This window comes from Haliotis rufescens, unplaced genomic scaffold (genome assembly GCF_023055435.1).
Source record: "Haliotis rufescens isolate VD_foot unplaced genomic scaffold, xgHalRufe1.0.p SCAF_5, whole genome shotgun sequence".
Taxonomy (NCBI): Eukaryota; Metazoa; Mollusca; class Gastropoda; order Lepetellida; family Haliotidae; genus Haliotis; species Haliotis rufescens.
The window spans coordinates 21,844,154-22,327,502 of record NW_025964223.1 but is presented as its reverse complement, the minus strand read 5'-3'; the positions used below and the strand labels follow the sequence as shown (position 1 = coordinate 22,327,502).

At 41.4% G+C, this 483,349-nt stretch overlaps 8 protein-coding genes and 1 long non-coding RNA gene across 24 annotated transcripts; 7 read left to right on the top strand and 2 right to left on the bottom strand.

Annotated features, from left to right (window-relative positions):
* The first annotated feature begins 51,388 nt into the window (after positions 1–51,388).
* LOC125373235 (protein app1-like) lies at positions 51,389–54,666 on the top strand. The gene is made up of 3 exons (XM_048384233.1): positions 51,389–51,488; positions 52,453–52,592; positions 54,157–54,666. Exons 1-3 carry the CDS (start codon positions 51,389–51,391, stop codon positions 54,664–54,666), a joined length of 750 nt encoding a protein of 249 aa, XP_048240190.1.
* Positions 54,667–146,239: 91,573 nt separating this feature from the next.
* Positions 146,240–254,079, bottom strand: LOC124111911 (zinc finger C3H1 domain-containing protein-like). Of its 2 annotated transcripts, XM_046471820.2 has the most exons (35): positions 253,574–254,079; positions 252,124–252,464; positions 250,107–250,374; positions 249,236–249,426; positions 247,682–247,796; positions 246,569–246,645; positions 239,546–239,911; positions 238,107–238,247; positions 237,213–237,356; positions 234,042–234,148; positions 232,444–232,618; positions 231,610–231,786; positions 230,620–231,111; positions 229,834–229,935; positions 229,277–229,386; positions 226,662–226,793; positions 224,594–224,712; positions 224,024–224,125; positions 223,135–223,245; positions 222,852–223,026; positions 214,999–215,185; positions 199,122–199,310; positions 190,509–190,670; positions 180,863–181,026; positions 175,832–175,843; positions 168,060–168,180; positions 165,062–165,139; positions 162,242–162,345; positions 160,762–160,869; positions 153,177–153,281; positions 149,693–149,962; positions 148,530–148,631; positions 148,031–148,070; positions 147,339–147,401; positions 146,240–146,662 (listed from the first exon to the last, which is right to left on the bottom strand). In XM_046471820.2, exons 1-35 carry the CDS (start codon positions 253,992–253,994, stop codon positions 146,543–146,545), a joined length of 5,691 nt encoding a protein of 1,896 aa, XP_046327776.2. In that variant the 5' UTR covers positions 253,995–254,079; the 3' UTR covers positions 146,240–146,542. The 2 variants fall into 2 exon arrangements, with proteins under 2 accessions (XP_046327776.2, XP_046327784.2); XM_046471828.2 differs by lacking the exon at positions 175,832–175,843.
* A 3,833-nt stretch (positions 254,080–257,912) lies between these two features.
* Positions 257,913–277,436, top strand: LOC124111923 (CWF19-like protein 2). Its single transcript, XM_046471841.2, has 18 exons — positions 257,913–258,054; positions 259,342–259,452; positions 260,755–260,868; positions 262,586–262,681; positions 263,988–264,110; positions 264,661–264,873; positions 267,025–267,811; positions 268,874–269,034; positions 270,179–270,388; positions 271,019–271,093; positions 272,350–272,415; positions 273,814–273,928; positions 274,419–274,507; positions 274,872–274,988; positions 275,206–275,361; positions 275,570–275,650; positions 276,489–276,590; positions 277,212–277,436. The coding sequence occupies exons 1-18, from the start codon at positions 257,917–257,919 to the stop codon at positions 277,359–277,361; spliced, it is 2,904 nt and encodes a 967-aa protein (XP_046327797.2). The 5' UTR covers positions 257,913–257,916; the 3' UTR covers positions 277,362–277,436.
* A 2,252-nt stretch (positions 277,437–279,688) lies between these two features.
* LOC124111932 (cytochrome b-245 heavy chain-like) lies at positions 279,689–304,516 on the top strand. Its single transcript, XM_048384074.1, has 16 exons — positions 279,689–279,842; positions 285,247–285,342; positions 286,899–287,009; positions 288,652–288,736; positions 289,766–289,908; positions 291,401–291,501; positions 291,970–292,050; positions 295,937–296,057; positions 296,489–296,581; positions 297,001–297,135; positions 297,924–298,042; positions 299,599–299,635; positions 299,986–300,068; positions 300,912–301,104; positions 302,812–302,939; positions 303,342–304,516. The coding sequence occupies exons 1-16, from the start codon at positions 279,798–279,800 to the stop codon at positions 303,463–303,465; spliced, it is 1,695 nt and encodes a 564-aa protein (XP_048240031.1). The 5' UTR covers positions 279,689–279,797; the 3' UTR covers positions 303,466–304,516.
* An 8,194-nt stretch (positions 304,517–312,710) lies between these two features.
* Positions 312,711–383,039, top strand: LOC124111943. 9 transcript variants are annotated; one of them, XM_048384006.1, is made up of 17 exons: positions 312,725–312,878; positions 313,512–313,660; positions 314,502–314,586; positions 317,658–317,813; positions 318,326–318,535; positions 319,290–319,429; positions 321,537–321,753; positions 322,811–322,944; positions 323,931–324,077; positions 324,956–325,113; positions 366,216–366,285; positions 373,275–373,675; positions 374,416–374,546; positions 377,906–378,037; positions 378,442–378,598; positions 381,153–381,310; positions 382,032–383,039. In XM_048384006.1, the coding sequence occupies exons 2-16, from the start codon at positions 313,523–313,525 to the stop codon at positions 381,283–381,285; spliced, it is 2,409 nt and encodes an 802-aa protein (XP_048239963.1). In that variant the 5' UTR covers positions 312,725–312,878; positions 313,512–313,522; the 3' UTR covers positions 381,286–381,310; positions 382,032–383,039. The 9 variants fall into 9 exon arrangements, 4 of the variants coding, with proteins under 4 accessions (XP_048239963.1, XP_048239962.1, XP_048239961.1 ...); XR_007218316.1 differs by having other exon boundaries at positions 312,726–312,878; positions 381,153–381,928; XM_048384005.1 differs by having other exon boundaries at positions 312,725–312,892; positions 381,153–383,039.
* Positions 383,040–419,547: 36,508 nt separating this feature from the next.
* On the top strand, positions 419,548–420,962 carry LOC124113044. Of its 2 annotated transcripts, none has more exons than XR_006857712.2 (3): positions 419,548–419,710; positions 420,230–420,337; positions 420,832–420,962. It is a non-coding gene; the product is annotated as an uncharacterized LOC124113044 (long non-coding RNA). The 2 variants fall into 2 exon arrangements; XR_006857715.1 differs by lacking the exon at positions 419,548–419,710 and adding an exon at positions 419,984–420,040.
* Positions 420,963–433,858: 12,896 nt separating this feature from the next.
* On the top strand, positions 433,859–444,097 carry LOC124111970 (chloride intracellular channel protein 2-like). Its single transcript, XM_046471903.2, has 4 exons — positions 433,859–434,086; positions 435,279–435,623; positions 440,656–440,823; positions 441,424–444,097. Exons 1-4 carry the CDS (start codon positions 433,997–433,999, stop codon positions 441,757–441,759), a joined length of 939 nt encoding a protein of 312 aa, XP_046327859.1. The 5' UTR covers positions 433,859–433,996; the 3' UTR covers positions 441,760–444,097.
* Positions 444,098–447,668: 3,571 nt separating this feature from the next.
* LOC124111989 (profilin-4-like) lies at positions 447,669–469,679 on the bottom strand. Of its 4 annotated transcripts, XM_046471958.2 has the most exons (6): positions 469,624–469,669; positions 468,602–468,624; positions 452,039–452,167; positions 450,834–450,968; positions 449,209–449,314; positions 447,669–447,919 (listed from the first exon to the last, which is right to left on the bottom strand). In XM_046471958.2, exons 2-6 carry the CDS (start codon positions 468,614–468,616, stop codon positions 447,891–447,893), a joined length of 414 nt encoding a protein of 137 aa, XP_046327914.1. In that variant the 5' UTR covers positions 468,617–468,624; positions 469,624–469,669; the 3' UTR covers positions 447,669–447,890. The 4 variants fall into 4 exon arrangements, with proteins under 4 accessions (XP_046327914.1, XP_046327923.1, XP_046327895.1 ...); XM_046471967.2 differs by lacking the exon at positions 468,602–468,624 and having other exon boundaries at positions 469,624–469,679; XM_046471939.2 differs by lacking the exons at positions 468,602–468,624; positions 469,624–469,669 and adding an exon at positions 459,257–460,219.
* On the top strand, positions 456,366–482,754 carry LOC124111978 (protein FAM228B-like). Of its 3 annotated transcripts, none has more exons than XM_048383707.1 (8): positions 456,366–456,452; positions 470,190–470,316; positions 470,558–470,713; positions 472,151–472,228; positions 473,909–474,106; positions 475,024–475,104; positions 477,110–477,342; positions 480,978–482,754. In XM_048383707.1, the coding sequence occupies exons 2-8, from the start codon at positions 470,206–470,208 to the stop codon at positions 481,198–481,200; spliced, it is 1,080 nt and encodes a 359-aa protein (XP_048239664.1). In that variant the 5' UTR covers positions 456,366–456,452; positions 470,190–470,205; the 3' UTR covers positions 481,201–482,754. The 3 variants fall into 3 exon arrangements, with proteins under 3 accessions (XP_048239664.1, XP_046327872.2, XP_046327881.2); XM_046471916.2 differs by lacking the exon at positions 456,366–456,452 and adding an exon at positions 461,664–461,853; XM_046471925.2 differs by lacking the exons at positions 456,366–456,452; positions 475,024–475,104 and having other exon boundaries at positions 470,087–470,316.
* The last annotated feature ends 595 nt before the right edge of the window (positions 482,755–483,349 follow it).

Below are 483,349 nucleotides of genomic sequence, written 5' to 3'. Positions count from 1 at the left end.
AACCTATGGTAATGTTTACTAACATGTCACAATCTTGTCGTCATGCTTGCATGACTATCATGTCGTGAAGTTAACGTTGTTTTTCCTTTTTTCGCTTGGATGAGTGAGTGCGGAGAGTTGAACGGGTAATATCACAGTGTGCCAGCTTATTGTTGGATGACAATGAACAGCAACGCAAGTCTTAGACGTTTATCGCTCTGGTGAACCCAACGAGCAAGGCGTATCTCACATTCGAACCTATCAGCGGATCCTTGTACCACAAGGGACGCAACTCTGCATAGTGTGTTGACAACTTGGTCACTCGTGCTCTCTTGTTGGATGAACGAGTGAGAAAGTATGTATTTTTCAATGTTCCTGTAATATCACAGCGGGATACACCAAAAATGGGTTTCATGCATTCTATACCAATGTTGGGAATCGAACCCGGTCTTCCGGCGTGACGAATAAACGCTAAAGCATTATACTACCCAACCGCCCGTTTCAATGAGAGCGTGACTTTGAGACCAGTGGCCATATGGTCAGTAGATATAGCTGTCGATCATTTACAGAATGCCTGGTTCGAATCCAAAAGTGGGTAATTTTTGTGGAACATTTTATTCATAATCATGATAGTCCAACAGTATTATTAAAGGAGGCAAGCACCACTAACCCAATCTCACTCTCTAATGGAACAAGAACACCCGAGACAAACAATCTCGAATTAGAAAGAGTGTCATTCAGTTTGATTCTTGTAACGATTGTACATACGACAACATCATCATACAATGTAGGAGGGAAATATACACTACCGGGCAAAGAAAGTATACGCTTGAAAATTGGATTTGACCAAACAATTACGAACATTACCTAAACGTACCGTAGGCTGAAAACGGTCTCCGAAACATTGCAAACATAAGTTCCAAAACACAACTATGAAACCCGTATCAAATGCCATTTCTTGTTTGTTTCAGTTTAGCCACCATCCAACATGGGTGTATAATCCTTTTGCCCGGCAGTTTAGCTTTCGATCATTTGCGGGAAGTCTGATTCGACTCCAAACATGGGTAAATTTTGTGAATTCTTTTCTTGTGTCACAATCTTGATAGTCCATCAGTGTTTTTACAAGCATGAACCAATTACCCAATATCGATCTAGAATTGAACAAAATCCCCCAAGGCAACAAAGTTCGCATAAGAAAGAATTCCATTCAATACGATTTTTAAAAACAACGTACAACGTACGTCAACAGCGTCATAGCTGGAAAATGTAAACCCAATGCCCTCCGCTTTCACCAAATCTTTTCAAATGACACTATCAATATTCGGTTTGTAGGTGCCACTGTCCGACTCTAGCGTGCATACATTCCCCTTAAAGACCACAATATTTGAAATTGGTTTCCTTTAATAACATATTTAGCAAAGCCAATGTCCGTCATAGTCATATTTACCCCCCGAGTTAACCTCTCTGTGGACACAGGGCCTCAGCCTTATATGGTGCATGAATACCCGCAGGTTCGTCTAATGCAGGGGTCAAACAAACCTGTTTAAAGTCAATGAAGCCAATATTCTACGCCCAATTTTACCATAATTGCTCGCAATCAACATTACCATTAAATTAACGTTAAAGTTATGTCTTTTCCTCGCTGAAGCGTTTCAGAAGATTTAAACTTTAAATCAAATTACTCTTCTCTAAATGTAAACAGGCTTTAGATTCGTCTATTCTTATCGAATTATTTCTGGTTGAATTGGCTGCGTCTGAGGTGTCAGGTTACTTTGGTATATATGTGTTAGTTGGTTACACAAAAACAGCTTTATGTTATTGATAAGAAAACACCCTATTTGTAATTACAGAGCATGCGCGTTCAATGGGCGTGTGGTGCTTGAGTGGGGCATACAGTTCAGTAATGGCAGACACCACCGGGTGACCCTAGCCACCCCACACCTCTCTCTCCCTCCTTCCACACGTGTCTCCTTCTACCCTAACTCCACCCCTTTCCCTTCACCCACACACACTGTCCCCATCAACTCGGAGACCACCCCTACCCCCCACCCCCCACCCCTCTCTCTCCCTCCTTCCACACGTGTCTCCTACCCTTACTCCACCCCTTTCCTTTCACCAAAAATGTCCACATCTGCTCGGAGACCACCCCTACCCCCCACCCCTCTCTCTCCCTCCTTCCACACGTGTCTCCTTCTACCCCAACTCCACCCCTTTCCCTTCACCCACACTGTCCCCTCAACTCGGAGACCACTCCTACCCCCTACCCCCCTCACTCCCTCTATCTACACTGTATCCTTCTACCCCAATTCCACTCCACTCCACATATATCGCGGCGTGCCAGCTTAATGTGGGAGGAAAGCCCGAAGTGATGCAGGTCTCAGACGTTTACCACTTCGGTGAAACCCACGAGCACGGGTATGGTGCTGACAAACCTAGAAACATAATCGAGGCGAATCGGGATTCGAACCCACAATCATAGGTTTCTGGCGTGCCCAAGGGAAGCATCTCTGCACAGCGAATCGCGGCGCCTTAGACGACTGGCCCACCCGTGCACCCTGAAGTTGTTGAAATGATAAAGATTTGTTAACGTAGTCTTGAGACCATTCATATTTGGTGAGCGACTCGTACATTTGTATTTGTTGAGGCATGATTTAGTAAGAATGAAAATCAAGTTTAGTATGTCATTTCGTTTTTCCTTAAATCCAAATATGACATTTTGCTTATTTATTTCTAATTTTGTGCCAGTATGATTTTGTGTCAATTTCACCAAGCTGAGCCACAACTGTTTTAGATGATGTGTACACTGTATTGATGGAATGTTGATGACAGTAGCGTTAAACAAAACAAAACAACCCAAAAAAACAATTTGTAACAAACTGTAATTGTTCATGGCGCACGGACGGTACAATTCACTCTTCAAATGTCATTTCCGTAGCTTGTTTCATTAACAGTTATGTTAACGGAAAACACTTATTTCATCGCGTATGTATAATGCTATGTGTTTATATGACCAAAATAAAAACTAAATCAAATATGCATACAAGTAATAACACATTTGCAGTGCCATTGACATCGTGCAATTCTACATTCCTACGTAAAACCGTTTATATGCTTAATTTTGCATACCTTTGTAAAATACGCATATGTATAAAAACACAAGTATGCAAGTATGTCCGTATACAAGGTGGCTTAATTATCAACTGAATGTATTAGATGCTACAGTAAACTGATATCATCACGTATTGTGTGAGCCTCGCTCACAGCTGTGATATTGTGAAAACAGCGAAATATGTTACAGTGATCACAGGGTTGTGGCGTGCGGCGAGTGCATTCGGTGCACTTATAACGGTAATTGTAATAATGAGCAATGCTCTCTAATCTCTATAATTTGCAATTTCAGTGTTAAAGATAAAAAAAAGCTTTAAAATTCTTTAAATTAACTGCAAACATTTTCACATTTTAATGCATCTGCTCTTGTAGAACCCGCGATAGTCATCACATATTACTTCATGTAAGACCCAAATAAATTCAAAAAATGTTTCTCTTCACCGTGTGGCTCATGCTATATTTACAGGACGATGAAAAAATGAACATACATTACAGTTACAGATGTGGACAGTAAGTGATAAATGAACGGTTGGTATTAACTCTTCAAAAAAAAGAAACGCACAGGTAAATGTTTAGTAAATTTATTGAACCTAATAAAGTCGATATATTTATTTTAATATCATAGATACACATATGAAATTTTGGAGCTCGATAGCCACATGTTGTCGTTGTACAAAGGCATTGAAAATTGTTCATTGTCATGTCTAATAAGTCAACAATGTTGCCATGAACTCTGAATTCCGCGCCATTCTGCTTGTAACGCGTTGGCCAGGGCAAGACGTTGATGTTGGCATTATGAAGGCAGTCTACCGTGACACGAGCTGTGTGTGGTGGAGCGTTGTCCTGTTGTAACAGCTCCCAATGATTGGAAGAAGGTGAAGTTGAACAATTTGATTCATGTAGCAATTTACTGTCAAATGTCCCTGAATCGCAACCAAGTCAGATCTCGTGGTGTACACGAGGAACACACACACACACACACACACACACACACACACACACACACACACACACACACACCATTACACTACCGCCTCCGAAATTGTCGAATTCACGAATACAATGTGGGTCAAAACGCTCATATTGACGACGATAACCACGTTGTCTTCCATCTTGCTGGTGAAGAAGAAATCGTGATTCATCGCTAAACCGCACTCGTCTCCAGTTTCTCAAATTCCAAGGCTGTAAAGTATGGCACCAACGCAAGTGTCGCTGTCGATGGACAATAACTGGCCTTCTGGGTCGGATTTCAGCCTCGCGAAGATGGTTACTGATAGTCTGGTCCGATATCCCCCTCAAACCAGGGATGCGTCCTGCAGTCTCCGTCGCTGTGGCATTGCGATGACGTAGGTGGAACAGTCGAATGTAGCGATCCTGTGCAGGGGTGGTAACTCTTTGTCGGCTGGTTCTCGGACGATCTGCAGTGGAATTGAACTGTGTGTATCGGTCACAAAGGCGGCAAATCGTGCTGTGGTGGACGTTGAAGTGGCGTACAACAGCAGACTGCGATTCCCCTCTTTGGATACGTCCTATGGCGATCTTCCGATCTCGGCATTTTCAAACTTGAAAAATGTTGACAATTGAATGACAAATTATTGGCTTTTGCTTGCCTTTTCATAGCCACTACCACGAGTTACGAATGCCATAACTTTCACGTGCATTTTGCTTTATTTTTTTCCTCTATGGCATTTTTTAACAAGTGTGAAAACAATTCCGTTTAACACATTGCAAATCGACAATCCCTGTGTTTTGACGCACCGTTTGTCGAATATCAAGCCACCAACATTTTCCAATAACATATATCCAATTTAGATACCGGATTTTTTGTATAGTCAGGTTGAATGAACGACATACTACCTGTGCGTTTCTTTTTTTGAAGAGTGTATTTGACAAAAAGTCCCGCTCAGCTCTGGCAGTCTATACCCATCCCCCTTTCAGCTCTGACGTTAAAAGACCCGAGGGTTCCTTAAAACTCGATGGTTCCTTTATTGAATTATTTTATTTAAACTTATACATAACTTTATTTCGGGGACAATTTATTTGTCTACCTCCACCGCACACACACACGCTGTATAATGATAGTCTCAAAGTTAATTTTAATGTTTACTATAAGAAGTAGTTCCCTGTTATCAAACTAACGGTGTAGGGACACATATATAAATATTTAGATAAGGTCTTAAAATATATGCTGAACTAACACCAATTTTGCCGTTCATTTATGGGTTTATTCCCCCGTAGGGTTCCGTGTTAGCCTTGGTCCCAAGTAACCTTGCTTATCTTTAGAGACAACTAAATTGGTCGAATGGTCCGGCGCGGTGACTTGGTTGATTGTGTGTCATCGTACCCTCACGGCGTGGACCGATGCTCATGACATCAATCTCTGGCTTGTCTGATCCAAACTCGATTAATTTCATGACGCCGATATAGGTGGAATACTCTGTATCACAAATATATTGTAATCCCTTGAAAATTCTACAGTCTTGTAAAACCTGACCTGCTGTCTCTGTGACTCTCACAGGCTTCGATTGTAAGCAGGACAGAACTAAACAATGAAAAAGTAGACTAACATGTAACGAGAAAATTAACATAAATCAGAAAAAAACGTTATTTCTGATTTATGTTAATTTTCTCGTTACATATATACATAATATAAAGTAAAATTCAAATGGAGCCCAGAACCATGCTTAATTTCAGCCTAGACCTGTGGCAATCTAGACTTGCCAAAGCCTTCTAGACTTGAGCTGGTTTCCTTTTTTTAATTTATTCTCTAGGGTCTGGGGAGCCTGTCATTAAGACCCTGAAACTAATGTGACCAATACATCCCACGTGACTATAATAGTTGGCAAGTCTGGAAACGTCACGGGGTTTCTTTGTATTACACTTTATTAAGATGATTTAGCAACTGCTTTTCAGTCAAATATTTTCAAATCAGAGACTAGATGTTAGTTTAGGGTCTTGGAGACAATGTAATGAGAGCTAAGGCATAAGGTACACGATAAGTTGATTTTTACATCCTCTCTGGGAGTAGACACTGCAGTAAACGGGCATCTTTGGGGCAGACGCCTGGCATTGATCCCCTCTTAAACTGGAAGTTGATGCCGCTAATAACATTGCGTGTCAGACGCGAATAGACTTCACGTCTTGGTAAATAGAATGTTGTCGTTTGGATAGTTTGCGCCTTTGAGAAAAAGAGCCACTCAGACCAAACCATTCTGTTAATATCCACGAAAAGAGAGAAAATGTTGTATAATATTTCACTTTAACATAAATATTTTTTCTATTTGGTTTTGTTGAGGTCTTTACTTCCCACTGACTATCCCATTAGAAGTTAATGTGTCGGGGTAGCAGGTTTTTTCACACGCCAATCACAAAGGGAAACTTTCCGCGCATGCTCACTACCTTCCCTGTGTACATCCGGTGGTAAAGCGGCGGGCTGAGTTAACCGCCACGACGGAAACGGTTAAAATAATAGACATACATCATATACATTCTTTCAGATGCACACCGTTAAACAAAAACGTTAGAAATTTAAAGACGCAGTTAAAAAAGGTGTCAAGAGAAGGTCTCCCGGGGCTACCCATATCCGTATATAGGTTTATATAGTGTAACACTGTCTGTATCTAATTAGTTATTTAAGGATGAAAATGTTCAGGGGGCATGGATGGCCAAGTCGTCGAAGGCGCCGCAATTCGCTGTGCAGAGTTGCGTCCCTTAGGCACCCCAGAAACCTATGATTGTGGGTTCGAATCCCGATTCGCTCCGATTATGTTTCTAGGTTTGTCAGCACCATACCCGTGGTCGTGGGTTTCACCGAAGTGGTAAACGTCTGAGACCTGCATAAAACTTTGATACTGTTAAAAGCGGCGTTAAACCCAACTCACTCACTCATAATAAAGAAGTTGTCATCCATAGATTCTCTTCCTTGGACGTTTTATATTTAAAGGTACTGGAAGTGACACCCAAACTAGTGTCATGTCGGGAAATTTGTCCGTTAATAGACAGTCCGGCTGCACAAATTTCTCGATTATGACCTTAAACCTCTGTGAGTGAGTATGGTTTTATATGGTTTTATGTCGCTTTTAGCAATATTCAAGCAATATCACGGCGGGGGACACCAGAAATGAGCTTCACACAGTGTACGAGTGTGGGGAATCGAACCCGGGTCTTCAGCGTGACGAGCGAACGCTTTGACCACTGGGCTACCCCACCGACCCAAAAGCATCTGAAGCCGTCATGTCATCCTTGGTTCTAATCCTTTAACCCCTGTCTAAAGGAAGGCTGGCATGGATAACATTTTACTATTAAAAAATCCTTATATTTTAAACTTTGATAAGTTTATTAATACGTCTGACACGAACATTATGCATGACAAACACATTTCCTGTAATCATTGTCGTAAAACCTCATAAACAATTCAAAGAAATTAATGATTCCGTTTCATAATGCTGAGTCGTACCACATACCTCGGGAAAGAAATATGATTTATGTAAGTCATAAAACCATTCGCGGGATGAAAGAAAATTCCTTAATTTCACAACAGGCTGTAGACGGACAGGTCGGCAGACATCACTGTGACGAGTACCCTCTGCCCGTGTTCCACACCTGTGCTCGAGTCACAGGTCGGTCCAAGATGGCCGTTTGAAATGACAGGTGAGTGACACACGAGCGTTCAAAACACGCAATTATGACCTCCGAAGATGAGACATCAAGGCATATTGATTTATATCTTGTTTGGTCCTTCCAGCGAAAACTAAACCAGATTTTATTACCTGATAGTCAGAAAAGCATTTGCGACACGTTTCTGTATCTTCAAAGTGATGAAATTTGAGGTTATCCGAATCGCTTCGCAAAACAAATACACCAAGATTATGAACTTTAATATATCTCAACTTTAATTTTTGTTTGTTATACTTTTAAATTACCGTGTATAAATTGCTTTTTATATGCACGTCTATCCTTGATTAGGGACATATGATGAAGTGTCTTTAATATAATAATAATAACAACAATAATAATAATAACAATAATGATTATATTAATATTAATAATGATGATGATGATGATGATGATGATAATATTTGACTAGTAAGGTATATTGTTTACTCCCCGTGTTGTGGGTTTTCGGACGTAAAACATTCGTAGTTTTCTCTCTAATCTCATAAACAACTGTGAAGCATCTTATTCCCTTATAAAAGACAACTTTCTCTTAAAAACAAGTTTATAGCACGAGTAATCGTGATAAACATGGCCGTCCGAAATCCTATGATCCGACGATACCTTTAAATTCGCCTGTGTGAATCGTACATCTATACTTGTCTGGTATTGGTAAGGTGACTTTATGTGACGAAATATTCTTAACTGATTTGATCAGTAAGGTAAATGTTGTACTTTTAATTAGCATGTGCGAACCATTTCTCATATGTACGTCTGTACTTGTCTTGTGATGATAAAGGTAATTTATATGAGTGAGTGAGTGAGTTGGGTTTAACGCCGCTTTTAACAGTATTCCAGTTATATCACGGCGTGTCAGCTTAATGTGGGAGGAAAGCCCGAAGTGATGCAGGTCTCAGACGTTTAAGTTACCACTTCGGTGAAACCCACGAGCACGGGTATGGTGCTGACAAACCTAGAAACATAATCGGGGCGAGCCGGGATTCGAACCCACAATCATAGGTTTCTGGGGTGCCCAAGGGACGCAACTCTGCACAGCGAATCGCGGCGCCTTAGACGACTGGGCCACCCGTGCCCCCTAATTTATATGATGAAACATCTTAATTCATTTGAACATGTAGGCGTATTGTTATATTTGTGTGAATGTATACTTGTCTCGTAATCATAAATAAGTTGTAACTAAAGGATGACAATTTCTTCATTAACGCTGTTGCGACGGTTTCAGTTGCAAATAAGTTGTCAACTCTACCAATAACGCGTTATAACCTTAGTTGCATATCCCTCAGTTGCATCCCTAAGGTAAGACAGGATCCGATGCTCGTTTTTCGAATATGCTCTTATCATTTTCACCTTTGTTAACAAGAACAACACCAGTGCCCCAAACTGCCAGGCAAAAGAACGTATACACTTGAAATTCGATCTGACAAAAAATTACAAACGTTGTCAAAACGTTACTAGGCTGAAACGGTCGCCGAAACACTGCAAACGTTAGGTCGAAAACGAAAAAAATGATACCCCTCTGAAACACATCACCATCGAATAACCATTTCTTGTTTATTTCATGTTTAGCCAACATAAAAAAATGGATGTAATCCAAAAAAATAATAACAAAAATTTTTTAAAAAAATAATAATAATTGGTGTAATCTTTGTTTTGGCCGGCAGTTCAACTACCATCAAGTTGTAAATACGCAGTTATATAACCGCATTACCGCTCCAATCCCAACTCGCTCCCACTCAAAGTTATAACCATTATCACAAACCCTTAATCACACTAGCTTTACTTTATCACATGAGTTGTATTGAGCAAGACATTCTCATGTTTTATTCATTGTATTTGCTTGATGTCAAGAGAGCTGTTGTTTTATGAGCATGTTTATGATGGCAAGATCCCTTGACCGACTAAACCGAAGACTTTGATTGGCAGCTCGATGACAGAGATGAAGAAAAAGCTATCACTGTCCTGGCCGTGTTCTGAAATAAAGTAAATCTGTTTCATCTCACGTGAACACTATTGACTGATATCGCCAGTCCGTGCAACGAAGTCAGTGGGACTGTCAAGCATCTCAAGACTTCCCGATAGCAATTTATCAGTATCCGTCAATTCCTTTGTCGTAATTGTCAATGCATACCGTTGTCATATCTCTCCCTTACTAGAGGTACTGTTACCTAAATATTATGATGATTAATTCCCATTTCCTCTAAACCCGGCTTTGGAGTATTTACACGGCATATGATCGTGACAGATTTGCCTTTACAGCCGAAATGGCGTCGACGCCACTGGGTTTCACTTGGTCCTTCCTCAACAAGTAGTTTTCTCAGTAGATCAATTTTGTAAGGTCTTTGAAAGACATTTAGAAGTGATACACATAAGGAAGAGAATTTATGGATGTCAAGTTCTTCATTATGAGGATCACAACGTTTCGGAGGATATGCTTACTCCTTCATCAGATGAAGCAAATACCATGGACCTGATGAAGGAGTAAGCATATACTCCGAAACGTTGTGTTCCTCATAATGAAGAAGCAGACATCCATATATTCTCTTCCTTATGTGGAGGTCTGTAAATAATCGAATCTAGACAAGACAATCCAGTGATTGACATCATGAGCATCGATCCAAGCAATTGGGATGCGATGGCATGCATCAACCAAGTCAGCGGGCCTGACCACCCGATCCCGTTAGTCGCCTTTTGCGACAAGCATGGGTTGCTGAAAACCAATGCTAACCCGAATCTTCACGGGTCTTTGATAACATATAAACTGCTAGGTAAAACAAAGTATACACCCATGTTTGATGGTGGCTAAAAATACGAAATGGTTATTCAGTGATGCATTTGATACAGGTACAGTAAACTACGTTTATAACGAACACGCTTATAACGAGCTGACGGATATAACGAACTTATTTTTAGTCCAGATCATTTGTTGTATATATGTTGTATGTATGCTTATAACGAACTACGGTTATTACAAACTAAAATTAGTGGTCCCCTCGAGTTCGTTATAACCGTAGTCTACTGTATCATAGTTGTGTTTTGGGACTTCAGTTTGCAGTGTTTCGGCGTCTGTGTTAAACCTAGTAACGTTTTGATAACGTTTGTATTTTTTGGGGGGTCAAATCCAGTTTGCAAGTGTTTAATTTCTTTTGCCGGCAGTTTTTTTCCGTAATATGAAAGGTCAAGAGAATTTGACAATATACTTTGGTTCGACAAAAATCCTAATCACGGCATCAAACAAACGACCTTTCTAGTAGCTTCTTGTGCAATTCAGTCAAGTACACTTGTACAATGTTGCTTTGCTGAAATGCACGCGTTGACCTTGCTCTCTGACATCAAATTTCCCGCTAATTATCCGAGCAGACGACAGGGCCAGGTAGGGTCGCCGGGTCTGATCGTCTGCTCGACTGCTCGCCAGTGAAACATCCTTGTTCTTAACACCGGTAGCGGAAGAGTCAACCTTCACGAGTGGAATACGGCCATGTTTATAGCTATCCGGGCTTTTCGGGGGATCGAGATAATCTTAACGTGCACACATTTCGATACAAACGCTTAACGTGCCTCGGCAGTTGGGTAGATCCAAGCAGGACAAGCTGCATCTGTTTCATGAATTGTGTCAGAACATGTGGGTCATAGGATCTCGTAACGACAATGTTGATCCTTGAAGGACGACCATATCCACTTTCTGGTACCCACTTACAGTTTAGGTGTAGACGTTTTAATGAATGTCCCGTATGACATTGAGAAATTAGATTTATGTAACTTACGAAATTTAGCGTAGCAGATACATGATTGTATTTAATCGGCTTGAATCGAATTTGCCAGTCTGACATTTTGCGCGGACCTAGTCCACATACTTCTTCATGTGGTCGATGAAGAAGTAAGCATATACTCCGAAACGTTGTGTTCTACAAATTAATTTGCTATCTATAAATACTCTCTCTTACGTGTATCACGTCTAATTGCCATTCAAAGACTTAATACTCCTCATGTTGACGTATAAAAAGTAAATAATTTAGTAGCAACAAAAATAACAATTAAAAAGCACAAATGTTTTCCTGAATTATTTCCATTTAAAAAAAATAATTTCTGTGTTAATTATTCCAAAACCATTGCTATTTTTTATGTTTCGTATAGTGAAATTGTTCGAAAAATCAAAAAGGTCCTCTCCATTAGTTGTGCCAGAAACCGGTTCTTGTGGGTTCGAATCCCGGGTCACCCTGATTATGTTTCTAAGTTCGTCATACTCACACCCGTGCTCGTGGGTTTCACCAAAGTGGTAAACGCCGAGGCTTGCATCGCTTTGAGCTTTCCTCCCACATCAAACTGACACATTGTGCAAAACTCAAATACTGTTCAGAGCGAACCCAACTCACTCACTCACTCATTTCCATGGGCATATGTATGTCTTTATGATTTTAAATATACGTCATAAGATACTGTGATTAAGTATGATTAAGTACGACTGATTGATCTACCCATCTAATACTTATATATTACTATATACGTAGTGCAGTGACAGAACGTACTCTATACTAATAGGGCGGTCGGGTAGCCTAGTGGTAAAAGCGTTCGCTCGTCACGCCAAAGACCCGGGTTCGATTCCCGACATGGGTACAATGTGTGAAGCCCATTTCTGGTGTCCCCCGCCGTGATATTGCTTGAATATTGCTATAAGCGGCGTAAAACCACACTAACTCACGATACTTATATACGTTTGAATATATACCACGGACCTAAATAATTATTTAGGTCCGTGTATAGACTCGTACAAAATCGCAATAACAGGAATATATTATATCTAATGTTCCACTCAGCTTCACATTACTCATGTGTCCCTCCACTGCATTGTCATACCACACACAATCTCTTCACGCATACATGCATCTGTAGTAGATCTGTAGGAGAGCTGTAGTTGATGCCATGTATGCCTATATGCACCCTCCACAAGTTTACACCGTTCAATAATGTCGCATGTTATTACTGTGTCTTCATCTGACGGGCACTTAATAAACACCAATCAACAATGGTGTGTACCGACGTGTGAATAAGTTAGCATTCTAGAGCCAGATATTACTTCTGAAGCGGCTAAGCAAATAAAGCTGGTAGACTAATTCCAAAGGTATAAATACCACTCTGTACACGAACATAGAACCTTCCCACTTTATTTGATATTGCAATTGGCCTCAAGTGCGTTTTTAAATAACAGTGATATCACTCGTCATCTCAAAGTGCTGACCGCCGACAATTCAAGGCTTTCAATCTACGGTCAATACCGCCACCAACAGCAGAAAACCCCATTATCCAAATCGTTTATTATTTTCTATGTTTACTTTCTAGCTGGGCGGTTACTTTGAGGCATGTGCCAACGACGTGAACATTTCATAAAAAAGCTTTGTGTTGAAACAAAGCCATGGTGGCCAATGGCGATGTTTCATCTGACCACGACGTCTTCAAAGATTTGGACATTCTGATCCCAAACTGGACTTGTTACAGGAACATGTACAAAAGATTTAATCCGATCGTAATTAACTGCTCCCACCTGTATCCCGTAGTGTAGCGTCTCTAGTGTTTGACATTTACGGATAAATTTCACTATGAAAATAAAAACTGACCCTTGCCATGTCCGTGGACTGTGCTCGGTCATTTTATTAGCAGGACAGACGGCAGTTTGTTCGTCACCCTGGCCAGCGTTCTTCAATGCCGTGCAAACAGAAGGTGAACCGGGACAACAGACCGAGGTTCAATAGAAGCCATCACACGCATAATTTCCTCTGTTGCTATTTTCAAGTGCCCTCTTCAGACCGTCGAGTAACAAAACTGGGCCCACTGTCTCCCCTTAATGAACGTGCACCCCCATAATTCGAAAATCGTGTCTTAGAACGCTTGACCACCCGACTCGACATTCGATATTCGGGAGCGATGAAGGGAAGCTTTGTTCCACAGTGGTGTACGACAATGAGGCATTCTTCCTCCAGTCGCGTTCGTCCACGCTAATTAAACTTTATATGATCACACGGCAAATAATTATGTAAAATTAGCAAGCTCTTTATAGGGAGGGTGTGTGTTTGGACTAACCGGTCGTGTAGTGACCGCGACTTCAGCGGTCACTTCGTCATGTAGAATGTTTCGTCAAGGATGCCTTTCTGGAACACTGCGACCTTGTGCCTGGACGCCATCACATCTCATACCCGACAAACGAAGCAATTGCCATGTTACGCAACCTTTAAGCTCATACACTAAAACTGCCGTAGTACACACTTGTTTAATACCTTGACCCCTGATAGATAATCCTTCTGGCCATGGCGCTGATAATTAAATATTTCCGAGATGTTCACGCTGTAGGCAGTTTTACAGAGACATTTTGAGGTCACCAAGTGTGCAGATAGCAACTATAAGGAATGATATTTACGTATGTGCGTTTATTCAAGTATTGGAGACCTAAATTTTCAAATATTAACGAACGGCAATAATCTAGGATTATAATTGATGGGATTTTTAAGTATTGTAGCAAATTATGTACCTGAAGGTAGATATGACATTATGTTTCAATGGGTTTTTTTCTCTCATAAATGAAATTGTAAGTCCCAATTTATATTCTTGGATTTATCTCGACTCATATATCATGTCAAGAAATTAAGAGATATCGCTGTAGGAAGAGCAGATTGGTAGAATCAAAATGGTATCGTGTGAGTGAATTGGTTCTTCGCCGTTTTATCACTATTCCAGCTATACCACGGTTGGGAACGAAAAGAATAAAAATTATGAAAGAACTGAAGGTTTACGTCCAAACGTCATGCACAACGAACTGAATGTTTGCGTCGAAACGTTATGCATGAAGAACTGAAAGTTTACGTCCAAACGTCATGCACAACGAACTGAAAGTTTACGTCCAAATGTTATGCACGAAGAACTGAAACGTCATGCATAAATAACTGAAACGTCATGCATAAAGAACTGAAATGTCATGCATAAAGAACTGAAATGTCACGCCGAAACGTCATGAATGAAGAATTGAATCGATGCGTTAAAAATCATACGGGGTCGGTCGGGTAGCCTGGTGGTTAAAGCGTTCGCTCGTCACGTCAAAGACCCGGGTTCGAGTCCCGACATGGGTACAATTTGTGAAGCCCATTTCTGATTGGTAGATCGCCGTGATATTGCTTGAATATTGCTAAAAGCGGCGAAAACATATACTCACTCACTAGAAATCATACAAATGAACTGAAACGTAACGTCATGCAGGAAGAACTTAAACGTTACGTGAAAATGCCATTGCAGCATGTTTCAGCAATAAATAACTACATTAATATTTGCCTGAATACATAGTATACTAGTATTAAATAGGACACAAAACAGTAACATATGTCTTAAAACACATAGTTAACATGTAAAATTCAATATATTTACATGTCAACCGTCCTGTGAGTGGTCACGCTGTTTACACAGACCCAATAATGACCATCGCTACTGACCATGCTGTATATTAGCACTTTATTACCTTCAACGGCCATCTAACACGTAACTGCCTATATACGCCCTGTTTCAACTCTGTGTTGGTTTTCTTATTAAACCACCTGTAGCGTCCCATGAAATTAACAGGTGTGTGACTCACGGTAGCCGTGTTGGTAGGCACGCTGGACTGGTCAATGCGTGTCACTGCCCGGAATTTGATTTTATTAACCCGTTTATTGGTGTTGTGTTTCTGTGAGAGGGTCTTTACATACACATTGCACGGCAGTGTCGTTTAACCTGTAACTAAGGTGTTTGGTAAAAACTGTTTTGGTAACGACTGAGGAAACCCATGGAAACTGTGTCAGACAGTCAGTCAAAGTTTGTTCAAAAAGACACGTACAGACCCTTCATCTTAAATCATAGCATTATAATTGCCAGAATATAGCTTGAGCACCTTCGATTACATTGAGAAATGACCTTTTTACAATCTGCCGGGCAAAAGAAAAAAGACATCTTTTTTTGATGGTGGAATTGAAACAAACAAGAAATGTTCATTCGGTGTCGGTATTGTATTTGGACCTTCAGTTGGGGTGTTTCAGGTTAGGTTAACCCTAACCCTAACCCTAACCCTAACCGTTCGGCCACTGTTTTCAGAATATCAACGGGGGCACGGGGGGCCCAGTCGTCTAAGGCGCCGCGATTCGCTGTGCAGAGTTGCTTCCCTTGGGCACGCCAGAAACCTATGATTGTGGGTTCGAATCCCGGTTCACCCCGACTATGTTTCTAGGTTTGTCAGCACCATACCCGTGCTCGTGGGTTTCACCGAAGTGGTAAACGTCTGAGACCTGCATCACTTCGGGCTTTCCTCCCACATTAAGCTGACACGCCGTGTATAACTGGAACACTGTTGAAAGCGGCGTTAAACCCAACTCACTCGCTCACTCACTCAGAATGTCAACGTTTGTCATTTTTTGGTCAAATCCAATTTTCAAGTGTATACTTTCTTTTGCACGGCAGTTTATGTATCATGTTATATGTATAACGGGTTTCTTTTATCTGTCTTAAAATATGCGCGTATGTTTTGCACGCATTTAATTTAACCAAATAACATCAGTTAATAATAAATTATTAATTTAGGAAAATATTTCAACCCGAAGATAGTGTCCTTTTTTACGGTTTTCAATAGAGCTTAAACATCTACTAATAGTTTCGTTACGACCACTCTCAATGCTGAACGTATGACCGTGAGTGAATGAGTGTGGTTTTACGCCGTTTTTAGCACTATAACAGTAATATTACGGCGGGGGACACCAGAAATGGGCTTCACACATTGTACCCATGTGGGGCATCGAACCCGGGTCTTCCTCGTGACGAGCGAACGCTTAACAAAATTGTTATAATCGAATCAATACGTCGTAGATATACCCCTTTTTATGACCTTCTATCATGACATATAAACAAGATGCAATTGTATACTTTGTTAAAGAACATCTTGGAAAATACAGACTAAGCCGTACTTGTATAAAACTAAATTATCTTTTGTTTGTTTGTTGTTTAACGTCGCGCAGAAATATTCCAGTAATGTGATCTGTTTGTTTGTTGTTTAACCCCGCACTCAGCAACATTACAGCTATATGACGCCGGTCTGTAAATAATCGAGTTTGGACCAAACAATCTTAGTGAGCATCCCGATGCCGTTAGTCGCCTCTTACAACAAGCACAGTCGCCTTACGCGTATATTAACCTGTGTTAATACTAAAACAATGCCGTTAGGTAGGGCCAATAATTCAACATAGTGATAGGGGCAGGCGTGACGTGCAAGACTAGCAGGCATTGCGAAAAGTCATACTTACATTATACGTACGTGTGTATAATTTATACATAAACTTTCATATACACGAACATCTTAACTCAAAAGGACCATCGAATACACTGACCTCGCTGGTCTAGACCCCGCCAATAGAGAACCCCAAGATTCCGGACAAATACTGCTCTGGAACGCCTCCATAGACAAGGGAACTTTGATCCATACGTGATTCGATAATCCGGAAATCTCCTTTTTGATTTCATAACGAATTCGAGCATCCGGATTAACGGGGATTCACCTCGACACAAGAGGAGTACAATATTAGTGGTGCTGATTCTGCATGGACCATTAAATTACATCATCTTAAACCACATAAGGATACACTGATACACTTATATCGTATAAAGCGATGTAATAAACTTGAAATAACGAGAACCATTGTTTTTTGAATATTCTAACATGTTTTCAAATGTCAATCTGTTTTCAAATCCATTCTAATCCTTTTTTAATTTTTTGTCTATGAAGGGTTTACAGATATGTACAGATTACACATGTATGCCTTGATTTAATCTCCCTACTTGACAGACCGTTTTATGTCACCTACTTAAGGTGTAAATGTGACTATTCAATTGACCTCTGACCAAAGTCGAGCCATGAAGACTATGACTGTAAAAAGGCGGATAACTGGATTACGGAATAAGAGTTCGCCTACCACTATCACAGATAACGTAATCATTTGCATTGCTTTCAGCACGTACATTCTCCCAAACTCGTGTAACGGTTGTTATTCTTTATCGCACTCGAGGTGATGGTTTACCGCAGTAAGAATCAAGCATATTGTCTGGATCCAACCTAAAAAGCCATCAGAGGGCTATCGTGTGGTGAAATGGGGTTTAACGTCGCGTCCAAGACTATTGCACTTATATAGCGACGTGCATGCACGTGTGTGGCTGCTTGTACTAGTCCGGACTGATGCCGATTTATAGCGCTAGCCCGCTGAGATACCATGTCACAGTTTAACATGAATACCCCACTCAGACACAGTATACTGACTCCGACCAGTTCTTGTTTTAGCCATTTAATGCCGAGCGCCAGACAGGGTAACAACAAGTATCGTCTTTTTACGTCTTTTGGTATGACGCGGCTGGGGATCGAACCCCGGACCTTCCACTCTCGGGCGGACGCTCTACCACTAGACCACGGAGGCGGTCAAGGGCTTTCGTAAGGCAACTTTACTTTTAAAGCATGGGTCGTCTTAGTGCTAGGTTGTTTTATGAATTGGTTCAGGACACACTTGCGCTAAGCTCGCTTAGCGCTAAGGCGACCGCATGCAACTCCCATGCTTTAACAATGACTTCTGACTGTCATCCAGGTCACAGACAGCCTCACAATCTCTATTTTAGCAGACAATGACCATGTTAAACTGCAGCATGGTATCTCAGTTGGCTAGCGCTATAAACCGGCATCAGTCCGGACTAGTACAAGCAGCCACATATACACGTGTATGCACGTCGCAATGTAAGTGCAATAATCTTGGACGCGACGTTAAACCTCACCTCACCTAGAAGTCGCCCAAAGAAGGAAGGTAAGCTATAGGGTGACAGGTGGACCTTCGCCTGCGGTCAGCGCTGAACGCGGCCCAGGTGTCGCACCTTCAGTGTCTCTGCCCGGGTTAAACTGAACTTCAAGCACGTCGACATGGTAATTTTAATGCATGTGTATATACAAAAAACAACGAAGTCTAGAAATGTGTTCACTTACAACAGTGTGTACATTGTCTAGTTGAACTGGTTCATGTCAAGTGCCCCACTACAGCACTCGCTGTGCATGGTGGCATGTGTATAGATGCATTAAAATCAATAAAAGCGATGGATCAAATACCTTTTAAAACGTTAATAACATACAGCAATTCAGGCTTTTAATGTTTTACCAATGGTTTACTTGCGTTTCATTGAAGGGTTAAAAATTAACTGATTATGAATTCTCATTCTTATCCGTGGATAGACCTGGATCACACTAAGTCACCAGCTTTTGTTTGTTTGTTTGTTTGTTTGTTGTTTAATGCTCATCCTCTATATCTCCAGGGCTCGCATTTCGAGTGTAGGTAAGCGTGTGTTTTTTTCAGAAATGCGACCTTTCGAGATATAGAGGATGTTTAATGCCGCGCTCAGCAATTTGGCAGGTACATGACAGTGGTCTGTAAATAATCGAATCTGGACCAGACAATACAGTGATTGACATCATGAGCATCGATCATTGAGATACGATGGCACGCAAACAACAAAGTCAGCAAGCCTGACCATTTGGTCACCTCCTACGTCTGCAGGGGCCTATATTCTTACCCACGGGAGTATATACCAAGTGTTATTTTGGATTTGGATTGAAAATATGCTTATTTTAACATATTGTTTTGGTGGGGTTTTTTTGCTTTAATTTTAATCTAAAAGAATATATAACATATCTTATCAACTATCTGTTTCTTGTTCACTTGTGACCTTGATGTTTCTGCGACTTGGCATATTGGTCGGGAAATCCGTAAAACGAAATCTAATAAGATTGGTCCAGCCTTATCATGAATTTCTCAATAAAACAGGTCCATGTACAATGTCAGGAGGTGGTGACGACTACGTATACATGGGCAGCTTGGCTGTAGCCTTTGTGACAACGTATGTGTCTGTGATGTTGTGTAACGCGCAATCAGCAATTGTCCAGTTATGTTAAGTTTGTATATAAAACAATATATTGGGTTTCTTGTAGCCACCCACCTTTCACCTCTTTCCCACCCCTAATAATATTTTTTATATTTTAAGCGCTTTCAGGAAACGATATTTTCAGCTCACATTTCATTTTGCGCCAGATTCGACTTTTTGTACACACCCTGTTATATACAGTGTGTCAGATACACAGAACAAAGTCGTTGTCACCATGGTGTTGGGTTATTTCTTCATGTTTCAAGCGGCAGGGAGTGGCTAAGAGGTCACGGGGTACGTTATATATTTGTAACCTAATGAAGAATTTTTAAAAACCCATCCTCCCTCCCTCCCGACCTAAACAGTTTGGAAAATACATATCATGAGAAACAAGAATGTTTTAACTGGCCATACAACACACTAAACTACCGGACAAAAAAATATACACTTTAAAATTGGACAAACGTATGAAAACGTTGCTAGGCAGAAAACAGTCGCCGATTCACTGCAACCTTAAGGTAAAAAATACAACCATGATACCAGTATCAAATACATCACCATCGAATAGCCATTTCTTGTTTGGTTTTTCATTTTTAGCCATCATCATGGCTGGGTGTATACTTTGTTTTGCAGTTTCTATATAATGTCTTTTTAAATAATCAGGTCAGGATCAAACAAGCCATGTTGCGGAGTCTTGTTTCTACCTTTGGATTTGTATTGTGACGGAGATACGAATAAGGCGTTATCGTTTTTTATTTGTTCTAATTTGCCGGCAATTACTAAACCATCTGTAAAATGATAATACGTATATGTTGTGTTTGACACATCAGTAATCCTTGTATTGTTTTTCACTTCAATACACGGTGGCACGGGTGGCCCAGTCGTCTTAGGCGCTGCGATTCGCTGTGCAGATGATTGTGGTTCGAATCCCGGTTCGCCCCGATTATGTTTCTAGGTTTGTCAGCACCATACCCGTGCTCGTGGGTTTCACCGAAGTGGTAACCGTCTGAGACTGGCATCACTTCGGGCTTTCCTCCCACATTAAGTTTGCACGCCGCGACATAACTGTAGTACTGTTAAAAGCGGCGTTAAACCCAATTGTTGGTTTGTTGTTTTACGCCGCACACATCAATATTCCAGCTATATGACGGCGGTCTGGACCAGACAATCCAGTGATTAACATCATGAACATCGATCCAAGCAATTGGGATCGATGACATGCATCAACCAAGTCAGCGAGACTGACCACCCGATCCCGTTTGTCGCCTTTTACGACAAGCATAGTCGCCTTTTACGGCAAGCATGGGTTGCTGAAGACCTATTCTACCCCGGATCTTTACGGGTCGAAACCCTACCACTTGAATACACAGCTATACCTTCTTCGTAACCTGTGCTATCACAGCTATCTCCTGATCATTGGGTTAATACACGATCGCCAGCATCTTGCTCTTTCACTAAATCTGATGTTAATAGTCATCACACAAGGTAGATCCCCCACGCACATGTATCAAACTGACATTTACGTTCCCCGTAACAAAACAGCGACAAATTTCTTACACCTGAACAGCCCCGCTAACACAGGTATAGCGTTACCGATGTAAACAAACCCGGGTGCACTGGTTGCCTGTCTTGGATGGACGAGAGAGCGAGCGACGCAACGAGATCATAAAACCCGTACAATGAAAAGCATTTCTCAACGAAAAATGTCAGTGTTATTTTTCGTCCTGACAACGTGCGAAAATGAATTGTGTTTTGTTTTAGTGCTGCGTATAAAACAAAACTACGTGGGAGCCTTTTGACCTTTCTGGGATTAAACTGAATTATGCAGTGTAATCTGGGTATTAAATGTAATGGAACCTGCTGCAATTCTCGTTGTGAGTGTTGTATTGTACAGGGTCCTGCTTCACAAAGCGGTCTCAGCACAACGACGGTCTTAAGTCAGTGTTCAAATACTGGAGAAGGGGCCCAAAGACTGGCACCACACTCGTAACGATCGAAAATAACTCTTGCAGATTGGTTCCGTTATATTTAGAACCAGAACATCCTGCATCATTAAGTTTACTCTAAACGCGTCATGGTTCCGGGTTAGAATTCGTCCCTGGAAACCTATGCTGGTCGTTAGGGAAGATTTAATGGGTTGGTTAATGTGTTGCCAGGCTGTGTGGACAGAGATGCATCGTATCGAAACGAAACATAAGGTTTTAATGAGATTGACTGTAACCCAAAGGAGTTGCTCGTTGTTCATAATATCAACCACTGGATTGGCTGGTCCACCATACTGGATTATTTGCAGCTACATGTATGTACACACACGCGCGCATGTACACACGATATGCACACTCGCACGCACGCACGCACGCACGCACGCACGCATGCACGCACATATCCAACTACGACTGTTATGATTCTTAAACACAGCATTTCGTTATATCCCAAGACTGAGTGACCCCTAGACTTGCACAAGTCTCTAAGGCAAGAATTATTCGTTTAAATCATTTGTAGATTTTAGAAATAAGAGACTGGCGTCCTTAGACCGTGCTTATCTAGACTTGCCTATTATGACGATATAATTACTATACACCCATGAACCTACCATTCAGTACAGCCTTGGAGCAAGGCTAGGGGATCCCCGGCATGCCCCTGAAGTTTGGTAGATGCTTCGTGACCTCATTAAGATCGGTTGGTCAAGCTGCCTGGTCACTACGTAGATAAGGGACATCAAGAGAGTCTTCTGATCTTTAATGACGACATCAATAGATGACCATCCTCGGTCGAGACTTTGGCCACGGTCCTCAGACCGGTATAGGCACTACTGTCGCAACAAGGGAACTGCATCAGACGCTTCTGCGCCAAGCCCGTGCAGTGGGAAGGGTCGAGTGTCCCCTTTAACAAGGTGTCTTAGTGGGACGACACAAATACAGTATCTCAACACAGATTTTCTTCAGTCGTAGCGCTAAGTTCGCTCTGTGGATAAAGTCAAGTTTTTTTAAGGCATCCAAGAGCTACGACAGAACAATATTATATCTTAATATAGACTTTCTTCAGTCGTAGCGCTAAGTTCTCTCTGTGGATAAAGTCAATTTTTTTTAAGGCATCCAAGAGCTACGACAGAATACTATATCTTAAGTTAGACTTTCTTCAGTCGTAGCGCTAAATTCTCTCTGTGGACAAGGTCAAGTTTAATAGGCATCCAAGAGTTACGACAGAATGCTATATCTTAGTATAGACTTTCTTCAGTCGTAGCGCTAAATTCTCTCTGTGGACAAGGTCAAGTTTAATAGGCATCCAAGAGCTACGACAGAATACTATATCTTAATAATTTTATAGACTTTCTTCAGTCGTAGCGCTAAATTCTCTCTGTTGACAAGGTCAAGTTTAATAGGCATCCAAGAGCTACGACAGAATACTATATCTTAATAATTTTATAGACTTTCTTCAGTCGTAGCGCTAAATTCTCTCTGTGGACAAGGTCAAGTTTAATAGGCATCCAAGAGCTACGACAGAATACTATATCTTAATAATTTTATAGACTTTCTTCAGTCGTAGCGCTAAATTCTCTCTGTGGACAAGGTCAAGTTTAATAGGCATCCAAGAGCTACGACAGAATACTATATCTTAATAATTTTATAGACTTTCTTCAGTCGTAGCGCTAAATTATCTCTGTTGACAAGGTCAAGTTTAATAGGCATCCAAGAGCTACGACAGAATACTATATCTTAAAAATTTTATAGACTTTCTTCAGTCGTAGCGCTAAATTCTCTCTGTTGACAAGGTCAAGTTTTAATAGGCATCCAAGAGCTACGACAGAATACTATATCTTAATAATTTTATAGACTTTCTTCAGTCGTAGCACTAAATTCTCTCTGTTGACAAGGTCAAGTTTTAATAGGCATCCAAGAGCTACGACAGAATACTATATCTTAATAATTTTATAGACTTTCTTCAGTCGTAGCGCTAAATTCTCTCTGTTGACAAGGTCAAGTTTTAATAGGCATCCAAGAGCTACGACAGAATACTATATCTTAATAATTTTATAGACTTTCTTCAGTCGTAGCGCTAAATTCTCTCTGTTGACAAGGTCAAGTTTTAATAGGCATCCAAGAGCTACGACAGAATACTATATCTTAATAATTTTATAGACTTTCTTCAGTCGTAGCGCTAAATTCTCTCTGTTGACAAGGTCAAGTTTTAATAGGCATCCAAGAGCTACGACAGAATACTATATCTTAATAATTTTATAGACTTTCTTCAGTCGTAGCGCTAAATTCTCTCTGTTGACAAGGTCAAGTTTGAATAGGCATCCAAGAGTTACGACAGAAATCTTGATGTGGACCTTCTTCAGTCGTAGCGCTAAATTCTCTCTGTTGACAAGGTCAAGTTTTAATAGGCATCCAAGAGCTACGACAGAATACTATATCTTAATAATTTTATAGACTTTCTTCAGTCGTAGCGCTAAATTCTCTCTGTTGACAAGGTCAAGTTTTAATAGGCATCCAAGAGCTACGACAGAATACTATATCTTAATAATTTTATAGACTTTCTTCAGTCGTAGCGCTAAATTCTCTCTGTTGACAAGGTCAAGTTTTAATAGGCATCCAAGAGCTACGACAGAATACTATATCTTAATAATTTTATAGACTTTCTTCAGTCGTAGCGCTAAATTCTCTCTGTTGACAAGGTCAAGTTTTAATAGGCATCCAAGAGCTACGACAGAATACTATATCTTAATAATTTTATAGACTTTCTTCAGTCGTAGCGCTAAATTCTCTCTGTTGACAAGGTCAAGTTTTAATAGGCATCCAAGAGCTACGACAGAATACTATATCTTAATAATTTTATAGACTTTCTTCAGTCGTAGCGCTAAATTCTCTCTGTTGACAAGGTCAAGTTTTAATAGGCATCCAAGAGCTACGACAGAATACTATATCTTAATAATTTTATAGACTTTCTTCAGTCGTAGCGCTAAATTCTCTCTGTTGACAAGGTCAAGTTTGAATAGGCATCCAAGAGTTACGACAGAAATCTTGATGTGGACCTTCTTCAGTCGTAGCGCTAAATTCTCTCTGTGGACATGGTCGACTGTCATACATACACACATACGACTATTCACAAGGTACATTAATGCAACGACAGACAAATAACTATACTTCAACATACACATTCTGCAGCCAGTGTTACAGTATGAGAGTACCGAGAGTCGTATGGCTGAGCTCGCTCTGTGAACCAGGGCCAGGTTGTATGTCACGACTATTTCACTACATTCGTCAACCACTCTGGTTTGACTGATCCTAGTCGGATCAAACGGTATAATGTGCCGGTTTGACAAGGCCGGGGAGATTTCCGATTACGGCACACAGCACCTTTCACTCACTCACTCACTCATTCACTGTGTAGTCAGATGAGATTAAAGAGAGCTAGGCTGTATGGTCTTCTCCAGGTTGGCACTCTTGAAATTTTGCCGTGGTTGCGAATATTAACAATGGGTAACACGTTAACTAGATACTGGTGACACTGTCATCAAGGGAGCCACTTTTCATTGTACAGAGTTGCGTCCCTTATGCATGCCACATCCCTGTGATCTTGAGTTCCAATCTCTCATTCGTCCTGATTATGATTCTAGATTTGTCAGTGCCTTACAATATCTCATAAACATAATGCGTTTTACTCAGACACGATGCCTCTCTGCGTGAAGATCTGATGACACCTCCATCCATTGGAGGTCGCGTGAACTTTCTAATCAGCCAATCAGCGTCGAGGCTTCTAAATCCTTTGTACGAGTGATCGAAGCATTCAAACCCGCATATCTGATTTCCGTATCTCGAAAACATACTAAAAGTACCAAATTATGGTGGCGTCATTATATTGTGGATATTTCATACATCCTGTCGTTTCTGAGCGCCATGGCAGCTACACCCAAAACGGGAATACAGTCAAAGCAATATTTGTGTATTATGTGGGGTTTTATTTGTGAAAATCGAAATGTCCGAATCGAGGTTAAAAATTAAGACGAATCGATCTAGAATCCTGACAGCAGTTTGGCTCAAGAACCTTCGCAGCCTTCATTTAGATTATTCAGTCAACTTTGGCTAAGGGTACACCTGACTTGACCTCCGATGCAAGTGTCCTCAGACCTTCACGCAGTGAGGTATTGCATCGGCGTAAAAGATCTTGGCATAAAAGACATTGCACCACGCCCGCGCTCGTCGAGTTAACCAAAGTGGCATAAAGCATCACTTCGGACTTTCCTGCTGACGTACCTGAAATAATGTTCAAAGCGGTGTTACACTCAACTCACTCAATGACCCTGCCTTTCGCGCAGAACCTACCGCGAAGGTCGAGGTCATTCTACAATTCTACAGCCTGGCTAGAAAAAAGGTCTCCTGTCGGAAAGGTCCGGATAAATTATCTCTTTTCTCCAGCATCTTTCAATTCTGTCTTATTTATTCTATATATTTTGATGTATTTTTCAAGCTTCGTTTATCAATTCACCTCCTGGGTACCAAACACCACACTTCTATGTAACCCCTATCAAATACACCACCAACGACTAACCATGTCTTGTTTGATTCATTTTAGCCATCATCAAACATAGGTGTATACTTTCTTTTACCCGGCAGTTTAGACCACCGAGGTCTTTGAGCTACTGATGAAGAAAGTGGAGCGGGTCACGTGACCCTGACGTCACGATCGCATTAGCCACGACAATCATAACAGGGTGGTCGAATAAATTAAGTCTCAGTTACAACACGTTATATGTTTATTTATAAGAATTCGTAAAGGATACATTGTTGGTCTCCCGGACAGGAGACAATGTGCGTCTACCAGCGGCGGTGACGCTCGTTAAAGGACGTCTAAACGTTCTACGCTGTTGCTGAGATCTATTATTCTTGCCAGTGTAGATATCAAGACCTTGGTGCCCCGGTAGGGTAATTGCCTCTGGGATTTCCTCGAATGCTGTTATTTGAAGAGAACTGTCATTATACAGAGATTTCACCGACCTCCGGTTGTGTTTGTGTGTGAACGTATCAGTCACGTACAATACGGCGTCAAACTCGCTCATTCACTCACTCACTGACTCATTTAGTGTCTAACACACTCACTCACCTACCTACCAACTTAATCACTCACACATCTAATTCCAATTCATGCACTCATATATCTACCAACTCACTCACTCTCACTCACCTGTCAACGAACTCATTCACTAACCTTCCCACCAAGCATTTAGAATCTCATTGGTGGTGGTGGTGGTTGTGGTGTGTGTGTGTGCGTGTGCTTGTACTAATCGGGGCTAACGCCGATTTTATGGTGCTAGTCCACTGGGACACCATGCCGCAGTTGAACATGAATACCCCACTCAGGCACAGTATACTGACCCCGAGCCGACCAGTCCTTGTTTTAGCCCGTTAATGTCGAGCGCCAGACAGGGTAACAACAAGTACCATATTTTAACGTCTTTTGGTATGACGCGGCCGGGGATGGAACACCGGACCTTCCGCTCTCCGGGCGGACGCTCTACCACTAGACCACGGAGGCGGTCTGCCCAAAATGAAGAAGTTGTCGAGATGATCAAACAGAGGCTGATGCCATGCACATCAGATTGTGATACTGACCTTGGTACAATGACCTTCCCTTCATGTTGTCATTCACTGGCTATTGTTTCAAAGGCGCCGTGAGAACTGGAATATTGCTGACTGGTCTTTGCCCGCGCTCCTGCGTCAATGGGCCGCTCTTTCAGCTCATGAACCAATGATTCATTTAGAAGTAGATGTAACTACCAAGACGTGAAGGAACCATATCTGCTTCTGTACGACCGATGGGTGGTGTGCAGGGTTATGTCCCTCACCTACTCATGAGTTCGAATCCAAGATTAGAACCAATTAGTGCCCCTCTGTCTGTCAGCACCAACATGTAGTGTCACGGCTCACCAACAGTGCCTTCCTCATCCTTATAGTTACGTCCCTTAGCTGCCAGGATCCGGTGACCGTTGGCTCGAATCTAACATTAACCCCATAAATAGAACTAAAACCGCACTGGTTGATTTCGCCATCTACCACCTGTAATTCAATGGTCTTTCCTTCCAGAATATGCCAACACGTTGTGATGTAACTGAAATACTGTTAACACATCCATTTACGACTACAACAACGACAAACCTGACCCACAATCGCACAGTACATTCACGAGGATATCCCGCCAGAATAAGTCCCCGGTACCCCGTGCTGTCTGTGATAACTGCCTTTGAGACCTGCCTGTGAGACCTGCCTGTGAGAACTGCCTGTGAGACCTGCCTGTGAGCACTGCCTGTGAGAACTGCCTGTGAGAACTGCCTGTGAGCACTGCCTGTGAGAACTGCCTGTGAGAACTGCCTGTGAGACCTGCCTGTGAGAACTGCCTTTGAGACCTGCCTGTGAGACCTGCCTGTGAGAACTGCCTGTGAGACCTGCCTGTGAGCACTGCCTGTGAGACCTGCCTGTGAGAACTGCCTGTGAGCACTGCCTGTGAGACCTGCCTGTGAGAACTGCCTGTGAGACCTGCCTGTGAGCACTGCCTGTGAGAACTGCCTGTGAGAACTGCCTGTGAGACCTGCCTGTGAGAACTGCCTTTGAGACCTGCCTGTGAGCACTGCCTGTGAGAACTGCCTTTGAGACCTGCCTGTGAGACCTGCCTGTGAGAACTGCCTGTGAGAACTGCCTGTGAGAACTGCCTGTGAGAACTGCCTGTGAGACCTGCCTGTGAGAACTGCCTGTTAGAACTGCCTGTGAGAACTGCCTGTGAGAACTGCCTGTGAGAACTGCCTGTGATGAGAACTGCCTGTGAGAACTGCCTGTAAGACCTGCCTGTGAGACCTGCCTGTGAGAACTGCCTGTGAGAACTGCCTGTGAGACCTGCCTGTGAGAACTGCCTGTGAGACCTGCCTGTGAGAACTGCCCGTGAGAGCTGCCTGTGAGACCTGCCTGTGAGACCTGCCTGTGAGAACTGACTCGTGAGAAGTCAGTGATGACAATATGTCAGAGGCAGACGGTACGCCTAGTTGTTAAAGCGTTCGCTCGTCACGACGAAAGATCGGGTTCTATTCCCAACATGGGTACAAAGTGTGAAGCCAATTTCTGGTGTGATATTGCTGAAAAAACTGAAAACGGCGTAAGACATCACATAAATTTACGATTGTGTTTAATTCAACACCGACGGCGGGATCTTCTCTCATGCTAGCATTTAATGGACTGCCTGGTCCAGACTCGATCATTTACAGTTCATTTCACGCCGCTTTGAGCAATAATATTGTTCCTGCAATAACCCGTGGACACCAGAAATGGGCTTCACACGTTGTACCCATGCGGGAAATCGAACCCACGTCTTCGGCTACCCAACCGTCCCCGATCATTAACAGGTTGTTGAAACCTGCAGTTATACTGCTGACTGCCGCAAAACAACATTAACTTCACCTCCATCTCCATACCGACAGGACAATCTTGCAGCCACCCGATACGTCGGTTCATGATAGATCGTGATTACATCGGATAACGCTACTCTGTACTTTGAGCCTGTCGTGAACCCTGTACGTCTGAACCATGCGGCACGGAATAGGAGAAACCCCTAAATGTTTCCTCCACCATAGAGACCAAAACACGGCGGTATGTAACGTACCCAAGTCAACAAATACCCCTGACTTGTCGGAGAAAGCTTGATGCAATATCAGCTACCCCAGCCTTAGGTAATTATATTCATAGACTAACGTTTACTTCTTGCTGAATCAGCACATTGTGTATATCTACCCACAATGCAGGGACCCACCAGCTAACCCCTTCTTTAGAACACTGCGAGTCAGGTTGCTGGAGTGTTTGTTGATAGAGAAGTGTACGGAAACACATTGCATATGGTCTTTGGCATTGAACGACCTCGCCGACAGCTGCGAGTTAAGGTCAGAGTACACTGACACTCTCTACAGGTTGTTTTTTGGATTAAAGCTTTAATCGCTATGATTATGTGTTTATATTCATAACAATGGCGCTAGTGTATGAGGGCATGTCGTGCATTTCAAATACATTTTTGAAATATTTTTTAATAGCAACGGTCAGTTTTGGATTTGGATGGTGTGTTATTCATTGTTGTTGGTCTTACAGGTGTGACGGACGACGAAAGCATTATGCTTGCAATCCAAGAGTTATTTTCATAAAATTAGATCGTAATTGAGGCTTGAATTTTGAATTTTGCAAAGCATTCTTGACATATATCGAAAGAATTCAGTTTTATTCAATTCAATATATGTCTTTGGCCTCCTAACCGGAAGTGTTCTTTCGTTCGGCAATTCGGAAAGTACAAATGCTGTTCTGGTAAAGAGGCCCAAGATACACATTTGTTACGCTTTTGTTCTCTTTCGTTAAATTCGTTGTGAAAGTGGCGACACTATCAACCGCTCTTTTATCACTAAATGCCCATAGAGTCTCTCTCTCTCTCTCTCTCTCTCTCTCTCTGCGTGCGTGCGTGCGTGCGTGCGTACGTGCGTGTGTACATGCGTGCGTTTGGATGCTATTGTCAATATTCCTTTAAATACACACACACACACATTTCGCAGGACTCTTTGCCTGTGTTGTGTGTGACGGGTGTTACTGGTGGGGTAGGACGCGCTCTCCTTTTCGCGAACACCTGATACCATCACTATTTTATAGTGATTCATAAACATGCACATGATAAAGTCGTACAATAGACTATGCTTATGGGAAGTATTTTGCCGCTTTGATTTACAACAAGCTACCTCCTCTACCCCGGGTTTACAAACAAGAAACTAGGTGTGTCGTTCATCAGCGTCGTCACCCGATCAATTTTAGCAGACTCTCATAACAAGTATTCTTTGCTGGTGGGCGCCAATTCTAATCTGGAATCACCACAGTGTTGAAGTATATTTAGTTGTGTATTTTTACTCATGTGCCATCTTCCCGAAGCGAGAGAGTTAACTGACTTTAAAAGTCCAGTTTCCACCCTTGCTGAACTGGGCTGGAATTCCTGGGCTCGATCGTAGCGCCACCAGTGGCTATTACGAGTTATGTCCTTTCTATGCCTCTCCTATTGACCAATCAGATTCAACCTCTCGTATCACTTGCATTTGCTTCAAACAAAACGGTGGCGCCCAGTCAAGACGATCTGATCGATAATCAAGATCTATATTGTGATAAAACGAGTCTTACATCGCGAAGTGCATCAAATCACGTGAGCACCTTGATTAAAAAGATGAAAAGATTTAGAAAATATCTGTTGACAACGAGTTAGCGGTGCATAATGCTTTGCAAATCCTGCAGTCGACCGAAATCTGCATGACACTTTACGAACCGGATTTCGATCTCGGTGCGCGATTTTGATTGGACTATGCATAGACTCGTTAGTCCAGCCAAAATGTAACTCCATAATACCAGCCTAGTTCGGCAAGGTTGGAAACTGGACTTTTAAAGTCAGTTAACTCACTTGCCTCGGGAAGATGCTTAAACCAGTCGATCATCAAAATTATTTTATCATAGTGGCCGGAATGCAACATGCTCAACATTGTTTCCAGCATCAAACCCTCCTTCGCTAAGACTATGTGTATTGCGCCCATCCCACTATTATACAGACGGAATCCGGCCCCGAGTAGTTAAGACGTTTTATGATGATGACAAACTAAACACTGAAATGAAATTATTGAACTGGTTTGATGAGGGGAATGCGTGTAAGTTTGACCGCATTAAGGTGCAGGGTTTTAAAAAAAGACATGGGAGCGTGGGATGTTTCATTCGATCGTCCTGGCCCCGGGTGCACAAAGCGAACATAATGTATTTGGCAAAATAACACCCACCATCCCACGTGTCACTCCGCTGTGCTTACACTTTGACAATCTTTGGAATCTGTCAAAACCAGACTCGCATGAATCCCGATCTGTGAATAAACCCGATCTCTGTCGATAAAACCTGTAAAGGCCTGGGTTAGGATAGACCTTCAGCAACTCATGTTTGTCGTAAGAGTCGACTAACGGGATCGGGTGGTCAGGTTCGCTGACTTGGTTGATGCATGTCATCGTATCCCAATTGCGTGGATCGATGCTCATGATGTCAATCACTGGATTGTCTAGTCAAGCCTCGATTATTTACAGACCACCGTCATATAGCTGGAATATTGCTGTGTGCGGCGTTACACAACAGACAAACAACAACAAAAACAACTCTATCAATGCGTGTCTTGGTCCAGGTAACCTATTTAATCCGTTTAATCCTGTTTAAAAAGGATTGAAAAGGACACGTCATCCAATTAATTTGTAAACACGTACGTACAGAGGACCGATTCTTGTATACTTTTAAATCAACATTGTCTTCGATCTTACGTTTTTATCACGTGAAAACAAAGGATGCAACTCCTGCAAAAATCTCTCAAATCAGAACCACCGTCTGAACCGGATTTAAGTTTCCGTCCCAAAGTCCGGTTTAGACAGATTCCACTGTACGTGATTTATTCATTATACAGTAATGCAATAATTAATATCAGTAATGAATAAGGAGAGTCCCCAGACTTGTGATTTAAAATGATCAGAGTAATGCAGTGCCGTAGATTTGAATCAAGTTGGGGACAAGTAATACTTGTAGAAATATTCCCCCCGTCAAAAAAAAGTTAACTACGGCCTTGTAATGTCAGACTTAACTATGTAAACATATACTGCTCAAAAGAAGTTAAGGACCACGCTTATTTCATATTATAGTTAATCTGCCATGGCTAAGGGCCGCCCAATTCTTTAATATTGTTATAGTTCATCATGGCATGACAGATTAACTATACTAATGTCAAAGTATCGGGTGATCCTTAACTTCTTTTGAGTGGTATATGTGCAACGCAAAATTAAAAGGTTAGACGTTCGCATTTAATAGTGGGTGGATATATTAACATCAGCCACCTCTCATTTTCAGCGTTATGACTGATCATTTAAACTTCAACATAAGTGCTGCGTCAGCAATAACACGTACACGCTCCAACAATACCGTTATTGAACTTGAAATGGGAGGAGAGAGCAGTATAAATTGAAATGGTGCATCGGGAACTGAAAAGCGGCCCCTGCCGAAAGAACGACCGTTGAAATCCAATAAAAATGTGAAGGTAATACTATTTCAAAGCTTTGCTGTAATATTGACCCTTAAACATCTGCCCAAATGTCTCCAGTGATCAGATCGTCCAAAAGTGTTTAACCGACACACATCGCTGCTAGACACGTGGCTCACCTGTGATCAGCGGTCACATCAAAGACGGGGCGGGGTAAGGTGTATGTTACCTGTCATGCTTTTGAGGAGTGAAATATAGATGTTGGATGCTGCCGTTAACCTCAACTGAAGGCATCGTAAAGGAAGGAGGTGCTTACATCTGGCCTCAGCGACAAATTATCTGACAAAGGCAAAGATTCCCGCACGCTTTGAACGTCAACCGTTGAAAGGGAAAAAAGCAACATTTTGTCCCTATCTATTTCAAAGTCTGGCGGCAATACCTGGTGACACTATTCCGACATTGCAGCCAATCTGTACGCGTTCCTGAACGGACAGTACGTCGTTGTTCGCGATGATATCACATTTCTGGACTATTTATTCATTACCACGTCATGACTTTCTGTCGTGCATCTGTCAATGAATAGATTGGTTTCAAAGATATCGTATCATGAGATTGAGTTTTATTTTAAATACCTTCCTAAATGTGATCAAGAATGCATATCTTGGTAACCATTGGCAACGTAGGTATGATTAAGAAGGTAATCGTTGTTAAAAGGTCACCAGGTCTATTATTTCGTTATTATAATTAAATTCTAATCCGTTTGAATTCCATTCTCATGTCACCACATATTGTCTCATTGTACTGAAGTACTGTTAGTCGTAGGTTTCACTGGCTGTGTCTACTCATCGTGTCATTGGTACGCACACAAGCTCTGAAAAGATGCGTATTTCATCTTCAGTGTAACAGATTAGTGCTTAATATTACAAATATATGTTAAAGATGATCTCATTATAATCATTATTTCAAATATAACTGATGGGTTTGTTTTCAAAATGAAGCGAATGTTCCAACGGTCGGATTGATAACGGTTGATTGTTATATGAGTATGGCCGGTCAGCTTTTAAGTAACCTGATTTGATTGTGTTAAACTATATATCTATGTGTATACATATGTACACATATCAGTAGAATAGGTCTTCAGCATCCCATGCTTGCCGTAAAAGGTGACTATGCTTGTCGTAAAAGGCGACTAACGGGATCGGGTGGTCAGGCTCGCTGACTTGGTTGATGCATGTCATTGATCCCAATTGCGTGGATCGATGCTCATGATATTAATCACTGGATTGTCTGGTCCAGACTCGATTATTTACAGACCGCCGTCATAGAGCTGGAATATTGCTGAGAGCGGCGTTAAACAACAAACCAACCAACCAACATATATCAATTCCCTATCTATATAGCTATCCTTCACTCTTATTTCTCGTAAAGAGTCATTGGTCGTAAGGGAGCATCCATTTGATTTGCCAAAGCAGATTAGCATAATATTTGCCATTCATTGTCTGACCGGTAGTCAACCGGGAGGACTCCTTTGGAATCTCAGAAAGTCGAAACCATCACCGTGCCAGCTGCTGGAGACTATACCTTCTTAGGGGGAGGCGGTAGATGTTTCAGCTGGATGATAGACTAGTGGTGAGCCCTTCTTAGGAGGAGGCGGTAGATGTTTCAGCTGGATGATAGACTAGTGGTGAGCCCTTCTTAGGAGGAGGCGGTAGATGTTTCAGCTGGATGATAGACTAGTGGTGAGCCCTTCTTAGGAGGAGGCGGTAGATGTTTCAACTGGATGATAATGATGAGCCCTTCTTAGGGGGAGGCGGTAGATGTTTCAGCTGGATGATAATGATGAGCCCTTCTTAGGAGGAGGCGGTAGATGTTTCAGCTGGATGATAGACTAGTGGTGAGCCCTTCTTAGGAGGAGGCGGTAGATGTTTCAGCTGGATGATAGACTAGTGGTGAGCCCTTCTTAGGAGGAGGCGGTAGATGTTTCAGCTGGATGATAGACTTAGTGGTGAGCCCTTCTTAGGAGGAGGCGATAGATGTTTCAACCGGATGATAGACTAAGTGGTGAGCCCTTCTTAGGGGGAGGCGGTAGATGTATCAACTGGATGATAGTAGTTCGTACTGAAAGTGACGACAACGTCACCCCTCTTTTATCACTAACTGTCCATAGAAAATATCTCTCTCTCTCTCTCTCTCTCTCTCTCTCTCTCTCTCTCTCTCTCTCTCTCCCTCCCTCTCCCTCTCTCCCCTTCATTCCACCTCCATTCTCCTTTCTCTCATCTGTAAGATATCCGACATACCAACAAGCATTGTACTGGTTTCTAAGGTCAATCGTGCACCAAGCCACCATGAAACACAAAGCTTCAAGATCACTGATCGCAAATTATCACTTATTTTATTGTACACATAAATAGACGAAAACCTTGGCATTCACTATGGCCATCATCTGCTCAATTTAACATCGCAGTCTACTAAATTCACCACTCGAAAGAAATCAGTATTAACATCTCAGCCAATCCTTCCTGAGAAACAACAGTGGACAAATCCCAGACCTAGCGAGCTAAGGCAGATCAGTGTCGCGTTGCTCAATGCAACATATTCACCATGCCCCCTGATCTAATTATCCAGGTAATTACTTCGCATTAGACTTGTTGCTGTGTGATCCGTGAAAGAGTGATTTGTAGTGGGTCAGGTATTGAACGGTGGAAACAGGGGGACAACAGGTGCGTTCTTAGCGAGAGCTCCGCCCCGAGGGTACATCCCCGAGGGTAGCGTTAAGTTTGGGGATAGGGGATGAAGATGGGGATGAGTGATGTTACAGGGAGACGGTCCACGGTCTAGAGCCCATTTTCAGTCTAGGTCTGTAATTAGTGCCATGATTGAAATTAAGACATTCAATTCCAGCAATATGACGGCAGTCTGTATATCGTCGAGTCTGGACCAGACAATCCAGTGATCCACAGTATCGATCCACGCAACTGGGATAGATAACATGCTATCAACTAAGATACCGTGCCTGTCCACCCGATTCCGTTAGTCACCCCGAACGACAAGCATGGGTTACTGGAGAAACATAACGAATTCAGCTGATCTAAGTTACAGAATAATTCCCGCCCACCCTCACATACCCGTTAATGTGCCCCCCCACACTCACACTTCCCTTCATTGATCTATCCACCCTTACATACCCTTCTATTTCCTCCACACCCTCACATACCCTTCTATTTCCTCCACACCCTCGCATATCCTTCTATGTCCTCCCCACAATCACATACCCTTCTATGTCCTCCCCACCCTCACATACCCTTCTATGTCCTCCCCACCATCACATGCCCTTCTATGTCCTCCCCACCATCACATGCCCTTCTATGTCCTCCCCACCCTCACATGCCCTTCTATGTCCTCCCCACCATCACATACCCTTCTATGTCCTCCCCACCATCACATGCCCTTCTATGTCCTCCCCACCATCACATCCCCTTCTATGTCCTCCCCACCATCACATGCCCTTTTATGGCCTCCCCACTTCACGTTCCCTTCTATGTCCTCCCCGACCCCACATACCCTTCTATACTCTTCCCACCCCCATATACCCTTCTATTCCCCTTCCCACCCTCACATACCCTTCTATGTCCTCCCCACCCCCACATACCCTTCTATGTCCTCCCCATCCCCACATACCCTTCTATGTCCTCCCCACCCTCACATACCCTTCTATGTCCTCCCCACCCCCACATACACTTCTATGTCCTCCCCACCCCCACATACCCTTCTATGTCCTCCCCACCCCCACATACCCTTCTATGTCCTCCCCACTCCACGTTCCCTTCTATGTCCTCCCCACCCCCACATACACTTCTATGTCCTCCCCACTCCACGTTCCCTTCTATGTCCTCCCCACCCCCACATACACTTCTATGTCCTCCCCACTCCACGTTCCCTTCTATGTCCTGCCCGACCCCACATACCCTTCTATGTCCTCCCCACCCCCACATACACGTCTATGTCCTCCCCACTCCACATACCCTTCTATGTCCTCCCCACTCCACGTTCCCTTCTATGTCCTCCCCACCCCCACATACACTTCTATGTCCTCCCCACTCCACGTTCCCTTCTATGTCCTCCCAACTCCACGTTCCCTTCTATGTCCTCCCCACCCTCACATACCCTTCTATGTCCTCCCCACCCTCACATGCCCTTCTATGTCCTCCCCACCCTCACATGCCCTTCTATGCCCTTTCCACCCTCATGTTCCCTGCCATCATCACCCGTTGCTGATACTGGCCTTGGCTGCAATAATATCCCCAGGCATCAATGTGAAGCAAGTCCCCTTACCCGAAAGCACCCAACTCTACAGGTAATGTCATCCTCTCATTTAGATAAGGTCTCTTCCTCTTATGTACAATTATTGTCAAACTCTGACCACCCGCTTTGTTAAATCAAAACCCAAATATTTGTCTACTTTACATGTATATGACTCATTTTTAAAACATCATTAACGTCTTTGGGTCCATCGGTTTTATTGGTAGAACATAAAAGCTAGGCTATTTAGTATTTTCACAGTAACGAGTCGTTTGTACAGGAAAATTGCAGCGACTGGAGGCTTGACTGTAGGTTTTGTCAATATCTGGAAGTATCTTTTTCTAATTTATCCAAGATGAAGCATTCAGGCAAATTAAAATAAATTTTAACTTTTTTAAAAGTAAATTTTCTTTAAGCTCCGGTCGTTCGTGTCCATAACACGAAAGAAAGAGTCACCAGATATATCTGCCAACAGCCACTCTGATCCCTTTCAACATGCTGAAGACCGTGTTGTTTCAGCTTCTTCTATCCTTGATCGGCCAAATAGTGTGTCCCACTGACAATTCCCTTAAGGCAGTGTCTTTCCTTCTGTATTATAGATAACACACATACAAGCCTACATTCGACAATAGGACACTATCAGATTTACGCCATAGCCTACGGTAACCTGGTGACTAAGGTCTTCAGGCAGATTACTAACAATGGCATGATCCACTCGGCACCGTCGTGGATCCATGTTACTTCTAATCCAGAACACCAACGGTCGGATCAGAGATGAAATACTACAGAAGTCAAGAGGGTATAAATATTTTGATTTTTACTTCACAGTATGTTATGTTCGCGAGCGCTCATTGCATTTGACCGTGGCTGCTGACCCGCGAAAAGACCACTAGGGTCAAAGATACGAGGACTGGCTTTTATGTTAAATCGGGTTAGTAGAGGACAGTTATGTATGTAGGGACACACGGGATTGACTTGGGGGAATTGCATCATGCTTGTGATCACTATTATAACAGAGCCATGTAGTGCTGATGTTTGTATGATGTATACATATAAATACAAATATACACGATGCAAGGAGGGAAACTATTGGGAAAGTGTACACGTGAAAATTGGACTTAACCAAAAATATTACAAACGTTATCAAAACGCTACAAGGATGAAACAGTCGCCGAAGTACTCAAACGTACATTACTTAACTATGCTATCCGTATCAAATATATATTTGATAACCATTTCACCAGGGAGTCAATATAAATGTTATATTAACTCCCTGGTGAAATACTACAATGCAAACGCCAGTAAATATTAATTTTCATATAAACTGCTGGGCAAAAGAAAGTATACGTTTGAAACTTGAAATGGAACAAAAAATTACAAACGTTATGAAAACGTTACTAGGCTGAAACACGGCAAACACAACTATGACACCCGTATCAAATACCGTGATCACCATCAAATAGCCATTTCTTGTTTGTATCAATTTAATTATATTTAAAAATGGGTGTATACTTTCTTTTGTCTGGTTGTTTAGTCACAGATATATTAAATGTGTGTCATATCCTGATATCGAATATAAGGTGAGATGAAATGGGGTTTAACGTCGCGTCCAAGATTATTGCACTTATTTAGCGACGTGCATGTACGTGTGTGTGTTTGTGTGGCTGCTTGAACTAGTGCTAGCTCACTGAGATACCATGCCGCAGTTAAACATGAATACCCCACTCAGACACAGTATACTGACTCCGAGCCGACCAGTCCTTGTTTTAGCCCCTTAATGCCGAGCGCCAGACAGGGTAACAACAAGTACCATCTTTTAACGTGTTTTGGTATGACGCGGCCGGGGATCGAACCCCGGACCTTCCGCTCCCCGGGCGGACGCTCTACCACTAGACCACGGAGGCGGTCATATCGAATATAAAGGCTATTAAAGTAACGAAAGGGAGTTGATATAAATGTTTTATGAACTCCCTGGTAAAAAAATACAATGCATACACCAGTAAAAAATAATGTTTATATAAACTTCGGGGTCAGAGAAAGTATACGTCTGAAAACTGGATTTGACCAAAACATGATAGACGTTATGAAAACGTAACTAAGCTGAAAACAGTCGCCGAAACACAGCAAACTGAAGTCCAAAACACAACTATGACGCCGTATCTAATACATCACCATCAAATAACCAGTTCTTATTTTTTTCATTTTTAGCCACCATTAAACACGGGTGTGTATACTGTCTTTGGTCACAAACATGTTTGTATTAAAAGTGTGTATTATTCTGATATCGAATGTGAATGCAAATTTATTAATTTAAATAACAGCAGGGAGTCAAAATAATTGCTATATGAAGTCTCTTGAAAAAAATAAAAAATAATTTTCATAAATACACCCTGTTAATTCGGAAGGTACACAAATACCCATTTATCTGTAGACATACAATCAGTTGACTGGAGGCGTGGTCCAAGATCCAGTGTTCGTAAGACGAATATATATTTCTATTTTATAAACTGGATATTCATGTGTACCGACGTTCACATTCAACTCCTGAAAGACTCCTGATGAATGATTGAAACTTGGGCCATTTATATTAAATCCTTGTTTATGTATACACCAGCGCATATAGACGCATATGCACAAAATAGGCGTAAGACCAGAGACATTGTATCTTCTAAGTCATACGCTATGCTTTGCATTTGACGTTTCAGATCGCCTAATCACTGGACATGGTTGTGTATGTGACAATCCACCATTACAAACCGTACAAGAATCTTCTCAACGAACGTTGAACGTCTTAACAGCTAAGCACAGATTTTCGACGGAGTCATGCAATCCCAAACGGTGTAGCTCGGTATCTGTCGCGTCGTAGTGTAAAGACGTGCAAGTTGGACTATCTTATACTGGACTGTCATAGTTTATTCATATATATTGTCATATATAGCATCTGATTTCTTGCTGTTTGGTTTTACAACGCACCGCTCGTGGCGGGGGCTAACTATGGCGTGGATCTCTCCGTTGATGTTCAAGAACATCTTTCATCTCAAGCAGCCATGTTTGAAGACATGACAAATTTTAGTGATCAATAAAAACGTGTAGCACAAAAGATGTCTTTGTATTCTTGTTTTGAAATAAAACCCGCTGTGAAAGCAGACGACATATAATCCAATTCATCCCCACGGCGTTTATGAAACGTAAGAGTTGTAACAATTACGTTGTTAATGTACAGATTGTTTAACTACACTATCAAACAGGGAAGTGGGGATGCTTGGCATTGTCGACTCAAGACCATAATGAAATATTTCAAATATTTTATTACATTCATGTCAGAGTGTAAGACTGTACATGATTCCAACTGATTCTAGAAACAAACTTGGTGCCGTTTGGTTCAGAGGATAGGGATGAGGGTAGAGGATAGGGATGCGTGTGTGTTTGGGGGATGGGGAAGAATAGCGGAGGTTGGGTGTTGTGGAGGGCGTGGGGGTTGGGAGGCGGGGGAGGTAGTTACAGAGTTGTAAAAAGAACCACCCGCAATCTATCTTAGAAGGTGGCCGTTTTTACTGGGAGCCGACAGTCGCATCAAGCCTAATATTATTCTGTTATGAATCATGTATTATGAGGTAGTCTTGTTTGAAACCTCGTCACGCGCTAGTACAACACAGACGAGAGTTGGACGATACAGGGGACGTCATTCATGTCTCAGTGACGCCAAGAGCAGCTGCCATGATGCTCCTCTCCACGGGTTCCGGTGTAAACATCGGGATGACGTCCAAGGGCTTCGGTAGACAGACCAATCGAGCTATGAATAATAACTTCATATCACACGCCATAGGTGCGGTGATTACAGTTCGTCAGACAGTGTGTCTTTTCATTCCCTGACCTTGGGTTACCCATTACATGTATTCCTTAATATACACTCACGCCACGCCCCAATTAAGGTAAACTGCGACTATGTATGCAAAGTAGTTGTCTAACTTCAAACGGTTGTGAATCTTTTCATGGCATTCACTCGGGTGGATTGTGCAGTGTTCGAGACGCTCCTGCAACTCCTAAAAAAAGTAATGGTCAATTATATGGGATGGGCGGGACCGCAAACTGAATGAGATTCAAATGAAAGAACTTTAATGCGAATGTGGTGTATCCTAACTTCGGATGGCATTTACCTCCCTTGATTTGCTGCAGAATTTCAATCGCCTAGCTTTTTAAAGAATAATTCATTTGAAAAACGATTTCCAATTCCTAATGAAATCGGAGTTCATAGAGTCCTGAATCTGCCCAGTTCGTTTCAGTTTAACCGATGGCGACGGATGACGTCTGGCAGGCACGCGCGCGTTAATCACGAAGTCCTTTTGAAGTGTCCGCCCAGTGATGGTCATCCAGAGATGGACAGGTCAACAAATCGCCGTGTTTCATCTCTCGGACACATGCGGGTGTGTAATTGGATTCACTTACATTAATGGCTTATCAGCAACACGATCCAACCATTCGGTTTGTCTAGTCGCCATGATACGGCATGCATGCGACAATGACCGCTTTACTATGCTGTGATGGTAACCCGGACGAAGCTGCTGGCGATGGCGACCCCCCAACAACATCCTCTCCATCCATTGGCATCAATGATCATATTTGTTTTGTTATAATTTTATACCCTACTCTCGAGTCCAATCGCCGTTGGCGTGGATAAGAATTGGCTGTGACAACCATGAATATAAAATTCAATGGAATAATCACGCTCGGGTTATATGCGCATGTCCTTTGACCCTGAGGTCATGACTCGCTGTAAATCCAGCGTTAATCCAAAAGCCATGTTGATCATGTTCTGCAGTGTAATCGAATCATAAAGAGATTAAACAGCCCCGTCTCTCCAGTGATGCTATGCCCCCGAAAACTTTGTCAATTTATGGTCATAATTTCTTCACTGTTCTATGGGTCTTGGTAATGGCGGCGGCGAAACACAAAGGCTCCATTAGTATCCGGGGATTAAAGGTCAACTGTCATCCCCTTTGGCTTCATTGTTAGATAGTCACGCAAATATTTTCTGTTTGGTTATGATGGTATGGAATTAAGATCGTCTCCAGAAACAATTTATGGATCTGGCTGAGATTAAGAAAGCCAAGCCCACCAGACGACGCGCGACATTGGGCAGAAACAGGAAAGTAAACAAACCCGATACAAATTCGCAAGCGCAAAAACAAGATGGAGGAAGGTTCATTTGAAAGCGTCATATAAATAGTGAGTGATTGAGTGACTTGTGTTTAACGCCGCTTTTAACAGTATTACAGTTATATCGCGGCGTGTCAGCTTAATGTGGGAGGAAAGCCAGAAGTGATGCAGGTCTCAGACGTTTATCACTTCGGTGAAACCCACGAGCACGGGTATAGTGCTGACAAACCTAGAAACATAATCGGGGCGAACCGGGATTCGAACCCACAATCATAGGTTTCTGGCGTGTCCACGGGACGCAACTCTGCACAGCGAATCGCGGCGCCTTAGACGACTGGGCCACCCGTGCCCCCACATATACAAAGCCAACTACAAACTCATGAAAACGAAGCAGAAATAAAACATGAAAGAAAAACGAATTAATAACAAAATACAAAAGTAAAAAAATCCAGTGAAATTACCACATACAGACCAGTCTGTATTCATCTAACTTGAAAACGATTTTGTAGTAGATTTTATATTGTATTATTTGTCCAACGGATTATATTGTATGTCATTTTCACACTCACATCCATTGCATGCCAGAAACTTGGGTTCGAATCCCGGTTCGCCCCGATTATGTTTCTAGGTTTATCAGCACCGTACCCGTGCTTGTGGGTTTCAGCAAAGTGTAAACGTCTGAGACCTGCATCACTTCAGACTTAGCATTCACATTAGGCTGACATGGCGTGATATAACCGGAATACTTGTCAAAGCGGTATAAAACTCGATCATTCACTCATGTTCAAACACTGATCGTAGCTCCGCTTGGCAGTTGAATCCAACAGGAAAATGTAGAAATAAACTGATTACAAAGGTCAGTCACTCCCCCAAAATATGATTATTGAAGTAGAATCAAACATGTTTAAAACTGCGACGAGTTCTGCGTGCAGACAATTTACCCAAATAAATCTTGCTCAAAAGTTGATTGACCAGGGTTACAACATTAAAGGGCCCAGGAAAGCTTTCAAAAAGATTTGTGATAGACATGTGGAGGACATTTCCAAATTTGTCGCAAAAGTGACAAAAATGATTTCAGATGCAATTCCCTATTTTGACTTCTATGTTCTCGTGTTTTTAGGTGAACAACTGACTTGCCCTTGCATGTGTTTGTGACGGATGCGGCCACATTTTCGCAAACACCTGATATCATCACTATTTGATTGTGATTTATATCAACTCTGCTTTGAGCAGATGTCTCTTATAATTCTGGAAAGGGTTTTCCCGTTGGATATATTGTTCATATGTCTAACCAATTCCCAATTACGAAATATATTTGATTCTCGGTTACATATAAGTGACGCTACTGTCTACATGTAATTGTTGAAGCGTAGTCACAAACATGTTTGTCAATATTGCTATTATTTAAAGATTTAAATCTTATTTGTTTTTAAATTAACCCCCATTTTTTTCTCTGAACCAGGTGCGTCCAAATCCTCTGTTAACTACATGGTAGCACATAATGTCAATCCTCAACAGGGCTAGATCATCCTAAATCCATGTATTTACCAACTTAGTCGTGTATTTACCAACTTAGTCGACTGAGCGCTCCGAAACAGCCCACACAGTGAAAAGCTGTTTAGTGCATACAATACTTCAAAGGCTCCAGGAGGTCGTTGTGCGCATGACCGCGCAGCAATTTACGGGTCACGTGATATTTTTGTGGTTGAGAAAACACGTAATAGGATTAGTTCTTATAAAAAAATGTCCTTAAATTCCAACAAATATTTTAAAGCTGTAATTTTCTATATGTGGAATCGAAAATTGAAGCATTCATTTTTTGGCACATTTCGAAAATTTACAATTTCATGTCGTTAGGCGCGTAAACAATCGTTGAATATTCATGGCCACCATTTGAATGGCGTTATCTACTTAAGGTGATTAAATATACACATTTATACGCTTCTATACATCGTCTATTTCATCATCACTTCACTGTGAAGAAGGTTCAACTTTTTTTCTACGTAAATATGTACTTATTATTTGAAAGATAACTGTATGTAAACACATACACTGTAGTTATTGCATTTGCGAAGGGCAAAAAAACGTTACATTCTAACCGCACGCATTTATGACACACGCTATACAGGCTTAATATAAACGTTATATCCAGGCCTTACAATGTCTGTGTATGACTCAAACTAAGCGTTCAAAGCGTTGTGTAGTTAAGTACAAATTTGACTATAAAACATCTTCCTCGTGTAGGTCGATTGTTGTTATCTGGTTCTGCTTGAGAGATACGCGCGTTTCTAATATTGTAAAGGGAATGGGTAAAACCTCTCACAAAACAAACGACTGACCATTTGCTCTAGGAAAGTTTAAAATAATTAGCTACAGCACATTAAGGTAATGCTAAGTACAATCTCTTTCTCTTTTAATTAAATTGCCAGGCGAAAGAAAGACACTTGAAAATTGGATTTGACCAAAACATTACAAACGTTACCGTCATAAAACTGTTACTAGGCTGAAAACAGTCGCCGAAACACTGCAATCTCAAGGTCCAAAACACAACAATGATACCCGTATCAAATTCATCACCATCCGATTACCATTTTTTTTTTTTTTTTCAGCCACCATCAAACATGGGTGTATGCTTTCTTTTGACCTGCTGTTTATTCACAACACTTCCATCATGGAGGTCGAGTCTTCTGTTTCTTCTACATCTCGTTTCCAGTATTGTGGAGAAAGGGTAAAAATCGTTCACATGAAACCCGCCATAACACAAATAATTGCTAATTGCAAAAGGAAATATAATTCCCTACAGTTTATCAAGTTAGGCGCCTCTGAGGACATTCTACTTCTTTTTAATTATGTTGATATTAATTTGATATATTTTTTTTCATTTTGTACCCAGCTTTTTCAACAAAATTAGCCCCGTGGCCGATATATTTAACAATATGTTGATGTGTTTTTTTTGGTTTTTAAAACAAAAGTGACCACTTATAGTATTGTGGGTCCGTTAAAAAACGATTTGGGAAACTAGGCCAAAGGGATAATTTCCTGCCCACTATGACGACTAGTGACTTGAAACAATTTGTTTACGCATACATTTATAAATGTAATGTTGTATGTTCCAAATCACGCACAGTAAAGTGGGTAAAACATACTGAATGCACTGAAATTATTCGCCCAGTCAATGGCTCAGAGTGCACTCGAATTTCAGTAACATGTCCCCCGGGAGAAAAAGAGTGTTATACTCGATTCCATTCCAGTGTGAAACATTTGGTCGACGGATCCTTATCCTAAATAATTAAAAAAACCATAGATGACTCCTTTGGCCTTCGTATGGCAGGTGTGTTGACCAACATACTGCTGAACATGAGTGTAAACCGCCGCTAGACAAGACATATGTTTGTATCCCTTGTGTTTACGTGCTAAGGGTCAGGTGGAGGATCATTAAATATTCTATATAATAACCATACTTCAAAAATATGCCTCGAGGCAAATACTGAAATCAATGAAAATCTGACTAATCACCATCTGCACTGTCCAGTACATAAAAGCTGTCATCACTCGACAGCAATTGACCCTAAAATGCCATCTCTTGACCACTTTGAAAAGTACCTCTCACCCCTCCCATCTTCTCCTTCAACCCCCCATCCCACAACTCCATCCAACCCACCCCTACCCCATCCCCCGCCCTCCACATACCGCTCCATTCCTTCTACTTCAACCAAAATGCACCGAAAAACATGACTACAATATTCGGTCACGATATGACGTAGAGTTGGTGTAGTGGTTGAAGCGCTTACTCGTCACTGCGAAGACACAGGTTTGATTCTCAGTCTGTTAACCCTCCGCTCATATACACCCAATATCTTCCCCGCCCCCGTCCCGTCTACATTCCCCGCAGCCGCTGCCTCTGTTCCGCGTCTTCCAACTTAAAGAACATTATGATAGCTTTTTTCGGCACGACTGTGTCAGTTTGGTAGTCAGGCGGTAAATGCGTTCTATCGTCACACCGAAAACCTGAGTTTGGATCCCCACATGCGACCAGTGGTTACATTGTTTTAATATTGTTATAATCGGACAAAAAACATTCTCACTCACTCACTCACTCACTCACTCACTCACTCACTCACTCAAGAATGGTGACATGGTTTCAGGAAACATCACTAAACCAGACAAGAAACCTCCGGATTAACGATATTCGAATATTTATAGAAATATTATTAGTCTCTGCAAGGCGAGCAGGTGTGGCCTAGTGGTTACAGCGTTCAACTGTCTTCTCCGCACTTAAATGGCGGACGAGGCTCGAGCTGATGCCGCGCCGGTTCGATCCCTACTTAGTGCTGTTTGTTAAGTAGTGTTTTGATGTTCTCTGAAAAACTGTAGATACACCTTTAAACAATACTCACTCACTCAACACCATCTTCTGTCACCCACAGTGTACAATATCCCCATAATGTATTACTAGATATATACCCTGGATACTCGAGGATGAGTCAGACTAACATGGTGGCCAGGCTGGCGCAAGAATCTCATATGGCGTAAGGCGGGATACTTCGGAAAGTTTTTTGTTGCCGCACGGCGGTCTATAAAAAATCGAGTCTTTGACCAGACAATTCAATGATTGTCATCGTAAGCATCGATCTATTCAATTGGATACGATGACATGAATCAACCAAGTCAACGAGCCTGACCAAACTATCCCGTTCGTCGCCTCTTGCGACAAGCATAGTCACCTCCTACGATACGAGTTGTTGAAGACCAATTCTAAACCGGATCTTCACGGGGGTACTTTGGAATGAATCTACTCATACGGCCGGGGTATCACCACACACAAAGACAGCCAGACACCGAAATGAGTTCTATGTTGCTCAGCATTCATATACTTATATAACTGTCCATATATGTCAAATGTATTTCTAGTGAGTGCGTTACGATATTTTTAGATAGATGTTCGTTAGTAAGTGAATACAAAAACAATGTTTCATCTGATACAGCTGCTATGTAACAATTGTTCAACAACAAAATTAAAAAGTTTAATGGAAACATAAAAAAGTAGTTTTTAATAAAATATATTTTTGAATACTTATGTAACGAACCACCTGCCAATAAACTGATATTGACTGTATCATGTAGAAGTCGTTGACAGTTGCTTCAAGTAGCGCCTCCTACAAGGAAGATAATTGGGCGGAGACTCCTTCAGAAGGGTTATCTCCCCTATTAATACCTTTCCTCTGAACAACGCAGGAAGGAATGCGCGAGAACCACAAAACCGTGAACTGCTTACGCAGAACACGTTGGCGCCCGTACCATGTAAGGGGGAAAGCAGAGAGAAGGGGGTGAACCTTAACTCTACCCCCCTTAGTTCACCTGCGGAGGTAAAGCGTTAAGGGTCAATGATGTAAATGATATTTGAGAAATCGTCTTCCTACATTGAAGTAAGCAAGTAAGACGTGGTAAACTTTGCTCTTCGGAATCCCAGGATGGAATTTGTGGTGTTCAGATGAAAGGGATCAAACGTTCCATATTAAAAATGTGCACATAATAACACTGCCTAATAGCATTGCTGCTCATTTTTGACAGTGGGTGTGTGGTATTCATTGCCTTAATTGCTGAGATTAGCTAGGTAAGCAATGTCCTCGGATTAAGCTAGATTACATTGGGGACAGGAGTCATTATTTAGCCAGCATGGGTTGGTTGCTATCTGAGTTCTTGTCAACATGTTCATGCAGAGGGAATATTAAAACCTTTTACATGCTTTTGCTGTGGGAATTTTAATTTCAGCTCCACAGTTGGTGCGAGATATGTCTGTTGACTGATGTAAGAACAAAGTGTTTGGCCCCCAACCAAATATTTCAACCCTAGTGTGTACGGTGTTCTGAGGGGGTGGTTAGACCTTCCTGGGGGAGGGGGTACCATTGTCGAGGACAAAACGACGAGGGCTTTTAGTACGATGACTTTCAATACGCGAGGTGGGATGTCTGATTTGAATAACAGAAGATGCTACCTGCCACCGATGTTGTGAGGACGAGGCCGTAATTGCTGCCATTGCTGTTCCCCTGGGGCGGCCGGGAATGGAACAGACGGAAACGTGTGGGAACTAATTCCGTAATTGCTTGGAACTGTATTATGAATGCATTGATTGCCCATTCAGTTAGACGGACATGTAATATGGCCATATTTTAATCCAATTTTTGTTTCCATGTTTAAAGTATGCCCCCTGTGGATTTCATGGGATTAGATTAATCAATCATACACGCGTTATTCTTTGGTTCGATACACCTACATTACGTTATTCATGAGTTCGATAAAATATTCCATAAATAGCACAACTTGGACGTGAAATCCGCCGCGCTCTTGATTCTTAGCAATCAATCAACTTGTATTGCGTCTTTCCCTCTCTACAATTACGAATTAATTACGAGGCGGTAGATTGGTTTTACATGAAGACGCTTTTATTTACAAGTAATGCATGATACTCATCTATAGGTGATTTAACTTTAAGGAGAGTCGTTACGGAGGCCACAGGTTCACGCAAAGGTACAACTGCTAGTCTCGATTTCATCTTTGATACAGTGCGCGTGACGGAAGTGGATACGCCAGGGTTGCTGCGGACGTTGTATAGGGGTCGAAGGTGACAGATCATCGCGTGCTAATGGAGAGTGGGGTGGGACGTTTGCCCACATTTTGTAATGTTATCTGGTCGTAGTGATATACCTTGGGTTGTTTTGAAAAGTACTGTAAATAAATACAGACGAAAAGTTTGCTTCGTCATGTCTACTATAGCGGTCTTTCGAAAACGACAAGAAAGGCGAGAGCGGTTTTGGAAAAAAACAAGATGGCGTTTTACATTAAACCGCTACCGGTTTTCAATCTCGGACCACTTCCGATGAAAGAAGGTAAAGAATTACAGTGATATTTCAAGTTAGTGGTAAAAGTAGAGGTGATATATCGGGCGGTGGGGTAGCCTACTGTTTAAAGCGTTCGCTCGTCACGCCGTACTCACTCACTCACTCACTCAGTCACTGATATATCGATTTTTTTCTAATATTTTATACTGCCAATTGTAGCGTGTTGTAAACGCACAGGCTATTCTAACTGGTCGGAGCGCCAGTAGTGACATATAGGTTGTTTGTTTGTTGTTTGCTATATTCCAGCGATATGATAATAAATCCAGCTGTAAATAGTCGTGTCTAGGCCAGACAATCCAGTGATTGATATTGTGAGCAACGATCCACGTCTTCCGGGATGGACATACATGGAACAATTTCATTAAAATCAGATTTAAATGCTCGCGACCGCTACACGTACATGTACATCTGAGGACATTCCATTGGAGGTCACGTCAGAACGACCTTTCGTGAACTTTGACCGACCAATGAAATGACTAACAAGAAGACGACATAACCAATCAAAAAACAGCCTTTTCTAGGTTTACGTCACTAGTTTCAAACTGGCGACTTCCATTTAATCCAGTCAATTTTGAAACTTGAACGAAATAATTTTCTTGATGGCCGAGATTGTATGGCAGTGGAAGTGGAAAGTCCCTTCCACTTCAAGTGTTCATCCCTTTGAAGCGAGAAATAGACGAAGATTTTGACGGAATCAGTCCGTAACTGTCGTTCGGAATACCCCGTGTAAAAGGTTGAATGACTAGAAAACACATTCCGACTGTCGCTTTCCGAATCTGGTAAGCAACGTTTTGATTGGTCGCGTGAAAGGTCATTCTACCGTGACCCGGATTGGGATGTCCTCAGATCATTGTTTAGCGGTAACGAGAACAATGATCTGGTTTTAATGAGATTGGCATATAGAAAAACTGGCATCACCTACCCCATGGGATTTATTGCCATATAACTGAGTTTGAGATAATATGATCGTGATATGATCATTTTATAGGGGCGACTTCGTATGATTAAAAAAAGCGACAAAACCTTTTAATATTCATAAGAGTCGATTGTACGATTCCGACTGTATCGTGAGCATGTGAGGTGAGGTGAGATGAAATGAGGTTTAACGTCGCGTCAAAGATTATTGCACTTATATAGCGACGTGCATCCACGTGTGTGTGGTTGCTTGTACTAGTCCGGACTGATGTCGATTTATAGTGCTAGCACGCTGAGATACCATGCCGCAGTTTAACACGAATGCCCCACTCAAACACAGTATACTGACTCCAAGCCGACCAGTCCTTGTTATAGCCCCTTAATGCCGAGCGCCAGACAGGGTAACAACAAGTACCATCTTTTAACGTCTTTTGGTATGACGCGGCCAGGGAACGAACCCCGGACCTTCCGCTCTCCGGGCGGACGCTCTACCACTAGACCACGGAGGCGGTCGTTGATGAAGGAAGGCCTGTTAACCCAACGTTTTGGTGATCCTTATGTCTTCTCCATATCAACTCAGACGTAAACCGTGTATTGAAATCTTTTGCGGATTTTCTTTTTCCAACTGATCACACCACACAACTGAGCAGTAAAACAACACTCACTCACTCACTCACTCACTCACTCACTCTCACCTGACGCAATATCGTGGCGTAACTCAAACAATTATTGATTCTTTGATGTTCCCTAGTGAAACTGCCCAACCGCAAAAGCACAACTACCTGTGACTGTTCGTGTTCCGGTTCCCGCGAGGGTGTTACACCTGAACTCGAGACCTGAACACTAACCCCGGCCGTGTAGCGCATCGATCACACCTCAATGTCTGTCAGTTCCCACGGCGCATCTCCTCCCCAGAGCTGGACAATCTAATCTGTAACACCAGGACCCGTCTGTGACCATTACGTGTAACACGCAGATACGACCCGTGAAGGTCCCGGTTAGAATAGGTCTTCAGCAACCCATGCTTGAGGTAAGAGGCGACCAACGGGATCAGGTAGTCAGGCTCAAACAACACACACATGCACCGCCACACCCTTCACTGAAAGCTGGTTCCAGTGGTCAAAGTTTCGTCCATCACTTCTTACCACAAACATCCCGATCATCGTTCCCGCCACAGGGTGCTGACCAGGACGAACATCTCGACTCAACAAGATATTGAAAGCGACAAAACCCTTTCCAGGAAATTTCTGCAAAAAACAGACTCGATTGTACGATTCCGACTGAATCACAATCCTGTGTTTATGAATCACTATCAAACAATGATGATATCAGGTGCTACTGGGCCTTTACACAAGATGACGACCTTTCTGCCTCCCGTGTGCGACCATAAAAAATGCCAGGTCGTCCTTGCAGGCTCAAATGAGATAGAATGGTTGCCTGGGTCGTTCCTAGGTGGTACACAGGAGGTTCAGACATCGCCATGGACGCCGTGAATTTTTTAACATGTTCCAAACTGTCGCACAAAGGTCGCCGAGGAGGTTGGTTGCTCAAAGGTGGCTCAAAGGAGGCACAAGCATTGCCGTTGTTGCGGAATGAAGGCACTGTGGTCGCACAATAGTCGCCAGGTAATAGATGCGTTCTGCTGTAAATTTTCTCGTCAATCTGGGCGATGCTTCTGCCTCCCATGTGCCTCCTTTGGGCGACCAACAGCGTGCATTGAATGATGACTGTGGCGACAGCCGTGCCTCCACTCGGCGACCACGGCAACCATTGAGGCACCATGGCAATGCTTCTGCCTTTTTTCTGCCTCCTTTGAGTTACCGGTAGTGCCTCCTCAACCTGCCTATAAAAAGAGCACCTGCAGTGTTTCATTGTGGTTGCAGACGCCGAACAACTCGAGCAGTTACTGCTGAACAACAGCTGGAGCAGTTACATAGAAACATAGATATAGACACTTGGCATAAGCTCCAATTCCGTCTTATATACTCGACACAGAGCAAGAGTCCATCGACGTCTCCCCGTAGGAATTCTAGCGTAGAACATGTTCCCAGAATCCATGCATGTCTTCCCGCGGGGAAAGGTCACCAGGGCCCATTATTCACAAAGCGATCGCATCGCTAAGACGACCATAACTCCCATACGTTAACTTAGACTTACGACAATCGTAGCGCTGGGGATGCTTTGTGGAACGTGGCACAGGACTACTGCTTGTTGTATGAGTCGACCTCTGATGTGTGTCCTGAGTGATGTGATATGTCACTGCATCCCTTGATCATGGTTCTATGTGTACGACATTCATGGATTTATGATTATAACGTTCATAAATACATAACTAGGTTCCACTTTTAGTTTGCGCAGTATTGTTCAGGTATTGTTTTATGCCCCTGAAGCTTCACTAGAGTTACCTGCCCTTGTCCAGTACGAAAATCAGAAAATAAAATGTACGGGTGCGTTGAAAATGACGCTGACGGAAACACGACGAACTACTTCCTTTCCGAAACAGCATCAGAGGATGGAACTGTTCTGAATGTTCAGATTAAAGGCCCGAGTGTGGCTTACGTAATCAATGTTCGTCAGTTGTTTTTTTCATCTTCCTCCGAATACTACACAGTTATGGAGATGGTCCATGTATCGGACTGACGTTCCATCCATCATAGTTAGTCGTGCTATCTGTCTCGCGTTGTCTGGGGAGGCCTCGTAGGGCTTGTACTTCTCGCGTCTGCCATCACCCAGCACCTACTCTGGTCAGTCTTCTCCCACTTGGACAGACGAGGAGAAGAAGCCCCATGTTCCAACTGATATGTGCATCATAGGGTTATCATAACTGATAATAAGCCGTTTGTGGATTCAACTGACTGACCCCGGTTCATCTATACTGACCGTGCGATGGAACACGCGCGTTTCCATTTTGATCCTTTCGGCATGTCCTGCTACCCACATTCGGGCACACTCGGCATATTCCGCCAATATATGAGAGGTGAGGTGAAATGGGGTTTAACGTGCATGCACGTGTGTAAGTATGTGGCTGCTTGTTCTAGTCCAGACTAATGCCGATTATATAGTGATCGCACGCTGAAATACCATGCCGCAGTTTAACATGAATACCCCACTCAGACACAGTATACTGACTTCGAGCCGACCAGTCCTTGTTTAAGAATCTTAATGCCGAGCGCCAGGCAGGGTAACAACAAATACCATCATTTAACGTCTATGATGCGGCCGGGGATCGAACCTCAGGCAATCCGCTCTCCAGGCGGACGCTCTACCACTAGACCACGGAGGCGGTCATCTATATAATACCTCGGGCAGCACTGGAGTAGTAATATATCCTGATTTGACTGTAATTGTAACGCTAGATCCCTCCATGTATAGATCGTATAGCACGAAGGCGGGTATTGAAGCGAGGTATGCTTAACAGAAATAACAAAAATCGTTTTAAATAACTGCTCAAGCGGAAACAATTTGAACACTTACGGATAAAAAGAAACATCCACGAATTTAAAACGCCTGAGCAAAAGAAAGTATACAATTCAAAACTGGATTTGAACCCTCCTTATGTCAGCTATTAGAATGAAATGACAAGCTTTGTTGCACGAGAGAACAGCTACTGAAAGCGGTAGCAAACTCGCTTAAACTTTGGACGTTGTATAGCCGGGTGGTGGTGGTCACTCATTCAGAGTTAGCACTACCCGGCTACAAATGCACATGTATAGCATACTGTCCAAGATAGCACATCCTGGTTACTTGCATGTGCCAAAAACGTCACAACCACATGTTTCATTGATCGGAGGAAATGGCTTCAAAGTGTACATGACAGAAAATGGAAACTGGCCATGACTGAAGTCCAATCACAGAATTCAGTTGCACAATCTAAAAATGTGATATCGGCAAACGGTTAGGGTTAAGATTAGAAAGACTAGGAGGAATCCCAAGCAGGTTTGATATGTACCCAACATTGCGATTCGAGGAACAGATTCATTTAAGCATCAGAACACAGGGGCAAGTTCAGGGCTTGCAACAGGAATCCGACTTTCGACGTCAACGATACGAAACAAGTTGAAAAGTGCGGGTCTGAAATGAAGACGTTCTTCCAGAGAAATGCATCTGACTGTGTGGCACACAGGCACCACAGACACCACAGGCACCACAAACACCACAGACACCAGAGGCACCACAAACACCACAGATACCAGAGGCACCACAAACACCAAAGATACCACAGACACCAGAGGCACAACAGGCACCACAGGCACCGGAAGCACCACAGGTACCACAGACACCACAGGCACCACAAACACCACAGACACTGGAGGCACCACAAACACCACAGATACCAGAGGCACCACAGGCACCAAAGATACAACAGACACCAGAGGCACCACAGACACCACAGGTACCAGAGGCACCACAGGTACCACAGACATCACAGGCACCACAAACACCACAGACACCAGAGGCACCACAAACACCACAGATACCAGAGGCACCACAGGCACCAAAGATACCACAGACACCAGAGGCACCACGGGCACCAAAGATACCACAAGTGGCACATCAGTTGGAGGTCGTCAACTCTGGAGATGAACCATGTTTCCTGAGGAACCGAGGTCCTGTGTATCTCTACAAATGGTAGACACCGTGTTTGGAGACAGCATGGAGAGAGGTACTATGCGGCAGCAGTCAAAGAGCACGAGAGGTTACTGGTGGTAGCATCATGGCCCGAGCTGGTATCACATACGACAACAGGATGGATATGGTTATTGTGTAAAGGAATATGGTTTACAAACATTACAAATTTTTCGTCCAGTTGTCATCCCATTTTCCAAGCGCGAAAGTCAGAACTCGTGTTGCAGTCGACTGTCTGACGCAGCAAGGTGTCAACATTGCCCTGGCCAACCTATTCCCAAAACATGTCACTGATTGAACACCTTTGGGATGTTATGAGCCAAAGTGTTCGCAACCGACAACGTTTCTAGAATTGGGGAGGCCTTATAAGAAGGCTGGCGAAGGATACCACGGAAGACAATCCCGCGTTTGATATCCAGTATGCCCAGAAGATGTCGTGCCTGGATCGATGCCCATGGGGCATGGGCGAGAATTTGAAAAAAAAAAGAGATTAAATTCCACAAGGTCATTTCTGTAGATATCATTTCTGAATACAAGTGTGTGTGTGTGTGGGGGGGGGGGGGGGGGGGGGGGGGTCCTTAAATATCAGTCCTTGTATATATTACAAACGTTCATCAAAACTTTACTGTTCGACTGAAAACAGTAGCCGAAACAATGAAACTTAAGGTCCAAAACACATGGGTGTATATTTTGTTTTGCTCGGAAGTATAGATTGAACCAGGACTGGCCCAGGACGAAAAAAGATCCACAACTGGCTCATGAGGCAAAAGAACCAGAATTGGCGTAGAGACCAGATGCAACCAGAACTGGCTAATCATATAAGACATCTCATATCCAGATTGGAGAGTTGACTGCCAGAAATCATGTATCGTAAAGACAAGCAAGTACGTGGAAGAATTGAATGTCAGAGTGGGTCAAGTACTTTGAAAATGCCGCTTTGTAAAGTCGGCTTATGATCTTGGTGAGTTTATGTTTATTGAAGTATTCCTGATCGGAGAAGGATAGTTTCAAATAAATGTTTTATCTTAGCGTCACGACCAAATTAATTAAGCATGTGAGTAAGTTCGTAACCGAGTAAAAACGCGTTGTTTTCCAGTCATATATTACGTTGGACCTCACATATTGTACCCATTAAAACTATATTCTTTTATAAATCGCACTTTAATAGCCTTGTATTCCGCGCCAAATACAGTTTACACTGTGAAGAAAAATGCGATTAAATACTTAAAATGTGCAACTTTCACCCCACGACAGCCGTTAAGCCCTGGACGAAACATTTCAAAGATGTCTGTTATTATTCAAATTGTCTCAACCAGAAATTTACACAAGCAGGTTGAAATAACTCCCTTGAAAAAAACATGTTACGTCTGCCTGTGTTGACGTCTGCGCCACGTTAATGTGTAGACAGTCGGCACAACGGCCTCGGTATACTTACATCATCTCGCGCTGTGACGTAATCACTCAGGTCGTCTGCTCTGGAACTGTTTGTCTTACTCTGCGTCGAAAATGATACCTTTCCATTTTATTCTGGATGAAGTCAACCGCCAAATAAACACCTTTTTGTGTGGAGGACAAGGATTTTAATGACACGAGTGCTTGAAACATTGGTAAACAATGAACTCTTCGGTTGCCAACTTCTTTCAAACTTTACAAACACAAAGCCTACTTTGGGTCTAGATTAACCATGAGATTATCTGAACTTGCATTGTGCACATGTCTGCACGCAGTCTATGTTTTCAAACTACGATGAAACGATTAATTTGCTTGTCGAAGACAGAATACAGTAATGTTATGGTAATAGTGTTTTGATCAATCGTATGTTCGAATCTGGTGTAGACAAACCACGGACAGAGTAACAGGGGTTCATTGAATTAGTGAGTGAGATTTGTGTGCTGTTTTGAAAATTAGATTTGGCCAAACAAATACAAACGTTATTAGCCTGAAAACAACCACCAGCCCAATCCCCTTGTCTTTTTGGACAATAAAATATGTTTAATAACAGCCACCGTTACACTTCAAAGTTAGGTCTAAAACATAGCTATGATACCCGTATAAAGTACATCAACATTGCATAACCGTTTCTTGTTTCTTTAACCACCATCAAACATGGGCATTTGCTTCTTTTTTTTCTTTTTTCTTATTATTTTCTTTATTGCTGGGATATTGCTAAAAGCGGCGTAAAACCATACTCACTCACTCACTCTTTTTTCCCCCCGGCAGTTAAGGTGTGCACACGAGTTAATACTCGAAGTTGACCATCTGTGTAAGAAGGGAAGTGTCTCCCCGGTCGGGCAGGTGCACTCCGAGTCAGATGATTTAGCAGTGGTAAAATGCACATTTAGAGGCACGGGTTAAACATGTCAGAACGATTCACGCAGATGTTGACGCAGTGTTAAATTAAACATCACCGTCCCGACTTTGGCTGCATCAACCACGAGAACAGTTATTAATGACAATGAATATGTTGCATCATGTAGGTTAAGCTATTGAAAGGAAATTTGATAATATTATCGCTCAAAAATAGTTAAATGTTTCCATAAATTATATTATGACTTTAATGAATAGTTCATGGCATTTTCTTGATAGTTGTAAAAAAAAGTTGTGGTTTTTAGCAAAGCTGTGAGCTTTCAACACTTCCTGGGGTAGCCCTATTTACAAAAGTGGGGTAGCCTTGTGGGTAAAGTGCTTGTCCATCACGCCGAACGCCAGGGTTAAAATGGTTCCAATGTGCGAACCCTATTTCCCGTCACCCTCGCCGCGGTATTGCTGGTATATTTCTAATAGCGGCGTAAAACTTTACTCTCTCGCTTACAAAATTGTTTTGGCAATATTTGGTAATTTTTGGTAATTTTAAACGTATTCACTCGTCACGCCCTGGAACGGGTTGATTTTTCAACCTGTCTACACAGTTTTAAGACAATTCTTAGTGACCCCCCGCCGTAACGTTAGTTGTATATTTCCAAAAGGGGCGTTAAATACCACACTCTTGGTATCAATTTTTAACCTATTATTTTTTTCAATAGATATACAAAAAACACATATATTAAAGGATTTTGTGTTTGTTTATGTGTTTTTTAACGCCGCACTCAGCAATATGACATCTATATGAAGCCGGTCACACCAGACAAGCCAGTGATTGATATTATGAGCACCAATCTACGCAATTGGGATACGAACACATAAATTAACTGAGTCACAATTAAAAATCATCGATACGAAACACTAAAATCTTGCAAGGATATATAATTGTACACACACTTTGGGGGAACAATTACCGAGTCGTTTCCCTCTGTCACTAAAGCGTTCAAGAACAGTATCAGAAACGTGAACTGGATTCAGTATTCGTAATTATTCTTTCTGTGAAAGAAACGCTTGCTCAGGAAGTCCTTAACACCTACTTGTCTGTTACAGACATGCAAAAATGCACGTGTGCACTTTACGCGGGAGTAATCATATCTAATTTAGTCTCGGAAACGTGTTCCTGGTGTGATAATGCACATATTTCTGGGAGACCGATCCCAATGCCAAGGTCACGTTACGTCACAATCAATCAGAACGTTGCACCTCAACGTGTTACGTGTCTCATCACACTCAGTGTTACTCAAAAGCACATACGTCTACGTGTACATAGAGACAAGACCATGGTGCCCTTGAAGAACTCGGTTGAGCAACTTGACCCTGAATTACTAGCAGATAAAGTCAACGGTTGCCTTCTTGAATTTGATTGGTCAGATTGTTTCTACGTGACATAACAACAATCCAGTTTTATATAACAGCTGAAAACTTGTGGTAGCTAGATTCATCATTATCTTTCCTTTCTTCTCACTTTTCGCTGCTTCGGAGAGCGGGATGAGCGGTGGTTCGATAACCGGCCGCGTCATACCAAAAGACGTTGACAATCACATGGTACTTGTTCTTCCCCTGCCTGGCGCTCGGCATTAAGGGACTGGTCGGCTTGGAGTCAGTGTTCTGTGTCTGAGTGGGGTATTCATTTGAAATCTTCATCATGGTATCTCAGTGGGCTAGAACTATAAAACCGGCATTAATCCGGACTATTACACACCTACGCACGCACGCACGCACGAACGCTTACACACACCTCGCTTTTTAGGTACATTTATCTTGAACAAGACTTTAGACCCTATTTCACCTGACCTTAATTCCTTAACAATTCGTTGTCACGGCACTAATGCTATCATCAGGTAACGCTTGACACTAGCTGCAAGACCAGACTAAACACGGGAATTACTGTACAGAGTTCCGTCCCTTAGGCGTGTCAGGATACGTTGAGAGTGAAATCGAATCCTAGATTTTCCTGATTATGATCCTTGATTTGTCGGTACTGCACCCGCTCTCATGGACTTCACAAAGTGGTAAATATATACGACCTACATCACTTTTCGTCCCACATTAAACCGACTACCTGTGGTATAACAAAAATTATGTAGCGGCGCAAACACCCAAATCACTTGACACTTGACAGTTTTACTTTGTCAGCTAGAAGTACTGATGTATTCAAACGCGTAGAGCCACAATACACACACTATCCCTCCTCCACACCAGTACTCAAATGATGAAGTGGTTCTCTTTTAAACTCATCCGCTATACACGTAATTCATGTACACGTAAACCCCGTTAATCCGAACGGTGCTTTTCCAGTGAAATATTCAGGATTAATGAATTTCCGGATAAGGAAACCATGAGTACAGAATATGATTGTTTCTGGAAAAAGATATTGGACATTTCCAACAGTAACCGTCAGAAAGACGATGCTTCCGGATAAACAGGGTCCGGACTACAGAGGTTCCACTGTACACAGGTTTCCATGCAGACAACGATGTAGACAGTATCTGCCGGATGTGACACCCGGTGTTAAAGCATGCAGCTCAATCGGCAGGAGTTCCCCCCTGGCCTGCTGTCGGATCACAGATAACCTTTAGCAGGTGCCCGGAATAAGACTAGCATTTGGAATCGTTGCTACACTGTCAGGATGAATGTACTTTAAAATTGGATTGGGTCGGAAGAGGAATGTGTTTATAGTTTGGTTCATACGTATGTAAACATGAGAGACAGTGATATATACAGACAGCAGAAGATGGGGGATGCATTGGCAACCAAAGAGACAGGTATACCATGTATTCTTTTGAGTGAGTGAGTGAGTTGGGTTTATCGCCGCTTTTAACAGTATTCCAGTTAAATCACGGCTTGTCAGCATAATGTGGGAGGAAAGCCCGAAGTGATGCAGGTCTCAGACGTTTACCACTTCGGTGAAACCCACGAGCACGGGTATGGTACTGACAAACCTAGAAACATAATCGGGGCGAACCGGGATTCGAACCCACAATCATACATTTCTGGCGTATCCAAGGGACGTAACTCTGAACAGCGAATCGCGGCGCCTTAGACGACTGGGCCACCTGTGCCCTCTGTATTCTTTAGATCACTGTAGACAGACAGACATACGGTTACATATCGTGTGACCATCACTTTCACTGGAGAAAGGTACTGCAAATTGTATTTAAAATGTTAACATAACTCCCAAACCAAGAAAACACAATAAGGCTGAATTTGGTTAAAGTTGTTGCGCACAGAAATACAGATTTTTTCCGAAATAAAAGGGGGTGGGGGTGGGGTGGGTGGGTGCGCACCCCCCTTTTTATTTCCACCAAAGACAATAAATAGATCTGTATTGCGCATCCCCCCTTTTCAAAAAAGCTGTATCCGCCCATGACACTACACTTAATCACATCCCTATTCTACTCAAAAGAAGTTACAGAATACCCGATTCCAACATATTACTCGTACTATAGTTAATGATACCATGACAGATCACGAATGCGTTGACTGGTACTTTTACATAAAGAACCGGGGCGGTCGGGTAGCCTAGTGGTTAAAGTGTTCGCTCGTCACGCCGAAGACCCGGGTTCGATTCCCGACATTGGTACAATGTGTGAAGCCCATTTCTGGTGTCCCCCGCCGTGATATTGCTGGTATATTGCTAAAAGCGGCGTAAAACAATATTCACTCACTCACATTAAGAACCGTCTTAAACCTGATGGGCGGTGGGGTAGCCTAGTGGTTAAAGTGTTTGCTTGTCGCGCTGAAGGCTCGGGTTCGATTCCCAACATGGGTACAATGTGTGAAGCCCATGTCTGGTGTGCCCCGGCAGTGATATTGCTGGAATACTGTTAAAAATGGCGTAAAACCTTACTCGCTCACTTAAACAAGGTAAACTTTTTCGGGTCAATCGATTGAGGAACATTTACTTGATTCGAAGTAAGTATGCACGCCTAGCAAGTGCTTCCTGACCAATCATTCATTACTGCAGATAAGAGTGACAGTACTGATATACTACATCGGTACCTACATGCATTGTCACATACACACTGTCTCTCTCTGTCTCGGACTATGCAGAACACAGCTAGCCTCTGACCCCCTTTACATAAATACTTAATGACTACATATCGTCTTTAGTGTGGTACATGAAGAGAAAGGCGTACATGGGTAAAACATAGAGGACGGTAGTTAACGCGCGTTTATTAATATCTCTGCAATATCACGACGGGGCCAACAAAGGGACTCCCACAGACAGACAGACAATAGTTTATTAACGTCTCACTTCTGTACATACATAAAACAGCTTTGTACAACTCGACATAGATAGAATGTACAGAACCATTCAATAGAATTATGAGAGACAAATTATCATAAAATTTATACATAAATTATATAAAAATGATATAGTAAAAAGTTATCCATATAAAAGATGTTTTCTACGATTAAGAATTAAAAAGCAGACTTTGGCAAGTATAAAACACACACTGGAGTCACTGAAAATTAAACAAAGTTTGTCGATATCAGGTATATCTAAAACATTATAAGATTTAGCAATACATTCATTAAAAAGAGTTGCCCTGATATCGTCATATAATACGCAGTGAAACAAAACATGGACCTCGTCTTCTACGCTGTCATTACAGTGAAAACATTTTCTATTGTTGACAGGTACACCTTCGTATCGACCGGTTTCCACTCGAATAGGAGCCACGCCACATCTAAACTTGGCTAGTGCCGATCTATAGTTTCTGGCCATCTTATGTGAAACATAGTATCCTGTCCCATATACTTGTTTGTAACATCGGTACATTCTCAATTTATTAAGCCCATGTTGGGAACTGAACCTAGGACCCCGGTGTAATGAGCGAACGCTTGCACCAGCTGGCTATCACGCCGTCCCTGAACTGGCAAACCATGTTTTAAAGAAAGGGTTATATTATCAATGGATTTCATTTTGTGATGAATATACATTTGGAGATGGTATATTTGCTGATTTTAACGTCCCCTTTCAGCAGCAGATTTGGATATACAGCACTTAATCATATCCTTAAATTAAATCATTTGGAGAGTCGAACCTAGGTCTTCGGCGTGACAAGATCCTTTCCATAATCGTAAGAAAGCTCTTGAGTCGACTCTACGATTTCCCTTATAAGCATGCGTTTATAAATCACTATCAAATAGTGATTATAAGGTGAGTGTATCCTGTCCCACCAGTGGCACCCGTCACAAACACATGCAAAGGCAAGTCAAATATTCACCTGAATCAACAACATGGAAACATAAGGTTCAAGTCAAAATGTGGAACTGCATCGGACACTGACGCGTCAAATTTGGAAATGTTCTCGAAATGTATTCATACGAAGTGAAAAGTTCGAATAATTTACGGGCTTCATATTCCATTTAACAACGTATTTCAACCAATCAGGTTGCAGCACAGGCATGCTCCCATTCGTGTTACTTCTGTCTTGTTTACAACTCCGTGGCCAAGTCAGCTGTAAAGCATGCCACGAATCGCTCCATATTTCCCCTGGTCAGGGCAATAACCAATCCACGGGACATCTTCCCAAGCAGGGATCATAAGGAAACGATATCCCAGCACGATAGCCACAGCTCTGTATCTATCAACTTGCATTGAAAGTAACATGCATCAACTTCACTGTGTCATGGCTCCGGATATGTGACGTTTTTATGCCCAAATACAAAGAAAAACCCTTGTGTCCATATTTAGATACTTTTACAGTGTCATATCCTTCTCTTAAAGTTTCAGGCTCTTTGTTTGGATATTTACTCTTTTCGTTTTAAAGCTTCATAGTAAATAACCTTCTGCTTACCTTACACTTTCATAAACTAAGATTTATTTAAGCCACCGAGCAGAATTATATTATTCAAACACACGCATGTGTTCAATGGCGTCTAGTGCGAATGATGCTGTTTCACCTGAGATTGACCCCATCCAGGTGGCCCCTCCCCTCCTTAACCCTCCCGCCCACCTGTCCCTACCTGGATCTACCTGACGCCCTCACCTGTAATTGTCAATGGAGTCTCATCATGTCTTGTCATAACGCCGCCCCTATCAGTTTCCAGGTCGTGGCTACTCACAAATTGACCACGTTTTTGCACACCTGTTAATTGGATGATATCCTACAGAGCGCTGCGGGCGGGTTGAAACGCCTGTCCGATGTTTAACGCATCAACTATTCTCTGGACGTCAATGAATGTCTATAAGATTGGATATTATTAACGATACACTGAATATAAATATGATTTACAAAAAGTTTTTTGGACGCTGCAGAATGGTTGGGTTAAGGCCTCTTATGATGCATGTAGTCTTTCCGTTTTCGATACACCTCCGCACATGAATTGATTTATGTCTTTCTTGCTGAGATAATATATTTATATATTTACACTTATTTATTTTTAAAAATGTAAGCATCATACAAGCTGCACTTTCCCAGCACTTTCAAATGCAAAATGGACGCATGGTTCCTGAACAAGCCAGTCAAGCAATGGTGGCTGCTTCTTTAAGAGTTTTGAAATGAGAAACGAAAATTACGGTGTTCTTGAATATGCAAAGAAAACACTCCCAATTCGTGGATAAATGGATTTCTAATATTCTGAAATTACTTTTTTAAAGCTATCTCAATTTTGTATAATGATCATAATTATTTTTGTCATTATTTCGCTCCTTGCACATTAGGAAGAATTTAATCATGATATTCTGGTTCTTCCGCCGATGTCGTTACCAATCACTGAAACGATGCGTTAAGAAACGCCAAAATAATTGTAAATGTAAAACTCAACGCCAGAGAAACATAATTGTCAACAAAGAAGAATTTGTTTCTTTGGATTATATTATCTCGCTGGACATTGAAAGCTAGAGAAACAGTTTTAGTTAATACTGTCACATCCGAATATAAGGCTTTTAAAGGACAACCAAAGTCAGACGTTTGCTATTCTCACAAACAATATCAATGTCATTTACTGCAACTCCTGGATATAAGTGTGGGCTTGTTATTACAACTGTTTCACTATATTCCTGGATTCGTTATAATCGATTATTCGAGATATCCCAGGCTTCTGTCATACCCGATTTTTCACAATATCACCGGGTTCGTTATTACAGATTATTCGCTATATCCATGGGTTCGATACAACCGATAATTCGCCATATCAATAGGTTCGATACAACCGATAACTCGTTATATCAGGGTTCGTTATAATCGATTATTTGCTATATCCATTGGTTAGTAATAATCGATAATTCTCTATATCCATAGGTTCGTTACAACCGAGCATTCGTTTTCGACCGAAATCCACAAAGCTATCTCTTTGATTTACTCCGTCATAACATACGTAAGTATTGACTTAAGACAGTTGTAACGCAACAAACGCTTTGTTAAACAGGGCCAAGGAGCTCTTGGTTATATTTTGTAGTTATAATGCCCATCTTATGATATAATGATTACCATGAGATACGTTTGAATTGGTTAGAGTATGTCAACATCACCCAGAGAACGCTGGTACATGCTTCTTTTAACAGGATGTAGCCAACAACAGTTGCTTACATCCTGGAACAGGGGGTTCAGGTCTACGTTAAGATGAATGGGCATGGTCAGTAAGGCATGAACAACAAACAATGGTCAACGAGACAAATGACCACGACTGACCACTCAAGTACGGACGAAAGTGGTGATTATTTGACATTGCAGACACCTTTGTTGGTATTTACATGTTTATCAAACATAAAAGTCCATGTCAGAAGCTGACAATGTCCAGCAGGTATACGTGAGGTCAGGTATCCCTGGGCTGCCACTTCTGACAAGTGTGTTCACCGTAACGTGGGCACATACCGTCGGGCCCCGCGCCAGCCGTGAGACAACGTGAGCAGGTCAAGGTCGGACTCATAGAAACGGCTTATGACTGAGTAACTGAGCCCTGAGACACGAACCCTGAGACAACGAGGACAGATCATGGTGGACTTGGGGTTGTAAACTTGTTTCAAACGGACCCTAGCCCTGAGACACGAGCCCTGAGACACGAGTCCTGAGACACGAGACCTGAAACATGATCCCTGAGACATGATCCCTGAGACATCGGCCCCGAAACATGAACCCTGAGACACAAGCCCTGAGACATGATCCCTGATACATGATCCCTGAGACACGAGCCCTGAGACATGATCCCTGAGACATGATCCCTGAGACACGAACCCTGAGACATGATCCCTGATACACAAGCCCCGAGACACGAGCCCTGAGACACGAGCCCTGAGACACGAGCCCTGAAACATGAGCCCTGAGACACGAGCCCTGAGACATGAACCCTGAGACACGAGCCCTGATACACGTGCCCTGAGGCACGAGCCCTGAGACATGAGCCCTGAGACACGAGCCCTGAGACACGAGACCTGAGACACGAGTCCTGAGACACGAGCCATGAGACATAAGACCTGAAACGCGAGCCCTGAGACATGAGCCCTGAGACACGAGCCCTGAGACATGTTCCCTGAGACACGAGCCCTGAGGCATGAGCCCTGAGACACGAGCCCTGAGACATGATCCCTGAGACACAAACCCTGAGACAACGAGGGCAGGTAATTGTGGACTTGGAGGCGGTAAACTTGCTTCAAAAGGGCACGAGCCCTGAGCCAATAGGACAACGTCAAGACCGAGTTCATACACGACCGAAACGCCCTATAACTGAGTTTCTGAGCCATGAGACAACGTCAACAAGTTAGGTTGGACGGGTAGGTGGCGAGACCTGTTTCAAGCGGACATTAGCCGTGAGACAACGTCAACAGGTCATGACCAGGCCATGTGGACAAGAACAATTTGATACATAAGGCCATGGCGACATTGCGAGCGACAAACATATCGCTGAGACAACGTGAAAACCAACTCCTTCAAATGGGCATAGGCCTTGAGACACCGTCAACACGAATGACTTGGTGTAGGTCTATGCCTTGAGACACCGTCAACACGAATGACTTGGTGTAGGTCTATGCCTTGAGACACCGTCAACACGAATGACTTGGTGTAGGCCTATGCCTCGAGACACCGTCAACACGAATGACTTGGTGTAGGTCTATGCCTTGAGACACCGTCAACACGAATGACTTGGTGTAGGTCTATGCCTTGAGACACCGTCAACACGAATGACTTGGTGTAGGTCTATGCCTCGAGACACCGTCAACAGGCATGACTTGGTGTAGGTCTATGCCTCGAGACACCGTCATCACCAACACCAACAACTGACTTCGTGACTCTGAGCCTGGGACAACAACGAACAGGAGAGTGTCACGGCTTGACATTGGCCGGTGGGTGAGTTTGCGACGTCGTGGACAACAATAACGATCTCAGGTGGATCAGAGCCGCGAATTTCTTTTGTCAATAGGTGACCAATGTCACGGAAGTCAAGAACGACTCCGATCAACCTTCTCAGGCACTTCTGTTCTAATCCTCAAGGGTTTGACCAGCAGCATATCGAGGAACATTAATCTGGGAATGTGTTTCTGCCTGTGACAACAACATGCGCGGCGACACGGTCCGTGCACCGGGCGACCTACCGCGGACATTCTTCAAGATGGGGGCAGGTTGTGACGACGGACGGGGAATATTATGAGAACCATCGAAAGGATGTTTAGACAGCCAACAGAGACAATGAAAGTGTATCTGGCTTCATGAAAGATGCCTGGTGATTTACGAGACCATTGTGGGTTACTCTTGTCCACTCGACGAGGACACTTCAGGCATTCGCTGAGCCGGACAATTGCCGTGTCCAAATATCCCGCTAATTGATAGACACACCATGTATAGAGGCAAAGGGAGATCTCCTAAATCTCCGGCGTTCACCCCTGGCTGGTCCGTGACCACTGACAACTAAATCTTCCGGTTTGTTTACAGTTTGAGATTTCAACAGTAAATTACATTGGCAACAATGTCCGGTGAGGTGCACCTGGATATGTCGATGCCGTGGAAGGACTTACAAACGGACGTCATGCGGGATATAGAACGTTTCTATATACATAAATAGAAACGTAAAGGTCACTGTATGTGTCACTGTAGACTAACATTTAGTCTCTGAAATCTTATATTACACAATATCCTTCTTGACTCTAAAAATAAAATAAAAATCCCTAAAATGCTGTGGAATAGAGCTAGCTTGAGCTGGCTAGACTTGCTTTTGTATGAATTTCTAGATTATTCGGTTTTTCATAAAATAAATATATTCCGCGGTCATGGTGCAGGACTAGTGTCATTGTTGCGGTTTCCTCCATATTAAACTGACGCACCGTCATATTACAATACCGGTGTACACAACAGACAAACCCCACTCACTCACTCACTCACTCACTCATTAGCACAGGCCTTCTGTGATATTCATTCTTTACCTATATTCATTAGCAGAAAACTTCTGATGATATATCCCCTTTAAATATAATTATTCATTACCAGAGGCCATCGAATGATCAATCTCCTATAAATATATTCATCAGCAGAGACCATCCATGATATATACAGAACCTCACCCGAGTGTCTTCTGATATCAAATACATGCATATCAACACGAGTTGGTAAACGTGGAAAACTCCGAGGCTTTCCACTTTTATCAACGAGTGTTGATATATTTGATATCAAAAGAAACGAGGGTGTGAATGTATTCATCGCCCAACACTATTCTTCCACCTTTTTCTGTTTGTAGATAGTAATAACCAGCAGTGTCTAAGTGTAAAAAGTACTGCTAACAGCTTCAGTAGCAGAACCATTAGTGTTGTCATTTGATTATGACGTCATGGGAACAATATATTCATTAGCAGAGACCGTCGGATGATATATCCCCTTGATATATATTCATTGATAGAGACATTCGGATGATATATCCCCTTGATATATATTCGTTAGCAGATGCCATTGAGATTAACCCCGTAAAACCGGACACCGTTTGTGTGGAGATCTTCAGGACGATTGCAGTAGGGAGTGTCTGTTAGCTGGACATCTACAAACTCTAACTTGATTAGTTAATATAATCATCCAGAAATTCGAATATTCAGACCAGTGTCTAATTCATTTCACCAGAGAACTAATTTGTATATTTTAGACACGTGTGGGTGTTTAATTTACTTGTTAATAGCTATTAAATCGTTTGTCTTTTTTATTCGTTGCCACAATTGTGACTTCATCTATATAAAGAATCGGTTTTTATTGGTCTGTCAACACGGCTAAAAATTTAAAATTAAAATTGAAAATGTCTTTTGGGGATGAAACAATTAACCATTTCTTTTGTCCTGTCTGCTGACAAGAGGTGTACTTGTCAAGGGTTCCAATAAAGATTAAATGTAACATAACCCAACCGAAAATATCAATCATAAACTTCTTCTTTTTCCGGCTCCTTCTCAAATGATTCATTCACGCCTGAATAACGAGGAAATATAACTTTAATGGTTAATCATAAAATATTTCAACTCATAAAATGTCTCAGTGTAGGTTTATTCCTGAGAACACTTGTTTATGAATTATTTACACTCTTTAAAATCGGACATTGTCCTTGTCAAGATGGCGGTGGCCCCTGGCACGAGCTGTGGGGGTAGTAGTTGAAGCGAGGAAGAAATGTGATCATGGCTTAAAAGATTTCAATCATGTGACTAGGGCTCACATTGGGGATAATCAGGCGTTCGTGAGAATTAGGGATTTTCTTGGGCGTATAATATTTTTATTTTCACCCACCAGAAAAATCTCTTTGGTAGACTTGGTATGATCCGAATGCAATAGCCAGTATTCGCTCCACTGCGCAGGACAGGAAATAACAGGGTGTCAAATGGACACCGTTTACCCTATTTCTTTTGCCGAAAACGGAATCGGAACATGTTATTAAAACATTATCTGATGAATTCGTGTATACGTTTCTCCAATTAATGTAGTGATATGATACGGTGGTATCACATGGTGATACACAAGACTTATGACAGAAGGCAGTTGAGCTTATGTTGATAGCTGTTAAATATTTGCGTAGATGTGAAACATTGATATCGGTGGAAAGACATGTCAGAGCCAACACACTGATGAAGATATATTTACAGACTCTCGGCAAACCTCGCGTGTTTCTCGTGAGCGATAGAATTAGTCGGAGCGTAAAATCCGTGAAAGGAATGGAAATCAGTTAAAGGGCGGACCATTAGATATTAGGAGGGGGGGGGGGGGGGGACATCCCTAGTCATCAATGTCCTGAAGACACAAAAATTCGGTGGGCCCTTCTGATCCTAAGGCCCTGCTGTAAAACACACAGCTTACAGGACCCGATCTCTAAATATTAAATTTCAGAACAATATACCCATCCTGATTATATGATCCGTGAATGCCTTTTGTGTAACGTCGCGTGTCGTTACTGACATCCCTGTAACACATCTGTAACATAATCTGACCTGGAATGTTAAATTAGCCTCATTTTTTTGCAACACTAAATATATTGTCAAAGTGACCTTGACCTGACGGTTTTACATTTGATCGCGCAAAGATCTGAAGAGATTCAAACGTCATTTTCTGACAGTTCTGTCATAATAAGGTTGGCATCGAAAGATGTTGTCAATGATAATATCATCCCTGAAGCCAATCACCTCGGAAGCACTTTGCCATTTCCAATTTGCCAAAATGTTTTCTTAAGCATTCTGCACTCTGCAGTTTTACATTGAAAAAAAAACATAATTAGGAACGACGATTTCAGGGAGTTTTATGTGTCACATACAACGCTCTGTTTTGAATTATACAATAATGGCGGCTAATACAAAACCATTAGCCTTGCTTCAAACATTCCACCTTGTTGGGATACGATGCTTCTGTGATGCCGAAGAGCTACTTTTTTTTAATCTGCCACAAATTCAGTAAATTAACTATGTATTTACTAGTCCAAGACCTGTTTAAGCTGAAAATCACAATGGTTTTTCTCTGATTTGAGTTGCTCTGATTTGACTCGATGCGGTGTACATTGGAGCAAGTCGGGGTATGTCCGGTTAAGTCAATCCGAATGGTCACGCATGCGTAGAAAGCAGGAAGCAGCTAGGTTGGTGGTAACGGATCTTGTAAGAAGTATAATTGACCGAGAAGGATCTGTAATGATTTCATGGATCTCTAGGCAATTATGTTATCTGCAGTACGCATCTCACCTCGCATCTGTCCCGACCTGTCCGAGAATCCAAGCCGTTCATCTGGCAGGTCTAATTGCGAATCTCGCCATCTTCTGTCAATTTTACCAGATTGAGCACGCGGGCAAAACACAACTGTGCGATTCGGCGCAGGAATCTTACTAATCTAACAAACTGCATTATCAGAGGGAATGAAATACCTTCTTGATTTGTCGAACGAAAATTTGATGATTTTTTTTCAGAAACGTCTTTGACTGGAGTTTTCACACACTAATCGTACCATTACTGAACGGTATGGTTAAAAATGTATTGATGATATATACTGACGGACAAAAGTAACGGAACACATTGCAGCGCCGCAGTAAAAATGTTCCTTGTATTTTATATTGATACATGATATCAACACGTAGAGGCACATGGTGGTTTGTTGGTATGAGGTTTCAAATTGCTAAAATGTCCTCAATCGTCTTTGGCAGATGAAGGATTCCATGTCCTACAATGATTCAGTATTAATGTGTTACGTTATTTCTATTGATAAGTCACATGCACTCAATATATTGCACTCGCTGTCGAAACCACTGAGTATTTTTGTGACTCATAATCGGTACGAATACGGGAATTTAATCAGCGATAAGCAGATCCTGGCACTTTAAAGGGACGCAACTGTACTGTGAACACGGCGCTGTAGGCCGCTGGATTACCCATCCTTAATCCTCCCCAACCCACAACATCTCACCGCACCCCACCCACCCCTCACTCCCCTATATAAGATGTATATTTGATTGTATATACATGATGATTGCTTTTGGGCACCAAGATACATGTAGACATTTAGACGCCCATTGTTGATATGAAACCATGTTATTTATGTTAATTCAATTGTATGCCGTGTAGTAAGGGGTCAGTAGTAGTAACAAAAAGATCGGTTAAGCTTATGTGAAACATTCTTTACGACTTGGGTTATATGACAATAAATCAGGAGATTGTGTCCAATACTTTAAAGATAGCACCTGATACGACAAATGTCTCTCCTCCACGACGTTATAAATCAGTCCCCACACCTTCCATTGCTGTTGAACTCACTCAACGAAACCCTTTGGCAAAATACTGCGTGAAGCCTAGATCATACTCTGTTACATCGGACGGTGGAAACATTAATGGTAAAATAATATAAAAACGTTAATTTTTTTAAAATTCTGGTCTTGGAGACACCTGGGCACAGGAAGGCATTGGCTGTACCAAAACATTTCGTATTATTATTATTAGTATTATTATTATTAGTAGTAGTAGCAGTAGTAGTAGTAGTAGTAGTGTTGTTTAAGGATATGTGCCGTCAAGAATGGTCTAGCGTACTTTCATTACGTTATCGTTATGATACATGTTCACAGTGTAAAGTAACTTTTGGAGGCAGAGCGGACTCTGACTCAACTCAAATTTGCAAAATCTGTTGCTCTTGTTCGAGAGGAGCGCACCAATTGAATAATTTTATTGACATTGGGCCGCAAAAATATCTTAATCACATCATCAGTGCTCTCGCTGTATTAACCTTAATCAAACCGATTTTTTGTGTTTACCCAGCAATAGAAAACATTAGAAGTTTAGACATACCCAGTAAATACAATATCACATTTCTTGTCAAATGTCAACTTTTAAAGTAGCGCACCACTGTATTCATTGTAACTCTCCGTAAACCAGCCACTGCAACCAATGATGCACGCTATATATAGCTGGAATATTTCTGAGTGTTGCTGCGTGCGACGCAAACAAACAAGCTACAGTCAATGTATCTAGGGGCGCGTCTAAGGCGCCGCTAATCACTGTGCAGAGTTGCGTCCCTTGGTTACAACAGAAACCTGTGATCGTTGGTTCGAATCCCGGTTCGCCCGGATTATGTTTCCAGGTTTGTCAGCACCATACCCGTGGTCTTGGGTTTCACCGAAGTGGTAAACGTCTTAGACCTGCATCACTTCGGGCTTTCTTCCCACATTAAGCTGACACGCCGTGATATTACTGGAATACTGTTGAAAGCGGCGTTTAAACCAACTCACTCACTCACTATTTATATGATCCTGATCTTACGCGCTATAAACATGATCTCATTACCCGTTCTTCTGCGATCCATTACATTAAGTACCGTTCAGACTTAACACCAGTGTGACCCTGGAGATCCTCTTTCCCTCTCAGATTTTTTATTTGGTTTCAAATAAAATCAATGGTCATAATAATCATAACATTTCTCACTGATCAAGCGTAATTATAGCACAGGCGAACCCGTAATGTGTCATACAGACCCTGAAACAAATATATCCAATACAGCCCATGCAAGTCTATAATAGTTAGCAAGTCTTGATTACTGCAGTATCTGAACAAGTCATGAAGAAAGTTGGCTCCTCTTTATTATATTTTATAACTATAATTTAATAACTGTTCTTTCTATAAAATATGTTCATTTCAGAGACCAAGTCTAGCGTACCCGATCCGGCGTTGTTTCAGAAAATCCGTTTAATTAGTGATTTACAGTAAGTGATATGTTCCCAAACGCCGTTTGGCCAGAACAGGTTGACGCCCGGGGATTGAGAAAAATCCCATATGATCCCAAGGGATTTCTGGACTGCTTGTATTCCCATTTTATGATCAGGTTATCCCATGCCAAATATACTCGGTAAATCAACTAGTCAGAAGTTAGTCCGTCTTGAGCCTGCCTGTGTGTTGGTATGCCTGCGAGTAGTACTTTTCATAACATAGGGATATATGGTAACTCGTTCACAAGCTATCTTACGTGCTGTAGATGATCGTTAGTTGTAGGAACACGGACATTGTGGTATCTCCAAACGGGATACACAACATATAGAGCCGTAACGTGTTCATTGCGTTTTGTAGACGTGTCCCCTTTTAAATTGGTAATACTATTATTTTTGTTTATTTGTATGTTTGATTTTCTCAGTTTATTTGTATATTTTATTTTTTATTGTATATTTTATTATTGTTCTTTTCTAGTATTATTTATTTATCACTGTTGTAGATTGTGATATCTCCAAGCGGGGATACACAACATACAGAGACATAATATAATTCCTTGCGATTGGCTTCAGAGTAGTGTCATTTTTTAAATTGGTTTTGTTTTTGTTTATTTGTATGTTTGTTTTTCTCAGTTTATTTGTATATTTTACTTTTCTATTATTATTATTATTATTATTATTATTATTATTATTGGCTTAATTTGGATGTTAAGTGTTTGTGTTAGTGTTGTTTTTGTTTGTTGGTCGTTTTGTTTTGCTTTGCTTTACGAATACTCTCCTCTGCTCTGCTCTGCTCTGCTTGGCTCTGCTTTGTTTGGGTGTCTTATTGATGGGGGTGCTAAGGAACATTTGGCTCTATTTGGCCATCTATAGCACCTACCTATGGCGTGGAGCAAAGTATATGGGCTGGCCCCCTGCTGAAACCAAACAGTAACAATTTAAAAAAGGAATTTCAAGTATCGGATTCACAGATACTCCATCCGAGATACTAACATCTACTGCGAAATAAATCAAACTCTTTCGATCTGCGAAAAAACAGTTCAATCTAAATTAAACCCACTTCAATCTCAGAAAGAAAATCTTCAATCTCTTCACATTTGTTAAAAACTCCGAAGCAAATGTGAATAAGTTGAGTCGAGCAATTTCAGGATTTTTCTTTAACTTTATCAGGATTCATTTCTGGACGTTCTCTGCGTTTAGATCCGTATCTTAATTTGGATTTCGATTCCCGACAGGCATTTGACAAAATGATGAATGTTCTCCGATTCCAAATAAAATGAAGGCTTGCAATTTGATTCTTAATATCATTGATTTTACATGAGATGCCCAGATGTGAGATCGCTCTCTTGAAACTAAGCCACTAATCTATGCTGCAGATTCCGTCTATTAGAACGGGCGTTCTTTTTAACATATGTGTAAGCGAGTGAGTTGAGTTTTACTCCGCTTTCAGCAAACTTCAAGCCCGCGTAAAGCCCACTAACCCACGTGTGGATACACGTGCTATGTGAAGATCATGCGCGGTTGTGATCAGTATAGATGGCGCATGGCTGTTAGCGGCGTAAAGCTAATATCAGTCATTATGGAGGTCATCAACAAAATCATGGTCGTAGGTTCGATACCGCTGGTGGACCAATCACAATGCAGGATTCTGTAATTGTAGATAGCTATTAACCTATCTGTAGAACGGGGTCGAAGCTATATTTGTCTCAAAAAGAGAGTGGATTCATACATGCATTTATCTCATTGGCTGTCGTCTATCTTCAACCCAGGAGGTTGTCAACAAGTTCACTCATTCACTCACGCACTTACCCACTCACTCACGCACTCACTCACTCACCAATGGGTATTCCTATTTGTATGTCTTTGAAAATAGAAAAGCGTTTAAACAACAACAAAAAAGAACATGCAGTAACGAACGACTGTATAGTTTTAGTGATGACACCAGGTGTTCCGTTTCTCGTGCGTCGTTAGGTTTTATTTCACAACGTATCTTTAAGTTTCTCTTTATCAATGGGCGCGGGGTAACTGTGTTTGAGTGTAATACTAAATGACTGCTAAAGAGGCAAGTATGGTGCAGCCTGCTACTGATGGGTCCGCGCCATTCATAATCACTAAGTATCTGACACGTGTCGCTTTCGTTCGTCTCGAAGGATTTAAACTCAAACCAGTTCTCACTCACTCACTCACTCACTCACTCACTCCTCACTCACTCACTCGGACAACGACTACTTACATCATGCCCAACTGGTCGCCTTCGTTACGCTGTTCTTACATTAACTACACGTAGGATAACAGCAACCACTCCGCCCTGCTTCTAGGCTGTGTTTTTTTGTCCACGCCTATTTGAAAAATGGCTTATTTAATTAATAATTTCTTGACTCTACCTTAGGCTGCATGTGTAACTTATCACCACAAACGAATATTCCGTAACACTTACAGAACGAATGATAGCCATGATAGCAGAACGTCCACTATCGAACATAAAAGCACCCAACGTTATCGCACTCTCAAACTTTATTGTAATTTATGTTGCGACTTTCCTTTGATGTCTAGGTCGCCAGGTAAATATACCTGCGTTGCACAACGTGTAATGATACGCACAATTTAGGCACATATTTATCACATCTAAACTTGACGTTAGGATCTATAACGCGGGTATTGACTCCCGTCTGCCGCTGATTACAGGTAATTACTTCATACACCCGAGAAGACGCCATGGGCACACCTGATGCGGCTCATTAATTACAGGTATCGCATGTAGGAATATTATGAACGAACGTTAATTACGGGTGAAGGTGTTGATAATGAACGATTCGACAGGTAAAATTGTCGACTTCTGCAATAACATGTAATTTCGCCAATTCAGGCGTCATGTATTGACAAATACCTAATAATAGTAATATGGTCTGATTCAAACGCCTTCAAACGTGGTTTAGTTATGCTATCGTTTATGTGCTAAAGAGTGCATGTTATACAACGCGGCCGTCGGATATTTAAGAATTGACATCAATATTTTTTTGCGTTCACGCGTCGCGGATTTTCGCAAAGCGTGCCCATCGTTTTTTATATTCATACCAATACAAATTGACTCAAACGGACTTAGGACTTAGACAAGGGCGGATGGTGGTGGTGGGTTTATGGGTGGCAGTGGTGGTGGTGTCGGGTTTGTTGGTGGCAGTGGTGTCGGTGTCGGGTTTGTGGGTGGCAGTAGTGGTGGTGTTGGGTTTGTGGGTGGCAGTAGTGGTGGTGTTGTCGGGTTTTGAGGTGGCAATGGTGGTGTTGGGTTTATGGGTGGCAATGGTGGTGATGTTTGGTTTGTGGGTGGCAGTGGTGGTGGTGTTGGGTTTGTTGGTGGCAATCGTGGCGGTGGTGTCGGGTTTGTGGGTGGTGGTGTCGGTTTGTTGGTGGCAGTGGTGGCGGTGTTGGGTTTGTGGGTGGCAATGGTGGTGATGTTTGGTTTGTGGGTGGCAGTGGTGGTGGTGTTGGGTTTGTTGGTGGCAATCGTGGCGGTGGTGTCGGGTTTGTGGGTGGTGGTGTCGGTTTGTTGGTGGCAGTGGTGGCGGTGTTGGGTTTGTGGGTGGCAATCGTGGCGGTGGTGGGTTTGTGAGTGGCAGAGGTTGTGGTGTCGGGTTTGTTGGTGGCAGTGGTGGTGGTGTCGGGTTAGTGGGTGTCAATGGTGTTTGGTTTTGGGGTGGCAATAGGGGTGGTATTGGGCTTGATGGTTGCAGTAGTGGTAGGTTTTGGTTTTTGGGTGGCGAAGGGGGGTGTTTGTTTGGAGTAATGACTAACAATTGAAGGGTTTAATTTTTTAACCTCAATTGAAATTCACTAAGAAATTTATAAACCATTTATGACGACATGTGCTTTGTGAAGCATCATGGAGATGTCACTCTAGATATGGTTTGGAACACGAATGTTCTATTTCCAACTGGAATAATTATTGAATGCCTTTATTGATGGTAAACAACTGACATGCACTGGTATAATAATACGAAGTTTAATGCCACATTTACATAAGTATCTTCTTCGTCTGCCTTATCAACGTGAATAAATATTTTCAGATAGCTTTATTGTCTTGGTTTCCTATCAACGCGGCGTTCAGAGACCTCAACATTATCTATATTTACAGAACGGACCATTCATCCTGTCCACCTGTCGAGCTGATGCATATCATGGTACATCTATATCTATGCAATCAATTTTCTTATCTGGCATGCCATGCATAGCTATCACTCTAAACATTGAATAAGAGATTAATTCTTCCTGAAAGGTAAGGGGATTAACTGATGTGTTGAATGATAATGGGCCGATCACCAGAAAATCTGAATTGAATTAAAGAGGATTCCCACTTATCCAAGATATCGCGAGATTCGTACATAGCTCCCGGCGTGCATTGCGGCATCCGGTTGTTCTGGAGAGGCTTGGAGAGACAGGCGGGTGGATTGAATGACTCAATGTGGCGACAGATAGTACGGTTGATTATCGTCAGACGCCATCCTGCTGACATTGCGTCATACGACACCGCTTCGTTTCTAACTTCAGAAAAATGTCTCAAATAGTGTGTAGTAGGTAGTATTACAAGCGATTCGCCAGGCTGTGCGTCGTCTGCCTGCTGCTTCTACCTTTGTTTTCCGCCATAAGGGTACGATAACCGCTATTGGGCTTTATTTGGGTTTAGGGGATGGATGAAAAATGTTTGGATGAAATAAAATTTGAAAAGGATGATATCACCCTGATGGGTCTACAAAATAGATCCACAAAAGACTTCCACTAACGACGTGGCATAAACACGGTCGATGCAGTGATCTGTGTGTTTAGGACACCTGATGGTGATGATTTGAACTTGAGTATCTCATGTTTTCAGAATGTAACATGAACGAGGAAGTGTCAATGACATTACATTCCCGAATGACTCATGAGTTTGAGATGTACATGGACGAAGTACAAAGGGTACATGGACTCCTTCGTTTCAAGAACACCTCACCAAAATGATACGGTAGCTTACTGTCCATAATTCGTTGGAAGAGGAACTGGAAGAGTTTGAGATGATTCAGTGTTCAGTGTTTCGGGCGCAAGTAAACCACGCACAGAGACAGAATGTGTTTTCGATCACTGCTTCAAGATCTACATTGTTTCTGCGAAAGAAGACGCTGAACTTTTTTCCACAAAAGATTATCAATTGTCGATGCCTGAACTAGCCATAGAAGAATGCGTTATGTTGTTACGATATGATTAATGGCCGTTTTAGTTTCAATCAGTTTCGAGTTTCAATCCCTCCGTTCCTCTCGCGTTGTTATTCTTTTCGTTAAAAAGGTCATGTAAACTATGAGTAGCATTTCAGTGTTTAAGTAGCGAAAAATGTGTTGAGGGGAAAAGTTCGTGAGCTCGAACCCCTTCAACACAATTTATAGTTTTAGACGAAATTTCGGTGGTCTCACAGCGACACTTTAGTCTTATATCGACGCTATGGTCTTATATCTGTATTGTGTTCTACCATCGCCTCTTGCTCTAATAACGGCACCATGGTCTAATATCGACGCTAAGGTCTTATATCTGTATTGTGTTCTACCATCGCCTCTTGCTCTAATAACGGCACCATGGTCTAAAATCGACGCTATGGTCTTATATCTTTATTGTGTTCTACCATCGCCTCTTGCTCTAATAACGGCACCATGGTCTAATATCGACGCTAAGGTCTTATATCTGTATTGTGTTCTACCATCGCCTCTTGCTCTAATAACGGCACCATGGTCTAATATCGACGCTAAGGTCTTATATCTTTATTGTGTTCTACCATCGCCTCTTGCTCAAATAACGGCACCATGGTCTAATATCGACGCTAAGGTCTTATATCTGTATTGTGTTCTACCATCGCCTCTTGCTCTAATAACGGCACCATGGTCTAATATCGACGCTAAGGTCTTATATCTGTATTGTGTTCTACCATCGCCTCTTGCTCTAATAACGGCACCATGGTCTAAAATCGACGCTATGGTCTTATATCTTTATTGTGTTCTACCATCGCCTCTTGCTCTAATAACGGCACCATGGTCTAATATCGACGCTAAGGTCTTATATCTGTATTGTGTTCTACCATCGCCTCTTGCTCTAATAACGGCACCATGGTCTAATATCGACGCTAAGGTCTTATATCTTTATTGTGTTCTACCATCGCCTCTTGCTCTAATAACGGCACCATGGTCTAATATCGACGCTAAGGTCTTATATCTGTTTTGTGTTCTACCATCGCCTCTTGCTCTAATAACGGCACCATGGTCTAATATCGACGCTAAGGTCTTATATCTGTATTGTGTTCTACCATCGCCTCTTGCTCTAATAACGGCACCATGGTCTAATATCGCCGCTAAGGCCTATATCTGTATTGTGTTCTACCATCGCCTCTTGCTCTAATAACGGCACCATGGTCTAATATCGACGCTAAGGTCTTATATCTGTATTGTGTTCTACCATCGCCTCTTGCTCTAATAACGGCACCATGGTCTAATATCGACGCTAAGGTCTTATATCTGTATTGTGTTCTACCATCGCCTCTTGCTCTAATAACGGCACCATGGTCTAAAATCGACGCTATGGTCTTATATCTTTATTGTGTTCTACCATCGCCTCTTGCTCTAATAACGGCACCATGGTCTAATATCGACGCTAAGGTCTTATATCTGTATTGTGTTCTACCATCGCCTCTTGCTCTAATAACGGCACCATGGTCTAATATCGACGCTAAGGTCTTATATCTTTATTGTGTTCTACCATCGCCTCTTGCTCTAATAACGGCACCATGGTCTAATATCGACGCTAAGGTCTTATATCTGTTTTGTGTTCTACCATCGCCTCTTGCTCTAATAACGGCACCATGGTCTAATATCGACGCTAAGGTCTTATATCTGTATTGTGTTCTACCATCGCCTCTTGCTCTAATAACGGCACCATGGTCTAATATCGCCGCTAAGGCCTATATCTGTATTGTGTTCTACCATCGCCTCTTGCTCTAATAACGGCACCATGGTCTAATATCGACGCTAAGGTCTTATATCTGTATTGTGTTCTACCATCGCCTCTTGCTCTAATAACGGCACCATGGTCTAATATCGACGCTAACGTCTTATATCTGTATTGTGTTCTACCATCGCCTCTTGCTCTAATAACGGCACCATGGTCTAATATCAACGCTAAGGTCTTATATCTGTATTGTGTTCTACCATCGCCTCTTGCTCTAATAACGGCACCATGGTCTAATATCGACGCTAAGGTCTTATATCTGTATTGTGTTCTACCATCGCCTCTTGCTCTAATAACGGCACCATGGTCTAATATCGACGCTAAGGTCTTATATCTGTATTGTGTTCTACCATCGCCTCTTGCTCTAATAACGGCACCATGGTCTAATATCGACGCTAAGGTCTTATATCTGTATTGTGTTCTACCATCGCCTCTTGCTCTAATAACGGCACCATGGTCTAATATCGACGCTAAGGTCTTATATCTGTATTGTGTTCTACCATCGCCTCTAGGGTCTAGTAACGGCACCACGGTCTAATATCGACGCTATGGTCTTATATCTTTATTGTGTTCTACCATCGCCTCTAGGGTCTAAAAACGGCACCATGGTCTAATATCGACGCTAAGGTCTTATAGCTGTATTGTGTTCTATCATCGTCTCTAAGGTCTAATATTGGTAAGTAGGTCTAAGATCGACGCTAGGGTCTAATATCTAATAGTACTGTGGTCTTGTATCAGCACTGTAGTCTCTTATATCGACACTATGGTCTAACATTGACACTACAGTCCAATATCAGTACTGTTGTCTAATATCAGCACTGTAGTCTCATATATCGACACTATGGTCTAACATTGACACTACATTCCAATATCAGTACTGTTGTCTAATATCAGCACTGTAGTCCCTTATATCGACACTGTGGTCTAACATTGACTCTACTTTCTAATATCAGTACTGTAGTCAAATATCAACACTGTAGTCCCTTATATCGACACTGTGGTCTAACATTGACACTACATTCTAAAATCAGTACTGTGGTCTCATAATGAAATTATGGTCTTATATTGGTACTGTGGTCTCATGTCGGAATTATGGTCTAATATCCACAGTGTGGTCTAATGTCGGCGCCATGATCTTATGTCGGCACTATTGTCGAATCTCGACACCTTTGTGGGGATCCGCTTGTTTGAAGTACAGATAGCCTAATACCATATAATTGTAGTTTCCCGTTGCCCCGGTTACCCGACGACCCTAACTGTTTTTCATTTGGTACGTTATATTTATGAGGCCTATCAGACTGTGAAATCATATCGAGTTATACGATCTCTCAAGAATCCGCTAGTCGGTACAGCACACATTTCCTCTCGAAGACAAGCATTTCATTGTTCCCAAAACATAGTATTTGCAGATTGAAACTCAATAAACCTTTCCTAAATAATTAATGAACTAAAATAAGAATGGACTTCTTGTAAGAGAATTTTAAGGCAGTTTCAGATTCGTATTGAGGACCAGGTTTAAATGATGTCTAGACATTAGACACATTATAGAAACAATACCATCTCGCTGAAACACCAGTCTCGCATAACCAGTAATCTTACAGTAAATTGTGGCGCCCAAGCGACTTTAAGTTTATTATTGTGTGAGTGAGTTAACAGTTATGAGTGGGTGAGCGAAGGGCTTGAGCAATCATTCATTTTCAGTGACCCATTCATATAATTTACACCAAATAATCAAGAGTGTATGTTCTCTTGCGTTGTCGTTATATTTACATCGATTTCAGCACCATTTCAGCATTATTTCGACGAAGACAACAAAAAGTGCTACCATTGGTGTCCCTATGTGGGGATTCAAACCCGAACCTTAAACAGATGTGTTTATGTACGGGACTAAGGCAAGGACTGTACAGCAAACAGGTTTGACTTGTTATTGCTTAACATTTGAAAATGGGAACAGTACTTGAAGTCTCTAGCCGTTCTCCTTAACTTTCCAAAGATTATTTCGGTATTTACGGATATAGATTTGCCATGACGAATCTACTATAATTCTAGGATAAATTGGTTTTGATAATATTGATAGACAAGAATTAATTGAATGTGTTTAGATTAAAAGGATTGCATGAACAATCTTAGGAAACCCAATGATACTGTATGGTGCCATCTACCCGGGGCAATAGAGTTAACTGACTTTAAAAGTCTAGTTTCCACCCTTCCCGAACTAGGCTGGAATTACTGGGCTCGATCGTAGCGCCACCAGTGACTATTACCAGTTATGTGCCTTTTAAGCCTCTCCTATGGACCAGTCAGATACCATCACTTGCGTTTGCTTCACTCAAGATGGTGGCGCCCAGTCAGGACGATCTGATCGATTGTCAAGATCTATATTGTGATAAAACGGGTCTTACATCGCGAAATGCATCAAATGTAAGCACCTTGATTAAAAACATGAAAAGATAAGGAAAATATCTGCCGACAACGAGTTAGCGGTGCACATGCTTTGCAAATCCTGCAATCGATCGAAATCTGCACGACAATTTACGAACCGGATTTCGATTTCGGTGCGCGATTTTGATTGGACTATGCATAGACTCTTTAATCCACCCAAACTCCATAATGCCAGCCTAGTTGGGCAAGGGTGGAAACTGGACTTTTATAGTCCGTTAACTCTCTTGTCTCGGGAAGATGGTATGGTGCTGACAAACCAAGAGTTATAATCGTGCGGATTTTGGATTTGAACCCAAAAGAGCATAGAAGCTAAGGGGCGCAACCGTGTCGTAGTTTCAGCGCCTTCGATCAAAGACCACTCTGCTCGCAATCATGTTGGAATATTTCCAAAAATAAATTTATACCTTTCACCTCATCATTTAATGCAAACCCCCCTGTGATATATCCTCTGACTTCTTCCGTTATTTTCAAAACGACTTCGTTATTTTGTAAAACAGAAGCGACAGCGTGAACCAAACGTAACAGTAAACAGTCCGCCGCCAGGTGTCTACAATCACACGTAACCACGTGTCGCACTTAACGGAATCCATCTTGGGGCGAACACCTTTTCCCTTTACTAAACTACCAAACCATTCCTTAAAACCCGGTATCTTAGCCCCGACTACGAGCTCTGTGATGAAATTTTATCACTGCAATCTGAAACAGTGATGAAGCCTTCTTTGTGGATTCCGCAGTTACCGTTACGACTGATGGCACCGAGATCCGCCGAGAACTAACATGCTGTGACAGCTGTAGCAAATACCTTAAGAATCAGTGGAAATTCTAGAATTTTGAAGTTTTTTTCCTCAAATAATCTCTGGAACATTCCCTGGATTAATTTCAAGAGTGTTTAAAACGGACACAGGTGTTGCAACTCCGACCAATTGCCACCGTCGATGTCGCGTTTGCTTATACTGTGAAACCCCGTTAATCCGGACTGATACTAATCAAATAGTCTGGATTTTCGGGTCAGAGAATCGTGGAGATTTAAATTGTATATGTTCCTGATTATCTTGAGATGCACATAAAGTATTCGTCAGGAAGGCGAATTTTGGATTAAAGAGGTTGTATAGAACTGTATATACACTGCCGGGCAAAATAAGTATACACCCATGTTTGATGGTGGCAAAACATGAAACAAACAAGAATTGGCTATCCGATGGTAATGTATTTGATTATGGTATCAGAGTTGTGTTTCGGACCTATGTAGTGTTTCGGTGACTGTTTTCAACATAGTAACGTTTGTAGGTTGTTTTTTCCAATGATGTTACTACGAGCAAGACGCTAACTCTAGTAGGATGGTAATGGTTAGTGGATTGATTGCTGTTTTACGCCGTCGTCGTGGATATTACAGCTATGGCCTGCTTACTGGGTGAGTGAGTATTGTTTTACGCCACTATTAGCAACATTCCAGCAATATCAAGGCGGGGGACACCAGAAATGGGCTTCACACATTGTACCCATGTCGGGATTCGAACCCGAGTCTTCGGCGTGACGGCCTGCTTACTGTAGCGCCTCGGCCACGCTCACCAGTGGTGGTAGCTGGAGCAACGTGCCGTGCCGTCGGGGATGATGAATCCCAAATTGTCTCCTCATCAAGTGTAACCATCCGAAATCCGGAACCTCAGGGGGAGACAAACGTGGGATACTGGGATCTATTCGGTTCCAGAATCCCCACGAAGAGACATGAATATGGGAATATATCCTGCCCCTGAATCCCAATTGGGTACAGGGGATTCATCATACACGAGAATCCTCACGAGGAGACAAACTTGGACACTGAAGGCCTATTCTGCTCCGGAATCTACAGGTGGAGATAAGCATGTGGGGAGATGGGGACATACTCAATTGGCAGACAGGGTTCAGGGGATTTATCATACACGAGAATCTTCACGAGGAGACAAGCTTGGACACTGGAGGCCTATTCTGCTCCGGAATCTACACGTTGAGCATAAGGTGCAATGGGGACATACTCAATTGGGAGACAGGGTTCAAGGGATCGATCATACACCAGAATCCTCATGGTGAGAGGCTCACGATTGGCGGATCCGTGCAGGTGAACGACGGAACCTTGAGAACATAATAGAGGTGGCTTGAACCACTGGGCCGGGCCCTTATAGCTCAGACACTTATTGTTTGTTTCACTTCACAGGTAGGAGAGCTTCACGTGAGTCTCTCTTACAGCCCCGTCACGTGAGGCAGGGGCTTGTCTTTACTTCCGACCCCTCACGACTCGCCTCTTACGATAAGCTTACCTTCCATTTTAGTCGCCTCTTACGATAAGCTTGCGTTCCATTTCAGTCGCCTCTTACGATAAGCTTACCTTCCATTTTAGTCACCTATAACGATAAGCTTTCCTTCCATTTTAGTCGCCTCTTACGATAAGCTTACCTTCAATTTTAGTCGCCTCTTACGATAAGTTTACCTTCCATTTTAGTCGCCTCTTACGATAAGCCTACCTTCCATTTTAGTCGCCTCTTACGATAAGCTTACCTTCAATTTTAGTCGCCTGTTACGATAAGCTTACCTTCCATTTTAGTCGCCTCTTACGATAAGCTTACCTTCCATTTTAGTCGCCTCTTACGACAAGCTTACCTTCCATTTTAGTCGCCTCTTACGACAAGCTTACCTTCTATTTTAGTCGCCTCTTACGATAAGCTTGCCTTCCATTTCAGTCGCCTCTTACGATAAGCTTACCTTCCATTTTAGTCACCTATAACGATAAGCTTTCCTTCCATTTTAGTCGCCTCTTACGATAAGCTTACCTTCCATTTTAGTCGCCTCTTACGACAAGCTCAACTTCCATTTTAGTCGCCTCTTACGATAAGCTTACCTTCCATTTTAGTCGCCTCTTACGACAAGCTTAACTTCCATTTTAGTCACCTATAACGATAAGCTTTCCTTCCATTTTAGTCGCACATTACGATAAGCTTACCTTCCATTTTAGTCGCCTATTACGATAAACATACTTTCCATTTTTGTCGCCTCTTACGATAAGCTTACCTTCCACTTTAGTCGCCTCTTACGTTAAATTTACCTTCCATTTTAGTCACCTATAATGATAAGCTTTCCTTCCATTTTAGTCGCCTATTACGATAAGCTTACCTTCTATTTTAGTCGCCTCTTACGATAAGCTTACCTTTCATTTTAGTAGCCTATTACCTAAAACATACTTTCCATTTTAGTCGCCTCTTACAATAAGCTTACCTTCTATTTTAGTCGCCTCTTACGATAAGCTTACCTTTAATTTTAGTCGCCTATTACGATAAACATACTTTCCATTTTAGTCGCATCTTACGATACGCTTACCTTCCATGTTAGTCTCCTCTTACTAACATATTTTTCCAGGAGACAAGTCTACAGCGAAATACTGCATATATAACACTATAGTATGCCCCCTAAAAACCCGTGTAACTGGCGGCGCCATATTAACAGTTAAAAAATCCACGTTAAGAATTTAATACCCAAAATTCACGTGAACTCGTCTGTTTTTAGGTAAGACCATTATGACGGACAGCCAAGTTTCATTAATATAGTGATATGGACCCTGTCTCTGAAACGTCGTAACAATCAATCTCTCAACTGTTCACCATAAAGGTTATGTTTAACCGTCATGCACCTCTTGTAATCCGCTCCCTGCCTGGCTTCGAGGTTATGACGGTTCGTGCTTCGCCTCTTGATTTTGATACGCCCCCTGCTGAGTGGTTGTGACGTGTTAGATAGAGCGAGAGAGATAATCGTCCGAATGCCCCACCGCGGAACGCAACAAATTAGTCATGTACGCGTATGCACACTTTTTTCCTACCTGTCACTGCCTCTTTTTAATGTTATTGTAATCTTGACGATCGAGGAGTAACTTTAACGCGGGTCAACTGGAGAGCAGGGCTGTTTACAGACCCCGTCACTGCGGATGGGGTGGGTGGTTGTTGAAGGGATATCATCACGACGTCTGAGGAATATGCGGTTTAAGAGATTGTACATGCGCATTCTTTAAATATAGTTTCATAAAATTAAAAAACTACTTTTGGAGGATGTCTAAAACAGTTACTGTTACTTAAGTTCAAGAACTTCGAATATGCTTTGGTAATGTTGAGAAGGCAGTGTGTTGTTGATTAAGGTGAGGTGAGGTGAAATTGGGTTTAACGTCGCGTCCAAGATTATTGCACTTATATAGCGACGTGCATGCACGTGTGTGTTGGCTGCTTGTACTAGTCCGGACTGATGCCGATTTATAGTGCTAGCACACTGAGACACCATGCCTCAGTTTAACATGAATACCCCACTCAGACACAGTATACTGACTCCGAGCCGACCAGTCCTTGTTTTACCCCCCTAATGTCGAGCGCCAGACAGGGTAACAACAAGTACCATGTTTTAACGTCTTATGGTATGACGCGGCCGGGGATCGAACCCCGGACCTTCCGCTCTCCGGGCGGACGCTCTACCACTAGACCACGGAGGCGTTCGTGTGTGTGTGTGTGTGTGTGTGTGAGAGAGTGCGTCCGTTCATAGTTTAAAATTAAAAACCTATATTCCAACCTCTTCCTTCATCACGTTCCTTTAAATACATATGCTTTCATCAAAAAAGGATTCCAGATCAATAGATACGGTAGAGAGCTGGTGAGGCCCTCCATCTTGATTTCCAAAACCAGTTCTTGTTTCGATCTGAAATCTTTATTATGAATAAATGATAGTAAACGCAGAACGGCGAGGGAGTAAGATAACCACAGAACGGTGCTGGGTACGATAACCGCAGAACATTGAGAGGTACGATAACCGCAGAACGGTGAGGGGGTACGACAACCGCAGAACGGTGCTGGGTACGATAACCGCAGAACGGCGAGGGAGTAAGATAACCGCAGAACGGGTGAGGGGTACGATAACCGCAGAACGGTGAGGGGGTACGATAACCGCAGAACGGGTGAGGGTTACGATAACCGCAGAACGGGCATGTGGGGTACGATAACCGCAGAAAGGGCATGTGGGGTACGATAACCGCAGGACGGGCATGTGAGGTACGATAACCGCAGCTAGTGTCATTGCAGATAAAACCTTAAATCTTTGAATAAGCGCTGGGCGTTCTCTAGTATTTGCTACGTTCATAGACCTGGCGTTATTGGAGGTAGGCGTTTATGGAAAAATTATATATCTGAATCGTCCCCGCAAAATCAATATGACTGAGATACGGTTTCCAATGTCTGTATTGACGTCCTAATTTACTCGCAAACGTTTGATCTCCACGCCTGGATGGTCGGTTGTTATTCCGCCATTCCAACATTGTTACTGACAGTAGCTACAGCGTCGGAACAAACCCAGCCGTCAATCACCACCTCCAAGCATGGCGTTAAAAGCCCTTGTCGGAGTATCAGTGGAGCTAAGGTGCGATGGTGGTTGCTGTAAGACAGATTAAAATCGAGATGACCTTACCAAAAGGTCATCGCCTCAGCTCGTCAAATTCACACCTGTGTTTTGTTTGATGTTTTTCGCCACACTAGCACACACATAAATCTCGTCATATCACCCGCGGTGAGCGCGAGACAACGCGGGAAGTCGTATCATTACATCTCCCGCCAATATCTTCACCTGGTCTGCGATGATTGCTCACATGGAATACATGCATGACGTGCCGATCTTTGTTAACCCTCTTAGTGCTGAGCTGAGGAAGAGTATTAGCAGGTAGAATAGGTCTTCAGCAACTCATGATTGCCGTAAAAGGCGACTATGCTTTGTTGTAAGGGGCAACTAACGGGATCCGTCCATCTGTTGATGATATGCACCGGTCTCTCTGTCTGACCACGTCGGTCAAGTTTTGAAAGTAAAATAAAGTTTTAAAGAAGGCTATTGATGTTCATTTACTATGACACAAGTTATTACGTGATAAAGCTCGGTTATTGCTGACTGCGGCGTTAAACAACATTCTCCCAGCCTCTCAATATTTTCTACCGCGTCGGTAGCTTTGGCCTCGAAAATAACGTTCAATGATTGACAAAGGAGAAAGGGTTAAGGAACTTAAATATACGACGTATTTATGTACTTGTATATAAATATTCCGTGAAAGAAGACGTCTAAGTCCAATGGTAACTTATGACCAGTTGACGACATGGGCCGCGGGTGACGTCAGTGTAAGTAAACAAACGCCGGCTATGACGGGTGGGGCTTGTACCCCGTCTGGGGCGCCCTTTATAGTCGGGTAAGGATATGACATATGGAAGTGATTTGTTGGAGGTTGAGTATCACCCTGTCAGATATCCAACAATATGTAGCCTTGTCTATGTTTGTGTGTATTTACCCATTGGTCAGAGCCGTAATCGATACGTCTAACAAATGCAACTGCCAGTCTTGTTGGTATATCCTGACACCATGGGCGTAGAGATAAATGGGCAGTTTGGAGTTCCAATACTCGTATCGATAGCAAAATAGATGTTCTTTAGTTGTCATGATAATCAAACTGTAATTCCGAAAGAAATATAAAATTGTGTTCACAAGTGACAAGTGATATATATATCTGTATATATAATATATAACATTCATATATACGGATTCCTTTTAAGACCATTCAAAAATAGATATCAATTTCAATGTTCAAGTTCGCTCGTCAAGCTGAAGACCCGGGTTCGATTCCCCACATGGGTACAATGTGTGAAGCCCATTTCTGATGTCCCCCGCCATGATATTGCTTGAATATTGCTAAAAGCGGCGTAAAACCATACTCACTCACTCACTCACTTCAATGTTCAAGAAACTGAGTACATCTCCATGTTGACTTTCCAAGATAATACTAATAGGATCGGGTGGTCAGGCTCGCTGACTTGTTTGATGCATGTCATCGTATCCCAATTGTGTAGATTGATGCTAATGATGTCCATCACTGGATTGTCTGGTACAGACTCGGTTATTTACAGACCGCCGTCATATAGCTGGAATATTGTTGAGCGTGGCGTTAACCAACAAACAATACGATGACAAATCAGCGAGCCTGACCACCCGATCCCGTTAGTCGACTCTTACGACAAGCATAGTCGCCTTTTGTGGCAAGTATGGGTTGCTTAGAATAGAAGACCTATTCTAACCCGGATCTTCACGGGTTGCACTCCTCGTAAAATAACACGGACTACTTAGCAGTTTGGATAGAGTTTAGCAGAGCTATGTGGGGCTAAGGGTGGCGTATGTCCCTTTGTTGACACGGGCTTTAGCTGTGTCCTCATGGTCGAGGTAGGCTGCAATATTTACTAAAAGCGAAATCAAACCTACCAACCCATTACCCCACTCACCACTTTGATCCCTCAGCCACTCATCCACTCGCCCATTCACCAATCGGCAACTCAAACACTCACCAATCGACCACTCGCCCATTCACCGATCGGCCACTCGCCCATTGCCAATTGGCAACTCACACATAAACCATTTCACCAATCGACCACTCATCCACTCGCCCATTCACCGATCGGCCACTCGTCCATTCACCAATCGACCACTCATCCACTGGCCCATTCACCGCTCGGCGACTCATCTACTCGCCAATTCATCAATCGGCCACTCGCCCATTTGCCAATCGGCCACTCACTTAGTCGCCCAGTCACCCTTTCTCCCGCTGATCATTCACTCTCCACAACTTGGGTCACACCAGGCAATATATTCCAGTTTTCTGCAAATCAGTCTTATTTATAACGGGCAAACTAGCGAGTGAGAGAGTTTCTCTGGTTTAACGCCGCTTGGTATTTCAGTGATTTCACTGCTCGTCAGCTTAATGTGGGAGGAAAGCCTGCAATGACGCAGGGGTATGATGCTGCCAAACCCAGAAACATCATCATCATCATCAGGGCGAAACGGGATTCGAACCCATGATCATAAGCTTATGGCTCTTCTAAAGGATGCAAGCTAAGAAAGCTTACTGGATTATAGACACAATCTTGTTGGTACAAATGTGAAGTCAGCAAAGCCAAGAAAACCATTTCCTGGGCATGCACCCCACCCTCACACCTGCCCCCACCTGGCTGTAATGAGCTCTAACTAACCAATCAAACATATTTGGTAACAGGTTAGAAAGATGTTAACACCATGGAGTACAGTCTGTGCAGGTGACGGGTGCTAGGCGGGGTGTCCCAGCACATTAGCTCAACTGTAATTACAACGAAGTTGCCGGTAATTGTTATCACCTGGGCAACAGATATATCTTTGATGTAGCCACGTGCAGCTCGTGCTCGAGAGACTGATAACAAGGATCTTCTTATGAAAATTGAATTATCTATAAGCTCGGGGGAAATGATTACACATAAATCTTGTAAAACTACGACAGAGCGACCATGTCACAGGATGCATGGGGGTCCCGGGTTAGAATTGGTCACCGGAAGCCTATGCTGGTCGTAAGAGGCGATCTAATGGATCGGGTGGTCTGGCTCGGTGACTTGGTTGATAGCGTATCATCGCACGCCGATGGCGTGGTTCGTTGTTCACAATAACAATCACTTGATTGAATGGTCCAGTCTCCATTATTATTATTCGGCTCTTACGACAAGTATTGGTTACTGGGGACGTATTCTGACCGACGAGGAGAAAATAAATTGGACAATGAAGCACGCCTCAAGCTGTTTTGGTACATAAATCGATATGGCATGGACACTGGCAACTGGCGTTAGTAAGACAAGGGAGCCCAATCAGCTGTTTTAGGCTCCAACACAATGTTATAATATAACTGGCCTATATTGCTGTCATCCATTTTTTTTAAACTCAAGTACACACAAGTCTTGGTCTTGGTGGAAAATATCATTTTCAGGTCAGTCACATCTAAAATGTGAAGTAAAATATCAATTAAAACATATTACATTATGTCATGCAACGAAGACCGTTTACACCAACAATTACGGTAATTATATGTTGAAATCTGCAAAAGTGGCAGTTTAGTGTATCCATCGTTTGTTAATTGACAGCAGATGATGACAAAATCCTGTGTGACGGACACAGGTTCACAGGAATTGTGTTAGGAGAGGTACGCAAGCAGTCTGATACGGCGTTAAACAATATGCACTCACGCTATAAACAACAGCTTCAATGGGACATGGCAGGTGCATTATGTTCCTCGTTGTACCCCGACCTCTGACACCAGTAGCATTATGATATATTATCTGACAGCACCCTACAAAGAACTCAGAGGCTAAGTGATGTTACATCACCTGACTTCCGGTCAAACATCACCATGTTAAGTCCTCAAACAGTTGAACTATCTCAATTCATCTTTGACTGTGACTGTAATCTGTTCTGTCAATTTCAACAGGCGTGGTTAAATATTTGGAGTGGAAGCATATGGCGATATGTCACGTGAACAGACATGCGCGATGTCATTAGATGACCTGACCAGATGTTTGATGGAGACGTCTTGATTGAGACAGATTTGGAACACCCTGCTTTCAATACGGCCGTAAACCTACGCCATAACCTTATTGTCGTGTGGTATTAGGTATTGTCAGAGCAAATGATCGCTGTTAGGAGATGGCCAAGGCTACAGTGGTCACCATTGTCCTGGTAGCATTGTGTGGACAGAGACCTGTAAACCGATGACCATGGTCAGCATTCGGACAGTTGCAGCATTGTACTGGACCCTGATAGAGTGGTCGGTCATTTGTCACGAGGTGCCAGGTGAAATCAACCACGCTCCGGACAGCGCTGGACCATATCACGGCATAGAAACTCGACAGCAGCGCGGACTTCAATTAAACCTTACATTATTAAAAGAAAACAGCAGGTAGAAAAAATGAAATCGCCTGACCAAGAGTGATTAATTCTAAATATCACTTAAAATCTATCATCACACCCCTTATAAATTCAGGTAATATATTGGTATCAAATTATTCACTTGAGTCGATAATCCCCCAGCGGTGTCATTGTGGTTTATTGAATATTTTCTTTTTCCACAATCCACTTTCTTGCTGGAGGCGTCGTGATGTGTTTGTGTGATGCTGTGAGGAGCTTGCAGGTAGCGTGGTCACATGACACCTAGGTGGCGCTGTGAGGGGCAGGTGACAGGCCAAACAACACAGATGGACATGTCCGTCACTTGAAAACACCCAACGCTGTGCTCAGCTCGGGGCGAGAGTTCTTTCTACCCACCGCGCCTACAAATGACGTTCATTGTTCACTCAAGAGGATTAAAATGCCGTGAGATTGGTTAAGGCTTCTGTATTACTGCCTAAACGCTCAACTCCTGTGAGTTCTCGCTCTTCATCTCAGGGTCGGGTGACCGTCATGCAAGATTATCCGAACCACAAAGCTCCGACTCTTTAGTCCGAGACAGACCAGTATTCCTGGGGTGGGACGTCCTAATAATGGTGGTGTTAACGCTACACGCGTCTGTGTGCCTACTGTTTGACTCCCATCAGAGCATAAGTCCGACTATTAATAATCCCGAATTTAACCCTGCCCCTGGGGTTATCCGGTTCACGAAAAGTCCATTTCTGTACTACATAAGTTCCCGAGCTCCAATATCGACACATTGACTCGGTTGTGTCATATGGTGAAGGTTACGGGATAACTCTGTTATAAAATGGCATTAGTGTGAGGAGTCGGGTATCAAGCGACGAGAACCCAGTGTAACATTCATTGAGTTTTCACATAACACAGTAATAACTATCTGTGAAGCAAGAGGCCGCCTCCGTGGTCTAGTGGTAGAGCGTCCGCCCAGACAGCGGAAGGTCCGGGGTTCGACCCCCGGCCGCGTCATACCCAAAGACGTTAAAACATGGTACTTGTTGGTACTTGTCTGGCGCTCGACATTAAGGGGCTTAAACAAGGACTGGTCGGCTCGGAGTCAGTATACATTGTCTGAGTGGGGTATTCATGTTAAACTGAGGCATGGTATCTCAGTGGGCTAGCACTATAAATCGGCATCAGTCCGGACTTGTGCAAGCAGCCACACGTGCATGCACGTCGCTATATAAATGCAATAATCTTGGACGCGACGTAAAACCCCATTTCACTTCATCTCACCCGTGAAGCAAGCAGCCTTCTTTGATCAAGTTCACGGTTTGTGTTTCTGGAGAGAAAGAGTGTCTCCTATACATCGTTTCAGCATCTGCCATTTGACCCACTACTTCTGATCAGTTATGCTTCTCAACGTTTGTAATGAGATATTTCATTTATTGAAAGGACAACCATTTCCCGACGTGTGTATTTGACCTTCAGCGCCAAGGCAATATCGAAACGTATTGGTATGACAACATATCCAAGCAATTAGTTTCATTCAGCCCAACCCAAATACTCACTATATCAGACATTGGGTAGTATACTAGTATCTACACGACTGATATATAGATAACGGAATGACGTCAACCGATTTATTTTATCTATTTAACGTAATTTGTAATAATGTGAATATTAGGCCTGTATTTGGAACCTTTGTTTATTAATTGTTTGTCATTTAGTCCACTACGGATATGGCGAACAAGGGAACAGAACAAAATAGTTTACTATTTGCATGAGTTATAAAGGTTATAAACAGCTGAAGGTCCCGTTTCTCACGCAAAGCGATTTTAGCACTAAGACTGTGTGTGGCACAACTGCAAACGTAAGCTCCAAAACAGCTATAATACTCATTTCTTGTTTGCTTCATTTTAGCCAGCATCTACTGTGGGTGTATATGTTATTTGCTCGACAGTTTATATCAAGCATAAAGACACTAACATCTTTAAGAACGCGTTACCAAGGTAGCATTACATGTTTACGTTTTTAAAAAAAATTACAATTGACAAAACTAACGGGATCGGGTGGTCAGGCTCGCTAACTTGGTTGATGCATGTCATAGATCCCAATTGCTCATGATGTCAATTACTGGATTGTCTGGTCCAGACTCGATTATTTACAGACCGCGGTCATATAGCTGGAATATTGCTGAATGCGGCGTTAAACAACAAACAAACAAACAAACTTCCAAAACCAAATCCGTTATTTGAAATGTAAACATATTTCCACATAATATCGACACGGAGATAGAACACCGTAATTCAGCGACACTTGACGCATTAGCAACTTCCTAAGACCTCTAAAACGATAAGTAAAATATTTCAAAATACATGCATGTGATCGGTCGGTCCCCGTAGGCGTGTTGGAACTCAACCCTATGCCATCTGTCCACTTAATTCCTCCAATGACTAATGGCTAGGTATTGATATCTATTTTGTCCGAGTGTGTGATTTATGGCCGTATAACCCACTACGTCAGCTGCCTGTACCCCCGGCCAGGTTACGCGAGGGACACGCCGGCCATAACTGTCACTGGGGTCCGTTATTTCAGCCCTCAAATAACTTACCTATACAGGAAACGATTTAAATTGTTTACCTCTGTTTACAACGTTCAGTTTACTACGCCTGGAATTTCTTAAGGCCACTTAAAAAAAAAGATTTTCATCCAAATCGTTGAAAATTGTGATACGGGTTCAGTATTTTTGCATTTTATTTTAACAAGGAATCTATTCAAGATATATATAGAGACTACTCAAAAGAAGTTAAAGAACCCGATTTTCATGGGTTATGGTCAACCTGTCATGGCTAGTGGGTATGCCACACACGATCTTGCAATTGTGGGTGTTCTTTCACTTATTTTGAGTAGTATACAAAACTGTCGACGGATGTTATTCATACGAAGCATGGATGTTTAATTGGAGTGGGTATATGTTGTATTTCAGAAGGAAGAGAGCTCGATTGTCTTCATCTATGGGCACTTCAAGACGATACAAGTATGCTCTTGGTAGTGAGGCGGGCGGGAATGAGAATGTGATCATTCATTAGTACTAAAACCAAGACATTGTATTTATTGACGTTCCCCGCTAATCACCGACATTGCCACCCAGTGGTATATTATTATGTGATTAAGCAAATGCGAAGTATCTATGGGTAGTTTAGAGGAGAATATCATACCAAACCTTCAGTCGTAAACAGGCTGTCGCTCCACGCTGCGGTTGTCCTAGCTTCCATGTGATAGTGGTGGTGGGGGAGATAGTGTCACAACGTTGCCTCGGGACAGGCCGGGTTCGATTCCCACATAGGTCATACATGTGAAATCTATTTCTGGTGTCCCCCGTCGTGATATTGCTGGAATGTTGCTAAAGGCAATGTAAAAGTTCACTCACTAAGTCGTGGTTTGTTCAGCCTGAACTTGTAGACGGAGCCTAGTTGACCTGACATCCAATCCTTCAGAATGGCAGAGTGTATACAATGGACTACGATTGTTGGACTAAAATTGAAGCATGTATTTTCGATATAATAGGTTTGTTGGATCTTGGTAATAGAGATTATTTATCTTGTATCTGAATTTAGACACTTTCTGAACCATATCTATGCTCATCGGTACATGGAATAACTACCTAGTGCGAGGAGTGAGTGAGTGAGTTGGGTTTAACGCCGCTTTTAACAGTATTCCAGTCATATCATGGCGTGTCAGCTTAATGTAGGAGGAAAGCCCGGAGTGATGCAGGTCTCAGACGTTTACCACTTTGGTGAAACCCACGAGCACGGGTATGGTGCTGACAAACCTAGAAACATTATTGGGGCGAACCGGGATTCGAACCCACAATCATAGGTTTCTGGCGTGCCCAGCGAATCGCGGCGCCTTAGACGACTGGGCCACCCGTGCCCCCTCCCTAGCGCGAGGAAGAGAATTTATGGGTGTCAACTTCTGGATTATGAGGAAAAAACAACGGTTCGGAGTATATATATACTTACTTCTTCACCAGGTGAATAAATGCTATGAGGCAGAGAACATAAATATGTACCTGTAAGATCAACATAAGTAATAACATAACAAAGGTGAAAACTTATGATAACCAGGGAAGCCAACAGATGATTGGCGTGATAGGTGATTAGCAATGGACAACTGGAAGTGTGGACTTAAATCATCGCAGATTGGTACCTAGCGTGATGCATGAAGTATGTTATGTATACATCCATGTTTGATGGTGACAAAAAATGAAACAAACAAGAAATTGTTATTCGATGGTGATGTGTTTGATACGGGTATCATCGTGTTGTGTTTTGGGCCTCAAGTCTGCAGTGTTTCGACGACTGTTTTCGGACTAGTAACGTGTTTTTTTTGGTCACTTCCAGTTTTCAAGTGTACACTTTTTTTGCCCGAGAGTTTATGTTCCTTAGGATGATGCCAATCGATCGTCGTAGATACACATATGGTTTGGATCTCTTTCAACATTTCCGTTTCTTAAATACGTTAAAAATAAAACTATGACAGAAAACTGTCCTCGATTTTTAAAAAAATTCTTATTTTATCAAAATAATATTTCGTCAGAAGATTTTATCGTACCTAAAATAATATACTATCAGGACCCTTTATCAGTCGTTGGGATAACAGCTTCGTTCCTAGATCGATATCTATGGGGGTGCATAGGTAGCCTAGCAAGTAAAGCGTTCACTCCTCACGCCGAAGTTCTGGGTTCGATTCCCTACATTGGTACATTGTGTCAAACTTTCTTAGAGTCCCCCGTCATGATATTGTTGGAATAGTGGTAAAAGCTGCTAAAAACCTCACTCACTCACTCACTCACTCACTCACTCACTCACTCACTCACTCACTCACTCACTCACTCACTCACTCACTCACTCACTCACTCAATCAATCAATCAATCAATCACACTTGGGGCGGTCGGGTAGCCTAGTGGTTAAAGCGTTCGTTCGTTCGTCACGCCGAAGACCCGGGTTCGATTCCCGACATGGGTACAATGTGTGAAGCCCATTTCTGGTGTCCCTGGCCGTGAAATTGCTGGAATATTGCTAAAAGCGGCGTAATACAATACCCACTCACTCACTCATTGATAAACAGAAACGGAAAGGAAGTTGTGAAATGAAACCTAGCGACGTAAAGTGATATTGAAGACCTGGTTGTCATCACTAAAACTGTACAGTGATGCTTGACTGTATAGGTTCTTGGATGTGTACGTCGTTTTTGTAAGTGAGTGAGTTTGGCACTCCTCCAGCTAACTGACGGCGGTCTGTGAATAATCGGACAATCCGGTGATGAACATAATGAGCGTTGCGGTGGGGGGGGGGGGGGGGGGGGGGGGGGGGGGTATATTCTTACCCAGACGGTAACGAAAGTGACGACATCCTTCTGTTAGGGTTAGTTTCTACACATGTGCTTTGAACAAACAACTGGTTTGATGAGTCATCACGTTGCAACATTATACCGAATGTAAAGTCGACATATTGATAGTCGATAATAGAATCGTCAACACGAAAGACGAAATATTTATTATTAAAAACAAAACTGAAATTGAAATCAACTCCGTATCTACTCCATCATTTGAAAGTAGTGAATAAGGGAAACTATGCATAAAGTAAACTAATTTCCCCATGGAAGACATTCTCACAGCTGATGTAGTAAACAAATTGATGTATTTACAGCGAGGCCTTCAGCAGGAAGACAGGTTCTCGAGATGACGATGGTGTGCATTCGAACAACAGCACCTTCTTGTAACGAATATCCAACAAACTTGCTTTCTTCTAAACAAACCCAAACATCAAAGGGAAGAAAGTGCATATTTCCGAACGAACCCTTTTTCTTGGAGTATAATTGCCAGCGCTAAGTAGTCCGGGAACCAGTTGAAGGGGGCGAGGAATATGCTTCCATCTTCTCGGAACAAACGAAGTGTTATAGAGAAACAGTTAATAAAATTAACACTACGAAACATGTTGTACATCAGACTGACGAGAAAGAAATGAAGCAGTTCGTTTATTCCTCCACTCCAGCTGCAGTTTACAACTAAAAACATAGGTAACAATTGAGACGAACATGTTCACACCTTTCTGTGATTAATCATCACCAAAGCTGTGAATGAAGAACCACTTGAGACGAAGAGGAGGTACTTTATAGCACGTGGCGGGACGGGCGCCTGCCAGAATGTGCAGATTGGAGGTCAACAGTCCGACGTGGACAATAAACCAAAAGAACTTGAAGTTAAAATGTTACGTGAGCAAACACGCACCTAGTTTTAGGGGCCGGCGCAGGTGTGACGAGACCAGTCGAGGTTGTTGTCGTCACTCGAGGATGTACACGTGGTTTGAGGACACTTGGTTTAAATCATTCTAACGTCATCTTCATGTTGGTAGTCGGTTGAGCGGACCAGGTATTGTGACCTTCTTAAAGACGACCTTCAGAAAGACACCTACGCAGATGTATGGCGTTTTGACGAAGAGGACATGCCAGGACATGTTCTGGTAGTGTTCTGTGTGGAATGTTCTGCGTGCGCGTCTTGTTGCCTTACGCGATTAGATTAGCGTTAGCTTTGTGGATATGTTGTTTAACGCCGCTCTCAACAATATTCCACATCTATTACAGAGGTATGTATATGGTCGAGGCTGGACCAGACAATCCAGTGATTGATATTATGAACAACGTTCCATGCCGTCGGGTACGGCGACACGCTATCAACCAAGTCACCGAGCCTGACCATCCTCTTACGACAAGCATAGGCTGCTGTGGACCCATTCTAACCCGGAATCCCAATGCCTCTTGTGACATGGTCGCTCTGTCGTAGTTTTACTATTAACCAAGTCACCGAGCCTGACCACCCGACCCTTTAAGTCGCCTTTTCTACGGCCATGCACCGTGGCTGCTAGGGACCATTTCTAACCCCGAACTCCCACGTGGCACGACAATCTATTAATATAGCGAAGAGTGGCACCGGTATGGCAGAATACGCTAACCTTTTCGCGAACACATATCATCAATATTTGATAGTGATTCATAAATATATGCCAATTATATATCCGGAATCGTACAATGGACAATGCCGTTCATGATTTTTTATGATAATGATTTTGTCTCTTTTATGTATATTAATATAACGGTTGGTATAGAATGATGGATCGGGGCGGTTTCCTTGATGAGATTGTGGGTGAATGAATGCTGTTTTATTTCGTAGTCAGCAACATTCCGGCTTTATCATGGCGGCCTGTGTATGTACGAGTCCAGGCCCGTATACCAGAGATATAGTGCATGAACAACGATCCACATTGAACAATGATGGCACAGTCAGCACACAACATATTGTGGCCATCTGATCTTCATTTGTGACAGCTCTTGCGGCAAGCATACGTTACAGGAACCGACGTTGCCGAGCAATCCCCATAGGATAACACACCATCACTTACAATAATTAATGGGTTGTATAGACGTCGAAGTTTGCCTTTTGAAATAAGCAATTGCCTTATATGCAACATAATATTTTGTGGACAGCAAGAAAAACAATAATCGAGGAGTACAAAATACAAGGCATTCTCTGTTGATGAAACTGGTCATGTCATCCATGTGGACATGGTGTCAGCTTTAAGGGATGGTCTGCCTTTCTTTGCCAAGAGGGGAAGAGAGAGCCTTGACGATGATCCAGGATCAGGAAGGTGAGGTAAAATGGGGTTTAACGACGCGTCCAAGATTATTGCACTTATATAGCGACGTACATGCACGTGTGTGAGTGTGTGTGTGTGTGTGTGTGTGTGTGTGTGGCTGCTTGTATTAGTCCGGACTGATGCCGATTTATAGTGCTAGCTCACTGATATACCATACCGCAGTTTAACATGAATACCCCACTCACTCACAGAATACTGACTCCGAGCCGACCAGTCCTAGTTTAAGCCCCTTTGTGCCGAGCGCCAGGCAGGTAACAACAAGTATCATCTTTTGGTATGACGCGGCCGGGGATCGAACCCCGGACCTTCCACTCTCCGGGCGGACGCTCTACCACAAGACCACGGAGGCGGCCCAAGATCAGGAAGACATTAACTGCCACCGCTAAGGGAAATGTTGATAAAATACATGATATGAATATGGATGATGGACGACTCACCACATGCCATATAGCCAATACATGAGAGCTTAGAGAACATTCTGATCAGAAGAAATACCGACACTTAACGTCGTTTGGAAGCAGACCCTGATAATAGAGGTGAGCGATTTGTAACCATGGACGAGTCGTGGGTTCACCATTATCAGCTTGAGACTAAACATACATCAAATCAGTGGGAACATCTAACATCTCTTCCTCTGGAATTACATAGGAATACTATTGGTGGACTACCTCCCGAAAGGTCAGAATATCAATGACCAATATGCTTAGGCAACTGCATGTGTATCTCAAGGCTAAACGTTGTTGGAAACTCAGTAAAGACGAGAACTCCACAAGGACAACACACCTGTGTACATACATGTCTATTGTCGCCCTGCTGCTATGCATGAATTTGAATTTGAACTCGTTGAACAAACCTTCGTAATCTACAAATTTGGCACCGTCAGATTTCCACCTCTTCCCGAACTTGATGAAACAACAGTTTGACTAGCATTACGCAAATTATGATGACGTCGAACAGGAGGAAGCCATCTACGCCAGTTGGATCCAGGCGCTCCAGCATAGTTGACAGAAGTGTCTGGATCTCGGAGGGGATTATGCTGAAACATAATTAGCAACTCCATCAAGGTAGTCCGCCCTATGACAGTAAAGTAACCAATAACTTATTACAAAACATCCTTTCCATGGGCATTGATGGGTCCTTCTTTTGTTTGTTTGTTTGTTTGTTTGTTGTTTAACACCGCTCTGAACAATATTCCAGCTATATGACGGCGGTCTGTAAATAATCGAGACTGGACCAGACAATCCAGTGATTGATGTCATGAGCATCGATCTACGCAATTGGGATCAATGACATGCATCAACCAAGTCACCAAGTCAGCAAGCCTGACCACCCGATCCCGTTCGTCGCATCTGCGACAAGCATAGTCGCCTTTTACGGCAAGCATGGGTTGCTGAAGACCTATTTTACCCCGGATCTTCACGGATATTATAGTACTTCTACCTGCATAGTACTCCCAGCATTTCAACCCCACTTCTTTAGCCCTTTGTTATTACGACGTTTACCCAGCAAGTAAACCCTATGTGGCTTCTCCTAAAATGAAACAGTTGCAGTATTGTTCGCATAAAACACACCGGCTCGTTTAGGATGAAATAAAGACAACGTTTCTTGTCGCCTACAATATATACCGAAGGAGAAGTGCTTTCTGGGTAAATTGTTTGCAACGGTCTTACCTCCGAAGATGACACTTTAGACTGACATGGACAATTATCGCTATAATTCTGCAAACGGATATTTTGTGATAAAGGATAAACAAGCTTCGTATATGCGCGACCCGTGAAGATTCCGGGGTAGAATAAGTCTTCAGCAACCCACGCTTGCCGTAAAAGGCGACTATGCTCGTCGTAAAAGGCGACTAACATGATCGGGTGGTCAGGCTCTCTGACTTGGTTAATGCATGTCATCGATCCCAAGTGCATGGATCGATGCTCATGATGTCAATCACTGGATTGTCTAGTCCAGACTCGATTATTTTACAGACCGCCGTCATATCGCTGGAATATTGCTGAGTGCGGCGTAAAACAACCAACAATCGTATAAGCGCATCAGCTATTCCGAGAAAACAGTACTTTCGAGATGAATTGTAATGCTTCAGCAAACTTAGAAGGAAACTATAACACCCGGCTTCTCATCCATGTAGAAAGTGAGCGTTTTATCAACGGATCAGCACTTTCCACATAGACTCGATGGATATCTTACCAAACCTGCAAGTATTTCAATAAGAAAATAAAAGACAAAGCAACGTACAGGTGTACACGCATCATGGACGTAGCAGGACCTTCTGTGTTAATTTCAGCCCTAGATCCAAGATAAATTGAAACAAAGGAGAACTTTCTGTATAAAGTTCAAACAAATGTCTTTGAAGAAACGGGTACAGTTTATATTAAAAAGGAAGGAGATAAACGTCTGCATTGACGTACACAGTGTTAGGACTAAGCTGTACTCTCTTCCGCTCGGAGTTACAATTAACACCTTGGACTAAATTCGTAAGGAAAGACAAGGCAGGAAACAAAGCGAAAAACACATTCTTAAGCGAGACAAACGAGCAGTTGGTCGCGGGATTAACTACAATGGGAATCTCTGGCTAGGTGGCAGGTTGAAAAGTTGAGGCAGGCTTACACCAATCCCTTTACTGTCCATTGTGGGATGTTTCTAGTTACCGCGAGACGTGGTAAGATCATTTTGTTCTTGTAACAAGTTGGTTTGTCCATCTCAATGACCTTAAACGTTCGCCAGGTAACAAATGAGGCTCACCGTCTCTCTTGAGGATCAAGACAATCGTGTTATCGCTTAATAAATACGTCTTCTGTGTAACATAAATACTTTATTTATTTCGTTCTTGTGGGGTTAGTGGATATTTGAAGATAATGTGGTTGGGTAAAATTAATCTTTGTAAAACGTCTTGTTTTGTCAGAACATGGATTTATTGGACGTGGGTTTCATTGTCCAGTACTAGTTCACTTCACGGTCTCCGTGAGAGATTGACGGCAACATACTTCATGCCATCATTAGATGAATGGTAAAGGTGTAAACTAAAATTATATATATACTACCCCAGTGGTTACAGAATATAGAAAATTAATACAAAAACATATGCTACAAATGTTACAGTTTGAACTTATTCCAACAAGTATACCTCGGAAATTTTTTCAAACGACGACTGGTTTTATCCTATGCCCGCGGGAGCTCGTTTGTCTGTGATGATTAAGATGATATTGTAGTACTGACTGTACGCTTTATAACTCTTTGAGCTTGAAAAGTTCACGAAAATATCAGAAGCTCATTTATAAAATTACCGCCCCGAGGCTTTTTTCGCTCTCATCTGACTGAAGTCAGTTCCAACTCGTCATGACGGAATCGTTTTGTGATGAAAGATACCTGGTTTTGTTTGTTTTAAAACCGGACAATGACAGCATTAAACTGACATTATAACCGGATGTCTATACCGGACATGCAAAGTAATTTTAAATGAGTAGCCCTATTCGGTTAAATTGAAACACATTATAAACAAGAATGACTTTCAGAATGCCATGTTCTCCCCCACGCTTATTAGTATTACAGTGTGCGTCCATATAGTGGTCAGTTTGTCAGCTGACCAGTTCAGCTAACCAATATCTCACCGACTACTTAATTTACATTCTGACTCAAGGTCACCGGCGGCTGGCCGTTTACAATAAGTTGTGTGGAAAATGTTAGCAACAGTTTCCACCCGAGGTGATGAAGCCATATGCTGCTACACTGCCGGGCAAAAGAAAGTATACACTTGAAGATTGGATTCGACTAAAATAATTACAAACGTTAACAAAGTGAGTGAGTGAGTATGGGTTTACGCCGCTTTTAGCAATATTCCAGCAATATCACGGCGGGGGACACCAGAAATGGGTTTCACACATTGTACCCATGTCGGGACAAACGTTATCAAAACCTCACTCGACCGAAAACAGTCGTCGGGACACTGAAAACTTGAGGTACAAACTATGATACTCGTATCAAATACAGCACAATCTAATAACCATTTCATTTCATTTTAGCTACATTTGGGGCTTATACTTTATTTTTCTCAGCAGTTTATATATTTGAAAATGGTTATGTCTCATATGTGGAAATATCTCATAAATGAAGAGGGGTGGTCAGGTAGCCTAGTGGTTAAAGCGTTCGCTCGTCACGCCGAAGACCCGGGTTCGAATCCCGACATGGGTACAATGTGTGAAGCCCATTTCTGGTGTCCCCCGCCGTGATATTGCTGGAATATTGCTAACAGCGGCGTAAAACCAAACTCACTCACACCCATAAATGAAGATAAAAAATGAATCAATATTAATTGGTTCTCTGTTTGCTCCGGGCCTTTTCGTGACCAATCGTGCCTTTCCGGTACAAGCCTTCTTATAGGTAACAAAAAAAGGCGATTGGCGACGAACATTTTTTGTTTTTATAAGCTTCAACTTTAATGTATTTTTTATTATGTCTCGTCTGTCATATATACCCCAGCTACAGATAACAATTATGTCGCAATGCGTTTTTGTTGGGTTTTAATGAAGATAACATTTCAAACACTCGGGTGGACGACCGGCTGGTCAGATGCCTGAAGACGGAGCCCAGTGCTGTAGACACACGTGCTTGTTGATGACGTCAGGGGTTAAATGCATTGTTCACAACAGCGAATCAACTCAAAATTCCATTCCAGTGAATCCAACCGAGATGGAATCATGTGGACAATGTTTCTGTCTGCAGGTATCGGTTTAGTGACAAACACGGTATACATCAGTCAGTTGGTTGTATCAACTTGCGGGGACAAGGTAAATACTTGGTAAAGTTTACCCGACCCCGTCAACACCCCACTGTGACAAGGTAAAATGGCAAGAGTTGCCCGGATGTTAGGACAAAACTGTTGAATGTTTCGCAAGTCCAGCCACGTTAAGGGGACAATTTATCGATTGGTCAGACCCTTGTTTTAAACTGATAACCTGTATATGCGAGAGATCTTGGGAGTCGGGACCATCCGGGTACCTTCATCTGGGTAAAGCGCTGATGCAGCTTTGACGTAGCTATAAGTTATACATTAATAATATGTTAAAACTGTCGATGATGGCTAGTTTAACAACTAGATAACACGGATTTGTTTCTAACACCAGTGAAAGGTGAGGTGAGGTGAGGTGAAATTGGGTTTAACGTCGCGTCCAAGGTTATTGCGCTTATATAGCGACGTGCATGCACCTGTATGTGTGTGTGTGGCTGCTTGTACTAGTCCGGACTGATGCCGATTTATAGTGCTAGCTCACTGAGATACCATGCCGCAGTTTAACATGAATACCCCACTCAGACACAGTATACTGACTCCGAGCCGACCAGTCCTTGTTTTAGCCCCTTAATGCCGAGCGCCAGACAGGGTAACAACAAGTACCATCTTTTAACGTCTTTTTGTATGACGCGGCCGGGGATCTCCGGGCGGACGCTCTACCACAAGACCACGGAGGCGGTCTCCAGTGAAAGAGAAGTAACAAGAGATGAATATTACATTACAAAGGGACATATAAACCGGGCTATAGATCGCTAGCAACCAAGTTTGACCACTATACCAGGGAGGATCGACACCATCCCCCATACCTCTTCAGGGGAATGGCGCAGCTATGAGGAAGGGAACATATTTGTGAGGCATGAACTGGGTGTAAATACATTGTACCGCACTTGTTCGCCTTTTATCGTCTCCACCAGAGATTGACGGCACCACGCTCGATGCCATCATTAGAGAAATGATAAATGTGTAAATTATATGACCCGAGCTGTTAAAGGATAAAGAAACACCACGGACGACATGTTTTACGAAGCAATAGCAAATATTACTGATCAAACTCGCTCAACTATGTATACCGCGGATAGTTTTCGGGGGCAGTTTTAATTCTTATGCCTGCGTCTTACTCACTCGCTCGCTCGCTTACTCACTCACTCACTCACCCAACCACCAGATGCACTGTTTTGGTTTATTCCTCCAAGACGAAACCGACACGTGTCTGATTATGAATGTAGCTAACCTGGCAGTATCAGACTGCACCAAACTTGTCTCTTTAGGAGTCACTTCGTATTACAATCATACACAGATAAAGAGAAACGGAAAGGAAGTTGTGAAATGAAACCTAACGACGTAAGATGACATTGAACACCTGGCGTCATCACTAAAACTGTACAGTGATGCTTGACTGTACAGGTTCTTGGATGTGTCCGTCTTTCTTGTAAGTTAGTGAGTTTGGCACTCTGCAATCCTCCAGCTAACTGACGTCGGTCTATATTAGGAATCGAACGCGGATTTTCGGCGAGAACTTTGTAATCACTAGGCTACCTCACTGCCTCTTAGGGCAACCTGGAGTGGAGAAATATGGATTACTATACCCATCATTCATGCATGTTTTATTTGGGTCATCCTCCAACATCGCGTCCTTTGTGGGGATTCCGGGTCCGTATAAATGGGGACAATGTTTGACATGGTTGATAGCGTACCATCCTACCCTGATGACGGGGGTCGTCACCATGTTGTCAATCACTGCTCTACCTGGCCCATCGTTTTAGGGAATTTGAATTTACATTTCTCTAAAATAAAAATATTACAAGAAAAATAAATTACCAGCCACATTGTCTTTAATACATTATATAAAGACCCACGAGAATCACTTTATCCTTATCTACAGACGATTACAAATCAGATCTCTTATTCCGATACCATGATTCTCTGCGTGAAGATCTGAAGACACCTATATAGAAGGTCACGTCCTCTGAACCCTGTGGAAGCAAACTTTGGCCGTCCAATCGAAATGAAAAATGAATTGGGTTTTGAGCCAATCAGACGTCACGTTACTAAAACGACCCGACTTCATTTCTTTTCAACCTCGATTCGAATTTTCGATTTGTACAAATGAAAACCTACACAGAAATCAACTATTCCTTCGATGGTACTCCCTTTTGAATACAGATGCCATGGCGCTCAGAAACGACAGAGTGTATAAAACACCCACATCAATATATAGGGGCCGCCTTATTTATTTACATTCGAAACTTGTCTTTTTAAATCGTTTTCGAGATAGGAAATCAGATATGCTGGTCTGAATGGTTCGCTCACTCGTCCCGAGAATGTTGTAGCCTCGACATTGACTGGCTGATCAGAAAGTTATGGTTGTACCTCAGACCTTTACACAGAGAGGTAGTGGAATAAAACACCTGACTTTAATTCGATTGATCTATAGAAATCTAGATTTCTAAAACTAAAAAAAGACTTTCATCGTGTTTGTGGCTATTTATTGTTTCCGGGTCTGTGTGACAGGGTATCCGCCGTGATACATTCTGACAGCTGGAATCTTGCTGAAGCCAGCATGAATAACATTCACTCACTCACCCCACATCCAGGAAACACAATTGGACCTATTCTAAATTTAACCTATCGTAACATTAACCGACTCTGTCCACCCAGTACATGACACACATCTCAGTTTTTCTCTGAGTACATGTGACATCCTTTAATGTAGGTTGTCAGTTTGACGGAACGGACTAGCATCTCCCTGACAATGTAAGTACGTTGGCACGCTGAGGTAGCTCACGGTCCAGCTCCGACTCCTTGTGTTTGTCCGACATTTGTACTGGACACGTTGTTTTGTCTCATCCAGCTGTTAATTTTCTTAACCTCCGCTCTCTGCAACCCTCAAGTACAAGTAGTTGAACAAGTAATAAAAATGTTTCATTGAAGTGAACCGTATTTCAGGCTCTAAAGCATTCGTCACCATTCGCCTCTTTCCGTAACCTTAAAGAAGATTCGTCCCCCTGTCGATGAATGTTATGTGCGAAAATACGACAAACCAATCAGAATGCGCATATGATTTCAAGTTCTTCGTCAAAGAATCCCTCAGAAATAATTTTTGATTTTACATATGTCCTGCATCTTAAAATATACCCAAGATACAGTTAAATCATACTGTATAATTCCGCACGTCCCGATGTGCTTTAAATTGCATCTGTAGTATATGGGGAGATATATGTGAGCCATTTCGCAACGAATTGACAACTGTTTTAGGTATGCTCGTTTGCGCTAAGACGGAACCCGGTCGCAAAAATGGCCATGATAGGGGCACGAGTCGATATTCGGCTTGTCCCGGAAAAACACGAGTTAGTCACGAATGGCTCTGAAGGACAAATATGATGAACACAGCAACTTTGCTGATTTTAATGCATGCTTTATGCTTGACGCCGAAATCAGATTTGAAAAAAGAAATAGCATAAAACAGATACAAAATGCTAGGTTAAATCATCACCAAAACGAAAAAAATCCTTCATTGGATGTTAAACAGGTTTCCCGGTTTTGTGGCGCTGCGCAATGTCAAAGTTCGGTGCTACTCGTCTTTGGGTTTTTTTTCAGTTCTGATTGAAAGGGGCACGAGTAGCCCAATATGGCTCAGATTCGCTGTTCAGGGTCGTGGGGTCACCAGGGCATGATGCGCTGGTTGTTAATTCGAATCCCAGATAGGTTCCAATTTGAACCAGCACCATGCCCGCATGACTGACGTTTTCTCCCATTTGATACTTACATGCCATGCTATAACTGATAAACTGTACAACGCAGTCTTCCTTAAACCAAACCAAAATCGCCAAACATATTGAACCTTGAAGAGGGTCCTGTACATAACGACACCACGTTGAAGGAGGTGACAGTTATTATGTTACTCTCTATAACCTTGTAAATACACTTCATGTCTATGGATAGCATCCTCTGACGTGGTAAGCCACGCGACGTCTATGTGAATGCATCCTCTGACGTGGTAAGCCACGCGACGTCTATGTGAATGCATCCTCTGACGTGGTAAGCCACGCGATGTCTATGGGACAGCATCCTCTGACGTGGTAAGCCACGCGACGTCTATGTGACTGCATCCTCTGACGTGGTAAGCCACGCGATGTCTATGGGACAGCATCCTCTGACGTGGTAAGTCACGCGATGACTATGGGACTGCATCCTCTGACTTGTTTAGCCCCACCACACCCAAGAAACCTGGAAACCTTACAAGGCCACACGACGTCGATGGAACACTGTTTTGTATTGATATATCTTAACTAGTATGCCTACTTGAGTCACTACAACTAACACAACACACACAGTACACTTACATCACAAAACCAACACAAATCTAGCAAGTATTGCCCTGTGTCCAGTACAACGTGTTTGAAGTTAACAATGTCCCCTAATCACAACACGATCCTCCCACAACGGAGTCAGGGAGCCTTGGCATTCCACGGAAGTTCCTGGTTTCTGGAGAGCAGAAGGATCCCTATGGACCATCAGAACAAACACGACTCAGTTGCAACCAACCTGACACTTGGAGTATGTCATAATTGATTCTTTAAAAGGTTCCGATGGGTGTTTCTGAAACTGGCGAGCATCGGACATTCAAGGCTATTAAAATACATAGGACGGTTCAGATGACGGTGTCTGTTTCGAGGACAAACACCTCACTGATGAATGAGCTGGAGGGGATTGATGATCAGGGCTTGACGAATGCTTGAACCGCGGGGTGAAATGTTCCAAGTTAAATAGGTATGGTGTGTAGATATGTAGAGGTTTGTAATCGCTACTGTGTTGACCTTAGCAGGAAGCAACGCACGTCCACGTGCCAGGCATGGCTCCAGTGTTGATTCAGAAACACGGTACTGTCACCCTGTATTCTTGGCTGGTATCAAGTACAGATGGATGAGTCTGGGTTCGAATCCAGAAAAAGTCATCATGTGATGCTTTGTTTACGACTTGTATATTATTTTTGCTTTCTTCTTTGCCTTGTAACAACTTTCAGTTGTTGTTTTTGATACTTTTGGTGTTTACATTCAAACTACATTTTTTATGTGTTTTTCAATTGCCTGGTTTATAGATTAGAATGATTAAGGCATCGTTTTCCAGCTTTGTTTGTTTGTGTGTCTGTAGCGAGGCAATACGTCATCAGTACACAGCTTGGAAAAAGCATAAAGGAAAGAGTTAACAATTCTGGTTTTGAATCCCTTGTATATTATTATATCTTCCAGAAACCACGAAGAATGGTTTGACATCGCTGTTAGCAATGTTCCAGCAATATCACGAGTGGGACACCAAAAAATGGGCTTCGCACATTCTATCCATGTGGGGAATCGAACCCGAGTCTTCGGCGTGACAACCGAACGCTTTTACCACTAGGCTACCCAATCGCTCCAGAGACCACGAATAGATTAATAATGTTCAGAATATCAAGACATTTGTGATTTATTCAAAGCATGCAATACAGTGGTATATTTGGGCATTGACTACACAGCGATATAAACTAATCATGAACAAGTTGGGTATTGTATTATATTTACTTTGTTTTTTTCTTTCACTGGTTAATTCGGATGATCTTATTCTATTTCCTCGATACTGTCAAACACATGGGTGAGTGAGGGAGTTGTGTTTAACGGCCCTTTGAACAAAATGTATCAGTTATATCAGGGCGTGTCAGGGTCGGGTGGTCAGGCTCGGTGACTTGGTTCATTATATGTCATCTTACCGTTATGTCTCCGTAGCAATTGTTGTAAATGTATTTGTAGTGATTATCAGTGGCAGCAAATGATTGAAGTGCTGGTAAAATGTCGTGTGCTGGCGGCGGCGGTGAGTGGAAGTTCGAGTTTCCGCCCTTGGCTGTTGTAAACAAACATGGCAGGTTTATTCGTTCGAGAAGTTTCGGGATGGGTCAGTATCTAAATGGTTGGCTGTACCTATATAAGAAAGACAACAGGTCGATTCGGATCCTCTGCTGCGTCATACCAACAGACGTTAAAAGATGGTACTTGTTGTTACCCTGTCTGGAGTTCGGCATTAAGGGGCTAAAACAAGGACTGGTCAGCTCGGAGTCAGTATACTGTGTCTGAGTGGGGTATTCATGTTAAACTGCCGCATGGTATCTCAGTGAGCTGGCACTATAAAATCGGCAATAGACCAGACTAGTACACGCAGCCACACACACATACAGGTACATGTACGTCGCTATATAAGTGCAATAATCTTGGACGCCACGTTAAACTCCCCACCCACCTTTTGTGATTGTTAACCTAACCTGTGTGTTTCAATATCCTTTATTGATTATTCATTGACCTTGTGTAGTAACATATTTCACAATGAAGTAATTTCCGTGGTAACCTTTGCGTTTCAATTTGGCCATTACCTCGTAACCGTACCCCAACATTGCGTGGATCGATGCTCACGATGTCAATCACTGGATTGTCTGGTCCAGAGTCGATTACTGACTGCCCGCATTAATACCCTGAATATTGAGTGCGGCGTTAAACAACATACTATCTTATCACCTCCTCACGAGCGTCACTCTGTGACCTGCCTGCTGGCGACCCGTGAAGATCCGGGGTAGAATAGGTCTTCAGCAACCAATGCTTGCCGTAAAAGGCGACTATGCTTGTCGTAAAAGGCGACTAACGGGATCGGGTGGTAAGGCTCGCTGACTTGGTTGATGCATGTCATCGATCCCAATTGCGTGGATCGATGCTCATGATGTCAATCACTGGAATGTCTGGTCCAGACTATTTACAGTATAGCTGGAATATTGCTGAGTGCGGCGTTAAACAACAAACCAACCAACCACCCAACCTGTCTGCTGGCTGATACACTCCTGATTTTACATCTGGTAGCTCGAGATGTTTTTGTTTTTTCAGCATCTACTTTATTCAGTTTCATCTCGACCGAATTACGCTAGAACGACCTTGTAACACGTGTTCTCTCTGCATCAGAGTCCCTCACGCCGTCTCCAACAGGTCGCCCTTGACGTTGCATTAAGTGTTCAAGAGGTTGCCGTCTAAGCAATTTCGGCTGACCCGTCCCTCTTTGGGACTCATCAGTGTGAGTAGGGTACACATATCAATTGTGAGTTTGGTATTCACATAATTTCTGTTTTTGTATTGATATGATTTCTATTTTCGTATATTGATATCGTTTCATTTTTATCCTTGGCTGCTCTGTTTATATACGTTCGAGTAGCTGTCCATCTCTCAGAAATAGAGTTAGTTTGGCCCTCGCTATTGCATCTCTTGACAACACAATTGACATCTTTATAATCCATCGTAAGAGATAAATTGTTGTTTATTCTTCTTTTCACGTATTCCCCCAATTAGCGCCCAATCAGACCAAACCTAACCCCCCAATGTCCTCCCCACACCTCTGCCCTTCCCGCCACCACGGGATACCTCCAACACACGACACCACCCACACCCTTCACACGGACCCTCCCTGCGCCTTCACCCCGATCAGCCCCCTCTTCACCCCAACCGACCCCTCTTCACCCCGCACCCCTCCTCTTCACCTTGTGAGATAAAGTACGCAATTTACAACACCTGTAATTACCGCCATTGAGCAGCTTAACTAATCTCAGACCTCCACTGAACCTTTGCGCCATTGAACAGCTTAACTATACAGAACCCCAATCTGAGGTAGTGGTTTCAAAGCCAGGACGAGGAAACTGTCAGTCAGTGTTTATTAGCCTGAATACCTGGTAATGTTCGCCCGGCAACTGGCCATGCATGTAAGTAAAGATGGCAGTTGTTTCAAACTGGTGTAATATATCTACAAGCGCGTACGAACGTTCGAACCAGTTATGAGGGCAAGACAGTAGGGACCGTTCATTTATTTTCAGTGGAGACTGAAAACATGGGAAAATGCAAAGTTGCTTCATTTTAGGGACCGGTCATTTATTGCGGGGGTCGGGTGGTGGAATCAGGGGAGGGTGACAACAATATGACAATCTCTAGGGAAGGGTCCTACAAATAATACACATATTTGGGGAGCGTCAGGTGAAAATGTAAATTGTATAATAAAATATTTTGTGTTTTTGCATTTAGTCTTTTTATGGAGCTTCATGGCTAAAATGCACAAGGACATGGGGAGGGTCATCCAAATATATGAGAAGCATTAGGGGAAGGTCCCTGTTTTCAGTACATGAGTGCATCAAATCAAAACCGCATTATCAGTGGTTCATATTGGGAAAGGGAGGTCACTCTAATTTGACACTCTGACATTCTGACACAATCAACCCACACCATCAACCCACACACCCCACCTTACCCCCCTGTAATACATGATCGGTCACTTAGTGGCAAAGAAGTATTAGCCAAATGAAGGAAAATGTGGTGTTGTGGCTGCCAAAACATCATATATCCGATCTGGCAGATTAGAAACATTGAATACGTTGAATGAATTGAATGTCTTGTTCCTAGGTCGATGACGTGTTGGCGACTTTTCTAAATAGCGATGTACAAGGGGCACCACAACACACATTCTCTGATGCTTGGTGTATTTACGTTAAGACAAGGAACACGACAACAGTACTTGAAATACACTTGTAATGTAAATACCACAGCATTGTGTGTATTCCTGGGCAGAAACAGAATTACGTTGACTTTGCGAGAATTTCTTCTATAACTGTTGCTACTTATAAAGTGCTGCATCAAATTGTGCACACATGCAGACTGATCACACAGGGGTAACCTCTGTAAACGGGAGACAGGTATGTTTAGAAGAACGCTGGGTGTTTAAAGGTAGTGTTCCTCATGGTGGCTTGGGTTGTGTTTGTTTGTTGTGGAGAGGTGTTGGCATTGTTTTGAAAGGTTGCATCTTGTTTGTCATGTGGTTGTCATTGGTAGTGCCTGATAGCATGAGTTGAACCAGAGACTGATGACGTGGGTTGAACCAGAGATTCTGATGACATGGGTTGAACCAGAGATTCTGATGACATGGGGTGAACCAGAGATTCTGATGACATGGGTTGAACCAGAGATTCTGATGACATGGGTTGAACCAGAGACTCTGATAGCATGGGTTGAACCAGAGACTTTAAAGACATGGGTTGAACCAGAGATTCTGATGACACGGGTTGAACCAGAGACTCTGATGACATGGGTTGAACCAGAGACTGATGACATGGGTTGAACCAGAGACTCTGATGACATGGGTTGAACCAGTGACTCTGATGACATGGGTTGAACCAGTGACTCTGATGACATGGGTTGAACCAGTGACTCTGATGACATGGGTTGAACCAGAGACTGATGACATGGGCTTGAACCAGAGACTCTGATGGCATGGGCTTGAACCAGAGACTCTAGTGACATGGGTTGAACCAGAGACTGATGACATGGGCTTGAACCAGAGACTCTAGTGACATGGGTTGAACCAACGACTTTGATGACATGGGTTGAACCAGAGACTTTGATGACATGGGTTGAACCAGAGACTCTGATGACATGGGTTGAACCAGAGACTTTGATGAGATGGGTTGAACCAGAGACTGATGACATGGGCTTGAACCAGAGACTCTGATGACATGGGCTTGAACCAGAGACTCTAGTGACATGGGTTGAACCAGAGACTTTGATGACATTGCTTGAACCAGAGACTCTGATGACATGGGTTGAACCAGTGGCTCTGATGACATGGGTTGAACCAGAGACTGATGACATGGGTTGAACCAGAGATTATGAGGCACGATTGCATTGAGTGAACCATTGATTTACTTAGGATGTTTTGAACAGTGACAGTGATGGCCTAATTTGAACCATTGATTCCTACCTGGGATTTCGTATCGAGATTAGATATGTTTCAGCAGAGACCATATAATAGATTACATAGTCTCTGGTTTCAGCTACAACTACAAAATAGTATTTTATTTAAACCTTTGAACCTTTGCAAATCCAATGGTGCGCGCCTAAACTGTTACTCCGTTTAACCGTTTAGATGTGACCACTTTGGCCACAAATCTCGGATAGCTTGATAGACTAAGTATCATAACTGAGAGTCGACAAATCTGCTGTATTCGAACCCTTGCTCACTGGATCTACCCTCTACACAATAAGATACGATCAGCCCCGAGGAACTGTAAAGACGGTCCGATGGAATGCTGGGTCTATCAGTTGGGATGTTAACGGAAAAATTGTTTGAAAGGGGCAAGGTTGGTTGGTTGGTTTGGTTTGTTGTTTAACGCCGCACTCAGCAATATTCAAGCTACATGTATATGACGGCGGTCTGTAAATAATCGAGTCTGAACCAGAAAAATCCAGTGATTGACATCGTGAACATCGATCCACGCAATTGGAGTGAGTGAGTGAGTGAGTGAGTGAGTTTGGTTTTACGCCGCTTTTTAGCAATATTCAGGCAATATCACGGCGGGGGACACCAGAAATGGGCCTCACACATTGTACCTCTGTCGGGAACCGAACCCGGGAATTGGAATACGATGACATGCATCAACCAAGTCAGCTAGCCTGACCACCCGATCCCGTTAGTCGCCTCTTACGACAAGCATAGTCGCCTTTTGCGGCAAGCATGGGTTGCGGAAGACCTATTCTACCCCGGATCTTCACGGGTCGAATTGGGCAAGGTGTGACAATGAGATGAACTACGGTATTGTGCTTCATTTTAACATTATTAATCCGGACCCACCCATGAGCTGTTTGTATCTCACAAGACAACCGTTCACAAACATATTGTAGCATAACATTACTTCTACCAAAGTGACTCTACCACTTTTCTAGGAACCACATACGTTGAGCATGTCAGCCACGTGCCGTTTTTCTGTTAACTGACCTATCAGAATCGTGCCTGACTTTTACTGCGCGTCACTCTGATTGCACTGCACCACAGCTACTTGTTGCTAACATTTTAGAGTCGTCCATTCTTTTCTTCGCGCTCAGACCAAATGCACAAACGGCTGAAGCCTCTTGGAAAGCTAAAACTAGTTGTTAGGAGGACGCAGATGCTTGCCGACACTAGTCTTCACCTCGCCAAAACACAGATGATTTTGAAACACATATGATAACAATAGACTCTTTAATGTTAATGTCGTGTGAGAATGCCGTGATGAAATACTGCTTACAAGGTGTCTGATAGGGGACATAACCCTGCATCTACTTCCGGATCCCGCCAGCACAACCCGTTAAAGTTGTTTTCTAGACATCAACGTCGCAAGTCGATGTGCGTGTATTTCAGTAGAAGTAAAGGCAAGAAATTGTCTGATGTGCACAGTCTCTAGTCGTTACTGTCACTGCAGCAACAACGACGACAATAAATAACACAGTTTATGTGTCGCAAAGCACGTCAGAGACTATGTCGGTCTTGTTCAACGACTGACCAAACCGGTCCTGCGCGCGCATGTCTCCTGAAAACATTTGCTGTTTTGACATTCTGGAAACGAGGTCGCGGGACCAGTTCTTCTGCATTGTGAGAATACACAGGGCTACTTAACAGACATAGTTCAAAGAAGGAAACTGTTTAATGTCAGTCTATAAATTAAGATTTGACGGTAAAGCGCTGAGGAATCCCACTTTGTATCTTGCGTAGTTTGTCAACACCTAGTAAAAACCTTTCATATATGCACCTGTGAAAAAGCTTAGCACCACCGCTTTTTTGTTTTCATATATCCTGAACCTTCATGTATCTTTTGGAATATCTACGTATTATATTGATCTTATTTTGATAAATGTCCGCTAGTTCCTCTGATAACTGAACACTGTGTTTCTTCAAATGGTCGAAAGTATTGATGGCAACTTAGAATGTAAGAGAGAAAGACGGAGCACGGTTGTAAAACAGCCTGGTTCTCTGGGTATGCTGCGCTGGCGCTAAGCTGTCGGTGTAGCGCCGGCGCATCATACCCAGGGAACCAGGTTGGGTAGTCATATAACTGTTGGAAACAGTTACAAAACATTTCATGTAATAATCGATTTCGGTTTTATTATGTCAATATGAATATGACGTGGTGTAAACAGAAACAAATTTGTTTCTTTATAAAATAAATACAGGATACGATATTAAATATGGCCCATATTTATATTGATGTTTGTTTGTTGTTTAACGCCGCACTCAGCAATATTCCAACTATATGACGGCGGTCTGTAAATAATCGAGTCTGGACCAGACAATCCATTTATTGATCCTGACACAAGAGTGGGCGAAATTTACGCCGGGTTAAGCAAAAATGGGCATCGAACCTTCGGTCTGGGAATGGACACCCTGTGTTAGGGGTACCAGCGACCGCTCTAACCACTAGACTACCCAATCTTTGCCTGAATGCTACAGTTTCAGAATATGTCACAACCTCACCATCACGGAGATTAACAGTTATAGCTGTTTTAGTCGATCAAAAGTTTTAGGGGTGTTTGGCATGATCCGGCTTTAAATCATGCCGACGAATGGATTGTCCGTATTTTAACGAAAGCGTTGTTTCTCGCACCACCATGATTCTAAGGGACCGAATCAAAAGTTAAAAAGTTAAAAAACATAAACAGATTTTACAACCCTCCCATCCACCTAGATTAATGCGTGGATCGATGCTCATGATGTCAATCATTGGATTGTCTGGTCCAGACTCGATTATTTACTGACCGCTGTCATAAAGCTGGCATATTGCTGAGTGCGGCGTTAAACAAACAAATAAAAACCTAGATTAACGCAGTAAATAATGGAGACAGTCTGTAAGCGTATCTTTACAATTCAAATCACCACCCGACTTTAGAATGAATAATGTTTTCTACCCACATTTTTAGTCTCAAAGTCACCCCAAAACACTTCACATTTAATTTGTGGATGTGTGTCGTCAGCAACTTGTTTAGCTACAGAGCCAAGGTGTATCAATCGTTTGAAAATACATGTCGCGATGGACACTTGATAGATATATATATATATATATATATATTAAGCGTGGATGAATTAATATTTTTTTAAATAATAATTGAATAAATTTAATTTAAACTTCGTGTTATTTAACTGTGCAAACTGAAGGAGCCAGGAAAACACATACGGGTATTTTTTACTTGTATCAACAAATAGATTCGAAAAAACAGTTGAATCACTGCAGTCGATATAATTAAAATGACAGCAGGGGTGGAAGGTGTGCAGTGTGTGTGGGAGGGTGCAGTGTCGAGTCGACATGTTGCATTGTTGAATTCGCGTAGAGCATAAACTCAACATGTTCCGCGTCACACATAGCCTTGCTCCAAGGCTGTCCTGAAAGATAAGTCTATGGATGTGTGGTAATTCTGTCCTTATAAAAGGCAAGTTTTGATAAGCTGACAGTACATGACGCTAGTCTTTTATGGGGGCAACTTGTTCGTATTATTTATATAATCTAGAAATCACGATTAAAACTAATAATTATTGCCTTACAGACTTGTGCAAGTCTACGTCACACACTGTCGTCCCCTTCGCAATAAACTGGACTCGTCCGTTGCACGCGCAACACCAACCTACGGTCCCATAACTCGGTGCATTATCACCACTCGCCCCTTTCCGTAACCTGCAAGAAGCTTGTCCCGGAATAACACGAGTTGGCCACGACTGAACTCGATGTTCACTCGGAGTTTGTTCAGCAGTGGATCATTGGTCTCCCCAACAACAAACCCACAAGAGTAAATGGATTACATTAAGCGGTTGACTTTTAGAAGCATCCCTCACGAGTTTGTATCAACTGTAATGAATTACTGCCTCCTGAGGAAAACGGCCCAGTGGCCAAGACATTTTGAAAATAGGATTCTTAGAAACGGTCCTCATATTAACGATGGACGTGACATTTCGCTGATTTGGAACAAGAGACTGTAACATGGCACCCACTGCTATAAATATCCCAGAGTTTCAAGAGGTTGCAGTTAATGAAGATGGAAAAGATCACAGGGAGCAGATGATTCATCTCAGATGGTAATCAGGCGTAGCTCTGCACGTCCTCCATCTTCCCCTCTATATCAGTGTGCAGCAAGCACGTTACTACAGCATCATGACTGTGGGGTATATGTATCTTATGTTAAGGGTAACGAACAAGCTGGCTGGTTGGTTGGTTTGTTGTTTTACTCCGCACTCAGCAATATTCCAGCTATATGGCGGCGGTCTGTAAATAATCGAGTCTGACCAGACAACCCAGCGATTGATATCATGAGCATCGATCCACGCAATTGGGATCGATGACATGCATCAACCAAGTCAGCGAGCCTGACCACCCGAACCTGTTTGTCGCCTCTTACGACAAGCATAGTCAACTTGTACGGCAAGCAGGGGTTGCTGAAGACCTATTCTACCCCGGATCTTCACTGGTCGTATATATAATTAAACTATCAAATCGTTACAGATAATCTACAGTTTAACCCACTGAGTGACATATCATAGCGAATTTTAAGAAATCAAAACCAGATTCTAGATAGTATAAAAAGTCTATCAGTCTCAGGAAAAATCATTTAGAGAAGATAAATGTATCGTGTAATTAAAGATTTCATAGACTACAGTAAACTACGGTTATAACGAACACGCTTATAACGAACTGACCGATAAAACGAACTGATTTTGTAGTCCCGTTCATGTGTTGTACATATGCTGTATTTATGCTTATAACGAACTACGGTAATAACTAACTAAAATAAGTGGTACTTTTGAGTTCGTAATAACCGTAGTTTACTGTATATGCTAGTCTGGAAGAGCGGACACTGGGTGTACTGAATCAGTGAATACAATAATACTTGGGCCCTGTTCCACAAAGCGATCTTAGCACTAAGTCTGTCGTAAGTGTGGGAGTCACGATCATCTCAGCACAGAGATCGCTGTGTGGAACAGACGGCTGGGAGCTTGTCAAGGTCAGTGTACAGTGTACATAACAAGGGCTTAATATATAATCACCATGTTTAATCGAGCACATTTTAACATCCAACACAGTGGATCAACCATTTTATTAGGCTAACATTAAATCTCTGTTGCTGTTTTTGTGTTTAACGCCGCACTCGGGGATATTCCAGCGGCGGCAGCCTGTTTGGACCAGACAACCCAGTGATTGATATTGTGAACAACGATCCACGCTTTCAGAGTACGATGACGCTCTACCAAGTAAGTCAGTTAGCCTGACCAACACCCGATCCATTTGGTCGCTAGCAAAGGTTCCCTGAGAACCATTCTAACCCGGAAACCCCACAGCAACGAGCCAGGAGCCGATAGACCAAGGAAGGTAATCGGGTCGAATATTGGTTTCTAATTCAGCGTCAACGGATCCCGGCATGATTATTATTCTAACTGGATACAATAACCTAGGGATATATAAACACATGTCAACTCATCCTCGATTATTCAGTGTATTATATGTCATTTCTGCTTGATTCATCGTAATAGTGAGTGAGTTGTATTTTACGCCGTTTTAGCAATATTCCAGCAATATCACGGCGGGGGACACCAGACATGATTAATCGCAATAGAAAAGCGAGATGTAATACTCTGGATAATCGAGGATTTGCTATAAAAAGGTATTACTTCTTTAAGCGACGAATTTACACGGATCACAATAGCTTCAGTGTCAATGGTGCATTCTGAGGTATGATTGTCTACGACAATGCAGCTGAACGATGCAGCTGAACATTTTCTTCGTGTATATCCATACACCAAGTTAACTGTTTCCATGTGATTCGACATTCAGTCTGAATCAATTCCGCTACCATTTAGCAGTTTCCATGTGATTCTACATTCTCTCTGCATCGAATTCGCCAGCATTTACCGAATTAGCAGTTTCCATGTGATTCCGCAATAAGACTGCGTCGATTCCGCTACCGTTTATCGAATAAACTGTTTCCATGTGATTCCACCGTCAATCTGCATCGATTCCGCCATCTTTTCGAAATTAGCAGTTTCCATTTGATTCGACTGTCGGTCTGCATCGATTCCCCCGGCAAGGGGACAGGTTTTTTTTGTCATGACAGTTGTGTTAACTTCCAAAGTTTGTTCATAATGCTCGATCGTGTAGATGTCGCCGTTGACATGGTGTCCACCTTGACGGAGGGGGCTTCAATTCACATTGGCAACGATGCGGATACGATGACATGCATCAACCAAGTCAACGAGCCTGACCTCCCACTCCCGTTAATCGCCTCTTACGACAAGTATAGTGGGATTTTACGGCAAACAATGGGTTGATGAAGCCCTTTTCTACCGCGGATCTTCCCGGGAAAGTGTGTTAGTGAGAGGACTGGAGTTCACTCACATTCAACAATACCACAGCTACACCACTGCTGCCCGCAACGCCAAAACGTCTGGCTGAGGCTGAGGCTGAGGCTGAGGCTGAGTATGTGAGAATGTACCGTCACCTATTCTTTCACTATCGGCGACACATCCTTGTCTTATTCACGTTCGACAGCACTACGGGGGGCACGGGGGGCCCAGTCGTCTAAGGCGCCGCGATACGCTGTGCAGAGTTGCGCCCCTTGGGCACGCCAGAAACCTATGATTGTGGGTTCGAATCCCGGTTCGCCTCGATTATGTTTCTAGGTTTGTCAGCACCATACCCGTGCTCGTGGGTTTCACTTAAGTGGTAAACGTCTGAGACCTGCATCACTTCGGGCTTTCCTCCCACATTAAGCTGACACGCCGTGATGTAACTGGAATACTGTTAAAAGCGGCGTTAAACCCAACTCACTCACTCATTCGACACCAATGCGGCAATACTCTCGATCAGCCAACCTTACATGGATACATATACCCTGAATGCAGGGACCCTTGTGTAGCCTCGTGGTAAAAGCGTCACGCCGATGGCCCGGTCTTGATTCCACTGAAGTGTACAGTGTGGTGAATTCATCTAAAATGACGTAAAACCTCACTCACTTAACTATTTTAGTTAAGATATAAAAAGCAGTTGAAGTCGATGTCACCATTTCGCGAACACCTCGTGTCATCAGTATTTGATAGTGATGCTAGGGCACATACATGTGATAAACTCGGAATCATACAATGGACGGAGCAGAGATTCTGATGAAGAAGGCGTTTCGCTTTTATTATTAGAGAGATCGCATTTAAAATAGGATTAGAATTGTTGCTGAAGACCAATAATAAAAAAACCCGGACCTTCAATGATGGATCTATCTATGTCTTGAATTACCAAGTTTGTTTCATTCGGACATATTTGCGTTAGATACACGCACATATACTTTTGTATTTAGAATAAGTAAAAAAAACAAATCCATATTCCATTATGGTGCCATAGATTCGAAAAAACTCCCGGAAGTGGACACCTACACAACTTTAAGACGATATAGACCCAAACTATGTCCAGGGCCCCGTTCCTCAAAGCGAGTATGGGACTTACGATTACCTTAGTGCTAAGATCGCTTTGTGGAACGGGGCCCAGGTGTGTGATGGGTACGACCTCTCTAATTCAAATGCATCTGGCGGTGACGGGGTAGACTTGCACAAGTTTTGTAGGCGATTATTATTACTTTAAATCATAATTTGTAGATGATATAAATAATAAGAACTAGTTGTCCCAAAAACGACTGGCGTCCTCACAGTCCGCTTATCTAGGCTTGGATAGAATACACCCATATATTTATCATTCAATACAGCCTTTGATCAAGGCTAGTGACGTGGAAACAACGCTATCTTTGTTGTAACAGAGACCATAAAACAGAGTTTAAAAATATGGTGAAAATGGTAGTAGATTTATAACATACACACCTATGTGATTGATCACGGGTCAAATAAATCATAGTCCTACATCAACCTACACTGTAAACGTACAATACACCTGTGTAGTTAGAAACTTCTCTCAACATTGGAGGTCCGATAACGAAGCTACAACGTTCGGTTCGCAAGGGTGTGGCGCCTCTGACCCAGCGGCGGTCTCTGCCACCCGTCACTGACGCCCTTGGGGTGGGGGATGGGGGGTGGGGAGAGATCATACCGGCTTTCTCGCACCGCACCCGAGATGGCCCAGGTTAGCTCACCTCATTCGTTACTTTAACCACGGGACTTGACCGTAGGTGATTTATCCCCACATTCAGTGACCCGACATGACGGAAACCATCTGGTCAGTCACACCCACCCCCGACCCTCGGGGTCAGCTCCGTGGACCCAGGGGCACGTCAACGTGGAAAACTCACGGGCAGGTGGCAGCATCGTTGATGAAGACGCTGAGAGGATAAACAACGTCAAATGAATGACGGCACCTGGCGACAAGCCTGGAACCCACGTGAGAGAATGTTGGGGAATGGACGGCTCGCTGTGGACCTTAATGGTGATCTTACGCCACTGTTGTGCGTCAGCTCTGATTAATGAGGCGCTCAGTATTCGTTTCACAGTTTAGAACACCGGTGAGATATTCACTGCCGACATCATTATGACGTCTCTGTGAAAGTGTTGCGGTTGACGCCTTTGTAGGAAGCTTTCTCCCCCCCTCCTCCATGAGGCTTTTTTGGCAATTTGTCAAATTTTAATCTGGTGATTTATATACAAAGGTGTATATCCAATACCGTTGTCAACGTCCTGCCCTTGAATGACGTGGGGCGGTCGGGTAGCCTAGTGGTTAAAGCGTTAGCTCGTAACGCCGAAGACCAGGGTTCGATTCCCGACATGGGTACAATGTGTGAAGCCCATTTCTGTTGTCCCCCGCCGTGATATTGCTGGAATATTGCTAAAAGCGGCGTAAAACCATACTCACTTCACTTCACTTGAATGACGTTATAATTATAGATGACAGCGGTCACAGAGAGTGCTTATTAATAAACCACTGTGGTATATAAACACTGAAACAACCTACAAAACACTATCCTACCTGTTTAACAACCATTTTTACATTCCTACCTGCTACTGTTTTAGCCGCTCGAGGTAGTCTGTCTAACAGACCTTGATACAAATATATATCAAATACAGCCCATGCAAGTCTATAATGTTTGGCAAGTCTAGTTACTGCAGTTTCAGGAAAATGAAGAGAGTCACTGGGCTCCCTTTTATTATACTTTTATTAAGATAACGGAACAACTGTTTTTTTCTGTACGATATGTTCATTTCAGAGACTAAATGTTATAGTCTATAGCGTACCTGTTTAACAACCAATCTTACATTCCTACCTGCTACTGTTTTAGCCTCTCGAGGGTTCAGGGTCGGAATAGATCCCCAGGTGTTGTAAGGTGTTACCTGATTGATTGATCGGGTGTCGAGCCCTGACGGTGCGGATCGATCATATACAGGCTGAAGTGATGTAGCTGGAATAGGGATGCGACGGCGTAAAACAACTCATTCACTTTGGTGTTGCTGGTTGATGTCCAGTCACCAGGATATGGACGCCATGTTTGTGCATCAGCAAATAAATTAGCTGAATTTGGTTTGCGTGATCGACTTCTTTATTATTATTTTGCGACGTATCGGTTTACATTCTGATATTTTCTACACTGAACGTCGCTGAGGTTGGAATTAAGGAGTTGATCATCCACACGGGCTTGTCACGACATGTAGTTACATATTCAACATGTTTGTTTGTTGTTTGTTGTTTAACAACAACGCACTCAGCAATATTCCAGCTATATGAGGGTCCAACATATACATGCCAAACTAATCGACATCGTTCATACTCAGCGATGTTCCGGCAGTGGGGTAGCCTAGTGGTTAAAGCGTTCGGTCGTCACGCCGAAGGCCCGAGTTCAAAAATCCACATGGGTAAAATGCCCATTTCAGGTGTCCCTCTGCCATAATATTGCAGGAATATTGCCCAAAGCGGTCTAAATCCCAACTCGATCACTCCAATCAGAAAATGACCATTCGATCTACATTTAATCAGCTTTTACGGTGTAAAACAGGATTTAAGGATTTAAAATCGCATTCGAGATTGTGTGTGTGTGTGTGTGTGTGTGTGTGTGTGTGTGTGTGTGTGTGTGTCCACTGAGATACTTTGCCACATTTGAACTTGGATAGTACACTCAGACATGATATATTGAATCCGAGTCGGCCAGTCTTTGTTTTATCCCGTTTCTGCCGAGCGCCAGGCAGGGTAACAACAAGTACCATCTTTTTGGGATGATGCGGTCAAGGGATCGAACCTCCGACCTTCCGCTCTCCGGGCAGACGCTCACTTTATCACAGTGGCGACGAGAATTGGATACCTGGTATGTTGCATCAAGATCAGATTTTTTTTCAGCTAAAACAACAAAAACATTTAATTTAAAACTATGTGCCTGAATTCTTTTAAAGAAAAACACTTCGCAACAATGTCATTTTTGTGGCAGAAATTGTTTTTGTCGTTCAACAGTGTGAAGTATAATCATTCTTTTCAAGATTTTTCGGGAACAATTTATTTTTTCGATAAGATGACAATTATAGTTTTCTGGACACTTAACAGTATATAATCAACGTAACTCGAATAACAAGAATACAATACTCTCCAGCTCCCTCATGTGGTCGGGATATTTCTAAATGCGGCGTTAAACAACAACAAAAAACTTCAGTGAAGCAGAGCTAAAACCAAAATTAGTTAAAACAATTCAAACAGTAGACCTAAATTCTACTTCACTGTACCGTAACGAGTGTCGGCAAACAACACATACCGCAACTGTACAAGGAAATGTGCAGGCCACCGCATGTTCTTCGTGCTCCACTTGACCCTTTGTCATGTTCAGGGCTAGTGACCTTTTGAGAATGGCCCCGAACAGGATAAATATCATTTTTTTCCGCGCATGTGGCGAGATATGTGTTGAGGCTATTTTGAGGATCACTTATGTTCCACTTTTCTGATGCAATGAAATTCTCTGATATTTCCCAGATTTTCGAAGTTTCCTGGAACCATGATTTGGGTAATCTACACGGATCCAAACATCTGTCTGTGGTTATCATGGAAACGGTGGTTATAATAACGTCCCAAATGTTTGTTTGTTGTTTAACGCCTCATTCGGCAATATTCCAGCTGTATGACGGCGGCCTGTAAATAATCTTACCCAGACAAACCAGTGATTGATATTATGATCTTCGATCCACGCCGTCACTGTATAATGACACACAATCAACAAAGCCTCACCATCTGATCCATTAAGTCTCCTCGTACTACAAGCTTAACACGTGAAGATCCGGGGTAGAATAGGTCTTCAGCAACCCATGCTTGTCGTAAAAGGCGACTATGCATGTCGCAAGAGGCGACTAACGCGATCGGGTGGTCAGGCTCGCTGACTTGGTTTATGCATGTCATCGATCCCAATTGCATGGATCGATGCTCATGATGTCATTCACTAGATTGTCTGGTCCAGCTGGAATATTTCTGAGTGATGCGTTAAACAACAAACAAACAAACAAAGTACAACTTGAGTTTCAAATTTCAAGAACTTGTGCATCCTACAGGACAAGACAAGCGCAACTGTTTTGAGACACCTGTTATCAACACTAGAACCCAAGCAGTCGGCATGCTTAGCGAAAGCTTTAACCACTGGGCTACGTCACAGCTGATTTAACCGACTAGAATAAGGATCGGATGGATATAAGTGTGGTTTAGCTCTCATCCTTGACCTTGACGATCATGCGCCATTGCACGTCTCCGTGATTATCCTTGCACATGCTATCGATCCATGATTTTGTCTGGTCCAAATTCGTTTCTGTGATAAATATTTCATAGTGCTCATTACGGCATAAAAACATCTTTCGCTGACTGCCTTCCGCATAATGAAGACTAGCATCACTTCGAGCTTTCCTCCCACTTCAATCTGACACGCCGTGATATAGCTAAAATATTATTCAAAGCGGCGTTAAACCAAACTCACTCACTCACTCACCCAACCACCAAAACACCTCACACACTCACTTTTTCACCCTGAACCCTCCCTCACTCACAAAGAACAGGACCCGTGAAGATCCGGAGTAGAATAGGTCTTCAGCAACCCATGCTTGCCATAAAAGGTGACTATGCTTGTCGTAAGAGGCGACTAACGGGATCGGGTGGTCAGGCTCGCTGACTTGGTTGATGCAGGTCATCGTATCCAATTACGTTGATTGATACTCATGATGTCAATCACTGGCTTGTCTGGTCCAGACTCTATTATTTACAGACCGCCGTCATATAGCTGTCATATTGCTGAGTGCGGCGTTCAACAACAAACAAACAAAACACAAGAACGGACGTATGTTCCTAGACTAACATCTAGTCTCTGAAATGAACATATCGTACAGAAAAAAACAGTTGTTCAGTTATCTAAATAAAAATAAAGTAAAAGGAGCCCAGTGACTCTCTTCATTTTCAGATACTGCAGTGATCTAGACTTGCCAAACATTATAGACTTGCATGGGCTGTATTTGATATATTTGTATCAGGGTCGGTAAGACAGACTAGTATGTTCCAGAAACGGTCGGAAGTCACTGTGGGCAATACTACGTTCGCGTATCACGCAGAAGGGTAGAACACTTGCTTCCGACCGCCGTAATGGACAGCAAGCGTGAATTATATTCTTAGTGCCTCGTCAAGATAAGCCTGACACGTTGCTAAAAGCAGTATATAAAAAAACCCATTCTTGCTCGCTGACTCGTACGTTCAATTGAAAGATGGTGACCTGATCCCCGGATCGACTGGCTGGGTTCTGCGAAGGTTCCCCATAACTTGATCCGACACAACTTCATGGTCGCCTGACGCAATCTGCAGCTTTATCTAACACGATTAAGCTAACGAGGAAGTCACACCAGATAATATGACCCATACGTCTCCGCTCAGAGGTATCATGTGAGCTGGTTATTGCTTTTATGTAAATAGTAAAGATATGGTTATGTCTTCGAGGGAAAAAGAGCCCTCCCACCATATAGTTGTGAGAAGAAGTGTTTAGGAAAGTATAGTTTCAGTTATTCTCATGACCCTGAGATTACTGTTATTCGATAGAAGAATTTGATACTTAAGACAGAAGGATATACTACTTGTAGTACAACACACATCATATATGCAAATAAGGAGATCTGAAATGGTGTTTAACGACGCGTTAAAGTTTATCTCACTTACATAGCGGTGGTGGTGGTGGAATGGGGTTTAACGTCGCGTCCAAGATTATTGCACTTATATAGCGACGTGCATGTACGTGTGTGTGTTTGTGTGGCTGCTTGTATTAGTCCGGACTGATGTCGATTTATAGTACTAGCTCACTGATATACCATGCCCCAGTTTAACATGAATACCCTACTCAGACACAGTATACTGACTCCGAGCCGACCAGTCCTTGTTTTATGCCCCTGCCTGCGTCAGGTAGGGTAACAACCAGTACCATCTTTTTACGTCTTTTGGTATCCGGTATCTCAGTGAGCTAGCACTTATAAATCGGCGTCAGTCCGGACTAGCACCCTCACACTCACCTACCCCTTCCTCAACCCACCCCCACACTCACCTCACACTCACCCGCACACTCACCCTCACCCTCACCCACACACTCACCTACCCCCTCCTCAACCCACCCCCACACTCACCCACCCACACACACACACACACACACACACACACACACACACACACACACACACACACACACACACGTGGATGCACGTCACTATATAAGTGCAATAATCTTGGACGCAAGGTTAAACCCCATTTCACCTCACCATGTCAAGGTACTTCTCACCCATTTTCGATGTTACGTTTAAAGTAGTTATTTTTAGAAATATCGTATATTAGCACATATTATCTTATCGACCAGGAATCTTAAGCACCAACGATATAATTCCCAAAAGAGTTAAGATTCTTTTATATTACTCTAGACTAACTATAGTAATATGAAAGAATCAGGTGCTCCTTAACTTATTTTGAATCATACATAAATAATCCTCACTATCATCTAGCAATTTCTTTTTTATCAAAAAGTGGAGAAAAATAATACAATAAACTACGGTTATAACGAACTCAAAGATACCACTTATTTTAGTTCGTTATAACCGTAGTTCGTTATAATTATATATACAGCACATATCCAGCAAATGGACTGGACCAAAACACATTTCGTTATATCCGTCAGTTCGTTATAAGCGTGTTCGTTATAAACGTAGTTTACTGTACCAGATTAAACAGACGAATTTAAAATAGCGGAGAGGTAAGAACGGCTATGAAATCTCTTATTTTAGGAGGTATGTCGATCTAAGCACAAATTCTCACCCCAGACACAAAACATGCCAATACTGTTGAGGTATAAATGAGTCACGGACAACTTGTAAGTCAAAACATGACCCATCAACAATGTCAATAGTGTTAATTCACCCCCATTACACTGGTGGTGATATCTGACACAGCTAACTGCTTCTTACCTTAAGAATATTTTCGAAATGAATACAGTTAGTTTGGTGTGTTGCCTACACCTGCTTTGCCAACTACACATATCTCCGTGTCGTGTTTACGAGCATCTAGACTAATATTTATTTCAAGTTGTTATATATTGCCTTTAACATATAATAAAAAGGAGCCCACGCAGAGAATCTCTTAAACTAAAAAAACATAGACTTGCCAAAGTATTGTAGTTTCCTTGGAGGTGTCGGATAATTGTTTTTCTGGGCCTGAATGAGGAACTTACGAGTGGCATGAGCAAGTATTTCAGAATTACATCAACGCTAGGCTTATTGAATATTCTCTTTTGTCTGATACTCTGTTTAAAATAGTCTGTCTCTAAATTCGGACACCCTGTCACTGTCGCGGATGTCTGTATATGTTACGTTAATCTTCACTCATGCTTTGTGAATGTATGTATCAAGGGAATAATATTGCAGCTAATATAGAAATGAGCGTATACAGTACACCAGTGCTGTTAAATAATTCCAATTATCCGTCGCTCGATACAAGCGGTGCCGATAACAAAAGTTGCATCGAGTTAAACGACATGTCAAGATAACTGAGATGTTTAACCGCATAAAACAGACTTTAAAATAAAAAACAAACAAACTGTCGATGTCATGTAATTAATTTACAGCGCTCAAAATGCAAATCCATAAATAGCCATCGATTGCACACCACAAGCTCTGATTGGGGCACGGGTGTTCCAGTCGTCTAAGGCGCCGCGATTCGCTGTGCAGAGTTGCGTCCCTTGGACACGCCAGAAACCAATGATTGTGGGTTCGAATCCCGGTTCAACCCGATTATGTTTCTAGGTTTGCCAGCACCATACCCGTGCTCGTGGGTTTCGCCGAAGTGGTAAACGTCTAAGACTTGCATCACTTCGGGCTTTCCTCCCACATTAAGCTGACACGCCGTGATATAACTGTAATACTGTTAAAAAGCGGCGTTAAACCCAACTCACTCACTCACTCAAGCTCTGATTAATCCCAAAACGATAGTGACATATATTCGTGATATTTTAGCATCCAATGTTTATCTCCCCTTAAGGTCCCGTTAAAGGTTTATAAACGTGTGAAGATAGGGAACTCCGTTGTGACGCGACCCCTGAAGATCCAGGGTAGAATAGGTCTTCAGCATCCCATGCTTGCCGTAAAAGGCGACTAAGCTTGTCGTAAGAGGCGACTAACGGGATCGGGTGGTCAGGCTCGCTGACTTGGTTGATGCATGTCATCGCATCCCAATTGCGTGGATCGATCCTCATGATGTCAATCACTGGATTGTCTGGTCCAGACTTGATTCTTTGCAGACCACGGAATATTGTTGAGAGCAGCGCTAAACAACAAACAAACACACCGTTGTGACGCATTTAGGTCACGTGCCACTTTAGACCTTCAAGTCTTTGGGAACAGCTCGATGGTTTCCAAATACTCCCCTTGCCTGGTTGTGAAGCAAGGGGATCCCCCCCTGATCTGAAGAGTCTTTGCGATGGGAAGGTGTTGACAGGTGTAGATGCTACGCTCACAATCGCTCCGTCGTTAATGTAATTGAAGCTCTGAGTTGTTGTTTCTCGCCGTGCCTGCAATTATTCTGTGATAAGCTGAGACAAAGATTACAAGGGTTATAGGACATTCCGTGCAAATCATTAGAATGTTCAACATTCAGATCTACATGAAAACATTTACAGTCAATATTGTAGCAATGTTTGTGTATGCTGAAAATACACGGTATGTAGATGAAGCGATAGTCATCAATCCTTTTTTAAGCGCATTGACAATGACGGCATTATTCAAAGGACGTTTTGCTGGTGAGAAGCGATAATGGCGGTTGTTGCTTGGAATTCACTACTGTCCAGATAGCCTGTTAACAACAGATTAATGTTTTATTAATTCAGGCTGAGTGTATTTTGGGGTAGAATTTCAGATTTGGGGTTTCTGCCCTTCATGCCGATGAAGACGCATTGGCAGTGATAGGATATCTCTCTGGCACCATGGGGGTATTAGCTGATGATTGGCGTTCCTTGGGTTTGGTTCAGGTTGAAAGAATGTTCGTCCATCGATATGGGAACCAACCGACTAAGACTGACATCAAATGTATCACGAGACTTAGATCTTTCTAAAGTTTCAGAGAGCGATCGTAGTGCTACGACTGTGGTAAGTCTGTATGTTAAACTATTGAGTAGTATAGGTACGACTGTCGGAAGTCTATCTGTTAAACTATTGAGTAGTAGCCCTGCGAATGTCATAAGTCTGTATGTTAAACTATTGAGTAGTATAGGTACGACTGTCGGAAGTCTATATATTAAACTACTGAGTAGTATAGCTACGTCTATGTGTTAAACGTTTGAGTTATCGTAAGGCTACGAATGTCGTATGTTTATGCTAAAATATTGATTCTTCGAAGCTCTACAACTGTCGTAAGTCTGTAAGTTAAACTATGGGATGATCGTACACTACAACTGTCGTAAGTCTACGTGTTGAACTCTTAAGTTATCGTAAGGATACGAATGTCGTAAGTTTGTATGTTTAACTATTGAGTACTACTATGATCTCTGCGATTGTCGTAAGTCTATGTGTTAAACGCTTGCGTTATCGTAGGACTACGAATGTCGTTAGTCTGTGTTAAACTATGCGATGATCGTAGTGCTACAACTGTCGTAGTTCTATATATTAAACTATTGAGTAGTATCCCTGCGACTGTCGTAAGTCTATGTGTTAAACGCTTGCGTTATCGTAGGACTACGAATGTCGTTAGTCTGTGTTAAACTATGGGATGATCGTAGTGCTACAACTGTCGTAGTTCTATATATTAAACTATTGAGTGGTATCTCTGCGACCGTCGTAAGTCTATATGTTAAACGCTTGAGTTATCATCGGACAACGACTGTCGTAAGTCTATGTTTAGCTAGACTGTTTAGGTCTGTTAAGATATTACCCAGTCTTGGCACGACGATCGTTTCAAGTAACGGGGTCAGTTGTTTTTTCCTCTTTAATCGTTGGCCTCTGGCGCGGGTTACCTGGGCCGTGTGAAACGCTTGATTTTTCATAATGTTTTCTTGGTTTTATGCAAGCTTTATCTGAAACCCAATTACATTTTCCAGACACGTAAGGACAAAAAGGAATAATACTCGAACGCAACACCCCGCCCGACAATCACAGAATCTCAAGGAAACAATCATGACCAGTGTATGGAGACATTAAACAAACTTGGAAACTGATTGACAGAACAAAATATATGAGCTTTGGAGAAGGGTAAACTCGATGACTTTCGATATGACAAGACTGAAACCTTTGCACGAAACTCTCTTAGATCTGTCGTAGGTGTATGACATGCTATGCATGTTACACCAGTCGCAGAACAATGATAACTTTGTGAAAGAAGGAGGCATGACATTTTTGTGCTAAAAAAGGTGCGGCGAAACATCCCCGTAATCGTTGACGCAAGTCCCAGATCATGGGGTCTGCGTTGACTGCACACCGAGGGCTCTCGGCCCCATACACTGCTCACTGCAGAGAGGAGTTAAGATACCCGCTGCAATAAAAATCCTTCGGCATGGACTGGTTATTCGCTGTCTTTGCGCTGTAGAGTATTTATTGGTTGCAAGCTGGCGTTCGCGTCCTCTTGTTTGGTCCGGGAGTCCGAAAAACCTAGTATGGAGATGGTTCTTCTATCTTCTTAGATCGTTATAGCAAAGGGGATCGTAGCTCTAAAGAGGGCCACAGATAGGCTACCATTTGGCATTATGTCCTGTATCAACTATGGTATCTGAAAAGGGACATTGTCGCCTTGTTGCCCTTACAAACCAAGCAAACTGATCAAATTTAAACAAAGCGAGACATTGCGAAAACGAGACACTTTGACTGTCATTGTCGCCTTGTATAGTCTCGCTTTTAATAATATTTTTTTCCCCAAAGAGTGATAATGCGACAATTCGTCAAAATTGCCTTGTCGAGCTTTGGTTTATGTTGTCATAAATGTTTGGTTTTAGAAGAGCGACAACGCGACGGTGTCCCCTCTAAGATTCCATAATCATCTACTTACATAGGAAGGCAGTGGCACGATAAAATAACGTATTGTATTCATGTTCGAAATAGATTCTCTCTGACTTCGTATTTCTTTGCGTCTCGGAGACGTATGTGTGCATATTACGTCCCTTTGCTGTTCAGGTTCAGCTGTTCACAGCGAGTTAGACTTGCACACGTTTCTAAGGCCATACCTAATAGTTTAAATCATAATTTCTAGATTATATAAAAAAATAAGAACAAGTTGTCCCAATAAGAGACCATCGTCCTTAGACTGTACTGTCCACTCATCTAGACTTGCCTATTGGGAGGATACACTACTACACAACCATGGACTTGTCTGTCAGTACAGCCTTGGAGCAAGGCTAGCACCGAGTATGCTCGTGATATTCATTAAAGTGCTTAACATCTATTCATTAAAGTGCTTAACATCTACGATCAGTATCACTTTGGGCATTGCTCCAAGATGTTTACAATATATATTTTTAAATCCGCGATATATTTTTCCCCGTCCCTTAAGTGTACCGAATGCAGCAAAACCTCTGAAACATTAAATCTAACTGATGTTTTTGTTGCAATTTATTTGTTTGTTTGTGTTAGGTAACTTCAAACATTATTTACATTTTCTAATAATACAATATTTGAACAGGTATGCCATCAACGTCATATTTGCTTTCCAATATCAAATAGATCCCATTGAAACAAGTCGCGAAAGTCTGACTTTGGAACTTTTAACGTTTTAACAAAAAACAACTCAAGTTCAAATTTTAGATAAAATCATATTGTCCGAAAACGAATGTGCAACCGAGTGCGTTCTGTTGTACAAATACGGTAAAAATACACAAAGTATATGAGACTGAATTTGGTGTTGTAGGATTAACCTAAAGACTGCGCTTTAAAGCTAAATAACCATTCAGATATATTATATCCGGGTTATCTCATGCTTCATGAGTCACAAGACATTCTCGGATACGTAGTTTTATACACAGATTTACTATTCAACATGTCTACTTATATCCTTTATATTAAGTCATCGCGTCTGTGAAGACGGTTGGAAATGTTCGCTTGCTGTTTCACTAATGTAAATAGACGTTGATCACTTTCTGCATGGGCTAAATCCAGAAGCCCTGTCGAAGAATGTAAACAGATTTGCTCCTTCTCTGTGCCTCCTGGCCTCGGATGACCTGAAACGTGCGCTTCTCGGCGCTACATTAAATCCCTTACCACAAACCATGGCCTCAGACTGGGCGCTAGTCTGTCTCACAGGCCCCGAAAAAAATTATTTCCCCTTTCGCCAAGCCCTAATGAAGCAAGTCTAGATTTTCCACAGGTTCTAAATCTCCCATCTTATTAAGGGTCTTTTCAATTTAAATGTAGTTGCTTGTTTCTATAAAAATGAGATTTTTTTCAGAGACTAAGAGTTTGTGTAATTGGGCGCCTGTCTACCGAAACATCATCACTGAAACGGCCACTCGGATCCACTCGGGTCCAGTCGGCTTATCGCGCTACCTTCCTTATACCTTATATATTTTAGTCTAATTCATCTTCCCGAGGCAAGTGAGTAAACTGACTATAAAAGTCCAGTTTCCACCCTTGCCGAACTAGGATGGTATTATGGAGTTACATTTTGGCTGGAATAACGAATCTATGCATAGTCCAATTAAAATCTCGCAACGAAATCGACATCCGGTTCGTAAACTGCCGTGCAGATTTCGTTCGATTGCAGGATTTGCAAAGCATGTGCACCGCCAACTCGTTGTCAACAGATGTTTTCCAAATATTTTCATGTTTTTAATCAAGGTGCTCGCGTGATTTGATGCACTTCGCGATGTTGGACCCGTTTTATCACAATATAGATCTTGATTATCGATCAGATCATCTTGACTGGGCGCCACCATTTTGTTTGAAGCAAATGCAAGTGATGGAATCAGATTGGTCCATAGGAGAGGCTTAGAAGGGACATAACTCACAATAACCACTGGTGACGCTACGATCGAGCCCAGGAATTCCAGCCTAGTTCGGCAATGGTGGAAACTGGACTTTTAAAGTCAGTTAACTCTCTTGCCTCGGGAAGATGGTCAATTTGGGCGCCTGTCTACCGGAAGATCATCACAGAAAACGGTCACTCGGATCCACACGGGTCCACTCGACGTATCGCGCAACCTACATCACGCCTCTGAGAGTAATGATATTGCATCAGAGATGTATCTGGGTGTGTCTATTTTTGCAGGAGGGGTCCGGGCTGGCACACTTGATTTGAAAGAATGTTTCATTTTAGTAATGACATATCATTACACATGCTCGGCAGCCTCAAGTCTATTACAGCTGGGATGTAAATGTTAGACAGAATGGAAATGTCAGCTACATGTAACACGCAATCCACAGTTTTAATAGTGTTACCGATTCAAGCAGCCATACGTGGTTGTGACCTCCGGGACTCCAGCTATGTAAATAATTTGTGTCCATTCTCAATTTTCTATGCGTATAGGACGCCATGTGCTGCGTCCGTTAAAAACCAATTGCATGAATTCATAGTAATCCTAGTCCTGCACCATGACTGGAATATATTTATTTTATGAGAACAAAAATATCAATCTAGAAACGTATACAAAAGCAAGTCTAGCCAGCTCTAGCTAGCTCTATTCCACAGTCATGTCACTCTTTGAAACTGTTTAGTCTATGAAATCAGCATTGGGAAAATTATGGGTTTTTTTTATTTTTAGAGTCAAGAAGAGTATTGTGTAATATAAGATTTCATAGACTAAATGTTAGTGTTAATAATCCATATAACGCCAGACACGGCAGTGTTCTACCATGAAGGTCGTTTTAGATGACAGTTTATTCTGAAACAAAGTATTCAACGTGATTAAAAAACAAAACAAGCGAAAGAATAACAGTGATATGTTACCAACTGCCCCCAGTTTGTGTTCGTCACGTGATCGCGTACGAAACTCGGTCCAATGTTGATGAGCATATATAGTTGTGCTTGTTGGCTAGGTGAGGATTCCAGGAATAGGTCCCCAGTGCCACTGTAATGCTGGTCGTAAGAGCAGACTGACATTGGGATCGGGGGTCACGCTCGGGGAGTGGCTGATTGCGTGTCATCGTACTCCGATTGCATGAATCGTTGTTCATGCTTTCCGTCACTGGTTTGTCTGATCCTGACTTAACTACTTACTGGTCGCTGAGATGTAGGTAGAATACTGTTGACTGCATGTTAACATACATTCACTCACTCACTCATTCACTTGTGAGAGACTCGTGAAGATCTGGGTTTGAATTGGGTCTTAAGAGGCGACTAACAGGATCGGGTGGTCAGGCACGCTGACTTGGTTGATGCATGTCATCGTATTCCAATGGCGTAGATCGATGCACATGATGTCAATCACTGGATTGTCTGGCCCAGACTCGACTCTGGCCCGTCATATAGCTCAAATATTTCTGAGTGCGGCGTTAAACAACAAACTAACCAACCAAACATTAGAGAGTGGAGTTTTTGGACCACTGTTGCGTCGATCTCCCATGGTGACGCAGAAGATCTGAAGATTGCATTGTTAATGATCCTCTGAGGTGATGGGGACTTGTATAGCGAAGGGCTGAGATAAGGTTCAACACAGGTTCATTAATGTTTCCACCTCGTCAAGTGTCGGACATGAGACTGTTTCTCACCCGCACTTGTTACATCTGCGGAACGTCAGATCCAGGCTTTGATCAGATCAACATGCACGTCTAGCTGCTCGTCAACTGCAAAACCTCTTAAACAACCACCCAGCTAGCCTACCTGTCGTCTGCGCAGCTTGGTGCAGTGCCTCCAAAAACAAGTTCCGGTAGCGCCCGGTGCGCGATCACTGACCCTCGAAGAACGATCACCACGTTTCCGCGGACCAATGAAAACTGAAGTAGCCATATCCTTGTCCTTGAATATTATATCGGTGATGGCAACGTCTTCATTCACGAACACGGCAACCAGAGAAGTTTGAATACCAATCACGGAACATCTTCCAAAGGTCATGGAGTTTCTCGGGCAGATAATTCATTGGAAGGGTGACCTCAGCCTGTACATGCAGGGTACTGTGACATATTATGTTATCCATGCAAGATTTCCGGGAAGACTTAATTAGCCTGACATGTGTGATTTATGTACCCGATTCGACTAATTCAGAACCTCAACACCGCACTGTTGGCGTGCTTGTTAAAAGCTAATGTTTAAACAAGGGTGTGGACAAGGGGTATCGCCTGCCACGCCTTATCGTGTCATTATTACTATCATGGCTCGTTTTCGTTTTAAAAAAATAATTCCTTAAACTGTAAATTGCGTAAATGAGTAATATATATAAAGTGATAGATATCCAACACCCGCCTCTTGACCTTTCCTCACATATCAGCCGAGACGCAGATATAACTGAAATACAATTTAAACTTGCATTAAACTCAACTCGCCGACTCCTGACAGAGATTTCTCTCCTAACTTCATGTTACATTAAGGTCTCTTTGCGGATCTGACTTTGTGAAAACATACTTTGTATGTATAATGTGGAATAATGTTTTATTTTTTTTTATTTCTATATTTATTTACGTAATGTTTATTTATTTATTTATTTATTTATTTATTTATTTATTTATTTATTTATTTTATTTTATTTTATTTTATTTTATTTTATTTTATTTATTATTTTTTTTATTATTTTTATTTTATTTTTTATATTTTTTATTCTTTTTTAAATTTATATATATTTTTTTTTTTTTTTTTGGGGGGGGGGTATTTTTTTATTTAACGCTTCAGTCAACATTATTCCAGCTAATTGAGGTATGTACATTTTCTAGTCTGGATCAGACAATCCAGTGATTCATATTATGAGCAAAAAAGACCACACCGGTGGGTAAAAATACATGCAATCAGCCGAACCTGAACAACCGATCGGTTAAGTCGCCTCTTGCGGCCAACAGTTGGGAACCTGTTCTTATCCTCACAGGTACCAGCAGTGGATGACCATGAGGTGGCTTCCACTGAAGATCGACAATGGCGACAACAGAAGGGGCCGGGACGAGGTAGTGGGAGGGGGAGAACGCTCACACCTGTACCCCCCGCCCTCTTGATCCCCCGAGAGCTGAAAGCCGTCTGCGTGTATTTAGTAACAGTTCGACATAACGAAGCAAAGCCGTTAACACGACAGTCCATCCCAAGCCATGGCAGCCATTCACAAGACACGCATTACCCCGTATAACACACGGGGTCTGGCTGAAAATGTGAAACAATATTCACGTACATACGAAAAGCTGACAATACAATAAAGGGGGGCAACGCATGTGATATTTATATATTTAGATGCAAGCAGTGCTTGTCCATTAAAAGTCTAGCAGGGACTTAACACGCTTCCAACAAAGCGAACTGATACACCCTCCAAGTGTATGGGCCGGAGACACGGAATGCTGCAGGTAGGGTGATACAATGTAAGCTGCATCTCTTTAATTGATCGCTAAATATGTTGTTCTGTCTCCAACACGGGGGATGCTTCCTGTATTGTTGCATGCACGGCCCCGGGGTCGGAGGTACTGGGGAGGGTGGGTGCTGTTTGCGGAGAGGGCGACGCCGCCATATAGGTAAGAGAACAGTAGGGATTTTACCATTTGTATGGCAGGATCACACTCGGTAAAGGAGTTTACCTAGTAAGAAGAAAAGACAAAGTACATGGACCTCCAAACAATAGATTTGGTAAACTTATATTTAACAGGCCACGCTAAGTGTATTCCTCTTGTGCGGAGCCGTGTCAATGAGACAAGAAGCGGTTCCGAATCATTAAAGAAACACAATAATTGTCTTTTTATTTTATTACCGTTTCAAAATTTAGTGTTGGATCGTTCGGAGCAAAACACTTACAGCCGTGACAAATAATCCGGAGGATTTGCGTTACAAAAATGTAAATATGGCGATGGACATATTTAAGAAATAGACGACTCGTGGTCGTTGTTTCGAGTGGTTTATTCTCCCTGCAGTGTTTTATTGTACGATAAACAACGACCATGAGTCGTTTATTTCTTATAGGCGATATCAACATTATGTACAGCCTATTTAAGGATGTTGATCTTTGCGACTTATAGCGTACCTATCCTATATCTGGTAATAACCAACAGAAAGTACATGTGTCTGTTATTAGACAGGTTATTTCAGCCCTGTGTAGTAAATACAGTCGTCATAGGTATTGCAAGACAACACGGCGGTAGTGTATTGGACACCGTTTACTGGTTCGTCCTTCTGTTTACCCACAGAGGAAATACGTGCGCCGCTGTCTTCAGTCGAATAATGTTAACGGGTGAAGGTGTTCCCACAAATAGGCGGTCCCATCCTTGATTCAAGTCGCCATTTCACAACCCATCAGTAAACTAAATTCCTAATAACGCAGAGAAAGTTTCTTAGTTTAAGGACACTAATTACAACTTCTCGACTGATACTGAAAAAGGGCAGCAGACCCTTGAGCGAAGGGTCTGCCACTTCTACCGACCCGTGAAGATCCGGGGTAGAATAGGTCTTCAGCAACCCGTAAAAGGGTTGATTAATGTCATCGTATCTCAATTGCGTGGATCGATGCTCATGATGTCAATCACTGGATTGTCTGGTCCAGACTCGATTATTTACAGACCGCCGTCATATAGCTGGAATATTGCTGAGTGCGGCGTTAAACAACAAACAAACAAACAAACACTTCAGTGGATTCAAAACCGGGTCTTCGGCGTGACGCTTTAACCACCAGGCTACACAAGGGTCCCTGCATGTAGGTTATACTCACTAACACACCTTGGAGACGCTGACGGTTTCAAATAAACCTCCCACGCTTTGAGGCCTTGATCACCGCCACCGCCGTAAATACGGGAGCAATATTAATGTCAAAAGTATATTTTGTTTACAACCGGTTCATGTCAGAGAAGTGTTGTTTTTTTCACCTCGTACCTCTGACAATTTAGTTTTTGTCAAAGGATGGTGTAATATCAGTGTCACCTGTTCTTCTTGGATACAAGCCCGGCGCGTCAGAAACAGTTTTTTTCATCAAGAGCTCCTCAAAAATACTGCATTTTTATAGTTCTAGGTAAAGATATCCCATTGCCATAATTTACTACAAGTGCATCTGCTGTCAAGTGTTTCTACTACATTTAATCTGTTTTCCTTCATTTAAGTACGACATAAACTAAAAAACCTTTGATCGTTATTCATGAAACACAAATATAATCACTCGTGTGACAAAAAAATAGGCTAATGTTAAGCTTACCCGTTATAAACGCATTCTGTGAAATGTTTAAGACGTTCATACTTATTCCAATCACGGATGATGGTGGAGGAGATATTGATGATTTTATCACTCCAGTCAACGTGAAATTAGGGTAGATAAGAACCTCATAACTGAACAAAGCCAATCCCGTCCATGAAGAGGTTTCAAAAGTGCTCATCCCGCGGTATAGTTATTTTCAAAGATGGTGTTATGTATAGAATGGGCGATGGGGATGATCTAAGTGTTTTATTATCCGCTTTGATATTCGAGACTTTGGTTAGTGGTTTTGCTCTGTTATTACCTGAATTAATTACTCGATATTCACGGTGCTAGGGAAGTTCTATTCGGTTTCAGTCGCCACGGTGTCTACCAACTGGCACCATGGGTTGGTTGCGGTTGCGTGCGTTGCTGATTAATGACATCAGAAGTGTCTCCGTTTCAGAGATGATCCGTTTTGGGCTGAACCATTTCCCAAAACAATTAAACATAACCGACAATGCTGTTGCTACTTTCAAAATATACCCTCAGGGAAGAGAGCACAATGATCAATCAAGGTGCCAGAATGGCCACACTTGTGTAATTGAGAGAATTCTTCACGAGTTAAGAGGTTGTATAATTGAAGGAATTCTTTGCATATCGTACTTAAATCTACACGTTGACCTCAACATGTGCAGTTTGAGGATTATTTATTCGGACTTGAAATTTATTGCAATAAGGGCAGCTCTTGTATGGGGAGGGAACAAGAGTGGATATGTGGTTATTGAGTGAAGTCGGTGACAGGAATTGTAACCTAAATCAGATGACTCGTACGTGGATTTTTTCATGTTATTAAGAAGATATATTGAGTGAGGAATTCTAGTTTAACGTCTTTTTAACCATATTCCAGTCATATCACGGCGTGTCAGATTCATGTGGGAGGAAAGTCCGTAGTGCTGCAGGTCTGAGACGCGTATCACTTTAGTGAGTGACTGACTGAGTTGGGTTTAACGCTGCTTTTAGTGAGTGAGTGAGTGAGTTGGTTTAACGCCGCTTTTAACAATATTCCAGTTATATCGCGGCGTGTCAGCTTAATGTGGGAGGAAAGCCCGAAGTGATGCAGGTCTCAGAAGTTTACCACTTCGGTGAAACCCACGAGCACGGGTATGGTGCTGACAAACATAGAAACATAATCGGGGCGAACCGGGATTCGAACCAACAATCATAGGTTTCTCGCGTGCGAATCGCGGCGTCTTAGACGACTGGGCCACCCATAACCCCTATCAGAGAGAGTGAGTATGGTTTTACGCCGGGTTTTTTTAGCAATATTTCAGCAATATCACGACGGGCGACACCAGACACCTTTGTGAAACCCACGGGGAATGGGTATGGTGCTAAAAGAAGATATACTAACCAGACTGCCAAAAATTCTTCCCTGTTAATGCCATAATAGAATAAGTATGACTCCACCTCACCCCTACAGGAGGTACAGTGAGGATACATTCACCACTGCAACCATATTTTTGAGAATACAAGCCGCTGAACTTGAACATTTTGTGTTGTTTAGTCCCGTCAGGAACTATTGCCAATGTATTTGAATTTAAAGACCTCTAATCTTTTTGTGTGATAATTTATAACTTTTCAAACCGTTTAATGAGTGCGTCCGGGTATAAATCATCACGCTCCACACGCAACTGTCCCCGCGTGTCTTCCTCTGTAATTGCTTTTCTCGGCTATCTTCCTCCGATCTTATTATCACCTTAGTTCAACCCAATCATAAAGTAAACTTAATAATATAATTTTGCATTCCAAAACATAGTTTCGCCGGCGCCTTGAAAATTGTTGTTTTTCTTAACTATCAAAGAAACATTTCTCAATAAAAAAAAATACTCAAGAAAACAGTATCGAATTCGTCATCCACACGGGATCAGGAGTCCGAAGTCAAGGCTATAGTCCTGGGATAGTGAAGATTTTACAGGCTGGTCCTATTTCTGTTGTCTTTACGCGTGCGTTCGTGCGTGCGTGCGTGTGTGCGTGCGTGAGTGAGTGAGTGAGTTGATTTTAACGCCGCTGTGAACAGTATTCCAGTTATAATATTGGAGGAAAGCCCGAAGTGACGCAGGTGAAACACATGAGCACGGGTATGGTGTTGTCAAACCGAGAAACATCGAATCCACTATCATTGGATGACAAAACTTGTGAGGAACAATATTAGCGGTAAGATCACTTTCATGATCCCTGCGCCCCAAAAGCAGTACTTCATCAGCCAGATTCAAGCATGGAATACACACCTGTGGTAAGGTTGAGCGAGCACCGCTTGCTGCACATTTACTTTCAAATAGTTTTTCGTATCCAATATAAATTTTCTTACCAAGTTAGGTTTATCCGAGTGTTGTTCATCGCGGAGTGGAACAATATTTAAGCCATATCAGGATAGGACAGCTTAACATGAGGGCAAAGCTCGAAGTGATAGTCATAGACGTTTGGCACCTTTTTCGTGGAAATGGTTGCAGAAATTCCTTGTCAACCATGAGTTATGGATCCTCTAAACATGCGGAGTCTGGAGATTGCAAACCTCTGACTGCAAGAGCAGCAATTCACATGGTGGTGTAAAAGAACACCTGCTCATTCATGTGCCCTATTGTATCTCCTCATTGTGAGTGAGTGAGTGAGTATGGTTTTACGCCACTTTTAGCAATATTCCAGCAATATCACGGCGTGGGGACACCAGAAATGGGCTTCACACATTGTACCCATGTCGGGAATCGAACCCGGGTCTTCGGCGTGATGAGCGAACGCTTTAACCACTAGGCTACCCGACCGCCCCATCTCCTCATTGTACCACGCTTACAGTCCTGGTTTTGTGTTTGTTTAAAGCCCCTATATGACGGCAGTCTGTGAATAATCGAGTCTGAACCAGACAATCCAGTGATTGACATCATGTGCATCGATCTACCCAATTGGGTTACAATAACATGCATCAAACAAGTCAGCAAGCCTGACAATCCGATCCCGTTAGTCACTAGTCGACTCACGCAAAGCATGGGTTGCTGAATACCTATTTCAACCCATCTTGGGTATGCACCCATAATGTTGGGAATCCATGGTCTATACAGGGAGAGTGAATGTTTTGACCATCACTGTGGTAAAGTATAGAACTTACCATGATGTCAGTGCTTTGTGGTGAAGGAACATGGACTGACAACCTGTCACCCACATCAACAGCAGCTTCACATGGTATCACTTGATCTTTGATTCAGTAGGAAACAATATCATCCAATTTACCTTCATAATGTGTTTCAATATTCATTTGACGGAGCGAACATTGACTTACACTGCTGTTGGCCATTTCAAGAATATCCTGGTGGCCATACATCAGTCTAAACCAGTGGTCGATAGCATGAACAACAATCTATGCCAATCTATGTTGTGGGACCTGGGCCCACTTGCACAAGGTGATCTAAGCACTAGGACTATTGTAAGCCTGTTAAAGTATGGGAGTTATGATCATCTTAGCGCTAAGATCGCTTTGTGCAAGTGGGCCCAGGTCCCACAACTCAGCATCATTCAGGTCAGGTATATTAACCACCCAAGCCCCATCACCAGGGTCTTCAACAGACATGTGACACTGTACTCTATTCTACACCATCGAATTTCAACTGGAATGTAAATATTCAAACAAAAATGACAACTGCCTTCAATCGAGGCCCTCTGTCAGAGCATGAAATCAAGAAAACATTCCCCAAGGAAACACATCTCTCAAAGAGCACAAATTCATTTTTTCTTTAATATTTTATTCAAATACAAGAGAAAGAAACATACAGATAGGTGGTCCATGTAAATTTTGATGTATAGATAGGAATATTGGTGCATAACTTACTTCACTTTATAGAAAGGATGACTTAGTGCAAAACATTGGACCAAACTGTGCAGTGATGGCTCAATCCATTGCTGCAACCATCCGGGTAATATGTAGGTAGCAATAAATAATTAACTTATTTGGGATCAAAATTACAAACAATGTACATATTACAAAACAGTCAAATCTTCTTACCATAAACAAAACATTCAGCGAACTATATTTTTTGGAAATTTGTTACAATTTCCATCATATTTAACAAAGAAGTAATTTCAATTTTCAAATTTTCATTTTCTGGCTGTGATCTTCCTGTAGTTGTATGTATCCCTCCCAGGAAAAATATGTTGGGTTTTGGTCATCATTAAACATTATATTTCATATACTACTTCCAAATATATGGCAATAAGTACTAAAAACTACACCTTGTATGCCACATGAATAATAAAGTTCCATGAAGTATCATTAGCAGTTGAGCAGGGATTGAGCCAGACACTACTCACACGTCATTGACACAAGCATACTTGCAGAACAATGCATTGAAGGCACACCATAAGATGAAACTTACTTACTGGTTTTTAAGACCTGCGCATGAACAAGTTTTAACCTGACAATACCAATCTTTATCAATTACTTTTGGAAAATTTGAAACTTCAAACATCTGAAAAGTCAATAATCTTATCTTTCCATTAATCATGAATTTGTTCATTAAAAAAAAAAATTTGATCTTGGGAAATTCCACACAGTCAAAGCCATTAACTTCAATTTTGAATGTCAAGTTGATTAGTAAATGTACCTTTAAGCAAGTCAAAGCAGTGAAACTTAACTATGAACACAATACCTACAAGACGTTTTTGACGATCTAAAAAGTAAATATTATTTCAATGCTGAAATTTTTAACATATTTAAATACATTATCTTACAACTCCAAAACCGTAAACGTCACAAAATTATCAAAAGAAAACCAGGCATTGTGTTCTTAGTGCAAAAAACACAAAACACTCGAGTCCGGTCTTGCGGAACCTATGGTGTTTGGCAACAGTTGCAGGAATCTTTCGTAAAAGCAGCAACCATCATCATCCCTCAACATTCACTGGGCTTTCCACACTGGCATTTGTAGAACTCACTAAACAAAAGTTCAGATACTGCATCCAAACTTTCAGCTCAATGACATACTGGAACATCCTCATCCTCATCCTCTTTGCTTCCTTGACAACAAGCTGTATGTTGTCATAACATTCATCTGCCAATTCTGGATTTCTCAATTTTTCAAAGCACCTTTGTATGATTGCCAGTTTCCATGTGCATCTCTGAAGACAGGATTCTCTCTTTTTCCTTCCAATTCAAGTTTTTGAGATCTATAAGATCCAACATCATCACTGGGGGTATAGAGTGAGGACCTGTTCTAACTGAAGCTCAATTTACAGAGGTTGTTAATGCATGAACAACGATAGGAAACAACATCAGGACACAACAACAGGATCAGTAACAACATTGGACAGAGATTGTAAAACATCTCATATATGTAGAAACAACACTTTCTCATGTGATCACAAAATACCAACTGTATCAAAACAAAGTCACTATCACAGGAATGCGACTGAATCATAGTCCCCAAATGAGCCATTTCAAGCAAGCAAGGCAACAACTTGTCTTTCAATCTGAGAAAGAATGATGATTATAAATGGCCACAACTAATTAATTACTTGTTCATCAGAATCTTCCCATCCATATAGTTTGTGGTTATGAAGAGGTTACTATTCAGAGAATAACTGAACTATGATGAATCAAGAAATATCTACCCCAATTGTGTGAATGCTGTAAGTCCAAGCGGTCAGTTAGGAACTTTACGATTCAGTCATCAGGGTCAGAAATTCCATAGTTCCAAGGTTTCAGTAGGTTATTCTATATTTTTCTCATTGTCATTTTAAAAAAAATAAACGAATGAGAAGAGAAAGCTAAAGTCAACCCATAGTTCCGATGATGTAATGTCATCAACGTCAGACATTGTTTACAATGGATGACTTCAGATCTTATTGTTCTCAACAAAGAAGCATAGTAACATCATATCACTTCAACTGACCAGAACATATTAGGGGAGGGGGATGGATGGCAGACTTTGTATTTTAAAAAGTACAATGGTGTTGCTTTGGTTCATGTCATTCTGGTTGACACATGTTTTGTATCTGCCACAAAAAACACGATTTTCCAAATTCTCACTTTCAAAAAGTAATTCAGAGAGGAACGAAATCAACTGGTTGTGGCCTATTCAAATGAAAGAGGTTTTGCAGGTCGGTCAGACAGACATCCAACCTGTCCTCCTCCCTCTGTAAGCAGGTATGTATCACATTGTAAGAAAGAGCTGCTTCCCATCAGTCAGCATCGTCTGGACGGTCAAGACCATCATCAACAAACCACACAAGCCAAGACCATGGAAGAACAAGCTTACACATATGGATCAAATCTGGTCAACTTTAGACACAAACTGATTGTTAAAGTTACTCTTATTCATTTCTGGCAACACTTCAGTTTCATGGAACCAATGAATACCAATTATCTTTTAATGATATAAGAACAATTGTTTCAACTGACTATAGTACTTCTCCCATGTCAAGGCATCAAAATACTCACTGCGATACTGTCTCCATAAGAGAGAAGTACAAATGACGAACTCATGAGTGCTATGGGTTTGACCTTGTTTGAAGGTCATGATACTGGCCCAAGGTCAATACACAGACCTCCAGGTTCAAGGGGTGAAAGGTCCCGTAGTTCCAACATGGCCAGCTATTTGTAGCTCTCACTGAGAAGGTGATATTGTTGCCACAAATCCAGCGATGTTCAGCCCAATGCTGGTGCAGTGAGCTAGAATCTGTTGAACCGTCGCCTGACTTCCTTCCGTCACCTCGAACAGCAGGAACTGTGAGAAAACAGGATCAACTCTCTATACAATGTATTCTTTAACTCAAAATAACAAAAAATAACGAACCATTAGACAATACAATATGGACAACAGAATACATTCAACCCCTGCTCCTCACAAATCATGATACTTTTGGTTTTACATTACATGATAGTATGATACCATTGTCAACAACATCCCATGGACATCATTACATCATTGTAACTAGTATATAACCAAATATAGGTCAAGCAAACCAGTGGTTGACAGCATGAGCTTTAGCATTAGAAGGCCCAGCCAAATAAATTCATTTATCTAAATGTGATCTTGGTCAATTTCTGCCATGCTTCAAGCGTTGTGTTTACATAATACGTCATAACTGTCAGAGACAGTGTGTTCAAGATAAACCTTTTCAACTGTGACTGTTAATGCTTCTTATAGCAGCTAAAACAATTTCAAGTCAATTGTAACAACTTTCACATCAAAATTAGCAGATTGTTTTCATAAGTAATTGTGCTTGCAATCAAAATGATACTTGACATTCTTCTATAGGGGATGGAAAAGCGTTAGTCACTGACTCCGACAGGATGACAGCTGTTTCTCTACTTACCAACAATTTGACAGACAAGATATGTTACATGACACAAGACAAGCTATATCTAAAACACCCAAGTAGTGGTAGGGAATACATTACATCTTTCCACATAGTCACTGCCATAGGCAGAGCTCGCACAGCCTTCACGTAGAGCTTCTCCATCTGAAACCAAACAAATGTCAAGTCTGGATACACAAAAAAAAATAAAGAGCACTCAAATCATAGACAGTGAGTGAAATTTGAGTGTGTTTAACTTCGAAGTCAGCAATATTCTGGCAAACATATCCTTGTAAATAATCAACAGAAAATATCAGCAATTTCATTGAGGCACAATGACCCACAAGTAGTCATGACCAGTGTTTGAAATAATTTTAAAACCCAACAAGACAGTCAGGCAGATAACCCACATAAGTGTTGCCTGCCCTTCTTCAAAGTTACCTGCCGGCATTCAGACATAAATAATGAAAAAAGAGAAAAAGAACTAAGAGACAAATCGCACCTTCATTCAGTTGAAATAATGCAAACAATTACTTGTGAATCTGCAAGGAGTTATGATAAAACTGAATCTCTTAGTAGTCTTAAAATTATCTGCCGGACAGTCCGGCGGGTGGAGAAAAATGTCAATCAGCCTGACAGAAAAGTTACTAGCCACGGGCAGGCGGGCAGGCAGTTATTTTGGACACTGGTCAAGACCAGTGAAAGGATGATGGGGATGTGACATATGTTTTGTGTCCTTGCTTGGTTGAATTGACAGTAAAAAGTTTGACATATTAGTGATATTTCAGGCTAACCTCTTTCACAGATCCCTGCCTCTGAGCAAGACCAAGTACCCTGGAACAGCGCAAAACATCACCATGACTGAACATTCGCAGACAGTGAGATCCTGTATGCATACAGATCACTATCAATGTGACAATAACTGCTGAGTGGATCCACTTGACAAACAACTAGTCTAAACCCTTCACCAAATCCAGGTACCACATACTAACATTATCTGTCTGGCTGAGTGGAACCTGTAGAACGGGACTGAAATGACTAGCATCAATATATCAGGTTTAACAATATCAGTAAAATTAAAAAATGAATATTTAGGTGAGATTTCAAAAGTGAAAAACAGAATTTCTATTCATGAGTGTTAAACTTAAGGGGTTGGTTTTTTGAGGAAAGGGAAACAGTATCTTAATCTCGGAACCAATACTTTATAATACACACACAGAGCTATGACAAGAATGTATGGGGCTACTGTATAATACGAAGCACACTGTGTGCGGAATCCCTGCTGCAACTCACATCTTCCACAGATGGACACTGGCCACTCCTTCCCACAGCAGTGTGTTGTAGAGACTGCGGGCACGCTGGTACTCCTTCCCAAGCACTGCCTCCTCCACACTCCTACAACAGTCAGTCACACTCAGTACTTCTCAATATGAAGACAATCCCAGTACACATCCAACTTAAGCCTAGAAGATCCATGTAACCTTTCTAGCAGAGTAACATATAGTCCCTGGTTAAGGTTAAATCAAAATAATCTCAAGGGCAGGAAACATATACCGTACTCACACAGGTTTGTACATACTATGTTCATCCATCATCTGTGAATAGATTCTACTGTATAATGTCGTCACTATTTTTAACTGACAAATTTTACATTGCACAAACAGCAATAGTTCTCAAGCAACATGTGCTACAGTCTTGTGCTACAGTCTTGCGACCATCTATTCTCATCAATGTAATGGTATGGTTCATTCATGGAAAACCATGTGATGATCTGGGATAGAATAGGTCTTCAGCAACCCATTCTTGCCGTAAAAAGCGACCATGCTTGTTGTAAGAGGAAACAAACAGGATCAGTTGGTCAGGCTTGCTGACTTGGTTGATGCATGTAATCATATCCCAATTGTGTAGATTGATGCTCTCGATGTCAACCATTGGATTGTCTGATCCAGATTCAATTATTTACAGACCGCCGTCTGAATGTTGCTGAGTGTGGCATTAAAAAACAAACATTCATGGAGAGCGAGTGAGTGAGTATGGTTTTAAGCCGTTTTTAGCAATATTCCAGCAATATCACGGCGGGGGACACCAGAAATAGGCTTCACACATTGTACCCATGTCAGGAATCGAACCCGGATCTTCGGCGTGACGAGCAAACGCTTTAACCACTAGGCTACCCGACCGCCCCACATTCATGGAGAAACTCAAGTACAATACAGCTGGTCATCCATGTTGTCATCTATCACAGCAAAATGCAAACTTTGTTCACCTGAACACTTGTCAACTAAGAATGTCGTACTGGCTCAAGTTATTCAACTATCACTTTCATATCAAAATAATTCCAAGGCGATATGAATTTCTCATCATTTTGCAATGAAAATGAAAAAACATATATACTTGCATAGAGATCACTCTTACAAATTAGATCAAAGACAATGATTTGTGGCCATCAGACTCACCTAATGACGAGGTCAACATTTGAAGGCATTATTTCGACAAACTTCTCCAGAGCAGCCAGTCTTTCCTCTCTGGACATCATGGTGAGGTACGTGTGGATCATCTTGTTGACCTGACGATAGTCCCTCCAGGTAGCACCATCATCTGAGAAGGGGACGGGGAACTTGGTGGGAACAGTTGACAAACTCCGTACCATCAAGTCAAATACCTCACGCAGGCGCACATCACTGCTCACTGCACCCTCTAGTTGCCGGTGATGGTATTCCAGGTAACTAAATCCACAAACAAACACCCTCATCAGGAATAAAGGTAACACATGGTAAAGCTGGAAAAAAAGGTTGCTTTCATGATTCTATTCTATGACACAAATCCTACTACACGAGTCCTGTCTTCAATGACCTACAATAACAAGCCTGGAAAAGGAGAAGTTCATTTTACAACAGTTTTGAAAAATATTCCACATCAAAAATATCTTGCCTCTGATGCTATTTTCAGATCTATATTTTCTGAGTGAGTGAGTTCCTATTGTTTAACACATGTTCGCGATATTCCAGCTTAACCCGTCAGAAGATAAATAATTGAGGCTGGGCCAGACAACCAGTGGTTGATAGCAGGAGCAATGATCCATGACATCATCAGATCAGCTAGGTCACATATCATTACCAACCGATAATTGTCTGAAATCAGCACAGTGATTAAGTCAGACACTCATTTATTAAGGAATCTTAAGTCTCAAGGGGAAGAGAACAGGAAATATATACACAGGGGTCTGTAAGAGAGACTACCTAACTAACACAATGAAATATGTCCCTTCCTAAACACTGCATCATTCTATAGGAAAAATATTCTGTGTGATATTGTCAGTATCAGGTTATGGTACATGCCCCAAGGTGCTCAACCTCGAGGTAAGCACAATGTCTGACAGAACAACCCACAACCACCACCATGTCTGTAAGACACAGACACAAGCCATCAGTGGTGACAAGGCTCTTGTGATTCCTTGCACGTTTCCTGCCACCCTCTCTTGCTCTCCTTCCGTTGTTGCGCTAATCCTTTTCTGTTTGCGCTAGATAAGATTTGGGGATTACTTAAATTGATCCAAGTGTTTATTTACTAGGTTTTTTATCAGTCTCCCATCTAAAGTTTCATTCACAAGAGGTTTTTATTATTCTTTGGCCTCACACCTCTGAGCTGACTAGAATCAAGAATCACTAATGCTGGGTACAATTGTCAGCTCCTCATGGGAGAATCATCTCTGACCTTAAATTGAAGGTGCGAGGATAAAGGCATTATTTGTATGATAAGTGTACACCCCTCACCACTAGCTTTAATTGACATATTAAGACGGATCGGGACAGAAGGCTCTACATAAATAAAGACTGGGGTATTGTGTGCCTGCATCTTGGTTAACCCTTTCTGGGTAGATACAAATCTAGGAGGATGAATTCGAATGAACAGTCCTCTCCATATCCCAAGGAACTGCAAAAATTTCAATTTAAGAAACCAATGCATACTGCTTTGAACATAAGTATATATCCTGTTCATTTTACTTACAAGTGGAATGCCTTTATTACACTTGTGAGAGAAGCTTGTATGAAATTTATCAATAACTGAAAATATATAGTAATTTTGATGACAATGAAAACTACAATGTTTTAACTATGTAAAAAGACAAACTGCTTTTCTACTACTGTATTATTGGGTAAAACATATAATTTTCATACCAGATGTTGATATTTGTTCTTCTTGAAACAGCTGCACATATGTGTAGAACATCACAAGTGTTAAGCAGCAAGTGAAATTAATTTTAAATGTTTAGAGCATAAAATGGGTACAATGAGACCGACATCATCCCAGATAAACACGAGTGGAGTTCAAACCCATACAGAAAGGATGAGGTGATGTACCTACATGCTTATTGGTTCACTGGTATATAGTTCAAGCAGTTGCGTTTTTTTGTTTTTTTTGTTTGTTGTTTAACGCCGCACTCAGCAATATTCCAGCTATATGACAGCGGTCTGTAAATAATCAAGTCTGGACCAGACAATCCAGTGATTAATATCACGAGCATCGATCCACGCAATTGGGATCGATGACATGCATCAACCAAGTCAGCGAGCCTGACAACCCGATCCCGTTAGTCGCAACCTACGACAAGCATAGTCGCCTTTAACGGTAAGCATGGGATGCTGAAGACCTATTCTACCTCGCATATTCACAGATGGTTACATTTGGAGACATGCGGATGAGCTACAAGCACATTGCACAGAAAGACCAATAGTGGCTCAGTGATGATGAGGGCTGGCAAAACCTACAACTATAGGCCAGACTTATACCCATCTTAAAGTGGACCCATTGTCTATATAGTTGTCATTAGCTTCTTTCCAACAGGATAACGCTCACCCAGACAGCAATGACCTCAACGCCATTAAACACCTGTGGGATGAACTTGAACTAGAACTCTTTGCAATTCTGCAAGAGGAGAGGCTCCTGGGCTCTGTTCCACGAAGTGATCTTAGAGCTAACATCACTTTGTGGGACGGGGCCCTTATCCCAAGGGCTTCCATCAGGACCATCATTCACAGCAACCAATATGATGACAGGCAGTTGTCAGAGTCAACAGTGATCACAATTTACATTAATATTCACTCCTTATGTCACACATTCCACAACTTTTGCCACATATAGATCTTGATAGCTCAGCTTATAATCACCCATCATAAATTAATTCTACTGAAAACGTCTCCAAACACAAAAATTGTCATATTCTTGATGTTACATGGCAATTAAACATATCAGTGTCCTCCATACACCAAACAGGGTAACAACAAGTACTTTATTTTCACATCTTTTAGTATGAGAAGGCCAGGGACACAGAGGCAGTTATCAAGTGACAAAGGCCCTGACAGCAGTAAAAGGGTTATTAAGCCTTGTGTTATATTTGGGATCAGGCGTAACAAGGCGAGTGTGAGAGGTAGTGACAACACTAGGGGAGTGAGTGGGTGGTGGAAGAAAGACAAGTTGGACACAGTGCCATGTGTCCTGAATAGCTGCAACCACCACAAGCACCTGCCATCTCCACCACACATGCTTGCCCTGGTCCAACTCTTATGGAAGTAACACACTCTGTTCAATTTGCACAATCTTGTGAAAAGAATCAAGATTGCTTGAGGATGTTTTTTCCCCAAACACCAAATTGTATTTGATATCATGTAAGTATTCCCAATCTCAATAGTAATGCTAAGTATGCATGGGTGAACATTAATGAAAATAATATTCTAATAAAAAATATTATCCATATGGTTAGACTATTATCATCACCAAAATGTTATCAATGGCAGTGAATATACATCCCATCAGCAATTTTAAAACTTATTGTGGCAAATTCATCAATACAGATATACATCTAATTAAGCGATACAAGCGATAACATTTCTCAAATGAACGAAAAAATTGGCACACAATATGGAAAAGAAATACACATACTTGATCCAGAGAGTTTTGAGGTCCTCTGCCTTGTAGCAAGATGACAACACTGTCTCAAACACCTCCACACACTCCCGGGTGTCTCCCTGCAGCTCCAGCAGCACGCTGCAACAGCAACAGCACGGCAAAGTCACAGCAACAGCACACAATGTCACAGCAACAGCACACAATGTCACAGCAACAGCACACAATGTCACAGCAACAGCATAGCAATGTCACTGCATCATCACAGCAACGAGATGCTCAGGATGCAATAAAACATTTTCATCAAATGCATATCTAATGTACACAAAATACTCACAACATCTTGAATATTGCAAGCTGATAATACTAGAATGGAGATACAATAGTCAATGCAATTTGAATGTCGTAAGTCAGCATATCGTTGAGTGAGTGAGTGAGTTTGGATTTATTCCACTTTGGACAGTATTCCAGTTGTAGCACAGAGTGCCAGCTTGATGTGGGTCGAACGCCTAAGTATTATTTGTTTGTTGTTAAAAGTTTAATGACGCACTCAGCAATAATACAGCGGTCTGCAAATAATCAAGTCTGGACAAGACAATCCAGTGACTGATATCATGAGCATCAATCTACACAATGGGGATACGATGATATGCATCAATCAAGTCCTGACCACCCAATCCCATTCGTCACCTCTTTCGACAAGCATGGGTTGCTGAAGCCTATTCCAACCCAGAACTTCATAGGTTGAAAGTCTTAAGTGATTCATGACTTAGACATTTCTGCACTTTGGTGAAACATACAAACATGGGTATGGTGCTGACAAACCTCGAACCACAATCAAGGTGATATTGAAAATATTTACTGTCACCTTGGCTGTTGTCAGCTGATATTGTAATATGAATGAGTGAATGCATGAGATGGGTTAAATCACAGCATGAGTGAGTGAGTGAGTGAGTGAGTGAGTGAGTGAGTGATGTTTAACGCCGCTTTTAACAGTATTCCAGTTATATCACGGCGTGTCAGCTTAATGTGGGAGGAAAGCCCGAAGTGATGCAGGTCTTAGACGTTTACCACTTTGGTGAAACCCACGAGCACGGGTATAGTGCTGACAAACCTAGAAACATAATCGGGGCGAACCGGGATTTAAACCCACAATCATAGGTTTCTGGCGTGCCCAAGGGACGCAACTCTGCACAGCGAATCGCGGCGCCTTAGACGACTGGGCCACCTGTGCCCCCTTTAACCCTGAAGAACCAACATAATGATGTCAAGAATAGTACACAGGGTGGTTGCAATTAAGCATCCCTTTTACCTCCCGGAACAAGCCAGATTTCTGACCAGTAGATACATGATACTGGTCAAGTCCATGCATAGCTGAACCAGGTCCAGCGACCCATCCAGAGTTGGTATGACCAGAACACACACCCAGTGAAAGCCCTATAGAAGCTATGTCTGTAAGCATAGACCAGTCCCACACGGCACACAATTCAAGAGGATTACTTTTGTTGGTTCCATCAACATTGGGAAATTGGTGTATTCTGTATGGTGTCAGTGTCAAATGTAGACCATTGTTGGAGGTCTGTCCAGCATTTCCTGGTTCAGCCTTTGTGTGGAGGGGATAAGCAGCTTTTTCATCCTATGTAAATATGTCCAGTGGAATTAGTATACACTGTCTGACATTTTACAGTCAATACTCGTGGTGAGGTGTTTGCAGGTATTGTTAGTGGGATGTTAGAGTGTGATGAGGACATAGAACGTCAATTGGCTGAAGATTAAGTGTTATTTAAAGAGGTCAGCAGATTGTTGGATCATTAAGAGTTATGTCATCATCAACTGTAGTCCTAACATTATATAATGAACCCTGTGGGGATTCTGGGTGAGTGAGTGATTGAGTTGGGTTTTAACGCCGCTTTTAACATTATTCCAGTTATATCACGGCGTGTCAGCTTAATGTGGGAGGAAAGCCCAAAATGATGCAGGTCTCACACGTTGACCACTTCGGTGAAACCCACGAGCACGGGTATGGTGCTGACAAACCTAGAAACATAATCAGGGCAAACCGGGATTCGAACCCACAATCATAGATTTCTGGCGTGACCCAGAGATGCAACTTTGCACAGCGAATCGTGGCGCCTTAGACGACTGGGCCACCCATGCCCCCATGAGGATTCTGGGATAGAATAGGCCCCCTGCGACCTCTGCTTGTTGTACAAGGCTAGTCTGTGGATCAGGTTGTCCAAATCAGTGAGGTGCATCGTCGTACCCCAATGGTGTGGGATTTTACTCATAACATCAATCACTGGTTGTCTGACCTTGTTTTGATAATTTACATGCTGGAATATTGCTGAGTGCAGCATCAAACAACAAACAGACAAAACAACATATTGAACATATGTCTGGCACACTTACTGATACCTGTCATTCATACATCAACCCTCAAGGAAATCTTCTTCCACATTTAAAGAAAATGTTAGGAATTGTCAATTCAGGGAAGGCGAAAGGCGACTAAAGGGATCGGGTGGTCAGGCTTGCTGACTTGGTTGATGCCTGTCATCGTATCCCAATTGCGTAGATCTATGCTCATGATGTTAATCAACGGATTGTCTGGTCCAGACTCGATTATTTACAGATCGTCATAAAGCTGGAATACTGCTGAGTGCGGCATTACATAACAAACAAATAATTCAGGTAATAGCCAGCATTGATTTAGAAAGGATTTTCAATCAGGTGCTACTTCTTTTTAACATCATACTGGAACTCCTTATTTTGTTAAATTTAGAGTTATTTCAGCATTGCATTCAATGCAATTAGTGTAAAACTAATTTCAAAAAATAAAATAAGCTCATGAATTATGATGAACCTATATTGGTATTTTCCTCTTCCAATTTGAGAATTATCACAAACATTTGCCATTGCCCTATCGGTCTCTGAAGCAGGTTCTCAGCCTGACAAGTGAGTGCTTTAACCACTCAGGTACCCTACCTGCCATCATCAAAATGATGTACAGTATCTAACTCTGATTCAAGTGTCGTTTCAGATTAATATCACCAAGTTTCTACACAAACGTTTATTCCCCATTATCAACACCCATCCTCACTGACAATCATATGACATAACATGATCGATTCCTGACGATATAATACCATACTCAGAGAATACAAACAAGATGCACGACACTTGGTTAATCCCCCTTCAAGATTAAAGTCCTCTGATGTAATAGGTGACAGACGTGAATGTCCTAACATCAAGTCCAGTTCCTGTCTGATACACCTGAACAAGTAGAAACATCAGGACATTTTCCCAGCCCAGTAGGTCTCCCTAGCCACACCTCTCTATCAGCCAACTCTTCTGGATAAGGAGATAGTAATTAGCAGAGTACAATACCCTACACTGTCTCAGGTCAAGTCATCAGGTCAACTGGAGGATGGCCCCCTGTGGAGTCAGACAATCTCAAGCACCTACAATAATCTCCTTGCTTGAGACATTGATTATACTAATCTTTGAACAAACGTACAAAACAACATGCACAATTTGTTTGATAATACAGGTCTTTGACTTCGTGGTTTTGAATTCTTTAAACTTGTCTGTCTTTTCTTAGGGGAAGTATTTCAATACAGGATGCTGATATCAAGATTTAATACAATGTAGAACTTCTGAATAATTATGGGCCAAAGCATTTTTCATAGGTGTCAAAAGTGATTGAGCAAGCAAGCGAGCGAGTTGGGCTTACCACCACCTTGAAAAACTTGTTACTATGTTAGTTATACCATGGCACATAAGTGAGTATGGTTTTACGCCGCTTTTAGCAATATTACAGCAATATTACAGCAATATCACGGCGGGGACACCAGAAATGGGCTTCACACATTGTACCTATGTCAGGAATTGGACCCGGGTCTTCGGCGTGACAAGGGAACGCTTTAACCACCAGGCTACCCGACCGCCCCCATGGCACATAAGCTTGATGTAGCAGGAAAGCCCCAAGTGATGTAGGTCTTAACACATTTCCCACTTTGGTGAAACCAATGAGCATGAGCTATTAAATATGGTGCTGACAAACCAAGAAACATAATCAGGGCGAATATGGGGTTTCAACCAAAAATCATAGGTATGCGGCACCTTAGATAACCGGACCCGATTCAAAAAAGCAAGCTTAGTGCTAAGACAATCATAACTACCATACTTTGACATAGACTTCAGACTATCGAATTGCTAAGATCACTTTGTACAATGTGGCCCTGGTGTCAATAGAGATAGACTTTTATGAGGATACCCCTAGTTGGGACATTTCCTAATGCAGCTCTGTTGTCTGTAATAATGACTATCTACACATGACCGCTTGTCACTTTCTACCCCCGCAGTTCAAAATATGAGTTACAAATTTCCAAACAAAGCACAAACATAAAACATACGCTCCCTATGGTATCATTCGAGTACAAAAATGACAATGACAATCTACTTAGCAAATTAACACGTTAATGAAGAAATCAATAAATAATATTTAACTAAAACACTATCTGCATTTCTTAAAAAGTTAAAGTAACAGAAACGAAATCAGAATGTGAAATTATTCCAAAAGTGTTTCAACAAAATAATGACCGACACATAACTGATCCTAGATCAGTTCTAAGAGTTACATCAATCCACAGAAATCTAACTGTTACAACAGGTGCCTGTTGACATGTAACAAGACGCCGTGTAATGTTACAGTTAACATACAGTTGCCATGTTAATTGCAATGCTGTGTCTAGGTTCATGGCCACACCTTCCAAGGACCAATCCAACTGTCATCCTATCTCTGCTGCTGCAACCTGTCTGGCTGCTGACATTTCTTTTATCTCCATGTCCCCACATTTGGCCACAATGGGGATTATAATAAGGTCTACATTCCTGGACTACAATTAGCACTGGGACAAAAAGACATATTCCTCCCATTATTTGAATACTGTCGTGAACCGACTGCCCTGACATTTAACAGTTATTTCCCAAAAGTTAATATTTTTAGACTTGGCAGAAATATTGAAAATGCCATTTCTCAAATAACTTACAGGGGTTGACATTGTAGTCAACTCGAGTCCACAAAAAGCACCTAAAGACTTACAACTAAATGAAACCAAAGCAAACCGTTTTTATTTACCCGTACCAAATTGTCAATTTTTTTATGATTTCACATGAAGGGCATGATGCAAGGCACAGCTGAATACACTTGCAGTTCATAAAACACTTCTCAAAGGTTCAGTCAACTCATGCTGTGTAGCAGCGGTGGGAATTAATATTTTTAGTCTACTGGTCCTTAAAGTGATAACATACCCTTAAAATTAGCTAATTTCTTCTTATCCTTATGACACCTTAACTAATAGGCCGTTTGGCAAGGACAAAAAACAACAGGACTAGTGCCAATTTCTATCATTGGTCTAGTGGCTTATGTAACAATTAGACATGGTAAGAAGGAACTAACTAGTCTTTCCAAATTATTACTACCAGTAGTCATTGAAGGGAAGCCCTGTATAGCCCCGGCATACTTCTTTAAAAAAAAAATCAAAAAAATCAACAGGAATTGTTATTCCAATCCTCAAACCTAAAAAATATCTTTTTGTTTTATATAGATTATCAAGAACACAAAAAAACCTAAGTTAACCGCTTATAAAAATACATAATCTCTTATGACCCCAGTTTAAGATAACACACATCATCACTTGGCAGATCATTTCTTTACTATAGATCCCCTGTCACTACTTGTGGACAACCCACTCCCTCTTCTAGATACAGACTTATCATTGTGCCAGTGTGATGTCAGAGCAGCCTCCCTGTAAAGGGTGGACAAGGCAACACTGCACTTCACAACCCGACAGATGCCTGACAGATGTCATAACAACCTCTCAAGCACCCACTACAAGCTCCCAAGGGAAAAACATAATTGATTTTGTTTTCCCCTTAAATCAGGAATGATTTGTGAAAATATTTACATATTTGACAATTCAATATCCCTTTTCTAATTGACATGCCAGTGATGTGCTCATAATTGTGATCCAATGTTTATTGACATGGGCTTGCTGTCTTGTTGGTAATTAAAATACATGTTGTAACGGAATGTCAAAACCTTCCATTAATCATCTGTGCATACATGCCAACATTGTGCAATTATGTTGGTTCCATTCCCTTAGTCGACAACCACAAGTCCATCTAGTCCTCAACGCATCAGTACCTTCAACATCAATACAACAAACAACCCATTCTGCTGTTACAACAAATGTCAACATCATTTCATGCAAGTAATTGTTTCTGTACGTAAGTTTTTAAATACAAAATTGAAAATGTTGAAGCTGTAGATTTATTACACAACCCCAGAACAAGAGATTCTTTCTGATAAAAAAAACCTTGTAATATTCAGTGCAACTTGGACAACTTAAAGGGAGCCAGACTCAGCAATTCTTAATTTCTCTTTTGGTTGTTGTTCAATGATACACTCAGGTTACAGGACGCCAGTCTGAGATAATCGAGTCTGGTCCAGACAATCCAGTGATTGACATCATGAATATTGATCTATGCAATTGGGATACGATGATATGCATCAACCAAGTCAGCCAGTCTGACCTCCTGATCCTGTTAGTCGCCCCTTAAGAAAGAGCGTGAGTGAGTGAGTGAGTTGGGTTTAACAACGCTTTGAACATTATTCCAGTCATATTACGACATGTCAGCTTAATGTGGGAGAAAAGCCCAAAGTGATGCAGGTCTCAGACATTTCCCACTTCGGGGAAACCCACGAGCACGGGTATGGTGCTGACAAACCTAGAAACATAATCGGGGCGAACAAGGATTTGAACCCACAATCATAGGTTTCTGGCATGCCCACGTAGCATGGGTTGCTGAAGATCAATAAAAAAAAGGTGGGCCTTCCTTAACTTCTTTTGAGTTGTATATATATTTCATTTTCCAGCAGTTCTCGATTATCCAAATCATATGGGGACATTGTTTCAGCCTCAAACAGGGCACTAAGTACAATGCACAAGTACTAGACAAAAGTGCCTTTGTACAAAACAACCTTAGTGCTACGACAGTCGTAAGTCTATGTTAAGGTATGGGAGCTACGATCACCTTAGCGCTAAGATCGCTCTGTACAATGGCACCCTGTACTGCAAATAGCAAACAGATGCAGTATAGTCCTCCTTTAGGGAATGCCATCATCATACAGTCAGTCTTCCAAGGTGAGTGAGTGAATGAGCATGAGGGGAACCTGATGTAAGACTATGTCTCTTATGATGAGTATGGGAATGTTGTAAAACGCCAGTCAGCAATATTTCCAACTACATCACGACCTGTAAAATTATCAAGTCTGGACCCGACAAACCAGTGACTGAAAGCATGAGCACTGATCCACACAAATGATGTTTTATGAGATACAATCAGCCTAATCAAGGAGCTGGACCTCGATTTTAGGCAACTCTTAATGGAGTGAGTGAGTGAGTGAGTGAGTGGATAGATGGGTAGGTGGATGGAGTTTGGGTGTGTTTAGGCGAGTGGGTGAATGGAGTTTGGGTGGGATAAGGTGAGTGGGTGGGATTGGGTGAGCAGGTGTTAACCTGCTACATGAAATCCAAAGTAATCTCTAGCTTACACGTACCTGTATGTCAGCCAGTAGTATAACTTGTTTGCTTCTACATGTCCATTAACTTCTTTCTTCAACACCGGTGGCTTACTCTTGAAAGGTGCTGGCAGGCCCAACAGGGTGCTGCAAATATCAGATTGGCCAGTACATCTTTCAGTGTTGAAGGTGGAACAATCTTAATATTCTTGCTAGTGTTCTATCTCCCTTGAGCACCTGTTTGGCCAATGGCTGCTGACAACAGTTTACTTCTTCAAACTTTAGTATTCATTTTCCAATAGTACAGATATTACAGAAACCTGTAGTAATTTATTTATGGTTAACTAATACCCTCTACTCTTGTCACTCCCTCTGAACAAAAAATCACAAGCTATAACATCTTTAACAGTTATCAAGATGAGGTTGCTGCTTTGTAGTATTTGAAAGTAGGCTCCTATTTCAAGGACCCCAACCTTTCATACCTAATTTTCAAACACTGCTAAACATGCTATAAACAATGACATTTCTGCATTAAAATCTATATGAATCAATAAAGCGTTTCAGATTTGTTGTTTTTGATGATATACCGCTTCTAAGCCACATCATATCTCATACTGATAATAATAAAAATATTTTCAAACATCCCCATAACCATAACCATAAAAACATAATCTTCCTAAACCATTAAAGCCTGTCATCATGGCAGATAATATTCCTGGTTACATCCCCTAACTTGCCCCCGATGAAGTTTAGCATCATGCCATGATCAGTTTTATAAGTTTCATGGGGCCACCTTTCCCCCACGTGTCTCCATGTGCCTGACTGATCCCCCCACAGCTGTGTGTAATCTACTGCACAGTATCACACCACCAGTGGCCACCCCTACTTCAGCCGCACCTGACAAATAGATTTACTGCACAATAATCTCAACATACTGCAGCTGACGTTATTCAGAGGTTGTGTACACCGCATAAATCTTGATGTGATTAGCAATGTCAGCAATCACATTATAATCTTTGAAAAAAACTAAAACTAAAAATTCAAAGAAATTTCAATATGATTCTTTCTTATTCTTACATCCCCCAAATCACCCCTGATTAGGTTCTAACTCTGTATTTGTAAAATTCAGTGATCTAAGGTTTGTCTTTTTAAAATCTATTCAGAAACATATTTTTTTTATAGTGTCATGGGTATACACAAGAATAGGAACTCAATGTTCTAAAATAGTGTCCATTTTTCACAACATTTAAGAAAAAACAAAACAAAATTTTCTTTAATAAAATTCCAGGTCATTGAATTATGTTTTCTTGAAAAATGACTCGCACAAAAACAAAATTTCAGTGTACTAAAAAATTACTTATTTTCTGAAAAAAGTCACACAAGAGGAATCAACATTCCCTTAAACACAATTCCAGATGATTGCGAATCTCCACATAGTTTTTGACTGATAAGTCCATTAATTCAAGCTGTTTGCGATTCCGTTATCAGGGCGACTGTCGAGGTTGAGAAGCAGGTATACCAGAAGAGCTTGTTGGGATCACAGGAGCCAGGATCATTCATGTCCACATCAAAGTGGCGGATGACAAATTGCTCGAGAGACTCTAGGGCCCGGTCGACACTCCCCTGAAGCAGATCAGAGCAAGAAGGAGTTTAACAACAAGTACCCATCTATCTCCCATATGGATTACCTGTATCACAGCCCTTACATCTTCATGGATTCAGATGCCCCAGATATGGGTTAGATTCAGATAATAAGCTCCTCCCCTCTCCATTATTTGCCCCTTATGTCTCAGGAAGATGGTGAAAAAAGGGCCTGACACAACATGGCTATTGTTCTGTCATCAGACTATTAGCATATCGACTGACAGTTGAACATGTGGCAATAGACACGTCTCCTTACATCAAAGCTGTTGTTGTGAACCTGGAACTGTTCAATGATATATGAGAGTGCAATGAAAAAAAATATGAATATCTCTTAAAGTGGACAAGAATCATAAAAGAATATTTTTGAAGTTATTTTTAACTTAACTGAATTAACTCATCACTTTTTGAAGGTATCAATTAAAAGATAACATTTTGGAAGATGTAGTAACGATGAAGACTGAGTTGATTTAAGGTCATATACTTCTTTATTCTTTCAATGCTATACCGGTACATGTGCTAGTACATTTATCAAGAAAGTGCTTGATACAGGTACTTGCACCTGTACCAATATGTCACATTGCTTGACAAAGTACTTGCACCTGTACCAATGTCACATTGCTTGACAAGGTACTAGCACCTGTACCAATATGTCACATTGCTTGACAAAGTCCAAGCACCTGTACCAATACGTCATATTGCTTGACAAGGTACTAGCACCTGTACCAATACATCACAGTGCTTGACAAGGTACTAGCACCTGTACCAATATGTCACATTGCTTGACAAGGTACTAGCACCTGTACCAATATGTCACATTGCTTGACAAAGTCCAAGCACCTGTACCAATACGTCATATTGCTTGACAAGGTACTAGCACCTGTACCAATACATCACAGTGCTTGACAAGGTACTAGCACCTGTACCAATACATCACAGTGCTTGACAAGGTACTAGCACCTGTACCAATACATCACAGTGCTTGACAAGGTACTAGCACCTGTACCAATACATCACAGTGCTTGACAAGGTACTAGCACCTGTACCAATACATCACAGTGCTTGACAAAATACTTGCACCTGTACCAATACATCACATTGCTTGACAAGGTACTAGCACCTGAACCAATATGTCCCATTGCTTGACAAGGTACTAGCACCTGAACCAATACGTCACATTGCTTGACAAGGTACTAGCACCTGTACCAATGTCACATTGCTTGACAAGGTACTAGCACCTGTACCGTCACATCGCCTACAGTACTTGTACCGATATGTCAATTTGAAAGAATAAGGAAGATGAAACCCAAAATTTCAATTCAGCCTTCAGTTAAATGTTTTGTAACTTTATACATTGTTAAAACACAATAGATTCCAGTTTTCAAGAAATTTAATTGCAACTCTCATGAAAGTCAGCAAATATGGTTCAATGTCACTGTTAACCATATTCCAGCCGTATCATAGTGGGTCGATGAATAAGGAACATTGACTATGAAGAAGATCAAACATGGGGCCTTTCATGTAGAACCAATGCTACAATCACAAGGCTACCCTACCAACTCTGTGTCATGTAACGTGTTAGTAAACAATTACATACTTTCATCGGCATCATACTGCCTTCATATACCTGGCCAATGAAGACTGAGTCGCATCTTATCCCGGTAATCATCAAGTAAACTAAATCATCAAGTAAACTGTCATAAAACCATAATGACATGTGACAAGTTGTCTCCTGTATGTAACACTCAAGGTCATAACAACGACAAGAACCCCGTCACAGAATTGCCCTCCTACAATTTCCCCTTCCATCATCTTAACACATCCTAAAGTCATTTAATCTTCACAGGTACAAGCAAGCGTGCCAATAGGTGTTCATAAACCTCCAACCACCCACAGTCGTCACCGACGGCGTCACACCGTCTCAGCATAATGTATTCCCAGTCATGACTACCTCCTCCCAGCTGACTGAACGTGTACCCTACCAGAGTATAATATCACCAATGTTACACACTTTTAAGGCTACAGGGATTAATGGTGAAATAACACCTCAATATACCCATCATTACTGCCAATGTTTTCTGAGGTGGATGAATGTCCGATTACAAAGTACAGACATCAAGAGATTAGGCCACATCAAAACAAATACCCTACACTTTGTATCGAATTCCAGATTACACAACACTTCATCCCTAACATTGACACTCCAAGGTGAAGACTCCAACACTATCAATTTGATAGTGCCATTAACCCCTTAACTGATTACCCCTTCTCATTGGCATAGATGTACACGAGACTACGACCAAGGAGGCACTATGTAATATGAGCTCAACAACATGACATGCACAGCCAAGTTAACCCCTTAAGGGACAGGTCATTTAAGATTGGGGGCTTCCAAAGACCAGATTTGTTTTCAGTCAAAGCTTCTAGACATTACTGCTTTCCTTTAAAGAAGCTGAACAATTTTATTTTTAAATCATTTTCACAACAATATCTTTTCAGGACAAATCTGTCATGTCAAGTGAACAATATGTTGCTGTTGTAAAATTCAAGACAAAATAATATTTTTTCTGTATTATCCGAGACTCCATCTCCCCCGCCAGAATATCAAAAGGTTGATCCCTAGTGATGAGTGGGAGAGGGTTAAGGTGACAGTGACATAGGAGCGATATAAAGCAGAGCATGTTGAGTGTCAACCAACCTGAGACAGCTCAAAGTTGGCCATGTAGAAGTGGAGCTTGGCACTGAAGGGGTGCGCCGATGTTGCTTCGTTGAATATCTGTAAACATCAAACATTTTATGCCGGAATAAATCAAGATGCCAACTTGACAAAAACGCTTTACATAGTTTTTTCCTGTGCTTATGTTATGTGACGTCCATTTTTATATGCTTTATTGCATGTATTTCTGTAATTGTCAGGAAAGAAAAATAGGATGTCTTGTTTGACAGATTTTTTAGACCAGTATAAACCAAGATGCATCTGAAACAACACCTCATGCTTGTCATAAAACACAACTGAAATGGAGAGAATGTGTGACCAGATTAACTAAGTGTCGCCACTGCTAATGCTTGAACTACTGGTTTGTCTGGTCCTGAATACTAACAGGCCAGAGTGACACAGTTGGTTTGTTGCTGACTGCAGCAAGAACCAACATTCACATAGTCATGTCTGTCCTTACTTCTCCAGTAATACCAAGTAATTTTTGTTTGTCTGTTTATTGTTTAATGCCACACTTAGCAATATTCCAGCTATATGACATCAGCCTGTAAATAATCGACAAGAAAATCCAGTGATTAAGTCACAGTCCCTTCTTACAAGTTGAATATTGACCAAAACTCTGCAGCACTTGTTGACTGAGGTGAGGTGAGGTGAGGTGAGGTGAGGTGAGGTGAGGTGAGGTGAGGTGAGTCACATACCAGCTCACATCGTTTCTGCAAATGTTATCAGGGATCTGGACCAAGCATACAGATAGTAACAGAGTCAGTACCCATTTAATTTCTTTTTCTCCATTCAATTACTATAATATTTTATGCCACATTGAACAGTATTTTAGTCACATCACACCATGTCAGTTCAAAAGCCATAAAAGCCATAAAAGCCATAAGCAAATGTATGGTCCTGACAAACCAAGGATCATATCAGGGTAAATCTGGCATTTGAACCCTCAGTCATAGGATCTTGGCACACCAACATATCACACTGCAGCAAATTGCACCAATTTGGGCGCATGGTGCACCAGTGCCCTCGTGCTAACCCTGAACAACCAACATAATGATGTCAAGAATAGTAGACCGGGTGGTTGCAAGCAAGCATCCCTTTTACCTTCCACCACAAGGTGACATCCTTATTAAGGGTCATATGTCAAAGTTATCAGATCTTCAGATGGATTTGATTTGAATATCAGAAAAGAATGGATCAGGTTTCAGAAATACAGGACCAGAGATTTTATACTGCACTTAATAGATGACCAAGATCTCCACATAATTTGGAAAACTGAATAATGTATGCTGGTAGATCTAACATTCAAATTCACACTCAAGCTGTGCATATGTCAACATCTCTCCTCTTACAATGTTTGTGAGTTAGACACGGAGGACGTTGACAGGGAGAGCGCAGCCCAGACTGTCATGTACAACATACAAGCAGCTGTCGACTCACGGCCTAAAACCGAAACATTTGTGCCAACATTCTCCGCACAAAAAAACACAACAGTAAACAAACAAATCTGACAAATATGAGAAGTATGATCCCGACCATGTTCACATGTGTGCAAAACACTTGTCACAAATCTAGCCCAGACGTTTCTCAGATGGACGTTTCTGGTGTCAACTTAAAGCCAATGTCAACGTTTGGTGACATATGATTTAGTCTACTTCCTGCCTGTGTTGACTGCAGAAACCAGCACCATCTGGTCATGTGACCAGACTTGCACATGTTTCTTATCACAAGTAGTCATCATCCCCTGCATGGTTTCCATGTCAACAAACATTGTCAGAGTGGGTCAATGGTGCCAAAAGCCCGAAGTGATGCAGGTCTCAGACGTTTACCACTTCAGTGAAAACCACGAGCACAGGTATGATGCTGACAAACCTAGAAACATAATCGGGGCGAACCGGGATTCAAACCCACAATCATAGGTTTCTGGCATGCCCAAGGGACGCAACTGTGCACAGCGAATCGCGGCGCCTTAGACGACTGGGCCACCTGTGCCCCCTACAAACATACAGTGAAAGTATGTTCAACAACATAAATTTCCTTCTTGTTTCATTTTTGACATTTTTCTTATTGCAGTAACAATAAACTTTCTACAAAACAAGAATTCTACAAATAGATATTTGAAAAATAACATTCAATATTTCAGGAAGTCTTGAGAACTTCAGAGGGAATACACATGTAAACCTTATCAGCAAATAATGATATTTTTGCAGGTCTTGCCACACATACTGTTTCCATTACTAATGAAACTTGAAAAAAACCAACCTTTCTTCAATATGCAATGCATGAGAAAGGTAACCTCTATGATCTCTCAGACATGGCTACTGATGTACTTGGGATTTAAAATAAAAAAATTCTTTTAAATCACACAGCAAGAAATCAATGAAGAGTTTATCTGTGTGGTATCAGAGAAGTACATGTTTTCATCTCAGCATGCTGTTTGAACCTCAAGTCCGTTTGTTCATAAAACTGAAGGAGTCTGCTGGGTTTGGTGCCACTTTGAACAATTCAGCAATCACGGCATGTAAGATGTGTCTGTGTTTGTTGTGTAACGCCACACTCAGCAATGTTATAGACATATGACAGCACCCTGTGACATGATTCAGGGTAGGATGACACAGTATTAAACATGTCACCAAGTCTGACCACCTGATCCATCAAGATCTACCTCCATAGGTTGCTGGGGATCAATTCTAACCCGGATCCCAATGTGATGTAGGATCTTGTGGGAGGAAGCCTAAAGTGACATGCCTCAGACATGTAACACAGTGCAACCCACTGATGATAAACCAATAATCATAACCAGGGCAAGTCTGCGACTTACACCCATAATCATAGATTCTAGCATACCTAATGGACACAGCACTGCACAGCCAATAGTGGACTGGTCAAGTCTTGCCCTTCTCCCATTCATTAAAGGTGGGAACAGTAGCATCTTGGTGTCTAGGAAAGACACTGGTGGACATTGTGTACCACAACTTACATGTCTAGTTCCTTCCAGCTCCTTGCACGCAGCGTACAGGTCGCCAGCCAACAGCCAGATGTCAACCAGGTCCGGGTTCAACTCCAGGATTTTACGACATGTAGAGCAGGCATCCTCCCATCTAGAATCACAATAAAACACCCTTGAACATGCTGCAAACCAGTCAAAACGTTCTTGTCATGAATTTCTGATTAATATCTGTTGAAGGAATCCACAGAGATAGCTGTTCTAGTGCAAAGAAAGGGTTGCAATGATCAAATTTAATTGGATATGGTAAAACAACAATTATAGATATATCAGAATCAGACATAAGTGAGTGAGTGAGTATGGTTTTACACCGCTTTTAGCAATTTTCCAGCAATATCACGGCGGGGGACACCAGAAATGGGCTTTACACACTGTACCCATATCGGGAATTGAACCCAGGTCTTCAACGTGACGAGCGAATGCTTTAACCACTAGGCTACCCTGCATGGATACATTATGGTGGGGAACCAAGACCTGGCTCTCAAATTGTACCCCATCTTGAAAGGAGTCATAAAAACATTCAATACAGTGTGAGATAGAGGCAGGGATTTGCCTGTCTACAGTTCATTGAAGGAATAAAAGGAACTATTTCCTCCACATCACATGCAATTACAAAATGTAAGAGTTTCAGTATTTCAACATATCACAGTTTATACGACAGAAAAGCCAGAAGTGATGCATGATACGCAGTGGAAGTCTTAAAAATAACTCAACAAAACTTTAAGTTAATGTCTGTTTAATAATTGAAACTCAAATTTACACTATATTTAAATTAACCCACGATTTCAGAAACAATTTCTAAATTCACAACTTACCACGATTTGTCCTTATTTAATGTTTTAGTCCTTATTTGACGATGTTTTAGTTCTTATTTGACTATATTTTAGTCCTTTTTTGACTATGTTAAACCCTTATTTGGTTTTCTTAAAGTCTCCATTTGACTTTACAAAAAATACAATTGTGCCCTAATCTGACACTGTCAGAGGCCACCGTCAAGATGGCTGCTCTCTACCAAAGCATGACTATAAAGTGACAAGCCCAGGGACAGAGTTCCCCGCTGCACACAATTGCACATGCCGCCCGTGCGCTGCATGCTGCTGTCGAGACCACCAACCCTCAACAAGTGGTGCGTTCGTGTGAATGTTTTTTAAGGTTTTGGCATCCTTCTGTTTAATGCAGGTTTTAGGTATTTACTACTTTGAATTGTTTGATAAGAATTACTTAGACGTTGACAGATGACAAAGTAGACAATTTATGGATAACAAATCTTTAATTACTGTAAAGGCCACATGTCAGTATAGATCCTTATACCGTCGTCAAGCAGTCTTGCTTTACAACAGTAAAACCATCTATACTGAAACGTTGCCTTTACAGTAATTAAATAAGTTGTTATCGATATGTGACTACTTTGAAAAAACAATGAACATAATCTCCAGGTCTCAAATCCACAATAAGCAAATCCTGTCATCACTACAGGGCCCAAACTCAGGGCCACAGTTCTTTTGAAAAATGAGCCCTTGCCCCAAGTGGTAATTGAGAATAATTGTACTTGCTAGTTTCATTGAAATATTTTCACAAATGCAGTGATACCCATTCTTTAATTCCTATTCTTTGCATGACATTGTTATATACTTGTTACAACTGTTGCTCAATAAACCGTGTTAGTGTTTATATTCAAGTTGGTTTCCGCTATCCAAAGTGTGCAGTGAGACAGTCTATTGTTGATAGTCATTTTGGAGAAGTAAATGCAAAGTGAGACAGTCTATTGTTGATAGTCATTTTGGAGACGTAAATGCAAAGTTAATTATGTGAGCAAAGACCACTCGCATTTTTCACATTTAATTCATGCCCGTGTTAATTTCAAGATTTACAGTATCAAGTCTTCTTGAAATAAAACTAGCCATGAATTTGTGGACAACTAGGTGTTTAACATGCAGCCTTGATCACTTGCTGAAAAGTTGGTGTCAAATAATGCTACAAAACGGAATCCTTCTACCCAGAAGGCCAAGCTGAGAATGTCCCAGTGCACAGACATGTGGCTTGCTGCAGCTGGAGCTAAACAACAGCCATGTTCATCCTTGTTAGATGTCTTCACAGACCACAGCATGGCCAAGACAGAGATGAAACACGGACATTTGGTCACTCATTGCAGAGGAATTGACATAAAAGGCACCTGTTAACATAAACCATATTCACTAATCTTTGTGTTCTTCTGGTCAAGAAAATTCTTGCTACATTCCAGATTTAGTGTAGTGTATTGAAGCGAAGATGCTGGGCAGATGAGCCTGGCAGATCATTCTGACAGGTAATTCACTTACCATGTTGGAATATCATTCTCCAGATGATGTTTCAGTTTTCAAATCAACATCAATATGGTGACCAGTTCATTGAAAATGGAAAACAATCTGACCTTGATACTTAACACAAATTTAGGATATGAGTGTCAGTGAGTGAGTGAGTTGGGTTTAACGCTGCTTTGAAAAGTTTTTCATATATATCACAGCTTGTCAGCTTGATGTTTGAGAAAGACCCGAAGTCTTCCACGTTTACCAATTTGGTGAAACCCATGAGTATGGGTATGATGCTGATACGTAGTCATGACGAATCTGGGATTCAGTTCCAATGATCAAAGGATTCTGGTATGCCTAAGGGATGTAACTCTGCAAAGTGAATTGTGACTCTACAAACGACTGGACCACCTATGTCTCCTTAACCTTTAGCCTGCTGAATTATTTTCACACTTCTTGGTAAATAGATATGGCAAGTTTTGTTAAAGGGTGTCCTTATGCTATTCGAAACACTGCTAGTGACAAACTCTGTCGAACTGGTTCGACAGTAGCGTTGAGAGCTTTAAGGATATCAGGTTAAATCCTTTATTACAGAAGAACTAATAACACAGGACTAGAGAACTGTACTAAATATATCAGATGTTTTAAAGGTCAAAATTTCAGAGTTAAAAATCAAAGTTTACACACTTGAAAAGTGCTCATTGTGAAGAAATTAGTAGTTTTCAGATTCAGATTAAAATGACCTTGTTATATTTCAAATCAAAACATTACACAACCAGGTGCAACACCCTCACTCCATGTGCAAACATTCCACATACCTTCAGAAACGGCTGTACTCTGGTACTGAGATTGCTTTAAGCATAACAAATAGTTCCTTGATTCAATTCCCTCTAATGTGAATTTCTTGTATTACAGTAGGATTGAATGCACTGGGTGTGGAGTGCAAGGCCATGCTCTGGCTGTAAAAGACCGAATTATCTCCCCTGGCAGCCGTGCAAATTTCAATTTCACAGAATGGATACCATGGAGAGTTACGACAGCCATAAAAAAATCCACCAAATGACGCCTTAACTCAAAAAGCAATTTATTGCTTTTAACACCAGGCACAAATTCCACAAAGTTTACCCAATACTTCAATTTGTGTTTTCATTGTATCAAAGCATTAACACAGACTTCCTCTGAATATAAAATATAACCCAGGTATTCAAGCATTCAGGTCTTTACTAGCACAATAACATCACATGGCACAAAGAAAAGAATTTGCTGGGAAATCATAAGCTCCAAATTGACGATTTTACATTCCAAGTCTTCAACAAGAGAACCGCCATGTTGTTCGCATCGCGTTCATGGTCGTTTCTTGTACTATTAACATAGCAGACTGTGTGCACCCAGACTGCCTCATGACCTCAAGAGTGTCCTTCCACGCCCCTCGGGTACAATGCAAGCAAGTATGTCCTAATAATGAGGTAATGACTGTTTTTTGTTGGAGCAACAATACCCCCCAGCTATCAAGATCTGACCAGGGAACTGGGTGCATGTATTGACATCAGCTCATGCAAACAAGGCTCCTAACAATTACATGCTTTCTGGACAAAAGATTGTTTTTATGCTGCAATAAACCCTACCCCCTGAAAATAAGCAGCATGATTTCATCCACCCAGTAAATTCAATTACATGGGTATTGGCAGGGAGGAATATGTTCTGTGTGACCTACAAAAGCTTTTCTTATCAATAATGCTGTCCCTGGTATATTCACATATCATCCAACGATGAGTATTATGATCGGTTATTACAGAATAATTTCTGTACAGATGTTAATCACCATTACCCATCACCACCTCCAAATCCACAGTTGACATGTTAATTTAATGCTGAAACAGGAAATTATTACAAACACATTCAGTCAGACACTTCAGCCAATGGTTTGTCTAGTCGCTCAGCTTATAACAGTTCATATATGAGAAGGAGGTCTTATGCAGCTTTTAGCAATATTCCGTAAATATCACGGCGGAGCACTCCAGAAACTATGCCCATTTTGGGAATTGAACCAGGGCCTCATGTTTACGACTGAACACTTCAACCACCAGGCTACCCCAGCACCTCAGACCATATATTAAGTTACAATCTACTCATAATGATTCCATGAGACAATTTCAGATTTGTAGGTTCCAAAAAAGTTTTGGCCACAGACTGCATGTTTCAAGTTATATGTTTATCTCTGCCTCCAATTGCTTCCCAGAAATACAAAAAAGAATAAAATCTAGTTTCACATCAACAAATTCCAGTTTCTACCAATTTGGCAGTTTTGATGTTTGAGAAAAGAATATTTGATCTTTTTTAAATTTTTCTATTTCTATTTAATTCTCTTGGAAGATAAGAGTGAGTGAGTGAGTGAGTGTAGTTTCATGTCACAAATGGCCATATTACAGCTTTATCACCAGGGCCGTTGGCAGATCAATTCATCTTCATTTACGGCATAGTTCAACTAGAATACTTCTTCAAGTTCACCAAGGTTATCAAATCACTGATGTCAGCTTGTTTGTGTAAAAGTAAAACTGACATACATTTTCTACAAACTGCAAATGTCTACAATTAGAAAATATTCCATTGGCAGGAGGGGGATGAAGGGGAAAAAATATTTTGACAGTGACTAAGAAGAACAGATACTGGAAGTGAATTTGTTGTCAAGTCCTATTGCATTGTGGTGGCTAGGTCCACATACACAAGATATATACAATTACCACATTGTGGCCAAGTGAATGTTGTTTAATGTCACATTCAGTAAAATTCCAGCTGTATCATAATTGTCTTTAAATAACTGGGCCTTGGCCAGGCACCCCAATGGTTGATAGTGAAAGATGTGATCAATGCTATATGATCATGATGACAAATCAACCATCTTGTAACCACCCAATCCTTCTTAGTCCATCCTTACTGAGGGTGAAACAATACATCAGTGCACCGTGCACTGTGAGTTTTCATGCAAGGATATGCTACACGATATGTTTTTTACTGTACCAATACAAGACGATACACTTGATAAAATAAATGACTTACTTCTCGTTAAATGACCCCAGCATGTTTGTCAAATATCTCAAAATGTGTTGTAATTAGCGTTACAAGTTCATTATTAAAAACAGCTCCCTCGAACATGTGTCTAAACAAGGCCATAGTTAACTTTTTTTGACAGGGGGGTCAAATATTTGTACAAGTATCACTTGTCTCCAACTTGTATTTTCATGATTCAAATAAAACTGTTTTCTATAAAAAAAAATCCAGGGGGGCAACTGCCCTCCCTGCCCCCAGGCTGGCTACGGCACTGCTAAAGCTAGATGTTCCTTCTGAATCTGCTGTGAAATATTTATAGTCAAGAAGTATGTAAATACGCATTGTGATACATGTCCTATCGTGACCTATGTATCGTGACCTTGCTGTATCAGCTCACCCCTAGTTCTTATGACAATCATGCCAAACATGGTCACTTCATAGACCACGGTTCCTTAACTTCACCTGATCTGCAAAGCCATGTTCACAGCATGACATGCTGCCATTCATGTAAGGAATCAAACCATGTCATGAGTGTGCACAAGCAAACACTTTCACCAATAGGCCACCCCATTTGGGCATAGCACAAGAAATGACAAGAAACAGTATGCAATCAAATAATGTTACCCATCCAATATTTTACCCATAAAAATACACTCTCTACACATAGGAACTTGGATTTTCTCAGATATAGATGTGATGAGGGAGTTATCTATGTTATTTTATACTAATATTACTGCTATATTAAATTATCTTGTTATACTCACACACAGTATAACAGCTATCTCCTTAATGACAAGTGCGAGGGTAAAAACAAGCACCATCTCTTAACATCGTTTGGCATGACAATTCTAGCTATCGAACAAGCAATCTTCCGATCTCTAGCCCGATGCTCTATCCACAACATCAGAAAAGGTGACATGAGCAATGATATATGCCAATATGGTAAGCAGAACATACAATTTAGCAGGTGACAAACTGCGATCACCGAAACCACATTAGTCAACTCTTACACCAGGCATGGAACACTGAGCACCTACTCTGCCCCAGAACAGTACACCAGTACAGGAGAATGCTAAAATAGATGTTTCATTTTTCATCTTTACATCTGAATGAGGTAATCTTACCACCTCCTGAATAACTCTGACAGAATAATGAGAAATGCCATTTTCATAATCAACCCGATCTAATGATTTTTGCATTGAAAACATAGATCATCTAAATGATGGCTGTGAGACTGTCAAGACGAAAGTCCATTTCGATTTGTGTATAGTTTTATGTTCCCTCAGAGTGCAAACAAAACAAACATTGTGCACATTTAACTTCAACAGAGAACACTGTGCCATCATAAACAATGTGCAGAAACTTGCAACACATACTGAAAAGTAAACAACATAAAAAATGAAAGCTAGAAATTTGTGGAAAGCATCTACAGAGCCTGCTCCCAGACATGTTGCCAAGGATTATATAACCTGAATGTTGGTTCACTAGTCCACCATCATGACAATAAACACAAGTGCAGATGTCCCAACAAAACAGTTAGAGTAAACATGGATACAGCCCTACTGCAAGTCCTTTAACAATCCCATCATCAACAAATCACAAATGTCCTACTTTCATGCTCACTCATACACTTCAAATGAAACTGCTCAATTCCTTGTTTCCTGCATATATGGATCATAATAAATACTTTTCCAAAAATGACTTCTAATTTTTTTTTCAAATTTCATTTTTTATTCATTTGGGTTAAATATTTAATACCATTAATTCCAAATGACATTCTTCATTACCCTGTATATCATATCCCCATCCTATTAATGATGATAAAAACCCTGGACCCATTTATCATAGCTTCGTTACAGAAATGACATCTCTCTTATCACTATCTTAGTACAGAATTTCTCTCTCATGAGCTTGAAATCAAAAACCACTCCAACTGTCTCTTTACAACATAGCGTTGGCATACAGTACTTCAAACTTTCTGCCTTTTACGAGCGATTCCACAAAACATAAAATAAGAAAAGAAATCCAATAAATTAATTTTATAGTGGAAAAGATGTTTCCCTGAGTATTAAGACGGTGAGGGGGATTTAATTATGCTGCCAGATATTCCCAGTTGTCTTTGAGACATAATGCTGCAATGGGAGACAAGTTCAAGTGGTATTGCCACGATTAAAATCAGGAACGAACAGTTCAATCTAATTTCACAGCTATTTTTAGTGTTGTGCCTTTGAAACTGAAGCTATGGCAGTGACAGCATCCAGGGTATACCAACCATACATATACAGGGATAAATAATACAAGATATTTAAAGATACACTTATTAGTAAGTCAGAAACACTTGCAACTTGATTTTCATTAAGATCTGATAAAGTGACTTGCAGTACCAACCATATTGAAACAAAATCTCACCTTGGCTTATCTCTGTCAATTAAGAAAATGAAACAGAATCAAACTTAATACAACTAATCATAAACTACCTCTATGGATATGCCAATAAAAGCATAACCACAATGCTCTGTAGCTCACCTAGTTCTCATATTTGTATACATGATATGTCAAAATAATATGAAATAGCCATCACTTAAAATGTATGCAAATATATTACACAAAATTGCTTCATAGTTAGCATCTATACAGTCTATCTTGCTTTTGATGAAGTCTGCATCATTTTGGCTTTTGTGGCCATTTATATAACAGAATCCTCAAACCAATATCTCATTACATCTTTTCTCGGACAATTCATGCCAATGTTTGTAGTTTCAGAGACGTTGAAAATAAACAGGTAAGAGACTTGTACAGTACCATGGCATAAGCTTACGTGAACTCTTACATTGGTAGGTGAATCATGTTTTATATTGTCAGGACGTCCGTCATCATACATCAGTGGATTGTAACATCCCAATGACAACAACCCTTTCAGTGTGAGTGAGTGAGTGAGTGAGTGAGTGAGTGAGTGAGTGAGTGAGTGAGTAAAGCCACGTTCAGCCATATTCCAGCTATATGACGGCGGTCTGTAAATAATAGAGTCCGGACCAGACAATCCAGTGATTGACATCATAAGCATCGATCCACACAATTAGGATTGATGACTTGCATCAACCAAGTCAGCAAGTCTGACCACCTGATCACGTAAGCCACCTCTTACGACAAGCAGTCGCCTTTTACGGCAAGCATGGGTTGCGGAAGACCTATTCTTTCCCGGTCGAGTGAGTGAGAATGATACACTCAAGTTATCGGACGCCAGTCTGAGATAATCGAGTCTGGTCCAGACAATCCACTGATTGACATCATGACTATTGATCTATGCAATTGAGATACGATGATATGCCTCAACCAAGTCAGCAAACCTGACCTCCTGATCCTGTAAGTTGCCTCTTAAGTGAGTGAGTGAGTGAGTGAGTGAGTGAGTGAGTGAGTGAGTGAGTGAGTGGCATCTAAATATCATCCTCCAGCGTATTGAACCAGGTGAACCTGTGGTTGATAGTGTCAGCACATCTGAACACCTGATCACAGCAACACGCAAGGTCACAGCTGAAGTCTTTCCTGAGCCCCAGTCCACCAAGCAATCTTGGCACATAGCTTAATAACCCCAACACAAAGACTTATCTGCTCACTTAGTCTAGTGGAACAAAGCCCTGGTGTTTAGCCATGTCAGTATTAATGATAAATTCTACCTGACATGGCCATCTAATCCCCATTTTAGACATTGAGGAATCCAAGGACTGATTTTGCACTTGATGTCTGTAGAGGGAGTGGTAACTGTGGTGGAGGAATTAGGGTAAGATGGTTGTCGGGGATAGGGCTGTAATGATACACTTTGTTGCGATACGATACACTTCTTGTCTATACAGTTGCTACACAACACATGATAGGATACACGAAAACTTGGCACTTTGCATGTTACAGAAACATTCCATCTTTGACAGAAACTAATAAAAGCCCAACTACACATATCTTTTAGATTTCGGTCAACTGATAATACACTGGCTTGACACATCTTGTACATACAAGCTAAAATAGTATTTCACAATTTTGAGTTCACACAAGGACTGGCTAAGAAGATCAATAATCAGAATTATTATCGATGGGAAGAAATATTAATGATCATCGATATGAAATTGTTGTCATTGATAATAAATTACAGAAACCATTGTAAGAAAATATAGTTTACATTTACCGAAACAGACTTGTCATGTCAATTGTAGAAGGCAGGAAGCAACTGCTTTTGTTATGTCTCAAATGTCCATAAAGAATCCATGCATAAATGTGTCACTGCTCACCAGTGGTGTGAAATATGTTTTTTCCAGGACTTTCTAGCATATTTGCTTAAGTTACTTCTCCAATATTTATCGATAATATATTTGATTTTATTTAGTTAGTGATTATTGATCTCTTTGATCTATATCGATAGCCAGCCCTAGTACATACCATTTTACACATCACTGTTGCCAGTATTGTTTAGTATGGATACAACACCCACTGATATGATTCTCATATCGTGGCACAGAGCATCGCGTTGCACAGTCGGCGAATCGCAACACCCCTTGACGGTCATGAAACTGTCCTTAAACAAGCTGACTATACATCTGTACAGTTAAGTTAAAGTAATGAAGAGCGTAGCTTTATTGTACTGAAATACAGGTGCTCTATCTTAAACGTTCAGAGTTAATTTCAGTATGTTTTACTTTGAACATATTGGATTATTCTTTTGAAAGTGAGTTCAGGAGCTCAATGGATATACTGGACTCAGTGTTCTGGCCCTTAAAGGCTTAGTGTCACTACACAGCCATCTCTATCAGTGCGAGTTGAGATCGTATGACACTGACCATCAAGAAACATCTACAGCCTACCTACCATGTCTACATGCCGACCATCAGGACCCATCTACATCCACCCTACCCAGGCTACAGTCGACCATCGGGACCCATCTACACTCACCCTACCCAGGCTACACCACCACCATCAAGACCAATCTACATCCACCCTACCCAGGCTACAGTCGACCATCGGGACCCATCTACACTCACCCTACCCAGGCTACACCACCACCATCAAGACCAATCTACATCCACCCTACCCAGGCTACACCATCACCATCAGGACCCATCTACACTCACCCTACCCAGGCTACACCATCACCATCAAGACCAATCTACATCCACCCTACCCAGGCTACAGTCGACCATCGGGACCCATCTACACTCACCCTACCCAGGCTACACCACCACCATCAAGACCAATCTACATCCACCCTACCCTGGCTACAGTCGACCATCGGGACCCATCTACACTCACCCTACCCAGGCTACACCACCACCATCAAGACCAATCTACATCCACCCTACCCAGGCTACAGTCGACCATCGGGACCCATCTACACTCACCCTACCCAGGCTACACCATCACCATCAGGACCCATCTACATCCACCCTACCCTGGCTACACCATCACTATGAGGACCCATCTACATCCACCCTACCCAGGCTACACCATCACCATCAGGACCCATCTACATCCACCCTACCCTGGCTACACCATCACTATGAGGACCCATCTACATCCACCCTACCCAGGCTACACCATCACCATCAGGACCCATCTACATCCACCCTACCCTGGCTACACCATCACTATGAGGACCCATCTACATCCACCCTACCCAGGCTACACCATCACCATCAGGACCCATCTACATCCACCCTACCCTGGCTACACCATCACTATGAGGACCCATCTACATCCACCCTACCCAGGCTACACCATCACAATCGGGACCCATCTACACTCACCCTACCCAGGCTACACCATCACCATCAAGACCCATCTACATCCACCCTACCCTGGTTACAGTCGACCATCGAGACCCATCTACACTCACCCTACCCAGGGTACACCACCACCACCATCAAGACCCATCTACATCCACCCTACCCTGGTTACAGTCGACCATCGGGACCCATCTACATCAACCCTACCCAGGCCACAGTCGACCATCGGGACCCATCTACACTCACCCTACCCTGGCTACACCATCACCATCAGGACCCATCTACATCCACCCTACCCAGGCTACAGTCGACCATCGGGACCCATCTACACTCACCCTACCCAGGCTACACCACCACCATCAGGACCCATCTACACTCACCCTACCCAGGCTACACCATCACCATCAGGACCCATCTACATCCACCCTACCCAGGCTACAGTCGACCATCGGGACCCATCTACACTCACCCTACCCAGGCTACACCATCACCACCATCAAGACCCATCTACATCCACCCTACCCTGGTTACAGTCGACCATCGGGACCCATCTACATCAACCCTACCCAGGCCACAGTCGACCATCGGGACCCATCTACACTCACCCTACCCTGGCTACACCATCACCATCAGGACCCATCTACATCCACCCTACCCAGGCTACAGTCGACCATCAGGACCCATCTACACTCACCCTACCCAGGCTACACCACCACCATCAAGACCAATCTACATCCACCCTACCCAGGCTACACCATCACCATCAGGACCCATCTACACTCACCCTACCCAGGCTACACCATCACCATCAAGACCCATCTACATCCACCCTACCCAGTCTACACCACCACCATCAGGACCCATCTACATCCACCCTACCCAGTCTACACCACCACCATCAGGACCCATCTACATCCACCCTACCCAGTCTACACCACCACCATCAGGACCCATCTACACTCACCCTACCCAGGCTACACCATCACCATCAGGACCCATCTACATCCACCCTACCCAGGCCACAGTCGACCATCGGGACCCATCTACACTCACCCTACCCAGGCTACACCACCACCATCAAGACCAATCTACATCCACCCTACCCAGGCTACAGTCGACCATCAGGACCCATCTACATCCACCCTACCCTGGCTACACCATCACCATCAGGACCCATCTACACTCACCCTACCCAGGCTACACCATCACCATCAGGACCCATCTACATCCACCCTACCCAGGCTACAGTCGACCATCGGGACCCATCTACACTCACCCTACCCAGGCTACACCATCACCATCAAGACCCATCTACATCCACTCTACCCAGGCTACACCATCACCATCAGGACCCATCTACATCCACCCCACCCAGTCTACACCATCACCATCAGGACCCATCTACATCCACCCTACCCTGGCTACACCATCACCATCAGGACCCATCTACATCCACCCTACCTAGTCTACACCATCACCATCAGGACCCATCTACATCCACCCTACGCAGTCTACACCATCACTATCAGGACCCATCTACATCCACCCCACCCAGGCTACAGTTGACCATCAGGACCCATCTACATCCACCCTACCCAGTCAACACCATCACCATCAGGACCCATCTACATCCACCCTACCCAGTCTCCAGTCGACCATCAGTAGCACCCACCTTGACTGAGACTTGAGTAGGTGCACCAGACTCTGAAGGAGGGGCACACAGTGTTGGTTCTGCACGCCCCCACATGCTTCTACACCGTCCCAGAAGTTGCCCACCAGAGACTGCAGTGGTGTTATCAGCTCATCCTTCATCTCCCACGAGATCCATAAGCTGGTCTGTGAAATAATAGAAACCAATGAGCAAATATGAACACAATTACAGGTACTGAAGCCTGAACCTTGTAAAATGGTTCAATGTTGTTAGCTTAGCTTATTAAAATTTATCAATGCTCAGATTCAAAGCTTCTGAAAAAGTATGTGGGATGTATTCAGGCTAGTCGACTCAAAAATTGACTGCAGCAATCCCAACACAACATCTTGAAATAAATGCTTTTTTGTGTTTTATGCTACAGCAAAGTGTATGAACTCAACTAATGCTAAATAGCTGTGGTTAATGATCTCCCTTAGTCCTTGTTTAATAAACAACTCCAAACATAACTAGAATCCAGTTTCAAAAACATTGAAATCTGTCAGTGAACACCTGCATTCAAACACATCAGGCTGGAAATTCAAACTAGTTCTATTCCCTCAACGCATACATGCAATTCTCTACATGCAGATCTCGTTATCCTGTCAAATGCAGGTGTAATACATTCTGTGAGAGTTTGTGTACGTTGTACAACATGTTTGTAGGCTGTGTGCATGTGACGGCCGATCATACTTCCGGTGGGAATGTTATGATGTCATACCCATGTCACATTTGGCCATACAGGATGTCCATGATTTCACATCTGCCTGAGATATAACAAGCACACTTAATTCCAAGTTTTGTAGATCTGCCCATCACTTAATAGCTATTTGAAGAAAAATAATTCTATTATTTCCGAATTGACAGTTACAAAGAGAATCTCATCCTCATGTCTTCCAAGATCAAATATATCAAGATGAGTTGATAAAAGTTACAAATACCCTCAGCCAGTCTTGGATATTATTACATTTATCAAAGAGTCTTTATACATTTGAGCTTGGAAGACACGAGGATGAGATTCTATTTATCATCCGAAATTATTCCGCCAAAGTTTACGTTTGTAAACAGTAATAACAAGCATCTTGAGCCCAGTGTTTGAAATAATTTTAAACCCCCCTCAAGACAGTCAGGCAGGTGACCCATAAATGCTGCTGCCCATCTTCACAGTTACCTGCTCACATTCAAACATTATTAATATTGAAAAATTACCAAGAGGAAGAGACAAATTGCATCGTAATTTAGTTGAATTAATGCAAAGTTCACAATTACTTGAGAACACATGAGGCGTTACAGTCAAACTGAATACAAAAGTAGTCTTAAAATTATCTGACAGACAGCCGGGCAGGTGGAGTAAAATTTCATGCGGCCCAACAGAAAAGTTACCAGCCATGGGCAGGCGGGCAGTTATTTCAGACACTGCTTGAATGTAAGTACAGCTAATCCTATTAAGTGGTAATGACAATAGTGATGTCATTTGATTGTGATGTCATGGTCTGCAAAGCATAGTGCAGCAACTTCAATGTAGTAATATATCCCAGCAGATATTGCCTGATCTCACCAAAGCAATATCTCCTGTGAAAGTCAGTTTCTTGACTGTTCAATCTGACACAGGTAAAGTATGTCCCCAAGTCATGGGTATAAATGGTTTGTTCACCGACACCAAGTCGTGGTTATAATTGGGTTGTTCACAGACCCCAAGTCATGCTTATAAATGGTTTGTTCACCGACCCCAAGTCATGGGTAAAAATGGGTTGTTCACCGACCCCAAGTCATGGTTATAAATGGTTTGTTCACCGACCCCAAGTCATGGTATAAATGGTTTGTTCACCGACCCTAAGTCAAGGGAATAAACAGTCCGTTCACCGACCCCAAGCCGTTGATATAAACAGTTAATTCAACCACAAGTAATAGCTTTTAACAGTGAGTTCGACACCTACAAGTTACAGGTATGTAAATGGTTAGCTAATGGACCACAAGTCCGTGGCACGAACAGTTTGTTCAACGACCACAGTGAGGTAAGGATGTGCTCTGGACATATGCTGGCAATGCTGCTGCCATGTCAGGGTTTGGCAACTGTTGTAATGTGCAACAGTGAGAGGTATGGTTGTGTTCCAACGCTATAAATTGGCAGCATAGCATAGAGGTGGGTCTACAGCCTGTTTGACAGCTGCTTAACACAGCTAGTCCAAATAGCAACTCACTTCCAGCAGCTTCCTCCCTTGCCCCTCACACAACTTCACAGCCAACGTGCCGAAGAACGCTGGCTCTCTTAAGTCTCATAAACACCAAACAAATATGGTACTTAATAGACCAAGTCAACAAAATTAAGTTAAAAAACCTGCTACTGTGCTTGTTCCAGAAATATTTATCACCTACAAGTCAAAACAACTTGAAAAGGTGTAATTTATAATCATTCTAAAACAACTCAAACTGTATGATGGCGTTTCTTGCAACGAGTCTTTGATCCACAATGTATCATATTCAACAACAGAGTCTGGCATGAACAAGCAGATGGAATTAGGAACTTGTTGGCATTGGATACACATTGTATGTAAGGGCAAAGCCAAGGATGGGCAGTAAGTTTCTGGATTAAATTAACTAAGGATGGCATAAACATGTATACTTTACACCCAGTCTAGATAACCCGTGAAGATTCCGGGGTAGAACAGGTCTTCAGCAACCCATGCTTGTCATAAAAGGTGACTAACGGGATCTAGTGGTCAGGCTCGCTGACTTGATTGAAGCATGTCATCGATCTCAATTGCGTGGATCGATGCTCATGATATTAATCACTGGATTGTCTGGTCCAGACTCGAGTATTTACAGACCGCCGTCATAAAGCTGGAATACTGCTGAGTAAAACAACAAACCAAACCAAACCCAGTCTAGATACAAGGGCCGGAGCTGACATTGATTTTCTAAGAATATTATTCTTTTACTGTATCCATAATTTCAGCATATGATTATTCCAACCAGTCAAAACCATAACAATTTTCACTAGACTAACATTAAATCTCTTTAATGAAAATATTTTAAAAGATCTTTTGGGTTAAAATATCTTTTAATTTATAATAGAAAGTATTTGCAAGAATCTCTTCATTTTCAGTTACCAGAAATCTAGGCTTGCAATTGTATTGAATACTTGCTTGGGAGTTTTTGGATATTTGTTTCAGGGTCTGCATAAGAAACTACATTTCACTAGATCAGCAATTTCTGCTTGTGGTTACAGCAACTTTCTTGTCCTAAGAGTGAGTTTGTGAGTTGGGTTAATAATGCTTTGAAAAGTATTCCAGTCATATCATGACATGACAACTTAACATGTGAGGAAAGCCGGAAATGGCCAAAGAAGAGTAGATAATTATGATTTTCTACATATCACAATTTTTTGGCATGTCAGTAATGCTTATAGAGCTGAGGTTACCAATGCTCCGAAATTAAGAGTTATTTGTTTGTTTTTTTATGAATGAGGATGTGAATGTTATATTGTGCTGCTGGCTACAAGTGGTATTTGGAATATATTCTCTTTCATGACATCTATACATTCCTTTGGAGCACAATGACATGCAGTCAGCCAGGTCATACACTTATAACCACCTGAGTCTCAGTGGGTTCTACCCTCCACATCCCTGTGCACCCTGGACACCCTTCGTACCCCTTCTGGAGCCATGTAGGCAACAGGATCTTGCATTACAATTTGTACCAATGTACGGAACTGAAACACACGCATTGTGAGAGACAAATGAACTGAGCCCCCATCACTCAAACCATCTCAGAATAACAGTGTTCAAAATAGAGCCAATCTGCCAGCATCTGTAACAGGAACTTCTTATAAGAACAGGCAACCTCACTGAAAATTTGACTTTTCACATCAATAATAGTAACAGTTTCTCGACAAGAAGGCCCGGGACCAATATTGCCAACTTCTAATCCTAGGGGGCTTTTAAAAACGTTTGAGTTTCAACAACAAATTTAAGTAGGAGTGTATGTTTTTAATAGGAGCCAAACTTTGTCAATTTTCTAAGTGCCCCAGGTGCATATTAAAGTGTATACGGTATTTGTTAGTACCGGTAGTCCCAGAGACGAGTCAAGACAGGTTGTTCCTCTGTAACCATGCACCAACTGTAACACTACTGACTAGAGAGCATTATAAGTCTATCAGTGAGGCACACCCATCAGCTAGGTCAGGGTGAAAAGAACATATTTTAGGTAATGTACTTGTTTTGGTTTCAACTTACTACAGACATTGATCAGATAGGCCACTTACTGAGTGACTAAGGGTAATAAAGTAAATCTAATAGGCACTTGTGAGTCTATTTCCCTTTCTAGTAAAAGCTGAAAGAAGACCGTTTGTCCAGAACTGTTCATACTGCTGACAAGACAGTTTTACATTAATTCAACTCAAACAACATTAAACAAAAGCCATTTTGAAACTTAAAAGTTACAATTTTATGAAAATGAAAATTATGTTACTTCACATTTCATTGATGTAGAAAGAAATTGTATTTGACTAAATTCATCAGCTGGTAGAATGATTTTCTAAAACTATTTTCATTTTCAACAGAAACAACACATGTAGTATTTGTTATGTATTGAGTATTTCAGTTTTTGATAGTTGGTCGCAAAAGAGTGTTTTGCTATCAGAATCATATCATTTTTTGTCTGCAAAAAACACATGTCAATCTCAGTGTTTAAGTTTTTATACATTTGTCTCTGTATTGAAGGGAACAGTATGTGTTTCCAGCTTGCTTGTTTACACAGACCTAGCAAGATAGTGCAAACAGTCTGTGACAGACAGATGCTCCCAACACCCAGCTGTCAAAATGATGCTGATTATTGCAATGATATACAACCCATCTAAGTGCCCCCTCACTGATTTATGTGACAAAACTGCAGGGAATGCTCCCTATTAACACTTGATCAGCACTCCGCTGCTAACACTCATGAAGCCTGGGTGCAGGGCAGTTAGCTCCGAGCAGAATGGACAGCAGCACCAATGAAGCAGACGTCACTTCTGATGAATGGCTAGAGGCTAGAGGACGACATGGACAAATTGGAGTATTTTCCAACACTTCTTGTACTGCACATTTTGTCGGTGTGAAAACTTCCTTTTAGCATTTTTTCATTATCATGTCTTTCACTGAACAATGAAATTTCTGATAAATGGACAGAGCAATAAAGGTTAATCTTCTTCGGTCTGGTGTAATGAGCCGGCTGAGAGTCAACAAACTTGCACCCATCTGATCTTTGCGACTGGGTCAAATATTCAAATGAAATACACTGTCAGCTCTAAATGGCAGAAAATATTTTCCAAAGTTAAATGACTAATGGCATTCATTTAAACCATAAAGATTGACAAGATAGGGGATGACAAATGGCTGGGAGGGTGTGAAAGAAATAGGTATTTTGACGTCTTTAAATGAGCCAAGAATAATGCACTTAGAAACAATTTAACAGCTTTGACAAATGACTGCAGTGGTGAAAGACAGTATTTATGGGTAGGGTACCGCCTTAGAGGGCTGCAGACACGACCACCAGGGTCAACGTGCAATCACTCACACTGACTGGTTGAATGGTGTATATTGTAGCAGCCAAGGTCACTGGGTCTCACCAGGATAACCAGTGGTTAATACTGAGTGAATGAGTTTTGTTTAAGGATGCAGTCAGCTATAGCAGAGCAACATGTAAATAATCAGATCAGTAAAAACCAGGCAACCCAGTGACTGAAAGCATGAGCACACAGACCCTGATACAAATATATCCAATACAGCCCATGCAAGTCTATAAAGTTTGGCAAGTCTAGATTACTGCAATATCTGAAAATGAAGAGTCTCCGAGCTCCTTTTTAGTATATTTTTTTATTAAGATAATAAGATAATTTAAGAACTTTTTTTCTTCTGAAAGATATGTTCATTTCAGAGACTAGATGTTTGTCTAAGGGGGACTGTTTGCAGTGAAATTCCTAAGGGGAAGTCAGGCGAGTTACTCCTTCATGTGTTGAAATCACCAACATTAAGGTCAAGGTACAATAGCAGAATGTCATGGGTGCCTATACTGTCCATCCAGCCCTCATTACCATGTGTAATAGCCACTTGGAATGTAAACTTGCACACACCTTAGGGGCCACTGGGTCAAACAGTGCAGGAACATATATTATCTGGACAACAGACTATAAAAATAGGTAGTACCCTACAGCTTGACTGACGCTTCTAGGGATGACATATGACCATTTATTCCTCAATTATGTAAGGAATATGAGATGGTGGGTCAAAGAGTGCATGTGTTGTGAATGCCATGACAATCAGAGTAAAAAAAAGTAAGGAATAAGAGCTACAAGTTTTTGTTGTTTTTGATTTCTTCTTTAGCAGATGGCAATATCCAAGCTGTATCACAGTGGCCTGTCAATAATCAAGTCTGGGCATGACAAACCAATGGTTGACATTATAAGCAATGCCACCAGAGTACGATGACATGCAATCAACCAACCCAGCCGGACCACCGAATCCAATTTAGTTACCTTGGTTATAAGGGATCAGAACAAGTGAAGAATTTTCACATGTCCATAACATCCTTTACCAAGTCCTATTACCATCAACAGCTGATGCAGCAATACTACAACACTTTGCAGCCAACACTCATTCTTGAAGAAACAAACACTCTAAACACGAAAGTGGCCAATTTGGTAAACAGACTGTTCATTTTGAAGAGAACAGGTTCATTGCAGATACACAATGGCTCCAACAAAGACCCTTATCTTGGATATATATCTGTACAAAGATATAGTGCTCTCTGTGAAAGTCATATGAACCCAACTTGTTCCAGAATCAATCCTGCCATTGCTGGCCAAGGTCCGATTGGACTGAGACGAGCCAAGTGATTCATTAACCTGACAGTGTTGCACCAGAGTAGCAGGAGTATCAGCCATACCATCAATTCTCTCAATCAGCCCAGTCATCACAATGCTGATAGAGAATGTAAGTACAGATTACCCCAACAGGCAACACAGACATACACCTCGATGAGATGTCTTCAGACTGGATGTGGTGAGAGCTTTGTAGATAGCCATGACCTGTATTTGATTATGTCTACAAACATCATGTCCTACATATCATTGAATCGGTACAGTTTGGACCAGTTTGCACTGATATACAATCACACGACATTTATTGGATTAAATATTATCTGACTATGTCAGCAGCGACAGGTGTGAAATGCTATGTCCATTGCCATGATTCATAATGCTTTTTCACAGGAACTGATATTTGATTGTAATTCTTAATATAAAACTTGTTGTCTGAACATTCCCAGTCCTGTGACATACACATATATTCAGTGAGGCAGTTCGTGTGTGAGTGAGTCTTGTTTAACGCTGCCTTCAACAGTATTTCAGCCATATCATACCACACAGATGTGGGAGGAAAGCCCTAAGTGATGCAGGTCTCAGACATTTACCACTTTGATGAAACCTAAGCAGGGTATGGTGCTACAAGACTAGAAAAACATTATCAGGGTAATCTGGAATTTGAACCCACAATCTTATGTTCCTGCCATGGCTAAGGGATGCAATTCTGCACAGGTAATAGTGGCACCTAAGACAACTGGGCCACCTGGGCCTATCTGATTGCTTGGATTTGTTGTCATACGAATCATTCTCAATACTGCCATTGAACGGACAGCTTCTCTTCACGTTAAAGTTAACATAAGTACACATTTCAATGCATTGATGCTCCTGAGTTTAGTAACAGTGTGAAATATCTATGTATCCCAATCAAGTGTTAAGAAGCATAGATTGAAAGAGTGAGTTAGTGAGTGAGTGAATATGGTTTTACGCTGCTTTTAGTAATATCATGGCGGGGGACACCAGAAATGGGCTTTACACATTATACCCATGTCAGGAATCGAACCTTGGTCTTTGGTATGGAAAGCGAACGCTTTAACCACTAGGCTACCAGACCACCCCTCATAGAAGGAAAGATGTTACAATTTGAGCTCATGACTATCAAGTAGACTGATGAGATAACACCTGATGACTGTCATTACCAAGCCATAGGTATTTGCAGCAACAATGCCTTACCAATTACTCCAATGATAATCTTCCTGATAAGTTTCTTTTTCAATAATAAAGATTGAAGTGTGATGAATATTGGTAAATATGATATATGATTGCCCATAATCACAGGGTTCTAGACTGGTTTATTTTCTAAGACGTTGACTGATTTGTCATCCAAAATGACAAAAAAGAAATCATATTTGGTAATGAAACAGAATCCCTTCAAATGCTCTTCCTATAACATTATACAACATCAATGAAGTGTTTGTCAAAACAGGTATGTATTCTCCTCGGTATTCCAATATTTCAGTTTGCATTATCTTTTCAGGGCTGGACATATACTTACCCTAATTCTGTGTAATCCTTCTATGATAAAGACTGGGTCAATAGGATACAGCAAATCAGCTTTCATTTGACTTGCAAATATAATGATTCATAAAACAAACAGACGTTCTTTTCAACAATTCCCCTTTTAATGTGTATTGTCGTTCCACGGAAATAAACCTCGAAAACACAATCAATATCCCTACACAATCAATATCCCTACTACCGTATTCGACGTAATAAGTACCCAGGGCGCTCTCAAAATTAGAAACAGGGGGTGCTTATTAGAATATTATTTTGATTGAAAAAACAGAGTTGAAAGATAAATTTCGACATATATAAATACGACAGATATATTTTTCCAGAATGTTATTGACCATAATTAAGGGTGCATATAACACACGCATGCATATTATACACGAATATATAAGTCTTGTGTACATTGATCAATCGGAAGGGGTGCTAATTGGGATTGTTCACTTATATATATTATAATATATATTATCAAATATCGCCGTGGGCGCTTATAAGAGCGGGGCGCATATTACGTCGAATACGGTATTTCTTTTCTTTTACAGAGAAAAATATCCATTTCCAACACTTGAAAACCATTTGTTTAATTTAGTTACATCAGTGGCCAAAGACATGAAATATTTGTGCAGAGCATGTGAGTTTTCTACAACTGTGGCAGGGTGACCATGACAAATGTATGTCTGATGAAACATGGCCATGTCTGTTGGCCAAATATGCACAACAACATCACCAGTTCCAAGTAAATGTGACTTGGAGAATGTTAAAAGAAAGCAGTTTTTATAAGAACAAGTCTGTATTAAATAAACTTCAAAGAGAAGTTCTGCCATTACTTGTGGCCTGTTTGTTTGCACATCTGGAACAGGGGCAACTACATAATCATAGTTTGGTTTACACGTCTACCAAAACTTAGGATGGAAGATATTTGTGGGGAAAAAGAAAGATTTAGACACCGGTCCAATCAAGTATGAGTTAGTGAATAGACTTTCACACTGCTTTTAGCAATGTTCCAACAATTTGAGATCTACTATGGTATTTGAATCTAAGGACCCCCCTAAATCTTGAACTATAAACATTAGGGTTATGATGATGACCCCTGGACGTACAGGCTTAATTTCAAACACTACTATCTATGGAAGAATTGAACAATCTCTTCATTTAAATATATAACATTCACCGCTATTTCATGCCAGCTCATCACATGGTGATCTGTAAATGGCCTTCTCTTACCTTGGACAGGACTTTGCCTGGGTTCTGGTTGGCCGGGTCAAAGAGCTGCTGGGGCAGCTGATGGAACTCCAGGAGGTGGATGTAGGAGATCCACAGGACGCACCGATCTTCTGGCTCCAGAAGCAGCAACAGACCATCTTCACCGGACTTCTTCAGGACAGTCTGCGAACACAATAGGAAGGGTAGAGTTGTAGGAATCCCTTACCTGCATTGCCATCTTGGGTTTAGATGTTTCTCACGTCATTTCAGTTATTTCAAAGAATAAGGGTCAGGGTAAGTGATTGCACCCTGCATGAGGTGCTGACAGACCAATGACTAAATCAGTACATATATTGGGTCAATGACAATTGACACTGGCAACAGAAAAGGGCCATAACTCTGCACAGCAGAGTCAGCACCCTGGACTTCTGGGCCACCAATGACCGAACACACCTCGGACCAGGAAACCAGGGAACTAAATTTAGGGGTTAAGCAGGTGATATTCTTTATCACTGATACTACATAATGCTTATCATGTACAATAGTGATGTTTCTGCATACATGTACCTCCTTCAAGACCGGCTTTCTAAACTTTTCTCACAAAAATGATTTAGTTTCATGCCAAAACTTTCACAAAAATCAGGAAAACACCTTTTTGGAATCAGGTATTTCTTACCTTGTTTGAGATTTAATATTTTCGCTAAAAGGAAAGCAAGACTTAAGAAAGATCATCATGAATCATCCAGAACAGAAAATCAAGTATGGGTGGAAAACTGAATATTCTGAATGAAATCCAGCATGAAAGTCAAAATGACATTTCACATTTCCTAATTAAGTATCATTATTATTCTCCATCAAAACAAATTATGACGAACCTGACTTCCTTTCAAAATGAATTAAACACATTTGCTTAGAATACATTACATTTTTACTTGTTTCTTTGGATTGTCAACAGCTTGAGGGCATTGAAGACACACACAAAGCTCTGATTTATTAAACCAAGTTACAGAATACAGACAATTCGGTCACCTTTAGCTTTGTTAACCTAATTACTACCAAATAAACACTACTCTCACATTTCAAACAAGTTTGACTTTTACGAGAAAATTGAGTAAACCACACCAAAAAGAATCTATTTGCAAATGAGGGTAATTACTCCCCAAATACACCTCCACTAATTGGACCAGTAGATCTGCACAGGAAAGCAGGTGAAGCAAGATGTAGAGTCGGGTAACGACCTACTATGGTCATTCTGGCCCGGAGGGGAATATCACATATTGGTGTTGCACGGGACTAAGTTTTGTTATCATCTTGTCTCAAGGATTAAGCAAATCAACAAAGCGGGATCTCCGATTGTCTGCCGAGACACATGGCCAGGTCCCAGTACAATAGTACCTGGCACCAACAAGGGGAGGTCACTCCCATCGAAGCTAAGTTCGGCCCTCAAAGGCAATGCGACAGTTGTACACAATGAAGGGGTATGGTGTTTGACCATGTAAAGTGACACCTCACAACAAAGGGAGAGAATAGGGGTGTTTAAGCATTTTATTTAATGATTCAGACTGCGCTCAGCTGAAGCGTCACCTGATCGTGGGGGTGGTAGACAGTGGGTTATTCAGTAAACTTAGGTCTGAATCAATATTCATCACATACAGCAAAAGGAAAAACAGATGGTTAAATTTTCACAGTGACATAACTGTATTTGTGAGCGATGTCCTTTATCAGAAGTAACAAACTTTGTTCAAACGTCAATGAAATTAAAATGTTTTCAATAATAGTTACAAGGCAATTAATATATCCCTTCTGTGCTACTGTCTTGTAAATTACACAAACCTACCAGTATGAATATAATCCAAAGAAAGGATCATACTCAGAGGAAATTTACATCCACAATCGGCAGATCCTGGTACAGCTACGGAACATGACTCTTCACAGCTTATGTGCTGCATCATAGACCACCCACGCCCTTTAGCACCACATTAATATATGGTAGTATCATTTGGCTGCATACAAATATTAAACGTTTCTGGGGAACACTTTTCTAAAAAAATGAAGAGGGCAGTAAGACTTTATTTATTTTTTATTAAAAACAAAAGTGATGCGGGAAGAACACTTTATTTTTTTTCCCCACCCACAATACCAACAAACACAAATCGGCACACATCAAACTCGTCCCTTTGATACAAAGTGAGTTGTCAGACATTATATTTTATGGGTAACCAAGAATGCCTCACATGATGCAGGAATTTTGCAAAATATTTGTTGAATGGCAATAAAAATAACTAAAGCACAGAATTTCAAGTGATGCACCAATGTCTGCCTTATCAATAATACTATTACAATGAACAAATGAATTGCGTGTTAGGCCTATATGTGCTCTAAAACAGGCAACCAGGTGTCAATAGAGTCAACATCGATCCCAATATTGAGGAAGACAGATGAAGAGTAGACAGAAAGAGAGGACAACGGTAAATGTGTATGCACTTATATTCTATCTCTATTCTCATAGGACATACATGACCTTCAACATGTTCAAACAAAGTAACATCTTCCCTTTTCAAAATGACTCTCTATTTTAGCATTATTGTTTCAGATTGACAAAATAATTTGTCCAATGTGTTCACAAGGCGTGCTACAATGCCCACTCTTTCAAATGGCTACATTCATGAAGGGTCATCTTAATACAAAACACCAGGGCTTGGGGCACAAACACTGACAGTCACCAGGAAAATGAAAACAGATGCCTTTTTCCAACATGGGAGAATGTCAAGGAACAATTGGCAAGGTTCAGAATATTTGAATTATGCTCTATTAAGATAATCAGCAGCAAACTTGTTTACACAAAGGAGTTACATATGTTATGGATGGCCATGTTTGAATGACTTTTCAAAGCACGATTCCTCACACATGGTGCACCAACATAATATTGGTGTGTAGTGAGTATGGTTTTACGCTGCTTTTAGCAATATTCCAGTAATATCACGGCGGGGGACACCAGAAATTGGCTTCACACATTGTACCCGTGTGGGGAATCGAACCCGGGTCTTAGCATGACGAGAGAACGCTTTAACCACTAGGCTACCCCACTGCCCAATATTGGTGTTTAAAAGCTATTAAATGTGAACAGATTATTAAGACATTCGGAGTAAAAGATTATGCCTGACTGTGTAAATTACTAAAGACAGATTTGACATGGATTTCAACGCCATTATTTCAATGCAACATTTCAGTACAGGTACTTGTCTTCATTTACTTCACTGTAACATTAACTTCTAAAATGCCACTCAAATAGAATGTGTAAATTACTAAAAATATGAATTTAGTGTCAATATTAAACATAGTGCTTGAACGATAATTTAACACCAATCTAAACAGGGAGGCTGCAGTTAGATCATGGCAGAAGCCATCAAGAACAGGCTTCTAAATTTGTGGTTCCTCGAAATGATGAAAGCTTCAATTACTATCTCACCAACCACATTCATAACAAAATCAGAACAAGAAGAATCATTTGAAAAGCTGTAAGATATCAGCTAAAAGCAGTAAGATATCAGCTAAAAGCTGTAAGATATCAACTAAAAGCAGTAAGATATCAGCTAAAAGCAGTAAGATATCAGCTAAAAGCAGTAAGATATCAGCTAAAAGCAGTAAGATATCAGCCAAAAGCAGTAAGACATCAGCTAAAGCAGTAAGATATCAACTAAAAGTAGTAAGATATCAACTAAAAGCAGTAAGATATCAACTAAAAGTAGTAAGATATCAGCTAAAAGTAGTAAGATATCAGCTAAAAGCAGTAAGATATCAACTAAAAGGAGCAGGACCAGCTAAGCAAGACAATGTCAAATTCTCAACTGTCCGAAATGAAAATACAAGAACCCGGGTTAGAACAGAGAGGCAACTGAATTCAGGCTCTGGTCAGGGTCTGAGTTGGCTCATTGCATTTCGTCATAACCGACGGCATGTGATGTTGCTCACTGATTTGTCTGGCCAAGTCTCATTTCTTCAGGGGATGTCATGATATTGCTTGAATTCACTGTCCAAAACTGGAAGCAGATTGTCAACTTGTAAACAAGAAGACAACTTGTTAATTCAGCATCCACACACAGTGAACAGGCTGCAAAATGTGGTAAACAATGCTGTTCTCCTTGAACACTTAAAATTCACCTTGAATGGGTTTTCAAAAGAATCCTAGTCATGTTAATTGATGGATGTACACTACCGTAGGGGCAGAAACAGATTAAAAAGGAAAATATTATTCAACATATTAACCTATTATTATTTTTTTTTATATTTTCATTATCAAATTCAAAGAAGTGAAAACTTAAAAGCTGAAGCACAACACAGATTCCTGAGCGACTTTCACTAAGAGACTTTCACTGAGTGACATGACCATCAGCCCATCAAACCTTCCATCACCACTGATTTGCTGTTAATTTCCTACTTGAGTCCCATGCACAGCACACATTATCTGAGCTAACTGGAGATGACATCCCACTCTCAACATAGGATACATTTGATAACTTTGGCACTTCCGCGGGAGATCTATTAGTGGGCAGAAAAGACTCCTAATGATAAGTTACATACACGCATTATTTCAAAGCGAAGTAAAAAGCTAAACCCTGATTCTTAAATGCAAGTCATTCTGGGATGAATTGAGCTAATTAGGACTAGATGCATGTCCTATTACTTCATTGGCAACAGAATGGCATTCCTCCTCAGTTGTAAGTTTTAGACATCATATTAGGTAGCACAGCGTTGTTGGTTCTCTGAAAGCAAGCCTGGAAGTAACAATACTGCTTGACACTTGGAGTAACATCCCCTAGTAACATGACCCTCACTTAGTGGGGCCAGCAAAGGCCAAAGGTGGGAAAGGACAAAGTTCCAGGGGACGTCAAACAGCAGAGGTGGACATTAGGCTCATCAAGTCTCATGTCACCAATAGCAAATAATATCACATTGCCCTTGCAAATACTAGCCAAACCCAGCACTAATTATTTCAAAGTGTCAACCAGGACATTTAATGAGTGAAGAGCCATTGTGATGATGTAGATATCTCCAGACCTGGTTGAAGGAATCAGTGACCTGCACTGCCACCGTGGGCTTAATGCCATGTTTCTCACTCAAGTGTTTGGCAAGCCACATTCAACAGTACTGTGTTGGTAGATGAGAGGAACAACAGCTAGTGAGTGAGGGATGTGGGGTGGGTGGGGGGTGGGTCATGACAAAGTGAGAGAGTGGGTGGATGGGCAGGCGCTGGGTTAGTGAGTGAGTGTCTTGTTTGATTGCCAATCTGGATGACTTCATTGGAAATGGTTCCGTCCAGATTAACAATGTGTATGTTTGCTGTTTAACACCTAACTCAGCAATATTCCAACCATATGAAAGCAGCCAGTAAATAACCATGTCTGGACCAGACAATCAATGAAACACACTAGGGCTGGGACAGGTCCAAATTTACTCCCCGGGTACCCACACCCCTATTACCCAACCCTACCAGGGTACCTACTGTTGGTCTCAAGAGATAGGTACAAAATGTCCAATTGGGAATAGTTTGACAGTAGCCCTGGCAAAATGTATTTAGATACACAAAATAAAACGATGTGGTCATGCATACACTGAAGTTGACTAAAGTTTTAGCTTTGTTTAAACATATATAAGTCAGGAGGAAAGAGTTCATAGTCATGAAGAAATGCAAACATTAGAGACTTAAAATTGTTATGTAACCATGTAGTTGAATTTTGGTCATGAAACAATTATCACGTGACTAACCACGGGTCCGGGTAGTCCTGTGGGTACCCAGGTCCTACTCAGTACCCACCCGACCCGAGTACGTGAGTTACCCGTCCCAGCCCTAAAACACACCTGAGGATTACTATGACCTTGAATCAAGCAAGTCACCGAGTCTGACCACCTGATCCATAGTCGCCTCTTACAACCAGCATAGGTTGCAGGGACCTCCCCACAGGTTTCCAATTTACAGTCTCACTGTATTACAATTAAAAATAGGTGGAATGCAAGTGTCAGCCTTCTACAACAAACATCTACAAGCAACAAAGCATTAAATAATTTAAATTGTACAACAACAAAACCTTTTTTTCTTAGTTTTTCAAAAAAAGAATAAAACATCTCAGAAATCCTTTTCTGGCAGCACATTTTGTTTGGTTGACAACTCTATCATCAGAAAGAAACAATCACTGTAGACTAATGCATATTTAAATCATGAACATGAAACAAAAACAATTTAATGCAGCCTAAACTAAACATTCCAACTTGCCAAACTTAAACAGCACATGATTATGAAAATCATATACACATCCACACATTTAATTTATTACCCGGGAGAAGCTTGCCAATTCTTTTTTCAGATCACAGGTTAAAAACGTAAATATTTTACAGAATTTTTTAAACGCTTGTGTTTTTGGCAACACATGTTCCAGACAGAACAAGCATGTTTTAACACATGCAAGTGGCGACAACAGAACCAGCGGTAGGGGATGCCCTGTGTACTCGAGACACACCAAGGGGCGCCCTGCCATAGGAAGTCCCAGCCTAACAATAACACCCACAGGGGGTGGGAAGAGGGGTGTTGGTTGTGTTTGAAGAACATGCAGGCTGTGGGGGGTGACACCGTGAAATCGGATGCACATCAAATACAGGCAGATACAGAAATGAGATCCCGATATGCCGATCATGTGTGGCAGGCGTTCACAGACTGCCCAATGTAATGGAGGTCTGTGCTGAGAGTGCTTTGATGAGAGTCCTAGGCAGATCATGTTTAACATCTCCACACAAGTTAATTCATCTATTCTTCATCTTCAAAAAACATCCCAGACGGACTTAATCCAGGATTTGCATTTATGAAAGTCGAAAATGGTGGTGGAAATGAGGGATGGGGCATGGGAGAAGGTCAGTGCACAACTTTGACTACTGTTTCTCTTCGCTTCCTGTTCTTCTTACATAAAGCGTCGCCCAAGTTGACTTGTGCATGACATTAGACAAACTTGTGAAGTATACTGGGATCTTGTTTCTGCCCCAGTGTCAAACACAAATCCGCCAGCAGAGTTTACAATGCATACATGCCCCACCCCCAGTATTGTTTTCATCAAGATGAATGCAGTGGTGCAAGTTTGTGCCAATAACAATCTGAGCACATTAGGAGCTGTTCTGCGATATATTCACAGGCTGCATACTTATAGGAGGCCAGACCAAGAGGCAGACAGACATGAAAGAAACAATTTAACAGAACATGCATCATAATTTGCCTCATTACAAACATAGGTTTTACATCTGTTCCATGAGGATAGCTTTTACTGCCGCAATTTTCCACTGTCGTAAATATCTTTAAGGCCTTGATAATATACCTACTTAAAGCGTTCAGTTTATATTTTGATATTTATTATGATGAACTAGGTAAACCATTTTTTACACGAGTGGATGAATGTGTTGATGTCTGGCACTTGCTATGTGATTTGACAGCTTCTAAAACCCCAACGGAAAATATATGTTCAAATTTCAAATGCTAAAAACCCAATTATGTTTAAATATAAAGAACGTTTTAATTGTAAAAAAAGTAAATGTTATTAAGAAACTCTGTACATTCTGTAATGTCATTATGAAAACTGTAACATCTTCCATGTAAACCATCCCTCCATTTTATGTATTTACTGTTTGCAAATTTGTACCTCATTTGCCAGGGATCCCGGCCTTAGCGTAAATAAAGTTCTGTTCTGTTCTGAGCATGTGCCTCTCTTTGGTAGTCAGCAATATCCCGGCCTTAACTTAAACCATCTCTCTGTTGATAATGAAGTCTGGGCCATGCATGACCAGTGGTTGACAGCATGAGCATTGATCAATACCACTGGGGTAAGATAACATATTAATGAGTCCAAAATCATGGTATGGCCACCGATCCTATTTGTAAGCAGTTCTGAACAACAATGGGTTTTGGCCAACTTATGGGGACCTATTCTACCTAAAAATTTCCACAATTATTGATTTCCACAATCTTAATACAGATTCAAATAACAGCCAACGTTTGTTTGTTGTTTAACGCCGCACTCAGCAGTATTCCAGCTATATGACACCAGTCTGTAAATAATCAAGTCTGGACCAGACAATCCAGTGATTGATATCATGGGACATCAAACCATGCAATTGGGACACAACGACATGCATCAAGTCGGTCAGTGAGCATGTCCACCCAATCCCGTTAGTCACCTATTACGACAACCATGTCGCCTCTTTCAACAAACATGGGTTGCTGAAGACCTATTCTAACACGGTTCTTCAATATGCAAAACAGGAAGTGAGTTTAATGAAATGCCTCTCTGAACCGTATTTCAATTATATGATGACCTCTCAGCTTGATGTACCCCGTATGAGGAAAGCCCAAAGTGATGCAGGTCTTATACATGTACCACTTTGGTGAAACCTATGAGTTTTGGTTTAGTTCTGTCAAATCAAACATCATAATCAGAACAAAGACAGCATTTGAACACTTGACCATAGGTATCAAGCACACCTGAAGAATAGACAACACATCGAATTGTGGGGCCTAAGACAATCGGGCCATCCAGGCACCCACAAGCACACAATACATCAGAGCACAAGAATGTATGAGTCGTGGATTGCAGTTACCTGTAAGTATGTGAGTCCAGTCTTGTACCTCCCCGACTGCACAACTAGAGTTGTCTTGTACAACAGTGTTTCCAGGATCTGGTGTGACTGTCTGCTCACAGGGATATCTGTGGATCTGGTCCTCAGGAACTCCAGGGTCTTCTCACAAATCTCATCCCTCCTCTGGAAGTTGCTAACAGTCTCAGCATACTGCAAAGGAGACAAATTCGGGTAATACATGGCTGATAGACAGAATGAACAGGCTTTTGATAGAAAGTTGGACACTAAGTTTTCACTCTGCTTTTTAGCAATATTCCAGCCATATCATGGCAGGTGACACAAAGAACGTGCTTCACACATTGTACCCATATAGTGAATCAAACCAGGGGTTTTGTCGTGCGTAGCTAATGTTTTAACCACTAGACTACTCCACCACAATCACAATACTTTGACAAATATAGCATGGTAGAAATACATACAAGATGTTTTCTTAGACGTTTTGGGATCAAGGGAAGCACATGACAGCCATCAACAGCATGTTCTGCAGCTCTTGAATAATACACATACAAGTGAGTTAATGTTGGTTGACACCATATTTAGAGTATTCATCAACAAGCATGAAATACTCACATCCCCAGGTTGTGTGGCAAACTACCGCCATTTTCAAGACAAAGTTGTTGCCATGGAAACTCGAAAAACAAATTTTCAAAAATCACAACTATCAAAAGGCACCAGTTCTCCACTAGACCTATCTATGTGCCAAGTTTGGTTAAGATATATCACATGGTTTTGAGTTCTGCTCCAGAAACGAAACATGACGGACAAACTGCACCCATTCCTATATCCCCCTGCCACTTTATGCAGGGAATAATAACCCAACCCTATCAAACATTACATAATAGAATTAATGTCCTGGAATTCCCACAACACTACAGCATGCAAGTCGCAGGCAAAATTCAAACTACCCAGATGATCACTCCTTCATGTACTATGGTCCCTCTGAAATAACCACAAGAAATGTTGTCTTTTCAAGTGTGCCACACAACTCATACAGACGTTTAGGTGTGCCTTTTGGAATTCAAATGTGCCAACAAGAATATTATTTATCCATCTACAAATAAGATGAATGTCTTTTTACCATGAGCTAGATAATAAGGAGATGTAATATAGAAAGTTTGCCAGCTTCCTTTCCATCTACCATGAGATTCATAACACCCTTTTCAATTTCTGAATTTCAAGTTAATTTCATGAATCATAGCATCAAGCAGTTTCAAAGGGTCATCATTTACCATGTGTCTGTCCATCTTACTCATGCAAAAGCACACTAATCTGGCTTCAAATACTATAAATCGCCACAAGGTACGTCTACTACAAAAAGTATGATTTCTAACTTCACCCTACAAGCACCAGAAACATATTTTAACAATACTTTTTAAATAACTGTGCAATTGGCACTCTAATACAAGGACTCTTTTATTTCAAACCCTGTTATCTTTTATGACAGTGTAAGCTACAGGGGAGCCGTAAACCCTGGATTAAAGAAACTGTCAGGTCTGTTGACGACAAATCACCAACAAAAACAATTATCAAAGGAGAAACGAGAACACCTTCAAGTTATCATGCAATTATTTACAACCAGTTACACATCTACCATAGTCTTCGCCATGGGTAGATCAAATAATCCAAGCAAAACATTTAACATCAAACGTGTGCCAATAAAAAAATATATTTCCCCACCACAAATGAGGTCATTTTACTGTAACGATGTACGTGGGTAGCATCAACAACTGTTTTTACTTGTTGTTCAGACAGGGTAAAATGAGCATACAAAAAATAGTCCATATATCTAAGAAACCACCGCTGCCCTATATTTAATGTATTTTATTATAGTCATAAATTCAAAAAAAGCTGTTAATGTGACACTTTTTTATAAATTTAACCTCTTGACATCTTTTTCAGATGCAGGTGTGTGAAATCTTGTCAGGGGTTGTACTTGACAAACACATTAATGATATGTCATGGTAAACATATACCAAGCTTTTCACTAGTGCTCTGCCCACTACAATCAACTCATCAAAACAGTCTCTCAACACAACATAGCAACCACCTGATATTTGAACTTTAATCTTGACAGATTGATTCAAAATAAATATCAAATTACGTGAAAAACTCTCAAATATGAAGGCCCACTTTGATGTGGAAACCTACCTATGTAAATCAAATCTTTAACAATACAACTAACATGACAGTAATATTGAATATGGAAGGAACTGAATTCGGAAAGAGAAAAATCAATTATACAAGAGGCAATGCAAACATTAGATATGCACCTCATCTTTCCCAGACTACAAAACATATGTATTAGTTGACAGAGATCAAACGGCTGGTTTGAATACCTCTGCTCGTTTAAGCACTTACAAAGGTTTAGATGTCAGAGTTGGAAAGAGGAAGAGAAGAGTGGAAGCTCGGTGTACATATATGTACACTGAACCTTATGTGTGTGTAGTGTTAGGTCATATGACACGGAGAGGACTATCCACACAAAATCTATTACCTCATTTATGAATGCTTTCAATGAATTAACATCATGTCCCTAATACTGTGTTAACATCCAACAGTAAACGGGGGCTAAAACTGATAAGATGCAATCTTCCCTGTCGTTAAATACATCTAGCATCTACTCTCACACTAGGATTAAACACATTTAACATTTCAAATACGTAGGGCAAATGCCTTATTATGTGAGATACCTGTCAACTAAAACCAATATTGACAGAACATCTTATCCACCAAGGTCCTCATATGAGACGGACGAAAACTTAAATCTCAATATTTCAAACGTATCAGGTTTCTGTATGAATACTAATGCGATAATGTCGCATCCCATTTGACAAAGAGATTCCCAAAATAGAGCTTTTCATCTCGGGAGTGTCTTATTCTTTAACAGTTTCATCAAACGAAAATATTTTCTTGGAACACTTGTCATGCTTATTGCAGAAAGAACTATTTGAAGCACTGATATTAAACAGTTACACCTTCACATGCTAAATCTTAATCAAATTCCATTGGAAGATTTCGAATCTAAAATAAGGTTTGACAAAATATTAATAAAGAGAACTATTTACTCAGATGTTGTACAACACACTTGTTTATTTCATGTCAACAGCGAAACTATTTTCAGTTACAGATTATGGAGTACATTCGCACATCACGCATACCAAGTCCGACAGATGCACGTGCAACTGAAACACCTAACAGCTTGATTATTATGCATAACAGTGACAGCCTGTATTCATAGGTGTAACCCTCCTTATTAAATCATGACAAACTGTTTGAGACGTACAAAGTATTGCATTCATACTGATACCCGAAAAAGCCACACAAACGTGCCTTGACTGTTCGAATTCGTCCTGCATTGATATAGATATTGAATAGACAAATGTGAAGATAAATGTGCAAACAGTCAAACACACTTATCGCATGGTGAACAAGACTATGGACAAATATCCTGGCTTTGCCCTACAGCCATGGAGGCAGGCGGGGCGCTTGTTGATTCATCAAGGAATAAATGCTGTGATATGATTTCTCAACAATTCTGTTATTGAAGCACTTGCATAAGATGGTGAAAAAAGTCGACCGATTTAAATTTCATGAGATGAAATAGTCAGAGTATTTCAAGAATGTACTTTCCAAGTACCACCAAATATTTCATTATGATGATGTATAGCTTCAGACTTACGGGACACAAAAACCTGAGAATAGATCTGGATTGTTTTGGAGGGGGTGTGGGGTTGTGAGGTTGTGGGGGTGTAGGGGTGTGGGTGGTAGTGTGCACATGTGAGTGTGTGCGTGCGTGAGTGAGCGAGTCATTATTGTGAGATTCATAGAATCAGAGAATCAAGTCCACTTCCAGCACCTCCTGGACAAATAACTTAATGTAATAGTGAGCTAGTAATTAATTACAACCACATCCTCACTCCTAACCACGAAAAAAAGACATTACAATAAGGTTATATATATTCCAGCTATACCTTTTAAACACAAAACACCTTAAACCTAATAATAATCCCTTAACTAAAACACTGAAAACATTAACTTCATTGTTGATAACTTTGACCACATACAGGTGCCGTTTCTGAGATCACATCCATCTCATATAAGATGAGTGCTAAATACAGTGTAAGAAACTAAAGAGGATCCTGGGGCCCTTTATGGTCTTAAGTTATAATACATGTATTTGAATCTAAACACCCCTAAAGCTATTATACTTAATAAGGACCAAGAGCCCTGGCCTCCTATAATTAAATCACTGAAATGCATAATGATTTTCAGAACAGTCTTTCCTTGAAATCTACCACCCGTATTACAACTGGCAAGGAAAAGAAACAAGTTTTTAAGAACAAGAGCCACACCAACCAAGAATCCACAGAAGCATCTGATGCCCGAGGGAAAACATTGATGGGGAATGACGACATTCCTGAGGTTACTTGGAGCTGGTGTTACCGCCACATCAACAATGGTGATGTCTCAGTCCCAGAACCAAAGCCTGAATTGAGGCCCAAGCAAAAATTGCCAAAACAAAATAGACTTATGACATGCTTGGGTAGGGGTGTCCACAACCTGAATGGACTAATTTAGCTAATCATTGTGATCTAAGAAGGATACATGATGGGTTGTGAAATAGTTTTGCTTAACTGAAGAAATCTCATTAGTCTAACATAATTCAAACAGGGACAGATGGTATTAGGATGATACTCTCTGATGTAAGGTAAATATTGACACTGTATGCCAAATTAACCTTCTGGCTTATACATGTATATAGGTTCATCCACAACACAAAATATGGATGAACTGTCATAGAGAGAAGACATTTTATATTTTCCAAAATAAATTCATATTCATACACTTGAATATTCTCAAATTCACCCGTTTTGAACTGTTTTCTGAATGATTTGGGTTCCCTGGGTCTTCCAGGCTTTCAGCCATTATTTTCAATCTACATGATCTAAAGAGCCCTTAAATTTATTGGTGGTGTAATATTGTAGGGTTGGTTCCAACACATTAACTTGAGTGACAGTGCGAGTGTCCAGTTACTTTAAGCAAAGGATAAGGTGTGATAAGGGACTTTTTAGGCCTACTGAAAATGTCAAATTTAAAAGTTATGGAAAGTTTACAATACTGATATGAAACTTATTCTACAGAACTCTTTTCCTTATGATTCCAAGTTTTGGATACTTGATAAGACCAAAGCATGTAAAGCTAAATATTATACATTTACCTATATCCCCACAAAAGACAGCTTGGTTCAAAGACTTGCTCATGGTCAATTATTATAAGGTAATGCAATCTGAAAACCTCTTAAATCAGCCTTAATGAATTTGTTTAGCTTAACTTTTACATTTGCAAGTGTTGAAATGGAAGACGTCAAATTCTCATTCCAACACATTTTTTTATTTTCAATACTTTTTGAAAAACTTTGCTTCTTTCTTAAATTTTGCTGATGGGACAAAAAGAGCCTTGACCATCAAACCAGTAGCACAAGTATACAACAAGCAAACACACTGCACTGTGCCACTGGCCCACAAATTATCTGAGTTCACAGTCTAGTCATGGATTTAATGACATATTATTACAGTTAAAGAAAAACCAGAGAGTGATATTGCAACGTCACGCATTACAGTTTTGTTAGACAACAGGGTGTGAGTGAGGTGAAATGGGGTCCAAATGTCTTGTTCAAGATTATTTCACTCATATAGCAACGTGTGTGCGACTGCTTGTAATGCTGGTTTTATAGTGCTCGACTTTAACATGGATAACCAGAGACACAGTATGCTGACTCCGAGTCGACAAGTCAATGTTTTATCCCCTTAATGCAAAGTGACAGGCAGGGTAACAACAAGAACTATCTCTAAAAAGTCTATTGGTATGACACGGCCAGGGGATTGAACCACTAACTTTCTCCTCTCCATGCAGACAAAATCATTAAGACCATAGAGGCAGTTTTAAGCAAAGAGGATTAAATGACCATCTGTAAACAAAAACTGTGACATGTGTGACATGTTTCATATTCAGACGACTAGTACAAAAACAACTTCTCATGGTCCAGATTACAAGATAATTGATTCAACATGCACAGGATTTATTATTAGACACAAAGGAGTTCATGAAACCAAAACACTCCAAATACAAATATTTGCCTACACTTAGCAGTCTGGTAGGGATATTGAAAACCCACAAGGTAACATGGAACCTTACATCAAACATATGGAACATGCACAAAAACACTTCCAACTTTCTCCCCAACAAGTCTCAAAAATAATTATGTATCAGCCTGTTAACAAACATGGAGGTGTTGGTAATTATTGCAGATACAGGCCAGACGAAGGAAACACAACACATCATTCACTGTGTACCTTCTTCTCACTGAGGATGGAATACATCTGCAGCTGAAGGTCATACTGGATCGTATGCACTGGGACACAAAGGTCTGGAAGTGTAGTCAGGACAGTATTAACAGACAAAGCCTGGAATCTCCTTGATGCTTCTTACCCGGAACTCTCCTGTTTATTTTGGCAACTGTGGAGTACGGCGGAGACATGGGTCAACTAGATTATCTGGTAATGAGGAAACGAGTGAGTGAGTGTTGGGTTTTACACCGCTTTTACCAATATTCCAGTCACATCATGGCAGGGGACACCAGAAATGGGCTTTACACATTGAACCCATGTGGGGAAATGAACCCAGGTCCTCGCCATGATGAGCCAACGCATAAACCACTAAGTTCACATCGCCACCTGCGAGAAGAGCAAACTGTAGCATTGTCTGATGAGGATGAAGAGTTTGATTTCTCTTCTTTACCGTGGAGGAAAGGTATGGCTAGGTTACCTGCTGCAGGGAACTAGATGGTGTAAGAGAGGTAGAAAGTATGGTTTAACACTGCTTTGAACAGTATTTCTGATGTATCACACTGTCAGCTTGATATTGGAGAGGGGAGAGATGTAGCATAGTGATGCAGGTCTGAGACAATTACCACTATGGGGAAACACATGAGCACAGGATTGATGCTGACAAAACATTGGATTGGATTGGAAGACATGATCTTAGGTTTGGGCATGGCTAAAGTACAACTCTGCACAGAGAAATTGCGATGGTTAAGATGACCTGGCCAGCCATGCCCCCAAGTAGGTGTTAAGATAATCATCCACTAGTCCAACACTACTGAAAATGTTAATGCAATATTGTCATCTGCCAAAATGTAATAATGTTACATAAACAACTGCACCCAAATAAGTTGCAATGTCTAAATGGATAACTACAATCCAGCCAGAAGCTGTATATGGATTTCAAGAGCATGACATTGGTTGATGAGTCCTTCAGTTACATCAGGATATATACGCTTCATGATGTGTGAGTCCTCAGTGACACAGATCATAGATGTCTACCATTGGGTGACAACATTCAGCATTTAGCTGACAGACTAATGATTATAATCTGGGATTCAAATCTATGAGCAAGAGCAAGCTCCTCACAGGGATAGCTCTATTCTGTATTACTGCCACGAGTCACAGTCCCCTCGAACCTTGCCTAAAGTTTAACTCGCAACACACTGACAGTTATCATGGTTATGCTAACAAACAAGTGATGACTGTCCTGATGCCAAATACGTTTCCCTTAGTGAAACAGTTTTGTCTGTCAATTTGAAATTCTATTTTCCTTTCTGAGGGAATATTTTCAGGATTCTTGTAATGGATGCATCCACGCTGGTTGCCAAGATGATACCAGAATAGTAACTTCAATGGTGGTTAAGAACATGAACCAAGGAATCCAAGGGATCCAAAGGGAGGTAACTCTGACTGAAAGGACATAATGACAGTATGCTGATAAGGATGTGTGCTGGCAGGATTTTGTAATCAATGCACAACACTGTCGTGTCTGGGAGTGTTCAAACGACATGATATGTATCTTAGAAAATGTTAAATATTCTAAATAAAGGCCAGCAGACATTAATCAAAGAGTTATATTTCTTCCTTAGACTCGACTATGTTGGTTTAGATGGAACAGTCACTCAGGAAGATACTATTGGGGAGTGTCCCCACAACATGCTACAGGATAGTACAAGAACGTCTCCTTTTCCACAACTTGTCATTCATATGTGTGCATGTTTGTTTGCATTTTTATGTCACACACAGCAATATTCAAATTATATGATGGCAGCCTTTGAATAACTAAGTCTGGACCAGACAGTCCAATGATACATATCATGGGAAACGGTCCACGCCATCGGAGTAAAATGACATGCATTCACTTTAGTCACCGAATCTGACTACCCTATCCACTTCGTTCCCTTTTACAACCAGATCAGTGCTGGGGACCTAATCTAACGGGGCTTTCATGTAGACAAGACCAAAAACATGCACTGAAAAACATGGGTTATATTTCATATAAAAACTTTATCTAATCACAACATGACTGCAATAAATCATTTAATTTAAACTGCATAAAGCATCAAACCTGATCGAAGATAACACTACAGAAATCAAAGTGCCATAAGTTTAAATACATATTTCAGCCAGCAATTGAAGAACATGAACAAAAAATACGGACCTGAAAACAAACATTGCATCTATTTGGGATAACTTACGGAGTATTCTGCTTTTGATGTTGGTCCGTGTTTCTTGAATTGAATGTCATAAAAGCCATACTTGATTACAGCACTTGAACATGTGTGGCGATAATGAGATTAGACTCCCGATTCTCATACAGTCTGAGCTTAGACCTGTCTGATCAGATCTCCAACTACATGTAAGCACCTCTCTAATTTACTTAATACACGGAAATACACACTTCACATTTATGTCATCTGGAAACATTTAATGCTTCAAAGTCACATACTCATTGCCCTGTGATAAATATTCAAGCAGTCTAAAATTGCACTGGGCATTTTGGATTATTTGTGTATTTTTGAATATGATGTAAGCTGGCTTAAGTGGACAAATACTTTACTACACCCTTAGGAATACTTCACAGCAAAAATGTTTATGTGAATGATATATTCACAAGCTTATTTCAATAACAGTGATCGCTAAAACACATAAACTGTCATGTTTAACTCAGCACATACACTGGCCCAAACAATCTATGGTGTAAGTGAAGAAATTATGAGGACAAATGCCACAGCAATGTAGCTCACCTATATATGTCATAAGTTTCTGTTGTCAACAAAGAGATTTCTTGTTAGCATCAATACTGCAATATTTTCCACATCAATACAATCGAAAAATGGACACTTAATCTAATATTTTGAACAAAAATTGTCATCACAAGAAGAAACATACATGCCAATGTTTAGCTCCTATGTGTGGCAATTTCAGAGGAAAAGAAGCATGTAAAGTTTCAACTTTATTGGTCAAGTTGTTTCTCATCTTCCCGAGGCAAGAGAGTTAAATGACTATAAAAGTCCAGTTTCCACCCTTGCCAAACTAGGCTGGAATTCCTGGGCTCAATCGTAGCACCACCAGTGGCTGTTACGAGCCATGTCCATTCTATGCCTCTCCCGTATGGATCAAACAGATTCCACCTCTCGTATCACATGCATTTGCTTCAAACAAAATGGTGGCGCCCAGTCAAGACAATCTGATCGATAATCAAGAACTATTTAGTGATAAAACGGTTCTTACTTCGCAAAGTACATCAAATAACGTGAGCACCTTGATTAAAAACATGATAAGATTTGGGAGTTGGCGATGCACATGCTTTGCAAATCCTGCAATCGACCGAACTCTGCATGACAGTTTACGAACCGGATTTCGATTTCGGTGCGAGATTTTGATTGGACTATGCATAGACTCGTTAATCCAACCAAAATGTAACTCCATAATCCCAGCCTAGTTTGGCAAGGGTGGAAACTGGACTTTTATAGTCAGTTAACTCTCTTGCCTCGGGAAGATGGTTGTTTCTCAGGAGGCATGTTTACAACACATGTCAGATGCCAGATAACTCACACTGGTCAAACAGGCTACGACAAAAGCTCACTTAGACTATCAGAAAGGTGATCTAATAAAAAATAAACTAATGATATTGTAGCCTGCAACACTAAAGATATGTCACAATAAAAAAGCCTCATTATGTTGAAAAGATACAAAACATAAATTTTACTCACTGAACTGTTTTTGAAAGGATGAAACAATGGTACCAGTGTCAAGATCAAACAACCACAACTGACAGGGGACGTAGGTGGTACAGGCATCTAACCTGCTGCAATTTGCCGGTCAGAGGAGCATCCCATAAATGTCCTTTTTGGACCAAGGAATCCTGGTCTTACAAAACTCAATGACCAAACAGCCACAGAGCTATGAAAAATCCTATTCTAAAAACAAACTAAAAGTGAGAAAAACATGGAACAAGACATGCTTTCTCAAAATACACACACATTTTTTAAATCAGAATTCAACTGATATTTTCAAGGAATACTGAACATTTAATTAAACAGAGTTGGAAAAGTCGGGCATGGTATAACACTATCCATCAGTACCAGCAAGTGGTTTCTCTGACATTTTCACAGTTTTCAGTACAAATTTAGGCCAGTGATTCATCCTTCCAGATCAAGTGGGGTAATGGTGTTTCTTGTCAGCAATCTGTAAACTGTATCACTACAGCAGGTAAGAAATAGTCCCAGACACACCAGGGGTTGTGAGAGCGAGCAGGGAGTGTTACAACAACTATACATTTACCTCAACCAACTGCAAAACAAAGTCAAGTTCGATCAAATTACACCATAACATCAAAACATCAATTCTGTAGTCACTGTAATAAGCAGCCCGGCAGGTCAGAAATTGACAAAGAGGGACAGAGCGGTAGAGAACAGGCTTAATTCACACTTGAGTGAGTGAGTGAGTGAGTGAGTGAGTGAGTGAGTGAGTGAGTGAGTGAGTGAGTGAGTGAGTGAGTGAGTGAGTGAGTGAGTGAGTGAGTGAGTGAGTGAGTGAGTGAGTGAGTGAGTATGGTTTGTACGCCACTTTAAGCAATATTCCAGTATTATAACTGCAGGGGACACCAGAAATGGGCTTGACACATTTTACACATGTCAAGAATCGAACCCAGGTCTTCGGCGTGACAAGCTAACGTTTTAACCACTAGGCTACCCGACCACCCCAGTTCACACTTTAATGAGTGAGTGAGTATGATTTTTTTACCACTTTTAGCAAAAGTTCCAGTAATATCAGTGCGGGGGACACCAGAAATGGGCTTCGACATGAGTGAGTGAGTGAGTGAGTGAGTGAGTGAGTGAGTGAGTGAGTGAGTGAGTGAGTGAGTGAGTGAGTGAGTGAGTGAGTGAGTGAGTATGGTTTTACGAACGCTTTAACCACTAGGCTACCCGACCGCCCTTCGACATGATGAGCGAACGCTTTAACCACTAGGCTACCCCACTCATATTATTGAGTGTTTGTAAACAACTGTTTATTCAGTACTCCCATAAATTTGCTCTCGTTGCTACATGGTTGAAATAATGCCAATGCAACGTTAACTTTTCACTCACTTACTGATCCCTACTCGAAACAGCATTACGAGGTAAATGTTCCATCACAAAGGAACAGCTCACTTTCCAGTCATCACTGTCAGCATATGGCTGCCATATTGCTGACTGCATGCTGCTGCAGATTATTTTCAAATACTGGCTGTGAGGTCCGGGACAACACTCAATGAAAACTTTATACTCCGGATTTAACTTTTTTACAGGGCTGGACATATGTGGTGTAGGGGGCGGTCTTGACAAACTGTTGATGTACAGACGAGGGGATGTCAGCATGGGGAGAAAGTCCTAGGAGGATTCCACCACAGACAGCTCTTTATTTACAATTCCATTACAAACCACCAGGAGACTGTCATTGTTTGACATGGAGTGAACGAGCAGGGCTTTACCTGGGTCTAGCCATGTATGAGGCCTGGGGACTCTCTGGAATAACTTTGGGGGTCTCAGGCAAGAAAAAAGGTCCGAGGGTGATTACTGCAACCTTGTTGATGTCTTCAGACTGACCCCACGTGGCACACGACTGACGACTTTCAATAATTTTAATTTTAATCAAAAGCATGATCTGTTCAAGCTGAATAGTTTGGTGGCTTCCTAGTTTGAATTGGACTGAACTGTTTTTTAACAGAAAAGAAATATCAGTTAAATTTAACCTACCGGTACATGTTTCAAAATAATTTTTTATGTTAAGTTTTAATGATTCAAACAGACAAGCTTTTATAGTCTCATGGAACTCATAATTCACATTATCCGTGTCCATTCTCAATAGCTAGTGTCCTGTAAAATCCTGAAAAGTGCTTATAAGTTCATGCCACAAACAGGAGAAAAGCAAATTTTACAGAAACCATTGCAGAGGCCACCAACACAACAAAGTAAGTGTGAGTTATAGAAAAAGGTTTAAAGTTACTTTTGGCAATACTTTGGCCATATTGTGAACAGGCTTTACACATTTAACCATAGAAGAGAATAGAACCTGGGTCTCAGCTACCCCACTGCCCCATGACACCAGTTGACCAACTATTGAAACTGTATTCATATAGAGAATCAAACCCAACCTTCTGGGTGACAAGCGAGTGCAGTAACCATTAGGCTAACTCCTGTTTCCAGAAACTACTTCAAGACTTGATTCAGAAAATCATGAATGATTCTGGATGCACTCCTTTTAGCCCAGTTGGGTTTTCAAGAAAAAGAAAAAAATCATTTAAAAGATTTTTTTGGGTATGTGCTTTCAAAGAAACTGACATAATAGGATAAACGTTGGCTTAATATGTCTTAAAAGAACTTCAATTAGAACAACACGCTTCTTCTGGTTGCAGATAAAATTTCATGATTTGAGATAATGTTACTGTTGGCAGTTTACATAGGGCCTTTATCTCAAAAAGGAACAAAAAACTCAATTTTCCACTATCTTTTTTGGCATCAGTTTAACAGGGGTAAAGGAAAGATTAATCATATTAATTGGCGTGATATGACAATCTCTGGCAGCACCAGTGTATTGAGTGTCATATTAATCAGCAAAACTTCCAAGCCTCATCGACCACGACAACCCAAGTAAACAACACACAAGGATTTGTTGAAATAAAATAAACCCAGTATCACAGATCAAATCAAATGTTGCACAAAAAAATGACAAGTTAAAGATTACTGGGAATAAAACTGTGAAGGAAATAGGACCTCTAGCCTCAGGGGTACAATATGACAAATTATCACCTTTAAAAGTGATGTCCTCACCTTCAGTTTATTGTCTATTTATTTATGTTTGGTATCAGCTGATTGTATCAGTTGAAGAATTGCAACTGTTAAGGCCCTGAGGCAGCAAACAAACATTAATCTAATGGCCTCTCTATTTGAATGAACTAAGATGGTCAGTGAAGATAGTGGCCAAGGGGAGACAACTCCAATCTGACCTGAAGAGCAACTGCAATGTCTACTGCATCACCATCATGATAATAACATACACATCAACACTATTTGTTGGCTTATGTAAGCATACTACTCCGGTAGATCAACAATGTAAAAGTTACACAGCTCTGACATAAAAACTCAAGCACATATTACATCCACTGAATAGCATTATAACCAAATTTCCTAAAAGCCAATTTTTACCCAAAAAAATATAAAATCTAATGAACTTCAAGTGACAGCATCATCTTTATTTTCTGTTGGGTTTTTTTCAAAGCAAGAGGAAAAAGATAGAAAACAGGAAGTACTGAGAAAATATGATTTATGTTGTAACCTGATTTATTACATCAAAGTGGTGACAAGATAAATAAATATGAACTTGATACATGGTATCAGGGCAGGAAGATCCAATGTAGGTACTGTCATCACCAGATGAAGATGAAAGATGCAAGCATAATCAGTGAGTTATCTCCCCATATGGAAGCGTCTGGGAAGTGAAGCACTCCCTGGCATGTTGTTTTAGCGTGTGGAGCCCGACAAAGGAGCACAAGACAGTTTATCGGAACAACCCGATCTGACACTGCAGCTGATAGCCATGGCTGAAGTTCCCAGTGCTCCTATGTAACTTCTCATCCACTATTTACACACCAATTAGTTTTCATGGCATGGCCATGTGCTCTGTCCGTCACCATTGGATTTACATTCACACTGCTGACTTTTTTCAAGACTCTTTGAAGAGGTGAAAGTTATTTCAAAGTGTTCCTCTTTACCAGCGATGATATATGTGTTTTGAATTGTTATCTGATTGGACAATATATAAACAAGCATTAATTTGGTGGTCTGTTGGTTCCACATAAATCCTGAAATTTCACAACAGCGATGCAACACCAACATAAAGATAAACTTTGTTTTGTTATGTGAAACAAGATTGAGCCAACAGCCAACTATGCAATAAGTAATGTAATAAATGAATGGCAAATGCTCCCAAAATAAATAACAAAATAAAACATGCCAATTAACTATGTTTATCATTGGCAAATCTCCCTGTTCATGATTACAAAACAACAGATCAGTTCTTCCAAAAGGTGTTTTTGTATTATTGGTTTATTTATGTTGAACAGACCACCTGTCAAGTCAAAGCAAAGTGGGAGCATGGCATCTCATCAGTGGAGGAAATTAGCAGAAGAGTTAGGTAGTCAGGGGTCGGCAAATCATCCTGACTGGGAGCTGATGGCAACGACTGACATGTGACTAGTGGGCATAGTGAGTGAGAGTGAGAGAAAGGTGAGAGAGAGTGGGTCAGTGAGTGGGTCTGTGGGTGAGTGAGTGAATGGTTAAGTGAATGGTTGAGTCAGTGAGTGGGTGGGTGAGTGAGGGAGTGAGTGAGTGAGTGGGTCGGTGGGTGGTAAAGTGGGTGGTAAAGTGGGTGGTAAAGTGGGTGGTTGAGGGGTTGAGTGAGTGGTTGAGTAGGTCAGTGAGTGGGTGAGTGAGAGAGTGGGTGAGTGAGAGTGAGTGAGTGAAAGTGGGTCAGTGAGTGAGTGGGTCAGTGAGTGAGTGGGTAAGTGTGTGGTTAAGTGTGTGGTTGAGTGAGTAGTGGGTCAGTGAGTGAGTGAGTGGGTCAGTGTGTGGTTAAGTGTGTGGTTGAATGAGTAGTGGGTCAGTGAGTGAGTGAGTGGGTCAGTGTGTGGTAAAGTAGGTGGTTGAGTGAGTGGTTGAGTCAGTAGGTCAGTGAGTGAGTGGGTCGGTGAGTGAACGAGTGAGTTGGTTGGTGGTAAAGTGAGTGAGTGAGTGAGTGGGCCGTTGTGTTGTAAAATGGGTGAGTGAGTGAGTGGGTGGTTGAGTGGTTGAGTAAGTAGCTTTTCATTTATGTGATGGCATATCAGAATGATGTGCAAGGAGAGCCAAAAGTGATGCAATAGAAACCACGAGAAAGGTCAGTGCTGACAAACCTGGAAACATAATCAGTGCCAATTTGGGATTAAACCCACGACCAAAGGATCCTGGCCCAATCTGTGCATCTTAGTGCAATGACTACCATAAATCTATGTTACAGTCACAGTCTTGGATAGTTGTTGATCAGGGCCAAGCCACACACTGCAGCCACTTAACAGCAACTGCAGTTAGTTCTCAGGACAGTTAGGAGGTACTGGGATTAACAGCTATCCCATGGAGAGTCAAGTCCTGCTATTAGTGCTCCCCATCCAAACACCTGTCACAGTATTAGAAAACCCCAAATGGCTTGTAGCAAGTAAGGGCCATCAGCAAGTGAGCTCAGAAATATTCCAACATCTCCCAGACACTGTACCTTGAGGAAATCAAACTCCAAGTCATTGACAGGGTGAGCCAACGCTTCAGCCACTTCACTACCCTACCAGACAAGTAGGAAGACATACCGTTCTAAGGTACACAACATTCATATTCACAAGGTTAAATAAAACATATGACATGAAGTTTTCCTCAAGTACTTACCAATTGCCATATTTGGTATGAGGGAGCATGCTGCAGAGCCATCTGGCAGAGTTGAGGGAGGTCTCCAGCATCCCGATGGTACTGATACAGAGACAGATATCGGTGCCACAAGACCGCACTGTCCTTGTTTGACTCCAGTCCACGTGCCAACACGTTCAGGGCCTGGTCCAAGTTGGCTTCTGAAGAGCTGCAACACAAAATAAAACTGCTTTAGAAAGAAGTAACATTGGATATTGGGTCCTGTTATTTTGTTTATTTATTGTTTAGTGCTACCCTCTGCAATATTCCAAATAAATGATGGCCATTTGAAAATAATTAAGTTTGGACCAGACAAACCAGTGCTTGATTTTATGAGCTCCAGGCCTTGGGAAACCCATAACATGCAATGAACCAATTCACCAAGACTGACCACCTGATCCATTAAGTCTCACAACCCACACAGGTTTCTTGCTGGGGAACTATTCTAACCCAGGATTCACAGGGTGTTTCAATCAGATATGTTTCATGTATTCAGTCAAGAGATCCACAGCATCTTTACAACCTCATCCCCACAGCTGAGTGAGTTAGTGAGTGTATGTTGTTTAACACTGCAGTCAGTAGTGAGCAACGAGATGAAGGTAAAATTGGTATGAACATCACATTCAAGATTATTGCACTTGTATAGCAACGTGGCTGCTTGTACTCGTCCTGACTAATACCGATTGCTAGACGACTGAGATACCATGCCGCAGTTTAACATGAATACCCCATTCAGACACACTATACTGACTGAGCCGACCAGTCCTCCTCATTTTACTCCTTTTTAACATCTTTTGGTATGACGCAGCCGGGAATCGAGTGAGTGAAAGAGTGAGTGAGTTGGGTTGAACGCCGCTTTTAACAGTATTCCAGTTATATCGCGGCAAGTCAGCTTTATGTGGGAGGTTTCTGGCGTGCCCAAGGGACGCAACTCTGCACAGTGAATTCAAGTCCTTGTCATAACCCAATTATAAACAAGAAAACAGCATTACCCCTGCCATGAGGGACATAAGATGTTTGTTTGTTCACAAAGTAGTGAACATGAACTATAAAAAAAGAGCCCCATAAAGCCTTAAGAAGAGATAGCCTCTTGGGCAGCTTTTTTTTTAAGAGAAAAAAGTATTTAATGTGAAATTAATACAAGCAAAATGCCCTTTCTCTGGACAAAATAACTCTTGATACGTATCTCTTAGATAAGCTAATTTCAGTTGTTTCTGAGAAAACTTGCCCCCATTGCACCAACAACTTGGATCGAAGGCCGTAACTCTGTAAACAATTAACTGACGGGACCAATTTTGGAACTCAGTCTTGACAAGTATCTCTTAGATAAGCATGACAACTTTCATTCATGTAGCATCAGCAGTTTCTGAGAAAACTTGTCCCCATTGCACACACTATGAACAAAGTAAACTAACATGGGTTAAGGGCCATAACTCTGTTAACAAATAATTGACCAATTTTCAAACAAAGTGTTGACAAGTATGTCTTAGATAAGCATGACAACTTTCATCCATGTAACTCCAGTAGTTGGTTAGAAAACTTGTCCCCATTTCTGGTAGTATGCAGTAAGTTGAAAATCACAAGCAAGGGCCATAACTCTGTAAAAATTGAATTTACAACATCAATTTTCAAACTCATTTGAGATCATGACCAGTAACACCAGTGTGCAAAATTTCATTTCTCCGACTTAAATAGTTTTTGCGAAAATTTGTATCCTTTGAGAACCGGATGGATGGAAGGAAAGACGGACAGATGGAAGAACACTTTGTGGCGGGGATAAAAATGTGAGATTTAAGGGGTCTTTAGATTCAAATACTTCAGCTAAAAACCTCATGGACAACAGGATCCCCCTTAATTTCTATGACACTACTCAGTGATCATCAACAGATCTAAAACAGCATACGTCCTTCAAACTCCATACTTGTTTCCTTTCTGGCATAGCAAGATTTTGACATTAATTAGGCAGCTTCCTAAACATTTTGTTTTCCCAAATTAAGTCCGAACAAATTACTTTCTTGTTCCAAATATTTATATTTTTCTTATTTGTCATTTTTTTTATTTGGTGCATATTTTAATGGTCAATATCCTGTATCCAGGTGGGGAAAAAGTAAATATTAAAAATCTTACTGTTGATTTAAGGTTAATTTCCTGAGAAGAAGAAGAAAAACAAATATATATAAAAAAAACAACCAGATAATTAAACAGATATACTTTAAATTTGTTTATCTCATTTACTTAAAATGAAGGATAGGCTAGCTCATCTATAAAACAAGAAAAGCATGTCTGGCTTGACATGCTTGAAGATTAATATATAATGAATTATGAACATATGATCTACTTATAGCATGACCAACTTAGCAAACAGCAATTATTAGGGCAATAATTCCCTCGAATAAAAAAATAAGTATCTAGCGGCTAGTCGTGCCTGATGAGGAAGCTAATGAACCACTAGATTGAGAGCAACAGACAAGGAAGGGAAAAAAGCTTACATATCATCAAAAGATTCACAAGCTATAACATTTTCATTAGGGGGGAAAATAGAACTCAGATTTATTCTCAACAAGATATATTTCCCATGAAAAAGGTTTTTAATTGCCTTGGCTGAAATGACAAAAACAATTAAACAGGTTTGTGGAGGAATTGATTTACTGCATGTGTGGACCATGTCAATCTTTGACAAGAATGATGGGTTTAGGCAGCTTTTTGTTTTAATTGACAGACAAGACACACAACTGAAATTTTCTTAGAAATTAGATTCTGTCTAAAATAACTTGAGACGTCTCTCTAGCGTGTTTAGTAAGCATCAAGGAAGGCTAAATAGAATGAACTGAAAAACAACTATTTAAACGACCAAGTTCTATCTAACAGTTCTAAAGTTAACCTGAGATATTTACATTCGTCTTCTAACGTCAGTCTTCTGCATTTCCTTTGTTAATGTACATTGGATAGGAAAGAATATCAATGAGAAGAAAAAAATGGTATTGGGATAGTCTGATGAAAAAGAAAGATACACATATAGAGTTTCTCTACAGCTGCAGACCATTAATTCCACATCACTGCCAAAAGAAATCTGTGTCAAACAGGAGTTGTTCCCCCTGAAATGACTTCATGCTTTCCGCCATTGTTAATTCAACTTATTTTTTAAAGTCAAGATGGTCCATTGTTGAAAACAGGAATAAAAACAAGACCACAGAAAGATCTCGGTGAACTTTAAACATCTCAAGAAGTATAACAGGATTCCCAGACGACATGGAATTTAACAGCAACAACTCCTGGAGCCTTCCGATAGCCTTCATGGAGTCTGTCAAGGAACAGCGTGAGGGTGAATCATCGCAACTATTGTTGTTTGTACACGACTTCCCACGTTAGGTGATGGAGCACAAGGTATCAGATGTATTATAAACACAGAGACAACACTGACACCAGTTTCATCAGCATTTTCATTGTTTTTGTTGAATTTCCTTCCACCACAGCATGAGGAGGGAAGAATTTAAAGTGGTACCAGCTCTATTATCAACCTCCCGTATTGCAATCTCCTCCCCAAGACAAGACAAATGGGAACTAGACCATACATTTATGAAAACTAAAAAGCTGATGAAAGTTACTTTCTTAACATGAATTTGTTTTCACTACCAAACAGAAAAAATGGTTGCAGAGAGTCAAACAAGAACTTCTTTCAGCCAGGCAGAATGATAATACATGTAACTGAAACATGTTTCCAACATGGCTGCACCTAATACCGTGACATTTCACAAATATCAGTTAGTCTCATCTAAGCTCTTTGTACACCCTTCAGTTTTCTACAGTCTTCAAACCTTTAAGAAGTTTTATGTTTTCATCACTCGTAAATTATTATCAGTGTCAGAAATTACAGGGATCAGGGATACTAGCATTTTGCTGTTATAGTATTTGAATAGGGGTCCCAAAATTTAACTTCTAACATAAAGGGGTTGGTGTGACAGCCAAGCGACCAAAGCATTTGCTTGTCACACCAAAGACCAAGGTTCTATTCCCGAGATGAGTACAATGAGTAAAGCCCATTTCTGGTGTCCCCTACCATGATATTTGCTGGAATATTGCCTCACTCACTCGACCATGAATGTTACAATGTCAAGGACAACTCGACAATATTTATTTCGAACACTGGTTATGATTTCCATTTTTCTCCACTATGCAGTATGCAGACAGGAAGGTGTGATCGTGTTTGAGTTCTAATGCAATGAGGCGTGTGCACTGCGTATTGGGAAAACAAACATACGCTTCCCATTGAAAACAGGAAAAGCCATCTTCAACACAATAGCATTGAAGACATATCTTCCAGTGATCAGGAAAACATGCCATAAACACGATGTCAAACAACAATACATTATACAATAGGAATTTATCCATCCTGTCACTGCATCTGATAAGTTACCACATCAACAAATCTTTTTCAGCTGCTAACATAAGTCAGTAAACCCAGAGCAAGACGGACAACATTCTGGTCTCAGGATCAAACACAGTTCCTACTGTGATCCTGTTAGGTAAAAATACCATGCAAATGATGGTCGATCCACACACATCACACGACTAGCTGTCATCGACCTAACACAACCGAGGTGTTTTATTTAGACGCAAGACCCTGACCTTGCCACTTTTCTGTGTTTAGTTAAGGATATGAATGATAACAGTTAAGCCAAAAAACAGGAAGAACCCACAAGCTGGGGATTTTTTCCTGATGTTAAAATCTCAAGCAGGCAGATGAATCTTGGGTTGCATTTCTGTGCTGATACAAAATGAAGCCGCTATGGCACATATGCACAGGGGATTAAAACAATTAACTTGAAGACAGGAATAAGTCAATTGTTGCATTGTTTGCCATGTCATGGGAGCTGGAGCAGACATAGAAAATTCTAGTTGTGTTTCTATGCATATGTAAAATAAAAGAGCAATGCTACACACCCACCAAGAACACAACCAAGATGGTGAGAACAATGGTTTAAAAGCAGACGGTCTTTCTCTACAAGAGTGGGATGACGACATCTATGTCTCATATAGATTGGATCATATAAGCAGGTGTGGGTGGAAACAAGTCTTTTCAAAAGGGTGCTATTATTGAGTTGTTAAAAAAAAGAAATTCTTCTTCAAATGGTTCTTCAGTCTTTTGAAAACCTTACATGTACAAATCATACAATTTCAATTGCAGGCAATATGCATTTAAAGCTATATTTTCCTACGACAAATATTCAATGTCATGGGTATGTGACATGAATTAGAAGATACAAAATGTAATTACCAAAAGGGCAACAAAGTTGTTTGTAATAGTATGAGAGGTGTTTGTTTCGTTCGTTTGTATTAAGCTGCAATCATCAATATTTCAGCTATATCTCGGCAGCCTGAAAATAATAGTCTGGGTCAAACAAACCAGTGGTTGATAGCATGACCACCATCCCACACTGTTGGGGTATGATGACACACAATCAGCCAAATCACTGAAACTGATCCTAATTTTTGTGGGCTCTTACAATCAACAACTGTTATGGTTTCAAGATTGATCAATGATTTGGAAACGCAACCATTGAGAACAGGATGTATGAGAACAGGAACAGAAATCTGGAGCATTATTATTCTGTATCCATCATGAAAATAACAATAAATATCAACAGTCTTAAATGATATTTTACTATAATCTGCAACACAAACATATCAACTTGGTATTAGGCTTTTTACCCTACATTACCATGAACTGGTCCCTTATCAGAGTTCAGTGTTTTAATACCTGTTATCCTCAATTTGGTCCTCACACATAATTTCATATAAATGAACAAATCAACCAGTCATAAGAAGAAATTACAGAATTCAGGGTCAAATCCTTGGTAAGAAACTGAAACCGATCAATCAACAAAAATATTTGGGACTGGAGACCTATCCTGACCCAGAAACTCTGGAGATGCAGTGATTTAGCTAGGATACCAAACAAAGTGCCCTTGGGTTATTGGTTATTACAGTAAACTACGGCTATAACAAACTCAAAGGGACCACTATTTTTAGTTTGTCATAACCGTAGTTTGTTATAAGCATCTATACGGCATATATGCAACACACGTCCAGGGCTAAAAAATAAGTTCGTTATATCGGTCAGTTCATTATAAGCATGTTTGTTATAAACGTAGTTTAGTGTATGTCCAACATTGGATTTATTTAAGTTCTTATTTTCAATGGGATTAGCATAAAATAGCATTTTAACATTGCATTCAATAATATACAACAAGCCTCTCTTCATTTTTGGTCCTGCTATCAAAAGTCATCCCATTAGTCTCAACTATATTTAATACATGAATTAGAAAGTATTTAATTCCCATTTGGGCTGAATATCAACTCTGAGCAGTCTAGATATATCCCTTTCATGTTAACTGGGTAGTCCCAGGTTTAGCTCCACTCACGCATGTCAAGGCACTATTCACAAAGTCTAGACCTACACTGGACATGTGCAAACAGACCATGGACAAAAGTCTCCCTTTAAGGCTTTAACCATACCTTCCTCACATGACACTCTTAAATCCTTGTTACAAAGTTGTGATCTCACACACAAGTGTTAAGACTGATGCACACAATTCCTTTCTTGTACATGTATTACTCATATTTATTTCACATGGCTTGTATAGACAAAGCTGCTTGACAACACACAATCAACCAGAGCCTGTCCACTTGGAGTGTAGCTCACAATATCAGTCACTGGATTATCTGGTCCAGACTCAAATATTTACAGGCCGATATCAAATAGCTGTAATATTGCTGAGTGTCTTGTTAAACAACAATCAAACAAGACTAATCTGAATACATGAATACATACGACTAGTGTGAATTGTTGTTCCATTCTCAACCAAATATCGAACCATGGCCTGCCTCCAGGGAGAGCTATGCCAGCAAGTGCTCTGACCAATGATATCGATTACATCGCACAAACAGCAATGTTTCTAGCTTGACAAGATTCTCAACATTGGTAATAGCCTTGCAACCATCTTCTCCACAAACTGCTTAATGTCAGGCAATGGTAGAGTTTACCAAAAGGTTTTTTGCACAAAGTAAGGCACATTTCAATTTAGTGAATTATACATTACCTCCTTTCATATGTTGATGAAACAAAAGGCACTTGTCATAATTTTCTTTGATGAAACAAACAAGCACAGGTATGGTGCCAACCATACCTAGAAACAACCAGAATAATTTGAAACTCAAACCAACAAATTTGCTTTGTAATCTTGGCTCCCTTACTTAATTTAATGTGATCGAGATACATAATCACTCTCAGGCTTTTCTCACAGTCAGGGACTTAATTCAAGTCTACTACTCATATTTTGAAAGCGAAATCCCACAAACTGACTGAAAACAAATGGTCGTGCCTTAGATGACTGGGTCCCCCGTGCCTCCGGATTTGTCTTGACCATCAAATCAAAGAATTTATTCCTTTTGCAAATTCCTCTTGTTATTACTAAACATAAGGTGTTAGACTCTCAAGGAAGAAACAATACTTTTTTTAGTGTATTTTTATTTTATTCAATATTTGTGAAATGGGGATGTGGCAAATCTTAACACCAAGCAATAAACAAACATCAACTAATAGAAATGCTGTTGACAAGTGCAATACAAGGTCATCTAGCTAGGTGACTTGGTTGATGCATGTCATCATCTCCCAACTACATAGATCGACGCTCAGATGTCAATCACTGGATTGCCGTGTCCTGACTCAACTCTTTTTTACTGACTGCCATCATATAGCTGGAATATTGCTGAGTGCGGTGTTAAACAAACAAACAAACAAACAAACAAACACATGTGCCATACAAGGTACTCACTTGTCTGCTCCCAGCTTCCTCTGGGCCAGTTTCAGCCACAACGGAACATCCTGAGGGTTCTCCATCACAGCCGTCTCCATTGTTTGGATTTCAGTGTTATTGCCACCATAGTAGCGTACATCCTCGTCACACAAGATGTTGTCTCGGTCAGGTGGACTTGGATTGTTCAGAAATTCTGAAAATTATATATTATGTTAGTAAAATTGAAACAAGGATTTGATAACGATGATTTATCTGTTACTCAAGAAACAATTTGTTCAAGGAATACTCTTATCCAATTTACCTAACGACCTTGACCCTTTGCCCTTGAACTCTGACACTGTTTCCTGTCTCTCTGGTTGGTCCTGGGCAGGTTTCCATATCCGAGGATCAAAGAACATGGTATGTGGACGGTCTGTAAAAGAGACAATAGCTAGTGAGTGAGTGAGTATGGTTTTATGCCACTTTTAGCAATATTACAGCAATATCACGGCGGGGGACACCAGAAATGGGCTTCACACATAGTACCCATGTCGGGAATTGAACCCGGGTCTTCAGCGTGACGAGCGAATGCTTTAACCACTAGGCTACCCGACCGGCAGAAAAAGTCACACAATTATCCATAAGCAAAGTGTTATTACCATCATAAGGAAGTGAAAAGTTTCATGCTATTCTGGAGTAAAACTGTACCATTTATTAGATCTTATAGTCATAGTGAATGAGTTGGGTGGAATGACGTTTTGAACATACATTTTGTTTTAACACAACAAATCAGCATTATATAAGGCTCAGGACATTTTCTACTTTGGTAAAACATGTGACGATAGGATAGTACTGACAGACCAGGAACTTGTCCACAATGCAATGATACCACTAGAACAGTCATAAGTCTATGTTAGGGTGTGGGAGATACTATCACCTTAGTGCTAGGATTACTTTGTGGAACGGGTCCCTGGGATTGCAAACATGATAAATCAAAATTTGGGTCCCACAATCTGTGTGTTCAGAGAAAGTAGCAACTCTTAACAATAGATTACAGCCCCTCAGACCAAAGCACCATCGGATATGCATGGTTATTTTAATCCCTCTGCCTTATTAAACACGATGGCTACAAGTGAGCAAGGAACCAACAAAAGACCCACAAGGCAGGACTGGGTGGAGAGTTGGGGGAGAAGGTTGTAGGAGACACCTACTTTTGTTGGCTTCTTCTGTGACTCTGGATGCAAGCAGGAGACACAACTGATCAGAGGTCATCTGACCCTCGTGTTGACGGACTAGATTATCTATGTAAGTACCTGAGGGTAAACAGAACAGGTGGTGTTTCAGTCTTATAATCCATAATTCAGTTCAATAACATCATGTTTACTCACATAATAATAATATAATAATAGCTAATTACAGTGTTTTCTACATGCCTCAATGAGTGAGTCAGGCAGGCAAGTGAGTGAATGAATGTTGTTTAATGCTGTATGGAGGCTTGTAAATTGATCGAGAGAGAAAGAGACAGACAAACACACACAGAGACAGAAAGAGAAAGAGAGAGGTGTGCATGCATGAGTGAGTGAATGAATGATTGAATGAGTGAGTTTTTGTTTTTTTCCTCCGGACCTAGATCAAGCCACCAACATTATACCCTGCAGGCAGATGCTCCACACACTAGACCACAGAGGGGGTCTTAACATTATGGAGTCAAAATGTCAAAGACTTAGACAGAGAAAGTTATTTGTGCTCAACTAGAATCCGTTTCCGTAACATGAATTTACCTATAGACTTGGCACAGTCTTGTGAAGAAGTGTCCTTGACCCCGGCCAGTTTGGGACAGTAGGACAACAAATCCACAAGCACCTCTCGTTCTGACAACTTGAAGTCTCGCTCGTGTTGGCTGAGTGAAGAAACAGACACACTGATAAACTGTTCATTTCACCATGTTCAAATATGTAGCATCAAGTCAAATTTCTGCCAACCTCGATGACTCATGAATATCTTGGAGGTGAAACTACAGTTACTTACATGACTTCCAATACACTTCATTCATGACCTCCAACATTCATTATACTGTACAAACGTTCAATATCCAATATTCATGACACCTAATAGCAATAAACATTAAACATTAAACATTATACCCATTACTCATTAAACTGTACATTGTTTGAAAATAAGAAGTAAAATCAGGGACTCTTGTCATGGCACTAATGCTGTAAGGTAAAGATTTAGGGTCCCTAGATTCAAATACTACAGGCACAAACTTCAAAGACCCAAGGACCCAACTTAATTTCGAACACTGTTGTATACTTTTTTTTTTTGTTTAATGTCACACTCAGCAATATTCCAGCTATATGACGGCGGTCTGTAAATAATCGAGTCTGGACCAGACAATCCCATGATTGACATCATGAGCATCAATCCACGCAATTGGGATACAATGAAAAACACATCTACCAAGTCACCAAGTCTGACCACCCAATCCTGTTAGTCGCCTCTTACGACAAGCATAGTCACCTTTTACAGCAAGCATGGGTTGCTGAAGACCTATTCTACCCCTGATCCTGTTGTATACATGACATTCAATATGCATAGTTGATATTCAATACTTATCATTCATGGCAACCAATACTCTATAGTTGAACATGACATAACTAATTATCATTCATGACATCCAATACTTATGTTTACATGGTATAAAGCGGAAGCAACACAGAACATCCAATACCTGTAATGTATCCATGGTACCCAATACACATGATGTATCCCTCAAGTCCAAAATGTATAACATATTCATGGCATCCAATAACAATATTGTATCCATGACATCCAATGAACATAATTTTTCATCAAGTCCAATACCCATACTGTATCCATGACACCCAATGCCCACATTGTATCCATGACACCCAATACAGATAATGAACTAGTATTCATCAAGTCCAATATTTTTTATGCATCCATGACATCCAATACCCATATTGTATCCATGACACCCAATGCACATATTGTATCCATGACACCCAATACAGATAATGTATTCATCAAGTCCAGTATTTTTTATGCATTCACGACATCCAATACCCATATTGTATTTATGACACCCAATATACGTAATGTATCCATGACACCCAATACACATAATGTATTCATGGCACCCAATACATATAATGTATTCATGAAACCCAATACATTTGATGTATTCATCAAGTCCAAGATGTATCATGTATTCATGACATCCAATACCCATATTGTATCCATGGCACCCAATACACATATTGTATCCATGACATTCAATACTCATATTGTATCCATGACACCCAATACTTATAATGTATGAATGACACCCGATACTTGGAATGTATCCATGAAAGCCAATACTCATGTGAGGTGAGGTGAGGTGAAATGAGGTTTAACGTCGCGTCCAAGATTATTGCACTTATATAGCAACGTGCATGCACGTGTGTGTGTGGCTGCTTGTACTAGTCCGGACTGATGCCGATTTATAGTGCTAGCCCACTGAGATACCATGCCTCAGTTTAATATGAATATCCCACTCAGACACAGTATACTGACTCCGAGCCGACCAGTCCTTGTTTTAGCCCCTTAATGCCGAGCGCCAGACAGGGTAACAACAAGTACCATCTTTTAACGTCTTTTGGTATGACGCGGACGCTCTACCACTAGACCACGGAGGTGGTCTACTCATGATGTTTTTATGACATACAATACACATAATTGATTCAGGACATCCAATATATCCAACTACATATACCAAATTATTACGCAAAAACAAAACCCAGTATGTCCTGCCAATGCTCATTGCACCACACATCCAATACTCACCCAGTACACTTGTCATCGTTACAGCGGCCATGGAGGTCGTAGGTACACAAGATCTTCCTTGGGTTGATCTTGTTGGAGTATGTGATGGAGGATATGGTTTTGTTGGATTTGGTCCTGTAGTATGGACTGAACCTAAAGACAAAACAACACACAATCAGACAATGATCTCTTCCAAGTGTGTGATGGAGGATATAGTTTTGTTGGATTTGGTCCTGTAGTATGGACTGAACCTGGAGGCAAAACAACACACAATCAGACAATGATCTGTTCCAAGTGTGTGATGGAGGATATAGTTTTGTTGGATTTGGTCCTGTAGTATGGACTGAACCTGGAGACAAAACAACACACAATCAGACAATGATCTGTTCCAAGTGTGTGATGGAGGATATAGTTTTGTTGGATTTGGTCCTGTAGTATGGACTGAACCTGGAGACAAAACAACACACAATCAGACAATGATCTGCTCCGAGTTTGTGATGGAGGATATAGTTTTGTTGGATTTGGTCCTGTAGTATGGACTGAACCTGGAGACAAAACAACACAGAATCAGACAATGATCTGTTCCAAGTGTGTGATGGAGGATATAGTTTTGTTGGATTTGGTCCTGTAGTATGGACTGAACCTGGAGACAAAACAACACACAATCAGACAATGATCTGCTCCGAGTGTGTGATGGAGGATATGGTTTTGTTGGTGGGGGATATAGTTTCGTTGGATTTGGTCCTGATTATCCCAATGTACATGCACACCAAGAATATGTCTTGCCTTGTCCCCTTACTTGATGAACACACCATATCACAGTCCTACCACTTATTCCACTAGGGACTTACTGAGGGAACCCTACATTGTCACTGATGAGGATGGAGTACTGGGGACCAACTTATTCCACTAGGGACTTGCTGGGAGAACCCTACATTGTGACTGATGAGGATGGAGTACTGGGGACCAACTTATTCCACTAGGGACTTACTGGGGGAACCCTACATTGTCACTGATGAGGATGGAGTACTGGGGACAAACTTATTCCACTAGGGACTTGCTGGGAGAACCCTACATTGTGACTGATGAGGATGGAGTACTGGGGACCAACTTATTCCACTAGGGACTTGCTGGGAGAACCCTACATTGTGACTGATGAGGATGGAGTACTGGGGACCAACTTATTCCACTAGGGACTTGCTGGGATAACCCTACATTGTAACTGATGAGGATGGAGTACTGGGGACAAACTTATTCCACTAGGGACTTACTGTGGGAACCCTACATTGTGACTGATGAGGATGGAGTACTGGGGACAAACTTATTCCACTAGGAACTTACTGTGGGAACCCTACATTGTGACTGATGAGGATGGAGTACTGGGGACAAACTTATTCCACTAGGGACTTGCTGGGAGAACCCTACATTGTGACTGATGAGGATGGAGTACTGGGGACCAACTTATTCCACTAGGGACTTGCTGGGAGAACCCTACATTGTGACTGATGAGGATGGAGTACTGGGGACCAACTTATTCCACTAGGGACTTGCTGGGAGAACCCTACATTGTGACTGATGAGGATGGAGTACTGGGGACCAACTTATTCCACTAGGGACTTGCTGGGATAACCCTACATTGTAACTGATGAGGATGGAGTACTGGGGACAAACTTATTCCACTAGGGACTTACTGTGGGAACCCTACATTGTGACTGATGAGGATGGAGTACTGGGGACAAACTTATTCCACTAGGGACTTACTGTGGGAACCCTACATTGTGACTGATGAGGATGGAGTACTGGGGACAAACTTATTCCACTAGGGACTTGCTGGGAGAACCCTACATTGTGACTGATGAGGATGGAGTACTGGGGACCAACTTATTCCACTAGGGACTTGCTGGGAGAACCCTACATTGTGACTGATGAGGATGGAGTACTGGGGACCAACTTATTCCACTAGGGACTTGCTGGGATAACCCTACATTGTAACTGATGAGGATGGAGTACTGGGGACAAACTTATTCCACTAGGGACTTACTGTGGGAACCCTACATTGTGACTGATGAGGATGGAGTACTGGGGACAAACTTATTCCACTAGGGACTTACTGAGGGAACCCTACATTGTCACTGATGAGGATGGAGTACTGGGGACAAACTTATTCCACTAGGGACTTACTGGGGGAACCCTACATTGTGACTGATGAGGATGGAGTACTGGGGACCAACTTATTCCACTAGGAACTTACTGGGGGAACCCTACATTGTGACTGATGAGGATGGAGTACTGGGGACAAACTTATTCCACTAGGGACTTACTGGGGGAACCCTACATTGTGACTGATGAGGATGGAGTACTGGGGACAAACTTATTCCACTAGGAACTTACTGAGGGAACCCTACATTGTGACTGATGAGGATGGAGTACTGGGGACAAACTTATTCCACTAGGGACTTACTGGGGGAACCCTACATTGTCACTGATGAGGATGGAGTACTGGGGACAAACTTATTTCACTAGGGACTTACTGGGGGAACCCTACATTGTCACTGACAAGGATGGTGTACTGGGGACAAACTTATTCCACTAGGGACTTACTGGGGGAACCCTACATTATGGCTGCTGCCTCTTACCTATACGCTCTGAAAGACAGTAGGGGACTTTTGTAGGTGAGATCAATCTGCCTGTTCTTGTCACCATTTGATTTGGCATTTCCCTTCTTAGAAATCTTCAGCTTCGGTATCTGCAAGGAGAGGACGATGATGCTACAACCATATCCAAAATGGGCAATCATAGGAAACAGAAGCTTCAAAAGTAGAATACTGGAAAAATCATGTAGATAAATTCAAAGTCATTTTCTTACTACAAAAATGACATGCATAAAACATTCAATATCAGCAGCCATCAATTTAGTAGTAGTTTCAGAAGCCATCACTTTGTTAAAGGTTTTAACCACCAAAGCAAATACAAATCATATCGAAAAAACTTTCCTGGGACAACACCTGAAAGTAGAATTTGGCCTTAAAATTGACAAAAGCCATCTTTTGATTCTCTAATTTTAGATTTTTATGTTGGCTGAGTATTTTAAACAAACTATTAAAAAAAATAAAGGGCCTTAATTTCTAACATTACTATCATTGTATCATGCAGCACTACACTACTTTACTATTTAAAGTAGTTCTTCACATACCTCCTTCAGCTGTGCCATGAGTGCTGTGTATGCCCCGACACGGCGGCACCAACTTGTTGTCGTGGATTTCTGGATTTTTAATATCCTCTCCATCTTCTCATTCTGACAATTAAGGGTAATGATATCCATGATATAAGGTACACTGAATTAGGCCATGAGGTACATGCTTGTACCTTCACATTATCAGTATGTGTATCATTCATTGGGGTACATCAAACATCAGCATGATCAGCTCATAAGTATTTCAAGACCAAGTATCTAACATATTCCTACAATCCATCATATTCACAGCAGTGATCATTCCAATTATCCAGTTGTCCTTCCTAAACATGACTAATGAGAAACTTTACCATTGGAGGAAATAATTCAACTGACGGATGAAAAATTCCTTTTTGAATCTTACATATCTTCCAGTTATATCGCAGCGTGTCATCTTAATGTGGGAGGAAAGCTCGAAGTGATGTAGGTCTTAGACGTTTACTGCTTCGGTGAAACCCACGAGCACAGGTATGGTGCTGACAAACCTAGAAACATAATCGGGGCCAACCGGGATTCGAACATACAATCATAGGTTTCTGGCGTGCCCAAGGGACGCAACTCTGCACAGGGAATAGCGGCGCCTTAGACGACTGGCCCACTCGTGCCCCCGATGCAGGTCTTAGACATTTACCTCGGGAGAAAACCACAAGCATGGGCATGGTGGACCTGACAAAACAAGAATGATAATCAGGCTATGAGATACCTACACTCCTGCAATCTACGCAGCAGGTACAACATACGACCTACCTGCAGCTTCCTCAGGTTTGCCAACTGCTGCCCAGTCGGCATAACAAATGCTGGCCTTTGTGGGTCTTCTTTGCACTTTTCTCCGTTCAGAATTTTGATATCTTTCTCAGTGGAAGACAAAGGTATGTTTGGTTTATTGCTGGGATTCAGTTCAATCAGTGAACGTCTCCTGGGTTTATTGTCAACAATGTCAGGTACATCTTCAGAATCCAGACGAATTTTTTCAAGATCCTGTGTCAAATGTTCCGTTTTTGTCTTCTTTAACACGGGAGACTTAGCTTTAGGTTCCTGGTCCTTGACTACAGATATACCCTGAGCTTCCTTCAGACGCCGGATCTTCTCTGCATACTCCTTTTCCAGTTTTTTCAACCTCTCTTTCTCTTTGGCAATAAACTCGGCAGGTTTCTTCTGAGGTGGTTTTGTTGGAGGTGGTTTTGTTGGGGGTGCGTTTTCTTTTGTTGCTGTAGTGATCTTTTTCTTTTTAACAGACATCTGACAAACAGATACAATCAGTTAATGTAGTTATAAATCTACTCATATCATAAAGCTCTGAACATGCTGAACAGAATCATCAAATACAGAATTCAAACGACTGAGACCTAAATTTCCTAATTCCCATCTTTGAGGATATAAGCAATTTGTCACACTGCCTCAGGCCACAACAAATAGATTTCATGTCCCTGGAGACAACATTTTTTTTGAAAACATACAAAAAAAATTCCTTAAATTAACTAGTAGTTTATTTCTTGAGGTCTTTGACTATGTTTGACTATGTTTCGTCCTGAAAATAATTTTGGAGCCACAAATAGTACATTGTGCCTGACTATCAACCAAGAGTTGAGTACCAAACATTGAAATCAGCACAAGATGTAGCCACTGTGCCTTCCAAATCTACTTCACCTAAAACATAAATAAACCACTAGGTTCAATAGTCTGAACAGCTATTGGAGATGGCCACTGCTGTTTGATGCTGTCTATCAAGAAACTCACCTCATTGAAAACAGTTACAGACAGATTATCTCCCTTCTTCTTGTCTCCTGTTTCCACAGTGACCACTCTTGGTTTATAGTTGGGTCCATAAAATGCTTTTCCAAGGTTAAATACATTCTGTTCAGCTTCCTTGAACTTCTCTTTTTTATCCAACAGTCGATCCTTTACACTTTTAGCCTATTCCGAAGAAAACACAATCGTCATGAGCAAGGACACAGTGAAAATGGTATTTCACAGTTCCACTGAGAAACATAAGCTATGCTGCATGCTGTCAAATCCACTCTATTGTCACACTGTTACATTTGATAGCAAAGTAGCCCCTAGTGACATTTGCAACAAGTCATACCAGTGCACTCTAATGAGTGAGTTGGATATATTCTCTGCTTTTAACGCTTCGCATTACTTTTCAAACCATATCACAATGAACACAAAAATAGGCTTCAAACATTGCACCCATATGAGGAATTTGTCTTCAGCATGACAAGCAAACGCCAGCCTGTGCCAAAGCTTTTGAGGCTGCTAGTCCGAATTTGGCTCTTGGCATATTTTTCAGTTGATTTTTGTGTTATTATACAGAGTAATATTTCTGAGCTTTCTGGAACGAACAGAATTATACTCAACAGGTTTGGGGCTTGTGGCTAAATTTGCAGACTTAAATCCTTAAACCATAAGGTGACACCACTGCCTAATCATGAAAACTTGAAAAGTCACATAACCCAGAGCTCCTGTCAGACAACTCCTGCTCTAAAAATAGACTGAACTGTCACTCAGTACATATAAACCATAATTCTTCACAGCTAGTATTCTCTAACTACTTTTCAAATATACACCGACCTGTGACTTCGTCTTCTCCAGCTGTTGTTTATTTGCCACCACAATCTTCTCCGCAGCTGTCAGCTGCTCCTTCAGCTGTTCAACTTTGACCTCAGCAAGGCGTGCACTCCGCAAATACTTGGAAGCCCTTGTGATCAGCATCTTGAGGTTGGCCTGATCTTTGATGATGGCTTGCCTGCAAGACAATAGAAGCACTTCTTAAGAAAACCTCTCTGAAAGTTACAGTATAAGCATGAAATGATGCCATCTGGATGAGGTGAGATGAAAAGGGGTTTAACGTTGCATCCCAAGATAATTGCACTTATACAGAGATGTGCATGCAGTCCTTGTTTTAGCCCCTGAATGCTGAGTGCAAGGCAGGGTAACAAGTACCATCTTTTAACATCTTTTGGTATCACTTGGCAGGGATCGAACCCTGGACCTTCCGCTCTCCAGGTGGGTACTCCACCACTAGACCATGGAGCCGGTTGATGCCATCTGGGGCAGAAATTGAAAGCATCAACTTCAAGACCATTATTTCTTCTATTCTTCTAGGATTGCACCGTTAATAATTGACTCTGAACCAGGCAAATACATCACAAAAACATGAGCACAATCAAACTCATTGTGGCAGTTAGACATGCAATCAGCAAAGTCAATGAGGATGCACACCAAAAGTTCTTGAGTTGGCTCTTTTGACAACCATGGCATACTGGGGACATATTACTCCCTGGAATAATCACGGGGCAGATCACCCGATGCTCTTGAGTTGGCTCTTTTGACAACCATGGCATACTGGGGACATATTACTCCCTGGAATAATCACAGGGCAGATCACCCGATGCTCTTGAGTTGGCTCTTTTGACAAGCATGGCATACTGGGGACATATTACTCCCTGGAATAATCACAGGGCAGATCACCCAATGCTCTTGAGTTGGCTCTTTTGACAACCATGGCATACTGGGGACATATTACTCCCTGGAATAATCACAGGGCAGATCACCCAATGCTCTTGAGTTGGCTCTTTTGACAACCATGGCATACTGGGGACATATTACTCCCTGGAATAATCACGGGGCAGATCACCCGATGCTCTTGAGTTGGCTCTTTTGACAAGCATGGCATACTGGGGACATATTACTCCCTGGAATAATCATGGGGCAGATCACCCGATGCTCTTGAGTTGGCTCTTTTGACAAGCATGGCACACTGGGGACATATTACTCCCTGGAATAATCACAGCAGTATGAACCACTTGATGCTCTTTAGTCGGCAATTATGACAAGCATGGCCCCCTAGGGATTGATTCTTCCTTTGAATAATCACAGGACAGACCCCAATGGTGTTTAGTCAGCTCTTACAACAAGCCTGGCATACTACTGAAGACACTCATGGACCTATTCTTCCCCAGCTTCACCACAGGGGACAGAGACAGCAATAGGGCTAAAATGACTCACTCAATTAATATTGACAGATCTTCAAAGTGGTTAACCATCAAAGTACTACCCTTCCTAAGATACCACAGTGGTCAATCATTCCTTTAAATCATAAAGTAATTAATCTGCTATGGATCAACTCTAATGTTCACTGAAGCAGTGTCTGAGACCCCATGACGTACCTCTGACGGGTAAGATTGGCCTCGCACTGCTGGATCTCCTGGATCTTCATCACCTGCTGCATCTTCGTCTCCCGTGGCTTGTCCGTACTGGCCTTGGTATCATTCTCCTGAAAAAGGGAGGAGTTAGTGCCGATTCAGAATAATTGGACAAAATGTCCTCTGACAACTACTTACTTCACCATATAATTCATAATGAGGGCTGTGAATGCTGTTTTATGCCCCATTCAGCAACATTCAGCCATATCACAAGGGCTTGTAGTCATCAAATTGAGGACAGGCCAACCAGTGGCTGACAACATGAACAACAAACCAAGCTTTCAGGTCACAATGACACACCACCAGACCATCAAGCATTTTAAATACTCACTCCTCACGTTTGTCTTATGACTAACACTGAGTGCTAGGGACCCAATCTTCCCCATGTGGTGTATTGGGTGAGGTGAAATGGGGTTTAAAGTCGCGTTCAAGATCATTGCACTTATATAGCAACATACATACATGTGTATGTGTGTGTGTGTGTGTGGCTGCTTGTACTAGTCCAGACTAATGCCGATTTTATAGTGCTAGCCCACTGAGATTCCATGCCACAGTTTAACATGAATACCCAACCTAGACACAGTATACGGACTCAAAGCCGACTAGTCCTTGTTTTAGCCCCTTAATGCCGAGCACCAGGCAGGGTAACAACAAGTACCATCATATAACGTCTTTTGGTATGACTAAGCCAGGGAACGAACCTCAGGCTTTCTGCTCTCCAAACGGGCGCTCTACCACTAGAAAATGGAGGCGGCCCATGGGGAGTACTAATTATACAAGAGACAACTTGTGTCATACTGCTGAACTAAACAAGTTCATTACATCTCTGAAACTGGTCATATAGGTGACTCATGTGATACTTCATGGGAAAAATAACCAAAGACAAACAACTACAGTCCGTTTGACTCCAAATGAGAACGATGAATTGCAAAATAACTCGAAATCCAGAAAAGTGTATGAAACATCAATACGGTACTTGACCATGAATACCCTGTACCCAACAAAATCTGAATTTTGTTTATTTTAAGACCCAAGACGGATGAAGTTCTTTAAGAAACTATCATGTAATTTGGTATAGAAATGTGTACATGACACGTAGGGGGGACAAACGTGGAAGGCACAGCGCAAGCACGCATGCACGCATGCACGCATGCACGCATGCACTGCACGTTCTGTGGTAGGGGAAATGACAGAGCGTTAGAGGGGCCGTCTCATGATAATTTCAGTTGCAATCTGACTCGCTCATGCCATAGATCTCGTCGTCGGAACTGCTGGTGCCTGAACCGACTGCCACTATTATAGGTGGGACTGTTGCTGGCCGTAGTCCATCTCGTGACCAATAACGTGGCTCTATCTCGTCAACGACTGTGGCCACACAACGCCTCCATGTTTCTACTGTTACCCGACCAAGGGATTCCTTTACGAGTTGATCAACGTCTCGTAATTTGAACGTTGTGTTCGATCGTCCAACGTCAACCTTGACGATGCCCCATACCAACTCGATTGGATTCAGGTCGCAGTGATAAGGTGGCAGTCGTAAGACAGCGTGACCCTGACCCTTGATGTAACTGTCAACTTTATACACTGGGTCAGGTTTCATTGTTTTGATGATTTCATAGAGCTGTGGTTTCGTCGCTCGAGAAGGAAAGGTAATGTTTCTCCGTTGCAGCCAAGTAACCATGTCTCCTATACGGTTATTAGAGGTTGGAGTCTTGCTTTCTGGATCCTGCACACTATGATACGGTGCATTGTCCATGACAATGAGAGACTTGGTAGGCAAAGCAGGGACTAATTTATCTTTCACCCACTCCAGAAATACATTGCCGTTCATTTCTGTGTGGTAGTCCCTGTTGTCGTTGGCCTTGGCTCTAAAGACGAGGTCAAAGTCTGGGAGAAAACCCTGACTAGCAGAACCAGCATGGAGAACTATGAGTCTTTCACCCTTTCCCATTGGTAACTTTCTACCAGACTCCGTACAGTCACCACTGGGTATCCACTGACTGCTGGCTGTGTGTGACGCATTTACCAATGTCTCATCTAAGAAGACGGGCTCATATCCTTCTTCACGTTTCTGCTTGATGGTACGAAGGTAATGATTTCGGAGACGAACAATGTCAGACCGTTCACACAACACAGCCCTATTTTCTCCAGTTATCTTTTTGTATTTGTAACCAAATGTATGCAACAGCTGCCATAGTTTGTACTTTGTAACACGTAAATCATGGTCAGTTTCAAGGTGTTTCTTCAAAATTCTTAGGGACAGGTACTTATTTTCTGAGTGCAGTTTAACAATTGCACGTCTGACTTGATCCCTCTGAAAACTGTCTAATTTATCAACCTTGCGTGGTTTTGACATGTTCCCTACCTCCTTGGCCTGACTATTTGTATCTCGTCGACTAACAACATTTTTAAGTTTCTTAGGGGACATACCAAGAGCTTTTGAAGCTCGTTTCAAGAATTTATTAATTGCATAAAAAGGCTTTGCTCTTTCTGCTTCACTTCTTAAGAAATCATACACATTCAACATCAACTGTTTAACATCTGCTGAGAAGCGCATCTTGTCATTGAATGAACACGGTCACTGTGTAGCACGTGCAGACGGTGCTTGCGCTGTTCCTTCCACGTTTGTCCCCCTATGTGTCATGTACACATTTCTATACAAAATTACATGATAGTTTCTTAAAGAACTTCATCCGTCATGGGTCTTAAAATAAACAAAATTCAGATTTTGTTGGGTACAGGGTATTCGTGGTCAAGTACCGCACTGATGTTTCATACACTTTTCTGGATTTCGAGTTATTTTGCAATTCATCGTTCTCATTTGGAGTCAAACGGACTGTAACCAATACTTCAAACCAATTTCAATAACAGATTGAACATTTGAGCTCATATTAAGCTAACAAAGACTTAACTTCAATGATACTATCAACTTCTCTGCCGCTTCAACAACAGACACTGTTGTCATGACAAATCATCCAACAGCCAGGGAAACGGTCAACCCAAACAGTACACCAACCAGGACCAAATACTGTCGATACTGAACAGCCACTAAAAACTGGTCAAAACATGTGAAAAATAGCTTTGTTTACTTCCTAATTCCTTCACTCTGCTTTCAGAACACAACACGATTCTCACCTCCACTGACTTGCGAGCAGCCTTGAGGAAACTGTCCAGATCTCCCAGAAGAAAGGACATGGGGTTGATGCGGACAGGTGATGGAGTCTCGTCTTCATCAGACGAGTTCTCTAGCGGAATCACCACTGGTTTATGTACAGGCAGCTGAAGGAGGTAAGCAGTAAGGAATTAATGTCAGATATAGGCCACTTTCAACAGTATGGCAGCTTGAAAGCAAAGTCTAAAGTTGTGAAACCAATAAGCTCTTGAATGGTACTGACACACCAGGAATCATAATCAGGGTGATCTATTGGACTTGAACTGAAATATATGTCCTTTGAGCAAATAACATGAATCTGGATATTAATCAGCAATATGTCTGTTCCTTCAGCTCCAAATGATTTCAAATAACTGTTCTACCTCACTTCTTGTATCATAACCATAGGATATTGGGTGAGTGAGTTGGGTTTAGCGCTGCTTTTAACAGTATTCAAGTTATATCACAGCATGTCAGCTTAATGTGGGAGGAAAGCCCCAAGTGATGCAGATCTCAGACGTTTACCATTTCGGTGAAACCCACGAGCACGGGTGCTGACAAACCTAGAAACGTAATCAAGGCGAACCGGGATTTGAACCCAAAATCATAGGTTTCTGGCGTGCCCAAGGGACACAACTCTGCACAACGAATCGCGGCACTTTAGACGACTACCCGTGCCCCCGGATATTGGGGTAACAGTATACAGTGTATCGTATTCAACTGGAAAACATAGACTTACTTAGACTTAAATTTCAGTCACTGCACAAGATGGTGTATAAAGTTTACAATTACTCATCACAATAGTGTCACTATATTACAAAAGCAGCAAACACTTTAACCACTAGACCACCCCACCACACACACAACTTGAATCTTACAGGAGTGAAGATGGATGGAGCTTGTTTCTTGGCTGGTTTGTTGGTTTTGTGTGTGGTGAGGACATGCAGAGACGGAGACTGGCTGCGAGAGGTGGACGGCGATGCTTCGTTACTGGCCGGCTTCACTGGAGGAGTTGGTGCCTACAACAAACAGCAATTATGTGCACTGGCATCACCATAACTAGACCCAGACTTGTATTAGTGAACATTAATTTGACCTCTGAATATACATAATTATTTCAGTTACACTTTCATGATCTTTTATTGTCTCATTTAGAATACATATTAATGTATATTAACTTATTTTGTCAGTTACATATTTCAGGAATGCGCAATATAATCTCATCCCCAAAACATTCAACATTTTCTATAGCACATAACTAGACCCAGGCATGTATTGGTAAACCATACCTGGACCTCCGAATATGCATGATATTTCAATTACACTTTCAATATCTTTTATCGTCTTTATTAATGGGTATTTTAATTTACTTTTATCAGTTACATATATCATGTATATCAAAAGCTATACATTTTCACGGGGAAAAAAAGAGGTAACAGTTTTCATATGACATTCATACATATTCAATCAGTCAGTGACTTAAATCTTCAGCCAAAATTTCTTTCTGCTTAATAAGCTGAGTTAAAAACTATCCTTACATAAATCCTGATAACTAAAAATCTGCTGAAAATGATGCCAATATCCATATTTGAGCTGGTGAACAGAAATATTTTTGGAAAAGAGTGGAAATTACTATCACTATAATGAGTACATCAATGTACAGAGAGTGCCAAAAGCATGAGTCTCCAAGCCTGAACTAATCTCGTGGTATCATTATATGTGAATTTTAGCGTTAGCATACGGACAATTATAAGCCTGGCTAGACCTAACATAATTTTACTTAGACTTAGGCTTCAGATTGAAGGTCTTCTAACTAATGGCTAAAGCCACAGGCTGAAGGTATGCTACTCACAATTTAACAGGGATACTGAGATAGAGAGAAGCCTTTCAAGGCAATACCTGACAAATTATTAGTAATCGTTTTGTTTCATCATAACAGAAGTGGACTATCCACATCAGAGATTGAAACTAATTAAACATAATATTTCAGCTGCAGTCTCATTCAAACATTTCAAATTTCTGTAAATGTATTTTTAAAATGAAGAACATAAGAAGCAAAACTACCAGGTCACCATACAATGACAACATAACCCATGCTTGCCATAAAAGGCAACTACGTTTGTCGTAAGAGGCAACTAATGGGATTGTGTGGTCAATTTCCATGACTTGGTTTGTGCATGTCATATCCCAATTGTGTTTATTGATGCTAATGATGTCAATCACTGGATTGTCTGGTCCAAACTTGATTATTTACAGACTGCCGTCATATAGCATGAACATTGCTGAGTGCGGTATTAAACAACAAACAAACATATACCTGAGGCTCAACAGATGCTTGCTTTTTCTTCATCGCCAATGACTTCAACAACTGTGCTCGCAATAACGCAGCCTCATCTCCCTCTTCCTCTGCATCAACAACCGGTGGAGGGGGAGGTGGAGGTTGAGGCGCCATCCCATCTTCAGGGGGAGGAGGACCTTCAGGGAGGGGAGGGGCTTCTGGAGGCGGGGGCACGGGAGGGGGTGGGTCAGCTGGCAGGGGAGGGGGAGGGATTGGACCCATGGTGATGGGAGGGGGCGGGGGTGGGGGCACCATGAACGGGAGCTCCTGACCTTGTGGAAGCCACTGCTGTGGAAGCTGGCCATAGAATGACGGAAGTAGGACAGGATCCGGTAGCTCTAAAGTCTGAAATAACATATCCCTTTGAAAGAAGTTGTTCGCTACTGCTAAATGGTTTTATTTGATATCATAATCAACATGATGAGATCGTATATAATAAAGTTATAATTACATATACTACTCCTGGACATGGTAGATTAACTATAGTCAGATGGAAAAATAGGGAGTTCCTCAACTTCTTTCAAGTTGTATAGACCATGTAGACCAACTGATTTATTTCGCTTTTTCAAAAGACAGTTTGATTTGAGGTGCTAGAAAGGGCAGAGCATCAAAGAAGCAATCAAACATTTCTAATCTCTACAATTCTACCAATTCAAATTAACCCAAAACAACATCAGTGCACTTCTCCTATATCTTTGTCTGATTTAATGGTTATTTAAATTATTTTTGTCAGTTATATATTTCAGGAATGCTCAACATAATCTCATCCCCAAAACATTCAACATTTTCTATAGCACATTACTAGACCCAGGCATGTATTGGTAAACCACACCCGGACCTCCGAATATGCATCATAGTTTCAATAACACTTTCATGATCTTTTATTATCTGATTTAAAGGGAATTTTAATTATTTTTGTCAGTTACATATTTCAGGAATGCTCAATATAATTTCATCCCAAAAACATTCAACATTTTCTATAGCACATTACTAGACCCAGGCATGTATTGGTAAACCATACCTGGACCTCCGAATATGCATCATAGTTTCAATAACACTTTCATGATCTTTTATTATCTGATTTAAGGGGTATTTTAATCACTTTTGTCAGTTACATATTTCAGGAATGCTCAATATAATCTCATCCCAAAAACATTCAACATTTTCTATAGCACATTACTAGACCCAGGCATGTATTTGTAAACCATACCCGGACCTCCGAATATGCATCATAGTTTCAATAACACTTTCATGATCTTTTATTATCTGATTTAAGGGGTATTTTAATTATTTTTGTCAGTTACATATTTCAGGAATGCTCAATATAATCTCATCCCAAAAACATTCAACATTTACTATAGCACATTACTAGACCCAGGCATGTATTGGTAAACCATACCCGGACCTCCGAATATGCATCATAGTTTCAATAACACTTTCATGATCTTTTATTATCTGATTTAATGGGTATTTTAATCACTTTTGTCAGTTACATATTTCAGGAATGCTCAACATAATCTCATCCCAAAAACATTCAACATTTTCTATAGCACATTACTAGACCCAGGCATGTATTGGTAAACCATACCTGGACCTCCGAATATGCATCATAGTTTCAATAACACTTTCATGATCTTTTATTATCTGATTTAATGGGTATTTTAATTATTTTTGTCAGTTACATATTTCAGGAATGCTCAATATAATCTCATCCCAAAAACATTCAACATTTACTATAGCACATTACTAGACCCAGGCATGTATTGGTAAACCATACCTGGACCTCCGAATATGCATGATACTTTCAATAACACTTTCATGATCTTTTATTATCTGATTTAATGGGTATTTTAATTATTTTTGTCAGTTACATATTTCAGGAATGTCCAACATAATCTCATCCCAAAAACATTCAACATTTTCTATAGCACATTACTAGACCCAGGCATGTATTGGTAAACCATACCCGGACCTCCGAATATGCATCATAGTTTCAATAACACTTTCATGATCTTTTATTATCTGATGAAAAGGGTATTTTTATCACTTTTGTCAGTTACATATGTCAGGAATGCACAATATAATCTCATCCCAAAAACATTCAACATTTACTATAGCACATTACTAGACCCAGGCATGTATTGGTAAACCATACCTGGACCTCCGAATATGCCTCATAGTTTCAATAACACTTTCATGATCTTTTATTATCTGATTTAATGGGTATTTTCATTATTTTTGTCAGTTATATATTTCAGGAATGCTCAATATAATCTCATCCCAAAAACATTCAACATTTACTATAGCACATTACTAGACCCAGGCATGTATTGGTAAACCATACCTGGACCTCCTAATATGCATGATACTTTCAATAACACTTTCATGATCTTTTATTATCTGATTTAATGGGTATTTTAATTATTTTTGTCAGTTACATATTTCAGGAATGTCCAACATAATCTCATCCCAAAAACATTCAACATTTTCTATAGCACATTACTAGACCCAGGCATGTATTGGTAAACCATACCCGGACCTCCGAATATGCATAATAGTTTCAATTACACTTTCATGATCTTTTATTATCTGATTTAATGGGTATTTTAATCACTTTTGTCAGTTACATATTTCAGGAATGCTCAACATAATCTCATCCCAAAAACATTCAACATTTTCTATAGCACATTACTAGACCCAGGCATGTATTGGTAAACCACACCCGGACCTCCGAATATGCATCATAGTTTCAATAACACTTTCATGATCTTTTATTATCTGATTTAAGGGGTATTTAAATTATTTTTGTCAGTTACATATTTCAGGAATGCTCAATATAATCTCATCCCAAAAACATTCAACATTTACTATAGCACATTACTAGACCCAGGCATGTATTGGTAAACCATACCTGGACCTCCGAATATGCATGATACTTTCAATAACACTTTCATGATCTTTTATTATCTGATTTAATGGGTATTTTAATTATTTTTGTCAGTTACATATTTCAGGAATGTCCAACATAATCTCATCCCAAAAACATTCAACATTTTCTATAGCACATTACTAGACCCAGGCATGTATTGGTAAACCATACCCGGACCTCCGAATATGCATCATAGTTTCAATAACACTTTCATGATCTTTTATTATCTGATGAAAAGGGTATTTTTATCACTTTTGTCAGTTACATATGTCAGGAATGCACAATATAATCTCATCCCAAAAACATTCAACATTTACTATAGCACATTACTAGACCCAGGCATGTATTGGTAAACCATACCTGGACCTCCGAATATGCATCATAGTTTCAATAACACTTTCATGATCTTTTATTATCTGATTTAATGGGTATTTTAATTATTTTTGTCAGTTACATATTTCAGGATTGCTCAATATAATCTCATCCCAAAAACATTCAACATTTTCTATAGCACATTACTAGACCCAGGCATGTATTGGTAAACCATACCTGGACCTCCGAATATGCATCATAGTTTCAATAACACTTTCATGATCTTTTATTATCTGATTTAATGGGTATTTTAATTATTTTTGACAGTTACATATTTCAGGAATGCTCAATATAATCTCATCCCAAAAACATTCAACATTTACTAAAGCACATTACTAGACCCAGGCATGTATTGGTAAACCATACCTGGACCTCCGAATATGCATGATACTTTCATGATCTTTTATTATCTGATTTAATGGGTATTTTAATTATTTTTGTCAGTTACATATTTCAGGAATGCTCAACATAATCTCATCCCAAAAACATTCAACATTTTCTATAGCACATTACTAGACCCAGGCATGTATGGGTAAACCATACCTGGACCTCCGAATATGCATCATAGTTTCAATAACACTTTCATGATCTTTTATTATCTGATATAAAGGGTATTTTAATTATTTTTGTCAGTTACATATTTCAGGAATGTCCAACATAATCTCATCCCAAAAACATTCAACATTTACTATAGCACATTACTAGACCCAGGCATGTATGGGTAAACCATACCCGGACCTCCGGATATGCATCATAGTTTCAATTACACTTTCATGATCTTTTATTATCTGATTTAAGGGGTATTTTAATCACTTTTGTCAGTTACATATTTCAGGAATGCTCAACATAATCTCATCCCAAAAACATTCAACATTTTCTATAGCACATTACTAGACCCAGGCATGTATGGGTAAACCATACCTGGACCTCCGGATATGCATCATAGTTTCAATAACACTTTCATGATCTTTTATTATCTGATTTAAGGGGTATTTTAATCACTTTTGTCAGTTACATATTTCAGGAATGCTCAATATAATCTCATCCTAAAAACATTCAACATTTTCTATAGCACATTACTAGACCCAGGCATGTATTGGTAAACCATACCTGGACCTCCGAATATGCATCATAGTTTCAATAACACTTTCATGATCTTTTATTATCTGATTTAATGGGTATTTTAATTATTTTTGTAAGTTACATATTTCAGGAATGCTCATTATAATCTCATCCCAAAAACATTCAACATTTTCTACAGCACATTACTAGACCCAGGCATGTATTGGTAAACCATACCTGGACCTCCGAATATGCATCATAGTTTCAATAACACTTTCATGATCTTTTATTATCTGATGTAAAGGGTATTTTAATCACTTTTGTCAGTTACATATTTCAGGAATGCTCAATATAATCTCATCCCAAAAACATTCAACATTTTCTATAGCACATTACTAGACCCAGGCATGTATTGGTAAACCATACCTGGACCTCCGAATATGCATGATAGTTTCAATAATACTTTTATGATCTTTTATTATCTGATATAAAGGGTATTTTAATCACTTTTTTTCAGTTACATATTTCAGGAATACTCAATATAATCTCATCCCAAAAACATTCAACATTTTCTATAGCACATTACTAGACCCAGGCATGTATTGGTAAACCATACGTGGACCTCCGAATATGCATGATAATTTCAATAACACTTTTATTATCTGATTTAATGGGTATTTTAATTATTTTTGTCAGTTATATATTTCAGGAATGCTCAATATAATTTCATCCCAAAAAACATTCAACATTTTCTATAGCACATTACTAGACCCAGGCATGTATTGGTAAACCATACCCGGACCTCCGAATATGCATGATAATTTCAATAACACTTTCATGATCTTTTATTATCTGATGTAAAGGGTATTTTAATCACTTTTGTCAGTTACATATTTCAGGAATGCTCAATATAATCTCATCCCAAAAACATTCAACATTTACTATAGCACATTACTAGACCCAGGCATGTATTGGTAAACCATACCTGGACCTCCCAATATGCATGATTCTTTCAATAACACTTTCATGATCTTTTATTATCTGATGTAAAGGGTATTTTCATTATTTTTGTCAGTTACATATTTCAGGAATGCTCAATTTTATCTCATCCCAAATACATTCACCATATATGCATGACTATTTTATTTACCATAGATTACTCTTTCAAAATATTTTATTGTTTGTTTTTTTATTGGTTTCTAGAAAACTTTGTCAGGGACAATTTCCACACAATCTCCCAAAACTTTCAACATTTTCTATAGAACACAACTAGTCCCAAGCATCAATATTTCAATGACACTTTTAACATCTTTTTTGGCCTGATGATACTGTATGACCTCTAAATACACATGGAATAATCAAAGGTGATCGAAGACAAAATGGCCCACTTTTTTTATCTCCACAACAGAGTTCTTTCCTCTGACAAGGCATTCCAGACCAGGGGTCCGGAAACCGTCATATGCCCCGGACATGTCCGATTGGAAATCTCAAATGTCAGTTTTAAAATATTGCTTACCGGACATTTTAAAAAGTATTGTCCGGACATTCTTAAATTTTGACCGGACATGATCAACAGTTAGGACTGAGCAGTTTCTGTCTGCAGTTGCAAACACAATGAAGATTAACTACACTGACAAGCTTTGTTTGTTTTGATTGCTGTAAAAACATCGTACCTACATGATAGTCCAATCGGTCAATCACTGTAATAGGCAATAAACTGAGTTGACACTGATTAATCGAGGATTAATTACTGAGAACATCTTGTTAATTTGAGTGAAAGGTGTTTACAACTGTACATTAATGCCTTGCATCATCGATGCTACGATACGTAACCTCAGACAAGAAGCGAAAGCGTGACGACAGCCAGTCGACCGATGCAGATCAGTCGAGCGACTTTCACTTGGTTGACATACAATGAGGATTTGCAGATTTTATTGTTTTCAGTAGCTAGTCGTATATTGAATCTTGATTGACCGCCATTTTGCTTTCTCGGACGATCGATATCCAATTTTTTTATGGTCAATAAATAAGTACAGATGAAAAAAGTATTCAAATAACTATTGCTATCAACGATATTTTAGTATTTGTGATTACATTATCTGTTTGTTTTTAAAAAAATCTTTAGTTTAAAAAAAACATTTCCCGTGAGGTCACGTGATAACCAAATATGGGATAATAGTCTCGATCCAAATGTTACAACGCGTACACTTGAGCAGACTCATGAATATAACTCATGAATATTAATTAGACCGTTCACTTCGTTAACAGATCGTTATTATAACAGAAACAAACGTATGTTTTCCATGTAAATCTAAAATGATATTATTTGTTATTAATTGTCCGGTGAATTAAACAATTTAAATTGAAACAATTCATAATTCATCATATTATGAATACGTAAACTTGTAATGTGTGTGAAAAGTCGTACTAAAATACGCTATTTGAAGGGGGCATGGCCTAAATGCAAATGTCCGATTGGGATTTTAAATTTTCCGGACCCCTGTTCCAGACTGATCTGTTAAATGACACACTTAGACAGGATGTTGAAGGTCCCAATTCCATGCATTGCTGAGAAGTCCCTGACTAGTCTGCATACTGCCAGACTACCATACAGTTTACCAGGCTTTAGATAAACTCACCACTGGTTTCATTGCGATATGAAAGTCTGGGTCTGACTGGAACTCCTCCAGCCCCACACCGCCCTCCATGTTGGCCACTGAAACACGGGGACACACATGACAGTCCAGGCCTCAGCAGCATAGAGAGCAGTTAGAGATCAGTTTATGCCATTTTGAACAGTATTTCTATATCATATCATCTTCCAATGGCAAGGGATTTCGGATGGGGCTGTTATGGACATGAGTGAGTTGTGTTTAACGCCGCATTTAACAGTATTCTAGTTATATCACGGCGTGTCAGCTTAATGTGGGAGGAAAGCCCGGAGTGATGTCTCAGACATTTATCACTTGATGAAACCCACGAGCACGGGTATGGTGCTGACAAACCTAGAAACATAATCGGGGCGAACCGGGATTCAAACCCACAATCATAGGTTTCTGGCGTGTCCACGGCTGTCCCCGTGTGACCACTCTAACAATGACATATAAAATGTTAAACATCTGTGAAGCCTTATGCTACCAGTGGATGTAAGTTTCCTGGTTTGAAGCAAAACAAAGTGATTGAATGAAGAAAATAGTGCATGGAGATTTAAATTTAAATGTATGGTACCATGGATACAATTGAATAATTTTAATGACTTTTACAGTCAGTTGTCTCCCTTGCATCGGGAAGATGTATTATATGGGTCCATTGTGATGCATAGCTGTTCGAATCATTCAAATTATTCAATTGTACCCATGGTACCATGCATTGTAACGTTTGCTCTCCATGCTCAGTTTTCTTCACTCAATCACTTTTTTTGCTTCAAACCAGGAAAATCACATCTGCAGGTATCATATGACTTCATGGATATTAAACACTTTATATGTCATTGGTTGAGTGGTCACATAGTGACAACCATCTTCATGCCCGTGACACTCCTACCCCCCACCCACCCACCCCAGGGCTTATAAACAGAAAGGCTCAGGTCACCCCAGGTAAACCCCCATATGACATCAACATGAATATTGTGCTGACAGACCAAGAATCATCAGATCCCTGCATGGTAAGGGGACACAGCTCTTCAGAGCGATTCATTGCAATAAGACAATAAATCATGTACATAATACATAAGACTGCTCCGTGGTACTCACTGTTGGACTCCTCGCTGCTGTCAATCTCCATCTCCACCTCCTCGTAGTTGTCCTGCAGCTGCACACTGTTGGCCTTCACCTCCAAGGACTTGCTTCCTGTAGCCTTGGCCTTCAACTGCACAACAATGGCAAGATGCTCATACTGGCTGTCATAACTCATACTGTCATAGACACTGGAGTGAACTTGGTCAATTCATATTTATAACATTGGCTAAAATTTCTACGTGTCATCAGATAAGTCCAGAAGGCAGATATTTATTGAACTATACCAGCAATACTTATTACCAGTGTATTGGCCGACCTGGGATATAGGCTGACCCCTAACCTGACTCTTAAAATCATAACATATATGGCCGGCAATCCTTATGAAATACAACTGACTAAAGTGTTGCAAGCAGAATTTAGAAATAGAATTCCTTTGAAACATTCACTTTAACATGATAATTCACCATAAACATGAAAACAGTGTTATCACTATTCCCCCACCATGAGGCACATTAGAAGTTTGTTTGTTCACATAGTAGTAGTAGTAGAAGATATAGGCACTTGGGCCGCTTTTTGTCATCAGAAAACAAATATTAAACTTGAAATTAATGCACACAAAAGGCCCTTTCTCTTGATAAAATAATTCAGTCTTGATAAGTATCTCTTAGATAAGCTTCAGTAGTTTGTGAGAAAACTTGCCCCCATTGCACAAATAACATGAATCGAAGGCCGTAACTCTGTAAACAATTAAATAGATGGGAACAATTTGTTAACTCAGTCTTGACAAGTATCTTTTAGATTAGCATGCAAACTTTCATTCTTGTAGCTTCAGTAGTTTCTGAGAAAACTTGTCCCCATTTCACTCAGTATGCACTAAGTTGAAAAGCATGGAGCAAGGGCCATAACTCTGTAACATGCTGTAAAATATGAATGTGCGACACCAATTTTTTAAACTCTTTTGAGGGCGTGACCAGTAACATCAGTGTTCAAAATTTCATTCCTCTAACTTGAATATTTTTTGAGAACATTTGTCCCCATTGAGAAGCGGATGGATGGCGGAAGGACGAACTCCGTTCCAATATCCCCACCCCACTTCGAGGCAGGGGATAATAATCAGTGCTCCCCGACCAGAATGATCATTCAAGATTACATTCTGACACTTTCATACATTTATTTTTTACAAAACCTAAATTGAAAAGTACGAATAACTTTTATTTTAGGTTTGGAATTATATTTCTACCAATATGACAACTGACTGTTAAAATATGAACGTGATTTAGCAATATATTTCTATCAGTAACTCACAGCACACTGGTGGATCAACAAACTACTTTCAAAATCCAATAACACTATACAGGGATCTGGCAGACCTCCCTTTCTACCCTTGGAGTTCGTTTTTTGTCAATGTTTTTTGGGTAAACTAAGCATTTTACATGTTTTAGGCATTAAATACTTGGTTCTAGACTAAAACCTAATTTTTGCATCAACTTCAGATTAGTTTGTTATTTAACTGGCAGGTACCAGACATAAATCAAAATTTTTGTAATGTGTATCAACGCATCCCCTCACCTTGCTCCTGTGGTTAATCAGCTGAAGGAATCGAGCAATCTTTTCATCAGTATCCGTCAGGGAGAGTATACGCTCAATTTCTTGTTTTTCAAACTCATTGTCTTTTTTCGCCAGTGTCTTTTTTCTGTCGTTACTTTTGGATCGCCTTTGTTGAACTTTTCTAGGTGACCTAGAAGGTTGACTATCTTTTCCTGTAGCAAGGAGTGAAAGCATGAGTTTGGTGAAACATGTGAAACTTGCTTTGAGTAATATTACAATAACCTGCTGTATCACTGACTGTCAGTATAATGTGGGAAGGATCTGTTTGTTTGTTGTTTAATAGAGCACTCTGCTATATTCCAGCTATATGATGGCATATAGAAAGTAATTGAGTCTGGATCTAGACAATCCAGTGGTTGATATAATGAGCATCGACCCACACAATTGGGATACGATGACATACCGGATCCCGTTAGTCGCCTCTTACAACAAGCATTGGTTGCTGAAGACCTATTCTAACCCGGATCTTCATTGGTTATATGGGAAGGAAGCCCAAAGTGACACACTGTAGGTTACCCAACAAGCAAAGACATGCTGAAAAAGCAGGGATCCATAATCAAGTGGTTGTGGGGATTCAAATCAAAAAGATTTTGACACCTTCTACCAAAGAACAAGAGACAATACTGATGTGAGATCAGGGATTTACTGGAGTCTATTTTCAAGTTGAGGGGACTCTTCTCTTCATAAGTCTAAGCAAAACATCCTGGGGATCCAAAGCATGAACATGAGGTTTCCAGGTTGCGACATGTGGCACGCTTCACTTGAGTTTGAATTGTTATAGAATTGCACAGTCTCAGAAATAAAAACAAGTATTTCTGCCAACATTTTTTACCTGACACAGATCGCCTCCGATCTGATCTATCACTGGACCGGGTCTGTATCTGTCTCCGTGGGGTGTCTCTGACTCGAGAGCTCTGACTTTTCGTGTTCCTACTTCCTGAAGACTTAGGGCTGACCTTCTTTCCTGGACCCCCATTTACGGGCGGTGTTTTGTTGGGTTCTGCTTTACTGGTTGTCTTGTTGGCTCGAGCCCCAGCTGAAGCTAGAGCAATCTTCCTCAGCTCATCCAAATCCAACTCCTCTTCTTCCTCTTCCACACCCTGTAAACCATAGCAACAGTTTAAGGAACTTGTAATGATAAACACTTCCTCTCTCCAGCCCACTATCAGTCTGCAATATAAGCCATACCTGGTCAAATTTCTTTCAGTCTAGTAACACGAGTGAGGGAGTATGGTCTTACATCACTTTCAGTCATATTCCTGCAATATCACAGTGGGGATACCACAAATGGGTTTCATAAATTGTACCCATGTGGACATTTGAACTCAGGCTTTTAGCGTGACAAGCAAACGTTTCAACCACTAGGCTACCCACCGCCCCTCTCCTAACATGACCATGATGAGTAAGCTTCGCCAATATTCAAGATATCATTATCATGATTATGTGAGGTGTAAAATATTTAAAGGGAAGATGAAGGACATCTTTGGCTAGTTTTAGATTCAGAATGGGTTTTTTTCAAAATCAACATGATCAATGACCATATCTTATGAAACAAAATTTCAAGTGTCTTTTATAAAGATATGATGATGATGATGATGATGATGGTATTTCCATCACATCTGTAGTTTGAATCCTCATCTTCATGATCTTCCACAGTGTTCTGCCAAAAACTGAAAAAGTGGGGACAAGGACCCCTTCAGCATGTTCAGCATATGGGGCCTCTCTGAGAGATCACATAATACTAACAACCCGATATGCAGATTATTGATGCAGAATCACCGGCCAAAACGTTAGTGATATACAGGACATTCGCATGACATCATTCTCAGATGTAGCGAATATCAGCAGCATTTAGCCTCAACAGCTTGTTTGTGATCACTGTCAGTAGCTGGTAGCAAGTTTCTTCAAGGCCCTCATTGTGAATTTAGTTTTGTCATTGAATTAGACATCCCATGATTTATACAAAGCTGACATGTCTCAGTTATCTATCTTTCCTCAGTCTGTCACCATCACACTGTCAGATGCGCCATGAGACACATTCTTGTGGTCAGTGATTCTGTGATACTGAGGTCATTTGGAGCAGAAACATCTGTGTTATTATTGGAACTATAAAAACAATTTTTGTAAAAATGTGAAAGCTTGATTCTGGACCAATGCCAATGAAAGGCACTGATAGTAAATTGAGAGACATAATGCAATGAAAATCAGAATATTTACATTCAATAATTGAAGCAGCTGTACAAGTGATGAAAAATATTTCTGAGACACACCCATAATAATAGTAATAATAGTAACAATATACAACAAATCCATTATCATGAATGTGTGCGATGTCCCACTGAGCATAAATATTATGCGTCAATCAATAAATTATCGTTTAACACCTCTTTTATCAGTATTCCAGTTATATTGTGGTGTGTCAGCTTAATGTGGGAGGAAAGCCCGAAGTGATGCAGGTCTCAAACGTTTACGCTTTCAGTGAAACCAACGAGCACAGGTATGTGCTGACACACCTAGAAACATAATTGGGATGAACCAGGATTCGAAACCACAATCATTGGTTTCTGGCGTTTCCAAGGGATGCAACTCTGCACAGCGAATCGCAGCACCTTAGACGACTGGGCCATCAGTGCCCTTAAATTATCATGAGAATTCTGCTGTCTAATCAGTGCCCTTAAATTATCATGAGAATTCTGTTGTCTAGGCAGAACACTATTCCCGTAATAAAGCATTCAGATCACCTAGTCAAGACTGTGTAACAGCATGTATTTAATGAGTGTCTACCATCTGAAAAATGGCTAATTTTGAAGCCTGAAAATACATCCATTACAAACCTAACAAATAAATACCTGTTCTTTTTTCCCTGAATTTTCAAGGCTGTCAGCATTCTTCTCAACCTTTTCTGGCGAGGCGTCAATAACGATGACCCCCCCTGCCTGGTCAGTGTTCTTAGCTGGCCCCTCCCCTGTCTTGCCATCCTTGACACTCTGCTCCTTTGGCTTCTCGGAGCCTGCAGTGAGAGAACCAGTGCTAGTTGTCTCCCCTTCCTCCTCTTCCAGGTTTTCAAGCTGCTTCTGTATTGTGCGATATTTCTCCAGCAGCTCCTCAAAGTTTCCCTCATCAGAATCCTGGTTTCTTCTTTTAAATTTTTCTGGTCCCTGACGAATATTGAATCTCCAGTTTTTCCTAGCTGAGTAATTCTTAAGGACAATATGTGAGAGGTGAAGCTAAATATAACACTGAGTTTTGCTTGAACGCATTATTTGCAAAGGTAACTGATTCGTTTTGCAATCACGTTGGTAAGCAACTTGCAGTGTTACATTTTTCAAAATTTCAGATTTTAAATGTTCGACAATTCATACAGCACCCCTAGGTACAATCATTATTTACTTCATCACTTCTTTCAACCTTTGACACACACAAGGTTGTATTTACACAACCAATGACATTTTATTTTAATCTGAGTAAGCAGGTTTGTATATATCTTTCTATTGTTGGTAAAAACTTAGAAAACATTGAAATTCATCAATTTAATTGAAATAACCTTTGTGCCATTGTCCAGTGTTTGAAATAAAAGATGAATGTCAAGGGGTCCTTGCCATAACCCTAATAATGAATATTTGTGACAAAGAAAGCCCCCAAAATAAACAACACACAGGAGAACACCTCCACACAATGTTCAAGGGTCCAAGATTACCACACATTTTCGACCACTGAATATCCATTATAACAATTTTAAATGAGCATCATCTCAAACAAGGAGACAAATTCATATTATATTTATGATGGAAATGTGTTTGTTGTTTATTAACATACCACTCATATAGCTGATCACAAAAAAGAAAATGTCAAGCCTCTCTGATATTCTACCAATGCCATTACATATGCAAGGTCACGCAGTCTAGCATGATAAATGGACTTATCTAGAATTGATAACTAGTGCCACTGGCTGGCAAACTGAAAAAAAATATTTTGTTAAAAAAATATATAGTTCATATGTTCCTAAATTCAGAGATATTTTGAGAATGCATTTAATGCCATAATATAAAATGAAGCATTAGATCCTGTTCCTATTTGTTGTTCTTGTTATAAGTGAATACAAGTAACTTCTACAAAGCTATAAAATTGGGAATTACTTTTATACATTAATACATTGTGACATGAATTGGAAAACGTTGAGTTCCAAATTGGAATTTTTTTTACATTTGCTGCAGAAAAATCCCTGCCACTTGGTTTGAAAATAAATACATTATTTTATACCATTATTTACTATTATACCAGCACAGCCATGTTGGATACATTGATATGATGAAGGGTAGGAGTCCCTAAAATCGTCAGCACGATGGGGCGGTCTATCTCTTCCATAATCTAACGGGTGAATCCTCAAGCTTCGGGGGCTACCTGGCAGTGGAGCATGAGGTCTGGGTAAACTGTCATAGAAGTGCATGGGGGGACGAGGTGGTGGTGGTGGACACATGCCAACCGGTGGTGCCCAAAACCCCACTTCATCTCTTCCATGCCTGTAACGATAATCTAACTCGTCGGACTGTCTAGTGCATCTTGACCAAGATGGTGGACTTCTCTGCCTATCCCTTCTCGGGGGTTCTAAATGTCTATTTTTTCTGTCAAAATTTCGGTCACGTCTAGAGTCATCATATTCTTCCTCGTCAGATAATTCTCCCTCTTCCTTCATAGAACTAGCGTCGTCTACTTCATTCATTGTAAATAATTGTCTAAACCTTAACTTCTTGAGCTCAAACTCGGGAGTTCCCCTCGCGTTATATGCGTCGCCATTTTTGTAGATCGCCCCCTATCGCATCAAGGGGGATAACTCTAAATTATGTGATTGAAACGGTGAAGCGTCATTATGTGCCTTGTGATATTTTCTCCATTTTACGAGACTTAATCTGCACATGGGACATATCATTATACTGTGTCGATTGATCAATTAAAGTGTGTGAATAAATACACAAACAGTTTCTCAAATAATATGTGTGATTTGATCAACAGGTAGAAGCATAACTACAAACTATATTTCATACTCATACTCATAAAAACAGAATTGAGGAACAAAGTGACCAAAATGACTGGACTACCTATGTTCCCTCTTTCAATTTGCATCAAAACGTCTTTGAAGATCAACCCAACTCGTTGATATAAAATTCGCGGAATCCGATTTAAAAATTAATTTTACACCGTTATCCGGGTACCTTTATTTTCCTTCTGACATTCCTGTTATCTTATCTATGATTAAAAATAGGATAACAGGAATGTCAGAAGGAAAATAAAGGTACCCGGGGATATGATTAAAATCCCCGTGAATATTCCGGGGTGGAATAGGTCTTCAGCAACCCATGCTTGCCGTAAAAGGTGACTATGCTTGTCGTAAAAGGCGACCAACGGGATCGGGTGGTCAGGCTCGCTGACTTGGTTGATGCATGTCATCGATCCCAATTGCGTGGATCGATGCTCATGATATTAATCACTGTATTTCCCATTTTCCATATCAACCACTGGTTTGCATGTCACACATTTATTTATTTACAGGCGTCCATGGAATATTGCTGAGTTTAGACAAAAACAACATGCACTCACTCACTCACTCACTCACTCACTCATATTACTCATGATCAACATTGCTAGGATCGATGCTCACTGGATTGTCTGGTCCAGACTCGATTATTTACAGACCGCCGTCATATAGCTGGAATATTGCTGAGTGCGGCGTTAAACAACAAACCAACCAACCAACCAACCAACCAACTATGATTAAAAAATGACCGCCTCCGTCCGTTGTCTAGTGGATAGAGCGTCAGCTCGGAGGTTCGATCCCCTGGCTGCATCATACCAAAATACGTTAACATATGGTACTTGTTGTTATCCTGCCTGGCGCTCTACACAAAGGGGGATGTACATGGACTGGCCGACTCGAGGTCAGTATACTGTGTCTGAGTAGGGTATTCATGTTAAACTGCGGCATAGTATCTCAGTGGGCTGGCACAATAAAACCGGCACCGGCCCGGACTGGTACAAGCAGCCACATACAGAGACGTACATGCAGGTGGCTATGTCGCATCTCACCTCACCCACCTCACCTCACCTCACCTCTACTCACCTCACCTCACCTCACCTCACCTCACCTCACCCCACCCCACCCCACCCCACCCCACCCCACCCCACCCCACCCCACCCCACCCCACCCTTTATAATTTCGATTCCAATGCTGTTAGTTTGTACTTGGGAGATTAGCATGGATCTCATGAGATGATACTTGTACATAGCAAGAATTACTGTTTTGATATGATTTAGGTTTAAAAGGTTTAACCAAGGGAGTATATACAATTTATATGATATATTGTTCCTGGTATAACAGAAACAAACGTGTTGGCGTCCAATAACTGTTTTAAACTATAGAATGCATCAAGAGGCGTAAAAGAGATCCCATATCTATATTTCATCTTCAAATTCAATATTCTTTTTATAAATATAACTGGTAAATCCCTTTCTATAATCATAAGAAATCTCTGCTGACAGCAGAGTCCATTGTCCGAGTGTGATTATGTCATAAGCATGTTTATGAATCACGATGAAACAGCAATAACACCAGGTGTTTGCCAAACATTTCAAGACTACTTCTTGTCCTGTCATCAAGTAGTGATTCAAATCGGGGAATGCTCTGCAGATAGATCCAGGTAGATAGGTGAGTGGGTGAATATAATTTTGCGCCGCTTTATCAATTAAACGAAATTCACTACCATAAATGGGCTTCACAAGTATGAGGAATTGAACCAGGGCCTTCGGTTTGACGAGCAAACGCTTTAACCACTAGGCCACCCTACCGCCCCTGGAGCAAGGCGAGGCCAGAAAAGGGAGAACAGATTGAACAAATTACAGGTGTAGACAGTGAACTGCATTGGAAGTATAAAGAGGTTAAACTGAATAAGTCTACTATGTCTTCATGAATACAACAGGTTTTGTTGTTGTTGTTTGTTTGTTTGTTTATATGTTTAACGCCGCACTCAGCAATATTCCAGCCATATGACGGCGGTCTGTACATAATCGAGTCTGGACCAGACAATCCAGTGATTGACACCAAGAGCATCGATCTATACGCAATTGGGATACGGTGACATGCATCAACCAAGTCAGCGAGCCTGACCACCCGATCCTTTTATTCGCCTCTTCGCCTCTTAGTCATCTTTTACGGCAAGCGTGGGTTGCTGAAAACCTGTTCTAACCCGGATGTTCACGGGTGGTAACTACAGGTTCTAAATTAGGTGAGGCGAAAGATTATTGCACTTATGTAGCGACGTGCATGCTGTTCATTGTTCAGACTAAATGCCGTTTTTTTAGTGCTACCCTGTGATACACTGTTGTAGTTTAACATGAATACCCCGCTCAGACACGCTATACTGACCCTGATACTGGGGGTCGCTGACTTACCAGCCACTTGCAACGAAGGTGTCGTTTTTGACGCTTCTACGTTTGTATCCATCAGATTAATACATTTTGCAAGATGAGTCAATGTAGCATGCCCGATTACCAGATTTCCTCCACTAAGTGGATCAATGTGTCCGCGAACTACATTTCGATGTCTTGAGTGAGTGAGTGAGTTGGGTTTAATGCCGCTGTGTATTTCTGTTGTATCGACCGACATGACCTATTTAGTAAAACCTGTGAACATGGGCATTATGCAAATTAACCAAGGATCATAATCATGGCGAATGTGGGATTCGAACGTCCATCAATCTCATAAAACTCAGGTCATCGTTCTCGCCACCGTTAAAAAAAAATCGACGTGTACCGGTAGTGAGCGCTATGATATTATTTTATAGAGATCGAAACGTTCGTCTAATCCTGGCCCGATCGAAGGACACAACTTTGCACATCACATTGTGCACAGCGTCTCGGCCGACTGGTTCGTCGCACCTCAGAGTCGATTAGAATTGTACAGTTATCTGACGCAGTCTGTAAATAATCGACTTAATCGGATTATCCAGTGATTGATATTATGAGTAACAATCAACAACGACGGGGCCCTCTGGCATATCAACCAAGTCACTAAGTCTGACCACCCAATCCATTTGGTCACCTCTTACGACGAACCTGGGATCAATTCTAACCCGGAATCCCCAACGGGGAAGGTAATTGGTTTGATTCGACTTAAAAGATAGAAAAAAGTTCATACTAGTCTAAAATGTACATTGGACCTCATTTTATCTTGCCCGTGTGTAGAACCGGGTTATAATTGGTCTTCAGCAACCTATGCTGTCGTAAAGGACGACGAACAGGATGGCTGGTTAGTCTCGCTGACATGGCTGATGCATGTCATCGTATCTCCACTTGTGTAGATCGATGTCAATTACTGTATTGTCTGGTCCAGACTCAATTATTTACAAACCGTCTTCATAATAGCTGGAATATTGTTGATTTCGGCGTAAACAACAAAGAAACACATTCCTCGTGGGATTTACTATTTACCTAGGAATCTAGCAGGACAATTTTGAACCAACAAAACAATCTGATTATAATCTTCTTTATATCATGTAAAGATAGATATTGTGTAGCGTGTCTCATTTCATTTGTTTGCTCTCCTTTGAATGAAAATGAGTTGATTAGATTATATAAGGTAGTAATTTGATATGTCACCGGTTATATGTCGTCCGAGTTACGTCCCCTGGAAAATGGCTGGAATAAACGGAATAAACTTCCAAAGCAAAACATCCATCAACCAAGAAAGGGAATACTTGCAGAAAGCGAGGGAAAAGGTTCTTGAAAAGGTATGCTGAGTTAAGTAATCGTAGGTCAAACCACAATTATCTGACATATCGATGATAAAACAATATGATTTACAGATGACATAGCAAGGATCATATTAGAAAGGCGAATCTCAGCTTCTCTACCAGTCTTAGACAAGGATATCGTCGTGAATAGCTGCGTGCACAAATTCCGCTGTGGATCAGTGCAGAGCCGCTAGGGTTGTAGCTTTCGTCGACGAGAACCATGTCAACATCAATATATGTTTGGATGGGCACACCGCCAGCTCCGCAGTCGTGAAACCATCTAAATCTGACAAACAAATAATCTTTCTTAGGTTTCTGAAAGGTTGAAAAGAAATGTAGCCTAGTACTCTTCTATGTTCAGAGGCACTTCTAGTTCCAATCTCATTGACACTGATTAGAATCAGTTTGTTTTTTACTCCAGCACGATCACTGCCATTAAGACAATACCTTGGCTTTCTGTGTGAAGATCTGATAAACATTGGGTGATCGTACATAGCGCTTTAATTACTTTCGCGGAGGTCACGGGTGACAGCACAGCCACGGTGATTGAATTAATTAGTATCAAGCGCTTCACTGAGTACTGCCGTCCGCACCCGTCTCTCGTACAAGAGACGGCAGAGCCGTCACGCGTACACGTTACGTCTGCGACTCATAAACCATACGTAGGCAAGGTGGTAGGGCTGGGACGAATCCAAATTTACTACCCCTGTACCCACCCCACTATTACCCGACCCTACCCGGGTACCCGCTGTAGGCCTCAAGAGATGGGTACAAAATGTCCAATTGGGAATTGTTTGACCAACGTGGTTATGCCAGGTGAATCCTAAGTGAACATTGCTCATCCAATTTGATTGAAAGATGCATGGGTTCTTGATCCAGTCACATTAGCTTTCTTAAAAGATTTCATTTAATTTCTTCCACCTTCTATTGGTCATTTTTACTATAAAAAAAGCAAAACTCACACTGAATATAAATATTCCTTCCATGGTCATGGTGGTAGTATTGGTACTCCCATATTTGTCTGCTACCTAAAGAATAATGATGTATATTAATCTTAAAGTTAATCATTAAATATTTAACCAAAATTCACAGAAACAATTCCATAGTTTTACACATACAGCAGGATTAGAAATGCATACTAGTCTGTTAATCAGATGAAAATCTAGAGGGAAGACAGTACAGTAGTTGTTTTCTCCCAAAATGTAATTAGTTTTCACTCATCCAAAATCGAACTGTGGACTGGTTGGATATTGAAATACTGTACATGTGTTACTGTGTTTGCAGGCAAAGGGCAAATATGATAGAGAGGAGAGGCGACGAGAGGAAGCTGCAGCCCGGGGAGAGGACCGATGGATGCTGCCAGCCATCACAGGCAGAATACAATCTGATAGCAAGGTCACATTATTTCTTATCATGTTATGATCCACTCCATTATTCAGTGGACCAAACCTTGACAAAGAGTGCTTGAATCTATGTGATAAATAATCAGTCTTGTCCAGAATGTGTTAACCGGTCTCTTGACATCATTTTCAGTAGATTCTTAGAGTGAACCCTGCCTGTGAATAGATACTTCTGATGTGTGGCGAAGTTGCTATTTAATCCACTATTCCTTATAATGCTAACATATAGCAATACCATTAAAAATGGCAAATTTCTACTGGTCCTTATGATACCTAAACTATTGGGCAGTTTGCTAAGGACTACAAGACTAGTGCCAGTTTATAACGCTGGGTTATCATTGGTTCTGGTGCTTTTGCTGTGATATTGAACACAATGTTGAAACATTTAGGGTGAGCCTTTAGTCACTGTTCACTGGAAGTTTAACTTAACTGTCTCAAGCATAACAAGGCTTGGACAAACAGGATCAGGTGGCTCATACAGTCATGTCATCGTATCCCAACTGCGTAGATCGATGCTCATGATATCAATCTCTGGATTGTCTGGTCCAGACTCGATTATTTACAGACCACCTTCATATAGCTGGAATATTGCTGAGTGCGGCATTGATCAAGGGCAGTGATGAACAGCCTCTACTGAAACATCTTGTTAATAAGGGATAGCAGAGATGTCTGGCGGCATCATATTTTGTCACTGAACATGCTGAAGGTACTGTGTATCCCTGCAATGTCCAGATTGATCGTTGTTTATTGTCCAGAAGGTCGGTGGTTTGATTCCAAGCTGTGTCATACCAAAGCACTAAAAGATGGTACTTCTTGTTACCCTGGCTGGTCCTCAGAATGAAGGGGATTAAACAAGACTGGCTCGGAGTCAGTATACTGTGTCTGAGTTGGGTATCCTGTTAAATGCAGCATAGAATCTCGGCAAGCTAGCACTATAAAACTGGCACAAGTCCGGACTGGTACATGTTGGTACAAGCAGCCACACACACACATGTAGGTACATTGATATGTACATGGGGGCGGTCGGGTAGCCTAGTGGTTAAACCGTAGCTTGTCACGCCGAAGACCCGGGTTCGATTCCCGACATGGGTACAATGTGTGAAGCCCATTTCTGGTGTCCCCCCGCCGTGGTATTGCTGGAATATTGCTAAAAGCGGCATAAAACCATACTCACTCACTCACTCACTGATATATACATGACATAATCTTGACTGCAACATTAAACCCCACTTCACATCACCTCCAGATTGACTGAGTTTATGGGAATTAGATGTCACTTTATCATTTGAACTTTCAGACTGCAGAAAAGGCAAAAAAGAAACAGAAGAAGGAGAAAAAGAAATTAAAGAAAGAAAAGAAAAAAAGACAGAAAAAGAAAAAGCATGTTTCATCAGACAGTGGTTCAGATTCTGTAAGTTCATCAGCTAAACAATGCCTCAAAGTCTGTGTACAACGGAGCCTTCTTAGTCTGGACACCCCACAATATGGACTACTGCTGTTTGGAAACGTCTGATTATGAATAAAGGATCACTAGGACGTACCTATTAGGGCTGTTACGATTCACTCGCGTATTCGGTGAATCGAACCGTATCCATTCATGAATTGAATTTGTATTCGTTGCCACTAGAATCAAATATTTATGAATATGCAATCATGTGCATTTACATACCCTGTACCTGAAATGTCCATAAGAACATATGATATGCATAGGTTTCCTTAAAGACATCACTCTTATAATATTTAATTTGACAGGAATTTGGTCATTGTAGCATTTGAGCAGATACTAAGACTAAGTACCTGGACAAGTGCAGTATGTGAATGTATAATATAGATAATGAACAAACCATGTCAAATAATTTATGTTGTTAATGTTTCACTGAATATAACAAATAATACACCAACTGCTGACTTATTATTGTATTCGTGAATTAATATTCGTATTCATTACCCTATATTCATGATACGAATCGTATTCGCCTCATAGGTTTTTCGTTGCAGCCCTAGTACCTATGATGTGTTAATCCTGACATAAATTGTTAATGCAGGCATATCACTGGAAATAGTACCATCTAATATATCTAGGGTACGGCTCCATAAAGCAATCTGAGGTCTATGACTTTTGTCACTCCCTTTCTTTAACATAGACTTATGATAGCTGTTGAGCATGGATTAAACAAGACCCTTATTAAAAGAGTTGAAGCACTTGAATACTTACTGATTGTCATGATTATATAAACATTATTATCATATATTTCAGTTTGATCAGTTATTATGCAATCTGATTGGTTTAAAAAAAATTGTTAGATGGATTTGGATCCCAGAGCTCCAGATAACTTTTTGAGTATTGAGTTTTTACTCAAAGGTTTCTATTTTAATTGGGTTATTACTTTTTCATTGGGTAACCTATATTTTTTCACTCATCTATTCATAACTCTATTGGTGTTTTTTTTCCGCAAATGGGTACGCATTTTGAGATTTAAAAATTAACAAAAATGTTTTAGATGTATGTAACAGTTCTAAATATAGGCTTGACTTGGAAAGTGAATTAGCTTGTAACTGTGTTTCGGAAATTAGCTCATTTGTACGCATGCTGAAAAAGCTTCATTGGGTATTTATGCGTGCTGTTTTTATACATTTGACTTTTTCATTTAATGCAGGTAATTGGGTTTTGAATATTTTGGGGGGGTATTTTAAGCAAATACGCTGCTTATCTGTAGCTCTGGATCCCTGAATACTGTCTGACTTTTCTCTGCATATGATTATTTTTTGTGATAAGTACATATATTTCTTGAAAAACCAACCACATGCCATTCGTCCTGGAGAATGAAAACCACATTAATATAATATTATACCACAACGCAGTAGAATTCCAGAGTGACGTCATGGCTATCTTACAACTATGGGAGTTCATGTCGAGAGAAATTGTTATAGAAAATTGCTGTCTTTTTAAATGTCAATATGAAAATTAATCTCTGAATTGATTAAAAATAATGTACAGGTTCTGAATGATATTAATTTAGCTGGTAGATTCTGATAATCAGCCATGACATTGAGACCGGTTGACCAGGAAGTCTTGATAATGACCAGTCATGGGCACATTGCTAAGTGACATGTGTTTCATGTACCAGGATTCGGATTCGGATGACCAGTGGGTCGAGAAGTCCAGTGATGGGTCAGCTGCTCCCAGGGAGCCTGTCCGGCCAGTGCAGGGACCTACACTTCAGGTAATAAGTTTAAGTCAGATTGTTCAATAGAGAATATGAGGTACGAGGTATTACAGAGTATCTATCCTGAGTGAATGAATGGTGCAATAACCAGCCCTGGACAAGACACACATCATTTATTCACAGGGACAGATAATCTGTAAAATTCTGATTTCCAAATTGGTTATTCTATGTATTACTCATTGACATTTTCAGAAAGAAAATGAAAAAAAACCCATATGCAATGTCAACCCTACAAAGAAACTTCACTGGAGTCAGCCTATTGTTCAGATGATGTGATTTTATGCATTTGTGATGTCATGAACAATGGATGACGTCATATGATATTGTTCTCAACAAAGAAGTACCTCCTCAACCATGTGAACTGACCAATCATCTTTGAGAATCACTAAAAGCACATGTGCAAATACCAGATAATGATCATTGTTATTACACTCAATCTTTCTATCCTAGTGGATAAGATGCTAGCCAATAACCCCCCTCCCTTGTGCTTTTGTTTGTTTTGTTTTGTGCCACAGCTACATGACATCACCCTATGTTTAGAGAAAATTACTGGTACCTCTTCTAAGTGGAAACTGCTTAAATCTTTTCAAAACCCTAAATAAATGTCTTCCTGTGCCATAATCTCACACACCAAATGTGTGTCAGCGATAGAAACATCAGTTTTAGTCCACTCGTCCTTATAATGATAACATATAGCTCAAACCTTAAAAATGGCAAATTTCTAGTCCTTATGATACCTTAACTATTGGACAGTTTGGTAAGGACTACAAGACTAGTGCCAGTTTCTAATGCTGGGTTATGTTTGGTTATGGTGATTTAGGTGTGATATTGAAACATTTAGAGTTACCCTTTGGTCACTGTTTACTGGACATTTAACTTAACTGTCTCAAGCATTACAAGGCTTGGCTCATACAGTCATGTCATTGCTCATGATATCAATCACTGGATTGTCTGGTCCCGACTCGATCATTTACAGAAGGCTGTCATATAGCTGGAATATTGCTGAGTGCAATGTTGAACAACAAACAAGCAAACAAGCAAACAAGTCCTGAAAGGCTGGGATTAATCACAAAATCACAAAATCACTATGTCAGCACAGAGAGTTAGTCCATGGGACCTTCCAATATTTTGGGTAGTCTCTTGTTTGCATAAAGTGGGGTACCACTGTTAGATGATGCTGTCAATGCAGGTTCTGCCAGGTTCAAGAACTTGACTCAGCTTGTCCTTGTCTAATGCTACTGGAGTGCAGTTTTAGCTGTAGCACTTATCCTGTAAACTCATCTGTATGTGTGGATGTTTTCAGAGAGACAGCTGGATGGAGGAGGCGGGGTTGTTTGACGTACCATCAACATCCAGGAAGGACATCCGAAATAAACAGATGAAGATCAAAGAGGAGAAGAATGCAGAAATTGCGAAAGAGGCAGATGTAAATACTTATCTTATGTAAATGTAAACATTTCTAAATAGTTGCAAGGTGATGATAAATGTTCTAAATGCTACATCCCTAAAAAAATCTGATTTTCAACATACCTTTAGCATTGGACATACATTTTGGGTAAGCTGCCAAGTGCCAATTTATATCCTTATCAAAAGTAATTGGACACTAGGAACAAATTGATACGTATATGTCTGGTTCATGGGGTCATAGGTACCCTGAGACCCTTGAAGATCTGGGGTAGAATAGGTCTTCAGCAACCCATGCTTGCCGTAAAAGGCGACTATGCTTGTCGTAAGAGGCGACTAACGGGATCGGGTGGTCAGGCTTGCTGACTTGGTTGATGCATGTCACCGTATCAAAATTGCGTGGATTAATGCTCATGACGTCAGTCACTGGATTGTCTGGTCCAGACTCAATTATTTACAGACCACCGTCATATAGCTGGAATATTGCTGAGGGTGGAGTTAAAGAACAAAACATTGGTAACCATGACCACAGTGTCTAAATTACTGTTAAGCAACACTGATCATGTTGACAGGCTGCACGGCTGAAGATAGAGTTGAACCCCTACTGGCAAAATGGAGGAACTGGATTACCAGAGGAAGACCCATCCAAGTCTAAACATAAAAGGAACCATTCTGGGATAGGAGATGGAGGGTTGTCATGGCTACGGACATCCTTTGAGAGATGCAAGCAGCAGGCAGCCGAGGAGGGTCGTAGTCTGGAGGAGATGGCAGCAGAACGATGGGGGGTAGGTGCTCCACTTGTGATGAAGGATATTCTTAGGCTCCAAGGAGAATTGTATTCAGCAGGTTTGAGTAAAACTACTTCTAAAATGGATGCAGCTCTTTTGAAAAAGGAAGGGGTGAATTTTGTGATTACATTTGTCAGTAGACAAGTGCTAGATGAATGCAGACCAACATGTGCTTGGTAGTCATGTTATTTGGTTTTATAATGGGCAGTAACAAAGTGCTAAATGTTTCCATCATCACATCTTCCCGAGGCAAGGGAGTTAACTGACTTTAAAAGTCCAGTTTCCACCCTTGCCGAACTAGGCTGGAATTACTGGGCTCGATCGTTGCGCCGACAGTGGTTATTACCATTTATGTCCCTTCTAAGCCTCTCCTATCGACCAATCAGATTCCACCTCTCGTATCACTTGCGTTTGCTTCACACAAAATGGTGGCGCCCAGTCAGGACGATCTGATCGATAATCAAGATCTATATTGTGATAAAACGGGTCTTACATCACAAAATGCATCAAATCACGTGAGCACCTTGATTAAAAACATGAAAGGATTTGGAAAATATCTGCTGACAACGAATTGGCCATGCACATGCTTTGCAAACCCTGCACTCGATCGAAATCTGCACGACAGTTTATGAACTGGATTTTGATTTCGCTGCGCGATTTGATTGGACTATGCATAGACTCATTAGTCCAGACACAATGTAACTCCATAATACCAGCCTAGTTCGGCAAGGGTGGAAACTGGACTTTTATAGTCAGTTAACTCACTTGCCTCGGGAAGATGCCATCATCAATACCTCACAGTCTTTTGCATATACAGTACTTTCCTCTTTCCCTCCGAAGTACATATGGCGCTATGCAGTGTAGCAGTGACACATGTCTATTTTAAGTCAACCAATGAAATGAGGCCATTTATGATCCATGGATGTCAAATGAACCCTTACTTTTGGCCGACACTGAGGCAGTGTGTGGAGCCAACCGGCGCAAGACTAAGGCATATTTTGTATGATGTAATCAGACTGTTCTTTGGTCTGTGCACTCACTGGCTGTCCTCTCACTGGAACCAGGCCTTCGCTGGATTTGTTGGTTTCAAATAGTGAGTCCACCTCAAAGCGACCCCATCTATTCACTCACTATGAAGGGAAGTAGTGTTCACAAAACTTGGAAGTATTGATGATGAAAGGTGGGCTACATGTGTAACTTTGGGCTTTCTCCGGCATTAAGCTTACAGTCAATGTCAAGGGACCAGAGAATGAGTTCGTTATATCCGTTGTTTGTTATACACGTTTTCGCTCGGAAACGTCTGCCATCTTGGATAAGACAAAACACAATGCATGCATTGATTTGTATTAGCAGTGTATATGTTTAATGTTTGTTTTACAGATAAGATTACATGTACAGATAAGATTAACACAATAAAAATTTAACAAGGTTGATCCGTCACCGCTGATTGTATTGATTCGCCGCCATTGTGTTGATTCGCCGCTGATTGCGTACAGCCAATTGTCAGTGACACTTGACACTGAGTGAGATTGCAGGGAAAAAACCCAATCTCATTAAAAGTGCTTGCTACTGCTACACAGAGATCCGAGGACATCCCATTACAGGTCACGTCAGGAATGACCATTCGTGAACTTTCATCAACCAGTGAAATGACTAACAAGAAGTTGACTTTCACAAAGTTTGAAAACTGAATAAAATAAAATTCAGAAAGGTCTAATAGATGGCCAATATTGAGAGGCAATATTGCATGATCAGAAAACACATTGCAACTGTCACTTTCCGATCTGGTAAGCAATGCTCTGATTGGTCGGATGAAGGGCCTTTCTGACATGACCTGTGATGAGATGTCCTCAGATTTTTATTAAGCAAAAGATCACAGGAAAATGGCTCAAGTGCAAACGAGAAACCCAAATCACCTTGTCTTCAGGGATTTATATATAAATATTTTGTCTTATTAATTGTTGCTGTTCATCTTGTTGCTTTCCCAGAAAGTATATCTTAGCTATTGTGTGCATGAAATATTCATTTATTATCTTAACCTGCTCATTGTCATAGTGGCTATTTGTGATGATAAGCAAGGTGATATGTTCGAGCATTTTTTGACAATGCTTTTAGAACTTTTAAACTTGACATTGGTATTTATTTTAGTCTTTGAAGAAAATTGAGAAGATGCTTGCTGAGGCAGAGAAAAAAGAGAGGAAACAGGCTAACAGAGAATGTTCACCTCCCAGATGGAAGAAGAGAGAAAGGTCAAGGTCACCTACAAGAAATAGGCAAAGGTCGTCTCGATCTCCTCGACGTAGCAGGTCAAGGTCTCCAAATAAGGTTAGGAAAAGAAGCTATTCCAGATCTCCTGAGAGACAGAGCAATAGGTCAAGGTCACCAAGTTCAAATTATGATCGATCTCCTTCTAGAACTGATCATAGGAAAGACTCTGGTAGACATTTTATAAAACCAGGTGATTCAACGAGGGATAGGCAATCTGATAGCTCTGGGCCGAGGAGGACTTTCATGAAACCTGGTGAGTCAAGGTCAGATGACTCTAGGTCAAGGTCATTCATGAGACCTGATGACTATAGGTCTAGCAGTGATGGTTCCAGGTCTAGAACATTTATGAGGCCTGGTGACAGAGGTGATTCAGGGTCTAGAGACTCAAAGAGATTTGTGCGGCCTTCAGACGATCAGGATGAGGAACCACAAGACAGACGTCAATTTGTTCGACCAGCAGATGATAACTCACAAAGACACTTGCGCGAATCAGACTACCGTCAATCTTCACGCTCAGATTATAGATCAAGCAATGATGTCCCAAGATGGAAGAAGAAAGGCTATGAAAAGTCTGGGGGCATTAAATCATCAAGGGAAGAGGAGACAAGGTCAAGGTCACATAGAGACTCCAGAGATGATAGACATGCGAGGAAAAGGTCTCGGTCATGTGAGTGTCAGCTTGCTATTAAGTCATCATGTTTTTAAGAACTTGCTTCAATTTTGTACTGAATAATGTTGAAAACTATATTTTTAGGCAAAAATCTTTTTGACATGTAAACAGCCAAGTTAACAATGTAATCAATGTGGAGAGTTTTTTATTTTGTTTGTTCTATTTGTTGTTTAACGCCCCACTCAGCAATATTCCCGCTACATGATGGTGGCTTGTAAATAATCGAGTCTGGACCAGACAATCCAGTGAGCATCGATCCTAGCAATGTAGATCATGAGTAATATGAGTGAGTGAGTGCATGTTGTTTTTGTCCAAACTCAGCAATATTCCATGGGAGCCAGTCAAGAAATAAATTTGGACATGCAAACCAGTGGTTGATATGCAAAATGTCTCATGCTGTTGGGTCATGATGACACAGCATGGCCGCCATCATGACCATTGTGACCTACTAGTCCTCAGTTTATTGGCTCTTACAATGTTGTTATTGGTTTGTTGTTTTATGCCGCACTCAGCAATATTCCAGCTTTATGACGGCGGTCTGTAAATAATCGAGTCTGGGTCAGACAATCCAGTGATCGATATCATGAGCATCCATCAACGCAATTGGGATCGATGGCATGCATCAACCAAGTCAGCAAGCCTGACCATCCTACAACATTGGGCGCTAGGGACCTTGTCCCAGTATCTGTGAGAGGTTTATAAACATTTAAATATGTCATATGATAAATGTTTACAATAACCATGATGACAGTTTGGTGTTTGTCATACAGCTTGAGTGTTATCAAGAGGAGGAACAACATCACACTAAGAGGTGCTTTTTGAACTGTCACAATATTTCTTGTGTTTCATCTCATTGTACAATCTTCTTTTTATTTCATTTCTTTTTACCTATTATGGTGAGGGGGACAGAGATGCCTCCCTTGGGCACAACTGGAACCTATGATTGTTGGTTCAAATCCCAGTTCGCACTGATTATATTTCCCCAAACTTAAGGAATTAGGATTTTTTCCCGACATCCAACTTTTCATCAGCTTTCTAATGACTTCTGTTTCTCTGCAGACTCTTCTTCCAGTACAGACAGCAGCAGCAGCAGCAGCTCCGAGTCAGAGGCAGCGCCATCTAGTGAAGAGGAGACAACTCCAGCTGTTGAGATCCTGTCACCGCAAGAGTTGAATGCCCTTGGAGCCAAAATTCTTAAAGCTGAAATAATGGGAAATAATGTAAGCTTTTTAAGAAATGTTAGATGTTACCTTATCCTGACTCATACTAATTGCTTTAGCGTATGAGTCAAGATAAGTATAAATACAGTTTGAGACTTTCATTCCAATAATGAACCAGACATTTGGAGGTTTTGATGGAAGTAAAAATTAATGATAAACACTATTATGGAATAATAGTTAAGTATCACTGCAAACTGAAGACTGAGGGCCATACACAAACACACTGGGTTTAAACACTCACCTTCAAAGTCGATGGCCATAAGGACCGCCTCCGTGGTCTAGTGGTAGAGCGGAAGGTCAGGGGTTCGATCCCCGGCCGCGTCATACCAAAAGACGTTAAAAGATGGTACTTGTTGTTACCCTGTCTGGGGCTCGGCATTAAGGGCTAAAACAAGGACTGGTTGGCGTCAGTATACTGTGTCTGAGTGGGGTATTCATGTTAAACTGCGGCATGGTATCTCAGTGAGCTAGCACTATAAATCGGCATCAGTCCGGACTAGTACAAGCAGCCACACACACACAAGTACATGCATGTCGCTATATAAGTGCAATAATCTTGGACGCGACGTTAAACCCCATTTCACCTCACCACCGATGGCCATAAGGATATACTGGTACTTTCTATGAGATAAAAGTGCTATTTTTAGTTGGAATTTGTTTTAGAATTGTCTGTTAATGTTACTTTTGTGTTGACACAATGATATAATTCTCTGTTGTTGAGTGAGTGAGTGAGTGAGTGAGTTGGGTTTAACACCGCTTTTAACAGTATCCCAGTTATATCGTGGCGTGTCAGCTTAACGTGGGAGGAAAGCCCGAAATGATGCAGGTCTCAGACGTTTACCACTTCGGTGAAACACACAAGCACGGGTATGGTGCTGACAAACCTAGAAACATAATCGGGGCGAACCCACAATCATAGTATTCTGGTGTGCCCAAGGGAGTTGTTGCTATAGGAAAGACTGATGTAGAAGAGCTCACCCATATTATATTATTCAAACAGTGATGCTAAAACTATCAGAATTTGAAAAGTGTACTTTCAACGAGGACAAGAATTTTTCATGTGCATCATACGGTGGATGTTTAAATAAAACTTGACTGTTGCAGTATTGTGTGAATAGTGTCCAGACTATTTTTATCTCTTTAGGCTCTTGCTGAACAACTAAAAGCTAAGCTGGATACTGCTCGCAAGGTAATTGAGGACAATCCTCAGCTGGCAGCCAAACGTGAGAAGCAAGGTCAAGGTGAGCCTGAGGAGGTCGTGCTGACCCGCACAACCCGAGGAGGACTAGTTCAACCTCTACCCGATGCTAAACACGACCGAGAGACCGGAGGAAAGAGACGGAGGAAGAAGAATGTGAGACCCTTGCAGTATTTTTTGTGTGTAAAATATCATAGGATTTACCATCGGTGTCATCATGGTCATGGTCAAAGATGATACTTGTTACCCTACCTGGCAATCAGCATTAGGGGCTAAAACAAGTCGGCTTAGTGTCAGTATACGGAGTCTGAGTGGTTTATCCATGTTAACCTGTTGCATGGTACCTCACTTGGCTAGTACCACGAACCAATAAGTATCTGGACTAGTACATGCAGCCATTCACACACACACACACACACACACACATGTATGTCGCTCTATGAGTGAAATAATGTTGAACGCGACATTAAAACCCATTTGTTAGCATGAGAGCCTGAGAACTAAAGTATTTAAAGGGATAACCCCCAATCAATTAATGTTTTTGACAGTCACAATGTCTTACCTGTGCATTGTTACAAATATCTTTTTCATTCAAGCCATTTCCTTTCCAGATGACCGCTTCCATATGTTTATTATTCACCTACAGAAATGGAGAGTTTTTTTGAATAGCCAGAATAAAAAAAAGATCTGTCCCTGACTTGTTATTGTGTCTATTGATGATCAAACAAGTTTTCTTTATACAGTAAGTACCTTTTTTGACAAACTTGGTGTGTGGCTTTGTTCCAGGTCCAGACCCATGGTGGTGGAGGCGAGCGAGAGCGGTACTTTGATGATGATGACCAGCACAGCCTCAAGTCTCTTGTATGTATCCTCGATCTGTTACAAAATATTCTGTGAATTTGTTTAATCTATAGTTTATGCAGGATGCGGGGGCGGTCGGGTAGCCTAGTGGTTAAAGCGTTCGCTCGTCATGCCGAAGACCCGGGTCGATTCCCGACATGGGTACAATGTGTGAAGCTAATTTCTGGTGTCCCCCGCCGTGATATTGCTGGAATATTGCTAAAACGGAGGGAAAAACCATACTCACTCACTCACTCAATTATGCAGGATGCAAATGAACCTGAACCCAAGTTGCAATAACATGAGAACACCCCAGTAGAGACTGAAAGTGTTTTTGCCTTCAGGATTCCTGTAGCAATAGACAAATTGACCAGCGTGCCGTTGTACAAAAACAACCTTAGCGCTAAGACTGTCATAAGTCTACGTTCATGTATGGGAGTTACGATCACCTTAGCGCTAAGATCGCTTTGTACAACGGCACCCAGGGCCCTGTTCCACAAAGCGATCTTAGTGCTACATTGATCGTAAGCCTATGATTAGGTATGGGAGCTTCGACCATCTTAGCACTAAGATCACTTTGTGGAACGGGTTCCTGGGATAGTGAGCTAAGTAGCTGCTGGTAATACCAAGTTGCATCTCTGTTTATGAGTAATTGGTTAACTTAAGTTACTGGGGTAAAACTTTGACTTATTTGTCCTGAAAGTTCTGTCCAATATAGAGTAAGAGAATGAAAGATGACATGTCTCGCTGACTATCTCCCCCAGCTGTTTTTGATTCCTTGTAGCTTGGTCTTGAACATTTAGTGTTTGAACATGTTGATTCCCCAGAATTCAATTTAGATTGCACTTTATTATTTACATGCCACCATGATATATTTTGTCATGGGTGTAAAACAACATTCAGTTTCTCATTGCTTGTGACAGATTGATTCCTGTGAGATACTCTGAAACAATTTCAAAACAATTCTGACCCGTGAAGATTCGGGCTAGAATAGGTCTTCAGCAACCCATGCTTGCCATAAAAGGCGACAATGCTTGTCGTGAGAGGATCGGTAGTCAGGCTTGGCGACTTGGTTGATGCATGTCATCGTATCCCAATTGCGTGGATCGATGCTCATGATGTCAGTCTCTGGATTGTCTGGTCCAGACTTGATTATTTACAGACAGTTGTCATATAGATGGAATATTGCAGAGTGTGGCGTTAAACAAACAAACAAACAAAAACAAAACAATTCTGTGCCAGCTGACTGTTTAATATATGATTGTATTCACTTACAGGTGGAGAGGGAGAAGATGGGGACGGCGGAGGATCAGAACGCCATGTTTGCCAGGCTGGCAGGCAGGGTAAGATTCCTATTTCTGTTGGCAGTACTGCATTTGTCAGATTAATGTCTTCATGAGGCTGTTGTATGAACAATGGCTAGAAGACATTATCAGCATAAAGCCCTCTATATTGTTGAACAACTAGTGACTTGCTGAAGGCATGAATCAAGGACACCTACCCTGGCTTGCATTCAGTAATGACTTCCTTCCCTTAGAAGTTTACTTGCAACGTTCTGGGATCTAGTCTCGAAGGCAAGGAAGTTATCTGACTCGAAAAGTCCAGTTTCCACCCTTCCAGAACTAGGCTGGAATGTCTTGGCTTGATCGTAGTGCCACCAGTGGCTATCAAGACGATCTGATCGATGATCAAGATATATATTGTAATAAAACAAGTCTTACCTTGTGCAGTTCATCAAATCACATGGGCACCTTGATTAAAAACATGAAAAGATTTGGAAAATATGTGTTCTCACCCAGTTGACAGTACACATCTTTTGCAAATCTGCACGTTGAAATCCATGTTGTTTACAAACCGGATGTCGATCTTGTTACACGATTTTGATTGGACTACACATAGACTCATTCGTCCGGCAAAAATATGACAGGATCATATTATTTGTTCGAATCACAGATTCACTCTAATCAGCGAGTTAAAATTTTAGATCCCATCAACAGTATTTCAGCCATCCTTTGTTTGTCAGACCAGATCAAACCCATGCTGTGTCAGCAAAGTGGTGAACCTATACTACCTAAATTACTTCAGGTTTTCCTCCCATATTGAAATGATGAGCTGTGATATAACTGTAATACTGTTCAAAGCAGTGTTTAAGCCAACATATACACACTTATGAAGCTGCCATGATATAGCAATATGATACTGGGGACTGCAGTGCACATCGGGTCTGTACATATCTGTTGAGCTTAGTGGCCATATCAGATGGCTATTGGTCCGAAACCCAACTTCAACTTTGATTCTTGTTTGTCAGTAACTCTCTAGCTTTGGTTTTCGCACTGATGATAAATGGTAAGGACCTGCCCACATCTAGAAGACATGTCCATGACTAAAATATTTTAAGAAGAAGCATTGCAGCCCAAGTTGCTCCCTCACTGTCTAATACCACGTGGGAACACGGGTGGCCCAGTCCTCTAAGATGCTGCAATTCGTTGTGCAGAGTTGCGTCCCTTGGGCACACAAGAAACCTATGGTTGTGGGTTCGAATCCCGTTTCGCCCCGATTATGTATCTAGGTTTGTCAGCACCATACCCGTGCTCGTGGGTTTCACCGAAGTGGTAAACGTTTGAGACCTGCATCACTTCAGGCTTTCCTCTCACATTAAGCCTCACACTGTGATATAACTGGAATAATGTTAAAGGCGGCGTTAAACCCAACTCACTCACTAATACTACGTTTTCCACCAGGCTGCTGAGAAGACAGATGAGGACTTCCAAGTGGATGATGTGTTTATTAGCAAAGCTGCACGGAAACAGTCTGAGGCTCAGAATGAGGAGAAAGATCGAGCCAGGTCTATCTTGGGTGAGACTTAGATGAATATTTTACAGTCTTCAGGTCAATGCCTTTCGCATGTTTTGGTTAACTGTGTGTCATTGGAACCCAGTGGCAGGCTGCTTATAATATCAGTCACTGCTTCAGTCCAGACTCAGTTTTGTTTACTATACAGGCTGCCATCATATAGCTGGAATATTGCCTATATTGAACAACAGTTTCCAACAATGTGTATATTGAATGTCTATGGTCAGCAAAGTCTGCCCACAATGAAACTGTTGTATAGATAACTCTGAATGTCTTAAAAAGTGCATGTAAAACTCCTTCCTGTAATTTGATTCCCGACATGGGTACAATGTCTGAAGCCCATTTAAGGTGTCCTCCGCCGTGATATCGCTGGAATATTGCTAAAAGCGGCGTTAAGCCATACTCACTCACTCACTCCTGTAATTTGAGACTAGAGTAGTGGCACCAATGTATGTATGTTACTTCAGATAGAGTATTGAATATATCACTTCAGAACATAGGAAGATGGCGACTGCAATGGAGAAATGCAGATTCTGCTTTGACAAGGTGCCGAAACATCTCATTATTGCCATTGGTCTTAAGGTAAGACAAGTTAGTTTTGAACATGTCATTCGAGCACCATTTTTATTTGATATACTGGTGTTGTAAGGGACTGGTATTTTATAATAGGTGGATGGGTCCATGAAAACATGACACTGAACGAGGGGGTCCACAAAACATTTCACAACTATATTAGGGGCATGACAAATTTACACAGTTCTATTTGTTCAAATATGAGATGTTTTAATTTGAACCTTATGAAGGGATTAGTAATTTATTATATGGTATAATCATGAAAAAATGTTACTTGTATTGGGGGAGATATGTGTGTGAAAAAATGGGGGTCAGCAAAATATAACAGTCATAAGGCCAATCTCACCTATCTAATCCTGTTTGTGTACACCAGGCATATCTGTGCCTCCCGAACCACCGATCTCTGACGCCAGGTCACTGTCTGATTGTACCGATGCAGCATGTCACAGCCGGGACTGTCGTAGACGAAGATGTGTGGCAGGAGGTGCAGGTGGGTGCAGGCAGTGTTGTTATAGGCGATGTTGTTACAGGCGAGATCTTTAAACAGATTTACTCTATAATGACCCATAATGGGTTGAATTTGAATTTGAAAATAAGTTCAACAAAGTTTTTGAAATTAATTTACAATCCTAGAAAAGAAACATCTTTGTGAGGATGTGGTTATGAGGGTAATGATACCTTTATTACACATAAATGTTCTGTTTCAGACTTTCCGGAAGTGCCTGGTACGGATGTTTGAGTCCCAGGACCAGGATATTGTGTTTATGGAGACCAGCATGCACCTGAAGTACCTCCCCCACATGAGCATGGAGTGCATCCCCATGGAGAAGGAGACGGGGGACCTGGCGCCCATATACTTCAAGGTGAGACCCCCTGACATGGCACCACCACCCCCGACTCCACGTGATTCTAGTCATTAGTATATCATTTTATCATGTTACCCCAGAAGTGTGGTTATTTGCTTGTTTTGTCTGTGATGAAGATAGATTGATCACTGTGTCATGTTAATGTACAACACATGTCCAGACATTCAAGCTTAATCACTCAGTTTAATTTTTTCCTTTTCCACAGAAAGCAATACAAGACGCTGGCCCAGAATGGTCAAACAACAAGAAGCTTGTCGATCTCAGCTACAAGGATATCAGACACTCGGTCAGTCAGTCACTAGCACTTGTTCAGTGGTCAAACATTCAAGACAAGCCATTGGTCTCAAAAGGATAGTCAGTAGTTTCTGTTGCTGAACATTTTTCCAATAGAAATCATTTCTTGAATTCAACTGTAGGTGGAACACATCAGTATTAATAACTGGTCTAGAAACAGTGTTGTTGCATCTGTATTTAGGATTATCATCATCAGAATATGAGGGAGCTCTGACATGTTAGATTAGGTCTCAAACCTCTTTTGCTTATTGTTGAGGCTAAAATAGATCAGGCGGTCTGGCTCGGTGACTTGGTTGTTTGTGTGTCACCATAACCCTACGGAGCGAGTGTTGATCATAATATCAACCACTGGTTTGTCAGGCACATAATGGATTATTACAGTGTGCTGGGTGTGGCATAAAACAACATTCATGTCAAGTGTGTTCATAGGAGTAAACTAGTGTTACTAAACATCTGCAAAGTGTTGTCCATGTAGGTATGTGTACATCCATAAAGATCTGGGTTAGAATTGGTCTTCAGCAACCCATGCTTGTCATAAGAGGAGACTATGCTTGTTGTAAAAGGCGACTAACGTGATCGTGTGGTCAGACTCAGTGATTTGGTTCATGCATGTCATCGTATCCAAATTGTGTAGATTGATACTCATGATGTCAATCACTGGATTGTATGGTCCATCCTCGATTATTTACAGACTGCCGTCATATAGCTGGAATATTGATGAGCGTCGTGTTAAACAACAAACAAACAAACTTTCATGCTTAATTTCCAACACTTGTGTATCATGTCAGTCACAAGAGACCTGGTCTTGATATCAGTGACAATGTTTCCAGATCCCCAAGGGTTTTCCCTACTTCAGCGTGGACTTCGGGCTGCAGGGAGGGTTCGCACATGTCATTGAGGATGAACAGAGTTTTCCACCCTACTTTGGTCGAGTAAGTTGTCATAACGATAATCCTCGAATAGCCTGGGTATTATGTCTCCAGTCTATTATGATAAATACCCTGCACCCATCGCCACCATAGCTTCATGAGCTGGCCTTATCATGTTTTGTAATATCATTTAAATTAGACAAGAAATTGGTACTTGTTTATACCTTATGATTCAACTTTTTTTATATCATGTCTCAGTTGTTGTTTTTAACAAGTGACATGTGCTGAATGACCTATAGCCAAGACCAATACCATTCACAATATCACAGGTACATCATAAGCAGTGTGTGGCTTTGTTCCCAAGTATGCTGTAAAACATTTAATAGTCCTGTCACATTTCACCAAAATGTCGAATGAAACATAGGGAATTTGAAATTATATATTTCTCATCCTATACCACTCAAAAGAAGTTTAGGACCACCTGATTCTTTCATATTAACCATTATTAATAGGTCATGCCATGACAGATTAACTTAAGTAATATGAAAGAATCGGGTGGTGCTTGTGCCATGACAGATTAACTGTAATAATAGTTAGGAATCAGGTGGTCCTTAACTTCTTTTGAGTAGTGTATTTTCCCTTCCCCAACTTTATTTCTTAACTAAATAAACCAACACATTACAGGAGATTGTTGGTGGTATGGTTGATGCTGAACCTGGTCTATGGAGGAAGCCCCACAAGGAGAGCTTTGATGTTCAATGCAAGAAAGTTCTGGAATTTGCTGAATGGTGGAAACCGTTTGACTGGACACAGGACCTGCAAGCAAAGGACTGAATCATACACTGAGAAAATATCATTGTAAATACTGTATTGTTTGTACATTCTTTAATAAAGCTATCATGAAGTGGCCTATATTCTCATGCCTTGTTTGTAGAAACTTTCAGATAGTCAGATTTCAACACACAAGGATATACAGATCTTTCAGGTTAAGAATGTGTTTCACTGTTAAAAATATGGATACATTTTTATTCCACATTCCACAACATTCAAGAAATAACAAATCTGGGCCAGAAAATCAAGTAGTTGGCTTGATGAGCAACAATTAACCTGGTCATACATTGTAACCATCAGATCCTCACTTGACAAGTGTCGGACATATTCTGTCTGGAATCAACACAATGGCTTGTGAAAAGATTGGTGAAAAGGCACTAACAAACAACATTTTCATTTTTTGTCTGCAGTGAAATGCTATGAACAAGGAGTGACATGATGTGAGATGTGATACATTCCATGATACCGACCATGTGGCTTGATACACATCCAAGAATTTGTAAGATTGGTCCATAACAATTTGTTAGATCCTCATCTGCCCGTCTAACTCCCAATCATCTCGCATCACATAATTTTGTTGTCCCAAAGTACCTACAGACGAGCAATTGCTGTATGTGAAAATATTTCTAAGGAATCAAAAACAGTTTATGGCTGGTCAAAACTCAAGTGCGAGTGTGACTGGCTGAGTGTGTCACTGTACCCTGACAACGTGGATCACTGCTCATGCTATAGTAGCAGGTCATGGAGTCTTCCTGCAGATCACACCCTTACCTTGTCAGCTTGCTGACAGGGTTAACCTCTTTGGTCATGTGGTCTGTGGTTCGAATCTCACCACGGGACTCAGACATTTTATCGCCTCAACACTGTCGACTGCTATCTGGACGGACTTCATTACTTACAGCTTGCTGTGACCTAACTGCAGTGTTGCTTATTGTGGTATTGCTGACTGCAGCATAAAACTATTCTCAGTCATGATAATAATACATACAAGTGACCAACACCAGGTCAACACGAACTCAGCTCATACATGTAATTATAACCCTTGTCAATGGATCAGTGTACATTCAGTTTGCATTCTCAGCTCCCTGGGGAAAATACAACCCTAGCTGCCTATTAACACTGTAACCAACAACCTTCTTAAAATAAGGAGGCTGATAAAAGGGATTCAGTTACATATAACAGAAAAGTTCCATGACAAATAAAACCAATAAGGCAGGCCTTATAACAATCGACAGATATCTTGTAGTCTATAACCTATAGTACATTGTACAAGTACAACTGATATCAATACCTCATTGATGGTTTTGTGTCATTTGTTTTGAAACAATCAAAACTGTTTCAAAGAAATGCATATAGTTTCAACCACTTATTCAAGGACCACCCAGGTCATGCAGATTGGTATATAGATGATTAGAGCAAAATCATAAAAAAGAATTACAGTTCCAAATGGGTTGCCTTGAAACAGATACACATAACTGGGGTCTTTATGGAAATATAATTTGGTGATTTTACTGTAAACACAGTGCTAATACAGGGATCAATTTCGCTATATCCAAGCTGCACCAGTGCAGGTAAAACATTGCAAGTGCAGGTAACTTTTACAGCCAGGATGCACCCAGTGCAGGTAACATTTCCAAACACAACTGCACAGCAGAAGTTATACCGGTATTTGATAAATGTGGAAAACTGAATTTTTTTAGAACTGGCTGTAAATATTTTAGAATCCAAGAAAGAAAAGTTAATCAAAATAATGAAATACACAGGTCTGAAAGCAGTGAACTAGGCTAGCAGAACTCATTTTTCACGTTTGTTTGTTGTTTAACGCCGCACTCCAGCTATATGACGGCGGTCTGTAAATAATCAAGTCTGGACCAGACAATCCAGTGATTCACATCATGAGCATCGTTCCACGCAATTGGGATCGATGACATGCATCAACCAAGTCAGCGAGCCTGACCACCCGATCCCGCCTTCACAATTACCACTTGAACAGTCACTCATGAGGTTACAATCACAACAAACGGACACTTTGAAACTTCTGTTTAAAGTTGTTCACTGGATATCAAGATGTAAAGTATACTTGTCTCAGAGAACCACCCCTTATTGAATAAGCCTATAATCAATAAATAAGGAGCTCAAATCACCCACGCCCCATCAGTAATATCTTATTTATTTCTTCTCAATGAAAATAGTTACCATAACTATATTTTTCTTGTATTTTCTGGGTATCAATTAATCACAAATAAAATCATCACCTGTATGCGTGACGTCTGCTGAGCCAAGGCACATAAGTCCAGGGGGAGACAACTCTTGGAGGATTAACACATCAAGGGACATAACTCAGGGGGCGGAAGTGTTGAACAGGTGGTTGTTTACATCCTAGAGATATTCACAGTGACAGACGGATGCCTGCTGACAGAAGATTGTTCCGATTTGGTGATGGGTGACTGGCTGGTGAATGAGGGGCCTAAATGGTTTATTGTGGTAAGTTTTATTACGACTCGTGTTCAGAGAACAGGCACCTGTTGATTACTAATTACGTCCTACCTGGGTGCATTGTACAACAAGGGAGTGTCAAAATAGTTTGAATTCTGGTGGTGAATGTCAGGAAACGTGTGGGTAAATCGGATTCGTGCTTGTGGTTTGGGTTGAGTTCGTGGTTTGAACTCAGCGCTTGTCTACACTGCAGTCGCAATATGTGTGGCGTATTGGGTTAAAAGAAACTAGAGCTTTGGTTTGGAGGACTGCATGCACCCTCTGGATCCACCACTGCAATGTTTCATTAAGTTACAGAGAATACTTGTGAATATTTTAAAACGTTTCATGGTATAAATGGGGTGCAGGCTAAAACGGCACCTCAGCAAAACGTCACCGATTTCTCTGGCGAAAACGGCACCGCATTTGGCGAAAACGGCTACTATGAGTCGGGCGAAAACGGCACCTCTATTTTTAATAACGATAACAACGATTTTATGATATGAACTGAGTAAAAATAAAACAAGAAATGAATTGATGAAGTTAATGAACCAACCGTATGCTCTATGAGATGTACCCCTGTTGAAAATTGTACTAGAATCTGTCAATTTTACTTTTTGAAAGAAGAAATATATAAATAAATAATTTTAATTCTTGAGAAATATTTGGTTGTCGTTCTACCATAGATAGTTCCAAAAGGTTTGATGGAGAAGGAGAGATGTGCTGATTTTAAAAATCACTTTTGTTGTAAGAATGAGGTTAATATGCCTGAGAATCATGCTTGTGATATTAGATTACCCTGTGGGGATTCCGGGTTAGAATAGGTCCCCAACAACCGATGCTGGCCGTAAGAGGTGCTGAACCAGACCACCTAATCCATTTAGTCGCCTGTCGACAAGCATAGGTTGCTTGGGACCTGTAGGCTTACCTGGAATCCCCACAGATCTTCAATTTTTATGCACATTTGGACACAGGTAAAACTCAGGTGAGGTATGTATGTCAGTAACACCCAGATGCCAACCATGCCGTTGTTAACAATTGAGATGAACATTCCACACTGACTGTGCTCCATGTACACAGAGATAAGGGCACGGAGAGTTGAACTAGGTCAGTGGGAACAAAACTAATTATTACCAAAGGTTATTTTGAGCAGATCTGAAAGAGCAACATGTTTTGTTAGCAGGGTTTGTGACTTTCAGAAAAGATTTTATTCTCATTTTAGGTTTTCATGCTCATGATTTGTTTCAACAAGTTGTCACATTGTGATATGTTTGTAGAGTTTGGGTGATGAACATGACAAATGGTTTTTAGGCTATATGAAAGATGATAATGGACATATATTTTATAATCTCAAAAGATATGGTTTTATTTGGAAGGAACATTATGATATATTTATATTGAGTTCGCTAGCATTAGCTTGCAGATCTGTCATTTATTAGGAGTGAGTGAGTATGGTATTAGCAATATTCCAGCAATATCACAGCCATTTGTTAGGAAGACTTGTGGGACTGAATATATGAAAGCTTATATAAATCTTTTACTTCAAAGTGATACCTTTCTTCATTAAGATCTGAGGACTTTCCATGGGAGGTTACGTCAGGTGAACCCAAAGTGTACTTTGACAGTCCAATCAAAATGAAGGATGTGTGGGTTAGGGCTGCTACAATTCACCTCGGATTCATGAATTGAATTCGTTATTCATGGTTGCTAGCATCAAATATTTACACAAAAAACAAAAACATTGCAGTCATGTGCATCTACATACCCTGTACCTAAAAATATCCATAAGAACTTATCATATGCATAGATTTCTTAAAAAGACAACACTCTTATGGATTTAATTTGACAGTAATGTGGTCACTGGTCATTGTCACATTTGAGCAGATACTAGTACCTGGATAAGTGCAGTATATGAATGTATAATATAATAATAATTAACACTGTCAACATGGTCAAACCATGTCAAACAATTTATTTTGTTATTGTTTCACGGAATATAATAAATAGTACATCAACTGCTGACTTGTTATTGTATTCATGAATAAATATTCGTATTCATTACCCTATATTCGTGAAACGTATCATATTTGCCTCATAGTGTAATAGTTGCAGTCCTACTGTGGGTTCTGTGATCCAGTAAGATGTCAGCTTTCTAAAATGATTCGGCTTCATTTTTCCATGCTCTCTACCTCCTTGATTTACAAATTCAGATTTGTTCAAAATTGGGTGTAGATGCCATGACGCACTTAAACAACAGGATATATTACATGCCCACAACACTATAATGTGCAGCCTCATTGATTTAAATTCAGAAATTGTTGTTTTAGTTTGTTTCCGGAAGGCAGATATTCTGATCTGAATGCTTTGCTCACTCGAACTAAGGATTTAGAAGCCTAAATGTTGATTGGCTGGTTAGATAGTTCACCTGACATAACTTTTGTTGGAGGATTCCTAAGATCTTCACGCTGAGAGGTATCGTATCTGAGTAAAAGATCAGATTTGATTGAGATTGTTTTTTATGTAGCTGAGATTTCCATCCATCAGTGTAAAGATGGTTCCCTTCATACAAAGTGTTTTAGACAGTACACCTGTGTTTGTCTGTTTTCTTGAAGTCCCTCCCAAAGAACACAAAAATGTCCAAAAAGTTTGTGATTATGAAAATCACATAGATATAAATATTATTAATATTTATCTATATTTTCTATATTGCTACAGAATTTGTTTTCACAATTTGAACCTGTCAGTAATTGTGATGTTTTGGTGACTATTATTTTGATAGCATAATTTATTTTATTAACAATTTCTTTTCTAATAATTTTATTTAAGAAATCGCAACTTTGGTGAGTTAAATGGAGGAGATCATCCCAAATTTTCCAGTTAGTTTTAAGATAGTTTGACATGTCAGTGCTGTTCAAGGCTTGACCAGTCTGAAGAAATGGATAAGTACCGGTACTTGTATCTGACAGTACTTTAGATTATGAAACAAACAATGATTAAAAACAAAAATAACTAACACCACTATACCAAATTACTTTTTATGGCATGAAAATTGATAAATAACTACATAAAATATTTTACTGTTTATAATATAACAGAGGCTATTGTCAGTCCAAGCTTGTCACAGTGCAGTTTATATTGCAAAACAGAAACATGAATTCTGATAAATTCTGACAGTTACTTAGATAATGAAACAACAAAATCTCTGTTTATGATACAGTCCCATTATTTACAGAAAATCTGCAGAGACAGATCGTGACAAGATATCACTTGAGATTGCAATTTGACTCTAACATACAAATATTTCTGAAAAGCACTTACTGTAACAGTGTAAGTATGGTCAGTGAAACAGGACCACACAGTTCCATCACATACATCCCAGTGTCCCCCTGCCTGTCCAAGTCATCTACGTCCCCTCCAGCCCCACACTTGTGTTTTGCATGTGACTTCCGCCCCCACCAAGTATGTACTTCCAGAAACATCACGACTTCCTGCTGACTCGGGACATTCTCAGTTAAAGTCACAGAGCCGGCAGCTGGTGCCGTGTTGGCCACCATGTCCTATGTACGTGATTAAAGACTTAAGAAGTTCAAACTGTATCCGACAAGTTTTCAAACATCAACAAACATATTAATGCTATGAATTTTTTTACATTTGTCTATATTTCTTTCCAAAGGAATAATATATTTATAAATAGACAAATAAAGCTCTTATTGTGCAAGTGATATTATTTATTAAATGTATCATCAATTTACATGATGTAGGCCAAACTTATTAATTTCTTGTTTACTGATGTCAAAATGCCAAGAAGTAGGATGTACATGTCCAGGTTAATTCATGTAATTGTTGATGTTAGTTTTCCTAAGAACACATGAAGAAAGGACGCTGGTGAATATGTTCAATAAATGTGTCAACAAAAGAAATTGTTTAGAAAATTATATTTTTTTAGTGTTTTATGTTTATTTCTCTTCAAATTATGGCAGATTTGTCTTAAAGATGAGAAAATAATTTGACTGGCATTATAATGTAAAAATGGTTTGATTATGATACTACTATTTGATGAGTGAACACTATTTTTTCGGATTTGAACCAGTTATCATAACAATAAGACACTTTAGGTTTAGTGAAATATCAAAATGAAGGTTTGTTCAGAAATATTAATTTTGCCATAAATATGAAGAGATCATATCTACATGCACAAAATATGGATATGCCTAAAAACAATCAGTTCTGTTATCCTTCAAGCAGGTCTCTTCATGAGGTGAACAACATTTCTCATGAATCTGTTGGACTGATACCACAGGAATCAGTTTATATCAGTTAAGACAGTTTCTTATGAATCACTCGCTCCTAAAATTACCCTGCCCCTTATATCAATGAAAAGAAATTATGCAGGGTTTAGAAACAACATTTTCAGCTCAAATTTCCTATTTGCACAAGCCATCCCATAATAGTAAGTGAGATTCGTTGGAGCACCACATTGTAGTGACCTTGCCCTCTGATCCACCTCCTCATGCCAAAGGCGGGCGGTGGGGTACACTTGTGGTTAAGGCAATCGTTCATCGTGCCTAAGACCTGGGTTCGATTCCCCACATGGGTACAATGTGTGAAGCCCATTTCTTGTGTGCCCCGCAGTGATATTGCTGAAATATTGCTAAAATCAGCGTAAATCCATACTCAATCACTCACTCAAGCCAACGGGTTATGGCCAAAGAGGTCATGTGGAACATTAGAATTTATCATCCAAAACTGGCTCCCACAGGAGATATCGCTTGGATAAGATCAAGCGATATCTACACTGTAGATATCGCTGCAATGAAATAACATCACAATGCTTTGCAGAACATTGTGACGTCACCGGTTACCATGACGTCACAAATGACATCACTAATGGCTCTGCTACTGAAGCTTTTAGCAGTACTTTTTACACTGAAGTCACTGCTAATTACTGTCTACAAATTGAAAAAGTTGGAAGAATGATGTTGGATGATAAATAAAATCTCACCCTCGTGTCTTTCGATATCAAATATATCAACGCTCGTTGATAAAAGTGGCAAAAATCCTTGGCAAGCCTCGTAATTTTTCCACTTATATCAACTCGTGTTGATATATTTGATATTAAAAGACACTCGGGTGAGATTCTCTATATAATTTACTTAATAGATCTGTAAAACCTTTAAAAAAATAAAAATGAAATTACAAATTTTAAAAATCAACATCCTCATCCCTACCCACTTAGTTGTGAAAAAGGCTGGGAGAACAACATATTACATTATCTGGCCTTGTGCTACAGTGGAAGTTGATGATGTCAAGTGGAGTGACCCTTTAAGACGTGTGACACACTCAGCTAGTGTGGTCGAATGTCAGCATGCTCCAGCCGTTCTCCATCATTCAGATCTGTAGTGTTGTTGTGCAGGGAGTCTGGCTGATCATCAACGTGGGGATCTTCGCCGGGACATTTGTCAGCTATCAGCAGAGCCTGGACTACTTCTACCTTCGTCTGCTGGTCGGGGTAAGATGGTAGTGTAGTCACAGTCAGACTTGCACTGGCTCACCCCAGTGTTATATGTGTCGTTAATGCTATCCAAAGTTATTAAAGTAATCCAAAAGTAATTTTAGATCCTGCCCAACCCATTATACAATGCGTTCTTCTACCATGTCTACTCATATCTGCATCCTCTTGAAAACCACTTGTTATATATATGTACGTACTGTACATGCACATCTATGTGTGGATGAATACTGTGTGTACCGTATTCAAAGTAATAAGCGCCCAGGGTGCTCTCAAACTTAGAAATAGGGGTCTGTTATTAGAATATAATGTTGGTGAGGAAAAAAAACAGAGTTGAAAGATTGTAAATTTCGTGGTTTATGCTGACAGCCTGAAATGATACAAAAGAAAAGTCGGTGCGTATTATGTATGACAGATATATTTTCCAGAATTTAATTGCCCATAATTAAGGGTGAATATTACACACGAGTGCGTATTATACCTGAATAAATAAGTCTTGTGTACATTGATCAAGCAGAAAGGGGTGATAATTGGGACTGTTCACTAGCCAATATATTAGCAAATATCACCGACCCATGAAGATGTTTGCCGTAAAAGGCGACTTTGCTTGTCGTAAGAGGCGACTAACGGGATCAAGTTGTCAGGCTCGCTGACTTGGTTGATGCATGTCATTGATCCCAATTGCATGGATCAATGCTCATGATATTAACCACTGGATTGTCATGTCCAGACATGATTATTTACAGACCGCCGTCATAAAGCTGGAATATTGCTGAATGCAGCGTTAAACAACAAACCAAACCAAAACCTAGATCTGCCTCTTTGACTTGGGTAAGTCCTGGATCTGCCTCTGTGACTTGGGTAAATCCTGGATCTGCCTCTGTGACTTGGGTAAATCCTGGATCTGCCTCTGTGACTTGGGTAAATCCTGGATCTGCTTCTGTGACTTGGGTAAATCCTGGATCTGCCTCTGTGACTTGGGTAAATCCTGGATCTGCCTCTGTGACTTGGGTAAATCCTGGATCTGCCTCTGTGACTTGGGTAAATCCTGGATCTGCCTCTGTGACTTGGGTAAATTCATGCCACTACAAATACTCAACACTCTGATGAAGTTCTGGGTTAGAACAGGCCTTCAGGTTCCCATGATTGTCATAAGAGGCGACCAACGGGATAGTGGTCAGACTCGCTGACTTGGTTGATGCATGTCATCGTATCCCAATTGCATAAATCGATGCTCCTGTTGTCGACATGGTCAATCACAGGATTGTCTGGTCTACACTTGATTATGTACAGACCGCCATCATATAGCGGGAATATTGCTGAGTGCAGCATTGAACAACAAACAAAGAAAAGTCATCATTTCCAGTGAAGGATGTTGAGTCCTTTGTTTTATGAAAATTGTGAAATATCAGTAATTTGTTGTAATTATTTATGATCAATACCCTGCATGGTCTTATTTTTATAAAGGTGCAGGAATCATTTTACAGAATAAAGATATAGTATATGCCAAGATAACTGATGACAATGTACCATATCTGTTATAAACCTGTTCCCAGGATGCCTTGTGCTGGGCGCGGGCAAGTGCGGCATGCTTGAACTTCAACTGTCTTCTCATCCTCCTACCTGTCTGCAGGAATCTCATCTCATCCATTCGAGCAGCATGTTCCGTAAGTAATTCCATTGGTTAATACATACCATGTTACAAAACAATACACTTCAATGTTGACCCCCAAATCACATGACTGACACTGACTGGGCCAGGTAAAACACAACATGTTACTCCAACTTGTTTATTACCACCACTGCCTCCCAAGTATGTAAGGTACGCCCTGGGCGTTAATTATGAAGTTATATTTTGGATGGACTAATGAGTCTATGCATAGTCCAATCAAAATCCAGTAACGAAATTGACATTTGGTTCATAAACATGGCGACTGCTGTGCAGAATTCGGTTGATTGCAGGATTTTCAGAGCATGTGTGTTGTCAATTGGGCGTCTACAGGTATTTTCCAAATATTTTCATGTTTTTAACGAAGGTACTCAACATCAAGTGATTTGATGCACTTCACGGGGTAAGACCCATTTTATTACAATATCACATTGTCTTGACTGGGCGCCACCATTTTGTTTGAAGCAAACGCCCTCAGTTAACGCCCTTGCCTTGATGATAACTGCATTGTAAATGGCTACTTTAAACACCTTATAAAGAGAACTCTCTCTGACAGAAATAAATAAATACAGGTATACATGTTGCTGAAAACAGAAAACGTCCTTCATGTTCATCAGCATTTGTACCCTTCATCAGACCAATTGCCAACTTAGAGATGCCTCTATGGGCAGCCATTCGGTCAAAAATATACAAAGTTGGAATAACGAAGGACTATAGTAGACAATAATAGGCAAATGTTACAAATAAAGAATTAAATGTTACTAAAAAGGCCAAAATACAAAACAAACAGACGCTGATAAAAAATATGAAGATGAAATAAAGGTCAAAAGTATGTGATAAAATAGTCAAATGTTACGAAAAGACGTCACATGAAAAGAGAGAACTATGTGTACTAAAGAACGTCAGTGAGCACGAAGTAAAGAACAATAAAAAACACCAGATGCCGCTGCAATTTGTAAAACACTCCGAGTTTAATTGGTTTGTTCTGCTGTGTATATGATAACTGCATGCTGAGGTGTTGATGTATTACGTTGAACCCAGAGCACCAACTGTCTGAAGTCATAGTGTTTACAAAATCACGTTTCTCGTATGCCGGTTATGAGACGCCTATTACATCACATATATTTCACACAGCTGCGATACATACATCCCTTAATTACGCATACATTTTAGCATCAACTCATAAAGTGTCTTTGTCACGAATATAAATGGTCTGGATGAAAACAAGCGAAATAAATCAGGTGTATAAACAAATTATACATTATACATGCATGTACATATATATATTCAGATGGTGGGTGCACGAGGAATGACGTAATACATTCTACACCTCAGCATGCACTTATCATATACACAGCAGAACAAACCAATTAAACTCGGAGTGTTTTACAAATTGCAGCGGCATCTGGTGTTTTTTATTGTTCTTTACTTCGTGCTCACTGACGTTCTTTAGTACACATAGTTCTCTCTTTTCATGTGACATCAAGCCGATTAAACTCTGAATGTTTTACAAATGGAAGCACCATCTGGCTTTCCTCCTTGTTAGGGAGTACTTACTCTGGTTCAAAAGTAGTATTTTACAAATGAAATATGTCTTTTACTTTAAACTTGATCTTTACTTCCATCGTTGTTTTTCACAGTGCTGTCACCGGAATGCTCGGCGTCAGCTGGACAAGAATCTCACATATCACCGTTACCTTGGTTACATGATCTGCCTAATGACAGGTGTGTATCTTAGAACAGTAGTAATATTCTTAGAATTCACATGGTGACTCCATGGCTGTATAAGTGGAGATTCGTTGGTCACAATGGATGTTGAGTGACGTCCCGACCAAATTCCAGTTGTGATTGAGATGCTAGTTTATTCATGTACCCAGTACACTGATTGTTGCATGTGTATTACAGCACTTAGTAAACAGTTCAAGCTAAATCGCAAATTTGGCTGCAGTGATAAAGCTCTACAATACCACTTTTTGTCATGACATATTGTCACTTGGCAGGATAAGAGGCATCGTGTATTATCCAGTGTCCATTCTATTACCCGATGGGGGGCACGGGTTGCCCAGGTGTCTAAGGCGCTGCGATTCGCTGTGCAGATTTGCGTCCCTTGGGCACGCCAGAAACCTATGATTGTGGGTTCGAATCCCGGTTCACCCCAATTATGTTTCTAGGTTTGGCAGCACCATACCCGTGCTTGTGGGTTTCACCGAAGTGGTAAACGTCTGAGACCTGCATCACTTCGGGCTTTCCTCCCACATTAAGCTGACACGCCGTGATATAACTGGAATAATGTTAAAAGCGGCATTAAACCCAACTCACTCACTCACTCACTCACTATTACCCAATGTGATAAATACCCTGGACCCAATCACTTCCATAGCTTCAGTTTATCCTCATTTATCATACCTGCATCTCAGAATGACGAGATCTGATTGGCCCACATGATCTTGATAAAATACTTAATCATACCTGCATCTCAGAATGACGAGATCTGATTGGCCCACGTGATCTTGATAAAATACTTAATCATACCTCCATGTCAGAATGACGAGTTCTGATTGGCCCTATTATTACATTGGTAATAACAACATGTTCATTGTATATCTGGACTTATAGTTGTAATATATTACATGTGACATCTGGATAATGAAGAACGTAGAAGTGGTGTGTGTAATGTTCTCAACAATTATTTTAACTTGGCTCTATTTTCCACGAAATTATTTTATTTACTACTTTGAACTCTGTTTCCTGCAGCTATCCACATCGTGGCACACTGTTTTGACTTTGAATACCTTGTTGGAGCCTACGACAGCCCGGACCCTGCAGTGCAGGCCATCACTCATCTCTCCGTATCAACAAACGGCAGCTACGTCAACCCTATCCGGAGACCCGGCACCGTTAGTATACATTCCTGACAAACTGTGGACATTGGACTCCTTTGTTGTATTCCAGATAGCCATAGTTTACAAATGTGCTCAGTAGCTATGTGATGGAGCATAGATTTACATCACTGTACAAGAACTACTGCTGACGATGCAGAATAAACAATTACACAAGAAACCATCCAGGTATTGTAGGAAAACATATAATATCCATTCAACCTTCGCCTGACTCGCTCGGGTCATTGATTGAAGACGGATGTTTGTTTCAACCTTCGTCTGTCTCTCTCAGGTCATTGATTGAAGACGGATGTTCATTTCAACCTTCGTCTATCTCTCTCAGGTCATTGATTGAAGACGGATGTTTGTTTCAACCTTCGTCTGTCTCTCTCAGGTCATTGATTGAAGACGGATGTTTGTTTCAACCTTCGTCTGCGTCTCTCAGGTCATTGATTGAAGACGGATGTTTGTTTCAACCTTCGTCTGTCTCTCTCAGGTCATTGATTGAAGACGGATGTTTGTTTCAACCTTCGTCTGTCTCTCTCAGGTCATTGATTGAAGACGAATGTTCGTTTCAACCTTCGTCTGTCTCTCTCAGGTCATTGATTGAAGACGGATGTTTGTTTCAACCTTCGTCTGCGTCTCTCAGGTCATTGATTGAAGACGGATGTTTGTTTCAACCTTCGTCTGTCTCTCTCAGGTCATTGATTGAAGACGGATGTTTGTTTCAACCTTTGTCTGCGTCTCTCAGGTCATTGATTGAAGACGGATGTTCGTTTCAACCTTTGTCTGCGTCTCTCAGGTCATTGATTGAAGACGGATGTTCGTTTCAACCTTTGTCTGTCTCTCTCAGGTCATTGATTGAAGACGGATGTTCGTTTCAACCTTCGTCTGTCTCTCTCAGGTCATTGATTGAAGACGGATGTTCGTTTCAACCTTCGTCTGTCTCTCTCAGGTCATTGATTGAAGACGGATGTTCGTTTCAACCTTCGTCTGTCTCTCTCAGGTCATTGATTGAAGACGGATGTTCGTTTCAACCTTCGTCTGTCTCTCTCAGGTCATTGATTGAAGACGGATGTTCGTTTCAACCTTCGTCTGTCTCTCTCAGGTCATTGATTGAAGACGGATGTTCGTTTCAACCTTCGTCTGTCTCTCTCAGGTCATTGATTGAAGACGGATGTTCGTTTCAACCTTCGTCTGTCTCTCTCAGGTCATTGATTGAAGACGGATGTTCATTTCAACCTTCGTCTGTCTCACTCAGGTCATTGATTGAAGACGGATGTTCGTTTCAACCTTCGTCTGTCTCTCTCAGGTCATTGATTGAAGACGGATGTTCGTTTCAACCTTCGTCTGTCTCTCTCAGGTCATTGATTGAAGACGGATGTTCATTTCAACCTTCGTCTGTCTCACTCAGGTCATTGATTGAAGACGGATGTAGGGTGATGTTTCACATTCTTCTTGTGATGTGTGTTTTATGTGGTGATATATCCATGTGATGTAATGCCTTCAGGACCCCACTCAAGAGGTGTTCAAGACGGTGGCAGGCGTGTCAGGCGTGGTGATCACGCTGTGTCTCATACTTATTGTCACATCTTCAACGGATGTGGTCAGGTTAGTAGCATCAGTCTTATACTAGCAGTATTGATCATTTGGTAACATTTCAACCAAACAACCTTGTTATTAATATTTTAGGATGGAAACTATATAAGCAAGAGTTGCTGCAAAACATCTAAGATACCGGTAGATTTAAGCATATCTATATGTCACAGTCTCTTCAGGTTGTTCAATGGAATACAGCTTCAGATCTAAACTATAATGAGGAAGAGAATTTATGGATGTCAACTTCTTTATTATGAGGAAATCAACGTTTTAGAGTACTTGTATAAGCTTACTCCTTCATCAGGTGAAGGAGTTCACATATACTCCAAATAGTTATGTTCCTCATAATAAAGAAGCTGACATCCATATATTCTCTTCCTTATGTGTATCACTTCTAAATGCCTTTCAAAGACTAAACTATTAATGGTTCATATTTTTCACTGCAAATTTCAACCAAGTGTCTTATATTTTACATTTCAGACGTTCCTATTTTGAAGTCTTTTGGTTCACACATCACCTGTTTGTAATATTCTACATCGGCCTTGTTGTCCATGGATTACAGTAAGTCATTTTCAGTTTTGATCGATGGGATTAAGTACAATATCAAACCCTGTCTTAGCTCACCGAAAAAGAAATTGTTTCTAGTTCTAACGCATATTCTGGACTCTTTGCAATTTGCATTTAGACCCAACAGGACACAACACAGACACTCCTGAAAATCTAAAGCCATATGGATAATGGTAAATCCGCTCTCAATACCATACAGCCTCACTAACTTATGCAAAAGCTTAACATGGGTGTTTACTCAAATATTGTCAAATGGGTGAAATCTGTTATTGTAAACAGGCCACAGTTTGTCACTGCAAGTGGCACCTGCTTATATCTTATTTACACTTCTACAGGGGACCCTTAAGGTTGTTATCTCGCCTTCAACCTTCGTCTGCCTCTCTCAGGTCATTGATTGAAGACAGATGTTTGTTTCAACCTTCGTTGATATATCACCACAGAAATCTGTTATTGTAAACAGGCCACAGTTTGTCATTGCAAGTGGCAACTGCTCATCTCTTATTTACACTTCTACAGGGGACCCTTAAGGTTGTTATCTCGCCCATTTTATTCAATTTGTACAATTTTGAACGTTTTGTTGTTTTGCTGTAAAATTTGTGGATGACGCTGCACTTGTATTTCTTATAAATAATTCAGAAGTAGAGTACAGAAATTAAATTTCTTCTTTTATATTTATGTGTAAGGATAATTGCATGTCAAGGAAATAAAGAAAATGGTCATAGAGTTTAGGAAATTTTGTTTGGATAATTCATGGTTTTACATTACCTGATGTTGCATAATGCTTTAGCTTCCCTACCTTTCACAAACAGACAGTCCTGGAACACAGTATGAAGCAGACTATGGCCCGTGCCCCGATACCCACAAGTTATCCACCTTGGCGTGAAATCCCTCATATTCTTCTCTGTCTGCCTTACGACAGACGTGATTTGGAAATGTCATCTAAGCTTAGATTTTCATAAGTTTTGGACATTATCTGGTGGTGTTTCATCCATATATCCTTTCCCTTATATATGATTCCACTTATTTTAGGTACATTTCTTGTTTAATTCTATGTTTACGACAACCGCGTAACTTAGAACGTTTCGCGCCTTGGTCGCCATCTTGCTTTTGACACGTCTCGTCTTACGAGTGGTAGGGTTAATGTCATTTTTGTTATCATTTTATAAACTATTTTGTGAATCTCTCATTTATTTGCTTGTAAGTGACTTTCTGTTGACATATTTCCCAATATTTAGGTCTGCCAGGCACTCTCCAAACTGTGGTTGTGTTTGGGTGCGTGGTTCACTTTTTTTTCCAGTAACTTGTTATGTTTTAACATTTGATACTGGTAATCTTATACGCTGTTTACATTTTTGGCAGAATATATTCTATGTGTAGTCCTTTGTGTAACAGACCCAAGCTGTGGAAAGACCCACATCATCTTGGCCCTGCGTGTTCTTTGCCAGTCAATGCTCTGTTTGCCATCGGTTTGCATCTTACAGAAGGGCTCTTGCTTGGTGCCCAAAACAACTTGCAAAACTGAAGATGATGCCAGGTCCTCAGCAGTTGCTGACCTCTCCGCCACCATCAGATTCAATCCCCTTGCCTCCTGCTGTGACCTGGGAGACCTCCTCTATGTCAATGCCGATGCTGATGCCTCCTGGTCTTCCACCCCAGTTTTGAATCCAGCATCCATCCATGCTCTTTAGGAACAACTGCTTCAGCATCAACCTGACGACCTGGTTTGGCTGCCTGTTGGCACGGATGTGGCCAGCTCCTGTCTGGCACTGGATCGTCACTGCTGGGCTTCATCGGACACTTCTTCCCGCTGGTCTGCAGGCTCCCGTACACCTAACAATTTCCAATATGACTTCACCAAGCGTCATCGCCAGTTGATGCTGGAAGGTCACCAAATGTCACTGGAATGTCGCCAGTTGTTGCCTGGACATTGCCAACTATTGCTGAAAAGTTGCTAGGCCGTAGCATTGTCTCATGCTTCTGATCACTGCCACCAGGTCTGTTCGCCTGCTCAGAGCATCACCTCCTCTCCCTCTGGCGACTTGGCACTTGGTGCCTCGGGTCCTCGGGTCCTCAGGTCCTCGGTTGTTCCCTGTTCTTCAGACGTTCAGCACCGGGATCAGTCTTCCTCTCCTGTCAAACAATGCCAGTCTGCCACCTTCCCTGATCATCGCCGCCACTCGGATGATACTGAGTCACCCCCAGACGGGAAGCTTACACCTGCAGATATGCCTGCTTGGCTAGTCGATCATCTCCCCTTCGCTTCGCCTGGGCAAGGTGGCTCCCCCATGCTGGAACACAGGGTCCCGGATTCTGGGATGTTCTCCTCCCCTGGGACCAGTTAGTCGCCAATGTGGCTTGATCTCCGGATGCTGGCTTTACGACCTTCTATTCAGATCCCTCGGTTCAGGAAGGAACACTACCCTTTCCACTCAGTGGATTTGCTGATGTCTCGCCTTCCGTGGATTAGGACGTTCGTCTCCTTGTAGGATCGTCTAAGCCAAGTTTATCAGTTTCTGTGACAGATGCTCAGACATTTGTGAGGTGTAAACTAAATTTCCATCGGGATAATGTTTCCCTGTCTTCTTGAAGAATTAGATACCCCGGTCAGACTGGTTCCATGTAAAAAATAATACCCGGCAATAGCGATCAGCTGCTTCGCTTAGGGTTATTATTATTTTAAATATGTTTAGTAAAAGCTGCATCTAAATTAACAAGATATTGGAATATATTATTCCTGATAAAAAAATAGTTTCAAATACAATTTTTGCCGATCCTTGCATTAAAATGCTGTAAAGTTATATCATTGGGTGTGTCTTGACCAAATCACCGGTAGATTCCAAGAAAACATGTGTACAGCTGATTGCTGTGTCCGGCTTAGTTTATGAGAAAATACACAACGTAATCTTAATCCCTGGATATAAAACAATGCCTAGTAGAACAAAATATACCATTTAAATGGTAAATCAACATGTCTGGTGATTTTTTATCTCAAATTTCGAATTTGTACTGACAAAGTTTTCTCATCACCCGTTCGTTTGCCGGACTTCGCTGAAGGGGTACGGTGTAAATTTTTTCTGCGCATAACATTCAAATTTCTTTTTTTCCAAAATATTGAATCCGCTAGAGGGGGGTTGCGCACTATACTTAAGAAAATATGGTATATCAAAGCTTGCATGGACGAGGACACAATTTTTTATGTAGAACTCTCATTCAGAAGGCATTTTGATTGGTTGTTGATTTCAAGCTGATTAGCAAGAGAAATGATGTGCGAAATTAGTGATAAGAGCAATGGAGCTGGTTGGTTGTTGTGCTATTGACAGCATTCATTCATTCTGAAAACATTGTCCAATGAGGATTTGAAGTTACTCATGTGTTTTAATGCCAGGCTGGTTCTGGCAGGGTACAGAGGCTTGCTGGGTAGCTGCTAGGCCTTATGGGTACCCAGGGTTTTCCATGCTTAATATAGATATGTGTACTCATGTTAATATACAGGTACCAACACTGGCTACATCACTTCTTAATGAAGCTTTGATGGCGAATAGATCCAGGGTATTGATCAAACTGGAATGGAGATATAATACCCTGAATAATCAAGGATGTACACTGTAATGACCTGTGTAGCAGTAAGTCAATATATCTAATGTGTTTACATTATAGCATGTTCAACCAGAGTGCTATGTACACAGTTATTATAGCTAATTGTTGTACCAGCACTGTACTGTAGATCATTGGGAGTTATTCCCCTTTAGTTGATTAAACATGGCTATAAACCAGACATGTGCTTTTGACTCACCAGAAAGTTGAACCTCCTAAACAGAAGTTCCAGAAGTCAATAAGACCATCACAATCTGTACTGATTGTTTGTGTTCTGTATCTCCAGGGGAATAATCCGGGGCCAGACCAACACAGCCATCCATGATCCTGCCAAGTGTTACAAGAGGTATGACAAGTGGGGCAGTGGGGAGTGCCCCATTCCACAGTTTTCAGGCTCACCACCAAAGGTAGGTTTTGGTCTTGTGGAACTCTCATCAAATACATCAATAGTATTTTGAATCTGCAATAGGGTCTAAGAGGGTACAAATCACTAGAGAGTTGTGTCCCTTAGCTGTGCCAGGATCTGCTAATTGTGCAATCGAATTCCAGTATCACCCTGATTATGATCCTTGCCCTGTTCATACCTGTGCCCTTAAAACTTTCACAAGCAGATAGCTCAGAAGTCACTGTACAGCCTCCTTCTGAGCCTCTTGTTTCAGTGATCCAAGCTTCTTAAACACTTTGATACTTTGTTTTGATGTTAACGCTGTACTTCCCTTGCTGTTATGTGATGTATACAAATACGGCAATCTTTTGGGGTTTCCACCATCATTAAGGATGCCAGAACTGAAACACGATTCAAAATGGCGTTAAATCAAACTCACTCACTCACTTTCAGACCTGGATATGGGTGTTGGCTCCTGTTGTGCTGTACATCATAGAGAGGGTTATACGCTTTTGTCGTAGTTTGAAGACTGTTGTTATAACAAAGGTGAGATGGCATCATGTTCATGCATAAATCTATTCTTTTTATCCTCTACAGCACCTAGCCAATATTTATCCGTGAAGATCAGGGGTAGAATAGGTCTTCAGCAACCCATGCCTGCATAAAAGGCCACTATGCTTGTCGTAAGAGGCGACTTACGGGATCGATGGTCAGGCTCGCTGACTTGGTTGATGCATGTCATCGTATCCCAGTGATGTCAATCACTGGATTGTCTGGTCCAGACTCAATTCTTTACAGACCGCCGTCATATAGCTGGGATATTGCTGAGTGCAAGGCACCGTCTGCCTTTGTAGACACTCCTGCAAAAACTTCTTTTTTTCAATTTAATATGTATTGTGATCAGACCATCACCCCAAGCGACCTAAAACTGTTATGATCCGACCATAGACTGTTTGCGTTTTCAGGTCGTGAAACATCAGTCCAATGTGTTTGAGCTACAGATGATGAAGAAAGGCTTCTCCGCGCTTCCGGGGCAGTATGTGTTCCTGCAGTGCTCGTCCATCTCCCGGCTGGAGTGGCACCCCTTCACCCTCACTTCCGTAGGTAGCATCTTTATCTGGAATATAGGGCTTCAGATTGTTAGGTCCCCAGGTTATTGACACCTGAATAACTTTTACCCACCACCATGAGATTACCAGTGCATCCATTACTCTCATGACCTTATTGTACCAAGTTGTCATATTCTCGCCTACATAACAGATATGTAACTCATCATTGAACAGGTATAAACTTGTGACGTCTCAGTGCCGTAGCCAGAAAACATTTTTCCTTGTGAAAGTTAACTTGAATAAGAAATGAATAATCTTATCCCCCCCCCCCCCCCCTCCCTCCCTCCAATGGTCTAAAGTGACACAATTTACAGTGCAGAGTTGCATCCCTTTGTCATGCCAGGATCTGCTGATTGTTTGAATGAATCCCAGATTCACCTTGATTATGATCCTTGGTCAGCACCATACCCCTACTTGGTCCCGTTCCACATAGTGATCTTAGCAGTAAGATGGTCAGACTCGGTGACTTGGTTGATGCATGTCAACGTAGATAGATTGATGCTCATGATGTTGATCACTGGATTGTCTGGACCAGACTTGATTATTTACAGGCTGCCGTCATATAGCTGTTATATTGCAGAGTGTGGCATTAAGCAACAAACAAACAAACAAACGAAGCTTAGCATTAAGACAATAGTAACTCCCATGTTTGAATATTGATTATGACAGTCATAGTGCTAAGACAATAGTATTCAAACACATTCCTGGAAATGAGCATTACTTCAGGTTTAATCCCATTGCACCAGTTATAGCGTTATAATGTTCTGTTGTCTCCTCAGTCTCCAAACGAAGACTTCCTGTCCGTGCACGTCCGAAGTGTAGGGGACTGGACGGAGAAGCTGGCCAAAGCCTGCCATGTTGATGAGGGGGAGTTCCAGGAGGCGTGGAAGATGCCCAGGTAGGCTCACTCGCTCACTCACTCACTCACTCACTCACTCACTCACTCACTATGCCCAGGTAGACTCACTCGATCACTCGATCACTCACTCACTCACTAACTATGCCCAGGTAGACTCACTCACTCACTCAGAAGGGCCGGTGTCATTTAGGGTGTTGAAGATGCCCAGATAGGCTCGCTCACTCACTCACTCACTCACTCACTCACTCACTCACTCACTCACTCACTCACTCACTCACTCACTCACCCACCCACTCACTCACCCACCCACCCACTCACTCACTCTCACTCACTATGCCCAGGTAGACTCACTCACTCACTCAGAAGGGCCGGTGTCATTTAGGGTGTGGAAGATGCCCAGATAGGCTCGCTCACTCACTCACTCACTCACTCACTCACTCACTCACTCACTCACTCACTCACTCACTCACTCACTCACTCACTCACTCACTCACCCACCCACCCACCCACTCACTCACTCACTCACTCACTCACTCTGCCCAGGTAGACTCACTCACTCACTCTGAAGGGCCGGTGTCGTTTAGGGTGTGGAAGATGCCCAGATAAGCTCACTCACTCACTCACTCACTCACTCACTCACTCACTCACTCACTCACTCACTCACTCACTCACTCACTCACTCACTCACTCACTCACTCACTCACTCACTCACTCACTCACTCACTCACTCACTCACTCACTCACCCACTCACTCACTCACTAACTCACTATGCCCAGGTAGACTCACTCACTCACTCAGAAGGGCCGGTGTCATTTAGGGTGTGGAAGATGCCCAGATAGGCTCACTCACTCACTCACTCACTCACTCACTCACTCACTCACTCACTCACTATGCCCAGGTAGACTCACTCACTCACTCAGAAGGGCCGGTGTCATTTAGGGTGTGGAAGATGCCCAGATAGGCTCACTCGCTCGCTCGCTCACTCACTCACTCACTCACTCACTCACTCACTCACTCACTCACTCACTCACTATGCCCAGGTAGACTCACTCACTCACTCAGAAGGGCCGGTGTCATTTAGGGTGTGGAAGATGCCCAGATAGGCTCGCTCGCTCACTCACTCACTCACTCACTCACTCACTCACTCACTCACTCACTGTGCCCAGGTAGACTCACTCACTCACTCAGAAGGGCCGGTGTCATTTAGGGTGTGGAAGATGCCCAGATAGGCTCACTCGCTCACTCACTCACTCACTCACTCACTCACTCACACACTCACTCACTCACTCACTCACACACTCACTCACTCACTCACTCACTCACTCACTCACACACTCACTCACTCACTCACTCACTCAGAAGATACCTACTATATTATGGCCTATTGCCTTCTGTATCGTTCTCGGATCTGTATAACTGATACCAGTAATACACATGCTATAGGGATATTATAGTGTTTGTGAAAGTCCATGTCGTAACGCCAGAAAGTCAGCAAGTCTATGGCAATAGGGGAAATAGAGAAGTCTATGAACACATGTATTAAGCTTGCATAGTTAGGCTAGATGATTCTAGTGTTCCTTCCTCTACCCACCAGGTTAGCTGTGGATGGCCCCTTTGGAACTGCCACGGAGGTAAGCCCTAACTTTCACCATAGATCATCAACATCATTATTATGGCTGTATAAGGGCGCAGATTGCCTGTGTAAGGTGTTGTCTCCCTTTGCTGTCCCCGAATACACTGGTTTGGGGTTCAAATCTAGCACCATACCTCTGCTTGTGGGTTTCAGTGATAAACATTGTCAATTTGGCAATACTGCCACATTCAGCCACCATGCCATGATATAACTGAAATACTGTTAAAAACACTCACTCAAAATGAACAAAGGTAGTATTTATTTTGATAAATTGTTGGCAGGCTCACAACCATTTGACTGACATTTGAAGTCTGTTCAGACAGCTGAATGTGTGTCTATTCTTTGAAGGACTTTTTCCGCTATGAGGTGGCAGTGCTGATCGGTGCAGGGATAGGAGTCACACCATTTGCAGCTGTTTTGAAGAATATATGGTACTGTCACTTGTCTTTCAATCACCCTTGTTACCCATGGGCAGATGTTCCATCACTGTCCTGTTCTTGTACGAGCCTACGGAAATAGGGATTGGTTGTCAATATGTTTGGTCCTGTGTGTGTTGTGTGCATTTATGGAGGTATAAACTTAAAAAATGGTGACATAAAATGCTCACACACATCTTATCCCCCCAGTTTGGAACATGGGGATATAGCAATCACCATGTTTGTCCGACTGTCAGCCGTCTGTTTTCCATTTCTGGAGAAGAACTCCAAAACCTTAAAATATATTTCTTGTTAAAACTTGCTGTATAGATCAGTCTAGTGGTGAACTGGTGCCTTTTGATGATTTGGGATTTTTGTTGTTGATTTTTTTTATGTTTTCATGACAAGTTGGGCTTTACTGAAATGAGGGAAGTGCTCGTTTCCGGAGCTGAACTCCAAAGCCGTTGTGAAACTTGCTCTTCAGATCAGTCTACTGGTGAACTGAAGCCTTTTAATGATTTGAGATTTTGAAAAGCACTGAACAGCATTATGTTTTCTTCACTGAACTGAAGGTATCCAATGGCAATGTACCAAAAGTGGGGTATAAGTAGCCAAACTCCATTTCTGAATTGCACCAGACTGGGTGTATATGTAATCCCTGATTACTCTTGTTTATGTTTAGACCTCAATAAATGCAAAAATATATTGAAGACAACATTTGCCCCAACATTGACTCATTTGTAAGTCAGATCTTTGTATCTCTTGATATTGCTACACATTGTTAAACTAATGCCAAGCCCTACTGGCTTAATCACTCTACTAAATTATTTTCAAAATCGATTGATTATTGGGATTCAGGTACAAGTACTGTGATGTCAACACAGAGATGTCGCTGAAAAAGGTGCACTTCTTCTGGGTGTGTCCCGACACTCACGCCTTCGAGTGGTTCCAGGATCTCCTCAAATCTATAGAGCAGCAGACGTACGAACGTGGCAATGCCAACTTCCTGTCTCACAACATCTACCTGACCCGAGGCTGGGACTCGAACCAGGTAGGTAGTTATAGGATGCTGGCTCACCACACAGAACACCATCTTCCCAAGGCAGGAGAGTTAACTGACTATAAAATTCCAGTTTCCACCCTTGCCGAACTAGACTGGAATTCCTGGGCTCGATCGTAGTGCCACCAGTGGCTATTACCAGTTATGTCCCTTCTAAGCCTCTCCTATGGACAATCAGATTCCACCACTCCTATCACTTGCGTTTGCTTCACACAAAATGGTGGCGCCCAGTCAAAACGATCTGATCGATAATCAAGATCTATATTGTGATAAAACAGGTCTTACATCGTGAAATGCATCAAATCACGTGAGCACCTTGATTAAAAACATGAAAAGATTTGGAAAATATCTGCTGACAACGAGTTGGCGGTGCACATGCTTTGCAAATCCTGCAATCGACCGAAATCTGCACGACAGTTTCCGCATTCGGTGTGTGAATTTGATTTGACTATGCACAGACTTGTTAATCCAGCCAAAATGTAACTCCATAATACCAGCCTAGTTCGGCAAGGGTGGAAACTGGACTTTTAAAGTCAGTTAACTCTCTTGCCTCGGGAAGATAACAGAACACATATGTTTGATTAACTGCATGTGCGAAGCCCATTCTTGTACCCCCTTATGATAGTGCTTCAATCGTGTGGCATGAAGCCACTCTCATACACTGTTACAGGGCTTGCGATCATAACCCAAGACTCAGTCTCCCACATGCAGTCCTTCTTGAACTCCCTTGTGATATGGCAGCAGATTTTGACCAGGTATCATATATATTGAAAGACAATAAGACCCTTGTCCACTTCATGTTTGTGACTTGTTATTCTGTAGATCACAAGTTTCTATCTGCCTCTGTGGTCTAGGGGATAGAGCTCCTGCCTCTAGAATAGAAGGTCTGTGGTTCAGTCCCCTGACTGTCATACCAGGAGATGTTAAACGATGGAACTTATTGTTACCCTGCCTGATGTATAATTTTTTTATTCAGGGTTCAGAATACATTGTACACTATATAATGCATATTAATACATTAACTGTTTGCACATCATTTGTAATGTGATGATTGATATTACCAGTGATAATAAATGATTTACTGCATATATGTATCACATGATGGAACACAACAGCCATTCACACTTCTCATACAAACACCATTTACACGCTCTCACACAGGGACGCCACAAGCACTCTCATACACACACACATATATTATATTCTCAAAGAGAGATCTCAAACCTCAAATCAGTGGTTTCAGTGGAATAATATGGAAATGTAGACACTGACACATGGGCATACCATGATATACGCATGTACACAAGCATATATATATATAAATATATACATATACATATCCTAAAATTCAAAAAGGTTGTGCTGCCTGATGTATTAAGAGGATAAAACAAGGACTGGTTGGAGTCAGTATATCGTGAGTGGGGTATCCATGTTAAACTGTGGCATGGTAACTCACCCAGCTAGTACTGTAAAATCATCGTTACTCCAGACTAGTACAAGCAGCCACACATGCATACACGTTGCTATATAAGTGAAATAATATTGACATTAAATCCCATTTCACATCGCCTACAAATTTTTCTGATCTTGATTCTCCCCCACAAAAAGCATTATCTGTGGGAGATGAGTTCTCTGATCCACCTATTTGCAAATCTACAAGTTTCAACAAACACTCACTTAAACATGTTTTATCTCCAGGCGAAGAACATTATGATCCATGATGACGACAATGGCCTTGACCCTGTGACAGGACTGAGTCAGAAGACTCATTATGGCCGCCCCCAATGGGACCGGGTATTCGCATCTCTAGCACAGCAACATCCTGGGTTGGTAAAACTGGTACCTTTGGGGCTATTTCATTTAGCATTGATTTCGAACTTCTTCAGGCGGTTGCATTATGATTGAGGGGTATTACTGATGGTGATATATGGTAGTTATAGATTCTGACTCATGTAGGATTCAGACGTAAGGTTTGCGACCAGTCCACTATTTGCTGTCTCACTACTTGCTGCGTAAAAAATTCATTTTATTAAATATTAATTAAAAGTTAAGTTACATTTTGTTTTGCTTATTAATCAATACCTGTAGATGGTAGTGCAAATATTAATGAATATTAACTATTTGTTTTATTTTCTGATTGTTGCTTTGGACGACGGTCAGTCGGACACATACACTACAAAAGTGTTGTCTTATTCCTTGTGTTGACCATGTGTTACCATCTACTGCAGGGTGAGCGTGGGAGTGTTCTTCTGTGGACCGAAGGAACTATCTACACAGCTTCACAAGCTCTGCAATAAATACTCTTCTGACAACAATGGAACAAGATTCTTCTATAACAAGGAAAACTTCTAATAACCCCCATCACAAGTGGCCTCGTACTGTGCGATTTATTCCATAAAAGTATGAAATGTTTAAAATGACTCATGATGACATGCATTGTTTATTTTTACACTTTTTATACTCACGCTCAACCTTGTAGTTATTTTATGTTCTGTGTATGTCATATGTCTGTAACTTGTTATTTTTAAATTGATGTCAAAACGTTTATTATCCAAAAATATTTTTAATATACAATGAAACCTTGTCAGTCTGGACACCCCTCTTTCTGGGCGATTACTGGTATTACCGTTAGGAATGAGGATAGGTCAGAATCTCCCAAAACCAGTGTGAGACCAAGTCTCGAGTCCGAAAGAGATTAAGATTTTACAAGAAGATTTTTCTGTCAAGGTTGAGGGTCGGACTTGTATGGTTCAATCAGCTGGACTGATTCAAGTGGCAGTTCAGTGTGGAAGCTTTAATATTAGTACCATTATGGAAAATACTGTACTAAATAGTTTTTTGGTGAATGTTTACTGCTGAATCTAGGACATCCTGGGTATCAGTCTACATTGTAAACACATCGTCTATTGATGAGGGGGGCGGTCGGGTAGCATAGTGGTCAAAGCGATCGCGTGTCACGCCGAGGACCCGGGTTCGATTCCTGACATGGGTACAATGTGTGAAGCCCATTTCTGGTGTCCCCTGCCGTGATATTGCTGGAATATTGCTAAAAGCGACTGATAGTCAGAGTCTAGATTAGACAGATTCCACTGTATACAATGGACATTACTCTGTACCAATAATGCACTAGTACATGAATTCGTTCCTTCAGTGAGAACGGTATGGTACAGATTACAGTGTTACACTGTAGGGCTGTCTATTTCAATTTTGTTTACAACAAAGGTGCCAACATATCCTCCTAATGTCAGTCATGTCAAAAGTTGCCACTTCTGTGTCTGAGTCATGAAGAACTGTGATATGCTTTGACTGGCAAGACTGTAGATATTCAGTATAGGATCCAGTCAATGTTGCTCTCAGGATGAAGCTTGTTCACAATCTTTACACTACAACTGTCTAGGGGAGCAACCATGAGGGGGTGGGGGGTGGGGGTGGGGGTGGGGGTGGGGTACTTCTGTTTGTTCCAGGGCATCCAGCATGTATGTAAAATCTGAGACCAAAAATTCAGGAAAAATATTTAAAAAAAGAAAGAAATCCCAGTCCAAATCATTCCACACAGACCCGTGAAGATCTGGGGAAGAATAAGTCTTCAGCAACCCATGCTTGCCGTAAAAGGCGACTATGCTTGTCGTGAGAGGCGTCTAACGGGATCGGGTGGTCAGACTTGGTGACATGGTTGATGCATGTCATCATATTCCCAATAGCGTTTATTGATGCTCATGATGTCAATCACTGGATTGTCTGGTCCGGACTCGATTATTTTTCAGACCGCCATCATACAGCTGGAATATTACCGAGTGCGGCGTTAAACAACAAACATTCCACACTCACACAATGACATTCACAGGCATACACACACACTCACAGCCATGCACAGAGACACACAGAGTATATCAAAATGCCACAAATGGTTGGTCCCCAAGTCTATGAGATACAGCAGCCATAGTTATTAACATGATGACACCACAGAGCAAGGCCAACCGATGCACTAAGTTCAGGGCCAGATTAAGCAGAAAAAGCGTACTTACAATATTTAAAAAATTAGTTTTCTGTCATCTCAGATTTGCACAGCAACATGCAAACATTATGTAATTGCCCATTTACCCAACATTAAGAATTAAATGAAGGATTCAAAATAATGTGATTTACATAACATTTCCACAGCTGAATATTAAAAATTTGAAGCCATATAATGTAGTAAGACAAGCTGCAAAAGTCGGAGCAGGCAGGTATAAGATTGTTAATGTGTATATGTGTCATATGCTGACATTCCCCAGGTGCCGGTCACCCTATTTATTGTTGTGTTGTTGACACTGATGAACACCTTCTGTCCTACCCAGTCAGTCTTAATCCATGCTTATAAAATCTCATGACATTGATGTGGTGAGCTTCAGGTCTTTCTTCCTTTTTAATTTGTTTCGCATTTGACTCAAAAGCAGAGGATTATTGGAAGGTCTTCATAGTTTTTAATTGATTTAAACTCTCTTTTTTCATACTGAGAAAAGACATGTCATGTTTTTACTTGAGATCAGGTTGTTAAAATCTTCCCGAGGGAGAGTTGACTGACTTTTAAAGTCCAGTTTCCACCCTTGCCGAACTAGGTTGGTATTATGGAGTTACATTTTGGCTGGAATAACGAGTCCAATCAAAATCGTGCAACGAAATCTGGTTCGTAAACTGTCGTGCAGATTTCGGTTGATTGCAGTATTTGCACTGCATGTGCACCACCAACTTGTCAGCAGATATTTTCCAAATCTTTTCATGTTTTTAATCAAGGTTCTCATGTTATTTGATTCACTTCGCGATGTTAGACCCGTTTTATCATAACATAGATGTTGCTTATTGATCAGATCGTCTTGACAGGGCACTGCCATTTTGTTTGAAACAAATGCAAGTGATACGAGAGGTGGAATCTGATTGGCCCATAGGAGAGGCTTAGAAGGGACATAACACGTAATGACCACTGGTGGCGCTACGGTCGAGCCCAGGAATTCCAGCCTTGTTCGGTCAACTCTCTTGCCTCGGAAAGATGGGTTTGTAAGGACAATTTAAGAAAAATGTGCCATTTTGGTTTTTATTGATGTAATATACATCCAATTAGCTTTAGTACAGTGTAGGCCTTCATCCTCCTTGATTGACAATTTAGGTTTGCATCCAATTGATGTGATATTGTGTGTAGAACACATCAGTTGAATGTTTGAATGATGAGGTGTGGTGGTCTTCAGAGACACTTGTTTGTTGAACAAATGATTCCTTGAATGATGGGTATTTGAACGAAAGTGAACGAGTACTATTTTTTCTAAAATATAGTGTGGGCGGGCAGTGTGTTTTTCTCTTCCTTTTATGGGGTTGTTCAAACTGGTATGTTAGCAAATAAACAGTTGTGTAACCAAATAAACAGTTATGTACAAACAACCTGGGAAAGGGCCTCCCAACAAAAAAGTAGATTCTATTCCTTGTTGAGCAAAATACTGGAATACAGTATTTGACTACTGTTGGACTTAAAATATTTAAGGATTAGGGGGGGATTATTTTAAAATGGAAATAAAAAACGAAACATGCGTCAAACTTTATGATGATGTGAGCGTTGCCTGAGAACCAAGAATATTATTTTTTTTAGCCATAGGTTCATGGGTTATTTATGGAAATACAGATTGTAAAGTCATTTTAACATGATCTGTGGAGTGAGTTGAGACTCTACTTTGAACAGTATTTTATGTCACGGAATGTCGGCTTGATGTGACAGAGTAGTCCAAAGTGATACGGATCTCAGATGTTCGTCGCTATGGTGAAACTGACAAGCACAAATTGATGCAGACAAACCAAGCATCATGAACACAGTGTATTTTGGATTCAAACCCATGCACACAAACATAGGATGATGGCACACCTAAGAGACAACTATGCACAGCAGATTGCAGTGCCCAAGACAACTGGGCAACCTATATCCACAAGATGTGTGGTCCATAAAAATTATGCATAACAAAATTCTTCAAGCATATTCACCATTACTTAAAACGTTAATCTCACAAAACTGTTATTGTAAGAAGTATTACCATAACACTTCATATGTATTGTCTTGATGATGAATGTTATTATTTTTCAAAAGCAATAAAATCAGCATTTTCATCAACAGAAACCTTTGTTATCTGTAGGCAAGTGTCAACAAGGCGCCAAGTGAGCCTGTAGTCTGTGAAGTTTTTACTTCTCCCAACCAGTTGAAAGGAATGCAAGTGGTCCTGCAACAATAGCACCACGGCAGGGTTGGTGTGTATTAAACTGAACATAATTGGGGTGGGTGATAGTGTGTGAAAACACTTTTAAAATAAATTGAAAAACTCTTTACAAACCCTCACTATTTTAATTTTTTTAATTCTGAACCTACCACTGGGAATATACACTAAAATATTCATATATTGTTTTCGTCAAGCCAAATGGTCATCTTTTCTACAAACTCAATTAAATATACAGGTCAGGTGAAGTGGGGTTAACGTTGCATTTAAGATTGCGCTTATATAGTGGGTGGCTGCTTCTACCACCGAGATACCATGCCGCCGTTTCATATGGATTCTCCACTCTGACACAGCAGACTGACTCTGAGCCAACCAGTCATCGTTACCGAGCGCCAGGCAGAGTAACTTCCATATTTGAATGTCTTTTTGGTGTGACATAGATCTTGATCTTCTGCTCGAAGCCAAGACTGGGCCCTCTATCCACAAAACCACAGAGGCAGTCCTTAAATATACGAGCAACAGCAACTAACTGTTATGAACAGGTGTTTCATTACAATCTTTGGTTCAGGATCGAGGCTTGAATGTATAGGCAGGCACACTGTACATGTCCATGACATGTCCTGAGCCCTGTGATGGGATTCGAACCATGGACCCTCGGACCCCTTCAGCTGGTTGACAAAGTAAGGATGTCATCTGTGGGAAGACTCCATGCCCTGCAGCTGAAAACCCCATGGCGAGTAAATGAACAGTGTTCAAGGGTTATGACAGTCGCCTGTAATGTGGGTAGTTAGGTTTGAATTACAGCATGCAAGTGAGTGAATTTTGTTTAGACAACAGATTCATTATCCCAGCTGTTTGTTTGTTGTTTAACACCGCACTCAACAATATTCCAGCTATATGTCGGCTGTCTGTAAATAATTTAGTCTGGACCAGACATTCCAGTGATTGACATCATGAGCATCGATCCACACAATTGGTGAGTGAGTGAGTTGGGTTTAACGCCGCTTTTAACAATATTCCAGTTATATCACGACGTGTCAGCTTAATGTGGGAGGAAAGCCCGAAGTGATGCAGGTCTCTCCACACAATTGGGATACGACGACATGCATCAACCAAGTCAGCGAGCCTGACCACCCGATCCTGTTAGTCGCCTCTTACAACAAGCATAGTCACCTGTTACTGCAAGCATGGGTTGCTGAAGACCTGCACTACCCCGGATCTTCACGGGTCCACAGCTATGTTATATCTGCCTGTACACAGCTGAATCAACAAAGTAGCCACCAGAATAGATGTAATACGCCATCTGGATACAGCGACACAGAATCATCCCAATGGCATATTGTGCAAAATGAATGGTTGACCTATGGCCCGTGGCTATCAAAATTCTGATCAGTCAACAGTGTGAGAAACTGAGCTAGACCGATTGTCTATGATGAATAAGTTGAAGGATAAGGAAGAACATTGTAGTGGTGTTTGTTTACACATTGTCCAGACTTTGTTCATCTTGTTGATTTGACAACTATTAATTTATCCAGCTTAAAATGCAACAAAAAATATGTTTGAAACATATTTAATTCTTGCTCCCAATTACACCATTTGCAGTCTGGATTTTAAACTATTCAAGGGTTGCATGCCCCTGTACTTCTCTAGAGGGCCGGATTGCATACTGTTTCTTGCTTTGCTCTGGGTGGTCCACTTTCAAAAGGTTCTGGGGCGACCAGAGTATATTTCTTTGTGTCGTACACCGATTTGTAACCACAGTCCTAACTGACTTAGCAGCCTTAGGATCAGTAAATTGTGGATCTGATTGGCTGAATTTATTGTTTTGTTTGTGTTCCTTTGAATGTAGACCAAACTGAAGTGAGAGCAAATGTTGTATGTCACAGTCAGCAATTCAAAGGATTGGCACCTCGCACCTACACAATATACCGACTCTGAGTCAACCAGTCCTTGTTTTAGCCCCTTAATGCAAAGTGCCAGGCAGGGTACAACAGGTACCATCTGTTCACGTCTTTAGGTATGACACGATGGGGATTGAACCCCTCCCTTACGCTCTCCGGCCAGATGCTCTACCACGAGACCATGGTAACGGTCTAGCAGGACAATGACCACTTGCCTGCTTGGTGAAAAAAGGTCGACTACTTATCTTATACTTCACGATAACAAGACACCTGGAATACATGTAGTTACTTTCCTGTACAACACTCACAGACACTGTCTTGAAATACTTTCATTTTCAATCATCGTTGGTGAAAAGAATATACATTTGTTAAAGATATGTCTTAGTCTCATACCTCATTTTTATTGCAAATTGCTAAACATGCTGAATGGGATAGTGTATCAAATATTTTGGCCCTCCAATTTTGCATATTGAAAAGGTATTTGGAGTAGCAACTCACCAAATTATTATGATTATTGTAGGCTTAATTGGCACCAAGTGAAAACGACACTTATTGGTGAAAATGGTACCTTGCTATGCCAAAGCGGCTACTATTGGGAAGTGAAAACGGCACCTTACTTTTTCTTTACGTTGGTTTTAAAAACCAACAATAAACATGATAAATATAATCAAACTCACAGTTTTACATGAAAACTCAAATTGGTCATGAAATTGTGAATGTTAATCTCCTTCAACACTTTTACATTAGAAATTAGCATTAACATGCCAACACTGGCAGGCACAACAAAACTTATCAGAACCTTCTGGCATTGCAGCTTCAGGAATAAGCTACCCCTGTTGCTTCTGTTAAAAGTGTGACCCATTTTTCACACTACAGATTATTAGAACTCCATTCAGCGATAAACGGTTGATTATGCAATGAGAAGCGTTATGAACAACGAACAACAATACAATTATGTCTGTGTAAAACTCTCAGTAATAAAAGTGTACATAAATTTTGGGAGCCATGCGTTACAGCTTTATCGAAGAGCACAATAGCGAGGGATCCCTGTATTACATATGAAATCCATCTACATACTTCTAAATATGTGAAACTGCGAAATTAAAATTAATTTGTAATTGTAGAACCCAGGTACCCACAGGATTTCCCTGACCTGTGCTTAGTCACATGATATACTGTTTAATGATTGATTGTTTGTTTGTTATTTAACACCGCACTCGGCAATATTCCAGCTATATGGTGGCTGTCTGTAAATAATCGAGTCTGGGCCAGACATTCCAGTGATTGACATTATTAGCATCGATCCACACAATTGGGATATGATGACATGCATCAACCAAGTCAGCAAGCCTGACCACCCGATCCCGTTAGTCACCTCTTACGACAAGCTTATAATACTGTTTAATGTAACTCAATGGCTACACTACAAGTCGCTGACGTCCATATTTATTTCATACTATGCATGCATTTCTTCTGACTTTTATATGTTTGAGTAAAGACAAAGCTTCAGTCAATTTCAGTATATGCATGATCAGATCGTTATATACATGTAAATAGATTTTGCCAGGGCTTCAGTAAAACAATTCCCAATCGGACATTCTGTACTCAACTGAGATCTTTAGTTGGTACCCGAGAGGCAAATCTGGACTCATCCCAGTCCCAGACCTTGGTGACATCAGTAGTTGTGCTTAGTTTATCATATAAAAAAACTACATCTTTTGATAAAACATTTGTCATGTAGTGGGTTATGCTGGGTCAACCAATGCGTTTTTCAATTACAAATCAGCTGATGGCAACCATAACATACTTGACAATACTTCATTGGAATAGTGTTGCATGGAGGTTTGGAGAGGGATTCAGGATGGTTTTGTAAAAGAGGGGCTGGAGTGATAGCATTGACCGATGCTAGCCTGCTGTAGGTCCAATGAAGTTTTCCAGTCTTGGACCAATGTTGTGTACAATCTCAGCCCAATGTTGTTGTACTATCTGGGTATATACTACTACACAAATCTTTTGTGCAATCATAAGGTTATGTTTTCGCCAGACGAAATCAGTGCTGTTTTAGCCTGCACCCTATTATATGATCTACAGAGTAATAATACTTCAGGGTTTTAAGCAACACACAAATGTGTGTCCAGTATGCCAACATGACGAGAATGGACGCAGAAATAAAATATACTGTGTCCAGTGGGATGCACAATAATATTTATTGTACTTACAGCGCATCAAGAGCAGTGATGGGGGTCTGTTATTTCATCCATCAATCATGACCAATGTCGAGGTAAAACCCTGATACTTCACTAACACTCTATGTCACAGCACCCTTACCATCATATGTTAACTTACAGACTAAAGATATTGTAACACATTAGAACAAACAAAAACTATTTTTTAATAAAAAATAAACAATGTCTAATATGATAAAGCAATAGACAGTTATTGCATTTCCTTTCAGCAGTTCCACATCATTTCTGGTAGCGGTTTCAAACAAGGACTAAACATATATTGTTTCTTTGTATTATTATTGTAATAATGCCTTGAATTCTGTTGCATATTTCCTAAACAGTTACACATCACTTCTGTTACTGGTGACAGTCTGAATAGATTGAGGAGCTTCCCTCAAGGCTCTCTCTTCCCGTTTCTGTCTTTGAATCTCCCTCTTCTGTGCAATCTTCTCCTTCACCATTTGTCGCTGTTCCTTTGCTTTAGATATGTTAGAAAACACCGACTGTCGAGTAAGAAGCATCTTCTCCATTGCCTTTCTGATATCTATATGATCAGGTATGTGAACAAAGCGAATTTGATGGCCCTGAACAAAGAAATCACTGAACCTTTGCTCGGGTCCTTTGACAGGTCTAAAAACGACGTCTGCCATAGTCAAGTGCATCTGTCCGCTAACCATCAAGATTTGGCCATGTACCGAATTTTCATTTCTTAATTCAACTGTCGTCTTTACACCTTCCATGGCCTTTAACAGACACACAAGTGTGTTGGTAATTTTATGCTTTTCTCTCGTGCTTGTCATGTTTATTGGTCTCCGAACACTTCCTTCTCTTCGACAAATTTCCCCGTCACAACCAATCCCATGCAAACTTCCCGCTGGAATTACATGGGCAGTTGTCTCCCGTTGATTGTAGTATTTCCCAGCATACAGATATTTAACAACAGTCCACAAGAGAGTTTCATATTGCATATCGTCTATTTATATTAACATATAATTCATATACACATTTAAAAATAAAAAGCATATGAGTAAAATATGTTTGAGTTAATATATCTTTTTATTTTAATTACAAAAAAGCAATAATGTTTAGATTCAATGATGAATATTGAACGTTTTGAGTTAGTAGCATCTTAATTGCCCCTTAAGCACTTGCAAAATAAGTTTTTCTCTTTTAATTTCCGATTTAATAAGCCATGAATTATGTACGGTACGATAGTAGCTCCATATAAGTTATTGTCAAAGTTTGAATTGATAACACCTTATATATCAAACGGGATTGTTTTGTTTTTATGTTTTAAGCGATTCGCAAAGAATCATCATGGCGGCAAAAGTTTGTGTTTTGAACATGCTGTTTGAGAGTTATTGATTTTTCGTCTTCCAAATCGTGACATTCAACTGACAATGCAATAGGTACCTCTTGCAAAGTAATACTATCATTTATTTATGGTATCATCCATTTAATGACATTTGTTCATTGAAAATAAGTGTTTTAAATGGGACACTAGAAGATGAATACATGACCCTTTTTGTGGATAGCATCTTCTTTTTATTCTTTGTCACGACGTTTCAAAGCTACTTCTTGCTCCATCATGTGTCATTTATTCATGTTCATCCAACTTCTATATGCCTGTCAAAGACGACACTAGAAGAGTTCATAGGTCTTCCTTTCATCTGTGATCGTTTACTATCTAGACGAATATTTGTCAGAATATCAATATACTAGACAAATTGAATGAAATCATAGTTGATTGTCTTAATATAGTTTATAAATATCATGAGTAGTTGTCCAATTTATGCTTGGACATTGTAACTACGGGCTGGGCCTTTATGACCTAAGCGGCTGATCTGTTTGACTATTATAAATATTAAGGTTCAATGTTTTCCTCACAGTTAAATTAGTCAATTGCCTGAAAAACGCTTCTTGCTCAGGCCAAAGAAGCTCTACTCACAATCTATTTTTTTTTAAGAAAACAAGTATGTCACATTTTCAACAGCCAGTACACTTTTTGATGCTCCCCTACCACAGTGAAGTTGATGTTTCAGCACTATCCACCATGGTGGATCTACTGGAGGACTTTCTGTGTGGGAGATACAGGAAATGTGTCCAGTACCTGGCGGGGTGTGAAGATGGCAAGTTCCAGCCATCACAAGTACAAGTACAGTCCAACAAGGCTGTCTGCCAGCTTCTCATGGTAATCCATCAGGGTTAAAACAAAGGCAACGATTTTTGTAATCTTTTTGCGGAACCTTGAGAAGTTAAAAGTGGAAAACAAATGAAATCTGAAAACGAAAATTCTTATCTGTCTCTCTGTGTACCTTCCAGAGTCTTTATTTTTCTGAATTGACACGGAAGGGATGATCCTGAATTGGACTTTATAGTGTTAAAATAGAAAGTTTTGTTGTTTTAGTATGTGTTTCCTTGGATTTGAGCTTTGCCACCACCGCGATTGGTTTTCTGAACCATGCACTTATGACAGATGTTAGAGATTTCTGACTTCTCATATACCTCCCTGGGGAACTTTTCTGACTTATGATTGGTTGACATTGAAGGTCAAGGTCACTTGGTATAAAATAGGCATAAAATTATTGTGTACACGATAACTTGAGTATTTATGAAGGGAACTTAATAAACTTTGTATACATAAGCTCTAATTTCATAAATTTTAATTATAAGGTCAAGGTCACTCGGGGTCAACTAATGAGCATTCAGATTTGTTATTAAGGTAGCTGGGGGCATATGATTTTCTGTTTCCAAGTTGTAACACATTGTGAGGTCAGCTGTCACCTGACATAAAGTTAAAATGGTTCCTGATACAATTTTCTGTTATGGGAAAGTTTTGGGGCATTCAGGAAAAAGTGGGAATGGCACTGCTTCTGTGTTTGCATGTAATGCAAACCCTTTTTGTTATTATAAGAATCTCATGATAGTGTATTCAAATATCTAGATTTGCCCTGATTATATGGTTTTTAGTTTGTCTGCTTCGTACCCATTGTGCTCAACCCATTCATTGTTCTACATCTCAATCATTTCAGACTCTGTCCAGTTCCCCAGCGGATGTTGACAAGACTCTGAGGACTTCTCTCAACAAGCTGGAAAATTATCTTACCCAAATACAGAGTTTGTATTTATGGCATTCATTATCATATTGATTATGGTAATTAAACTCACAGGGATTTATCTAGGCTTTCTAACCATTTGGTATTCAGCCCCAGTTCTTCACCAAATGTAAAAAAAATCCCAATTTTCCATTTCAGATTATTGTGATTATAACCAGTGTTTTAGTTGGCGAAAGGAACGTTTTCACTGAAAAGTTGGCACCAATTGAACAAAATAAGGGTTTATTGCATTTAATATTAATGACTGCAATTTTAAAATACTTCTTAATAAAATAGTAATAAATCCATTTATAATATGCCAGATTCCTTTCACCAAGTGAGTTTTTATGACACTTCATTCTTATTACCCAGTTGATGGATCAGTGTGCACTTGAATTTCATACTCAGCCCTCTGGGGATTTTACCACCCAAGCTGCCTGTACGGCGCTAGAAAGTACACATTACCATCTTATCCTACCAGGTACCCATTCACTGCTGGGTGAACAGAGGCATATTTCAAACAAAGTCACTTGCCAAGGAGACACTGTATATTCTACATGTGCTTCAGTGTGGGGCAGGACTGAAGCCCTAGAAACTCTCAGGAGCCAAGCTGCCAAACATGGCACCCATCCAACTAGTCTCCGGCACCCATCCAACTAGTCTCCAGCACCAATCCAACTGGTCTCTGGCACCCATCCAACTAGTCTCCGGCACCCATCCAACTAGTCTCCGGCACCCATCCAACTAGTCTCCGGCACCCATCCAACTAGTCTCCGGCACCCATCCAACTAGTCTCCAGCACCCATCTAACTAAGTCTCTGGCACCCATCTAACTGGTCTCCGGCACCCATCCAACTAGTCTCCGGCACCCATCCAACTAGTCTCCGGCACCCATCCAACTAGTCTCCGGCACCCATCCAACTAGTCTCCAGCACCCATCTAACTAAGTCTCTGGCACCCATCTAACTGGTCTCCGGCACCCATCCAACTAGTCTCCGGCACCCATCCAACTAGTCTCCGGCACCCATCCAACTAGTCTCCGGCACCCATCCAACTAGTCTCCAGCACCCATCTAACTAAGTCTCTGGCACCCATCTAACTGGTCTCCGGCACCCATCCAACTAGTCTCCGGCACCCATCCAACTAGTCTCCGGCACCCATCCAACTAGTCTCCGGCACTCATCCAACTAGTCTCCGGCACCCATCCAACTAGTCTCAGGCACCCATCCAACTAGTCTCCGGCACCCATCCAACTAGTCTCCGGCACCCATCCAACTAGTCTCCGGCACTCATCCAACTAGTCTCCGGCACCCATCCAACTAGTCTCAGGCACCCATCCAACTAGTCTCCGGCACCCATCCAACTAGTCTCCGGCACCCATCCAATTAGTCTCCAGCACCCATCCAACTAGTCTCCGCAAATAATGTTGCTTAACTTCACTTGATTTGTGGCCTATGCAGTGTACACAGGACCGAATTCCACCATTTATCTTAATTTCAGAAAGTAATGACTTTTCACAAATTGTCAATTTGGATTTTTTTTAATTCCCAATTCGCTTGCCAGCCAAGGGCAGTTAGATCCTCCTCTAGATCACAAGTGGCCTGGGCGATATGGATCCTGACAGCCAAGGGATGCAACTCTGCACATCAAGGGAGCTGATGGTCAAAACATGACTGTGTGTCATAGAAGCGTAAAATAGAAAATCATCATTGTTCCCTCATAAAGTTTTGAATTGGCTTCTAGTTTTACCTATAATGTCCCCTACCTCCTGAGGGGAGTCACTATTAGACTGACCAAGATAAACCCCTGTGTTTCTATCATGTCTATGTATTACTTTGTTGATGTAGTTACTTGCCTAGAACCGTTTTGACCTGGATCAGAACATCGATTGTCTAGTGTATTATGTCCTGACTTCATTATAATAAATGCCCTGAATGCTACCATAGCTTTGCTTGAGGATTGAAGTCACAATGTCCATCTCTTTTATCAGTAACTGATATATTTATAAAGATAGCTACGCCATAGTTTGTAAAGAACAATGAAGAACAAAGTTTGGCATATTTCACGATAAAACATTGTTCTACCATAATGACATTTCTGGAGATTCGAAGCATGTGCTCGCAAGTTGATGACGTATATTGGATAGGGCTGGGACAAGTCCCAATTTACTGCCCAGGTACCCACCTCCTTATTACCCGACCCTACCCGGGTACCTGCTGTAGATCTCAAGAGATGGTAAAACATGTCCGATTTGGAATAGATTGACCATACTTCTGTCAAAATAAATTTAGATACACGTATAAACCGATCTGGTCATGCATACACTGAAGTTGACTGATGTTTTATCATCATGCAAACATAAAAAGTCAGAAGGAATGTGTGCAAAGTCAGAAAGAAATGTGAACATTTATCACTTATAGTGTTACCATAGAGTTCAAGATAATTTTTGCCATTGAGCAATATAATCATGTGACTAACCACGGGTCCGGGTAGTCCTGTGGTTACCTGGGTCCTACTCAGTACCCACCCGACCTGGGTACCCATCCCAGCCCTAATATTGGACAATATTATAATTGAGAGGGGAGTGTCTAGTGAGTTGTTCCCCATACATGTAACTGGGCAACAGATAAACGCGATGACTGAATGATCGCATCCAAAAGTGGGAGAGATATGATAATTGGTATTGTGAGAAAAGGTACAGATGATGGATGTGAGGATGGTGAGAAAAGTCCGGAAAATATCCACCTGTGCATAAAATGGACTTGTCTGACATTTCCAAGGTCAGATTCTATTCAGGGAGTCATCATCATTATGATTTGGGTAAATATGTTTTATCAACGTCCTTAAAGAGGCTGTAAATAATGTTGATATCTCATATGAGAAATAAACGACTCATGGTCATTGTTTATTGTACAATAAAACAATGCAGGGAGAATAAACCATGCGCCCCAAGTGGTTTATTTGTTATACTACCCCTCGATTATATTATAAGCTATGGTAGCAAATGGGCTCAGGCTATACATCCCAATACAGTGGATGACATGGATAGTGGAGGTTGGGACAGAATGAATGAATGAGTGTCTTCGTCTGCAGGTTTCCCGCCCGAGATGGTAACCATGGAGACAGAGATGACGATCGTGTACAACAGTGTCTACCTGACTCTGCTGCTTCACTCTCGCTGCAGCGGCAGTGACGACCAGACGGTGTTGTCCCAGTGTGGGGCTGCATACAGCAACAGTCTGGCCAGAGGTAGGCCTCGTCTTCTGTAGGAGCATGTGATAAACATGGAGGACAGGATGCAGAGGACTAGATCAGCTGCGCAAAATAAGCAAAATAAATCACTTTTTTAGCTCACCTTTGTTTACTGTGCTAGTCTGAAATATGTGTGTGAGGTTATATCTCATCACATTGTCCAGTCATCTTCCTGACCAGAATGGTCAGATGGATCTAGTTGTACCTCTAGTTTTTCTGGAACATTCTTTACAAAAGTATGAGTAAGCCGTGCTTGGTCAACAGACAAGGCATCCGATTTGACTCAGAAGGTCTGTCGTTCAAATCCCTTCATGGGCATTTAATGACTGCTATTTAAAGAAAGTGGTCAGAAAGAGCACACTTTGTGTTGTACACAATACAGTTTTCAAGTACCTCAAACATTCAAATATATTTTGCATTCATACAAGATGGCTGTCAGCACCATACTGTGCTCGTGGGTTTCACCAAAGTGGTCATGTCATGTCATGTCATGTCATGTCATGTTTCAGTGTTGGCAGCAGTAAAGCACTTCCCATGTCCCAGTACACCTGCTGATTCCCCGGACCAAGCCGTCATGTCATGTAACGTCATGTCATGTCATGTTTCAGTGTTGGCAGCAGTAAAGCACTTCCCATGCCCCAGTACACCTGCTCATTCCCCGGACCAAGCCGTCATGTCACAATTACATCATCTTCTCCAGTACTCCCAGATTCTACAAGGTGAGAATAAATAAACTTGCAATATTTTTAGTGATTCTCGATCTTGATTGGTCAGATGATATGACATCATATTCCTTTATTGTTTCTAACAATGTGATCTGACATCATGCATTCTTCATAATGTCACAAACTGCAAGGTTAACCTCAGTGAAGTTTCTCGTTTGGGTTGTCATTTCATACTGTTTTCTTCATTTCTTTCTTAAAATGCATGCATGCACACACTCACACACTCACACACTAACACACTAACCCACTCACACTCACACTCACACACACACTCTCACACACACACTAACAAGCTCACACACTATCACACTCACACACTTACACACACGCTCTCACACACACTCACACACTAACAAGCTCACACACTAACACACACACTAACATGCTAACACACTCTCTCACTAACACACACACTCACTCACACACACACTCTCACTAACACACTCACGCTCACACACTCTCACACTAACACACACTCACACTCTCACTAACACACTCACACTCTCACACTACCATGCTCACACACTATCACACTCACACTCACACTCTCACGCTAACACACTCACATTATCACACTCACACTCACACGCTCACACCAACACACTCACACTCTCACGCTAACACACACACTAACACGCTCACGCCCTAACACGCTCACACTAACACACTCACACTAACACACACACTCTCACACACACACACACACACAGTCACACACTCTCACACTCACACTCTCTCTTGTGTCCAGTGTATGGGGTCACATCCCCCCTCTGTGCTGCTGGTTGTGCGTGGTCCTGTCTGTTGATGCTTGCCCAGAAGGAGAAAGAAGCTGTGACGTGCCTGGAGTCTCTCACACAGATGTTGGCCCAGACAGGAGATGCATCACAGGTACTGAACCTCTGCCTTGTCTAACTGATAGTACTTTGTGTTGTATGTTTGCCAGATTAATCCTCGAGGGATGTTGGTTGTTGAATGTCCCATTCTCTGACTTGGCCGATTGAGTATCAATGTACCCTGATGGATTGTAGCCTATGTCTCCAGGACCACCTCTGTGGTCTAGCCATTAAGTGTCCGCCCAGAGAGCAGAAGGTCGGGAGTTCGATCCCTAACAAAAGATGTTAAAAGGTGGACCTTGTTTTTACCCTGCCTTGTGCTCGGCATTAAGGGGATAAAATAAAGACTGGTCGGCTTGGAGTCAGTATACTGTGTCTGAGTGGGGTATTCATGTTAAACTGTGGCATGGTATCTCAGTGGACTAGCACTATAAAACTGGCGACGTTAAGCCCCCTTTTCACCTCACCTTGTTGCTCATGATATCACTGGTTTGCCTGGTCCAGACTCAACCATCTCCAGTGATATCACTGGAATATTGCTCACAGCAGCAATAACACATTATTCACTTTGACAAATAACTAGTGATAGAACGATTAAAGCTTTACAACATGTACAAACAGTGACACTTCAGTGGTCTAGTGGATAGAGCATCTGCCTAGAGAGCGGAAGGTCAGTGGTTGAATCCTCTTCCACATTAGAAGATGGTAAAAGATGGTACTTGTTGTTACTCTGCCTGGCACTCAACACAAGGTGACAAAACAAGGACTGGTCGCCTTGGGTGCCTGGTCGCCTGTATGCTGTGTCTGAGTGCGGTATCCATGGGCTACCACTATAAATCCGGCACACACACGTGCAAGCACAGCACTGTTTAAGAACAATAATTTCACCTCGCCTATAGCCCTGACTCTGCTAGCCCAGGAACCCTCACCAATAGCCTTGACTCTGCTAGCCAAGGAACCCTTAAATCGAACAGTTACTGGTTGAAACATCTATGGATACAATTAAGGGTTTCTGCATCCGTTTGGTTGGATTCCACTGGTCTCAATCCATACTACATTGGTATATTTTAGGGATATTAACCTATAACCAAAAAGTAAGCTTAACTTAGGCTTAAAAAAATGAGAAGAATTGGTTCTCAGGCAATAACTTTTTCAAAATATAGTGCAGGCAGTGTTTGTTTTTTTGTGGTTGTTCAAACTAGTATGTAACCAAATAAACAGTTGTGTACCATCAACCTGGGAAAGGGCCTCCCGACATAAACAAGCATACAAACTCCTACTGCTGTCATGACCTTAACACAAGATGTGCAGTAAAGCAGTGCGCATGTAAAGGGAAGTAACTATGTGGTATATTGGATCACATTCTTTTTAAGTATTAGGATTTTGTAAAAAAAATTAAATGGAAATGGAAATTGAAAAAGAAAAGTGAGGTGTGGACTTTATGATGATGTGGTGGTGCCTGAGAACCAAGACTATTATTTTTTTAGCCTTAAGTTTTTTGCATGATAATAAAGTACAAATGTAATTTTGTGACATTTTTGTGGGGAAATGATCCCCATAATGAAAAGGGCATGAGCATTACCTGTACAGTTTCGCACAGGAGTCTAGGCAAACACCGGTGATTACAACAGCCTCAAGTGCAACGGATTCAGTTGCACAACCATACTTTAATAGATGTGGAAAGGCTACCAAATAATGTTCTTTCCAACTGTCACTTTTCCCTTCTGTGCCATGGTGATCTGGTGTGATTGTACAGTGTTTCGCAAAGTATTGGTCAGTCTTTTTATCACAGGGGCGGTCGGGTAGCCAAGTGGTTAAAGCGGTCGCTCGTCACGCCGAAGATCCGGGTTCGATTCCCGACATGGGTACAATGTGTGAAGCCCATTTCTGGTGTCCCCCGCCGTGATATTGCTGGAATATTGCTAAGAGCGGCGTAAAAACATACTCACTCACTCACTCACTTTTTATCACAACACTTTTGGTCCATTGTGCAAATATTTCTATATTTGTGGTTAATAAAAATCGGCCTGTGCTTTTTTGGGTTACATGTATATAATTATAGACCCCATTCATCCCAGATACACACTCTCGCCCCAAGTTAAGGTTTACATCTCTTGTTAGAGCTCAGTTCACTCCCTCCCTCAATCACCTGTTTTCTCCAGATGACAGTGAGTTCTGTTGGACTGCGACTCTGTGTGTCGGTGCACGGAGACGGGGTACAGCAGCGAGCCAGGAACATGGAGACCCTGTCTGCCCCGGACCTCGTGGGGCTCCTGAAGGGGCTGTGTCACTACAAGCTGGCCCAGTGGGGGCCGAGTAGGGAGTGCCTGACAAGGCTACATAGTGACAGCCTACTGCCTAGTGTGACATACATCATAGGTGGGTTATGGTTATAAAATGATTTGCAGGACCCAAAAACTCTGGAATGTACAATTGGTCAGTCACCATCTTGTAGAAACCGATTCCGATGGCCCCAAAATGACTCCTTGTTACTTTTAAACGCAATGATAAATTCTTTGCATGTGTCAATAGTGTAGTGTATAGTATTTTGTAAGCTGAAATAATTCTCTGAACCATTGAGTATTTACTCACAAATATGTCATGTGACCTTTAGTCACGATGTGGCTGAAATATTGCCGATGTGACGTAAAGCATAAACTCACTCACTCACTCACTTGTCAGCAACATACCCTTGCTCATCTCTCTCTCTCTCTCTCTCTCTCTCTCTCTCTCTCTCTCTCTCTCTCTCTCTCTCTCTCTCTCTCTCTCTCTCTCTCTCTCTCTCTCTCTCTCTCTCTCTCTCTCTCTCTCTCTCTCTGACACTCTTTCTCTCTCTGACACTCACCCTCATTCACTCGCCCGTGAAGATCCAGGTTAGAGATCCAGGTTAGAATTGGTCTTCAGCAACCCATGCTTGTTGTAAGAGGCGACTAATGGGATCGGGTGGTCAGGCTCGGTCAGTTGTATGTCATTGTATCCCAATTGTGTAGATCGTTGCGCATCCTGTGTGCAGCGTTAAACAACAAACAAAACACTCACTCACTCACTCACTCACACACTCACTCACTCACTCACTCACTCACTCACTCAGTAAATGTCTGAGACCTGCATCACTTCAGGCTTTCCTCCAATATTAATCTGACCTGCCATGACCTAACTTGGGATGCTGTTATAAGCTGCGTTAAACACAACTCACTCACTAATAATCATTAGTATCATACCTGTGAAGATCAGGGCTAGTCTTGGTCTTCAGCAACCTATGCTTGTAGTGAGCAACTCACTCACTCACTCACTCACTCACTCACTCACTCACTCACTCACTCACTCACTCACTCTCTCTCACAATTGAGTACACCAAATAACTGTATTCTCTTCTTGCAATTTGACCTATCATGCCTGTTCTGTGAGGTAATACACACATGTTCATCCTACTCAGGCCTGTGTTACCTGAAGGAGGGTAAGGCTGATGACTGCATCTCTGTCCTGGACTCCGCCAGACACCGGACCTCCTCAAGTCCTGCATCCAGGGCCAGGACACTCCACCTGATGGGCCAGTGCTATGCTCACAAGGTGACAATATATGCTACATCCTTTCCATACTCACACAAGGATTAGGAGCATCGTCTGTGCAGCCTTTGGAATACCAGCTTCCAATTCTGTGAGAACACTCCTGAAAACACTGAGCTTGTTTTAAGAGTTTTTAGAAGTGCTACACTTTGTAACACATATTCTCATAGTTTGTGTGTAGTTAAAACAAAATACAGTGGCTCTATTTGTTTTCTGAACTGAATTTTCATATTATATCAACAGGATCCTTATTAAGAGATTTAGAAACATATCCACCTGCTTTGTTGTCTTCATGGGATAACATAGAAGATAGTATGTAAAATATGAACTGGCGAAAAAGGAAATGCACAATTTGGTAAGATTTCTCCTGGTGTGACTGCATCTTGAAAAGAGACACCTGTGTTTTCAAACCCGCAAAAACAATATATGTTATAATACAAATTTTCAATAAAAACAAAGCCCATCCTACCTGGCAGCCCTCAGGATATGTCTTGTTTTGCTGGGGCATGGATAACTTGGTGCCAGTTGGTGGTGCAGCGACTAAGTGTACAGAGTTATGTCCCCTAGCTGCCTGGATCAGGTGGTCAGGGCTTTGATTCACGCACTCACCTGATCAAAGTTTTTGGCCTGTCAGCTGTTTCACAGCCTTGATTAAGAGTTTCACCAAAGCACTAAACTTCAAGATTCCTCCAACATTGAGTCAATTTGAGCTGATTTGCTGTGATAAGCTCTTCAACATTTGGAAAGGACAACACCTTCGACAAAAGATGACTATTTTGGTCCTTAGGAATTGTTGAGTAGCATATTAATGAGATAATGTTCAAATCAAAATTAATCCCTGCCCACTCATTCCAGTTGTAATGATCCCGGACTGTGATATTGGTATGAATACCATAAATCATCCAATCTGTCTTGTTGTCATGTCTTGTGTTTACATTCCGATCTACTTGTCTGTTGGGAGTGTCTCATGTAGGTATGTTTGGTTACAGGGTCTGCATCATTGTGCAGTTCTGATGTTCCGAGAGTCCTTACAGGAGGATTTCAACTTTCCCTTAGCTCTGTTCCACATCTCAGAGCAGTACAGGCAGCTAGGCCTGGAGGATGCTGAACTAGAGTCGCTGAACCTCCTCACTACAGTAAGTCCCCTCTCCTGCCTCTTCCCCATCTCAGAGCAGTACAGGCAGCTAGGCCTGGAGGATGCTGAACTAGAGGCCCAGAACCTCCTCACTACAGTAAGTCCCCTCTCCTGTCTGTGTCCCCATCTCAGAGCAGTAAAGGCAGCTAGGCCTGGAGGATGCTGAACTAGAGGCCCAGAACCTCCTCACTACAGTAAGTCCCCTCTCCTGTCTGTGTCCCCATCTCAGAGCAGTACAGGCAGCTAGGCCTGGAGGATGCTGAACTAGAGGCCCTGAACCTCCTCACTACAGTAAGTCCCCCCTCCTGTCTGTGTCCACATCTCAGAGCAGTACAGGCAGCTAGGCCTGGAGGATGCTGAACTAGAGCCCCTGAACCTCCTCACTACAGTAAGTCCCCCCTCCTGTCTGTGTCCACATCTCAGAGCAGTACAGGCAGCTAGGCCTGGAGGATGCTGAACTAGAGGCCCAGAACCTTCTCACTACAGTAAGTCCCCTCTCCTGTCTGTGTCCACATCTCAGAGCAGTACAGGCAGCTAGGCCTGGAGGATGCTGAACTAGAGGCCCAGAACCTTCTCACTACAGTAAGTCCCCTCTCCTGTCTGTGTCCACATCTCAGAGCAGTACAGGCAGCTAGGCCTGGAGGATGCTGAACTAGAGGCCCTGAACCTTCTCACTACAGTAAGTCCCCTCTCCTGTCTGTGTCCCCATCTCAAAAGAATATCCTTTGGCCAAAGTATATTCTGGAGAAAGTCCCTCATGAGAGGTTATGCACTGAAAAGAAGGCTCCGTAAAAACAATAGGATAGTGTCACTATAGGTACATTAATTTGCAATGTATTGTTAGTTTGTGTCTTTAAAATTTGTATTGTATTGGCTCAGATCCTGGAGGACAGTTCAGTGAAGGATCTTACACCACGTCCAGTGTCCCTGTCATCCTTGTGGACATCGGACCTCTTCCAACATGTGTGTCCTGCTCCCACCATCTCCCTCCACCAGTCCCTCTACACCCTGGCACACAGGTGTCTGCAGCTACACAGGTAGGGAACAACTCACCATCTCCCTCCGCCAGTCCCTCTACACCCTGGCACACAGGTGTCTGCAGCTACACAGGTAGGGAACAACTCACCATCTCCCTCCGCCAGTCCCTCTACACCCTGGCACACAGGTGTCTGCAGCTACACAGGTAGGGAACAACTCACTATCTCCCTCCACCAGTCCCTCTACACCCTGGCACACAGGTGTCTGCAGCTACACAGGTAGGGAACAACTCACCATCTCCCTCCGCCAGTCCCTCTACACCTTGGCACACAGGTGTCTGCAGCTACACAGGTAGGGAACAACTCACCATCTCCCTCCGCCAGTCCCTCTACACCCTGGCACACAGGTGTCTGCAGCTACACAGGTAGGGAACAACTCACCATCTCCCTCCGCCAGTCCCTCTACACCTTGGCACACAGGTGTCTGCAGCTACACAGGTAGGGAACAACTCACCATCTCCCTCCGCCAGTCCCTCTACACCCTGGCACACAGGTGTCTGCAGCTACACAGGTAGGGAACAACTCACCATCACCCTCCTCCAGTCCTGATCTGGCTGTATTAGTGTAACATTGTACCCTGACTACACTGATTGACATGGATTGTATTAGATTAACATTGTACCTGACTACATTGATTGACCTGGCCTGGCTGTTTTAGTGTAACATTGTACCCTGACTATATTGATTGACCTGGCTGGCTGTATTAGTGTAACATTGTACCCGACTACATTGATTGACCTGGCTGTATTAGTGTAACATTGTACCCTGACTACATTGATTGACCTGGCTGTATTAGTGTAACATTGTACCCTGACCACATTGATTGACCTGGATTGTATTAGATTAACATTGTACCCTGACTACACTGATTGACCTGGATTGTATTAGATTAACATTGTACCCTGACTACATTGATTGACCTGACTGTATTAGTGTAACATTGTACCACGACTACACTGATTGACCTGGCTGTATTAGTGTAACATTGTACCCCGACTACACTGATTGACCTGGCTGTATTAGTGTAACATTGTACCCTGACCACATTGATTGACCTGGCTGTATTAGATTAACATTGTACCTGACTACACTGATTGACCTGGCTGGCTGTATTAGTGTAACATTGTACCCTGACTACACTGATTGACCTGGTCTGGCTCTATTAGAGTAACATTGTACCCTGACATCATAGATTGACCTACCTGTATTAGTGTAACATTGTACCCCGACTACATTGATTGACCTGGCTGTATTAGAGTAACATTGTACCCTGACTACTCTGATTGCCCTGCCTGTATTAGTGTAACATTGTACCTGACTACACTGATTGACCTGGCTGTATTCGTGTAACATTGTACCCTGACTACATTGATTGACCTGGCTGTATTAGAGTAACATTGTACCCTGACTACACTGATTGACCTGGCTGTATTAGTGTAACATTGTACCCTGACTACACTGATTGACCTGGTTGTATTAGTGTAACATTGTACCCCGACTACGTTGATTGACCTGGCTGTATTAGTGTAACATTGTACCACGACTACATTGATTGACCTGGCTGTATAAGTGTAACATTGTACCCTGACTACATTGATTGACCTCGCTGTATTAGAGTAACATTGTACCCTGACTACACTGATTGGCCCTGCTGTATTAGTGTAACATTGTACCCTGACCACATTGATTGACCTGGCTGTATTAGTGTAACATTGTACCCTCACTACATTGATTGACCTGGATTGTATTAGATTAACATTGTACCTGACTACATTGATTGGCCTGGCTGTATTAGAGTAACATTGTACCCTGACTACATTGATTGACCTGGCTGTATTAGAGTAACATTGTACCTGACTACATTGATTGACCTGGCTGTATTAGAGAAACATTGTACCCTGACTACACTGATTGACCTGGCTGTATTAGTGTAACATTGTACCCTGACTACATTGATTGACCTGGCTGGCTGTATTAGTGTAACATTGTACCCTGACTACATTGATTGACCTGGTCTGGCTGTATTAGTGTAACATTGTACCCTGACCACATTGATTGGCCTGGCTGTATTAGTGTAACATTGTACCCTGACCACATTGATTGACCTGGCTGTATTAGTGTAACATTGTACCCTGACTAGATTGATTGACCTGGCTGTATTAGAGTAACATTGTACCCTGACTACACTGATTGACCTAGCTGGCTGTATTAGAGTAACATTGTACCCTGACTACACTGATTGGCCTAGCTGGCTGTATTAGAGTAACATTGTACCCTGACTACACTGATTGCCCTGCCTGTATTAGTGTAACATTGTACCTGACTACACTGATTGACCTGGTTGTATTAGAGTAACATTGTACCCTGACTAGATTGATTGACCTGGTTGTATTAGTGTAACATTGTACCTGACTACACTGATTGACCTGGTTGTATTAGAGTAACATTGTACCCTGACTAGATTGATTGACCTGGCTGTATTAGAGTAACATTGTACCCTGACTACACTGATTGGCCTGGCTGGCTGTATTAGAGTAACATTGTACCCTGACTACACTGATTGACCTAGCTGGCTGTATTAGAGTAACATTGTACCCTGACTACACTGATTGCCCTGCCTGTATTAGTGTTACATTGTACCTGACTACACTGATTGACCTGGTTGTATTAGAGTAACATTGTACCCTGACCACATTGATTGACCTGGCTGTATTAGTGTAACATTGTACCCTGACTACATTGATTGACCTGCCTGTATTAGTGTAACATTGTACCTGACTACATTGATTGACCTGCCTGTATTAGTGTAACATTGTACCCTGACTACACTGATTGACCTGGTTGAATGAGTGTAACATTGTACCCTGACTACATTGATTGACCTGGTTGTATTAGTGTAACATTGTACCCTGACTACATTGATTGACCTGGTTGTATTAGTGTAACATTGTACCCTGACTACATTGATTGACCTGGTTGTATTAGTGTAACATTGTACCCTGACTACACTGATTGGCCTGGCTGGCTGTATTAGAGTAACATTGTACCCTGACTACATTGATTGACCTAGCTGGCTGTATTAGAGTAACATTGTACCCTGACTACTCTGATTGCCCTGCCTGTATTAGTGTAACATTGTACCTGACTACACTGATTGACCTGGCTGTATTCGTGTAACATTGTACCCTGACTACATTGATTGACCTGGCTGTATTAGAGTAACATTGTACCCTGACTACACTGATTGACCTGGCTGTATTAGTGTAACATTGTACCCTGACTACACTGATTGACCTGGTTGTATTAGTGTAACATTGTACCCCGACTACGTTGATTGACCTGGCTGTATTAGTGTAACATTGTACCACGACTACATTGATTGACCTGGCTGTATAAGTGTAACATTGTACCCTGACTACATTGATTGACCTCGCTGTATTAGAGTAACATTGTACCCTGACTACACTGATTGGCCCTGCTGTATTAGTGTAACATTGTACCCTGACCACATTGATTGACCTGGCTGTATTAGTGTAACATTGTACCCTCACTACATTGATTGACCTGGATTGTATTAGATTAACATTGTACCTGACTACATTGATTGGCCTGGCTGTATTAGAGTAACATTGTACCCTGACTACATTGATTGACCTGGCTGTATTAGAGTAACATTGTACCTGACTACATTGATTGACCTGGCTGTATTAGAGAAACATTGTACCCTGACTACACTGATTGACCTGGCTGTATTAGTGTAACATTGTACCCTGACTACATTGATTGACCTGGCTGGCTGTATTAGTGTAACATTGTACCCTGACTACATTGATTGACCTGGTCTGGCTGTATTAGTGTAACATTGTACCCTGACCACATTGATTGGCCTGGCTGTATTAGTGTAACATTGTACCCTGACCACATTGATTGACCTGGCTGTATTAGTGTAACATTGTACCCTGACTAGATTGATTGACCTGGTTGTATTAGTGTAACATTGTACCCTGACCACATTGATTGACCTGGTTGTATTAGTGTAACATTGTACCTGACTACACTGATTGCCCTGGTTGTATTAGTGTAACATTGTACCCTGACTTCACTGATTGACCTGGTTGTATTAGTGTAACATTGTACCTGACTACACTGATTGCCCTGGTTGTATTAGTGTAACATTGTACCCTGACTACACTGATTGACCTGGTTGTATTAGTGTAACATTGTACCCTGACTACACTGATTGACCTGGTTGTATTAGTGTAACATTGTACCCTGACTACACTGATTGACCTGGTTGTATTAGTGTAACATTGTACCTGACTACACTGATTGACCTGGTTGTATTAGAGTAACATTGTACCCTGACTACACTGATTGACCTGGTTGTATTAGTGTAACATTGTACCCTGACTACATTGATTGACCTGGTTGTATTAGTGTAACATTGTACCCTGACTACATTGATTGACCTGGTTGTATTAGTGTAACATTGTACCCCGACTACACTGATTGACCTGGCTGTATTAGAGTAACATTGTACCCTGACTACATTGATTGACCTGGCTGTATTAGTGTAACATTGTACCCTGACTATATTGATTGACCTGGCTGGCTGTATTAGTGTAACATTGTACCCTGACTACATTGATTGACCTGGTTGTATTAGTGTAACATTGTACCCTGACTACATTGATTGACCTGGTTGTATTAGTGTAACATTGTACCTGACAACACTGATTGACCTGGTTGTATTAGTGTAACATTGTACCCTGACTACATTGATTGACCTGGTTGTATTAGTGTAACATTGTACCTGACTACACTGATTGACCTGGTTGTATTAGAGTAACATTGTACCCTGACAACATTGATTGACCTGGCTGTATTAGTGTAACATTGTACCTGACTACACTGATTGACCTGACTGTATTAGTGTAACATTGTACCACGACTACACTGATTGACCTGGCTGTATTAGTGTAACATTGTACCCTGACTACATTGATTGACCTGGCTGTATCAGAGTAACATTGTACCCTGACTACATTGATTGACCTGGCTGTATTAGTGTAACATTGTACCCTGACTATATTGATTGACCTGGCTGGCTGTATTAGTGTAACATTGTACCCTGACTACATTGATTGACCTGGTTGTATTAGTGTAACATTGTACCTGACTACACTGATTGACCTGGTTGTATTAGTGTAACATTGTACCCTGACTACACTGATTGACCTGGCTGTATTAGTGTAACATTGTACCCTGACTACATTGATTGACCTGGCCTGGCTGTATTAGTGTAACATTGTACCCTGACTACATTGATTGACCTGGCTGTATTAGAGTAACATTGTACCCTGACTACATTGATTGACCTGGCCTGGCTGTATTAGTGTAACATTGTACCCTGACTACATTGATTGACCTGGCTGTATTAGTGTAACATTGTACCACGACTACATTGATTGACCTGGCTGTATTAGTGTAAGATTGTACCCTGACCACATTGATTGGCCTGGCTGTATTAGTGTAACATTGTACCCTGACTACATTGATTGACCTGGCCAGGCTGTATTAGTGTAACATTGTACCCTGACTACATTGATTGACCTGGCTGTATTAGTGTAACATTGTACCACGACTACATTGATTGACCTGGCTGTATTAGTGTAACATTGTACCCTGACCACATTGATTGGCCTGGCTGTATTAGTGTAACATTGTACCCTGACCACATTGATTGGCCTGGCTGTATTAGTGTAACATTGTACCCTGACCACATTGATTGACCTGGCTGTATTAGAGTAACATTGTACCCTGACTACACTGATTGACCTGGCTGGCTGTATTAGTGTAACATTGTACCTGACTACACTGACTGACCTGGTCCTGCTGTTTTAGTGTAACATTGTACCCTGTCTACATTGCAACATTGTTTCCTTAGGCCTTTACCCACAACACTGTTGTAACTAAGGAATTGATTTATTGTCTAGATATGACTGATACATTAATAATCAGCATACATTCAAAGTTTCCTGTAATTTTTAAAGTTAACACTTCCACTGAGCCATATGGGATCTTAGATCCATTGTAGATGTTGAATGGAATAAGTGTTCCATTCAGAACATCGACTCCCATATGAACACCTGTATAGTACCGTCCTATCCTCCTCACTAAGTTTCATAAAATGTGCAATGAGTACACAGATGTTGTAAAGTATCACCATGGTAACCTGATCATATCCGTGCCAACAATGCACTGCCTGTTCCAGCTTTTCCGGTTGCAAAACACGATTTAGCTGTGGCCCCACCCACCGGGACTGGTGCCGACCAGGAAATGGCTGTGTCACACACATACACACACACCAGCAGCACATGTCTGGCAGTCATCACACCCCAGTTACATGTTTCCTTATTTATACTGGTCACGTCAGCTCTGTGACAGCTGCTACCTACAGACTGCATCAGGGTTTTTCATTCAGAAATGTGTTTCCAGTTTGTCTGCATGGGTTTGATGCAAAAAATGAAAAAACTGACCCAAGGAAGAACAAAAACTGAAACATTTTCATGAAATTTATTACCGGTAAAAGGGGCGGTCAGGTAGCCTAGTGGTTAAAGCGTTTGCTCGTCACGCCGAAGACCTGGGTTCGAATCCCAAAATGGGTACAATGTGTGAAGCCCATTTCTGGTGTCCCCTGCCGTGATATTGCTGGAATATTGCTAAAAGCGGCATAAAACCATATTCACTCACTCACTCACTCACTATTACTGGTAAAAAAATTTCATTAGTCCTGCATTTGAAATTGGCACTAATCAAATAGTCCTTGCCAAACTGCCCAATAATTTAGGTATTCTAAGGACGAGTAGAAATTTGGCCTTTTCAAGAGTTTTGCTATATGTTATCATTATAAGGACTATCACTGTTAGTCTATCAATAATTAACCCTGTGTTTTCTACCATGATTATCACTGTTTTAATTATGCCATATTATAGCTTAAAATTTAAAGTTTGACATACAGTTGTGTTATATGGGTGGACCCTCATCTTTCATCACAAGGGTGTCATTGAATGAAAACTATAGTATCCATATATCAACTTAGAAGTATCACGAAAGATTAGTAGATCATTTGATAAGATTAATTATTCTGTATGTGTATAGATATAAATCACCAATGTAGACCTGCCATATAATGCTACATATGAACAGACTGATCCATGAAATGTTTTAATTGAACTTTTTGCCTTTTGTGTGTCTGTGTGTCTGTGTGTCTGTGCCTGTGTGTATCTGTGTATTATGTGCTGGTTTCATAGTGCTAGCCCACTGAGATACCATGCCGCAGTTTGACATGAATACCCCACTCACACACAGTATACTGACTCCGAGCCGACCAGTCCCTGTTTTAACCCCCTAATGCTGACCACAAGACTGGGTAACAAGTACCATCTCTTAACGTCTTTTGGTATGATGCAGCCAGGGATGGAACCACCAACCTTACACTCTCTGGGCAGACACTCTGTCCACTAGGCCACAGAGGCGGTCTTAACCAACCAATGTAAAACCCTGGTTTGGTTTATCATGGTTTTCTGTTTTCAGATTTTATGGGGATCTTTATCAATGTTTGTTACTAATGATGAACATGCGGGATAGAATAGGTCTTCAGCAACCCATGCTTGCCGTAAAAGGCGACTATGCTTGTCGTAAAAGGCGACTAACGGGATCGGGTGGTCAGGCTCGCTGAATTAGTTGATACATGTCATCTATCCCAATTGTGTGGATCAATGCTCATGATGTCAATCACTGGATTGTCTGGTCCAGAATCGATTACTGTATTTACAAACTGTCGTCATATACATGGAATATTGCTGAGTGCGGCATTAAACAACAAACAAACAAACAAAAATGATATTCCTTATTTATGTTCTATCTTGCATTTACCATTTCATTATTTTCATTTCAATTTTTTTCAATGTATGTTATTTTCCCATTTTTGTTTGTAGTAGCCTACCATTGGATATTCTTGATTGCTGGAATGTTTCGGACAAAAATATGATTTGTTACAGAATGTTTTATATTTTGCCTCAGGATTTATATAGAAATAAGACCCCTGAAGGTGGGTCAGAATTGGTCTTCAGCAACCCATGATTGTCATTAGAGATGACTATGCTTGTCATAAGGGGTGACTGATATGATGGTGGTCAGACTTGCTGACTTGGTTTATGCATGTCAACTTATCTCAACTGTATAGATTGCTGCTAACGATGACAATCACTGGATTGTCTGGTCCAGATACGATTATTTACAGACTGCTGTCATATAGATGGAATATCTCTGAATGTGGCATCAAACAACAAACAAAATAAGACTTTTTGACTGTTGTCTTGAAGACAAGTTGTGTGTTCCAAGAGCATTGATGGACTCGTTCATTCCTTGGAGAAAAATATTGTATGTCTTGAAGCAGGCTATATTCTGTCTAAAATGGAAACATCTCCACTTCCCCCTACCTACACTAATGCTTAGTCTCTGAATATATATACAGTAGAACATGGATATAACAAACTGCAAGGGACCAGAGAAATCAGTTTGTTACATACGTTTTCGCTCGGAAACGTCTGCCACCTTGGATAAAACAAAAGACAATACACATAATTGCAGCATTGACCTTTTTAGCAGTGATCACTTCATAGCATTCAATTGATAACATCCATAACATTCATTTAAGTTTAACAAGGTTGATCCGTCAACGCTGATTGTGTTGATTCGCCACAATTGTGTTGATTCACTGCTGATTGCATCCAGCCAGTTGTCAATGACACTTGACACTGAGTGAGATTTCTTTGTTTGGTCACTAATTAGTGGTTGATGGGCTTGTTTAGTGATCAGATCCGTTTGTTCACTATACAGAGTTCGTTACGTACGTAAATTTGATATAATATATAGGAGATAAATCGGGGATTTTTTAACAGTTTGTTGTATCTGTTTGTTTGCTCTGTCCGTGTTCTACTGTATAGAGTGAGTTTTGAAAGAAACAATACTTTTAAATTGAAAAGGAGCCCAACATTCGTCACCACTCGCCCCTTTCCGTAACCTGCCAGAAGACTCGTCCCCCTATCGATGAATGTTATGTGCGAAAATACGACAAACCAATCAGAATGCGTGTTTGATTTCAAGTTCTTCGTCAAAGAATCCCTCAGAAATAATTTCTGTTTTTACATATGTCTTGTATCTAAAAGTATACCCAAGACACAGTTAAATGTGTTCAATCATACTGTATAATTCCGCATGTCTTGATGTGCTTTCAATTGCATCTGAAATATAAATAATATATAGGGAAATATATGTGAACCATTGCACAACAAGTTGACAATTGTTTTAGGTATGCCTGTTTGCGCTAAGACGGAACCCAGTTGCAAAAATGGCCACAAGAGGGGCACGAGTCGCTATTCGGCTTGTCCCGGAATAACACGAGTTGGTCACGAATGGTAGCCCAAGTGAGATGAAACTGTGGAAAATCTAGACTTGCTTCATTTAGGGCTATAGCATTACAGTAAGGAGTGGGTGGAAGGGGAAGTAATAGGGTTCAGGGACTGTGAGACAGGCTGCTCCCTTCTCTAATCATGGTGATATCAAATGGATGGTCCCTCTGCAAAATAGGATGTTCAAAACTGAGACAAGGGAGACAAATCCGGTGTGACTAATGGTCAAGGAAGTCCTGTTTAGTAAAGCTGTAGCTTATTGGTTGTGGTACTGGGCGTATCTTGAATGACTGTCAAAACTTTTCCTTGTATGTTAGTACAGATCAAATATAAACATCACCTGATCGCAAAACTTCTGACGGGAGCCATTCAACCCCGCCCTTACTACCAAATACAGTGTGATACCCAGTGTTACTGATAACACTTAAATAACAGGCCATGGTGTTGTCATATCTGATAATAAGTGTACTTGACCTTATGAATCACCAAGTTATGGTTATTGTTGAGTTGCTACACCTGTATTTGTTACTGATGATGATGATGATGATGATGATGATGACAAAAAGCCATTTATCAAACCTTCCAGGCAGCTTCATTGGCCCAGTGGTCATGTAACATGCCCTTGTGTCATGATCAAATCATGGGTTCAAATCCCATATTTTGACAAATTGTAAAACTGAGAACTATCATGTACATTTTCGGTCTTTGTAGGGGCACTTATTAAGACAACTTACAGACTGATCTAAAAGTTATCAGTTTTATTGGACAGGGCATTTAGTACAGGGAATACGGTATGTGTATTTTCTGAAGTCAAGAATTGATTGTGAAATGTAGGAGGAGAAGTGAATCGCTTGTGAACAGGATCTACACTCGCTTACATAGTTATATACTAACATCTAGTCTCTGAAATGAACATATCGTACAGGAAAAAACAGTTGTTCAGTTATCTTAATAAAAATATAATAAAAGGGAGCCCAGTGACTCTCTTCGTTTTCCTGATACTGCAGTAATCTAGACTTGCCAAACATTATAGACTTGCATGGGCTGTATTTAATATATGTTTGTATCAGGGTCTGTGAGACAGCCTAACATAGTTACACTCTCTTCTTGCCTAGCTGCTGACTCAGCTCTTTCTGCTGAGCCCTGCTTGTCATACAACACGTGTAGTGCTACGACATGATATACACTGGCTGTATAGCACTATATAAGGCAGGAATGCTAAACTGTATATCATACGAGTTCCTCACAATAAGCTCTCGCTGTCAGGCGTAGATATATACTTTGTAAACACGTATGTGGACACTGTATAGCATACAACACACTTCAACCCAGAACATTAACTCGGTCATTCCTTATAAGGGAATGAGGTTAGATGGGAGAAGCTTCTGTTCCTGGAGAACCGTCACTCAGGTATTACATGTATTTGGCCTGTCATGGGCTGAATGACAGGCTTGTCAATACTTGTCAGTGGTATAAATCTTTTAAAAATGTGGGGTGTTAAGATTGAGATATGTTGTGATTACGTGTGAGATTGAATGATAATCTGAATTGTGCAATAATATGAAATATCCTGTTTCTGTAACTCTTTTCAAGAAATGTATTTTGCTGCTGGTGAGCTTTTGTAGAATTTACTGCTGAATATGAAGGGAAGGGTCAAGAAACAAGGCAAGCATTTGGGGAGGGTCTGCAAAACAGATGAAGATTAAGTAGAGTCTTCATCAGTTGTGTGACGTCCCTGACTGGGTTAGGATGGTGGTGAAGATGAAGTAGAGTCTTCATCAGTTGTGTGACGTCCCTGACTGGGTTAGGATGGTGGTGAAGATGAAGTAGAGTCTTCATCAGTTGTGTGACGTCCCTGACTGTGTTAGGATGGTGGTGAAGATGAAGTTGAGTCTTCATCAGTTGTGTGGTGTTCCTGACTGGGTGAGGATGGTGGTGTAGATGAAGTAGAGTCTTCATCAGGTGTGTGGCGTCCCTGACTGGGTTAGGATGGTGGTGAAGATGAAGTAGAGTCTTCATCAGGTGTGTGGTGTTCCTAACTGGGTTAGGATGGTGGTGTAGATGAAGTAGAGTCTTCATCAGTTGTGTGGTGTCCCTGACTGGGTTAGGATGGTGATGAAGATGAAGTAGAGTCTTCATCAGCTTTGTGACGTCCCTGACTGGGTTAGGATGGTGGTGAAGATGAAGTAGAGTCTTCATCAGTTGTGTGACGTCCCTGACTGGGTTAGGATGGTGATGAAGATGAAGTAGAGTCTTCATCAATTGGGTGACGTCCCTGACTGGGTTAGGATGGTGGTGAAGGTAGAGTAGAGTCTTCATCAGTTGTGTGGTGTCCCTGACTGGGTTAGGATGGTGATGAAGATGAAGTGGAGTCTTCATCAGTTGTGTGACGTCCCTGACTGGGTTAGGATGATAATGAAGATGAAGTGGAGTCTTCATCAATTGGGTGACGTCCCTGACTGGGTTAGGATGGTGGTGAAGGTAGAGTAGAGTCTTCATCAGTTGTGTGGTGTCCCTGACAGGGTTAGGATGGTGATGAAGATGAAGTAGAGTCTTCATCAGCTTTGTGACGTCCCTGACTGGGTTAGGATGGTGGTGAAGATGAAGTAGAGTCTTCATCAGTTGTGTGGTGTCCCTGACTGGGTTAGATTGGTGATGAAGATGAAGTAGAGTCTTCATCAGTTGTGTGACGTCCCTGACTGGGTTAGGATGGTGGGGAAGATGAAGTAGAGTCTTCATCAGTTGTGTGACGTCCCTGACTGGGTTAGGATGGTGATGAAGATGAAGTAGAGTCTTCATCAGCTTTGTGACGTCCCTGACTGGGTAAGGATGGTGGTGATGATAAAGTAGAGTCTTCATCAGTTGTGTGACGTCCCTGACTGGGTTAGGATGGTGGTGAAGATGAAGTAGAGTCTTCATCAGTTGTGTGACGTCCCTGACTGGGTTAGGATGGTGATGAAGATGAAGTAGAGTCTTCATCAGTTGTGTGGTGTCCCTGACTGGGTTAGGATGGTGGGGAAGATGAAGTAGAGTCTTCATCAGCTTTGTGACGTCCCTGACTGGGTAAGGATGGTGGTGATGATAAAGTAGAGTCTTCATCAGTTGTGTGACGTCCCTGACTGGGTTAGGATGGTGGTGAAGATGAAGTAGAGTCTTCATCAGTTGTGTGGTGTCCCTGACTGGGTTAGGATGGTGGGGAAGATGAAGTAGAGTCTTCATCAGCTTTGTGACGTCCCTGACTGGGTAAGGATGGTGGTGATGATAAAGTAGAGTCTTCATCAGTTGTGTGGTGTCCCTGACAGGGTTAGGATGGTGATGAAGATGAAGTAGAGTCTTCATCAGCTTTGTGACGTCCCTGACTGGGTTAGGATGGTGGTGAAGATGAAGTAGAGTCTTCATCAGTTGTGTGGTGTCCCTGACTGGGTTAGATTGGTGATGAAGATGAAGTAGAGTCTTCATCAGTTGTGTGACGTCCCTGACTGGGTTAGGATGGTGGGGAAGATGAAGTAGAGTCTTCATCAGTTGTGTGACGTCCCTGACTGGGTTAGGATGGTGATGAAGATGAAGTAGAGTCTTCATCAGCTTTGTGACGTCCCTGACTGGGTAAGGATGGTGGTGATGATAAAGTAGAGTCTTCATCAGTTGTGTGACGTCCCTGACTGGGTTAGGATGGTGGTGAAGATGAAGTAGAGTCTTCATCAGTTGTGTGACGTCCCTGACTGGGTTAGGATGGTGATGAAGATGAAGTAGAGTCTTCATCAGTTGTGTGGTGTCCCTGACTGGGTTAGGATGGTGGGGAAGATGAAGTAGAGTCTTCATCAGCTTTGTGACGTCCCTGACTGGGTAAGGATGGTGGTGATGATAAAGTAGAGTCTTCATCAGTTGTGTGACGTCCCTGACTGGGTTAGGATGGTGGTGAAGATGAAGTAGAGTCTTCATCAGTTGTGTGGTGTCCCTGACTGGGTTAGGATGGTGGGGAAGATGAAGTAGAGTCTTCATCAGCTTTGTGACGTCCCTGACTGGGTAAGGATGGTGGTGATGATAAAGTAGAGTCTTCATCAGTTGTGTGACGTCCCTGACTGGGTTAGGATGGTGATGAAGATGAAGTAGAGTCTTCATCAGCTTTGTGACGTCCCTGACTGGGTAAGGATGGTGGTGATGATAAAGTAGAGTCTTCATCAGTTGTGTGGTGTCCCTGACTGGGTTAGGATGGTGGGGAAGATGAAGTAGAGTCTTCATCAGTTGTGTGACGTCCCTGACTGGGTTAGGATGGTGATGAAGATGAAGTAGAGTCTTCATCAGCTTTGTGACGTCCCTGACTGGGTAAGGATGGTGGTGATGATAAAGTAGAGTCTTCATCAGTTGTGTGGTGTCCCTGACTGGGTTAGGATGGTAATGAAGATGAAGTAGAGTCTTCATCAGTTGTGTGACGTCCCTGACTGGGTTAGGATGGTGGTGAAGATAAAGTAGAGTCTTCATCAGTTGTGTGGTGTCCCTGACTGGGTTAGATTGGTGATGAAGATGAAGTAGAGTCTTCATCAATTGGGTGACGTCCCTGACTGGGTTAGGATGGTGGTGAAGGTAGAGTAGAGTCTTCATCAGTTGTGTGGTGTCCCTGACTGGGTTAGGATGGTGATGAAGATGAAGTAGAGTCTTCATCAGTTGTGTGACGTCCCTGACTGGGTTAGGATGGTGGTGAAGGTAGAGTAGAGTCTTCATCAGTTGTGTGATGTCCCTGACTGGGTTAGGATGGTGATGAAGATGAAGTGGAGTCTTCATCAATTGGGTGACGTCCCGGACTGGGTTAGGATGATAATGAAGATGAAGTGGAGTCTTCATCAGTTGTGTGACGTCCCTGACTGGGTTAGGATGGTGATGAAGATGAAGTAGAGTCTTCATCAGTTGTGTGGCGTCCCTGACTGGGTTAGGATGGTGGTGAAGGTAGAGTAGAGTCTTCATCAGTTGTGTGGTGTCCCTGACTGGGTTAGGATGGTGATGAAGATGAAGTAGAGTCTTCATCAGTTGTGTGACGTCCCTGACTGGGTTAGGATGGTGATGAAGATGAAGTAGAGTCTTCATCAGTTGTGTGGCGTCCCGGACTGGGTAAGGATGGTGGTGAAGGTAGAGTAGAGTCTTCATCAGTTGTGTGGTGTCCCTGACTGGGTTAGGATGGTGATGAAGATGAAGTAGAGTCTTCATCAGTTGTGTGACGTCCCTGACTGGGTTAGGATGGTGATGAAGATGAAGTAGAGTCTTCATCAGTTGTGTGGCGTCCCTGACTGGGTAAGGATGGTGGTGATGATAAAGTAGAGTCTTCATCAGTTGTGTGACGTCCCTGACTGGGTAAGGATGGTGATGAAGATGAAGTAGAGTCTTCATCAGTTGTGTGGCATCCCTGACTGGGTTAGGATGGTGGTGATGATAAAGTAGAGTCTTCATCAGTTGTGTGGTGTCCCTGACTGGGTTAGGATGATAATGAAGATAAAGTAGAGTCTTCATCAATTGTGTGGCGTCCCTGACTGGGTTAGGATGGTGGTGAAGATAGAGTAGAGTCTTCATCAATTGTGTGGTGTTCCTGACTGAGTTAGGATGGTGGTGAAGATAGAGTAGAGTCTTCATCAGTTGTGTGACGTCCCTGACTGGGTTAGGATGGTGATGAAGATAGAGTAGAGTCTTCATCAGTTGTGTGACGTCCCTGACTGGGTTAGGATGGTGATGAAGATAGAGTAGAGTCTTCATCAGTTGTGTGGCGTCCCTGACTGGGTTAGGATGGTGGTGAAGATGAAGTAGAGTCTTCATCAGCTGTGTAGCATTCCTGACTGGGTTAGGATGGTAATGAAGATGAAGTAGAGTCTTCATCAGTTGTGTGACGTCCCTGACTGGGTTAGGATGGTGGTGAAGATGAAGTAGAGTCTTCATCAGTTGTGTGACGTCCCTGACTGGGTTAGGATTGTGATGAAGATGAAGTAGAGTCTTCATCAGTTGTGTGGTGTCCCTGACTGGGTTAGGATTGTGATGAAGATGAAGTAGAGTCTTCATCAGTTGTGTGGTGTCCCTGACTGAGTTAGGATGGTGGTGAAGATAGAGTAGAGTCTTCATCAGTTGTGTGGTGTTCCTGACTGGGTTAGGATGGTGATGAAGATGAAGTGGAGTCTTCATCAATTGGGTGACGTCCCTGACTGGGTTAGGATGGTGGTGAAGGTAGAGTAGAGTCTTCATCAGTTGTGTGGTGTTCCTGACTGGGTTAGGATGGTGATGAAGATGAAGTGGAGTTTTCATCAATTGGGTGACGTCCCTGACTGGGTTAGGATGGTGGTGAAGGTAGAGTAGAGTCTTCATCAGTTGTGTAGCATTCCTGACTGGGTTAGGATGATAATGAAGATGAAGTGGAGTCTTCATCAATTGGGTGACGTCCCTGACTGGGTTAGGATGGTGGTGAAGATGAAGTGGAGTCTTCATCAGTTGTGTGACGTCCCTGACTGGGTTAGGATGATAATGAAGATGAAGTAGAGTCTTCATCAGTTGTGTAGCATTCCTGACTGGGTTAGGATGGTGGTGTGCAGATGATGAATGACCTATGGCTGACCCGCCAATGTTTACTCTGACTGACAATCAGCAATATCCATCCTCTCTAAGAAGCCTAATGTTTATGACAATATTCTTGTTTGCAGTTTGTCAACAGAACACTCAAGACCATCAATTCAGTGTTATCAGCACAATGGGTGTAGTATGGATGATCTTTTCCCTATTTCTGAGATTTTTGGCTGTTGTCAAGTGATGAACCTATACCAAGTTATGTCTAACCAGCTCCCCAAATCTTCTGTGCACCTTGATATTCTGCCCCGATATGAGTATTGTATTGTGAGGACATTTATTGTTACAAATGATACAAGCAAATATCAGGGTGACATGTACAGTTTATGAAAATGAATTGTAAAAGACATTTTGGTGCTGTTATGCATGAGAGATATCAAATGATTGTTTCATTAATTTGCTCGTCTACTTCATATCTCTTTGATGATGGAATATGTCTCCTTAGTTACAATCAAGGTCATGTATCGTACAGACCACCCACTCACTCACTCACTCACCATAACCCCACTCACTCACTCACCGACTCAACCACCAACTCACACACTCACTCACCCAAACCCCACACACTCACTCACCCAAACCCCACTCACTCACTCACTGACTCTACACCCACTGACTCATTCGATCACCCACCCACCCACTCATTCACTCACCCAAACCCACCCACCCACTCATTCATTCACCCAAACCCATCCACCCACTCACTCACCCAAACCCACCCACCCACTCATTCATTCACCCAAACCCATCCACCCACTCACTCACCCAAACCCACCCACTCACTCACCCACTCACTCACCCAAAAATCCCACTCACTCTCTCACCCAAACCATCCCAAACCCACTCACCCACTCACTCACTCACTCACTCACTCACTCACTCACTCACTCACTCACTCACTCACCCACCCACCCTGTTTATGCTGTATATACAGTACAGAGTTATGGAGTACAGAAATATCCATTTTGTGCTTTATAACGTGCTTATGCAGCTTTAAATAAAAACACTTCAAAGGGGTTTTGAGTTTTTATAAAGGGCACCTTTTTATTGAAAAGCATGTTGCTAAATTTAGTCCATTGAATATTCATACGTTTGACATTGCCAAATGTGTCACAGTGGGGATTGCCAAGCCTTTCTGTGAGTTTTGTTTGTCATTGCCAGACCTGTGAATGTGTGTTCAAGTGTTCTGTACAATAATCTGACAGAGCCCAGACTTAGGTTCCGGCTTGTATTCAGCTGACTTTATCCACGGATGAATATACAGTATGCACTCAGCACACTTGTCACTAGGATGTGAAGTACCGTAGTTCCCTCAGAGGAAGAGCTGTGTGTAATCATTGATGAGTTTTGTGCTCTCTCTTAAGTTCCAGCTTGTGTAAATCTTGTGTTTATCTTGTATTCATTTTGTATTCTGCTTGTATTCATTTTGTGTTCAGCTTGTATTCATCTTGTGTTCAGCTTGTGTTCATCTTGTGTTCAGCTTGTGTTCATCTTGTGTTCAGCTTGTATTCATCTTGTGTTCATCTTGTGTTCATCTTCTGTTCCGCTTGTATTCATCTTGTGTTCATCTTGTATTCATCTTGTGTTCATCTTGTGTTCAGCTTGTGTTCATCTTGTGTTCCGCTTGTATTCATCTTGTGTTCAGCTTGTATTCAGCTTGTATTCATCTTGTGTTCAGCTTGTGTTCAGCTTGTATTCATCTTGTGTTCAGCTTGTGTTCATCTGGTGTTCCGCTTGTATTCATCTTGTGTTCTGCTTGTATTCAGCTTGTGTTCAGCTTGTGTTCAGCTTGTATTCATCTTGTGTTCAGCTTGTGTTCATCTTGTGTTCAGCTTGTATTCATCTTGTGTTCATCTTGTATTCATTTGTGCCCATCTTGTGTTCATCTTGTATTCAGTTTGTGTTCTGCTTGTATTCAGTTTGTGTTCAGCTTGTATTCAGTTTGTATTCAGTTTGTGTTCAGCTTGTATTCAGTTTGTGTTCAGCTTGTATTCCGTTTGTGTTCAGCTTGTATTCATCTTGTGTTCAGCTTGTGTTCATCTTGTGTTCCGCTTGTATTCATCTTGTGTTCAGCTTGTATTCAGCTTGTGTTCAGCTTGTATTCAGCTTGTGTTCAGCTTGTGTTCATCTGGTGTTCCGCTTGTATTCATCTTGTGTTCTGCTTGTATTCAGCTTGTGTTCAGCTTGTATTCATCTTGTGTTCAGCTTGTGTTCATCTTGTGTTCAGCTTGTATTCATCTTGTGTTCATCTTGTATTCATTTGTGCCCATCTTGTGTTCATCTTGTATTCAGTTTGTGTTCCGCTTGTATTCAGTTTGTGTTCAGCTTGTATTCAGTTTGTATTCAGTTTGTGTTCAGCTTGTATTCAGTTTGTGTTCAGCTTGTATTCAGTTTGTATTCAGTTTGTGTTCAGCTTGTATTCAGTTTGTATTCAGTTTGTGTTCAGCTTGTATTCAGTTTGTGTTCAGCTTGTATTCCGTTTGTGTTCAGCTTGTATTCAGTTTTTATTCAGTTTGTGTTCAGCTTGTATTCAGTTTGTATTCAGTTTGTATTCAGTTTGTGTTTAGCTTGTGTGTTTTTTTAGTATCTGTATGATACAAATATACAACAGATATTTGGGGTAGTTTATGATCTCTGGATGAATAATCACCACAATAAACCTCCTACTGCTTCATACCAGACATTGGAATGTAACAATAATTAGTCATTCCAGAGATAGTGAAATATGTTTGTGGTCTCTTTTATTTCTAGTCATGTCTTGCAATATTCATTCAACCTACAGAAATATACAACAATCCTTTAAAGGAAACACTCACACTCTAGTGCCAATTTTAGCATATCTACAATTGCTTTCATGAATGGCAAAAGCTTATTCATAGTATGACGAAATCAAAGTCAGATGTCTTGTTTGTGAACTAAACCCAAAGCCCTTATAAGGTTGTTACATGTTTATGGTGTATTATCTCCCTATGTCTAGAAGTAGGTCCTGTATGGCTGTACACTGGAGTGTATCTGTATATCAGCTATCTACAGTGTTGACACAGGCTCTATGTGCAGGCCACACCTTATTGTGAGTCACACTACACCCCTTCCTGCTCCAGATACCCCATCACTGGGGAGGGGAGACAGGTCCCTCTGGGGCTGCCTGGCTGTAGATGTCCCCAGCTTCACTACTTGTGAATGTGTGCTCCACTGTTGCTTCATCAGGACCCATCCGGGCCTGTCTGCGCCACACTTGACATCACTTGGAAGAGCTATTGCCTCAACTGTTTCTTTTGTCAGCCCCGAGGCAAATGTTTTCAAGTTGCTTCCCTCTGTGAATGTTAGGGTGATAATTTGTTTATTTTCTGTTTTGGATTTATCTACACCTTTTGGGTATACTTCCTTGATTTTATTGTGTCATTTGATATTTTGAAATATGATTGCAATATTGTTAATTATCAGATTAACAAACTCAGATTTACAAATACAAGGCACTCTCTTTGCTCCCTAATATATACTACTCAACATTTGCTAAGGATCACACCTTTGACTAAAGATGACTATTTTGGTCTTCAGCAAATGTTGAACAGTATAGTATATACATGTAGGTCAAATTTATTTCGGCACACTGTTCCAACTTTTTGCACACACCAGACCATGCAAAGAGTGTTTGATTCCCAGGAGCACCTAACCATGGCCACCACAGCCTGGGATCCGTCTCTTCATAGTTTGAGCCTCGCAGGACATGACCAGAAGAGATCACGTGGTACATTAGAATAAAATTTACTTGAGAATTTATTTGAGAAAATAAGATATGCCCTCTCTATCATGTTAGTTTTGAAAAGTCGTCAGAAACAAGAATATATTATTTAACTAGCCTAATCTCCTTGTCCCAGCTATACCAACAACAGTTATGTCCATAAAACATATATATAAACATGCTGTTTGTTGTGTAAACAACACTTTCCTCCTACATTAAGCTGACACGCTGTGGTGTAACTTAGACACTGCTCAAACTGGTGTTAAAACCCCACTCACTGTAAACGTTGGTACAGGCTTCAAAATACCTTGAATTTTAAGGTCCCTCTTGAAAAGCCATGATTATTAGTGTCAACCTTGAAAAGCCTTGAATTTGTACAAACTGACATATACTTGTTAATCAAAGTATTATAGCGCACACAAATATGTACTAAAAATGTTGAAGTGAGAGTTATCACAGGGTGGGATTTGTGTGCCAAAGACCCTGAAGAATTCATGGCAGACTTAATTAATTTTTTTGTTGGGTGAAAAATAAATTTTGTTTGAAAATGTGTGATGTCATACTGCTTTTTAGGTATTACGACTAGTGTATAGTATAATAAAAAATTGACAAACTCACGCTGATAACACTACTAAAAAGCCTTGAAAATGAAAGTTAGCAGCCTTTAAAAGCCTTGAATTTTAGTGTTCCATATCAGTAAGAACATTGGTTAGCATATCGACCTGTTATATATTTTTTCGTACTGTGGTGCCCACCTTCAGATACACACTCAAAAATCTACTTGAACACTATGGCAACAGTGTTTATGACAGTGTAAACATAACATCATATTCCCCACCTGTCTATGTAATAAACACGCCAGTATTTTATGTGGAACAATGTAACTGATATGAGCTGGTATCCACTGTTCTGACAGCCACATGCCTGCTGGTGGTGTCTACAGCCTACCCTGGGTGGTAATCTCACACTGACCCCGGGTAGGTACACACAGGCTGTTGACCCTTCCTCACCCACCGACCCGGGTGATATGGGTGAAGGGAGGGTGCTTTCAGACCCTGGTCAGTCTGTGGATAAAAGACTGTAGAAGTTTCTATTGAGTATTGACCTTCATTCTTTTGCCCCGAGTCTGGCCATGCCTTGTACCTGACTTTGTTTGTTTTCTGGGCAGTCTTGGGGGATGACTTGTATCTGGGTTTAATTAATTATACCCCCGACAAAATGTCGGGGGTATATAGTTATACCAAAGTTCCGTCCGTCCGTCCATCCAATAACTTTGTCCGTGTGATTTCTCTTAAACTATTCAGGGGATTCATCTCAAACTTAGTACATATAATCTGTGTCATATGGAGGGGTGCAGTCAAAAGAAAAAAATTGTTTTTATTAATTTTCCATTTTTTTATGAATTTTTCAAACCCTATCGTCCTTCTGAAAACTTTGTCCGTGCGATTTCTCTTAAACTATTCAGTGGATTCATCTCAAACTTAGTACATATAATCTGTGTCATACGGAGGGGTGCAATCCAAAGAAAAATATTGTTTTTATTAATTTTCCATTTTTTTATGAATTTTTCAAACCCTAACCCTATCCTAGCTATTTAATTTGAAACTACTGACACACTAGGCGGGTCGGGGGTATTAGTGAGCCACGCTCACTTTTGCACTTGTTCTGTGTAGATTCTAGTTTTGATGTTCTGGAGGGGGTGGACGTTTTGTACTTATACTGTTCAAACTTTGACGTGCATCAGTTGTTATGTTTAAGCTTAGATATGTAAAGGGAAATATAGGCTCTGACAACCCTTGTCATTTGAAAGGAATATTGTGTTTATGTACCTGTAATAGTGAATCTACACAAAGATGATTTCAAGGAGTGTTATTGGAGTTGGTTTAATCAGGATCTGATTTAGATCTCAAGGGGATTCCAGGCCAGAGTAGGTCTCCAGGTCTCCATGTTTGTCTCCCAGAGGGGATTCCAGGCCGGAATAGGTCTCCAGGTCTCCATGTTTGTCTCCCAGAGGGGATTCTGGGCCAGAGTAGGTCTCCAGGTCTCCATGTTTGTCTCCCAGAGGGGATTCTGGGCCAGAGTAGGTCTCCAGGTCTCCATGTTTGTCTCCAAGAGGGGATTCCGGGCCAGAGTAGGTCTCCAGGTCTCCATGTTTGTCTCCAAGAGGGGATTCCGGGCCAGAGTAGGTCTCCAGGTCTCCATGTTTGTCTCCCAGAGGGGATTCCGGGCCAGAGTAGGTCTCCAGGTCTCCATGTTTGTCTCCCAGAGGGGATTCCGGGCCAGAGTAGGTCTCCAGGTCTCCATGTTTGTCTCCCAGAGGGGATTCCGGGCCAGAGTAGGTCTCCAGGTCTCCATGTTTGTCTCCCAGAGGGGATTCCAGGCCAGAGTAGGTCTCCAGGTCTCCATGTTTGTCTCCCAGAGGGGATTCCAGGCCGGAGTAGGTCTCCATTTTTGTCTCCCAGAGGGGATTCCGGGCCGGAGTAGGTCTCCAGGTCTCCATGTTTGTCTCCAAGAGGGGATTCCAGGCCAGAGTAGGTCTCCAGGTCTCCATGTTTGTCTCCCAGAGGGGATTCCAGGCCAGAGTAGGTCTCCAGGTCTCCATGTTTGTCTCCAAGAGGGGATTCCGGGCCAGAGTAGGTCTCCAGGTCTCCATGTTTGTCTCCCAGAGGGGATTCCGGGCCAGAGTAGGTCTCCAGGTCTCCATGTTTGTCTCCCAGAGGGGATTCCGGGCCGGAGTAGGTCTCCAGGTCTCCATGTTTGTCTCCCAGAGGGGATGCCGGGCCAGAGTAGGTCTCCAGGTCTCCATGTTTGTCTCCCAGAGGGGATTCTGGGCCAGAGTAGGTCTCCAGGTCTCCATGTTTGTCTCCAAGAGGGGATTCCAGGCCAGAGTAGGTCTCCAGGTCTCCATGTTTGTCTCCCAGAGGGGATTCCGGGCCAGAGTAGGTCTCCAGGTCTCCATGTTTGTCTCCCAGAGGGGATTCCGGGCTGGAGTAGGTCTCCAGGTCTCCATGTTTGTCTCCAAGAGGGGATTCCAGGCCAGAGTAGGTCTCCAGGTCTCCATGTTTGTCTTCCAGAGGGGATTACGGGCCGGAGTAGGTCTCTAGGTCTCCATGTTTGTCTCCCAGAAGGGATTACGGGCCGGAGTAGGTCTCTAGGTCTCCATGTTTGTCTCCCAGAGGGGGTTCTGGGCCAGAGTAGGTCTCCAGGTCTCCATGTTTGTTTCCAAGAGGGGATTCCGGGCCGGAGAAGGTCTCCAGGTCTCCATGTTTGTCTCCCAGAGGGGATTCCGGGCCAGAGTAGGTCTCCAGGTCTCCATGTTTGTCTCCCAGAGGGGATTCCGGGCTGGAGTAGGTCTCCAGGTCTCCATGTTTGTCTCCAAGAGGGGATTCCGGGCCAGAGTAGGTCTCCAGGTCTCCATGTTTGTCTCCCAGAGGGGATTCCGGGCCAGAGTAGGTCTCCAGGTCTCCATGTTTGTCTTCCAGAGGGGATTACGGGCCGGAGTAGGTCTCCAGGTCTCCATGTTTGTCTCCCAGAGGGGATTCCGGGCCAGAGTAGGTCTCCAGGTCTCCATGTTTGTCTTCCAGAGGGGATTACGGGCCGGAGTAGGTCTCCAGGTCTCCATGTTTGTCTCCCAGAGGGGGTTCCGGGCCGAAGTTGGTCCGGATGGGGAGTAATGATATAGTAGGCAGCAAACTATGACTAAAGGTGATGAAACACTTTTGATGAAATACTCATCTATATTATTTTCAGTGTCAATTAATTTTTAATCAAACCTTCCTACCTGTAATCTGCAGCCAATCTGTTCCAGTGTTTTCTCTGTGAGACGGAGTGCAAAAACCCAACCTCTTAATACCGTAAATCCATACATAAACATCTGCCTTTAATAATGTCTGGTCAGCTGTCACTTTGAAAGAAATAGTCGATATGGATGAACAAAATTAAGTTTTTAATCCCAAAATTGAAGTTTTGATCTGTTTACTTATGACACATCAAGAAAAGACTTTTGAAAAAAATATTAAAACAAAATGATGCCTTTCAGAACAAAACAATGATTGCCTCAAATAACCGCTTCATCTCGTGTCCTCCTGAAATAATTTATCCTGAATTAATATTCAAGCATTTATGGTAAATAATAAATCCTGAAATTCCAGTTTCATCCTCGTTCTGTGTTTACCTGTTTACCTGCCTGTATGTTTGTACGATGGACAAGTGGGGCTGAACTGAAATATATAAGACACTTACAACAAAGTAGTTTATACTATAAATACATTGACTGACAGGTATGAATAAAGTTGAAATAGAGCAGAGAAATCTGTATAATGTGATGTGGCTGCTTGATTTCCACAGCCTGCTGCTCTGTGAGAAATGAGAACAGAAGCACTTGTCTTGGTTCACTGGGTTTCAGACAAGGAGATGACTCCATGGAGTGTACGTCTTGATTGTTCATAGGTTTGTTTCATGCTGCTCTTGTTTGTGATGGGAGAAAGTTTGTTTGCTTTGTTGCTTGTTGTTGTTTTTCACAAGAGAAAGTTAGTCATCATCTCCACAATACATCAAACAGTTTCTGAAATTTATTATCAGTCCACCCCCATTGAATTAGATGAGTCCTAGCTCTGGGTTTTGACAAGCTGAATATCATGTCAGGGTTTTTATCTAGGATTGTAAATGTAGTGCCCTTGGCGGGCCAATTGGGGGAAATCGGTATCTTGTTCAAAATTGGGATTTTTTTAATAACGTTTTTACTTTCCAAAATTCAGAACTTTATAAAAAAATTTTTAAAAATCCCAATTTTGAACAAGATGCCGCTTTCCTAAATTCAGAGACCCGTGAAGATCCGGGGTAGAATAGGTCTTCAGCAACCCATGCTTGCCGTAAAAGGCGACTATGCTTGTCGTAAAAGGCGACTTACGGGATCGGGTGGTCAGACTCGCTGACTTGGTTGATGCATGTCATCGATCCCAATTGCGTGGATCGATGCTCATGATATTAATCACTGGATTGTCTGTTCCAGACTCGATTATTTACATACCGCCGTCATATAGCTGTAATAGTGCTGAGTCTAGCGTTAAACAACAAACCAACCAACCTAAATTCTGAGGTTTTTAAGCATTCAATGCAATAATGTGAACTTAGCATAAAAACCTCTTCCTCAATATGGTCCTGTTGTCAGTGAAATACAACATAACATCAGTTAGAACTGGAACAGCATGAATTGGGAAAGGTTTTATTCTAATTTGGGAATTTTTCTTGACACTTGCTGCAGACTTGGATCTGAATATTTGCCTCTGAGCAAGTCTTCATGGTAGTCCAGGGAATAGGCCACCAGCTCTCTTGTCATAGGAGTCGTATAAATTGAAGATTGTTGGAGAGGGGGAACTACCAGAAACCCTTATTCCCAGGATCAAACCAGTTTAGAATCAGTAAGTGCATGTTGCTATATTCTACAGTCAGCAATATTCCAGCTATGACAGATTGGAAACAGCAAAGTCTAAAGCTGACTCAGCCAATGACTAGCAACATGAGCAACAGTCAATGCAATTCAGCAAAAGTTATGGTCCCTGTTTCATGAAGCGATAGCACCACTATACCTGTCGTATGTCTATGTTAAAGTTAAGGCGTTACAATGGTCGTAGTTTTATGGTTGTTTGGTGAAATGGGGGCCTGATTGCCCATCCACATGTTGGTCGACACTTGCATGACAGCTGGTTTAAATGAGCACTCCTAAAACTCAGACAGTACACTCATCAGCACCCTGGAACTGGCTGGCACAGGGTGGTGGGTTGCCCTGGTGGTTAAAAAGTTTGCAATCACACCAACACTCACTCCACTCAGCTCTGCTCCACTCAACTCCGCTCCGTGCCACTCCACTCCACTCCACTCCACTCCACTCCACTCCACTACACTACACTACACTACACTACACTACACTTCACTACACTACACTACACTACACTACACTACACTACACTACACTACACTACACTACACTACACTACACTACACTACACTACACTATCACTACACTACACTACACTACACTACACTACACTACACTACACTACACTACACTACACTACACTACACTACACTACACTACACTACACTACACTACACTACACTACACCACTACACTACACTACACTACACTACACTACACTACCCACACTCCACTCCACTCCAATCCAATCCAATCCAATCCAATCCACGAATTAACAATCACAGTGTGGATGTTACTTTCTTTCACAAACTTTTCATTTTACTTGATTTTTGTCATTTATTTGTAAAGGTGGGCCTATGTTACATGGTAGCCATACCATAATATGTCCGCCATCAACCCTGTCCCAGATGCAATGACCTGTCAAATACACCTGACTTCAGCCTGTCAATGATGATGATATGGTAATATGAGTAAACTTGTACCATGCACTCGGGGAACCACTGAAGAGCAATGAATTTTATAGTATTTAATTTGTTTGTGCTCTTTATGGTCCATCTAGGCTGTTCTGCTCCGTCTCAACCGTTTGTGTACCTGTAATCTACCTGTCTCACCTGTATAATCGACCTGCAATTTAACAAGGTGCGCTATAACCCTCACAAGCAGCCAGGTATTTTAACCTGTGCAGGCCCCGACATGATCGAGTCGATGTAGGTCACCTGCTGAACTAATTTAAGTATCCATTGTGCTCAAGGTCACACATGAAATAAAATACAGCCTGATGTCTTGATGTCTTGATCACATCAAGGGAACCATTGCTGATTTGTGGAGTACTATGTGTCATGTGGAGGGGTGTTGGTCAGTCAGATGTCACATGACAGTCAGATGTCAGATGTCACATGGCAGTCAGTTGTCACATGGCAGTCAGTTGTCACATGGCAGTCAGTTGTCACATGGCAGTCAGTTGTCACATGGCAGTCAGATGTCACATGGCAGTCTGTTGTCACATGGCAATCAGTTGTCACATGGCAGTCAGATGTCACATTGCAGTCAGTTGTCACATGGCAGTCAGATGTCACATGGCAGTCTGTTGTCACATGGCAGTCAGATGTCACATGGCAGTCTGTTGTCACATGACAGTCAGATGTCACATGGCAGTCAGTTGTCACATGGCAGTCTGTTGTCACATGGCAGTCAGTTGTCACATGGCAATCAGTTGTCACATGGCAGTCAGATGTCACATTGCAGTCAGTTGTCACATGGCAGTCTGTTGTCACATGGCAGTCAGATGTCAGATGTCACATTGCAGTCAGTTGTCACATGGTACTCAGATGTCACATGGCAGTCAGTTGTCACATGGCAGTCAGATGTCACATTGCAGTCAGTTGTCACATGGTACTCAGATGTCACATGGCAGTCAGTTGTCACATGGCAGTCAGTTGTCACATGGCAGTCAGTTGTCACATGGCAGTCAGATGTCACATGGCAGTCTGTTGTCACATGGCAATCAGTTGTCACATGGCAGTCAGATATCACATGGCAGTCTGTTGTCACATGGCAATCAGTTGCCACATGGCAGTCAGATGTCACATGGCAGTCTGTTGTCACATGGCAGTCAGATGTCACATGGCAGTCTGTTGTCACATGACAGTCAGATGTCACATGGCAGTCAGTTGTCACATGGCAGTCTGTTGTCACATGGCAGTCAGTTGTCACATGGCAATCAGTTGTCACATGGCAGTCAGATGTCACATGGCAGTCAGTTGTCACATGGCAATCAGTTGTCACATGGCAGTCTGTTGTCACATGGCAGTCAGTTGTCACATGGCAGTCTGTTGTCACATGGCAGTCAGTTGTCACAAGGCAGTCTGTTGTCAAATGACAGTCAGTTGTCGCATGGCAGTCAGATGTCACATGGCAGTCAGATGTCACATGACTGTCAGATGTGGCATGGCAGTCAAATGTCACATGACAGTCAGATGTCACATGGCAGTCAGATGTTACATGGCAGTCAGATGTCATACGGCAGTCAGATGTCACATTGCAGTCAGCACATGGCAGTCAGTTGTCATGTGACAGTCTGATGTCACATAGTAGTCAGATGTCACATGGCAGTCAGATGTCACATGACATTCAGTTGTCATTTGGCAGTCAGATGTCACTTGGCAGTCTAATGTCACATGGCAGCCAGATGTCACATGACTGTCAGATGTCAAATGGCAGTCAGATGTCACATGGCAGTCAGTTGTCAAGTGGCTGTCAGATGTAACATGGCAGCCAGTTGTCATGTGACAGTCTGATGTCACATGGCAGTCAGATGTCACATGACTGTCATGTAACATGGCAGTCAGTTGTCACATGGCAGTCAGTTGTCACATGACTGTCAGATGTCACATGGCAGCCTGTTGTCACATGACAGTCAGATGTAAAATGACAGTCAGTTTTCACATGGCTGTCAGATGTCACATGGCAGTCAGTTGTCATGTAACATTCTGATTTCACATGGCAGTCAGATGTCACATGACAGTCAGATTCACATGGCAGTCAGATGTCATATGGCAGTCAGATGTTACATGGCAGTCAGATGTCATACGGCAGTCAGATGTCACATTGCAGTCAGTTGCCACATGGCAGTCAGCACATGGCAGTCAGTTGTCATGTGACAGTCTGATGTCACATAGTAGTCAGATGTCACATGACAGTCAATTGTCACGTGGCAGTAAGATGTCACATGGAAGTCTGATGTCACATGGCAGTCAGATGTCACATGACTGTCAGATGTAACATGGCAGTCAGATGTCAAATGGCAGTCAGATGTCACATGGCAGTCAGTTGTCACGTGGCAGTCTGATGTCACATGGCAGCCTGTTGTCACATGGCAGTCAGATGTAAAATGACAGTCAGTTTTCACATGGCTGTCAGATGTCACATGGCAGTCAGTTGTCATGTAACATTCTGATGTCACATGGCAGTCAGATGTCACATGACTGTCAGATGTCACATGGCAGTCAGATGTCACATGACATTCATATTCACACGGAAGTCAGATGTCACATTGCAGTCAGTTGCCTCATGGCAGTCAGCACATGGCAGTCAGTTGTCATGTGACAGTCTAATGTCACATAGTAGTCAGATGTCACATGACAGTCAGTTGTCACGTGGCAGTAAGATGTCACATGGAAGTCTGATGTCACATGGCAGTCAGATGTCACATGACTGTCAGATGTCACATTGCAGTCTGTTGTCACGTGGCAGTCAGATTTCACATGACAGTCAGTTGTCACATGGCAGTCAGATGTCACATGGCAGTCAGATGTCACATGACTGTCAGATGTAACATGGCAGTCAGATGTCAAATGGCAGTCAACTGTCACATGGCAGTCAGATGTCACATGGCAGTCGGTTGTCACGTGGCAGTCTGATGTCACAAGGCAGCCTGTTGTCACATGACAGTTAGATGTAAAATGACAGTCGGTTTTCACATGGCTGTCAGATGTCACATGGCAGTCAGTTGTCATGTAACATTCTGATGTCACATGGCAGTCAGATGTCACATGACTGTCAGATGTCACATGGCAGTCAGATGTCACATGACAGTCAGATTCACACGGCAGTCAGATGTCACATTGCAGTCAGTTGCCTCATGGCAGTCAGCACATGGCAGTCAGTTGTCATGTGACAGTCTGATGTCACATAGTAGTCAGATGTCACATGACAGTCAGTTGTCACGTGGCAGTAAGATGTCACATGGAAGTCTGATGTCACATGGCAGACAGATGTCACATGACTGTCAGATGTCACATTGCAGTCTGTTGTCACGTGGCAGTCAGATGTCACATGACAGTCAGATGTCACATTGCAGTCAGATGTCACATGGCAGTCAGATGTCAAATGGCAGTCAACTGTCACATGGCAGTCAGATGTCACATGGCAGTCGGTTGTCACGTGACAGTCTGATGTCACATGGCAGTCTGTTGTCACATGGCAGTCAGATGTCACATGGCAGTCAGATGTCACATGGCAGTCAGATGTCACATTGCAGTCAGATGTCGCATTGCAGTCAGATGTCATACGGCAGTCAGATGTCACATTGCAGTCAGTTGTCATGTGGCAGTCAGATGTCACATTGCAGTCCGATATCACATGGCAGTCAGATATCACATGCCAGTCAGATATCACATGGCAGTCAGATGTCACATGGCAGTCAGATGTCACATGACTGTCATGTAACATGGCAGTCAGTTGTCACATGCCAGTCAGATATCACATGGCAGTCAGATGTCACATGGCAGTCAGATGTCACATCTAAACTCTCTGCCACTGAAGCTGGTTAGCTGTACAAGTTAGAAGAATGAGTTTGTATAATGAATATTCTCATATCTTTTGACATCAAATATATCAACTCTCAATATCCATAGACCTCGGGGTGAGGTTCTCTGTTTATTTGGTCTGAGAATCTTTTCAGATGAGAATACAACGATTCGTTGTTCCAGTGTTTGTGTTGAGAGCTTGATGGCAAAAGCAGAGGGCTAATTAGGAGATGGAAAAGTACTGGAGGTAGAGTTACTTCCGTCCTTCAAGTGTCCATGTGACAAAAGCAATGCAATACTTTTCAGTGACACAATATGTTTCCATGGTGGAATGTTATACATGTATATTCAAGCCGGTGAATATGAAAACATGTTTTTTGTTTTATGTTGGACAGTAATTTATGACTGGCAGCATACTAGAAGCACACAGATGGCTTTAGGTTAGGTGAGGGTCAGCATACTCAGGAATATTTAATGATAATATCATAGCTTATTTGATAAAATACTAGGTTGTTTGGTTGTTTGGCTGTTTTACACCGCACTCAGCAATATTCCAGCTGTATGACAGCTCTGTAAATGATCGAGTCTGGACCAGACAATCCAGTGATTGACATCATGAACATCAATCCATCCAATTGGGATCGATGACATGTATCAACCAAGTCAGCGAGTCTGACCACCCGATCCCGTTAGTCGCCTTTTACGACAAGCATAGTTGCCTTTTACGACAAGCATAGTCGCCTTTTACGACAAGCATAGGTTGCTGAAGACCTTACTACCCCGGACCTTCACGGGTCGATAATATACTAGGGCTGGGACAAGTCTAAATTTACTACCCGGGTACCCATCCCCCTATTACCCGACCCTACACGTATACCTGCTGTAGGTCTCAATAGATAGGTACAAACTGTCCGGTTGGGAAATGTTTGACTGTAGCCCTGGCAAAATGTGTTTAGATACACGTATAAAACGATCTGGTCATGCATACACTGAAGTTGACTGAAGTTTTATCTTTATTCAGACATAAAAAGGTCAGAAGGAATGAGCGTAGTAGTCAGAAAGAACTGCGAAAAATTAGTGACTTGTAGTTTAAACATAGAGTTCTAGATAATTTTGTCACTAAACAATATTTCAAGTGGCTAAACATGGGTCCGTGTAGTCCTGTGGGTACCCGGGTCCTACTCAGTACCCACCCGACCCAAGTACCTGAGTTACCCGTCCCAGCCCTATAAAATACTTATGCCCAAGTGAACACTATGACACTATTCTGGTGACATATCTAGGCCCTGGCTTCCAGTGACCAATATATGACAATGTCGGTGACAGGTGTTTGTATGTTATGGCTGTCAAAACTATGACAGGATTTATTGGCAGTTCAAGCTTAAAAATAATATAAATTATCTTGCCAGGGTACGATGACACATAGATGGACCATATGTCAAAAACACTGACCATGAAACGATATGTGATTATTCTAGCTAGCTTAAAAAGCAAATTTGTTCTGGTTGATTAATATAATGTTGTGTGAAGATAAACTGCATATTTGCCTAAAATATGCAAAATAAATCACCATTATCCAATAACTGTTGCTTGCATAAACATATGCATGAACAATTATTTTACAAAATAGATATTATTCAACACTAACTTAAATTACCAAATGTATCCATTTACACTTGAGTACAGTGTCCGCCCAAAGAGTGGAAGGCGTGGGGTTCGAGACCCGTCCGTATCATACCAAAAGAAGTGAAAAGATGGTACTTGTCTGCATTATATCGCAGTGGGCTAATACTATGAATCGGAATCAGTCCGGACTAGTACAAGCAGCCACACGCACACACAAGTGCATGTGCGTTGCCATATAAGTGCAATAATCTTGGACCTCATTTTACCACCATCACCACCACTTGAGTAGATGTATTTCTTCACATCCGAGGTAGAACAGGTCTTCAGCAACCCCTGTTTGACGTAAAAGGCCACTATGCTTGTCGTAAGAGGTGACTAATGGGATCGGGTGGTCAGACTCGCTGACTTGGTTAATTCATGTCGTCGATCCCAATTGCGTGGATCAATGCTCATGATGTAAATCACTGAATTGTCTGGTCCAGACTCGATAATTTACAGACTGCCGTCATATAGCTGGAATATTGCTGAGTGCGGCGTTAAACAACAAACAACCCAGCTTCACAGATCTTTGTGTGCAGGCATCACACATACACAAACTCTGCTCCAGTGAATAATGCATTTAAAACGCAGTACTTCTCGCTTATTGTAACATGGACATGTGTATCTGTGTTGACAGTTTTTATCCCCCGCCGGGCCAGAATGGCCGAAGGGGGATTATGTCGTGGCGCAGTCCCTCCGTCTGACTGTCATATCGCAGTCCCGTTTCATTTCGACTTATTTTGACAGAGTAACTGCCCCTGTTTTACGGAGCTTCATTTGCCTAATTGTGAGAGAGGGTACTAAGCTTGTGAAATCAACTCCTCCTCCAGCTTTTAGAGAATATCCCTGATGCTCTACACACATGATGTCGACATGTTGATGATACGCATATCGCAGTCCCGTTTCATTTCGACAAATTTTGACAGAGTTACTGCCCCTGTTTTACGGAGCTTCATGAAATCTACTCCTCCTCCAGTCTCCAGAGAATATCACAATATCTAACTATAACTATAACTATAGTTAGTTTCCTTGTAGAAGGCTTTTGTGGGTGAGCTACATCCTTATGGCATTAGCATTCAGACTGGATTACTCCCAACAAAATGTTCTGCACAATTTGTTACAAATGCAGTGCTATCTACTGTTGTTATTTCATAAAATACAAAGAAAATATAAACTCGTTAAAATTTCATGCGGGGGATGTTGTGCTCTCAGAGCAGTCTTGTTAGCTACATGTTAAACACTTGCATCAATACTCCAACAGATACAAATTCAAAGTCACCAGTGAAACAACATTTAAAAAAAGATCTTCTCACTGGTGTAAAAATACCCAATATACTGGACCCAAGGGAATAAAAATATATTGAAAACCTAAAGAAAACTGTCAATACCCGATGTGAATGATAACTTGTGACTAAATACTTGGTGGCTCTAAATATGTGGCGCCCTGATGTATTGGTGAGTTATTTGATATCTTACCAGTTTACCATGTTTACCATGCTGATGAAGTACAGAGAACATGAGCTACTTATATGTGTAGATCAATCATTGGGTATCAAGTAACACGTCTGACTGTCAGGGAAAAACATTTAATATTCTGGTGGGCCAGGGATGTTTTGCTTGTGGCAGATTGTTATTGTCAGTCAGTGCTTCAAGACAAGCAATTATTTCTCTGAAAGGAGAAACAAGCAATTATTTCCCTGATGGGAGAAACAAGCAATCATTTCTCTGAAAGGAGAGACAAGCAATTATTCTCTGAAAGGAGAGACAAACAAGCAATTATTTCTCTGAAAAGAGAAACAAGCAATTATTTCTCTGAAAGGAGAGACATACAGTTATTTCTCTGAAAGGAGAGACAAACAATTATTTCTCAGAAAGGAGAGACAAACAATTATTCTCTGAAAGGAGAGACAAGCAATTATTCTCTGAAAGGAGAGACAAACAGTTATTTCTCTGAAAGGAGAGACAGTTATTTCTCTGAAAGGAGAGACAGTTATTTCTCTGAAAGGAGAGACAGTTATTTCTCTGAAAGGAGAGACAAGCAATTATTCTCTGAAAGGAGAGACAAGCAATTATTCTCTGAAAGGTGAAACAAGCAATTATTTCTCTGAAAGGAGAGACAAACAATTATTCTCTGAAAGGAGAGACAAGCAATTATTCTCTGAAAGGAGAGACAAACAGTTATTTCTCTGAAAGGAGAGACAGTTATTTCTCTGAAAGGAGAGACAGTTATTTCTCTGAAAGGAGAGACAGTTATTTCTCTGAAAGGAGAGACAAGCAATTATTCTCTGAAAGGAGAGACAAGCAATTATTCTCTGAAAGGTGAAACAAGCAATTATTTCTCTGAAAGGAGAGACAAGCACTTATTCTCTGTAAGGAGAAACAAACAATTATTCTCTGAAAGGAGAGACAAGCAATTATTCTCTGAAAGGAGAGACAAGCAATTATTTCTCTGAAAGGAGAGACAAACAGTTACTCCTAGAAAGGAGAGACAAGCAATAATTTCTCTGAAAGGAGAGACAAACAATTATTCTCTGAAAGGAGAGACAAGCAATTATTCTCTGAAAGGAGAGACAAACAGTTATTTCTCTGAAAGGAGAGACAAACAATTATTCTCTGAAAGGAGAGACAAGCAATTATTCTCTGAAAGGAGAAACAAGCAATTATTCTCTGAAAGGAGAGACAAGCAATTATTCTCTGAAAGGAGAGACAAGCAATTATTTCTCTGAAAGGAGAGACAAACAGTTACTCCTAGAAAGGAGAGACAAGCAATAATTTCTCTGAAAGGAGAGACAAACAATTATTCTCTGAAAGGAGAGACAAGCAATTGTTCTCTGAAAGGAGAGACAAACAGTTATTTCTCTGAAAGGAGAGACAAACAATTATTTCTCTGAAAGGAGAGACAATTATTTCTCTGAAAGGAGAGACAAACAGTTATTCTCTGAAAGGAGAGACAAGCAATTCTCTGAAAGGAGAGACAAACAGTTATTTCTCTGAAAGGAGAGACAAACAATTATTTCTCTGAAAGGAGAGACAAACAATTTTTTCTCTGAAAGGAGAGACAAACAATTATTCTCTAAAAGGATAGACAAACAATTATTTCTCTGAAAGGAGAGACAAACAATTATTCTCTGAAAGGAAAGACAAACAGTTATTTCTCTGAAAGGAGAGACAAACAATTATTTCTCTGAAAGGAGAGACAAACAATTATTTCTCTGAAAGGAGAAACAAACAATTATTCTCTGAAAGGAGAGACAAGCAATTTTTTCTCTGAAAGGAGAGACAAACAATTATTTCTCTGAAAGGAGAGACAAGCAATTATTCTCTGAAAGGAGAGACAAACAATTTTTTCTCAGAAAGGAGAGACAAGCAATTATTTCTCTGAAAGGAGAGACAAACAATTATTCTCTGAAAGGAGAGACAAACAATTTTTTCTCTGAAAGGAGAGACAAGCAATTATTCTCTGAAAGGAGAGACAAACAATTATTTCTCTGAAAGGAGAGACAAACAATTATTCTCTGAAAGGAGAGACAAGCAATTATTTCTTTGAAAGGAGAGACAAACAATTATTCTCTGAAAGAAGAAACAAGCAATCATTCTCTGAAAGGAGAGACAAACAGTTATTTCTCTGAAAGGAGAGACAAGCAATTATTTCTCTGAAAGGAGAGACAAGCAATTATTCTTTGAAAGGAGAGACATAGATTATGTAACCATTTACCGACCAATGAAATGATGAACACTAAGTCTACATTAGTAATCAGAAAGCAGCTTTCTCGAGCTGTACAGCGCTAGTTTCAAACAGGTGCATTCCATTCTGGACTACGCTTTGGAAAATATGAATTCAAAATTTGAAAACTGATCACAAGAAAATTCAGGAATGTCTCATCGATTGCGGATATTGTATGGCAGTACTTGCCACATGCTAAGGAAAGTCTTTTCTGTTTCAAATGTTTATCCCATTAAAGCAAGAGACACATGATGATTGTGACCGAATCGGTCGTACAGCCCTAAACTGTTGTTCAGAATACCCCGTGTTAAACTTTTCAAGGATACATGATTAGAAAACACATTCTGACTGTCACTTTCCCAAGCTCGTAAGCGACATTCTGATTAGTTGGATGAAAGGTCATTCCGACGTGACCCATAATGGGATGTCCTCAGATCTTTGTTTTGCGCTAGCGAGAACTAAGATCTGATTTTAATGAGATTATGAGAGTCTAACAGTGTCAGGTGTATATTTCTTTGTGTGATAGAGAATGACATAAATGTCAGAACATTCTATCCTTAGAAATTCTCTACCTAATCACAATAGGTTTTTCAAATGTTCTTGCTAATTTTAGCAGTATCCACGTTCGTGATAAAAAATCGGACAACTACACGATAGATAAGGATTCAAACACGTAATAAAAAATATAAAATAAATATAAATAAGATTCAGGTAATCTAAGAATGTGATCAATCCTCTTTTCTTTATTTAAAGCATTAATTGTTTATTGTTTAGCAAGTTTATCTCTGCAGCCATTGTAATATGCAGCTACTGTGTACTCGCGGGCAGATAACCACGGAGGAGGCTGATCACTGTGTCGGATTAACGAGACTGATTAATAAGTGATTTCGGTAATTTGTTGCAAATTAGGTGTGTTGGAGTCGGAGTGCGAGACTGTCGGATTAACGGGTCGAAATAGCACTGATTTAATCGGTTCCCATCATTAGTGTCGGATAAAGCCGATTGTCGGATTAACGAGTGTCGGATTAACGAGACTTGACTGTACACTCCCATGGATTGGTTGGTGTCACTGAATCTCCCTGATCATCCTGAATTATTTTCCATAGATTTGAGCTCACTTTAGGGAAGGGGAACCTTAGAGTATTAGTGAATTCCTAGAAAACAGACAGGGTTTCTATGGATGTTGCTGAATATGATAATCTTTCAAGTGAAATTAAGCTGTTTATACCACTCAAAAGAAGTTAAAGAACACCCGATTCTTTCATATATAATACAGTTAATCTGTCATGGCATGACATTACAAATTAACACCAAATTTTCCTACCACAAAATATCATTGTACTATTGGCCTCATGGCTACATATGTGAAATATGTGTCTGTCTGTCTGTCTGTCTGTCTGTTTGCCATGAAAGAATTGCGTGTTCTTTAACTTCTTTTGAGTAGTATACATAATTGATACTCAGAATTATTTTTAATGTAAGATTTTTCGTTTCCTCTTGATGATCAATCATTAATTGATTATCAATTGCTTTTTAAGGCCAATCATCAATCTAGATAGTTGAGCCCAATTCCCAACACTAATCTGTCCATACCCGTACTAGCTACACTGGCTGGTGAGGTCCCATTAGATACATGTCTACCTGTTTCCCCAGCTTCAAGTGATGGAGTGTTGTCATAAATACGGATTGGATGACTAACATGCTGATGTGTATGAATCTCCGACTAGCAACTTTGTGCAGTGAAGCAAGTACTGCTTTTGAAAAGGGGCGGTCGGGTAGCCTAGTGGTTAAAGCGTTCGCTCGTCATGCCGAAGACCCGGGTTCGATTCCCGACATGGGTACAATGTGTGAAGCCCATTTCTGGTGTCCCCCGCCGTGATATTGCTGGAATATTGCTAAAAGTGGCGTAAAACCATACTCACTTCACTTTTTAAAAGCTGGCACAGACAGTAGATTATTGTCTCCTGCACGCACAGTATGTCAAGTTTTAATAGTATTTGGTTTTAAGGGCTTAAAAGGATTTGCTACTAAAATATACAGAATAAGAACAGGACAGGTATGGATAGGTAAATCATTTCTGAGTGATGGGATACTGTAATCTATTATGCCTCAAAGTGAGATCGACCAATCAGAGAGCAGAACTACTAACCCCATATGAGACCGTTTACCGTCAATAATAAACTAAGATGGTTGTTCCTATTCGATTTCTTTATTTCCGTACTGAGGAAGCCAAAGGCCTATAGTACATTTATGATGTGTACATTCAGAGCAGTAGAGTCTATAACATAATATTATTCCTGTGTCTCATTGCATGATAAATGTACATAGATGAAATCTGCCCTACGTGGAAGATGCTTCCAGGATGACAAGGACATAAAGGCTGCCACAGAGGCGTGGTTAGAGGGCCAATCTGCAGATTTCTATAAAAGTGGTATTAATAGCTTGAAGGACAAATGGAATAAGTGTATTGAGGTGAAGGGAGATTATATTGATTAATAAAAGTGCAAAAGATATTCTGCGACTTGGTCTTATATTGAAGTTGCCAAACCTTTTGAACGCCCCTCGTAGATAAATTTTGTAAAAGTAAGTATTTAGAGTTGTTTAACAGAAATGTGAATTTAAAGAAATTGGGATTGATATTGTAATATTCAGGTATATACTTAGCCCTTAGGATCGTTGTTACTGACCTAATATGAGATCATGTACTGTCAGTAACATCCATTATGGATTTTCCAACACCCACTTCACATATTTCACATGAAAATTCTGGTACAGAAATTTGTTATTCAACACTGATTTTTTTTATATCATTAATTGTGACGTGCAAAGACATTAATTTTTAATGAAACCATGTTTGGGACTTTATTAAATAAACTTATAATGAAAAAATGCTCACAATGGAGGACATTGATTTACAAATAGCATCGACATGGGACATAATATAGGATGACGTCACAAACAAGAAACGTGACGCTAATGACGTCACATAGAATAGAATACATAACAGCCCTACATTAGGGAAAAGCGAGCTGCTATCAAGTTAAACTGGCCCGCAGATTTCTGCTAACATTTCTGACAGTCATTTTTATGATAATTCTATCAATTTTAGCTTTCAGATCTTCTCAGTCCCTTAACCAGCATAAATATTGTTGACATTATCATAACTGAATGTTCTCATAATATTACTCCAGATGATAATGACGTAATGCAAATTCATGACGTTATGTTGTCCTTTCCTTACAAAGCATGAGGGGTACTACCTGTATCTATTTATTACTTAATCATCCCGGGGCGATCGGGTAGCCTAGTGGTTAAAGCATTCGCTCATCACGCCGAAGACCCGGGTTCGATTCCTGACATGGGTACAATGTGTGAAGCCCATTTCTGGTGTCCTTCGCCGTGATATTGCTGGAATATTGCTAAAAGCGGCGTAAAAACATACTCACTCACTCACTCACTTAATCATCCCACACTGAATACAAAAGTGTTCTTCATTGGCTGATGTCCTTTCAGATCATTTCTGTGTTATTGGATGCCCCCCCGAGTTAGAGGGTATGGCACTAGTGTGTGCTAAATGGTGAGGTTCCCAAGCGGATGATACTCCCTTGGGTTTTTTGGTTGCAGGAGCATGAGTTGTGCATGATGATAAGAGTAAGATCCAAAGGTGTGCGTTCAGTGATTGAAAACAGGACTTGTATGTTTAATAGGTCCATGCAACGTGCACTTAAAAAGTCACCAGAAACTCAGGGCCTATTATAGTAAATATACCTCGTGAAGATCCAGGGTAGAATAGGTCTTCAGCAACCCATGCTTGCTGTAAAAGGCGACTATGCTTGTCTAAAGAGGTGACTAACAGGGTTCGGGTGGTCACTCACTTATAATCGTTAGTATCAACCATACCTCTGAAGATCAGGACTAGACTTCAGCAACCTATGTTTGTCACAATACCCCACAACCAATACCTAGCAGTACATCCCGTGAACATCCGGGGTAGAATAGGGCTTCAGCAACCCATTCTTGCTGTAAAAGGCGACTATGCTTGTCATAAGAGGCGACTAACAGGATCGGGTGGTCAGACTCGCTGATTTATTTGATGCATGTCATTGTATCCCAATTGCGTGGATCGATGCTCATGATGTCAATCACTGGATTGTCTGGTCCAGACTCGATTATTTACAGACCTCCGCCATATAGCTGGAATATTGCTGAGTGCGGCAAACCAACCAACCAAACCAAAAGTTAATACACCATAACACTCCCACGCACTCTCACTCACTCACTCACTCTATTCATCGTGGGCTGTAGCGTTGAGTGATGAGTAATAAATATGTCAGCATTCTTTCCAAGTTGTCACTATGATCCCATCAGTGTCACACTTACTTTGAATCATTGCGAATCCATCAGATGACATTCCTGTGCTCGCTGTCATGAATGTGTTGCACAAGGTCTGTGGGACTATTTCTGGAATGAGGGCTGGTGCACTTTATTGATATGTTGACTCGTTTGGAAAATTGATTATGCTGTAACACTGTCAACATGTCAAAAGACTTAATTAAGGACAGGAAATATGTTTATGTACGAGTTTTAAATCTATGTGATATCCAAGTTGAGCCTACCAAGGTTACAAAAAAATCTGCCCGTAAGCATGCCCTGGGAAGTCGGTAGTGACATCTTAATGTCGGGGTGTGGGCCCTGTCTTAAAGATGTTGCAGTTTGTACAGTGTTGCCTCCCTTTGGTGTGCCAGCATCCTATGACCATAGGTTTGAATCCAGGGTTCACCCTTATTATGATTCTTTGACAGCATGATGACCATTGTCATGGGTTTCATGAAAGGGATCATGTCCAGCTTGACTTGAGGATTTCTTTTCACATTAAACAAACAGGTTGTGATGAAATACTGATACTACAGTAGCACTAAACCCCACTCACTCACTCACTCACTCACTCACTCACTCACTCACTCACTCACTCACTCACTCACTCACTCACTCACTCACTCACTCACTCACTCACTCACTCAGTAAATGTCTGAGACCTGCATCACCTCGGGCTTTCCTCCAATATTAATCTGACTTGCCATGACCTGGCATGGGATGCTGTTATAAGCTGCGTTAAACACAACCCACTCGCTTATAATCATTAGTATCATACCTGTGAAGATCAGGGCTAGACTTGGTCTTCAGCAACCTATGCTTGTCACGACACACGGGATTGGGTGGTCAGACTCACTGATTTATTTGATACGTGCCATCGTATCCCAATTGCGTGGATCAATGCTCATGATATCAATCACTAAATTGTCTGCCCAGACTCGATTATTTACAGACCTCCACCATATAGCTGGATTATTGTGTGGCATTAAACAACAAACAAAACAAGAAACAAATTAGTATCAACCACTGGATTGCCTGGCTGAGACAGGGGAGAACTGCCAGGTATCCATCCATTACTGTGATATTGCTGAGTGTCCACATGTTCCACCTCAGAGTCTCAGCTCCTCTGGTATGACTGCTGCTCAGGGGTGGGAGCACTTTATCCCGTTATTCAGTTCAGAGGTATTCATTGTATTCCGCTGAGAGTGATGGCCCACAGCACCACAGGCTTTATTGTTTCATACTTCCCAGCACAGTGTTGCCCATTTGTTTTTCTACACAGGTATGAAGACGGTTCCCAGAGGTACCTGGACTTGTTGGCTGCTCTGTCTGAAGCTTCCCACCTGACACAGGTAAGAACATAGGTGAACACACCCACATGCACAGGTGAACACCCACATGCACAGGTAAGAACATAGGTGAACACACGCACAGGTGAACACCATCATGCACAGGTAAGAACATAGGTGAACACACGCACACGCCCAGGTGAACACCCACATGCACAGGTAAGAACATAGGTGAACACACGCACACGCCCAGGTGAACACCCACATGCACAGGTAAGAACATAGGTGAACACACGCACACGCCCAGGTGAACACCCACATGCACAGGTAAGAACATAGGTGAACACACACACATGCACAGGTGAACACCCACATGCACAGGTGAACCCTCCCACACACAGGTGAAAATGTATATATACACATGTGAACACCTATACAGGTGAACACCCACACACAGGTGAACGCCTACACACATGGGTGAACAGCTACACACATGGAGGAACAGCTACACACATGGAGGAACAGCTACACAGGTGAACACCCCCACACAGGTGAACGCCTACACACATGGATGAACAGCTACACACATGGATGAACACCAACACAAATGTGAACACCCTACACAGGTGAACATCCCTCTACAGGTGAACACCTACACACATGGAAACACCTACACACAGGTGAACACTCACGGACAGGTGAACACCTACACACATGGGTGAACAGCTACACACATGGATGAACAGCTACACACAGGTGAACACCCCCACACAGGTGAACACCTACCCACATGGGTGAACAGCTACACACATGGATGAACAGCTACACACATGGGTGAACACCAACACACATGTGAACACCCTACACAGGTGAACACCTACACACAGGTGAACACCTGCACACATGGGAACACCTACACACAGTTGACCCTGACAATATGTTCTATTTTCATTATTTTGCCTCTTTGAACAAAAACCATGCAAACCTGGCCTTGATGTGATATTTGTGATATGTGTTGTAGAACAAGGGTGATGATTCAACTTGTCAGAACACATAGCACATCTTTCTTGTTTAATAATGAAGTGTACTTATATAAGGAGAAAAGAAAGAACTGATTTGTTAGAGTTTAGTTGTTTTGGTGTATTTTTGTAAAGAATAATACATCAATATAAAGTTTCGGCATATTCATCCTTAGTTATATGTATTCATGTTTATAATGCTACTGAAAATAGAAATGCACGCTGTTAACAACCAGGACAAATGCCTACTTTTCCACTTACCCACTAGTGGAAGTGTCCAGGACCCAAGAGCTGGCCTTTAATTGAAAACCCAGCCAGCTTCATGCCTCTACACTTAGGCAATGTAATGAGATCAGGAACTCCGAGGTCCTCAGACAAGATAATCTAACTATCGCTAAGTTGGTAATCCTCGCAAGTCCCCACCACGTTCCAGATTAGTAGAGTTTTTCTAACAGAATAAACACTGAGAGTGTGTTGTTTATCCTAGCTTTGTATTGGATGTGGGGATATCTTGACTTGGCTGATCACAGCCACTTGGTGGTGGAGGACCTGGACCTGACTGATCACAGCCACTTGGTGGTGGAGGACCTGGACCAGGCTGATCACAGCCACTTGGTGGTGGAGGACCTGGATGATCACAGCCACTTGGTGGTGGAGGACCTGGACCTGACTGATCACAGCCACTTGGTGGTGGAGGACCTGGACCAGGCTGATCACAGCCACTTGGTGGTGGAGGACCTGGATGATCACAGCCACTTGGTGGTGGAGGACCTGGACCTGACTGATCACAGCCACTTGGTGGTGGAGGACCTGGACCAGGCTGATCACAGCCACTTGGTGGTGGAGACCTGGCTGATCACAGCCACTTGGTGGTGGAGACCTGGATGATCACAGCCACTTGGTGGTGGAGGACCTGGATGATCACAGCCACTTGGTGGTGGAGACCTGGACCTGGCTGATCACAGCCACTTGGTGGTGGAGGACCTGGATGATCACAGCCACTTGGTGGTGGAGGACCTGGCTGATCACAGCCACTTGGTGGTGGAGGACCTGGCTGATCACAGCCACTTGGTGGTGGAGACCTGGCTGATCACAGCCACTTGGTGGTGGAGGACCTGGATGATCACAGCCACTTGGTGGTGGAGACCTGGCTGATCACAGCCACTTGGTGGTGGAGGACCTGGATGATCACAGCCACTTGGTGGTGGAGATCTGGACCTGGCTGATCACAGCCACTTGGTGGTGGAGGACCTGGATGATCACAGCCACTTGGTGGTGGAGATCTGGACCTGGCTGATCACAGCCACTTGGTGGTGGAGACCTGGATGATCACAGCCACTTGGTGGTGGAGACCTGGATGATCACAGCCACTTGGTGGTGAAGACCTGGATGATCACAGCCACTTGGTGGTGGAGACCTGGCTGATCACAGCCACTTGGTGGTGGAGGACCAGGCTGATCACAGCCACTTGGTGGTGGAGACCTGGACCTGGCTGATCACAGCCACTTGGTGGTGGAGACCTGGACCTGGCTGATCACAGCCACTTGGTGGTGGAGAACCTGGCTGATCACAGCCACTTGGTGGTGGAGATCTGGACCTGGCTGATCACAGCCACTTGGTGGTGGAGGACCAGGCTGATCACAGCCACTTGGTGGTGGAGGACCAGGCTGATCACAGCCACTTGGTGGTGGAGACCTGGACCTGACTGATCACAGCCACTTGGTGGTGGAGACCTGGACCTGGCTGATCACAGCCACTTGGTGGTGGAGAACCTGGCTGATCACAGCCACTTGGTGGTGGAGGACCTGGCTGATCACAGCCACTGGATGGTGGAGATCTGGACGAGGCTGATCACAGCCACTTAATGGCTGAGGTCTGGCAAAGTTGATGGATCACAACCACGTTGGTGGATTGGTCCAAGGTATATTGGTGACATCTGCATAAAACAACACTCACTCACTTACTCACTATTTGTAAGCAGCGGTAAACTTTCTTTTGTAAGATCTCTATTACCGTATTTTTAACCATCAGCATATACAACAATACATATGTATGAAATCCTCCAAGTCATTTATATGGGTTTGCAAAGCATTCATTCATGTGAACTCCGTGTTGTAGTTATCTAAGTCAGCAGGATCTCTATCGACCTTCCCCTGATATATCAGTGGTGAGGCAATGCAATCACGACCCCCCACAAAGCTGGAGTCGGCTAAAGCTTTCAACAGTACTGTCAGATTATCTTGAACACCCCTCCTTACCAGGATTAGAAATAAAGGACACTACTGTAGTGTAAAATCATACAGACAAACTTGAATCAAATACATTCTTTTGTTGCTGTTTAAATTCAGTATTTAAAAAATATGAGGGAAATAATTGTGCATTGATTTTGTCATTTCATGTTGTTTGTAATCCAAAGTAAATAAATCGTTAAACATGTTATTCTGATTAGATGAAACAAGCTGTCAAATGTTTGTTTCTTTTGGTTCTTGCATGCACTGTGTCACACGCAAAATATTGTAAGTGTTAGGGGAAAATCAGAGGGGGGCAAAGACTTGGTCTTGTAATACAATGCGAAGAAGCAGAGAGATTAACTGAAGTCACAAAAATGTTGCCCTGGATATTGCCATCTCATTACATGATTGATTTTGGTTGGCACTCTGTCAACAAAAGCAAATGTATTTCCTCAGAAAGTAAATACAGGATATGATTTTAAGAAATTAGCATTTCATATAAAACTGTATTGTTCCAGGTGTATAAAACAACAAAAATTAATCTGACCTGCAATTGGGAAAATAATTAAGGAAGCCTAAAAAATAAACTCACAAATTCTCTTGGGATTATTCCCTTAATCTAGGTATGTGCTATCAACATCTCAATCACAGTCAATTTTAGAAAATCTGTTTTTATTTTGTAAAATGCCTCAAGGAAGACATGTCATTGACATTTAAAAAACTGATTGGCTGATTGAAACTTATTCGATTTAAAAGAATTTGGATTGCGTACTGTCGACTTCTGGACCTTTTCCTTAAAGATTAAAGGAACTAAGTAATGATCACCCATCTCCTAATCACGGCTTCAATTTAAAGATGAGAAAAATTAATAAGTGCTCCTATGTGCATCCCTTTGCTCCTGACTTTGTTAAATGTCTTGGGCATTAATTATATTGATTAGGGTACAGCTGATGACCTTGAAGACTGACCTTCAGTTGTGGCCTGGCTGTTTGGTATCATTCACGCACCAGGATAGGTCCCAGACACTCTATTGCTTGTCAGGACACGGGTTAGGATAGGTCCCAGACTCTCTATTGCTTGTCAGGACACTGGTTAGGATAGGTCCCAGACGCTCTATTGCTTGTTAGGACACGGACAAGGATAGGTCCCGGACACTCTATTTCTTGTCAGGACACGGGTCAGGATAGGTCCTGGACACTCTATTGCTTGTCAGGACACGTGTTAGGAAAGGTCCCAGACACTCTATTGCTTGTTAGGACACGGGCAAGGATAGGTCCCGGACACTCTATTGCTTGTCAGGACACGGGTTAGAATAGGTCCCAGACACTCTATCGCTTGTCAGGACACGGGTTAGGATAGGTCCTGGACACTCTATTGCTTGTCAGGACACGGGTCAGGATAGGTCCCGGACACTCTATTGCTTGTCGGGACACGGGTTAGGATAGGTCCTAGACACTCTATTGCTTGTCAGGACACGTGTTAGGATAGGTCCCAGACACTCTATTGCTTGCCAGGACACGTGTTAGGATAGGTCCCAGACACTCTATTGCTTGTCAGGACACGGGTTAGGATAGGTCCCAGACACTCTATTGCTTGTCGGGACACGGGCAAGGACAGGTCCCAGACACTCTATTGCTTGTCAGGACACGTGTTAGGATAGGTCCCAGACACTCTATTGCTTGTCAGGACACGTGTTAGGATAGGTCCCAGACACTCTATTGCTTGTCAGGACACGTGTTAGGATAGGTCCCAGACACTCTATTGCTTGTCAGGACACGTGTTAGGATAGGTCCCAGACACTCTATTGCTTGTCAGGACATGTGTTAGGATAGGTCCCAGACACTCTATTGCTTGTCGGGACACGGGCAAGGACAGGTCCCAGACACTCTATTGCTTGTCAGGACACGTGTTAGGATAGGTCCCAGACACTCTATCGCTTGTCAGGACACGGGCAAGGATAGGTCCCGGACACTCTATTGCTTGTCAGGACACGGGTTAGGTAGGTCCCAGACGCTCTATTGCTTGTCAGGACACTGGTTAGGATAGGTCCTAGACACTCTATTGCTTGTCAGGACACTGGTTAGGATAGGTCCCGGACACTCTATTGCTTGTCAGGACACGGGTCAGGATAGGTCCCAGACACTCTATTGCTTGTCGGGACACGGATCAGGATAGGTCCTAGACACTCTATTGCTTGTCAGGACACTGGTTAGGTAGGTCCCGGACACTCTATTGCTTGTCAGGACACAGGTTAGGATAGGTCCTAGACACTCTATTGCTTGTCAGGACACGGGTCAGGATAGGTCCCAGACGCTCTATCGCTTTGTCAGGACACGTGTTAGGTAGGTCCCGGACACTCTATTGCTTGTCGGGACACAGGCAAGGATAGGTCCCAGACACTCTATTGCTTGTCAGGACACGTGTTAGGAAAGGTCCCAGACACTCTATTGCTTGTCAGGACACAGGTTAGGTAGGTCCGAGACACTCTATTGCTTGTCAGGACACAGGTTAGGTAGGTCCCGGACACTCATTGCTTGTCGGGACACAGGCAAGGATAGGTCCCAGACACTCTATTCCTTGTCAGGACACGTGTTAGGAAAGGTCCCAGACACTCTATTGCTTGTCAGGACACAGGTTAGGTAGGTCCCAGATGCTCTATTGCTTGTCAGGACACGGGTTAGGATAGGCCCCAGACACTCTATTGCTTGTCAGGACACGGATTAGGATAGGTCCTAGACACTCTATTGCTTGTCAGGACACGTGTTAGGATAGGTCCCAGACACTCTATTGCTTGCCAGGACACAGGTTAGGATAGGTCCCAGACACTCTATTGCTTGTCAGGACACGTGTTAGGATAGGTCCCAGACACTCTATTGCTTGTCAGGACACGTGTTAGGATAGGTCCCAGACACTCTATTGCTTGCCAGGACACAGGTTAGGTAGGTCCCAGACGCTCTATTGCTTGTCAGGACACGTGTTAGGATAGGCCCCAGACACTCTATTGCTTGTCAGGACACGGATTAGGATAGGTCCTAGACACTCTATTGCTTGTCAGGACACATGTTAGGATAGGTCCCAGACACTCTATTGCTGGCCAGGACACAGGTTAGGATAGGTCCAAGACACTCTATTGCTTGTCAGGACACGTGTTAGGATAGGTCCTAGACACTCTATTGCTTGTCAGGACATGTGTTAGGATAGGTCCCAGACACTCTATTGCTTGCCAGGACACAGGTTAGGATAGGTCCCAGAGACTCTATTGCTTGGTGGGACACGGGTTAGGATAGGTCCCAGACACTCTATTGCTTGTCAGGACATGTGTTAGGATAGGTCCCAGACACTCTATTGCTTGTCAGGACACGTGTTAGGATAGGTCCTGGACACTCTATTGCTTGTCAGGACACGTGTTAGGATAGGTCCTGGACACTCTATTGCTTGTTGGGACACGTGTTAGGATAGGTCCCAGACACTCTATTGCTTGTCAGGACAGGGGCAAGAATGGGTCACAGACACTCTATTGCTTCTCGGGACATGGGTTAGGATTGGTCCCGGACACTCTATTGCTTGTGAGAATTGACTAAAGTGGATATGGTGGTCAGACTCGGTGACCTGGTTGTATGTTATCATGCCCTGAGCATATAAGTCCTTGCTCACAACATCAATCAATTGTTTGTCTGTTTGACTTGATTGTTTACTGGCCACTGTAACATAGTTGGAATATTGTTGACTGCAGCACAAAACAACAAACAAACTGAGTTACTGCAGTACAAATATATACTCTCACTCATGCATCTTGTTTCAGATAGACGATGTTTCTACCCGTGTGGTAGATCTACCACATATCAGAACAATCTACAAGGAAACTGTAGAATGCCTCCTCCATGCTGGCCACTATGAAGACTGTGTCATTGTCTGTGACAAGGCCCTAGAGTCTATCCGTCTGACCCTCAACCCGTCTGCTACCTCATTTGGAGCAGACAATATCAGCAGTCTCCTTGGTCCAGACGACAGTGAAGATCTCTCACAAACCATTAGCACCAACTCCAGAAAGAGGCCAAGATCTTCCTCCTGTGACCTCTCTCTGGCCAATCAGAATGAAGATGACTGGCAAGATGTTCAACATCATATGACCTTGACATTGTGTAAAGCAGACGCTTTGATTGCCTTGAATGACCACGACAATGCATCAGATTCATTACACAGGTAAAAAATACAGATTTCAGGACTGTTAACCTTATTTCAACAAATTCCATGGATTAAACTATTTGCTGTTCTTACAAACTGGGTTAAAACTGTGTCCCATACTTCCATATTTGGAAAGAAAATTTGCCTTGGAGCACTTTGCATTTTTTGTCATATTTAGACAATGATTTCCTACAAATAGCGTAATATTGACCTTTTTTTATTTGTACACACTTGCAACAATGCTACAAACCTGCCAAAGAGAATGGCATGTGAGAACCGCAGATAGCAGTCTAGACCTTAGTCAGTAATGCTGACATTGTTAGAAATGTAGCCACTGTGGTTGTTTTAAGCATTGTTTGTGTAATTTGACTAATCTGCTGTGCAGTCCCTTGCCTTGGCCCTTCAAGCTTGTGCCACTCTGATATTCCATGCAGTTGTTGTTTACAGTCAAATCTCAGTGTTAACTTTGAAATGCTTGTTTCTCTGCGTCTAGGTGTATTTAATAATTACGGAGGCTATTCCCTGCACGGTGTTGTTTAGTGGTAACCTAGCGTGAAATGTGTTGTCCATGGTTCTGCACCAATCATTCGATACAGGGTAAGAGGGTCGGGAATTGCAAACTTGACCGTAAATTTAGTAGTAAAGAACGGCCATGTCGGCAAACATCTACTTCAGTAGAGAGCGAAAGGACAAAGCCAAGAGACTGTACGTTCAAGACTTAACGCCTTTTTCTAAATAAACATGCTTTCATCTGTCAGGGCCATTGAAGCACTTCTGGAATGCAGTGGACGATGGTCGGAGGTTTCGGAAGCTGATATCCCGACGACCTCCGAACCTGTCCCCAAACGCCGGAGAACGGTAAATGATGAGGAGGTTTTAATTAAAACAGGTACTACTTGAAAATGTGTGTATATGCCGAACCCTTAGTGGGTGGGTGGGTTTAAGTAGGTGATTGCTCACTTTAATCGGGTGGCTTTTGTTTGCATCAGGACTAAGTTCTTCAGGTATTCCACAAATCGCTATCTCTTGGGTTTACATAATTGTTCAAACATGCTCTCAACCCGTTCTGTGAAGAAAAAAAAACTGTTAGTGTTTTGGTTTATTTTGGTGAACGAATGGGTGTTTTTACGGACATTGTGGGTGACTGTCTGAAACGAGCAAACAGGGTTGTTTTAATTGGGATGGGTAATCGAATGCTTGGGTTGCTTGGATTCAGCCCTTCATCCTCATCAGGGAGGAATGTTGCTGCAGACTTGACGCTGATGAATGAAAGAGTGTCTAATAGGGCTCATGTACTGTAAATCGTGAAATTAATGAGTCTCCAAAAGAATGCGATAGCTGGCCCCTAGCCCAAAATGCGACACCCCCCTCCTCTCAAGCATCAGTGGACTTATATATAAAGAAGATGTCCTCTGTCCGGTTTACAGGAGAATCCTCACCCTAATTAGCGCTTAGTACTTCCACTAAAACAATACATGCGCAATGGATCGTGTCGGCCTTTGACACAGTCGCAAAGAACAAAGACACCGTGTTGCGTGGGTGGCGTCTGTCTGGATCAGTGATGACATAAGTGTGTAGAACTCTTGTCTTGACCCCAGCAGTGACAATTCACAGGATGTAATTAGTGTTTGAATGACATTGTTTATTATATACTTGTAACAAGTGCTGCTCAATAAACAGTGCCGATCCCGAGCCAACCAGTCCTTGTTTTGGCCCCTTAATGCTGATTACTAGGCAGGGTAACAACAAGTACCATCTTTTAGCATCTTTTGGTGCGATGCTGCCAGGGATCGATCCCTACCTTCGCTCTCTGGGAAGGCGCTCTACCACTAGACCACGGAGAAGATCTTTTTCTGTTGAATTTGTTGATGTATATAAATCACAAAAAATAATCCAAATATACTGATATTCCAAAAAATTTGATTAATCATTAAAATACTGTGTCAAATATACATTTTACTGATATTCCTTGGCAAATCACAATAAAATATAACTATAGTGTCCAAAAAAATAGTTCCTCAGAGATATCATCCAAAAAATATTTTCATCAATTTCATAAAACACTCATGCTCTTTCTATAAACTCATATTTGAAACTTTCATATTCAGAAGTCCTTGTTACTTCCTTGACAGCCAAAAACTTCCATGTTCTGAATCCGCTGGGATGTTTTGTACCGCCAACTCACTCCTGCCCATCACAGACTGCGTGCGTCCTGCACTGATCTCAGCACTAGGGATTGTCCGACTTCCTTTATACATTTGCTAACGATTAAACCAGATTTACACCTGTGTTACACCTGTATCACCCACTCACTGCAGACTCTTACAGCCACACCGCCACTGACAGCGGCGCAACATCGCACACGCCAACACTGCAGACATCGCCTATTATCATTCACCAATCCTCAGCCTGGGTAGAGTGAATGCACTGTGAAGGGCTGCACACTGTCCCACTCAGCTCAATCAGGTCAGAGGGGGACGGACTTGAATAAGTCAGCTTGTAGTCAGTTAACCTTTTTCTCAATTGAATACTCTGCATACTTTTACATACATGTGGTAGATGTAAATGCTATTTGTTGTATAGAAAATCGGTGTTATCTGATTCGCTAGAGTGAGTTTTCAATGCTGTTACACCCTTGAGCGAGCTGTGTGTTCAAGTGTGAATGAGACACTCCTTGTGTGCTTTCTATAGTGTACCAGTAAAACAGAATTTATTCGAAGGAATAGATCTCAGTAGGTGTATGTTTTATCATACATACAAAGATGAGCATTTAATAAGTCTCCAAAGGTATTCTATGTCAAGGATGTATTGAAATTGCGTTAGAAAGAAATATTTCTGAGGAGGTATTAAACTGCAGTGTATTGGAGTAGTGTCAACTAGGCAATATATTGGCCACGTCATCACAATACAGGTGACCTTGTTTCCTAGTGGTTGGAGTGAGTGAGTGAGTATGGTTTTACGCCGCTTTTAGAAATATTCCAGCAATATCACGGCAGGGGACACCAGAAATGGGCTTCACACATTGTACCCATGTCGGGAATCGAACCCGGGTCTTCGGCGTGACGAGCAAACGCTTTAACCGCTAGGCTACCCGACCTCCCTCAGTGCGTGGAAGTGTTTTTCTGTTTGTCATTCTGTGATTCTTCAATCCTGGTCGTGGTGTGATGTTTACTTTTAGACAATATAAAACATGTTTGTTTGTTTAACGCCGCACTCAGCAATAGTCCAGCTATATGACGGCGGTCTGTAAAATAATTGAGTCTGGACCAGACAATCCAGTGATTGACATCATGAGCATCGATCCACGCAGTTTATATAAAACATGTAATTACCATAGGGTTAGAGACAACCATGTTCATAAACATTGTATCTGCACGAGCGCAAACATCACTTTACTGACACCGATGTGTGCGTCATCCGGACGGCATTGTCGACGTCATTTGAATCTTATTGTGACGTAAGGTCGGAATGACATCACACTAGAAAACATCATAGCTGAAGATTGTTGACGTCATTCGATAACTGTGGTTTTTCAGTACGGCAGTTGTGATCGGTGCATTGTTTTAAAGGGGAGCTTTGAAGGATTAAGAAATAATGGATAATAAAGAAATTATTACACTTGTGTGTGTGTCATACTGATTTTACGAAACTAGTGTAAGAATTCATGTTTAACCCTCACCCTTTCTTGGTAAATACAAGAATTCTGACACTCATTTTGTAAAATCAGTAAAACCCGTACAATAATCTCTATTTATCACACCTGTATAATATTATGAAGACATTGTAGTGAAAGATCAGCATGGCCTCTTTTCATAATCTTGACAAAATATTTCATCTAGACACCTGTTTATTCCTTTCCCCAACATTTATGTGCGTTCCCAAGGCAACAAGTTGGACTTTGTATGCTCATCATGAAAGTCCTGGAGCATTTTGATATTGTGGAATATTCATATTTTTTTCATTTTCCCTGGCAAACATGTCTCAATGTGTCAGGTAAAATAGTAAATTAATGCTTCCCATTTATAAATGATATTATGAATAGTCCCTAACTGTTAGTTGAGAAATAGATGCTGGATCTCTGACAAACTCTGTGTTGTAACTTGGTCATTGTGTTTGTTTGTTTGTTTGTTGTTTGTTTGTTGTTTAACACAGCAATATTCCAGCTGGGGACCTATTTATTACCCAGATTTCTCATGGGTGTCTGTGGTTGTAGCACTCCTGCCTGAAATGTGGTTGGTTTTATTTCAGAAACCAGTTCCTGCCCTGGGTGGAAATCCCTCCTGGTTCAGGCATGTTGCAAATTCTCCAGCCTCCTGACTGACCAGGGGAAGACATCAGATGCCCTTCACTACTCCAGGATAGCCGTACAGACTCTCCCAGGTAGCAGCCACTATCTCTTTCCCCCCCACCAGACACACCCAGGTGCAGAAGCCACTGACAGACCTTGGTGCAATTCCTATTATTTTATTGTCTTCCAACCCCCCCAGACACACACACCACACCACACCACACCACACCACACCACACCACACCACACCACACCACACACCACCACACCAGACACAAACGGTATCCCAAGCCCAACTGTCACCTCCACCGTATCCACTGTGTTGTTGCAGGAGACACAAGGGCATGGTACACCTGCTGCACAGCTCTCCACCAGTCAGGGAGGGAGGCCCCACCCCCACACCACACCAGACACACCCGGTACTGTAGGTACTGTCCCCACCCCTACTGTCCCCACCCTAACTGTCACCACCACCGTATCCACTGTGTTGTTGCAGGAGACACAAGGGCATGGTACACCTGCTGCACAGCTCTCCACCAGTCAGGGAGGGAGGAGGAATCCTGCCGGGCGTGGCTGCATCACAGGGAGGTGGGGCAACTCTCTGACGACAGCCACCTGCAGAGGGAGCTTGACAAGAAACAATCACAACTCAGGTAATTAAACCAAACACTGACAGACTCCCTTGTAGTATCCAACAGCCACCCGATGAGCCCTGGTCCAACAGACTGATTTCATGGCAGCCACTGGGATTTGACTCACCAAGTATTGAGCAGCCTCTAGTGCTGTGTTTGTTTGTTGTTTAACGCCACACTCAGTAATATTCCACCTATATGATGGAGTCATATAAATAATCGAATCTGGACCAGACAATCAGTGATTGACTTCATGAGCATCGATCTACGCAATTGGGACACAGCGTCATGCAGCAACCAAGTCAGTGAGCCTGACCTCTCAATCCCATTTGTCGCCTCTTACAACAAACATTGTTGCCTTTACGACAAGCAAGGTTGCTGAAGACCTATTTTAACCCAGATCTTCACAGGTTATAGTGCAGTGCAGACTGGTGCAGATGTGATTGTTCCACTTAACAATGACAGCAATGGTCATGTGGGTATCCGTGCTGCAGCCTGGCTGGGCTGGTGTATCATCAATGTCACAGTACTTACCACTAGGCCTTGCTTTGGGCCTCAGTTGCATCTGACCTGTTAATGATCTAGAGATGGGACATTTGGGACATTTAGGGGCCCCTGTGGGGCACTCAAAGATAATAATACACATGTAAGCATGCATGTACACACTCACACAAACACTCGCACACAGGCACACACACACATGCTGATTGTGTGTCGTCATACCCCAACGGTGTGGATCTTGTTCACACTTGATTATTGTCATATTGCTGAGTGTGGCGTCAAACAACAAACAAACAATGTCAAATTGAAACCATAATCTTGATTAAAGAAAATGAAGAAAAATAATTTTGCTCCTTTTTCGTGTAAATAGCTTGCCAGGTGTGAGCTGTGGTCCTTGGTGTTGTTGAACACAAATGTTACCTGAGATTATTCAAGGCCCCAGCGACCCGTGAAGATTCCGGGGTAGAATAGGTCTTCAGCAACCCATGCTTGCTGTAAAGGGCGACTATGCTTGTCATAAAAGGCAACTAACGGGATCGGGTGGTCAGGCTCGCTGACTTGGTTGATGCATGTCATCGATCCCAATGGCGTGGATCGATGCTCATGACATTAATCACTGGATTGTCTGGTCCATACTCGATTATATAGAGACCGCCGTCATATAGCTGGAATATTGCTGAGTGCGGCGTTAAACAACAAACAAACAAACCAATCAAGGCCCCAGCACATTTGATCTCTTACATGCATCTACTGAAACTTTAGATTTTTAGGACAAGCTCATCTGTAAAACAAGATACAAAACCAGTATAGCCACGTAATACCTAAATGTCATCCCTGATACTCTGATATAACAGACATCACCTTCATTATTCACACACTAATAGCAATTCTTAATCCTCTATTGTTGTCCTACATGAAACAGACAAATAGAACCAACCGTTACAATATGTTACTGATTTTGTGTCAACAGCCATTTGTAAGTGAGACTTTGATTACAGGCCTCGATGTGTAACACTTGCAAGTATTGATTGAGGTACATGTGTGGCAGTAGATATCGTCACGGCAACTGTCACACCTGGTGTAGATGGCACCACAGTGGACATACATACACTCGCCTCATGGTAGCACTGACTCATCTTGATAACATCTGTGGCTGAGCGGAATAAACATGGCGGGAACTTCATTTATTAATTGTAGAAATTAATATTGCCTTCTGCAATCGTGGTACGCCTACTCACTGATCTGAGATAGTATGGAAAAGCTATGACCCTCCTCAAGTGTGTGTCATTTTTCTAATCGGATCTGATCATGGTTGCTGTAAATAGTGGGGAATTGATTGAGTTGCCTGATCAGTTCACACACAATTTCCTAAAATTATTATCGACAATATTGAGTAAATGTTTTATGACTTTTATGATTTGGACTGTAAAAAAAGCCATGAATTCATAAGACAGTTGTTGTTGCAAGACAGTAAATATCAGTAATGACAACTAATGGGATTGACTGTCATACTTCACATCATATTTGTTGACTTGCTATTTCTGGAGTTCTGTGCGAGCAGTCATATTTTGGATTTGGTAAAATGCATGATAATCATAACATGCTACCTCTCCTCTGATATATTGCTAAAAGCATCATAAAACCATACTCACTCACTCACTCAATCAAATGACATCACTTATCTTTGCCACTGAAGCTGGTTACCTGTACTTTTTGCATTCAAGACACAGGGGATTACAGCTTACAAACTGAAAAAGAGAATGATATTGGATGATTCTCACCCTTGTCTCTTGTTATATATTACTGAACCGATTCACTCACTCCCTCACTCACTAAATCGCTACCTCACTCACTCACTCACTCACTCACTGATCGACTCACTCACTCACTCACTCAGAGTCTGAGACCTCCATCATTAATCTGACATGCCAGGATCTAGCCCGGGATGCTGTTAGAAGCTGCGTTAAACGCAACTCACACACTCACAGAGTAATCCACAATAAATTAAAGTATATTGTTGCCATACTACCTTTTAGATTCTGATCCTGTTTTGCCATTAATGCTTGTTTTACAGGAAGCTATTAACAGAGAATGAGGATACAGCACTTGAAAGTGGAGACCTTGGCTCTCGAGCAGCACTTGAGATGGATGTAAAGTCTATACAGCATATGCTTCATCAAGAGCATCACGACAGACTCCATGTTTGAGGATGTAGATGTAGCCCTGTACCAGGTCTGCTGTACGAGATGGATGTAAAGTCTATACAGCATATGCTTCCACAAGAACATCCACGACAGACTCTGTGTTTGAGGATGTAGATGTAGCCCTGTACCAGGTCTGCTGTACGAGATGGATGTAAAGTCTATACAGCATATGCTTCCACAAGAACATCCACGACAGACTCTGTGTTTGAGGATGTAGATGTAGCCCTGTACCAGGTCTGCTGTACGAGATGGATGTAAAGTCTATACAGCATATGCTTCCACAAGAACATCCACGACAGACTCTGTGTTTGAGGATGTAGATGTAGCCCTGTACCAGGTCTGCTGTACGAGATGGATGTAAAGTCTATACAGCATATGCTTCCACAAGAACATCCACGACAGACTCTGTGTTTGAGGATGTAGATGTAGCCCTGTACCAGGTCTGCTGTACGAGATGGATGTAAAGTCTATACAGCATATGCTTCCACAAGAACATCCACGACAGACTCTGTGTTTGAGGATGTAGATGTAGCCCTGTACCAGGTCTGCTGTACGAGATGGATGTAAAGTCTATACAGCATATGCTTCCACAAGAACATCCACGACAGACTCTGTGTTTGAGGATGTAGATGTAGCCCTGTACCAGGTCTGCTGTACGAGATGGATGTAAAGTCTATACAGCATATGCTTCCACAAGAACATCCACGACAGACTCTGTGTTTGAGGATGTAGATGTAGCCCTGTACCAGGTCTGCTGTACAAGACCACCACCGTGTCTTGTTGACAGAACATCTGCCCAGAGCTTCCATCTCAGGCCCTGTCACTCCAACAGATAGCTGTTACGCCTGGTGCTGGGCATTAAGAGGATAAACCAAGGACTGGTCGGGTTGGAGTCCCAACTGGAGTATCCATGTTACACTGTGCCATGGTATCTCCTAGTACAAGTAGACACGGACGGATGCATGCACACACGCGCTAGGTGCTCGGCATTAAGTGGATAAACCATGGATTGGTCAGCTCAGAGCCCTAAGTGAGGTAACCATGTTAAACTGTGCCATGGTATCTCTGTGGGCTAGCACTATAAAACTGTAATTAATCCAGACTAGTACAAGCAGACACGGACGGATGCATGTACGCACACACGCGCTAGGTGCCTCAGCATTAAGTGGATAAACCAAGGACTGGTAGGCTCGGAGTCCCAACTGGGGTATCCATGTTAAACTGTGCCATGGTATCTCTGTGGGCTAGCACTATAAAACTGCAATTAATCCAGACTAGTACAAGCAGACACGGACAGATACACACATGCATGCATGCATGAACGTGCATACATAGGTAAGTGCAATAATGTTAAAAGTGACGTTAAACCTCACTTCACTTCCCCTGCTGTACCACATGGTACAAAATGTACCGGATGTTGTGTATCACCGGTGACCTCACACCTTGTGACCATGATGAGAATCAAACTGGCATCTTCATCTTGAGAAGGAAATGCTCTCGAACCCCCGGTACCCAGATCCACGAGGAGCATGTCCTAATGTTGCATCCTCAGAATGAACTCAGTCCCAAGAAGACACAAGTGTTTGAACTGTTATGAATGTTTAAACCAATAAATGACAGATCCGTGATAATAAACAAAATTCACTGATGTAAGGTGCACCAGCTTTAGAGAAACATTTTCTATGTCTGTACTGTGAAAGTACCCGTGTGTTAAGTTTGTAATTGTTATTTTTGTTGACAATAAACTTTGTTGTTTATATTGATGGTCCATGTTTAGATTGTCTACATGCTGCTCATTCTGTTGTCATATGTCTTAAATAACAACAGTCATGGTTTGTCTGTGCCAGACACAAACTCAAGGCTTCTGAAATACAGTTGTTCTGGGTCTCCTTTGAATCGCAGACTTAAAACAAATGGCTGAAACAGGAACTTAGTCAAACTGGTGACAGGCACATAGTGCTGTGATCTTTGTTGTTTTTTTGCATCTATTCTTGGTTGGATAAAAAAGTTGCTGATTTTTTCATTTATATTTGTGGGATCTGACAATAAATAGTGAGGTTGAGTGGTTAGTAAAAACACTGACACTGAAACGTCCTGACCTCCTACTGTTATTGAGGACCATAGTCAGTCTGGGATCTGGTGTGTGTGGGATGATCGAAGGTTTGAAACAGGCCATTGCACAAGTGGAAACTGTCCAAACATCCCACCCATGTCTCCACCATTGGGGGGGGCACGGGTGGCCCAGTCGTCTAAGGCGCTGCGATTCGCTGTGCAGAGTTGCGTCCCTTGGGCACGCCAGAAACCTATGATTGTAGGTTTGAATCCCGGTTCGACCCAATTATGTTTCTAGGTTTGTCAGAACCATACCCGTGCTCGTGGGTTTCACCGAAGTGGTAAACATCTGAGACCTGCATCACTTCGGGCTTTCCTCCCACATTAAGCTGACACGCCGTGATATAACTGGAATACTGTTAAAAGCGGCGTTAAACCCAACTCACTCACTCACACACTCACTCACTCACTCCACCATTGGGGACTCCTGCATCTGCTGTGTGTGGTTTAGGTTGCCTGTCTGGGGTGGGGGATGGAAACACGGGCCAACAAAAAAAAAGAAAGAAGGTAAACAACAAATAACTTGTGTGTATTACAGCGGAAAGCAATCTTCAGTGTGTGTTGTTTAACAAACAGGTGAGTCATTTCGGGAACTTGGGCCATCACTCTTCACCCCTGTTAAATCGAGTAGGGTAGGTTACAGACATCCCACCCTGCTGCAGTGGGATACAGACACCCCACCCTGCTTGAGTAGGTTACAGACACCCCACCCTGCTGGAGTAGGTTACAGACACCCCACCCTGCTGGAGTAGGTTACAGACACCTCTCCCTGCTGGAGTAGGTTACAGACACCTCACACTGCTGGAGTAGGTTACAGACACCCCACCCTGCTGGAGTAGGTTACAGACACCTCACCCTGCTGGAGTAGGTTACAGACACCTCACCCTACTGGAATAGGTTACAGACACCTCATCCTGCTGGAGTAGGTTACAGACACCCCATCCTGCTGGAGTAGGATACAGACACCTCGCCCTGCTGGAGTAGGTTACAGACACCTCACCCTGCTGGAGTAGGTTACAGACACCTCACCCTGCTGGAGTAGGATACAGACACCCCACCCTGCTGGAGTAGGTTACAGACACCTCGCCCTGCTGGAGTAGGTTACAGACACCTCACCCTGCTGGAGTAGGTTACAGACACCCCACCCTGCTGGAGTAGGTTACAGACACCTCACCCTGCTGGAGTAGGTTACAGACACCTCACCCTACCGGAGTAGGTTACAGACACCCCACCTTGCTGGAGTAGCTTACAGACATCTTCCCTGTTGGAGTAGGTTACAGACACCTCACACTGCTGGAGTAGGTGACAGACACCTCACCCTACTGGAGTAGGTTACACAAACCTCTCCCTGCTGGAGTAGGTTACAGACACCTCACACTGCTGGAGTAGGTGACAGACATGTCACCCTGCTGGAGTAGGTTACAGACATCTCACCCTGCTGGAGTAGGTTACAGACACCTCACCCTGCTGGAGTAGGTTACAGACACCCGCCCTGCTGGAGTAGGTTACAGACACCTCACCCTGCTGGAGTAGGTTACAGACACCTCACCCTGCTGGAGTAGGTTACAGACACCTCACACTGCTGGAGTAGGTTACAGACACCTCACCCTACTGGAGTAGGTTACAGACACCTCACCCTGCTGGAGTAGGTTACAGACACCTCACCCTACTGGAGTAGGTTACAGACACCTCACCCTGCTGGAGTAGGTTACAGACACCTCACCCTGCTGGAGTAGGTTACAGACACCTCACCCTGCTGGAGTAGGTTACAGACACCCCACCCTGCTGGAGTAGGTTACAGACACCTCACCCTGCTGGAGTAGGTTACAGACACCCGCCCTGCTGGAGTAGGTTACAGACACCTCACACTGCTGGAGTAGGTGACAGACATGTCACCCTGCTGGAGTAGGTTACAGACATCTCACCCTGCTGGAGTAGGTTACAGACACCTCACCCTGCTGGAGTAGGTTACAGACACCCGCCCTGCTGGAGTAGGTTACAGACACCTCACCCTGCTGGAGTAGGTTACAGACACCTCACCCTACTGGAGTAGGTTACAGACACCTCACCCTGCTGGAGTAGGTTACAGACACCTCACCCTGCTGGAGTAGGTTACAGACACCTCACCCTGCTGGAGTAGGTTACAGACACCCCACCCTGCTGGAGTAGGTTACAGACACCTCACCCTGCTGGAGTAGGTTACAGACACCCGCCCTGCTGGAGTAGGTTACAGACACCTCACCCTGCTGGAGTAGGATACAGACACCTCACCCTGCTGGAGTAGGTTACAGACACCCGCCCTGCTGGAGTAGGTTACAGACACCTCACCCTGCTGGAGTAGGTTACAGACACCTCACCCTGCTGGAGTAGGTTACAGACACCTCACACTGCTGGAGTAGGTTACAGACACCTCACCCTACTGGAGTAGGTTACAGACACCTCACCCTGCTGGAGTAGGTTACAGACACCTCACCCTGCTGGAGTAGGTTACAGACACCTCACCCTGCTGGAGTAGGTTACAGACACCTCGCCCTGCTGGAGTAGGTTACAGACACCCCACCCTACTGGAGTAGGTTACAGACACCTCATCCTGCTGGAGTAGGTTACAGACACCCCACCCTGCTGGAGTAGGTTACAGACACCTCACCCTGCTGGAGTAGGTTACAGACACCTCACCCTGCTGGAGTAGGTTACAGACACCCCACCCTGCTGGAGTAGGTTACAGACACCTCACCCTGCTGGAGTAGGTTACAGACACCTCACACTGCTGGAGTAGGTTACAGACACCCCACCCTGCTGGAGTAGGTTACAGACACCCCACCCTGCTGGAGTAGGTTACAGACACCCCACCCTGCTGGAGTAGGGTACAGACACCTCGCCCTGCTGGAGCAGGTTAGACACCTCACCCTGCTGGAGTAGGTTACAGACACCTCACCCTACTGGAATAGGTTACAGACATCTCACCCAGCTGGAGTAGGTTACAGATATCTCACCCTGCTGGAGTAGGTTACAGACCCCTCACCCTGCTGGAGTAGGTTACAGACATCTCACCCAGCTGGAGTAGGTTACAGACATCTCACCCAGCTGGAGTAGGTTACAGATATCTCACCCTGCTGGAGTAGGTTACAGACACCTCACCCTGCTGGAGTAGGTTACAGACACCTCACCCTGCTGGAGTAAGTTACAGACACCTCACCCTGCTGGAGTAGGTTACAGACACCCCACCCTGCCTGAGTAGGTTACAGACACCTCACCCTGCTGGAGTAGGTTACAGACACCTCACACTGCTGAAGTAGGTTACAGACACTACCCTGCTGGAGTAGGTTACAGACACCCCACCCTGCTGGATTAGGATACAGACACCTCGCCCTGCTGGAGTAGGATACAGACACCTCACCCTGCTGGAGTAAGTTACACACACCTAACCCTACCGGAGTAGGTTACAGACACCCCACCCTGCTGGAGTAGGTTACAGACATCTTCCCTGTTGGAGTAGGTTACAGACACCTCACACTGCTGGAGTAGGTTACAGACATGTCACCCTGCTGGAGTAGCTTACAGTCACCCGCCCTGCTGAAGTAGGTTACAGACACCTCACCCTGCTGGAGAAGCTTACAGTCACCCGCCCTGCTTGAGTATATGACAGACATGTCACCCTGTTGGGAGTATCTGACAGACATGTCACCCTGTTGGAGTATCTGACAGACATGTCACCCTGCTGGAGTAGCTTACAGTCACCCGCCCTGTTGGAGTAGGTTACAGACACCTCACCCTGCTGGAGTAGCTTACAGTCACCCGCCCTGTTGGAGTATCTGACAGACATGTCACCCTGTTGGAGTATCTGACAGACATGTCACCCTGCTGGAGTATCTTACAGACATGTCACCCTGCTGGAGTATCTGACAGACATTTCACCCTGCTGGTGTAGCTTACAGACACCCGCCCTGCTGGAGTATCTGACAGACATGTCACCCTGCTGTCACAATCTCCTCAACCTGCTGGAGTAGGTTACAACCCCTAATCCCTGAATGAAGAATTATATCATCTGTATTGGTTGACCTGTGCATGTACTTTAACAAGTCATTTCCTGATAGCTACTTGATGTGATCAGATTGTGTGTACAAGCTTCCATTAAGTAGAGTTCCATTAACAATTACTTCATGCTCAAGAAAAGCTCAGAACCATTATCCATTAGTAGGTTCCTCTCAAGTATGTTGCTGTCAAGTATTACATCACTCCAGGGTTCAGTTCAACGAGTCCCCTAACAACCACGTATGTAATAAAGCCCGTATTTCGCGCTGTTTGAGGAGGGTAGTGTTCCTGTAAGTACGGAGGGCTGTTTGATGAGAGTAGTGTTCCTGTAAGTACAGAGGGCTGTTGAGTCGTCGAGATCCGCTGACCAGATGTCACGTGATCCATGTAATCCTGCTACAGCTATTCCAGGCACAGATCGCGGCTAATCCGCAATGTCGTGGGAAGGTGTGACAGGGCCACATGTGTTAACGTATTGTACAACATGGATTGGCTTTATCAGCCCTATGTCCACTGCGGTCAATCGCAGTGGTCAGCGGTTGGCAACATCAGCCTGTGGTTAGCTCAGATAGGATGGACTGCTGGCAACTCGGCCCTTATTGATATTGGCGTCAACGTTAATAAGGATAGAATTTATTTGCATATGGTCTATAGATTGCAATTTCAAAAGAGTCCGCATGTTTAACCTACGTTTTAGCAATGTTCCAGCAGTTTGACAGTAGGAGATACCAAGAATTGACTTTAAGCAGTGTACCATATTGTACCATGTTGAAGTCGGGGTTTTAAGTGCTGTAAGTGACCCCGCTGCCCCTTATTCTAAAAAGAAATTGTAGACCCTTTTAAAATCAACCATATGTGGTCTTTTTGTTGATATTGCTCATTAATATTTGTGTAATAATTTTGACAATGGAAACATTTTATTCAAATTTGTACATTTGCACTTAAAATAGGAGCATAAATTATCAGATTAAAATATCTATCTAATAATTTTGACAATGAAAACATTTTATTCAAATTTGTACATTTGCACTTAAAATAGGAGCATAAATTATCAGATTAAAATATCTATCTAATAATTTTGACAATGAAAACATTTTTTCAAATTTGAACATTTGCACTTATAATAGGAATATAAATTATCAGATTAAATTATCTACCTTGAGAGAGCATGGAAACAGATATTCAGGGTATCGTCCAACGTAAATTATTTTAACATAGCTTGACGTATTGCCAAGATGCAGTGATAAAGATATAGATAGTATTTATAGCAGGTGATGTGAAGGGTCACGTTGGTGCGTGTCCTCAATTGTCAACATTCAGTTAGTTTTAAAACACTGAGTAATCATAAACATATTCTTATGTTAGTGACAAGAAAAATAAAGAGCGTAATCTATTTTATGTGTTGTCATTTTTAGCACATGGAACCGAGATCCAGCAAAATCAGGAAATAATGTCGTTAATAGGGTGAGAGTTATAGTGAAATGAGTCAGAATGCAAACACGTGAATTCTAACAAGAATTTCCCCAAATCAGATAATATACAAATATAAGAAAAGTATAATAGTCTCTTTATTATCCACACTTACTTACCTGTAGTGAATTATTGTATTGAATGAAAAGTGCTGTTGAGATTGGGGTCAACAAGGCGTCGGCAATGAATCGTGATATCTTACTGGTGTCACATCGCTTACATTCATACCAGTTCTGATGTCTGTTAACAGCGCTATATGAAGTCATCATGACATGTGTTTCGACCCGTGAAGATCCGGGTTAGAATAGGTCTACAGCAACCAATCCTTGTCGTAAGAGGCGACTAACGGGATCGGGTGGTCAGGCTAGCTGACTTGGTTGATGCATGTCATCGTATCCCAATTGCGTGGATCGATGCTCACGATGTAAATCACTGGATTGTCTGGTCCAGACTCGATTTACAGAGTGCTGCGTTAAAGAAAAAAGGTATTCAGCATTGCACTATTCAGAATTGCACTATTCAACATTGCACTATTCAGCATTGCATTATTCAACATTGCACTATTCAACATGGCACTATTCAGCATTGCACCATTCAACATTGCACTATTTAGCGTTGCACTTATTCAACATTGCACTATTCAGCATTGCACTATTCAACATTGCACTATACAGCATTGTACTATTCAACATTGCACTATTCAACATTGCACTATTCAACATTGCACTATTCAGCATTGTACTATTCAATATTGCACTATTCAACATTGCACTATTTAGCGTTGCACTATTCAAGAGGAATGTTGTGAATGCAAAGCCTGTGAATTATTCCCCAGAATAATTTTTATATACTGGTATCAACCTGCTTCATCTGATGTTTAAAAACAGGTAAACTGTAGAAATTTGACAACCCCGGTACAGTCAGGGATGAGCGTTGTTGCTGGTTAGACATAGTAGGCATGTTGATCAACCCACTATACTGTTAACAGGGGTGCACAAAATTAAAACAAAAAGACATTTATATTTTATTGCATCATGTATTTATCTATCTTAGCACTTCTACGTGAGTATAAAGGCTGTAAACAAATACCGTATTCGACGTAATAAGCGCCCCGCTCTAATAAGCGCCCACGGCGATATTTGCTGATATATTGGCTAGTGAACAATCCCAATTAGCACCCCCTCCGATTGATCAATGTACACAAGACTTATTTATTCGCGTATAATACACACTCGTGTGTTATATGTACCCTTAATTATTGGCAATTAAATTCTGGAAAAATATATCTGTCGTATATAAACATTTCAGGCTGTCACTATAAACCACGATATTTATCTTTCAACTCTGTTTTTTTCACCAACATAATATTCTAATAAGAGCCCCCTATTTCTAATTTTGAGAGCGCCCTGGGTGCTTTTTACGTCGAATGCGGTACAATGCAGCACAAATGACCACAAGTATAATGTTGCCAGAGTTATTCAACACAGACACTTCATTGTCTGTGGATACAGTCTACGACAAGATAAAGTGTCCCCGGATCTCTGCATGAAGGGCGTACATCTGTCCAAACAAACGTGGTGACGAATAAAATATCCCATGGAATATACCATGTCTGCATCACAGAAGTGCTCCATGTTACATCTAGTCACGAAAATCAGGATTCGGTTGTCATTCCCTTGGCAATCGTATAAACTTCTCCTATATTCAAAACTCCCCTCTCCACTCCAAATCTTAGCTGTGTTCATCAGTACTCCAACTATACTCTACGAATTTAGTTACTTAATTCACTTACAGTTCTTAATTGAAAAAAACTGTAATTAATCTTATCCCAGAAGAATCTATTATCTTTTATCAATCTCTATATTGTCAAGGGGCACGGCAGGCCCAGTCGTCTAAGGCGCCGCGATTCGCTGTGCAGAGCTGCGTCCCTTGGGCACGCCAGAAACCTATGATTTTGGGTTCGAATCCCAGTTCGCCCCGATTATGTTTCCAGGTTTGTCAGAACCATACCAGTGCTCGTGGGTTTCACCGAAGTGGTAAACGTCTGAGACCTGCATCACTTCGGGCTTTCCTCCCACATTAAGCTGACACGCCGTGATATAACTGGAATACTGTTAAAAGCGGCGTTAAACCCAACTCACTTACTCACTCACTATATTGTCAAACTATACCAGTTCATGTTCATTTGTTAATTGAAAAAAACTTTCATTAATCGTATCCCAATAACTAAGTATTTGAATAAATACACTTCTACCAATCTCTGTATTGTAGGTCTATCTTAAGATATCAAGTTGTTCCAACTCAAACACCCCTATGTCCATTGAAAGTCTCCCCCAAACAGATTATACCGGTCAGTGACTGCACTGATTACACTGAGTCACGGTGATACCACTCAGGCATAGTTAGACAAGCCAGGCATAGTAAAGCCCTAAAAATTAGATCGATATAATCGATATAATCACAGCCTTCTTGTCATGGCTGACTGACTTAAACAGTCATGCATGAGTGACCGAGCCAACCTGTTGCATACAGCAGGACCCGTGAAGGTCCAGGGTAGAATAGGTTTTCAGCAACCCATGCTTGTCGTAAAAGGTCGTAAGAGGCGACAGGCTCTCTGACATGGTTGATGCATGTCATCGTATCCCAATTGCAACAAAACAAAGCATACAGCAGAACTATGCGCTGCATTCACTGAAGTGCGCTGCTCTAATAGTGTCCCCTGGCCAAATTCAAGATCGGTTTGCAAGTAACCTTTACAAGCGCCTCCTGCAAAAACAAAAGACAGTCCATAATTTCTCTATGTGTATGACAGAAAATAGCAGCGCAGAATGAGTTTATAATTGCATTGTGATAATCACTGAAAAGAATAGTTTCATCGTTTGAGAGAGTGAGTGAGTTGGGTTTAACGCCGCTTTTAACAGTATTCCAGTTATATCGCGGCATGTCAGCTTAATGTGGGAGGAAAGCCCGAAGTGATGCAGATCTCAGAAGTTTACCACTTCGGTGAAACCCACGAGCACGGGTATGGTGCTGACAAACCTAGAAACATAATCGGGGCGAACTGGGATTCGAACCCACAATCCTAGGTTTCTGGCGTGCCCAAGGGACGCAACTCTGCACAGCGAATCGCGGCGCCTTAGACGACTGGGACATCCGTGCTCTCTGTAAGGAGGTGAGGTGAAATGGGATTTATGTCACCTTCACGATTATTGCACTTACCTAGTGAAGTGCATAGGCGTGTGTTTGTGGCTGCTTGTACCAGTCTAGACTTTATTAGTTCAATAAAGTAGTTTGTCCCTACTCAAAACATTTAATTATGATAAAGAGATACGCCCCAAATTTGATTTATTAATTTAGTCCAATATCTATACAACTCAAAAGATGTTAAATAACACCTGTTTTTTTCATATGACCAAACCGTGATAAAACTGGAATACTTTTAAAAGCGGCGTTAAACCCAACTCACTCACTCACCTCTTTACATCATGACTCGGTACTCGTAAACATCTCGTGAAACATGAGAAGTGTCCATGTACTGCATGTATCGGCTGTGCCCTAGACATTTATCACAATAAGATCCATGTCCCATGTAGATATTTCCAAAGGACACACGAAATTCTGGAGTACAGTAAACTACGTTTATAACGAACACGCTTATAACGAACTGACGGATATAACGAACTTATTTTTTAGTCCCGGCCATTTCTTGTATATATGCTGTATATACGCTTATAACGAACTACGGTTATTACGAACTAAAATTAGTGGCCCCTTTGAGTTCGTTATAACCGTAGTTTACTGTATATGAAAAGTGAAGTGATGGCGCGTGACCTTTACCCAGGTGTAAAGAATTAACTTAATTATGCTCATTAATTTACATTTAACCTTGTTGAATACCTACTTTAACAAAATAAAAAAATAATAGCACCCACTTCCTGACCTGTTGAAGATTTAAAAGGCAGATATCAGAGCATTGCCAAGCAGTACCAAGCTGTAAATTGTCAACCACGCGGCCATGGGTAATATAATGCCTGTGTATTTATGACCTACTCCAGGTAGGCGTGTTGTGTCAGATTAACCACTAGTGTGTACATGTGTGGTGTCAGTTTCACCGTACAGGTACATTATATGCTTGGAAAGTTGAGGTAGAAATTCTAACATATTTTGACACGCAATTCACAATACAAAATTGAAGGGTTATTCTATTGTAAGTAAGAGGGTTTTCAGTGTCGGATCCAGAAATTTGAAAAGGAGGGGGCGCACATGGTACCACATCTTCCCGAGGCAAGGGAGTTAACTGATTACAAAAGTCCAGTTTCCACCCTTGCCGAACTAGGCTGGAATTATGGACTTAAACTTATAACGAGTCTATGTATAGTCCAATCAAAATCGCATTTTGAAATCAACATCTGCCGTACAGATTTCGATCGATTGCAGGATTTGCAAAGCATGTGTACCGTCAGCCTAGCGTCAACAGATCTTTTCACGTTTTTAATGAAGGTACAAACGTGATTTGAAGTACTTCGCGAAGTAAGGCCCGTTTTATTACAGATTAGATCTCGATTATCGATCAGATCGTCCTCAATCGGCGCCGCCATTTTGTTTGAAAGAAATGCAAGTGATGTAAGAGATGGAATCTTATTGGTCAATAGGAGGGACATAGAAGGGACTCGTAATTGCCATTGGTGGCGGTACGATCGAACCCAGAAATTCCGACCTTGTTGAAACTAGACTTTTGCAGTCAGTAAACTCCCTTGCCTCCGGAAGATGATGGTACCTTAGTAACAAAGACGTGAACTTGCTGAGGGCACAGTTGCCGTGTAAGTTGCCTAAAATTAGGGTGGGCATAGTCGCCTTTTACGGCAAACATGGGTTGCTGAAGACCTATTCTATCCCGGATCTTCACGGTTCCGTACTTTTCTTGAAGAAGGCTGCGTGGGTTCTTGAGCCAATTAACTGTCAGCTTTCTGAAACATTTCGATTTCATGTTTTCACTACCTCGTTTTTGAAATTGTGTGCAAATGAAAGCCCACATAGAACACAAATATTCATGCCACGACGCTCAGAAACGTGGGGATGTATTAAGTATCCATAACAATGAAGCTGTTATACGTTTAGAAGAACATAAAAAAGTAGATAATACTGATAGAAACAAACGCTTGGAGATTCAGGACCTGAGGAAAATCTAGACTTGCTTATTACATTACAGAAAGGGCTGGTCGGAAGGGGAAATAATATAGTTCAGGGGCTGTGAGACAGACTAACGAGCATATAGTCTATGAAACAAGGACAAGTTTACTTTCAACTTTCAGCATCTCTTTAGTTCGTTTTGGAGATACGCGGGTTTGAATGCTTCGCTCACACGTTCTGAGAATTTAGAGACCTCAACGCTGATTGGCCTATTGAAAAGTTCCCCTGATGCGAACTCCAAATGAGGTGTCCTTCACACAGAGACGTATCGCATCGAAGTAAAAGATCGTATGTTACTGACGTTGAGATTGACCAAGGCATCTATATCTGCTCCAACACCAAGTCCATCTCTTGATTAGCATGCAGTGTAAGATGGTCCAACACGTCCCACTCTATTGTTAACTGCCCACTTAAAACCCCTCAGAGCTAGTGCTTACTGTCCACTCAAACACCCTTCGCTCCCTTGTTAACTGTCCACTCAAACACCCTTCGCTCTATTGTTAACTGCCCACTAAAACGCCTTTCACTCCCTTGTTAACTGTCCACTAAAACGCCTTCTGCTCTATTGTTGACTGTCCACTCAAACGCCTTTCACTCTCTTGTTAACTGTCCACTAAAAGACCTTCCGCTCTATTGTTAACTGTCCACTAAAACACTTTCCACTCTATTGTTAACTGTCCACTAAAACGCCTTTCACTCTCTTGTTTACTGTCCACTAAAAGACCTTCCGCTCTCTTGTTAACTGTCCACTAAAACAATTTCCACTCTATTGTTAACTGTCCACTAAAACACCTTCAGCTCTATTGTTAACTGTCCACTTAAACACTTTCCGCTCTATTATAACTGTCCACTTAAACACTTTCCGCTCTATTATAACTGTCCACTAAAACACTTTCCGCTCTATTGTTAACTGTCCACTAAAACACTTTCAACTCTATTGTTAACTGTCCACTAAAACACCTTCCGCTCTATTGTTAACTGTCCACTAAAACACTTTCCGCTCTATTATAACTGTCCACTAAAACACTTTCCGCTCTATTGTTAACTGTCCACTAAAACACTTTCCGCTCTTTTGTTAACTAGGTAGTCCACAAAATGCCTTCCGCTCTATCATTAACTGTCCACTAAAACCACTTCCTCTCTATTGTTCACTGTCAACTGAAACACCCTCCCTTTTTTTGTTAACTGCCCTCTAAAACACTTTCCGCTCTATTGTTAACTGTCCACTAAAACACCTTCCGTTCTATTATCAACTGTCCACTAAAACACTTTCCGCTCTATTGTTAACTGTCCACTAAAACACTTCCGCTCTATTGTTAACTGTCCACTAAAACGCCTTCCGCTCTATTGTTAACTGTCCATTTAAACACCTTCCGCTCTAGTGTTAACTGTCCACTAAAACACCTCCCGCTCTATTGTTAATTGTCCATTTAAACACCTTCCGCTCTATTGTAAACTGTCCACTAAAACCTTTCCCTCTATTGTCAATTGCTCATTGTTATCTTAAAATAACATTCATTCATTCCATCAAAAGAGCCATCACTGACTCTACCATCAGTTCGTCAATGATCAATGATATTGACTCGGTGTAGTTATTGATGTGTTGATATAGGGAATGTGCCTGCCATGTCCGACTGCCGTGAACACTGCTCTCTCAACATGTTTCATAATAGATGACCTCTAGCTGCTAGCACATCAACACTCCCTGGGTCCTGTCATCGCTCCATTTGTGACATCTGTTAGGCCTACATATACTAGTTATTACATTTGCATCCATAGTTTTCAAACAAGTGACGTGAGGCAGGGTGTTTGGTAGCGAGGCGGGCAGTGATAACAATCTTCTAGATGATTTATTATGACATCTCAAAGGTGCTTAATTCACCTGTGAAGCGGCAAGTGAGGATAATGCTGAGTAAGCGTTTCTTGTGTGCTGTTTTTCACACAGTGTAATGAGTGAGTGAGTTTGGTTTTACGCCGCTTTTAGCAATATTCCAGCAATATCACGGCGGGGGACACCAGAAATGGGCTTCACACATTGTACCCATGTCGGGATTCGAACCCGGGTCTTCGGCGTGACGAGCGAACGCTTTAACCACTAGGCTACCCGACCGCCCCACAAGTGTAATGACGTGTCTTGGGTTAATATTGATATGGAATATATCTAAAGATTAAGGATAATTGTTAATGACACAGATTTCAATGGATTGCGTTAAAACATAAACCTTTAGAATAAAAAACAAATCATGCACGTTTTGTGTTTTTGTGTACATGTTACGGTTTCTCTTTTTTGAAAATTATTTTGCACAGAATAAATTATCTAAGTGTATTTGTGTGTGACTTGTATATCATCATAATATTTGCAACAGTAGGCACAATCAATCTAAATTTATTATTTTATGTACAGTTTACTCTTATTAATTGTTAAATGTTCTTTGTAGGGAGGGGGCGGTCTGGTAGCCTAGTGGTTAAAGCGTTCGCTCGTCACGCCAAAGACCCGGGTTCGATTCCCGACATGGGTACAATGTGTGAAGCCCATTTCTGGTGTCCCCCGCCGTGATCTTGCTGGAATATTGCTAAAAGCGGCGTAAAACCATACTCACTCACTCTTTGTAAGGGAGAGGTGTTTAAATAGGTTAAACTTGTTCACCAATCCCATTCCTTTTTCTTGGAAATAAATATTGTTTAAATCAATTATCTAAGTCCTTGTCTTTACTAGTCATTTAACTTTCTGCTTTATACCAGGATGGAAAGATGGCAAGTGTCCTACATCAATTTAAATACGCATTAACTATTAATAACAAAACCAGATTGGATAAAACGTTATACCATCTTTACTTCGGTAAGACAGGTGGAGCGTAATGGGCTTTAACGTCACGTCCAAGATTATTGCACTTATATGGCGACGTGCATGCATGTGCGTGTGCATGCGTGCGTGTGTACGTGCGTGCGTGTGTGTGTGTGTGTGTGGCTGCATGAACTAGTCAGGACTGATGCCGATTTTATAGTGCTCGCCCACTGAGATACCATGCAGTTTAACATGAATACCCCACTCAGGCACAGTATACTGACTCCGAGCCGACCAGTCCTTGTTTTAGCCCCTTTATGCCGAGCGCCAGACAGGGTAACAACAAGTACCACATTTTAACGTCTTTTGGTATAACGCGGCCGGGGATCGAACCACTAGACCACGGAGGCGGTTTTTTTAAAGATAGAGAATTGGGAAAGTTTAATTGTTTCAGTATATAAAAGCAATTGAATATGACATTGATATTGATTGGTATTGTATTTATACAAAATATTTTAAGACTACACGGGGGGAAAGGTGGCTCAATCGTCCAAGGCGCCGCAATTCGCTGAGCAGAGTTACATCCCTTTGGCACGACAGAAACCAGATTGAGGGTTTGAATCCCGGTTCGCCCCTTTTATGTTAACAGATTGGTCAGCATCGTACCCGTGCTCGTGGGTTTCACCGAAGTGGTAAACGTCTGAGACTTGCATCACTTCGGGCTTTCACGTCGTGATATAACTGGAATACTGTTAAAACGGCGTTAAACCCAACTCACTCACTCATTTCAGTTCATAATTTGGCGTCAAATGTTCACCCATATAAACCAGAAGTTTCCAGTAGCGATGTTGACCAATGGCAATCAGGAAACATAATCAATACGTCATGTGACCGCCTCGGAAGATCGGAAGGACGGGGGTTCGATTCCCGGCCGCGTCATACCAAAAGACGTTAAACGATAGTACTTGTTGTTACCCTGCCTGGCGTGTGGAAATTAAGGGGCTAAAACAGGGACTGGTCGGCCTGGAGTCAGTATACTGTCTGAGTGGGGTATTCATGGCATCTCAGTGGGCTAGCACCATAAAACCGGCATTAGTCCGGACTAGTACCAGCAGCCATACGCGCGAGCCATGATAAAGCTGAAACATTAAATCATTTCTGACTGTGGCCTTTAACAACATTTACTCCCTGACTGATCCTACGGGCGTGTGCTTTATGTCAATCATTAAGTCACAACCATGACGCTGTATTATCTTTTCGAAAAAATACAGAACAAATAATCAATTTTTTGTGCCTAAGGTCCTTCCCCTTATATATAATCCTGCCTCTATTGGAGTGAATGACATATTATAATCTTCTTATAAAGAGGTTGTTTTGCAACACAGGTACACAATGACGTAAACACGGAATGGCTGACTTGTGACGGTGAAGGTCGACGGGAGACGTAACTGAGTTGAAGTCACCTCCCAGCGAGAGATAGCCAGATAAAATTGTCTGAGACAAGCCCCCGGCGCCTGTGTCGAGCCGGAGCCTCGAGGCATTTCTTGAACACACACCGCGTGTCTCAGATAGTGAACTTGCGACTTGTTACAGTAGCCATAGCTTGGGGCTGTTGAATAATGACTGGCGGACCTTGCCAGATATAACGTGACTTACTTACGTACCGCAAATCTGTTAACACCGAGTCTTTTCAAATATACAATTTCGCACACCCGTTTTCTGTTCACATGGAGCGTTGTTTGTCGTCTGTCCGGTTGTCCGGCTTGTGCTTGTATACATTTTCGATTTCTCCTCAGAATTTACAAGGCTAGACTAACGTTTAGTCTTTGAAAACTATATTATGTTGATAGAAACAAACTACATTAAACTACGGTTATAACGAACACGCTTATAACGAACTGACGGATATAACGAACCTACTTTTTGGTCCCGACTATTTGCTGTAGTTATGCTGTATATATGCTTATAACGAACTACGGTTATAACGAACTAAAATTAGTAGTCCCTTTGAGTTCGTTATAACCGTACTTTACTGTACTCCATTTAAGTTGAAAAGAAGCCCCAGTGAGATGGGAGATTCCCTGAACCTGTTGAAAATCTAGACTTGCTTCATTTATGGCTATAACACTACAGTAAGGGCTAGGTGGAAGGGAAAATAATATGTTTGGGGACTGCGAGACAGACTACTTCAGGGCATATGGAGCTGAAACTTTGCATGAATGATCCAACTACGATGTTTCTGAAACAGACAACAGAATTCCGATCGACTTTTAAACATGGCCACTATTTTTAATTCATATTCCAGGTGAGCTTCAGAGTCTTATGGGTCTGTTTGAATGTATTCACTGCTCATTCTTAAATCTTCTATAGGACATTTTTGTCAAGTAATGAGGATGTACGCCTCTTTCAGTAATAAGGGTCCTGGTCCACAGATCGGGCTACTCTCAAACCGATTGTCTCTGGTTTCTCGTACAGACCCTGAAACAAACAAATATCCGAAAACTCCCAAACGAGTCTACAATTCTTTGACAAATCTAGATTTCTTTGAAGAGATTATCGTGACCCCTTTCTATTATATTGTGTAAGACAATTGAAAAAGAATATGTTAAAATATTTCTTTTCTTTCCGAGACTAAATGTTAGTCTTTTCTCGTTAGTACGGTCGTATTATCAAGGAGAGAAGATGGTAGAGCCACTGTCAACTCGAGTCAACTAGTTGCACGCCATGGCCTTGCTCCAGCCATGTGTGACCACTCGCCCAGCCCAGGGTGGGTTTATAATGTCAGTTTGTGTTGATGTTAGGATAATATACACAACACGAACTTCCAGTGATGTATGGCAATGAGTATATGACAGACTGCTTTGTGGCGTGATGAACGATGCGTGATGTAGAGACCGATCGTCGTATGATCGTGTCTCAGTTTCACAACGAGGCGAAAGGTGGTCAAGTGGGTCAACCATCCGTTCGTTATGAGAAAAGCTGGGTTCGATTCTCCTTGTGGGTGGAATGTGTGAACACCGAAGCTCCTACGATACAAAAGCCCTAGTTTAGGATACCCTATTCCTCACTTCTAAACACAGTTATGCTGGAGCTCCTCCATCCTACACACACATACGCCAGATCTCTTCCCTTCTACACACATACACACTAGATCTCGTCCCTCCTACACACACATACACATTAGGGTTTTCCCATCCTACACAAACAAACACACTAGAGTTCTCCCCCCTTCACACAGCCACACTAGGGCTCGTCCCTCCTACACACACATGCACACTAGAGTTCTTCCCGCTACACACAGACACACTAGAGCTCGTCCTTCCTACACACACAGACACGCTAGAGCTCGTCCCTCCTACACACATACACACACAGAAGCTCTTCCGTCCTACACACACATTCACACTAGATCTCATCCCTCCTACACACACATACACACTAGATCTCATCCCTCCTACACACACATACAAACAAGAGCGTATCCCTCCCACACACACATTCCACACAAGATCTCATACCTTCTACACACACATACAAACAAGATCTCACCCTCCCACACACATACAAACAAGATCTCACCTCCTACACACATACAAACAAGATCTCACCCTCCCACACACATACAAACAAGATCTCACCCTCCTACACACATACAAACAAGATCTCACCCTCATACACACATACAAACTAGATCTCACCCTCCTACGCACATACAAGCAGGATCTCACCCTCCTACACACACATACAAACAAGAGCTTATCCCTCCTACACACACATACACACTAGATCTCACCCCTTCTACACACACATACAAACAAGATTTCACCCTCCTACACACATACAAACAAGAGCTTATCCCTCCTACACACATATACAAACAAGATCTCACCCCTCCTACACACACACATACACACTAGATCTCACCCCTTCTACACGCACATACAAACAAGATCTCACCCCTCCTACACACACATACAAACAAGATCTCACCCCTCCTACACACATACAAACAAGATCTAAACCCTCCTACACACACATACAAACAAGATCTAAACCCTCCTACACACACATACAAACAAGATCTCACCCCCCTACACACACATACAAACAAGATCTCACCCCCCTACACACACATACAAACAAGATCTCACCCCTCCCACACACATACAAACAAGATCTAAACCCTCCTACACACACATACAAACAAGATCTCACCCCCCTACACACACATACAAACAAGATCTCACCCTCCTACACACACATACAAACAAGATCTCACCCCTCCCACACACATACAAACAAGATCTAAACCCTCCTACACACATACAAACAAGATCTTAACCCTCTCACACACATACAAACAAGATCTAAACCCTCCTACACACACATACAAACAAGATCTAAACCCTCCTACACACACATACAAACAAGATCTCACCCCTCCCACACACATACAAACAAGATCTAAACCCTCCTACACACATACAAACAAGATCTAAACCCTCCCACACACATACAAACAAGATCTAAACCCTCCTACACACATACAAACAAGATCTCAACCCTCCCACACAAATACAAACAAGATCTAAACCCTTCCACTCACATACAAACAAGATCTCAACCCTCCTACACACATACAAACAAGAGCTCATCCCTCCTACACACACATACAAAAAAGATCTAAACCCTCCTACACACATACAAACAAGATCTAAACCCTCCTACACACATACAAACAAGATCTAAACCCTCCCACACACATACAAACAAGATCTAAACCCTCCCACACACATACAAACAAGATCTAAACCCTCCCACACACATACAAACAAGATCTCAACCCTCCCACACAAATACAAACAAGATCTAAACCCTCCCACTCACATACAAACAGGATCTCAACCCTCCTACACACATACAAACAAGAGCTCATCCCTCCTACACACACATACAAACAAGATCTCAACCCTCCCACACACACATACAAACAATATCTCAACCCTCCCACACACACATACACACTAGATCTCAACCCTCCTACACACATACAAACAAGAGCTCATCCCTCCTACACACACATACAAACAAGATCTCAACCCTCCCACACACATACAAACAAGATCTCAACCCTCCCACACACATACAAACAAGATCTCACCCTCCTACACACACATACAAACAAGATCTCAACCCTCCTACACACATACAAACAAGATCTCAACCCTCCTACACACACATACAAACAAGATCTAAACCCTCCCACACACATACAAACAAGATCTCAACCCTCCTACACACATACAAACAAGATCTCACCCTCCTACACACACATACAAACAAGATCTAAACCCTCCCACACACATACAAACAAGATCTCAACCCTCCTACACATATACAAACAAGATCTCAACCCTCCTACACACATACAAACAAGATCTCAACCCTCCCACACACATACAAACAAGATCTAAACCCTCCCACACACATACAAACAAGATCTCAACCCTCCTACACACATACAAACAAGATCTAAACCCTCCCACACACATACAAACAAGATCTAAACCCTCCCACACACATACAAACAAGATCTCAACCCTCCTACACACATACAAACAAGAGCTCATCCCTCCTACACACACATACAAACAAGATCTCAACCCTCCCACACACATACAAACAAGATCTCAACCCTCCCACACACATACAAACAAGATCTCACCCCTCCTACACACATACAAACAAGATCTCAACCCTCCCACACACATACAAACAAGATCTCAACCCTCCCACACACATACAAACAAGATCTCAACCCTCCTACACACATACAAACAAGAGCTCATCCCTCCTACACACACATACAAACAAGATCTCAACCCTCCCACACACATACAAACAAGATCTCAACCCTCCCACACACATACAAACAAGAGCTCATCCCTCCCACACACATACAAACAAGATCTCAACCCTCCCACTCACATACAAACAAGATCTCAACCCTACCACACACATACAAACAAGAGCTCATCCCTCCTACACACAAATACAAACAAGATCTAAACCCTCCCACTCACATACAAACAAGATCTCAACCCTCCCACATACATACAAACAAGATCTCACCCCTCCCACACACATACAAACAAGAGCTTAACCCTCCTACACAAATACAAACAAGAGCTTAACCCTCCTACACACACATACAAACAAGATCTCAACCCTCCCACACACATACAAACAAGATCTCAACCCTCCCACACACATACAAACAAGATCTCAACCCTCCCACACACATACAAACAAGATCTCACCCCTCCCACACACATACAAACAAGAGCTTAACCCTCCTACACAAATACAAACAAGAGCTTAACCCTCCTACACACACATACAAACAAGATCTCAACCCTCCCACACACATACAAACAAGATCTCACCCCTCCCACACACATACAAACAAGAGCTTAACCCTCCTACACACACATACAAACAAGATCTCAACCCTCCCACACACATACAAACAAGATCTCAACCCTCCCACACACATACAAACAAGATCTCACCCCTCCCACACACATACAAACAAGAGCTTAACCCTCCTACACACACATACAAACAAGAGCTCATCCCTCCTACACACACATACAAACAAGAGCTTAACCCTCCTACACACACATACAAACAAGAGCTCATCCCTCCTACACACATACAAACAAGATCTAAACCCTCCCACACACATACAAACAAGAGCTCATCCCTCCTACACACACATATGTTCCGGTAACGCACACATCGATCACTGTAGTATGCACAGGGAATGTCAAGCAATTCTCCTACAAACCTGATTTTCCAGTCAAAACAGATCTGCTGGGCTTACGAGGCAGAACTAGACATGCTGGGGGATGTAAGTTCATGCTGCTTCGCATTGTATTACATTCAGGGAGTGTGTAGGGAGAGGCTTCTCAGTTGATCGCCGAATATATACTTCCCCTAGTAGTATATTAGGGAGGATTTCACACTGACATTATTTTACATACTTACATACTTAATTTGAAACTGCATGCCCTCCGTGATGTAGTGGATAGGACGTCTGTCCGGAGTGGGAAACGGTCAGGGTTCGATCCCCGGACGCGCCAAACCAAAAGACATCAAAAGATGGTACTTGTTGTTTCCCTGCCTGACGCACGGGAATAAAACAAGAACTGGTCGCTCCGGATGTATAATTCGTCTGACTGGGGTGTCCCTGTTACACTGCCGGATGGTATCTCAGTGGGCTATAAAGCCGGCGCATTACCGAATTAGTACAATCATACACACACACGCGTACGCTCGCACGCATACATACACGTGCATGTAAAATAACCTTGAACGCGATGCTAAACGCAATTTCATCTCACCTATTACTGCACGAAACACACATATACACCGTATTGCATAATTGTTGGGTACATTATACCATCAGTGTGTATATATGTAGACTTACCGTTCAGTCGCGTAACACGATGCCCATAGAACACTTGAATTTATCATGCACCGTAGAAAAAGTTGATCACAGCTTACTCTATATTTCCATATTTAGAAGCCATTTTAAAAAAATGGCATTCCTGTATTAATTTTCTGATGAAACACATACTGGAACCAACATCCATCACTTTTGTTAGAATATTTGTTTCCTGCCTCTGCAGCAAATGTACTTTGGGACCTTTCAGGAGAAAATAGAGTGTCCTTTACCAAGCTCCTCAGTAGGTTTGTTTGTTTGTTTGTTGTTTAACGCCGCACTCTGCAATATTCCAGCTTTATGACGGCGGTCTGTAAATAATCGAGTCTGGACCAGACAATCCAGTGATTGACATCATGAGCATCGATCCACGCACTTGGAATAAGATGACATGCATCAATCACGTCAGCGAGCCTGACCACCCAATCCCGTTACTCACCTCTTACGACAAGCATAGTCACCTCTTACGACAAGCATGGGTTGCTGAAGACCTATTCTACCCCGGATGTTCACGGAGTCTTCAGCAGGTATCAGTGGCGTCAGAGATGTTCATTAAATGAGATCAATATCATAATTTATGTAGATATTTTATGGATACATGGACGTAATAATGTAGTGGTGCTTTAACTTGGAGATGTACATATTCAATGTCGTAGCTCCAGTTTCTGCCCCTGGTGCCGGGTGTTGTGGAGTACGTTTCCTGGCGGTGAGGTCGTGGCTCGCACATGACGTCACTACATCACAGTCCCGGCGGCTCCTTCCGCCTCCAGACAGGAGATAGGTGATGACTCAGAGATGCTAATGCATATTTCATAAATGTACGTAGTTTTACGTGAACCTCGCTATAGTTGGATTCCATGCAATAAATTCAGACTTTCAGATTGCAATGTGTCTAATTTTTATTAATATACATATTCGTTTGTGTTTTAAAGATGCGAAGAACGATGTCAATCCAGAGATATAATAAAAATTTTCCTTTATTTTCTTGTTGAGTGAAGTCGGCATTACATAGCTGTTAGGGCTGAAATCTAGCTAGACATCGTATCCTGTTATCAAACATTAAAACTTAGGATCAACTTAAACTATAGCACGAGATTCTGATTGGCACCTAGAGTTGGTTGGTTTGTTTGTTTGTTGCTTAACGCCGCACTCTGCAATATTCCAGCTATATGAGGCGGTCTGTAAGTAATCGAGTCTGGACCAGACAATCCAGTGATTAATATCATGAGCATCGATCCACGCAACTGGGATCGATGACATTCATCAACCAAGTCAGCGAGCCTGACCACCCGATCCCGTTGGTCGCCTCTTACGACAAGCATAGTCGCCTTTTACGGCAAGCATGGGTTGCTGAAGATCTATTCTACCCCGGATCTTCACGGATGAGAGGGATAGCGACTTGTTTTACTGTTCATGAATATAGGCCAGGAGCATTAGGTGAGGTGAAATGGGGTTTAACGTCGCGTCCAAGATTATTGTACTTATATAGCGACGTGCATGTACGTGTGTGTGTGTGTGGCTGCTTGTACTAGTCAGGACTCATGCCGATTTATAGTGCTAGCTCACTGAGATACCATGCCGCAGTTTTAACATGAATATCCCGCTCAGACACAGTATACTGACTCCGAGCCAACCAGTCCTTGTTTTAGCCCCTTAATGCCGAGCGCCAGACAGGGTAACAACAAGTACCATCTTTTAACGTCTTTTGGTATGACGCGGCCGGGGATCGAACCCCGGACCTGCCGCTCTCCGGGCGGACGCTCTACCACTAGACCACGGAGGCGGTCGCCAGGAGAATTAGGTATAACCTGGAAAAATGTAGTAGAAATCTGATTTTCTTGAGACCTTCAGAAAGGCACACTGATGTCCCTGGCACAAAGTTCCCCAAGTTCCCCATGTTCCCTCTGGTGGTATTTTCAAAATGGCCGCCATTGTTATTTTAAAATGATATAAAATTTTGTAGTTTCACATTCATTCTGTGTATTCTACTCCAATGCTGGTACGCAGTTCCGAGGTGTAAGGAAGACAAGGCACCAGTCCTCTTGCACAAAGCGATCTTATACACAGGGACCGTCCATTGTATATTGTTTAGAGGTTCCTGTGTTCCGGTCCCGTCTCAAGACATTCAATATTTTTTTGTCTGAAAGGAGGGTCCAAAACAACTTTTTTCAAGACATCCACTTAACATTTATTTTGTTGTAAAGTCAAAATTATTTTAAGAATATTTTCTGGAACCAATTATATTTTTCCAAAAAATCCCTGGCCATTCAAAACATGAAATGGCCGGTCCCTTAGTCCTGTGACTATTACAGGTCAATGCTTTAAAGTATAGGGGAGTTACGTCAGTCGTTGTGCGGCCCAATGGTTGCTGGGTCTATGCTTAAAGGGAGACTCCGCTCCACATGCAGTTTTGGTCTAGATACGTTGCAATAAGTGCCATGTGGGAAGGAAATGAAACGTTTCTGTGTAATTAGGGGAACTATTAACTATTAGAGTAAAATACAGGAACCAGAATGTAGTTGGATGGGTGGCCGATTTCGGCAGTTTGACTACTCAGTGTTTCTTTGATTTTGGCCCACACTGAAGCACGTTAGGCACATTCGGCGTCTCCTTAGTCAAGGGACTTTGTTCGAAATATGCCTCTTTTCATCCAGCACTGAATGGGTACCCGGTAGGATGGGATGGTAATGTGATTGGTAACCTAGCGCCTCACAGACAGATTGGATGGTATTCTCAGGGAGCTGAGAATGAAAATCAAATACACACTGATCCAGTGACAGGGGTAATAATATAGCGCCTTGAGCATGCTTTAGGGTGTTGAATTGGCGCATTATTAATATGCACATTATTGTGTGAATGATGTGAATCAACTTTGTAGGACTGCACGTTTTCCGAGCCTAGTCATAAGGCTGCTGTCTGTCACACCAAGACACATGTGAAAGGTATGCATCATGTCTACGTGACCCCCTGCTGTAACTATGGCAAGTCATATTCACTCGCCAAATGTGAGATAAAGAAGTGCAGTACGTATGTACAGACTGCTCACAGCCGAGGAATTCCGCGAAGTCCAAACACGCCTCTCCATATATCAGTCAATGACAGTCCCTTTATTCGTACACTCCCTTAACCTGTGGCGGTTTCAACCCAGCCTAATTCATGGGCATCCATGGTTGTGATGTGACGCGTGTGAGACGAATGTCCCTTTGCCTCACTTATCCTGTAACCTAACACGTGTGTTGATACAGTAATCGCTTTGTTAATATATAATGCACATAGCTGTTATTAACATCCGTGTATTATATAACGTGCAGCGTACACCACCCGTGTTATGTTAGACTGGATTTGCAGGGCTTCAACGCGTAACGCCAATCTTATGACTGTGTGCAGAACCTGCCCAGCAATATCAGAATGTGGAAGATTATATAATTTTTATAATAAATTCAAATGATGTAAATGAACACCTGAGTTTTATTGAGTGTGAAGAAGGCTAACTCGTGTAATCCTTTTCTCATTCGTAAGGAAGAAAAGTGGAGACGTCGGGTTATAACGGGCCCCAGAACCCAATGCTGGACCATGGTCGTTAGCGGCGTCCAAATGGACGGAGTGGTCATCCTCGGTGACTTGGTTGATTGCTTGTCATCGTACCCAGACGGAATAGGACCATTTTATAATAGTCGTGAAGATCCGGGTTAGAATTATTCTTCAGCAATCATGTTTCTTGTAAGGATCGAGTGGTCAAGCTCGCTGACATGGTTGATGCGTGTCATGGTATACCAATTGCTTAGATCGATGCTCAAGATGTTAATCACTGGTTTGTTTGGCCGGGATGTGATTATTTACAGTCCGACGTCATACAGCAAGAATATTGCTGAGTGCGGCGTTAAACAACGAGCAAACGGGCACAACGTTCATAATATTAATCACTGGTTTGTGTGATTCAGACTTGTTGGTTTTCGGTCCGTAGTTATATACTTGTAGCTTAAGAAACACATACTCTGCTCGTTGACTGCCACAACCCCGCCACCGTGTACGACAACTACACGAATGAATGTTGGTTTGCGCCGCAATAAGCAATAGCCCAGCAACGTGAGATTCAGTAAATATCTAAGTCCATTAATCATTGTTTCTGAATAACATGTGTTACCATACACCATTGTTTGTTGAACGTAGCTTTGTATTCCAGCTATATCACGTTGCGTCATGTGGGAGGAAAGCCCGAAGTGATGCAGGTCATAGACGTTTACCACTTTGGTGAAACTACCCACGAGTATGGTGTGGTGCTGACAAACCTAGCAACATAATGTCATTGAACAATTAAAATGTGTTATTTTTTTTGGTAAGAATATTTTTATTCAGGTTCAGAATACATTGTACACGACATAATGCATATTAATACATTAACTGTTTGCACATGACTTGTAATGTGATGTGATGTACTTGTGATAATAAATGATATAATGCATAATATATATGTATCACATGATGGAATCCCCTTTTTTATCATAAAAACACAACAGCCATTCACACTTCTCAAACAGACAAAAAAAATGTGTCATTTGCATTTGTTGTTTCCTGCACCAGCATCACCCAAACTAGGTTTTCGCGGCTTAGAACAAACACGCGATACCTATTTGAAGTAATATGATCAGCTAACCCGGAACGCATCAAATCGGAACGATTTAACCCATTGACAACTCACGTATCATGTAAAACTAGTCGTGAGTATTTGAATACAACATGCTATGTAAGATACGCAAGCGATGCTGAGGGTGCTGTTGTACAAAGCGATCTTAGCGCTAAGGTGATCGTAACTCCAATGCCTTAACATAGACTTACGACAGTCGTAGCGCTAAGGTTGTTTTGTACAGCGGCATCGACATCTCTGTTCCTGGTGTCTACGAAAGCCCTGCATATATTTTAGTAAAGGGACTTGCTTCGACAACATTCTTCTCTTTCGTCAGGTTAAAGGAGAGGTAACTCGTACGGCAGTCGGCATAAATCGCCCGCCGCATGCAGTGCACAAAGTGACATTCAGTCACGACTCAGTGATCAGCCGGTATTGTGGCACTCGCGGCAAGGTCAAAGACGCGAGGCTCCACACACGCGAGCTTGCGTAAATGTATAATTATGTTTGTGTGTAAAATATATATATATATATATATATATATATATATATATATATATTTGTTCTTACTTTTTATCCTCTCTGACAAAAAATACTAGTTATGTTGAAAAAACCTGCCCCTCTTCTTCGCTATAGATGTGTATATATACAATTTAGAGCAAATTTCCATCAAAGCCATTTTGTTCTATTATAGTTTCCGATTTAATCAAAAATAGAGCGGTTTCTATTATGAAAACAATGCATGGCACTACGTTCCGAGAAAGAGTACCTTCTTCTAACCAGTGCATGCCCCTACATCTCGAGAGAGAGTGCCTTCTTATAACAATTTCATGGCACTACGTCCCGAGAAAGAGTGCCTTCTTATAATCATTACATGGCACTACGTCCCGAGAAAGAGTGCCTTCTTATAATCATTACATGGCCCTACCTCCTGAGAAAGAGTGCCTTCTTATAATCATTACATGGCACTACGTCCCGAGAAAGAGTGCCTTCTTATAATCATTACATGGCACTACCTCCTGAGAAAGAGTGCCTTCTTATAATCATTACATGTCACTGCGTCCCGAGAAAGAGTGCCTTCTTATAATCATTACACGGCCCTACCTCCTGAGAAAGAGTGCCTTCTTTTAATCATCACATGATCTCTACGTCATGAAAGGCGTGCCTTTTTATAACCATTTCATGCCCCCCTCGTCCCGAGAAAGAGTGCCTTCTTACAATCATTACATGGCACTACGTCCCGAGAAAGAGTGCCTTCTTATAATCATTACATGGCACTACGTCCCGAGAAAGAGTGCCTTTTATAATCATTACATGGCACTACGTCCCGAGAAAGAGTGCCTTCTTATAATCATTACATGGCCCTACCTCCTGAGAAAGAGTGCCTTCTTATAATCATTTCGTAACTCTATTTTGATTTAACTATGCACAGACTCGTTATTCAACCCAAGAAATAACTCCAGAATTCCAGCCTAGTTCTGAATCGACTCCGGACAATCGTAGTGCTATAACCGTTTTGTTTTATTATCCATATTTCAACCTTTAATATGAATAACATTTAGAACAATATAGTGTAAATAAAAATAAATAAATGAACATGTAAATATAATACTAATCTTGTTCTACTAAAGTCAGAAAATTGTAACCAAATTTAAAAACATTTTTTTAAATCAAATGTTATGTGTGTTATGATATATTTTTGAAGAGGAGAAGCAAAATGTCATCAATCTTTTCTTTCACGTGAGCACTAGGACGTTCAAGTGATGTAGCTGTGTGTATCACAAACCCGCATCCTGTCGCAGTGTTGCTTCCCTCTGTGTGACTCACTGTAACAAGACCGAGTGCATCATCAGCTCTGCTATCGCAGTTGGCGGCAGGTGCAGCTGCATTGTCTAGGTCGCGTTACCCCTTCATTTCATAGATAATGCGTTTTGGTGTACCTACGTCTATGCATGATGTAACAATATCTGCATAATGTAACGACATATGCATGATGTAACGACATTAGCCATGGTATTACATTCGCTGTCAGACGCACTAGTTTTACCGTAAGTGAGATTGGTTTAACGTCGCTTTGAACAGTATTTCAGAGGGTTTAGGTTGTCTTTTTAAAATAGTTTCTTTTATGGGTTCTTTAGGTATTATTTACGGAAATACAGACGTTAGTCTTGCTGAAATATACATTATCTAAACATTTTAACATGATCTGTGGAGTGTTTGTTTCGTTGTTGTTTGACGCCGCACTCAGCAATATTCCAGCTAAATGACGGCGGACTGCAAATAATCGCGTCTAGACCAGACAATCCAGTGATTGATATCATGAGCATTGATCCACGCAGTTGGGATACGATGACGTGCATCAACCAAGTCAGCGAGCTTACCCACACGATGCCCTTAGTCGCCTCTTACGACAAGCATGGGTTGCTGAAAACCGGATATTCACGGGTCGATCTGTGGAGTGAGTAAGTGAGTGAGTTGGGTTTAACTCTTTGAACGATGTTTCAATTATGCCACGGAATGTGATCTCTATGTGATAGGGAAAAAACTAAGCCATGCAGGTTTTAGACGTTTACCACTGGTTGGTGCAGACAAACTGCATGGAAACATCACCGGGCGATTCTGGAATTCGAAGCCTCGATCACCTGTTTGAGTGACGACCCACGTCAACATTATACGATGTCACCGCGTGACATGCTGGCAACCAATGGTTTAGATCGGCAGACTGGGTAATTTCCTGACCAGTGGGGTAGCTGGAAAGGGCTAAAACAAGACTCATTTGCAGACAAGAACAGGAATAAAGTGAAAATTCAAACCAAAATATATACGAATACTTTTGTGATGGCACCAGGTGTTCACGAGACGGGTAAACGTGTCCTGATGAGATGGTTCCAATTAGGTCTTGAGTTCTGTGTTTCGTTTTAGTGTCTCTACACCCCTGAATTCAGGCCCTCCCTAAAACAACGCGAGGGTAAGGATGTCCTGTAGGGACGGTCCAAGTCCTGCGCCCTGACTGGGGAATTTATATATTTTAGGTATTTGTCTTTACTTAAAGCCTGGGCAATCTATAAATCAGCAGAGGATGAAAGGTTCTTTCGAAGAAAAGACTATTTTAAAGAAATGACTAAGTGTTAGTCTAGGATGGTCCAGGCCCGTTAAGATCCGGGTTAGAATAGGTATTTAGAACCCATGCTTGTCGTAAGAGGCGATTAACCTTAACGGGATCGGGTGGTCAGGCTCGCTGACTTGGTAGATACATGTCATCGGATCCCAGTTGCGTAGATCGATGCTCGTGATGTCAGTCACTGGATTGCCAGGTCCAGACTCGATTATTTACACACATACGCCATATAGCTAAAAGATTGCTGAGATCGGCGTTAAACAATAAACAAACAAACAACAAAGAGATGGTCCTAGTTCGGCCTTGAGTTGTATGTTTCGTTTGAGTGTCTCTACACCTTGCATTCAGTCCCTCTCTAAAACTAGAGGGTAAGGATTGCATGACTTACAAAGAAATAAAGCCCCCTATCAATGACACCGATACGTTATCCAATGTGACAATATCCGCTGCCTGTGTTTTCAATGCTAATGGAAGCCCCGACTTATTGTATCGGCTGTGACCCGGAATGAAAGCTTCGATGACAGTAGAACAGTACGTTATCAGTATCAGCGGACTTAAAGGGGATTACACACATCTAGGACAACCATGCCTGCACGATATGCCTTCATGCCGTACACATGATAACAGGGGGGGACATACTTTAAAGGGACTCTAGGCTCGAGCAAATTGGCAGTCCTTGCAATATAGGTTTGATTAAAGTCGTTTGACCTTGGTGGCTATTCCGGGTTAGATTGATCCACAGCAACCTGTGTGTCTGCGAGTCTAATTCGTGGATTGTGTGGTCAGGCTAGGTAGCTTGGTTGATCGTGAGTCATCGTACGCTGACGGCGTTGATCATTGCTCATTGTATCAATCACTAGTTTGCCTGATCCGTCTTGATTATTTACAGATTCACAGATTTACAGTGAGTTGGGTTTTACGCCGCTTTTAGCAAAATTCCAGCAATATCACGGCGGGGGACACCAGAAATGGGCTTCACACATTGCACCCATGTCGGGAATCGAACCCGGGTCTTCGGCGTGACGAGCGAACGCTTTAACCACTAGGCTACCCGACCGCCTCCCCCGTATGGCTAGAATACTTCTAAGTTTTGCATTAAACAACAGACAAACATACGCCACCTTGGTTCACTGCTTATTCAAAAGTTGTTATGTGTATCTTACAAATAGTTAATTAAAGCAAATTAAATAATTATAGCGTGCCACTGCCTCAGTTTCACCGCTTGAATCTGTACTGAATTATAAACACATAGGCATTGTCCTCCCTTCGCCCTCCGGGAGAGAATTCGACTGTGTATAATGAGTTTCTTATGAAATTCATTAGATTCCGGTTGCTTCACCGAGGGCTAATATTATCAAGTCTGGACCTGTACCTATACCCAAAATTGACATAAACCTATACGACCGCCTCCGTGGTCTAGTGGTAGAGCGTCCGCCCGGAGAGCAGGTCTGGGGTTCGTTCCCCGGCCGCGTTAAAAGACGTTAAAAGATGGTACTTGTTGTTACTCTGTCTGGCGCTCGGCATTAAGGGGCTAAAACAAGGACTGGTCGGCTCGGAGACAGTATACTGTGTCCGAGTGGGGTATTCATGTTAAACTGTGACATGGTATCTCAGTGGGCTAGCACTATAAAATCGGCATTAGTCCGGACTAGTACAAGCAGCCACACACACACACTTGCATGCTCGTCGCTATAAGTACAATTATCTTTAACCCGACGTTAAAACCCATTTCACCTCACCTGGCGTAGGAGGAAAGCCCGAAGTGATGTAGGTATCAGACGTTTACCACTTTGGTGAAACCCATTAGCACGGATATGATGCTGACAAACCCGGGGCGAACCGGGATTCGGACCCAAAATCATAGGTTCCTGGCGTGCCCAATGGACGCAACTCTTACACGACTGTGCCACATCTTCCCACCAGCTACTGATAACACTAGGCTCGTACGCCCGACCTATGGATTCATATATTTTTGGCTAACGATACAAAAGCATGTTTCTTGGTTGTGCAGGTCACAGGAAGGTGACGTCATTATTTTAAGGGGAGATAATCGTGTGGTTTATTTACTGAGCAGAGACTTCCTCGAAGATCGTATGGTTTAGAGTCCAAGGGAATGAAAAAGAAAAGTTGGCAGAGCGAGATGAAACGTAACATATTGTAAAAAAACCCTGTATCACTACCCTGGGCGGAAGCCTGATTTGCGTACTTCTGGTTATAAACAATGAAAAAAAATGAAAAGAAAAAACAATGTTGGGTTTTCTCCATCCTCCAACTATGCACGTGACTTGTAATACGATGAAGTCGAAAAGATAGGCTGGTTTACGGCAACGAGGAACAATATACGTGATTCCGTATTAAATGACACAGCCCTTGAATATTCCACGTCACGCTCTTCAAACCAGACCTAACAAACCACACTGTGCAATTTACGAACAGGCTGAGTACGTTCTCCCTACTCGACCAATGTTGTGTGCAGCCTACATGTGGGTAGATTGAGGCTGAACATTGAAATCGTGGCTGCAATTTCAGTTCACCTGTCCGTTCCACAAAACGATCTTAGATCTACTTCTATCGTAAGTCAATTTTTAAGAACTGGAATCACTTCACGCTACAACTACGATACCGTAAAGCTGCAGCAAAACGCACACTTCCTCGTTTATCCAGGATAGTAATCGCCATTCTATTAGGGTAAATACCCTGGAGTGACCTGGACGCATTCGCCACAAGGGTTTCGTTTCGGAAGTGACGTCGCCATCTCAATTTCTCGAGCACTGGATTTCTCTCGTTCCTGAGTATAATCTGATTGGACGACTATACACTCTTCAAAAAAGAAACGTACAGGTAGATTTTTTAAAAATTTATTATAATTACACCTGTGCGTTTCCTTTTTTGAAGAGTGTCTTTGGTGACTCGTCTTTAAATATGGTTCAAAACGACGCTATTGTAACGAATGGGTCCAGGGTATTCATCCTCACAGAATGGATATAATACCCTTGTTTATCGAGGATGTAACATGTTATATATCCCGTGGCAATCGGGGATCATGTCTAGTACTGTATTTACTGCAGTCTTTTTGTCCATCAAATCCCCATTTGGCTCATTCGTACTTCATAAGCAAGATACCTTAAAGATCCATGTTAGAATTGATCTTCAACAACCTATGCTTGTCGTAAGATGCGACTAGCGGGATCGGGAGGTCAGGCTCGCTGACTTGGTTGATACATGCCAACTTATCCCAATCGCGTAGATCGATGCTCATGATGTCAATCACTGGACTGTCCGGTCCAGACTCGATTATTTGCAGACCGTCGTCCTATAGCTGGAATATTGCTGAGTGCGGCGTTAAACAACACGTAAACAAAACATAAGCAAGTAAACATTGTGTCTATAGTTAAGGGGGCTAGGCTGCAGCCGATTGCCAGCCCTCTCGTTCAAACACCCTTAAAGGCTGATCCAGAGAGGGGTTAAGAGAGCTGGGTCCGCCCTTGACCCAAATGCGTATTGGGTTTTGTTTGACTCTATTTCTCTCTAACAATTCATGATTAACGTTCAATTTGATTGTGTCTGTTCATCTAACGGTTAAAGATAACGCCACTGTTATCACTTGTGACCGGAATATGAAAGAGGATGATGAAGTCAATGAGATAGATATGAGTATCGGTACAGCTGCAGAAGGTGATGCACGTGCGCCCCGGTATGCCGGATGCCCGGATGCCCGGATACAGATTGGAGAAGAGCTGACTGACACAGTTAAAATGGAAGGCCAAGCTAAGACGTTTTTTGATTCAAGTCGAAATAAATACATTGCAAGTGATTCGTTGGCATTTGATTGGATAACTAAGCAAATGTTTTTTTGTTTATGTTTTCCAAAAGCCTACACAAATTAGGCCACGCCCACTAGCGGACTACTTTCGAAGAATGCGTTTCGTTACTGCGCTGAATGATCTAATTAATTTCATATGACTGACTACACTTTTTAATGATAAAATAAGCAGTCTGTGAAGTTATTAATCTTGACTTCAATGTTATTTTCCGTTTGTGAGGGTAAAACAGGTGAGCACACTATGCACACAGTGCTCACAGTTCTACGTTCATATCGCCATAAACGCGGACAGTATTGAAATCAATTAAAATACACATTACCAATTCCAATCTTACAATGAATACCAATCCACCATTTAAAGAGTTTCCAAATACGCAGAGACAATATCGGATTCACACATGGTAATCAGCAAAACATTAAAACGTATACCTCCATGTACTGAAATTTGCATCAATGTATTTTAGGGCATGTACATTCCTTAAACTCTTTAAATGACATATAAATTATTCGGTACTAATGTGTCGCTCCTGTTAGAGAGATAAATGTCTCTACATAAACTAACATCTAGTATCTAAAATGAACATATCGTAAAGAAAAAAACAGTTGTTAAATTATCTTACTAAAAATATAATAAAAAAGAGCCCAGAGACTCTTCATTTTCAGATACTGCAATAATCTAGATTTGCCAAAGATTATAGACTTGCATGGGCTGTATTTGATATATTTGTATCATGGTCTGTAAGACAGACTAGTCTCTACACTGTGCTGCGAGTTACGTTAGTACCGGTTTGTATGCTAATAGATAGCCTTGTACGAGGTGTGTTTCCGCCCATGGTTCCTGTTGTGTGGCCGTATGTTACAAGTGTTATATATTCATATTACTGATAACAGGTAGGGTTGACATCACGGAATCACCTGTTAGGTAGGATATCCTATTTGGAGGTAACATACAGGATACATATAGTCGAGTACACGGACGTATTGTCACGGACTGGGTGCGTTCAGTGCCGGATCATAAGTGTGGGTTTAAAACCCGCAAAATCTCGTGACCTTTAAATGTAACAATTACTGCCTGCTAGTTGTAGGAATAGGCTAACGAAAAAACAATATCCATGACTGATTTAGGATCAATTTATTTATGTAAAGAATCTATCAATGTAGCCATGCAACATTTATTGCCGGCGTTCGAACGTTCGAATCCCCGCTAGAGATGTGTGAATCCCATTCTTTGTTTTGATTACTATGACCGGTTTAGGCTGGTCTTTGGAAGTGGTTGCGTTTGCGGCACAGATTCTGTTACAGATTCAGATACTGCTGCTGTTGCTACTACTACAACTACTACTACTACTACTGCCACTACCACTGCCTACACTGCTGCTGTTGCTACTACTACTTCTACTACTACTACTTTCTCAGCTATTGATAGTGAGTGAGTGAGTGAGTGAGGTGATTTTAACACCGCTTTAAACAGTATTCCAGTTATATCACGGCGTCTGATATTATTGTGGGAGGGGGCGCCTCGTTGGTCTATTGTTGGAGCGTCCGCCCGGAGAGCGGAAGGTAAGTGGTTAGATCCCCGGCCGTGTCATACCAAAAGACGTTAAAAGGTGGTAGTTGTTGTAACCCTGTCTGGCGCTCGGCATTAAGGGGCTAAAACAAGGACTGGTCGGCTCGGATACAGTATACTGTGTCCGAGTGGGGTATTCATGTTAAACTGCGACATGGTATCTCAGTGGGCTAGCACTATAAAATCGGCATTAGTCCGGACTAGTACAAGCAGCCACACACACACTTGCATGCTCGCCTCTATAAGTACAATAATCTTTAACCCGACGTTAAAACCCATTTCACCTCACCTGAAAAGGGAGAAAAGCCCGAAGTGATGTAGGTATCAGACGTTTACCACTTTGGTGAAACCCATTAGCACGGATATGATGCTGACAAACCCGGGGCGCACCAGGGTTTGGACCCACAATCATAGGTTCCTGGCGTGCCCAATGGACGCAACTCTTACACGGCTGTGCCACATCTTCCCACCAGCTACTGATAACACTAGGCTCGTACGCCCGACCCATGGATTCACTCATTTAGGCCAGTGACGAACCCGTTAGACAGTTGAATCTGCCGTATGACATAGTCCGATGTTAACGTGAAGCGACAAGGAAATCAAAAGTGAGACATTCTATGTCCATCACGTCCTCCTCCTCCCCCAGACGTGTATTTGTATATTTTGATTTTTGATTTCACTGTAACTAACATCCTCGATTGTGCCGCGCATGATATTTTCCTTCTATTATGAAACATTTATCATACCAGGATGGATATATAATTCCCTGGATCACCGAGGATGTAGGCTATGGGCAGAAGTAACAAGTGATCATGCTCTTTTCTCACGTTGTGTTTGAAAACACAAGTTTCTTTGTTTGTGTTACGTCATTTGACGCGTGCTGGCGTTAAACAGGGATGAAGCGAACCCCAAAGGTTTTCTACAGATCTGCGTCATTTACTGAATATTCAAACAAAATAAAGTTGAAAATTCAAATATGCCTAAACATTTGTGTTGTTTACATGCACAAGTTGAAATTTCTACTTACTTTCACTACCAAGTACAGATGTAAATCTTTTTCTGTTTGTTTGTTCTTTAACGCCGCACTCAGCAATGCTTGACATCATGAGCATCGATCTACGCAATAAGAAAAACGATGGCATGCAATCAACCAAGTCACCGAGACTGATCACCCGATTCATTTAGTCGCCTCGTACGACAAGCATGGGTTGTTGGGAACAATACATACGTCTTCCACATTATGGACAATCGTAATGTTACTAATAATATACACTATTGTATAATGAAGATGTTGCAACCCTATGTTTTGTAACCATAAATTATAAAATAAAATAAAACATGTTAAATATATATTGGTATCAAATAGGGGGTAAACCACCAGACCCGTGAAGATCCGGGGCAGAATAGGTCTTCAGCATCCCATGCGACTATGCTTGTCGTAAGGGGCGACTAACCGGATCGGGTGGTCAGTCTCGCTGACTTCATTGATGCATGTCAACGCATACCAATTGCGTGGATCGATGCTCATGATGTCAATCTCTGGATTGTCTGGTCCAGACTCGATAAGACTAGATTATTTACAGACCACGGTCATACAGCTGGAATATTGTTGAGTGTGGCGTTAAAACCCACAAAAACCCACAACAACCAGATATTAATTTCTATGCATGTTTCGGGAAGGATGAGCTGCAGTTAACACTGGCACAGGGGGGCACGGGTGGCCCAGTCGTCTAAGGCGCCGCAAATCGCTGTGCAGAGTTGCGTCCCTTTGGCATGCCAGAAACCTATGATTGTGGGTTCGAATCCCGGTTCTCCCCGATTATATTTCTATGTTTGTCAGCACCATACCCGTGCTCGTGGGTTTCACCGAAGTGGTAAACGTCTGAGACCTGCATCACTTTCCTCCAACATTAAGCTGACACACCGCGATATAACTGTAATACTGTTAAAAGCGGCGTTAAAACCCAACTCACTCACTAACACTGGCACATGATTGTCATGTCTTTGGGAATGAGAAAGCTGGGATCAGGGCGCAGAACAAGGTACCTAGTGGCATTGGCATGAGAGCATTTGTGTTTACGTGTTCGGGAAGGCGTGTACAGTGAGTTATCTTGACAAGGGAGTACACCAAAATATACACCCTGTCTTGACACAACACCGGAAGTCATCGGGATCACGATGTCGTCAGCTAATCTACTCCGTAAGTTATTGTTTTTGTTTCCAATAAAAAAAAAACTAACGTCAGATCTTACGTTCTTCAAACTTTAATACCATAACACGTAACCTAGTTTAGACGTGAATATATATACAGGTCCTAAATCAAAAGTTTTGTTTGATCATAACGAGGTGTTGATGTCCTTATGACGTCAAACGGCGATCAACCAGCGTTTGATTTGATCCCATATCTTATCCCCTTTGCCCTGGTCACGTGTTGAAATACGTGTTCCCTTGATACAAGTTAGTAGACAGGAACCAAGTCTCTAATCAAGACACCGCTTTCAACATTGTCTCTACTCTCCGACCCAGCCAGGTCTAGTGCTCTACGACATCCTACTCTCTAACCCTATCCGTGATACTCTCTGGTTCACTTGTGTGCCTTAGAGGCCTATCTATATGGCTTAGGAGCGTTGCGGGTAAAATCCATGAGGATTAGCAGGGACTTGGCATTCGACCTACCAATTATCAATGTTGGGCTCCGTTTTTATCATCACGCTTTCAGCAGCAAGGTCGAGATGAATGGCAAGTCTCGTTATCTCCCATGCGACCAGACGAGACTGGAGTGTTTGCGTAGCGGGATGGCGTGATAAAGTCGTTATCTGCCAGTTATGTAGGTATCTGTTGAGTGACCGAGAGGTTTGAGTGGTATGTAGGTGAATGTTTCGGTATACATGAGAATATACAGTAGCGACTCATAAGCAGTCGGCGCGTTGGGGAGTCCAACATTCGTGACCAACTCGTGTTATTCCGGGACAACCCGAATAGCGACTCGTGCCCCTCCGGTCTTTTTGCGACCGGGCTCCGCCTTAGCGCAAACGGGCATACCTAAAACAAATGTCAACTCGTTGCGTAATGGTTCACATATATTTCCCCATATAATATATATATTTCAGATGCAATTTAAAGCACATCGGGGCATGCGGAATTATAGTCAATCTCATTAAAATAAGATCTTTGTTTTGTTTAGCGGTAGCGAGAACTGAGGTCTGATTTTAATGAGATTGAATTATGGTAAACCTAATAAGGTTTTGATAACGTTTGTAAAGTTTTGGTCAAATCCAATTTTCAAATGTATATTTTCTTTTGCCTGGCAATTTATTTCAGAAGTATTGTATATGAGGGATATGGAAAAACGGACCTAGATGGAGGTTGGAACGAAGATCGAACTGTCTTATTTTCGTCACTGCATTTGTAACAGAACTAGTTTTGTTACCCATTTTATAATTAAAATTCCACATACGTGTTTTTGGCATTGTTCCTGCAATTGCAGCCAAGACCCCAATAGTGGATGGAGGCGGCGGGCGTAACGCGTGTCGTGCGTGTCAGAGATCAAGTCAGTACGGACGTGTCCTAACACTGTCACTGCCAAACACATGGAACACACAAACTATTTACCATGGATCATCACTTCGCCAATACATCCTGGCGGACAAACCAGTCGCAATGTACGTGTTACATTCGAGGTTTCAATCGTCTTAATGTAATTCTTGGGTTAAGACAGCTCATATTATTACAGTAAACTACGGTTATAACGAACTGACGGATATAACGAACTTACTTTTTTGGTCCCGACGACTTGCTGTAGTTATGCTGTATATGTGCTTATAACGAACTACGGTTATAACGAACTAAAATTAGTAGTCCCTTTGAGTTCGTTATAACCGTAGTTTACTGTATATTGTCGAATGTCTGTCTCGTGATGTCCATGTGCAGCTTTTATTTACAATGACATTGCATTGCAAGTATTGCTGTCTCTCTGAATGACTTCGCGTAAAGTTATATCTATATTTATCTGTGCATGGCTTCAGTTTTTTGGTATTGGAACATGAAAGAAACATGTAAAAATGTTTTTGGAGTCTCGGATAAACCAGACAGTAGTTATGCCTCATATGTATTAAACTACACTTCCGGTCATAAGAAAAGGTACACATATGATCACCCATGTAAGATGATTGCTAAGCATTAAACAAACAAGAAACGGTTATTCGATGGGGTAGGGTTATCATTGTTCCGCACTATTCCAACTATATGACGACGGTCTGTAAATAATCGAGACTGGACCAGACAATCTAGTGATTGACATCATGAGCATCGATCTACGCAATTGGTATACGATGACATGCATCAACCAAGTCAGCGAGCCTGACCACCCGACGCCTTCAGTCGCTTCTTACCTCATGGGCTGCTGGGGCGGTCGGGTAGCCTACTGGTTAAAGCGTTCGCTCGTCACGCCGAAGACCCGGGTTCGATTCCCGACATGGGTACAATGTGTGAAGCCCATTTCTGGTGTCCCCCGCCGTGATATTGCTGAAATATTGCTAAAAGCGGCGTAAAACCCTACTCACTCACTCACTCATGGGCTGCTGAAAACTAACCCACATCTTCACGTGGGGCCTATGCTTCTCGTGAGATGCGACTACACTGCCCTTGTTGACTGTGTGTGGCTTATACGTTTCACATCGTCATCAATCACTGGTTTGTCTGGGAGAGAGTCGTACATGTGCGAGCTGTCAAATAGCTTGAATATATGCGTCGTTAAACTAAAACACTTGCGAAATAACAATAAGAAATAACAAAATATCATTCTTTTAAATGTAACGTGATTCGTAAGTCCCATCTCGTTTCAAGGTTATATTTTGCTCTATAAAGTATATAAAGCTATATACATCTAGTATTGACTTCCAAACAAGAAATCTCATTGTTATGAGAACGGCCTCAGTTCTCACGCATGTGACGCCCATGCAGGCATATAAAACATTCCTCAAATGGTCATCCGCACCTCCAACGTAGACCCTCCCACAGCCGCCGACGTGGCAGTCTCGCAGGTAGCCTTGCTCCAAGTCTTTACATAATGATAAATACATGGATGAATACGTACTCTATCCTTATAATAGGCAAGTCCGGATAAACGGACAATCTAACACGATAGTCTTTTTTAGGGTCAGTTTGTTCTTATTATTTTATAATGTAGGAACTATGATTTAAACTTAAAATCGTAGCCTCAGAGACTTGTGCGAGTCTATCTCGCAGGGTCAGCCGTGGATGTTTATGGCGTGAGAATTAAATGGCAGTCGCCCAACTGGACAATAAAGTTAAATATTTATGACGCCCGTGGAGTGCTTTCCGACCCTCCCTGGATTACACACCTATATATGTAAATGTTAAAACTATTTACGGCTTACTTAATTGATCATAAGGCCCCGTATCGCCTGAATTTGTTACCACGGCTCGTAATGAGATTGTAAAAGTTGAATTCAATAGTAAAATGCGGAGTTTATTCTGTTAAATTTGTAGCTTTTATTGCTTCCTATGCCAAACCTTCTTAAAACATAGGAGCTTTAGCATGAACTGCTTTTATAGAGTTAATTTCTATTTAATCGTATAAACTGCCGGGTAAAATCCATGTTTGATATTGGCTAAACATGAAACAAACGAGACATGTTTATTCCGCGGATGTATTTGATACGGGTATTTCAGGCGATATCTGATAACGTTTGTCATTTTTTTGGTCGAATCAACTTTTCAGGTGTATACCTTTTTTTGGCCCGGCAGTATATTTTGAACAATCAGAAACTGCTTTTTTGGCATTTGGATTGAATCGAAATGTATTTAACCAGAAATGTTCGTGTTTAACACTATTTTGATCCTTCTAATGCGATAAACCAAAGAAAGCATGTCACTGAATGGTCATCGTAACATGTTTAGATGGTAAAATGTAATGCAATGTACAAAAATGGATGTAACATAGCCTGTCTCACAGTCTATGAACCATATTAGTTTCCTTTCGCCCAGCCTTACTGTAATGCTATAGCCCTAACTAAAGCAAGTCTAGATTTTCCACAGGTTCAGGTTCCTTGGATACACTGTGTATGTGTGTGCGTGCGTGCGTGCGTGCGTGCGTGTGTGTGTGTGTGCACCTTTCTCTTATAGCATTCAGAAACACACACAACTTACACACACGCCCATGAGTAAACCTTTCTCCTTTGTGCTTTTTTAACATTCATTTTATAGGATTTTAAATATTCGTGTCTTTTCTTACTAAATAATTCTTTATACTCCTCTGTCCTGTTTTTAGGCTTATGCATGATATTTGACTGAAGTTTCGACACATTTATTATGGCTCCTGATATTTTTAGAAACGTTGCAGTCTGTATATTCTCAAATTGAATCACGGTGAAATTTATGGTGTAGGGTCTAACACTATTCAGTCGCTTTAAAGTCATGTTTAAACCATCCCGGTGTCATCCTATATGAAAGTACATGATATCAACCACCAGGTTGTTGTACCTGAATTAGATATGAGTTGAGATACGATGGGTGACTGACAAGTTCTGAGCCTAACAATGGTGGACTGCATTGGTGGAGTTGGTAGTCAATTACTTTTCAACGTAATCCTCTCCGAGGTAAACATAAGTTTACCAACGATACTGGAGTGCCTGGGCCCCGTTCCTCAAAGCGATCTTAGCGCTACGATGATCGTAAGCCTATGTTAAAGTATGGGACTTACGATCACCTTAGTGCTAAGATCGCTTTGAGGAACGGGGCCCTAGATCCTGCGGGTGTAGAAGGACAGACAGACAGACAGTATATTCAGTATGCAAGGCCATATGGCCCATAGTACAGTTCAGTTTTAACAGATACATAAAAATCAACGTGATCTTGAACTTAGTATAATATATTCACCTGAGTCTAAATACATGTTTCAAATACATTGCTAAAGATTTGATAACTATTTCATTGTTCGAATTCAACAAATTGATCATCAATTGATTGTCTTTGTGTGTAAAATCTAAATTAGGTAGAAACTTTAATCTCAACGTTTTATATTTTTTACAAATAAAAAGAACATGGAACTCGTCTTCAATCTCCTGGCTGGTACAGTCAGAACATGTACAATTTTTAAAATCACTATCCTTGGTTCTACGATATTTATTGACAAGGAAGTTATGGAGAGATATTCTAAATTTACAAAGAGCTCTCAATTGAGTTTTATCTTGTAATATGCTTAAATATTTTTCTGGTTGTAACAATGATTTAATATCAAAGTGTGAAGAGGAAACTTCCTGATGGTGTAAAAAGTCTTCCAAATACTGATGATGTCATCAGTTCTTGGGTGGTGGGCTAGTGGTTAAAAGAGACGCTCGTAAAGCCGAAGGCCTGGTCGATTCCCCACATTGGTACAATGTGATGTGTGAAGCCCATTTCTGGTGCAGCCTGTTAGCATGGAAAGTATTGTACTTTATACATGGTAAATGTCAAGGGTGCACCACACAGCCTTAGTAGTCGGTACCAAAAGACGTTAAAAGATGGTACTTGTTGTTACCCTGTCTGGCGCTCGGCATTAATGGGCTAAAACAAGGACTGGTCGGCTCGGAGTCAGTATACTGTGTCTGAGTGGGGTATTCATGTTAAACTGTGACATGGTATCTCAGTGGGCTAGCACTATAAATCGGCATCAGTCCGGACTAGTACAAGCAGCCACACACACACATGTGCACACACATGCATGCACGTCGCTATATAAGTGTAATAATCTTGGACGCGACGTTAAACCCAATTTCAACTCTCCTCACCTTAGTAGTTGGGAACTTTTCAGCCACCCACGTAACTATTACAGGACCACTCTTCCCCTCAACCAGGACATACCTTTCTTGTCAATTTTACTAGTTTCTGTTATCAGAATCAATTTCAGTCAGTCACGAATAGAAAGTGACGTAATCACGCTCACACGTTCACTTTAGTCAAAGGGTATTCCTGTGTGCAAAAGCTACTTCCTGAACTGTGTGTTTGTTTCGTATGGGCGGCTTACAACAAAAAGGATTTGAAATCAGTCTTTATGAGGATTGAATTGATCAACATTCAGTATTTCCTGCATGGTAACGCGGAAATGGGATCAACTGATAATAAAATAATATTTTTAGAAATGTACTAGTCTTGTGTCTTTTGTCTAGGGATAGGGGAAGTTATGATTGAAAAACCCAAACCATTTGTTGATTTTAACCCATTTTCCCAATCTCTTCCACGCGTTTGGAAAAACTACTTAAACTCCGCTATTTTACAGTGACCGTGATTTTCTTGTTCTCGGTTATTGATATTTTGTATGTTGAGGAACAGATAATATAAAAAACGGACATTCGACGCTAATGTTTCTGTTATTTTAACAATAAAAACTGTTTTTCAAGATAAAACGATTAAAACGTATAAAAAGTATTAAAACTTATTGAAATTTATTATCAAACCTATCAATAACATTAATCACATGCCTCGGCTCTCAAAATGAACAACTGCTGCAAGACATCTGGTCTAAGATTGAGTGAGTGAGTGAGCATGGTTTCACGCCGCTTTTAGCAATTTTTCTGCAATATCACCGCGGGGGACATCAGGAAATGGACTTCACACATTGTACCCATGTGGGGAATTGAACCAAGGCTACCCGACCACCCTTCGTAATAAATCGTTTTAACATAGTGTGTAGCATCTTTATGTCCCAACTTGTCATCAGACCACATATTGTCACCATCACCATCATCTTTCAAGCTCATCTGAAACCCATCTTTTCAAACAACACTATCCAGTCTCATTTAACTCTACTTTGATTGGCCAGTTGGGTAGTCTAGTGGTAAAAGCGTTCGTTCGTCACGCCGCAGGCCCGATTTCGATTCCCTACAAGGGCACAATGTGTGAAGCCTGTTTCTGGTGTTCTCGCTGTGATATTGCTGGAATATTGCTAACACACTCTACTTAGACCAGCACCCCTTGCTACATAAAAGCTACACTTCATTAGCATAAGAAATATCCATTGTACGATTCCGACAATATGATAAGCATGTGTTTATGTAAATATAACGTCAACATCAGAAAGCAACCAGTCTCGATTATCTGCCGAAACCATTCCATTGGGGGTAAAATGAAAAACAGTGGTGAAAAATATGTTGGTTGGTTGGTTTTGGTTTTTTTGTTTAACGCCGCACTCAGCAATATTCCAGCTATATGACGGCGGTCTGTAAATAATCGAGTCTGGACTTGACAATCCAGCGATTGATATCATGAGCATCGATTCACGCAATTGGGATCGATGACATGCATCAACCAAGTCAGCGAGCCTGACCACCCGATCCCGTTAGTCGCCTTTTACGACAAGCATATTCACCTTTTACGGCAAGCATGGTGAAAAATATGTGAATGCATCGCTGAAAAACAGCTATGATACCAGGTGTTTGCGAAAAAGGGTAAACATGTCCTGCTTTACCGGTAGGACACAATTTGCATTAAAAAAAGTAAAACATGCAAGCGCCATGAGCATTTACGTGAAAGGAATCTGACGCATTAAAAATTGACTTCTCACTAAATCTTCTCCTTTACAAAGTTGCCCCTTCACTGAACCTACTGTTCTAAAGCGTGGCCAATTTCCTATTCGTTTGTTCAACTGTGTGTATAGCAATCGCCGTTTCGATGATATGACCTTTAAATTGACGTTCGACCTTTCCAGTACGACGCATTAGAGCCGACGGCGGCGTTATTTGTGATGCAACATCGGGCGAGATAATCTCTTCGTTCTCTCCCCAGGTGACATTGTGTTGACCAACACTCCATTACATGTCAGTCATTACGTGTCGGGGTCAGCGTTATGTAAGGAAACGAGTGACAATCTAGTTGTGTGATAACGTTATGTGCAGATAGCGTGAATACACGTCCATTACTGAAGCGTTATACGTTGAGTACAATGGGAATGTCGCTGTGTCGATGTAACATTGTGAATATGCTAAGTTTATTACAGTAATAGATGTCACTCAGGATAGTGTATTAGATGCCGTCAGTGATAACATGTTGTACTTCAGATGCCGGGATATAAAATAGTTAGGGATTATGAATTTTTGGGGGGATAGTTTTATGAAATGTGCTCAGTCTTCAATCGAAATTTGTTTGATACATAATTTTATTTTATATGTGTGTGTGTGTGTGTGTGTGTTTGTGTGTGTGCGTGTGTGCGTGCGTGCGTGCGTGCGTGCGTGCGTGCGTGCGTGCGTGCGTGCGTGCGTGTGTGTTTCCATCTGCTTGCAGTCTTGAAGACATTTCTACGTGTCTGTCCGTATTCGGATATTTATACATGAGTTATTATTCCGGAAGCCGTTGCATCTTTAGTTGAAAGAATCGGTTGGCTGTTAAATATATATACATATCAACTTAAGAGAGCATGTTTGTTATATTATTGTTAAAAGGCATTCGCTTCGTGGAGATTAATAATGTTTGCTAAGATTTAGTATTGAATTTACTCAATTCTGCAACAATTCGTCACACTCCGCTAAAAGTCAGTTATAAAATAAACAATATTGGAAAATGGATGTAAATTCAAAGAGAATTGACTATCGGTTCACAATGAAACATAAGTGAGTTGGGTTTAACGCCGCTTTTAACAGTATTCCAGTCATATCGCGGCGTGTCAGCTTAATGCAGGAGGAAAGCCTGAAGTGATCTCAGACGTTTACCACTTCGGTGAAACCCACGAGCAAGGGTATGGTGCTGACAAACCTAGAAACATAATCGGGGCGAACCGGGATTCGAACCCACACCCATAGGTTTCAGGCGTGCCCAAGGGACGCAACTCTGCACAGCGAATCGCGGCGCCTGAGACTACTGGGCCACCTGTGCCCCCCAAAGAAACATGAAACTTGTACATTAGGCTTACATATTAGCATCAAAGTTAACAATCCGAGAATGTAGTTGTACAGTTCTTTCATTTGTACAATAGCACAGCAAAATGTACTCTGCGTGAACACAGGCGAAACTCACAAGGAAGGGTACACTTCTTCATAATGTTTAAACGAGTTATACAGTCACAGAGTTGATTCATATTATTTTATTTTTAATTGTTATTTTTATTATTATCATACTTCTTATTATTAGCCTTATCCTTCTCGTTATTATTATTATGACTATAATTATGATGATTATTATTATTCAAATCGCAATTGCATTTAAAGTTAAACCCCGCTATACGGGGCGGTACCCTTCACACTGAATTGGTTCAGAATATGAGTGAGTGAGTATGGTTTTACGCCGCTTTTAGCAATATTCCAGTAATATCACGGCGTGACGAGCGAACGCTTTTACCACTAGGCTACCCGACCGCCGTCCAGATTATGAAATACCCGGACTAACAAATCATCTTGGCACCTTTCATATGCGTGTAAACGGTCCGGAAAGCGGGGTGTCCGGTCTATCGGGGTGTGAACTAACTAGGTTTAACTGTAATTGATAAAACCATGCCATAAACAACAACCATCGTGGATTGTTGTTTGTTCAATGACGTCATAAGGAGGAGGGCAAAGCATGTCCCTAACCTGTTTGGGGGAGTACAGTGTGTGGAGTAGAACATGACGTTAAGTATTTCCGGATTTGTGTGCCAAATCCTTAATTCCCCCCAACCTGTCCTCATCCTTCAACTGCAAACAAAAACGAGTTTGTTTGCCCACATCCATAACACTGTGAGGAGCTCGCAATGCACAATCCGCAACAAGGCTGGAAAAACGTGACCAGTCGCTGCAAGGACCTTGCGGTGACTTAAACATTCTCTGCAGCCGTGTTAAAAGATTAAAATTTAACAGAAAATGTGTCCGAGTATTTAACCAAAAATAAATATTTGAGTGTAATTTTTCTTCAAATCAAACAAGAATTATGGCTATTTGTTTTATACAATTACAGTTGGAAGAGACATAGACACAGCATATCTGCTGAACGACAGCAAATATAGAGAGTGCTATTTTGTCCATCTGGGTGGAAGTCAATAAAACTGTTTGTGGACTCGGTTTAAAAAGCGCAAAATTGTATCACGTTCGTCGCCAAGAGGCAGACAGTTGGGAGATCTCGCCATTAAATAGCAGCATGCGCCGTCCAAATATATGTTTTGTTATAAAGAACTGCAGAAGCTACCAGAACAAAGCATTAGTCAGGGTTACGGTGGTGCGATGAGGCGTCAATCTGGAAGACGTCATCGGCTGCACGTTTGGCGGCCCGGGGACACAGGCGCTGCGCGGTCTCCCCCCCCCCCCCCCCCCTGTACTCCTTGTGACTGTGTATGACCCGATGTAGTGATGAACACTGTTACAACTGTGACTTGTTTCTAAACTGACAGTAGCATTCTGCACGTTTTCTGATGTTTAAAACATGTAGTATGTACGTAGTTGGCTCACCTGCATAAAACTGTGTTATATTTAGTGAGGTGAGGTGAAATAGGGTTTAACGTCTCGTCCAAGATTATTTCACTTATACAGTGACGTGTGTGCACGTGTGTGTCTGGCTGCGTGTACTAGTTCGGACTAATGTCGATCTTATAGTGCTTGCCCAGTTTAGTAGGAATACCCTACTCAGACACAGTATACTGACTCCGAGCCGACCAGTCCTTGTTTTAGCAATATTCCAGATATTAGCATGATTAAGCCTTAATGACAAAAAAACCAACCTAAAACCAGTTAAATACAATATAGAGTTAATATGGCAAAATAAAATGAGTGAAACCCATTTTATGTGCCCATTGCATTTATATAATTTGATGTAATTGTCGGCGGATCATGTAAAGTCCATAGGTATTTATTTGACCCGTGAAGATCCGAATAGAATAGGTCTTCAGCAACCTATGCTTGTCGTATGAGGTGACTATGCTTGTCGTAAGAGGTGAGTAACGGGATCGGGTGGTTAGGCTCGCTGACGTGATTGATGCATGTCATCTTATTCCAATTGCGTGGATCGATGCTCATGATGTCAATCACTGGATTGTCTAGTCCAGACTCGATTATTTACAGACCGCCGTCATATAACTGGAATATTGCTGAGTGCGGCGTTAAACAACAGACAAAACAAAACATAGGGTATTGATAAAATTAGAATATATCCTGAGTGCTCGCCTGTCCTCGTCACAACTTCATATGAAATATGGCAGGAATAACAACATCAAAAATACCTGCATTTACCAAGCGTCTGAATAGGATACAGTTAAATGCCAAATATATCAGGAAGATCACACCAACAGCCAACATCGATATCTAGCAGTTCAACCCCGTGGGCGATGTAGACCGCCTGCAGTGGTTTTCGCCATGCAATATCGGTCAAGGCAGCTTGCCCTGGTCATGGTGACCCAAAGACGATCGGAGACAGTTCTTCGAACTTCACGTGCGCGGGCTGTGCCATGCCGATATTGGTCTTCTAATTAGGCCTAGTTACCAAGAATTCCGAGATTCCATTCAATTGTTGATATGCGAGACTGCGTATCTGGCATTTTACACATGGCAAAATCTCATTTTCAGTGATTAATCAATATTGTTCACGCCAAGAAAGCAGTGCATATTATTATTAATTGCATTTTTCACTGCTCAAAACCAAAGTCGTGGAAAGAAAGAGTTTTTTTCCTCTCATTAATCAAACTCAAGAATGACAAACTTTACCATCAGGAGACATTTGCAGTCGCTGTAAATAACTAAATATGCATTAGGGGGAATACAGATGTTTTCACCATATACATTGCATTAAGATTGAAATATACAAATAAGGTTTAACGACATTGTATATGAGGCAACGCATTACACGTGAAGCAAGTTTACACAAGATGCAATTTCGTGAATTGTAATCGTTTGTTACGTAACTGAAATTTCTACAAGCTTAACAGAGCGTACAAACAAGGTTTAGGTCTTTGTTGGGGGTGGGTGGGATATTTAAAGGGATGGATGGATGCAGATTGAATCGAAAAAGCAAATTATAAAGGGAAAATTGTTTCCGGGCAGTGAGTGAGTGAGTGAGTGAGTTGGGTTTAACGCCGCTTTTAACAGTATTCCACGGCGTGTCAGCTTGATGTGGGAGGAAAGCCCGAAGTGATGCAGGTCAGACGTTTACCACTTCGGTGAAACCCACGAGCACGGGTATGGTGCTGACAAACCTAGAAACATAATCGGGGCGAACCGGGATTCGAACCCACAAGCATAGGTTTTTGGCGTGCCCTAGGGACGCACACTCTGCACAGCGAATCGCGGCGCCTTAGACGACTGGTCCTTGTCAAGCTCCAGACAGGGTATCAACAAGTACCATCTGTTAACGTCTTTTGGTATGACGCGGCCGGGGATCGAACCCCGGACCTTCCGCTCTCTGGGCGGACGCTCTACCACTAAACCACGGAGGCGGTCTACACAATAACAGTTCCCCGGTTACACATGGCACTGAGTACACAACATCGAAACCTAAACTGGGAATTGGAACTTTAGAGCACTATCCATTTTTATCACTACATGAGTAAGATTAAGAGGAGTGAGTATGGTTTTACGCCGCTTTTAACAATATTCCAGCAATACCACGACGGGGGACACCAGACATGGGCTTGCCACATTATACCCATGTGGAGAATCGAACCCGGGCCTTCGACGTGATGAGCAAAAGCTTCAACCTCTAGGCTACCCCACCGCCCTAAAATGAAGGAATAAGCTGCAGTTGGGGTCAGTGTTCGGGACCTTAAAAACACCACCCTCAACAGAATATTCATGTCAGTTATGAACGAATGAAGAGCAGCCATTTGTTAAAGGGATGCTAAGCTCGGACCATGTGATAGTCCCAGCAAATTTGATTCAAGTTCAAAATAAACTTTTCGTCTGCTGTTTCTTATGATATTAACACGTCAATCAGTTAATTATTGCATTATTTACAAAGAGACACTGTGAATTTCATAATTTGCATTAATTACACTGAAGACTTGAAGCGAGCATCGGGCCGTGAAACACGTAGACACTTTAAAATTGTGTCATTTCTATTCATGAACGTAGGTTTTTCACGGACTTGTCTATAGGTTATATAGGTCCGTGGTTTATTGACTGCTGTGAGCATTCAATCCTATCACCTGCATTGCAACACTTTTTATGTCATTGATCCATTTGTTATTCACAGTTACATAACCAGCACAGCATGTAGACAAATCGTTGTTTATATACCACAACAATACCCTAAAATACCGTGACCGCCACAAGCGCAGTGGGAAAAGCTCCTTACATCGACTGTACATATGGCGGTACGGAGATAAGGCAATGCACTGTTAATGAAAATAAACGTTGCTCTAAACTGTCATTGTCATGCTTAGACACCATGTCTCTTGATCTGGCTGATTGCGGTGTTGTCGGAAGCTTTCATCGTATGGTAGTGAACAAACCTAGGCACCAATCCAAATCGATCGCCCACAGATACTTCAACGCCCTAATCGATGACACCAGCAAGACCAGGTTCCCATTGTCTGGCGGTGCATCACACGCGAGAAACAAGATGTCCATTTATGGAGTTTTTGTGTAGTGAATGAACAGGTTTATGGGGAGATTACAGACCTCGTGATTAATCTGCTTTCAGATTTGAGTTCACAGACTGCGTTAAGAGAAAAGTTGAAACATTTAGAAGATGTTACCATTTAGTCATTTAAATGAAAGATTCGTGTTGTTTATGAGCGTGACAAGTAAGGATAAGATAAGATATATGGACGAACAAGTTCTTTTTTACAATTAAGAGCGACCGTTATCAAGCAAGTGAAGATCACCTTATGTTGATAATTATTTTTTTCAAGCTGATTTTTATAAAATACACATGTTTGTTTATGGCTTTATATAATCCATTTCAATTTAAAATATAAAGTTACATTTAGATTATACAGATAGGCTATCCACCTATGGGTCACATTAATTATTTCACCGTATTCAACAAATCGGTATTTAGTAACAGGTGACATAAATACTTTCATTCACTACCTATGCCTGGCTATATGAAATTCGATAACATGACATTCAAGAGTCATATTGTGTTTTTATGCCAGTATATTATTTATTAACCAACTTTACGACATGTATTGATCTAATGCATAATATCTCACAAGAATGGATCGTCAACTACACGTCGGAATATAGCCACGGGCCATATTTGTCTTATTGTGATGGGTGGAGAACATTCGGAATGTTGTATCATATTACGGCATAATGACAGCGTAAGTTAAGCATCTATTTATAAATGGTATAAATGCGTCCAGCGGAAAGTCCCGAAGCAGATTGACAAAACTAATCCGCATGCCCCAGCACTCTGATAATGACAAGCTTGTGCCTAGACTTATGATCTCATACCGTAGGCTGCCGTGTGTCATGTGACCCTCTCGGATTGACGCATGCGTTGTAGCGCTGTTATTTTGGGCGAGGCCAGTGCGTCAACGACTTGTAGAGAAATTCTGTGACTTTGGAGGCATTTCTAGCCACAAATCGCAAAAATGAGCGTGGATAAACCTCTTTTCGCGACTACGGTCGACGACGAGGACCGCAAGGCCGTTGTGAAACAAGAGTTTAAATTGTTTATTAAGGTATGTATAAAGACTTGTGCCGAACGAAAGTGGTGAACAAATTCATGGCGGTATTATATTGCGCCTTGGTGAGCACACGTTCAAAAGCCGGGCCTATTGAGCCCGCGTAGCATGTTTTCAGCGTCTCGGGAATAATATCACTCGTTCATGGAGTAGTCCAGAAGTTTCTGCTTATGCAGACGGTTAGCTTCGTCAAATGCGAAAAACATTGATTTACTGTGGGTTCGTCTGAGACCGCACTAGAGACGGGGCATGTAGTTAGCGTGATTCATTCGGCAGCAAATCTGTTTCTCGTGATAAAAATTTCCAGTTCGTAAGGATAGATTTTCAGGGAAATATTTGCTCATGCTGTTGATAATTTAGAACATGATGTATGATTCGAGATAACACGAGATCGTTAGTTTTAGTGGAGAAAGATATGGGACATGTTCGCCTGTGGAACAATGTTTCACTTCGTGGTGTTGGTCCAGAGCAGGGCGATATTTGGAGGGTATAGAAATACTGTCTTTACGTGGATTGTCAACTAACATCCTATCTGCGGTAGAAAGTTAAAAACATTTCAGTTCGCAGTGACATAGAAATAAGAATTGTGCTATGCCACTGGAATGATACGGATCATTGATCACGCGTAACGAATATAGAATCGTTTGAAAACTAGGCAGCTATCAAAATAAAGTTGCATAATGAAGTGTCAGTACAGGCTTTACATATTGATTGAATCACACATGTGATGTGCGTGCAAACACGTATTGAGCATTTCCCAATTAACCAATTAGGCCTACTAGATATCATGTTTATTCGCCCTCTTTCGCTGAGGTTGGGAATCAAATGCATAGTGTTCAAATTTTTAGAAGTGCGACTCTCTTTTACAATAAAAGATCTTAATGTTGCCAACAAGTTCATTATTGTGAATATCGTGAAGCAACAGAAAGGTTTGATAGCTGGAATGTCAAAGCAACATATGGTTGCATATTAAATAGATGAGTGTGATTCAATACAGTTAACATTGAACATTGTGTTAAGTGTGAACAATGACAGTGCCATCATTATCAGTGTCATAACACAAATATGTAACTTGCGTCTTGTTTGAAAGGTTCCAAAATGTTGCATGTGGGGTGTTAAAGTTTAACACTAATCATATCTTGCACACTCAGCTGTCACATTAACATGACCTACTTTTTTTTTCCTCCAGGCATCACAAATTGACAAAGAAACCCGTGGGTCCTGCCCAATATGTGAGCACTGGTTCATGATAGCATACCTTATAGCCCAGAAACAACCTGGGGTGAACTTTTCAGTTTTCACCGTGCAGGAAAATAGCCCTCCTAAAGAATTTGAGGGCTGGAGCAAGAAGTTCCCAGTGGTACTGTCAGTCAACTGCACAGACAAGAAGGGCCAAGACATTAGTGGGTGCATGTACGACAACTTCGAAGAGTTGGAAACCTTCTTCGAGAATATCAACCGCGAGTGCCCTGAGTTGAAGAGGCATAACAAGGAGAATGGCGATGCCATGTCCCGAGTAGATACCCTTTATGCTGTAAGTATGGCATGGCTATGTTCTCTTAGATAAGGGTCGAAAGAATTGGCGTCGAGTATGAATATGTACAATTTGCTGCAAGTTCTGGCTCCATGGAATAGATACTTCTATAAAATTGTAACATTATCTATAACTACATTATTAGTGGTGTAACAATACGGCATCACAATATTGTATCCTGATCGATTTACAACCCCTGTATCAAAATACATACAATACATTACATGTTATATTGGTGTAAAATATGTGAATAGCAGCATAAACTGTTCAACAACCATCTTACACAGATTCTCTAGTATTTCCTGGTTGGCTATAAATAGCGTAACATTCACAGAGCACTCGAGTCCATGTTTCTGCCACCCAGTATACCATCTTTGATCTCTGAAATTTAAAAAAATTGATTCATGGTTGAGATTGATCTGCATAAAGAAAGAATATCAATTTATGAAATAAAAGTACTGTATTGAATATGTATCATATCACAAACTCACCATACTGTTACATCTCTAATTAACATGAATTGGGACATTGTCAATTCCAATTATATTTTTTACTGACATTTGCTGCATACTTTGTGCCAAATATTGGCCTCTGTTTAGATCTAGATAGATCCCCCTGTATGTATTAGGTTGTGTTTGTCTGGTCTGTAGAAGTACTGTATCTCTCATGTTCTCTTAGGCTAATATATAGAAGTAGAAGTTGTCATTTAATTTGTCTGGGGCAATAAATACATATTCATTGGTTTTCAAAATTATGAATGGAAGTCAAGAGGTCCTTTACAGTGTCATAGCCCTAATGTTAAATATTATATTAGATTCTCTCGATTCAAATACTATTGAACAGAAAACAAAGGATGCCAGTAACAACCTAAATTTCTAACACTAATTCATGACTGTCAGTATAAATTATTTCCACTGACTGATTGATAGGAAAAATGTTATTCACATATTAAACATATTCAGTCAGAAATTTGACACTGGACTGGTTATTGGAGAGATTGGTGATTGTGAACTTGGCCCCCAAGCTTGTTTTGACACTGATGGCAACAAATGCCTGTGATGTGGTTTAACTAAACATTTACCCTCTAGTGCAAGGTCTATATTGGTTGTATAATGTAGGGGAATATAGTGATGCTTATCAGTTAGTGGCCACCATGTTGTTGGCGGCAGGTAATGAAGCACTTCCTTAGTCGGGTCACATTGAAAAAAGCCCACTGAAAAAATCATTTTGCATCCTTTGATTTGTTCTTTCTTTGTATATATACAACCCCCAAACATTTAATAAATGAAAAATTAATCCTACCCTGCTTCACGTAACTAGGTCACATTGCCTGCAACATATTTTTAATGATGACCTCAGGGTATGTTGGCAAGGAGACTGGGAGGTACTACTCTGAATATATACAGCTGACTACTGAACACAAACTTCACCTTTATGTCCTGAATGCAGCTCAGGCCTTAAAACAATTATGCACAAATTTCAACAATGTTGTCAGTTGTCTACATACTGTTTGATCATTTGGTTCAGGTTATTGCATAGGTTGAAAGTATATATTTAGTTATATTACCCAGTACGCTTCTCATGTATTCTGCGACTTTAGCTACTAGTCCAAAGCCTGAGTCCAGTTAAATTCTGTTTGGTCTAGTAAGCTCTGCTAATAATAGTCCATATACAACAATAAAACATACGGAAAATGATAAGAGCCATGTTTGGGCCATAGACTCACAAGATTTTGTCACAGACTGCATGCAGCAGATCACAGGTATAGTATTATTTCAAAGGTTCATCATTTAAGGTTTTGTTCTGCAAGGAAAGACCGGGGTTGTTTTCAGTGTCATGACCTCTGACACTTCTTTTCAAATTTAGATCACTACGCTGAATTTAGCAACTATGTAAAAAAAGTTCCAGTTTTTCAAGAATCTGCACCATTAATTTAAGATCATTCTGATGTAGTTTGCCTTAACTAATATGTGTAATGTTAGAGGTAGTTGAGAAAAAATAGTAGTAGTAGTATTATGATTATATTGGTAAAGTGTCAAACTGATCAGCATGATCAGATTCATCATATGTTGTGCTGGCAGGAGGAGACTGGCCTCCCAGTCCTGACTGACTACTATGCCCTTCAGTGTTCAGATCTGTCCATCTTCTAGGACAGTGACTGACTCATCCAAAATGTCATGAAGACTTCAAATTTCATAATGATGAAGAAGAATGTCCTATCAAGACTTGATATAAAATCATGAAAAGTGTTCTGATACCAATTGTCTCTGATTCACCGCCCTAGTATGTGACCTGGGGAAAGTTGAGGTGTATAGAACAAAACAAAGAGAGACTGTAGAGGCAACGAGAGATGGTAGTTCTCTTGTCGGGCCATGTAAATCCTGTCTAATGGTTACATTTTATGAGTCTGAGGTATCAGCACAGCCCTGCTTATCTTCCTTGACCTACAAACAGCCTTTCCTAGTGATGTAGGCATGAAGGCAGGCCTACTGTGACAGCCAGGACTTAAATGTATAGACCAGACCTTGATTTATCATGTTTTATAGGGGTAGCTTTGACTTTCTGATTCTGAACTATATCAAACTAGTGAAGTATTATTTGAAAGGTGGCAGGTTACAAGTATATTAAACAAAAACAGGGGACCCGACCATGAATATTTTTCAGCATATATTTTTTTGGAGTAAAGACTGAGCACACTGTTTCAAATAACAATATTCATGATCACTAACCTATTTTGTTCATTATATATTTCTCTCTTTCATAATCATAAATGCAAGTAATGTTTAGTGTCTGTATTTACTGATGCCTTATTTGGCTGTGGGGTGGCTTAATGATATACATTCACACATGCCAGTATTGACCTGGGTACACTGTGTAAAACCTATTCTTGGTGTCCCCATTGTGTGTGTTTGTTTGTTGTTTAACGCCACACTCAGCAATATTCCAGTTATATGATGGCGGTCTGTAAGTAATCAAGTCTGGACCAGACTAACCAGTGATTGACAACATGATCATTGATCCACGCAACTGGGATACGATGACGTGCATCAACAAAGTCAGCGAGCCTAACCACCCGATCCTGTTGGTCGCCTCTTACGACAAGCATAGTCGCCTTTTACGGCAATCCCCTGTTGTGATACTACTAAAAGCGACATAACACCACACTCTTGAGTGATCTATTGATGTGTAGTGAACCAGGCAACATGCAAGGAGTGGCAACATGTTCATATTCTCTGGGAATGCTGGCACTGATTACACACTTCTGGGGAAATGTTAGGGTGTCACACATTCCTTGAGTGTTACAATGAAATGAGTGGTACAGGAAACTGTCGTAAATTAATACAATTAAACTGTTCAGACCAGCTTTTCTTGAAGAACTGCTATCAGTTGTTGCTATGGCCGTGACCAGACTTTGTCATTAGCAACTATGTATATGTTTACAGAGTTTAAATTCGATGGCACAGTTAAAATAGCAAAGGAATGATTAAAATAATATCCTGCTGCTTCAAGGGCAAACTTAGAAATAATTCTTTTTACAGTACCTTGAGACAGTGTGTTTATTTGACATAACATACATGACAAACGCATGGAAAATAGTTAACATGCTTAATACTGAGAAGTTAACTTGGGCAATCAGAAATTATAAAGTCATAAAGTATTATCAGTCTTAATGAAAAGGAAGGCAGCCAATTTTCAAAATTAGGCTGCTTTTTATGACATTCATTGAGCTTGATAATGGATCAGATTTTTTCGTCGTGTTGCCACACTTTTATCTATTCCAATGTGTATGCTTCTAGAATTTTGTTTTTAGTGCCCTGGTTGACATTTGTGACAAGTTACTGAAAGACGAGGGTTACTGCATTAAATGTATATATATCATGGTTGGGGCTGACTTGCTCTTGTAATGTTATCAATACGATTGAAGTCGATACTTTCTTTGGAAATTCACATGAGTCAAGAAACTAATGACATGCATTATCAAGCTGTGAGCTGCCTCAACATGCTTTACTTGAAGCATTGACTGGAAATAAGAATCTATTTAGACATGTTAGAACCTCATTAAGTTAGACTATCCATTTCACTGACAGCAATATGGGGAAGTCCTGGGGCCCTTGAGGTTTTTGGCTTCTGTATATCTTTGGGTCCCTCCTAAGAAATGTTTTTTTAAGAATATGTTTATGATAGCTGTAGTACTGCATCCCCTCTTCTGTTGCTCGTTATGTATCAGTTTTTGAGGGCTACGGATAATCACACAGGTGAGTGTGCCAATGTTTGCTATAGGGTTTACAGCAAATTTCTACATTTCCGTTTGGCTACAAATAATTAGATATTGTAAAAATCTACATACTAATATCTTCCTTAAACACTTTTCTCCAAGAACGTATAATATCAGGATTCAATTTCGAAAATATATATTCTGAATTGCAGCCAGTCAGAGATGTAGAAGCGTGTACATCCTTCAGCACGCCTTGGCAGACCTTTTTTACGTGACGTTATGTATCTGTCAGTAGTGAGATATAGAAAAACTGACGTGAAGGGAACGGTACGGGGATACAGTAACCACAGCTGGGTTTATGACAACAGCCCTTTGACTTCCATGATTAATTTCAGGACAATGCTGAGGATGTGAACTGTGTACAGAATTAATGGGGGGTCCTGGGGTGCCTTAGGTCTTCTGGTATAGTATTTGAATCTACGGGGATTACAGCATTAGGGTTATGACATGGACCCTTTGACTTTCATGCCTAATTTCGAACGCTGTACAAATAACTGATTTGACAATGATTTGATAGATATAGCTTTTCAGGCAGAGCAAGACTAGAAAATAGATATTGTTGGCTTCCTGTTACAAAGGTTACTGACTGACTTAGCCTTTTTGATCATGCAAGAAAAGTCTTCCCTGTTTCTTTAAATTAATGTTTCACTGAACATGATGAAAGATGTGAGCATGGGTTGGTCGGGAAGGAAAGGGATTATTGTGTTCTAGAGTTGTTGTGGGACATGCTAATGTTTACTTTTGTTGTAATTTCAGACTCTCAATGGATTCCTGACAGGCCAACCAGAGACCAAATTGACGAAAGCTCTGAGAGCTTTAAATGAAGACTTAGACAACGGCAAGAAGTTCTTTATAGACGACATGCTGTGCTATGTTGATTGCCACTTACTGCCTAGGTTACAACATATCAAGGTGGCAACCAAGGTACGCTGGTCCTGAGCTGGGATAGTGATAACATTTAGACAAACTATTGAAATCGGCACATTGCCACTGTCAGGAATAATACCATTAACTTGATGGAAGGCTTGGGATGTGTCATGGTGTAGATGTACCATGTCACTCTAAGGTGCCTTACTTTTTGTCATTCAGGACATGTTGTATGATATGGCATTTAACAACTCACAAAATCAAACCCTTTGATTTTTTATTCACAATCTGTTATAAAATGCAGCTTTGTTTCAGCCGTCGTACACTTTTCACAAAAGTGGTAAATGTCTGAGATGCACCACTTTAGGCTTTGTACCCACATTAAACTGATATGCTGGGATAAAACTGCATTCCGGTGGTGGGGTAGCTTAGTGGTTAAAGCATTTGCTTGTCACACTGAAGACCAGGGTTCAATTTCCCACATGGGTACAATGTGTGAAGCCCATTTCTGGTAAACCCCACCCTGATATTTGTGGAATGTTGCTAAGACCATACTCACTCAAGATTTATGGCGAAAGAGACGATGATGTAGGTGTAGTATCACCATTCACCCGCTTTACTTTGTTTTCTGATTGAAATCTTTCAATTTTATTGCAGAGATATGCCGACTACAATATCCCCAAAGAATTCAAAGCAATTTGGAAGTTCTTGGCACATGCATACCAGCAGCCCGCATTCGTAGCTACCATGCCAAGAGACCAGGATATCATCTTTCATTATAAGAAGAAGGTGACTGCATTTCCACAAGTGAAAAATTCAACAATAGAAAAGTTCTCTTATGACATGTATGTACCTGAAGAAATCTTGGAAGAGATCAGGCTAGAGGATGATGGCAGTATGGAAAATGAGCAGGAACAAGAACAAGAACAGGAAGAAGTGGAACAAAACTCAGAAATGGAGGCCCAGCCTGATAACAATGGATTGGAATATTAAGTTCCGAGTGTGTGATGGAGACAGACTATTGGGTGTGATGGGAGGGAATTAATGGTGTGCAGACAGTGCAGGCTGGGCTGGTGACCCTCGGTTGTTCCGGCCGGTCAGGGTATGCCAGCTTGACACCATTCTCCTGAATGCGCATGTTATCTTGGAACTGACATGGAGACGTTTGTGGAAAGCGAATGTTAGTTTAATTATCTACCCAGATGGAACATAGTGGCATAGTCATAATGATCAGGGGACAGGTGGACCATTGTTACCGTTGCCGACGGTGTTGATAGTCTTCAGATCTATCCTTGATTACAAGAGTTCATATCCTTTCAGAAACATGTCATTATGTTGGACGCACAGTACAAAATTTGCGGGATAATTCTTGCTCTATGATACAGGACCAAATGTAATTTTGCAGGTCTTTTGCTCACATGTTAAAAACACCTACACTTGCGGACCAGTTTACAGGAGAGTATATGTTGATTAGTTTTTGTCATGGTGCTTCTGTTCCCCTCATCAATGTTTCCTTTGTTGAACCCTTGTTTATTTTTAGGAAGGCAACTGTCAATCTGGCAGGATTGAAAACCAGTCATGGGAGACAACTCCTTGAACTTGTAATTCTGATACTTTTGAACAGTATTCTGGAACAATTTATGATCAAATTATGTGTAGATATGACACTGATGAATTCATACAATAAAAATATTTACAAATTGATTGGTAATTGTTTCATGAATAAGATATTTCGATTCGTAGCTGATCCTCTATGGGGCGGATCCATCTTTACCATACACAAGACATGTATAGCAATTGCTAAATGATTAAGTACAACGTATAACTATATATTATGAATCAAAATGGCTGGCATGTACAGAAATGTAAAAATGTCTGTAACCACCCAAGTAGTTTTACCCAGCCACGGCTGTAGAAAGGACATTTTTACTGGAGCAATTATGGTAAAATTAGCTATTTTGTTAACAGAAGTTTGTCATTCACATCTTCATGGTTTGTGCTAAAGGTGTTTATGGGATAAAAATTGGCCTTAAATCGTTATTACTATATGCAGTCCGACATGCCTTGGCTTCTGTCTGTTCTATATATGTGACTGTACCAACGTTTAACCTGGACCAAATTAAAGTATTTTGTATATGTGTATGTGAAATAGGCTTCATGGTAATTTTTGTCCATGTTCTTTATGTCTGAACACACTTGGGCACAAGGATACAAATTTGTTCATGATATCCTATTTTATCTGAGTCAGGGTATTAAAACTTCTGGCAACCCTGGTATGCCATTGAGGCTGTAGAAGGGTTCCATCAAGTCATGCAATGAATATTCTGGAGTGTTTGAAAATAATTTGATAAAACAAAGAATTGGGACCCTATCTGCAGCCTTGAAGTCTGTTGACTAAGGATAAATATGCCCCCTCCCCTCCTGTTGATAAATAGCTTGTCATAATCAGACATCATTCTGTCTTGGTGTATCCGACATGTTACAAAAAACTACTTTTACAATCAGTTTCCTATAAACAAGAAAATGTTGGATATGGTGACTCAATTGAGGGTCAGGAGGAGTGTGTTTGATTTATAATTTATTACAATTGTTCATGATCAGCTCTATGAAACATAACCACAAATTGCCTTGTCCTGACCCTGTGTAATCTGAAAGAGAAGTTTGTGTTTCAGTCTCTAATGAACATAGTGGAAATGTACAAATACCTGTCTTCCCTTTCACTAGGATTTGTTTATTACTCACTACTTTGAAATGAAGTCATGCTAGCATCTGTGTATTGTGTGCAAAGATTTCCATCTATTCACATTTTGCAAATGGCAGGAGCTATTGTCTTATAGTTAACCAGACTGAATAAGCTTCTCAACCATATGTTCAGCCTATTGTGTACGGCTTCTGCAGAATTTGGTAACCGACAATACTGGTAATTATTTTTGCATAGGAAATCTAGACAATATATGGTGAGGAGTCTCAGCCTTGTACCTGATCTCTGATTATTTTGTTTGTTCAGCAAAGTTTGTGATATCAGAACATATTTGTCCTTCAGTCTTTGCCATTCACAAATTTTTTATCAACATATTTCCTGTCTTTATTATTAAAATTCCTGTGTTGGACCAGTGCACGCATTGTACATCTTGGATGAAGCAGGATGGATCAGATGCTGTATTCTACTATAGCTTTGTTATATGTGCATTTATTGTTTGGTACATAATACTACTAGTAGTCTGATAACCCGACTACACCAAATCGCCATATACACTGATATCTTGGATGTCGATAAGCACGGCTTTGTAACATTCAGTCATTATATAAGAAATAAAATTACTCAAATCAAGCAGTATTGTTGTTTTCTGTTGGCCATCAACATGCATCTCTGGTTGGAAGTTGACAGAACATTAAAATTTTGGTACAGAACTTGTCAGACAAGAAGTGATATTCCGAGTGAGGAAACACATGGAATTACAACTAATAAATCCTGAAACAACTTGCCTGTTAATTTTGTTGATGTCAAATGATTTAGCCACTTGATTAAATGCTTAAAGGTGTATGCTCAATATCTACTGAAACCATGAGAAGCCTAACAAAGTCTACAATTGTTAAAGTGTTTTTAATTTTATTTTTCAACCTTATCTCCCTGCTTTTCAAAACCCTTTCACCCTTTTGAATTTGAAGAAAATCCTTCTCAATTAGCTCTAAATTTTCTCTGACATTGTCAGTCCTTTTTTTCCAAAAGATCAGATTTTAGAAACTTGTGCACCCAACGAGCAGATATCTTATTCATCTGTAAATGTTCATGAATAATAGTTTCAATGGATCCATGGCTTTGACCTGGGTCTTCCTTAAGTTCAACAATGGTAATACGTGTATCGCATCTATCTGAAAGTCTGACACATCTCCTTGATTGAATCTTCATTGATGGAAGTTGAGGGACGGCCAGACCTAGGGTCATCATCAAGGCTTGTTCTCCCAGCCTTAAACATAGCTGCTTAACGTTTAACAGTGGAATAGCTAGGGCCCTTATCTCCATACACTTGTGACATGCGATCATTAATTTTATGGGGAGCACTTTTCTCTAAATTAAAAAACTTGATGACTGCTCGGAACTCATTCTTTTCCATTTCTGTGTCCATTTGGGCCCCTATCAGTTCAACTGGCTGTCACTAATATATAAAGGGCCTCAACAGACCAATACACTTGCAATGAATTACTCAAATAATGTACTACATTGACTAGTTCACTTTGTTACAGCCCATAGTTGAAAGTTAGTCAGGCTTAGAACTTTTTTACCAGTCCTCGTAGCATTTCGAGCCATGGAAGACCATGCTGCTAATCTCAAGACATGACACAAACATTTTAAAACCAAATTTGCACTGAATGTTTTTATTTTCAGAAATGTTTAACAAAAAACGTATACAATATTGTTTATTGTAAAATTCATTAGCATAGAGATTAAAATTCCTTAAATAACAATAAAACATTAATGGTATTGTAACAGCAGCAACATTTGGAATGGTATATTCAACCTGTCCAACCCATTTACACCATTGGAAGTTTCTGTGAACAGGGTTATGGTCAAAGGGAAGTAACTCTGTGATGCAACCACAACTGGAGACCGATATTGGAGATATTTCAGTCTTGTGACAAGATCATTACTTGATAGGACGTGACCAATTTTGCATAAGTGTTATCTATAGATGTTTTGGCCTGTATTCTATGATTGTGCAGGAAGCACAAACATAATACTTGAAATATGAACAGAGCCACAAGTGTTGAAAATATGCATACTTTCAATCCAAACAGTTGTCTGTTATTTTCTTTTTCTTTCTTTTTTACTTTGACAAATTTAGAGCAGGTTCTTACACAACACAACTTTAAATGTAACACTTTATATCATGTCGCTATCTTGTAAATGTATAACATATTGACAATTTTCCATTTTCCTCAAAATTGCTTTTGCACTAAAACAGAACAATTAACAAGCGTTAAAATAGCGTACTTTCAACCCAAACAAACGTCCACAGTATTCATGTTTTGCTTCATTTGTAGGTTCATCAATAACAAATACAATCGTAGTTTAGCATATCTACATGGTAGATATCTATAGTATACTCCTGACAGGTTTGTGCTGTAGTGCAACCATCAGTATGAACGGTTCAGATCACATTCTTAGATTCAGACAAGTAATATCACAGTCTTAATGGACGGAGAAAGCTATCACAAACACCCTGAGCAAATAAATTGTGAAACTCTCTACTGCTATTTGTTAACATTGGTATTTAAAAACTGTCACCCTTGAGTTGAACATCAATTTTTAATATAAGGTATACAATGCCATACAATATCTTTTGTTCCTTTACTAAAGCCACAATCAGGTATATTCCAGCTATTTCAATGCATCCAGTTAATGCTCCAAATTGGACCAGGAAAAACAGTGGTTGATATTATGAGCAATGCCCAAGCCATTCTGGGAACAATGACACGCAACCAACCAAGTCATTGAGTCTAACAACCTAATTTGGTTTAGTCTCTTATTCTAACCAAAGTCTCCAGGGTGTGAAACACTTCTTTCTGGACATAGAGCAAGGATAGAATATTTGGAAGAAAATAATTGTCTGTTGAAAAAAATAATTTTAAAATGTGAATGTTTGAAAGAGGGATGAAAGATTCCAGACCAGCCTAGACCAGCCTAGACAATAACATGCCAGTACTTTCATGTCCTTAGAGGAAACAAAGCTTGGGTTCCAACTTGGGTACCCGGGTCGGGTGGATACTGAGAAGGACCCGGGTACCCATAGAACTACCCGGACCCATGGTTGGTCATGTGATATATTGTTTAATGACAAAAATTATCTTAAACTCTATGGTTATACTATAAGTCAGTAATGTTCGCATTTCTTTCTGTCTATGCACCAAGACTTTGATATGTTTGAATAAAGATAAAACTCCAGTCAACTTCAGTGTATGCATGTCCAGATCGATTCATACATGTATCTAAATACGTTTTGTCCAGGGCTACAGTCAAACTATTCCCAATCGGACTTTTTGTACCTATCTCTTGAGACCAACAGCAGGTACCCGGGTAGGGTCGGGTAATAGGTGGGTGGGTACCCGGGAAGTAAATTTGGACTCGTCCCAGCCCTATTCCAAGGGGCCATCTTTGGTGTTGTCAGTTCACATGATGCACTGTAGTAGGAGGAGCAGTGACAGTAGTACAAGACTTCTTCAGCCACTAGGAATCTTCCCCACACTTCTTCCAGCTTGGTGCCGCCATCATGACTGACAAATACTTCAGTCTTAAGGAGGTCAGTTTTCAGCCTGTTGAAGTCCCTTTGTGATGAAATCCAAGGAAGTTTTTTTGGAATAACAGCTGTCCTTACCATCAGATGTCAAGGTTCCTGGGCACTGTCACAACTGCCGGAGACTGTCACACGCTCTGTCACACGCTCTGTCACACACTCTGTCACACGCTCTGTCACACAACCACTCACACACTCATGGTCACTGTCACTCACTCAGAGCTCCAGATAAGCTTTTGGTGTTGTGGGTATTTTACCCATGCATTTTAAAATCATTGGGTATCTGTAATTCTATCTGGGTATTCAAATTTCTGTTACCCACTAGTTTTTACACATGAGGGTATTTAAGTTAAATACTTAAAAACACTATTCATCTTGTCCCTGCAAACTAGTGTTGTGTGGGTTCGAGAGCTTTATAGGACTAAAAAAACCCACGATACTTCCACAAGAAAGTGTGATGGCAAATGATCATGATGTAACTGTCATCGTGGAGTTTGGCAAGGTTGACGGAATGCCCGTTTATAATTTCAAAATAAGTGGCTGATTTGCTAATCAAATACGCAGGGTTACTTCACAATATTTTGATGATACCCACAAGTTTTATTTTTGTAGCGTATCTGTAATGTTCGTGGCGTATTTGATACGCTTGGATTTGATTTTACTGCATATTTCTGCATTTCTGATGCATATTTTACTCAGATACGCAGCTTATCTGGAGCTCTGCTCACTACCTCTAGCCATCACTCAGTAAAGATGTCAGTTCCTCTTTCAAACACGTGCTAAAATATTGCTGACACCAGCACCATCTCAATCACACACACAGTCTCTCTTTTATTTTCCCTTTTCTTTGAAGTATTCAGCTGCAAATGAAAACCAATGAAAATGTTACAATACATTACAAAGTTAGGTTAGACTGTTTCCCTATTAAAAAATAAATAAATATAAACACAAAATCTGAGGTGGTCTAATTTATTCCTTATCCCTTGTGTTGTTCTGAATGCAGAAAAACCTCTGGACACATTTATGTTATGAAATTTTGGGGATAAAAATTCAAATTATGTTTTATGTATGTTTGATAGTTAATGGTAAGATCAGGAGTACCCATATTTTTAATGACTGATAATTCCAAACATTCATCTCATAATATTTCAAGACCTTGCATTGTAATGTTGAAAACGATGAAACCACAAAGATTTACCACAGATTTTTTCATAATCTGACAACACATTCTGACAATGGTCCCTGGTAACACTGATACTGTTTGCTCATAGAGGCGTAGTAACATTTAAGTGACTGTTGTTTTATGCCAAAGTCAGATTTGTCATGGCAGCCTGTAGATAATCAATCAGGGTCTGAATAACTAGTGGTTGATAACATTAACAATTGTTTTTTTTGTTTAAGGCCGCAGTCAGCAATATTCCAGCTATATGACGTTGGTCTGTATAAATAATCGAGTCTGGACCAGACAATCCAGTGATTAATATCATATATCAATATATGATTTCTATATTTTAAATGTTGTCATTTAGCATTTATGTTGAACAAACAAACATCTTTGCCAAGATTTTATATATATTTTTTATTTGTTTGTTTTTTAACGCCACACTCAGCAATATTCCAGCTATATGAAGCCGGTCTGTAAATAATCGAGTCTGGACCAGACAATTCAGTGATTAATATCATGATCATTGATCCACGCAATTGGGATCGATGACATGCATCAGCCAAGTCAGCGAGCCTGACCACCCGATCCCGTTAGTCGCCTCTTACCACAAGCATAGTCGCCTCTTACCACAAGCATAGTCGCCTTTTACAGCAAGCATGGGTTCCTGAAGACCTATTCTACCCCGGATCTTCAAGGGTCCATAAACAATTAATTGATTCACACCATGATCTTAGCGCTGTTAGTTTGTGAGAATAGTTGTTGCAACAGTCAAAGGTGACACTTCTTTGTAATGGGTCGACATTGTAACTGAGTCGAGATCACATTTGTAACAGAGTCGAGATCACATATTGTAACCAACCGATCCTCATTTCAGTCCACTTTTACAACAAGCATGAGGTACTGACAACCTATTCTGTTGCAGGATCTCAACTGGGGAACATTTGCGATAACATGAACAGTTAATTAACTTCCACACAACCTTACCTAGTTTCTCCACGGCCTCCACACAGACGCTGGCGAACATGTTCTCAGTGTACGTGGCCACGAGTAGGAGGGAGACAGTCTTCACCAGGATCAACCCTTTCTTGTGCTGAGGGCAAACAAGGGAGGTAAGCCAGGATCAAGTGATAACAGGGCAGGTAAGCCAGGATCAAGGAATAACAGGGGAGGTAAGCCCGAGGCGTGTTCAGGAGGGCGTGCGACCGCGCGGGAGTACAGTGAGGCAATATAAAACGCCTTTCTGAATGGGAGGCGCGTACTCGCTCTCGCTCTCGCTGCACAGCATCCAAAATGGCGTCACGGGGGATCAAAACATCCCTGTCCACAAGTGTCATAGGTTCACACATTTAATTTCATCACAAGTTTGATATGTTCATACTTTGATGTTCGTGATAACAAAGTGTTTATTTTTATTATTAGTAACATGTCCCTGTGCTGGACCAGACAATCCAGCAATCGTCATGAGCATCGGTCTGTGCAATGCATGCATCACCCACGGACGTATATACGTCTTTGCATCACCCAAGTCAGCGAGTCTTATCACTCGATCCTTACGGCAAACTTATGGGTTGCGGAAGACCTATTGTCTGCAAAAATAACTTTTTGATGGTAGATCTCGTCTAAAAGATTATTCTTTTGACATCAGTTCCATTCTCGTCAAAGGCAAAGATTTGTTCAACGTGAGACGCCATCTTGGATTACGAGGCAAACTACCTCTCGGGCTAGATCGCGAGTACACGCGTGCGCTTGCGCGGTTAGCCGTGTTCAACAGCGCGCGCTCGCGTAATATCACTAGCACCCGCCCTCCTGAACACGCCTCAGGATCAAGGAATAACAGGGGAGGTAAGCCAGGATCAAGAGACAACCATTGAATCTTCAGCTGTGATTATCTCTACAGTTCATACGTTATCGTCTGGGCAGGTTAAGCCAAAGTAGAAATCAACATATTAACAAACTATACCAGTTTCAGACTTTGGACACTATATACGGAAGCCTGAATCAAGGCAAAAAATGTTTGGGTAAGTAGATGGGGTTATATGTGATCATAGACTAAGAACAGCTGAAAAGAAGGCCTCAAAATGAAATGGCACAGCCTGGTATTCAGTCGGTTTACACAGAAAAGATTCCCAAAGATATACAGTGGTACTTCCTGGATAAAATACTGGAGATATCAGATATTACTCACTAGGGCTGGGACGAGTCCAAATTTACTACCTGGGTACCCAGCCCCCTATTACCCGTTCTTACCCGGGTACCCACTGCAGGTCTCAAGAGTTGGGAACAAAATGTCTGATTGGTAATTGTTTTACCGCAGCCCTGGTTAAAATTATTAAGATACATGTATCAAATGATCAGATCATGCGTTCACTGAAGTTGACAGAAGCTTTATCTTTACTCAAATATATACAAACCAAAAGGAATGTGTGCATTGTCAGAAAGAAATGTAAAAATTAGCGACTTGTAGTGTAACCACCGAGCTATAGTGAGTTTTGTCATTAAACAATATATCTCGTGACTAACAATGGGTCTGGGTAGTCCTGTGGGTACCCGGGCCCTACTCAGGACCCCCCCGACCCGAGTACCCGAGTTACCCGAGCCCTATTACTCACACATTTGGCATATATTGAGTTCTTGTCAGCTCGCACACACTTGTACTGCTTGTCATCGAAGTAGATGCCCTCCTCACGAGTCTGAGGGGGATTCTTGAAGGCATCCAGCAGCATCTGCACCTGGTCCGGGTACAGCTGAGGGGGGAGTAGAGGATGAGTGTTAGTGACAACCTCCAGGGAGGGAGTGCGCATGGTTCAACACCGAACAGTATTTCAGTGACATCACGGTGTGTCAGCTTCATGTGGGAGGAGAGTCCGAAGTGATCCAGGTCTTAGATGTTTGTCACTTTGGTTGAACACATGAGTATGATGCTGACAAACCCAGAAAGTTTGTTTGTTGTTTAACGCTTGCTATATGATGACGGTCTGTAAATAATCAAGTCTGGACCAGACAATCCAGGAATTGATATCATGAGCATCGATTTAGGCAATTGGGATACAATGACATGCGAGAACCAAGTCATTGAGCCTGAGTTAGTCACCTCTTACAGCAAGCATGGGTTGCTGAAGGTTCTAAAAGGTTCCCAGATCTCAAACCTAGAAAGGGACACAACTCTGACCGAGCCACCCCTGTCCTCCCAGGGAGTGAAATGGGACAAAACGTATGAGAGACGAAATGGCCTTTGGGAACCACCACATATTGGATAATGGGGGAAAGTAGTGGATACAAACCCATGCAGTCTTGATGATGGTGGGAGGAATCTGATTAAACTCAGATCAAACACAGATACATCTCATGCAGAGTGAGTGAGTTAGGTTTAACGCCGCTTTTAACATGATTCCAGTCATATCACGGCGTATCAGCTTAATGTGGGAGGAAAGCCCGAAGTGATGCAGGTCTCAGACGTTTAGCACTTAGGTGAAACCCACAAGCACAGGTATGGTGCTGACAAACCTAGAAACATAACCAGGGCGAACCGGGATTCGAACCCACAAGCATAGGTCTCTGGCGTGCCCAAGGGACGCAACTCTGCACAACGAATCACGGCACCTTAGACGACTGGGCCACAATTCCCCTCCGATTTTGAAGGGATTTCCTTTAGGGGACATTTAGGAACAAATTGCAGATGAAGGCTTAACAGTACATATGTTTTAATGGCTATCGTTGAGTAGAACTAAAACTATGGGTGAACAATTCTATGGAATCAGACCACTGTGTGTATTCCTAATATCAATATAACTGTGAGTACTTGTTAGTGTCTTACATTGAAGCCAACAGAGCTAGCCCTCACGGTGCAGTCCTTGCGGCGGACGATGGCGCACTGCTGCACATGATCGGTGGAGATGAGGGCGTCATGGAGCAGGTTCTGCAGCTGGTTCATCTTGACAGCATCCTGCAATATGAGGGGGGTTGTAGCAGATGATGATGAACACAGCCATGACAGCACTTGCTGCCTGCATGGCCTGAGAGTCACATATATGGCACAGCACTATGCACCAGTTCTCTACATCTACAATAGTCAATAATGAACAGTCCTCTGGGATTTTGGAGACAGAATATGTTTGTATGATCACTGCTTCAAGACATGCAATTTGTTTTTCTCGGACAGCTGCAAAACAATTTTTTAGGGGACGGGGGTAGGGGTGCACCAAAATGCATTTCTTTCTACAAATTTAAGTGAATACGGTATACGACGTAATAAGCGCCCCGCTCTAATAAGCACCCACGGCGATATTTGCCAATATATTGGCTAGTGAACAATCACAATTAGCACCCTTCTGACTGATCAATGTACACAATTCGTGTACATTTATTCGTGTATAATACACACTCGTGTGTTATATGCACCCTTAATTACGGGCAATTAAATTCTAGAAAAATATATCTGTCGTGTATAATATGCACAGACTTTTCTTTTGTATCATTTCAGGCTGTCAGCACAAGCTGTAAAATTTCACCAAAATTATATTCTAATAAGAACCCTTATTTCTAATTTTGAGAGTGCCCTGGGAGCTTATTACATCGAATACGATATGCTTTGTTTTGTAATACCTGAGGCAAATAGATTTTCTTGTCAGTACAAAATGACTCCGGGCTTATGTTTCTTGTAATAATGCTTTTGTGAAATTCTCCTGCTTAGACGAGATGAATTATTTAGTCACCTCATGACCCTGAATGGGCTTGACTGACTGTTTAGTGAGTTGGTTTAATGCCGTTTGAACAGTATTCACTTATATCACTGCGTGTCAGATTGATGTGGAAGGAAAGCTTGAAGTGATGCAGGCCTCAGAAGTTTACCACTTTAGTGAAACCCACGAGCACGGGTATGGTGCTGACAAACATGGAGACATAATCGGGGCGAACAGGGATTCGAACCCAAAATCATAGGCTCCTTGCGTGCCCAAGGGAAGCAACTCTGCACAGTGAATGGTGGCGCCTTAGACAACAGGCCCACTTACGTCACCTGGCTTTAGGGTCACCCTGTAACATTCATGCAAGATCTGCTTTTTCACCTGTTTGAATCCCATAAATAAAGGTTTTGTGCCAACAAATCAAGGATAGCAATCCAGGTAAATCTGGCCTCAATCTACTCACAACCAGTGTTCTGTTTTTGTTTGTTTGTTGTTTAACATCGCACTCAGCAATATTACAGCTATATGACTGCAGTCTGTAAATAATCGTGTCTGGACCAGACAATCCAGTGATTGACATCATGAGCATCTATCAACAGAATTGGAATACGATGACATGCATCAACCACGTCAGCGAGCCTGACCACCCTATCCCGTTAGTCACCTCTTACGACAAGTATAGTCTCCTTTTACTGCAAGCATGGGTTGCTGAAGACCTATTCTACCCCAGAGTCTTCCCGGGACCACAACCAGTGTATCCCAGCAGACAAGGGGAATAATTCTGCACACCATGTTGCATGACTAAGATTTAAGGTTTCAACACTGCTTCCGTATTATGCATTATAATTAGTAGTATATTGTTAAATGAGAATATTTGACAGAAGATCAAGTTTCAAGTTCTGGCGCAATGTCAACCAATATCCACTATACATGGTGAATTTGTCATGGACCGGTACAAAGCCCCCATCTCACGCCATGTACTGATGTCAACAAGCATCAGTTCCATGGGGAAATAGTTCTATCATGGACAAATAGCACCAGAGGGAATGTATCATGGTATCAAGTAAAACCTGTTACTTTAGAAATAAACGACGAGTGGGAGTTGGATATCATATATTATAGCCAAAATGGATAGGATTATGATTAAACCGTCCGCATGGTATCAGAAATGAGCGGGCCACTGTAACTTGATAATGCCCTTCCACCACATCAATAGTGAACTATCGCCTGTACCATGGAGAGACGGAGCACTCGGTTTGAACTACCACCACATCAATAGTGTCAACTGTCACCTATACCATGGAGAGATGGAGTACTTGGTTTGACCTACCACATCAATAGTGTCAACTGTCACCTATACCATGGAGAGATGGAGTACTTGGTTTGACCTACCACATCAATAGTGTCAACTGTCACCTATACCATGGAGAGATGAAGTACTTGGTTTGACCTACCACATCAATAGTGTCAACTGTCGCCTATACCATGAGAGATCGAGTACTGTTGATGCTGTGGTAGGTAGTGTGAACTGTCGCCTATACCATGTAGAGATTGAGTACTTGGTTTGACCTACCACATCAATAGTGTCAACTGTCGCCTATACCATGAGAGATCGAGTACTGTTGATGCTGTGGTAGGTAGTGTGAACTGTCGCCTATACCATGTAGAGATTGAGTACTTGGTTTGACCTACCACAGCATCAACAGTGTCAACTGTCACCTATACCATGGAGAAACAGAGTACTTGGTTTGACCACATCAATAGTGTCAACTGTCGCGTATACAATGTAGAGATCGAGCACTTGGTTTGACCACATCAATAGTGTGAACTGTCGCCTATACCATGTAGAGATTAAGTACTGGGTTTGACCTACCACCGCATCAATAGTGTCAACTGTCACCTATACCATGGAGAAACAGAGTACTTGGTTTGACCACATCAATAGTGTCAACTGTCGCGTATACAATGTAGAGATCGAGTACTTGGTTTGACCACATCAATAGTGTCAACTGTCGCGTATACCATGTAGAGATTGAGTACTGGGTTTGACCTACCACCACATCAATAGTGTGAACTGTCGCCTATACCATGTAGAGATTGAGTACTTGGTTTGACCTACCACAGCATCAATAGTGTCAACTGTCGCCTATACCATGGAGAAACAGAGTACTTGGTTTGACCACATCAATAGTGTCAACTGTCGCGTATACCATGTAGAGATTGAGTACTGGGTTTGACCTACCACCACATCAATAGTGTGAACTGTCACCTATACCATGGAGAGATTGAGCACTTGGTTTGACCTACCACCGCATCAATAGTGTCAACTGTCGCGTATACCATGTAGAGATTGAGTACTGGGTTTGACCTACCACCACATCAATAGTGTGAACTGTCGCCTATACCATGGAGAGATTGAGTACTTGGTTTGACCTACCACCGCATCAATAGTGTCAACTGTCACCTATACCATGGAGAAACAGAGTACTTGGTTTGACCACATCAATAGTGTCAACTGTCACGTATACAATGTAGAGATCGAGTACTTGGTTTGACCACATCAATAGTGTCAACTGTCGCGTATACCATGTAGAGATTGAGTACTGGGTTTGACCTACCACCACATCAATAGTGTGAACTGTCGCCTATACCATGGACAGATCGAGTACTTGGTTTGACCTACCACCACATCAATAGTGTCAACTGTCACCTATACCATGGAGAAACAGAGTAATTGGTTTGACCACATCAATAGTGTCAACTGTCGTGTATACAATGTAGAGATCGAGTACTTGGTTTGACCACATCAATAGTGAGACCTGTCGCCTTTACCATGTAGAGATTGAGTACTGGGTTTGACCTACAACCACATCAACAGTGAGACCTGTCACCTATACCATGTAGAGATCGAGTACTGGGTTTGACCTACCACCACATCAATAGTGAGACCTGTTGCGTATACCATGTAGCGATCGAGTACTGGGTTTGACCACATCAATAGTGAGACTTATCGCCTATACCATGTAGAGATTGAGTACTTGGTTTGACCTACCACCACATCAATTGTGTGAACTGTTGCTGGTTCCTCTTCACTCTCCGACATTCTGGAAGGATCCTGCTTCAAACTACACCTCAAACCTTGACATGAGAATCAAGTATTCAGCTGCTACTGTCCCTCTTGCAGGTAGCTGTGCATTTACAACACCTGTTGTATAAACCAGTCCACCCAGTATCACAACCACCTGTTGTATACATGAGGCCTCACAGTAGGGACAAGTACATTCAGGCAGGTAACAGAATGGGGAAATGGCAGTTGAGAAGAATAACCGTCACGATTAATGTTGTACCTTCACCAGCACACACGGGTGAAACTCATTGAGATTTGTTCACGACCTGCGACATACCCAATATGTCATTTGTTACAATCACTACTGATTATAACTGGGGACATGGCACCAGAATGTCAAATGACCAACAGGACATGCCATAACACATTGAACGAATAGTCTATCAGTGATTCCTGACGCCACCACAACACCTGAACAGGTGAGTTAACGAGTCGGTGAGTTACCTGTTGTGATAACAGGTATCAAATTCATGTCATGTGTCACTGACTGAGAGCTCACAACTTGGCAATATTCGGGGCCAGTCGTGGTGATACCAGGTCCAGGGTCACAGTGAAAGTACCTGCTGTCAGAGGATGTGAAAGGGTGCTTTAATAAAGCACCGGATATGACAGGGGTCATTTAGAAGAAGTGACAGAAGTAGTTCATATGATTTCAATAATCTAAGAGTTGTCATTTAGCATTTAATGTTGAACAAACAAACATCTTGCCAAAATATTTGTTTGTATTTTAACACCACACTCAGCAATATTCCAGCCATATGAAGCCAGTCTGTAAATAATCGAGTCTGGACCAGACAATCCAGTGATTGATATCATGAGCATCGATCCACGCAATTGGGATCGATGACATGCATCAACCAAGTCAGCAGCCTGACCCTCCGCTCCTGTGAAGTGTAGGTTGTGGGGGTGGAATGGGGCCATTTAGAGCAGTGTTGTGGGGTTTGGGGTCTGGGCTGTCACGTGTGGGTTTTGGAGTTTGGAGTGTGGAATGTGGAGCATGGATTGTCGGATGTGAATTATGGCTGTGGTGCATGGCTTGAGGGGTGTGTTGTGTGATGTGTGGGTTGTTGGGTGCGAAGGATGTGTTGAGGGGTGAGTAGTGGAGAGCATAGACCATGGGGCGAGAGATGTGGAGAGTGGGGTGAGGGGTGTGGGGTGTGGGGTGTGTCGTGTTTCGTGTGTCATTTGGAGCTTGGGGTTAGGGGTCAAGGGTGGAGAGTGGAGTGCTGAGGTGTGGAGCATGGGGTGTGTGGTGACGAGAGTGGAGAGTGGAGTGTGGGATGGAGGGGGGCTGTGGGTTGTGGGGTGAGGAGAGTGGAGTGTGGAATGGAGGGGGGCTGTGGGTTGTTGGGTGAGGAGAGTGGAGTGTGGGATGGAGGGGGGCTGTGGGTTGTGGGGTGAGGAGAGTGGAGTGTGGAGTGTGGAATGGAGGGGCGCTGTGGGTTGTTGGGTGAGGAGTGCAGGGTGGAGGGTGTGAAATGTGGTTATAGAGTGGAGTAGGGTGTAGGATGTGTTTTTTTGTTTTCTGTTGTTGTTTCTGGCGTGTCAGTATTAATATCCTAAGATGATTTCATACTTTCATTTACGATAGTCTGAGGGATTTGAGTACATTCAAACTTCCAAACAGATAAGACAACCAACAAGATGGCAATAAAATTGTGCCTAAACGCTACAACACCACATTGTGTGAGTGTCACTAACTGACAGCCATAAATATCACCAGCTTACAAGATCTAGTCATGTAAGCCCTCACAGATAGACTTGAATAATACACTGTAACTATACAAGGACTTAAATATACATGTACAAATATGAGTGAGTGAGTGAGTATGGTTTTACGCCGCTTTTAGCAATATTCCAGCAATATCACGGCGGGGGACACCAGAAATGGGTTCACACATTGTACCCATGTCGGGAATCGAACCCGGGTCTTCGGCGTGACGATCGAACGCTTTAACCACAAGGCTACCCAACCGCCCCGTTTCAGTTTGTAAAAGTACATATGCACTGTCGTGTTGAGTAATAAAAATTTGATGCAATTCTCATCCAATGTAGACTCATTTATTTCATATTGGTTCAAAGATCTAATTCACCGATTTTACCATGACACAGTTCATTACTGATACACCATTTGGACACAATAAATCAGCGTATTTCATCCCCTTCCGCCTCGCATCACCCTGCCCCACATCATGTTATCTTTATTCCCAACAACCTACTGAAGACTATTGCTGAGTTCACTCTTTCTTTATGCAATGTGTATGTGTTTGTTGTTTAACACCGCACTCGGCAATATTCCAGCTACACGGTCTGTAAATAATCGAGTCTGGGCCAGACAATCGAGTGATTGACATCATGAGTATCAATCCACGCAATTGGAATACTATGACATGCATCCACCAAGTCAGCCAGCCTGACCACCCGATCCCGTTAGTCACCTCTTACAACAAAATTGTTGCCTTTTAGAGCAAGAAGTGGTTGCTGAAGACCTATTCTATCCCAGACCTCTCGGGTCCAGTCCACTGATTGACATCATGAGCATCGATCTACACAAATAGGATTCTGGGGTAGAATAGGTCTTCAGCAACCACTTCTATCCTAATTGCGTGGATCAATGCTCATTATGTCAATCACTGGATTCATTCATGCTCCATCACATCCATCAAAGGCAGCGGATGCCTTGAACCGAATGTCTTAAAAAATACAATACAAAAAATAAAATGCCACCGCCTCACATATTTGAACAATTGAATAATAATCTAATAATTATTTTATTGTAGCATAACTAACTCAATATATAATATGAACTACTTTTATCACCATATATAATGATTTATCACAAAACAGCAAAAAAATTGAATTCATTTTTGAGGCGTATCATAACATCATAATTATTGTCATGATTATTTCTATATTTGCTAGGAAGTGCCATGATACCACTGGAATTACATGTATATACCTCAAGTTACAACAAGCAGACATGACAAGATGGCAGAGAGGTATAATCTCTCACATGAATGAGTGAATGAGTCTGGTTTAACCCTGCTTTTAACAGTATTCCAGTCATATCACGGCGTGTCAGCTTAATGTGGGAGGAAAGCCCAAAGTGATGCAGGTCTCAGACATTTACCACTTCGATGAAACCCACGAGCACGGGTATGGTGCTGAAAAACCTAGAAACATGATCGGGGCGAAATCTCTCACATGAAGCATCCACACTTACAGGCACTCCAGTGATCTGATAGATGGGGTTGGTCTGGAAATCCAAGTCAGCCATCTTCACGCCGAATTTCAATCACCGATATTGGGAGAAAAATGCCTTCAGTTGACCAAACAGACCACTCTCACTGGCAGAAATCCTTAAAAGTTCTGAATCTCCCTGACTCCAAGGTGAAGTATGTCCACACGCAGCTTATTGGAATAATTCAACAAAACTGACTTTGATCCCCAACGCACTAGCAATCCTTTCAGTAAATATCACATTTAGAAACATGTATTTATCCTTTGTAACTTATAAGAAATTTGATCTCATAAATTCCGTACAACCTGTTACCCTCCTGTAATATATATCACAGAAACCAGTCCACTGTTTACACAAAAACAATCAATCTGTCCTCTCAATGCACAAACAGGTTCTATGTCAATATTATTCTCAAGACAGAGCTGGAAACATTTGACATCGACGTTCCTGTTAAGTAGAGTGGTAGTCTTGCTCTAGACAAGTGTTTGCGATATTCCGTGTTTCCAGATCTTCTTCAGCAGGATGACAATCCTACACGACCCTCTGTTCTACGACATTATCAACTGACCCCGAAACAGTTAACTCATACTTAACAAGACTCCATCAAATCACTCCCAAGAAACAAATCTGAATTCGAACATTTGTCAAATCAATAAGTGGAAAACGCGAGATATTAAGCTGACTGTTGCTACACAGATTAACTACTAAGAAACAATGGGTGGCAAATCTTTATCCCTGTGCTCAATGCCATTGGGAGAAGCTTTCTTGCTTCATTGATTTTGTTGAATAGCTGTGACATAGGTTTGAATTGCTTGATTAGAAGCGGTTTAATGACCCCATAGTCGAAAGACTGGGTGTTTATAATGGGCTTAGCGAGCATGGAAAGAGTAGTTGACAGGACCGTCAGCTTATAGTAGCTCCCACGGAGAGGTTTATATACCCCGTGTGTGTTAAATAATCATATCGTTGCATGACATAAACAGCTTATATATCGCATATAACACCCCTGGCCATTCTCATTAGTTCTATGGTATTTGAACCACGACTTGTCCTTCTACATAATCACCATTGTGTTGGCCTGAAAGATGGCTGAAAGTGGACAATAGCCTTATTCAGAACCTATTTCATATCAATGCTCAGTTTAAAAGAATGATTTTAAAATTTCAATAACTGTTCACGGACACTGGGTAATTTCAATACCTGTACCTTCGTAAATGCATTACATGGTTTGCAATTGAGAGATCCTTGTATTGTTGACAAATGTCTCTTGACAAAAGTGACAATAAATTTTAAATGGTAGACAGTTAGGAAAGCAGAACTTACACAAGTGGGGATCACAAAAACTTGATTCAAGATGAAGGTGCATTGGAATGTTAACTAGTTTATGAATGTGGCCATCAGTGATAGGCAGATCGCATCTTCCTAATTTTTCCTGCCTGCTAAACTGCCTCACAAATGACAAATGAGCATTTGACAAAAGGTTTTTAAAATTAATACTATTTTACTATACAAAATAGTGAATGAATGTGATGTGACTAATGTTCCATGTCAGCTTTGTGTGTGTGTGTGTGTGTGTGTGTGTGTGTGTGTGTGTGTGTGTGTGTGTGTGTGTGTGTGTGTGTGTGTGTGTGTGTGAGAGGTGTGTGTGTGTGTGTGAGAGGTGTGTGTGTGAGGTGTGTGTGTGTGTGTGAGAGAGGTGTGTGGTGTGGTGTGGTGTGGTGTGGTGTGGTGTGGTGTGGTGTGGTGTGGTGTGGTGTGGTGTGTGTGTGTGTGTGTGTGTGGTGTGGTGTGGTGTGGTGTGGTGTGGTGTGTGTATGTGTGGTCTGGTGTGTGTGTGTGTGTGGTCTGGTGTGTGTGTGTGATAGAGATAGGTCAAAATGCCCTATTGGAAATAGTTTGACCTTAGTCATGGCAAAATGTCTTTAGATACTCGTATAAAACAATCTGGTCATGCATACACTGAAGTTGACTGAATTTTTATCTTTATCATCAACGATCCACACAATTGGGAAACGTACATAAATCAACCAAGTCGGCGAGCCTGACCACCCGATCCCGACCTATTGTAAGTAATCAGTTGGGTGTATCACTGAACAAGATAAAACCCCTCAAATGTTGTATCATAAACTCTTCCTTATAGGATTTGAAATTACACCTTACTTCACCCACGGACGTATATACACGTCTTTGCGTCACCCCATTCCCATCTGCATTACATAATTACACAAATTTAAAGTTTAAATCAGTGTACCCCAATTAAGAAGCTTTTTAAGAGAACATAATGAAAAACATACACACAATAGTTAACCCCCCCCAAAAAAAGTGAAGCTAATGATCTTTAAGTGCTAAGTACATTTGGTTCTGCAGTATCCTGTAAATTGGTTATAGGCTACTGTATCATAGAGCCAGTGTGATATGTTTGTAGACAGCTTAGCAGCTCAAACATGGCTGATTAGAACACAAATTGTAGACGGCAGCTCAGTCAATGGATTTATCCCCAGTGATCCATGCTTGGGGTTGGGCAGTGCAGGGGCTGGCACTACTGGTCGGAATAGGTTGATCTCAGCTTCTACAGGAAGGTAGGCCAATACTCCGTATCCTCTAATTAGTATATCTGCTTTTAGTTTGTTTATTCATATATTTTTAGAGAATCTCATTTGTCAAGACTAGAAATTATCACTTATCTTTAGAAAGTCACCATCAGTATTTTACAAATTTTATTTAACACATGCAGTTTTGAAAGACAGCATTATTCTAAAAAAATATTATCAAAAGGCCAAAACAAAACTTTTTTCAATTATTGTACAAGTCTACGTGCCAAAATCTCACAGGGGTGATGTATGCAAGTTATCCTTGTTGTCCTAGTGTGTACTGAACAATGCAGTACTCATAACAGACAATGGAGATAGACTTAAACCACCACAGGGAGCCTTTTTATTAGGGCTGGGACGGGTCACTCGGGTACCCAGGTCGGGTGGGTACTGAGCAGGACCCGGGTACCCACAGGAATACCCGGACCCGTGGTTAGTCACGTGATCTATTGTTTAACTATTATTATGACAAAAATTATCAAGAACTCTATGGCTACACTACAAGTCACTAATGTTTGCATTTCTTTCTGACTGTGCATCCTTTCCTTCTGATTTTTTATATGGTTGAATAAAGATATAACTTAATTCAACTTCAGTGTATGAATGACCAGATTGTTTAATACATGTATCTAAATACGTTTTGCCAGGGCTATGCTAAAAATGTTCCCAATCGGACATTTTGAGACATCTCCTGAGACCTACAGTGGGTACCCGGGTAGGGTCGGGTAATAGTGGGGTGGGTACCCGGGTAGTAAATTTGGACTCGTCCCAGCCCTACTTTTTATCACAAGTGATGAAATCTGTAATGAAATAATCCAGCACACAATAGAATAAGGAGGAGATGCAGAGACAGAGCATGAGACATTATGTTTGATAGTGAAAAGAATTCATTTGCTGTAACACAGAGCTCTCAGAGAGACAGAGCTCACTTGGAGGTTTCTGGAATACTTCCAACAGCTCTTACAACAAAACAGCATGACCATTTTATGATTATGATTATGATTATTATTATACATGCATAAACAGCAGAGTGAAAGAGAAATTGATGTTTGTATTATGGCTGCCACGGCTGTAATGTTTAAAACAGGACGAAACCATATACACCAAAGTACAGGTTTAAAATATATCGGAATGTCTAGACACATATATGATTAATAAATGTTTTACCTTTTTACAAGGACAAGTACATGAAATGATGCTGTAACTCACCAAATTAAAATATGGTTTAAGGGTACAATAAACAAAGATAAAGGTTATAAATAAGAATAAACAATTGTAAACCATAGTTGACATACCAGGGTCCAAAATCAAATTGAATGAAAAAAAGTATATGTTGATCTGCATTGTATGCTTTGCCTTGGAATATGTACTTACCTATATCAAATTTCATAATTGCTAAAAAAGCTGTGAAATGGGCACATGACATTTTCAACATACAATGAAACCATATTGATCTGGACGTTGTTAGACCGAACGTGCTCCCTTCAGGATGTTTTATTTAGAATATTACTTCTTTCTATCATTTGTTAATTCTGAAAACAGCAAACTGAGAAAATTACACTGGGTACGGTACTGCACAAATTCATAACTTCAGAATCGTTTTCTTTACTGATACCCTACAAAACAATCTTCCTGTAATTAACAAATGTTTTGCTATGGACATTAACTGTAGACCACCTGAAAAAATCCAACCAAAAGGGCAAAACACTTTTGGACATTTCGAATGGAGCAAAATATAGACACCATTGATGAGCTTACGTACACAAAATTTAAGCCAATCTCATTAAAATCAGATCTTAGTTCTCGCTACCGCTAAACAAAGATCTGAGGACATCCCATTAGGGGTCACGTCAAAATGACCTTTCATCCGACCAATCAGAGCGTCGCTTACTAAATCATGAAAGTGATAGTCGGAATGTGATTTCTTATCATGCAGCCTCCAAATCTTTAAATCAGGGTTTTCCGAAAGGATAGTTACGGGCTTAACAACTAAATCTATACAATCTAGATTAATTATTAGCCATTCAAGAATGTTCTTTTGTTCAGGTTTCAAATTTTTATGCGATAATTTGTCAAAATATGTTTCGAAGCGTAGTCACCAATTTGCAATTATTGCCGTAAAGCACGAGAAAGCTGCCTTCTGATTGGCTAATGTCGACTTCTTGTCAGTGAATCAATCGGTCGGTCAGAGTTCGTGAAAGGTCGGTCTGACGTGACCCGGCAGCGAAAACTAAGATCTGATTTTAATTAGATTGAATTTAATTTTGTGTACGTAAGTTCAACAATGGTGTTTCAGGGGAGACGTAAAAAAAAGTTACAGTAAAACTATAAAAAATGGGTGTGTGTGAAGGTCAATGGCTGAAGCTGGATCAAGAATCATAATGTGCTAAAATACATTTCAAATGTTTATACATATAACACATACATAGTGCTTATATATATTATGCTTTGAGCACAGCTTAGGGAGATACCATAATTTGAATAATCCCTGCAAAGTTTCATCATCATAGGCCTTGTGGTTTCCATGGATATACCCAAACATTTTTTATGTCCAGATGTACGGACGGACCAAACAGCACTACATAAGATCACTTGAACTTTCAGTTCTTCCTTTTTTAAAAACCATTTGTGTCTTTATCACACAAGCACCTGATGACTGAAATAAAATGAAACAAAAACATTGTCATCAATATTCCCTGCATACACATTGTTTGATGATCAAATACAAATATCGTATTCGACATAACAAGCGCCCCGCCTAAATAAGTGCCCACAGCGATATTTGCTCATATATTGGCACGTGAACAATCCCAATTAGCACCCCTTCCGATTGATCAATGTAAACAAGACTTACTCATTCGCGTATAATACACACTCCTGCGTTATATGCACCATTAATTATGGGCAATTAAATTCTGGAAAAATATATTTGCCGTACATAAACATTTCAGGCTCTCAGCATAAACCACAAAATTTATCTTCCAACTGTTTTTTTCACCAAAATAATATTTTAATAAGAGCCCCCTTTTTCTAATTTTGAGAGCGCCCTGGGCGCTTATTACGTCGAAAACAGTAAGTCAAGTTTGGATGTTACATAGAAATGACATATGTAACATGCAGGGGATTCTCATAAAAAAATATGTAAATCTTCTGCTCATGGTAGTATGTTGTCTAATTGAACAAAATATGTCAAGCCCATCCCTTGAAATCTCCATACCAGTCAAATACCCTCAAAAAGGTCGAAAATAATTAGACATGCCAAACAGTTGTGCCCCTGTTGTGTCTGAAAAAAAGGCTAAACATGAACATGATGAATTTAAATGTTTAATCAACACACAAACAGTTTGTAACAACTACCATGACAACTACAAGTTAATGGTCCTTTTATGACTGCTTCAGTTACTATTGACACACAAACAACCAACAGCTAAAAGCATGTCATACAAACAAAAAACTTGATCCCAAAACTCTACCTGAAAACCCAAGTCAGGATCTCTGGGCATATACAGATTGTGTTTTAAACAGATAATCTTCAATCAACAGTTCGTTCAAAACATGTCATTTACCCTTGGATGATCATCTTAAATCATCTTGTAAAGTGAGTTTGATTTTATGCTCTTTTCAACAGCTCTACTGTAATAAATACCCAAGACCTATTTGCCACCATAGCCATGTTCAGGTCACCATCTCAATTTGTCTTAGTACTAACTTAGCACACAATCTCTGGCTCTTGAGGGTACTTTGATCTGATGATTGTATTTAGCATCGTGTCACTCAAATTGGGCTTAAAAAGATTTCAGTGAATTTCAGTAACGCTGCTTTGAACATCATTTCTGTTACACTATTTAAAAAAGAGTAGTGAAGGACCGACCAATACTTTCACAGAGCTCCAGATAAATTTTTGAGCAATTGAGTTTTTACTTTAGGGTTTCTATTTTAATTGGGTTATTACATTTTTCATTGGGTAACCAATATTTTTTCACTCATCTATTCAATAGATATATTCAATAAATTAATGAACATTTTAAGATTTAAAAAAAAGGAAATAATGTTTTACATGTATATAACTGTTCTAAATATATAGGATTGACTCGGAAAGTAAATTAGATTGTAATTTTGTTTCGGAAATTAGCTCCTTTGTACGCATGCTGAAAAAGCTTCATTGGGTATGGGCGCTGTTTTTATACATTTGAGTTTTTCATTAAAAGCATGCTTTCTGTACACAAGTTAATTGAAAGTAATTTGGTTTTGAATATTTTGGGGGAGTATATTAGATATGCTGCTTATCTGTAGCTCTGCTTTCATATTACAAAAGTTAATCTGGTAGTCCTTAACTTTTTCTAGTAGTATATATCACACCTTGAGGTAGGAGGAAAACCTGAAGTGATGCAGATCCTTTACCACTTTGATGAAACCCACAAGAATGGATGCGATACTGACAAATCTAGATACATAATCGGGATGAATCTGGTTTCAAACCTATGATCATGGGTTTCTGGAATGTCTGGGAGAAGAACTGCACACAACAAACGATGGCCTATTTGACTACAGGGCCACCTGAGCCCTGGGATTAAACAAAGCAATGGTAGCAATAGTCTTACCATAATACAATGGAAATATAATACACTGGATTTTCAGAGTCCAAAGTGACACTGGTCACCAACATCGCGCTGATTAAATAAGGATCATTATTAGTGTGAAACCCTGATACCAAAGACGTAGATAGATATGTATATACGTCTCTGCTGATACTGCCCACTACAAATGGAGCCTGACAAAGGGAGACAACTGTGCTCAATGAACTGTCTTGGTGCTGGGTAAACCAAAACATGCTTATACTACTTGAAAATATTTATGTTCACGACAGACATGATGCACATGATCCGATAAGGTATCTATCCCCATCTCACTCTGCAATACAGGGGGGCACGGGTGGCCCAGTTGTCTAAGGCGCCGCGATTCGATATGCAGAGTTGCGTCCCTTGGGCACGCCAGAAACCTATGATTGTGGGTTCGAATCCCAGTTCGCCCCGATTATGTTTCTAGGTTTGTCAGCACCAAACCCATGCTCGTGGGTTTCACTGAAGTGGTAAACGGTAACAATGAGTCAAGTGTTATCACAGTGTTTGTTTGTTTGTTGTTTAACGCCACACTCAGCAATATTCCAGCTATATGACAGCGGTCTGTAAATAATTGAGTCTGGACCAGACATTCCAGTGATTGACATCATGAGCATCGATCCATGTAATTGGGATCGATGACAGGCATCAATCATTCAGAGAGCCTGACCACCCGATAATGTTAGTCGCCTCTTACAACAAGCATAGTCGCCTTTTACGACAAGCATGGGTTGCTGAAGACCTATTCTATCCCGGATCATCACGGATCGTTAGTAACTTTATTTTTATCATGAATTGCTGCACGTTATTTCCAAACTGTACACGCTAATCCTGCATCGATTAACATTAGGGGTGTCACAATTCATTGGTGCAATGTGAATTTACACCCTACGATACATGACAAGCATACTGGGACACCTCTGACATTCATAGGGGGCACGGGTGGCCCTGTAGTCTGAGGCGTCGCGATTTGATATGCAGAGTTGTGTCCCTTGGGCACGCCAGAAACCTATGATTGTGGGTTTGAATCCCGGTTCGCCCCGATTATGTTTCAAGGTTTGTCAGCACCATACCCGTGCTCGTGGGTTTCACCGAAGTTGTAAACATATGAGACCTGCATCACTTCGGGCTTTCCTCCCACATTAAGCTGACACGCCGTGATATAACTGGAATACTGTTAAAAGCGGCGTTAAACCCAACTCACTCACTCTAACATTCATAGGTTAGTATTTCCCCAATCCACCTTCTCCTCTAACTCTATGGCAGACACCATGGCAGACAGTAGCTATAATTAACCATTGGTGCACAGAACATGCTCTACTGTGGGTGTATTCCATGAAGAGAGAAGTCCATTACATTGAAAGTAACAGAGAATGTCAAAGGGTGAACAGAAGTGCTCAGATCGCTTGTGCATCCCACAATAGAGTGGAAGATTCTACTAGTGCTCATACATGTCAGACCCAGAACTGTGGCTGCTTGTCTAAATGTAGCAGAGTTTATGTCCTATACAATTTACTCCAAGTGTGCAATAACATCCTTTCGATTTAGCATAATACTGAAGGGATGTCATGTATGTTTTGGCACCCTTTACTATTTTGACATAAAAAGCCTAAAAAATTGACTGTTGTGTCAAACAGGATTGATCAACTCCGTTTCTTTCCAACTGGTCAATTATATTTTGAGTGTCATGATAGCAATGTTTTAACCTATTCAAACAATGTTACTATTTCACATCAGTTTTTTTAATACATGTACAGATATTATAATTGTTTATCACCCAACCACTGTTACAGATTTCCCATTGGAATATTTCATTTGTAATTCAAAACTTCATAACATTATAAAATACTGCCATGAATTGTCTTCCATTCTAGTCTAGAAGAGAGATATTTTGCTCTACACAAACCTTTAAAAACACCACAAAAGAAGTCACTACTAAGAAAATTGACAATATTTTATGTACACTTCAGCCACATTTCACTCCATGGAACTTCTCTCCACGGAGTCTAAAGATCTGACACAGGTTGTGCAATGCTCATAGAGAAACAGATGTGTAAAAGTATAAAACATCTACTCCAATGTCCCTTACACCATGTGGTAATAGATAAATGTCTCACCCGAACTGAACTCATTTTTGGAACTGAATATGAATCAAGTATTAAATTAAAACACAAGGTTATGTGAAGTTTGTTTGTCTGTTGTTTAACGCCACACTCAGCAATATTCCAGCTACATGACATGGTCTATAAATAATCCAGTCTGGACCAGTCAAATCAGTGATTGACATCATGAGTTTCAATCTATGCAACTGGGATATCACATGCATCATTCAAGACAGCAAGCCTGACCACCCATTAGTCGCCTCTTACAACAAGCATGAGTTGCTGAAGACTAAGGTTTCTGTGAAGTAGCAAATGACATTTGGTGGGACTTTTTATAAGTTAGTTATCTGACTACCAAACTTACAAAAATGAAAGTGTAAAAAATATGTCTGAAAAGACCTCTGCAAATCTTTTGTTGTTGTTTTTCACAAAAGAATCAGTTAAACAAGAAACAATAAAGTCTCACCTAATCATGCTAATAGCAAAAACTATTATCAGTGAAATAATGGCTGCAATCAACTTGTCATCATTATCAAAAAAAAAAGAGTTTGCAGAGAAGAAAAGTGACAGGATAAGCATATTGTCACTTTGGCAGCTAGCTCTAGCCTTAATTCTTGTCAGGGATGATATACATATCATATAGATCTATTCTCTTGAAATTCATCAAATTTTTGTGAAAATTATTTGGTTCTAATTGTTGAATACAGGCCCCAGTACAGACTCTCCACTTATCATACTGAATCTTCTCTATTATTTGTGTTGAGCATAATGGGTCTCTCTGTGTACGATTTTGATTTTCCCCTCGTGTACCCTGAAAAGATAGGGTACGGTTTAGGTTAACCTCTTTGAGTTCCAACAAATCTTTGAAGGTCCCAGACAATTTCTCCTTGGCTTTGGGTCACATGCACTTTGATCCCTTTGGTCATTCAGGAGTCCAAGCATGTGCATACTATGCGGGATACCCCAAAATAAAGTCAGGTTTCCACACATGAAATATTTTGATATACAATGTTATACTTGATTTTAAAAAACCTCACCCAAACTTTCTCTGAAAACGTGTAGCGTAGAAAAACTATAAACAAACGAGAGTTACTTCCCTTGATAAAATAATTCAGTTGCAGTCCAACACACTAAACTATAATATTCATGTTCATCGAAATTATTGTGTGTTTATATCCACGTGTGCCAAAAAGGCAAATAATTAGATGATGGCACAAATACAAAATACCCATGTTCCTAAAAATGTACACGTTATTTGTAAACACAAAACTAGCTTTCTATCTTCGCACAGTATTCTAATTAGTTGGAAAGAGTACACAATGTTTTTAACTATGTGTTGCTACGGAAAAATCGATATTAATCATGTTTTCTGTGTCGACAACGTATCACACACTTGCGATAATTCAACTCTTTTATTCGCAATATATGTTAATATACCTAATGCGTCTATGTATAGAAAATACTGGACTAAATACACAAAGAACCCGCTGGGGCATGGACAATCAGTTGCCATGTGACGTCATCAGTTTACACATGGCGGCCGGGGCCATATCACTTGCTTGATTTGAGCGATGTTTTGATTTTCGTATTTATGTTGTGGCAGGAGTTTATGATGCACGATGTCTTCACTTTTGTGTGTGCAACAACCAGGAGGATCTGTTAAGATCCATTCTGAAGATTTAGTACAGGAACTTACACAAGACAAGGATGCACCGCAACTTCACATCATGGTAAGACGCGATAAGAGAAAAACCACCTGTCACTTTAGTAAGTCAATTTTACAATAAATATTTATTTCCCCAAATAGGCTATATTTTCCCAACACATTCTTCTTATATGAACATTAATAAGACTTGTGTCATAGGCATGGTAGGCAGAAGTATATCGTGTTTTGTTTCTTCCTTCGGGTGCTGGTAAAAGAATGACTTCGTAGGTTCAATGTGTTATCATCTTTTTATTATTTCTTTCCAGTCAGCAAGTAGATGTAGACGATCTAGCAGAAGATCGAATTCATCTGTGTCTAACCACCGCCAGCCAGGAAGTAATGGAGTAGACTCCAAAAGTCTCATTGGCCAGTCCTTGAAAATACAGGATTGGTTGAATGAAAAAACAGTGAAAGACTTACAGGTTTGTTGAAGAAGAAACTTATGTATTATATGTGTAAAGAAATACTTAGAAATAATCTATTTTTCAACTCTGCGTTTACATAGATTATGAAAATAGTTTTAAGAGATTATAAAATCAAACAAGGCCAATCTTTTACTGTCATACAATACTTCTCTGTGTGAAGATCAGAGGAATCCACTGTATCTTGAAAATGGACTAAAATTACATGTTTTGAAAGTAAAAAGCATAATGGCACCATTATATTGTTGTGGATATTTCATACATCCTGTCATTTCTGAGTGCCATGGCATCTACACATAAAAGTGAGTACCATAAATAGAATATTTGTGTTGTGTAAGTTTTCATAGATACAAATCAAACTTTCCTCTCTAAGGTGGCACAAAATGAAGCCTAAGCAAGAACCCACTCATCCTACTTTTAAGATTAGGCAGTCAATATTCACTCATGATTCACCTGAAGAGACCTTCTAGATAAGCTATCCTCAGATCTTAGTGCAGAGAGTAGGGCTAGGACGAATCCAAAGTTACTACCCAGGTACCCACATCCCTATTACCCGACCCTACCCGGGTACCCGCTGTTGGTGTCAAGAGATAGGTACAAAATGTCTCATTGAGAATAGTTTGACAGTAGCCCTGGCAGAATGTATTTAGATACATATATAAAACAATCTGGTCATGCATACACTGAAGTTGACTGAAGTTTAAGCTTTGTTCAAACATATATAAATCAGAAGGAACGTGTTCAAAGTCATGAAGTAATGCAAACATTAGAGACTTAAAATTGTCATGTGACCATGTATTCATATAGTGATTTTTTGTCATGAAACAATTATCACGTGACTAACCACAGGTCCGGGTAGTCCTCTGGGTACCAGGGTCCTACTCAGTACCCACCCGACCTGAGTTACCTGTCCCAGCCCTAGCAGAGAGGTATCATATCGGAGTAAAACATGGGATTTAAATGCAGTGGTAGAAAATAATAATTTTAGTCCACTAGTCCTTAATATGATAAGATATAGCAAAACCCTTAAAAATGGCAAATTTCTACTCGTCCTTATGATACCTTAACTACTGAACAGTTTGGCAAGGACTACAGGACTAGTGCCAATTTGTAAACCTGAAATGAGAATGTGATTGAAACGAAACACAAGGGTAAATATGTCCAAAACTCATTGTTAATCTTTCTTTAACATAAGTGTATGCTTGGCACAGTATGGATAGCATAAACATCCTACTTTCCGTACAGAGTTCACATTTTATTGTTCCCACTAGACTTTTTTTTTTTCACACCCCAATCATTATTATACTTCAGCTTTGGTCTGATAAGTGGATAAATATTGCCAGTCTGAAACTTGACGTTGACAGATATATATAACCCTATTGCAACAAAAACATCAACATGAAAAAGTGAAGTAATTTTAAATTTTTTTTATTTCAGGAGAAGTCTGACTCTGAATCAAAATCTGTGAAGAAATTGTATGGACCATTATTGGAAGCCGAGACTACCTTTGTCAAGGTAAGATGGTCAACAGAAGTGCTATTTAGTGCCAGCATCGACTGGATGATTCAGGCAGAATATAGTCTCCAGTTGGTTTCACTATAGATGTAAAGGAATGTATGAGTACTGTCTGTTGATTGGTTGGTTGGTTTTACGCAGCACTCAGCAATATTCCAGCTATATGACAGCGGTCTGTAAATAATTGAGTCTGGACCAGACAATCCAGTGTGATTGATATCATGAGCATCGATCCACGCAATTGGGATTGATGACATGTATCAACCAAGTCAGCGAGTCTGATCACCCAGTCCCGTTAGTCGACTCTTACAACAAGCATAGACGCCTTTTACGGCAAGCATGGGTTGCTGAAGACCTATTCTACCCTGGATCTTCATGGGTCTACTGTCTGTTGAATGGTAGATTGATAATAAGTGAGCGAGTATCTTTGAACAGTATTTCAGTTATATTGAGGTGTGTCAGCTGGATTCGTGTCTTTACTGATTTGGTGAGATTCAGTGTCTGTAGCTGTTAACTGTCCCGCCTGCCCGTGGCTGTTAACATTTCTGTCGGGCTGCAGGCAATTTTATAGGTCATCTGCCCCACTGTCTTTTTTGAGTTTTAAAATTGTTTCAAACACTGGTGAGATTGATAATCAAAGGTTGAAAGGGTCATAGATATACTTTGACACTCATTGACTAAACTACATACTACAGACCAAAACATTCATAAGTGGTTGAGTATTTTGAGAACAATAACCAGTTTAAGATGACACATTGCTGGGTTTATCTGGATAAACTGTCATCATCATGTGCCTGGTTGTTGCACAGGAAGACGGAGTTATCACTGTGCATTCCAATGTTAATATCAAGGCCAAGGATCTTATTTTCACAAATTTACATACTGAACAAGTACTGCAAAGTGTACAGTTGTTAGAGGCGTGAAAATCTCGTGCTCCGTGAAACGTGTACATTTTAAGCATGACAGGCCTTTACTTAAACAACAAACACGTAAGAACCGTACAGTTAAAAGGAAATTGTGTTATCTGCTTTACATGTGAATGGTGGAGTATTTGGAACTTGAGTATTTGCCTGTGCTCTAAGATAGAGAGCTTGTGCCAGTACTGTTGTGAGAATAAAGGGTTTTGTATACCCTTTGTTCGAGCGACAGTACGTTGATGACCTGATAAAGTATTGGCAGTCGTCCTCGAAAAATACACTTCAGCATATGTGTAAACAGGGATGGAACTTAACTTGGAGCACTTACAAGCTCAAATAGTGGTTACATATGGACACCATCTGAAAAAAACCCTGAACTCTCCAAATCCTCAGGATACCTTTACTGGTGGCCCTTGAAGATCAGGGCTAGAAAAGTCTTCAGCAACCCATGCTTGCTGTAGGCGACTATGCTTGTCGTAAGAGGTGAACAACGGGATTGGGTGGTCACTGACTTGGTTGAAGCATGTCATCATATCCTAATTGCGTGGATTGATGCTCATGATGTCAATCACTGGATTGTCTGGTCCAGACTCGATTATTTACAGACTGCTGTCATATAGCTGGAATATTGCTGAGTGCTGCGTTAAACAACAAACCAAACCAAAAAAACCTTTACTGGTAATAATCCAATGACTGACTAAGGCCCCACAGGCGAGTGCCATGTTGCATGACCAAGTGTTAACCCTTTGTTTGGTTGCTCCAGGAAGTTGACGAGTACCTGGAAGACAAGGATCTCCTGGATCTCAGGAAGAAGGAGCTCCTGCACAAGAAGTGGAATGACCAGGTCTATGAGCCCCTCCGGAAAGAGATCATTGATGTCATGGATGGCTATGATTGGCCAGATCTTGACCGCAGGAAACGAGAGATGCACAAGCAGTACTTGGAGTTTCTGAATGATAAGGTAATATTTATATTTCATATGTTTGTTTTTTGTTAATAATGAGGCCGTGTTCAGTGTTGGTAACGGGTTGAGATTAAAACACAGACAGAGATTTGGGGAAGCCCACTCTGATCTCATTGAGCGCATGTTGGTTTGGTTGGTTTGTTTATTTAACGCCGCACTCAGCAATATTCCAGCTATATCACAGCGGTCTGTAAGTAATCGAGTCTGGACCAGACAATCCAGTGATTGACAACATGAGCATCAATCCATGCAATTGGGATCGATGACATGCTTCAACCAAGTCAGCGAGCTGACCACCTGATCCCATTAATCGCCTCTTACGACAAGCATAGTCACCTTTTACGACAAGCATGGGTTGCTCAAGACCTCTTCCACTCTTCATGGGCCTATTTCATATCTATATTGGCATGCTTGTGCAATGAATATGCATGTGAGCAACCTGTATGTCATAATATGGATATGGCATTGCATGCATGCATGTATATTTAAGGTAAATAATGCACAAAGGAAAATATGATTTCATAGTGTAAAAGGTTCAGTGGGACCAAACATAATTTAAGGGACTTTTTATTTTACAGTCACCCAATTATATGACATTCTTTTGATAGTTCAGTTTTAGGAGAAATACTGTTTGATCCAAGTTTAGAAATTATGTATATTATGTATAAATGCAGTAACTGAAATGACATAATTAAGAGTGTGCAACATTTTGAAAACAAACTTTTAGAGGTCTTTGATTAAGATAACATGAAAAGAATACTTTCTGTCGGTAGTTATTTTTTTTATTTTGTTTGAAATTATCATATTGTTGCTGGTTTAACAAATTTTAAATTTTCAGAGCACACAGCAAATTTTCCAAATGTTGTTTCAATGTTCTCTGCACTGCTTTGCATGTTCTGACGTCTGTGTGACAGGGTCATGTATTCCTGGACACCATGGATCCTAGGGAGTATTATGCACAGGCCCTCACTGGCCACAGACCTGCACCCATCAAGGTAATACTCAACACACTGCACCCACTTGTCACAGATAACCAATATACGGGCCCTCACTGGCCACAGACCTGCTCCCATCAAGGTAATACTCAACACACTGCACCCACTTGTCACAGATAACCAATATACAGGCCCTCACTGGCCACAGACCTGCACCCATCAAGGTAATACTCAACACACTGCACCCACTTGTCACAGATAACCAATATTCAGGCCCTCACCGGCCACAGACCTGCTCCCATCAAGGTAATACTCAACACACTGCACCCACTTGTCACAGATAACCAATATACAGGCCCTCACTGGCCACAGACCTGCACCCATCAAGGTAATACTCAACACACTGCACCCACTTGTCACAGATAACCAATATACAGGCCCTCACTGACCACAGACCTGCTCCCATCAAGGTAATACTCAACACACTGCACCCACTTGTCACAGATAACCAATATACAGGCCCTCACTGGCCACAGACCTGCACCCATCAAGGTAATAACACACTGCATCCACTTGTCACAGATAACCAATATACAGACACCCTCACTGGCCACAGACCTGCTCCCATCAAGGTAATACTCAACACACTGCATCCACTTGTCACAGATAACCAATATACAGACCCTCACTGGCCACAGACCTGCACCCATCAAGGTAATACTCAACACACTGCATCCACTTGTCACAGATAACCAATATACAGACCCTCACTGGCCACAGACCTGCTCCCATCAAGGTAATACTCAACACATGACACCCACTTGTCACAGATAACCAATATACAGGCCCTCACTGGCCACAGACCTGCTCCCATCAATGTAATACTCAACACACTGCACCCACTTGTCATAGATAACCAATATACAGGCCCTCACTGGCCACAGACCTGCACCCATCAAGGTAATACCCAACACACTACATCCACTTGTCACAGGTAACCAATATACAGGCCCTCACTGGCCACAGACCTGCACCCATCAAGGTAATACTCAACACACTACATCCACTTGTCACAGATAACCAATATACAGACCCTCACTGGCCACAGACCTGCACCCATCAAGGTAATACTCAACACACTACATCCACTTGTCACAGGTAACCAATATACAGGCCCTCACTGGCCACAGACCTGCACCCATCAAGGTAATACTCAACACACTGCACCAACTTGTCACAGATAACCAATATACAGGCCCTCACTGGCCACAGACCTGCACCCATCAAGGTAATACTCAACACACTACATCCACTTGTCACAGATAACCAATATACAGGCCCTCACTGGCCACAGACCTGCACCCATCAAGGTAATACTCAACACACTGCACCCACTTGTCATAGATAATGGAATGTGCTTGCATGTGCTGCATGAATTTAGCACTATTAAACTGTAGTCTGTAGCAGTACAAATAACTTATTTATTTAGGTTTGAAGGGAGTAAGTATCAAACTTAGAAACGTAGAAAGTGTTATTAAGCACTTTGTTAATGCCTGACTGTTAAGTTTAGTTTCTATATCTTTATTTTTATTATCATAGTGTGAGTGAGTGAGTGAGTGAGTGAGTATGGTTTTACTCCACCTTTAGCAATCAATATTCCAGCAATATGACAGCAGGGGACACTAGAAATGGGCTTCATACATTTATCATTGTGTGAGAAAATATTAAAAACAGTATTTAGCCATAAGGCATTTAATAAAACACAAGCTTAAAATATTCTGCAAAAGTGAACACTTTCAGATTATGAAAAAATATATTCTAAGAAAAATATTAAAATCTTTCTAAATTGTGCTTTTTCAATTATTAGAAAATGTTTAATTGCACTAACATGAACCATTAAATCATTGAGAAAGACAGATGTTCAATGTTATTAAACATTTGTAAGGAAACAACAAATTCAAACTGGAAATTGTTATTTTGTGCATTACAGAAATTAAAGAAATGAACTCTGGTAGCAAACGATCGCTCAGTTTTAACCTCATGTTGTTATCCCCATGTCCTGCAGGTTGAGACAGCAGCACTCCGAGACCCGCTGTTGTCCCAGGGCCGAGAGCGGAACATGGAAGAACGGACCATTTTGAGATGCATGACCGGAACACGATACACAGACCGTGATCTGGAACAGGTCAAGCTGCCCCCCCTCCCACTGGTCCCCCTTGGGCGCCATGGCACCGACAGTCTGCAGTGGCTGCAGATGCCATTAGTCAATATAGAGAGTTCTCCAAGACAGATAAGCAGGTAGACTAGATGCTTCTTAGTTCATAGAACCAGCATGTGAAGATCAGAACAGATTCCATGGAGAGTTTTTTACATGATCTGAACCCCATGGTTTGGTTTAATTTTATCAAGGGCAATTGAAAATATAAAAAGGCTGATTTTTTCCTTCTTACGAAAACAAAATGGGTCAATCATTGGGGATGAAAGTATATTTTAACATGAGATAAGGTCCTTTGGATGCAAGGTGGACTGCCTGTAGAAACTGTATTTCACTGTCGTCTGAAAGGGGGAAGGGGGGAAAGTATATTTAATCAGGTTGTAGATGTTACCACTTTGGATAAGTGAGAGAGTTAGATTTAATGCCGCTACAGTATTCCAGTTCTATCACAGCTCAATGTGGGAGGTAAGCCCAAAGTGATGCAGGTCTGGGGCATTTACCACTTTTGTGAAACCCACGTGCATGGGTATGGTGCTGACAAACCTAGAAACATCAGCGTGAACTAGGGTTCGTATCCACCCTATCAGAGGTTTCTGGCATGGCAAAGGAAAGCTACTCTGCAACAGCAAATAGCAGCACCTAAGCCGACTGGGCCACCCATGCCCTCCCCCCCCCACCACCACCACCACCCCCGTCAGTCTGGGTGTAGGATGGAAATGGTGCACAGCTCGTTGACCACTAGGAATGATCCACACTCAACTGCCATTGTGTGCTTCAGTCTCGTATAACAAACACGAGGTACCAGAAGCATATGCCACGGCAAGGCTCCTTCAATATTACTTTATTGGGGTTAACTGTAATAGATACAGAACTGTGTCCAGGGACAAAATCTCTGTCAAAGCAGATCATGTAATTAGCTCTGGCATAATGTTATCCATTGTTTGTGTAATTGTTTATTCCTACCGGTAATTTATTTTAAGTGAAGTTCCATAAAGATTATTTTTATAATTTGTAACTTATATTAATTTGTTTCCAATTGTAATTAATGAATTTATCTGTCTTTCATTACAGTCTCAGTGAGGATTTGTCTCGTAAATTATTATGTATCTTACTTCAAATTCAATCATTCTTAAATGATTGAAATAATGAGTAGATTTAATTCCTCCTTACCAGTACACTTTTATATCTCCCCGATCACAGACATAAGTTAAGTGCTGGTTCTATACTTATAACAACTCCATATCTCCTTACACATATACAGCAATGTGTGACTTATATTGGTGTTTGTCTATAGTTCACAATTTCTTTTTCAAATCAACTTATGTGCAAGCCCTTTTCTAAAATGATATAACACATTAGACACTGTTAAAATTCATACACATTTTGAAGCATCTTTTTCTGAGAATATAACTTTAAGGATTCTATAGAATTCATTTCGAGCAAATTTTGTCGCCATATTTAGAAGTTGTGAACTTTGTTATATACTGTCTTAACATGTTTTAGTTTCTAGTGGGTGGACATTTCAAAATGCCGTTTTTTCATCGAATACCAGAAGGACAGTGTATCTAAAGTGTATTAGTAAATTATAACTTAGTGTTAACAATTGATATAAACATGTAATAACTTAGATTAATCCTTGGATGTGTGTAGAATGTGTGTGTAATGTTGTACCCCTAATACATAGCTGTCAAACTGAACACTAAATATAGCACTAGTTACTGATTGGCACATGTAGGTGAATCATGTAGTATGACTGACTTATGGTGAATGGACTAGTTGTCAGCACTATCACAGCGGTATGGATTGTAAAACTGGACGCGGGTCAAGGAAACCAGTAGATGTTGAACCAGCCATAGACATCTTCTCGAGCAGGTTAACTGACTATAAAAGTCCAGTTTCCACCCTTGCCGAACTAGGCTGGTATTATGGAGTTACATTTCGGCTGGACTAACGAGTCTATGCATAGTCCAATCAAAATCTCGCAACGAAATCAAAATCCGGTTCGTAAACTGGCGTGCAGATTTCGGTCGATTGCAGGATTTGCAAAGCATGTGCACAGCCATCTCTTGTCAACAGATCTTTTCCAAATCTTTTCATGTTTTTAATCAAGGTGCTCACGGGATTTGATGCATTTCGCAAGTGAGACCCGTTTGATCACAATATAGATCTTGATTATCGATCAGATCGTCTTGACTGGGCCCCGCCATTTTTTTTAAACAAGTGCAAGTGATAGGATCTGATTGGTCCATAGGAGAGGCTCAGAAGGGACATAACTCGTAATAACCACTGGTGGCGCTATGATCGAGCCAAGGAATTCCATCCTAGTTCGGCAAGGGTGAAAACTGGACTTTTAAAGTCAGTTAACTCTCTTGCCTTGGGAAGATGGCCATAGATGGCTCCACTGATTTACCTTCATCACCAACTCGACTTATAGCTCGCTCAAGTGAAACCTTCGACCAGGATTATTATTATTTCAAATACTGATACAATTTTTACCCTTTTGGATTAAGGGCCATAAGATGTCAGGTTTGCCTGATAAGTGAGTGAGTGAGTGAGTATGGTTTTGCGCCGCTTTTAGCAATTTCACGGTGGGGGACACCAGAAATGGGCTTCACAGATTGTACCCATGTCGGGAATTGAACCCGGGTCTTCTGTGTGATGAGCGAACGCTTTAACCACTTTTGACCTTTGTTCTTAACGTTGGCTACCAGGAAAATATCAGGATCGAGTTTGCTCCTTTGGAAAAAGATCAAACTTTGCGATCATGTGAACAAACCTTTGGTTTTGGGGGGTCAGTTTCAGAGTAAGTCAGGTCTCGAGTAATGTTAGGCCTGGCATCTATTGTGAGACATGTGACTGACCTTTCTGCTGTACTGAAAATCTTGTCTGTACAGATCCTCAGTGTCCAAATATAGATGTAGAAACTGATTGGTACATGAAGCTAACATGTTGTATATTTCTGACCACTGAAACATTTTATTCCACCAGCTATTCATGTAATTTGTGTTCTTACAAATACTTCCATTTGATGGGAAATCAAACTCTGGAACTTCATATCAAAATGTTAAGTCATGCTAAGTTCCGTATGCTTCTCTGACAACTGTAAAATTTAATTGCATAAAAATGATCTAAATGGTGCCCGTGATAAAGTCAATGCAGAATACAGGTGATTTTATAGTCCACTTCACATACCTGATATAATGGACAGACTCAGTTACCTCCCTTTAACTGGACCTACTCACATTATTGATAAAGTTTTCTGGTTTGTTACGATTTTTTGGGAAAAAAACAATCCTGGGATAGAAACTTGATGTGAGATTTTCAATGCGAATTAGGCTCATAAAAAAGATTGTGAGTGTTTCCTGTTTCAGCCTGTCCCAAAATAGGGTAGGTAGGTTGTTTTTTAGGCGGTGTTTTCTCACGTTTTTTCTTTGAAAAAATGTTAGAAAATAGCTAGCTTTCAAATGACAATTAAATGCTGCTAAACTGAAGATAATGATTGGTTTGTCTATAGTGAAACAACTACTTTACTCTTGTGGCATAAAATACAGAAAAACTCAAAAAGAGCAAGGAAAGTGTTTTATTGGATGGGTCCTCCAGATTAGAGTTTGGCAGGGAACAGGAAACATACTCACTTTTTGCTTTGGCCTTGTAAGACCCCAGTAATAACTGAAGACTTCCGTAAGTTACATGTGATTCTATTTTTTCCCCTCAACAGGCGCCGAATGCACGGCCACGGAACAACCAGCTTGTTAAATTTCGAGGAGTGGGCCAAACAATCGTTTGACCCCCGAGTTGTCGACCAAGAGCTGCAGTGTCAGAAGAAACGCATGTTCAAGGTGACCCCACCCTACAATACAGTCCCTGTGGAGGTGCCACGCCCACCCATGATCATGAAACAGGACAGAGGGGAACATCAAGTTGTCACCAAATGTATCTGATCTGACCGATACTTGCCCATGTCGGAATCTCTATCACTGTCAATGTTGGAGTGTGAAACTTTACCAAATTTGCAAAGTAGCAATAAACATTGCATTTGAAAATTAAAATCAACCTAATTTTTCTATCAGCAGTGCAAATAATCAGTTGTAGGGTGAAAAATAGTCCAGTCTCACAGTCCCTGAACCATATTACTTTCCCTTCCGCCCAGCCCTTAAAACAAAAGCCCTAAATGAGGCAAGTCTAGATATTCCTCAGGTATCTCTGATATTTCTGGGTCTCCTTTTCAATTTAAATGGAGTTATTTGTTTCTATCAATAATATGTAGATTCAGAGACTAAGCGTTAGTCTATGTGAAAAACCACCAGTCAGTTTATGCTAAACATTTTCATTGCATTTATTGATCCTTGTTAAAAGGTAACTGGAAAGAACAAGACTATCAATGGGACTTATTTTTATGAACCTTCAAGGTTGAATTATACACCGATTAAAATTCTTCCCTTTGTAAACAAGAATAATTGAATAATAAGAATAATTTTCTTTTGATAAACTAAAGATTTTGATATTGGGGTCAATGAATTTAATATTTTTAAGACTTGTGTTTTAACAGTGTTGGATATGTTTTAAGTGCCTATGGTGTGCTCTAAACAGTGTTCTGAACCATTAGTGATTTGTTTAACTCACAATGAACTGATTTTGTTTAATATTGTGTTATTTCTTACAGAACGTTTATTCAATATATTCAAACCTTGAATGCATATGTGATGGTTGAAAGTTATTTGAATCATTGTTTATTTTTTATTCAATTTCTTTTTACCTATGTCTTGCAAATTGAGTGATGTCTTTTACCCATCACAGATCTTTTGGGTCTCCAAAACATGGTTGTTAGGTAAACTTATTTGAAATATTTCTGTATGATTTTTAACCAAGCAAAAATATTATTTTCAAACAATTGAAAGGTAATTTATATCGATGTTTCTTCACAGGTTCATATGAACACAAGAAGTAACACTTCCATATTTGCACCCGTTTTATTGAACAAATATGTAAAATCAATTATATAACATTATTCTGAGGAACATATTTCTTGTATTTGATATACTGCTGACTTTTTGTACAGTACATTCTTCTATAGTACCTAAGTACATCTTCCTGTGGCTGCCTCTGTAGGCACTAACTGCTGTTTATATATTGCTCAAAAGGCTGCTATTTGTACATATACAAGTTATTTATGTAGATGCATGTTTATATACTATACAGTATTGTCTTTCATCCAGCGTGATTGCCTTAGCTAACAAGCAGTATTATCTAACACTGAAGGCAACATGACTTGGACAAGTCTAACTGAAAGTTGCATTTGGACCAGGATGATTTTGATGTTTTTATCAACAATAAATGATGGTTTGTTATTGTTACCATGGAAACGATTGGAAAGTGAAGTGTATTGCAAACGTTTCAACTTGTCAAGTCTTGTTGCCCAGTACTTTTTTTTTCTAGGCAATTGTTCCTTGTTGGAAAATGTTTAGTGTACATTAATAAACATTCTTTTTACATGAGAACATTTATGTGATCTTTCTTCATGATGTGTTTCAATCTCAGATCTAACTTTATCACTGCCGCTAAACAAAGACCTGAGGACATCCAATTACAGGTCACATCAGACCAACCTTTCGCGAACTCTGACCGACCAATGGAATTACTGACAAGAAGTCGACATTAGCCGATCAGAAGGCAGCTTTCTCGTGCTTTACAGCAATAATTTCAAATCGGCGGCTACGCTTTGAAACATATTTTGACAAATTCTCGTTTAAAAATTTGAAACATGAACAAAAGAACATTCTCGAAAGGCTAATGTATGGTCTAGATTGTATAGATTCAGTCGTTAAGCCTGTAACTATCGTTCGGAATACCCCGTTTTAAAGTTTTCGAGGCTGCATGATGAGAAATCACATTCCGACTGTCACTTTCATGTTCTGGTAAGCGACGCTCTGATTGGTTGAATGAAAGGTCGTTCTGACGTGACCCATAATGGGATGACCTCAGATCTTTGTTTAGTGGTAGCGAGAACTAAGATCTGATTTTAATGAGATTGTGATGTGTTTGTGATTGAATGTGATTGTATGCCCTGGTCAGCAAAAATAGTATTCAGGT

Excerpts from the sequence above, each read along its gene's own strand:
- LOC125373235 (XM_048384233.1), top strand. The coding sequence starts at position 51,389 with ATGACGACCTTTCTGCCTCCCGTGTGCGACCATAAAAAATGCCAGGTC. Across the intron at positions 51,489-52,452 it reads GCCTGGGTCGTTCCTAGGTG|TACGAAAATCAGAAAATAAA; the intron begins GTACACAGGAGG and ends GCCCTTGTCCAG. Across the intron at positions 52,593-54,156 it reads AAGGCCCGAGTGTGGCTTAC|GCACCACAGACACCACAGGC; the intron begins GTAATCAATGTT and ends TGTGGCACACAG.
- LOC124111911 (XM_046471820.2), bottom strand. The coding sequence starts at position 253,994 with ATGAATGAAGTAGACGACGCTAGTTCTATGAAGGAAGAGGGAGAATTA. Across the intron at positions 190,671-199,121 it reads CTGGACTCACATACTTACAG|ACTGTCCTGAAGAAGTCCGG; the intron begins GTAACTGCAATC and ends TTGTGTTCGCAG. Across the intron at positions 160,870-162,241 it reads GATCCCAACAAGCTCTTCTG|CACCCTGTTGGGCCTGCCAG; the intron begins GTATACCTGCTT and ends TGATATTTGCAG.
- LOC124111923 (XM_046471841.2), top strand. The coding sequence starts at position 257,917 with ATGTCACCGGTTATATGTCGTCCGAGTTACGTCCCCTGGAAAATGGCT. Across the intron at positions 259,453-260,754 it reads GAATACAATCTGATAGCAAG|ACTGCAGAAAAGGCAAAAAA; the intron begins GTCACATTATTT and ends TTGAACTTTCAG. Across the intron at positions 264,111-264,660 it reads AAATTGCGAAAGAGGCAGAT|GCTGCACGGCTGAAGATAGA; the intron begins GTAAATACTTAT and ends TCATGTTGACAG.
- LOC124111932 (XM_048384074.1), top strand. The coding sequence starts at position 279,798 with ATGGGTGACTGGCTGGTGAATGAGGGGCCTAAATGGTTTATTGTG. Across the intron at positions 291,502-291,969 it reads TCTTCAACGGATGTGGTCAG|ACGTTCCTATTTTGAAGTCT; the intron begins GTTAGTAGCATC and ends TTTACATTTCAG. Across the intron at positions 296,058-296,488 it reads TTTCAGGCTCACCACCAAAG|ACCTGGATATGGGTGTTGGC; the intron begins GTAGGTTTTGGT and ends ACTCACTTTCAG.
- LOC124111943 (XM_048384006.1), top strand. The coding sequence starts at position 313,523 with ATGGTGGATCTACTGGAGGACTTTCTGTGTGGGAGATACAGGAAATGT. Across the intron at positions 325,114-366,215 it reads AGGTGTCTGCAGCTACACAG|GTATGAAGACGGTTCCCAGA; the intron begins GTAGGGAACAAC and ends TTTTCTACACAG. Across the intron at positions 366,286-373,274 it reads AAGCTTCCCACCTGACACAG|ATAGACGATGTTTCTACCCG; the intron begins GTAAGAACATAG and ends ATCTTGTTTCAG.
- LOC124111970 (XM_046471903.2), top strand. The coding sequence starts at position 433,997 with ATGAGCGTGGATAAACCTCTTTTCGCGACTACGGTCGACGACGAGGAC. Across the intron at positions 434,087-435,278 it reads AGTTTAAATTGTTTATTAAG|GCATCACAAATTGACAAAGA; the intron begins GTATGTATAAAG and ends TTTTTCCTCCAG. Across the intron at positions 435,624-440,655 it reads GAGTAGATACCCTTTATGCT|ACTCTCAATGGATTCCTGAC; the intron begins GTAAGTATGGCA and ends TTGTAATTTCAG.
- LOC124111989 (XM_046471939.2), bottom strand. The coding sequence starts at position 459,310 with ATGGCTGACTTGGATTTCCAGACCAACCCCATCTATCAGATCACTGGA. Across the intron at positions 449,315-450,833 it reads ACTCAATATATGCCAAATGT|CACAAGAAAGGGTTGATCCT; the intron begins GTGAGTAATAGG and ends GTTTGCCCTCAG. Across the intron at positions 447,920-449,208 it reads GGAGGCCGTGGAGAAACTAG|CTGAATACTTCAAAGAAAAG; the intron begins GTAAGGTTGTGT and ends TTTCATTTGCAG.
- LOC124111978 (XM_048383707.1), top strand. The coding sequence starts at position 470,206 with ATGTCTTCACTTTTGTGTGTGCAACAACCAGGAGGATCTGTTAAGATC. Across the intron at positions 470,317-470,557 it reads CACCGCAACTTCACATCATG|TCAGCAAGTAGATGTAGACG; the intron begins GTAAGACGCGAT and ends ATTTCTTTCCAG. Across the intron at positions 475,105-477,109 it reads ACAGACCTGCACCCATCAAG|GTTGAGACAGCAGCACTCCG; the intron begins GTAATACTCAAC and ends CATGTCCTGCAG.